This window comes from Nyctibius grandis, chromosome 8, assembly GCF_013368605.1.
Source record: "Nyctibius grandis isolate bNycGra1 chromosome 8, bNycGra1.pri, whole genome shotgun sequence".
NCBI lineage: Eukaryota > Metazoa > Chordata > Aves > Nyctibiiformes > Nyctibiidae > Nyctibius > Nyctibius grandis.
In genome coordinates, this window is record NC_090665.1 from 46,330,381 (window position 1) to 46,776,508 (window position 446,128).

A 446,128-nucleotide genomic window follows, 5' to 3' on the forward strand; every position below is an offset into this window, starting at 1 on the left:
AATTAGAGTGTATATTAAGACCTGGAACTGAACTTTTTCAGTAGGTTCAGCTTCACTCACATCACTCATAATATTAGAAAGAATCTGTGACAATCATATTAAAATGATGCCACCCTGACATAGATTAACAGAGTGTGCAATTATATTTAAATGCTGTAATTGGAACTTGCTGTTAAGTGCCTACTGTCACTTCTTAATTCCCCTCAAGGCAAGTAAAGCACTTCTTCCTTTGCTCCATAAATTTAATGCCATATTCTGCACACAGAAAGAGCTGGTATTTCATCAAGAGCATTTTGTTTGCCTTAAATGCTGTGAAAACACAGGCCTTGTGAACACTGCAGGATATAAATCCACCCTGGAAAAGGACTCTGTTAAAAAAAAAAAAAAAAAAGGCATTTTGCCATTTCATGCTTATGGGGACAACCTGAGTCTCTGCATTTGATTAGTTTCTTAACCTGAAAGCTGTTTTGAGCTCAATCTTTTGTACACAGCATTATTAGGAATAAAGATCCTGTAGGTGAAGGCAGGGCGTGGTGAATCTAACGATACCCAGGTGCACCTTTTTAAGGTTTCTGAGGGCATCATCTCGGTGGCAGAAGAGCTTTCGCTTCTGGTGGTGTGTGATGAAGGAGAGCTTTCTGTGACCCTCTTGGCAGAAGCAGGACTGTAAATGGAATAGGTAGGAAAGAAATATTGTTCTTTATCTTTTTAAAGTACATTTTGATGGGAAACTTGAAAAAAATGGTGATAGAAGTTTCTTGTGTGCCTCTCAGGAAAGACCTTTCTCTGAGTGTTTCTGCAGCTTCTTCTGAATGTGATACTGTTGGCCACTAGTTATCAGCCAGTTACTCACGTGTTTTATTAGATTTAGTCAGAATTATGTGTATCTGGATTGTGTTAGTGTGGGTTAGCATCTAACATGCCTAACACTGTGTAAAGAAGAGCAAAGAGTTAATTAAAATTTAGATGAGAGTCTTGCCCTTCTCATGGATCTGGACTGACTGAAGCTGGACTTCTATTTTTCCAGCACAACTGTGAACAGCACTGCTTTGCTTTCACATCTATTGCCAAAATGACCTAGACTTGAACTGTCCCAAGAATGGGACAGTGCTTTTGTGTAGCCTCTGTACTGGAGCAGTCCCAGAGACCTCAGTGTGATAGCCAGGGTGTGTTAATTTGGTCATGCATAAGTCTGCAATGTTGACTCTTACTCACTGGAAACTTAATCTAAGGTAACTAAGTCCTTTCATGCACAAAACCAGCAGTTAAATAGTATTAATTTGGAGGTGTTTTGAAAAAGACTGACTAGAAAGGGGTAAGAAGGAAAAGGTAGGGTTTTTTTTTTTAGTTATTATGACTGACTATAAGTTTACTGTGAAAATTGGTATTATACAGGCTGGGTTCAATTAGATGTGCATTCTCAGGGGTGTTGCTTTTCTATGTGCTGTAGTTGTGTTAATTCTACGTGATGTCTATAGGCCTATGGATGTTTTGAAAACAGTGACTGTAAAGCTATACATTGATGACTTTGATAAATACATAGAAAACTAAAATCTGAGACTGGGCATTGCGCTGCATTGTACAAAAAAACTATCTATTATTCTTTCCATTTTCTGTCTTGAAACCATGTATTTTTCTCTGAGCAATGAACTAGAAACCAGCACACCCAGATGCTACAGAGGGCCCTTGGCTCCTTCACAAAACTTGGTCTTAAATAATGTTTTTGCAGCGTGGCAAGTGCTAGAACCCCACATGGTGACCTACATGGCGTTGGCTAGAGCTTTTCTTGTGAATCTAATCCAACAAAAGCAGCTGTCTCTTAACTAGTAGAGCTGCAAAAGCACTAACATTTTAGCACTGTGGCTCTTCTTCAGGGTACCTGATAGTAAATGTGAATGTTTCTAATGGGATATAATACTCTCATCAAAAATCTAGTGTGCATGTTTTCCTGTAAAATTCTCTTTTCTTGTTCTTTTTGTCCTGACACTATATATACTATATATACTCTGCTGGCTCTCTGAACTGGTGGAAGGTAAAAACAATGCAACTGAAAATTAAACAGAATCTGCAATTGCTACCAACAGAGGCTAGCTCATGCTGTGTATGATCGCCGTCACTGTATGCTAATGGCCTCATTAAAGAATACTAAGTAATACAATGCAGACAGTAATATGAAAACATACAGCTCTTGTTGAGTCCAAATCCTGTGCGCTCTCCCAATGCCTTTGTGTCAAGGCAAGAGTTCAGCTTACAGGGAGTACCAAGAATGTCACCCTCCAGTCATCCTTTGTAAAAGCTTCCCTTTACTTTCTTGGAGTCCAACAGCATTGTTAACTGGTGGGTTTTTTCCAAGTGCTTTGAGCATTCTCCTACAACAAGGATTCACTATTAGTTTATCAGAGTTTAGAGCATCAGTTGCTGCTTTCTCAGCCAATATGGTAAGATTATGTAGATTAGGCCCCGCTCTAAGTTATCCAAGTCACTATCTCCATTATTGAGACAACTGAGGATATTTTAAGGCTGTTTTTGTTCCACTGCACTTGATAACCTATTTAGTTAATCAAATTCTTTCTCTCAGGATTCCCTGTAGAATACGTAGAGTGAAATTCTGGCCCTAGTGAAGTCCGTGGCAAAACTCCCATTGTTTTCAATGGTCTGAGACTTCACCCCTAAAATCAAAAGGAAGACATGCAGGCCAATGGGCTTCAAAAATACTAATAGAGTCACTTTCAGTCTACTGCTGTGACTGAGGCTTATATTTTGGAAATGAGAAGCTTAATCACAATAGTAGGTGACAATACATCTCTCCAAGGAACTAGTGGAAGTGCTGGTGAGACTTAAAGGTTGTGACAGGCTTGCTGTCCTAATTACTAACTTGACAATATCAGGATGGAGTTAGTCTATTTCATCAGTGCAGGACTCCAAACTCGAGGATACACAAAGACGGGATTTTGAAGCTATGCACTAGCTTAAAATATCACAAAGTTTGGGGGGGATTGAAGCATCTGGCATAAACTTCTGATATGCTGTGATACTTCATTAACTTCGGGATGTATTCCTAGCAAACATCATTGTAGTATAAAAGAAACCAGAGTCTCGAAATTCCCTCACACGCTACCAAAGAAGTGCCTAAAGGAACTGTTGTATCTTAAAGCATTTTGTATCTAGTAAAAGAAAAAAATCTTTTAGAGTTTTAGTGGTTGGGAGGATAAAGGGGTAGACTTCCTAAAAACTCTGTAGTGTTGGGAAAGGTATCAGTGTTAATAAATGGAATAGGGAAGACGGTATAAAGTAAGTACATGACTTTTGGAGAAAACGTGTATAAAAACAGTTTGAATACAGTGGCCTGGAAAATGATGCAACAGCAACTGGCCAAATTTTGCTTCAAAGTTTTGTTCAAACTTTTTAGTTGTGAGACCCCGACTACCTCTCAGACAGTGTTTTTCATGCCTTTATAAGGAGGCGTTGCTAGCTCTATTTATACACAAAGGGAAGCACAAAAGTATGTGCCAAAGACTGTTGCACCTACTATGGATTTAGAGCCTGCAATCCCTCTATCCCGTGCCAACCTTCTAAAAAATAAGTACAACTGTGTAAATGCTCCAGTAACTTTCACTCTACGAGTCAGAGAAAGAAGTATCTTGTGTTTAGCTGGCAAAAGGTCCTTTAAAACTTGCTAGTTTGCACCGCGCACAGTTTCAGAATGCCGAAACTCATGTTTTGATATTATGCAATTCTTTTTTCACCAAAACACATTGAAGATGCATACTAGCCTTGTTGTTCCATCCAGAGTTTGAAAACTTCAGGAGCTGAACTCAGTGGCTTAAATATCTGTTGTTGAGGTACAGTTCAGATTTTTTCAGTTGAGATAAATAACTACCTGCTCCCAAAAGCATGCTGGCAGCCCTAGGAAAGTCCAGATCTCAGTCAGCACCTTTTAACTCAGGTTCATCTCTAGTGCGTGCTTCAAGTAGTCATTTAGATAAACGCAGATTATTATGCACCGTCAACTTTTCATCCTTCCTTGAAGAAGACTGTCCTTATCCAGACAGAATCCGTCAGCCATTTGGAAAAATAAGGAGAATGAGAGTAGAGTGTATGGGGTATCACCTGCCAAATGGTGCAGAAACCATCTCGCTATCTTAGCTATCCTAAGTCCACCATCCCTGGTAGTAGCTGGATTCCTTTGGGGAAGCAAACTTAGATTTATTGCATCATTCTAGCAGCCAGCCAGAAGGGGGAGATGACAGCCAGGTTGTTTAAAACCTAGAGGGCCAAATGACTCTTAACTCCACTAATCACATCTAGCAAGAATAAATAGCTTTTGCTATCCATTCTATTGCTGGGGGAAAAAAAAGTAGACGTAACTAGCAGAATTGAAGTATGAGTGGAAATAAGGAAAGAGGACACTTGAAAATATTGGGAGGCCACAAGGAAGCTGACTTTGGGAGAACCTAAGTTCTGCCTGCCCCCAAGGGAAGCTAGGAAGGGTGGTGAGATGGAAGAGTTTGCATTAAAGGACTGTGTATTGTATAAACAGATCATACTAGGTCCGCTTAGTTATGGCTAACTGTCGGGTCTGATGGTTATGATATCGTCTGTACTCCTATGAAAATCAATTCTTTTTTCCATCCAGACTACTACATGTCATTTCTGTATTCAGCAAGGTGTAAGGGGAGTAAAATGTCAAGTGCATTTGAGAACCTATGCAATTCAGTGAAAACATTGTATATACATTAAGAGCCTTGTGCCTGGCAAGTGCTGTTTCCTCTCCCTGCTGTCATTTTGGATTATTTGTTGACTATTTTAAAACTCATTCTCTTTCAGCTGAGATTTTCTGTGTTACTCTGATAAAATCATACTGTTTGATAATGAAGTTGGGGAGGAACAGTAACCTAACATGGGACTTATCTAATGCTGAAAGTGATTATTTGTAAACAGATGCCGCTACTAAGTGCTTAAATTAGATAATAAATGGTACCTATCTCATGAATGCCTCTCACTCCATTTAGCATGGTGTGCAGTCTGGGATTTTTTTTTCTGCTTTTAGGGTGTTTTAGGGATGCAATTTGCTTTTGAATCTTGCACAACTGTCACTGGTTCAATACAGTCTTAAAGGGATTAGTTCTTTTCTAGAAGGTCCCAGGTGGATTTTTTTATTAACCTTTTGGGTAATAAACATTTATCTCATTTTTACAGCAGCGTTTAACACTATCTATTTATGGCCAAATATCTGTAAATCCATTATACGAGCTGAAAATGCACCTGCTTCGGAAGAAAAGCTCTCTAGACAACCCACAGCAGGCACTGATAATTGTAAACAAAAAGAAACAAGAGCCCATAAAATAAAAATAAAAGTATTACCTTGAGTATCATGTCTTACAGAATGACTGCTTTGAACAAAAACCCAATTATTACCATAGCAGGTCTATAAAAAAAAAAAAGAGAGAGAAGAGGATGATTGAGTTAGAGTGAAACTGAAGTGGATGTTCATGTGCCCAAGCCATAATGACTGCATCTGGGACATTGTATACATATCAATTGAGAGCATGACATTGTGCTATTAATATATTACACTGTGATCTATCAGACCATCATCTGCCTTGTTGCTTATAAATTTATAGCCCACAAAACTGCTTTGAATGTTCTGTATGAAGAAATACTAATACAGGCCTGTGGTGGAAGCAACCCTGGTAAATCCCATACCTGCTGTAGTCTTTGCTGCTGAAGACCCTAGAGAATCAACGTAGGTTTTAAAAGAATAAGGGTGATAAATGAATGGAGGAAAATGGGCCAGAATACTACCTGCTATCCAAAGAACATCTCCTTGTGCTATGTGTTGTGAGTACAGCTAACCCAGAACAGAGAGAGTGCATGCCAGCAATCAGCAATAGTGTTTTCACGGGGAGCAGATTTTGAGTAGACGTTGATTTCATTGTCAGCTTCTTAAAGGAAGCATGTGCTTAAGAGCTTTGATGAATCGGAGTTGTAGTAACAGAAATAATAGCTATTACCATTAATTTTTTTTTTTTTAAGATTGATTGAATTTCGGGGTACAATAGTATTTTTCTTGCAGGTCTATTGGGCCTTTCACGCTATTGAAACTTTTAAGATTAAGCTAGCTTTAAGTTTGGCCAAAAGTTTGGATTTAATCAGAGCTGGGTTTCCCATTAATAGTTAACTGCTGAACTGCTAATACTGTATGTGTAAATCACCTTTTCATAAAAGGTGATATTTCCATATTATGGAGCACTACAGTATGTCACACTTCCCATGTTTTCCAAAAGTTGCATAAATTTGGTTGCTTGAAAAGGTATTTAACTGGAGCAACATGACAGAAGGTGTACAATGCACATAACTTTGAGCCAATCTGAAATTTCGCCATTTTAGAAATAAATACACATGTGTTTTCACCTGTTGAAGTAATTATTCTGGCAATATACCTGCTAACAATGCAACAGTCACCATTTCTAACTGTGTAAACCTCTTATATCTAAAAGGTAGAAATAGGGGTCAAAAAATTACAACACTGCAGCATAAGAGAAAGCAGCACTCTTTTTTGCTGGGCTGATCAAATTAATTATGCTAAATAGCTGAAAACAGAGGGAAATGAAACAGAATTAGCCCTTCAAATGATGCTTAAGGCAAAGCCAGAAATGAGCCCGCTTCAGAGTGGTTCAGTGATATTCACAAATCAGCCTCTCATGCTGTTCCCTCTGGCTCTGGCTGACACCAGTTTCAGTTGTTGGTACAGGTTTCTGTTGCAGAACTGCACCATACGGGAGCAGAGGGGGAGAGCTGTGAAGTTCTGGGATGCCACTGCCACTAACCATGCAGGTTCTAAGACAATTTTCAGCAATTACTAATGCTGAATTTTGATTTGCTATTTACATAATGTGATTTTTTTTTTTCTTCTGTAAGTGGAAGCTAAGAGCTTCCCAAGAAGTCTTGTGTTTGGATGCAATAGGTAAATGTGCATTAAGCCAAATTTCTGTAGCACGTACACCTGTGCAGCCCAGAGGGAGCAACTGAATCAAAAAAAAGTAATGGAGGAAGAGGCAGTGGGGGGAAACTGTTGTGAGTCTTCATTTATATCGAAATAAATGGTAACGGTGTTTATTTCTAACACTGCATCCATTCACAAGGTGATTCTGATTTAATTTAATGAGTAGTCTTCCTGCTGTTGCTGTGCTCAGAAAATTAATGATAGTGTTCAATTCCCAACATAAAAGGCATTTGACAATGCTATCAATTTAATCATATATATATTTTGGTTAAAATGCTCGTCCTATTGACATCAATATTTATCTCTTTCCTTACCAGAATTAACAATGTAGTCAAGGAACCAGACGTACCCATGTTTTGTAGAACGTGTTTTCTTAATATTCACAACTTTTGACATAATCTCAAGCGAAAATAGAAGCCAAGATACTACATAGCCAAGGAACAGACCAAGAGCATTTGCTTTGGTTTTGGGGTTATGTTTTGCTTTGTTTTTTGATTAATACAAGGCACAACTTCCTTTTGCAGAAGTCAGTAGTCTATCTTCCCCACATCAGCAGCGGACTTAAGTCTTCACCTCCTGTCTTTATCAGTCAGCAAATGCATGAGTAAGAAGCAGAGACTGAAGCATAAAGTGTTCCCAATAGCTCTCATAATTCAGTGAAGGTCACTGGTTTTGTACTCAACCAGAAAAGATTTAACATGAGAAATTAAACAATGACTGTACTGAAGGTTAAAACTCCTTTGTACTAGAAATTATTCCAGTGTATATGGAATAATAAATGTATTATAAGATTTGTAAGACCTTTTTAAATCTAAAATCCTGTATATTTCTTTACATTTGTATATGGGTTATTATTTCCACTTTCTAAATAGAGAACCTTAGGCTCAGAAATACTGTTTCATTTGACTAGGTCATGTAGTGTATCGGCAGAAGAACGAAGAATACAAAATTGTTCTTCTGCTCCCTGAATCTAACTGTACATTAACCACTACACGAGACTGAGTAAATAAAGGCTGATGAGTTTGCAGAGGCCTTAAAAGCTCTTTCTATGGTGGGAAATTAACCCTTTGATAAAGAAGAGTATAAAACAACTCTTGAAGGGATGCTGAAAATGGAACTGTTACTTGTTGAAGTAGACAGCAAGAAAGCCACTGTAGTGTCATTATTAGGAAATGTTCTTGAGACAAGACAAAATGCTTCTTTGGGTGGAACTACTCAGTCAACAAGGTTGTTAGGATTACATGATGATAGGGGTTCCTCCATAAATAATATATATGTAAATCTCCAGAGAGTTGTGTATTACTTAATAGAGTATTCTGCATACTGAAAATGAGAACTGCAGCAAAGACTAAAACTGAGGAGGACTGTCAGTATTGGTGGGACTTAAATTATGCTTCTTCCCACCAAAAAATACCTTTATTAGAAGATGTTACTTGCTGATGGTCTGAAACATGTAATTTAAATTTGAGTGGTTTGGAATAGTCTAGAAACTTGAGTGACTTATCCAATTCAACATAAAGAAACATGAAGTAATGAGATTGAGGGGAAGGTAATCAAGAAAAAGGCCTTACTGTTATTTCTTATAAGTTATGGTGGCATGAACAAAAGAAAGATGTGGTAGGGATTTGAAATAAGTCCTCAAGTAATGAAATAATGTTAAATAACAATAACAAAACCTTAGGAACAAGTGAAAGTTTTCATGTTAGCTACCTCATTTATTAAACCAAGAAATGCTACAGTAAACTAACCAATGGGGCAAAAGGTTATTCCTCTGGGGGCATTCTGTGATACATTAACACTACAAATCCAAGCCTCAGACAATAAAAGAAGCTCCTGAGCTCTGTTACAGAGTACACAGTACATATGACTTTGGAAGTGAATTGTGTACATATCAGGAAAAAGAAATCATGGAAATAAAACTTGTTTCCAGACTTCAGCAGCCCAGGAATTATGAACACGTTTGTTTTGTGCTTTCACTGTCCCAGCTTCCTAATTATTTAAGCATATCAGAGACAGAGTTGTGACTTTGGCTTCTCTATTATAGTCACTGACACTGTGAGGTAACACAGCTGTCTAAAATGGTACATGTGTCCTTCCTGAATCAGAGCTGCAGTATCTGCTTTCCTTAGAGAGGTGCTGTGATAGGAAATGCAGAGTAATGTCAGTGGGACTTCTTACTCACCAAGTTGAGAATTTCCTCAACTTGAGCCCAAAACTGAACTCGTTTCTGTGTTGAATAGCTGATTGTCTGGCTACAATAGTTAATTACAGTCAGATTGAAGAAAATTGGTTGAAGGGCTCTTGGACTCGTCAGTCATCTGCAGAGTCCCCTTTCTCTTAAAAAGTTGTTGAGAGCTCTTGAGGGATATGTTCCTACTTTGTTATCTGTGTTACTGTTTCACTAAACAGGAGGCACTCTAAACATGTCAAGTCAAACCACCTTGAAAGCAGAAGCAACAAACGCATTTGTTTTGATGACATGTAACCATGAAGACCTGACTTATATAACTTTCCATTTAAGGTCAATTTTTTTGAGTGTGTCTCAATAAATATAATGTTTTCTCAGAACTTACTTTATGTTCTCCTCACACCTGAGTAGGTGTTACCTGAGTAACCCTTTCTCTTCCCTCAGGCTAGCTCTTTCCTCTAACATCTTCAAAAATTTTATCATCTTTTCTATTCTGAAGACAGAAACCTGTTGCTTTAGCCATCTCTTAGACTATTAGCATGAGCCTTAAAGATAGGGACTGTGACCCTTGCTGTCTTGTAAGGCCTGAGAGAATTTTGATTCACAAGTGAATAGTTTCTCTTGCCTATAAACACATTTTTTTCTGTTAAGAAATCTTTCAGATAATGTTTTGGGATTGCTAGTTTTATTCTCTGGTATTCTAGCAAAATGAGTTATAAAAGGACTTATCTCAGAGAATATGCATGAATAGGATCATTCAGTGTCCTGGTTTGGCCTAAACCAGGCCAATTTTCCTTTCAGTGATTTTTACTTTCAGCTAAGTCTCCTCTAAGTAACTGCACTTTCTGAAACTAACTGCGTGTTTTGCAGACAGTGTCTGCTTCCAGCACTGCTAACGCTCAAAGTTTGTAGTTATCGCTGAGGCACCGGTAGGGATGTTGTGCAGTAAGGCTCTTGCTGTACTTTTCTTAGAGAAACCAAGGTCACTGCTAAATTCCTCACTGCTTACGAGTGAAGAGCCGAAGGGGGGGTCGCAGCTGCAGGGAGGACCGGACAGGGCAGGTGACCCAAAATTGACCAATGAAGGTATCTATCCCATACACATCATTCTCGATATAAAGTGGGGGGATCACGAGGGTCTCACTCTCTTTCTGCTATGGCCGGTGTCCAAAGAGGACTCTGTCCGTTTTCCTGCTGCTCCCGATCCGTGCATCCCTGAATCCAGCTCTCGACCGTCGCTAGGCCCAGCCTGGGCCTTCCCGGAGCCTGCCCTGCAGTGCCGGTGGTGACGTGGCTGACTTCAGGGGAGCTCAATCTTGGTTTTGTATATGTATTTGTATATATTTGTATATATTTGATTATTTCTATTATTATTATTATATTCTTTTTCATTATTATAGTTTATTAAAACTGTTTTAACTTTCCAACCCGGAAGTCTCTCTCCCTTTTCCCTTTCCCTTTCCCTTCGGGGTGGGGGGAAGGGTTAAAAGAGAGCATCTGCCACAGGTTTAATAGCCAGCACAGCTTTAAACCGTGACATTCAGGGACTGCTGGGACATCAGGCAAAGAACCATAGAAAAAAAATGAATATGCAATGCAGTTACTTAAAGTTTAGTAAATGAAGAATTGGAGAAATTAAATAGCCCACTACTTTGTGGGCCACAGGTGTCCTTCAAGAATACACCTTCAGAACTTCTTCAATATAATTATTCAGTCAATACAGTATAACTGGTAAAGAAACTTAACTTTCCAAAAGGTAAACAGAAGGTCTTGTCCTGGTTTCATAACTAGTAAAGAAAGAGCAAACCAAAAAAAAAAAAAAATCACAAAATTGAGTGAATATGTGAGAAAATGGCACCTGAAAATCCAGGTTAATAAGTGCAAAGTAATGCATGTCAAGGGAAACTGAGCTGCTACACGGAATGATTGGATCTAACTTGTCTATTATCACTCTGAAATGGATTTTTTTGGAACTGTTTTGGATACCTTTGTGTAACTGTTCTTTTTGTTAATTTGCACCACAAAAGTGCAAACATTGCTAGGAACTGAGGGCGAAGCAAGGAACAAGTTTATGTTGTCATGCCCAGTGCAGGCCCTACTCTGAATGCAGTGAACTGTTCTCTTGCTTGAGTGTTTTTGAGGACAGGGCTGTTGTAAGCCTCGATGCAATTCATAAGTGATGGTTTAACGTGGTGCCAGTGTACAGCAGGCAGGGTTGTTGACTTACAGCAGTTCCAGTGCCATTGAAATAACAGCTAAATCCTTGCAAAAATACAAATAACAAAGTAACAAGAACAAAACCAGAAGCTTCACCCAAGAGTGAAAAGGAATAGGCTTCATCTCTTCTGAGGGTTACAGATGCTTGGTCCACCTCTACTGTCACAGTAATTGTAATTTGCCATGGCATTTCCAGAACTAGTTCTTGAGTGGCAGTGGCAAAAATAAGTAAATAAAACAGCTCTGAGAGAGGTTTTTCCCATTGCAGTTTTGGTCTACCTAGAAGTCACTCCAGGAAAGCCGTTTCTCATTGTGTTTCTGCCTTATTTTATATATTCCTTCTTGGATGTTTGGTCAAACCAGGCTTCTAAACTGACTTAGCCTTTGCCTGCATTTAGAGATGTCAATTCACAACTGAAAGATGGAGTAGCACTCATTTTCTTTTTCCCATTCACAGCTGCCAAGCTACTGTGTTTTAGCACCTGCACAAATTAGCATCCTCTGCTCCAGCTGAGTACTGACTCCTGGACATCTCTAAAGCTCTTATTATGGGCTAAAACAGAAATTACTGTTGGCTTCAGAAATGCCAGCTCTTCTTGTGGTATCTGGATTTCCTTTGTGTCTCATCCAACTGGAGCAAAGATGTATTCCTAGCTGGTGAAAATTAATTTGAATACGCAAAAGCCAGTGATGCTTTGCTGATTTACGTCGAATAAGGATCTGACCTGTCTTTGAACCACTCACATGCCTGTGTTGTTGGCTTTCTTCCAAATCATATATCTTTTTTTTTTTTTGTAGTACGGTCAGGTGAACCTTTTCCAAGCTTTAACTTACGTTGCAAACGTGTGTAGAACGTATAAAAAGTATGCTGCATTTCCATCGGTACAGAATATCATTTGCTTCTGTGAGTGGGCATGGCTTATATCACGTCTACATTTGCATAGCCAGTTTAAGTCTCTTCAGGCAAAACCAAATCTTATGCAAAACATCCTTCGTGGCCCAGCCCCTCTACAGCAAGTAGCATGCATTTCCAGACAGTGTTGTCACCCTGGTGTTAAGTTTGATAAATACCAACCTGCGTGGCTGCTGCTACGTAGTGCCTTAGTGCACAGTGATAAATCCTGACTCCGACCATGTAAATCCTTCTAGCAAGCCTCTTGCTTCTGTTCATAGCCCTACACACAGACGTAGTTGAAAGCCCAGTTAAACGAGCAAGAGCAGACAAAGACCAAGCCTTTTACAATTTGGCTGTAAAAAAAGAAAGACTAGGAAACGATTTATTTGGTTTGAAGAGAGTTTACATAAATACACTTTGCAAAGAAACCTTCCTGACAGTTTTGCATGGTGCTTGGAGTCATTTTGTAATATACTTCGAGTAGCAAAGTTAAAGCACTTGGCTGCCTGTATCTCTATTGCAAGTACTGTGCTGTATACGGGCTCTTGCCTGATGTCGGTGCCAACAAACCGAGCCTGTGCCATTACTAATGTACCCATGCATCAGCAAGACCATTAACCTCTCCTTTTACATGCTCAGCCCTGAAGTGGTTATTATTTATCAAGCAAAGCACGCTGCAAATATTCTCAGCAGGCTTTCTAGTTCTATTTTCCTTCTTTTGCTGACAAGCTATGGTGTACTATCTTCCCCCTTGTAGAGAGTAGTAAATAATACCAGATACTTTACAAAAAAAGCAAAAGAACTGTTTAAAAATGTGGAAAATACTAGTATATGCTAATATTATAGTCCTATCTATTTTTTTAAGTTGTAATCTCTCATTTTTCTGAAAGTAGCTAGAGAAAATTGTGCACCTGACAAAAAAATCAGTGAAATAAATAGTTTTCTACTTTGAGAAAATGCAATTATATTAAGTAGTCCTGTTTTATAGGTTTTTAATAATTTTTATTTTTGAGGAAAATGCTTTTCACTATGAACACACAAAAATGCTGATTGAAAATATTTTTTTCTTTGTAAAAATGGTATCTTTGTAGCATTTCTAACTGTTGCAAACACCTAAGTACATTATTTTGTATTTTATGAAATTTTGTAGTATTGTTCTGATTTCCTACAGTTTACTATGAAGGACGTGCCATATTCTTTGTGTGTTGCTCTATTCAGCCATGTCATAGAATAACTTGAAAAATATATGCACAGAGCATGTCCCAGGCATTATCTGAAGAATTTCTAATTAGAGTGGGAAAAGGAAGCAGCAGAAGTATAATGTGAAATGGGGCAACAATAAGGCTGCCTCTTTTCCTTGATGAGACAAGGTGGCAAATTCAACAGAGGGAAAACTGCTGGAAGTCAAAGCCAACTTCTCCTAGCCGTGGGGCACGAGGCTGCTCCCGCTGGAAGCAGTGCTGCTTTTTTCAAGGCTACTGGAGCCTGGGGGAATGGTTCTTGGACTTTTGCTAGCCCACATCTCCCCTTTGCCTGCCAGCAGCCCTGGCCACGCTCCCATTTCAGTTATAGCACTGTGAATGGGTCTGTGACCTTGGTGGAGAAGCAGGAAAGAGGTGTTAATAATAAGAGGGCTAATTGTCACTCTACCCCACCATCTGCCTTGGAAATGGTAGAGTTCAAAGAAACTGTCCTTACGTAAAGCAAATAGCTCTTCTCCAGAAAGCATGCAGCAGTACATCCTTTAAATGGCAGGGTGTAGGAAAGAGTGCTTAGGCAGAGGAATATCTGTATGGTATGTCATATATCTATATATATATATATATTGCCTGTGAAGAGATGCTCATACAGTTGCGGGTCCAAAAAAAAAACCTGATTCTGTTGGTATCTAACATGAGCATCTTCTTTCCAAATCTTTTTTTCTTGGAGGCATTTGGTATGGCAGTTACAGGAGTTGACAGAGCTGAAGGGTTTCAAAACGGAGGGGGAGAAATTGTTTCAAATGTTGTTCAAGTGGCAGGACCTCATGAGGCAGGGGGTTCCCTTTGCCCAGAACTCCTTTCTTTGTAAAAAGGTTTATATTATGAAGACTCTTTCCACCTGTACAGTGTCCCTCTGTAACATCCGTGACCTCGGGACTATGAGAGTGGAACTGGGATGTGAATCTGCTGGAGTTATCACCCTGTGCCCTCACCCTCACACCCCTGTTTTTAGTCTTCCAACATCAGACACAATGCATGCGATTCTGATCTCATTTGCAGTACTACAAAATGGAGATTAATTCTATCTAAATCACGCAGCCAAGTCAAGTTTTGGAAGTGTACCTTTAAGAAGCATATGGCAGAACACAAATGTATTAAAGTCATCAATATTTATGGAGCAGGTAAAATGCATATCAGACAGGCTAGATGCCATCTGTCAAAATAATCTTGATTCCAACTTGCTACCCAATATGACGAAGACTAATTCTAGGGCCAGCTTCTTAAGTCAGGTTAAAAGACAACATATTCCTGTGCCAACAAAAGTGAGGTTACCGTGCAAATGAATACGAAAGGATATTCTTATGTACTGAGTCACTGTCGATTCCAGACGTGTCCCAAAAATCTCAGACTCTGAACACATCATAGAGTAGCCCATAGGCACGACTTTGAAGGACAAAATTACTTTGACAGACCAGAGTGCTAATTGTTCAGAAGTATCCTGGGCAAATTACGCCGAAAGTAAATTAACTAGTGACTCAGTACCCCACTTCCTAAATCGCCTGTTAGAGTGGACCATGTAAGCACATCAGTGGAACAGATTATTTTAGGTAAGGAACAGTCTGCAATTTTCCTCTTTCTAGATTAATTCCAGGAAGTGTTGGGATTTAAATATTTACGGTCTAATCCTGCATCAGCTTATGTTAATAAAACTGTCATTAAGCCCAGAGGAAGAAATTTCAGACCCTGGAAGGTAAATTTATTTTAATCCCGTTACACAGGGCTGTTTAATGTTCTCCACAGAAATCCCTAAAATAAGGCAGAAGTGACTTGTTTTTCAGATTTTGAGGGGGATTTTTGTTTCACACACACCAACCTGAAGCTCTGATCGTGTTTGCCAATTTGGCTAGAATTCTGACTAAGCTTAGAAAAAACCACAAGCATAAGTTGTATCAGGGCTTTCATGTGGTTTACAGTTTCCACCCAAGTAACTTTCACTTTAAGATTCTTTGGTTTCATTCAGAGCAAAACAAAGCAAACAGTAACTTGAAGGAAAGGGGACGTGAATGGTGATGCAGCCCAAGCAGGTTGGTAGTGTAGGAGTAAAGGGAGGCCCTTCACACAGTCATTATCAGGGGTAGGTGCCAAAATCCCCCTTTTCAGTGTTTAAAAAAGTATTTATCTCGGCATACATTATGAGCAGAAAAGTATTTTAATTTCTGTTGGCTAAGCTAGTGTCAGCTGCTGCTTTTTTTTTTCTCATTCTTAAGAAAATCCAAGTGTAGACATTTTCCATATATTTAGGAAAGTTTTTAAATGCCAGGAAATGAGTGAGGCATTCAGTAACCAACAGACACTTCATTAGCAAAGCTGTTATTAAGCAACACACAGCCAAAGCCCCATGAAATCAAAGAGAAACTTTCCATTTGCACCTTGAACCAGGCCTTTAAATACAAGCCAGGTAGTAGAAAGTCAGGCCTGATTATTACATTTATTTCTTATTAAATGCTTGTGTCTTCTGCTATGTTATTAAATGCAGACTGCCTGATCAAGGGTATTTTTTCCCTCAAATGAACTTCCCAAATCTATTGTACGTCATGGCAAATACCCACAAAACATTTCTTTTGCTGATTAATGACTTCATTAAATACTATTTAAATTTTAAAGATGAAAGCAACTATTTAGTGTTCATTTTTCCTGCTACTGGCTCCATGCTTCATCAGTGATGTGAATGGGTAGTTTGTTATTGGCCACACAAAAGAACTTGCAACCTTTTCATTTTTACTCAAAGCCTGTATCCCTTTAATGGGGTAGTACATTGGGGTATTAAGTGTAGTGGAGTTTGTTTGTTTTCTCGCCTTCAAAAGGGTTTTATGGAATAGTAGAAAATGGCACAACTTGATATTTTGGCTCCTAGGTGGTAGGGCAAAAAAAAAGAGTAAGGTCACTGTCAGTGGAGCATATTTGTTCTGTACAGGTAGAGGTTTATGTTCTGATTTTTGATTCTTCAAGTTAAGCCCTTCCTGCAAAGTGCTAAGTGCCCTCAAGTATGCTGCTTCAATGAGAATTGATGTTGTTGAGCTCCATCTATAACCCAGACTTAGCATAAAAATGTTCAAGGAAGACTAAGTCTAATTTAATCTATTACATGATTGTGCAAAATTGCTTAACCGCATCAAAGAAGCAGGGGCATCCACCCTGGGAAAGATATTGTCAAAGAGCTTTCAAATGCAAAATGCAATCTTACAGGTGATTTAGTCATGGGAATGCATTGCTTGAATGTATGCTTCACTTATGCCTCTAAAATCAAAACAATGGAACCATTATTAGAGAAAGAAATATTAGAACCATTTCCTTATTTTCTTATTAGAGGATATTTAGCCATCTATTCTTTCCTTTTTCTTCATTTAATCAAAGCTTTTTTGAAAAGGATCCTTTTTAGAAATAAAGCATCTTCCAAGGGTCAGGAGATATTTTAAATTTTTTTCTTAAACAATAAATTCATACACTGCTTGGAAAAAAAAAAAGGGTGAGGGTAGAATTCTGAACAAAGCAAAATGAGGTTCAGTTCTGAAGTTTGTTCCCACAAACTCCAGTACTTCTTGACCAAAGATAGCATTTCTTCCACACCCAGCTCTTGCTGCTCTAGTCACTGTTTGACTGTTAGTTAGTGGTTGAAAATATGTCAGTGTTCTGTTATTTCTTTTCCAGACAAAGTAGTTGGAATGCCTGTGTACATCCCATTCTTTGGTTAAACTGGTAAAGTGCATTGAAAAACTCCTAAGCAGGATTTAGGGGTTTTTTGGTGATTTGGTAATTCCTACTTTAGGCAAACACCACCATGAAAATTACCTTACTTCAATGAAACCCTGCCCCTTTTTTCATTATTACTTTAGTCTAACAATGCTTCTTCAGCACAGGAGAGGAATAGTTGACATGAGCCTAAGGAGTATGTCTCTAAGATACCTGACCTTTGCTGTCCTTAGCAGGCCTCTGATTTTTAGGGCCACTTACACTGACTGTCCGAGCACGAAGGGGATGTTATGGTTAATAACAGAAGACCTGGAAGAAGCCTGGCCACCACCCTTCCCCAGGCACAGCCTTGAGAGTGATTGCACAGAGCTATTCCTCTCACCTGCCTCTGATCATCCCCTGGAACAGATTGATGCACTCACATAACCAGGCTCATTTCGGATACCAGAAATCTTTATGAACCATTAATTACTGAGGGCCCAGCTCCCTGACATCCATCCCACACCATCCAAATCACCTGGATCCTCCTCCGAAACTTCATTCAGAGGTGAGCTGAAGCATAGCCAACCCCCCAGGTCAGCAGTGATTGAAGGGGGCAAAGTGCCCAGAAGCAGGGAATTATCCTCTGCAGCAGAGTGGGAGTGCCTCTGCACCAGCGGTCCCCACCCTGTGCCTCCCACCTTGCTCACAACCACAGAGCATTAAAAAGATGAGCTGGGGCTGACAGGGAGAGCAAAGATTGACGTTACCTGCAGAGTGCATTGCCCACGGTCCAGTTCCTATACGCTGTAGTGGCAGGAAGGAGGCAGGCAGAGCAGCCCAGCCGTGTTCTCCTGCAGCATTTAGCTTTTGCTCAGAGACAAAAAAAGCCTACGTGTGCCCTCCATGACTCTCCACAATAAAAGTGAAGCTGGACAAAACAACAGTGTTTAAAAGAGGATCCTTGTGGGATTCCAGGACTCTTGCTCTATGAGGAATGTTTGGAGGCAGAGACATGCTGGTTTCAAGGTCCTGTAAATGCTGATATAGGCAGCCAAGATGCTATTTGATTGCACACAGACTTGCAAGTACTAAGCAGTGGCAGAGCAAGGCCTTAAACCTTTTTTAATTGTCAGACATTTGGGGCTTCTGTTAACAGCCTTGACTAGATCCAGAACCTGTAAAACCACTTAATTTAGTTATTTTAAAATAATGATGTCAGTAAAAGGCTAGAGTGACCTCTTACTTGTGATTAGCAAGTGGCATGTGGTTTGTAGCTTCTGAGAACCGCATGTAATAGTGCAATAGTTGTATGCTCAAATGTGTAGTTATATGCTCAGATGTGAAGGTGTTTCTGTTTGTATGCAGACAAACTGCATAACTCCAAATGCCAGCATTGACTGAGGAGTGAATTTCTTCACCCAAGTCGATGTGGTGGCCTGAAAATAAGAGCTTACATGGAAGTGCTGTTGCAATGTTAGGTATGGTAGCAGAACACTTGCTCGGCTGCGACACAGATTCAGTTGTGCTCTGCCAAGAGCACCTTGACAATCTTGTTTGGGCTTTATGATCAGTTTTTAGCTCCAGTGTGCTGTAACTCAGTTGAACTAATACCGTGGGTTTAGCAAAGGTGTCATGACTACACCGCATTGAGCAATGAGTTTGCAGCAGTCAGCCTGGATGCAAACAAGTTGTCTGCATTTCTCAGCAGATGAAGCTGGTATGTTTTCTGTATTGATTTGTATTTAAATGCACAGAAGTCCTTCATCATTCTTTATTAACTAGATGAAGCTGACTATGGCTGCCAAAACCACAGAAGTCAAATGCCAATAATTTAAAGCACAAAGTAACTGAAGGAACAAGCACTTACACTAACCTACTGTCTTGGTTTTGCTGGGATAAAATCATAGAATCAATTTTCTGTTACACTTTGGTTTAGTTCATGGCCAGCCATGGTATGCAGGCTTCCATGGTGATCAAGGCCGTTGGCAGTTTTGAGTTAGCCAGGTGCTAAAGCTATGAGGAGCGAAAGCCGGGGCATCTTAGCCAAGCTGGCCCACAGGTGTGTTCTATACCATAAATGTCATGTTCACTGTAACTTGGAAATTTTGCTGGGGATGGCTCTTTGCTCTGCTCTCCTCTCTCTCCTTCTCAATGGTTACCATCCCTGGAGGGACTTGCCATCACTGTATGGGCTGAGTACAACTTTGTATTTTTTGTATTAGCATTAGTATCGATATTGATTTTCTTATTTTATTAAATCTGTTTAAGTTTCAACCCACAAGTCTCCCTCCTTTTCCTTTCTCAGTTGGGGAGGGGTCTTGGGTGATAGAGCAACTGGTTATTGTTTAGCCCTGGACACAGGCTAAACGGAGACACCTACAGATTAGAAAAAAAAATGGGTAGAAGGTTGTTAGTGTTTTCTGATTCTATTTTAAGCCATATAAAATTATCACTTCATTAAAACCCCTGAAACATCAACTCCAGGGGCTAAATTTAGATTATACTAGCGCAAATTCGAAGCACCTCTCATTAGACTTTGGTTATACCTATATAAAATGACTGTCTTATTTTATCTGCTTTTGAAAGTGCAACCTTGTATCCATAGAGATGGAAACAGAGTGGTGACTTCAGCCTTTTAATAGTAAAGCTATTTAATTTGCAACTAAGTATGGAAGGCTGCCTACCTACCTTAACGTAGACAGGCAATGCACAGGGAAAAAGGAAAAAGGAGATTGAGGGGAGCCTGACTCTGAAGAGCAAGTATTAGCAAATACTATCCTCAGTAAGCTTCTGAACTAATCAAACTTGTAGCATCTGGAGTACCCTGCAGCGTGGAGTCCCACAACTTGCTTCCTCAAGCAATTTCATTTGCTGCCCCGAATTCTCCTTTTTCTTTAAACTTCATGAGCTAAATGCTGGCGAAACATTCTGGCACAGTATATTCAAAGCTGAGATGTTTCCTCTTTCCAGACATTAGTTAGTCTGGACCTTCGGTCTTTGGCACATAGGAATCCCTGCTGGAAAATAGGTACAAATCCAGATTATGAACAGTCTCTCTACTCTCGTGAGAGCAGACTGTGGTTCCCCCTATCACCCATAAAAGCACATAGAAGTATTGTATCTTCCTTATGTTCTTTCTGGTGATCCTCCAAGGATTTTATGTTTTACATAGACCCTTGTTCAGAGTTGGGATTCAAAAGCCTCGGTTTAGCTGGTATGTTTCACGGCAAGTAATAATCTTTCAGTGTATTTTAAACTGTTCTATGGGACCTTAAGCATCAAAGTGCTGCTAGATAATAGTTTGGAAAACCTGTGAGAGAATGTCAGTCTCCTTCAATTCTTAGATAATTCTGATGCAGTTCTGTTTTCATCTTTGTAATCTAGGTTTTTTCCACGAAGAATAGAAGTTCCAGCAATAACAATTGTGCTGGAAATACTCTGACTGATCGGTAGTGCCAAAAATCTCCTACTAGAAATCTTGAAGTTAACTTGCTTAAATGATTTATACACTGTCTCCTGCATTTTTTTTAAAAGCTTACACATTATCATTGAATAAAAATTCTCATGGGTACAAGGTATGCACAACAGCATACTTCTTGCTTATGTGTAAAAGCTTTGGATATTCAGTGCACGGGGTAGTCTGAGGAATAGGAGAAGTACGTGAGACAGTGCAGAAGCACCAGCACTTGCTTCCTAGAGCATATGGTCTTTCTGGTCTCCAGGACACGTATCCGTGTCCATAAGAACTGAGCTACAAAATGTAGCCAGTCATTCTGCATATGCTTATGAATCCTTCCAGTGGTTAGAGATGGTATAATTAGCTACAGGAAAGCATAACCCTCTGCCTCATCAAGAAAAAGATCCTTTAGGCTTAACAAGGTTTAAATCTTCCATTTCATGTTGTTGCCGCTATGTTACCTGAGTGCATGCAGCCACTGAAACCATAGAGAACACACCAAGGAAAACATTCTATGTTGGGAAATCATGGGAAGATGTGGATGTGGTCTTCAAGCTCCAAACTCACATAATTGTGTTGCCCATCGCCTGTCAACTACAGTGCAATAACTGACAAATGAGAAAGCTTTTATCAGTATTTGTATAGTGTGGGAACCAAACAAACCAATTTTGCAATTTGTGACTGCTTAATTATGTGTTTGGAGGCCAGACCTGTTGCAGATAGCAAAACAAGTTTAATTATGTCCCACAGTGAAAGGTTTAAAAGTCTTTTAAAAGGTTTTACAGCATTAAAAATGCACTTAATATTTTGTTTATTGCTGGACACAATAACTTACACACAGTCTGCTTTGCATATCTTCTCAACCAGCAAACTTTTGGACTGTTTGGGAGATACCTGGGGAGAGGAAAGGATCCATCCCCAGTTGCCCCCAGTGCATTTCATAGCAGCTCCCTGTCCAAAAGCACTTGTCCTCTCACAACTGAATCTTCTGTAGCTAGTGGGAGTCATTTTGTTCACCTCCTGGCTTCAGCAGCTCCTGCTGCTGCTGGACTATTGGCACATCTGTAGCAGTATGGCTGCCAGGGGATTTCAGAGGGGGAGAGGGGGAAGCAGGAGGTGGTGGCTTTGCTTAGGACACTGCACTGATCAGAGAGGGGATGAAAAAGTACCATCTCAGATGAGATTCTCCACCTAATGTCCCTTCAGAATCAGTTGACAGCCAGTTGCTATTCCCTTCCCCTCCCCCTTTGTGTTCCAGGGAGGAAAGAAGGGTGGAAAAGGAGCGGGAGGCCACAAGCAGAGTAATATAGAAGGATGTCCCCACAGAGGACACACCTTGTCATGGTGCTTGGCCTCTGCTTTCAGCAGCATCAGCTGGCACCATAGCACACACTACACCCATGTATCAGCTGATGCTGTGGCAGATGTGCAGACCCCCAGCCCCATCAAAATCCAAATCTCTCCCTGCTTTAACTTCCCACAGACAGGTCCCATCTCAGACACTCTGTCTGGAAATACCACAGGAAAAATACACTGAAGTTGTTGCCGTACTAAATACTCGGTGGTGAGCCTTTCTCCACTGAGCATGTCCCATCTGGAAATCCAGTCAGCTTGATCTACATCTTCTGCTTTAGTCTCTTTCAATCTTCAAATTCTTTTTTGAGTATTTCTTACCCTTTTTAAGTGAAGAAGCATTTGATCTTTCTTCCAAGACCATCTTACCAGTGCTGCCATCTCTGCTTGCTGCGACCAACCGAAAAGGAGACCAACCTTTGGAAGACGGCTAATTATGTCTGTTTCCTTATTTCATTTGCTTGCACACTAGGAATGGATGCCTGAGTTTCAGATTTGTGTGGTAGATTCATTACAGATAGAAGCAGGCAGCAAAAAACATAGCAACTGAAGAACTTCTTGTGAGCCATGACCCAGAGGTTGAAACATATTGCTTTATGAAACGGTTTTCTCCAGGTGATGTGCTAACTTTAGGTGAGTAATGGTTGTCTGTTCCTTTGGCAGACGAATAACTTCAGTTGCCAGCTGAGGTTTGTCTGTTGTAATGGAGTTGTTAGCTATACTGTGAATTAGTCTCTGATTCTTTCATGATTCATTTTAAGTAAATCGAATGCTGGGCTGGAGAAATCAGCCTAAGGTTTGGTGATGTTCAGTGTATTGGAGAGCTGAGCTGCTTCCCTGTGGAACCCTACGGAAAAGGATAAAAGAGGAAAGTTTGAAGTTTACAGGGAAGGCTAGAAAAGATGCAGGCAAAACTTTTCTCACTGCCACTGTGACATCTGCTGACCCCAAAGCCTACTGTAACAAAAGGGTGTAACCACATATTATTAGAGAGTAATGGTTAGATGTGGTGCCATCCAATTAACTCTTGAATCGCTTGTACCAACTGGAAGGTTGGGAAGGGTGCTAGGGAGATGAGATCTTTTTTCCTCATGTTACTGTTTCTTTTACAGAGTTGTAATACATGAGGAGAGAAAGTGATTAAATCAAATTTCTACCCACAGCTTTATAGGTTATATAATTATATATTAGGTTATATAATTATAAATTAGGTTATATAATTATAGGTTATATACAGAAATGTACAAGATTGTGAATGTGATGTTTAACCAATATGCTGACTAAAGCACAAGGAGCACTCCTATATGTGATATACAGCACATACCAAGCGTAAAATGTTCTAATAACGGTCTGCAGAAATATGATTTTAAGTTAAAAAAAAAATCTTATCAGTCTTGAAACTGAAGGAAAATGCCTATCAATAACCACCAAGAGACAGTTTCTCCACTGTAGTTAGGAAAAAAAAATAGAGGCTGCCAATCTATAAATTCAGGGGCTCTGGATATTGTCTCCTTCACCAAGACGGCTTCCAGGTCTGGACTGCCAAGCCAGAGTAAACACGCAGCCTTCAGCCTACCTTCCCAGTGACCGCATCTGCCCCGCGTGGCTCCCAGCCCCTGAGTCCCGAGCCAGTACAAACAGCCTTTGCCTTCCAGTCACAGTCCGACTCCAGATCAGGCAGCCACCAAGGGGAATTCTTAGACTACGCATCACCGAGCTGCTGTAGCGATATTGCTTGGATCCAGGGACCTCCCCCAGACCGCTCTTACCTTGTTCTCATCACGTTTCACAACTTCTGCACCCAAAATGCCAAAAAAATATTTTGAGAAAAGACCCTACTGTCCTCCTTAAAGAGCAAGTATTTCCAAGGCTGCACTTACTGGTAGCTATAGTTTGCTATAAAATGCTCCACTATTTTTACAGAGCTGGGCACAGTGGAAATGAGCAATAATTAGGAGTAGGACAGATGACCTTCCTCTGAACTTATCGATTCCTTTACATTTTGATAAAAACTTCTTATCTTTGACCTTTATCTCTAATTCTTCTCTTGGAGAGGGGCTGAAGTGTTGAGCTTTTTTTTTTAATCCTCAGCTGAGAGAGAAAGTACAAAATTGACAGAGAAAGGAATTTTATTCTGTAGCTTTTAAAGAGGGCAAGGGCACTGCAAGCAATGGAGATTATAAAAAGAAAATTAAACTATAAAGAAGTACTTGACAGCGTCTCTTCTGCATTTATTGGAATATGCTGCTCAAGCTAAAAGAGAGGGCAAGAGGTAATCTTTGCTCTGCTATTTGCTTTTAATATGATCATGTTTTTGGCTCTCACTACATCTGATGCTGCTTGTATCACTCAAAAACACACCTCATTATCTCATGTTAAATACTGAGCTGCTGGAAAACCAGCTGTAGTGGGTAGTATGTCTCTGAGGTTATGATATGCAGGAAAGATGTAAGCTCAAACTATGTTTGCAATCAGTGACAATACTGCCTGCTAATGTATTATTACACCATTTGTCTTGTTCTTAGTCATGAATATTTTGCTTCTAAAGCTTTAAGGCAGCTCAGTGTTGGAGGGTAAGTTTTGTGTAACTGGTTTAGCTATCGTTGCTCTGACGTTTATCTCGGATGCACTAACTTGTGTGTAGTCTGCAAAAATCAATAAATAGAACACGTAAACTTAGTTGGAAATTAGTAGGTGTTTTTTAAGCTTTCTTCATATGGTAAGTATAGGGCTAATTTGAAAATCATGCAGCAAATTTTAACAAGGGTGAGGGAAAAATTAGGTTTCACTCTCTAAGCCTTGTTTTCAGGGCTTGAGAAGCTAGGTGCAGGTTCAACGCAGCATTCTTGACGCGCTGAACAAACTCAGTCTTTGTTCTTCAGTGAAACTTATCTGCAGAGGAGCTGCATTACTTCCTGTGAAATACAGCACTGCAGATGTGCTTTGCTAGTCGTCCCTCTGCTTTTGCTTCCTTTGGTCAAGTAGTCAAGAATAGACACTTTGTGCTGGAGTGAAAATGATGCTGCCTTGTTTGCCCTCCGCTGAGATGGAGCCCTGCTCGCCGAAGGGGCATGACTTCCTGCCAGTTCCTCTCCTGTTTGTTTATTTGTAAAGCGTAATGGGATATCACTCAGTGAAACCAAAGTCTCCCTCCTTCAAGCCTCAGAAAAAGAGGCAGCAGGTTCTCAAGCAAGTGCAAACCACCTGAACTGATGCTGTAAATGCATAAATGCAGGCAATAAGCAAGTGGAGACAGCGGATGTGGTAGACAATAATGAAATATTTTAGCTCTGAGAAGCATACGATCAGAGTTCACGAGGTAGCTGGTCCCACTTTTAACGAATCGGAATGTAAGAAAGTGAATTGTAGCAAATTAAGACTTTAAGTGGTTGGGTTATAAACCAGAATAGAAATTGATTTTATAATAGTGTCTTGCATACTCCAAATATCCTTAAGTGCTTTATGTTTTAGAGTAAATGCAAAGCAAAATGAATTGCCTATTATGCACCAAATAGTACAGTTGTTATTAAATCTTAGAATACGACAGGTTTGACCAGTACCTTTTCTGTAGGTATTTAGTTAGCATAACATTTATTTTACAGTATGAAATTCTTCAGAAACCAAATCCACATTCATAGCCCTTTTGTGTTAGGTGCAGTATAAAGTTAATAAGATCCCTACCCCGAATAACATCCAGCTTTCTATATATGTCTCTATATACCTTTGTATTATATTGTCCCAGTTAAGTGGGATGAATCAAGCATTTTTCTGACTTGCAGATCGTCACAGAGGTGGGTTTGAAAACTGAGGGTGTAAGTGACTTTTCTGACAGGTGTGAGGCAGGATGGAACTAAAGCCTGAGGTGAATTACTGTGTTCTCAAAGGCTCTTTTAATATACACTCAGAGTTTCCCTTTCAGTGAACTTCATCCCTGCATACAGCAGCAGTGGCTTTTACCATATATTTCCATTCTGCCCCTTTGGGAGTGGGCCTGGAAGCAACACAAGGAGAAAGCTAACTGGTTTGGATTGGGGGTCATGGGAGCTAGGCAGGGGATGACCAGAGGACTAGAGTGGGACAGGGCAAGGGAGTAACAAAATGAAGTGGGAGGAGAAAGAAAACAGAAATACATTAAGAATGCAAGGAGGCCAGACTCGTGGAGCCAGGGAAGCTTGAGCAGAATCTTGGATATGTGGAGAGATGGGAATACCTATGGGACAAGTTTGTGTTGCTACTGAGTGCAGCTAAGACTGATGAGCAAGGTGGTCTGGACTTAGGGAAACTGATGGCTGCAGGTCTGAGAAATAATGAAGTGCAGAAAGGGTAGGACAAGGGGATGTATGGAGGTGAGAGGACAGGACTTGAAGATGAAAGGATGGAACATTTTTCATCCCCAGGGAGGATGGCAACCTGCTACTGCTGTCAGTGAGATATTGGCAAAAGTATGAGTGGAGAATATGAGAGTCCAGACCTGCTGAGGTCTTGTGGAGCTGTCAATATAATGCAATCTGATGAGATACTGGAGGGGGACAGGGTTTAGTTTTCTTCATATTTTTGCTTGGTTTAATTTTATATAAAGGCAGTTATAGCAACATATGTTCACAGACTATGCAAGTGTTTTGCATTGTTTGATACGTAATACTTTCCCATTTTCTCTAATTTTACATTGGTCCAGGCAGTTTTCCCAATCAGGTAGTCTTGGCTCATATTTGTGGTGTGACATTTTTGATAAGAATTGTCTGGGTTAATCCACTGTGGAATAATCTCTTGGATTATCCACTGGGGCCCTGGTCTTCGAGCACAAACAAGCTCTATTTAATGCTGTTTCCCTTTAGAAAGGTGATCACTGTATTCTCAGGTGAAGCAATTACAAGAAGGAACCTGATTTTGTTTATTTTGAAGACAAAATGAGGTGCTCTAGGCAAAATAATATCCGTTCCTGACTGTACTTTTGTACAAAGACAGAATGAGGGGCAAAATACCTCATTCTGCCTCATTTGGAACATATCCAGGTACTGTAGGTTTGGAAGCCTGACTCAGTATGAGGTTTATGTAAACTTCTGAATAAAGACCGTGGGATGTGTGCCTGCATGTTTATGTGTGAAAGCAAATATATATAATGTGTGCAAGCAAATATATATAATGTGTGCCATGTATCAGCAGCATGTTTGTGACAGGGTGGCCTTGGAAGGAATGGTCTTATTGCAGTACTTGCTTCTCTTTAATTATAAAAATGTAATTGTTATTTAGGTTACACCAGAGAAACCCGTGAACTTGCACTAGTTTGTGAACCTTAAAAATAGTTCATGAAGATTAAAAATCTTAGTTGCTTTTTCCTATCCTTTGATAAACAATTCTCCTTCTGCTTCCTGTAATGACTGTTTCACTTTCAAGAGTCAGGATTTGTCCTGTTATTGAAAAGTATCTGTAATTTGTAGGCATCTCATTGCTTTATGTTACATCTTAACCTAATGTTGTGCCAACTATTTGCATTGAATGCTCATATTATGCTGGTAAAAGCTCTGGTCCTGATAAGTACCCAGAAGCAAGACTGTCTAGCCAATGTGTAGGCAAATTTGCAAAACTGAGTGAAAAACAGGTTTTAGTCAACAGTCTAGGTGAGATTTTGTGGGAAGAAAGGTGGGGAAAGTGTAGTGGGAGTTGGCCTCTTCTCCCAGGCAACTAGCGACAGGACAAGAGGACATAGTCTCAAGCTTTGCCAGGCTTGCCCTTCTCAGCAAGGGTCATTAGCCATTAGAAGGGGCTGCCCAGGGAGGTGGTGGAGTCACCATCTCTGGATGTGTTTAAGAAAAGCCTGGACATGGCACTTAGTGCCCTGGTCTAGTTGACATGGTGGTGTCAGGGCCATGGTTGGACTCAATGATCCCAGAGGGCTCTTCCAACTTGATTGATTCTGTGAAAGGAAGCGTGATCCCAGTCGACTTGTCCACAGCTAACTAACAGTCAGGTTTGTCTCGCTTTTACTGAGACTTATTTTCTAAAATTGTTATTGGAAGAACATTTTGTGTGAACACTTACTTACAAGTATACTTGTAGTTCTTTATGTTCTGTGCAGGGCTTCTTTAATATCTGCTTATCCACAGAGACTTTGAGAATAATTTTTATCCAGCGGAAGATAAACTGGTGTTGTGACAGGTTTTCTGTTGCCTTGACATGGTTGAGGACACAGCAATGTCCTGGCTCATGTTGGGGAAAAAGGGAAGGTTGCCCAGACAGGACAGTGTGTCCCATACAAGCCAGCACTAACAGGCAGGGATACCAAATCTCCAGCACCATCCCCAGAAATCTGCTCTGGTCCCTGCTTAGCTGAGCATCTGGTTCATAGTTGTTAGATTACAAGAAGTCTGGGATTTCTGACATGAGAATAATGCTATGTGGATCTTGACCAGGAGGCTTGACAGAAAGCTGATGAGGAAGGACTTGTATTCTCCGTTTTACCTTCTGGTGTAAGCCATGTTCTTATCCATGTATTCCCTTCTTAGCAAATAATCTTCTAGTCTTGCTCAAATACAACAAGCTATTCTTGATAAGCTTAGCCTGTATGCTAAGTGTAGAGCTTGAAATATGCTCTTACTTGTTCCATGAAGATATTTGTCTGCATTATCTCATGCAAACAAGAGAACTTTTTTCTTCTTCTTATTGATCCCAGTTGGTGACTTATTCTGAAGGAAGAAACACCTGATTTATAGGTTATTGGTCCCACCTTCCTGAGGACTCGGCATCTGAAATAAATTGAATGGGGTTAAGAAGGTACTTAGACCCAGACACAATTGTTTGTGTGTCTTGTCTTTACAATAAGAAAAAAATATGAAGCAAATTCAAAGTGTCATTAGTGTCGTGCTATAAATAAACAAAATGCTACACAGATAAGAGAGTACCACATTTTCAATTCTGGAAATAGCTTGCAAGCCATTAGGTGCAGGATAAGATATAGAACCACAGATTTAGAAAGGAAAAGTAAAGAAAAATTAGTGCTGAGGAGCAGAAGGAAAAAGCAATCTCTGACCATGATGTCGGGATTTTCCATCCTGAGATGAAACTATTCCCTCTAGAAACGTGAGGAGACATCAGTATTATTTGGCAAGATGTTGTGCCTTGTTCCCTCTGCCTTTGAAAATCAGTCTCAAGGAATCAGAAGCTGACCACAGCTGATCTGCTGGAGTTTCTCCCATGATAGGAGAGCCCCAGTGGCAAATGTGGGTCTTCTCTTCCTCTCCATGAAGCCTCCAGCAGTAGTGAGATGTCAGGAGGCAGAATGGGGAAGGACTAGAGTGCCCCGCATTCAGTGTGTCATGTGGACTGATGCATAATATCTGTGGAGCCACCTATTACAAGGAAAGACTTGCTCCTTCATCTCAGGAAATAGGGAGGTGTAACACACTATTTCTGTGTTTTTCCTGGTTTTTTTTTTCTTGTTTTTTGCTGCACACAGCAGTCAAACCAACTTGTGCTCTCTGGGGTGTCTGCAGCCCAGTAGATAAGAGAGCGAACACCTCCCATAGTGAAGGGGACTCATTCCAGCTGTTTGGTTTGAGATGAATGGTAAATCTTAGAAAACACGTTTTCCATTCATAAAAAGAAAAAAAAACCTACTCAATACTTTCCAGTGTCATCTTCTGGAGCCTTGAGGGCCATGCGTCACACACCCTTACTTTGTAGGTCTTGCTTTTATAGACTCTGTTTTTCACTCCCAGAGATTTATTGTCCCAGTGAAGAAACAGTCTGGATATGCCTCTGCAGTGGAAATGTAGCCATGTATTTGCTAAGAACAAGCTTGTGGTTTACCAGAATATTTCTGTTTCCTTCTGAGGTTTCCAGCTAATGAAGGGGAATTTATCCAGTACATTTATTGACATTGAAATAAGAGTTGCAGTCCATAAATAATCCCATTGTTGTTTTAGTTTGCAGTTTAAAACGTTTTGCCAGCAGTATTGTCATCAACTGTGACTCAGCGTGTGTTTTTGCTCACACTATCAGAGCAGCTTGCTGGTAATGCAGACATACATTCTGGCTGTTCCTACCAAGTAGGCTTCAAAGTACATTTTGAAAGTATTCCTGAGCTTTTCAGCACTGAGCACGTCTGATCCCAACCATGGAGACGAGTTCACAGTTATTTTTTCACTTGACAGCTATGAAGATAAAAGCCCAGCACCTGGACTGATTCCTAGGTTCATACACACTCCTGCCAACGCAGAGCTGCGAGGAAGTCCATGAGGGACAGGTGATGTGGCAGCATAAGGGCCACCACCTCTGTAGCATTCAAACTCATGGGCATTCAACATGGCAAGTCAGCTTTGAAAAGTTGTCAGTGCTGGCCAGAAAGGGGTCATAATTAGGCTGAACAGAGGGTGCAAGTTATTCCTTAGCAACTCCAGGAACGTTCCTGGCCCTGCCCCCCTCTAAAGGAGCCTTCACAGACAGAATGTATCATCTTCTTAATGGTGGATCCCTGTGTCAGGAAAAGACTGCAATGCATTGAGGCACACTCTGTTACCTCCCTGCATCAACATCTTTTAATCTGCGTCCAGGAGTGCTGACCAGTGCTTTCATATCTGTCAGTTATCCTTTGCAAAAGGAAGACCCTTAGCACAAGGAAGAAGTCAGATCTTCAGAATTAAGGCAATAAAGAATTTAGTTAGTTATGGGCATATTGTCCTATTTTAATAGAAATGTCCAGTAAATACAAGAAAAAATATAGAAGTTAGAATTTCTGTATAACCTCCTCTTTGCTAGCAGTACACCACATTTTGAATTAGATTTGATTTTCAAAGTCTGAAGTAATAGATTTTCATTATGAAAAGCTATCAATTTGATTAGTTGAAACTTTTTTCCTTTTATGGTGGGTTGGGTTTTTTTAGATCAGCTAGGACTCTCCCAGATTTTTAAAATCTGTTTTGAAAAATCAAAAGGAACCTCACAAGAAGAGACAAGTGATACAGACTCTACCTCTGAAGTTCCTGTGTCTGTATGACCAGCTAACTGAAAAAAGGATGTTTATAGGGATGAGTTTTGAATAAACTACGTTAAGAGATTTCTCTTCAATGATGCAACATCCAGTGGCATGGATTAAGAGTGTAAATATATCTTAGAGTCACCAAAGTATTATCTTGCTGTAAAACGTTCAATAATCCAGAGCTACTTCAATGGATTATACTGGACTTGCTTGTAAAATTTGCTTACATGCAGCTCAGCTCTTCCCAAAGCACTTCTCTAGGTATTTACCTACGGTGTTAAGCCTGCTGGATGTTATTCGGCTGGTATTATCAAGAAGACAAGTTTGACACTCAAGAGGTGAAGCAAAGAATAGGCAGGTATTTAAATACATGTATGAGCCAGCAAACAGTAGTGGTTTTAATATTACTAGCATTTAAATCTTGTTCTCTAAACAAAGCAGGATTTACTTATTCATGGCTCAGGAATTACAAATTAATGTGTGGAACAGGAGTTAGTACTGAGGGCACTGGAAATTCATATGATTCAGTGTATTTATTGTTTTAATTGTTCATATTTCCTTTGCTTTGAGGGATTTGGTCTTTGAGATTAATACGATGGTCACTGCCACATCTGTCTTGGATTCCTTATTCCTCAAGAATAGCCCTAAGCAGAGAGCATTACAGAAGTCTCTCATTAGGAAGGAGTAGTCGCAGTCTTTTATGCAGCTATAGATGGTAAACAGCACCAATTTAGCACTGCTGCCCGAAAGTTCACCAGCACTGTTGGGTTCGGTAGGTCTATGCAAGAAAGCCATTTCCAGGGAGACTCCCTCCTGATTAATAGCAAAATCTTTTTTTCCACTGTGAGCCACTTTCAGCAAATCCTTCTCTGGATCTATGTTTTTGATTTTTACTTATTCTTCCAGTTTCTGAGATTAGTTTCGTATGGCATGCAACACTGCAATCTTTGCATCCAAAAGTAGTCCTCAGTTCTGTGCCATTACCTACAAACTCAGAAAGAGGAGGGGTATGAGACTTGCCTATGCCTATATGAATAAATAGTCTACCCTAGTCATGTACACAGTAAGCGCTGGTACTCAGTCTCTAGTGTCTGATCAAGGTAATGATAGAAGTGTGCAGACCTCCATGATTTTTACCTGCTGGTCTCTCTCTCTTCCCATACCCTGTAGGCCTCCAGTATTGAAACTGTGTGGAGTAATCCTCCAGTTCCCACTTGCGGTCTCTGGACCCTTCTGCACCCCTCTTCCTACTTCACCTATGTGGGAGCAAGCTTACATGGAGAGAGCCAGAAGGTTGTTTCTTACAGCACCAGAGAACCTGAAATATATTTTACTTATGGCAGAACAGGACATCTTAAAAACAGCCAATGTATGCAGCTATAGCAGATGTTTCTGAATACACAGATGGAAAATTTAGGGTGAGGTTATGATTTGTGTTAATATGAGCTATAGCTCAAACAATCTCCTCCAGCAATGACAATCAGTGTTCAGTTGTACCTCTGAAGACACTGAGAGAAGATAAAACCTCAAGAAAAGGCTTCATCTAGTAATTAGGTTTCAGGTGACTCAACAGTTATCTTAATTTGTGATACCAGCCACTCATGACAATAGTTTCAGACTTGTAAAAAAAAAAACAGATTGAAAGGGACTGAGAGAACTAACGGAACAAGCTATTATGTATTTTCTTCTGTGACAGCGTTACTTTTGAAAGAATAAATCATTTGGGGATAGGATAGTGAATGATTATGGCTACATTCAGGAATTGTGCCCTCCCTGAGCAAAGGCTTAAATATTGACTTGCCTCTGGTGTGTCAGGAATCTGCTTCATGATGATAATTTACTTCCTTAATTATCTGCAATTGATTTGCATAAGAGTCATATTGACATTATTATATGACATGAAAACTGTCAAACATTGTTAATTTAAACACGTTTCTAATCAGCCAATCTTAAACCAACTGTGTATTATATAGAATTCAATAGCAAAACAAAAATTCTGCCCTCCTGAATAAGAATTTTTTTTCAATTGGCTGGCACAAGGAACAAGTTTGTCTTATATATGCCAATTTACAAATATGTCCAATAATAGTAGAGGGAGCAACTGTTCCACAGCTCTGCCAGTGTTCATCAGACAAGTGACAGTAGCCACATCATTAATCTCATGGTATATTAGAAATAAAGTCACTGGAATGGAATGGTGTCAAAGGATAAATGTTTCCCCCTTTGAAAATAAACTTCTCAGTTTCACCTCATTGTGTTGCCTTTTTTTTTTTTCCCCCCTTTCCACCCTCCCTTCTAGAAATCCTTTGGTTTCACCTGGCATTTAGGTAACAGTAGGAGACCAATATCCTATGTCAGAGCTCATTCTACAGTTAGCAGTTTAGCACACCCTTAAATCCCCACCATTGCTGTGCCAAGACCAATCCTTTCTCTGAGAGGTTAAACATATGCATTACATATTGCAACAATGTAAGTAGCACGTAATTAGCGTTGTTTGTGCATTCTCACTTTAAGTTATACTTTAAAACCTATGAAGTTTTTCAAGGCGCTTAATGTTAGAAAGACTTAAATGAGCATTCATCTCGTCATTTTTAACTTTATTCATAAATAACACTCTAAATATATTTGAATGGTTTATTCCATTAGATCCCATGAACTGGTGTACACGTTCTTCCCTTAGAGGACACAGTTCTTAATAAAACATCCTTTAAAATTATAAAACCTGTGAACATGGCAATTAAATTTACAAGCAGCGTCATTGACAACTTTAACAAAAGATGTTTGAATGGGGGGGTGTTGGGGACCCTTTTTTCTGTCCTTTTTTTTTCCCCCTCTTTTTTTCCTTTTTTAAAATCTTGTTCCATAAGGATTATAGCTCCCCCGCTGTTTGGAAAAGATAATTTCACTTGTAACACTAATAACTTGAGCAGGGAGAAGGCTGGCTGGGTGAATGGAATGCACTTCACTGCACATCTTGGCTTCGCTAGAAATCGGAAACAGATGGTCCTTGCGGCTGGCTTCCCACTCGGGCCCGCTCAGTGCCAGCCTGTGGTCGTTGGCTGGTTGCTGCTGGCACTGTGTGACTTGAACATAGTAGGACAGTGGCAAAAGAAATCAAATCTTTTTCATTGAGCAGCAAACTGTAATGAAATTTGACAGATCTGACATTCTATACCCAACATCTAGTTAGAATATATTAACCTTTTAGTTTTCTTGAGCTCCTCTCCTACTAGTTATGAATCTCCTTATTAGAGTTTTGCACTGGCTCCGGAGACGGCAGGAAAGCAATATCTTCTGGATGCCCTCTAATGTTAGAGCTAAAATAAATATTTCAAATAGTAAAGGAAATGTGGGGCTTCAAACTCTTCCCAGACTCTTATACAAAAAAAGCTAGTAATAGAACTAATGGTTAGACACTTCTGTTAATATTTCATTCTAGGAAGAAAAAAAGAAAATAATAGTAAGGTCATGTTCCACCCTTGTTTACTCAATAAGAATATTTTCTTGGAACTTCTTGTATCCCAACCTCAGTGGGATAATGCTACCTTTGATCCTGCTGCATCAAAATTGAGTTTGTGATTTTGATGAGTACTTTTATTTTTAATTCTATGAATTTGCTTTTACTTAGATGTTTTAGCTTGGTCCAGGGCAGGCGCCCTTACTTCCCTCTAAAGACTTCTCCCAGGTATGAGCATTATGCTTGATATTAGCCTTTTTCCAGATTAGTCCCTGTTTAGTCCTTCTCAAGAGGTCGTGTTGGCTGTCACACAGGCCTTGAGCCAGCAAAGTGCGTGCTCCTAGGGGACAGGTACCTCCCTCGGATGAAGAGACGTTGAAATGTTGTGCTGAGTTACGGTCACAGATTAGGAAAGAGTGGGTTATATTTAGACTTAAAAATAAATCTGGTTTATGTTCCTTTACATTTTGAGTTGATAGAGAAGAATTTTTACTTATCTTTTAAAAATGTTTGTATGTGTCATTTCTTCCCCTTCACTCCTTTCATCTGTTCCTCCTGTTTCTTTCAGACATAAAGTCACAGCACTGTCTGTGATGTCAGTGTGTTTCCATATTGACAGACCGTTCTGTCAGAAACAAGATCTTGATGCTTGTTTCAGATGAGGCAAAAGGGGAATACAGATGGCAAGAAGAAAATCAGAGGAGTGAGAGGGGAGCGGGGAGAAATACACCCAACAGAGCTACAACAGGGGAAAAACGCAGAGTCCAAAGACAACTTTCCTGCGGAGGGGAAAGGACTTCTTTCCCTGGGTTCAATAAGATCATCCAAAATGTGTGTATCACCTTGAGTATTCAGTAGAAGCTTTACTGTTGAAGTCATTTTGCCTCAGGAGTCCTTGAAGGTGCAGGAGCAGTGGTCACATGCTGCTTCTCTCCTTGTTTACGCCTTCAGCAACAGCAGATCCTCTTGATTGAAGCCAGGATTATAGGATTTCCAAAAGCTAGAACACACACTCGTTGTCAGCAACTTTGCATAAGATCAGAGGCTGTCCAAAAATCAACTGCCTGCTCTCACGTGGCACTTGAACTAATTGTCACTGTTCGAGATAAGGAAATCCTCTTCGTAATTCATCTAAGTTCAGGCTTCCCAAGGAAAACTCCTCCCAAATTAGGAACAGATCTAAAACCACACTGTTGCCATTAGTTGAAAAGGTTCTGAGCAATTGCAACTGAAGAAATAGGGGGAGGTAAAGGGAATAAAGAAAGGGTTAATGAGCAGTAGATACCATGCAATTAATAATCTAGTAAAGAGTTCTAAGATGCTAAAGATGTGTCTAGCACTGGGAGCTGCGCGCAGTTCTGCCGCGTTTCTTTTACCGACGTGAATAGTAGAAGCCAACATTTGGAGAAACCACCCGCTATGCCAACATTTCTAATGCTCTCATGCATTCGGTTTCCAGTAGACTGTAAAATGCCAGCTTGATATAGTCATCTGAATTAATATACTTTATTAGCCTTTTTTAGCATTCATTCCTGGTTTCGTACACTCGATAGCAACAATGACCTCATCCGAATGTGCTGCCGAGGGGAGATAGAGGGGCACGCTCGCGCTGTTTGTGCTGCTGCAGGTAACTCCGCTCAACAATTAAGCAAATTATTTGTGGGTAGTTGGCCACTTCTCCAGTAGGAAGTCAGAAAGCAACTGGCAAGTACTTCAATTCATTGCTCGGGGCCTAAAGCTGTCGGAAAACAAATCTCTTCTCCCGTAGCCCACAAACACATACACCTAACTTATTTCCAACTTGAAATATCGCTCATATGTCACAAGCATTTTTATTTTGCAGCTGTGTCTGCACAAATGTCTATGCCGCACGAAGGCTTTTTCTTTCTTCGGAACAGTCTGATTTAGAAGCAAACATCTTTGTGGCTTATTAGTCTTTGGAAGGCATCGTTTTGTCCCAGTACTATTCACAGAGAGTGTTGTGCAGAATGCTGATTGACAAGAGTTAAATTCAAAACATGTAGCCATTTTCTGGTGTGTGGTTTTTTTCCTGATTGAAGGAAAACTACTTAGATGTTTGTTTCCAAAACGGCATCTGTCAGCAATCAAAGGGGAAAAATTGCATAAAACAAATGCAATTGTTTGGAGTAGCATTTCCTGGATCATGTTAAATGCTTGATTTGCTCCCCATTATGCTCACCAAATAATTTTATTTTCCACAATAATTGCAATATTTAACATGTTGTATTTAATCTTGTTTTAATGCTATTAACAACAGCCGCTTATGAAAGGAATAATTGCTCTACGGGTAAGAACCCAACATCCCCGGCATCAGAAAGAACAATGGCAAAGTTAACTGCACCTAATTGTTCTGAATTTAAAACGCTGTTAACCAAAAGCACTCCTCATTTTTTTTGCACATAACTGCTATACTGTCAGGAAGGAAATGGTTTCATGCTTCTGTCATTCATAAGCTGAAAAGTGTACGCTCTTCTAAAAAAATGTTTATTCAGTGTGTTCATAATTAATATTGGGAAGTAAAGTCATATATTGGCATAGAAACACCTAAGTACTCTTGAGGCAGTGGTTAACACAGCAGTCAAGAGAAAGTTTGTCAGTAGATCTGTAACTACATTAGGTGACGGAAAACCATATAGACCGAACTGGGATTTATCAGAACTTGACTGGAATGACATGCAGCACAACTGGGTATGACATACTAAATAAATAATAAGCAGGGTGGGGAAGCTGTTTGGTTTGAGAGGTAGGAGCAAAGAAAGCAGCATAAAATTGAATCTAACACTGATTCAAAGGCTGATTGTTACTTAAGCATCTCACTTTATATTTTGCATGATTATTTGGAGGGAGGTTTTTTCAATAAGCAGCAAGCCCCGGAAAGGACGGGTAGCGTTAACGAACCTGCAGTAACAGAAGACGATAAATGCTTTGGCCAGCCAGTGCAAGGACACTTCCTGGCACAGTGTCCATTTTTTTTTTTTCCTGAACTCGCACTAAAACTTAACACTTCCCATGCTAGTCAGACCCTTTCCTGCAAATGGCAGTGGGGTTGTACCTGCTATCTGGAGCAAAAAAGCAAACCGGGATGCTAAGTAGTTGCACAGATCATGCACTAACGTATTTTTTGTGCAGTCCAAACAGATTGTTAAGGCTGGGACAAAACCAAAGACTAACCCCTGCACGTTACATTAGCAGTTTGGGCTCACTCTAAATCATTTGCTTATCATCTCGCACATCACAGAAATCTGAAGGTATTATGGAAACTCAATGAAAGTTAGTTCTGTCCTGTACTGAATGACCGTTTTGTAATCTATGCAGCCTGAAATTATAATTTTGCTGTAGCCAAATAGTTAAACAATTGTTAGTACACAAAACAATCAAACGAAGGATTGTGCACCCATGAGCTCCCCTTTTTGATACAAACAGAAATGGATATTGTTTAAAATAGAGTGGATATTTTGAATACATTTTCCTCTTGTGTCTAAATTGTGAAAAGATTTGCAGTGTAGCTGTTTCTGAGTGAGTAACTTCTATCAGCCATAGCTCTACAGACCTAAGATATACTCCTGGCGTGAGTCTGTTTGCCAGTTCAGAAGTTCATTTTTTCAAGCTCTGGAGGAAGGGCTCTACTGTACAGACTGAAGTGCCCTGTTATTAAGTGGTGGTGGTCATAGCTGAGCAACCGTCGCTCCGTGTGATACAAGGGGGTGATTTAAATGGAAAGCATTCACTGCCTGTTTAATAGTCAGCTGTCATAAAAGTAATACTTCTGTTGGTTGTACAGTGCACCAGAAGAAGTGGGAAACAGAGATGGCGAAACGTATGATTATATTTTACTTTGTGTTCTAGGAAAGGATTTTAATATTGGACAATATGAGGATTTTATAACTTTTCAAAACTCTTTGGTTTGGAGTTGTCATTTTCCAAGTTATCCATCAATTCCTTATGTAAATTTTGAACGTTGCAGAGAAGTTTTGCAGGAGGGAGAAACAAACCTCTGTGTGGCTTTGGTGGTTATCACCTGATGGTATTAGGAAGTGTAACATTAAAAACCAGTTTTAAAAAATATGGTCACAAAAATGTATTGCAAAAAAAAAAAAAAGAAGATAAAAAGGGAATTGTTCAGTTCTTAGGGAGCACTTTAGCCATTTGAACCTTCATGTGAAAAGTCATTCATTTAAACAATAAGATCTGGTATCTAAAATCAAGAAGGAACAAAAAGCCAAAACTTTAATGTCTCAAAAAAATGAAAGAGCATTTGATTCCTTCAGAAAGCTTCTGTCACTGAATTGAGAAATAAACTTCAGCAGTTTATACTTTTGTTTTGCCTTTCACTGCTTAAATGATTATATGCAGAATTATGAAAGAAAGAAAAAAGAAAGATGCAATCTTTTTCTTTTTTTGCTGTTCGCCCCCCCTCTGCCGCCCCCCCGGTCACGTACATGAGAAAAGTAGCTGCGATAAACAGATACTGAATCAGACTGAAGTCTTTAAAAAAAAAAAAAAAACACACACCCAAAACATTGCATGATAGTCTCTAAGCAGTTCCATCTGTCAAGCAGAAATTTTAGGCTAATAGCCTGTGGCGATCTCCCTCCGCAGTCCACTACCTGCCTTTGTCCTATTAAATCTCTTTATTCTTCTCCAAAAAGAAAAAAAGAGGAAAGGAAAGAAAAACCTTGCAGACCGAAATCATCTGAGTGATGAAGCCCTAATTTTGACCGCCTCTCTTTGATGTTGAGCAGTGGGTTCTTATTTAAAAAAAAAGGAGTGAGTGAGAGAGAGGGAGAGGGGGAGAGAGAGGGAGAGAGAGAGGAGAAGACACTGCTAGGAGCAGATGACTTTTCATCTCCACTTCACCTTGCCACTGGGTCTGTGAGAGATTGGTTCATTGTCAAGGAGATTTTTTTTTTTTTACCCATGATTCCATATGGTATGGACCGGGCTACATGTTGCCCAACATGCCAGTGCAAATGTTTTCTCAATTAGGTGTCTTATCTCCCGTGAGTTAGCATCAGATGAAGCTTGCTGACAGCATAATGGCAGGGAAAACCTCCGACGGCTCCATCAAATGGCAGCTCTGCTACGACATCTCGGCCAGAACTTGGTGGATGGTGAGTTGGCAGCAGGGCTGCTTTTTTTTTTCTCCCTTTTTCTACTTTCCCTCCCTCTTTGACAAAATGTCCCAGACCTCACATTTATCAAATTAACATTTGATTTTTTTCACACTCTTCAGTAGAGCAGCCTCACACTTGTCCCACTTGTGTGCTCTCCCCTGTGTAACAGGAGACCGTTAATGTGCACTACAGTTTCCACAGGGAAGCTTTTTCAATTCTCCTTAAGGGGGGAAAAAAAAAAAAGAGTATGTAAAGAAGTAGTTTGAAAAAGCCTTGTGCAGAGTAACTTGTCTCAGTCGGCTGCCTAATGCTCAGTTTGTTTTACTTTATCTGCTGCTTTCAAGCGTCCGTGTGCGTGTGCGCTTTTTATCATGCAATATTTTGTAAAGAGGGGAGGTGGAAAGTTCAGTCCGTTACAAAGCAAGCCGCTCACTGTAAAAGCCTGGAACGGTGCGGGAGTGTCGTGGTGTAAAATCATCACGTGTGAGAGGAGCGCGTTTTGCGAGGTGCTGCCTTTCATCGGAGACCCCGATCTAACTTTTCCCTCCGCTTGTTTACGTTAGAACAGGTTACCGGGCTGTGCTGACCTGGAGCCATGTGTTACAGATCCCACATAGTCTGGCTCTAGCTGCTTTTGGGCGCAATTAAAGTTTCAATAAAGTCCCAACGTGCTCCGTAGAACGAGTTAACTAGCATGTCATGGTCAGCCGGGCCAGACAACCTTTGACATCTTGAATCTATAAGAGGTATAGTGAGTTAGGAGGATGCACAATAGCCCATTGTGGCAGAAGATGCAAGTCCTGTTGTGAGGAAGAGAGTCCTCAAATCATTACTGCCCTCGTTAGCGTGTTGTCCGTTAGGGATTAATTCGTTAGCAGCGCATTTTTAGTTTTCTGTAATTATTATTCTTGTGGCAAGCGTGAATTCTTCCAGTGAGAGGAAAAGTTTGCTGGCCAGGACAATGAATGTATTATCCGCTCCTAACTGGACCGTGAACCTCAGCTCATTTCACATAGATATCAGTTAAAAAAGGACTGGCGAGTGGAATTACAAAACAAGGCATGATCACTTTCATTGTATGATACGCTGAAACAAGTCGGAGGCTTTCCCTCCCCCTCGCCGCCCCGGACCAATTTTGGTATCTTTTGGAAAGTTTAAGACCTCTGAGGACTTGAAAGACTTTTAAAAGTGAGATCCGGAAGGTTTTTATTCTGCAGCTTGGTGGTGGCCATTGTGTATATCATGTGGCTTGTATTTAAAGGTGTTTGGTCTCGGGTTTTTCCGTTTTGTTTTGTCTAAACTCTTAATTTTTTAACCGTCTATTAGAGGTTTGCCAGTGGTTGCCAGTGAAATGTAAGATGCAGCTTTCGGTTAATGGGAATGGGGAAGGCTAACCACTTTACTTATAGTACTGATTTTCCAATTAGACTTTCTGCCAGGGGAAGTTGGAGGGGGAAGGGGTATTTGCATGCACATAAACTGTTGACTATTCATGTGACTTTTTTTTTTTTAGCTTGTTAAACCCCTGTAAATAAGTCTATTGATTCTTAGTTATCATTTTCAAAGCAAAGTTTTCAAGTGCCTGTTTTAACCACACGATTTATACATGCTGTGATTTTTGCCTTATTCTAAGCCATTTGTATATTTTATTACCACTCCTCTTTTATTGTCTATCGGCTGCTTTTATGATGAGGTACGTCAATGTTTATTATTTAATAAGTATCCTCAAATCTTATTAGGCAGTTATTATCACCCTGTAGAAAGTGTCCGAGGAAGTTTCATTTCAGTCACATTTATTTCACAGATGTTGTAGTACTGTGAATATAATATGCAAAAATGCTGGAAACGTTTAGTAATGCACTTGCCTAAAAATAAACAGTTTTATAACCACACATGCTGTTGTTTAGATTAAACATTGCAGAAAGTTCTCCTTAAACTTGAACATCACACCACTTATTTTCTAAGAGAACGGAAAAAAAAAATCACTAAAATAGCCTCTTTTTTAGTAGAAGTTTTGCTAGATGAAAGAGATGTTATTTTTAACTGAAATTAATAATTCAAGATCTTTACAATAGATGTGTTAATTGCAAATAATTTTCGTACAAAGTTTCAATTATTGATGGAGTAATAAGCAGTTTTTCATACAGTCTGTGAAGCTAAAACGTACAACAAAAAGTAGATATCTTATTTTTTTTACCCCCAAACCTCATCGCATTTGCCACATTCTTTTAATCAAAAGTAAGCTAGAGAGCAGATTTTAATGTTTTAAAGACAAATAAAGCTTTTAAAATTACCTCATGCATCATCTGGCTGCACAAAATCTCAGCTGCACAGTGCTAAACTTCGGTTTGGTACTGCCAGCATACAAAGAGATGAGTGAATACCCCTTGCACCCATATGGACTCAGCTGCCAGCACTGTGATATGCAATTTTGCTTTTTAATGAATCGTAAACAATTTGTGTGTCAAACGAGGGAGTTTGTTTTCTTTCTGGAGCAGGTTCTAAATCCGTTTTAAGCTATAGCTGTGTACTGTACTGGAGTATTATGCCCAAATTTAAAGGTTCTGTGTCATTTTGATGAAAAGACCTGTTATAATGAAAGAAACTGCTTTATAAAAGGCTGGGTGTAGTAATCTCTCTCTCTCTCTCTTTCTTTCTTTCTTTCTCTCTCTCTGTCTCTCAACCTCACACTCTCCCTCTTTCACTCCAGTCTATAGCATGTTTATAGCTAGCTAGCTGGAGATAATGGAGATTGGTTGATTGCATGATTAGTAAAATGAATGGATTTTAGCATTGGGCAAAGCAGCTTGCATTTTTGAAAGGTGGCTTTAAAATGCAGAGTTCTAATTTTGACCTTATTTTCTTTCATAGATAATCTTTATTAATGCTCCTTTAATTCGTTTTTCCTCATCGCAGCTAGTTTTTTCTCTCCAGCCATCTGATGGAATGGCTAATATATTTTATCTTACTTGCCAAAATAGCAAGAGGTCAAAGTAAAAGAAAAATATTATTTTTCTTTCTTGTAGACAGTTATACATGTTTCAAACTATTTCAATGGAACCCACAAGATTTGTGCAGCTTAGCAATAATTGCATTTGTCGCCGCAGTTTTAAGGCAATCTTTTGACATCTAATCTATTTTTTCTTATGCTTTAATCAAGTAAATGCAGAAACAGTTGTTATTTTGGCTATACTGTAATGTGGCATTTTAGCAGAACGTTTCCCCCAAAATGCTGTAAATTTGTGAAAGGAGGAATTATATATTTTTTAATATATTTGTAATAGCAAATACTGTAACCGGTAGAGCAACCTGAAGATAAGAGATAAATTAGTTTGTTGGAAAAATTATCATTATATTGTAACCATGGGCACTTTTTATTTAAATTTGATGCTGTCATAGAGACTCTAAAGGGTTAGTCATAGAAAAGTTTCAGTACTCTGTCTTGCATTTGTAACAAATATGTGCAGCTGTGCTACTTTTATAAACATTTATTTCAAGCTGATTATTTTTTTAAATTATTTGCTCTAGCAAGCCAATATGATGTGACTATTATATACATTTAATAAGGGATTGTCTGCAAAATTCCTTTGCACGGGGTTATTGAAATACATGCGCAGCAAAGGTATATACCGGAGGAAAAATTCTCAATGACAATACAAAACTGAAGACCCTGGGCTAAATTCTGCTCAAGGTTTACACTGCCAGCAGCCTGGAGTCGCTGCATTAAGAGGAGTGGAGCGGCTCCAGGTTTACTCACCTGAGTGACTGAGAGCCAACTTTGACCCATAATTTCAGTTATCTCAGTCCAAAGAGTTTCAAACCTTAAACTGTTCTCCTTTGTGAAATATCTGAAGAAAAAAAGCCTCATTAATAAATAAGGAGCCATTTCAAATGACTCCATGTATGAGTTAGCGTGCAAACTGCTGTTATTGACTATGACAGTTAAAGCAGATCTTCCAGTCATTTTCTGAAATAACTCTCTTCTAGTTTTATTATCCAGCTATCGATCCAGTTCAATGTATGTACCTTTATTTTCTTTACATGCCATAAGTTAAAAGAGAATTTATTAAAGATAGTAGGACTGAACTTGAAACGGTCATTTTCTTACTTTAAGGGTTTTTAACTCAACATCATTTTTTCAATGAAGCTCTTGGTAAATACTTTTCTTTCACACCTCTGTGCTCCATTTTTTCAGAGGAATAGTCGAAATTGCTCAGGTAATTTATGCAGGAAAAAAAAAATTTCAAAATGTTACTAGCATTTCCATCCATTAAGAATTAATAGAATCCTCACTATAAATCTCATTGCAAATGAGATTAAAAAAAATGGCGCATCTAATAAACATTTAATTTCATCATATGGAAAGTTAATTGTTACTACCGAAGCTAAAAAAGTCCAGAAGCATGAAACACTCCAAAGTAGTATTTCTCGTGTAAATCGCTGAGCATACCTATACATACGTGCATATACATACTCTCATCTAAGTTTATCATTGTAATCCCCACATGCTGTTGAATGATACATGGCTTTGCTGATTTGTGCTTCCTACTTATAATTTACTGTATATCAAAAAGCATACACGTTATTAATAATTATCCTGCTCCTGCCTCTATAAAAACAACAAAGTGTGAACAAACTGTAACATTGCAGCACGGATTTTCTTTGTTTTATCCAGTAACTCTCATATGTTCACACACAGCTCAGCTGCTGTGTAGATGTTTTTAATAAAATTATTCCTTCTCTGTTAGAGTTGCTAAATTCCATATACAACTTAAACACATGTATTCAGTGAATCATTTTACATAGTTTATAGTATCTTCATTTATATATGTGGTCTCCTTTTCCCCAGTTGTTTTCTACTCTTTTTCCTTCACCTGTCCTGAATATTGCCATGAATGTTTCTAATTTAAAGCCAGAGGAATCAGTGGCTGATTAGAAGACAGGAAATTGGAGGATTAAACTGTCTGGTTGAACTTCCTTTACTTATCAGTACTGTGTAACTCACACTGGATTATAAACTCATTGGGACAATTTCTACGATGTATCAGTACTTCTGTTTTCTTAGTCTTTATTTTTCTGGAGAAAATACGGAAAACAAGGAAAATGGGTAGTTAGTGGCTAAAAACCAATACTTTTCAATAACACGGGAGCACTGTAGATTTAAATTAAATTTGTATAAATGTCTTCAGATATGAGAATTCATTACATTTTAGACCACGCAGGTCTACAATATATATTTTAAATTAACTTTAACATGTAAACAAAAAAGCAACAGATACTTTCAGGGAGGAGGAGGGAAATGACATCATTTTAGTAAGAGGAGAATGTGCCATGTTAACCCTTGTTCAACCCTCTTCCCCTCAGAAGCTTTCACATTTGTTGTAACACAATGGTGTAGCCATAGGACACCCTGAGGAAGGGCTAGAGAGAAAAGCCAATTTATCCAAAAAACTTTGTCTGGACTCCCAGTGCCGCCCTCTGAACCAGGAGCCGGAGATCTGACGTCCTCAGCCAGCGTTTACGGGGGGAGAAGGACGTTGTGTAGATAGCTGTCTAACCAGGAGGAGAATGAAGAGTACAGCTTTGTACACTTAAGGGACAGCTCAATCTCACTGTTGACGCCCATGTATTATTTCCAGAGCTCGTCATGGCCCCTGGTTATGAAATCATTGTGACAGTCAGGAAGAGCAAGTAATAGTACGATCTGGAAGACCTATCCTGTGAAGGATAAATAGGAGGACTTCTAACCTCAGTCCGTGCTATACCTACGGTGTCCCTGAGCTACCACTGACCATTCACTATCGTTTAATTTTACACACTGGATTGAGATGTGAAGGTGTCAAGACTGTATTGAGTACCAGACCATGCAAGAAATCTGAAAAAGATAGATACTGCCTGAAAGGTCTAACACCTTGATCTGAATCCAAAGGCTGTGAGACTAATCATATACTCCAGTTTAAACACTGGGACTGGACCTTTAAATTGATCAGGATGCTTGTGATGGTTTCTGGCACTCTGATCCTGCTATATTAGGCAAGCCCTCCACTAATACTGGGAGTAATTGAAAATGGGGGTGAAAATAAAAGAATATTCTGAAACTTTTTGCAGGCAAAGTGCCAGTAGTTTCCATATGAACAAAAAACCAATATGAAGCATTTTATAAGTAAGGAAGTAAATATTTGCTTTCCCTACCTTCATATGAAAGGAAAAAGATAACGGTTGTGGTTTATTGAAAGTTTCTTCGTGTTTTAATCCCAGCGTGAAAAGAATCTCGCTGTGCTGCTAGAAAAGAACCATGCTTCATTCCTCTCCCTCAGCTGTGGTCACTGACACTGATTAATATTTAAAGCTGATTTTAGGATGAATCAAGTTGCTTCTTTCTTGATATTTGAAGGCAAATATGCTAGTTCATAATAGCATGTTTTGGATTGATAATATCTGTTATTTCCTTTAATGTCACTAGGAACTTCTCTTTCACAAGTACTGCAGGTAATAATTACAGAATTCATTGCAAAGGCTGCAGCTCTTTGTACATGTATATGCACACACTTTATGTATGCAATACACTTACACTTCATCCACCCACAAAAAGCAGAGGCCCTGCCACACTCCCAAGAAATCCGACTGATCTCAGAGCAGCAGGAGCTGGCCCGATTGAGGTGCTTTCGGAGCAGGCGCTGTACAAGCCATCAATAGCTCTTTTGCACAAAGGTTTTAGAATTTATGTTCACTGTGATGAAGATCTTACAATCTATTTTCCATAGAGTAGATTATTGAAGAGTAGTTCTCAATAAGATAAAAATCATTAGAACAGATGAAATAGATGTGTTGGCTAATGGAGTGAGATTCAAAATATTTTGCTTCTATAAGCGTGTCTGTTGTTCTTCGATGGGTTTTTTTTTTTCAGAGGCTGTGAAACGCAAAGTTAGCAATACAACTAGGAATGGGTGGAAGTGTTGGATAGTACAGATGGCACTATAAGCTTTGTAGACTTTTACTACCAATAATTGCAATGCCCTTGCTTTCAAAGGAGTGCAGGTTGCCCTTGATGTACGCAAACAGCCGTATTAATTTCACAACCCAATTGGAATCGCACACACGGATTGAGGTTGTCAATAGGAGCAGTGCAGAAATTAAGAGTGCAAATACTGCTCTCAAATAGGCCTTTCTGCTTTAAACGTGACTAACTCAAAAGAAAGAGCGTGTACGTGGCCACTAACCGAGTACTGCCATAACTGAGTTTGAGAGTAAATTAGAGGGGAGGTTTTCCATATTTTTTTAAAATCCAGAATTCAGTTAGGCTGGAAAAAATGGACATGATTCTGCATGGAAATATGCTGATACTCATAAGCAGTCATCTTTAGTAAAGGAAATGGAAAGTAGAGCGTGCCTTATTGGTGTGCATCAAGGAAATACAAAGAGTATTCCAAAGTGACCCAAATTAACCTTTTATGTTCAATAAGAAAGGAGAAAAACCTCTCCCATTTGATTGTTCATTCATCAGTATTTATGTTTGTTCTTGGGAACAAACAGAAATGACATGCATGTGCACTGCTGCTTGCCAGTATTTTTTTTACTATAAGTTTTCTTTTGTGATGTTATTTGAAAGAACAGGTTAAGAAGAATGGATTAAACATGGGTTAGAGCAGTGGCTGAAAAGTGAATCACCAACGTTTTTACAAGAATGCAAACAGAACAAGTTTTCTAGGATTATAAGCAAACACAAGTAAAATTCAAATTTACTTGTGATCTGCTGCTAATGAGGACTTACAGTTTAGACAAATTGCAATGCATATAAGCATTGCATTAGGACTTGTTGCTTCCTCTCCTTTTATCTTGATTTCCTAAGGAAATGAGGCTTAAAAGATCAGCTGTCTGTCTGCCATGCGCAATGAAGGAAACTGTAGCATAAGACATTATTTAACACACCCAAGGAATTCCCTCATGTTCAAAAATCGATGAATAATTCTTAAACAAGTTAAAAGACAATAGTAACTTTCTTACAGATTATAACTGTCTCACCTGATTTTGTAGGACACAACTTTTTCACTGCGGAGTTATGTAGAGTTGTTGAAATTTATTATATTTCTATGGACACCCATTCTTCTCATTCTTAATGAAGTTTTCTAAGAGTCTTCCACAGAGAAATGGGGGAAATACCTTCCACAGAAGTATGTGGGCATGTAGGAAGAGGACATCAGCCTAAAATGGTGGGAAGTCCTTGGAGAAGGCCTGGCTCCTGGCAAGCAACAACATTTGCTAATCTGTAATATAAGTTTGTGTCGAGGAGAGAAAGTCTAAAGAATAGAAAGGAAAGGACTGACCAAAGCATGGGTGTTCAGCACAAGCACTGTAAAGAAGAGAGGAAGGAGGGCACGCTTTGATATGAGAATACATTTTCTGGCATTATGGAGAGCGGTGGCCAAGAGACCATACCTGAGCAGAGGCAGTGAATCACAAGATTTTTTTTTTTTGTCCCCCCTCCTCCAAACCTCTCTTTGAAGCTCTTTCTTTTTCCTTCCTTAAAATCCCATTCAGTAACATATGGGCTACCAACTGCTCTGGTCCTCCAGTAACTGGACCACTGCACAAACAAATAACTTTGTGAGTTTATTTTCCTCTCCTCAGATGCAGAGGCAAGGTTTGAATTGCAGATTAGTAGTTCATTTGCCCAAACTCTTCTGCATTGAGGCAACTCCACAGCAGGAAGCCAAAGAGCCACAGGACAACAGCAGTGGCCGAAAAAAACAAGGCTCTGTGCCAGCTCCATGAGATGTTCCCCATGATCAGCAGTGCAGCCACTCTTGATTGCATCTGCTCAGTTCCAAAGTTTCAGGGAATATTTTAGGGGACTATGCTGTAAATTCTAGTGAAAACTGAGAAAAGGAAAACAAGAAAAAAGAGCAAAGGCCAGGCTGACAAAGTGTCCCCGTGGCACCGGATTCAGAAAAGTCTAATGCTCCGTTGTTTCCGTTGTTCATCATGAACCACAGCCTTGCGTCCTGGTGTCTCCCACTTGCAGCTTGATAAAGTCTGTGGTTTCGCAGCACATTAACCTCCGGAGCCACATGCCCTTGTGGAATCAGTTGGTCCCATCTTTGAATGGTGCAGTCCACCTCACTTGTCCTAACACATCTGTTTTCAGATCTGCTCTATGATCATGGAACTGATCCTGCATAAAACCCAAGATATTTGCAGTCTTGGTGATTTCAGAGACACTGGGGAGGAGCTCACAACCTTAACTAGAAAATGTTTATCTAGTCAAAAAGTGAATGATTGGTTGCCTAAGAACAGAAAGATGGATGGGCTGGGAATTTTTATTTTCCCTTTCAACAGAATAAGGGGCTGGAGACAAAATGAGTGGAAGTTTTACCCTGGAAAACGGTGTGAGACGAGGCCTCCTGGAATATGAGAAATAAACAGACCGATAAGGGTGGAATGACAGAGCTGCAGAGTTTTGAGGATGGTGACAATTTCAATTTGATGCAAACATCTGTTCATGTGCTTTGGATTGAAATAATCAAACACCTGCACTTCCGTGTATGTGTTCATACTTGCAAATTTCTTTGTTCTAACCAGGATTTCTGGGTGCACGCTCAAGGACGGGTGTGCACGAGCACGGCGGAGAATTATTATTTGTGTGCTCTAGGTGTTTGCACCTGCAAAATGCAGGTGCCTGCTTAACTGTGTGTTCTTACAAGCAGATATGCAATGTGTTTCCCTTGGTTTCTTTAGAGGTCTGCCAAATCTATCACTTTAATTTCTTTATGTCTCACCCTCCCCATCTATGGAGTAGAATAATAAAACTCACTTACCTCAAAAAGGGTGTTAGATGTTAATTAATGAGTTTCCAACATTATTTGAAGACAGATGCTATAATTGCAGTACATTATTTTATTTAAAAGTTACTTATGAATACAATCTTTTGCAGAATTAGGGAAGCTAAAGATGGTAAAGACTTAATAAGCTGTGGAGTCTTTCCATCTACCAGCAGTCTGTTTTTTACTGTTTATTTATTGCTGACTTTTATTTTGCCTTTAAGCCAAACACTATGGGTTACTCATATAGCATATGCTCCTTCACTCTGCACAGAAGTAAAAGCAGTGATCTCAAAATGAAGATAATATCATAATAAAACTTGACTGAGGCTGCCTGAAGTGGTACGTATGCTCACACTGCGTAGGACACAGAGATCTCTGTGCACGCCACCGTTTCATAGTAAGTAGGAGTTTGGTAAATTGAGCGGATTCCTGGGATTTCATTAAAAATTAAATGTACAATTATTTAGATGAATTTTTCACATATGCTTGTGGGCAAACAATTTTTGATTAGTTGTTGACATATAGTACACACAGTGTGTGTGTGCGTGCGCGTGTGCACATGTATATTTACATGCACGATATATAAATAAAATGCAGACAGTAATGTAGCGCTAGTAAAGTCCACTGGTAGTCATTAATTTGACAAGTCTTATGTAGGATGGAAAGAATGATCTTCCTCAGACTGAAAAATTGTTTTCACTACATCACATTAAGGCTTATTTATCCAATAAGCAGTATAGGAGGTCAAGACCAAGCACAGTTCATCCCAGCTCTCTGCTCATTTTATCTCTCTCTTTGGAGAAGTTTCTCTTCCCAACGATGCTGTGGAAGGGAAAGCACTCAATGCCTTTTTCAGCAGCGCCTGTCACTGGCCTGGGGTTACGGGCTTTACACCAGTGGAAGGAACTTTCTCAGTTTGATTTTAATTAGAAATCAGGTAGTAAAGCTGGGGAAAAGATTTCTAAAGATCTGAAGTGTCTGAAGAGGAGCAGCTTGAATAACGCTGTATTAGTCATGAGGCAAGGAAGGAAGAATGTTGTCATGATTTGAAAGTAACATTGTTCAGTAAACGAAGATGTGTGAAGCACTTGCTAAACTAAATTAGTTCCGAGGTTTGGTGTACGTTTGTGTAATTCTGTTCATTGAAGCTTTGAACAATTGTGAAGGAAAAAACAGAAACACATCTATTAAGAAAAAAGGACTTGAATTGCTTTCTGGTGGTATTTATCTGCAGCAATTCAGCTGCCATTTTTCATATTTCAGACAGAATAATTAGTCGGCACAAATAAATAAATACAAATAATACCGTGTAATTCTGCTCTGGATTTCACTTTGTGGTGCCGGTCTGAGGAAGACTTTGTGAGAAGTTTTAGGACCCCGCGTCTCCTAAATTTTCCACAGAGGCTGTTCCTCAATAGATGACCTTTTTCTAATGCATAGAGTCGGTGTGCAGAAAGGGTAAATCTTGTGGTTTGAGTGTCCCCTGTAGAATATAATTGAATAAGTGGAGCCATATACTTTTTATTATATTATCTTGTGATTAATTCTTCTAAGAACTGGTGCTCCCACCTCTTCGTGGAGAGGGGGAACACTGTGTGCACTCTCAGGTCGTGTTCTCAACTCCTTTAACGCACCTCTGACATTTACCCATCTATCCAGGATCTTTACCTTTGTGCCATTATACTTGTTGCTGTCTTACTCAGTTAAGAAGTACAAATAGCCCCAGCACTGCCAGCTGCAGTCCCAGGCTGGATCATTACTCCAGATTTGAGGTTAATCAACTGCAAATTCCATTAGCTTCATACAGAGTGAAAATAAAGAACAGACGGTCTCGCATGTGAGCCAGAAGTCAGGTGCAGCACAATACGGCCAGCCTTCAGGTAGAGGGATTTTTTCCCTTCAGCCAACATCTCTGAGATAAGACCAAAGCATCAGATCAAAAAAGATATTCATTAAAGTTTTATAGACTCCCATCCTGTTTTTTCCCCCACTTTTCTCTCCACTTCCAATTGCAAATGTTAGTTCTTCATTTTATTCTGGGAGGGGGGGGGGTTACCCCTTTTTCTCCTGAACACTATGGAAAGTCAGTGCTAAGAGTTATATTCTCAGACATCTTACGTTCTTTACCTACTTGTTGATTGTGCCAGCGACTTGCTTCGTTGCTCAAGGAAGTGCGGTGTGAAGTTTGGGGGGGGGGATATGGGGGCAGTTTGCTATTGAAGACCCATTTACTAAGATCCCAAACTTGCAAATGCTGACACGCACACGCACCTTGTGAGCTCTGCCATTGATTTCAATAGGACTCACAATATCAAAGCTAGACACGGAGGAGGGCAGTGGCAGGAACCAGGCCTAGACGCTTCCCTGCTGCTTTTGCTCTGTGCACTGTCTCCCCCCCACACCCCTCAGAGAGTGTCATTGGTGGTTTTCTCATGAGTCTATTTAAAATCTGTGTAATGTTCCTCCTCTTTTTGCACATAATACAAGCAGTCAATATTTATAGAAATAAAAAAAAAAGAGTAATCTGCAGTTGTCTGAAAATAATGCTTCTGATCTATCTCAATTCTCTGAAGCAAAATCTTTCCTATCAAATGGAAAAAAACTGAAGGGAAGTCAGGTCTGTGGCCAGAAGTTGAGATACTGCTGCACACGGAGTGCACTGCCCTTTCTGGACTGAGTTCTGAAGGTTTCCATCAGCACGGTGTTTGCCAAACGACGTGAATTTTGTGTGCTGCGGCTTTTCCCTTTTCTTTGCGTCTTTCTCTCTTCACTCAGTTTTGGTGGGCAAGGCAGGCACCTGCGCCTATGGGTATGTACATCTCCCCATATACATATGTTAGATTATCGCTGGCAGACCGTTACAAAATGTTAGGGAAAATATTGCTGCCAACAGAACTAAAGATTAAATAATCCAATCTCTGGGAACTGTAAACTAACAATCGCTATCACAAATGGGCCCTTTCTAATCATAGTTTGTGGTGGAATGAAAGATGCAATTGTCTGGAATTGATGAATATGGGATCCATGCTGGCTTCAGGGTCAAAGGTGACTTCATGCAAAGGTCCCTTTCTCTCTGGCACTGCTTCCTTTGTATAGCATAGCTTGGCAGCTATCTCTTTGCACTTCGGCTACCTGCCAATGCAGCTGGTACTGTGCAACTGTCTGGTACAGACTACAAAGCATCACTCAGCAACCAGCAGCTCTGCATGGGGCCCCTTTTCTAGGATGACAAAGAAAGATGGGCTATACATTCTGCCATCTATGCCCATTAAAGAGACTCTTAAATTGCATTACTACAAGTTATTGTTAATTATGTAGTAGTCACTGGATCTGTATGATCCTTCTAGGGGTTGATAATCTTTACTGTATGCTGGCTTTCTAAGTCATCAAGAGGGAAAACCAGTATTTTTGTTGTGTAAAAAGTAAGTAACGATGTGGTAAATTGCTCATGCATAGCAATATGAATGAAACCTTCATGTGGATTATGTATGCCACCGGTTTGTGGTATATGCAGGAAAAAACCTGATTGGACTAGACAAATTACTTGTGAAGTTGTGTCCTTATAGTTTCAATATTCATGTTACAGTTAAGCTTGGGAAGTGTTTTTGTTGGTAAGCATTTATCCTGAAAGCTTGCTGGTTGTTAAAATGTGCCTTGAGCTGCAACTGAGAAGGAAGAAAACAAAGTTCTGGCTACACTAAAATAAACAATTTCAGTTTAGAAATCATGAAATTAACTGGTGTTGAAATGACAGGATTCTGATAATGAAAGCGGCATCACTGGCAGACTGACGGGACACTGAGTATCTTGAATACTTTTTTCCCCTTGGTAGTGCATTTTCTTCCTGTTCTTAAGAAATTGTTTGTAGTGTGTCCAACAAAAGGAAAATCTTTGTCCTTCCTAAAGCTGAGGTCCTGGTTGTCTCCTGAGGAATGGCCAAGCTACTTTTCTTCAGTTCAGGCGTGATGAATTGTATTGCAACTAAATCTGCAGGCCTGATTCCAGTGGATATTTTCCAACTCCTGTAAGTCCATCAGTGTTAACACAGAACTGAAATAGCTAATCTGGGGCAAGCGAGATTGGATTCACCTTCGGTATGATGTAGGATGACTTACTACATAGATCCATGTTACTTCAACTTAACTGTTCTGGGACAAACGTTTAGCTCCTGTCAACTAGCATAGCTCCACTGAAGTTCATGGAGATGTACCAATTTACCCCTCCTGAATTTTCTGGGCCTTGTTTTTCCCAAGATTTCAAGGAAAAATCTGTAAAGCAAATGGTGCGGTTTGTTTACTCATGACTCTTTTTTTTTCCCCTTTTCTTTTTTCCCTCTTTCTCAGCACTATTTATGATCTTGCACTTGCCTCCTGTAGAGCTGGCAGGCGTCCTAAGGTGTGCACCGAGTTCTGGGAAGGAAACACCACCTTTTCTGTATAATACCACTGCGAGAGCTAGTCTGTTGAACACTTTTATTTCATCTTTTGTCCAAATTACACAAAAATCTGAGAGACATAAGATACAACAGGAGGAGATGAGAACCTTCAGTCTTCAGTTTCTCTCTTTCCTCCTTGCGTCTAATATTCCTTTTCTTGCCCTGTTCTGATATCAGCTATTTGAAATAGTTATATATAATTTAACATTATACAAAAGTATTGTCATATCAAACATAGTGAAACAGATTCCAAAAACACCATCTGGTATTTGGGAATGCACTGTGAGTTGGGAACGTGAGAAGAGATATTCTTTGCCACTTTGCTTGGGACCCAGCCATTAGCAGTGTAATTGCCAAGAAAAGGTGACAGGCTTCAGGCTTAATGCAAGTGGGTTTTTTTTTTCCCCCCTCTCTCTCTTCCCCAGCCTGTTAACTCTATGAGTCCTAAACTCGATGCAAAAGGCAATGTAAGGGCAATGCAATGGCAAAAAACAATAGGCTGCCTTAAATTAAAAGGCAGGGCAGAAAATGAGAACAGTCACTGGGCTCCTATAAAACCAGAATAAGTGGAAGCAAAATAAGCTTGTTGAGAGGAGGAGAGCAAACAAGACATGTACGCTTTAAAGCTGCAGTGTGCTACACAGGATTGTTCCCTTAAGTAGTGGATTTGTAATGATTAGAGTTTCCCAAGCTTTATCCAAAAGCTCATTTCAAAGCCATCATTAGTTTCCTCTAATCCACCCAAAATTGCAAAATGCATATTGTGAAGGTCATCCATGCCCATTCTAAACCTGGTTTATTTGATATTATCTCACTTCTTCCTCCGTATCTCCATCTATCCCTTTAAGGGAGGGGGGGCAGGAAGAGAGAGGGTTTAATAAATTAGAATCTCAGATTGATTTCTATGGGAACATTATTCTGATGTGTAAGAACCCAAAGGGCATGCATAGTGCAGTTTATATAATTTCATGTTGCTACCCTGGATGCTACCATTGGCAGGTGTAATTCTAACAAGTTTTGCCAATATTTCTCACCTGAGAACCAGATCAAACATGAGGGAAGTAAAGAATCAGAGATATTTGAACAAGGATCAAAGTCTCTGTATTACGTGCAGGAAGGCAAATAAACTTTGCAGCAGAGGATGAAAACAAGCGAATAACACAGAAAGGCTTTAGTCTTTATTGATTTCCATCTAACATTTGAAATACACCCGTATATTAATTCTGAACTTAAAAAAAAGGCTACATTGATTTGTTTCGGTATGTCAGAAACTGCGATGCTACAATAGATCTGCTATTAAATTACACAAAATAAAATGATTTCTGGTGGGTGTATCTAATGCTTGCCAAATTAGATGAAATGAAAGCTAACCCTCTTAGTCTGGCTGTTGTTTTTAAATATTTATGTCTTTAACAGACATTTGTGTGTGCCATGAGGGGGACTAGAAACTCCTTTGCTATCAGTCAGTTTATGTAGACATGCAAAATTCTTACAACCGCAGTACCAGCCTCGCACGAAATGTTCCTCACCACAAGTTCTTTCAATTTATTTGAAGCAAGCTTGCCGATTCCCCACGCTGCCGCTTTGGCTCCCGTTACTTATTTAGTTCCTGCGATTGCATTTCGCTGCACATGAGCTCTGTATGCAAAACGTAGTCTACAAGGTGTAGCGCAGATTTTCAGCAAGGAGTTCAACCCTTCGGTGCAGAAAAGGTGATGGCAGTCCCGCAGGTGCCAGATTGCTTGGGGGGCTGAGAGAGAAGCTGCGAGCCCAGAGCTCGCCCTCTCCACCGGCAACCAGCCGTTGTGAAACTTTGCCCTGAAACAAACACCGCAGAGCCAGGCCCTCAGCACGCATCCGAGTGGGAAAATAAGTGAAACATCACAAAAGGATCTTTCTGTTCTTTACGAGAGCTTGGGGTTGGGGCGCAATTTTACCCCAGCGCTGCTCGACCTGACTTTCAGTGCTGTTTGCTTGCTAAAAGGCAGCGATGGTCTCTGATATGTCTCTCGTTTAGTACCGGGTTTCCTGCTTTGAAGCGTGTCGATCGAGGCACTCCCAGCGCACTCAGTGTCCCAAACCTTCCTGACTAATAACCCAACCTGGGCAGCTCAGAAGAAAGATAAAGTTCTGATTACTATCTTACAAAAACAAACACTCTTTTCAGGCAAAATCACTCTCCAACAGAGAGTGTTGTATTCTGAGCCTTGTTGGGTACCTGCTGCTCCAACAGCGCTGGCTCTGGAAGCACAGCTCTGCTTGGGATGGGGCAGTGAGGGACACATCCGACGTGGAGAAGCACGGAGGGTTTGTGCGTGCAGAGACCACACGTGGGATTCCCGATTCCCATTTAAAGAATCAAGAAACACAAACAAAAGTGTTTTGCAATTAAATTTCTGAAGGGACAAATTCACCTATGAAAACTTTCATGCAAGAGATTAAGACCTTCAATAAAAATGAAATGTTGATAATACTTTTGGCACTACGGTTTCTCCTATAGCAGAAATTGCGCAGATCCTCTCCTTTTTGACTGTGCTTTTCTTTGACCTTTTCCCATTGAATAATCAAATGTTTCCAGAACGCATCTTTTATTTAATGGTTTTAATCAACTACAGTAACAAAGAATCTGCGTCTTCATTCAATAAGTTAATAATACAAAAGTGTGTTTTAAGCCTCTGTTGAGCAGCTGCAGCCTCTGTGAACCAAAACCTGCTGTTACAATTAATAGCAGCAACAATTTCATTCAGCACAGTTTCGTCCTTCGTCCGACACCCTTTGTCCCCAGGGCACCTCGGGGACACCCTGGCTGTGTGCATGCAGTGATGCCCCCGTACGTGCCCAGAGCGGCTCTGGGGCTGCTTCACACCGGAGCTGGAGCATCCCGTGCCCGGCTCCATCCCCAGGGCCCTGCTGCCACCAGACAGGGATCTGGGTCCAGCACATGGGCACTTTCTTGGGTGGTGAACTGCCAACTCCAGCAGCTTATGGCTTTTTATCACCTTAACAGGAACGTGCCACCCGCAGCAATGTGGAATTACTAGCTCTTTCTCATCTTTTTTTTCCTTCTCCGTAGACGGCTTTGCCTGTTTTTCCCTTCCCAGCCTATGCCAGGCTGGGGTTTTGTTTTGCTCTCCGGTGACATGATGACAAACTGCAAATGAATAATCAGAAGTATTTAGAATTAAAATGGCAAAAATATTATTAGTTGCTGCCCCCCCCCCCCCTTCTCCCGCATCTCTCTCCCGTTTTCCCCTCCCTCCTCTTTTGACGGCAGGCAGAAAATGCAGATGCCAAGGCAGCGGAAGATATTTTTAAGCAGGAGCATCTGGCTCCTTGGCAGACTCCACAGGCAGTTGGTTTGGTTGTTTTGGAGTTGCCTCTGGGTCTGTCACATGTTTTGGCATCTGACTGATTGTCTGGGCTGCCTCCTCTTATTGGACATATTTTTTCTTTGACTCACCTTTGATTCTGAATTGTCTCTTTATTTTCCTTTGCCAGTGAACAGCAACTTTAGCTGATCCTGGGCTTGTTTATATAGAAATAGTCCCCGTCACTCCCCACCTGTGGCTCGTGGGAGCCTCCTCCCTGCCTGGTCCATGCTACCAAAGGTGGTTCCTGAGAACGCTGCTTCCCTGGGATTCGGGTCAGGCTCCGAGCGCTCCCCGGGAAGGAAACTATTCCAAGGAGGAGAATTTTCCTGCATCCAAGTATACGGCCAAAAACATAGAGACGCTGTATCTGTGTATGTTTTTTTAAATATATATATAAAAGATTATTATATTGAGGGGAGGGCTTGTGTTAAAACAGTGTAGCTTTTTTAATAGATTTTGTGCAGAGTATGAAAAACTGCTTGAAATGGCAGGTCTGTTCCCTCCACTGTTTGAAAAAAAAGTTAGATGCTTCGCAGTATTTATTCCTCTGTTTTCTTAGCACGGTAAATCTTGGGTGAGACTAGTTTTTCACTCAAAAAACTTTTTCCCCCAACCGTCGCGACGAGGCAGTCTGGAAGCCTGTCCCTGCGACCTGCCCGGGCCCGCGGAGCCGACCCAGGGCTGTGGGGAGTGCCAGGGCAGCGAGGCTGCAGGAACAGGTGGGCTCCCAGCGGGGAGCAGCCGTGGAAGCCCCACCACGAGTTCTGCTGCAATTATTTTAGGTGGCTAAACTAAATCTAATTAAACCAGAGCATGTTGAAATGAGCTTCATTTAATGTGCACTTTGTATATCTCCTCTATTAATAATGGCAGCTCTTGTTATTATTATTAGTGCGATCATTTTTCCGTCTTTCCTGATATTCCCAGGGATTGAATGGATTATTTATCAGAAGGGTTGGGGTCGGCTTTATATTTCTAAAATGCTGGTTTGGAACCGTCCTGTGAACTAGTCCTTGCTGTGCTCAGGAGGCACCACAGAGACTCAGAGATGAGATGTAAATCTGTGTTTTCAAGTAAAAATGAGACCATGTTCCATAGAGAAAGCATTTTTCTTCTAAGAAGGTGGCAAATAGAACGGAGAAAAAATGCTAGTTTTTAAATATACTTGTAATTTTTTGAAGGTAACCTCGTAAAAAAATGATTTTCACTAATCTGACGTAAAAAAGGCATCATGTAACTTGTATGTTGCTTGGGATTATTTCTTAATTACACCAAATCAAATTAAACTCATCCAGGAAAAGGGCAGGGAAAACCATAATATGACATTTTAAAATGAAAGCTCCCAGTATGTGTTTTTTGTTGGAGTTAAAGCATCGCCTAAAACGGAAAGCTTGTCTCTCCCTGACCTGTCATTTTTGCCTCAGTCAGGTACGTGTTTGGAAGCCCTATGTATATTATCGCTGTGAATAGTAAGGCTGTCAGAGGCCAGGGAATTGGCACGTATGAAATGAAGCTATTTATTCCCAGGGCAGGACATTCTGGGCAGCAAGGCTGCATCCTTGTCTCTTCCTCCTACCTGTACGCAGCAGGGAACTGCAGAGTAGCTCCAGAGTTAGTCTCCAGGTACTTGGAGTTCACAAACACAGAGAAAGATTATTAGAAAGATTTTAAAACACTAGAGAGAAACTATATCTGCAGTTACTTTTTGTGTGTGTGGAAAGGAAAAAAAATATTTTCAAAATAATTTTAATTCCTAAACCAGTGACTGAAGGAGCAGGCATTAAAAAACCACACGTGAGAGCACACATACTTGCACGCACCCACCCCTTACATAAAATTACTTTTACCATCTGATTCTGAGTCCTGGCATGACTGATTCCAGGAAAAGACCCGGACCCCAGATCTATACAAGAATATTAGTAAACATTTGTACTGAACACAATGTCGCATACAAATTAAAGTGAGTCTCCAGCTCTCGTGTTTGCAGAAGGAAGCCTGTGAGTACAGTAAATGCCTGTGTTCTGGAATCTGAAAAAAGAAAATTGCAATAGAACTAGCAAAAACCCCCAATCTACACTGCGTGTTTAAAGTCATCTTGGTATTCTAGGGAACACGCGTCATAAATTTTGAATAGATGGGATTAGCAATATCATGAAGGGGAATCCCAAAGGACCTATCTCCAACCAGGAAGGAATCTTGTAAAAGACATTCACAATAAATCCTTTCATAGGCCTTCGCACTTGGATGTGACTCCATAGATTCCCTGTTAGGTTTTCCGATGAGGGAAAAAAAAAAACAGGTCTTTTGGGGCTTTTGATTCTGTGAGTCGGTTTTGTGATCCGAAAGCACCATATGGGTGCTTTCACCTTTGTTTTTCAGCACCTGCAGCATTTGGCAGATACACGGCAAAGCAGGAGCAGCAGCACAAAACACGGTATTACTGGGGGAGCGATTCTGAACTCTCTGTCCTCTTGGGGCAAGCAAATAGCAGAAAGCAGCTACAGCGCTGTGCCAAACCAGTCCTGTGGGACGATGTGGTTACAATAACTAATTTTTAGAACAGCCTTGTTCATGCGACTCAGTCTTTGCAGCCGTGTCCAACAAGAGACTCGATTTTCAAGGGCAAAGCTCCAAGAGTCCAAGATTGAAATCTTTGTACAAGAGTTACAGTCTTTGGACATCCTGCAGTTGAAGTTTTCTGTCCTGCCTGAGAACAGTTAATAGAATAACAGATAAGTCTTTAGGAGCACAGCGATACTCTTTAAAATCCCTTGGATCTTTTAATACTGTGGACAGCAGGCAGTCACTGCAGCTGGAGAGACATGCTTCTCAAGAAAACACAGACACCTTTACCACTTCTGACTTGGTCTCTTGGCTTCTGGTGAGTCAAGTCAACACACAAGTCACACCAAGGTAACTGACTGTATTTTTCTTCTTATTGTTAAAAAAATCCTGGGTCAAAATCGAGGTGTTCCAACAAATCCTTACCTATCTAGTTGTCAGTGTTGCATTTTTTAGACTTCAGGAACCCTTCCAAATAGGTCCATCTGTCTTGCTGTGTCATTTTCTGTGGTCTGTTTTACAGCAACAATGGGCTTTGGGTCTGCACAACACTGAATGAAGGAAGACTTTAAAATATACTGGGAGAAATAATGAAGTGAGACACTTCTGCTTGGCAGGGAACAGCAGTCTTCAGTTTACCAACAGAGCAAAAGGGGTTCATTGATTTGTTCAGTATTGAACACTAGCCTGTACACGGCCAGGCTCACTCCATCGCGGCCAAGGCTTATTCCATCACCACATCAACCCTTTTGTAGACCCTTAAGCATCTGCAAACATGTAAAAGATGAATGACAATCTTGACTTCTCTTCCTACATTGCCAAGATCCTTCGTGTCATGAACTTCAGTGATTTGAGAAAGGTGGTTCTTCTGTCTTTGTACCTGAACTAGGAAACAGATTCATCTGGTTTCTCTCAACTCAAATAAGTAGCAAGGGAAAATATAAACCTGTTTAGAAATCATTTCTCATCAAGACACAAAGAGCTGGCTAAGGTCAGAACTAGGACTGAACATTATCTCATAAACCCCCTGGAAGCTGTGGCCTGTTACGTTGGTGTCACTAACAGGCTCTGAGCATCTTGATACTCCATGGAAGTGCTGGGAGTTGGTGATAATCAGCGACTAAGGAGTTTTGTAAACCTTTTTTCCACTTCAAATTGAAAGGTGCTGCTGTTCCTGATCACACTTTCTAAAACAAGGACATGGCTTGGCCACAGCTGAGATGGATTTAGTCTCCCAGAAAACTTGTTTTCTCTGCTGCCATCTGACACAGGTGGAGCTAGTGCCAACGTAGCAAGCGCAAATTACAGCCAACGTGATGCGGAATATCTTGTGCACGGACCTATGTAGCTGTGTAATTGCTTGGCATGTCTTTGGCCCTTCACTTGTCCCAAGTGATAGGTGTGTGAATGGGTTTATAGGAATAATAATTCTCAAACTTACAGCCAACTCTTTTCCTCCCTCCATTACCCTGCTGGAAAAGATTTCACAGCCGTTTGCGTTCATTGCAGAAGCCCACAGAAGAGGTGAAGTTAATCAGAACTTTGGCTGTCGCTCTGCTCCTAGCAGAGGTTTTTTGGAGCTGCGTTTCCACGTTCAGAGCAATAGAGCTCACCTCACTTTTAAAATGAAGTAAGATAAAAGTTGACCTGTGACAAAGAGAAAATAACAGCTTAAGATCTGGATCATCTGGAACCTAAACTGATCCACACAAACAAATCCATGGACTAAAAAACAAGAGAAGAAAATCGAAATCACATGTGAGAATCACAATTCTCCTCCCACCTCTCAGGGTTCACACAGAAACGTGTGAAATCGAAAGGGCAAACCGTGGTATAAATTTCGCTCACCTGTTGTGGTGCTGAGATCAGTGATATGCTGAGGTTACGGAAATGAATCCTGGGGATTCATTGCAGAGGATAGCAAGGAATATCAGGTGCTTTGTGCATTAAGGTTAAATGAACATTTAAATGTAACTCTGGAACACAAAAGGAAGTTTAACTGCAAAATGTGAAAATGAGTATGCTCTCCTCATGCACCACACACTCACTTCCAGAGCATCAATCAATCACTTTTTCTCTGCCTTCTTCACGAAATAGATCATATTTTCCTTTCCCATTCAGTCTTTTGATAAGGGGTTTGTGCCTCGGCGTCCTCCCCCAAGCACCAGGAGCGCCTCATAACAAGGGGAGAGCACTGCGCTCCCTTTGCATTTGCCTTGGGACAAGCCTCTCATTCCGTAATGACTCAAACGAGATGGAGTCAGAGGGTCGGTGAGCTCTGCAAGCCTAAACGCTGCTCCGTGGGTTTGGGGTTGTGTCTAATCTCTGAACTTTACATCACTCAAGTGTAGATTCTCCCTGTGGTTTAGTAGAAGCAGCCAAAGGTTGAATTCATACTGTGTTCTCACAGGTGAAACTTCGCTGACTTGTGCCAAGCAATATATTCTGCATGGTCCCAGTTTACATATTAAATCTATGGGGTAGAAGTGGGCAAAAAGTAGGAAATGTCCTATTACTCATGTACAGTGAGAAACAACATTCGGTGGGTGGATACAGTTTCTCACGGAAATGAGCTGTCTCTCCTTTGAAGGAACATTGAAATAGAAGGGAATAGTTTGAAACATAAACTGAAGCAGAAAAATTCACTTCCCACTTTATTGCAGAAAATATCAGTGATATTCCCCAGACAGGATGTTAATATGTTATCATTGAGTTAAAATCATTTGCACACATAGATTTTGATCTTGCTGGAGTGCAGAATCTACAGTGAACCATTTGTTCACAGAAATGGAAAAAAATAATCAGGAGTTTTTTCAGGGTGGGGGAAAATGCTTTGTGAGCAACCAAGAAGTGTGTTTTGAAAGATGATAGTGAGAATGAGCAGGGAGTTGTCAGTATTGAGATACCATAGTGTATTTTATAAACAATGTTTCTGTTGCAGCTCATTATCATTTACTATGTGAAAATATACTCATTCTTGAATTTTGGGATGTTTCAGTGCTTGCTGCACACACCTTTTTCTCCCTAACCAGCATTACTAATGTCAGGGACTCTTCTTTATACTCTATTTGTACAGCACCTATCACAGGAGGCTTCTGGTCCATTCTTCAGGCTCCTAAATGCTGTTGCAGTAAATACAAATAACATCACTAAATTTCAGCATCAGTTGCAGAAATATTTCCTCTTGCTGAGGAAAGAACTGGACTTGTCTGGATTTAAAGAACCAAGTTTTTATTGCTAGAAAGCAAATCAAGTGACAGTCTGCTTCTGGAGAACCCCATTGATGTGTAAGATCTCAGTTAATTTTTGGCAGAAAGTGAAATTCCTTTCATTGTTAGTGCGCTAGTGTTCCATACAGTGAGCCAAAAATTAATGCCTGGGGACTAGCTAGGAAGTTAGAAGTGTAAAACCTTCTCTTCAATGAACACCTTCCATGGGGATTATTAGTGAAAATGAACAGAGGGCAAACTGGGGAGAAAGTGATGTTTTTGTCACTGCTCTGGTTCATGGGAGTTCAGTTCTTACCTTTCACAGCGGCTCTGGGGAACTCCTTTAGTCTGTCTGTTCCTCACTTTACCCACATTTAAAACATCAGAGGGAACACATCGCTGCTCTGTAAGGATGCTGTGAAGGTAAAGCCAGCGGGAAGAGCAGCAGGTAAATACAGTGGTGTGAGCAGGTCCACCTCTGGCTGGTGTGCATGGGTATGTTTTACAGCAGTATGCAAATGTGGCATGCTGCTTTGGGTAACGACCCTTTCACTATATTTGCATAATTCAGTTAAATTGGGAATGTCAATAAATTGTATAGATGCTGTGCAACATGTTAGTGAAACCAGCTGAAATGCAGCTCAACAGTTGTAATTAATACAAAGTTAAGAGTTTCCCATTTTCTTTGCATGAGTTATGAAGGACCTAGAGACTTCAGTCAGACAAGGCTGAAAAGATTGTCCTTTGAATGGACTGTCCTAAAATCACGTTATCCCATAACAGGATTATCCACGGAAAGACAGAGAATTGATACCTTCATCCTATAAAATTATGGCCTTAAAGTACCTCCTCTTGTTAAATTGCGATCTGTCTTTAGGGCAAAGAAGTGACGAGTCAGCTGCTTCACCAATTCCTGTGTTTTTGTAGGAAGAAGCACATGCAAGACCTGGTGTGGTGAGCTATAACACACCTTTGTCATGCTAGAACATTTCTGAGCTCCTTTTGTAATAATCTGCTTTCATTTAAAGGCACGAGAGCGCAAGCAGCCCAGCTCAGCCAGTACTATGGAAGTGACTGTGTCACTCCAGCTATGCCGTGCCTGCGGTCCGTGCTCCAGTGATTGATGGATCCTTGGGATCCATTGTGACCTTGCTATTCACATCAGTGGGTGTCCTGTAGGAAACCCCAGGGCTTCTGTCACACTCACAAGCCCATCACAAGTTTCAAGTTGTGAGTATTTTTCATTGAAGCTGCAGCTCCCCTTTATTTAGCCTTCCCCCAGTGCAGTTGTTTTGTCCACCTTCGGTATTGCATCAGCAAATACATCGCTCTGCAATCTTAGCTGCTAGCACGCCGCAAGGCAGTGGAGCAACAGGGCTTTGCAAACCAGCAATGGTATTTCTGGTCTCTTATCTGTTGTTGTTCTAGTTCTGACCTTGATTATTACAAATTTATCTTCAGTACACTCCCAGCCTCCCTCCAGTACCATGGTGGTAATAATGTCAGGTTTAGGGAAGGAGGAGATTCACTTATGGCGTTTCTCTCCCGATCTCCACTTAACAGAGAGTTCAGGACAGAGCAGAACAAATGGGAGCTCGTGTCCTAAGTGCAGGCTGAGAATTAGGGCTGTAAAGTAGGTTGTGCCACCAAAAAATATGAAGAGAAAGCAAAGCTCAAGCAGAGCAAGTAGTGTCGCAGAAATTAGACTTTATCTCTGCCTGGGCCAGCTGGGCCTTCTGATCTCCTACGCAGCCACGCTGCGACCCCTGACCCAGGCTTGCCAGTGACTCCGGAGCATTTCCTTTGCACTCCCCAGTCTCTGTCCTGGCTTCGTTTCTCTCCTCCATTGGCAGCAATCCAGGTGGAACTGTACATTCCTCCCTCTCACAACTGATAAATGCAGAGAAACATTTTATTTCATTTTCGAATGGTTTCAGCACAGGGAATGGTACCAATAAAACAACGAAGCTCCTACCAAATATGACATAATGATTCTTCGAGGTCGCATCATTCCCTTCCTAGATAGCTGAGCTGTTCTGGGGCCGTCAGCCCATTAGTCTGATAGGATTGTCATGATAACCAGAAAAATACAGTCGGTCCGAGCTCAGAGAGAAATTCCTTCCTTTTGAAAAAGCCAAGCTTTCTATCTCTTACGTGCCCTGAGCCGCAAGAGGAGGTGACTGAAGCCAGAGCGGTTCCTACAAATAGAAATCTTTAATCATTGTAAATCAGCTTGGTGAGTAGCAATCGACTTCTTTGTCTCCAGAGACATTTAATAAAGTACCCCGCAACCTCTTTGTCATCCATTAGTCACCAGATATTGGACATCCCATTTTAAAAGCACCATTTCTTTTTTAAATATATAGCCCATGAAAGATCTATATTTTACCTCTTTTTGGATGGACACATTAAAAGGATATTCTTACTTCCCATTCTGGACTGAAAGTGCTAAGAAAATCCTGTTGTACATGAAGAAAATGTGAGTGCTTTCCTTTTTTACTGCTAATAAGGCGTGCACCTTCAGCCTGCTCTGGAGGCCAGAGCATCCTCCAGAGCAGTTGCTGAAATCCAGCCTGCCCAAGGATTTAGGGAGAAACCATTGTTTCCCTTCATATAATATTTAACAAAACCTATAAGCTAAAATATAGATTCAAGTGTATCAGTTGCTGAAGTACATTAACCTGCACATCTTGAGAAATAAGAGCATTTTCTTGCTTTTAGCTGATTTGCCACAAACCTCTGGTTCTGCCCCTGCTGCAAGCACGTACTCGTTATAACAGGCTTTTCTCCTCAAAGGCCAGAACTGCCAGAGGCTGAACATGTCACTAACCTCAGCTTTGGCACAAAATAAAATACAATCCAAGTCTTCACGGAGACAGAGCAAAGCTTGAAAAGCCAAACTCTGGGAAGTCCAAAGAAGTCGTATTGCAAATACGAAGGACATAGATTCAACTGCTGATGTTCAGTCTCCTGATTCTCTAGTCAATGTCATGATTTTTGTGGGGTCTGACTCATGATTTTTGACACCAAGAACACCGTTGTTCTCCCAACAGGGTACTGGTTAAACAGGCACTTTTATTGGAGGACATCCTGTATCCCCGTGTAACTGGAGCCCAGCTCCCTGCGAAACGTTCCGTTTTTAGCTGTTCTCTCTGTAGCTGATGACACCAGCATTTTCCTTCTGGACCAACTCCTTTCCGATTCCTTACTCTGCACCCCAGAGTAAGACTCCAAAGACGTGCTTCCACGGCAGGGCAGGTGAAGACCTTGCTGAGGCTTTGCAATTGGTGACACGTGGTTTTAGCTGCAGTTACTAATTTTGTAAATCAGTGAGTGTAGACAGGACATAACGGAGTGCCTGAGGGGTGAGGAACGCCTTAGTTGGTATTTGCACTTTTTGGTAAATAGCTTGATATTCACTGTGACATAGTTTCATTTCTCTGGAGTGCTTTATTACACGTCTTTTATTGGCTTTTTGAGTTCAGATTCTGTGACTGGTATGTTAATTTTATTTTGTTATTATATTTCCTCCTTTTATGGTCTGCAATTACATTAACTCAGCCTTTCCCGATCAATAATAGTGGCAAACAATTTGCCTTTCACTGCACATACAAAATCTGTAATAATGGTCTTCAAGTCTTTATAGTTTCTTTAGTGGTGTTAAATTTATTATACCTTATTAGCATAGAAAAAAGGATCAGTAAATGACCTGCTACAGCAGAAGGCGAGTAGCGGACCAAGCATCCATTCCTTGGGAAAAAACAACACACAACATTTTTTCTCCAGAAATTTGTAGCAGAGCTATAATTATCAGCATAAATTCTCTATGGTAGCTTTTAAAATCTAGGCAAGCTCCGTTTAACTTCTTGAGCACGTTATTGGGTACTCAGTCCCTTTCAGTAGTGGATGAGGTCAAACTGGATTATCATAATGGTCCTTTCTGGCCTTGAAAATCAAAGCCAATGCTGAAAGGGCTTGACTGTCCCCAGCCCTAATCTGAACGTGCAGAGAAAGGTGAAGTGTGGAAAGCCTCTGTCCTCTTTCCTCCCCTCTGGTCCACGGTCCTCTTCACTCCACTTAAGCCCTGGAGCAGGAATAGGTGGAGGATCCCAGTGCTGCCTCCCTCATCCAGCAAAGCCACTGGGAAGGGGCAGAGAAGGGGCAGAGCCCTGGACACTGTGCCTGCGCACAGGGCCAGGCAGCTGGGAACGGCCACAAAACCCCGCAGCACCCGCGTGATGCAGGGAGCCAGGCGTGTGGAGAGCGGGGATGAGGGCACCCGGTACGTGGGGCAGCGGCACGGTGGATCCTGCCCCACGGGCTGTGCGGGGACAGGCCAAGCCAAGGAATGCTTGGCTTCTCCTCCTGGGGGGGAAGAAAGATTATTCATATTATTTTCTGTAGACTTCAGGCTAAGTCATACTCATTTTATTTACAGAAACTGTTTCAAGCCATTGACTTGAGCAACACTACTCATATGGGTAAAGGAAACAAGAATTTGGCCTCCTGACAACTTTAAAGTCCTTGGATTTATGTTCCTTGCATCCCTCAGATATGTTTGCAAATGTTCACGCATACTCCTAGCTTTTCTCTCATAAAAATGCTGCTTGTGTTTTGGGATTTCTTAGAAAAATATTTTTAAATCACTTTCCACCCTTAAGGGCCATTTGAAATTCACACTCCCAAGGCAGTAAAACAACACTCCAGGCTTGGTTTTAACTGGGAAAAGGCAGGAAGCTGAGTTTTAGTACACTGCGCTCTGAACAGTAGGTGATTTTGAAGACAGCTTTGGTGTCAGCTCTGAATATCCCATCTTGTACTGGTCCAAGCAAGACTGACATATTTTATTTTTTCACTTTGGCTTTCCAACATTTAATTTTATTAACTGGAAAAAAAAAAAGCAGATATAAACTTTTAATGGAAGTGTATGAGAACTGACACGTCAGGAGCAATAACAACTACATGTCGTGTAACGTAAATCTGCAGGCGCTCTTTACGAACTGGAGGCTTTGGCTCGGTGCAATTTAATGGCCTCAGACATTCTTGTCTGCCAGTAAAAAAAACATTTTGTCTTCAGTGTGATGTATACCTAGAAAATATGCATATTTTTTAGCGTGACTCTCTTTGAATAGGGATTGCACCCAGCACTTCCCTCCCTGAAAATCATGACCTTCTGCTTGAACTTCACAGTGGCTTGTCCCGTGGAGGTCCCCACTCCAGGGCACTCACAAAGTGCTCCATCATGTAGGGCTCCAGCAGGAGCAAAGCTCTGCTGCTCCGGCGTGGGTCACCCTGGGAGGGAGGGGATCAGTCCGTGCTCCCAGCAAGCTGAGTGCGTGCTCATGAGAGAAGGGTCAAGCTGGAGCGCATGACGAGGCAATGCTGCTTTGAGTCAAAAGTCAAGAAAACCCCCACCCTTTCCAAGGGGCATACCAATACCCAGATGGGTTTGTTTGCTTCCACTTACTTTTCCTGGTACTTACACTGACTTCTGTTGTTATAAGTAGTACTAATTAAGATCACTGTGATTGCAATGAAACACGATTCTGCGTGCATGCAATACCATATGTTACCAGGGGATTAGGTACGGGTGCTGTTGCAGCCTCTGCAACCGCACCACCATGTCCTGCTCTCTACAGAGCTGCAGTGGGATCTCAGCCCTCTGTGCCTCGGCCCCTCTCCCCCCTCATACCGGGGATGGGATACCCCCATGGCTTTGCCACGCCAACACCAGGGCAGTAGATGAGCTGGATTTGGGGCAGGCTCCTCTTTCTCTTCTCATAACTGGAGGTATTGCAAGAAAGTGCTAGAGATGTGAATATGAGCAGCAGAGGCATGTTGGTCCTAAACCTCCTGGGTAGAAGAGGTGGGAAGGGATTGGGCTGGACTGGATGGGGGAGGAAGGGAGAAGAGTTTCCCAGTGCCATGACCACCAGCCTGCAACACATCTTTCAGCATGGGGTGAAGGCTTAGCTTCCCACTGAGAGATCAGCTGGGAAACAAGGAATTAATGAACCTCTGCTCCACACGCTCCCACGGCCCACAGTTCCCTCTATCACCTTGGAGCCTCTGTGGTATTGTGACACTTCCAGCGTACTGGTATCACGAAGGATCCAACTGATTGTTCCTGGCACCCATTAAAACACACATTGTTGTCACTTCTCAAGGTGAAGCTTCTCTGCCATTTTGCATATGCCTCTCAAGTGGTAATTGCAGTCTTTTCAGGCAAGGAGAGTCCCTCAATTCAATGATGTACTTTGTCCTGTAAAGCTGCTATTAAGCAAGACAAAATGGTGAACATCATATTGTGCAGCTTCTGTTTTAGCCACAGCTGACAACAGGACTGGGAGAAGGGAATTGGATCCTGATTTCCTATAGGATGGAGCAGCATTGCTGTAGCCCTTCTGAGCTCAGGGATGTAATTACAAAATGGGTCTATAAACAAAAATTCACCATTATGGAGCAAATAAAACCAAAGGGTAGTTAATCCAGGGATATATCACACATCAAATTAAATCTCACTTTGCCTGCAGTAATAACAGAAATAATTCATTAAGATAAACCTCTAGATTATGCACAGCATCTGGAGATAGAATTAAGACCTGAGCTGTGAGTGCATGTGCATGCACACTCCCTTCCTCCCCCTCCAAAAAATGATGCCAGCACAAAAGGCAGTTTAGAGTTGACTGTTGAGCTTTTCACATCCGTTTCTTTCTGGCATTTACAGAGAAAACAAATGTGATTTCCAAAGAGAGTTGTCTGTGGAAGGGTAAAAAATTCCCACATCCTTTTTTCTGCAAAGAAATGTAACATGATGTAGGGGCCCCTGTGCAGAGCCAGGACCACTCAGTAAAATGTTGACGTGCAGCCTTGGAACTTGATCTAACTTCTTATGAAGTCAGTGTGAGTTTTTCCATGTATTTCAACGTCAGTCAAAAGAGATCCTTCCGTTCACCCTGTCTCACCTGTACAGTGGAAATTATACTGGTAGTGAAGATGTTGGCGGGCTGTTTTGAAATGTATATTATCTTAATGCTAACCATGGGATGACGGGTTTCATCTATAGAAGCTGGGCATGACAATACAGTTAGAGCTGAATCTGAGTCTACATTCAGGCTGAAGGTATCTGTGTTAGCCCAGAATCATACTAAACTGGCAGGCATGATCCTATCATGGACCAAGGAGGAGCAGTGCATTACTCTGCAGCCCACATTTAGCAATTTTCAATAAAATCTGCCATTGTAAAGCATTTCCTTCCTACAATCCTGAATAATATTAAAGATGGACAATCTGATTTGGGTTAAATAAAATCAAATCACAAAGCCTAAAAAAAGCCTCAAGCTGAAATGGATACAAAGCTTGCTTATCATTTCTGTAAGCTCTTTGGGACAGAAATTCTCTCTTCCACGACTGTTTTCAAAACTCTGGTGCAGACCCACTCTTACTACTCTGCACCAACTCTTAGGACTATCAGGAACATCCCACTGGAAGCTCTCAGATGCTTTGACTCTCAGTAGGATGTTATTGCTGCTCCTGTTCTTGTTCCAGACCTTGCTGTCTTTCTTTCATTCAGAAAATATCTCCTTAGGACATACCCAGGATGCAGTAGCAGAGCATGTTAAAGAATATGCTAGACAAACCTCTGCCAGAAACAAGCCTGCTTTTGGACAGAGGATCTCACAGGGGATTTCTCAGGGTCCAGACCAGCCCTGTTTTCATGAACCCATCAGCAAACCGTATGTTAAAAATTCTTATTGGCAAGAATTATAATGGTATAAATGGTAGAGCGGAGATAAATCAGCCCTCGTCCATTTCTGAAGGCATTCTATTACATTCAAACCATTCAATCACACTCATTTTCTTCTGGACCTTTCTAGAAATGGCCTGCCACCTTGTTTCCCATCCATGCCCTGCAACAGCTGTTACAGCAAATGGATTTTTCTATGACTCGTACTGAGTAATGGTGGGCTATAAATTAGTGCATGCTTGGGAGCTCCTAAGGAATAGCCACCATCATCTAATTACATTTCTAATTAAGGTTACAGGGAGACTAAAACCGGTGAAGAATAAACGTGTGGACTTCCAGCAAAATACGTATTTGGAGAATACCGTCAGGGCTGCCCAAAATATGCTAGAGAACACGAGACAAATTGAGACAGTCTGAAGCCCCCAATGAAAGATGACTGTGTACACAAAGGATCTGACAGTAAACCCATGGGAAAGGATAGTGATGAGTTTGAGATGCAGGCATGAATCCAAACCAGAGAAAAGGCCTAGCAATTGGTGCCCAGAAGAGCAGATCAAGAAGACAGGATCAGGGGGAGTGGGAAAGCCGCAACAAAAGCCAAGGCTGAGAACTGCCAGATCAGAGTAGCTGCTGCAACAGGGCTTTAAAATCACCAGTGAGTGGGAATAGGGACTAGCTACTAACTCACATGCAAGACACCATGGAAAAGGCTTAAATAATTTTTTTTCCCCTCGAGAAAAGACCCCTGAAAGGGTCCTTTACTCAGCCTGGTGGCAAATGTCACAGGATTCTAGTTTCGTGGGGAAAAACATTCCTCTGCATTTGCCATTAATTTTGCTGGAAAAAAGCCCAAGAGGTCACCTAGTACATTCAGTATCCAAAAGCATGGTCAGCTTTCTGATGCTGTCAAGACCTCCAGTGATGAATAATCTGTGACCTCTCAAGACAACCAGTTTTAGTGCTTTACAGAAGATGTTCAAACTCCAAAGTCTCCTTGCAGCACCCATTGCTTCTCATCCACACTGGACACTAGGATCTCGAAAAGGGGTGTTCTGCAGGAAACAGGGAAAAGGCCTGCAAATGTGAAAAAAGGAAGCTACAGAGAGGAAAGAAATAAACCCTTCTCCCATCCACAACCAGGTCATGTTATCTCCCACTCCAATCATTCTTCTTGTTTTGCCCTGACCTATCTCGAATTAATCTCTATCATCCCTTGAATTATGGTGCCTAAAACTCATTCCTCAGAAGGCAATGTTGCAAAAATAGATTGTCACCACTTAGCTGTCCTGGAAAAGGAATGCTTGAATGTAAGAAATTCAGGAGCAACTTATTTTCATAAAGCAGAATTAGAAGGAGATGAAAGAAATGGTGTATGGGTGCTGTGGACAGAGGTTTAAATTGAGCTGTTTGGCTGAAACAAACTGAAAAACAGGCTCAGCTTGCAGGTAGCCAAATCCTTGCAAGCCTTTCTGTAGCTGACAACAGAAACCTGTTACTGAGCCACTGCTCTGAAAGGGTTCTGCCGGTCTAAACCACTGCCAGGACTAGGTAGACTTCCAGAGCTGCAGGGTCTCATTCAAGCTGACACACATCAAATCACTTGAGCCTGGAAATCAAATAAGAAACTGCTGAACAGGCTTTTCACTTAGACCCCTGTTAGGTTTTACTGCATCTAGGACAGAAAAAACCTACATAACCAGCTTTTTCCAGTGTTATTTTTTGTTTCCGCTTTAGTTTATGAGCAAAATCATCAAGGGCAAAAGCATGAGGAAAAGCAATTAAAAAAAGCAAACGGGACTGGGTTGAGTCTAGCTTGACACATGGGCTTGACTTGTTCAGAGTGTCAGCATGCGGCAGGAAATACAAGCAAAGAGGGCCAGATGAAATGTCCATCTCGGGCTGGGGAGGGATAAATCTTTGGAAAAGGAGGGAGTTGTGGCAGTGTTGTCACTTGGAAGGTAAAATGGGGAGAGATCACATGGACTTTTTGCTTTTCTGCTTCCCAGTCGGAGAAGGCCGTGCTTTGAGGTACTGCTTTGCTCTCTGAGTACTCCAGCAGGTTCATTTAGTGGAGCCTTTTGTACCTCATCCATGGAGTGCGTCCCATGGCCCATGACTGGTCAGCAGGCCCACAGGAGTCAAAAGAGCGACCTGTACATGCAGATTTCTCTTCTAAGCCGATAAGCAGAAACATTAGTGATTTGCCTCTTCCCTCAAAGAGGCCTTATAGTATTTGAGATATCCCTGCATCCGAGCCCTGGACTGAATGTACGAAAAGGTACTTACTCATTGCTTTCTGCGTATTAATACTACTGCCTCTTCTCTTTTTTTTTCCCTTTTTTTTTTCAGTTCCCTGCATGTGCTGAAGCACTTAAATACCAGATTATTCCTCAAACATTCCTCATTTGTTTATTTGTCTGTTCCTATAACTGACTTACCAGATTATTCCTCAAACATTCTTCATTTTTTATTCATCCATTCCTATAACTGACTTGCGTCTCTCAGGCTGTGCTGACTGTACCTTTCCATGTGATCATTCCCTCTGCGACGATGCCAGCTCTGGGGTACTGGTACTTAAGCCTCTTGTCCTCTGCAAGGTAACTGAGCTTCCACATTGAGCACTGACACTTGGAGTTTTGAAACTATCACTTGCTTAATAACTCTACATCCGTCATTCTTGGATGAAATCCATGGCAAACAGAATGTGAGAAAGTGAAAACTAATGAGCGTCTTCAAGAAAGGATAGGGAGCTTCTGTTATTTCATTTAGTCCTAAGAGTTTAACTTCTGGCACCTCCATCACATTTCCAAATGGTAACTAAAGGTTGTTACTTTTTCAAGTTGTGCTGTGTAGCACATTTCATCAATTAAAATGCACCCTCAATGTAAAATCACAACAGGGCCAGCCTGGCATGAAGGATGCTATCATGTCATTTTTTTTTTCTTTTTTTAAAGGATACTTTTGTTTCAAATTGCTGAGATCTTTATAGTGCAGATTTAAATTAAAGAAAACACAGATTTAAATATACCCATTGAAAGAATACAACATGCGTTCATCTTGGAGTACTATGCAATCTACACTCCAAGTGGAGCTAACTCTGCTTTGTGTGCTCTCCTTTCTTGGTGTTTCTAACGGTGATTATTAACTGTATTTGTACTGAAAGGACATAAATATCTCCTTTATTATGTGGGGTTTAATGCAATGACCCCATATGGGTCTGAAGTTTCCATGGCAGTGTTATCAGATTGCGCTTTCAAGACAATTGAGGAGGGTTTAAGATGAAAGACTCGGCGTTGCACAGCAGTTAGACAAGGAAGGTGAGAATTAGAGCAGCCGGGGGCCAGCCCCAGCTCTCTGCTCACTTCCTACCTGCCCCTGGTAAGCGGTACAGTCCTCTGCTTTACTGCCCACCACTACTGTGAGCAAGGCACTTGTTGCTTCCGACCCTCTTCGATTTACCTGGGATTCATAATGTTTGTGGGCAAACGTTTCGTAGAAGTATAGTGCAGCAGCGGTTTCACTCATCGTCCTTTTTTTTATGGCTGCATCTGCACAGCAGGCCTGCTCTGCCAGTTCTGCACTGCTACATCTGAGGCTACTCAGCAAATCTGAACCACCATCTCTCCTCTGTCTTTCTTGGTTGTATTTTTACCCCCTGTATTTCTGTTAGTGACAGCTGGAGAAGGACAGAACTGGTGAAGGATGAAAGTAGCCAAACACAACCCTAAGTATGAGTGACTAAACTCACCAAAACCTCAGTCAGGTGACAAAAACTCAAATTGCAAGCGTTCTAGTTTAGGCATTTTTACCAGTGGACTGAAATGAAGAACAAAGTCCTTTCTCTATCACAAGACAGCAACTGGTCTCTTTGCAGGTCCCCATTAATTAGACACTGCCTACCAAATCCTGACTTGAACAGAAATGAAGCCAAGCACCTTGCTCCATGAGCAACCTGCATTCCCTGTTCTCCCTCTCTTTTGCTCAGGCTGAGCTTTGCACATTTTTGTTGCAGTTGATATCAGGTGACAAACCCTCATAAAAGTCCATACCTAAGGAAAATGATACAGCAAACATCTACCTGGCAGAGAAGGCAAGTGTATTACTGGGGACCCAAATTAGACCAGTTAGAGTCAGGCATCAAAAGCAGTAGTTTAGGCAGCCCCTACCTCTTCACAAGGTTACATCTTCAATCGATCCTGCTTTGGCGCTGGCTCAGCTGTCTCATCCGTAAGCGACATTAGGACCAAGGGCACTGATAGAGAAGACTTCCCCACACTATCCAAAGGAAGTCTTCCCTGTGCTAGAGCAGAAATGCAAAGCTGAAATGATGTTGAAATCGCAAGACGTTCACAGCTCAGGGATTTGTTAGAAGTGCTCTGAAGCCAAACTGAATAATGATCTGTGTTTTTGTTGTATTTAAAGTTGATGACATTTCATTTGCTTTCCTTTTACATCAGACAAAACTATATCGTGATGATTTCAGCTGCAAAAATGATCAATAGGAGAGGTGGGTCAGCCAGCTAAATAAACGCAAGCCTTGCTGACCTTTCGTCATATAGCTGATCTGCACCAGATTATGCTAGCTAAGGATATGGCCTCTTATTTCTATTTTAGTAAAGTTTGGGAAAGTTTCAGATACTAATTTTTGTGCTGAGTTTTACCACCTCTTTGAGTGAAGAGTAATCCTCCACAGAAGCCTGAAGCTGTTCCAAAGCTGATGTGCACAAAAGTGCATTGATATTGCTAGAGGAACAATTTTGCATGACCTTAAAGTCCCTGAATATCCCAAGGGCGCTGAGTTCAAGTAAATACATAACTCAGTCTCCTGAGTCTATCAGCAATGCCTGCAATCATTTGTATTCACAACAGTTTTCCAGACTGAGTGCAGGACCAGGATTTAGGTCTGATGGAACGAGGTAGGGACAAAAGTAGGTCAGGCTCAGAATCCTGCTTTACCAGCCTGCACGCTTCAGGACTAGTGCAGATCCCAAACGTCTGCAGGACTAGTGATAATCACTACTTAAGATTTCATCAGCAAAAGGATGCACTGGTTCTATTTTCACAAGTCTGCTCAAGTGCTTGTGAAATAGATTTTTGGTTCTATATACATGTCCTCCTTACTGCAAGTACTGTGTGCTCAGAAAGAGAAAGAGCAATTTTTTTTCTATTGATCAAGCGAGCAAACAGCCATTCATTAGGCAGAGTATCTGTGTACTCTGTACAATCCAAATGCTGCCTATTCAGCTACTCAAGTATCTTTGTTCTATGTCCAAGTAGGCATTTATGCATCACCACATAGCACTGCAATTCAAAGGCTCAGATGTTTAAAGATACATATAGGCAATATTTGGCTTGCACTGGCATGCCTAAATGACTTGGACAGCTAAGTACCATTGGATGTCTAAGTCCTCTTGTTAAAGGGAAACAGAAAGCTAGGTTCTGATAGCTAACTTTCAGACACCTATATCACTTTAATTATATCTCCTAGATGTTTAAAGGATCTATTTTCTGTGATCATATAAGCATATGTAGCATGGATAGATGTACGCATATCAGGTTAAGGGATGGACATGTCCAGTGACCTGTTCTGCATTCTGAGATTTGCTAGTATAGAACTAGAGTACTTATTTAATCCGTATATACAAGAATTTGACCGAGAAACTACAGCTGGCGTGCTGCAGTTGATGCTTATTAAACACATAATCATTTCAATCTTACCTTGTGCTTCCCCATCTGTTTGTATCTACTCTGTATCTCATCTTCCACTCAGACATGAGCTCTTTGGGGTAGGGACTGTCCTTTCACTGCATTTATACAGTCCCAAGTACAACAGAGGTCCAAACCTGCACCCAAACAGAGAGATGATGGCACTCACTGTGGAAACTCCATGTTGTAGAAGGGGATTATTTTCAATACTCCACTTGATGGATTTACTTGGAGAGTTACTTGGAAGATGTTTCTGTTAAGTTTTTAAGGCCATAGCTTTTGATCATCTAGTCTGACCTCCTGTATGCCACAGACTGTAGACGCTAGTCTACAGGCATTAGAAATAAAGAGAGAGATGTTCTTCTCATCTCTGCAATAGTTTGTCCCAGTGATCTGCTGCCATCGCAGCTGAATGTCTTGTGCCTTGTTCCTAATTCTAGTGAACTCTTATGGACATGCTTCTCTCTGCTAGACAGTTATATCTTACGAAAGTTGAATAATAAGAGTATTAGTAATGAATAAGCACCTCATAACTATTGACATGGTATGTGCATCCAGTGAGGCAGCGTTCCAAGTGACGCAGGTGTTGATGTCAAATTGAGAGTGGCTCAGTCTCTCCTGGCAATAATAAAAAAGCTGCCAGTCTTCTTGCTTCACCAACAGCTACTGTAACTTCCAGAAAACCAGAAGTTTCCTTTGCTTTTACTTTGGTTTCCAAACAAGCAAACAGAAAAGACACCAAACTTTCCTAGTCCTGCCTTGCGTGACAGTTATAGAAGCAGGACTGCCTAGGTGTACTCCATAGCACCACTTCCAGTTTTAACTGGGGATTAAGTTCTCCCTTATTATTTCCTGAGTTTGTTCAGAGCAGGGTTTAAAGCATCTCCAGAGGAGCTCCCCTCTCGCGGAGCACCTTGTACACAACACAGAGTGCTCCACTCCCCAGCGTCTGCCAGGAGAGCAGGTCAGCACTGGGGACACTTTGCCTTCTATCCCTTTCTTCCCTCCTACAAGGCAGCAGCTTTGCCTGAAGAAGGTGCAGGGAGCCCAGACACGCGTCGTGGTACTATCTTCAATTTGCTGTCGTGTGTGTGTGGTTTTTTGGAACCAACTCAACATATGCGAAGGAGAGTTTAACCAGAAAAGGAAACATAAGCAAAGTGGTTGCATCCTTTTGCAATCAACTATTTCAAGGCTGGCCGTCATGTGCTTAATGAGAAGACTTTTTCCAGTTACCAATGAATAGTTTTATTTTACGTAATTGCAACCATTTCAGTATGGCAATTAAGATAGAATGTTACTTTTGGGATGGGATCAATTAAAGGTTTGAAAATTGAATTTGGGATCATGATTAGCCTCTTTTACATCGCTTTAGTATTCTAAAATATATAATTGTATGATTCAACCCTTTTTTATACATATAGTAAATATAACCTTTCAGGGTTTCTTTTTAAGCAGAAACAGATTTTTAGAGGCCTACCGGTAACTAAAACCATAGCTTAATGGGGAAAAAGGGCTTCCCTATTTGATTAGAGGAGATTTTAAACTTATAGTACATGAAAATGTTGAATTTAGTGTAATTGGTTGTCGGATTTCTTCAGAATTGAAATCATTATGCCCTGGCCACATTCCAAGACATCCTTTCTTTATTTTATTCTTTTTTTTTTTTTTTTTTTTTTAAGTTACAATTCAAAACAGTGCGGAACACGCTATAATGTTGTAGTTGGTCATGTAATGTCACCGAAGCTGGCTTCTGAATATAGACAAAGGACTTCATGTACCGGAGTGCTCCGCCGGTGGAAAATTGATAGCAGCATGAGATATGCTATTACAGGCTTTTTGTTCTACCTCCAAATTTGTGCTGACTAAAGTGCTTTTGTGCCTGCACAGGGGAAAAAAAAAATCTGTCTAGAGGAGGCTGGAAGCTTAAAACAAATGCAGCATGGAGGGCATAGATTCTTAAGCGGGCCTGTGTGAATTTAGCTGGAGCTCACAACCAAAGTGCTTTATTTTTATCAATTACTGTTTCCTGAAAGGACATGAATCACAGGGAAAATGATCAAGCAGCAAAGAATAAAATTCTCTGCAAGACGAAAAAATAAAATGAAATAGAAGAATTAAGCAGTGTTTCCTAACTCTTGTCAGTCCAGCTTGGAGTTATTGCCAGGTTTGTACACACCACAATCTATTCAAGCATTGCTGAGAGATAGGAACCAGAGATGCAGTCTGAATGCAAATTAAGCATGCACTTTCTTCCAAAGCAGCTTGAAAAAGTCAGCGTGACCATGGATATACGCCCCCTTCCTCCACCCTCCTTCCTAACATAAATAAATCAGCCAAATAGCACCATTGCCACTGCCCCCACACTCAAACTGGAGAGAAGGCCAAAATAAACATTGTTAATCCTGAACAATTCATCTAACTTCACGTTAGTGACACTAGTGGAGCATCTCAGGGACAAGACAGTGTATAGCAAATGGCTAGTGCATGTGTTTCGGGTGACTTTGCAGATCCCTGGAAAGTGGAATTGCCCTTGGAAAACCATGATGGCCATGATCCTTCATTTACTCCAAATAGTGCCTTTTTGGGGGGATGAATTTGGGGAACAAAACTGGGGCCCTTTTCTATTCCCATCTCAGCCAGCGCAGGCAGGCAGCCCCAAAGAACTGGCCCTTCCTTGCAAGACCAGGTGCAGGATCACGACACCTCTGCCTTTGGTCCTCTGCTCTGCACAGGATTTTCTCCTCTTCCTGGCCCTCTCTGATGTCACTTGCTCATTTTCCTTCCCACTTCAAATTAAATAAGTGTCTTCCCTCTCCATTCACTCTCCCGCTAGCCCAGGGCATCGTGCACTGTGTGTCCCTGTACGGTACACGGCCCCAACACTGCCTTAACAAGGAAATCTCTTTTTTTCTTGAACACAAGGCTGGGTTCTCACTCTGACCTGACAGGGTTTTGCTTTGAATTTTCATGTGAATCACAAGGTGCAAGGTTAGATAGTTACAGACAAGGTCACTTCACAGCAGCGACAGTGGGAATGAGTAACCTCCTAACAATCCGCAGCGCTTGGTCATATTTATCTATAGTTTTATTGAAGAATTCGTTCACCACCACCCAAATAAATTGAGCTGACATCCTGAGGGGTAGCTAAATGGCAGTTACAAAACAAATGGACCAATGGTCTATTTAGCTTAGCCGGTGTGATCAGAATATATCCTTCAAAATAAAATACTCCTGGACGGGGTATGGGAGTCCTCCAGATGGCCGAGTGGATAGCGTTCTGAGGTCAGCATGAATATTTAAACAGCGTTTTTTACAGTGCAAGCATTAAAGGCACAAAGTTGGAGTTGCTCATGGTATCCATGGAGCCCAGATCACGAGCAAGGATACCCCTTTACTAAGGAAAGGCAAAACAGCCAGGCTTATGTGATTATTGAAGTATATTTGAAATACATTTATTTATTTATGTATTTTAATCATGCAGGTTTTTCAGCTATGGGGTTTCTTGATGCCAGCTTTGTGCTAGCTAACAACTGCACTAGAGACTCGCCACATTTGGAATAGGTGCTGGGGAGACATCAGTGGTAGCAAAGAGTTAAAATCAGTGATTACTGATGGTTACAGTGGTTTCCCAAAGTGGCAGTACCTTCTGGAGTGGCTGTAGTAGGCTGTGCAATATCTTTTGCAGACCCCTCAGTCACCACGGCGTTTAGCTGACCCTGCTCAGCAGAGACATGCAGTACCCAGGGACATCACCAGTGGGGATGTCGTGTAAACCAAGGCATTTCCCAGGGTGTTTCATACCATGCAAAGGTTTACACTCACTCCTTCCCCGGAAAGAAGCATGTGCAGAGGCAGTACTGAAGTTAGGAGCATGTATGTAATAGCATTTTTATTCCCTGAACTTTATACCCAGGTCATTACACTCTTCTTTCCCAAACAAGCAGCATTTTTCACTTAGAAGAGCTCCATTTCTTTCCTGCCGGGATGTTACTCCTGCATCCCCTGGGATCCTGACCCCGTGTCCCCACTCTCGACAACCCTCTCACCAGCAAGCACATACTTGCTATCATCCAAAGAACCCCCTTCTGAAAATAATCCTGCTTCCATTAATTCCTCCCTTGAAAGAAAAACCCAATAGGAAGTGAGTGAACGCTGTTAGGAATCCACTAACCACACACCCATCCTGGAATGATACAGCCACGGTTTACAGTCTCCAGGATGAAAGCTCACAAGGGTTCACCGACCATTCCTAACAAGGCCATGAAAGGCCACTAGTAAAGCAAACCTACTCTCCACGGGCTTAAATTCCCTGTGCATGGATGTGCACCTCCAATGGAGGTTGTCAAAGTAAGAAAAGACTAAAATCCCTTTTCCAGCTCTATGAAAGATCTGAATTCAAGCTGGATTATTACATAAATACAGAGCGTGGTGGTGTTAACCTGTATTTTGTAATGAGATCGTGCCCACACCTCAGCCCTGCCATCCAAAGGCTTTGAGATGTTCGGAGTCCAGGTTAAAATTTTTGCAGCGTAAACTACAAATCAGCAGGGCCCTGGTTGCTATATATCACCTTGTTGATGAGATGTTACTATTGGAGCCAAGCGATTTGAACAATATGACTTTAACTTTCTTAAAAAGTAGGTGACTAGAATGGGATAAGGGGGAGCTGCGAGCCAGGTTTTCTCAACACTTTAGCACTATTTGAAAAAAATCGTTTATTATTTATTATCTAACAATGATCATTACAATCTACATGTTGTTTCTTTGATCTTTCGTATATTGCTTTACTAAACAGACCTCTGGTGATTATTCTTTTTTTTTCCATCTGTCTTGCTGAGACTAAAACCCACAAAGTGTGCATTTTTTCAGTAAACATAGTGTTTTCTGTACCATGAGATTTATTCCAGATCTTAGGGCCCAGAGTTACTGCAAGATAACCAGGAAAGCAACCGCTTTCTTGCTTCTTTTCTTGCTTTCCCACCTTCTCTCTCCTCATAACTGTAGCTAAGACATGACAAATACGGTGAATATAAAGGGATTTTTTTTAAGCCAATCTCAGAAAGCTGCTTGTAAAAAAAAGGCCAGCCTGCAGAAAGTCCTCCGTACCATCGTTTCTGTTTTCTCTCACCTGCTGGCTTGTGCTGCCATTTGTCAACTTGCCCATCAATGATCAGGAGAACTAAGCTTCGTTCAGAGTTTAGTTTTTGTGGCCTTGTTGCTTAGCTTCCAGCACTGGCCAGAGCTCCACGTGAGCAGTTCTGTACGTATATACCTGGATGTATAGCCACATGCATACCTGCCACCTCAGAAACAGCCTCTGGCATTTGGTGACTCCTCTCTGATACACAACTGCCTCCTTGTTTCAGGCCGATGGAGATGGTGAGGCAGGGGATGGCACCAGTTTCATTCTGGGCTGTGGCAGCGGCGTGACACCATGCCAGCTCAGCCCAGGGCACCGCGTCCATCCACCCGCCTGTCCCGGGGAGGGAGGGCACACTGTGCCTGCTCGTTCCCGGGCACAGAGACCGCCGCTCAGATACCATGCAATAAGTAAAAGCCTTTCTTCCTCCTCCTGAGACCCTGCTATTACTTACATCGACCCTGCTCCTTTGCCAACAAGAAAAGCAGCCAGCAGGATTTGCTTTCAAAGCTCCGTCCTTTCCCTGATCCCGCACTGCCCAGCTGCAGTCCCAGGACATTTCCTTTGGCTGGGGGCTACGCAAACAGTTTTCTCCTCAACCGACAGACATCCCTTTGCTTCCTGAGCCAGCCTTGGGTGCTACTCTGTGATTGGGACCATCTCTCCTATTCCAGACACCACTGAGCTACATCTGGGTTAGATTTAAATCTTCCTCTTGGCCAAAATGTTTCCTGACTCAGTTATTTGAAATAACTGTTTCCATCCCAGACTCCTGCCCATCTTCCCTCCTGTCCATGACAGAAAATAAAAATAGAAACAGCACTAAAACACATTCTCTAAACGTTGTCAGAGGTGGAATGACACGTTTTAGTTAGTACGTATGATTATTTGTGGGAATTGTTCCTTCGAAACCAACCCAGCAAGAGGAAGGGCCTGAATTCTTCTGCCTGGTGCTCAGCTGACAAGTACCTAAGTCAAGTCCGTCAGTGACCTCCTTTACAGTCCGTGGCAAAAAGCAGGCCCATAAAGTAAGCTAAATTACATTCAAGATGGGCATGTTTCTCTCTATCGGCTAGCAAGGGATATTACTATGACCACAACCCTCATGCAGGTGTCTTGCTTAAGTATTTACTCTTAGGTAGGATGACTGAATCCAAGCCAAAAGCCTTGCAGCTAACGCCCAGCGTGTGATACCAGGCTTGAGTTAGCTGTGCTTAACTACTGAAACAGGATTTCTAAACCAGTTGCTACTGTGGGCTTTTTTTTTTCACCTAGGGTGGTATCACCAAAGATCAATACTGACGTTAAACAAAGTCATGCTAAGTTTCTAAAGCAGTAGCGTGTCTGGCCTAGCTTTGTTGCAGCTGGTGGCAAGGCTTCTGTTCCAAGCAGGAAAAATGGGGAGGTGTTGAAATGAGTATTCGCCTGAGGCTCTGGAAAACTGGAGACAGACGATGGTGCATTGTATTAGGCTGGCACTTGCTGATGAGCAGGAGCATGCACTGATGGATGCTAGCAGCGGGGACACTTGCTTCCTTTCATATTGCAGGACTAGCCCGTTGGAATCATGATATACCAGAGTCCCTACAAAAATAACAGGCGTTAAATGTTTTGGAGTGGCTGCTCTTAACAAGTGGGAGGGAGCAGTTGCCTTCCTGCAAATCAGGCACCTCCTGACCTACTTCTTAATAGAAGCTGAAATCAAAGGCCCTTTATGCTGCTGAAAGTCTTAAACTGGGAAGCTGTTCCAGCAAGCAAAAAGTCCTGAGGCGCTTCTCCTTGTTCCTTATATGTTCTTTCTAGCCTTTGGCTACTCATGGAAAGAAATGCCTTTCTACTTAAACATAGTTTGACTAATTAATCTATTCCATCTGTTCCTTCCACCCAAAATGTAACCATGACACAGAAGTTTCCGAAACAGCTTTGGTTCTCGTATTGATAAACAGGTCGTGGAAAAACGGGAGTGCAGGGAAAGCAATGAATGGAAATGTTGGGGTTTTAACTTTTATTTCATCCTGACCAGCTTCTGACTCTTTCATGCAGATGGCTGATTTATGCAGTATGCTGTGTACATGAGGGCAGTCAACAAACACATCTGAGATCACTCAGGAAACCAGATCAGAAAAGATCATCATTGCTTGCAGAAAGGCCTCAGAAAGCGCAATGTGTTAAAACAGGGTTTTGTACAGATTTCAGTGGAATGAAGTCACTCTTTTAGATATTTGAGGTAACCTGTGATTTTCCTATTGAAACAACTAGCCAGAACCTGCTTATCACCCACAGAGACTAGTAAATAGGGGTATAGTTTGATCATTTTCTTAAAACATTAAGAAAGAGTCAAACAGGTTAATTTTTAAGTTCAAAGTGCACCTGAGCTGAGCTGCCTTGCTAAGGCTCACCAGTTCACAGCTGCTGCAGAGCTGAATGCAGCACGGCGTTGCCATGTGCAAGTTCGCTTCGAACACACTAGCCCTGCTAGCATAGATCAAATGCTCTTCACCTGAACTGACAGCAGGTAACTGATCAAATATTACTGAGTTTGCCTTTAAATTTTAACCCGCAGGAGTTACGCTGCATCCTGTCAGATTTTATGTTTCGTGACAGAGTGTGCCAGAACCAGGCGATACAGCACAGCATAATGCAACGTGACAGCTAAATTCAAAGGAAAAGCTGGTTCTCCTGCAACAATTAACCACTCTTGATACTCCGAGCGGCTACACAAATCCAGCGCTTTGTGCTTACTGCAACCACCAAGGTGTCCTCGTAGCAGGCACGTCAACTGCAGAAATGCCCATCTTTTTTGAATGCAGAGACCCAGACCATTGGTGCAGGTTTCCTGAACTTCATTGGCTTTCCACATTGGATAAGACAACTTTGAATGCGTTTTTTTCCTTTTCTTAATGTTCTGTTTAGTTTCTCTTTTTGTGCGATAGAGTTTTGTCCACATTACTTCTCCATTGCAAAAGTATAATATTATTATTTCCAAACTTGAAGGGAACATAGGAAAAAAATATATTCTCTAGCAAGATAACTGTGCCCGGTCCGGACTGTGTGTAATTCGGATAACCTTGACAACTAACACAATAAACAGTGCCCTGATTTTAAGTGAGGATGAGCTAGCATGTTAAAATCTCTCTGCCAAACCTAATACAAGCGCCAAGCCTTCCAGGTGTTTCATTGTGTTATCACACAGAACTAACACAATTTTTTCTTTCAGTTCTGAAGAGGTGGTCCAAAATGTTTAAACTACAGTAGTTGCAACATGTCAAAGAGGGAATTTATTATCTCAGCCCCAATAGGTCTTAATAAGCCTTACACAACTGTTTAGGCATTTATTCTATTAACGGCTGTTCATTCCAGTGGCTTCACCTGAATATTCATGATCTTACTATTCCCAGTGCTTCAGTGTAGCAGCTGTTTGAAATCCACAGCAAATGTTCAAGAGAGTTCCACAAATATAAACACCCTCACAGCTGAATGTTTGGGGCCTGTGCATCACAGAGGAGAGACATGAAACATTTATGTGGAGTGATTTTTGGAGGACGGCATTTACAAAGCTTAAATAGTCCTCGCACATTTGGGAGCACTTCAGTGTGATTGGGACATTACCATGGAGGACAAAGAGTCTGGAAGAGCCTACATCCCACAAAGATGTTACGCTGGCTTCTGTGCGATAATTCAGCGTAACGGAGGATTCCTGCTAAATTCCAGATTCAGAATCAAACCCAGGCAACTGCAATCGATGGTGGGTTGGGATTTTTTCTTGCCTCACTGGCATGAGTTTGAATGAGGATGGAAATGGCACTCACAGAAAGGAGGTACCGAGAAAGTAGAAAGAAGCAATGTGCTCAATTAAACTAGTTAAACTAAACACAGAAGGAAACGGGTCGTTATACAATAAATCCTAAAAATGTTGGAATCACCCCTGCTCACGTAGGAACTGAGTGTCTAACTCAGAACTCTACTTATGTAAACCATTTGTCTCATATTAAGTAGAAAACAGGTTCTGATGGAGTCTAAACAGATAAGACACTTTAATTAGCAGGCACATGGAGGACATAAAGAATTCAAGCTCTCTCAGAGGAGTGGGGATGGGAAGTGAGCGCTCTACCTGTCGTTCCATCTGTTCTGCCTCTGTCCGTGTTGCTGGCATCTAGAAGTTGTCACAGGCTCAGGATTATTGGTGCTCCTTGCTAAAATTAATGGATGGGATTTAGCCCACTTCTCAGAGGACAGGGGCTCTCCAGCAGGAAAATGTTTTGAGGGCACAAGAGGATGATTTGCTTTGAGAAGATGGAGCAGAGGTGCAGGCAGCAGGATCGGAGTTTACAACTGCTGCTGTCTGCATCAAGGAGTCGGAGGGAGAAGACGGAATAGTCGTGCGGTTGAGAGCACTGTCCTGGGACCTGCAAGACCAAGATTTCTGCCCCATTTCACAGATTTCTGCAATCGTGAGATCTCTGATGCTGGGGGTGGTTTTCACCATAGAAACCAGCAAATGGGGCAGAAAACAGGAGAGCAGGACCATTTCCTAACACTGATCTGAAAACATTCCCTTTTCAGTTCATGATGTGGGTCTGCATTTTCTTTACAGAGAGTTCCCTGCTTCTCAAATTGAGATCCACATGTGGATGGCCACACTTCCAATGGAAGAGAAGGAACAGGAAAAATAGAAACTGGGAACACAACAGCCAAATTTCTTTCCCATTGTTTGAACCATTCAAATAGGAAATTTTAGAGTGACTCGGGCTGGCCATTTTTCACTGGACTTCTTTTCATAGATTGACAGATTTGATGTAACAGCAACATTAAATTACAGTTAATTAAACAATTAAAATATAGTCAGATGGCAATAAATGTTAGCCTAGACATTGGAAATATATATACACACGTACATATATATGTTGTATACACAAACATACTAGCAAGAGGATTAACACCAGTTAAGATCTTCCATAAGCTATTGAAAACGACGGTATCTAGCTTTTGTACAATTCAGAGAGAAGGAATGTCCTTTCAGAGGCTGTGCGGCCGTGCTGATCTCACAAAAAAATAGAGTTCTAGTGTTTAAAGGAAACCTTACAACAGCCACAGGATTTTCAGTAATATACTGGGGAAGGCATTGTTCATATACAGACCTGATCTCTGTGAACAGTAACGGTTCCAGGCTAATAATGAAATAATCCATTTTTACTAGATGAAAGAAGGGGGATCAGAAAAGTAACTCGATCTGTGGGTAATAATGGTGCCAAAAGCTTATAATGGAAAATATCTGAAGAATCCGAGACTCTCTTTGAGAGATATGAATGATTTCTTTTTTCTTGCGAAAAGTGTATGAAGAACTTGAGAAGAAGTGCCTGAGTGAATTTTATGAGAAAAAGCTCTGTTTGGGGGAGAAAGGGGCAGTGTCAGGTTGCAGCCCAAACACAGCCCAGCCTTACGTAGGAGGCACAGCTGAAAGATGCTCCGACGCCCGCACTTGATGCACTCGCACATTGACTTCTTTCCTTTCTCCTTCTCCTCTCATTTTTTGTTCTCCCAAAAACAAAGTTTATAAATTAGCAGGAAAAAGTCCCTGTGTCCAATTTTCCATCTATTAACACACTCCATAATTCATACTATAATGATCTTTCAGCAGTAAGAAAATAGGGGGTAAAATCACTAAAATAAACTGAACACTTGCTGTTTATTTAACACAGTCAGGATTTTGCCATTCCTGACCAAATACTTTGACTGGACAGTCAAACTAAATTTCAGACAGAAACATCACCAGAGTGCAATGCTCAGCTTAGCTCACTTGTGCAAACAATCCTTACTCAGACCACCAGCCCTAGTAACATCTTGGGATCTTCTCAGGTGAGAAAGCCTTGCGTGAGCAACCCCTCATTTGTGGAAGATTTTAAACTGCAGTTCCCGTTGTTGCTGTCTTGCAGCTCTTTCCCTTGTCTTCTCCACACACAACAGGTTCAAGATGAATCAGAGCAAAGCCAAGAGAGATTAAAATATTTTTATGTTTAGGCTCTCAACATAGGGACACATAAGGCAGAGTGCAAACAGGGTTCACCCAGCTGTGAATGTGCAGTTATCCACAACACTATGTGGCAGACCTAATGATCTTATATAATTTTCTTAGAAGGTTTTTATGGATGTAATCGGCCTAACTGTCTCCATTTTACAGTTGGGAAAGATGAGGCACCGAGAGGCAAAAATTGCCCATGATTACGTAGCAGAGCCGTACTCACCCAGCTAATAGCACAGTGTGCTCCGGGCAGCTGTCTGCCTAGATGAGACAGAAACAGAAACAAGATGGAAAAATCAGGAAGGTGGGTTTAGGGCAGGTGTAATGATCTTCTTGGCCATTCCCTCCATTAAAATCCCTTTCTTTTCTGCAGTTTCATCCTTTGCATTGCAGGCACTGGCATATCATCTAACGCCAACTCACTCATCTCAGGCATGCATGTACTGGTTACTAGGAAGTAAATAATAAAATTGAGGGTATTTCTCTGGCACAATAATTTAAAGTGTATTGCAAAATGTAGCCTTTCTCTCTCTCTCTCATGTACACACATAAAACCTCCCTGCTCTGTAAGTGTGTGTGTGTGAGTGCGTGTGTAATGCAGATAAATCATTGGATTTCAATGACTACTGGGCTGAGATTGAAATAAGAAATAGCTTGTTGATTACTAAGGCGATTAAAAGGATCATCTTATTGATTCCCACCCAGCCAGGCACAGACCTCAGTAATGAACATCGACTGGTTTAATAAGGGAAAAGGCAAGATTTACTGGACGCATGTGCTTTTCATTAGGGTGAGCTGAAAGGAAATAAAAAATGCTGACCTACCCAGTCATGGGCCACTGTGCCTCTTACTCTTAGGAGTGCAGCTAGTACAGGAAAGTGGGTAATAGAAAGCAGTATGTAACTGCACAGGGGCCATGACTAATAAAATTACTGAAACTAAAGTAACACAAATGTAATTATTTTCTTCCATCTTTCCCTCTTTCTGTACTGTTATCCGTTCCCCTTGCTTAGAGTACAAGAATTTGGATGTCCCTTAAAAATGAAAGCTGACTATGTATTTAAAAATCAGAGGCAAGCTCTCCTTCCCTCACAGATCTATTGGGAGATATGAGATGCCTGCAAGTAGCTCATCTATCTAGGTTGATACTAGGAGCGAATGATTCTGTAAAAGATAAGCTTGAGGTTAAAAAGGCATCAATGTGGACATATGTGTTATACAGGAGACCAGACATTGGTCCTGTTTGTTCCTGTAACAGTCAATGGCTCTGTGAACGTCTCCAGAAAGACTTTCATTTCTCAGTCTGATTCAGGTATAACTGCAGATACTTGGTACAGGTGACGGGCAAGTTTTTCTTAACCAGCAGCAGCAGTAGCTGGTTTTACAACACAAATAATAGTATTTTCATATGTGTAAGTCTTACCTCAGATAATTTACACCCCTGTCAGAGGACTCGTACTTCAACCTAACTCCTTAGGTAACATACATCTCACCTACACCCATGGGAAACCTCAAAATCCAAGGCAGGGAGGTCGGCAGAGTACAGGAACCAGGCTGTGCAGGAAAGACCTTGTTTCTGGGAGAAAGGAAGCAGGTTGCTGAGAATTAGAGATTATGTGGGCTGCTAAGGGAGACAAGACTTTCAAATAAACATCCCTTCACATCACCCTCTGATTCACATAGCCCACAGTGCTGCTGAATCACAGGGATTTTTACAAATAATCAAATACCTTGCATATCATATGTATGAAACATGATGTTCCTACTTGGTGGCCCCAAAGAGAGTATTCCTTTCTAAAACAGCACAATGTGTGTTTTCTTTGCCTGCTTATACACTGAATGATGAGGAAATGATGAAATCTAGTATTGTGCCCGCTTTTTTTCTGCCTGAGGAGTGTAGGTTTCCTGAAGCATTTAAAAGCAGAGGGGCCAAAGTCTGCTTAGATTTGCAAAGTCTGCAAATCCAAAGTATCTCCACTAACCCTAATGATGTTACACAAGATTTGTCACCATGTCACATTTTAAGGAAAGGAAGGACAGACCTTGTTAGTAAATAAATTCTGCTTCAACGTGAGGAATTGGTACAATATTCACAGACACATCCATCTGTGCCCTCTGTGAGAGGCTCCTGTCACTGCATCCTTTTGACATCACAGGAACTTGGTTGATCTTCTTTCAGCGCCGATCATCCTGTTAATGACGATGGGATGGTACCAAGGCCACTCCATTAGCGTAAAGTCCCCTCCTGCCCATGCTTCCTACTAGAGTAGATTTCTCTGCTCGGTCTTCTTGTCTCGTGCACCTTGTGAGCTCTGCTATTGCCTCCAGGGAGGACAGGCAGAGTCGCAGGCCGGTTTAGGTTACTTGGTTGGTGGCCTAAGAATCCGCAGTCCTTTAGGAGTGGGGCACAAAGTATTTCTTTCTGTCTCAGATGAAAGCCTTTGGGTAACAGCTCAGCAGGAGTTTGGAGAATCAGCCTCCTAAAGAACCAAGATGCTGATAAGCAATATCCTGCCTCCAGGCAGATGCTTCCAGCTCCCGGGAGCTGCTGAGTTCCAAATTCAGCAAGAACCGGTGACACTGACATGACAATCAGGTGAGAGGGGCCACCGTTGAGGGCATGAAATATGCCTCATAAGTGATATCGCATCGGGAGCTGAGAGCCCTTGCCCTAGCAGGGACGTGTCTCTCAGGCCATCCTGGTGCCTGGCCTGGAGCCAGCCCTGCTGCATGCCATTCAAACACCAGAGCATCCAGTCCCACTGCCATACCCCACAGCTCTGAAGGCGGCACCTCCAAGCACCGTTTCCCTCCCAGTTCCACTGTGTCCCTACTTCTGCCCAAGACAGATTGAGGGCTGGTTTGGATAAATGGCTGTAGCACAGGATCAACCAGTGACATGAGAAGTTGTTTCAGGAGCTGTGACACACTGCCTGCACAGATAGCCTCTGAGGTGCTAATATAAAACAACTCAAAGTGCTACGAAGTCCTTTGTGAGCACCTTTCCTTCTGCTTATGAGTGCCCTATTTAAATCAAGCTCAAAATGGTCGAGTCAGAAACGAAATGCAGCTGAAGGGCTCCAGAAGCACTGAGAAAGGGTTTCGACCCAGAAGATATGGCTGAGCTTCCAATCACACCAACCATCTGTCTGGTACCACTGGCCAAAACCTACCAGAGCCCTGCCAAAAGGGACAGGGGTCTCTCACCTTGAGTCCTACCACCTTCATCCCTTTCCCGGAAACCAAAGATGGCATTTCCAGTCCTGGATACAAACTAGTGATTTAAGAAATGTTGGATATTATGCTGTAGACTGGAAAAAAAAACCCACATTGTCCAGGCAGACTTTTTCCCAGAGCTTATTTCCCTCCTCTGCCTGCTTCCACGCAAGAGGTACCGGCAGTCAGAGCTTCCCATTCTGAAGCTGACGTTGCCAACTTCCAGCTGAGGTCAGAGTTAAGGTTTGTTCCTCTTGCCAGAGGAATTTGGGCATGTGTTACATTTCTTGGATGCTGGAAATGCAAAGGAGTTTCTTGTGGAGGCTGTTTCTCAGTGTGATCGCTTGCTATAACGTGTGGGCACAAAGGGGTGTCCAAAAGCTCTCCTTAGCCAAATATTTCCCTGCATTTTAAGATTTGCATGGGCGGGTTTTGTACTTAAGCAGCCTTTAATGTATTCAAAAAAAGGTTTGGTTGGTGGTTTACATAATAGTGTTGAATCTGACCCAGACGTGTTGTCACAGCACTGCTGTCAGATAGATAGTGAGCTGTCAGATTGAAATATTCGCTAGTAATCTAGGTTATTGGGCCCCTTCCTTCCAAAGTGCACCCAGCAGAAACACACTAGTGTCAGGAGCTGGAATTACAAGGTTCTGCAATGGGGTTAAATCTTCTCAAATCACTGCCTGATAAAGGGAAAATTTTCAGGTGAACTATGTTCTGTTTCAGGACCAGCTTCCAGCTGATTTGTTTTTTCACAGTTTTCCCTGGGCTGGATCACAGTTAGAGGTCACAACTTCACCTATAGATCAAAACTTCTAGGTATTTGCTAGAAACATGCCCAAGTAGGAAGTAAACGGATTCAATGACTTAGGCTGCCTGCAGTCAGCCTTAACAACACATAGAGCATGAAACCATCAGGCACCATCATTACATAGTTGTACTCTAATTAAAACCCTAAGTATCAGAGACTGGCCCTTTCCACTGAGAAAAGATGAGTTGTTCTTTGTTGCTAAAGATACAGGAGGTATCTTTAAAGATGTACTCTTGCTCATTCCAGGACACTTTTTTAGAAAGGTTCTGCTACAGCTGTTGATAAGAGAAGCAATTAGCTACAAAAACCATTTTATACCATGTAATGGCACTTGTGTACATTTGAAAACATTTTACTGCAGATTTCTTAGCTACTGAAGCTTGAATTTTTATTATGTATGATCTCCTTTTTAAATCAATTTGGGTATCAGAGACCAAAAATGCTAAGATTGTCTTGGAGAGTATTATTTCTCAATCAAAGAATGTCATGACTCTTCATGGATGAATCTTGCCACTTGCCATGTGTAGTCTTTATTCCATAACACAGTGATCTGAGAGTGTTGTGACTGCTTGACACAATATATCACATAATATATCTGCTATCAGTATTCTCATTACAGAGGGAGAGACAAGTGAGATTGGAAAGTGAGAGCAGAACTGGTCAGATCAAAGTAAAAGGGAAAATGGTGAGAAGAAAAAAAGACTATGTGGAAAACCCATCTTATCAGGACCTTGAATTCTCCCCAGGTTCAAGTGACACAGGTAGAAAAACGGCTTAATTTCTGCCCTATCAAAAGACAACAGTCTTTTGATAAGAGAAGACGGAGCTTAGAAAAGGAAGTTAGTTTCTTAGGAAGACAAGGCTTCTGTAGAAGATATCAATCTGAACCAAAAAAATGTGTTCTTATCCTTGGCTGGAGCGCTCTCTCCAGTCTCAGTTCCCTGGGGCACGGGCTGCGGTCAGCACTCCCGAGTTGTTCCGGCTGCATTTAATGTTCTTTGCGCCAGCTTCCAGGCACCTCCTATCTTGTGTGGGGAGGCATGGGGCTCTCTCCCCCTACACACATCACAAATGCTGGCCGTGTTGAACAATTTAGCTAAGACAAAACTCTTCATCTGAAGCTTCATCTGCAGGGGTGGCTTAGACAATTCCACCAAAGGCAGAGGAAGGGTCCCAAGCTTCCCACCGCCAGTGTGTTGTAAGGACTCCAGGAGGGCCCTGATAGCCATCACTTCTGTTTCGCATGTGTACGTACACATCTGTCTGAGCTTTGTTTCAGTTTGGTACTACTTTTATTTATGATATATGGGGAATCTAACTCCACCTATAACAATGTGCTTGATTGTGCTTTGTGTTGTTTTTTTTTGTGTGAACTCAGCGCGCAACGGAGTTCATAGGAATTAAACATGTGCTCTAATACCTCCTTCTTCTGCACAGAATGAATAAAAGAAACTTTGCCTGAGCCATTCAACAACACCCCTCTTGATATGTTTGCCCTCTTATCTTCAACCTGGGTACCACCAAAGCCCGTTTTGCTGATCCAGGTGTACAATTTGACTTACAGGATGGGGAAAGACAAGGCACCAGCTTCAGACCAGTTCACTTCTCTGAAGTTGCCCCAGCTCACACCACTCAGTTAATTTTTACTCAGCACCTCACTCTTGTGAAATCTGCTTTGAATTAGGGCCACGAAGATGATCTGAGGGCTGGAGCACCTCTCCTATGAAGACAGGCTGAGAGAGTTGGGGCTCTTCAGCCTGGAGAAGAAAAGGCTCCAGGGAGACCTTCTAGCACCTTCCCGTACCTGAAGGGGCTACAGGAAAGTGGGAGAGGGGCTTTTTACAAGGGCAAGTAGTGACAGGACAAGGGGAACTGTTTTAAACTGAAAGAGGGGAGATTGAGATGAGATATTAGGAAGAAATTCTTTACTGTGAGGGTGGTGAGACACTGGCCCAGGTTGCCCAGAGAAGTTGTCACTGCCCCCTCCCTGGCAGTGTTCAAGGCCAGGTTGGATGAGGCTTGGAGCAACCTGGTCTAGTGGAAGGTGCCCCTGCCTATGGCAGGGGAGTTGGAACTAGATGGTCTTTAAGGTCCCTTCCAACCCAAACCATTCTGTGATTCTATGATATGATTAGTCCAGGCAGTATGAGCCGATACCCATCCTCACTTAGTAAATTCAAATTCATTCTTTAAATTAAATACTCCAGGGCAGAAGTGATTATAAATGGTTGAGGCCACTTGCATCAGTTAATTGACTGGGAACTGAACAGTCTCTCCTAGGACTCATCTCCCCTGGGCAGCAGCGTGTTCTGCTAAAGCCCAGTCTCAGTGCCATTTGCACAGCCAGGATGTGGACCAGGTCTCCTGCCCAGGGATGGGAAACGGGCAGTGTCTAAGCACAGAAGCTCCTCATTGAAGACGGAGCAGGCTGGAGTACCTGCCACCAGCTGCAATGTTATTAGCAGGTAGAGGGACCATGGCTGTGAACCAGCAGACTAGCGTGCATTCACTATTTTTGCAACATTACCAAAGAGAACAGAAAGAAAGAAAGAAAGACAGAAATAGAGAGGCTATAAATCCCCTAAACTGGGCAAGATAAATTTGCATGAAAGGGACAGGAAAGAGTTACTTTATGTCATTTTGCGGCGAGGAAAAACAGCCTTAGGTTTTCTATTGTCTGCAGGTTTTTCTTCGTGAGAACAGAAGGTTGGGCACAAGGTGAACTGTCAGGAGGAAAAATCGAGGGAATCATAGAGAAGATGGGCCTTGTACATAATTGATCTGACAGAGTGCTGCCCACTCCATCATTGTGGCTGAAATATGCTTGGCCTCCTGCGCAATAATGCATGCGAGTTTAGCAGCGCAAGACTTGGTCTATTAGGGAGTTTGTTTAATCAGGAATGCTCCTGTCCCTGCCAGCGCCGAACGCCGCTTGCAAAACACGAAATCTGCTCTCTGACTGGAAGAGAAAATTCTGCAGTGCTAAACACTTTCAACAGCAGACATAAAAGTAGAAAGTGACTTTGAGTAAAACTGGGGGTTATTGGAAGTAATAGCAACATCTCTATTGCCTTCAACGAGGCCAGCGCTATGCTTTGTTCCCTGAGGAATTCCCTCACTGTTTCTCCCCATCAGATTTCTTTTTCCTCTTTTGATCTTTTTAGTGGAAGACGTTCTCATCTCATTGAACTGTCTCACAACTGACCCAGTAATACAGAAAATAAGCAGCTCTGTGGTCTTTTATAACTACTTGTAGGTGCCTTCGATAGGAGGGGCAAAAGATCTCTGAGGAATGGGGATTTCAAACCTGGATTGTTATTATAGTCATTAAATCTAATGGCTTTGCTACTGCGGGATAAAGAGGCAAAGCTTACAAGATGAAGATATGCCACACTTTGTGTAAGTTCTGATAAAAGCTGGTGATTCACAGAATCACAGAATCAACCAGGTTGGAAGAGCCCTCTGGGATCATCGAGTCCAACCATTGCCCTGACACCACCATGGCAACTAGACCAGGGCACTAAGTGTCATGTCCAGTCTTTTCTTAAACCCCTCCAGAGATGGTGACTCCACCACCTCCCTGGGCAGCCCATTCCAATGTCTAATGACCCTTTCTGAAAAGAAATTCTTCCTAATGTCCAACCTGAACCTCCCCTGGCGAAGCTTGATGCTGATTGTGTTTTGAAGCCTCGGGGCAGCCCGAGCCTGCAGACCTTTCTGAGAAGCCTCTGCCCTGCCTTGCTTTGAGCAAAACTTCAACAAGTGGATGCTGCCTGCAAAGTGCCGGCAGTTCGCTGAGAGGTGCTGAGAGCTCCCGGACCCCGAGGGGGTCAGTGGGACCGAGCTGCCCACCAACTCAGGCTGCACAGGAGACACAGATCGCTCCTGCTGCTCTCAAAAATAAAGAGCGATGGAGGGACCACGCTATTTTCCCTGCACCATGACCTACACCACCTTCTGCTAAGGCGACAGAGAGAGTGCTAGATGTTATCGTTTACGGTCCTTCTTACTGCGGATAAATCAAGCCAGCAATATAACAATATTGCAGCAGGGTCACCACAAGCAATTTTCTAAAAACCGTGCTGACATCACCAGAAATTTTATTTAAATCCTTACTATTTCCAGCTAAAAAATCCATCATCATTATGAAAATTACTTAAATCAGACCCCAGAATAATCTTTTCAGAAATGATCACTCCTGATGTTTAAACCGATTGTGATTTATTTTACATCTCAGATTTTCCCTCTGGCTGATGTTGGTGAGAGCTGCGATCACCAGCTCCAAATTCAACAATTTTGCCTAAAAACATTTGATAAAAAAGGGGTTAACGATTTCCATGCAGGGTAAAGCTACAAGGAATTAGTGCTCGGGAGTGTAGAACATTCACTTTTACAGTAGGTGGTGTTCTTGTTACACTTTCATACATGCCAGGCTAATTAACTGGCTTAAAGACCACATCATTAAATTATTTCCCCTGCTCAAAACACTACAATGTTTAATGTACCCCAGCATTCAATTATGTTTAAAACACTATCCTAAGGATGAACTGCTACGGGGTGGTATTTAGAGGAAGTTTCATGCTTTAGCTCAAATGCAGGTAAAACAGAAGAGCAAAAATAGAATTTGAATTCCAAAATAGCTGTTTGAATGAAAAAAATCTACCATAAAAACTTGTAAATTAAGCTAGTTATTGTAGTCTGGATGATTGATTTTGCCTTTACTCTCTTTTGTAAAAGTTCTTTCGAAGACTTTAGAGTTTTATTTTTCCCTCAATACTTGTTAAAATCTGCCCATTGCCCATTCCATCTTATGATATATTTCTATATTTTTTTGTTTCTTTACTTTCTTTCTCTATTGCAGTTTCACTTGTTTTAAGAAAAAAAAAGTGAGGTTTAATTAAGTATAGCACCTTGGAAGTGGGGGGCGAGGCTGTCCTGACGGTGTGTTTCAGACATAGTGTTAGTGAGTAAATACACAGAGGTCTCTGTTACACACCTCATCAAAGCATCTCACGGTAATTTATCAGAAGAAAGGCAGGCTGCATTCTGGCTCCACCACCTTCCACACCAGCATCATTTCCAGGTACCAGGGATGCATCTCTGCGTGGCAGAATGAGTGCAAGGCTAGCAGAGAGCTCTGCCCAAAGGACACCGCAGTTGCCCAAGTCTTGCTCCTTGTCAGCAGGAGCTGCAGAGGATGTCCTCTGTGTGCCACGCTCCTTTGCTGCCAAGGATAGGAGCAGCTTCAACAACAGAAGCTTGTGTCATTTTGGACCTACAGAAAAAAACGGGGGTAAAAGGGATCAGAAGAGTACTTTGGAGTACACCTGAGTCCAAAAACATGCTGCCAGCCTCTCCTCTACCATCTCTGCATGGTGTTTAAGAAATACTGATCCCTGATGTCATGGAGCCAAGCTTCCCACACTTAAAAGCCTCGTTAAACTTACTAGGCGCCCTTCGGGTCAGGATAGAGAGTTTACTGTTAGAGATGGGATAGGACCCAGCTAAAATGCAAACCATGAGCCCAATAATTTGGATGAAGCCCATCTTCAGCTCTCTTCATTTCAAAAGGAATGCCAGTCATATGAATAGAATTGAAAAGACTGGACGTGGCACTTAGTGCCATGGTCTAGTTGACATGGTGGTGTCAGGGCAATGGTTGGACTCGATGATCCCAGAGGGCTCTTCCAACCTGATTGATTGATTCTGTGATTCTGTAATAGCTTTGGTACCACTCCATATGTGGGAGCTGCTGCTTCCTGCCCAAGACCCATCTCATTTTGTAAAGCATTGTGCCAAACCTTCTGAGAGTAAATGTGATCTCATAGACAAAACCTGCTGAAGCCTAACTCAGGTAGCAAACCACAACAAGGACGTGTGGGAACCACACCCACATAGAGAAGCCACAACTTAGAGTAAAATCAGGATTCTGCGTAATATCACAAAGGCATCGCCTATTGCTAAATATGTTAATGCATAGAAGAGGATCATTATTACTCAACCATCTTTTAGAGAAGAACAGGACAAGATAGTTCTTCTTTTGGCTGGGGCAGGCAGAGTGGCTGCTCTTGACATCACTCAAGGTCCATAGGGCTCCTGCCTCTTAAAGTTGACCAAAGCTGTAGCTATTATTTGACTAAAATGCTTGTGTCCAGCATAACATGACAGTTGTCCTTTTGAATGAGTGTGAAAAGTTAGGCTAGGTGACCATGTGTAGTTTCTACTTGCTGTCATGTAATCAGTCGTGTAACAGAAAATGCAATCAGCATCTGTCTGTACAACCCCACTTTCCTGCGTGATGCCATCACGTGGGTAGTTGCGTCGTTGTCATGTAATGGGGAGGGACTCTACTGCGGTCTTGTGGTGGCCACTTCTGCTGACGTAAGGTGAGAAGATCACTTGAGCTCATGCAAAATGGTGTGTGTAAGCAAGCTGGTGCCACCAAAAAATTCATCTGCTGCTTCTCAAACTTGATGATCTTTTCTGGTGGGCTTAATCCAGCCTTTAGGGGATAAACTGACTATTCCTAACCTAAGGGAAACTGAGTTTAGGATCTTAGTGTGGAAGTATCATGTTGTTCCTAATGCCACTGATCATATATTGTTGTAGCTTATAATCTCACCAGTGAGAAAATCTTTTCAGATTTTAAATGTCTAAAATTAGAAGGTATTTAGCATCAGGATTTTGGTTTATTTCAGTTATAAAGAATTCCCTTACCATGAGAGAAGAGTATATGCACAGGCAATTTCTACCAAGCAAGGGCTGCAAATCCCTCAGGGATTTGCTCGTATGGCTGATATTCTCAGAGGGGAGCTGCTGCTTGAGCAGCTTGGTGGTAGGTGAAGTGCTCTCCTTATGCAGGTCTGTAAGGAGGTCCAGCTGGATACTGGCACCTGGATACTGCTTAAATATTTTCAGACTGCACTTCCCCATACTTTCAGAGAAGCTGACCGGAGGAGGAGCCCCGTCCTCCTCCCAACCCCGGCTGCCCACTCAGCTCCCACTTCACCATCACTCCCCCTCGCAGACATTCAGTGAACCCAGCCAAGGAAATGGCCTGTCTGAAAACCAGGCATTTCTTTTTTTAACCAGGTCAGTTTTCACTGAGATCAGTTTTCTGATCTCTCACTGCATGGTCACAGAAACACCTGTGCCGACACAGGGGGAGGGAGCGTGAACAACCATCTGGAGAGCACGGGGGGACAGGAAACCCATTTTGGTTGCAGAACAGGCTTCTGCCAGCTTAACTAGGCATGGAGCGGTGGCGTTAATCAAGACCTTGAAACAAGCCTCAAGGCAAACATAGCATGGCATCCAAGGGATTAACCACGGGATGAAATACATTGCTGACCATATGATGACCCAGAAGTCCTTAAAACATATACATCTACACTGAGATACCTACAATGCTAGGCTAATGATGACATCAGTTATATAAGGAGCTGAAGGTGAAATTCTGATTGTGCAGTGGTGTGAAATAAGTAACCTTAGATGTGTTTATTTGCAATAATGAAGTCAGAACATAAATACATATCTGGAACATCAATAGGTACCTGTGTGGTTTCTAAAACACATAGAGCATAATCCTTTTGTACCCTGCTTAAACCTCTGCAAAAGGTTTGTGATTAGGTCCTTGTCCTGATGAATTCTGCAGGGAAGCACGGATATATATAACCATCATGACTACACTTAAAGCCCAGGCACGTGCATGCTATATATTGTGTTGCCTAGTCTTGCATTTGCTTTCTCCTTTTGAATTATTCTTCACAATTTTAAATTGGTTTTAATATATTTATTTTCCATATATGTCCCTATTCTTTATTTAGTATTTTACTCCAATTTTATGCCATCATATACGTAGACAAATTTATTTTTTTTTCCCCTCAGTTCCTGGATCTGTTTTACAAATAAATTGCAAATGTCAAGATCATTTCCTTTCTCAAGAGTTTCCTAAACCCTATCCAGCTCAACAAGTTGCATGTAACATAAAACATACAGCATTAACTTAAAACATAGGAATGCATATAACAATCTCTCTTTTTTCCTAATGCAGTTATGCTTATTTAATGCATTGATTCCCTTGAAGCAGTCAATAAAATACTTCAGGTAGTAAAATATACCCTGACAGTAATATTTTTCATTCAGTGCTTACCCCTTTCCTTGCTGAAGGTTCCAGTCATTAGAAATGTGGCGATCACGATTGTTGTATATGTTTAAATGGTATCTCAAGATCTCAGCTAGGCTCTGCTCTGCTCTTGACCCAGGCATTATAGATCTGGGCCCTGAGTGTGTCCCCATAATACGGGTATTACTCAGAATGCCTTATGCACTGTTTTAGGGAAGAGTTTGTTGCGCTGATTTTAAACCCTCACTTTTACAACTTAGCTGAACATCCAAAAGGAGATTTTAGAGCTTTGAGAACCAGTCTTTTAAAAAGGCTGCTAAGAAATACCTTTAAATAAAAGCAAAGCCCACTGAATTCTGGAAAATAATTTCTCCAGAAAGAAATTTCAGCCTGTATGAGAAGGCTAGCTCAGTAGATGAGGCTCTGGCTGTCCCCAGATATTCATCTGAGAACCTGCTGTTATTAGAGGTCCTCACAGCAGCAAAATTATTGATAAAGTAGAAACCCTGGAGCTAGCAAACATAACCATGACTCACCCAACTCAATCAACTTTGGCTTGCATGCTTCTGCTGTAGTCTCCTTACCGTCTGCACATCAATCCCTGAGAAACATTGGTCTGAACCAAACTTATCCACAGAGGGCAATGGAAAAATGTCCATCGATTTGTGTGGATGTCACCCCTGAACGTCCTCCTCTCTCAGGACTAGCGTCACCATCAGGAGGAGCTGAGGCCGTGGTACTCCACAGGGCCAAAAGTTGTGTTACAAAAGCCTGGTGTAAATAACATCAGCTGTGCTTCATTTGAGTTGTACATGTATTGAAAGTTGCTACAGATACACTGGACTGTTTAGTGCAGAAAACAGGCTTGCTGGGATTAGCAAATGGGCAGTAAAGCAAACACATACCGTGTTTGTGCCTAACTCGAACGAGCATCTCGGTTTCATTTCTGTCTTGAACGTGTAACGAAGGTTACAATAGTTTCGCAATGCTAATTTTATTTTATATGCATATGAGATGTAAGGAGGTGCTAGAACACCCCCATTTCTAATTTGCAGTTATAATTACTTTGTAATAAACATAGTTCTGCAAAGAAGCTTTTGAGTGACAGAGCTGGAGAACAGAATTTCTCTTCTTTATATACATTAAAGGTGTCAGTAGAGATGGAGCAGGGATCCCACACTGACCTCATCAATCATCTTTACCTCATACCTGCCAAAAGACACCCATGCTGCAAGGGGCTCATCCTCTGCAGGATTCATTTAGTCTTTGGCTTCTCCTCTGTCACTTTCAGACAGGACCAGAATTACAGGTCTGAAACGAGCAGAGGCAAGAATCTCCTTAGAGCCCTGAGTCTTGCTCTTCTCTAAACAACCATCAGTTGGGAAAAATTCATCACCTCTGCCAGCTTTCCTCTGGAATCAGCAAGGTAAAAGGTCACATATCCCATCAAAAGTGCTTTGGCTTTTTCTACAGTACTTTGAATTTCTAGCAGTAGATATCTGTATAGCTAAATTCAAATTAAGAGCAGTCAGTGCTCTAGGTTGGGTATTTTACCAATTTTACTGATTGGTAAAGTCATATATGTAATAAATAACAGACTTAATCAGAAAGCAAGCCCTGAAATCTTATTTTCTGCTTCCTCCACTTCTGTGAGCCCCCACTTCCCTGCCATGTGCTGCCCTCTCTTTTCCAAAAAGAAGATCATAGTCTCAGTCTTTCTAAGAGCAGGAAAGATGTTCTTTGCTATCAAAGTGATGCCCGCTGGGTGAACATGCCACACGAGTTACACAGCCCTGTCACTTAGAGAGCTCAGCAAACTCATGTTCTCCTAACGATCCTGTCTCAGCCAGTTCATGCAGCACCATCCAGAGGGGTGGGAACCCTCCAGGGAGGAGGGAACAGAGACAACTGCTATTGAGGATCTGAGTCCAATTTGCAACTGTGTTACTCTGGCTTTAAACAAGGTCTCTTTGTTGACTTCTTTGGAAGAACATTCTTCTTCAGAGAGTTAAAACATCTCAATAACCTTATGTTAGTGAAAATCTGAAGTAACACGGTCCTGCTGTACCTCAAGGCACAGTGTTGCACTGGATTTGAGGCTCTTTGTCCAATGAGACTTCATACAGGCAAAATTCTCAGCAAATCTGCATTTGAACATGCTTAGCACTTTTAAAATCTTCTTGCTGTGCAATGGACTGGACATGCAGGAGCACTTGGGTTCATCTTCATATACTTCTCATCACTTATACCACTTTCTGGAAACCCTAACTGAGACGGAGGATCTGTTGGGGTAACAACGCTTGTCAGGTGCTAGGGGATATTAAAAGACTTTCTGTTGCAGGGAGCAGACAGAGCTGCTGTTTAGGCGAGGCAGCGTGTGAGAAAAGACCTTGTGGTACAGGAGGGGAGGGTGGTCTGGCAGTCAGGAGAGAGCGCAGAGGGGAGAGACCAGCCTGTTCTCTGCAGCTTGTTATACAGAGTATTGACAGCAAATGCACTAGTCAATATAAGGAATAAAATAAGCAGGTATATATATATCCACACATGTATTTTGCTCCAAAACCTCAAGTACCATAAATTTCTACAATTTTATTTCAAATCACAACTACTGCAAAAAATAGTCAGAATATTGTGTGTTAAACTAACCTGATAATTAACTCAAAAACTGCTCATTTGTCACTGGGTGTACTGAGCATATCCAAGGGAGCCAGGGCACTGCTTGGAAATGTTTGAGAGAGAAAATCCTACTACCTCTTGCACCCTTTGCAACTCCTTTGCAGGCCAATTTAATGTACTCTCTAACGCAGGAACGTGAAGCTGTGCTTTAGCAGCGCCAGCAGATTGCGTTACCCTGCCTGACTGTACCGAAATCACACACTTCTCTCTGCCTGCAGTCCCAGAGGTCACAGCTAAGGTCAGCAGAGAACAAAAATGATGCTCTGTGATCCAACGTTTAGACAGTTATCAACTCATAAATCTTGGTCAGACTGTAATGACAAAGCATGGGACAGTACAGTCCCCCACACAGTCTTCAGGAGACAAAAAGGCAAAGCTCTGCATAGGACAAAGGCGGCTGTATTCAGCGTGTGGCACACCAGACATGCCTTTTTCTACTATTTTTATTTTTCTGTTTTCCACTCCTCATTTTCTACATTTCTAGGTGGGAATAGGAGACCGTGTCACCACTTCGAAATATTTATAGCAGTTAGCTAAGGAGTAATGATCATAAGTAGAATCACTTAAAGAACATTGAAATGTTTTTTCATACTGAAAATAAATGATTCGCTTCTTTGTATTTGGCAGCTTGAAATGGGACCTCTCTCCTTAATGACATTCCTCCTTTGCAGTGTGCTTATATTCGTTTGCTGTTGTTCATTTGTTCATAGTACCAGTAATGCTTGGCACTTACAGTCCGTACTGTCTTTTAATTCAAGGACTTAATGAACACTGATTAATTAAACTGAACATTATCCTTAGGAGTTTAGTGTTTATACCTGGTTTTCAGATCAGAAAACTGAGAGGGGTTAAGTTTCTTGGGGAAAAAAAAGCCTGCTGCAAGTCACAGGTGAATTGCAAAATTCAGAAGGGTTTTGTTCACACAGCACGGCGTGTACTATGCAAGATTTCTGCCACACAAGACCAACCTGATTCACAAAGAAACACTGGGAATTTTGGCCCTGATCTGGGTTTGCACCCTCATCCCAAAATTAATCTGGCTCCAGGTCCTTCTCTGCTTCTTCAGCTCATGTGAATGTGAAATTTAAGCATTTGAAGTTGTAGCTGTTCTGCAGGACAATCCTTCCTCATCTGTAACATCTGGATCCATATATGCTTCTCTCAAGCTCTTCCCCAACTAGATACTGCAGCCCCTGGAAACAGTCTGGCCTTGCCTGCATTCATTTCACTTCCTTGTTAGGCAATCTGATTTCTTCTTCTCTAATTACTCCTCTTATGTGGGTGAAAGGTGTTAGCAAGGTAAGGACACCACTGAACCAAACCAGCTGTGCTGAAAAAGTCCTCAGGAAATCTCCTGTTAAACTTGCAGAGTAGCTTCTGTCTCTCTGGAAGAATCTCGAGCAGAAATGTTTCCCTGAGAGTTTTCTCTCGCCTCCTTTTGCAGAGAGCCCTTCACACTTGTTCTTAGAGAGATGTACCAGTTTGGGGGTAATTCGTTCAACAACTGTCAGATCTTTCCAACTGCTTTATAGCTTGTCCTCCCCAAGCATTCTTTCAGTAATCCCTATACCAAAGCTGAACCAAATGTGTGTTTATGTAAAACAGCCCATGCTGTATGCAGCCTGTGCTTTTTGCATGACCTTTAGTGTAAAATGCAATATGTCTGGTCTCAGTTATGTTATTCTGTCAACATGTTCCAGTTTGGGCTAAGCTGGAAGCAGCGCTCTGTACATCTGGCTCAGGAAGAGAGGACATCTGTGCAACTAGTCTAATAAACCAGAGCAATTCAATGAAATATTGTTCTAGTGTTAGGGAATGAAAAGAATTTTTGCATTGCAAAACACAACAAATGCTGACTTCTACCAATAAGAGTGACCTCCAGAAATCTGGGAGATAAATCAGCACGGGAGAAAGGCGAAGAGATGTTAAATGACGCTCTTATTTCAAATATAAACATCTTTCAAACACATAAATCGTCTCATTTGATTTAAAGTTATTTAGTTCACATGGAGTTAAGTAATGTCCTCCTTTTAAAAATATCATTTTGGAAATTTATGGATGAGAAGTGCTAATGATGTATTTTTAAATGCATTTTATAATTTCATTGTATGAATCCCTTTAGGACATAATGCTATCTATAAATCCTTCCCCTCTTCTACCCAGGATTTTGTGAAGAACACAATTGCTAATGCAGTCTAAATGAGACAAAGGCATTTGGTGAGGTCAGAATACTATTGCCTGGAGGTTCCAATTTTATTTTCTTTGGCCGTTTTTAAAAGGGTAGCACCTTACACTTACTCTAATAACAGCACGCAACTCTGAAGTAATTCCTTCTGCAATTGCTTTTAGCTGCTTTACAGTCTTTATCAGCCATATTTATCCTTCTTTTCCAAGTACTCTCAAATAGTGAAAAAGTCCAAAGTGAAGTAAGCTCTTGCCATCCTTTTTAAAACAAAAATTCCGCTTTAAAACATACTGGGAGGTCACTGACAACTGAGAAAAATCCCGTTTTGCTCTTATATACTGAATTTCATATTTTGCCTGACTTTGGGTGGAAAGAGCACAGCAGTGTCAGATTTATCATGCTGTACTTTACATTCATCTCCACTTAATACAATTATTGATCTTTCCCCTGGACTTTCTCTACAAATCTCACCATCCATTCTGCCCATGCGTACCTGGTTGTTGTCCGCCTAGTGACGAAATCCCGAGAGGATAATACTGCTCATTTAGTTCAGAATTTGATCCAAGAGCCCATCAGGCTATTTTCCAGCAATCCTAGAGTGTGCTGTCAGTAAACCTTCCTGCTCCACAGCCACCTCGCTTGGTCTCCACCTCATCTATCACCACAAAAGCCCATATAGAACTGAGTTCATCCTATTCATTACCATTTGTAAAACTTCCATCTGTCCCACTCCCATTGATAACCTTTTTCCAAGGTGGGTGAAGAAGAAAGCACAGCTTGGCGAGAATGATCTTCAGAGAGCAAGGGATACAAAACACCTCCAGTTATTAAACAGCCTCTGCAGGGGTTGCTTGCAGTGTGCACTGAGTAGACAATATCTCGAGAGAATTCAAATAAACCAAATATAGTCAGTGGCAAGAAAACTGCAAGCACAGTAAGATTTGCAGAATCTCTTCTCTTAAAAGAGACTAAAAGGCTCTTAAAAGTTTCCTTCAGGCAATTTGATTCTAGTCCAAGGGCTTTGAAGAAAACAAACCCATCCATATATCTTGATGCATTCTTGACTGTCCCGGGATATACTTCTGACCCAGGAAAGCATATCAGTCAGGGAGAAGGCAACATCAGCGCTGGATCTCTGACAACATGTATTATGTTTGCGTACAGAAATTTAGGAAGGAGGGTATGTGTGTTATATCATACAGCCATAGTGTATAATTGATGACTGTATTAACATAGAAGCAATAATGGTCCAGCAGACCAGGCACCTGATGAGGAATCAAGTACTCCTCCCCTGAGCCCCTCCACATAGCGGACACGGGATCCAGAGAAATCATTTTGTCTTTTTGTACATTCTTTTCCCAAAATACACTTTGTTCTAAATTGTCTGTGAGGACAGGGACCTTGTGCATGTTTCCTAATGCACAACAGTCCAGGATTAATGGCTTGGATGCTGAGAAACAAAGGGTGTCTTTACAGCAGACCCCAGAAGTCTCACAGAGACTAATAACTTGTCTTTTTTCTTAAAAGGGGAAAAAAGACTTATCAGCTATAGAAGTACAAAAAGTATCCAACTGAAAAAATGTAGGCAGTTTTTCCTCACTAAAAAGTACTGAGTTTAAGTTTATATTTTTCTTGGGTTTATTAATAACTTCCAGATGAATCTTTGAACTTTAAAACTTCGTTTCAGAGTGAATTATATTGGCTGCACTAGCAGTCCTCAAAAAAGTTCTAATGGAAGTAAAGACAAGGCCAAACTCCCTCTAATTTTCCTAAATTCCAGGGAAATGTATATCTGAGCCTACACTTCCCACTCCAGAACCGCTTCCTCTCCTGGCCCCAGAGAGCAGCCGGAGCTTGAACATATCTGAACTTTGGCAACACCTACAGACAAAACGCTGCTCTGTTTCTAGTAATAAATGTCACCGCACGTTTCAAAAGCAACCAGAAAGCTACAACTCTCGCTGAATATTTCATTCCAAATTATTTACCCTGAATGGGTTTGACTGCACTGAACAGAAGTTAGTAACGTGGTATGGAAGCGAAGGTAAGGAGCTCTCTGATGGCAATAGAGTCAAGAAATGACATGACAAGACAGTATGATGCTGGCATTGTGCTTTAGCTGCAAGAACTGCAGAAACACTTACACATATAAACTTAGGCATGTCATGGTCTGCTTAAAAATCCTGAAAACCTGCATAAGCTCTAATCCTGTTACTTTCCAAGCTGTTAATAAATACAAGACAGGAGCAAATTGGTCTCCAGGTTTTTCAGGATATTTGCTGTGTGTTCGTCCTGCAGCATGGAGCCCCAGAAGCCTTCCTACCACCTCGGATTTCCCCCGATAAAATCTTCCACTTCCTTAAAATTTCTCAAAACAATCGCGCTTTAGCATCATCTACTGGGAGAGACGGGCAACTGACTGGGAGGCTCGAGCGGCGCGAAAACGCTCCCACTCACATCTGTGTGCCTGCTCCTGTTGCAGTGCTCCGAGCCTGACTCCAGCAACCCAGGGAAAACAGGCTGCTTTTCTCCTCAGCATCTGCATTTTAAGGAATATAGCAACTGTTTCAGTGCTAGTGCAACAGAGACCAGAATAAGTACTCCCTACCTTGATGCTGCTTCCTCACTAAGGCCTCTGAGCTGCAGCACCAGAAGTCAATAAGAAGCCAGGGGGAAGGGAGCAGCTGATCTCACAGATCAGTTTGTGCTATGAATCTTGTCACAGAAATCTGAGGTCGGTTGCGGCGGTGCTCAGCGCTGCGGGGCCCGGGGGCTGTGCTGTCTGCAGTACACGATGTGCAAGACAATCTGAAATTCATGCTGAGTTTGCACTTTTCACCGGCAGCGTCAGCCACCCAAAGATCTCAAAGCGCTGCAGACATTAATCCTGCCTGGCAGGTAGGTATTATCCCTGTTGCAAACAAGGAAACAGAGAGAGAGATTTAGGGGCAAGAATCCTAGCAGCGTTTAGATGCCTATCTCTCATTGACTACAAGCTGGGCAAATCACTTGAAACCAAGAGGATTTCGTACCTAAACGTCTTTAAAAACTCTGCCCAGTGTGATTTTTCCAAGGTTCACAGGACAAGGCACGCAGATCCTAGGAGCTGCGATCCCTTTAAGTATTGGTCTGTGCTTCAACTTCATTTCTAAATCTCTGTCAAGGTCTTGACATGAAACATACCATAGCTACCAAAAGCAGCACGTCTCATATCTGGGCATGAAGTGTGGATTCACCTCTGTTACGTTTTACTGCGTAAAAACTAGATATCTACTCTGAAAAAGCTATTAGGCTGCCTTGGCAGTCAAGGAAGAGAGGGGCACTTCCAGGGTGCAACTCATCTTGCCCACGGCAGGATCGCTCCCTTGGCATTCTCTGTCCTTCTTCCAAGGGCTGAAGCGATCAGTTTAGAACAGGTGCATTATCATTACTATTATTATTTGGACACCCACATTTGTCTGCAGACTTCCATCACTGTCTCTCACACCCAGTTACACCGTCTCTGGTGGCTCAGTCCCCACGCTGGTGGGCCCTCAGGGAGATCTTCCTCCACGAACAGCAGAGCCTGGACTTGGCTCTGCCGCAGGCCTGCGGCTCCAAGTAGCTCAAACCAGGCAGCCAGCTGCAAAACCTCAACCCCCGCAGATTTGTTACACTGTTACAATTGATGCTATTCAGAGCAGAAGAGTAACAGTTATGGTAATACTCCATGTGTATCAAAAAAAAAGTATGTGTGTTTTGGAATTCAGTTGAGTGACCTTTTGATGAGAGATTAAATACATTCATTCATCATTGAGATTAAATACATTGACTCATCCATAACGAAGGCCAGGTCTTTTAGATGTAGGGTCTAAAGGCTCCTGCAGGTACATAGCTTGATTTTTCCAAGTTCCTCGTGATAATTTTTTCTAAATTCTGATTAAAATCCTTTAAAAATTATTTTGCTTCAATTCTAAAAGGAGTTTCTTTGCAGAGTTCCTGGGTACCTCGTATTCCTTATTCCTGCCATCTGTCCTCTAGGTCTCTGCACAAATTTCTTTCCCTAGCAGCATTGGAGGCCATGTAGCAAAATCATCATAAATGATTTACTGGTGTTTCAAAAAGTTGATTAAAAATAAATGTTTAATATTTGAAAAAAACACAACTCGTGTACTTTGGAAAACCTGTAATCCTGCTTCCTAAAATCAATCGTAGCGACTGTGTATTTGGTACACATCTCACTTCAGACACAGTGAAGCCTGCTGTTTCTCTCAGCTATGAATTTTCCCCAAAATGTGTTACTAACATTGTACAAAATCCTAGGCCCTGCAGCTGCAAAACTCTGAGTCTGGACTTTCTTCATTACTAATACTCCCAACCCACATCTGCCTTCAGCTCTTGACTCTCTAGGAAATGGGTTCATCAGTTATCATGCCTGGAAATACCATGCCTTGAAAAATAAAGTCACCAGACGCTCTGGTTGAGATCAGCCACAGGTTGGCTTTCCCAAGGCAAAAGGAAAGTTTCTTTGTCCAGCTTTACATTTTCCCAGGAGTAGAGATAGTCACGTTGCCCCCCAACCCTGTAAGCCACAGAGCAGCCCCAGCTCTGCTGGGACAGGGCGGCTGTGCATGGAAAGATGGCTCTGGGTGAGATGGCTGCTCTGAGGGCGGACAGGCAGAGCAGACCCTGCCTCTCCGCCTGCATAGCTATGCACACAGATTCCTCTCCCAAGATACTTCAGATTTTTTTGAGGAAGATGTAAGGAATACCGCCCAGCTGTACGCCAGCTTGCCTTGAAAGACACAGCCAACATTTCACAGCTGTCAGCAGCTGGTGTGAAACGTGGTGGTGGGACTCCCACCTCACAAAACCCTACCACAGCTCTCCAAGGGGCCCAAAACTGAAGAGGCACTGGGACTGACCCATCCTCCTCCATACAGAGAACATCTCCACAGACCTGTTCCCTGGAGGGATTGAACGGTTTTGCCCTCCCACTGACTCTGCTGTCTATATATTTACCAATAGGTTTATCTTTAAAAAATGATGGCAGCTCTCACTGGACACCCTTCATTAGTTGGTGGGTGCTTTACCCGCCCCTCTGCAAAAGGAACTCCAGCAACTCCAACAGGTCAGAGACACTAAGTAAGTAGACATGAACATCATTCAGATTGCCTTTTTAGTACCTAAAATGAGGAGTGTAATTTAGCATAGAAGTGGAGAACAGCAGCGAGCAGCTCACCCCACTTGCTGCCCCTGCTCCCTCAGGACCTCGGCTCCTGAGGCAGCCCACGGAAAGTGAGGCTGCCTCGGGGGAAGACGAGATAAGGAATAGGCTCACTCATGCAAATCTAAAATCTCTCCATTAACAGATATCATGTGTCACTTAGGCTCTGTAAGTCTTCTTCATTCTACCTCTGGGCTTGGGGGTTTGTGAGGACAAGAGTGGTCTTCTGTTCTATGACTCTTCTTGGATGGCACAAAACTGAAGCCTTCCCACTGATGAGCTGTTACCTTGATCTCATTAAAGGCCTCGGTTGTATTTTGGTTATATCCAGTATTTAAGCACCTCAGTCAGCCTTATCCCTTGAATGTCTGAAACCCTTCCAGGTTTATCTTCTAACCTCTCCACCAGCTTCCTTTTCTGCAGTGTCTAATCAGTGCTCTGGCAACTTTGGGGCAGCCAAAGGCCAACACTGGAAAAAACGAACAAGGAAACAAGACTGAGTGCATGAGCAGACACTCAAACTACTTGTTTTCCTCTCATGTTTTTTTTACAGGGCTAACTTTAACTCTGTGTCTGAGCTTTTCCATCTGTAGAAAAGTGTCCTTTTGCAAAGCTCTGGAGAGATCGCTATTCCTAGTGCTGTTATGCCAATATGTAATTGATTCGCCTAATTCTGCTGTACTGTTCTGGAATATTTGGAGATTAAAATGTATATTTTTTATGACTTAACAGAAAAACAAGATAAAAATAATGGAGTCTTGGATGCAAATTTATTCCCCAAGTCATTAATACATTAGATATCCTATGCACTACTGAAGATAAAATATATATCCATCTGAGCACAAAGATGCCAAAATGTGTCTTACTGAGCAGCTAAAAAAAGAAAGGGTGACATGGCCAATGACAATTTAAATACTTCTGGTAATGGCGTGAGACCTGATTTGTTGCTTCCTGAACACAGATGGTAATTTTTGCTGTGTGCATTGGCTGGGTTTGTACGTGCTCATTTACTTGACATCCCATGCTAACACAGCAAGGATGTTTAATGCTACTCATTTGCAAGTCTGTTTAGGTGTTGCTACTACGAGGAGGCCAAACTGTGCTTACTGGGCTTACAGCATCTTCCTCAGCATGCAAGAGTTGCAATGCTCATTGGGAGAGCCCAGCGTGCTGCTCTCTGTGTGCTTAGCCAGCTCCTCAGAACCCCAGCCAGCCTCCACTGAAGTCAACAGAGACACTCCCATTGACTTGGAGCTGGATGAGGCCATCAGCTGCCATGGGAGAGGAACACGGCCAGGTCCGCTGGCTCAGACATGCAGGCAGCAACGACTTCAGCATGTGAGGTAGATGGAAATAGCAGACTACAACTTCTTAACAAACATTTAAAACTATTAACCCACAGTTAAGCAACACCATATCCATTTAGGGATAATGCTGGACTAATGCTGGTTAGATGTCAACCATGGGATCCAAAGGACTTTGGCCTCTTTCCCAGCACTGAGGAGCCACAAATCCTCATCTTGTTGTAGACCAGCTCCCAGGTCCTGCTCAGCTGTGGACCCCACCTGCTGGGGTCCTCATCAGAGCTCTTTAAAGCTCAACCCACAGAAAGTCACACAATGCCCTAGGGTTTTTTATCTTGCTGTGGAAAAAAGTCAGTTTGGCCCTGACCAGTCTGGTCTTCAAAGGAAGTCCCCCTAGGTTGCTAGTTGCTACCATGCTAGTTGCCATGTGCTGCTGTGACTTATCTACGAGGGCTGAGCCAGTGGTTGCTCTTGACATTTATTGTTCCACAACCTAAGTGGAACACAGGTTAACAAGAATTTTCAAGCCCTACAACCTTTGCCTCTCCTCATCACTATTCCATATTGGTCTTTAGGAAAAAGGAGTGGCAGCACTTCACCTGGGGCACCTGCCCCTGCAAGTCTTACCTGGAGGAACCAAATTACAGAATCACAGAATCAACCAGGTTGGAAGAGACCTCTGGGATCATCGAGTCCAACCGTTGCCCTGACACCACCATGGCAACTGGACCAGGGCACTAAGTGCCATGTCCAGTCTTTTCTTAAACACATCCAGAGATGGTGACTCCACCACCTCCCTAGGCAACCCATTCCAATGTCTAATAACCCTTTCTGAAAAGAAATTCTTCCTAATGTCCAACCTGAACCTCCCTTGGTGAAGCTAAATTCCTCTGCCCCAGGCACCATGGGGGGCTACCTTCTCTTCTAGCCTCTCCCACCAGCCTGTACTACCAAATTCAAAGTATTACTGGTTTTACCGTTCCTCTGAGAGGCAGGGCAGAGGACACCTCTTCCCCTACAACCCACAAGACCTGGAAAAATAACACCTTTACCTGAAACAGCGGTGGGCTTCTAATCAACAGATTTGTTTTATTGAACTTTCTCTGCAGATCAGAAAAATACTGTATGGTTTTAAACACAGGTTCAGTGCTCAGTATTAGCACAGAATGCTGAGGAGGGGCAGATGCTGCCTCATGCCCCAGTGTGGCATGGCGAGACGACAAGTTTCCATGTCCTCCAAGGTTATTCAGTCACAGGAAACTCTATTGACTAAGCTGGTGTTTCAGGCATGGCGTGTACTTCAACTGTTTGCCGATGGTAAAATAAATATATAGGAAGCTCAGCCCTGGCTTTAGTAGTTTGGTCACTTTTCCAAATACAAACCTAACTGAAGCTACTAATTCATCTCCAGCCAGTCTTGAAAACAGCTCTCAGAAGTGTACCTGCTTTCTGTCGCTCCAGCCTGGGAGAGAGGCCGTACCCCTCTACCAGCTCCAGGAGCCCACTGCTTATCATCCAAGGAAATTTCATTCTGTATAACTACATTTTATGGAAAATAAACCCAATGGTCTCCACTACAAAACCAAGTGAAACAGTTTCAGCAGCTATAATCTACTTTGCGCCTATGGAGAGCTAGGAAAATTTACATGGGTATACACACTTACAAAAACTTCCTCAAACACTTGTGAGGTTTCATGGGAAGTCTGGCCTTTGGAAGCTGGGGTTCACTTTATATATATAATTACCACATACACAAACCCCATTTCAGAAGATGCCAGTATTCTTGCTACCTTGATCTACATCTTGTTTATCCAAAATCTGCACAGCATTTTTATATATGTTATACATAGAAGCAATGGCACCAAAATAAATAAAATTAAAAAAGGGCCCAACTCAAAATGACTGTAGCACAGCTGAGCTTCAGAAAGAACTGGGACATATTTCTCTCCATTTACTTTAAAAGTTTGCCCCTCTTAACCCCAAGAAGGTCTGGAGAGGTGGAAAGCATTTTAAGAGAAGCTTTTTTATTTATTCTTGATTTAGACTTGATGAAGTACTCTTTAAGAGCAGGTCTTATTTCTTGTCATTACTATTTTTGTTATATCTCCAGCATGACAAGAAAATACTTGCCCAAAATACCAAAAAAGAAAAACCTCTTGAGAGAGCCTGTTCTTGCAAGATTTCCATCCCAGTATTTACAGGCCCAGGAGGTCCAGATAAGCTTTGGATATGCATCAAAGCTCCTGGATGGTTATCCAAACCAAGCACAAGCTCTGAACCTTTTGAAGTTTGTCCATCACTAGTTATCACATCCAATTCCTTCCCTTTCATAACAAGAATTATAGTCTCTGTCTTCAGGAAGTTCTTATGCTCAGTCACTTGATTTTCCACAGAGGGATATGTAGAATTTCACTAATGTCTATACCAGGCTTTCCAAAGAAGTCACACCCATATTATTTTCCAGCATTTAAGTGCATTTTTCTTATTTAAAACTTTAAACACAAACTGAGTTTATATTTCTGCCTATTACCTTGATAGAGCATCTGCAGCTCTCACCGATGCAGAGTCAAGAGTCTGTAGGTTCAGAGGTTCAGCAAGGTACAGACTTGGCCTTTCACCATTGGGACTAAGGCCCAAGTTCATCCTGCACTCTCAAGTGAAATACAGTCAGCAGTTTCTACTCAGTCCCTTGTGAACAGTAGCTCACACAATAAAACTCTCATACCTAATTCAGCGCCACTGGCAAGCTTTGGAGAGAAAGGCCCTGCCTGCAGGCTGATTTATAGGTTAACCCGACAGAAGATACTCCCTGTAGGTCAGGTGTGATGAGGTCATTGATGGGGCAATAGCGATGAAGTTTTTGACTGTGAATTCCCTATATTTCAAAAGCTATAACAGACAGCTATAAACAATTTGGATAAGGTTTCTCCATAACTCAAGACAAATATTCTTGCTTTACGTACTACATAAAGGATTGCCATTATCTTTTCCTTACTTTGTGTATAAAGTAAGGCTACCGGGACAAATTTATTCTCCGCGTTGACAGAAGTTAGAGACTATCTTCTTAGTAGTTTCAAGTTCATTTACAAAATTCAGTGGAGATTGCTTCAATTAGGGTCATCTGGTCATGTATCCCTTGATCCTTTGATCACCAAAGCAGAAATACCATGTTGGTAATCTCTGGGCTACCATTTGGGTTAATGAATCGGCTTGACTTTAATTCTAGCCCAGATGTAATCTTTTATAGCTTAATGATTTGTTCTAACATGAACTCCAATTGAATGTAAACAGTTTCTTTATTTAGAGCGAAAAATTCTTTTTTATAACTCGTTTCTCTTCCTAATTAATTCTAGAGCAATTAAATCAAACCTTGATCTGTGGCAATCAAGATTAAATCATAGTATAGGTTAGGCTGCTAATATCGTCTTTGAGTTCATTATTATCAAGGCTAACAGTAATCAGCAAAGGAGGGAGAAACCGATGTAGCGAGGGTTACGGATCTGAGGACTTGTTCTCGTTTTTAATAGCTGATCTGATTTAATGTATGATAATATGTGCACTTATTTAGTAACTGCTTTCCAAGGAGCTCAGCATACTCTCCCAAAGTTAATTTATTCTCACAACACTGATGTGCAGGAGGTAAATATTATCTCCCAGGGACACAGAGAAGTTTGGGGGCATAGAAGAGTTGTGGGCTGTGTGCAATCACAGACTAGGGCCCAGATCTTAATACCATTAACAAAGCATTGGCTGGGGAGCCCCACCATGAAGTCTAGTTATGGTAAGGGAGGAACAGCACCTCGTCCATAATCACTCACGAAGCATCCTGCTAAAAATGGATTTGTTGGCCATTGCATCCAGGCAGTCCTCAGAGCTAAAAGCCATCTGTGCTGTTAGCTGGCTGCCTCGATAGATCTCCCTCCATCACACCTCCTCAGGAGGACTTGCCATGTCGCTCTGCCCTGCAGTTGCCAAGAGGGATTTGCATTCCCAGAGGTAAAGAAAATTCATTTGTAAGTTGTTAACAAGATGGAGGCTGATGAATTTGACAGATATTGTAGTTCTTAGCTCTGCCTAAATAGTCTGGCCTGTCCACATTACCACATATCTTCTTTTCCAATCAAATCTAGATTTAAAGGAGAATGAAAGGGACACTTAACAGCCCTGACTGTCCTCAAATCAAGGCACTGATGTCCCAGACAAGCCCCACAGCTGAACCAGTTCTCTGCTTGGATCTCTGTACGTAATTATATTATCCCATGCTGTGGCAGATTAATTCTGACTGTGCAGGGAACTCCTGCCCATTTGGGTCATCCCTGTTGGTACAGCAATTGTGTGGAAGGGACCGAATCACCCCAGTTCAACTCCAAACAAGGAAAACACAAGAAAGCATCACAATGCTGTTTGTACTCCAGTTCTATATTAGCTTGAAAAAAAATTACAGCAGTGCCATTTTCAATTCAGTGTTATGCTGGAAAGGTTGCAAATTAATTAGAATTATGCCTTCTTTGTGCCAAGTGATAATTTACTGCAATTAATTATCAAAAGATCTACTGCTGTCAATTACGGTACTTGCTCTTTGCAGGGGGAGAAGCTATTTACGTATAGCAAAATTCTGTAACAAAGTTCCATTTTACTTTTATTGTTTTCAATTAAACTATCATCATTTGCTTTCCCTCTGCCAAACACAATAACGACTCGTTAAGAACTAATCATGCTACTGTGACCTTTTTTTTAATCCAACCACTAGCTAGACCTGCATTGAGTCAACACTCCTATTGTTACACCTGCAAATTGTACGTAGAGAGGAGCATACTTCAGAATTAATGAGCACAGCTGTGGTCTCTCTTACATTCAACACTTGTAAAACAGACCTCTTTAAAGTGCCATTATCACAATATTGATAGAGTTATTTATAGTACTGCAAACGTTCCCAGTCATAACAGAGTCCTTGTTATCCCCCACAGCAGTTCATGTTGTTGCCATCTCCTGGACTCATTCCACAGTTTGTGATAAGGCACCAGGTGGACAATCCTTCACGAGTGAACTATAAAAGACATTAGGAAAACTTCTACATAAGCAAGTTTTATAGCTGGGAATAGGTCAAGCTGTCAAGACACAGCCTGCATAAGACTTGTCACGTTCTTCTGCTACGCAGATTCCTGTGTTTTCTGGGTGGGATGTGAAATGAAATTACAGGCAGTACAAGCTGCAAATGATCTGGACGGTATTGTCCAAATTAGAGCTGCTTTTTGCAGTTACAAATACTGTTTCACCATAATTCAGTAAAACAGATGTAAGTTCAAACTCTTGGTGTCAGTCGCTGAAAACAAATATCACAGGTGCCAACTTTGGTTGCTAAGGGAATACGAGCTCCTTGGGCTTCACAGTATGTGTGCAAACAGCTAAAGATTGTCCAAGGCAGAGGTTCTGCTGTCAGCAGGAAGGTATTTGCCTTTTCCAGGTGTCTTGCTGCTCAGCTTGATCTCCTGACACATAATTGAAGTATCAGTCAATGTGGTCGAAATGAAGTCAGTAGGAGACTTAATGAGCACAAGTTTTCCCAATGTCGTAACTGCAGTGCCAAGGGTTTATTTGTGGTGTTATTCTTATTGGAATATTTCATAGTATTCTATGGTTAAGTTTTGTCACGCTTGGCTCTGTGTCCCACTAAAGATCTGGATACACCTTCTGTGGGGATACATTCATGGGAAGCCCTCCTGCAGACCCAGCAAACAAGCAACTGTGAAATTCAGTGCAATTGCTACAGCCATATAAAGACTTCCATGTTCTGTAACCAGCTCTGCTTGGAGTTTAATATTGGGGGGGTTGAACTGAGCATGAGAAAGTCACTTCTGCAGATGAGTCACAAAGTCACACCCTTGTGAGAGCTCTCGAGGTCACAGATCAGGGGTGAGCACAGCCACTTACATGGATGGCTGTTCTCCATCCAGCTCATGCAGGCAGCTGAGGAAGAAAACTGGGACAAGTCTTGGACCTTGCAGCCATTGCCACGAACACTTTTACTCTCTCTTTCTGGTTGCAATGCTTTACTTCTCTTGTTATAGGGCAGGAAATAACTTTGCTTCTGATCCACTGTCCCTTATCTGAGGCAAATCATTTTGTCATAATTCAGCCTTGATTTTGGAAAGAATTGCAGAAAAACCACAAGTCCCCATAGAGTAAAAATTCAACAAATGCTTTGCTACTTGTTAATTATTTCCCCAGATCCATCTATTTCATATCTTAAGTGCTTCATGACTGAAGGGTCAGATCTAAAATGACCTCATATTCTATTTTCTCTCTGAATTTAAGAGAATACTTTCATTGTACAGGACAGCTTGGAGAACCAGCCGAGCAATGTTTATCTCACAGGTGTTGCTGGTTCAGATCTCCTGCAGGCAAGCAGGCTTGTGTAGTGATTCCCAGCTGATGGCTGTTTGGCTTATGTGAAGTTATTTGTCAGCTGCTCCTGGGTCCCTGGGGAAGGGAAGGGGTGAACTTCTGCTCTCTCTGAGGTAATGGGGAACTGGGGTAGGTACCTCAGCACAGTTTTAAATCCCTGAATTTGCTATGGTTGGCATGTATCAAGCTGGACTTCTCCGTGAGGATGTGAATATATATTTACTCTGTTGTTTGTAAGGGCTTTTGCAATAGCTGATTGTTGCAAAAAGTTTATCTCCAGAAGCCTCTGGTAAAAAACATTAAATTAAAAAAATTGCCTTTTTTTTTTCTTCCTTCTGAAGGATTTCTGTTCCCAGGTTTGCTTATGTCTGTGGCTTGTACCTATGTGTATTCTCACCATAATTTGGATCACCTCTGATTTTGTTAGTGTATTTATCCTTAGCTAGATCAGTACAGTAGAAAAAAAGTCAAGGTGGGGGGTTTGAAACCTTCCAGTTACTTTGAGATTTGGAGGAGTTTTCACATTTTGAGTAGCTTTTCAGGATTTTGGAAATATTTCCAAATATTTTTGGACATGGCACTTAGTGCCATGGTCTAGTTGCCATGGTGGTGTCAGGGCAACGGTTGGACTCGATGATCCCTGAGGTCTCTTCCAACCTGGTTGATTCTGTGATTCTGGGATTCTATTCCTCACCAAGGGGAAAAAAAGAGCCTGTGTAATTATGGGGATGAGGAGTTTTGTGGAAGTGAAGGAGAAAGAGAAGGCTGGTAACTAGGGCTGTCACCTGGGACCCTGCTCTGCCATTTTCCTCTGACTGAGTGACCTTGTCAATAAGAAAATGGCTCTTCTAGAATGGCTCTTCTCTAAGGAAAAACCAGAGCTGGGCTGAAGTGAGAGACTGGGAGTAGCACATTGCTTTTTGTTTCCATAAACTTACGGAGGAACAGCACGCAACTTCGGTGCACATGTGATTAAACTAATCTAGTTAAAATCAGAAAAGGATTTCTCATAATTCAATTGGAGTTGTTTTTAATGTTTGGACTTTGGTCAAGGACAGCTTTATTGATTGAATTTAATTGCATATATTTTCCTGTCCATTTATTGAAGCCCATTTTTCAAGTCACTTGAGAGGCTGCTAACATTTCAGAAAGGGGATATGCCAAAGCATTGCTTTAATTCATTATCTTTTGGACATACAGTAGTTGCTACTTGGCCCAAATTAAATCCGTTAGAGAATGTGATAGCATAATCACTTACAGGTATCCAAAACTGCTTTTAACTGAATTCTCTAGGAGGTTATGTATAAGATTTGTCTTGCCCTTACACTGGATGCAAATGTCTGGGATTTCAATGATAAATAAATATTTCACCAACTGAGGACAGACTTTTCTTGTTTCCATATGTTGCTGACAGACTAAAATTCTTGTGAGGTCTTTATTTTTCCTTAATATATAAAATAAAAGTCTTTTACAAATTAGCTCAGTAAGTCTTTCAAAATGTGTAAACATGGTGACCCTTGAGGTAAAGAGGAAACTGACTGTGACTCTGCCTTGCTTTTTTTTCTTTCAAACTGTGCTCAACCCTCAAAGACTTTCTAGACAAAACTGCCCATTAGCTAGATTGCTTCACACCGCGTTCCGATGACGTGAAGTCTGTGATCCTCCAAAAGTTACATCAGCTTGCTTCTAAATGTAGCAAAGGGCTAGATGTTCCCAGCCTTGAAAGACCTATGGGCTGGAAAATACTGTAGCAACCCTCTGTGCCGCAGCCCTACAACTTTGCTGAACCAGAGCTGTAGAGGGAGCGCTGCTCCTGTAAGCTCTGCCCCTGCTTTCCTCGCCTGTTTTTTTTATGGTCTTTTGCTCCTAGTCACAGCTTCCTGCCTTCAAGAAGTTCTCGGTCTAGCAAAGAAATTGTGTACATACACATCTTTAAGGATGCAGGAGCTTCTGCTGACAATTGTGGACCCGTCTGCATGTTGGGCTCAGCTCTCTGGCTCCGCACTGAAAGTAACTGGCATCATCTTGTTGTTTGTGAAAGCTAAAAGCAGCAATAGTTGCAGCTGTTAAGATTGTATTTATCAATAGTAGGCCTGAGCAGAAAACATGAATCTACCTATAAAAACTCTGGCATACAGTGTTTTTCAGATACCTGACTATTTTGTAGGGAGATGCATAAGGCAGACTAGTTTCAAAAACTGCAAATCAGACATAATCCAGATTTTTATTCTTTCTTATGTAAGAAAGCATAACCCTTCCTTGGAGTGAGGGAAGGTTCCCACAAAGGGCCCAGGTTTTATCCTTTTCTTACGCTAGCTCTGTGGTTAACAAATGCAAGCTGAAATACCTGATGTCTGTAATACCTCCCCTCCCCTCAAAACACCTGACACTTAAATGTTGCCTGATTCACAGCAGTTTTGCTCAGGAATCCAGTGATGGTATCTGATAAAAGGCACAAGGAATTCCTTTCACAAGGAACTGAACCACAGATGGTTATGTGAGTTGAGGGCCACTGAACATTGACAGTTTCACCAACTGAATCAGAATTACAGAAACACCTGCACGACTGCATCTGCAGACTCAGCTAAATTATGCTTCCATCCAGCCACGTGATATCTAATGTGTAATTCTTCTGCATTTTAATCAAATGCATTGTCATGTCAGTACAAAATTTCAATATGAATGTACCTTAATGTAGGAGTAACTAATAGCTGCCATTCATTAGTACCAGTTAATAATACTTCCTACTTCCTACTAGACAACAGGGGCACGGTTATTTTAACTCATTACCTGTTTTGTAAATGATGTTTAATTGCACATGAAGAGGGGATGTTCACAGGACACCGCTGGGAATGCAAGATTGAGCACCCAAAAGTTAGCAAATGTTTGAAAGAAGGTTGTAGGGTGGTGTTCATGAACCCCTGCACGGTGAGACAGGCTTTGTGCACTCTGCCCAAAGGGTGCCTGTTCCCTATAAAACCTGCACTGAGTTTAGCAGCTTAATGCTAGAAAACTTTTGCTGAGCATGTGCAAACTCTGAGTTTGTAAAGGCTTTTCAGATTTGATGGATTTTTGAGGCTACCGTAAAGCATTTCATAACAAACAGATGATGTAGGCCAATCTCCTAGTTGTTGCTTTCAAATCATGATGTTATCAGGGTTTTTCAAGGACAAACTACCAGAATGGTAAAACAGAAACATTTTTTTTTCTAGCACCTTTCTTAGAGGTAGATGAAGTAGCTTGGATAAAAATATTCCGGAAAGAAATTTGCCTGACAAAAACATAAAGTTAGGAAAATGTCCTCTAATGGCTAATACCTGGCAAAGTTACAGTCACTGAAAATCAACTTGTAAAACAGGAAGCGCTGGTCAGCCTTGGGCGATAGATAACAGCTTCAGTTACCACTTGCTGAAACTATTGAATTTTGCTCTGTCCTGAGATATCCCTCTGGTTTAGCCTTCAGAAGTGAGTCCCAGTGCACACAGGACTGAATTCAAGAGTACTGCCCTGATACGAGGTTCTGCCCACGATGTAGCTGGTGAGATTTGGGCCAGACCTTCCAGAAAACAGACACTGTTGTATCACGGTACTCTGTTATTGCCTTGTTCACGCTTCTGGTACCATTAGAACAAGCCTGAAAGCACGGAGTGAGGTAGAAAGCGAATATTTAAACTAAGTAAACTCATTCCTGAAAGGCTGGGTATTGAAACACAGTGCTTCCTGCCCGTGTTTGACTTTACTTTAGTTCATTGGTCCCTAGTGCACCCAGAATTATAGCTCAGCAAACATCTCCAAGGATCATACATTTAAAAAAACCCAACCTCTAAAATCTCGAAGTGTGGCTTAAAGGCAGAAAACCTCCTAGCAGAAAAGAGATTGAGAGAACACATCTTGAATTGGTCATTTCCCCTTTCAGATGTGGACACATGTTCATTACAAATTACACTGAAATCAGTAATTATTTTCATATGGTTAACAAATAATAATGACTCAATATTTGCATGTCCCTGAATTGCAGTGGAGTGGGATTACAGATGGTACAAGATGCATCAGTTTTACAAAACATATTGAAGACTTCAACTTCGTGATGGAAAGTGTTCTGTCATCACTTAACTTACATGCACATGAATACCAGCATAGTGGAGAGTCCGCAGTTATGAGAACCACTTAAGATGCTCAAAACAGGTACACAGAAATAAAATGGAAATGCTTAAAGTTACTTTAGCTTTTTGTTTGGTTTTGTAAGTACTGAATGTTAAAGCTCCAACCATCCTGCCTAGACAGAGCCACAGACAGAACCTAAATATCCGAGTCCCAATTCATGCCTTAAAAAAAAACGCCCTTTCTTCAGTAGAGAGGCTTAACTGTATATTGCTGCATGGCAAACAGAAGGGAATACACAAAATAATGCTACTTTATGCAATAACCTTGGATTTCAGTTCGTGTCTATGAAGTATTTACCCTGAGCCTGCAAAACCCACCAAGCAGCTCCCGCGTGAAAGAATGAGGAAAGGGAGGCTGCATTCAGCGGTCCTGTGAAGCGCAGTGATTTCTAATAACAGTAATGTTTGCCGTGAGTGATCTGGATCAACATCAAAAAAACACATCCAGTCAAGTGCTCAGCAAGGGGTCTATTCTCATGTCCATGCTCATATGTTAAGTCCTATTGACAAGCGTTAGTGGGAGCTGCATGCACATATGGATATGTGAATAGCCCCAATGGGAGCTGCATAAAGTAGTGTTCGACTATGCAGAGATCACTTCAGTCACCAAGATAAAATCATCTAGGGGGAGAAGCCTTAAAGAATGCTGTGAACAAACCAAATAATTTAAAGAAATTGACAAATAATGGAGGTTTAAAATGAAACAACAAAAGAAAACCAGCATTAGAATCTATACTTTGAACTAAATAGTAAACGAGAATTAGCTTTTAGAAATTAACCCTGGCCAAAATTTGCAAAAATGGCTCGTAACGCTGCGTTCTCTAATTTTTAGAGCCTCTCTGTCTTACTATTACTCTATATTCTAAATAGAAACAAGGGACACAGCAAAAAGATCTTACTGACAAGACGTGAGTTAAGAAATGCGCTGATAAGTACTGCTCTGCTGAAGAATACAGTACGTGGAATAGTGGCAGATCTGCAATAGGTCAATGATAACGATGCTCCTGAGATTATGCAACACTGACAGCCACCCTATAAATGTCAAAGCCTCGCAGGAACTCCCTGAGAAAGGTTTCCTGCTACCTGAAAAGCCTTCAGCAGCCAGTCTGCTGAACAACAAAAGTCTCTAAAGAGTTTGTTCTCTTTCTGCAGGCAACCTTCAGGTTTTTCCCTGAAGCCACTGCCTAGTTCAAAATCCCATCGTGATTTGGAGAACTGTTCTTAATTATACTTACATAGCTGAAACAACAAAAGCTTTCCTGACAGCCACACATAAATAGGTGCAATTAACAATGAAATCATCAATTAACAGAGCAGACAGCAATCACTGCTGGAGGGTTTGAAGCGCCCATATTAAGAACCTAAATTGGTGGGATATGGAGTGGGTGATAAGTAAATAATATCTATAAATCAGGTCTAATTATGATCAAGATCAGTGGTTTCCTTTCCTTCTTCTGGTGTGCATAGTGGAATTCAACCACCTGAATTGCAAGTTATTGCACAGTCCTATATGTCTATGTATGTCTCACTGGCTTCAGACCCAGGTACAAACTGTTCCAGCAACACTGCTTTGGAACACCCCAAGGTGAAACAATCCATATGAGTGACAATGAAAGCTCTTATCTTTCAAGATGTCCTTTTCCAGTGGTCATTTAGACCAACAGCCGACCTGTTAATCACGGTAAACCAAAGCTTGTTGGGTCCCTGCTGGCCAAAGCACTTGAGAAGACAAGAGACATCATGTTCCAGCTGACACCTGCAAGTAATTACACATGGTGATAGCAGTGCGTGAAAGAACAATTTGAGAACCGATGCTAAGAGGTGCATTTCTTTTTTGTATAGATTGAACTCTTTTCTGATCTCTAAGTGCCTTAGGGTCTTAGAAATCAAAGGCAAATTAGGCAAGATAAAGAAAATCCGTTGCCAGGTGTGCATCTGGAAAAGTGATAAATCTCCAGTGGTTTTCACCAGTTCTAGGAGCTGCTTCCCCTTCCCAGATGATACTGTATTTTGTAAGGCTATTTTATTGGGCTAATGGCAGAGGGCAACTGCTCCACAGAGAACAGAATCTGGAGGCCCACTCTTCCCAGAGTGTCCTCTCTACCTACCAACAGATCTTTCAATCTATCTCTGGTGGTTTTGGATATCAGGACACATATGATGCATAGCAAAGACAGGCATGCAGTTTTAGGAGAAGCTAAAATGTGGTGGCCGACCCTTTCCTGAAAACTTCCTGAAGAAAAGAGGAGAGAAGATGAGAAGATGGCTCCTCCTCTGAAGAGTACCAGACGACCGCAGCCAGGTAGGAGAACTCTGAGTTATGTTCATGTTTAGTGAATATTTATTACATTAGCACTATTCAAATGTTACCGAATACTGGTTAGAAAGGGAATGGTGGAGAGAGAAGAAGTATTTGTTATTAGAACTCAAAATGCATGCTATGTTTTCAGTACTGAATTCTGTTTTGATAAAATCCATGATCAGAAATTGGTTTTACTCTACATGTGCATTGATACAGTAAGTATCTAGAAATCCTAAGCAGAAAATAATGTTGCAAACTGCAGTAAAGAGATATGACACCATATTTTGCCTTGTTTTCTAGATTTCCACTTCTGGAAGATAACCTAGCCCCATCAGACTTCTTCCCATCGAAAGAATAGAGGAAGACCAATTTATGTTGGCAGATTGAGAAATAAGTCACCTTCACGTCATACCACCACATCCCGGATCTTTCAGTTATTTTAAAGATAAAGAAGGTCCTCAGATTACATCCTTCCCAGAAAATAATTTCAACTCATGTTTCATTTTAAGCTGCTGAGTCGATCAGTGGGACGATTTCCTGCTTAGAGTTGATTAGCAGCATCACTGCAAGCCCAAAAGGCGGGTCATCAGCCACTGGATTGATCTCTGCCTAAGTCCCTGAGACTATCTAGCTGTCCAGCCTTTGCCATCACTGACAATTTCAATGTCCCTCAAACATTTGGCATTTGAGTTATCAATTAATAATGCTGCTCAGTGTCTTTTTTTGCTTTGGCTTGTTATTGAGTTATCAGTGTATCTTTTATGGACAAGTTGTAGTAGTTATGGTGCAGATACATAGACTGAAATACCATCAATGGCATTCTTCACTTATATATATGGCCGATGAATAAAATGCATGCATTTCATAGAGGTTTGCACTGAAACTGCCCTAAAGAACAGTGCTCAGGGAAAACCACCAGGACCACCTGGAGGCACATTGACCTTGCAGAGCTTGACTCAGTCCCCTGAGCTGAGATTTTATGGAGGATGCCTAGCATAGACTGAAAATGTTGTAACCGGCTGGAATGGCATCTTCCCTGGAGCATCCTTCTCTAGGGAAAAAAGCCTGACCCTCGCCAGCTGTACATGCCAGTGCTGCTCCCACAGAGGAAGAGGGCTGCCGATCCACAGCAGGGGTGGCTGGAAAGACCACAGGGAGTGGTAGAGGAGACCTGAGCATGAAAATACTTTGTATCAGATCTGGTTACATCCATCTGTAAAATTAGTAACAACACAGACACCTGGTAGTTACGTTTCATGGGCTAATAAATACGTTTAAGGGCAGAAGGGATTGTGCTGAGCCTTTACTCTGACCTCCTGCACAGAATCAGTCTATGCTGTTTGGTTATAATTTATACAGTTTAGCTCCCAGCTTTCATCAGGGGCTAGCAGGTCATTAGAGTAGGCTGAACTGTGCTTTGTCTGAACTTAGATGGGAGACCCCCGAGAACATGCTAGAGCTGAAGGAAACGGGATGAGGCCCCTGCTTTCTCCTCCTTCTGCGTTACACCAAGCTGTAATTGGAGGCACATGTGGTGGTATTGTAGAGTCTTGAAATGGCTTGTGTTTGTTCATGGTTTCGGCAGTTGTTGAACTTGTTGGAGGGATGAGAGGGGAGCAGGTTTGTAGGATGCAAACAACACGTAGGATACAGGTCTGGTAACTGCTGTGGTGGGTACGTACGACTGCAGAGGCAGGAAGCTGTGTGAGCAGCAGGACAAGTGACTGTCAGCATTTCCTATGGGAATCAATTGCTGAGGCAGGACTGCTTCAGAAAAAGAGGCTTGGGGTGAAGTGTCAGCCTAATATTCTGCCCATGACCCACTCCAATCCACGTAGAAGATGCCCAGAGGCGGGACCACTGCTTCTCCTTTACCAGAGAGCAGAGGCACAGAGCTCTGAGAAATCAGCTATTTCATGCCAGGAGGCAGGCAAGAGGTGACAAAACTACTGGTAGGAGGCTGCCTTTTGGTGATTACATGTAGCTCCATCAGCACATAAATTCGGTCTCTATCATTTAAAATAATAAGTTATTAGAGATATGTGAATGTGTGATATCTGCACACGTGGCCTGGGTCTGGAGAGCTGGGTCTGAAATGCGTTAGACTTGTTATTACTTGATTATTCCTTTGCACAGGTGTACGTTCCTGCTCCCAAATGCTTATGAAATGTCTCTGCTGATATGTATAGACTCACAGTGTTGAAGGCTAGAGAAAACCCCTTGATATATTACAACTTATCATGTGCCATTGCCCCTGCATTAAATGTGCTAACTTGTTTTCGGTTACAGCAGGTCCTCTGGTCTTGCTTTGAAAATATCAAAAAAAGACAGTATCCACTTTGTGCCTTGAAAGTTAGCCTTCAGCCACTCTTGCTGTTAAAAAAAACACCTAAATTCCCATTTGAGTTTGCCTGACGTCAGCTTGCAGATACCCGTTTTCCTCTGAAAGATTAAAAATGTCATCAGTATCCAGCAGATACTTCCAGACAGATCTCACAGATACTTAAATACTTACACATTATACTCGTGTCACGTCTCAGTCTTCTTTCCAGTGAGCTAGGCAGACCGAGTACTTTACGTCTTTCACCATTAAGCACTTTCTTCAGCCCTGAAACCCTCTTTGTGGCTCTTTTCTGCACCCTCTCCAGTTTTCCGATGACTTTTTAAAAGCGCGAGCACCAGAAACCGCATAATCTTATATTGTCTGTACTAAAACCAATTGTGTTTGAATGGGCTCAGCTCGTCAAGCAACTGAGATCACTTGGAGTGTCATTCTCATCATTGTCTGTCACTCCACCAATGTTCCTGTCATCCTCAGATTTATCAGCTGTGAATTTACAGTGTTTACCTCCAAATCATTGAAGAAAACGTTGACTAGCGTCTAACCTGATGCTGATCCTGGTAAAACTCTCCCGTTTGATAACGCTTCCTGATTCATAGCTACTTTTTAACAGGCTGTTAGCCAATTCCTAATCTAATTAGTGCATGCTCTGTTGCTATTTCTAATGTTTTTTGATCAGAATATCACACAGTGTTAATTCTAATCTCCATAAAAAATATCACATCTCTTCATTGACCTTTATCATTCAGTCTTTACCTTCATCATATTATTTGATGCGCCTCATCAAAGAAAGAAATTGGGTTTGTCTGATAAGGCTTATTTCTCCTAAAACTGTATTTACCATCATTAATTATATTTCCATTCTTCATCGTTTCAATCCCATGGCAGCTTTTCCAATATAATGTAACAGCTGATGATGTGTTAGAGGCCTGTCTTTGAGGTCAGTGTGTGTGTTATTAACCCAACCAAAACAATTTAGTTCTTAAACCCACTCTTTGAAAACTGGTAGGTTTCATTGTAGTGGCTCACTGCTTATTTACATTTATATATCATCAGGTGATTAAAAACGACTACTTGCCATGCTGCTTTAAGCGTAAGCTGTGAAAAAACTCCAGCAGCATGTATGTTCACTCCTACTCCTGGCCACTGTTTTCCAAGTGTTTTCCCAGTGACCGCTGGTACAGAAACCATTCCAACCTCAGAGTTCCAGGGAGAGCTACACGCTTCCTGAAGCGTGCCTTAGGAGAACACCATGAAAGGGATGATGATGAAATATCAGCTATCATGTAACTATCTATAAATGTTAGATTTCTACAAAGTGATTCCACTGAATTGTAATTAAGGGTTTGAAAGTCGAATGATTTTAAGTGCTAGTTTTAATTACTGCTTGGTGAACTTTGGTGTGTTAGAATTGTCACAACTTTCCTTTAGAATTAGTGTCAAGCCAGGCAATACAGTGGGAAATTATTAACTCATACTTTGGTTCAGCAATTATCTGCATTACAAGGTTTATGCAATTAGCTGTTTAAGATGTCATTATATTTTGCCATCTGGTACACAGGAGTTTATGCATATGAACAGGCACGTGTTGAAGTGATTTTCACTATATGACTCTTGATCTCAACCCAAATCATCACTATAATGAGTGGAAGACACAGTGTACAGTACATTAGTGGCAGGTGCATGCTATAAACTTCATTTTAATAGAAGACTTTCATGTTTCCATTTTTAAAGTATTCTGCACAAGTGCTGAAAAATTAATTGCTCGTTTGCAATTTAGCAAAAATTGAGGACACATTATTGCTAAATGCTAAGGAACATCAGTTTTCAGAAAAACGGCCACTAATTTAAGTTCTTTCCATCTGTACCTTCAGGCCAATTTCTGCTCCAGACAATAAGAAAGTCCCACTGAAGTTCAGCTTAAAACATTATCTCGTTTCATGGTGAACATGCTGAATTACCTTTGATAGTCTCACAGCACTCAAAACCTCTTGAAGCTACTGCAGAGCAAGCCGCAAGGATGCCTTAAAACCCACCTGTGGTATGGTCCATGTGCAGCAACCTACAGCGTCACAGGTCCCTGCCAGCGCACATAGTACTGTGACCTGCGTCCTTGGTCTTATCTCAGTCTGCCTGACGTCATTTTTGCCTGTTGGCTCAGGTTTTACACGCAGATTTTAAATCTGGGGAGAAAAGGTATTGCTGTTGGCAGCCTACCACAAGGAAATCCTAGCTTCCAGGCAGTACAAAATGTAAATACCAATAATGACAGCACTGTGTACTTAGATATACCTGGTATTTCTGACGCATACTGCGTCTGGTGTTCTAAAAATATTCACAATCTTTAATTAATTAAATTGCATGCAGCTATTAACCTCATTTCACACAAGGAAACCAGTCTCTGGAACTGTAAGAGACCTCCTCGGTTACAAGAAGGCTGTGCAGACTGAGAGCGAGCCATCAGTGGGCACTATACTCACTGAACTACAGTTCAGACTCCTAAAACCAGGCTGAAACTGCAGCACTGTCATTTAGCTGTAAAAGGAGGTGCCATGGTTTGGGGCAGGACAAGGGCTTGGCAGAAGGGAATGGCCGGGATAGCTCCCGCCACCTCCTCCTCTGTGCTGGACTAAGTGCCACATGTGGGACTGCCCACGAGACAACGCAAATCGCGTTGGTCTGCTGGCAAATCACGTTTCTTAGGAATATTTATTATTTGGGGTTCTGGTATTACACTCTGGATACTCCCTGCGTCTTGGGACAGCGGTGGTTGTCTCAGAGTGGGGACAGGCACCGTTCCCAGGCCTGCGTCCAGCCACTGCCCTGGCGCAAAGAGGGGGACGGTGCTTCGCCTCCATGTGCAGCCGCTGCAACTTCATTATTGAATTACATTAACAGGCCGCCCTCTAGTGTCATATTTTTATTACATAGGTAAAAAAAAATGGGCTGGGCAGGTAAAAATTTGTATTTTCACTTAGCAAACACCAGCGAGTGAGTCAGCCACAAAAGCAGCCATGAAACATTTGCATGGCACATGTTGGGAAGTCCTCTGACAGGTTAGAATCCGTCAAATTTGGTGTAAAAGGAGTTTTCTACTGAGGTGCAGGAAACCAATCCCAGAAGGCCCAGGGAAAATATCACTCAAATCGGTGCATGCACACGCTGAGGTGCAGAATTTGCCTGCTCTCTAACATCACTATTAGCATTTCCATGGGTGGTTATACCAACATGGTGGTATATACATGCATCTATAACTCTAATGTGAAGTGTTTCACTCACTTGTACGTACATCAATGTCATTCAGGGAAATACCAGGAAATGTCCTTCGCAGCAACACGCCCGGTGCATGGGGATCGTTTTCTTCAGGCTAAAAACAAAAAGGTGATAGACATAAGGTAACAGTGATTATTCAGGAGTTTGCAACATTTTATAGCTAAAACCAGAAAACACTAATACCGAGCAGCCAAATAAATACTTTTTTTGCCCTGGAACCCTTACTGGCATTAGTGGTCATGCTGAATAAACTCATGAAAGCTGCCCTTACTGGGCTGGTTTGGAAGGGGGAAGCGGGATGAAGCACATCCACCTCTAACACCATGGGCAGGTCAGGCTAAGCCAACAGCTGGTGTAAATTAGCACCTGAAGGCAGTGCAAGTCCATCCATTCACATCAGCTGAAGACCTTGTGTATTAATGATGTTCCCCAATGGTGACGCCACCTGCCTATCTTCCATTTTAGTGCTCACATTTTGTGTTCTGGGGGAGATCTGCTCAGCTGCGTGAAAAAGCATCCTTTCCTTGAGGTAAATAGCGGGAAGGACCTCAGTGCTGATTGCAGTGTGCTGGGTGGGAGCCTTGACCCTCACAGACCCGTTGGAGGCGGGGACCTGCCCTCAGCGCAGCCTCTGAGGGGTGATGCTGATGGCGTCCCCTCAGGAGCTGGGCTGTGGGTCATGCGCCCTTGGTTCCCCCCGGGGAGCACGGGATCTGCCGCCTCCCTTCTCCTCTAAAAACCCTCTGGGATTACGGAGGTGACCGGGAAACTGGAGGAAGGAGCAGGGGACACCCCACCTTCCCCTTCCCACACGCAGGCGGCGGGACAGGTAAGGCCTGGCTCTGCTAACGTCGGATCCACACACCGTGGCTGACGGAAGCCGCGAGCAAAGCGAGGGTGAAGTTGCCCAAAGCCACGTTTCGCTTTGAGGTTTTAATCCGGATTAATCTCCCCGGTGTGGCCGGGTTTGGAAGCAAAGGGTGGCCTCGTCTCGCAGCCGCCGCCGCCGCTGCCACCTGCGCCCAGCCGTGCCCTCAGCGGCCGTCACAGACCCAAACGCCAGGCGCTGTCACGGGGGGGGGCCGCAGCCGCCCCCCTCAGCCGCCCGCCTCAGGCCGGCCCCGCGCTCCCGCCTCCCCACGGCCGGGCCGCCTCACCCGCCGGGAGGGGGCGCTGCGGCGCTCGGCCCTGCCGCCGAGGCGGGAGGGTGGGGGGGTGTGTGTGGAGGGGCGGGCGGCGGTGGCGGGAGGGGCGGGGCGGTGACGGGAGGGGCGGGCGGCGGCCTCGCGCCTCCAGGGGGCGCGGCGGGCCCCTGCGGCGGGCGGTGCCCACGCGCGGGGCGGGCGTGTGCCCACGCGCGGGCGTGAGGGCGCGCACGTGCGCGCGCGGGGCCTTCACAGGCGCGTGTACATGCACACGCACACACGCGCGTGCACGCACAGGTGCGCACGCGGGAGAGCCGGCCGGGGCACCCCGGCGGCGGGCCGAGGCGGGGAGGTGCTGCACCCCCCGGGTGTTCCTGCGCCCCGCGGCGCGGCACCGGGCACCGGGTGGGAGGGAGGCGAGCAGGGGAGCGGGCGGAGGAGCCCACGGACGAGCTGGTCTGAAAAACTCAGCTGCGAAGTTGTTCGGTTTTACCAGTCGAACACCCCGACCCGTCTTTTGCAGCCCTGCGGTAACGCAACCGGGATTATTTATTATTGTTTCTTCTTATTAATTTAATTAAGTCGTGTTGGTGTAGCGTTTTTTTCCTCCGTATTAAAGGAAATGAAGTCAACATCATTAAAAGGAGCGGGAGAGGCGTATGCCAAAGTATTTGTAAGAGCACGTTAAAAATATTCTAATATGAATTCCAGCTGTCTCGCAGGCCGCGGGTAACTTTTCCTCAGAAATCCAGTCCGTGGGCAGAATGCAAATTTGTCACAACGAGGGGACGCAACCTTCGTTATTTCCTACCATCACACTTTTTAAATCAAGTTAGCTAGTGATTTATAAAGGCCTTTGGCATTGCCTTTGGAGTAAGTCTCGTGACACTTGTAATTAAAAGCAAATTGCACCGACCTCGTGTGCTCCGGGAGAACAGCAAAAACCCCCGGTGAGCCCAGCCCAGCGCCGCGTGGGGCACGTGGCACACGTGGGGGGCCCTGGGGGCAGCGGGGTGATGGGGTACCTGGGTGCCGGGGTACCTGGGTGCCAAGGGATGTATTTTGGGGTATCTGTGTGCAGGTACAGCCATGTGCTGGGGTACCAGTGTGCATACGTAGTAGTGTACTGGGGTGTCTGAGTACTGGGGTAACGGTGTCGTGGGGTACCTGGGTGTCAGGGTCCTCAAGTTCTGGGCTACATGTGTGCTGGGGTACCTGTGTAATGGGGTGCTTGTGTGCTGGGGTACCCGTGTGTAGGTGTAGTGGTATACTGGGATACCTGTGTCCTGGAGCGTCTGAGTACTGGGGTACCTGTGTGCTGGTATAGTGCTATACTGGGATATCTGTGTCCTGTAGTGTCTGAGTACTGGGGTACCTGTGTGCTGGGGTACGTACCTGTGTACTGGGGGTACCTGTGTACTGGGGGTACCTGCGTACCAGGGTACCTGGCCCCCCACTGCCTTGGCTTCCACAGAAATTTCCAAGCTGCCCTAAAACCATCCGAAGGGATGAGGGGAAGAACGGGGGCTCCGGCAGGAACTACAGATGCTCCTTCGCCTATAGCATCCCGCCCCGGTGCCTCAAACACTTGGGGAAGAGCAGCACTGCTGCAGAGAGGGAAAAGCAGCTTCACTGGAGTCTCCATCAGACTGGGAGGCAGTCGGCCACGGCCGCTCTCCCATTCCACTCAGGTGTCCAGTGTCCTCCTCTGCTCTGTACGTTTCTCCTTCGCTCACTGATTTTCCAAACTCCAGGCAAGAGGCAGGATTTGCCATGGAGGTTCAATGTTTTCTCCGTGTTGCACACACAGGCAGCCTGCCCATGGGTTCCCTTCACCACGCTTGCACCAAAGTTTGGAGCTCCGTGACACTGAAAATCTGGAGATATTTCTTGAATTTAACGAGTGTGGGGAAAAAATCAGTTTGTTGCTGCGGTGCAACTGCAGAGAGCAGTTTCAGCCCCCCCCCCCCCTGTGTGCTGTGGTGTTGCTGGGGGGCTCACCCCAGATTTTATTATCCCTGTGAGCATCCACCGGCAGCGTGCGGCTGTCCTGAACGCAGCACCGGGCTCTCCGAAGCGCAAGTCTCAGTGACTTGCAAATGCATCTGGTGCCTGAAACCTCTCCCCCTACAACCCTGCCCTGACCCTGGCCGCAGCCAAGGGGACCCGGCAGAGCCCGCACTGGGACGAAATCCCCATGGATTGGGTCAACCCCTGAATTACAGCAATGCCACCAGCACTTTTGATACTGATTTTCTTTATTTTCTCTACCATTAAGGGATGCAATGGGAAATAACAGGCAAACCTGCTGCGGGGCCTAACGGGGCTGGTGGGGACAGGCTGAGCTGCCACCCCACACCCAGCTGCCCAAACCCCCCTGAGCCCAGGGGACCCTCCGGCTTTACCGACCTGAGCCGTGGGCAGCGGGAGCAGCCCTGGGACGTGAGGGTCCTGCAGTGACCGCACAAAACACGCTGTGGGGCTGGGAGAGCTGGAGGGGCTGCCCCAGGGTCTGCGTCCCACTGGTGCCAGGGAGGAAACCCCCCCTATATACACATATATATACATATAAATATAGAATAGATGTGGGTATGCAGATGTATATGCGGATACGCACCGCGGTGCTGGCAGGCAGCACCGGGCTGGGCGGGAGGGCTCGGCAGGTTCCCCCCCCCCCGTTCCCTCCCTCCACGCCGGCGGAGCCAGGCCCGGGAGGCGCCGCGGGGAGCGGCGGGGGCGGGCGCGGAGGGGGGGGGGCGCGGCGGCTGCCAGGTGCCCCCCTCCCTCCCTCCATCCCTCCCTCCCTCCGCGCCGCCCCGCTCCGCCGTGCCCGCCGCCCCCGCTACTTTTGTTGAGACTTTATTTTGCGGCGGGGGTCGGGGGGCGCCGGCTCTCCCCTGGATTTCTTCCCCCCCCGCCCCTTTTTTTCTTATTTATATTTTTATTAATTTTTTGTAAATTTTTTTTTTGGTGTGGGGGACGGCTCCAAGCTGGCCAAAACGTCCCCGCTCTCCGCATGTGCGTGATTTAGAGGGACAGAATTGCGAGCCGGGGCTGGAGCAGCGATAAATCAGCCGGTCGCCGGCGCGGTGCTGCCGTGACTCGCCCCAGCGTCGGACGGAGACTGCGGCAAAAGGGGAAAAAAAAAGAGGGGGGGAAAGGATCTTAAAAAAAAAAAAAAAAAAAAAGAAGGGGAAAAATCCGCAGCCCGCGGGGCAGCGGAGCGCGGAGCGAGCGGCGGGGGTTGCGCGGGCGCGGTGCGGCTGGAGGTTCGGCGGCCCCGGGCTGCGCAGGCTGCGCTGCTCCTGGGTTTTTTTTCCCTTCTTGTGGTTTGTGGTTTTGGGGTTTTTTTCCCCCTTTTTCTTTCCTTTTCTTGTACCTTAGATGAAAATGGCTACCACGGGCTTGGCGACTGTTTGCGAAGGCAGAGATGGCAGGTTACGAGATTGATTTATTTATCTCTCTCCCCCCCCCCAAAAAAAAACCCGAACCCAAAAGCCAAACCAAAATCAAACAGCAAACTTTAAAGGCTTTGCTTTTCCACCCCTCTTTTTTCCCCCTTATTTTCTATTTTTTTCCCCCGCTGGCGATGCGGTGCCAAGGCTGTGGCACGGAGGAAAGGGAACTGCGACGCCCATCACCGCCGCCCCCGCCGGGCAGGCTCTGCTCGGAGAGCGGGGCAGAAATCGGGCAAAACCGGGGCAGAAATCGGGCAAAACCGGGCAGAAACCGCCGGGCTGCGAACTCCTTTGGCGAGTAAAAATGGTGCCGCGGAGCAGGCGGCTGCTGCGGCGGACACTGCGCTCCCGCGTAGGGATTATTCACATTTTTATTTTTTTTTCTTTTATTGTCGTGCCACAGATCTACAACTGTACGTGCAAATAAAAGCGAGAAATCACGGATACCGCTTTCCTTACCAGCGAGGACTGAGTAGTTAATCCAATAAGTATATGTATTGTTTGGGGCAGTGTGTGTGTGTGTCGGGGGGGAGGCAGTTAATCATGTATCGCAATGTATGGATAATATATGTGAATATTAAAGTGACGTGGGGAAAGAGTCTCGGCGAGGGGGCTCCTTCTGGGGAGCGGACAAAGAAGAAAGTGGAAACAATCTTTTAAAATATTTTCCATTCATAAAAATGGCAGAGGGCTTATACACCAGTCTATTTCTGCGTCTGACTGAACAGCTGATACGTTATTGCCAGCTTCAAAAGATAATTGTAGTGTCGGTAGAGACCTAATAATACAGTAGCACATGTAATTTTAAACAACACCTCATTGTTTATTGGGATGTAACTTTCCCAAAGTTTATTTGTAGCATTGAGAGATTTTTTTTGAAGTGCAGAACAAATTGCAAATGAGCAGCTGTGGGGCGATGCAGGTTTTGTATGGCTACAAGGGTTTCTATATTTAGTGACAATCTGAATCTGAAGAGGATAAAAAAAAAAAAAGAAAATAGAATATGTGTAAGGAAATGCTTGTTTCCTCCTGGAGGAGGGGGGAGCTGGGCTGGGGGATCTCCAGGCTTGGCTTTTGCTTTTCTGGGGGAGGAATAATATAGTCTGCGTGTCTCTCCCCGTGAGCTTCGCAACCATACGTACACCTGCTCCATAGGCTCAGCAATAACCGTTTCATCCAAGAAGTTAATGAAGGGGTCGGGCATACGTGTGTGGGGCGGTGTCGTGATTTATGTGTTTTTCCAGGAATCCAAATAAAAACGTAGCTGAGCATGTCCCTTTGTAAGGGCCACCTGTGCATCACGCCTGGCTGTTCCGGGGGTTACCCTATGGAAATCATCCCAGTTCAGTATAGAAGTTAACACAACAGCCGGGTGAGCAGAGGATGGTCTCACCTTCTCCCTGCTGCTAAGAGAGGAGAGCAGTGATTGTGACAGGCAGCCCACACGGATTACACTTCTTTTTTTTTTTTTTTAAAGAAAAACTTCTCTTCTGCAAAAAAACAAAGCAGCCTCTCCAGAGAGATCCAGTACCAGCGCAGGGTGCCCGTCCCAGGGATCTATATTGCCAGGGCTTACAATGCGGCAGGTCAGTGAATTACAGTAATAAAGACTTCAAAAAAACATTTCAGGTGCTGAGACCAACACATTTCTTCTGCTGTACTGAAGGAGATGTAGGCACTGGGAAAGGCAGAGCAAGCAAAACAGACCGGCTACGCTTCACTCTGTGATTTTTTTATGACATCTTTTAGGCAGAAGCGTTGGCTCTCGTGCAGATTTGAGTTCTTACAACCAACCTTTGCACGTGAGATACACACAATTTTAATGACTCCTTGCACATTATGAAGTTGTCTATGAAATTAGAAAAGGTGGAGAAGCGAAAAGTTGCTAATCACAGTGGAAGAATATTACTTTTTATTCCCTAAAATTTCATTTAGTTCAAAGTTTATGGGATAAAAGTGGGTTTTCTAAAGTAGCTGTATTAGACAGTGCCTGTCCTTCCTATCAGGAACCTTACCACATTTTACAGAATACCTAATTTAAGGCTGAAAAGGGTTTCTTTTTTTTAATAGCAGAAAAGAGAGAGAGTTAGCAAAACTTGTGATGGAAAACTTTACTGCTCCATATCAGCAAGGAAAGCGATCAGACCTCACGTGTGCTCTGGGTCAGCAGGGCTTAAACTGTTTTGAAAAAATAGTTGCGGAAGAGCTTTGCAGCTGAATTATGTGCGACGCACACAATGCCAGGCAAGCAGCAATAAACCTGCACCTGTTACCGTGCCCTCCTCACCAGTCCCCAGCCCAGGTACGAAGCTGTCCTGGTTTTGGTCTGCAAAGGCCACTCAGATTTTTTTTTTCCTTCCCAGGACTTCAGCGTAGATGAGAAATGTGACAAATGACTTAGTACTTAAACAGACTGCTCTTTGCATTTTCATTTATTTATTTATTCTGGGAAATAATGCACATATTTTAAAAGTTACAGACCACAGCACGCAGCAAAGCGCAGTAGGGAATGCCTGTTAATTAGGGCTAAAATACCACTGCTGCTTGTAAGCCATGGAGGTGACGTTGGTGTTTTTGCACTATATTTCTCTTGACATAACTTTCCTTTGTACCATACCTCAGTTTGTGTTTACCTGTATCTTAGAAAGTCCAGTTAGCCATTCTTAAGCTTTCTTTTTCACACCGCATATCAGATCTCAGCTTTTATATTATGAGCGAACCCTGAATGTAAAATGTTCTCATATGAAAAACAGCGACAAAAGACATACTTTCCTTTAGAGAAATATATTGCTCAAATATGACAACACATAGGTATACAACATACTAAAATAAATTGTGTGTGTGTGTGTGTGTGCACGGGCATATAAACATGACTTGCCGCATCATGTTTATACCGCCCTCGCGCAAACTTTACTCAAGCAAAACTTTCCTTGAGGCGTGCAAGATTAGGTCCAAAGTGTTTATGCCAAACTGCCTGATAAAACATTGGGTTTAGGACGACGGCAATATCAGTGCCGTGCGCTGTAATCACTCAGTATCGCTGGGGAATGATTTCGTACCATTGTGAGAGGTGTCCACCGGCTCCCAGCAGCGATAACACCGCAGGACTGCGTACAAATACAATATATCTGAGGGCGACCGTACGTATTCGTGTCCTTTCCCGGTTGCAAACAGGGGGTTTGTCCAGCTGGATGGAGGCATTAACGTGGTGCGCAGGGACTTTGAGGTACACGCTGGCACACGGCGAAGCCTGGCTCTGGTGCAGCGGGCACTGCTCAAACCGACCAGGAAATCACCGCTAGCTGATTAAACCGCGGTCACTTTCACAGCGAACTTTCACTTTGCGGTGTTTTGGTTTTCCAACTAAATTCTGCTTGCGCAGTGGTATTCATGCTAAAATAGTGTTACCACGTATTATGCTGCCCATTAGAAGATCTACAGCAAAACAAAAGGGAAAACACTGCTTATCCCTCCTCTCTCCGTTCTGTTGGCTTCCTTTCCGTAGCCCGCACACTTTTGCTGGGACGTTAATCCCTCCGCAACGCATCTCCCAATAGGCTCGAGACCCTGTGGAAATGCAGTGCAAGTCCGCAGGCATTTCTGCGATACGCTGGGCTCCAGAGCCAGCACCCCACGTACGGCCGTGCCAGGCAGCAATGCCTCCAGTAACTCACTGTTGAAGTAGATTTCACAGAGAAAGCGATAGGATTGACCAGTTTTTAATGCAGTTATTCCCACTTGCCCTTAGCACAACTACTTTAATTCCCATCCCTTACGTGTACGTGGCTTTGGTGATGCACCTATGGCCCAGACGCCAAATTCGGGTGCAGCCGCCCTCATCTGTCAAGTGGGGACCGCAGCACCTCCTCATCCTCCCCGCTCTCCTGCTGGGAATCGTGGTGCTGGGCAGAAAACGCTGCATGCAAAAACGTTATTATTCACATGTATTTAGTGGTGCAAGATGAGAATTTCCATCAAACGTATTAGTCTGCTTATTGAAGCTACCCCCTGATATTTGGAGCCTGGAGATTGAAGCTTCTGCCCACCTGCCCTCCTGTTTAAGGGTAGCACAGAGTTCATATGACTGCGGTGTTTATTTACATTGCATCAGGGTTTGGAGCCTTCAGAGCAAGGAGGAAAACCCCGTTATGCTCAATTCTCTGTGTACATGGGAATAATAAAGCAACCTCTCAGAGAGAGTCTTAACAGACTACTCTTATTTTCAGTATCTTCAGAATATAAATGGCACGAAGGATGGTGGGACCAGGCACGGCACCAGCCTACGGTTCCTCCACGACATTTCTGCTGGCATTTGTAGCTAGTTCCATAGTGGGCTGTGGGATGACACAGAAACATCTGGGTGTTGATTCCATCAACGATAATGGCATTTAAGTCTACAAATACTTCTGGGGATGTGGGTCATTGCAGCATGTGTCTCTAAGGTCTTGATGGAAAGGGGGTCAGGATTGAGCCCTCAGTGATTTCGGGGGGCTTCTGGCCCTCAGCGGGGAGAAGCTGTCCCCAGGGCAGGCGAGCAGCCACGGTGGCTCTCCCAAAGCCACTAACATCGCTCAGGGCCCTGCAGAGCCCCGTTGTCAGGATCAGGCCTTTAATGATTGCTGCTGTATGTTAACAGGCCATACCGCATATAGACCGGCTATTGTCGGCGCTGATCCTTGTCCAACTGACGGGCTATTCAAAGCGCTTCTCAAGCCTCTCCAAAATCCCAGCTTGTTCTACCCCGATGACAGCCATCCCTCCCATTCGGAGTTTTCTTTGTACGCTTGATAACATGGTGGAAATCCCTTATTATGCTTCTTTTAATAATGCTTTCACATGGCAAGGGGACATGATGTTTTAATTTATGCAGCACACATCATCCTTCGACAATTTGCTACGAGGAACCCTCGCAACCTCAGCCCGCGCCGAATAACAGAAGTTTATGCAAAACCAGTGGTTTCCAACCTGTGGTCTCCAGACCGCTGGGAATCAGCGGGCTCCTTCGGAGGGGTCACCAGGAGGTAACCGAGAAAGCGGAGCCGCTGCAGGGAGGTTAAAACGCGCCGCGTACGGAGCTGCGCCGTCACCAGCGCAGGTCTGGGGCTCCCCAACTTGAAACTGAAAATCACTGTCTGAGGGGTTTTTCTCTCTTCTTTTTTTTCCTCTCTCTGCTCAATACGGTTCGCTGGGGCTGCAGCCCTCTGTGTCTTTAAATACCTGCTCGAGTTGATTAAAAGCAGTAAATTTGGAGGGATAACCATGCCACTCATTAACTTATAAGTTGTGTGAGTGAAAGTCTCACTTTGTTGTAAAAAAAATAGTAATTAACCTTCTAAGCCACTTGCTTCCCCCCCCCCAAATTAATTTCGCAGTATTATCACGCATCTTGAGGCTTCCAGTTTTAAGAATATAATGCTTCTGCTGTTAATGAAGCGGGTATCCACGATCAAGGGGAGCTGAGAGCTACAGACAATTGTTTGTTTGCCTTTATTTCTCACGCCCTTTGAAGGTTTTTCTTTTTTTTTTTTTTTTATGAAGTGACTTTAGCAGATTGTACCCTCGGAGCTGTGAATAATAGGGTTATTCTACAAAAATGGCCAAGGCTAGTTAAGACACACAAAGCCAGGAAATCCTTTCAGGGATGAAATCAGGACTATTTTAGGGGTGCCGTATAAGTTGGAGACTTTGCAGCTCGGCTCCGGGCTGCTGCATTGCTGCCAGGCACCGCCGCGTTGCTGGAAGGAAAGTTCCTCCCCCGCCGAGGGCTTGCCCGGGGAGGCCCCCCCCGTACCGCACCGCACCGCACCCCGGCGGGGGTGCAAAGCACGGGGCGGGGGGGTGTGTGTGTGTGTGTGTGTGCAAAGGAGGGCTGATGTCCGTGCAAAGAAGCGAGGGGGGGGGTTGCTAGTGCCAGGTGAGTTTAGCCGTGGAGCAAGGGAGCTTTGCAGCAAGGCATGGGGGTTCCCCGCGTCGGGGAGGGCTGCCCATGCGGGGGGGTGCGTGTGCATATTGCGGGGGGTTATCCGTGCGAGGGAGGAGGTTACTCGTGCGAGGGGGGTTACCCGTACAAGGGGGGGTATCCGTGCAGGAGGGGGGTATCCGTGCAAGGGGGGGGTATCCGTGCAGGAGGGGGGTATCCGTGCAGGAGGGGGGGGTACCCGTGCGGGAGGGGGGGGTACCCGTGCGGGAGGGGAGGGGTTACCCGTGCAAGGGGCGCTCGCCGTCCGCAGCACCCCCGTCGCCCTCCCGCAGAGCAGCCCTGCGGAGGACCCCCGCGGCTGGGAAGTGGCTTGGAGTGGGAGGGGGGGGGACTGGAGGCCCGCAGCGGGGGCTTCCCGGCCGTGGCGGTGGGGGGGGTAGGGGATGTCCGTGAGCCCCGCCGCCCCCCCGGTGCGGGGGTCCTATGCAAATCGCGGTGATTGCGGAAATAAGCGGGGGGGGACGGAGGGGGGGGGGGGGACAGGAGGAGGAGGAGTAGGAGGAGGAGGAGGAGGGGGAGGGAGGCGGGCGGCTGCCGAATCATTCGCAACTTCTGCAAAGTCCCAGCGCTCGGAGCTTGCCCGGCAGCGCGGGGAGCGGCGGCTGCCCCGACCGGGGGGACACCACAAAAAAATAACCAAACCGAAAATACCCCCCCCCAAAACCCAAGGAGAAAAAAAAAAAAAAGAAAAACAAAAGCCACCTAACGGCAGGCGGCAATTGGCTGCGGCGTTTATTCTCTTCCGGGTTCCCAACGGCTGCAAGATTATTTTAGATATTAAAAAATAAACAAAAAAAAAATCGCGGGAAAAAAAAAAAAGTGTCACCAACCGGAGCCACTCGTCCGAGCCCCGGAAAGTTTCGCACGTACTCTTTATACCTGTCCATGGTACGTGGCGCCTCTTAAACTTCTCTTTTTTGGTTGTTTTTTTTTTTTTTTTTAACCTGATTTCCATGCTTTTGCAGCGGGCAGCAGCTATTGTCTGGGCGGGAGCTGCGCGGGGTCTGGGCGCGGAGGAGCGCGGTGTCTGCACCGGAGTTACCTTTTTTTTTTTTTCCCCTCTATTTTTTTTTTTTAATATTTTTTTTTTCCCAGGGATTTGAGAAAACCGCTGAGCTTGACAGATTCCGCCTCCCCCCCCTTCCCCGCCCCGTACGTGCGCGCCGGCTCCGTACGCGCCGTCTGGAGCGCCCGCGGCCGCGCACAAAGAAACGCAGCTGGGCGCGGGATGTGACAGACCGCGGCGGGGGCCAATCGGCGGGGCGGGGCGGTGTGACGTTACCGAGCGCTACCCAATCAGCGGCGGGGGTGGGTGTTGCGACGTTTGAACTCCCCCGGGGGGAGGGGCGCGCCTTTTTTTTTTGCCTTTTTTTTTTTTCAGGATTTTTTTTTTCTGCCTTTTCCGCCGAAGTTGGCGGCGCCCCGCGGGGACGAAGCCGCGGAAACCTCCGGATTTAGCACCCAAAAAAAAAAAAAGAAAGGGAGGGGGAAAAAGGGAAAAAAAATCATATTTAAAAAAAATATTTAATTTATTTTTTTATTTTAAATCGTGCTTAGCAAAACGCTGAGTTGAGATAAAATAAGAATAACTTGAGCGCCCAGCCGTTTAGCGCTGAAAAATACCGCGGGGTGTGGGCAGAAGGTATTATTGCCGTCGTGTGCCTCCCCACGTTTTGGCGAGGGAGGATATCCGCGGCTGCGGAGGGGCTGCGCTTGACCGCGGCCCCTGCCTAGAGGGCGCAACCAGCCGTCCCGCGGCCAAAAGTCTCCCGAAGGGCGCCAAAAGTTACTTCAAGATAATGCTGCAAACCGCAAAAGGTTGGGAACGGTGCAGCGCGGAGGGCGGGGGGGGGCTGCGCGGGGGCGGAGGGAAGCGCTCCCCTCCTCTCCCGCGCAACCCACCCACCCCGACACCTTTGAAACAAGCTGGGATGGGAAAAACGGGATGGGATTTTTCCCTGCGACCACCACCCCGCTGCGCGGATAACTACGCGCAAAGACGCGGAGGTCGCCTAAACAGCCTGCAGCATCATTTGAGGGGCGCGGGGGGGACACACACCACACGGGACACCCTCCGAGTCCCCAGGAGCGGGCTGGAGAGCATCCAAACCCCAAACCCAAAGGTTGTCGGTGCCAAAACAATGCGCTGAAGAAGTGGCAGGAGGCGCGGGTGTATTCTTAATTTTAAGCGCTTCACTTTTAAGGAGTGATTTTATTACTAAGGGGGGGGGGGGATTTTATTACTAAGGAGGGGGACATGCGACGTGCAGGTGAATTGATGTGTTGCTATTTATTTTAATTTATTATTTTATTTTTTTGGGGGGGGGAGGGAAGTGGAATAAGCACCCCTTGACCATAAAGAGCTTGATTTAAAATGACAAGTGCCAAAGGGGATGGGGAAAGTTGTGAACGCTGCGACGCTCCTCCCGTCCTCCTCCCCCCACCCGGCCAAGGGCCGAGCGGAGCCGCAGCCGTCAGGAAAAGAAAAAAGATAAATAAATAATAAAAAAAAAACCCACACACAAAAAAACCCCAAAACAAGAAAACTTTGAGCCCAGCACCGCTCGCCTCTCCGCGGCTGCCCGCGCTGCGGGGCGGCGGGGCGGAGGGAGGCGGCGGCGCCGCAGCCCCCTCCCCGCCCCTCCCCGCCCCCGCGGGCGGGCGGCGCGGAGCGCTGAGCGGGCGAGGCGGCGCAGAGCGGCGCGGCGCGGAGGGGCGCGGAACGGGGGGGGGTTCCGCGGCCGGCGGAGTGGCGCGCAGCGTGCGCTATGCCTTTAACGGCGCGCAGGGCAGGCATGCCGTGCGCGTAGTGCGGGAAAGTCGAGGCGGGGTTAAAGTTCAGCTCATGGAGCGGCTCCGCGCTGGCTGCAGTTTGGCAGAGTTGGAAATGTGAAAGCAAGAAGCAGGCTCGGGGCTCCCCCTCCTCTCCTCTCTCTCTCTCTTTTCCCCTCCTCTCCCTCTCTCTCCCCCCCTCTCTCTCCCTCTCTCCCTCTCTCCCCGCACACGCACACCTCCAAACCGCAGCCCCCCGCAGCAGTCATGTATTCTCCGCTCTGTCTCACCCAGGTAAGCGGCTGCCGGGGCGCGGTGGGGCCGGCGCTGCGGGGGGTGCGTGTGTGCGCGCCGGGGAAGGGGCAGAAACGCAGCTCGCCGAAACTAACTTTGTTGCCTTTCGCTTGCATCCCACCCCCCCACCCCCCTTCCCGCACGGCCATTTGTGTCGGCACATGGCTAATGGCGCCTACTTATTAATGGTTTAATTAATAAAAGAGGGGGGGGGGAGTGTGTGTGTGTGTGCCGGGCGGGAGCCGTGCTGCGGGACGCCCCGCACGGCCCCGCCGTGCTTGGTCATCCGCGATCGATGCCGCTGCCGCCCGCGCCCCGCACCGCCGCTCCGCGCCCCCGGGCAGCGCTGCGAGCCGCTGTGCCTTCCCCAGCCCCGGGCGCCGGGCACGGCACGGCCCGCACCCCCCGCCCGCCCCGCACTCCCCACTCGGGGTTACGCGGCGCGGGATCGGCCCCGCTGGCTCCGCGCTCCCCCCCCTCCCCTCCCCGGGCGCGGAGACGGAGCGTCCTCCGCACCTGAGTACGCTCCTGCGGTGCGGCGCGGTGCAGCCGCCCCTGCGCGGAGTGCTCTCCGCACCCGCGCAGCCCGCCCCAGCCGGGGTCCGCACCGGGGAGAGGGGTACACACACACACACACAGCCCCCCGCAAACTTGTCCCGCGTGTGTCGTGTCCCCCCCCCCGCCACCCTCCCGCCGGCGGATCGGGCCCCCCGCGGGACTCGGCGCAACTTTTGCGCCCCCCGCTTGCGGCGGGACGGGGCTGCGCGGGGGCGGGGGGGGTCGCCCCGCGGTGGCCCCGAGTTGCGCGGCCGCGGAGCGCCGCCCGGCCCCCCCCCTTTCCCCGCGCACTGCTGCAGGACGCTAAATTACACACCTTCAATTAGCAGGATATAATGGTTTAACGAGGAAATGCTTTGTGGTGGACTCAAACCCCAGATTATTTCCTCCTGCAGGAGATTTTGACTACATTATTCTTATTAATTTAATTTGAATAATTTTTTTTCTCCCGGTGAGAAAGCCTCTCCAGGCTCTTTCCGTCGAGAAAAAAAAAAAGGCGAGGAAATGCAGCGTTAGGGGAAGCAGCCTGAGGAGCTGCAAAAGTTTCGTCCCCTTCTGTCGCCGGGGTTCCCCCCTTTCCCCAGCCTCCCCCGGGTTTCTGGCTGCCTGGCGAGGAGAAGCCAGGCCGGCCGGGGGCACGAAACTCCAGCGGGCTTCAAAACCCTGCGCTTGATTAAAGGCAGGAGGAAAACGGGAGCGGAGGGAGTTTGCAGAGGACACAGGATGCAACTCCGTGCTCTGCCTGGCCAAAGTTTGTGCCTCTAATTCAACTGTGGAAAAAAAAATACCTGTTTTTTGTCAGTTCTGCTTCTGCAGGAGGGACAGCCGTACGCTCCTCGAAGGGCCGGCGACGTACCGCAGCGCTTTGCATCTGCACGTGTAGCTCCTTGGGTTTAGTAGGCCCAGTTGAACATTAAAGAGAGAAAATAAATCCATGGGCCGGTTGCTCCCTGTCCTGGTGTTGCCCCCCCCCACCCCCCCCTTTTTTCTTTTTTTTTTAATTTAAAAAAAAAGACAAAAGCCAAGCACTGTGCTCTTACTCAGTTGGGAAAATCTCGCATTCTTGTCGCACGTTTGGAAAAGTAATACGAGGATTAGAGGCCTCCTGACAAACTCTTCCCTCCGAAGGATCAATTAGGTGATTCTGTCATTTTCTGGAGAAAAAGGGGGTGAGCCCTGAGCAATTGCAAGCAATTTCTTATTTTTCATTTCAGGAGCTTTTATTGATACGAGTTTTGGGACAGTGAATTTTTTTTCTTTCTTTCTTTTTTTTTTTTTGTCTTAAGTTTTGGTGCAGATTTAAAGGGAAGCTTTTGAAAGTGGGTTAGAAAAGGAAAACAAACAAAAATCCTTAGTTATGAGCGTTATTTACCCAAGCATTGGAAACTGAAATGGCATGAGCATTTTGTATCATCTGTCAGGAAAAATCTAAACATCGTTCCATTTACATATCTGCTGAAGAACTGGGCAGTAGTTGGGGGGCACATGCACATCTCCTAATAGATTTACAAGCGAATGGATTGTAAAAATATTAACAAGGGTCACTGTAGCTGGCTTAATTTCAAAAAGATCAGCAGAAATATATTGTTTCAAAAGACTCCTTCGCAGTGTTACATTATTGCAGGCGCCTTTGGACTGGGATTTGGGGCTCTTTTGTGGTAGGTTTCTTTTTTTTTTTCTTTTTTTTTTTTTTTTTTAATACACCTTTCTGAAGGGCAGAGGAGAATTTCGGTGTAAGCAATACAGAATGGTGTGGCCCAAATTTTAGGTGCTGCTTTAGAAACAGGCTGTTCTCGGAAGAGCTGTATCCTCAAACTTTGGAGAGTAGTGCAATATAAAAAAAAAAAACAAACCAAACCTTACTTTTTATTCTCGCTTTCCTAGCTTTCTGGTGCCTTTTATTTTTAGGTGACCCATCAAACACCGAGGGGGGGGAACCAAACGTCTTTATCAAAGACGTTTGAAAGTTTCCCTTAAAGCTAACTTGGGGAAAGGCAAAGATCATCTACTTATCCACTCAAAATCTTGATATTTTGCAGGAAGGCTGCAGACAAGTCTGCACATCTGTTAGCACACTTGCATTGACACATTTCCAAAACTTTTTTTTTTGGGGGGAGTGCTATAATAACACTGAAATAAATAATTGTGCTGTGCAGAAACTGCTCCCCCCCATCGCCGCTTCCAGCCCGATTTTGTTTGATCAATCCTGAGTGCTTTTATTTCCACCCTGACTTTGCGAATACCTCGCCGCCGAGATTGAAGCGGTGCAATTTTACGGAGCGGCGTGTTTACCAAGACAGTTTGAAAGTTGCTCTGTTTATGAGTCATTAACCTTTTCTCCTCGTACACCATTTTGAAAAGACACATTGGAGACTAATAGGGACATGCACACCTCACGCGCCGAGCTGCGGGGCTTTTCATTTACTCCAGCCATGGACCCTGACTTTACACCAAAAAGCACCTTTTTTTTTTTATTTTTTCCCCTCCTCCTGAAGTCTTTTAAAGTGGTTTGTTGTTGGTTTTGGTTTGGCTTTTTTTTTTGCGGGTGTTGTTTTTACCTCCCCTTTCAAGTTCACATCGTAGAAGTCAGCTTTAGCGCAGGTTAAAGCGACTCTCTCTTGGATAGTATCCAGCGTCGAGCCAAAAAAGTCCCGAGCACATGAGCTCAGGCAGGACAAAGCGCTGCTTAAAGCAGAAAAGTTAAAATATTTCAGGATGTACCAAGACATGTTTAGAAACTGGGCACGCTGGAAGCGCTCCCCTGGCTCATTGTGGGTCTGTCGAGCCTCAGCCGTGTGTACCTTCGCAGATAAACTTCCACTTGACAAAAGGCCCTTTTTCCTTGACTCTCCCTGAGTGGGGAAGGGGAAGGACAAGAGGGATCAGAATGGAGGGTTTGTTATTTTTAATAGCTTGTAGGGACTTGTAGTTTTTATATTTTTATTGTTTTTTTTTTCTTTCCTCCCCCCCGCGAGAGCTGTGTCTGGTGGGTGCGAGCAGCTCCATGTGCTGGGATTGTGCCTCCTCTCACTTTTTGAATCTGCCGACTGCAAACTCGCAGCAATCTTTCTTTTTTTTTTTTTAACTTTATTGAAATTTGAAACTCTGATCTTTTCCAGTAGAGGAGGGGGGGGGAGAAAAAAAAAAAAGAAGAATGTGCCTAGCATTGGAATGATTTATTTTATTTTACCTGCTTATATTTTAATAATCATTCATAGTACTGATGATTACTGCCACTCTGCTGTGCTGTAATGAAATATATTGTCCCATTTTTGGTAGTTTTTAACAATCTGTGTTTAAAATAAAAATAAATGCTGTGGTATTACCTATAGATTTAAGTATTTACAATTCAGGGGCCACTCAGAATAAGTGCAATGAAAGCTTTTGGGAAGTCAGCAGAAGGTCTTGAATTATGACAGGATTTTGCTGATAGATATTTCTGCTATTGATTTCTCAATTTTTTCCTGATTTTTTTAAAAGAAAATGCAAGTTAAAATAAGGTGTTGAAAGGACGTAAGATGTCTGTTCTAATAACAATATTTGCACGACCTGAAATGATTTGGGTAGGAAATGTACTCTGTGGGATAATTTAAAAAAAAAAAAGTTAGTTAATCTGAAAAATCCCCAGTGTTGCCTTGCAAGGGTAGGCAGCGGGTGGCTTTTACCACACTGGGGAAAATGTTGCACAAATTACTATATTTTTCCCTCCTGGAGGGCCCAATCCTGAGAGAAGGAGGAACTCGGCCCCTGGAAGCAGGGACGTCCCCAGCACGCGGTGCTGGATCAGGCCCCCACAGCGTATAGACGTTTTTATGTGCAGCCTTTGGTTTGGTCATTCAGTTATTCAGAGAAAAACGAGGAGCGTGGCCCCAGTATATTACAATATGTTTTGATCTCTCTGGCCAATTTGTGTAGTATTTTCTGAATTTTTTTTTTTTTTTTTTTACAAAATTGGGGGGGGTCTTTCTTGGTTTTTTTTTTTAATTGTCAGCAGAATTTTAATCGTGATTATTTTTGTGCCAAGGAAGAGGGGTGATCTTTAACTCATCGTTACACAAAGCAAGCAGTGTGTCTGGATGGCCAAACTAACTTTCCGAGTAGGGCATTTCTTTTGAAATATATGAAAATATGACGCAACGTATAAATTAAAAAATAAATAATTGGTTGCGTGTTTGCACAAGTGGCGCTCAGGTTTTCTGTTACCGCACTTTTCGATTTTTCCTGTTTCTTTTTATTTTCTAGAAAGGCTCAGAGTTTGCCTTGTCCTAATATGCCCGAATAACAGATTTTTGTTTTTTTTTTCTTTTTGACTAAATAGAAACAAAACTTTTTAAAAAAACCTGTTTGCGAGACTTGCTTTTTCTAGGATTTTAGCGTTAGCTATCGTTGCGCACACGGGATAAATCGGCCGCGTTACTTTCTACTCCCTTCACCGTTTAGGGAACGGCGAGAAAACCACCCCTCATTGTATTTGTATATGCAGCTATATTGGCATTTTACTATACTGCCTGCTGCTATTTCCAAATATATCTTAGGGAAAGTTTTACTATACTTTAGGCTTCCCCATACAAACATTGATTGGCATCCAAATGTTTAGGATTTGCCAATTTGGCGGGCATACGCTGGCTACACCGCAAGCAGCGGGGTCAGGGAGAGAGCAAAGGGAGATACGCGCTCTGCGAGTGGACTTGCAGCGGGGTTTTGAGCTTTTTAACTCCTTCTGCCTTTTTTTTTTTTTTTTTTTAAAGAGATCTGGGGATCGGGGAAAGGGCCCCATGGTTGCACCATCTCCTCCTGGGTGCTTGTTTGAAGTTGGACCCCGTTTTCTGGGGGTGGGAGCGGAGGTTTTGGGTCGGTGCGAGGTGAAGCGGGGATGCGTCGGTGGCGGGGTCGGGGCCCGTCGGTGAGGGGTACGAGTCCCGTAGCCCGTAAAACGTATAAGCACCCTCCTAATTCTCACCTTCCCGGCGAGCCTTAGCGCCTCACGCGAAAGCCCCGTTTCTGGAGGCTTTTTGTTGATGGTTTCGGTGACACCGACCCTTCTCTGTAACTTTTTCAGGATGAATTTCATCCCTTCATCGAAGCACTTCTGCCTCACGTCCGAGCGTTTGCATACACGTGGTTCAACCTGCAAGCCCGAAAAAGAAAATACTTCAAAAAACATGAAAAACGCATGTCAAAAGAGGAAGAGAGAGCCGTGAAGGACGAACTGCTAAGTGAAAAACCCGAGGTAAAGCAAAAATGGGCATCCAGACTTCTGGCAAAGCTCCGGAAAGATATCAGGCCTGAATTTCGGGAGGATTTTGTTCTCACAGTCACAGGAAAAAAGCCTCCGTGTTGCGTTCTTTCCAATCCAGACCAGAAGGGCAAGATGAGAAGAATTGACTGCCTTCGCCAGGCAGATAAGGTCTGGAGGTTGGACCTTGTTATGGTGATTTTATTTAAAGGTATTCCGCTCGAAAGTACTGATGGCGAGCGCCTTGTAAAGTCCCCACAGTGCTCTAACCCCGGGCTGTGCGTACAGCCCCACCATATAGGAGTTTCTGTTAAGGAACTCGATTTATATTTGGCATACTTTGTGCACGCAGCAGGTAAGTGCCTTTCTATACCACCTTCTCCAACTTTTCGGTTTATCGCCGTGCCGGGTGCTGTGCCTCGGCGACGGCAGCTGCATGAGCTGGGGAGGGAGCGGGGGACGCCGGTTATCGCCTTTCCGGGATGGCGAGGGGAGTGCCAAAACTTCCCCCCCCCCTTTTTTTGTTTTGTTTTTTTTTTTTTTTGTGGGCTTTTAAGGTGCAGCCGTGTAAAAGCGGCTCTTGTTTTCATGGGGGTTAACGGCGTTTCGGGCATCCTTCACAGGTGTTATCCTAAATGTTGTCCTAGGAGGGATCGCGGTGGAACGCAGCTTCCTTTATCCCGATTTTGGGGGAAAGCAGATAGATTTTAATTTAAAAAAATAATAAAGTTTGTATATGTTATGCACAAAGTAGTCTGAGAAGGCTAGAGGTCCCTGAGGCCCGTGGGTCAGGAGTACCATGTATCCTCACCCCGTGGGGATGGGACGGGGGGTGTAAATCCTGCAGGACTGGGCTCGGAGGGAAAGGAGAAGACGGTCCCTCGATAGCAAACCTGGCTGTCAGGTCTGAGCAGCCATGAAACAAACCCCCGAGTAATCCTGTGGGGAAAAGGAGGTATTTAAATCCCCCTGAAATACCACAGTTTATACACCTAGAAGCTGAGCAGGTCTTGAAACAAATTCCTGGTTTGATAATACGGTGCTTGTCGGGGGGGGCTGAGGTGTTTTTGCGTGTGATGAAAATGAAAATCTTGGGATCTCTGACTCCAAAGTACACCCTGCCCGTGGAGTGACTCGGTGTGCTCAGAGGATGGGTAGTATGTTGACTGGATAAAATAATGTGCTATTGTAGTTCTCCTGAGTGATTATATTGCAGAAAAATGCGCGCGTGTGAAGCGGTAGGCCCCGGTTTCACGTACGGTATGCGTAGGCCCCGCTGGGTCTCAGCCTGACTTGCAAGATGAGGGGCTGGAAAAAAAGAGGAGCAGAAGGGAGAGAAATCATATTAGTAGAAATTCCTTCTATCTAAATATATATCAGTAAGAAAACTGAGCCAATTACAGCGGTGGGAGCCTGCATTCCCAATGCCACCTTCTTTCGTAGGGGCTTGCAGAAAGTTTCGGCTACCCCAAAGTTTTTCTATGCCGAGTCCCTGAAGCAGCTCTTGCAATAGGCAGTTTCGCCGCTGTGATTTTTACGGGTACAATCCCTGTTCGGAAATAACTTTTGAGTATCCTCACGGCATTTCTTACAGATAAGCTGCGAAATTTACTTTGCGCTTCGGTGCGATGTGGTAAATCATAGTGCACGTTTCTGGCAAAGGGGAGGTAGGCAAATATTGTGGAAAATTATTTATTTACTGTGCGATTTATTATGGGGCACGGTGAGGGAAGGCTTACCAATTAATGGCTAACCAAAGGGAGACAGGGGCTGGGGCAGCGTGGGCCCCCTCCCGCTCCATCACCGGCCCCGAAGGGACCGGAGACTCGTGTCCCTTTTGTCTGCCTCAGTTTCCTCCTCTGCACATCAGAGCTTAAAGTGCTTTGGGAGCCACGGCTGAAAACCACTATGTACTGCTATACAGCACGCAGGTTTTTATTATTTAGACTTACATATCGTGAGGTGCCGGTAAATACTGGTCCATGTTGTGTTTCCTAAGCGAAAAGCAGCCGTCTGCAGAGTGCAAAAGTTGTTAATAGAAACCAACGGTCTTGGTTTAACCTGTGTGTAGGGTCACAAAAACGTCGGATGGGGAGAAATGGACCAACCCCAGGGGTGTAAGTACTGAGGGGAGCTTCAAGGCATCCTCTCCCTGTTATAACAGTCGGGCAATAGGCATTATAAAAGTTCAATATTGTGATTAGGGTTATACCATCTTATCAGCACGCTGTTGGCAAACAGTAGCCTTGATAGCGAACTCTTATTTATTTCTGCCTTCATCATCAACAGGCAGCAATTGCACTAATTGTTCTTCGGACTAGATGCTTGCTGCGGAAACTTAGCGCGAGGCTTAGGCTCGTTTTTTTGGGGTTAGATTCGCGGTTTTGTGTAAGCAGTAACACCCTCGTACAGACCGCACCGCTCCGTGTTTTCGGCCGTTGTTTGCTGATCGCACGCATCGCATTGTGCTCTTAATGCGGTAGCGTGTGCTGGCGTATTCCCTGCTAAACCTCACCGGGGAGGGGGACAACATGATTTTTAGGAGGTAGCACAGCGCGGTCGCTGTCTATATCGCTTCACAGAGGTGTACCGAAAGCCTCGCGTATGAACTACCTTTTTTTTCCCCCCTTTTTTCCCTTTTTTTTCCCCCCTCCGATGTATCCCAGCAGTCTTTGTTACACCTGAACATTGGCCAAGTTGACAGCCATTGGTTCCCGCAGACCCGCAGTAATGGCAGCTTGTGCCGGGTGCGCAACAGGAAAATTACAAAAGAAAAAAAATATTAAGGGTCCTTTGTCTCAAACTCCATCAGACCTCGCTCCCCAAAGGTACGGACCGCTTATTTATAAGGAGGAAGTCACCAGCACAAATATTAGGTAGGCTGGTCAACTTACATATAGTGGATTTGAGAAGCATCTGCTATAGTACAGAAGATTTGTAAACACTAAACAATGTTTTTACCTCCTTAAAAGTTTTGAGAAGTTGCCAGTATTGGCAGGAGGCACAGACTCCGAAACGTGCTTGAAGAATCGTGCCAAAACCATTGTGACCTTTTCACCCATAGTGCTCGCTTCTCTTTTTCTTGTTTTTTTTTTTTTCCCACTCTTCATCTTCTTCTTTTTTTGCGGGGGGAAATACTATCTTCTAAAATGCCCTTATTCGAGGTGACTTCGGCAGCGAGATGTCCCTTTCCTTCTAAACATGTACGATAATTATTGCTTTGAATCCGCGCTTTTTCTTCAGTAGGCACTATCATCTGTAAGGGAACACATGTGCACAGATTTAAATAGTGCTTCTTACAAAGCTACTGAAATCAATTATTCTTTTTAAGAACTGGCTAGAAAGAGAAAACAAAAATATGCAAATAGGCAAACTACATGTCATTTTAGTTAAAAAAAAAAAAAAAAAAGAAAAAAAAAAAAGGAAAGGAAGATCGGTGTTTTGTGAATTAGAGGTTGACCAAAAAATGTATTGAAATCTAGAGTATTGCTCTCAGTTTGCAGTTTCTAATCTGCTTAACTAAAAGCAGGCGGCATTTTCATACCCTGAACTTGGGTTCGCTTTTTAGTTTTCACTTATTCTGCGCTTGTATCAAATGACAAGTTGGAAACCATTGTGGCAAACCGTTTTCTTTGTGGGAGTCGAACAGTAAAGCTAATTTATGACCGGTCCTTTACCAGATGATCTGTATCAGAATCTACAATATACTAGGCACGTGGCAAGGTCACAATTTAAGTTGTTAAGGTCACAACCTTAGCCACCAGGCATTTGACCTTTTAGATAAAGTTAACCTTTGTTCATTAGTAGGCACTCAACCGAGAACTTTCTGGAGTTTTTTACTGCTTTGGAGTTCCTTCAGCTAATGTGATCGGATTGGAGAAAAGATTCGCAATGGAAGTAGTTAAATTTTGTGAGGGGGTCACAGTTTTTAGAGACTTCTCCAGTGGGCGAAGCTGGATGGCAGGCCGGGAGGCGATGCTGCAGTGCCCGGTTTATTTTGTTTGGACGGCCATCGTTATGCGCTTCGGGCGAGAATTAAGCTAGCGAGGTATTTGTGGCAGAGAAAATCTTTTAATCTTTCAGAAGGACATTTAAAAATCCCAAATTTAAGAAAAGTCTGGGGATAGAGTTGTGTTTACAGGAGCTCATTTTTTCTGTTCGTATTTTGCATAGAAGCCACGAAGATGCAAGAAGTCAGCCTTATTTCTGCGACTGTGAAAATTTACTTAGCGTCTAAATATGCTCTGTAGCTAATTGCCTGGGCAATAGTATATAGCACGTGACCTTGAACTTTAAGCAGACCCATTTTACGTTCTCATCAGCCAATTTAAAATATTCCTACTCGGACCACTGTAAAGAGGCATCTATGGGAATAAACCAAAAATTGGTTAATGCAGCTAACGACTGCAGATAGCCCAAATACCCGTGGAGGTATCGGCGAGTCCGAAAGGTACATCAGGCGTTTGCGCCGTAATCTTTTAGCACAATTGGTATTGATTGTTGCCGCATTAATCCTGTTAATAGCCGCAGCCGGTTCGGCGTGTTGCAGGGATGTGAGAGGTGTCCTGACAATACTGTACATCACCAAAAGAGCTGTCACAGCGTCTTGAACTCCTGATCGCTGCTTTGCAAAAGTGGAGCGTTCGACAGTGGAAACTATTGCCGGCTCATATAGAAACACACACCATATTGTTTACTTAATTATGCCGTAGCGAAGGCTCATTTTTAATTATTTAGCTGACTTCCTCGCTTTGCTGTGATACCACATTTATTATTTAATTTAAAATCAGAAGGGCTGCTCTACTGTTAGTTTTTTTGATGCATTTTACTTTTGTTTTGGCTACGTTATTGTCATTCCATCATACAGTAATCCAGATAGCCGTGATATGCAGATTGGCCAGATGGTCATGTTAACAGATTGAGAACCCACTTCCCACTGCTAAAGAGCAGGTGTAAGATCAGTGGGTTTTTTTGTTGGTTTTTTTTTTTTTAGTCTCCTTTCCTCCCAAGTTTCAACCAAAATGCTCTTTAGACAGCTCATAATGGTAGTTAAAAAGGGGCACATTTCAAATGGTGTTTGTTCTGTGGAGATAATACGTAATATATATGTTGGTTTTATACGTATCTGAAGACTTTTAAAGCATCCGTGACATTCCCTCCGTATATAAGGCTTTTGAAAACCCACTTCCAGCCCGTGGCTGTTCCAGCATACGTCCAAAACGATCCTTAAAGTTTTGTTTGTGATGTTAATAGTCCCTACGTGTTTCTACAGACAGATTACATCGACTCTTACCAAAAAATACTCAGCCAGCTTTGCAGCAGGTATTTCACGCGCTCTCCCTGTACAGGGCTCCCTGTGCACATGCAGGAGAACCTGAACAGGTCAGTGTTCAGCCGAGATTTTAATGTTTGGGGGCTCATAGCGGGGTTTTTTTGTCCATTAATTTTTTGCCACAGTGAGACATCTATAGTTTTAAAGAAAAAAGTGAAGACATCTCACGGTATTTCTGCCCTCAAGGAATACCAGGAGAAGGCAGATTTTGCATTGCTTTAGCCTTATAAAAAGTGCCCATAAAAAGTCAGTGGTGAGAGCCTGGGTCTATATCTCAGTTGGGGGAGGTGGGGAGATGGCAGCTACAGCTCCTCGACACCCCAAATTTAACGCACCCACCTATCACGGGCGTGCACGGAGCGCGGTGATCCGCACGCCCCGCGTGGTGCAGAAAGATATCTCCATCTACACGTGCCCTCCGCTTTGGGGAGCGGGACCGACTGCTCGCTGCAGCCGCGAGCAGGACGGTAGCTGACAGAAGCAGGATTTAGGTGGGACAACTGCTCTCTCCATGCAGTTGTAACTGAGCCGGTGAGTATCCGTGATAATTCAGATACTAACTGGTGCGGCACTTGGGACGATCTGCTCTATCACGAACCCCTGGCAGGAGTTCAGTCATGTGGTTTAGCTTTCCCCTTTCTCCAACAACAACAACAACAGCAACAACAAATAAACACGGGATAAAGGCGTATTTCATATGCCCAGGATGTTTTCCAGGTGATGGGTTCGGCCGGTATAAGGGCACGTTATTTCCGTACCTCCCTGCCCCGGCAGGCTACGAGGTGCAGAAGCGGGAGAAGCCTTTGAATGGTAAGAAAGTTGCCCAACGCTGCTGGCTTGTCTACAAGCGACTGCACTTTTATATTTCCCTTCTTTTCCACCCAATGATGAATAGCATTAATTTAGATCTATTTAAGGCGAGTGTGGGAGAAACCACAATCTTTGTTGTGGTCACTGCTGTACACAGCGGGGCTGAATGTTTCTCTTGGTTGAGGCCTCAAAGCTGAATCTGGAGAACCCAAAACATCGTGTCAGCTTTTCAAACCCTTCAAAGAGACAGTAGAATCCTAATTGTTCATAAAACCCACTATTTATTATTACAATTATGTATTTTCTCCTCATTCGGATGTAAAGGAAAGGGCATCCTGCGCTTTCCGTGCCTCAAGCTTCTTCGCAGCTCCTCCTCCTCCTCCCCTCGATGCTTCGGGTTCAGGCACCGGCCGAGGCTTTCGCAACCAGCAAACAAACCCCAGCCCGCTGCTTCGTAAACCCTCAACCCCTCCCCTAAAGGCTGCACTTTGCCACACGTGTCCCAAAGTTGGACTGTCTGGGGCTGGGGGTCCGTCCTGGGCAGGACGGCCTTTGGGGCATCCTCGTCGGGAGCTGTGGGTCTGGCTCTGCCCCCGCTCCCTTCCGCGCAGGCGAGGGCTGGATCTGCTGATTAAATTACAGGCTGTAAATTCAGGGCAAATTATTTTAACCTCCTAACAGCAGCCGACCCTGAAGGTTTCCTTACAACAGTGAGGGCTCTTGGTAGATAAGGGTTGTCGGTGGACTGAAATTCATTCTAATTGCTTTGGTTTTTCCGTTCATGTGATGCTCTTAATTCATTTCGTCTTTGGTTATTGTTAATTATCATCATCTGCATTATGATAGCCACCAAAAAGCCCAGCTGGGATCAGCACATGGGTCATGGTGCCCATGATGTGTGGGGCAGTTTTATCCCGGCAAGTTCTTTGGCGAAGAACAGCATTTTATGCCCAGTTGCAAGGGCAGCGCCCTGGCCGATCCCCTCGTCACAGTGTAATCAATTTTGAAGAGACAACAGTGTATTTATATATTTTTCGGAAGCGTTTCTAGCTAGCGTTGCTCCATGTCCCCACCCAGGGGATGGATGTGGGCACGTGAGCTCGGCCCCGCACGTGGCATCGTCATAACTCGGCACGTAGGAGGAGGACGTGGCCCCCGTAGCGCGGGTGGGTTGGGGCTGGATTCGTAGCCCCTGTCTGTAAAATACATGAGGGCTTCCATTTTGTGTGCCAGACCCTCACGTGCGAGTGCAAAATGGAGAGCTGCGCAGTTGAGTGTTGCCTAGAGCGAAGCGCGTAGGCATGCATCACCCACGGGCCCTGCACCGCCGCGGCGCACGCAGACCCACGGCGTGGCCCAGGAGGGGCTATCCTGAGCTTGTACATCCATCGATTCCTCCTAAGGGGGTCTCGGTCTCGTCTCTGGGTCCTTAATGTCCACCCTCCCCATCCAAGCGCTATCCCGGTCTCAGGGCAAGCTGGCACGTTGGCTGTCGGGCCGGTGTGAAGGGCCCCGGGGAGTCGTTCCTCCTTCCCCGCAGGCTTCAGTACACACCAGTGCCATTAGATCAGCAAGATAAAATCAAGACGGGTTTAATGACATGCTATTCTGAAAGTTTCCTGGACTTTATTGTTCATAACTTGGACCTGAGTCGGGTTATTTACACATGAGGATTAAAAAGCTGCAAACAACTGTGTGATTTTTAGGGGCTGAAAGCAATTAGCATATGTGGGTAGGAGGATACACTGCATGTCTGCGTTCCTTTAAAATATAAATCACAGTTATTTAATTATGCTTCGAGAGGGCAGATTTAAGGATATCCTGCAAAATGCATTACCTATTATACCAACACGATAATCTTATTAACCTTGCTTTCTACTTTTTAATTTTATTGTGCACCCTGTACAACTCTTATGATATCAAAAATAATTACTGGGAGAATACATGATGTCAGAGGTCCGATGTGACATTTATCTTCGCAAGTGAGGGGACGGCTCTCTCGTGCACTGCATAGCAGCACGGGAGGCATCAGGCAGGTCCGCACGGGGGAAAGGAAGCAAAGATCGGTATCGTCAGATACCGTTTAACGTATATAAGCGTGTGTCTGCAGATTTGTGTTACAGCCGAGGGCTGGCTTGACCAAACCTGAGGCAGTTCAGCATCTGCGGGCCTCCCGCAAGAGAAGGGCTGAATGTTGTACTTGCATGTGCCGTACAGCTCCCGTAGGTGAGCCAATATTTCAGGACAGCTTCGTGCATCGAACCCACATCCCAGTTGGATCTCCTGTTAAACCCTGCGTTCTCCTTCCCATCCCTCCTCACAGAAGCGCCTCTCTCTTTTTTTATCTGTCCCTCCTAATGTTTGATATGTGTTGATATTTCCCCCTTTATTTTGTGAGGGAATGGGTGAGGGTGATGGGTGAGGGGAAACAAATGCCATAATAATATCCCTTTTCGGAAGAATATAGTTTAATTTTGTGTGTGCGTGCAGCAGCTGCCATTGGCAAGCTGTCGTCTTTGTTGCCATGGGCTTTTTTTTTTTTTTTTGCATGCGTGCCAGAACATGATTGGATGTTTCAGCATGTTCATGTTTTGGGGTGAGATATATCTGTAGCGAAGCACAAAATTATCATGGGATTGGTGGGTGGCCAAGGCAGGGTTATTCAGCCAGGTGAGTTGGTGGTGCTGGAGAGGGACACGTGAGAGTGGTACCTGGTGGTTGTTTGGGCAATGAGATAAAACTCACTGGTGCTCTGAATTTTTCGATGGTGTAAAAAGGTCATTTAAAAACATCACAGGAGGATGTATCACCGAGGTCTCCTCCAGCAGAACACCCACAGGGTGAGCGGGAAGCCCCCATTGCTACCTGGGGAGGACCGGTCGGTGGGTTTCTCCTGCCCATCTCACTCACCTGATGCACACACGCCATGGGAGGTCATGTCCATCCCTGGCTCTTGCTGATGCCGTGGGGAGCTAGATGGTGGCACCGGTGAGTTTGTGCTGCCCGATACCCCGACCGGTGATATACGGGCTCCGGGCAGGGCTTGCGATGTGTGTGGGGATGGAACACACCGTTCACGGGACGTAAAACTAATGCGACATCACCCATGAGAGCTGCAGGTGACAGCAAATCCTCTGGACCTGCCACCATGGCACTTAGCCCTGGCCACAGAGGTGTAGCTAGTGCTTTTCCTGCTCCTTGGCTTCATCCATTTGTCGTATTCATAATATGTTCATAGCATCAGTATCTAAACAAAAGTCTAAACCTCTTCTGCACCATCCTCTGTGCTGCACATCTCTCTTCTCGTCCCAGCTGCTGTCGCTCCACGTTAAGTATGGTTGGACTCGACGATCTTAAAGGTCCTTTCCAACCTAAATGATTCTATGGTTCTAAGTAACACACGAGGGGAGAGCAGCAGAGCTCTTCAGCCCGGGAACCCACCGCGCGGCTGCGGGGATCATCGCTAGGTGCAAAATGCATTTGCAAACTCACGAGAAATATTTCCTAGGGAGGCATCTCCGTACAGCCCTCTTAGGCTCGGACTAGTCCTAAACTGGAGCACTGGGTGAGGAGAACGTTTGCAGGGCAAGCGTGGGCACTGTGCACAGTCTGCTGAAGGTTTCAGGAGAAAGAAAGGACGAAGAACTAAAGGCAAAGTGTTGGGACGGCCTCATTCATGTCGTATTTTTCTGTGTCTGCAGGTTCAGTCTTGTGTATGAGGTACAGATAACGAGCTGCGTGAGCTTTGTAATAAACATCGCGTCGGGTTAAGTGACAATTGTTGTGTTTAAAGCCAGTACATGTGTTACAAAATACCTTAAAATGCACTGAAAGGATGAAGCCCAGTAAGGGTATGAAAGGACAAGTTAGAGAGTTGCTACTTTTATTGTCAAGATGAACGCTTACTGGAGATTTTAGTGCAGAAATACATTGTCAATCAGATTTCATCCTAAGGATGTTTGCTCGAAATTTTGTCAGATCTTTTTACTCAATACGGTTTTAATTTGGTATAGAAGAAAACAGCCAAATCCCTGAATGATGCTGGAAACTCAGGGTAAAATTTAAATTTAATTCAGTTTGGGTTTTTTTTTTCTTTTAAGGCAAAGTAGTTTCCAGTAAATCAGAAGAATGAATTCTTTGTATCAGGATGCTTTTCTAAAGCCCAGCTATTGTTGGGTTCCCTTTTAGGGAGGATAGCCACTGCAATGCTTTTATTGTGTGATGACGAGGACTTTTCCTTAATGTGATGAGGACTTCATTAAAAATAGCCAACAAACCTATTTACGTTTGTTTCTGTGTTAAAAAGTAGTTGTCGCTGAGCTAAAAAGTAAATCCCACATCATTTTATTTGAAAGCTTCAGAAACGGCTTGCCTGGCTGTGGGAGGATCAGCCTCGATAGCGGCCAGACCCTTGCAAGCGTAGGTTGGAAATTGCTGGAAAAGTTGGAAAAACCACAGGGCGGTCAGGTAAGAAGTGGGATTTTTGTGGTCAAGATCTTTTTTTTTCCTGTAGAGAAGGCCATCAGCTTCAGCAGCTCTGGCTGAGGTTCTTCCTAGGCAGATGCAGTTATAAACACCCAGCCAGGGAGCTCAGTGCTGTTTGGGGGTGCACACTTGCGTCTCAGAAGTGCATCCTCGGAGCGTCTGTTCTTTCTAACGTGTATACGTGAGCACGATATACAGGCAAAATAATATGCTCAGAGCCCACCTTAAACATGGACGTTGTTTCTTTTTGTGGTCAAAAGCTGGAAGTCAAAATTGCGATGGGAATTGAGAAAGTAGACCCGTTGTTTTCCACATGCACGGTCTTTAGTAATAAACTGTTCTATAAAAAAGTGAGCGGTGTGTCCTAGCAGTGAGCAGTCTCGGGGCGTGAAGCCGTCTGCCCGCGGGACGAGGATGGTGCAAGCAGGGTCCCCGTCCCGGCACGGAACTTGGTTATCTGCTGCAGTCCCATACGGTGCAGAGCTAAGGACTATTGGTGTGCTGCAGGGTGGGATGTGCACGTCTCCCTGCAGCGTGCTAAAGGATGCTGTGGGCACAGCCCTGGAAAAAACAAGTATATAGACTTTTCATTCCTAGACGTCCTGTTGGTAGGGTAGGTTTTCCATGAGATGGGTCACTGAGAAAGTCCCGCTTTTCTCCCCGTTCCCAGCTGGATCTCTCCCCACTATCACCCTTTGCAAGTGGCTTCGTTCGCCCAGAGCTTGGGGCTGAGTTATCCTCGGCTGCTCGGTGCCTTCATCCCCGCTTGTGCGGTCCAGCCCGGCTCGGGGTCCCGCAGTGCCGCCGTCGGCAGCCGGGGTGGGCGTAGGGAGGGCCTGAGCGCCAGCGATGCGAAGTTTGGGAAAGAGTGAAATAACTCAGAGTTTGAAAAGAAAACGGGATGTTTCTATCCATGCAGTTCCGAAATGCAGGGCAGCGGTACCTTTGAGTTGATAAACGTGCTTTGAAAGCCTCCAAAAACTTTCTCTGGTTGCACAAACAGTATCTAATATTAGTAATATTTCCTCATTAAAAGGGATGAAGGATTTCTTAGACAGTTTTGCTCATGTACATCGTTTTTTGAACAAGCTTCGTCTACCTTAGCAACTTCTCCAGGGAACTTTCCAGCTCCGCGCCGAGGCCGCTGGTACGGCTCGAGGATGGGTCAGTGGCCATGGGGGCATTTAACGTTTTAATTGCCTCCCTATACCGATTGCTGCGATGACCTGTTTGTTTGGATTATATCTTTTTTTCATATTTAAAAAAAGAAAACAAAGGAAGTACAGTGTTGTGCACAGAACAGTTATTAAAAACAGTTGGGAAGCATATAAAAGGTACTGTTTGTGTGAGAAACGGGACAGCTGTGATGGTCTATGGGGAAAGTGTGTACAGATGGTGGTAGGGAGGGGAATGATGACTACATGGCTGATAAATGAAATACAAAAAGCATTAAATTGGTGATCTTTTTAAAGAGTGCATTTTTGGTTAGCATTTTTGGTGCATCATTAGGGCTCTTTGTCTGCCTCTTATTTAGCCAGGAAGTGCAACTATCTTTGCACATTTGTGGCTCTGATTTTGTTTACAAATAAGGAGTCTGCTTAATAAATCACATACCATGGAATTATTAAAGAAGATAATTAAGCGCACGGTTTTCCCTACATTGGGAACGGCACGGGATTGTCCTGAAGACCTGACAATACCGCAAATGCAGTTGGGCTCGAATTAGTTACGGTAACACGTGGGATTTCCTGGAGCCTAAACAGATTTCTTTGTTTTGCAAGAAGTGAGACCAGCGGCGCGAGCTGGATTCGGGGAGCGAGGCTTCGGTGTTTCGAAACCACGGAAGGCAAATCACTCAGCGTTTTGCCTTTATTTTTAATTAGCTTATGGTCCCGAAGGTGGTGGCACCCAGTGACCGGTGCCTGGCTGCAGTATTTGGGGGATGCTGGGGCTCCTCTGGCCCCATGGAGGCCTTTTTTGGAGGAGGCAATGATGGGAAGAGGGAGGGAGGGAGAGTCGGAGATAATTTTTTTCCCTGTAGTTCATAGGAGAGGGATCCCCATCCTTAGCAGCGCTTTATCACACCCCTTATCATGGAGATCATTTATCAGGGGCTAATGTAGATTAAGGCAAAATCTGCGCATTTCTGCACACTTAAAGTGTGCAAAAATACTCTATAAAGTAGAGATGGTCACTCAAATGCTGCAGACCTCGGTGCGGAGAGTTTTTGAACTAATAGGCAAAATAATCCCCCTCCTCCCGACATTTCATCCAGTTTCCAGCTGAAATAATTCCCGGTTTCCCTTTGCCTTCCCTCTCACCCACCCGTTGCTTCGTGTTCCTGCTCATTGTTTCTGGGTGCCATCAACAGACGAAAGCATTTTCCTTAATAATAAACAGCCTTTGGTAATGCCGCACTTTTCCCTGAACCAGCCCAGTGTCCGGCCGCCTCGTGAGCCCCGGCCATGTCATTGTCCCTCCCTCGGCGGGGGACAGACCGCCGGCAACCTCAGCACCCCGTTTCACGGATGACTTCAAGTGCTGCAGAAAGGGTGTTCAGCAAACCTCCATAAGAAGAACCTGCCCAGAGGGAATTTTTCCGAAGCCCTGTTGGTTGCAGGTTTATTAATACTCTGAATCTTGTTGATTTACAAACCTTCCAAACTTTAACATGCCACTTTGGGGATTACTTGCTCTCCTGACACGGTATCACAAACTCCTCTTGTAACCAGACTTGATGAGCGACACATTTCACTGTGCCTTTTTTTTTTTTTTTTTTTGGGCCAAGTAAATTTTCTTCTGCATTTTCTTGAAATATAGAAAAAAGAGAAATATTTTTAAAAGGTTTATTGTGAAAAAAATACATGACAACTTGATAGATCACTTGGGAGTTCAGTGCAGTAATTGTACAAAGTAGGTTGCAATTTTTTTTACAGATGCAATGTATTAAAAAGAACAATAGACAAAGAGACATATAGCATGAGGATGGAGAGGCCATCTTGGCCAACCTCTACAAATTTGTTCCAAATTTCAATTATTAGATATCACAAAAAGATATTTTTTGTAGTAACACTGTACGTTTTCTTGGCTGATCGGATCTTGAGTGGTTTGTGGGTTTTTTGTACACCTCGTCCGTAAATACGCTTCACCTCTTACAAAGAAAACAGTCTGTTTCCTTTGCAGGTCATGGTGAAGGGACAATTTAGCAATATCTGGGCATGTATGAAATGCCTCAAGTTGGAGATGATTCCTTCTAATAAATGTTTTGGTTTTTTATCAGTATGAACGTGTGTTCTCCTATAGCTTCATGAGGTAGACAAGTCCAAGAGGTCCCCTAAGAGCTGCACTGGTGGGTGCCCCAGAGGCAGCAGAGACCAGCAGCTGTTTGAGATGCTGCTGTGGTACCTCTCGATGATACCAGTTCAACTTCAGTCCTGGCCTTGCAAAGGCCAACATAACCTCGTCAGCTGGAGACGCAAACGAGGATGCGCTTTGGAAACGTGGAGTGTTCCCTCCTCCTTTTCCGCAGTGCAGAGCGTGCGTTGCTCAAGGCATCCCCTTACCAAACCCAGCGATGGGAAGCCAGATTTCTCTGCCAGGTTGCACAAAAGTGGTTTTACCATCCCTGAGAGCAGAATTAGGCTCCGAGTTGCTCGGGCTGGGTGCATGGATCTCCTCCGCAGCCTCATTGGTGCGGCCGGGGGCAGAGTCCACCCGCCGTTATTGAGCCGCTATTTCTGTCTCTCCTTTGGGATGAGCTGACAACCACGAGGGAGGGGACAGCACAAAATACATGGGGTCTCTTGATACTGCCCCGAGCTTTGAAAGAAAATGTTAATTCTTGCTGAAGCAGTGATTTGTGTCTTTGATTAGTTGCTAATTTTACACTGACGAAAATAATTCTCTAATGATGGCAGTTGACAGGAGAGCTCGGCCATGTTGCACGGCTGTGATTTACAACTTGTGTTTCCAAACTTTGGTATTATTTTTTTTTGCTGTAGGGGACTCGATCTTGCCCAGAACAGAGGACTCTCAGCTTCATTTGAGATGGGGTAGTGCCCAGCCTCGGAGCCAGAGCCCCCTCCCCGGCAGTGGCTGGGCAGAGCAATGCTGCTCCCATCAGCAGACTACAGGAAGGCAACTATTAAAAGTAGAAAGCTATTAAGCAGTCAGGTTTTTATTATGCTTTAGTGTTTTGTTTAAGTCTGTTCTTAATTGGTTGATTAATGTAAGCAAAGTCCTTTTCTCCCCCACCATCTCTACAGATGGCAAATGGTAGGTCCCAACTGTCATTGTGCGCAAAAAAGGTTATGGTTCAAAGTCAGAGATACAGAGATACCACGATAATCAATCATAGGAACTTGTCTCGCTGTGCCCAGCCAGGCAAAAGTTAGGCTTGGTGGTAATATTCCCTCCCAACCCATCCAGAAGAATTGCTTTAGACTTTATTTTGGGGGGAATGAGTTGCTGCAAACTTCTCGCTGCGGATCCAGGGCGTTTCAATAAATCCAGGCAGAGCCGCAGTGGCCGTGGTGCTGGTTAGTGTGGCCGGGGCTTTTCTTCTCCTCGGCATCCTTCTCCTTGGCAGGGTCTGTACGAAAGCAGGAGGCGCAGCCCGTGAACCTCGCCGCTAAAAAATGAGCCTAGAAGAAATAGGAGCATCATGTCTGCTTTAGAGAATTACCTTCAAAATCATTTCTTTTAAACTTTTTTTTTTTTTTAATATAAGAGGATGATTTATTAAGGCTAACTTCCTTCTCAGGATGAAGCGTAGAATTATGTTTCTGGTATTGATCCATAAAGAGGATTTGCATTTTATTCATACTATAAAAGTGCTTTTAATGGAGACATCGCGGTAATTGAATTTATACTGTGTGTAACTATCGAAGTATCTTTTTAATTATTTTATGTTATGTAATACAATAACTAAATCTAAAGCCTGTGAAAGGGGATGGCTGTACTCTGTTCTTAAGAGTAACATATATAGCTTTTAATATTCTAACGGTGGAATGCAGTTAAGGACATTCTTTATTTGAGGGGGAAAAAAAAAGAGGAGAGAGAGAGAGGAGAAAGATTTCATTACATTCAGCACAGTATGAGACTAAGTCAAAGTAGTTTTGCTAATTAAATTCAATTGCTATCCATTAGACCAATGGAATGAGATGAATCTACCATATAGCTGACACAGCACAGGTATGCAATTTGGCTAAATGGCCATTTCTGAGCTGCAGCACGCCTTTCTCCGCTCGCTCGTTTTTCCAGGCTCACAATTTCTGCGCAGAGAGAAGTCGAGCAGCCCCCGACACCTCTTGGGGAGCACGGACACGTGTTTAGATAGGCAGGCTCACCGGGCTGGACGCTAGCTGCTGATCCACTGAAAATGTGCTGGAGGAAGCTCGTAAAGTCCAAAGGCGATGGGGAGATGGGTGGAGGACTTTTTTCTGGGTTCATTTGTGGATATTTTCCTTTCTCTGGCTGTGAGGCTGCCTGCAGCGGGCTCCTCGTGTTGCATACAGCCATCCAGCAGTTGTTGTAAGAGCAAATCCGAGTTACCAAAACGACTTGAAAGCAGTGAGCAGCATACGTGTGCCGGCGTTTTGGCATAACGTACTACTCGGGGGAGATTTTGTATGTCAGACAGAAGTCTCCTACCCTGGTGAAATGACAAGAATACCTCTGAAGCATTGGCGGAGGCAAAATGTTGACAGCCAGCAAGGCTGCGATGCTGCTGAGCGCACAGATTTACACTTCCTACCAAGATTAAACCGGGCTAAACCCAAAAAGGGTATCGGGGATTGTCACTTTAGGAAGAAATAACGCGTTAGTGTAATGCACGGAGGTGAGGGCTGTGATCGCCTTCCGATGCTTTTATTTCCTGGGATCTCGCAAGCTCACGCATAACGGTCGGTGTCATCGGGTCGGGAGTGGCAGGATGGGAAAATAAAAAATAAACTTATAAGGCAACAGGGATAAAAAATTTTGCACCTCCCCTGCTTTGATGCTGGAGCTCAAGTTCCAGTTTTGCCCCTCGTTGGAGCAAATCTCGGCAAAGTCTGGGGAGTTTGGTGCGAAGGAAGCCCCTGAACTTCACTTTCTGCTTCTGATTAACCGCCGCAGCGTGTTTCCCTTCAAGCTGTACTTAGTGAAAGGAAAAAAATCACCAAGTTGGGCTGAAAAAAGGCCTGGCAGAAAGCTGGTCATTTAAGCCTCTCTTTGCTATATGGTATCCTTAAATTTCCTTCCGAGCGCAGCCAGTGATGCTTTTTATGATCAATCTTTCGGGTCGGGGTATTTGGTCAATAGAATGCAGACAAATAAACGTGAAGAAAAGCATCCTGCTTTAAAAGAAGGAAACAATTAAACCTCCTACTTTGTTATTTACAGTAACTACCTTTTTTTAACAATTGTAGAAGTTCGAATGAAAGTAGCAGTGTGAAGAGGGAAATGTGGGAACTTTCATTTGTCGAGACTTTGCATTTCTTCTGCTTTATAGCCATCAGAAAAGAGATTGTTGTGCATTCTATTAAATACTGCCAGTATGATTAATTTAAAGGGTTACATTTTATTGAACCCTGGTGTAGATGTTCTTTGTCAACTCACATTCACTGCTAGTTAGAGTGTGTGTCGCATTTATCAAAACTTTCTGGAGCCCCTCTCACCTCATTAGCATGTGAATCTCTATTGAGCAGTTAATGTCCGTTACAGCGAGAGTGCTCAATTCTTGTTTTCAATAAGCCAGTTGTAAAATGTCAGACTGTCACTTACAATATAAAAAAGCAAAAATGATGGTATTTGTAAAAATGTTATCACCTCATAAAAACAAATTGTAAAGACATGAAAGTGATCTTGGTATGCTTTGCTTTCAGAAGTGAGTTAGTACAGCTGCTTTAAATACCAGTTGTCTGGATTCCCACACTTTCCTACCAATGGAGAGGTTTACACAAGCATAATTTAAGTTACAATTACCCTAATTAACATCTCATTTGCATAAATTGTTGAAGTCAAAACAACAAAGAAATGCTTAAGAAGCTTAACCCTATTTGTCCAAAATAAAGAGATGAGTTTTCACTTTGCAATCAAAATTGGCAGGTTCACTTTGTCGGAGCTAGACTACAAACTGAAGTTATACTATTAATTAATACTTTGCGGTTTTATGATCAGGCTGTGCTTCTCCTATTTACGAGGTGCAAGATTTCCAAACATCCCGCTCCGGCCATCAGAGGTGTGGAGCTGTCAGGTGGGGAGTCCATGAAGTATTTCTGGAATTAGTAAAACCCAGCTCCGTGTCCTTCTTCCCTCTCCTTTGCACACTCAGGCAAACCTTGACTTGGTCTGCTCCAGCTGTACGGGGACTGGCGAGGAGATCACATCCAATACGGGCTGAAAGCTCTCATCCTGGGACGGAGAGCCTGTAAAATGGTGTGAAGAGGATGAATGACAGTGGTGACAATAGCGATGATGGGCAGAGCAACTCTTGTCCTCCCATGGCAGAGCTGGCCGGTCCACCTGGGTTCTTCAAGTGTTTTCAAACTTTCCGAGGCCACTGGAAATTTTAGCCCTTGTCTCAGAATACAGAAATGCAGAGGAAAAAAACCTGCAAATTAAAGTTTCAATACTATTTTTTTTAGTATTATGGTTTTGGGGCATTGGTTTAGAGGAGCTTCCAGTGCTTGTCCATCAGTCCTGGTCCTGCGCTCTGATCCGCCTCCTTTGGACATCTGACTCCTGGTCACTGTGTGCTGCGGGCAAAGAGGATTGGTGGCGCTTAGGCTAAAGCTGCTGAAGACAAGGGGAGTTTTTCCCTCGGACACTTACTACCCTGGGTAGATTAAAACTGTTCCACCAGCAAGTCCTGCTACTTTTCTATAGCTGTTAACTGTTTGCTGCAAAAAAACCCACCATTTATGTGCCTTTGCCACTGTGTGTACGCGAGGTACTATGCGAGTCATTGATGCGGGCGCTAGATGTAGCGATGCTCGGGGTTTTTAGCAGGGACAGGGCGCAGGGAAGCTCGTTAGCCCATGGGCACAGAGGGTGGCACGGGGTTTTGCTCAGCTGTCAGGTGCCGGGGCTAATGAAAGCATTCCCAGTCACCGGGGCCATATTTTCCTTTCCTGTATTATCTCGTTGCAGCTTCATTACCTAAGTCAGAGTAAATGTGTATTAGCCCAACAGAACTCTTCCTGCATCCCCGTGATTTAGCATCCCCTCCCATAAGTGCCCTCTGGATGGAGATTATCCGCCGGCATCTGCAAGTAGGTGCTGATCGATTGAACCGCGCCGGAGGGAGTTGGGCCACTCGTTGAGCTCAGTTTTAACTTGAGGTTGAGCCTGTACTGAAAAGCTTTGCAAAGCAAAGATCACGGAGAACTTATAATCGTAAGCCAGCTGAACCAAAGATGAATCTTGCCTACCAGTTTTGCATATTCTTTTTTAAAGATTGCGTTATAATTGAGCGGTTGACTTTCGCGCCGTGCTCTTTTTTTTATGAGCGGGTGATTACACAGTATACGGCGCTTACGCTCTGAACATGAATGAATCTGCCAGTTCTACTACAGTACTCCTTATAAAATAACAAGGCTTACCAGGTGGCAAGAATTGCATAATTGAATTGGACTGAATCCTGGTTTTCCCAACCCAGAGCGGTTACACTTAGAAGTAAATTACAATTAAAAGAGACAGAATGTTTCCATTGCATTAAGAATCCTTAATGACAAACTTTTCATCCATAAGGCTCCATTCTGCTCCTGAAGTGTGAGAGAAATTGCTATATGTGTCTAACTACCATTAATGCTAATGGGAGCAACGTACATAAATCCCTGTGTGGCGATGGCAGACCAGACCCCAGATGCCTCTAAAGAGGAAAGTGCTTGTAGGGGATGAATAGAGGCGCACGAGTGTGTTGGTCCCTGTAACATCTGCTCTGGAAGTGCGTAAGGGCTCAGTTTGAGGTGCGGGTTTTTAGAGAGTCATCTTGAGCTGCATTGTGAGACGAACCCTCTGCTTCTTCAGCTGGGCTCTTCCTCCGGGGCGCTGGGAGGAAGCAGATCCCTAAAGCAGATAGGAAGATGCCATGGACAGATTTGAATGCCACTAAAACCACTATTCATTTTAGTCCTTCAGAAAGTTAAAAAAAACCCCAACCTGGTGCCGTTTGCCAAGAGTGCCCGAGCTCCTCAAGTTGTGCTCACCACTTCCTACCCTTCGGAGCTGGGGATATTGAGAACATCTGTCTCCGAAGGCAATAAGAATAGGATAGTCTGCTTCCTTCCCTCCTTTCCAGAGGGCCTTCGGGTTTCCCTGCCTCTTTGTTTCTTACTCCCCTTCTCCCTGGGACGCCTGTCAACAGCAATCCTCATCCAGCTGTGCAGGTCAGGCAGCACAGAGAGCAATTCCTTCAGCCATCCCAAATGGCCGGGGACCAGCCCTCCCATCCCAGCCCTGCCCCAGCCGTTTGGGCATGGGGGTCCTTCATGCCGTACGCAGTTCACTTAAGGAGGCGAAGATGCAGATACAAACCTCATTTTTATTCAAAACCTGGTTCTTCATGAACTTTCCGATCTGCTCTTCTTGATGGCGATGCAATGCACTGTCACCTTGCCATTAGGGCTAGGTAATTAATAGCTGCCTAATAGAAGTGAATGTAGTTGCTCAGCAAAATGAATGATGTGTGCTACGAGGGAAAGCACTAGAAAGTAAAGCAGAGGTGGAAAGTGTTTAGCGGGGGGAAATTTCTGCTTGCCTTCATTAAGAGAAGCTCCAAAGAAATGTAAAGCGTGGTCACATTAATCAGAACTGGCGTCACACGATAGTCTCCTTTGTTATTCGGCATAAATTGCATGGCATTAAATGATTTAAATTACGCGTATACTTCCCATAATTTTTTTGCTGATATTTAATGAATACTGGGGATTACCTTTGAGCATTGGTCTTTGAGCATTTGAACGTAGGGGCTGGTGAAGGCTGAATGCACCCCCTTTTTTTGGCTGATGGAATCTGTTCTCGTGGCGGCTCCCAGCACGGACAGGGAGAAGGGGGCAAGTTTTGAGTGAGTTTGTTACAATCAAGGCTCTGCCAAATAAAAATGCATATGGTTTCTTTCTTTCTTTCTTTCTTTCTTTCTTTCTTTCTTTCTTTCTTTCTTTCTTTCTTTCTTTCTTTCTTGTTTTGTTTTGGTTTTGCATGTAGCCTTTCATAGGACATGCATTTGTTTCATCCATCACTGATCATCAATGGTGTGATCAGTAAGAAGCCGTTGCAGGTACCTGGCTCTCACACCCATCCCTTCCTCGTGCTTTTCTCGTAGCTCCCTTTTTTGAAGATGAGCCCAGTCCCGTGAAGAACAAGACAGCTCTTATTGTACCTCCACTGCAACAGATTTTAACCACTATCGTAGTCATGAAATGGCCACAAAATACCTACAACTAGTCAAAGACCAGCTGTGTTTTGTGGTTTTGTGTACTTTGAACAAGTTGCAGTCATTTTTTTCTGTCTTTTTAGAAGCCCTGACTGACAGGAGCATATATAACGTCAGGAATACCTTTATATGATTTTTTCTGTCCTGGTACTGTAGTGTAATTAGCAGGTTCAGACTTGCTCGTGCTCTTTTCAAATGCAATCTTCTTGGGGAAAGAAATTAAACCAAGGGATGATGTAGCTTTCCTCAGCCACTCAGATGAAAGTAAGTGGTGGTTACAATTATTCAAAAGTACTTAGAAAAGTATTGAATATGGTAATCTTTGCTAGGAGAAAGCACTGGACTGGTTGAAGCACGTGGCTGGAAATGTGCAGAGGTTGGGTCCCTTTCCAGCTCCGCCACAGCCTTTCTTTGTGGCCTTGGGCAAACTATTTAACTGGTTCTGTAATAGCACGGTTCGTCAGGGATAAAAGTGGGAGCGTCGCTGTTTCTTTTATTCTTTCTATTTGTCTGCTTAAGATTTTGAAGCTTCCAGAGTGTAGACACCATGCATTTGTGCAGCGCCCAGTCCAGCCACAGCACAGATACTGATGTTATCACAATTACCGTTGTTCTTGGCTTGCAGAAGACATTTACCAGTCTAGGTCAAACCATGTAACAGTGATCTAGGAACTTATTTAAATGTAGCAAACTATAAAACTGTCTGGTATATTAAAAAAATTAAAGTAGATGACACCCACTCCCCTGCTGCCCATCTGCTTAGGCGGACGTTGTGCCCAGGATAATGCTGTCCTTGTTCTCATGAACACGGCAGTCTTTCTCTATGGACAGGGCTGGGGCCGTTCCTGCCCACGCATCCACGTGCACCTGCAAATACCCAGAGATTTCCAATGCCTTTTGCCACTGACACATCCTTTTAGAAAGGAAGTCGATTAAAAGTCGTGGAAGAAGGATAATTTTTGAGGAGTGAGTGGTAGGACCCAACCCTGTTGTAGGATTTCCGAAATGCTCTGAGATTTGCTCTCCCCTGGCACATGCATAGAAAGTCACCATATGACTTCTTATGAGAAATGTTGGCTTTAGACAACCCAGAGCTCTTCTTGAGCTTTGAAAAGTTAAAAAAAATCAATGTTAAAGGCCAGTATCTTTGGCTTCGGCACATGTACTTGCAGTCTCTTTGTTCAAAACCAGGTGCAGCCCACAGCAAGGAGAGGGGGGTTGCTTCTGGGTCTAGACAGCATGACAGCTTGAGTGTCTTCTATAAAAGTTGAATGGCAAATATAAAGGAGGCAAATAAAAACCATGAAAGGTTTAACATGCGGACTAGGAAGAGAGGGCTCGTACGCAGCATCGGGCATCATCAGGGTAACAGTGCTCAGGGTTTGTTCTTTCCAAAATAGGGGCGTGAGCTAGTTGCGGGCATGATGTGATGCAAGAGAGAAGTTCAACAAGGAGGGTACCTGGTGGGACAGTCCTGGGGACCTCAGTGGGGTGGGACCGGCTGCTTTTTCTTGTCTGCAAAATTTCTCACCCATCCCTAGAGCCCTTGTCCATGCCATTTTCTGTGTTTCAGTAGGGCTGCTGACACCCTTGTTTTGCTGTGAGTACCATCCCCACAGCATGATCAGAGAAGTTATAGCTTTAACAGAGCAGAAAAGCAAATTTTTATAGGATGTCCAAAGAGAACAGCCTGTTAGGAACAGCAAGCCTTGAAAAAAAGGCTAGGAAGTGGATCTCCTGGGAAAGAGCCGTGAAAGAAATACCTAGCCTGAGATTTTGTTGAGTTTATTTAAACTGAAAATTAAGAGAGGTCTTCTCTTCTGGAACCGAACTCACTTCGTTATTAACACTTACCAACGGCAAACACTGCTTGGTAGGAGGAACATACCCATAACTGTAATGCTGTTCTCACAAGCCAAAGAATTTGCATGTCCAAAAGGGATGTGTATCATAAATAGACTGTTTACAGTAGACTTAAATTATATGATGAGCCATATAACAGCAGTGAATATATCATATCGCAAGCCCCTGCCAACCATGCATGACTACTATTTGCTTCTCCTCAGGCGGTAAACAAAGTTTTCAGCTGACCTACTGTTTAGTAGAAGTGCACTGAAACAGAGATAAGCAGTGCCACTCGTAACGCTGTAGTGGAATAAAATCTGGCATAAATTTGCCTAGAAAGTAGAAAGAATGCATGAAATATTATTTCTTAGTTCACATACGACTTTTCTGCCAGCTCGCCATGTAATATTGCATTGCTAATAAAAGGGAGTTTATTCCTGCTTCTGGAAGGGTTCGTATTCCAATCGGGCGGTCAAGGCAACATATATCGTATGAATATCAAATTCTTTAAGCATGAATTAAATATTCTAAATTAATGACCTGAAGGAACGCACAAAGTGCCCCATATCGTATCGAAATGCCTCGAGATTCCCACTGGATTCAGCAGGACTTGGAGCAGCCCTTCCGACTTCGGGATGAATGCTTTAACATAACACCAGGAAGGCACATCTGGGTTCTCAGGACAGACCTAGACTTCACCTACGCTTGAAAACGGGCTGTTTGGGGCTCTGCAGACTTGTATAACACCCTGTGGACGAATTTTCCAATGCCTAATGGGAGCGTTGTGCATCGCAGCCGGTTGTTTGTTTGTCTGCCTGCTCCTAGCCTCCCTCTTCCCCTATTTATAGAGGCACACATGCAAAAAATATGAGAGTTAAAGAAAAATGTCAACCATATGTAACATACATGGAGATTAGTGACAGTAACAGTGAATTCATTGTGGTTTTGGCAGTCAGGACACCATCCAGGCCATATTTTAGAGTTTTAGACAAATCCACATGTATTCCAGAGATTGCTGTGGATTTTCAATATGTGTGGCTCATTAGATACGCAATCTGCCTGCTATTCTCTCCTGTCACACAAAGCTGATGGCAGCAAACTGGCATCTTGGAGATGTTGGTAGCACTACAGATTTTAGCATTAATGCCAGCCTTGGGCATCCTGGAGCTCCGTACATGCTCGTCTGCGGCGCGTGCCGGCGGTTTGTGCTCGAGGCGAGGGGTGCCGGGCTGCTGACGTCCCACGGTTGGGAGATTATGGACGAGCATGCAGGAGAGGGCTGGGGCTGGTTTGGTTACTATTCTTCTTTCAAGCAAAATATGATGATTAAAATCCGACTTGTGTCCCGGATCACCATCCTTAAAGAAGGAAACGGCAAAAGCTTGTGAGCCCTAAACTCAGATTTTGCTTTTTCTGAGTCTGTCACCACAGCACACTGACCAAGCTACAGCTTTTGTGCGTTGCTTTTCTTTTATCACAGCTCGAATATACTTTTTGTGGGGGCTATAAGTAAGCATAAATCTCTTCAGATTCATAATTCTTTCAGATTCATAAATTCTTCTCAGATATGTAATTTTTCCTTTAAATCTTAGCAGCTCCACGTCCCTGTGAATATATCTGTACAGTGCTGTTGCTCCAGCACAAATCTAATAATCACGTATACATGTGCAGCATACAAAAGTATGGGTTCAATTCATATAAAAGTGCTAAACTCTTGCCTAAACCGGTCTGAGTTCAGGCGAGGCTACGTTTGACGCGGGGCCGGGTGCTTAAATATAGGTGAAGGCAATTCTGGTCTGCTAATTTCAGCAGAATGTTTCAAACAAAGTGTTACTGTTTAATCTGGGCACATGACGGGTGAATGAATGTTTGAATGAAATGACATAATTGTTGGTTAGCCTGTATAATTTGGAGAGCGTTCGCACAAGTTTAACTCTCTCTGGAGGCAGGGGATCCTCGGTGCGGGGAGGGAAATACCATCCCTAAAGGCAGAGGATGGCCAGATCCTGGCTCCCTTTGCACGTACCGACCTTTCGAACGATGAGCCGAGACTGGCTTAGCACGGCTTCTCGGTCCGAGAGTATTATCCTTAACCCCTCTCCTCGCGTCGTATATGATATTTAATGCGTCATCTTTGTTTTAAACAAACAATACACAAGCTGTTGCTGGCAATGGTGGGAAGCTGGTGGTCCATCTGGAAAGCAGGGAGATAGATGAGGGGGAAAAAAGAGAATTAAAACTGTTTAGGGGTGTATTTGCATGTGTAAAACCCGGGGATGGGAGCAGGGTATTTAATAGCTTTTCAAAAAGCAGTTTGAAGACTGGGGAGATTCTTTGTCTGTACAGGAGTCTATCAATAACGGGCATTATTTGGGTAATAAAAACGTGGGGTTTAATCAAAGCAAAGCAAAACTGTGAGCCCATACCTTTAAAAAGGTTGTTTATTCATTATTTCTGCTGCATCTAATCCATTCCCTCTAAAATTAACCATTTTTCCTTGACAAAAGTTCAGAACGGTATAAAATTAACCAATAATATAGCTTATTAATTAAACCAGTGGCAAAATAGCTCTTTCAGCGTAACGGGCTCTGCGGGACAGTTACAAGTCGGGTTTCTGGCTGGTGGCTTCTGTCATTCCCAAAGGCAGAGCACCCCACCTCAGTTTACCACTGCCCAGCGTGCATCCAATATGCCATTTAAAACCTTGATTGTAACCAGAGAAAAGTTCATTGAAACCAGAATAAGTTAGAAAATAATTAATCTTTCCTGCCATCTTGGATTCTCTCCCTCTCTTCAGAATCCAGCCAGATGTTTTGCAGTCACTGCATGCACAGGGCGCTGCGATCCTATCGGCACAACTCGGGTTTTTCCTCCATCCCTTTTGCTCCTTGCTCCAAAATGACACATTTTGCCTTTGCTTTGGTGATTCTCCATCACTGCTAAGGGCTTCCTGGAGAACAGGAACGACTCTTTTGGCGTAAACGTAATTGCAAATTAAACTCTTTTATGCGTGCAGCAGTTTTGCTGCCGTCCTTGGGGACCGGGGCTGAAGGTTTTGGGGAGAAGTTCCCCCACGGGAGCACCCAGCATCGCCGCCGTTTGGGTTTTGCCAGGCCTGAGGATGATGTATGGAGCAGGTGTTTGCAATTTAGGGTTCGCTGCCGTTCCTGGGGAAATGGGTGGAAAAAGGAGGGTTGGGAAGAGAGTGAAAAGGCAGCAGGAACAAGGCTGGCATTATCCACGCTGCTCCCAGCCCGAGCCGCGCTCCGAGCCTGCGCCCTGCGTCGCTTAGGAAGCTGCATCTTCCACTGTTCAAAAGGGCCTCAGTAAATGACAAAAGACCTGAGCGAGGAAGTTTTTTTTAAAAAAAATAAAAAAAAAACCTAATTGAGGCTCACCGAGCAATCTGACATCGCTGCAAATCCTGCTCAGAAATATATGTGCTCTGCTTTAATGACAGCACATAGAGTACTGCTGAGATAGTGGAAAATTTTACAGGGAGTTTTGCTTAAGGAATGGCTTTAACTCAAGTTACCTGTAGAGTAGAGTGTCATATGGAAACACTTAGAGAGCTGTGGAAAACTTTCTGAAATACAGTGGAATTTATCTAGCGCAGCGTTTCACATGGGGAGGAGGAATATGGATTACAATGGAGTCAGGAAAGAGCGGGCTACGGAGCGCTTGGAGGCGGCCACTTGCAGCCCCACTACCGCAGATGAAAAGTACATGTGTAACCGGGGGGGAGCATTCCGAAACGGCCGCGTCTGGGATACATTTATACTATTTGCCATGCACGTAACCTCGTTATATAAAACAGAGTCCAATAACCTTAAAAAGATGAACGGTTAAAAAAAAAAAAAGAAAGGTGCAAGGAAGCAGATCTGCTTCCAGATTTGCACGCCCGGGGCCTGCGGCGGGGGTAGGAGCAAGGAAACGCGGAGCCAGGGGGCGAAGGGGCCCCCGTTGTCACAGCCTGTGTTTGCCACGGGGATGGCTGTGATGGGGCCAGTGGGAGGACGCAGGACCCTCCGAGGTGGGAGGACGCGAGACAGCCCCGGAGTGCTCTGCGACGGCGGGAGCATGGCGGGCCCCACGGCATGGCCGCACCGAGGAGAGCCGGCGTTTGGTTGTCCTGGGAGGCACGGAGGAGAGGGACGGGGAGGAAGCAGAGAGGTTTTCAAGTGCAATTCGTTATATATTTGCTCCCGAAATGGTTATGGCACTGGTCGCCAGAGCATCTGGGCACTTCACAATAATTAAAACTGACAAATCCATAAACAGTAAACAACAGGCTACCCACTCGGGCAGCCAAAAACCCACTACTGCATAAGCTCAATAGCTGCACCCATCTGCCAAATAAAATCCTCTCCGCTGCCTCCTCTTGTCTGCAAAGGCCAGGGCAGAGCCAACCCCTTCCCTGCCATCACCAGCCTGAGCCTCTTGAGCATCCCCAGAGCTTCACCCTGGCTTTGGGAGCGGCAAGAGTTTATTTTTAATTTTTTTTTTTTTAATTTCTTTTTCCCCACTGCAAAGCGGCAACAAGTAATGCCACCCTTTTCCTTCTGACTTCTTGGCCCGCTAACCCTTTCGCAACACAATGGGAAGGCAACCGCTCGCACCCAGGGGAGGGGATTTAATGACTAGAAAATAAAGAGAGAGAATTTACTTGGAAAAACTGTGGAATTAAAAGTTCTGGACAAAACACGCATCACTGATGCATAACATTTTTGTTAATTGGGTCTTAACAGGTTCGTGACTCAGGCTGTAATTATTTTAGAAATGGGTCACACTCAGCAGTGCCAGCCGCGCGTCCTGCCGCTGCGGGAACTTTCGCCTAGTTGTAAAACTACATCTAGACGTGAGTTTCCTCCGCTCGGGCAAAGATCCTGGGCTTCGGAGGAGCGACGGCAGCATGCCGAGCCCGCCGGGCTCGGGGAGATGCTCCCCGCAGGCCCCTCCTGGTGCGGGAGGGCTGGGGCAGCCGTGTCCCGCTCCGTTTGCAAGGGAGAGGCGTCTTATCACGTGCCAAATGTGCTCCCCCTTTCTCTTGCTCTATTGTTTTTACTTCTGATTTTTTCACGTGTTTTCCTGACCTGCCAGAGGCACTAAATCTTCCTAATGCCTCCCTGCCCTCTAATCGCAAAATGGGCTGCAGGAAGTTTTTCTTTTTTTTTTATTTTTGACTAAAGCAAGATTAATTAAAATATTAAAAATGCACCCAGCTGTGGTAAATAATTTCTTCTCTTTGCAAAACGATTGCTCTCTGCTCAATCCACCTCTGCTTTCCACTGCAGAAGTATCTCCACGCAAGCAAAAGTCTTCTAATGCTCGTAAAGCAACCGAGATATTATCTCTCTAATTAGCAGCTGGAAAAAAAAAAATAAATGAGAGAGAGATCAATTAATGCTATAATTAAAACAATGCCTTTAGATGTGTTGTTTGTGGTGAATGAATGCTTACACCGACAAGAGCAGCGTTGTGTTTCTCCCCCAAAAAGCTGGAGCAGGAGCCCCCTCCCCAGCCGCAGCAGGAGGGACCCCGAGGTGTCCCTGGCAGCGCAGCCCCCCCCGGGGTGCTGGGGGGCTTGGGGAGCTCCCACAGCCGGCCTGCCCACCTCCCTGCGATGGAGGACGGCATTTGCCCTGGTCCCCGGCTGGCTCTGGAGAGGTGACGGGGTCTCACGGCGGGGTCGAGGTGGTTTTTTTTTTTGCAGCTCTCGCTCGGCCCTTCGCTGCTTGGGGGTAAGCTGTTTTTCATATATTGTAGCCTGGGAAAGCTGTGTTACTGTTAAAAGAGTAACCATATCCCTTTCTGAGCTGTTGCCAAGCAGATGTAGGGTTTTGGAAAGTTCCCAACAAACTTCCACAGCTGATACTTTACCGACTTGTTCCTTCTCCCATCCCTCTACTTGCACCTATTTAAATAACCAAAGGACATAATTTGGGGGAGGGAGCGTTGGTCTGCATCTTCTACTTGTTAAATGTAATTAATTGAGAGTGACCCGTTAGTCAATTACAGTGTACGGCTTCGAAAAGAAACACAGAAATATCAAATATTACTGTTTTACCAGAAAAGCTCCCTATTTTGCACTGAAGCTGAACCAACTGAGTAATGAAGGAAATTGAGCCCCTTCAGCCCTGGGGCTGCTGCCGCCTCTCGCAAGGGCAAATATCTCCTTTACTTTCTTAATAGCAATTTGTGGGGTGGCTGCTGGAGGAGGAGGAAGAAGAAAGAAGGGCTTTTGAAGGCTGGCGATGGTACGAAACGCGGTGTAGCCGCAGATCCCGCTTGCGTGTGCGGGGCGAGGCGGGGGGGACCGCAGGGCAGTGGAAATGTGGAAAGCTCTCGCAAATCATATCTCACAGGAAAGGTTTACGGGAGTTCAGAGCCTAGCAGAGGGGATGGATGTCAGGTTTTCCTACACAATAGAGGGTCTTTTGTTTCCGCGCTCCCTCTTGGCAGCAGCCCCCGTGCCACTGCTGGTAATTTCCTGTCCATCCTTCGCCGAGCAGCGGGGCTGGAGCAGGGGAGTCGTCCCACGTTTTTGTTTAGACCGTTTTTTTTTTTTTTAATGCTGAGCCTTGTCCTAAGCAGGATATCCCTGTGTACGTTTGGAGTTCCTGAACTTCTCTGGAGAAAATTATCCTTAAAAAGCCCCTTCCATAGCGCCGAGTTTCTAACTTCTCTCTTCAAAAACAAAAAGCCCTCGTTTAATTGCTTTTGCTTGTGAGAGCTTGTACCTTGCGGCTTAATCTGCCCGTGTCTTGAACATCCGTTGGTGTTTTCCTTCCACCCCGGGGGCTGAGGAACAAAACCAAAAAGCGGAGGCGATTGCGATGGCAGTTTTACTTCTGGCGGCTGGGGGACGGTTTGGCAGGATCCGGACCCCCTGAGGTGGGACGACGTCCCTTGGGCTCCGTGTGTGCCGAGGGCTTGAGTTCATCCGTGTTTTCCAAAGCACTTTACATGGGTGTTTTGCAGTCGATGGAGCTCGAGGGCCCGGCCGATGGTGTTTGGCTGCTGATTGGGGCTGTAGGTTTCTCAGAAACTCTCCAAGCTTATGGACCAGCACCTACTGTTTATAACTTTTTTTTCCCCCCGTCTCTCCCAAATGATCTCCTTGGATGGCCCCGTCTGCATTTGTTGACATTGCATAGTAAAAACAAAGTAAAACTAAAATCAAGGAACATGGTGGTTAGCTTGCACGGAGGAAGCAGGGCGAGCTCCCAGCTGCACACTCTTGAGAGTAAAATGCATAAAAATATATCCAGTAAAATCCAAAAAATGAGGCACTGCTGTAACGAGCCTCAGAGACAAGGCAGCCCTTTGGATTTGAAAAATGCCACTGTGTTTTCTGTAAAACTCCCATCACCTTGATAAAACAGCCCAGAGGAAAGCGGGACAGGGTCTCCGACCCGCCGTGGCACCGGCTCTGTTGGGAACGTGGCATTCGCAGCCATCCGCTGTTATTTAGGTTTAGAAACCCCTCCAGATTAGCACATCGGCGCGGTGTGGATTCCAGGGCAGCGGCGGCTGCCTCCGCACCACCGGCCAGGCTGCTACACTGGGTGGCAATTAGCGCGCGCCGAGTGTGCGCCGGGAAGCCCAGCTCCCCAGGATTAAAAGTGGAGCTGCGGTGCTGGAGTTGGCCAGCTCGCTCCCAGGAAGCTCCACATGGGTTAAGCTGCAGCGTGCACGGTGCTGTGGGGTGCTGTGCGGTGCTGTGCAGTGCTGCATGGTGCTGTATGATGCTGCACGGTGCTGTGCAGTGCCCTACGGCGCTGCATGGTGCTATATGGTGCTGTGCGGTGCTGTGCAGTGCTGTATGATGCTATATGGTGCTGTGTGGTGCTGTGCAATGCTGTGCAGTGCTATACGGTGCTGTATGATGCTGCACAATGCTGTGTGGTGCTGTATGGTGCTGTGCAGGGCTGTATGCTGCTGCACGGTGCTATGCAGTGCTGTGCGGTGCTGTACGGTGCTGTGCGGTGCTGTATGGTACTATACGATGCTGTATGGTGCTATACGGTGCTGTATGATGCTATATGGTGCTGTACGGTGCTGTGCGGTGCTGTATGATGCTATATGGTGCTATATGATGCTGTAGGGTGCTGTGCAGTGCTGTACTGCGCTATATGGTGCTGTACCATGCTGTATGATGCTGTATGGTGCTGTGCAGTGCTGTACCATGCTATATGGTGCTGTACGGTGCTATACGATGCTGTACGGTGCTGTGCAGTCCTGTATTATGCTATGTGGTGTTGTGCGGTGCTATATAATGCTGTAGGGTGCTGTGCAGTGCTGTATGATGCTATATGGTGCTGTACAGTGCTATACGATGCTGTAGGGTGCTGTGCAGTGCTGTGTGATGCCATATGATGCTGTACGGTGCTATACGATGCTGTATGGTCCTGTGCAGTGCTGTACCATGCTATATGGTGCTGTACGGCGCTATACGATGCTGTACGGTGCTATACGTGCTCCCCCGGCTCAGGCATTCTTCTGGGTAACTTGATCTTCCTTCTGCCTGCTGCTAACAGATAGGCGAGGTGAAGTTATGTTAAACATGTCGCAGGAAGTTTGATTCGCACCGCTCCGGTCTGCTTTTCTTCCTTGATTAGCTTTAATCAAACCCTCCGTGTTCCATGACCTTAATAAAGCTATTTTTCCTGACAAGCGAAGACCGTCTTAACAAGCAAAGCTCATCTGGCCTGAAACTAAAGCCAAGTCAAGATGGTGTTTTAGGTCCTCATTAAAGTCCACAGCGTGAAGCGAGAGGGGAAATGATGAAATGGTGCTCCACCAAACCACCTCTCCTTTACATTTAATTAGGGGAATTATATGCAACCCAGTAGATGCCTTGGGAAGGCAATCACCGATGGGTTTGTACAGAGCCTGGCGGTGTAAAAGGGGGCAGCTAAGGCTGTGGCGAAGGGTAAATTAACACCAGAAGCTGCGTGGACTTTGGGATCAACTGGGGAGGGGAAAAGAAATCATATGGTGTTAATATGAAAAGACTCTGAAGGCGCCTGGCCCCGCTCCGGAGCTCACGTGGGCAGCGTACAGCGACCCTGAAATGCTTCGGAGGGAAAGTTTCCAGGCGACGGCGTGTTTATTCTCCCTTCAGTCCTTTTCCTTCGGTTACTGCTGACTCACGCAGGTTGGGTGAAATATTGCCGGCGGCGGAGGGCCGAGCGGCCAGGCGCGGAGGCGAAGGAGAAGCCCCGGGAGGGAGCGATGCCACGGGGCTTGGCAGTGCGTGAGGAAATCAGCCACATGCAGACAAAATGCGGTCAAGCAGCCGCCCCACACAGAGGATGTCCCTTACGCTCATTAGCATTGTGTTTGTAGCAGAGCTTATCAAAAAACAGCCAACAGACATAATCTGTGGTTTACGCTTTCTTTCGTTCCCTCTTTTTTTTTTTTTCTCTCTTGTTTTCCTTTTTTTTTTTTTTTTCCTGAGGGTTTCTGAAGGGATGTAATCCACTCTGGTTTTATTGCCGTTGCCTCTGGACGTGCTGCAGCTCCAGCCAGCAGTTATTCCAGCCTCTCCAGCCTCCCTGCGAAGGTCTGCGCTGCTGCTGCTGCTAAATTGTAAACCGCAGGGCTGCCTTAACCCTTCGCCTCCTGCGCAGCTCCCCGCGCCGTGGGCATTGCTGGGGGAATCCCTGGCCAAGGGCAGCGGGGCCTCGGTGCCGAGCGGTTTGCTTGGGAAGGTGGCACAAAGCCTCGGCTCCAGCAGCCTGGCGGGACAGAGGGACCCTTCCCAAACCTGACCCCCCCGGCGCTTTCTCCCAGCTCTGCTAAAATATATTTTTGCACTTTGATGGCTCTTCCCTGCACAGCTGAGGGGTTGGGGGTCTGCTGGTCGAGAGGAGAGCCCCCGTGCTGCCGTCCCGCCGACTCCCTCGCACCTCTCCTGGTGGGCTCTGCGGATGCCCCAAATGCACCAACTTTGCTAAATCATAGAAGGGTTTGGGTTGAAGGGACCTTAAAGCCCATCTAGTTCCAACTCCCCTGCCATGGGCAGGGACACCTTCCACTAAACCAGGTTGCTCCAAGCCCCATCCAACCTGGCCTTGAACACTGCCAGGGAGGGGGCAGCCACAGCTTCTCTGGGCAACCTGGGACAGTGTCTCACCACCCTCACAGCAAAGAATTTCTTCCTAATATCTAATCTGAAAATGCACCCAGAGTCCTCTCCTCGCTGCCGGGGAGGCCCGTGGGTACAGCCTCGCGCAGTGAAGGAGTCTGGGGGCTGCACCCGTGTCCTGCCCGGCAGCTTCGGTGGCATTAGGGAAGGTCTCTGCAGCCCTCAGTGCCACCGTCACCGCAACTTGTGGACCTGAGAGATCTCTGTGCACCTACTACAGACATCCCGCCCAGCACCCATCATTTCCCTCATCTCCACTATTTCATCCTTAAACTCCAAGTTTCCCTCTTGGGAACAGAAGCGTCTTGCTGCGATACACTCGGAGGCACCTTGGGCGCGCAGTTGCAATTGCAAAGTGCTTTCCTGGCCGTGTGTGTCCCCTTCCCTTTCCTCCTCATCTCCCCGAACGCGGGGATAATCCAGGGACGTTTGTCCCCCTGCTCACCGTGAGCCAACAGAGGAGTGCTGTCCTTCCCTGCCCTGGTCCCACCGAAAATCAATTCTTTGCTCTCTTGTCCAAGAGGATATTTGCAAATAGTTTCCTAAAAAGGCAATCTAAAAATGGCCCTGTTGTTACCCATATTTGTACACAGGCTTGTAAGCGACGGGATTCCTCGGGCTTGTCTACACAGGGACAATTGAAATGGATGTGAAATAACTTTAAAGTGGATTAGCTAAACTGCATTACATCCTCGTGTAGACACTGTCATTTAGAAATGAAACGGCCTTAATTTGGTTTAGTTGAATTTTGCTTTAGCAATTCAATAAAGACACTTTAAAGTCTGAGTGAGGAGTTTACACCAGGATTTAGTGCAGTTTAATTAATCCACTTTAAATCCACAATTTTAATTAATTAGGATGAACTTTTTTTAAGCGTTCCCCTGTCGAGATAGTGGTGCAGCATTTCCAGCCACTCATCATGATGACCTGACGATTTGTGACTCAGAAGAGCCATTGCAGTGACGTGTGACCGGTCCAGTTCCCAGAGCTGGGTACATAAAGTCATTTAAAAGTCCTCCTGGTCTGGCCACGGCCGGGAAGTCCTTCCCTGCAGTAAATTACCTCTGGAGAACCGAGTTCCTGCTGTAATGAGCCACCATCCTCCCAAGTGCTTTAGGTTCTTGTGTTGCCCACGAAACCATCAGCAGAAGCATGTCTCATGTGAAAGGGGTTTGGAAAGATGTGGCCCAAAACAGAGAGCGGCACAACAGCCTCCTTCAGCCCTGCGAGCGCCGCGCCACGCTGACCACTGAAAGGGTTTCAGTTTCTCACCCGGCTTACGCTGTGGTTTTGCAATATTGGCAAACCCACAAAAAAACTTTCTGTGTAGGAGTCCTGCGAACCCGCCTGCACCTGGGCTGGGGCTGGCCGGGGCTGCAGAGCTCCCGTTGTCCGTATTTATGCATCGCCAGTAGAAGTTCCCTCTGTGCTCATCATGCAGATGACCTCTCCTTGAGACACTAGCCTTGCTGTAGGGTCACGTCATCAGCCTTCACCTTCCCAAGCCCACTGGCAAGGGTGGGGTTTGTGCAGTGCTTTTTATGAGGGGGTTTGCACAAAACTTTCTTTCCATGAACTGGAACATCTCCTTGCTCGGCCCTCTAAGACCTCTTCAAGTCTTCTCCCAGCGCTGCAGCTCCTTTGGGGTTTGCTTTCCATGGGACCCCTTGGTATGCTGGCCTTGGCATCCACCCCCATCCTCCTGCCCAAGCCCCACAGCCGTCTCTGTCCTTGGGAAATCCTCCAGCAGCATAAGGTCTACCCATGGCTGTGGTTTTTTGGGCTGTGATCGTCTCTGTCCCTCTGTGACCGAGTAGAGGAGCGTTTCACTGAGACTTCAGCCCCCCGCTTACAGCAGGTTGTAGGCAATACGTGGTGTGTGAGTGCTCGGAGCATCTCATGGCTTATTCAGGGCTTACAAAATACCAAAATGGGGAAATGGGATCCCCATGTGCTGCTGCCTGGTAGCTCATCAGTAAATTGTAGTTAAACACAGGGCTGTGCTCAGTTCCTAAGGTCTTGCTTGGAGGGGAGGGTTGTAGGTAGAAGGAAGGGGCCTGCCGCTCGCTCCCCAGCACGTGGCCTGGAGTGTCCGCACCGCCCTCCTCCCTGCCCGGCCCGCCGGGGCGCTGGGCACGGCTCAGCCTTGGTCTGGAAACACCAAAGTGCTTTCTGTGATCGCTAGGCCAGTGCCAAAACCCAACACAGAGTTGCTCGCAACCTCCCTCGCGCTCCCGTGCTGCCACAGTCCAAAGTGACATCATTTATTGAAGGAGTCTGCCACCAAGTGCAAGCTCAGAAGTGCCAATTTTAATTAAAAACTTCTTTTTTGCAGTGCGTGGGGTTTATCCGTGGTAAAAGGAGGTGGGGGAAAGCGTTCCTTGGCTTTTGCACTTAGATGTCTCCAAGCTAAACAAAGTAGGGGAAGTTTTCTCGTCCTAAATGCCTGGTAATCATGTGTTTATCCTAAATTTAGGGCTAGTCCATTTTCTCTGTCATGTGAGGGGACAAGGGAGTGAAAACCAAATCGATGGCAAGCATCTGGATAGAGAACGGTCTTTCTAACAGCCATAAAAAGATTGCCTTTGATAGGGATTTCGTTATTTCACTGCGGAAGTCATTATGAGGGAAGATCTCACTGTAAAGTTAGCCACTAGATTAGCTATTCATATATTTTATTGGTAAAAAATATGATAAGGGATTATTGTGTGAGAACTTTGTGGAAAATAAAAAAGATAAAAGCAGTTTAACTGTCAGTACATTAAGGCTGTGGTTAGCTCTGCATAGCGTTACTGGATGGAAGGAGATCGGCTCTCTGAGGACTGCTCTGTTTCGGTTTAGATGGGCACGGACTGTGCTAGAGGTTCACGAGAGTAATGAGCCCGGGTAGCTGAAGGAGGAGAAGTTAAAAATGAGAAAGGGGTTGGTTTGGCCAAAGTGATGGAGACATTGAGGGCAGTCAGCATCGATGCAGAGGCCGAGCGCAACTTGTCCCCATGTCTATGCAGAGGACGAGTCCTCATCCAGCTGCAAAAGGGCTCTTGGCCATGTGAATGCAGAAGGTGATGGCAATCACAGCACTGGTGTAGCCTTCCTTGCACATGGCTCCTGGGGTTTTTTCACCTCCATTTTTTTCATTTGTCCATGTTTTTGGCTGCAGACATTCAGAAGTCCTGGGCAAATGGCTGCGGTAAACATACAAATTGCTTGCACAGCGAGCGTGCAGGGAGCATGCACGGAGCTTGCCGCAGCAGCCCACGCTCTGCGTCCATCTGCGCAGCACATGTGCGCCGCGGCTGAGGCACCGAGCTGGCTTCTGGGGTGGGAGACGGAGCCTGGCTGCCCAACCATTCCTCTGGAGCAGGTTGAAACGTGACCAGTGATTGTCACGTGAAAGTCCTTTTCTGGAGGGATCCTGGATGAGTGGTGGGGAAAGCTCGAGGCTCCTCTTCTTGGCTGCCTTGGGGAAGGTGGACCACTGTGATGAGGAGGTAAGTGGGCTCCAGAAGAAGTCCACAGGATGGAGGCCCTTCTTTGTGTGTAGCTCAGTTGGAGTGCAGGAGAATGGGTAATGTGATTTAGGAGAGCACTTGCTCTGGGGAGTTTGAGGGGCACGCTTGGGTCTGTGGTCTTCAGCAGGGTGCTTGAGCCAGTGCTTTATAGAAGATACAGAGATGCTGTGTTGAATAGATGCCTTCATCGCTGGGTACACCCAAAGAGAAATCTACGTTGTCATTGTCACCAGTGGTACAGGATTATATTCTTCATTTATGGCTTCCTTTACATGGAATCAAACTGTTCAGCACCTATGGCTAATATTGTGCCTTATTTAGCATCTGGCCTTGCCATGTTGCCCTCCATCCATGCTCCTCCTCAACGTAACTACAAAGACCTATTGTGTTTCATGGGTTGTGCTACTTGTAGTTTGCAGGTTTGGACACTTCGATGTCTTGATCGGTCCTGCTTTGCATGCCAAAGTGTTTTCATTAGCACAGCATTCATGCATGTGAGATTGTCGCTAACTGATATAATTAACCAGTATGTCAAAGGCTATTTGTTTATTGCACATGCAACGGCTTTTCTGGAGTAAGAAACCTTTTCTGCTGACACCGTGCGCATGGGAACACGCTAAACTGGAGGAATAGCCCTGAGCTGGAGGTGGAAGTTAGGAACAATGATTGTGCTTAAAAGAAGCAAAAATAATAACACAGATTTGAACAGATTTGAGTAAAGATGATCAGTGTGTGAAGAAAGGAAGTCAGGGATGAGGAAAAAAGAGTTTGTCAGATAATTTACCTCCCCCCCAGTTATTATTATATGAGAATATAATGTTATTCAGAAACACAAGTGTCTTCTGTATCAGGTGCCTTGACTGTGAACTCTTTGGACCTGCTGTATATCATGTCACTTTGCCATCATTTTGGACGTCTGTGCAGCTTTGAAGCGATCTTTTCAGGAAATCTTTCTTTTTACTTATTTATAAATAAATAGTACTGGGGTGGTCCTCACAGCAGGACTCAGCAGTTCCTACACTGTGAAATGTGAGCCGTAGCGTCCACGTGTTAGGTATTAAAATGTGTAGTTTGTAATGAAAAGATGGGGAGTCACGTTTGTGAACATGTGAAGCAGTTTTAAGGGTTGACAGTGGTTTGTGTCCCAACAAATCTGTGGGCTGCTGCTGCAGAGAACCCCAAATATATGCCATAGACAGCTCAGTAAATGTCAAAACCTCTCATCCCCTTGTGTTGGAGGTATCCCCAAATCCCCACTTCGGCTCCCTCCTCTACACCTTCTTTCAAATCAGTTGTTTCTGCTCCCATGGCTTCAGCTCCCGTAATGCGCAGTCCATTGCTCCTGTCCCGGTCTGCCTCCCTCCGCTCAGTCCCACGGCTCAGCCCCTTTCCACAGCTACTTCTGCAGAAGCAGTTAAACCATCAGCATTATTTAACACCACCAAAAGTGACTTTCTGGCTTCCTCCTTTTCCCATCGCCACTTCTTCTCCTTCCTCCACTCGCTGGAACCACTGCCAACTGATGGCCAAAACCTGGGCTCCATCTCCAACTTCTTGTTCCGCAAACATGCAAACAATTTGTACCTCCCCGTCTCTTTCTTGCCTTGCCCATCCCTCAACATATGATTGCTATTTTTTGCTAGTCCCGGCTGCTGCAAAGCTGTAAATTCTGTGGCCTGGATTTTCTCAGTCTCTTCCATCTACGCCGTCTCCTGTTGATGCTCGATTTTATCCCTGGCCTTTGACCCTGGCTGTGCCATCCCTCGAAGCATCTCTGACCCCCAGCCATGCTCTCCCTTAGCACTTGCACGTCTGTTCACCGTTCTCCTTTGCTCTGCCCCCTCTCCCTTCTCTCTTCTCCAGCCTTCATTGCCCCTTGATTCAGAAGCACCTCTGTGTCTTCCTCACCCATCACCTTCCCTGACCTCGTCTGGTCCTTTCCATCCTAGGTGCATCCTTATGACCCTCATTTCCCGTGTGTCTTCAGGCCACAGGGGTTGTCCGTGACACTACACCTCGTAAAGAAAAATAACATACGTTGCGTATCTGTGCATTCCTCCCCTTGTTAACTTTTCACCTGCTCCCTCTTAGCACTTTGTTGTTGTCTTTGGCTTATCTTGCATGGTAATCTCTTCAGGGCACAGCGGTCTGTGTGTTCCTATAATTCATACCGTGCCTGGTGCAACGCAGCCTTTATGCTGTCGGGTACATGGGAACATTTCTAATGCAAACAACTAATAGCTAGGAAGGGAGTTAAAAAATTAGAAAGGACTCCAAACCCATGTCACATATTCTCTCGCAAGGAATGGGGAAAAAAATTGTTTATTCTGGCCCCAAATTTTAATCACCCAAGGGCTGTTAAGATAAAAATAGTCAGTTCTGCCTTCTGTTTATGGTATACTTGGTTGAGTGCAAGCCAATTTTGAAGCTGAACATACTGTCTGCTGTTTTTGCTTGATTTTAGATTCCACATTTTAAATAGTTTCTTTAACAAGAAGCATATTTTCACTGATACAAACTTAGCTTGAGGAGAAGCATCCTGAAGTTCCAGCCATATTGAAGATCAGTGAAATGTAGTAAACTCTGGTTTTAAGGGTTTTGTTTTCTCCAAGAGCTGAAATGAAGAGTGTGTTCTGGCAACAAGTGCTGGCACGTTGTTCATTAAAAGCTCTCTTCCGAGCCTTGGTTCCCACACACATGTGCCCTCATTCTTCGGCGGAGCTTCCAGGCAAGGGCATTGGCAGTGCTCTAGTCTGATCTTCAGCCATACAATTTGTCTTAATTGTCTACTAGCATCTAGGCAAGACTTAGCTCACGGGTGGCCACAGCAAGGGGCCACATGCAAACCGATGAGCTTCTTAATGTGGCCTGCCCGGCAATCGGATGATTTAATTATCTGTGCCCGTCGTAGGCTGCCTGGCTGCTCCCCATCCCGCCTGCCCTCAGGCGCAGCGGCCTTAACCACATGCAGCCATGGGGGCAGCTGCATTTGATCTTCCTCGCCAACGCGAGGGTCCAGCCCTGACAACAGCCTCTCTGTTCGGTGCTTTCTTTCCCCTTCTTTCTTTTTCTGCTTCGTTTGGCACCGTGCCCCCAGCATCATTTGTGTGGAGGGGAGGATGGGAGAGTTGGATGGCAAAAACTTAGAACATGGAGTTGGGTGTTGACAATCCCAATGATTAATTGATCCTCCGAGGATCCAAGATGATTTGCTGAAGCATCAATAATAGAAATCCTGTCATTATACACTATTTACTTGGTCTTTCTGCGGGAAGACATCCTGTCTCACTGTGTGTCTGCATCGTGCATCTCGCACAGGGCCAGCCTGCTGTTCCCAAGGCATGAAGGACCAGGCTGTCGCCTGCAAACTTTCTTCCATCACACAACGCTCTCGCGTGCTGTAGAAAAATTGAGCATGTCCATTGCATTGATTATTTTCAAAAGTTGGCTCAGCAAAGCCTTTCGCTCTTGATGCTTCTGGAAAATAACTCAATCCCCTTTAACCACCACGGAGCACTGGGGTTGGACTGGGTCTGGGTGGGACATGGAAGGCAGAGGGGCCACGGTCTGCTGCTCGGGACATTTCACTGCTGAAAAGCTGTTTGGATACTTGTGGCACATTTGCCCGTAGCGTCTCCTGCTCTTGCCACATGTCAAGTAAGGGCAGGAGATGGCGTGAGAGAAGCAGTAGGATCAGGATGACCTTGTGCCCAGGGCAGAGATCAGGGATGTCTCTGAGGGTGGCCTCTTGCCATTCTGATCTCTTCTCTTCTGCCAAGGTTGAAATGCAGCTACTCAGCTGTCTTGCTCCTACCTGCGAAGTTGGCTCTACTACCTGTTAGCAAGGAAAGGAAAGTAGGTGACACCCGGGTGAGACAGTGCGGATCTACACTGCATCAGGGGCTTTCCCCCGTGTCACCCAGGTGTGCTCTTCTGCCTGTGCAAGCTGAAGCAAGGAGAGCTCTTTCTGATGGTCTTGCTCTTGTGCGGGGAGGCGTCTGCTGGAGTGCACGTAGAGTATTTGTACACTCCTCCTTAAATGTGCTAACGACAGTGTCAGAAAGTGCTGTGGATTGATAATGCTCTTCATGTGAGCATCTCAAAGGCTTTGGGGAACCTTGAATAATCCTTCAGATTTCTGGTCTCCAGCATGGTCAAGGTCTCACCCCGCTCCTGACTCTCCGACTTTCCAAACACATTTTTCATCTGCACTACGTGTAAGAGAGTCAAATACTTTCAGGTGGTGTAACTCTCTAATGCTGGGCCAAGAAAGACTGTCCTTTGGGTAGTTAATACGTCTCAGACGTGCTGGTAGAATATAAAGTCTTAAACATTATTAATGCTTTAGCAGACACCTTAGGAAACATTCATACTCCTCTCTGCATTTTGCTTTCATGCACAGTGATGCCTGGGGTGAAAGTGTTTCACAGAGTTAGGAAAAGGGCATCAAAAGGGCTCGGTTCTGCCAGGCGCTGAGAATATTTTCTTCTTTCACTGGTGTGGATCGAATTCATCTCCTGGATCCTGCTCACTGGGCTGTTTTGATGGGTTTCACTTTCTGAAAGTACTGATAGTTGGTGTTGAGTCGTCACCAGATTGGGGGATGCTCTACCAGTGCCCCTGCACCCGTTACATGCCTCTGGAAATCCTCTGTGCAGAGATCCTCTGCGTGCCAGCCGAGCCCGTGCCCGGGGAGAAGGTGGCTTCGTGCGCCCAGGGCGTTTTGGCTGCTGTGTGCGGCGCTTTCTGCTTGGGTCTCGGCTGCCGTCCCTGCAGCCACCTCCACCACGGCTCCAAAATCACTCCGCTGCATGGCGTGCGAGGCACGAGCAAACCTGCGACGGCGAGATAGGGTGGCAGGATGAGACAGCTGATTTTAATTATTTTATATATAAATAACTTTCAGATAGTTTGCAAGTTTGGCAATAGCTGCCAGCGCAGCAATGTGACCTTGTTACTCTTACCCCATTCCTCTGAGTGTTTGTCTCACTCACTTGTTTTTCCCTATCTTAAATTAGATTGCAAGTGGTCGGGGAAGGGGCTGGGGCCGCCTCTGCCCCTGCGCAGCCCTGCGGGGTCCTGCTGCAGCAATAACAAAGAGCGATCAGACATCGGTGTGGGCTCTGTCGAGCCCGTGAGGGTATGAAAGCCCCGAGCGTTGTGTTTTTCCTCGGGGCACTGCGGTCGGTCCCCGTCCTCCCGCTCTCCACGGTTTGCCTCGCCGCCCCACGTGAGGCTTCGAGGGGGGACGGAGGGATGGGAGGGGGACGGGTGTCCTGGATTTTAGCACTTTGGGGAGTTTATTAGTGTTGACAGTGTGTGAACTTGACATCCTTTGTAATAATGCGGTTTTAAAATCTGCATTATTCATGCGCACTTTTTGAATACGGGCCCACTGTGTAAGTTCGGGAGGAAAATTAATGAAATAAATGTCAGTATCCTTGAAGAGCACGTGAGATTTCACATTGCAGGACAACAGCTCCGGCTGCTTTAGCCACCAAGGGGAGTAACTGGTGGGAAGAGGAAGGTCTGCACTTAGGTGTATAACCTTTCCCTCACCCTTAACTCAGTTCCTGATGAAAACTGAAAAGATTAGTTAGAGATAAATGAGTCCAGCCACTCAGATCAGCAATATTTCATATTTTTGTTAATAATTGTAGTTTGTTCTCCTGATCTTTTATTTATGGCACAAATAAATATGTACTGGCTGGTTCTGAAAGAATTTATCATGGGGAACACCCTTTTACTCTTAGGTTAACTTGTAAAATTAAACCGTAGAGCAGATGGCTAAGGATGCACTGGCTGGGTAAGCCAGACAACTGCACCGGCGGATCGAAATGTGATTACACCCAGGAATATTATTTGCAAGAGTAACTGATAGTTTTATAAAAGTTGTGTTTCTTCTGAAGCACACAGTGAAGCCAAGGTACAACGGGACGAATAATGCCAGGAGGGCTGAATACAAAAGGGCACAATATTGTAGGTGAAACTTGTAGCTATTTCTCAGGAGGAGGACTTGCCTTTAGTTCTGTAGCTGGAGGCTGCAGCCTCCCAGGGTGGGAGTGGTGGCAGGACTGGCTGGGGATGCTTCTCCTGCGGTGTCATCCAAGCTGGAAAGTGAAAAGAGTAGATATTGCATGACAAAATACTTTGTAGTTAAAAAGTATGCACAGAAATAAAAAACCTGCTTGTTAGGTCAAATTAACACTTTATTATGATTACTCCAGTTGTTTTCAAAAGTCCTTGCTGAAGGAAGGTGTCCATCCCCGTGATGGAGATCACCGAGCTTCTGGTCTTGACTCTCTTGGTGTTTGGTGTTTATCTTATCCTCCAAATTATTGAGGAGCCATCTTTAGTGTAATACATCTATGCAGGGCCTTCAAAGTGAAGTGTGTTTGTGTTAAATGGTAGAAGCCTTTCTTCCAAAGCAAAGCAGGGGAGGGCAGGACCTGAAGAACTCATGTCTTTGCCGGCGTGAGGATCAGGAGCTGCTCTGCAGGTGGGTGCAGCGGGTGGCTGGGAAGGTCCGTGGTGCAATTCACGTATAAAATAAAATAGAAAGAAGGGAGCTGGGAGTACCACGGTGATTTTGCACAGCTCTACACTGCGTGTGCTCACTCACAAAGTCAAGTGCACGTACAGTCCTCGCAGCACTCCAGTGATTTTGAATTGCTTGACATTGTGGGAGCACTCCAGCCTCGGTCTCTTTGAAACTCGGGAGCCTCCGCGGTATCTGAAGCACAGCTTCATTTTAAAACTGAGGTGAACAGAATCCTCGTCTCCTGGTTTGAGGTGCAAGGATGTGTTGTTACACACCCCCGTGCACATAGTTGATGCACGGGGAGGGGGGCCAGGGAGGAATCGGTGCAGGCAGGAGAGCCCGGCAGCCCTGAATGCGCTTTCCCACTAATGCTGAGAAGCAACAACATGAGATTGCAGCCCATGAATGTCCCGTCGTTGAGAAAGGGGAGTTTAGAAATAGCCCCAAAGATAAAGGAGGGCATTTATCCCCACGATTGTTTGGCAGAAAAAGCGATTTACATAGTCTGCTGATGGTCAATCAGGAGCATGCTGCAAGGGGCCTGCTGGTTGTCTCGGGCAGAGCTGACGGTTTTACTGGTCGAGTTTTGTTTCAACTTAATGAAGTAAGTACTTTGCCTGCGTCCAGGCGCTGACGGGGAAGGTTTGTAAACTCCTTGCCTTTGTTGGGGTGACTGAAGTATTTTTTTCTTCCTTTTAACCAGCCATTTTTGTTTCTTCTTGAGTTCGTTGCCACAGACAAAGGGTACGTTTACTGTAAAAAAAAAAAAGAAGAAAAAAAAAAAAGGCTGTAAACCTGGTTTGCATCTTGAGTCCTGAAAAGACCATTTTTTATGCAGGGGAAGAGGAGGAGAGCCTTAGAAAAGGCAGGAGGCAGGGACGGAGGGCGAGGGGGTGGGGAGCTGGAGATTTATGGCCCTTTGAAGGCGAGCTTTTCTGCCGAGCATCCTGCCCGGGCGCTGCGGGCTGAGGCGGCGGCTGGACCGGGACTAGGACGTGCCCAGAACCTGCCCAGAGCCCAGGCACAGCGGGAGCACAGCGGGAGGCGCAGGTCCTGCTGCGGCCGCCCGATTTCCCACAACGGCGACCCGGACCTCCCAGTGTCAGTGAAACGACACCCACCTCCGCTGACGCGGGTGTTTGGTTTGAAATCATCACACGACGTGAGGTTTTTGAGGTTGGCTTTTTTTTTTTCTTTTCTTGATGTGGAAACGGCTGTCGCTGTTTGATATCAGCCTACTTTGGAGCACGCCAGCCTGCCCGTGCTCAAAGAGAGGGGCACATCGGCAGCCCAAATCCTGCCCAGCAATACAATAATAATTGAAGATATTTAAAAATGTATGTATCTTCCATCTTTCCCATATGGACTCCTTAGGCAACATGACCTTATGTGGCCATTATCTGACCTCTCTTACACTCGGATTACTCGGTACAAAGCAAATTTATGGTTGTTTATTCTCTCCTCCTATCAGCTATTAGTGCCTAATCATATGGTCTATCGATCAAGTGATTAATCGCCTGCCTAAAGAGGCAGCAGGTCCCGGGGAATGCTGCACTGCACCAGCCTGAACTTCAACCTCTTATACAAACCGGCAGAGTAAAGGCATTAGTCACTGCCTGAAGCCCGGGGCTGGTACGCCGCGGGATCGCCGGGAGGTAAAGCCCCCGGCTTTCTTCAGCGGCCGACTTTGTATTTCCCTTTCTTAATGGAGAAAACTCCACCTAGCCGAGCGGGCGTACAGTTGTAAATGGGATGATTTCCAATGCATCCTATAAATAATGATCAAAGAGGAAAATATGTGGGCCTTATTACAACAGTGCCCGCTAGTGCTGCTATAATTAAGGGTCTGTCAGCATTTCTATTATAAACCCTTATTTTCAAGGGTTTATAACTCGGCCATAAAATTTTGCTCTGGCTGAGACTTGGCATAAAACGTCCCAGCGTGTGACCAGTTTTTCTTGTTACCAAATTGTTAAAAAACTAGCGATCAGCCCCGTTTTAGTTATAACAGCATCCGTGCACCTTTGTGTTTCAGAGCCACTTTCACATCTTAAACAAGCAGCTTACTATTAAAACGAAATTAGCATTCGAAATCAAAAGCGTGCACCGAGCCCCTCTGCTCTTTATTTTAGCCGCCCTTAAAAACGAACGCGTTATTCCCTTCTGTGTGTTGTCGAGGTGATGGCACCCACGCCGTTGCCATCGGTGTAACGTGCTATGGCCAACGTCTTACCAAGGGTCTTCCAGGGGCGCAGGGCTTGCGCTTGGTCCTAGCCATGCCTGGCTTTGCAAGGCTCGCTGGTTCCCAGGCAGGCACATGCTCAAAGCAGCAGTTATTAAACCCAGTGGGTTGATTTCAGACATCAGCGATTCTGTGTGAATCTAGAGGAACTGGACGTGGGTGCCCGGTATGCTTTAGTTTAACCAGAGTGCTGAACTGCCTGAAGTGGATTTATTCATCTCTCCGTGATCCACACACGTTAACTCCTGCTAATGAGAATTACGGCCTGGTCGAAGCGGGGAATCCAGAGTTCAGTTTGAGTGAAACGGAGGGAATTTCACTCTAAAAACACATATTAAAATTTAAAAACGTCAGGTTGCCATACCTGTACCTCTCTGGTTTCAACGGGAGTATGTTCCGTTTCCAGAAACATGTCCTTGATGTGTTAGCAAAGGACAGCAAGTTGGCTCAAAAAGATGCAGCCACTTAAAAACATTGATTCTCCCGGGACAACACGCCAAAATGCAAAAATAAATTAAACATAAGCAGATGCTGTGCCTCCTTTCCATTTTTGGCTAGCACATCCCATTATGGGACTACTAGTGGGACGACTGAGAATGACTGACATTTACTCAAACGTAAGGCCTTATTGGACTGCCCTGGCAGAAGTGATAAAAATCCAGGTTTATGCTAGTATTAAATCGGAATGTTTCGCCGACTTGTTGAGGCATGTGTTGCATCAATACAGTTTTTTCTTCTGTGCTGGTTTTATATAATTTCTCTTTTTTAAAAGGACCCGATCGAGTTTATTAACATCGGCTTGGATTTTCAAAGGAGCACGAGGGAAGTAGGGACCCAGCTCCCATTGAAAATCCCAATCTCCAAAAAAACCCCCTGAGTTCCTACCCTGGCGGGGATCCCACAGCTAGGCTCTTTCCATTTCCAGAAAAATCATTGAGCTGAGGCTAAGAACGCTCATCTGGTGCCTGTCGAGCGTATTGTCTGAATGTAAACACAATGGTTCTGGAGCAGGGAAAGAGCCCGCGACTTAAATGGATTTACACTGGCTAAGAACATGGCCTTCGACACTCGACTTCTGACATTACTTGAAAGTAAACATTGAGCTGAACTATTCGGTGATTTAAACGGTGGTTTAAGAGGCGTGCGGTTACCAGGCAGTTGCTCTTAAAGTGAGTCTCACAAGGTTTGATGGTTTCCTTAAGGTTCCAGGTACCCAAAGATTTCCATGTGCATCTCAGCTGTCGTGAAAAAAAAAGCAGAAGCAAAAAGAGAAAAGCTTGAGTTTCTGACTCTTTGAGAAGAGCCTGAAAATGTTCCTTGTCTGCACTTTAATGGATCAGAAAGCAGAAGGCAAAGAGAAAAAAAGAAGTTTGAAAATGCCATGATTTTTGAGAGGTGACATATGCTTTGCCTGTGCTCGGGGTTGGCAGGAAGAGTTGCACGGTGGGTGCAGCCCCGTCAGAAAGCAGGTGCGGGAGCCCGAACGAGCTGCGCTTCCTCCATTCCAGTGGAGTCAGATCCATCCAGTCGCTATTCCTTACTCCTGTGCCTCATCCAGCAGCAGATTGCTGTGGGTTGTTTGCAGGAGATCTAATAAATAGTTGTGTACGTGCCCTAAAATTAACATGTTGCTTGAACGTTGGTTAAGATGAGAGCCCTGAGGCTACTGAAGGGCTAACGCTGTGATCCTGCGTTGGCAAGTCATGCATACAGTTGTGTGTTGTAGAGCTGCAGGAGGGCCAAAAAATACCGGGACAGAAATAAACACATCTGCTGGGCAACCCGAAACGCTCACTTTTATGCATTGCAGGCCAAAAGGCGTGGGTGAGCATTTTCCAGGATGACGGTGGTGGCCTGGGTGCTCCTCCAGCCTGGCACAGCACAAAGTTGGACAGGAACGTGGTTCCCAGGGGACTCCAAATGGGCTGTGCCAGGTACCATGGGACTGCTGCTTTTCCAGCCTGGGGTTTGGCTGATGTGGCAGCGTGCGTGCCCGCAGCCTGCTGCTGGGTCCGTGGGTACCCTGAAGTCACCCTTCAACAGGCTGTCCCTAAGCTGGAGGGACTCCACAGCAATGGTCCTTGAAGCCTTTGGTCTCTTCCCTCCAGGTCTTCTGCAGGGATGCAAAATTTTGGGCTCCTCTTGCATCCATCTAGTGTCACCAAGGGCCATTCCTGCTTGAGGACAAAACAAGTTGTCCTCTTTGCATCCATCTAGTGTCACCAAGGGCCATTCCCGCTCGAGGACAAAGCAGGACGTCCTCTTTGCCCCCCTCCTCCCCTCCGAGAGCGTTACTTATTTAACTTCAAATGAGGGCAGGCTCTTCTGCGCTGCACATTTTTGGGCTGTACAGTGGAGAAGAGCTAACGTCCTTCTCCACGTGGGCTTGTGCAAGCGCAGCACCGAGGGCAGAGTCGCAGCGGGTGCAAATTGCTCTTGCAAAGTCGTCGGGGGAGTTTTGTGGATTTGTACCAGACTGGGAATTCCCCCCCCCCGCTCCTCCCCGCCCCCTGAGTCCTGGAAATGCTTTTCTCACTGTGTGAAAAGTCTCCCCAGAGAGCTAAAGATTTTTCTAAATATTGTATCTGGCCCCTTAAATATGATAATTGTAAAAGTTCAGCAAAATCTGGGGGCTGGGGGCAGGCGGGGGGGTGTTCCTTATCGAGTCGAGGAATGGTGGGTTAGCAGCAATTTCTTCCTCGCAGTTAGTCTGGGTACCATTGGAAGCAGAATTTGTCAGTTCTGAAGTGCACAGATTAGAAAGGAATGTGGAATTTGGAAACGTGGCAGCTTGTAGCACTGTATGGTTTAAATTAAACCTTTTTTTGGAAAGCAGAATCGCTGTAGGCCACATTTAGGGGGAAAGCAACAGCAGAGAGGGCTGGCTGTGGTTTTTGCTTTGCTGTGTAACTGGTCCACTTTCTCTTGTTTTAACACAGATTTTTTTTTTTTTTAAGAAGAGGGGAAAAAAAAAAATGCCTTTGGACTCCTTCCGCCCAACCACACAGCTTCTCTGCTGACCACAAAGAGGAAGCTTGGGGTAGCAGCCGGAGGATTAATACCCACTGTCTTTTAACCCAACAGGGTGTGAAAACATTTTATAAAGTCTTTTTTTTTTTTCCCCCCCCTTTCAGATTGATAGCACGGCTGGGATTTAGACATCTTGAAACAAGCACATGGTTGCCTTGCATTGTGTTCCTCGGAGGGAGGGAGGGGGGGGTCTAAATCACCCCGGCCAGATCTGTTGTTTAAAATCTGTTTACACCCATCTCCGGAGCTTTCGCCTCGCAAATCACCAACAACTTTGTTCATCTCGCTGCAATGACAGGAAATATAAAAATGCGTCTGCCGTGAGGGCTGTGCGGTGTAGATCTTGATCAGTTGGAATATAATTGTTCTTAATGAAATGGAGACGACTAGCTCTTAACTGAACAGCCTTTTCTTCTTTAGAAATAATAAGATTAAGATTATGGATTCTATTAATCATTTGATCAGCTTTATTCATTCATCTTATTTCCTTTACATGCAAAAAAGCCCTACTCTCTACATGTCTTTATCTTTTAAGATGATGACATTTACATATTTCCCGGCGCTGTAATGTCCCGGGCGTAATATACAGATTGCTCCGCTCCGATATTGTAAACTGACTATTTCCATGTGCTAAGTACTCTTGGTGATGAAGATCTTAATAATGTGATTAACTAAACTGTGTCTTTATGCTCTTCCTCGTGCCTCTCTTCCCCGCCGTGGCCTCTCGGCTGGCTTCGCTTACCACAAATGGCATCAGCTGCCGGGACGTGCCTGTGTTTTGTGACCCCGGTGACAAGGAGGTGTCACATAGCACAGAGCAGAGAGGTTCCTGCGCCTCGGAGTCAAAGTGTAAGGCAGATGACCTGTGCATTAAGGGAATCTGCTTTCTTGGCGTTCTGCGGGGAAGATGCTGAAAGCATGAGTTTTGAAACGTTGAGGGAATTATTAGAAGAGAAATGTGTTCCTCCGCAGCGTAGCGACAGCATTGTTATTTCTTGCTTGGATGTGCCGTTGGGAAGGTTTTATTTTGTTGTCATTAGAGAAATCTCTCTGTTGTTATAACGCTTTCTATGTGTGAAGAAATACAGACATAATGTGTATCTAGTCCATTAAAACACTCTTTCGGAGCCTCCACCTGTGGCACAGCCTCTCTGTACTGCCAATATTTTGCTGAGTACTGTTGGTAATTCCTCTCCTTCTGCGTTACACTGATTAGTAGTTACAGTGAGTTAAAAAAAACCCCAAACTAGCAGCAGGTTCTCTAGAACTTCTGTTAGCTTGAACTGGAGAAGTTGCATTGCGTCTTGATCTTTTTCATCTTGGTAGAATTATACTGTAACTAATTGAATCCATTGATCACTGTCTTGTTTTTTTCCGTCTTCTTCTCAGAGGATTCATTTCATAGTGTTCCGTACATCAGTCAAGAAAATGGCTGCAGTGGAATTACCAGGGTTGATAATAAAGGTAATTTAGCCCAGTTGAAATTATTTTTTATGTATCTAAGTAGGGTAACGCATTCACACGTGCTGCCTTAAATCTAGCGGTGAAATACCCGCACGGTCTAGACTGCAGGATCCCGAAATAACTCTTCTCGAAGACCACGGCAAGTAAGAGTAGCCGACCGAAGGACCTTTTGCAGCTTGATAGACCGAACAATAATCAGCAACCTTAATTTGATCAAAGAACTGGCCCAGAGCAGGATAAATAACCTCTGTTTTATGCACTTCATGGGACAGGGAGTATTTTTGGATTAGATAGCAAGTGCTTAACATGCAAGAATAGCAGCAAGTGTCGGGAGGAGCAGTGTGCGTAGCTGGTGGTTAGAAGTCTCCTGTGATTCGGGTTAGAAATAGGAGCCAAATCTGGCCTCAGCCAGGAGGGTTTTACCATGGATGTCTGGCGGTGGCATTTAGCCCTTACTAAGTAACGGTTTGGAAAAGGATTCTCTGACTAGATTAGGGTTGGTCTTGTCAGTAATACGCAAGACAGGATGTCAGGAGATCTGAGCTGAGGTCTGCCACAGATTTCCAGTACGATTTAGGTCAAGTTATCTAATCTTGCCTGCTGACACAGTTTCACCCCGAGACAAGGTGACAGGAGAGTTTGTAAAACGTTTACTTAACAAAGAGGCATTTTTACTCTCTCGTTCTCACCCAGGTCAAGGGCTGAAAGCAGGAGCGCAGGCATCTTCTGCTTGCAAAGCCACAGGCGTCCTTCTTGCTCCCGCTCCTGCCTGAATTTGGCCCCCCGGGGCCGGTGGGCAGCGTAGCCACATCCAGCCCTCCGAGAGGACCGAGTCCCTTGGCCAGTGGAATTCGGTCCCAAAAGGAGGGAGCCCCGCTCGCAGTCTCTCCCTGGCAGCAGAGCTCTCCCGGAGCTGCAGGGCTGCAGACAAGCACGTGCCCTTTGCCTAGATCAGCACTTTTTTGGACAATGTATAGTACTCGCAAATGGGAACTGACAATGGAAGAAATACAGCAGAGTGAAGGGTTTAATATAAAATATTTATACAGTAAAGATCTTTCATCTTTTGTCAGTCACAGGGTAGGGAAGTGAGGAATGTATTGGGAGTACATTACCAAGAGTATGTTATAAATTAAAATCTCAAATTGAATAATACTGGCTGCTAATGTGCGCAGCGTTGGAAATGAGTCACTTCTGAATCAATGTAATTTACTGTGCCAGCTGAAAGATATTTACAAAAGAAGGTATCTTCTTGTTGTTTTTTTTGCTCAGATTTTGTTCAACACTTACAGATAGCCTATGCTGTCAACACCTACTAATTTGTCATGGAGAGAAAGTCACGGCCATTAATACAGAGCTGTTTTGAAAGCACTTGGGAAACAGAAAGGTGGGCTTTGGGCCACATGAGTGGTCAAACAGTTTATACTCATTGTTTCCTCTCAGATTTAATACTGGTAATTAGTAATACAGCAATTTTGCAGAGATTAGTTAGTGGGAGAGAGCAGACTGACTGTTTTCTTGTAGAACTATTGAGCGTGAAAATGTTTCCCCTGCGTCCTCCCAGCCCACATCCTTCAGCGTATTTAACTTTTATTTGGGCACTATAACCTTAGTGAAGTAAGTGTTGGTCCCATGTCTATCAGATGGTTGCCATCATCTCAGGAGGTTGGTCTGGTTGATGGGGTTACATAGTTGAGGCCAAGATAGGATTTATTACCTTGGAGGACCTAATGCTTAAGGTGCAAAGTGGTATATCCATGAGGTAGGACTTCACAAAGCATGGATTTTGAAAGCTTGTTAGCCAAATGCTATGCATGAGCTGGTATCCTTTTCTGTCTAATAATTATTTTAGCAGGTCTAAACAGTCCTGCCACAGCGTTATACTCAGGTCTGTATGGCTTCTGGTTCCTGGTGACGGTGGCTGCCGCTGGTTAAGGCATCTTGGCACTGAACAGACCACTTCGTTGCATAGCGCAGACATACTGTAAGGTGACCATATACTGGCAATGGGGGGGGTCAAACATCCAGCCAGTCTAGATTCAGATTTCTCCCTTGTTCCTCGTTCTGCCATTGATTTTTGCCACCCTGTCAAGAAAAGGATGCTCTGGGAATTTCTGTCCTAGTCTGAGCTATGTCAGGTTGTCATTCCACTTTGGTTTTGCCATAGACCCTGAGATCCAAGCAAATATTTTGTGCTTAGGTTCACCTCATCTAAGTTCATCTGTCTAAAACTTGTGTGCTTGGTCTAAGGTGGTTGTCTAGGCTGGTTCTGTTGTTTGGTGAAATGGGAGAGGCACTGCCCGAGGGCATTTCAGCCCAGCAAAATCCTTTCGCAACGCCTGGCTCTCACTGTTGACTCCAGAAAGAGCAGAGACACCTCGCTTTGAGATGTGCCCAACCATTAGACAACCACCTTTAGGTGAGACAAATCTCGCCTTCAGTCTCTCTGCCCTTTGGTGTTTTATCAGCGCAATACAAATAGTTTCAGGTAGAGATGGTGAGAGTAAGATGGGGGAATATCCAAAAGGAGGGGTATGCTTGCAGTAGCTCTTATAAAGACTGGTGGAACTTTCTCTTTGCTCGTTGCTCGTACCCAGATACATAAGGGTAACTGTAGGTACTACCAAGTTAGTTGCAACTGTGGAGATGCAGGTGATCTTCTGATGGATTAACAGACAGGCTTCTATACATAATAAAATATGTATTAAGGTCATATTCTAGCAGTGCAGTAGGGAAACTGGAGTATTCTTATGCCATACTTTTTGGTAGGAATGCTTCTGCTGGGTTGCATCACTGTCTGTAAATTTTATTGATTATAATTAAGTCAGTCTGCATTGTCTCTGAGAACCTACATGGGTTTAAAAATCAATACTCCTTATATTCATCAGGGGAACCAGTTTGAAAGGGATTATAGTGGGAATAAGCAATGCATTTATAGCTCTGACTTTGTGTTTGCAAACCATTAAATGCTGGCCTTCTCGACAGTCCTCATTTAGGGGTCAGAAATGTTTTTTTTTCCCTGTGTTTTATCCCATGAACAATACTGAAAATTCTCCCTCCATGGTTACCTGCCCTAGCTTGCACCCGCTGGCTGGCGCTCTGCTGTCTCAGTGACCTTCCAGGGACATGGAGACAGCCTTGGACAAATAGGAACATGAGCAAACGTGCTAAAACGAGCAGTGAATACACTGAAGTCCTCTCAACTGGGTCACTTGTATGGCAGCATCTTGTCTTAACGGGGTTCGTCAGTTCTCTCACTTGGCTTGTTTTGCTACCCAGAAAATATTGCATTTTCAGTCATTGGAAGCTCTAACTCACAGAAAGTCAGAACAAAGAGAAATTGCAGAGGGTATCTGGTATTATTGATTTATGGATGAAGATTAAGGCCAGATTGCCCTGTCCTCATTTCTTTAACAACCTGGTCCATAGATAGACTTCCTCTAAGTCAATGGGTTCCTTATGTATGTGCTATTTATTGAGGATAATGTTATCACAGTCTGGTGCACTAAATAGGTATAGCTCACCTTAGGGAAAAGATGTGAAAGATCTTTGATGATATGAAGGGTGTGAACACTAAGGAGAGTGAAGGATAATTTAGATTGGGACTTGGGAGTACAACTGAAAAACCTACCATCAAAGAAATATGTGGATGTGCAGTACTCCCCAAGGGTAAAAATAAATTCCCTTCAGTTCGAGTCGTTGGAAAGCAGGAGAAAGGACTAAAAATGTCTCTGTAGGGATCGTTCTGTGGCCACAGAGGTGAGCTAGGTGATCTTACCAAGCTTTTCTACCTTTGTGTTTTGTGCGGTGCTTTGATTCACGTTTGATTTGGCCAATAATTGATCTACATAATGCACAATGTGTTGCATCTGTGATGCTGTTGTTATATTTCCATATTGTGCCTTAGTACATGCTACTGTGGACTTTACTAGATTTGATTCAATTTACTGTATCAATGATTTCAGTTTTAACGGCTCTCTAGCATGGTAATGAAGTGGCACAGAACAAGGCGTAGTCCTAGCTCGGGAAACCTTGCAGGATCCCAGGAGAGCAAGATTCATGCATGGTTCCTGACTGCATTTGAGAAGCTGGTGGTTGGAACATGCGGGCATCCATCCATATCCCCAAAATAACTGTAGAAAAACTGGCATTTAAGTGACAGTATGAAAAGACCACAAAGGAAAGACCAAGGGAAACTGGGCTTAAGTGGGAGTCAAGAGTGGTTTCGAGATTACATGGCAAACCAACTTTCTCATCCTAGACACTGCTTTCTACATCATCGACATTTTGATTGTGTCTTAATGCAGGGAAACTTAAAAAGTAACTGCCTGAGCTTTGGGTTTTGTGCAGAGCCATCTGATACTCCTCACTACGAATAAAAGCACACATATGCATACATACATAAAACAAAAGGAGCTGGATATTGTCGGAGACCAAAAGAATCCCATGCAAAATAGTAGTTTGTTTTTTTTTTTTTATTGCTGGATTCCAGTGTAGGCAGCTGTAAAGATCTGGTCAGAGCTGGCTTTGGGCAATGGCAAAACCTGCAGGCTGGGCTTTAAAAAGCACACAAGGAGTTGTGCGAAATGTTCTTCAGCTGCAGCTCTTGGAGGCTGTCTTTTAGATAGAAACCACTGCCCCAAGCTAGGATGCCCCGGAAATTTCTCAGGAAGATTTGAAGGGACCTGAAGAGCCAAGCTTACCTCGAGCCACTGTCAATTGAAGGTCTGGTGGCATCTGCCGTGACTATATTTTCCAGTGTGTGCACACAGCTGTAATAATTCATTAGAAAAGAAGTTTAATTGTGGCCAGTAGTTGAGAGTATTTCTTTGTGCTCTCTTATCAATGTTTTCCGTTTGCAGCAGGACTTGGCTTGTTTGTTAAGATGAAGTTCTCCATTTGTTTGGAAAACAAGGTTTGACTTATCGTAATGTTTGGCAGGAGAGAAGAAAGCCAAAACGCAACCCCCCTAAAGCCTGAGAGCAAGTAAAAGGAGAAGTTAACTTTCAGGGAGCATTGCTCAGTCAGTGGGACCTGGCACAGCTGAAGTAGGCAAATGAGTGTCCAGATCTCGTTTGCATCAAAGGCACGTGCAAGATGATGGGGAAGAGACCTAATCTGACTGATAACTCAGGAAGGTGCAAGACAGTTTTACATCTCAGAAATGTTTTAAAAGCCAAAACTAGTTTGCTTGGACATTTAAAAAATCACAGCCTTGCTCAATGGGAAAAATAAGATACACATCAGTTTTTCCTCAAACGAGCAGTCTTAAAGCTCACAAGCTGCTGTGCAGCTTTGGTTCAGTTGTACTACCCGGTGTAGTACCAAGTAATACCAAGGAATTATAGAAATTACTGAATTGTTCATGTGACTCTTGTGTATTTAAAATGCATACATTTTGAATATTGCAAATAAAATCTGCCACGGTGTGGGGTGGCATTATTCCCATTTAGTGGTGAAGAAAGGGCAATGCTAGGTGGAATCTTCATGGTGCGCAAAGCTGATACTAGGACCCCCATCACCTTAAATCATAAACAATTCACTTTTAAACTTTCCCCATTGACCTTAATAGGGCCAAAGTTTGATTCCAAGTGTTTATTCTTCATTCCAAGCTCATAGATGCATATTTTTAATCTGAATTTGAATATATCTTTCATGGCTTATTCATGCTCGGAAATACTTCTTGGCAGAGTCACCTAGACTGAGCAAAATGAGAAGCTTCTTTTAATGCAGAAATATTAAACAATGTGTGCTGGAGCACAGAAAGCTATTTGGACACAGGAAAGCATTATAAACATAGATTTGATTGTGATTGAACCAAAAATAGTGGTATTAAATTAAGGTCTGTTTAAGGCACTAAAAAAAATCTGCAGTTTCCAAACTGCTAAGGATAAAATCAATCTGCAAAAGTATTTTAAGTTTGTAATAAAAATATCATTGACAAAATAAAGTGAAAATAATAAAGTGTATTTAAAATTACTTGGAGGTCTTCTTGAAAATTTATGACCTCTTTCCAATTGGAGCTCATTTAGCTGAAAAAGCCATTTAAGAGCCTAGAAGTAGACATTTTTGTGCCTTGCAAGAAATGAGCTACAGGGCAAATGTTCACTTGTTTGTTCAGAAATACAGGTACCTTTGATTAGACAGAACCGGTTGGGTTTTATTATTATATGTGAGCTGCAGTAATACAGTATTTATATTTTCTTAGTGCAAAAATTACTGGGATCAAGCTCACTAGCTTTACAGCGCAACGAACAGTTTAAGATCCGCAGGGTCTGCTCCTACCAGTGTGGGATCAGATCTGCACCCTTCCCCTCCCGTGCCCTCCGCTGCCAGCAGTCCTGCTCGAGGAACATCATTTTGAGGATGCCTTTGCTCGTGTCCCTCTTCCAAACACCGGGTGAGAGGGCAGCAGCAATGGTTAGAATCAACCACAGACTGGTTTGGACCACAGATTTCAGGTTTTTAGCCAACAGGAACTGAAACTGATACCAAGACCTTGGGTCGTTGGTATTTCCCCTTCCCATAACTGCTGTTTAGCGATGTCTAGTTGATACCAGGAGAGTGTGTGATTGAGGCCATGTTCATCTCTTTGCAAGAGTAAGAATTATGGCATTCACATATTGGAAGAGAGTAGGTGATAAATAAAACTGAGGCTATCCAGAAAGCCCCAGGGAGCTTCCTCTCTGCAGAAAGAATAAGAAATTTATAGATGTGTAGAAATTACTGTTGAGCTTTTTGCCTTTCTTTTTTTTTTTTTTGTTAGCCTCTTTCAGTCATATGACTGGAGTTCAATTATCGGCACAATAAATATTCCCGTGAATCGGAGCCGTGTGTTGGCAGCAAATTTGTGCTTCTTAGAAAGGAAGGAACATTTAGAACTTATTAAAAATAACAGTGTACCATCAAACTTGATTCTAAAGTCAGAAAGTGGCAGAGCCCAAAATACGTATGCAAAAGGGAGGTGTGTTCTGAAGGAGTCAAATACAGGCAGGTTAATGCAAATATATTTTTGAAATAAGATTTTTAAAATATGAACTATTCAGACTAAAAAACCACCATGCATCTGTATTGTTTTCAAAACAAAGCAAAACAGTGACTAAGAGGCACTTTTTGCTGCTTTTAGCAAGAGGCTGCATGGTAGGAATTTTACCTGCAAATCAATTTAATAGATCAATTCTTATGCTGGGAAATACCACTAGTAATCATAACGTCTGTCACCTAAGGTGGGTTGTGCTTGACAGATGGGAAATAGGAGAGATTTTAGATTTTTTTTTCCTCATCTTGACCCTTCTGGACTGGTTGCTGGGCTCGTTTAGAGTGTTCCCTGGAAGCTCTCATTGCTCCTCCAGTAGAGCACCAACTGACTGGGGCTGGGCTTCAGCCCTGCTCCATCCCGGGCAGGAGATGAAGCGTGGTGATGAAATTTGAAGTTCCAAGATAATGTGGAGTCCTGGAACATTTTGATTCGTTTCTCAACTGCTTAGGCTTGGCAAATGCTAGAAGTTCATGTCTTCCCCAGTATAGTCCATTGACTGACCCGTATTGACTTGTTTTCAGTGCTGTTCCTGTTTGGCATTAAATTTCTAGATCTGTAAGCAGTTTCTCTGAATTTAAGAGAGACATGACTGTTCTGGGCTCAAGAAGGTCTGACAAGAGGGAGCAGAAGTCATCCCAACTGTACACCTTTGGCCAAGGGGACTGTAATTCTTGGATCCAGCAAACACAGGCTATTTTAAGAGAACGACTTGGCCTCTTTACAGTAAACTTCTTCGGGGAGAGTTCATTGCACCTAGCAGGCCTCAGCCAGTCTGGATCAGCGTCGGACATTTGAACTCGATGCTCTTAACGCGTTTGTCAGCTATACATGTGCACGGCGAGATACGAAATGCTTCGATAGCTTCGCGTTTCCAGGCAATTCAACAAAACCTGATTCATTATTAGCTTTCAAATTAGACCTCCATATTTATGTGTTTTATTAATATTTCAGTGATGCTGCAAGCGTTGTGTGCTGCAGAAACACAACTGCAGTAGCACCGCAGTCACGAGAGCAGCTACTGAAGTTACAGGCACCCGCTGCAACAGTCTGGGGAGTATCGGAGTGGAATTTTACAAATGACAGTTTAAAGAGTTATGGTTGCCTAAAGAACAAGGCTGGAAAATTTGCAAAAATCTGTTTTCAATTATTTGGGGTTTTTTTTGTTCAGCTTTAATTTCTCTGGATGAATTTCAGCGCAGTACCTTAGCTGTTCCTTTGTAATCCTGCATTCCTGTTGCTTTATTAAATACCTGGAGTTATAATCTTGTTTATGAAATCGTTATTATCTCTCCAGTTGCAAATTGCAGCATTGCGTAGAGGAGCGATTATGGCATGAGGCATGGAAAACTCGGATATGCAAATGGAGCAAGTTAAGCATGGTGATGGTTCAGTCCCATAACGGGTGAAAAAAACCACCACTTTGCTTTGCAGTCGGAGTATTCAGATTTATACCAACTTGCAAACTGTCCCCATGTTTTTTATATAAATGCTTCCACTGGCTGAAACAAAACAAACAAAAGAAAAGAAAACAAAAACAAACTGTCCCAGAAAATATATTATAAGACTAGATTTACTCCTATAAATAGAATATTTTTTCTCTGGTTCCAGAGCAGGAAACTGCATCTTTAGAAACCATAGATGCAATAGTTTAAGCACTTTCGTTACATATTGTGAAAAGGCAGAATTTTTAAAAACAGTCATCAACTTCAGCAGCATTAAATAAGTGAAACCTAATATATATACCTACTTTTTTGATTGAGGTTACTTTGGAGAAGTAAAAACTTAAAAAAATCAAAGATCAGGCTATCCAAATCCATATCTAAAATGTTTGATCCTTCGGGGTAACTACCTGGCTGCACTAAAGATTGTTGCCCTCTCATATTCTCACCCAGCTGCCATGAGGTTGAGCTGGCCTTATCCCGGCATCTCTGCCAGCCTTGCGCACGTTCCCGTCTAATCCAAGTAGCAGGCAACTTCATTTTGAGATGGTCTTTTCTCCCCCTGCCTCGTTTTTAAGTGTAGCTTTAATGATGGTTGTTTTGGACTCTTTTATGTCTAAAAGGGGAATAGGGAAATCTAAACAATAAATGAATCTTATTTTCTTGCTAGCATCTTTCCCTGGCAGCGGTGTTAAAACAGTGGCTTGTGTTCCCCGGCATTAAGAGGATTGTTGACCAGCTTTCAAAGTTGACAAGGTCACTTGAGGTACTGTGACAGGGCATTTAGGTACAGTAGTTGATCCCGTGTAATGTTAACCCAGGAAGCTGGGGAGAAATTGGGATGATCTTTCTCCTGATTTTTCTTGCCTAATTAAGGGTGTAGAAAAAGCAGGCATTGCAACACAAGAAAATGTAATTACAGAGATGTTGCCTGGCATGTGTCCACTAAGCAATTGCACCTCCCCTCATGTTTAAAATAAATATATTTTAGTTCCTTTTTGAGCAGTTTAAAGCTTTGAACAACTCCACTGCTCGTGCACGTATCACGGAGGATACAGCTGCATGCGTCAGGGAAGATGTGCAGAGTTTACATGCTGGCTTGCCCGGGGTTTCGGCGCTGTGCGGAGTTCCCTCTGTCACTCGCTGGTGCCAGGATCCAGAAATATCGGGCAGGTTGGGCCAAGAGGAAGTCGGAGCTGCCCTGCTGAGGGAAGGAGACGTCTGGAATTCCTATTCCACTATTCACGGCCCTAAAAAGGGAGGGTTTTGGTGGTTTTTTTTTTTGCTTTCTAATGGTGCTCTATCCCATATTTTTGCTCTGTCGCCTGAGGCAGAGCCAGAGAAGTGCGTTTCGGGGAAGTCGGTGGGGCCAGCAGATCCAGATGATGTTGGATGCTGACATGGAAGCAGCTGTGGCACTTGGTGCACTCACGGAGCACCATAGCTGTTAATTCGATAAAATAGCTTTTCCAATTGAGATATCCATCCTGGGACAGCTGATCTTTCGTACGGCGCAGCCCAATCGTGGCTTTAAAGCAGCGGCAGCACCAGAACTTCCTGGAGGGTGCCTGCACTTCACTGAGCAGTTTGGCAGCTCCAGCATAGGCCTGAGGGATACTTTCAAATTTCCCTGTAATTAATGAGCACCTCTGCACTTATGGCAAATTACAGTGTCTGATGTAGAATGTTGACCTACAGCTGCCCCATGCCAAGTAGCCTATTTAGACCTATTTATTTCTAAATAGAGCCTGTAAATGATAATGGGAAACTTCACTATTGATTCATTTACTCCTAAATGCTTCCTCTTTCAGGTATTGAAGTTGAAATAATTTTCCATAATCCTATACTTAGGCTGATCCTTAGATTTATTATATATTTATTATGTGAAAATTCTCCAACTATTTGACATTCCTGTAAAGCTGAAGAAATTAGAGATGGAAAGGACTTGTTTGATCCTGTCTCGTCAGTACATAGCCTTTCTTATAGAGCATTGATTATCTCCTTTACTTCTAAATGTCCCAAGTAATGAAAAACCTTCCACTTCTCTAAAATGTGGGACTGCCACAAGTTTCACTGACTTTTGCTTCTGCCGTACAACATTGCAAGCTCTTGTATAATCATCTCTCTGCTGTCACCGATACGCTTATTTTGACATTGTATTTCCTCATTTTTTTCTGTCCTCATAATTATTTGGTTTTCTTATTGTGTTTGTCCATTTTTCTGAGACTAAATCATTTTGTGCTCAGACTGCTTGCTTCCAAATTTCTAGCACCTTTCTTTGTTTCTCTTTTCTTCTGGAAGTACATCAAACATCTGTTTCGTGGCTATGCACGATTTTCATTCCCTTCCTATTTTTTCTTTTAACAAAGATTTTAAACAAGATGGGGCTCTCTTTCTGACTATCTCCTTTCCCCAGAGTACTTCACTAAATGAGTAAGTTCAGCTCAGGAGGTGATTGTTCATAATTTTCATACGTTACAGTAAGTTTTCAATCCATAAAATAACTTCAGAACCAAGACAAAATAATGCTGCGCCTGCAGAATTTTATGAGAGTTTGTACTAGGTACTTTGCCAGAATCTAAATATACAACTTCTATTGTTCTATTAATGCTGTAATTCTACTTGATATACACCATAGATATATCTAGTTTGTCAAAAAATATCCACGCTGAAACAGTAATACTAATTGGTTCAGGCAACTCGGTTGTTCCCTTACGTGCTTTGATTTTGTTCTGTTAATTTTTTACTCTGTAAACATTAGTTTGGACTCTTACTGCCAGGATTACTCTTCCCTTCTTTCTGGAAGATTTTTATCACATTTATATTTTTCCAGTATTCTGACCTCTCGCCATTTCTCCATGAATTTTTAGAAATAATTATTCATGTTTTGGAAGGCTTGTTAGATAATTCAGTAAGAGTTTTTGTACAATTAGGGACGGTAGGTTGTGGATAATAATTTTAAGCTTGATCAAAAGCCTGTGGAAGCCAAGTCTTCTAAGGCTTAAACTACTGTATTAATTTTATGGAGATCTGACTCTCTGTCACTGATTTTTTGTCTCACCTTTCTCACAGGGCAAGTCACCTTTAACTTTGGATCATAGGTTAAAATAATGTAAATCAGCGTAGTTCTGTGGAAGGCTATTGTGCCTTTTGAGGAACGCTCAGGGTTAGGTGCCTTCCTTTCCCCATATATGCTGTTGGGATAAGAACTACTCTCCTCGCAGGAGTGTTTAAGGCTTAATTTTTTATAGCATATAAAGTGCTCAGAGATGTTCGGATGAGGGATGTTGTGAAAATGCAAAGTAGTATTATTGTTGATAAATTATTTAAAATATTGTGGTCCATTGAGAAAATACTAGTTTGTAGGCAGTGAAGTGGTTAATACGATTGCATCTCTTACAGGTTTCACCAGATACACTCACTCACTTACAATGGATAATTGTTAGCTCTTGTTGTGCAGATGCTGTTGCAGATGGAGCCCTGTACCTGCATGCATAGCAAATGAATTAGACTGGCAATCCCCTTTATAAAGCATAAATATGTAATTTGTTCAGCTGTTGTAATTAAATATGTATGTGTGAAACAGCCACCATTCAGGTCATTAATGATGCGCCATGCCAAATTAGAGCTTACAGACAGTAATGTACATTGTTGTGCAATGAGGGAATTGCAAATAACATAGCTAAGCCTTTCCTAGTAAAGTGATGGATTCAGTGGCTTTAAAAGGAATATTTATATTTCCAGCATTTTGATTGCTTCAGTCTATATTTACATTGATGCTCAATGAAAAAGATACAATTGGATGAAATTTTTTCTGTGTTTGTTTTACACTCTTTGAACATGATAGAATACCCATTAGGTACGTGTCACACAACATTTATTGGGTGTAACATTTCATACCCGTTGGTAATATGCTGAATATGTTGCTATGATCATTCTTAAATATATAGTCAATTAAGATCTGGTAAGTACCTTTTCTTCTGCATAATGTAGACAAACACTGTATCAAAGCACTTGGACAATTTTAATGCTTTCAGTGTATCTGCTTTTTAATCTTTGGACTTCAAAGATGTGACTGGTAAAGGAATCCTCACTGTGGTAAACAGTGTATATATTTCCACAGAAATCCGCCTGATAGAATAATTGTTTTAATGAATTAAGCTTGCCGATTTACTGTTGTTTTTTTTTTAAATGCATGACGGCTTAAACATTAGGCTTTCTTTCTTCTGTCCACGTTCTCTGTTTCTTTCTTTATATTTACCAGAAAAAGGTAATTGTGCTTCAAAAAAATCTTGAAATAACAAAAAGTTAACAGGCAGCTGTTGTTGTGCAGCACCTAACAAACAGAATGAAAAATCATAACTCACAACACCTTAAACGCATCTTAAATGATCCTTCCTAAGTGTGTCTTGTCTTGTTTGGAAGAGATGAAGGTTTAGCATACATTTTGTTTTGACGGGCGGTTCCGAGTATACAAGAGCTAATCGTCTTGACCTTTCGGACAAACAGGGCAGCAGAAGGAGGCATCTCAGAGTTAATTCTGTCTTGTTCGCAGTGGGAACAGAACATTCCTCTGTGATCCTCTTTCACATGATTCGCTTGGGCCTCCTGGAAGCCCGTCCTGATACTATTAGTGCTGGGCTTCTTAGGTCTAAAGGAGATCGACGGCACTGACATCACCCACTGCTTGCAGGCTGCTGTCAGGTTGGACAGGGCGAGCAGAGTTGTTAAGACTCATATTAAATAAGAAAATGTCATAAGAAATTTTCTGTTTTACTCATTAAATTTCAAATTTTCATCAGATTTTCTCTATGAACTTCCTCATAATAAATAAAGGAGTAGAAAATAGGATTAGTTGATAGAGTATTTGTGGGGGTTTACAGTGAATTTGCAACTTTTTAAACCTAGACTAAGAGCGTAATTAGGAGTAAAGATTTTTTCCCAGTTTAGAGCTATATCAAACAATGTAGCTTGCTATATAGCATGTGCTTTAATAGATATACTCTGTCCTGAAAGTCAAATATTTCAGTGGCTTAAATGCGTATATTAAAGGCAACACCAGAATAGTTATTTGCATAACTCACTTCACATTTTAGTTAAATTATAATATGAAGGCTTGCTTGCTTTTTTTTTCATTCCTTCGTTTCTTCCTTCCTTAGTAACTCCACTTTGTTTCTTTCTTCGAGACGTTTTCCCAAAATACAGTTTCTTCTGTTCGTTCATGGTAAAATCTGCTTCATTTACGGCACAAACAAGTCAGATGTGCAGGGTCTTGGCATGTGCCTTTAGTGCATTTTAACACTACGATTATTGGTGTATTGGGAAGCCGTTTCAAGGATGACCGCAATGATAACAGCCCTGATCACAGCCAGGCCTCCTGTAGGGTTCCCCTAGATATATTTTTCCCTTCCTTTCCTTACCTTTCTGTAGTGATTTTATGAATGTCTGAAGCTGCCGATTCAGATACTCACCTTGTTTGGTGAAGACTCTAAGTAATGTTTGGTTTGGAGGTCGGGAGAGGGGTGAGAAAATTTATTTTTGTATCCCTTAAACAGTGTTGCGTCACCAACCAGCGCTATATATTTCAAAATCTATTAATTTTTGCTGCTGAAAGATATCCTGTATGCGACTGCTTTTCTGTTGTATCTTTCCAGCACGCGCAGGCAGTTGGCTCTGCAGAGGAGTAGCTGTCTGCAAGCTTTTGTGTGCGTGCGCGCGCGTTCGAGTCCAAGATAACGGCTCAACTTCAGAAATGGGGCTGGGCAGAAAGCGCCTGAGCTAGGTGGTGGCATTAGTGACATTCACTTAACGAAGGGTTAATGCCTTGGAAGAAACATGTTCACCCTCCACCACCACAGACCCCACATGCCAGGCCCTCAGTGCAGGCGAGGGCAAACGGGCGCGTTAAATAAATTAACCATTTCCTGGGAAGGATGGCAGGCGTGGGGTGGCGGCCAGCCAGGTACTTCGAGATAAGCGCCTGCGGGCCAGGCCGAAGCGAGCGGCTTGCTCGCTGGCAGTCGCTGCTTTGGCCAGTGCTGCAGTAAACACTTTCCCTTGGATGTTGGTTTTCTGTTGTGTCTGGCAGCCACAGAGGGCTGCTTGAACTTTAGCCAGAGGCAAATATTTATACATCAGAGCATGCAGTGTTCAACGGGTCCGGCCTGCGAGGCTAACAGCGTGCTTCGTCGCCAGAGAGGAGGCGTCCCTCTTAATTATGCCCACAATGCGGCTGAGCGGGACCATCTTGGGGGTCGCGGTGGCTTTTGCGGCGGCGCAAGCTTTGGAAACCTGTGAAAACATTGCCTGCTCCGCGCTTGGCGGAGGGGACATCCTGACGGGAGCTGTGTGTGCCTTCAATTCCTGTTGGAAAGTTTACAGTTAATATTTTCCCTGGAACGCTGTCAAGCTTTTGACAGTGCCTGAGTGTATGCTGAGCTGTGAAATTGAGACGCAGAGCAAGTTGTGAGAAATCTGTTTCTACTCAAATCTGTAAAGGTTTATAAAAACTTCAGCGGAGGGGGAAGGAGGGGGAAAAAAAGAAAAAAAAAAAAACGGGGGGGAAAAAGAAAAAAAAAGCCCTGCGGCTGGGGCTGAGGCTGGGGCTGGGGCTGGGGCTGGGGCTGGGCTCGCCTCGGCGGGCGCGCGGCAGGTCCGCCATTTTAAGAATGCAGCGAGGGGCGAAGCTCTCCGCTCCTTACATGGCGGCTGCCTCGGCTGCGGGGCCGGCCAATGGGGCGGGCGGTGCCAAGTCACGTGACGTGCCACGACGGCACTGACAGCCATTTCCTCGTTTCTGAAAAACTTTGGTACCTCTGCGGAGCGCTTTACCTTGGTTTTGGTGCCAAATGTTCTCTGCCGCATGTGTCTCGCAGACTGGCATTTGTCCATAAAGTTATTTTAGTAGGTAAAAAGTCTCCGAGCACTTGAGCTCCGCGCGTTCTTTATGTAAAATGGATTTCCCTTGCTGGCCTGGGGCCAGGAGCGCGGAGCGCGCGCTGGGCGAGGGGAGCGCTTCTCTGCAGAGGAACTGGTGGACTGACACACTCTAATTTTTTGGCTCCTGACCAGACGAGCTAGATGGATGCCAAAATTCAACAAAATAACACATTATTGTGTAATAGGAACAGTGCTCAAAGTGAGCAAGAGCTCACAGGAACTGAATACCAGCACTTTTTTTCCTTTCTTCTTTTTTTTTTTCCCTTCCTTTCTTTCCCCGTGTACAGCAGAAGCTCAGAACTGGCACTTTTAATATACAGCTTCAATAGAACAAGGAATAAATATAACTGCAATGTAAAGAATGAGGAATAATGTACAACCGGGAAGACGATGGGGGGAAGAAGACAGGGAGGAGAGAGCGAGGGAGGGAGCGAGGGAGCGAGACGGAGGGAGTTAAAATTACTTTTGTGCGACTTCCTTCAAACATGCTCCATAGTGCTCAGTGCTGGTTTAACCCTGTCTTCCCTGCAGCAGATCCCCAACCTGCCTCACACGTCCCACTTTCTCATTTAACTCCTCTCCCCTCGGAAAACAAACGAACACACGTTAAAGGCAGCACCCAGAGCTGCACACCACTGAACTGGGGCCATCAGAGGGGTTGGAATCAGTGCAAAGAAAGGGTCTTTCTAGAAATAAAACTTTTTTTTTTCAGGATGTGTCTCTGAAAGAAGGAGAACTTACATGAAATACTGGTTTTCCTCCTCAAATAACCAGCATTACCTGGGTTTGTCGTTACTGATCTCACACTGTAGTAGCACCTCCTAGCACCACACCAACTTTACAGTAATAAATTAATTAAGCTTCCCTGAGAAGGTAAGCAGCGTTCCGTAGCTTCATCTGAAAAATGCAGGTGTCTCTGGGGCTGTGCATGGCAACTCTTGGAAAGTGCAAAGCAACACAATGGGAAGTGAAAACTAACACAGCCTACGGAAACTGCAAGGGGTCATTGGGTCAGCAGCATGTAATTACAAGAGTTGGAAGCCAGCCAGGACGAGTATGCCCATCGCATCAGAGAAACACCATGTGCCTGCACGTATGGAGAACTTTCCGGTTTCAAAGCGGTCCATTGACATCTCCTGGTCCTCCTGACGGTGAGGAGTCGAGGTGGAGAGAGCATTCCTGGGGGGATTGTGCAGGACAGGAGGGCAGGGCGTGCTCCCGGGTGGGCTGTGTGGGCCAGGGCTCAGCTCCCGTTCCCTGCTGAACCGTGGCGGACGTGCTCGCAAAGAATGGGAAATGACCTTCCTCAGCCCTGAGATTGCATCTTCCCAGAGCACAAAATAATGGGCATAAACCTTTTCCACCCTCATTTTTTCCTACCCTCTAAATCTCATAGAGGCAGCTTGATTTTCTCCCAAATGGATCAAAACCCATTGGAGCACAGGCCGATTACTATCCTCTTAGTGCTCCTGTTGAATTTATCCCTCTTATCAACCCTCTATATTCCTAAAACAGATACAGCTGTGGTAGATAAAAACCAAGATCTAAACCAGAGACCTTGCTGGGATTGCATCTTGAAATCTGTCTAAAGAGGGCAAATGCAATAAGAGCATGCACAGTTCTTGCGCTGTATCTCAGATCTGACCTGCCAAAGAGAAACGAAGTGCCTATGTCTTCTTGTTACTTTATTAAGAAAAACCTCCTGAAATTTTTTTTTTGAGGAATATGGTTGATAGATTTTTCGCGTGAGGGATGCAAGTACCCACAGAAGGTGGGTTTTGGGTTGAATCCCGGTTGTGCACCACTCCTTCCTATTGTCCTTGCTCCGAATTGCTTACAGATGAGAGTGAACCAAGGGTAAACAAACTGGTTTGGTGTGTTTGTGGCCTTGGGGAAAATAAACCGTATTAATGATATGTTATATTATTTAATTTGGATTTTTTATGCCTTATCAAGTACAGAATAGAAAATGCAAAATAAATAGTAAATAAAAAATAATGATGTGGGAGTTAGAGTCATCCTGGTGTGCAGTAACATTAAGTGTGGCAGTAATTATGGTTTGGACTTTCCATGTAAAAAGCAGATTTTTTTCCTCATAACTGGTTTTATATCCTTCTGGAACAAAGTAAAGAAATCTTCTGGCAGTTTTTTAATTGAGGTTCTGTAGCTTTAATGGTCTAACACTATAAAGAAGTCAACCCTTCTGCCAGTTTTTTAAGGCCAGTTAAGGGTTTGACATCATGTTAAATGCGTGTGTTTCTCTGTGTACGTGTATCCACACACTCGCTCCCTTTCTCTTTCTCTTTCCCTCTGTCTCTGGTAGAGGGAATAGGAGACCTTCAGTGCAAATATTATTACAGGATTCAGAAATGTAAAATAAGTTCTTCTTCCCTCGGTGTATTTGGATTGTTTCTCTCTGTGGAGCTGGCTGGGTGTACCTGTGGTATTATAAAAGTGAACTAAAGTGCTAAGAGGACATTTCTGAGAGTCTGTTGATGCAGATTACAGTTACTGTGTAAATGCCTGAACCACACCACTGCCGTAGATAACTGCAGCACTGCAGAGAGTTCGCTGCTGCCCCACACTTGGCTTTTCAGAGCAAACTCTTTCCCCAGCAAGCAGGGAAATACCCGGGACTCTGCATGCCTGCTCTGGAGCTGTGGCTTCACAGCCAGGAGAGCGTTAGAAGTTAATACAAATTACATGAGCTTTACACCCAGAGACGTAACTTGCCTTGGGTTACCATTTTGGCACATAGGGTTCAGGGAACATCCAGCTTTGCAATGTATCCTCTCTGTCGTGTGTCCAGCTTCGCAGTGCATCCCTCTGCGTGGGGTGCTCTTCCTCAGGAAAGACCTGGCTTTCAGTACTGTAAAAAAATAAGCAAGCTATCAAAAAAAACCCAAACAACCAAACCCCCAAAACAACAAAAAAGCAGTAAATAAGGGGTGAGAAAAAGTAACTTGTAGGGAAACATGGGGCTATAGGTGGTGTGCCCTGTCTCTGGGCAGCAGCCAGGCAATGATGTGGCACAGTTAAAGCTGTTCTACAGCGTGGATGTCACAGGAGTATCGTTGGACCAGTGTAACTCCATCATCTTCAGGGACGAGTTTGCATGGATGTGGTAGGAGAATCTTGTATTACTTCTCTCTCATTTTTTTTACATGTTAATGTGTTCTTTTTTACTTAAAAAAACCACTTTAATAATTGAAAAAAAGCCCAGGTGCAGTAACAATAGCTGATCCCAAACAAACAGTAATTCGCTCTTGCCACTCTGCAAAGATAAAGCATGTCATGTACATTAGCAAAAGATAACTGACATTAACGCAGTAGGCAAGGTGATTACGTACCACACTATTGACTCTGCGTGATCATTATTGCTATTTGGTGGGTTGCTTAAGTGGGTACCTGAAGGTTAAGTAGTAACAGTAGGGAGAATGAGAGGGAAGCAGAGAGAACGAGAGGAAGGAAAAAGAAGATAGAAAACATTGACACAAGGTTAAAATGGAGGAAAGTGGATAAGTGGGGGTGTGGATGTCTGAGGAGAAAGGTGAGGTGGCTATGCCTTGGTAAGTGATATTTAAGGGCTGGTGGCTGAGTAAATAATGCATCCAGTTCTGTTTTCCTTGAGATTTTTGTGTTTGTAAAATAACAGAAGTAAAACACAACTTTGGGGTAAACCTGTGATAGTTAAAGTAAAAGCCAAAAGAGAATCGTCATAACTTTCTGAATTTTCCAAGAGCTCTGCCCAGCTTTAGACAAAATCCAAGAGAGCACAAGGTCGGGATACAGAGGGTTTTTCACAAACTAGCCTTCTTTTAACTCATCGAAGTTTTTGTGTGAGCCTTTGAAAGCGCTTTGTTTGTTTTCATACTCTGGGTGCACACGGCCAGAGAATTCATGAGTCTTACACGGCTCGAGTCCAGCGCTGTGATGGAAGTCAACGGTGCCACTCTCACGACCTGCAGTTAAGGGTGCTCGCAGGCTTAGTTAAGCCGTTGACAGCAACTCTTTGGGGTGGCGAGCATCTTCCTGTTCGTGCGGGCTGTGTAACGCTCCGTGGGCATCACTGCTTTACGGTGAAATAGTAACTATATTCTGGAATCGATGATTAATGCCAGCTTTTCCTCTGGAATGCATTTCTGACATTATAATATCATGCCGCAGAATCAAGTTTAATTTCAAATTGTATTAACCTATTTACGAAACGTATCAAGGGGACATTTTTCAAAGGAATAGTTCTCTTCTTTATATAGATTGAGAAATAAAATACTTCTTTTAATATTGCGTTCTCCAGGCACTAGAGCTAACTATTTCACTGAAATTAATATCTAAAAGGGAGTCGTTGCAAATTTTATATTGACATGCAGAACATAACGTTATGGCTTTTTAGGGTGGATATGCACAAAATATGTATGTGCATTCCAGACTAGCTAATAGTTTTGCAACTGGTGAACATAAATTTTAATATCTATACTTCCCAGCTTGTAGCAGTGCTGTCTGAAGTCTGGGATGACTGATGTTAATCTCCAACTTGTTTGTGGCTTTCCAAAAATCAACTTGAAGTAGAAGAAAATGTGATGTAATTCCCGTTCATATTTAAATTTATAATAGAAAGTGCTATGTGGGATCTGTCCTATGTAATTCTGCTTAACAAAACTTTAAAATATAGCTGTATTCTTGCGTTGCAACAGGAGGACTATGCACGTATGTTAGCTGTTTATTGTGTCGCTGTTCTTAGGGCTTGCACTTAGATGCCTCCCATGTCATAAATTCATCCTCTTGTGCTCTGAAGTTTGGAGTTTTCAACCATTAAGCAGAACAAAAGAAAGGTGGAGGTAATGGTGCCATCTCAGTTTCTTCTTGGGGAGCAGCATTTGGGGAATGGTGTCTTACTAAGACACACAAGACACATAAGTACTCTAGAATTTCATTTTTACTATTTCTCTGGAGCTAGACTGAAAATACACAAGCCTCGCGGTTGAGAATTTTATAGGTAATCCCTTTGAAGACAGAGGATGAAAGCCTGGCTTTGCTGAAGGAAAGAGGCATTTCTGCTGTTGATCTCAAGCTGGCTCACGAGTCGCTTCCTTGGTCTGTCCGCAGAGTAAGACATTACACAGTGCAGTGCTCCCCGGTATATCCGAATCCATGGCTTTTGTTAGGCTAAGGCACGTTTCATGGCAGCATAATGATTTGGAGCCAAATTTCAGAGATGCTGAGCCCCCCTCCTTTCCCCCGCAACTTGCATTCAGGTCAGTGAAGCCGAGAGTCGAACCCTTCCCAAATCAGACGCGAGTGAGGAATGGCTCACGGCGTGCAGGAGTTTGTTGGTTGTCTCTCCTGCGCTTTAGTTTTAGCCATGAGCGCTGGATTTGTTTGAGAGCAAACAGAGATGCACTAATTGATGAGAGTGTTATGCAAATAAAAAAGAGAAATGGGACAGGTAAAATAAAGGAACTGTAAAACACTTTATTATGCCTGGAAAGCCAAGCTAATCCCAGAGGAATTCTGCTAGGATAAAATGTTAGCTGCTTTGACATTTTAAGCCTTTAAGAGTTGTCTTGGAATTTTCTTTTTCGTTTGCTTTTGTTACTTTGTTAGATCAGTCTACAGAAAGGTGGCTTACATTTTCCTCCCTCTCTCCTTTCCTTTCTTCCCCCCTTGGCTGAAGGTAACTTAGCACATGCTTGGCTTGCCGTGGGAATGAAATGGTTAAGCGAGTTGAACCTCAGGTGCTTTGTTCTTGTGCTGGATGCCTGCTGCTGGGGAGGCAGGCAGAAACTCCTCGGCTGAACTGCAGTGCTCCTGCTGAGAGCCGGAGACATTGCTTACCCTGGGAGACCACAAAAAGAGTGGCTGCAGTTGAGTGACCTGAGTACGCTGCAGACGCTAAAGCGGGGCAGAAAGTGGGTGCATGAGCTCAACTCCTTTTTTGACCTTTTCCCTCACTGTTTCTTCCACCTTTCACGGACTTTATCCCTCTTTCACCTCAGATGGGTAGGCAGGCAGGCTGCTTTAATGAAAGCAATACTGTGTCAAGAGGGATTGCTGGCAGAACCCTTCCCAGCCAGTCTGACCTAGCACCTCAGCAATGTTCTTGGCTTTGGCCAGCAACAGCTTGAAAACCCAGGTCTGTTTCTGAATCCAGATGGTGGTGCGTTGCCATATGTCAACAACACATGTCATCCTGATTAAAATTTTAACCACATCCATTCTGCCATCCCCATAAACCATCCTCGGCCCACTGCGTGGCAAAGGCTCCTTCCACGCTGATCCTGTTCCTCCAGCAGAAACACGCTGTTGGCATCGGTGCAGGAGAAGCCATTACTTCTGCGGTGATATCTGCCTTCCCATCCAGCTCTCTGCCTGTGAGCTCCACCTGCGAGGGCGTGTTGTCCTTATCAGCACTGCTGGAGCAAGGTCTTTGCTTCAACTGACTCTGGAGTATGGGCTTTAAATGTTGGAACAGAAAAAGAAAAAAAAATACCCCCCAACCCTAACTTATTTAATCGCTTGTTAGGGCCTGTTGAGTTGTCTGTTAGGAAGTGTCCTGCCCAGCCTTGGAAGGAGAGATAGCATATTCCTGTTGAAACACAACCTTGTCAGGTTGCCACTGAAAGACATTTTGAAGTTGCCGATGTGTTGAAGACCAGCCCTCGCTGTTCTGTACCTGGGGTGAATGCAGCTCCATTTACCTTGATTTCTAAGCTCTAAGGTGTAGCCCTTTCCCTAAGCCATGAACATGAATCCCCGCACCTCCTGGGGCAGGAAAAAGTCCTTCAAGGGATTTGCATAGAAAACCTCGTGTGCTCTTTCCTTTGTTTAAAAAACAGGTACCAGTGGGCTGCAGGGACAGGACATGCTACGGGCTGCTAAATTCAGACCCGGGGACTCACTCCAGTCAGTCCTTCAGGGACTGGGATAATTTGTGAAGTGGAAGTGGTTTCCCCAGCTGGGCCTCTCAGTACTTTCATATTTTAGCTTGCTTTCTGCAACAGCTTCCCCTCTGTCTGTAGGTAACGCTCACATAACATTTCTCCCTTTGGCTAATTTCATTCCAGTATGACAGACAGATAAAAGCTTTCAAATACACCAAGTTTCTACTTTTTTTCATTGAAAATGGTGGCTGAGCAGGGAAGAGACACCCCCATCCATATCCTCCCAGGAGGAACGTCGGCAGGGTGAGCCTCACCTTTGTCTGTCCGGCGCGTCCGTCAGCAGGCGCAGAGCTTGGGAGCAGCCACACGCAAGCTGCCTCTCGCTCCTCCAGATGTGAGGGCTAGAGGTCGGGAAGGGAGGAATTGCAGGGAAGGGGAAGATGAATCATAAAGGAGTTGGGGGAGAAGCGCAGGATGTTGTCCTGGGAGGAATGAAGACATGCGATACAAATCCTCAGGAAACAAGGCTTTGTTTGCTCTGATGGCTGTGGAACAACTCCTCTTTCTGAGAAGAAGAGGGGCGACAGAGGAGGGGAAAGAAGCTGAAATGGCTTCTGATTATTAAATATTTTCTTTTATATATGTGTGTTTTTTCCCACCTCTTTGTAGTGTGGTGGATCTTACTACCACTTTTTGAGCTCTATTCTGGTAAGGCATGAAAATGTAGTATTGAAGTGTCTGGTCGGGAGCTTGTTGAAAGTGGGAGAAATTGGTGGCAGACATCAGTTGTCCGTATCTGAACATATTTACAGACTTTATGGCCTGGGAGAGTTGTTTTAAAAACTATGTTACTCCTGTCCCCAAGGAGAATCTGGCGTGTTCACCTTCTAAACGTGGTCATGGCTTCTGTGAGCAATCTCCTAAATCACTGCAGGGTAGTTAAAGGGCATATTATGAATCTTATAAGAATGAACCTTCTAATTTCCTTTGGAGGGAAAAAGAAAAAGATGTTTTGGAAACCAAGGACTGTGAAGTGCTGACCTGCTCTAAGGTCTGGGACCATGTGAAGCACTCGCTTCCAAGCTTGGGCCTCTCCATCACAGAAACAAAAGCGGTATCCCTGCTCCAAAGAGGAGCCCAAAGGCAGCACTTGGACTGGAGGTAGGATTTTGGACAAGAACTTGTAGGGAATGAACTCGGTCCCCTACCTACTATTGCCAGTTTGATTGCATTCCTAGAGCAGGTGCCACCAATGGTATTTTCATTTTCACATTACAAGTTGTAGAGCTATAACCTAGAGCCCTCAGTCTTTGTTGCGGTGCTGTCACACCTCTCTGCAGAATGGGTGAGGTACCCGAAAGCAAAAACCCCAAGCAGGCAGAACTTCTCTAATACATTGTGTGCGACTGTCTGTGCAAGGAAAGGGATGTGCTTGGATCTCGTTTTTCTGGGCAGTCGCATTTTTTCCAGACAATGCCAAAAGTGTGCTTTCAGTTCTCTTTCAGCGACCGGTTGCTGGTGGGTAGTATGCCAGCGTAGAGAGATGCTATTTATGCAGCAGAGCTCGTTGCCGGTTTTTATTTAGTATATATTTGTACCAGCTCTTGAGTTAGATTCCTGGCTAGCGTAACACAACACAGCTCCGTTGGCTCCTGTGATTTCCATAGTTCAGTCTGGCATATGTTTTATTTTCGATGTATATTGACTGTCCAGCCTGTTAAAACTCTTGCCACTAAACCTACGCTGTTGTGTAACACACTGTTGACTTTCTGCAGGACTGCTATGAATAGCAATGGAGGAAATTAAGTAGCTGTTAGGATGACTTTTCTTACACTTCATAAAGTCTGCTCTAATTTGATACAAATACAAAACGTAAATGTCTTCTGTAAAGTTAGATGTGGAGTCTACGTCTAGTGGAGAGATCAGCTTTTATGAAGTCCAATCCCATTTTTGCCTTTGACCTGCTCAGGGGTTTGGGGACTTGCCTGTGTTTCAGTTTCCTCTTCCATGAAATGGCAATAATGTGTGAGGATTAATTCGTCACTGGATGTCAAACCCTGGATTTTGTAAATGCTGGTGTTACTGTTTCAAAAACTTCCTTTTCTGGGTTAAAAGGAAACAAGCCTGAGGATTATTGAAGTCTTAAGCAATATTGTTGGATGTTTTTTCAGTGACGCAAATACAGATCTCATTTTTAAAAAGATCAAAATGGACGTCGATGGTAAATAAAATTGCCAGCCAATAACTTGCAGCGGTTAAAACAAATTTGATTAAGCATTAACTGCAGAGAAACCTTCTTAGAGACAAGTACACTGTAACCCTTGGCTTATGGCTTGTCTGCATTTCCAGTATATGCATATACTCGCCAGTCACCTCATAGCATGCTGCTGGGGCAGGTCCCTTCGGGGCACAGAGTTTGGGTGCTGTGCAATCGCGGTGAGCTCGGGCGGGAGCTTGTTCCTTGTGTCCCAGACCAGGACACTCAAGTACGTGAAAGTCCTGATCTAATTAAACACGTGAGGAATGTTCCCTCCTGAAATGCAAGCACCAAGTGCCTCTGAAGATGTCATATTAGACGCAGATGATCACGCCCTGCGCGAATGCTGCTCGGCGTGCCCGTGTCCTGCGGTGGGTGATCACTGGCCGCAGAGGAAGGCTCTCAGGAGCGGTAAATGTTGCATGGCTGTGGCGTGCGATCTCGGCTGTAAGCGGTGAGACAGCCTGAAACTGGTTTGAGGGCTCACTTCCTTGTGATAAACCTCCAGAAACGATGTATAAATAATATCCATTGTCCTGCTTAAGCTCCCAAAATGTTGTAAACCTGAAGGAAAGGCCACCCCACCCTCAAACGAACCCCGGGGACTTGTTTGTCGCACGTGTGCAGCAATAGGTGAAAAATCCCATTATTTGTGCCCCCTGCTTGCACCGGACCATTGCACTTGCAATCCTGCCATCAGGTTTTGGAGCCCACCTCCGAAATTCCTGCCTTTTTGCAGCCTTTGGGCTCATCTCGTTTTGTGTTCTCAGTGATGATATCTGTGGTTTCATTCTTACTAGATTGTTTTCTTTAATTTAATGAGATTTATCCTCCAGGTTTGAAAGGGAAATCCTCCTTTGGTGTTCTCAGAGTTAGGTGTCCAGTCACAACAAGTCATGTGCGTGTGTTTTTCATCGATGGAGAGAGACGGATGCAGCTGGACAATGCAGCCCCAACCCATGCTCGGAGCCGTGTTTGGGATAGGAAGGCTGTTTGTCTGCTCTCTGTCCACTGGTGTCCTGGGAAAGCTCGGGGAGCTGGCTCTGAGCGAGTGCCTAGCGTTTGTGTAGGTGACGCTAGGTCAGGGGCATCAGCACAGGCAATGAAGGAGGCAGAGCTGTTGTACCTATCATATGTGTAGTTTATGATATGAAGGAGTTAAGTTTCCCAATCTGACACAAGGGTAGCACCCTGTTATTTGCTTAACAAAGATTTTCATGTCCATGTCTTTCTAATGCAGTGTGTTTTAAATTCACTGCAAATAATTCTTTCAGCTGTTTCCTAGACATCCTGTCACGCAAATGGATAAAACAATATAGCCAGCTCAGTGGAAAAAACAATAAATTATACAATAAAAATGTATACAGTGTACGCTTTGTGTTAGGGCCTGAGTCGACACTGTGTTACTCCAGCTTTACACCATCAAAACTTGGGAGTTTGCACGGTCAAAGAGTGGAGTGAGACAGTGGTGCATCAGGCTGGTGGCAGCGGGAGTGGGCTGAAGTTTTAAAAACGATTAAGAACGAAATACCCATGAAATCATGCACATGAAGTTCATTACTTACTGGTAATGATGACTTTGGTAATATTAACATTTATGAAAATATTTCTTCTTAGAACATTTTCATATGCATATTTAAAAACTGGAAATCCAGTGTTTTCACAGGAATGCCATTAACGTCATAAATCAAACTGCACCGTTAAAGAACATACTAAAAAACTTGAGGAATTAAGAGAAACGGTCTGTTTTTTAATCAATAAACCAGGATAAAATTACTGTCCAGGCATATATATTACTACTTCTGCAAGCCATAAGCAGCACGTACCTCCGTAGAGGCAATGAATTTGGGTGCTCTTATTTTCTCTCTGGAGATGCTGGCCTCTCTCCCCTGGTGACTTTTGGTATTGAGACTCCTAAAAGCAGGCATGAGGCCAGGCACCTGATGGAGCTCCAAGTGGAGGATAATTAAGTAAGATGGAATCCTGACAATTTTTGAGGAAACTCAAATGTACAAATTACCTGGGAATGCTGGAAGTGGATCGTCTCCCCACGGGATAAGGCTTTGACTCCTGGAGCTGCACGTGAAGGACGGTATCGGGTTAACATGTGGCAGGTCACGATTTACAGAACCCAAGAATGGGGCACACAACACAGTGCTTTAAAAGGTCTTTGTCCCCGTTCCAGTTTAATTTCCTCCCAACCCTCCGTGTACACACACAGCCCCTTTCCCATATGAGCTCTATATAAAGGGAGGTGAACGATGTGTGTGAGGACAGCCGAGGAGGACGCCGTAGGGCCAGCCCAGCGGCAGTACGGAGGTGTTGCAGCGTGCCCCCAGAGGCATTTCTCCGAGCTGCTGCAGGGACCTTCTGGGAGCCGGTGGGAGAGGTGACTTTCCAGACTGAGCTGGGCTGTGCTAATTATGGAGGTGAATATGGGTTGTGTAACCTCTCCAACGGACTCAGGTCTCCAAATACCAAATTTATTTCGTAGGAACCACAGAGCAGCCACCGAGCATTCGGTGTCAATCTGCTTGTGTTTAAGCACTGATCTGCCGCGAGGAGTGGGGGATTGGTGGCCCGGCGCCAGACCTGGGCTGCCAGAAGAGCTCAGAAGTTTCCTGATCCCGCTCCCCACCTCCCGTCTCCGAAGGGAGCTGCCGCCTCTTTCCCATGACAGCTTTGTCACCCGTCCAAAACACAGGCATTTGTCAGGATGTTCTCTCCTTTCCTGTGATGGAAGAGACTCAGTTTCTGCCTTGTGGTGGGGAAGTAGTTGGGCTTTCGTGGTCTTCCCATGCACGGACCGGTTATTTTAGGGACTAGGCAGTGGTACAACCGTGCTCAGGGCCGGGGCTGCACAGGTTCCCGGGCTGAGTGGGGCCGATCCGCTCACACACGTGTGCAATGCCAGGATCCTGCAGGAGCACGTGTGATAGCTGCTTCATCCCCAGCCAGTTGGCTCCCTGAGAACCGATGCGTTTGCACATATCCACTTAATCATTTTTTTTGCCACAACACGGGATGATTTTCATTGTATTCTCAAAGTCAGCATTTAATCCCCAAACCCCGACTGCACTTTTACTCCACTCCACACTTGCCGTTCTAACGGTAGCCCACCCGGATTCACGCAAGATAAAGAGGAACAACTGCTTTTACTATGCAAAAGTAGACATAATAAGGCTGCGTTAGTATAAACACAAAATAGCAGAGAAGAAAAGTGTTTAATTTTCAGACCAAAGATCCTAGAAATTTGTTTAATGATAACCTCAATGCCTGAGCATGTATCCCTCGCTCACGCTGGCACCAAATAACAGCCCAAGTGCACCGTGCACAGTCAGGCCCTCATTTACTAAATTATATAGTTCTCACTAATGTTACCCAGGTCAGTGGGTGAAGCAGCTGTGGGTTAGGACACTACAAATCTGACAAGAATTAATGCATTAGTAATTCTTTTTAAGCCCATAATGTATCCACAGCTTCCAGGGGAGATATTTTCAGATAAGAAATGTAGAAGTCGGTTGTTATATTAAGCTGGCTCTCATTAATGGGAGCCTTTCTTACCGTCGTTTCCGATTGCATTAGTGGTGAATTCTGCTCTTTTAAAGATTAATGGTCTGAGTGTAATCTATAGCAGAAGCGTGGCCTTGTCGTGGAGGCAGTGGCTGGGGACACCAGTAAGTTGGCTTTAGATCGTGCCTTGGCTGCAGACATCCTGGGTACGTTGCTTGGGGAGGATCTTGGTGCTTGGACTCGTGTTATGTGGCATGGACATGTGTGGGTGGGCTCCGGGTGCTCAAGAAGCCCCTCTCACAGTGACTGGGGCTGAGAGTCTGATCCCGAACATGCGTGCCTCGGCTTCCCTCCCTGCAAAACTGGGAGTAATTATAACAGCAGTCTGTTTGATACTGGTTATACTGGTACGAGTGTGCGTGTGCATACGACATATCCTCCCCTTCGATTTCTGAGATCTGAACATTTGTTTAGCAAAATCTCTGTGGCAAAATTGTGTCTCCAACAGCCATGTGGGAATGATTGTCCCGCTCTGAGTTAACTGGTGTCCCAGGTCTTACAGACCCATACATTTGCGAGGGGAACGGGCACATGGCTGTCACAGGGAGACTCCTTCAAGATTTTAAATTGTTTGCTGGCTGCAGAGATATTCATGATTCAGAATGATGTGCTTCAGTTGACTGATGAATATTGTCTCCCAAAAAAGCCATTGAATACCAAGTATACTTTTCAAAGAGGACATAAAAAACTATCAGTATACAGGCAGTCCCACAATTTTGTTGTAAACAAATTTATTCTCCTATAGCACACCTATGCTGTAAGTCAAGGTACTGTCATGTGCAAGGTGTCTAGGCTAAGATGCATTTGCAAGCTCTTGTTCCAGCCTGCAGAAGGGCTCTTTAGGTGTTGCCAGATGGTACTCTTATGAATCCCTCTTCAATTAAGTGAAATTTTTGCGGCACTGACTTGTTAATATGTGTCGCGTCGCTGTCCCTTGTATTCAGAGTTCCTGTCTGGTTTCAGAGGTCCCCTCTTTTCTCCCTCATCCATCACAATGTTGTTTTCTTATATATGTTGAGTAATAAAAAGACCGTTCACATCCCCCCCCCCTCCCAAATAATTAAGCTAAGAACTCTCATTAGAAATGAATACGTAGAAGAGTAGGGGAAGCGGCAGTGGGAAAATGTGTCAGTGCCACACATTTCTTGTTGTGTTTTAAGTACAATCATGCCCTGTCTTCTTCTTATAGATACAATCTCTTTGTAACTTTGACTTTTCATTGAGTTGCTGCCTTTGTTCATACCCTTGCAGCAGAGGCAGATGCAGGGGACAGGATTGCAGCCACCTCTTGGCCTCCTCTGCAGTTGTCTGAAGGAGCCTTCAAGTTAGGCAAAGTTAATTTTGCCTGGTTGTCGTCCCCTTTGCCCGACAGTGTTGGTGTAAGAGGGCAGCAACTGGACTGAAATGGGGCTTAGGAACTTCAGTTGCATAATACCTACGAGGAGCAAGTGGGGTTTGGTGGTAAAAGTGACTTACATGCATTGCTCCGTGGTTAACAGTTGTGTTTTGCTGCTTGTATCAGAGCCCAAGCCAGGCATCCTCAACTTCACCCCATTCCTCCTGGTCTCTTCTTTTGCCTTCCCTTTCCTCCTAATAAACTTAATTCAGTGTTCAGCTACTGTGTCCTCTGCTGGGCTCTGCGGAGTGAAACCTCCTCCACATCTGATGTGATCTGGCAAGCGCTGCCGTCCCGGGGAACTCTTGACTTGTGAAATAGCCAAGTGTGGGACCGGCGATGGCCAGGGACCCAGAGGAGCCGCGTGGCCGGGCTGGCCCGGCCGTAGAGAAGTTTGTGCAAGATGGGGATGAGTTTGGAACAAGGCTGCTCTGCGGGCTGCCAGCGCTTCCCAAGGGCTGGTTTGGCAGCCTGGCCGTGCCAGGACCCTGGGACCTCCCCGCCGTGCCCACTGTCCCCCAGCCAGCGGAGAGGCGGTGGCCGTATGCCACGCAGGGATTCCCTTTCCTCGGGGCTGCCAGGTTAAAGCAGCTTAGTTCCACTGAAGCAGAAAGCAGCGGCGCTACGGCGAAGGGTTGGGGCCTTTCGGTGCGTAAATAACTGAGGCCGCATGTGGGTTTGATTTTCAGCACAGAGGTTTCGCGTGGGGTTTTTTCACTCGCTAGTCCAGACCCAGCCTGATCCGCCGCTGCAGCGGAGCTCGCCTGGGCACGAGGCTGTCCCTCCGCCGGCGAAACGAAATATCTTCATGCTTTTATCTGTGTGCAAATTAAATGAGTTAATATGGTATTAAAAAAAAGCGTTTGTTTACATTGTTGTCCTCCTCTAGGGTAACAATCTACAAATTGATCTAAAAAGATTGTATTAGCTTCAGGGAAAAAAGGAAAATTGTATTAACTCACAATCGCACTAATTATTGACCAGGGGGAGCTGGGCTCTGGGTATCACTGAGATTATAATAATTATATGGAGCTGGTTTTTTAAAAGCAGTAGCCTTTGTGGCTCTGGGTATTGAATGAAACTGAAAGTTTTATAACAGACTTAATCTCAGTTGCGAGTTGTAAGGTCTGGGTGAAGACCAAAAAAATAAACTAAAAAGTAATAAAAGATAAAAAAGATACATCCGAAGGAGAAGTAAAATAAGCGTAGTCTTTCAAATTAGTATTTAATCTGAACCACGGCTACAACAGAAACTTTAGTTCAAGTAATGACATTATGTATTACTTCTAAATTTGTCATTTTGTGTACAGCATTTGTGTACTGGCAAAAGGCTCAGTGTTAAAGGCATTTCTGTCAAAACAACCCGTTGCTTTGGGGGACCTAGTATGAACTTTATTGGCAAAAGCATTTTTTATTTGTATAAGGTACAGTTACAGTAGAGTAGTTTGCCAGCAGAGCCGTACGAGGAATTTCTTTGCCAGGCTGACCTAGCCCGTAGACTTTGTCAGAGTAATCGCTTGCACGTCGGCTTTGCTTTGCTCTCATTAACAGCAGAGCTCCTTGTGTTTGCGGAGGGCGCGGGGTTTGCACTCCTTATTATACTTCAACTGCGGAAAGGCGACGATGCCAAGGAGTTCAGTTGTGATCCTTTGCTCGTGCTTTGCCAGAGCCCCGCGGGTGAAGGCAGCCAAAGGCTGGTGCCCTCCCTGCCAGTGCGCTATCGGGCTGCTCGGCGCCTGATCGATGGGCTGGTGCTTCGCCACTGGAACCGGCCCCATGAAAACACATCAGCCTGCTCTGCGCTGCTGCGAGGTGCTGGGATGCGAATAGCAAGAACACCCTGGAAAAACTGGAAAGAAGCAAGATTTTTGTAAGAAAAGGAAAAAAAGAATAGTTTAAGCTAGTGGTGATTGTTTAAGAACATAGGCAGGACAAGGATCATACATGGAGGCATCGCTTTTCCCTAAACTGACTGATACAATGGGAAAAATGAGACAATCTTCCAGGGACACAAACTCAATTAAAACAGATCTTTATATATCCCACTCCAGCCATTAAAACTGAGCCAACTATTGCACTTTTTAATGTGGAACAGTGTCAGACATCCGTCGCATTCAAACATGCGAGCAATGTTTTCACCGATATGGTTAAGTAACCCAATACTTTCTATAGCTGAAAGATCAGTCGAACAAAGTATCCATCTAATTAAATCTAATCAGTCAGTGCACAAGCTTACATTGTGGTCATCGCCTTGGTATGTACGGGAGGTTTGGAAGCAGTGAAGCAACAGGCAGGAGATTGAATAAGTGTTAGATGATGAAAGGCAAGGGTTAAAAACTTTCAAACTACAGTGTTAACATTTCTTCCCTGTCATCAGCTATCTGATATTTGGTATTTCAGAGCGGGTTGGGGTGGGGGGGGGGGGGGGAAGAAAAGAAGAAAAGAAAGAACAAACGAACTATGCATGGCATCTAGATCCTGGGTACGCCGCAGCGTGTGCTCTGTAAGCTGCAGAGCATCTCAGTTGGTCTATATGCAAAGTTAGTTGCATCCCAGCACTGGACAATAGAGGCTTCCACGCAGTACAGTGACAGGACAGGTTTAATGATGGAAAGTTAACACTTTTTTAACTTTCCAGACTTTTAGTGATAGACTTTGGATATCTCAAGAAGAAAGGTGGTCGGTCTCTTTCAAGACAGTTTTATGGAAAAAAAAGGTTCAAGTTTGGTGTTGGGAGCTACAGCACACATAGCTGCATCTGATGTGAATACTAAATACTGCTGATTTCATCCCTTATATCCAGATAAGCCCTCTCCCCAGCCGAATAGCAATAGGGCCTTACTAATAATCTTCCTAAATGTCGCCTGGTTTTTGAGACCTCTTCTAAAAGCTCACCCAGAGCTTCAGCAGCACAAGGACAGGCCAAGCCGAGGGCGTTTTTTTGCTCTTATGCAAGCGGGCAAAACGGCACTTCAGGGCAGACTTTGGCCATAAACTTGTTGCTCATATGAACTCTGACCATGTGGCCAAAACAAACCTAAATAATGTTCGAGAGGTTGGGGCAGGTTCTCAGTGCAAATCGATGCGGGTCTGCAGAGATAAACAGCCTTCTGCTGGTGATTGATGCTGTGGGGTGGCTTGGCCCCTCGTCACATCACCGCTGAAATCCCAGGGAGGCTCACCCCGATCGCCTCCCTGCAAATCTTGTTCGTTAACTTCTTCCTTCTCGACTCTGCGTTAAATGAGCCGGGGCAGCCTAATCCGATGGCGTGGCCAAGGGCTGCGCTGGAGATGTTGCAAGGCTTCTTCTTGCTTCACGTCACAAGCGCTGTTTGCTGTTGTACCTCTCCGGGTCATCCTGCTCCAGAGAGGTAAATAGAAACATGGGACTAATCCCGTTCCATGGGTCCAAAAGGAACGGTGTGTGTTTAGTCCCGTCTTTATCATTCTACCTGTGCTGGAGATATTTTCCTTACTGCTGGGTAAGCCCAGATGTACACCATCTGCTTGTCTTATGATCTTTGACATGATTGAGAGGCCACCAAAAATACCCAGTGATTGCATACTTTTCAACTGACTGGTATAAAAGGAGAAGATGTTAATAATCAAGCGAATAATATTTGCTATTCTGGGGCCTCCTGAAATTCTTGGGAGATACATTTTGAAAGTAGATGCTAAACGTTGTGTGTGCGTAAGCTTTTGCATATATCTCTTCCCTTAGCCATATGTTTGAATACACACAGTTTTAGATGAAATATAGCAGAGTCTATTTTAGGTGTGTTTGAAAAACTCAATAGCCTTCGATTGGCTGCCATAGCCTGCTCTTGTCAGCCCTTTCATTTCTGACTTTCTGCAGAGTCGCGGGGTCTCAAGACCAAATATCTTTTCAGAAAGGGTTATTAGACATTGGAATGGGCTGCCCAGGGAGGTGGTGGAGTCACCATCTCTGGAGGTGTTTAAGAAAAGCCTGGACATGGCACTTAGTGCCATGGTCTAGTTGACATGGTGGTGTCAGGGCAACGGTAGGACTCGATGATCCCAGAGGTCTCTTCCAGCCTGGTTGATTCTGTGATTCTGTGATCTGAAAGACGCTTTATACCTCTTGGGTAAAAGTAAAAAATACGCTTCTGTGTACACTTTTGAGCAAAAGACTTCATCCGTTGCCGTTTGGTGAGAACTTGCCTCGGCGAGGCTGGAGCGCCTGTTGCCCGTGCAGAGATCAATGGGAGCCCGAGTCCCTCAGCATCTTGCCAGAGCCCCGCTCCAGATGTCCGATCAAACTCCGCGGGGCTCGTGCTTTGAAAAGAGCGGGGGCTATGTGAATCGCTGTTGCGGTAATAAAATTGCACCTATTCCAGATCTTGTCTTCTCTGTCCAATTAGAAGAGCATGTTTTCTGCTTATGGTTTTTAAAAGTTGGCTGACCAGCTGGGTTTCATTCCTTTCTCCTTTTTTTTTTACTTTTTATTCGGGATTTTTTTTTTTTTCCCCTTTTTTAATATATAACATTCGGATCGATGTTCAGTGCCGTTCTCTTTGATAGTTCGTATGCTGGTTTATGAGCATGGCAAAACCAAAGAAGGTCAGTTAAAGGTTAAGAAAGACAGTTATCAGGCCTGTATAAGCGAGGTATTTTTAAGGCTCTACTAATTGGCAGCACAGTTAAAGCATCATTCATAAAATAGTGTGCATTAAAATGACCATACCCATTTTTAAGGGTATGGAGATTATTCCTTTGCCAGAAGGATTAACTCCACCTTCTCATCACCGCCTTTATACCGGCATGTTTTTCCATGGGAGAGAATAATTTTGGGCATTTTGCCTACAGTATCCAGGCTTATACCCCTTGCTATTTAACTGTTACAGCTGGGAAAATCTGGGACTGAAAATGTAGCCATATAATATGGCAACAGCCAGAACAATAAGACAGGCAAATCTTTTAAATCTGTACTTTATAAAACATCTGTTAAAGAATATTAAGTCAGAAGTTCTGTTCACATATTTGCTGTGTTTCGCTTATTAAACTCAAACATTACAGCTTGCCTTATTTTTCTTAATAGAATTACTGGTCAGGCTGAGTAGAAAGATTTGAAAAAAAAATCCTGGTTTTTTTTTAGTCTTCTCTGAAGCCTCTGGAGTAATGACCCCCGCATACTGGCCCGAAACCCCAGCAGATTTTACAAGAGCTGCTGGTTATGTTCACCTGGTTTGGAGGGGAACGTAACAGATTTTTCTCCTGATCTGTGTGCCCGCGTGCTGAACCGCTGCCATAAACCGTCCTCGGTTTGTGCACAGCCCGCACTTCAGCCTGCACTCATTCTTCTTTTGTCTTTCAACCATCTCTCATTCTGGGTCAGCAAATCCTGGTTTTCTGGAGAACTTTAGTGTCCAAATCAACATCTCAAACCCAACCCAAACCGTCGGCAGGGTCACATGTGCCTCTCGACTTCCAGGAACTATAAAATTGAGAGAGGACAGTCCCGGCATAACCCAAATTTTCCAAAATGTTTACAGTGCGTTGGGTCAAACCATGAGAAACACAGACTCAAAAGTCTTTCCTCCAGGTAAGTTCCATACCCACCACAGCCATTATGGGAAATGCTGCCGATACTCGCCCTGGTTAGAAACCAAAAGAGCCACTTCAGGTCTTCAGCTGCGAGTCCCGTCGGTTGGCCTTCAGTTGGCATGTGGGAGATGTGCCCTTGTGCCGTGCACTGGGAAACAGTTCGGCAATTCATGGGACTCAAGGCTCGGTCTCACTCCATAACCCAAGTTGTTGGTTGCTGTGCTGATGGATACCATGCAAATTCTTACGGTAGATAGAAATAAAAATTGATTATCTGACAAAGCCTGTTAACTTTTCTAGCACTAATGACTAGAGTGTCAGGGCAAACAAATGCTTGGAATATTGAAGATACACATATATCTTGTGTCTTGCCACCTTTCCATGTAAGCTGACAGCTTACAAATGTCTTATTGAACTGTATTGCTTAAAATTGGGCAGATACTTCTGGGGAACAGTTTTCTACGTTGCAAAAAAGGCTGTAGGCATTTGTGACTGTTCATATATTCGTATTTTTAGACATATATTATTTTATGGAGGAATTTTACCACACTTTATTAAGTCTGAGGAGTAAATTTTTTTTTTTGCCTGGGCATACTGATGGGTGACTAGCTGTTTTATTCTGAAGCATTTAAACTCAATAACAACATATATAGACTTTACTAGATGCTTTACTAATTTATTGTGGCAATGTGGTATTTAGACCACTGTTTAAGTGAAGTTTGCCAGTACAGTTCAAAGAAATTAGAGACACCATCATTGCTAAATCTCTTTACCATTCAAAGAAGAACTGTAAACATATGCATTCATTTAATTATAATAGTACCAATTATAAGAGAAATTGTAACGGCGAGAGTAGTAGCTTTTATGTGATCATAATAATGGCATATATTTATCTTGGTTTGGCAAGTTAGGTCTTTCTTTAATAGTTGGCTTTGCTTAAATAGAATGTGGTTTGTTAAAACCCACACTAACCCCCACACCCTTCCATTTGTTATTGCCCAAATAATGAACAATAATCATGTGGTGTAAATGATTAATGTATACATGGCTTAGCAAGTATCTTTGAGGTTTAGAAAGTGTTTTTATTTTCATTCTTGCGCTGGACCAAGCTATAGCCCAACTACATGTTGTTCTTTGGTATGGGATAGAAAATCTTTTTTGCTTTGGTAGAAGTGATAGGAACTTGAAGCCCGAGTCCGCGCTCTTTGAAGTCGATCGGAATTCCAGCGCCAGCCTCCGGAGAAGCAAGCCCATTGTTTCTGGGGCAGTTGGCTTTGTGCGTGTTATCTGCTAAATCACAATTTAATGTCACATTTGAAAACAGCCCGCGTAGGAGAGCCAGAGCCCCGCATTCCGTTCCTGAGCAATTAATACAGTCCGTGCGAGGAACACTCCACAGAGGTAGATGTGAGAACTCTTCCAATTATCCTCTCCGGCTAAAATAATCTCACTCGGCAACGCGTACGGCAGCGTCTTTTAACGTGCGTGTGCAGCTTCCAGACCAAAGTTTAGCAAGTTCTGTATCTCGGTTTTATTTACATCTGATTTCTTTGGAGCCTAATCAGTCCCAGTGATAAAAAAAACAAACAAACTCTTCCCTTTCAAGATTAATTTTTTAAAGTGTCAGCCGTACACGACTATTTGCAACAAGATTACCCCACGCCAATGAAGGGTGCTTTATCTTGTGCGCCGCAGCGAGCGGCACAATGTTGTCACCGCGCCGCAGACAATGCCACCCATTTATAAGAGGATTCAAAGAGTTAAAAAAAAAAAAACGCATTACTTGAAACTTGATATAAAACCTGTGGCCAAAGCAGGCTATGGGCTGGAGCACTTGATTATTCTTTTATCAATAAATAAGAGTGGCATACAGTTAATTTCAGCACTGTAATTGAGCGGTGCATTCTGGGAAGCTGCAAAGCACTGTAAGATGAGGAAATGTTTTAGAGACTAATCATGAGAAGAAAGGAGCCTTTCATAGCCCTTATGATGCTGTTGTCAGAGCTAAAGGCAGATAATGATTCAGTAATAATGGCACATTGTGAATATTTAAGCTGAAAAGATTGGGACAAAATGAGCAGACATTGTTGGTTTGCTAAACGGAACAGTTGGTCTTTGGGCTCCAAAACTATCTACAACTCAAATTTGGGGCTCAGAAGTTGCAAAATTAAAAAAGAAAGATGTTTCCAGGACGCTCGGCTGGCACAGGGGCTGTGCGTGGAGCCTGCGCGGGGCCTCTTCGCTTACTTCTGAAATCTGAAATTGATAGTCGAGGGTTTTTTCACGACTCTCTGAACTGACAAAGTACAATACGCTGCAGACTCTGTAAATCTCCCTCCATTTAGATGCCAGAAGAAATCGCTCCGGAAGAAAATCAGTTTTAGTAATGACCTAAAATATTAAATATAAAATGGAGAGAGTCATATTGCAAATAAGTAGACTCATTTGCATTTTGTCTCCGGGGCATTGGTAGCGCTATAAAGAGACATGCAGCTGAATTTATGTACATTGTCTTTTTTCCTCATTACTACATTCTGGATCTGTTAGTTGTCTTTCTTTAAACATCTGTTAAAAGCAGTTTCATGAAGCCGTACGTTCCCATATGTTTGGGAACGGTATCAAAGCGTAGAGCTTTTGGCCTCCTTTACAACCTTTTGTCTCAGAGAGAAAGGTGGATGAGCTCGGGGGCCGGATTCTGCTGAAGCCGAGGGCCAGAAACACTGTTGCTTTCAGTAGGAGCCAGATAAGTTTGCTAAAAATGTAAAGACCAGCACTGACAGAGACAAAGAACATTTCAGCCCTGGACCTCAGTATGTATATTTTTAAAGATTTTTAAAATTTTTTAAAGAAAAAGTGCAAAATTACAAAAAAAACCCACCCCAAACACCAAACTTCTGAGGCTCTCAGGGCAAGTTTTACTCTCCATATTTTTCCACATGTTAAATCTTGGAGAATTTAGAAAGTTTGCCTGTGTGAGGACAGGCAGGAGAAACTTTTACAGGCTCAGTAAGCACTAATTTATTATTATCTGTACAATGACATAAACTATTCCAGCTCTTGTATTTCTTTTACAGAAACACTTTTCATGCGTACTTTCACACAAAGGAGAAGAAGAAACAAACTCCTGTGTCTATACATCTGTTTTTCCTTGAGGAAAAGCAATTACTTACAATAAACAGCTTCAAAACTTTAATCAAAATACAGTTAGAAAAGTTTATCTTTTTGCAAAATTCTTTTCAAAAACATGCTTTGTATTTATAGTAACACTCATTTTTATACATATGCTTTAAATCTGTGTATTTACTTAGCTAGGCAATATTTTTAACCTTTTTTTTTCCAAGTCTTTATTTTTAATGAAAAGTTTCTTACAAAGTCATTTATATATTAAGACAATTTAAAATCCCAGGACCAGATCCTCCTCTGGGGAAAAGAAGCATTGCTGCAATAGTCCACAGGCGCTGCAGTTGTCTGCAATAAAAAGAGAAACCCAGTTTCTTCATGGTTTCCAGGGCCCCAATCCTGCATACTTACGCACTTACTTCACTTAACTACTGGAAATGAGATCACCCGCAGCTCTCGTGTGTGCCTCTGCCGTGCCGGGAAGGGAGGCTGCACGGTGGGATCGCTCCCGCTACCAAAGCAAGCTCCGGCAGACCCTGCCCGAGTCTCTCGTGCCGTTTGCCAGGTAGACAAACCCTCGCTGCCCTGATTTTGCAGCACTTTGCCGGGCAGCTTGCGGGCTTGGCACGGTGTTTCTGGAGCAGGGGCCCGAGGTGCGGGCAGTGCCTGTGCTCAGGTTGGAGTGGTGGGGGCAACTCTTTCATTCAGATCTGTATGGTGTTGCCCCCTTCCCATTTCACTTTGACTTGTCGGTTTGTTAGAATTCCACAGGTAAAAAGCAAATTTTAGTCTGAAGCACTGATTTGATTCAGCCTACTTGGGTTACGGCTAAGGACTGGTAACTCTACTCTCTCCTTCAGGCTTTCTTTCATTTGCCTTGCAAAGCCCAGCAGTCTCCCTCTGTCTCGCACCATGTACTGGAAGCACATTCACGGCGCGGTGTTCGAGTGCATCATTGTCAGATCTCAGCCAGCTCAGATGCAGTGGTAGGGGGATTCAGAACTCTGATTTGCCCCAATAACTAGGTCTGAATCATTAAATGAAGTAGTGTTGCTAAATTCAGTGAAGATGTGGCCCACAGATCCTTTGCCAAACGTAGTCAGATCTGGATGCGGAATTTCAATATCCCTAGTGTTTGGGTTGCTTTTGATCTTTCTTACCCAAGTGATAAAGAGACAAGAAGAACAGATTAGCGTTGGTCCATCTTAACGGTTAGGAGCCGTGTTGCAGCTCCAGTACAAATTGCAGCAGCACGTATAATCCATACTAATAGTGCGCTGCAGCAGGGGATTCAAGGCACAAATTTCCCCTTTGCTGCCGTCATCAGAGCCTCCAGTTCACGCCGTCAAGAGAAATTCATAATTGTCAAGTGCCCGGGCAACGAAGCCTGTGCAGGACAAACAACAATCCCCGATTTGTTTGTTCCGCCCTCTCTCTTCCTCCATCCAGGCCATCCGAGTTGTCTGAGAGCACTTCACATGTTGCCCTTGGCCGAGGACAGCTCTGCCTGGAGCATGTCCAACTTGGCGTGGAGACGTTCTAATAAAGCTCAAAATGATGCTGGTTGCCAGTGAGGAGGGGGATGAGGAAGGTGAAGGAAAAGATGGCGCCAAGGTCATCGTGTTTTGGCCTATTGCAACGTGCTTTTCCAGAAAGGCACATTTCTCTCCTGATTTTACTCTCGAACACTGCTCTTAACAATGGTGATGATAATTTCATCAGTGTCGCTGATACTTGATATTTCTCATTTACATTGCATGTTTCATCTTCAAGGCTCTTGAAGTAATGAGCTAATCCTCACAACATCCCTGTAAATATTATTCCCCCCTTAAAGAAACTGAAGCAAGGAAGTAAAGTAAATAATGTATGCTATTTATATTATGGTGGCTTATAGGGGTTCTGGTGAAGGTCAAGTCCTCCTTGTACATAGACATTATATAAACAAGAATCTATATAAGTAAGTTACTCCTTGACCTGATGATTTCATACTTCAAATATATGAAACAAGCGAAGAATAGAGGAAAGGGAGCCCTATCAAAAAAACAAAATGACAAGGATTAAGTGATTGAATGGAGGTAGAGCCTGGAGACTTGGGCTGAAGTCAGCTCTGAATCCCTATCTGCCATGCGTGTTTGTCCTTTCAGAGATGAGGATTGTAAAGTCTGGATTCTTAGAACTTGCTTTTACTAGCAGGTGACATACTTGCCTTTAAAATGTTAACAAGACCTCAGTTTTAATTAAAACATAATAGTATCAAGGTTTATATTAGTTAGGGATGCAGAATTACCTGGGGATGACACAGGAATGGTAACTCGCTCTTAGCTCTTAAAAAGCTTTTGGAAAAATTCTTGGCTTTCTCTTTTTGGACATCTTTTAACTGCTGAAGAACTGTAGTTAAGAGTCCTTTAAAATGAAACTTAGGTTATTGTCTTAATTTAGCTCACAGCACTTGAAACTTCAATGTCCTGTTTGTGACACAGAAAGGGGTTTCAATGGGACGAGCGTGAGCAAGCACATTCGTTCTGGAACTAGGGAGAATTATTTCTTGGTTCTCATTAACTGAGGTTTCAGTTCAGCAAAACACTTAAGCATTTACCGAGCTTTCCACAGAAGTCCCCTTGCTTTTAATTTTGAAGATTTTACCTTTGTCACAACCTCTGCTTAGAGTCAGTGGCATGTAAGCACCAGCTTAGAGTTTGGCATGTGTTAATTGTTTAAATATGTTTAGCCCTTTCCCCAAAGCTGTTGTGAATGTTTAATGCAGTATTTACACTAGCCTTAGCACAAGGACTCATGCTGTAGGATTGATGCTTAAACATCCACTTGCTCTGGAGTATGTGTCAAGTGCTTCGCTTGAATTTTCTGAATTTTTAAATTTCTATTGGGAATTGACTTTAAGTTTTTAAGAGAAAGCACTTTTCGAGACTAAAATGTCATTTAACATTTAATAAAGGCAACTATCTGCCTAAACCGCAGAGTAACTGCGGAACTGGGAGAAGCCCTGAACATCTGCCGTAGCCTCTGTGCGGTGGCCGCGGCGCGGGACACTGCTACCACGCCTCAAATACAAGTTATGGTCTGCTAAGAGCTTAAATACTGTAATGAGTACTTACCCCTCAAAAGGAGTACGTGTGGAAAAAATGGCATATTTGGTACTTCAGGAGTTAACAAAAGTAAGGGCAGATCCACTTAGAGAAAGGCCGGGGGGAGTGTGTGTCACTTTTACGTGAGAATTCATTAAAAAATATAATTAGTTTATTTTCATAGAGTTATCTCTTTATTATTTAAAGGAAAAGGTTACATGCGGTATATTTGGGGGAAGATTGTATTTAACACTTGGACGCGTTTTGCTCTAAAATGAATGCTTGCTCAAGAGTCTAAGAAGGCTTCATGGGAAGAGCAAAGCAATCGAAGCCATATGCATTGGGCAGTTTGCCAGTTGTTTGCCAATATGCCCAGGCCACCTGGCTATATCTGCAGCCAAGTATGCCATTCTGACTAGCCAGCTTTAACCTTCAGGCTGCTTCTTTTTCAGCTCTTAAGGAAACTCGAAAGGCCTCCGAAGCGCATGGCGTTTCCCCCGTGCACGCAGACGCGCTGACCAGACAGCTCGCAGCGCCCGTTTGCAATGAGTTCGTCTTTTGTCTCGAGAGCGGTTCAGTCGTGTTGAACCCGGGCCATAAGATGAGTCTGGAGATAGCAGACTGAAACCTTTACCCATATGCCATAGTTAGACACTTTGACTGACAAGCCACAGTTTTTGTTCCCAATACTGTAGAGACACTGTTTTACGGGTGTGGTTTAGGAAGGATTTTGTTTAATGTAGTTCACCACTATAATTTCTTTTCCTGAGTTATTTGCATGAATTGTAAGAGATGTGAAGCATTTAGCATAACTCAGGCATTAATGGCATATTGTTTCATTATTGGTGTAATTTATTTAAATGTTTATTCATTAAATTTCACTTGCAGCCAAAAATATCTCAGCATTCTATTAATCTTTGGTTACATTTTGGGTTGTGGGCAAAGTCTAAAACAAGTACAGTATCCATGACAGCAGTTTAACATTTAGTAGATATCAGATATAATTAAGCTATTCTAAATATTGAAATTAAGGTAGGAAGAAAAAAAAGATTGTATTCAATTCAGTAAACACAGCATGGGAAGTTTTGGTGTAGCAGCCAGCAAAATCTTTAACTGCATCCAAAGTAAAGGGCGTGCAGTCTGCCGTAATTGTCTTCTGTTTTAATAGAAAGCAGTTCGGGGATGGTATAACGAGGGGACTTTCCCTTGCTTTATAGCTGTTAATAAATACGGCGGTGGTAGCTGCGTTTGCAGGCTGGGGAAGGCAGGCGTGCTTCTTGGAGACGTGTGCTCTGTGTCTGCTTCGCCTTACAGAGGTACACATACTTTTTGTCGAGCACACAGCACAAAAACCTTCTCTGCTCTGATCTCAAAGTGGAGCCTGCGGTTCGGTTTGGAAAGGTCCCGGCAGAACTCGCTCAAAATGGCCACAGTTTCCTCCGTTCGCACACCGGAGCCATAAATCTGACACAGCTTCATTTCAAAAGATCCATGAACCTGAGGGCCTGATATTTGAAACTCAGCTTCTCCGTTTGCAGGTGGGATTATTTGTGGAAGTAAGCGAGAGCGTGCAGGCATCTCGCTGCCCGGCCGATCCCCCGCTCAGGTGGCAGCAGGGCTCTTTTTGCAGCCCGCAAAGCCGGGTATGGAAAAGCTGACACCCCCCCTTACTCCCCCCGCTATTTTTTAGGGTACAAAATTGAAGATTAAACAAAGGAAGGGAGGTTAAGGCTTCTGAAAAAATTGGGCCCCGAGGGAAACTTTGCCAAGTTTCTCATGAAGCCCGAAACGAGCAACTTTACGAGGGAAGTTTTGCCGCGCTCGGCTCGCCGCACATTGTTCCCATCGCCCTGAAGGCCGGGCTGCTCCTGCACCTGCGCCCGCTCCACTCCCCGACAAGGGCAGACTGGGATGGGAACGGAGCCCACCGGCACTGTGGTTCAATCCAGCAGGGTTTGCTCTTGAGTTGCATTGAGGTATTCTTTGTCCCTCCAGGCGGGCTGCCTTTGGGGAGCCAGGCATATTGAATTGCTTTAAATCAGAGCCCATACTGACATGTTCCAGGTAGGCTTTTTGGGGAGACCCGTCTTGGGTTTCCTCCGTGAAGAAACACGTTGCGGATCTGTGCCTTATCAGCACCGTGTCATAGCCGTGTGGCATCGGTGACACGTTCCATAAAGGCCCAGAGAAAGGCGCTGTGGCAAATGCACACAGACAGACATAAAGGGAACGGGAAAGTGTCCCGGTGGGTTTTGCAGTCTGGCAGGTGAGATGCAGCTGCAGCCGCCCCATCTGTGCTACCTTGGCCTGCTATGGTTGTCAGCGTAGGTAACTCGGGCTATGATGGGAGAAGCAGAGCAGAAATTGAGACAGAGAATAAAAATTAAGGTTAAAAGGGAGAATAATGTTCTACGGGCATTTTGGGGATACTAACAGGTCACAAATTTTCACTTTAAACGTTCACTGGGTCCCATTTTGTGTATTGCACTAATACATGGCTGGACAAATATACCCACTACAGTTTGTATCGTTTGTTTACTCAGCCTTGTATCAATCTGTGGAGATTTCCGTATAATACTCGATCTAAGTGATGGGCTTCGGGCACCGTATTAATAGTATCTTGCCTATCACACGCTTCACTATTATAAATCTGTTTATTGTTTTTCTGTGTGGTGCACGCTGCACACACATGCATTCTTTCTACATTGTTACGCTGTTATTGTCCTTTTATTTATCTGGACTTGGTTTTGCTTTCAGATAAAAAGATTAGTCATAAATAGCAGCTTTGTCATCCAAGAATTTCCAAGCACTTAAATTTTGAAAGGTTGTTCATGAAAAGTTGTTTAAATGGGAGCATTATAGCACCGTATAATATGTATAATATTAAGTATCTGCAGTTTAGTTTGATTGTTCCTCGCCAAAGCTTTTCTGCAAAAAGGACTGAGAAGAATGAGGACTGTGTATATAGCAATACTAGCCTCCAGGATTTTTTCTTCCACCATTTCTTGCCATCTTCCTCTTCCAACAAACCTTCCTCCCATCCCAACCACATTCTGTGTTGCAAATATGCAAAAACACTAAAGGCTTAGTTCCCCTCTGCTTGTAAACACAGCACTCCCATTAGCGGTGAGGCTGCCCATGCCTTTCGGGGGAAAATGGACTCTGAAATGCTTGGGAGAAATAGCAAAGCTCTCATTCATGTGGCTTGGGTTGAAAAATTGAACCCACTCTGCTTATTTGCACCTCCATGCCAAAAAAAAAAAGTGCTGGTGTGCTGGTCACAAGTGCAGATGAAGCAAACTAATACGGATTTCCGTGGTCTAATAACAACCAGGGACGTTTGGACGCCGTTGCCAGTTCTGCATGATTGGCTAGGAAGTCCAGAGAGACAACCCCGTCCCATTGAAATCAATAGGATTTTTGCCGTTGGCTTTCTGGGACAAAGATTTCATTTCCAATAATCCACCACCTGATTTTAAGCATGTCATTTAGTTACTGATTCACTGCCAATTTACAGGAGAAACTTCCCCTACTGAAGAACATGCTCTCCTTTTTTTCTTTTCTTTTTTTCCCCCTTCTTTTTTCCACTGGCTTTACATTTGGCAATAAGTGCTTTCACAAAAGGTATCCATTTTCTTGTAGTTTTTTGTCTTGTTTTGTTCTGTTGGGCTTTTGTTGTTGTTGTTTTTGTATTTTACTACATACCATAACATGGGAAATGGTCCCTGCAGGCATGACTGTTTCAGACGAGGATGTGGTAAGTTGAGGATATATGTTGTTGTGTTGAATTTCATCACGCCTCCGCACATCCTTAAAGCACTGTGACATGCGCTGACTTGGAACAGCTAATCCACACCTGGTGACAGGCTACATCACCGCGGCTCAAAATTTCAGCCTCTTCCCTCGTGTACGGGAAGAGGTCGTGTTCCCCTTGCCTGCTACAGGATGCTCACAGATTTAATAGTCAGGACAGGGAGACAGAAGGATCTGTTAAAGGGAGTTGTCGTGATAAACAGGTGTGATATTCAGGTTGCTACTTCAGGGAATCTCGGGAAAGGAGGCCGGTTAGCTGAACCCCAGGCAGATGGTAGGGTTTGTCGTTGCGTAAAGCACAGGCTGAAACACATTTTGACTGGGTTAGACTGAGGCAAACCCGGGCTGACTTCACGGAGAAGAGCACGAGCTCCCCAACTTGTTAGAATTTTGTGTTTAACTTTTATGTCATTATAAAGCTGATCACCTTGGAATGAATGCAAATGACTGCAGCATGTTAGACAGCCCTGTCATGGTTCAGACTTTTTTGGGTGCTGAGGTTCTCCACCTAACAGCAGTCCCAGAGCTTGGCTTAATGCTTGGTCTCCAGGTTAGTGCTGCGTGACACACAGGTTTGAGAGTTCATACTTAAAGTTGGGACTCACATGCAAATAGAAATCTAAGGAGGATCTGTCTGTGAAAAACTTGTAAAGTCAGTGACTTAAGCAATACTTCAAAAAAGAGGAATGAAAAAAATTCTCAAAGAAAGTATGAATTAAGGCAAAACATGAAATTAATAAGAATTTAAGGCAAAAATCTGTAGTGTGTTAAAATAATAAGTCATTTTGTGCACGTACACAATTTATTAATTTACAGTTACATTTCTGGAGCCAATATTTCTGTTCGTAGCTCTCAGTTACTTCAGTATAGGAAAATGTCGATTTCCACTAAAATTCTGTCATCATTGATATCACAGTTTTATCACACTTATTTATAGCCCATATACCAACCTGAATATAATTAACTGTATAGAATTTGTAGGGCTTGCCAAATAGCGAACAGTTATTTGCAACGCAAAGTATTTGTGTAATTAAAAAAATGTCAGCTAGTGTATTAGAAACATTTCATACAGCTGGCTAAATAGTTCAGAACGTATTGGTGAATAATATATTAATTCACTGATGTATTACATAGTGAATAAACTATTTTAATAAGTTAAATTGCATTTGACCGATTAGAGTTGACTCCAACTCTGTGAAGTATTGAGTACCACCTTGAGTCGAAGGGAGCTGAGGGCACTACAGAGGAGGCTTTATCAGGTTGCTAAATATCAGGGCTTGTGAGTACAGCAGTTAGGTGTGTGCTTAGGAGCGCTACTGAATGAAGAATACAGTTCTCCAAGACACTGTTCTCCCGAGGTCTTTCAAATGTGGTAACTAGAACCTTTCTTAGGCATAAAAGTACTTTTGTACTTTTGCATTTGCAAAATCAATACGGTGCCGTTAATGCAAAGTTCGCTTTTCCAGTCTGTAATTACTAAGGTCAATATTATACAGTCATTATTAAATAAAAAAAAAAAGTTCCCACCCTGTATCTAATCAAATTTCAGGTCCTGCGTTCTGTAAGTTCATGTTATAACTTTGCCATATTAATGAGGAGTTTGTGCAGCAACCCTGGCTAAGCCGTGCAGCTCCATTATGTAAGTGTTTTGCCATATGGTGAGCCTTGTCTGCAGCAGCATATAGCACTTTTTTCTGGTGTAATGCTCTCCTTTCCCCAGGTTTTATGTGCCTCATTCAATATCAAGAGAAGTCTAGTGAAAGGGGAATTCTAGCCCCTGCCTCGTGGCCGCTGTGCTGGCTGTCTCTCTGTCCTTTACCCATGAATGTCTTAAGGCAAGATGCCTTGGGAATGAGTTTTTGTCCATGTTTTAGGTCAGTATCAGTTCCATAGATGCATAAGTGATTTTGTGGCTTTCTATTGTGCTTTTATAGTGTATTCAGAGCAGGGAAGCAGTAAATTTAAAGAAATTGTAAAATGGGTTTCTCTGTGCTCAGTATTTTTAATAGAATTCAGTAACTTGCATATTATAAAGTCATAAAACGGTATAATTTTTACTGCAGGGAATGTCCATTTGAGGAGGGCTCCTGGATCGTGGCAGTGATAAGCAGGCAGCGCTGTCTGTTGGGTTACTTATCCAAGGCACCAGGATTGCCTGTTGTTCAGATGTGTGAGCTCCGGCCTCGGTTTCCGTTCACGGTTGCCGTGTATCATCGCAAGAGTGATGATAACGCCTCTTCAAGGTGGCATTATAGTGACAGTTTAACATGGCAAACTTCTGCTTGGCAAACAGACAGCGACTGTTAGCCAATATTGGCTGAGACGCGCTGATGATACCATGTAGTGTATCCTTAAAGAGGATAGTTCTTTGGACTTGATCCTGCTCCGTTTTCTGTCATGTGCCTCTCAGTCCGAAGAGAAAAAAGAGCAAATAAATGTATCCACCCTCCTTTTTATAGGTGCGTTCACCCTCCTTTTTACATGGGTATGCTGAGGAATGGTTTCCTGACGTAAGCTTTTTACTTTCTTTCCTTCTAGGAAATGGTCTGGAGTTTGCAGAGTTAGAAAGCGTGCTTCTTACGTGCTAAAAAAGGGGTTTAGCGTAACACTTATCATCTTGGTGACGGGGAGTTACTTGCTATTTGTGAGAGACTCAGAGAGTGTGTCCCAGCGAACCCCGCAAGGCAGGATGGAAATCTTCCTCTGGCGGGTTTTTTCGGTTAATGGAGTTAGGGTAATCTCTGGCCTGTGCTCAGTAACTCAGCCCTGAAACTCTGCAGCTGGAGACTTCAAACATTTAAGATTCTTCTGTCCAAACATGCTGTTATATCTTCCTTTGCCACTAGAGTACAAAATCAAACAATCCACATGTACTGCTTCTTAATCTCCACTGTTAACTTCTATTACATAATGCATTTAGTATTCTTTAAAATAGTTGCTTTGTTAGAATGCCTCTCCATCAGTAAAATAACGGCAAATGTTAACAAGAACACTTTAAATATGCTGCTTTTATGTATAAATTGAAGTTAATGTCTTAACGGGAATTCCATTTTAGTATCTATCGTAATGTTTTGAGGATCCCTTCTGATACCATCTGTGTACTAAGAATCTCATTCCTCAAGTAATGCTGTATTGTTATAAGGTTATTCTTATTTTACAACCTCATTTTGTGAGCTTAGTGATACAGCTGGAAGCGTACAGGCCCCGTTTCAGACAGCGACTGCTACGATGGCGCCTGTAACATGTCCTTAAAAAAAAGGGGGCGTGCAGATTCACAGGCGTGGTTTGCTGGTTGTATTGAGGCTTCTTTGAAATCTCTGCACAATTTTTCTTTCTTGATCTAAGCTTTTGGACTCCCTTTTGGCAACTGGAGCACTCAGTGCATGCATTTTCACGTGCTTTGGTCACAGGCCTCTGGGCATGTGCATAAGTTACTACGTGGGTGGAAGTGGAGTCGCACCTTGCTCAGTTCAGAAAAACATTGCTTCAGAGAAACCTCGTCTTGGTTTGTTTTGGAAGGAGCCCTCATGGATCTTGGCTTGAGGCAGAGCTGTTAGGGTGAGGGTCATGACAAGCTGTACGATAGGCGATGAGACTGCATGAAAGCCCGTGTTGTGAGCCAGAAAAAGTGCGGGGCTGAAGCTGAGATTTATTTGATCCCCACTGCAGCTCAGGTCAGACTGGCTTCTCTGCAGCTTCGATGGGAATTTACCGTCCCTTCTTACGTGTTAGCCCCTGACGCCTCAGGAACGTGCATCTTACCATGTGCCCTGGACCAGCAGGAATGAGCAGGGACTACTCTCTTTTCCAGAAATACATTGTAAATTGTTGCGCCAGAATAGAATGTGTAAGTAAATCTTGGAGGTAATCTCTTCTTAAGCATTGACCCCGAGCCTTTGATTTATAAGCTTATTCCTGCTGTCCCACCATAAAACTAAAATACCCACTCCAAGATGCAGTATTTACATAACAGTTTGGTGTAGCTTTATAAATGTATGCACTCGTATTTTCTCCTTGCTGTGAAAAAAAAGAATACAAGTCCTGAGGACTTGATTCCGCCTGGCTGTTCAAGTACAGTGCAATTTGATCCCCTCATCTCAGAAGGTGGATTCATCGCCTGGGGAGAGTCACATCGCTTTCTTGGGAATGCCATGAGGAAAGCAGCTGTAAAGTGTCTGCAGGGCTGCCCAGCGAGCAGCTGCCTCTCGGGTGTCCTGGCCGTGGCCTCGCCGCAGCCCCGCAGCTCTGCCTCCTCTTCCTCTGGGGAGGAAGCCGGGGGTGCCTCGCACTTCGGCAGCACCCCCGTGGGGCAGGACGGCTGCTGCTGGGAGGCGGCACCTCAATTTCTCTCCTTAAGGGGCCTGGAGATGAGCAGAACCCTCTCAAGTTAGGAGGGAATAAACAGCTGCAAAGTGGGTTTTGCAATAAAAAATGTAAAATATGTAGTATATAAAAAAGAAAGTTATTAAAAACTTAAGATAAGATCAAAACATTCCAGACGTTATGGTCTGTGCTCCTGCAGAGCTGTGTAAAAAATGCTGGAGCTTTACAAAGAGGAGCAGCAGAAGAGTTCATATATGTCAAATACTTTGGACCTTGCAGCCCATTAACGTAACAAATTAAAAATAACAGATGATGGTCTTACTCTGGTACTGCAGCACAGTCACATTTTTGAAGGCAGAAAATGTTTCTGATTTTTTCAACAAACCCCTCAGGTTTTTACAGAAGATCTTCAGAGGTTTCTCGAGTGCTTTGCGAACATTGTGACTTTCAGTATAAAATATGCACTAGGATTTGCACCCTAGCCGTACACTTTATAATTGGAAAAGGGTGTTCCTGTGGCTGAGATTCAGCTGCAAAATCCATGGGATTCAGAACCAAGCTTTCATTTTGAACTGGGGCCATGCAATCTCCAAACTGAATACAAAAATACTAGCTAAGATAGGAATATAATGAGTGAAACAGATGATCTGCAGCAAACATGAGATATTTCCTTTTAAATTATGAATGATCAAAATCACACCTATAGTTATTATTTTCCCAGTCTCCACGTAAGGTCAAAAGTGCCTTCAGCTACACGGATGCAAATCTGGAATACTTTCAGCAAAGTAACTGAAACACACAGCAGACTGATTTTGTTGACGAAGAAAAAAAGAGATGAAAAATCTATGGCCTTTTTTAACACCTTCTTTCCATACTGTGGATTATTTTAAGGTTCATTTAATCCTTACTATATTTCATATTGGCTGCAGAGAGTTTTTGAAAATAATCTCTTCTAAACCTGTTGTTGCAGTATATGACCAAATATTTTAAAGGCCAAGGTTGGGACTTGCCAGTTTCAAAAAGCGCCTCTCTTAATTGCCTAAGTATGAAAGTCAGATGTCCTCATATACCATCTGAAAAGATAACCGTATTTTTTTTTCCAGCTGTGCTGTAGCCTCCATATCTTACTGTCAAGAAGCTTCTTTTGGGACCGAGACAGGTCACGTTGGAAGTCAGTGGCTAATCAGCTCCCACTGCACATTGTCTGCTTTCAGCTTGAATTATCTTAGGCAGACATCCTGGCTAGCTGCAACACAAACCTCTGATGGCTTCAGCCTGAGAAGACCTGAGTTTGGCAGCCACTAAGTTAGCAATGAGGAGAGGAAAAGAAATCCTATCTCTTCTGGTACTTTTCCCGTCTTGGTTTCCCCCCTAGAAATCAATAGGATGGTCGATAGTTGGTTTTGAGTTGTTCGCTTCATGCTGGAGTTTTCTGATGTAAACCTTGGGTGTCTGAGTTTCAGACGCTCTAATGTGTCAGAGGAGGTTTGATAGCTGCCACAGCCATCCCAAGTTACACTTTATTTCCAGTGACAGCCTTTGTAACATGAGAAGGGAATGAATTCAACAGTTAGAAGTACAGATCAATCTTGTACGCCTACTGCTTGAGGGGAGGGGACAGGTTAAAATTTTTAGAGAAATTTATTATGGTCTTTTTAGAACTATATGGTGAAAAAATGCTGCGTGAGATAGGGCTGCATTTTGGTAATGTCATTTTCCCCCCAAAGATATTTCTGGCTTCATTCAAAACTCCATGAGTATTGGGTTTTTTTCCTCACCTTTATGTAGAAATTATTCAGCGAGAAGGTACAGTGGACTGGCTGAAAAGAGTTTTTATTGATTAAAAAGCATGCATTCAGGGTTCTTTTGTTAGCACTTCCATAACCAGAACAGCTAAAATAGTAAGAATATTATATATATGGTATTTTGCAACATATGTTTTCTCTGTTCACATGAAGGACCTGTATCCATGAGGGAAGCTTGAGTTGTGAGAAATGTGCAGGTCTTTTCTGCATTTAATGAGAATTTTATGCATTTAATTTATAAGCATTGGTTCAAGAGTCGTCTCCTGTGCATCTCTGTAATACAGACTTGTCTTTTGTGACAGTGGTTTGACGTCTCTCTGCCTCACCTACTATCATCTTTTGTCACCTCTTGTCTGCAAGAATACATCTCCTCTCTTGCTTCTTGAGGTGATTTGGTTATTTACTCCTAAAGCACTAGGGTTAGGGTGCATTTTCTTCTGCAGCATACTCTAAAAAGGTTAAAAAGAGGTTTATTGTTTGTATGGATGACTACCTAGAAGTACAGTAAGTTATGTTAATAGAATATTGGAAGTGAGATAAAACATGAGCAGAGGAATGCTGATGCCTCTACATCTTGTTGTTGGGGAATCCATGCAGGTTGCTGATGTCTTTCTTCTACCGCTGGCAGATTTGGAGAAGGGGTAGATGGCTGTGCACCATGTAGCAGTTCCTCTGCAACAATAAGACATTACAACTCCTCTTTACTTCATCTCCTGCTCACTCTTTATTCACACCTTTGGCCTTAAGAATAGCTGTTCGCAGGATTGGACGTAAGTAGTCAGAAGGATGTTCTGTCCTTGGGTCTACACATGGACCTCATCAGTTGGCCTCAGTGGGAATTGACTTCAATGGAGAGCAGCTGAAAACTGAGCCTGGACCATATATATTTGAAAAGCATAATCCAGTCCTCCTGGCCTTTCTCCTTACATGACTGTTGGTAGCCTTGGCAGGGACTTCAGTGAGGGTGCCTGATCCTGTAAAGCTTTATTTAAGTGAGGTCCATAGATTTCAAGGAAAATGCTTAAATTGTCCTGCCTTACACAAATGTTACTTGCAAATGTGATTTTTAGATCTAAGAAAATCAAAATGCTTAAAGCAGGCCTAGAAAAGTCTTTGAAAATTGTGACGATTCATCTTTCATATTACCAAAATGACACTGTTATTTAAAGCACTGAATCTGCTCTTTGAATCCTATTTCAATATTTAACCAATAACGTTTAAAGATGTGCACATGAAGCAAGTATCTTACCCCAGTACACTTTTAGATATCAATCATGCTGTATTAATTGAAAGGATTTGGTCTAATCTCATAAAGAAACAGGCAAACTCTTGGCTTTTCTCTAAAGTAAAAATATATCACTCATGTCATCCATTACTGTGCTATAATTATGGTAAGTGAAGCAGAACAGAATCGATGGAGCAATTTATCAATGCATTCCCAACTATTCCAGCACAGCTGACGTCATGCGGCTGCAGATACTGTCCTTCAGTATAAAAGATATCCAGCAGTGTCAAGACTTTATTCTGATCTACTCCAGCATAATATTTTCATATTTAATATTGTCATTTCAATTATGGTTTAATTAATTTATTTCATTCACTATGAAATTACACTTAATTAGTTGGCTTTTAATTTTTTTCCCCCCAAATTAAAATTTCAAAAGGGCAAAAAAAAAAAAAAGAGGGAGAATAAAAATCCCAGACATTATTTAATTCAGACTTCAAGGTCAAAAAACCCTTATAGTTTAAACTTTATGCTAATAGAGCATAAACTTGATCTTTTCTGTTCCACTCTAAATTATTTCAAGATAAGAAGCAGAATATAATGTGTGTAGTAAGCATTTCCAAAAGACATTTGTCTTCAGATATTAAATACTTCCCCAAAATGTCATTTTAATACTTGGATACTGTTTAGTACCTTCAAATATTTGCCTTTTTACACACTCCGTTTTCCAAGTGTTGAATTTTTACCCATATATTATCTTTTTAAGTTTTATTCAAATAGGCTGACAGAGTTAGAGCTCATGTAGACTAAACTTTAGTGAAGCAGTCCTGGAGATAGCACTGTTTGTTCTGTAAAAACACTCACCCCGCATTCCTCCTGAAGTTATTAAATGTGTTTACACTACATTAAATATGAAAAATTAACTTCTTCAACGAAGAGATTGTTTAAAATACTGGGAGAAATATGGCTGGAATACCTTGCCGTACCCGCTGGCCCCGAGGAGCTGGTACCGAGGCACTTCCCCCGGCTCCTCCGTCCTCCTCGTGACCGGAGCGTCTATGCAAAACGCTTTTCCTACTCCTGGGCCAAAGCGGTTTTTAACAACCGTGCCTTTCTTCAACTGGCACAAAGTCCTCCTTGGGATTTTGGCACTGTCAGAGTGAAAAGCGCTTGGTCCAAAAAACATGCTGATCTTGTGGGGTGGGGAGAAGAAGGGAAGTGTTTGTTTACAACTCACATCGGCATTGGGCTCTCTTAATAAACCAGGCTTCGTTAAGATGTCTGGCTGCTGGGATGGCTTTTTCTCCTCAAACTTTTCTTTTTGTCTCTGGGAGAAGAGCCCATGGAAAAGTTCATCGGGACATTAAAGCTGTGAAAGTCGTTTTCCTCACACAACAGCTGCAGGTTTACATGTTGTTGTGTACAGTCTCCCTGTCATCCCCGGACGCGGCATTTCCTTCTCCGGAGGGGCCTTCACTCCCCGGTGGGCTTTCCGGGGCCTCCTTAAACAGCGACGACAAGCAACATGTCTTCTGTATCCTGCCATCCACGGTCTCCCTGTTTCGCTGCCAGCCCCAGGGGGAGCGTTGCCTCCATTGGGGCTTCATGTGGGCCTTGGTGCTGGGGGGGGCCTTCATCAGCACCATGCCTGGGAAAGGGTTAAGGCGCCTGGGCGGCCTCCACGGAAAGCACAATGTCCCTCGCTCTTTAAAGATGTACTTGTAAACCGTCGTGCTGGGTGGATTTATGAAGGGTGAGTTTACCTGATATTACACGGTATTGTTTAATTTGGACTATATTTAACAAGCGCTGTGTTGAAATAGTGTCGGCGAGCTCTGAGAGCTTGCCAGGCACATTCTCAAAATGGTTGCCAAGCTGTAAGATGGCTGCCAAGGTCTGACTGCACTGAACAGGTCCAAAATGGTGACCAACTTCTCAGAATTTTCCTGCCGATTTTTTTTTCCTTCCCAAAATAAGGAAGATGCCGGACTTGGCACCAGCCTCTTGGCACTACGATTTATAGTGTCATCCAGAGATTCAAGTAGTTACTGTGTTCTTGTTTCACAGCACTTGGCAGAAAGCTCTGTAGGGGAGGACGTGAGGTGAAATAGCCGGTGTAAAATAACATTAGCGTTTTCCTTCCTTGGCTAAAATGTACCAAACACATTGGGGGGAAAAAAAGTTAAAAAAAAAAAAAAGTGGAAGGCAGGATATTTGAAAAGAAATCAGCAGAGAGCAGCTTTGACCAAAGTTTCAGACTTTCCTTTTGGGCTGCATGTCTAAAGTGGTGCAAACTTTTCTCTCCAACAGGTTTAAGATTTTTTTTTTTATTTAATTTTTTTTTTCCCCTGCATTTGTTTACTGGAGTTTATAGCAGTTTCTTTCTGGCAGTTGTGCTACTTAGCAGATTGAAATAAAATCGTAAGGGTGAATTAAAACACACTGCTGTTAGTGCTGATTAGAATTTTAGCTTAGTGTAAATACCGGATGCAGTGTCCAACTTTTCAGGGACTTGGCATAGACTCAACAGGGATCTCCGGGCTGCACAGGAGACAGTGTGTGCTTGCAAGCTTTTTAAATACTTGGATAGGTGAAACTTACTGCTTCTGCTGGCGTGCTAGCTAACTTGGTGTCTGTATAATGCATTATGTAGTCCAAGGTGGCCATAAAAAAAAAAGGAAAAAAGGCAAAGGATAAGAACTAAAGGCAAATAGTTTGATCTAAGAACTTTAAATGTATGGATTTTTATTTATATTCTGACCTCTCCGTGCTAAATGCTTGCCTGTGCGTACAAGCGGTAAATATAGTCCTAGCTAATTTTTGGATTGCACTTGAAAAATAAGATTGCCTAAGGACAAGTAATTTGGAAAATATTAAATGGTTCTTTATGCAGCTGGAAGATATTTGTAGTTACAATAACAGAATGGTAGAGTCTTTCTTTCAGTGCAAATACCTATATTCAGGTGGATTATATTAGTAAAATCTCCATTTCTCATAGTCTCACTCTCAGCCCACAACTTGTCAACTTTCATCTGTTTGGAGTTTTCAGTGTCTCGAGTTACCTCTGTATATTTTCGCCGTTTAAGGAAACAATGGAAAAGCAAGCATTATCATCCAGGGGTGGTGCGACAGCTTCCCTCAGTCAGTCATTTGGAAGGTATTAAACCAGCAACACGACCGACACCTAAGTCCAAATGCTTCATCTCTGCTATTGCGTATCCTCTACTAGTGCTGGGTCAACAGGCCACATCATTCCTTCTGCAGGAATGGCAAGGACCCCGAAATGTACTTTGCCCTTACTCATTTGCTTGAGGAAATTCAGAAGGATGCAGATGTCTTTTGCAGCGATATTTGCTGTTTATATCTGTATTTCTCCCATAACCTATGCCTTTATGTCTTTGTAGAGGTTATAAACATCCCTTTAGTTCAGATTCACCCTCTCTCACTGGCAACCTATATATCCATAGTACTTCCGTAGAACAGGGTATTATTTTTAATGATGTAATTTGAACTCTTGATTCTGTGGTGAAAAGATGAGATTAAGACACACAACCTCTAAAAATGTATTGGATACCGGTCAGGGCACATGGAGTTTAATTGAGCCAGGTGCACTTACTGAGTTATATACCACATTCTCTGAAACTTATTTTCGGGATATTTTAATATTATGCATTACCAAAATTTAGAGCAGTTCAAATTCAAGAAAAAAAATCAAGAAAAATCTTACATATCAATGTGATAAAAAAATCATTGTGGAAACTAGAAGTGAACACTGTTGTCCTTAGTGAAGACTTTTAAAGAAAGATTAGAGCAGGATACTGGTGTCATGTTCTCAGCTTCATCTCTTTCTTTCTGCCACTTTAATCAAAAACTGTGAATTTAAAGGACATTTCATATGCTTTAAATTAAAAAAAGTGCAGTGTTTAGGAATTTCTAAACCTACCTACAGCATACACACCAGCATAAAAACTGTGCGTCACCACTTTTTTGATGGAATCTAGGAGTTTATTCCGCTGTATGATCCTTACCTTTGTGTTTGAGGTCTAGGTAGACAAACCCTCATCATCTGCTGCAAACCTAATTTTAGATTACTAAAATTGACTTTGTTTATTTACATAACTATTCAAACATGCCTAGCTTATGAAAACTGAACAAAACTTTTGAATGTGAAAAATTTGGGAGCCATTAGGACACTTCTGTGTTGCAGCTTGTACTAAATTATCTCTGGGCAGTTTTGTCCCCTCATATTAGCGCGACTCCTGCATGTAAAAATTTTCTTTTGATTTACACACCAGTAAGTAGGAGGAGAATTAGGTCTAAGTAGCCACTATTAGTTCTAAATTCTGGTGTTGTTATACTCTTGTATAATGGAAACAACTCTATTGAAACTAATGAAAATGTGGAGTGAATATTGTGAAACTGGTAGGACTGAGAAGAGGATCAGGTCCTTAGTTTACAACTTTTCAGACCTGTGAATTTATCTGCCACGAACAGAAATGAAACCCTTCAGAAGCTTTTGGCACTTTCGCTTGTTTGTATATTCTTCACGTACACATCATGTGCATCTGTGTGTGTCTGTGTGTACGTATATATGATATGTGTAAAAGTACTTTTTATATAGTAACTTTCTGCATAGGGCAACCCAAACAGCTGTTATTCCTTTTTATAGCTTCTTTAATCTATGTGCCAACAAGTCAGTTTACAAAATCTGTTTTGTTGATGACTGCTGCGATAATAATTGTGGTGTTTTGTGGCTTGGCAAAAGCCTGGGGTCTCCTCCGAGGACTCTTGCCAAAGCCTTTGAAGGGGTTGAGGTGGATTCACTGCCAAAATGAGTCACCACTCTCTATTTTATTTAGTGTCCTTCTGCCAAGGCCTTAGACACTTTCTGTTTTCATTCTTTTGTAGGCTTTCCTTCCCACATTGTGGTTTCCTTCACAGCCAGAGTAATGTGTTTGCCAGCATAGGTGAGAGAGTGTGGCTGACTCTCCAAATGCCACTGCTAGACTATGCTTAAGGGTTAGTGGTTTAGCTATTGTGCTTTCTCAAAATGAATGTGCAAGATTTAATTATATGCCTATGAATTATAAATAAAAAGACTGCTGCATCTGATAGAGTACAGTGCAATAACCTAGAGTAAGGTCAAGGGATTTCAGAGGTCTGTCAGTGTTTACTTCTCCAAGGCTCTGTACTACTGCATCCTTTGAATTATTTTACTCGTGATTGTGCTGGTCAAATCAGAGATGAGTTGCTCCTCTAGAAAAAAACTTTTTTTTTTTTTTTTTTTTTTTTTGTCTGAGGCTGGCCTTTCTACTAACTTTCTTCTCCATCCAGAAGCAGATAATTGTTCTGTTCACAGCAGAATAACAGATGCATGGTAGTTATCATAACACTTTGCATGTCCCACCCAGATGTCTCAAAAAATCTGAGAAACCAAGATGAATGGAGCTGACATTCTGACATCCTTCATACAGATGTGAAAACTGAGGCACAGAGAAGTGAAGTGATTCAGTTGAAGTCACATAGGAAGTCTGCGTGAGGCCTGGAAACAGAACCCACATCATCTGACTCATTGGCCTTCGCTTTAACCACAAAAACTTCCTTTTTCCCGCTATACTGAAAGTGATATGTTTTGGCCTTATTCTAGATAAAATGTTAGATGTAGAGATGGCCTAGATATCCTTACAGTAAAATGTGTAATTCCTACTCGGGTGATGTTGGATGATATGAGTCATGACTTATTACAGTATCTGTGGTTTTCTTAGTGCTGTGAGGTTTTGGTATGAATGAGGAAAGCAATATGGGGATTTCAGTTAACTGTTAAGCAAAATTACAGTGGAAAAAAACACATGGTACTCTAAAAGAGTAACAGCAGTATTAGCTTTTCAAACAGATTTTCTGTTCCTCATCAATAAAGTGCAGTGCCACAAGGTAGGCAGCTGGATAGTTCAGTACTGACGTACCAACCTCGGTTTTAAGGGGCCTAACGGAATTAGTCACTGTGTTCCCCAAAATCATGCCCTTAAGTGACTATACATACACAGAGGTGCATATAGAGGGGATCCTGCAGGATTCCAGTGTCACACCTGTTTCTCCAGCAAGGATCTACATGGAAGCTTACAGTTGCTCCTCGGTATTTGCTATCAAGCAAAATTATTCTAAAGGCGTATTTTTGAGCATTAAAAACATACAAATGTTATCAGACAGCATAATCCTTTGTATGGTTATGGAGTGGAGCCAAATCAGGAGAAATGTTTTCATCTGTCCTTTTCAGTCTCTTTTGCTACGTGTTTCACTCTTTCTTGATTGCCTTCTCCCCATCTTTGGAGATCAGCACAAAGGCTCTGCAGCCCTCAGTCCTGTTCAAGTCCATAAATGATGTAAGTCTTTGCCTGGCAGTCTGGTTTTGGGTGAACTTTACCCAAAAAACAATTTAATCCCAGGAATTTTCTGTATCCTTAACAATGCATAGATCTCATACCCCCTCCATATAAAGAAACATTTTAACCTTTATCCTCACACCTCTCCAACTTGCTTATGTTTTTTCTTTCTTACCATTTCTTCATCTCTCCCTTTGTCTTCTTCTGCATCGCTCCTTTATTTGCTTCATATATCCACATGCCAGCTGCCTGTTTTTATTTTGTTGTGACTGTCTGTATATATGCTGTACATTTCAAAGCCTTCTTTCTCCCCTTTTATTTTTGACAGTTTGTTCTCCAGGCACAGGACAGGAAATCATTGTGTCTTGCTCTACCTGAAGTGTCTTCAGAGAGTGAAACTAGCAAAAATGTTAAGTCCTGGTGAAGTTCACTTAGCGGGAGTCCACGCAGATAAAATTCCTCTCCCTGGAAGCACTTTATTCACCCAAGCCATTTGTCATTGCCAATTAGTAGTGAACGTTCAGGTTGGGTCACTTGCTATCTGCAGTTAGAGCGCAAGTGATAAGATTGTACATTTAGAGACGGTGAGCCCAGGTCCCTCCTGGGATAACCTGGCTACACCTGACCAGAGTTTCTTAGGATTGGTTTTGGGTGTGCAGACTTCAATTTGAAGTTGTAGTTGGAAAGAAGAGACCACTCTCTGTTTTACAGTCCAAATTAAACTCATGGTAAACTGATCAGGCCAGTCTCTTTTCCTTGTTACTCAGCATCGGAAGATAGCTACAGGTCTTGTGTCCTGAGTAATCTAGTTGGACTAGGTGATCTCCAGAAGGGAAGGGTAGGGAAAGGGGAAAGGGACAAAAGGAAAGGAAAGGGAAAGGGAAAGGGGAAGGGGAAGGGAAAAGGAAAGGGAAAAGGAAAGGGAAAGGGAAAGGGGAAAAAATACCTGTGACTTATGGAGATTTCCATGGACAGATGGTATCCCTGTCCTTGGGCACGGTATCAGGAACAAGTTTTCTGCCATTCCCAGTATCAGACACCTTCTTACTTTTAATGAATGTAGTAATCTTGATTTTCTTTTAAGAGTTGTGTCATTTTTTCTTCAGAAAATATGTGATGTTCTTTACTCAGGTAACGATTCAACTTTAAATGGATTCTGGCTGATTGTGACTGAATTCAATTGTAAGTAAAAGTAAGGAGATGATTTATATAGTCCAGCAGCAGCTTGCCTAGGTTATCTGTGTGCCATGGGTTATGGAATTTGCTTCACCAGTGACAGCATTAACAATGCAGGCTTTATTTACAAGAGGTTGATAGTGATACCACAACTGATAGAAATCTCTGTAGTTCCACTGGTTTTAATGGAATTATTCCAGATCTAGCTGCGGATCTGATCTGTAACACAGCACTCCACATTTTAAATTACCGCTACAGTTTAGGGGAGTTTAAATAACTTCTGGGACCTAGTGCATAGTTATCACTGGGAGAACCTGTTATAATTAAGAGGTAAAAAATACTTTGCCGTAGAGTTAAACTAGGATTTTTCACTCACTGATCTGTATTTGTTAGCAGCATCTAGACTGAGTCAGCCAGACTAGGGAAGACACAGAAACACCATGTATGTTTATTCCCTTTTCTCCTTGTACTGTTTTTAAAGTGTTTGCTGAGTACTGTAGCTCTAATTCAAAAGTATAGAAGTTAGGAGAAAGAAAAATTTTAAGAGTATGTGGTACATTCTCCGTCCTGTAAATTCCTGTTAAATGAATGATTGCTTTACCTACAGATAAGTAGCAATACGAGTAGAACAGAAAGAAAACTTTCAGTTCAGTAAAAACTTCTAAAACGCAATAGTAGATCCTGCACTATATCGTATTAGAGAATATATTGCTTACCTCGTGGAAGCAGATTGAGGGTATTCATGACCACTGGTGAATTCCCTCGTGTGTAGTAATCTCTGATTATTTGCACCTGAAATTCTTCACCAGCGTAATGATCTGTAGCTGAGGCTTATATAAAGTTCAGCTTTTATTAATTCAACCTTACAAGCACAGGACTTGGTTCACATTCATGATTGCAATTATTTATTTAAGTAGAAAGAGATATCTAAAAAACATTTAGTGGATTATTCTGAATCTCAGAGGGCTCTTTAATATACAGTATTTAATGAGCAATCTACTTTGGAAAATAACTAGATTTATTGTGGGTAGCTATCCTTTACCCAAGTGATGTGGTATAAATAAAGTGGAAGCCACTTTTTAAACTATTATAATAATAAGAGCACTGAAAGAAATAAAAAAGAAAAGGGTTGGGTTTTTTTTTGGTATGGCAAGCCATAAAATGTACAATGGTGCAGCAGAATGAATGAGTGCCTGTTCAGAAGGGAAACTTTCTGTGCACCAGAAGGCTAACTGCTGAAATAATGGAGCCATTCACAAATATAATTTTTGTGTAGCAAATAATAAAATAGTTGGACAATGAAGTCTCCTCAAGTGCATAACAGATAAAGAAATTAACCGCAAAAAAAGGGAAATAAAATTCCATCTTGAAGATCGTGGTTGGATCAATTAGAAAATATTTGTAAAGGCTGATCCTTTGTCTGCAAGTCTGTGTGTGCGCTAAAGCCTGCTGGTGCTCGCAGGATAGACTGTTTTGTGCACTCTTTAGGGAAGCTGAGCCCCAAGGGCTGGTGCGCCCTCCAGCCTGCATGGCCCGTTAGTTTTAGGCGCTTCTTAGATGTGCTCCATTATCTCTGCCTAAAACAGGGGGCCAATAAATTACATTTTTTATCATATTGCATTATTGACACTGTAGTTAGTGCTGAGGTGGTATTTGAAGTCTAAATCATATCTTTCTGTGGTTTATATATTTATTAAAGGACTTGGATGCATATAATACATTCTTTCCTTCATGAGTTTGAAATGAAACAAAGTGAACAGAATTACTTTATACTTTTTCCCATCTTTATTTATGACCAGTTGGAGCCAGAGCTCTGAAGATTTACACTTGGCAGGAGAGTAAGATGCTGTGCTTGTCCTGCTCTCCTGGTAGGCCTAGTAAATCGTAAGCTCTTTGAGGAAAGGGCTTTCTCTTTGTTCTTTGCTTATACAGCTCTAAGCAAAATGGGGATCTGCAGGGTGGCAGTCCTAGGTGCAATCTTGATAATAATTAGTGATATTTGGACTTGGCAGTGATGTCCCTGTACAGGGTTAAAGGATAAGAGCCGTTTCCTAGATCATGTGAAGCAGAGGCAGTCCGTAGGTGTTTCGACAGCCTCAGATACGAGAAGAGTTTCTGCTTGGATTATGGTACCTGTGTAAGGTTGATAAACCTGCAAAGTCAGATATTTGGTGCATTCACCCCTCCAGTGTCCTTGCTTCTTGATCTCAACAGCACACAGCAAATTGTCCTGGAATACATACTGGGTATTGCTTTTGAATAAGGAGTGCAGAAAAATCAGGAAAGGATTTTGCCTAGTGGGGGAGCATAAGACAGTCATAATTTATTGCAGGCTTGCCTGTCATGACTAATGGATTCAGCCCCTATTAACTGAGCTGTGACACTTAAACTGACTATTTTTCTTCAGCTTCTTCCCTCAATTTGGACCAAACCGCATACCTAGCAAGAAAGACATTCTTCTTTTCTCCAGGGTAGATTTTTGGTGTGTGAAATGAAGGGGCACTTCAGGGACGAAGTCCACCGCCGCACACGTATGCTGTAGTTGGGGTTCCATGGCACCACCACTTCTGCCCAGAAGTTTGAGTTTCAGGACACATATATAAAAACACGACTCCGTAAACTTCTGTAATATCTGGCTGCCTTCCCTCTGCCGCCCTTCCCCACTCTCCTATTCCTGTTTTATTTAGCCTGCCGTAATAAAATTAGCATCTAGCAGAGACTAGACAAACAAGAGATCTGCAATTGTGTGCTGACTGAGGACTGCAGATGCCTTGGTTAGTCAATAGGATAAGCACTCCCACCTTACTCACTGGGGTGGGCACGGTACATCCATAATGCCTTAGTGATACCTGAATGAAGCGACACAGGGAGAAATTAGAAGACATTTGGACGAAGGATCGTTACTTGCATGGATTGATTTTATCACAGAGATTGTTTTTGTGACTTCCTCAGGATAAGAAAACTGTTGGAAGAGGATGGGCCAGATTCTTCTAGTCATTGAGCGTTGCTGGGCGCTGCAGTGCAATGAGGAACTGGGTTTTATAACTGATTTTTTTCAGTTTTCGACGCTTATTTTTAGACTTGGGTTTGCTAAATGGAGAAGTTCCTCTTTTGGAACCAGCATGAAATATCTGATTTCTGAGTATGTTCACAAAACTATTTATTTTTGATAGGAAATTTAAGGGAACAAAAAAGAGGACTATTTTAAAGCCTTACATATACTTTTCTAGATCATGGGCTACATAGTAATTTTAGGAAGGGAATGCAGTTCACATTTGAGGAGTAAGTTAAAAAACCTGAGTTTGAAATTCATAGGAAGAGAGAGACATTCCTGCTTTATTCTTATGGTTTGGCATCAAACCAGTCATATGCAAATTTTAAATTGTGCTGCTAAATAGTTAAATAAGCAGATCTAACGGGTGTAAGGTTCCCAGATCCTTTGTAATATCCACATACAGCTCATTCTATATCTTCTACCAATAAATTTTGAATCACTTTTCTGATTTTATTGAAGAAAATGTCTGGAATTTTGATAGGAAGGACTTGAAAAAGATAGTTGAATCTGGATAAAATATTCATAGATATAGGAACTTCTAGTACCAGGAAAAGGCTGCTGGGTGCCTTCATGACTGTTCTTCTAATTTCCTAATTTCTGTTTTCCCTGTTTTCTGTGCTGTGTGTTTAAATAAACTCTTCTGGTTCTGTCTTTCACACATCATTGCTTTTTTGCTTCAAAGGCTCCTTTCAATAACTTATTCTTTGGTTTAATTTTCTTTTGAACATGAATTGGGCTTCACCAAACATTCTGTATACAGCTCACACCCACAAATACTGAGAGTGGAGTTGATTCAGTCTACATGTAATTTTGTGTATGGAGCTTACTCTTTACTGTATTGGCTGAATGAGTTAAGTTTTCAAAACAGTTTCCATCGTAGCTCCTTCTTTTACCAATCCCATGGTTGGGGCTGCAATTTCTCCTTCCTCGTCTTTGTGGAAAACAGACCACTCTCCAGGTTTGCACAGAATCTCTTCCACCATGTGTTTTTAGTAATTGTATAGTAGGGAAAAAAATCACTTTTCCCTTGTCAGACATTTCTAGCAACACTTTTTTTGTAAAGGGCTTCATCAGAAGTGGCTGAAATTTGAAACTATTCATAGAAATAGTCCTCAGAGAAGGTGAAGTTTGAGAAAGAAAATAGAAAATATGGTTAAGCTGTGACTGAAAAATCACTTCTGAGCATGTTCACTGGAGCCTTGCCTTATATCGATAACACTCTTTGTTTTTGTGGCACAGAGAGGCAGTCCGAGGGCTTGGCCGGATGGGGAGGATGCCGTGTGCTGGCTGCTGTCAGGACAGCTTTCCAGAGGGTGTCGTTTATTCACCGCCGTGGTAGAAACTTTGCTTTGCAGTGGGTTATTTTTCGGCTGTTGCACCTGTGCCCTTTAGTGGGCCTTGGCTGTGTCTGTTGTCTGCTGCTTGTAGATGAATCATATGGCACTTTGTGTGGCTCTCTAGGTATATTTCCCTACTTTTAATTTGCTTTTTAGCTTTAATTTTTTATACCTTGTATGCAAGTAAACATATCTCTTTTGCTGTTAATCCTCATTTCTTGCACTGGACAAACGACTATTGGTGGCAAGTTCATGGTAGGGAAGAAAGAAGAAAAAAATCCCATTAAAAAAATATGATAAGCCACTCAGTAGACAGAGGCAAATAGAGGCATAAAGAGGAGGCAGAGGGAAATCAAATGCTTATTTACCTTCTGGGATGAGTTGCTCATATTGTAGATAATGCCAGTAGAGTGGGAACAATCCTCTTGGATGGTGAGGTCTGCGCAGCACATACCGCATTGGGACCAGGTTACTGAGGTGTCTAGGTGGCAATGGGAATTAGTAATAGTCTTAATATCATTAATAATTTCTGTGTTCCAGCGGGTTTATAGGTAAGTGATTAAGTAAAAGGTAGTGCTGGTTCTTTGCAGTCTTCCCATGGTCTATAATGGGATCAGCACGAGGCCCTATAAATAGCTTTGAACATTTTAATCTGTAACATTTGGTGTAAATTGTAACTTTCAGAAACTTATCTTTTATGTGGTGCAGTTTGCTTTTATGTCCCTACTGTCTAATCTTATCTTCCCATGTGCTGAAATATAAAAATTCATTGCAATTATCTTTCCGGTAGTAAGATATCAAGGAGTTGGTACATTGTAAGGGGACCCGGTTGAAGTACAATCAACACACATTTTTTGGATCTAAAAATATCAGTGCTTCAAAGGTCAGCTAAATGATAAATCCTGTTCGAAGTGTATATATAATACATATGAATGCACACTATAAATTTGTTTTATAGATTTTCATTGAAGTACTTCACAGTCTGATGATAATTTCAAAATGTTTCGAGTTTACCTGAGGTCGCTGATACAGCAAGCGAGGAGGGAGAGAGGCGACGGGAGAGGCGGCAGGAGGAGGTTGTGTCCCTTTTGGCCGAGGGGAAAAGAGCGGCTTGCCAGTATTTGCCTATTGAATATGGTGAAAACCCATCGGGGTTTTTTCTCTCAGAAGTCAGTTGGGCAGCGGCAGCCTTCTCCTATGGCCAAAGTCAGTCCTGATGATTTAAATCGGAATAGGCCCTTGTATCGCGCTCTTGACTTCTCCTTTGTTTCTCGGAGAGCGCGTAGGGTGAATGCGTGCGGAGCAGCTGCTGGAGGTTGTGCTGCCACCGGCAAGCTGGAATACTTTCGTGTGTGGACAGTGTGATCCATAACCATTGGCCCACAATTACAGACTTAACAGCTTTTCTAACAGAGAGAACGTAGAAATTCTTCTAGAAGTACTCCCAGAGCACGCGTCCGCTCTTGTGCTTTCTTTCTTTCCATGGGAAAAGTTGGATTCAACCAAGGCATTGTAAATAATATAATTGACTGGAGGCATTTTTAGATGCACGAATGCTAAAATGGATTTTCTCTAACATATAAGGAGAGGAGTCTTTTTTTTCCTCTACGGATGGTATAATTTATTTAGGTTTGGTGGTCTTAATATGTCTTTATTAGGAGTAAGAGTAACAGTTAAAAAAGAGGTAGCGGTCAAGGAAACTGAAGGACTCTCATCTCTTTCTCAAAATAATAAGTATTTTTAAGTAGACCCAATGTTTCTTGTACCGGACTAAATAAAGCATTCCAGAATAAAACAAACACGTCTTCCCATTTAGGCTTTCGTTGCACAAGTCCTGTCGAAATTCATACTAAGAGGACTTGAGAATTTCCCTCCCATAGACGGTCCCAGCGTCCGGCATTGTGTCCAGCCCGCTTCGCGTCGGGGACAAACACAGCTGGGTGCTCAGGTCTGCGCTCGCAGGAGCTGCGGAAAGAGCTGCCGATGGTAGGAGCTCATCGAATGAAAACGTCTCACATGCGTCGTCTGCGTGACTGTGAGAAGCGAGTCTAGTTTTAACTACGCTTTCTGAAGTGCTACAGGCAATACAGTTGCTCTTTTCACTGGGTAGTGCTTACTTTTCTTCAGGATCACAAATATTTGAATACAATTATTCAGTCAGCTGGACATCTTTTTCTTCCCATTTCTGCTCGAACAGTAGTAGAATTTAGTGTTGATTTAAAAGACTGTCTGCCTTAAAGCAGATTGCAGAGTTTGCACACTGTGAATTGTAATTAAAGTGTAAGGGGTGCTTATTATGTCAACAACTGGCATGAGAACCCCCGAGCAGCAGGTGACCCCAAACATGTGACGTTTGTGACAGCTAGGATCCTTCTTTCACTGGTTTAGCAATCTGAAAGACCAAATTGAAAGAAGCCCAGAGGCTGTATATTTCATTAAGTCCCAAGGGAAGTGTGGGATACAGCTTCCTTCTGCTTTGCTGGGACGTAGCCAAAAACTTTCTAGAGGCTCTGTTTTTGACAGAGGCTTGCTGAAGGGGGGGGAAAAAAACCTTCCACCAATCACCCATAGGACCATAAATTTGACATTTCCCACAGTTTCTTTGAGGCACTGATGTTGCTGTGTCAGCAGTATGTCCCAAATCTTGTGTTGTATTGTTTGAAAAGGAACAGCCAAACTTTCAGGGGAGCTGAAATGTTTTTCTTCATTGTCCAACAGTTCCTCTGCTGCAAAATCACAAAGGATTATAAAACACACCTCTCAGAATGGGGACTGCTTTTATCAAAAGTAGGTACCGTGCACATTCACAGAGCGTACGTCATCTTCTGAGGCAGCACAACATAGACGACAACATTTCATCCATGTTACAAAGCAGATGTGAGAATATCATTTATAGACACATACGACCTGATTACAGGAATGATAAGAAAAGGAGCCTTATGAAAATACTGTGCTAAATTTATCCCCAGTGTAATTCCAGTTGGGTTATGTCAAGAAAAACCTTGGCCCAAAGACTGAATTATACGGTTTGTAACACAGCCTGTAATTTATTTTTAAATAATCGTAAGTTTAGTGTTAAACAAATTCTTCGGCCTCAGACCCTGCCCCATACCCCACCAATCTTTTTGTGGGTGACCTGTGGTGCAGCTGGTAAACTCTTGCTCTTTCTGAGCTCGGGGCGTCAGCCCTCCACAGCGACAGCCTCTGCGGGAGAGCAGGCAGCACTTCTGTCTGCCGGCGCTTCCCTTTCTCACTGGGCTCTGCATGCTTCAGTGGGGAGACTTTGCATCTTTGTTAAGAAAGTTTGACTTCATTTTTTCCAAAAGGTTTTGAAAATAGCAAACGCATGCTCGTTCTCTTCATATATAATTAGTTACCCTCACGCACCTATTGGTCTGTCCATCTGTCCTACACTACAACAGCCTTTCCTACCAGCTGTTTTATGTACCTGCAGATTCCAGATATTTCGCTTACTTTGGTGGCACCTCAATCCCATGATGGTAAAGAGGATTTTTTGTCCTCCTTAAGTCAGTTTGCATAGATATGTTCTTAATTAGCCTAGGAAGGAGGCAGAGTTTAGGATTCTTGACTCCTGAACATGATCATTGTCAGTTCTGCCACTGATCTAGTAAGTATTTCTGGTCAAGTTACTTAACCTATAGAGTCATGCTCCACCTAGAGAGATGCTACAGTAACTAGCATTTTATAAAGAAAATAGATCAAGTTAGATAAAGATAAAATAGGTTTAATAGTACTTATATTTCAAAGGCGTATTTTGAGAATTAATGTTGATGAAGTTCTTTGATCTTGGATGAAAGATGCTTTAGAAATGTAAAATATCGTCATTATTTGTCATCTCTGTGGCTGTGAAATTTTTCTCAGAAATGAAATTTTTGAAAACACATGCAGAAGGTTTCAGTGTAGCCCTGATTGTTTTAATTTTTTTAGTAGACTTTCAGAAAAAGTGACTGGGTTGTTTGTGATTACACATAGCACAATATGTCAGTGTAGATGCAAGTAATCTGGAGTTGTTAATGCAACTTCCCATGTCGTTCCTCATTTTGACTTCATATTTTGACGCTATTAAAAAAGTAATAAAATTACTAAAATGCAGAGATTTTGAAAGTAGGTTCTGAGCCCTTCCTGCGTACTTTGCCTGATATAAAACTGTGTGTTGCGATCATTCTCGCAGGATTGCATCTTTATTTCTAACCCTACATGCAGAGTGCAGTCGGACTCTGCAACCAAGACAGAATTAGGTCCTACGAAGTACTTGAACAGAGTCTTTGTCATCTCTCAGCTCTGGCCCAGGGCAGTGGTAGACTTAATGTCTTTGAGTTTTATTTCAGTACAGTATGATAAAGACCTGCAAACAGCCTCTGCCCTGCCAGGAAATAAATGGGTGAAAATACTGTTAAAAATGGCAGAGGAAATAGTCATAAGTCAATGAGGTGGTTGCATTTGGTCTATTTTTAATGTTTGGACAACTCTTATTTCTTGTGAAAAGTCAACTTCTAAGTGAACCGTTTTCCAAATGTAATGCTGTACCTTTAGCTTTTTGGAAGGTCTGTTTCTGAAAAAAAAGCCCATTAGTCATATTTTTATGAGGGAAATTTTAGCTTTTTTTGTCCAACTGAAGTTTTCAGGCTCTGTAACATACTGCTTGCTAAAAGGCACATTCTACAATGCATTAAGTACAACAGAATATTCCTTTGCAGGATTCCCTTTGTTGCAGACATTATTTATGACATTTTAGTCAATATTTGCATGGCAGACTGTCCAAAATTATTTTGTTTTAGGCACATCACTGATAACTGGACCCATACTCTTTATCATTCTTTTACATTCATTAGTCACTCTGTAGTGTTTTTAACATTTTAAAACACTCATGCAATTCAAAGGGAAATAGATTTCAGCCAAAACGCCTTCAAAATTATCTTTTTTCCTTTGAGTTATTCAGCGATTTTTAACACTTCGTATGTTTGATGTTTTTTTCTTTAGTCTCAGCAAGGCAAAGTTTTTGCAGGCTTTGACTACACTAAAGATAGGATTTTGATAGAAAAAAATGGGAGGTAAGCTGAACTTAATGTGAAAATGTTATCAGACGTGGTGTAAGGTGTAGCCAGCCAAAAAAACTGGCTATTTGCCTTCTGTGTAAAAGGTAATTTAAAAAAAAATTTACAACAAAACTAATTAGCAGATATTCTAATGCAAGAAAATGTTGCTGTTAGTAAAGTTTCTTCAATATGCCAGAAAGCAGATGGTGGCAATGGAATAGCGTTTTCTTTTGCCAGCTTTTCTATATGCTTTCTAAACCTGCAAGAGCTTTTGCTATTCAGTATTCAAATTTCTGACACTCTATGATCTTTTTCATCTTAAAACAGAAATAGAAACTGAAACTTAAAAATGTAATCAAGTCAAGCTGTCTGTTCATCAGATCATAACCATGGCTTTAAAAGTTTGATTAAAATTTTGTCTACACAGTGTAGTTACGGGTTTTGAGAGCTCTGGACTTTTCTGGTTTAAATTTTCTTCCTCAAAATTTAGTTTTGCAGCACTGGGTCCAAGTGAAAATGGATTGTAGGTTGTATTTTCAGAGTCAACACATTAAGCTTAATCTTTTTCAATGTGTGTGTGTGAGGGAATCCTACCTTACATAAATATGCCCAGCTCTTTCATATATTTGTAATGATCCATTGTCCTTTGAGATGTAGCTACAATTCCATTTCTCCATTATTTATGGCCACCGTACCTTAGGCTGTGCTGTAACTCAGTGTGGTGGCTCTGTACCGAGCCTGCAGGATGTTACTTCTCCCTGAGTTTTAACTTTACCTTCCACTTGCATGGCTTACAAACACAGCAGAAACACAGAACAAGTAGGCTGCCTACCAAAAGGCTGCTTTTTTTTCCTGCCCGAGTCTATGTGGTTGATGCCAACACGATACTGATGCAACAAAACACGTCCTGATTTTTATGGTAATTCTCTGTTCTTCTTCGCAGTCTACAATATTGTGAGAATAGAAACATATCCACAGAGCAGCAATCAGTGGCAATTCTTTGTGGGCAAAATCCTCTGACTTTTCAGTTCAAGAAAGGCTTTGGGCTGATGGCAATATTTCTGCATTGTTTTCAGAAAAAAAAGGCAAGAGAGAGGAAGGTGGGGATGGAGGAAAGGGAACTATCAAGCAGCTTTTTCTGCTCTATAATTTTATATATCTATGTATTTTTGCTAGCAGTTTAATTTTGCATAAAGCTTAAGAAAACCTGAAATGGAAATTTTTCACATGCCACATTGAACTCCTCAGAGTGCACAGAACAAGGAAAAGATGTCTGCCAGAAAAAAAAACACCACACAAAAAAATTGGCCTTTCCAACCAAATATGTACTTAACAGGGGCTGTAATGGGAGCCAAGAGGAAAGGTGTCAGGTACACCAAGATGAGAGAGAGTTGTGAAAATGGGGCTGCTAGCATGGATCCATAAGAAAAAATTAGTACCTAAACTTGGTTCAGATTGGTTCATCTGTAACTTGATATTAATCTGTTACTGACAAAAACACCATGGACTATTAGTTCGCCTTTTGTTTATTCCTTAAATAATCACACATTTTTATTATCAACATGGTTTTTCCCTGTGTGAAATAGAATAATCCTTACTAGGGAAAATGGGCCCATTTTTTGCGATATTAGTTCTTTTTAAGTATTCTTTATTCTGTTTGATGTGTAGATTCCTACTTGACTTTTCAGTTAACCATGGGAAAATTTTACACCTGTCCTTTAGGAGAAAGAGAAGTGGAAGAGGTTGAAAGAGGAGGAGGAGGTCAGGGTTTTTGCCCAGTTTATTGATTTGGTGATGGTTTTTCTTTGTTTTTGCTGGCTGACGAAGTCTTGAACGGCTCCAGCTGCAGAGAGAACTTAGCAAGAGGCACAGACTGAAATATATGAACACCCGGATGGCCTCCAGAAACAGCTACGTTATTCACGTGATGTTAAAAAGGCGAGCTTTGGAAAGCAGTTTAAGAAGGCTGTGCTCATTGTCAGGGAGTGGGGTTTATTTGGCTTTTTGATGGAGGGCAGATTTGAAAAATTCCTTATTCCTGTCTGCTAGAGAAAATCTGGAGAGCCTCCTTGGTCGTGACCTTGTAGCACTGTGCATCTTGGCCAGAGGAGCGGTACCAGACCGCCAGCTACTGCTTGGGCAGCGCGGATAAAGAATGAGGATGGGCACTGACGAGAATAGCCTGGGAATACGCAGCTCCCTGCCTTGGGTCCCATAAGGATGAGTTTGTCACAATAAATAAATAACAAGGGGATGGTGGGGGATAGAGATTAATTGGGTGACTGTACTACCGCCAATGGAGTCTCACCATATGGTGGACATAATCCTGCTTTGCTGATGTTGGTTTACTCACCAGTGTAAAATTGCATAGAAGCAGACCTGGAGACTTTGACCAAAGCTACCAGATCTGCCCATCACACAGTTTCATCTTCACTTGCCTTTATACATGAAGTCAGATATTGCAAAACCAGCTATTTAGTCACCCTAAATACTGTTGTTGTTATTGTTAAATTGAGTTAGAAAATACTCCAGAGAGAATGTAGAAATGGTATCTTGTTAATAAGAAAAAAAAAAGCAAGTGAAACAGAAGCTGAGAGTGACTGGAAATATCCCTTCTAGGTGACTTTGGATCCACTCTAACAAGTAATTTTCTGTATAATGTAGTTCAAGGCTTCCTAAGCGGTCAGTGCCGTTGCCATTGTAATGGCTGTACTGGGGGGAATGATACTTTATTATCTAGAGCAGTGGCTTGAGGGCTCAGCCCCATGCTTTTTACTCCTTTTAGTAACTCTGCCTCTGAAGGTAAATCATTTAACCTCTATGTGCCTCCTTCATCCCTGCGTAAAGTGGGCATAGTTATGCTCACCTTTCCCACAGAGGTATTGTAAAGCTTAGTTTAATGTTAATAAGATGTTTTAATTTCCAAGATAAAAGGATGTTCTATAAATATACATTAGAAGTAATAATAGTTTTAATGTATGCCATTATTTTATAACAGTGCTTTTCTAGTTTTAGAAATTTTTTAGTGGTTTGAAATTATTACAGAATCCGTTTTTGTTAATTAAAGATTGACATTCGGGCAAAATTTGTTGAATTGTTCTATAAATTCAGATCCGTGTGCACTGAGCATGCCCAGAGCCCTGCTCACCTGCACTTTGGGATCATCAGTGCGGCCCTTCGGCTTTTAAAACAACTCTTTGATGCATGTGCTCAGAAGTTTGATGGCTTCTAAATAGAATGGTTCAAATATTTCAAAGCACTTGAGATTCGTATAGTGTGAAGCAATTTAAAATTATTGTACTGCAATTAATTTTAAATAACTGAGCACTGCATATGTCTAGAAACCCATACAGATCCAAATGGAAGCTCTCTAAAAATTGAAATGATTCAATAAATTTAAATCACTCTGAAGAAATGGATGTAAGTACTGTAAATCATTTTGTGAGGGGGATAAGCAAATTTTCTAGAAGTGAATCTGAGGGTAGAGACTCTAATTAGATTTTTTATTTTGGGGTTTATGATGATGAAATGTAGGTTAATTTATATTTCCCAGGGATATGAGGGCAGCTCTTGTTGATCCATATGGTTTCTTGTAGCTCTTACATAGGCTGCTTTTTTTTTTATTTCCCAAGATTACAGAAACTTAGCAATCCAACTTTGCACATATTTTTTTCCATTACAAATATCTTTCCCTCCAAATCTGTATAAAAAGACATGAGAAAAATATTGGTCCACAGCTAGAAATGCCAAGTATATTTTTAAATGCAGCTAAAAAAATACCGTGCAGCATGGAAGCTAACATTTTGTGGAGCTGGGCTGCTCAATGAATATGAATCTTTATATGCCTAAATCACTGATTCAGGTACAACCTGTATCTGTGGGTACCAAAGTGGATTACCGCCTGATAGCTGTTCGTTGGCTTAGAGCATGTTCTCTGTCCTTTCCCTACAGAGGTATTAGAAAGATACTATCTGATGCAGGAAGGCTGGTAAAAATACTGATGCGAGACCTATCGGAAAGTAATGTCATTTCCATTGGCTTCAGCTCAGCTCCAGGAAAATCCGCGTGCCGGTTCCTCCTCCTGCCGCAGCGAAGCGCGGTTGCGTGCGGCTCTCCGCGCCGTGCGCTTAGCTCGAGGATTACAATTCCTCCCAAGTATCGGAGCCAGAAATTAGACGTTAGTGGTACCGCCGACACTTGCCTGACCCTTCCGTTTCACTGTTTCCCTAACAGCCGCAGAAAAAATGGGACAGCGCGGTCCCTCTTCGTGCAAGCGCTCGGCACTTGCCGTTGGCACGCGTGCTTCCTCCAGCAACGTGGGCACCTCTTGGCAAAGGGCTCGCGAGGGTCCGGCCGCCGTCCCGCGCCGGCAGCGAGGTGTCCCAGCTCCTCGGGGTGGGACAGAGCCCTGTGCGGCCGAGGGTGCCGCTCCGCCGAGCTGGTCGTTGCGGTCTGGGGAGAAAATTTATTTTTGAATTTGCTCCATGTCTGGTGGGCTCTTGCCGGGCGGAGGAGCCGCGGAAAGCCAGAGGGGCCCCGCTGCAGGGTCTTCCTTAAGGCCTTACCTTACTTTTAGACAGTTGTCATTATCTTTGTCTAAAGGTCATGGCTAAATTGAATAAAAGGAAAGCTGTGTGTTCCTGTCGATGCACAATGGCAGTATTGACTTTCGTAATCCAGTTTGCTGAGGGGTGAGAGAATTAAATTAGATATCTAAGCACAGAAATTGAGAGCCTTTGAAAACAAAGATAAGGAGACAGCCTGTATTTTCCTTTTCCTGGGAGCTCTGGGCTCAAGATTTTGCAGGTGTGTCATCTGATCCATGGCTTGCATCGATCAAAACTGTGCCAATGCATATTTAATTAGCAAGGGGACCCTGGATGCATTATGGCCATCATCCCTATATTGAATGGACTGTCAGACTTTCTGAATGCTTCCCCACCCCCCTGCTTCGTTGTTTGGGGAGCTTCTGCATTTTGTCTGAGCAGCTAAAAGTTTCTTTGTTTTTAGCTGGTGATGCATACAGCACCACTGAGGAGAATACAAACAAGTAAAGTCCTAAAGTGTTTATTTTGTCTAGGAAAAAGGGCTGAACCAATTTGAATCCTTTGGGTAACGGATTTTTGTATCTCTTGGAATTAAAAAAACACAGTCGCATGATGTTTACTTTAAGAATATTTTATTATAACAAATAAAATCTGTGCTGTGGGATTTCTTAAGGAAGCCTTTGATGACAATTTGAATTAAGTCAAAATTAACGTTTGCTACTGTAAAGGCATAAATAGAAAAATGTTCCAGAAATGAATCAGTAAGTAGGAATCAAAGGCTGTGAACTGTTTTACAAACAAACATTTAGAAGTGAATCAAATACTTGTTTGTAATATCAAGGAACAAATACGGGAATACACAGATTCCCCACATTCTAGGCCATCACACGATAGCAGTAAATCATTTATGGGCTTGTGAGAACAAAGAAAGTTGATTTAAAATGAAACCATTTTGATAGAGCTTTAGGGTCTCGCAGCCTCACGGTGAAGTTTCACATTCTTATTTCCTACGACGAGGAAAGTAATTGGGACTTTCAGCGTCCAAAAAAAGTTAGCTGGGGAGTTGTGGAGATCTTTGTTTGCATCTACCTTGGTACAAAGCCACCCCAGCAGACAGAGTGTTGCCTGATAAACAGATGTAATACACAAAGTCTGCTTACAATACCGAGCAACAGACTGTGGGCACATGTTTTGGTCTCATTCAAACTCATCAGCATAGTCTAGCTAGCTGTTTTGTTGCTAGTCTACTTACGGGGTAGCTTAGTAGCGTCTTACTGGTGAAGTAACAAGGAAGGTTTTTGCCACAAAAGTTTTGTGGCAAGGGCTCATGGGAAAATCATTTGCATACATCTTGTTACAAAGGCTGACTACTTCCTGGCTTAGACAAAGTGTTGCCTGATAAACAGACTTAACACACAAATGTCTGTCTGGAATAAACAACAGCAAGCTTTGATTTACATTTCCATTATCAAAGATAATCTCTTTCCCAGTGTACAGGAATTAAGAGTCCTCGCCTTATAAAAAAAAAAAAACAGGCTGGCACCACAGGGATTTTACCGCTGCAGAACCTTATTCGAGAGCTGCGGGGATGGGGTGTACTGTACAGGGGGGTATGAAATAAAACTGGAAATCTGGTGCGGGTATGTACATGTGTGACGGTGAGGTGTATGATAATGAAGCACTTTGAACTCCCTATAAAAGTTGACTTGAAAGCGACGGCTGGAGTTAAACAGAGAGCCAGGCCTTCCTGAAAAGAAATAGTAGTAGCCACCAAAATAGCCGTAAATAATAATTGTAGCATATATGGAGCAATCCCTGTGTGTTTATATTATAATGTATAACGAAGGGAAAGTGAGCATAAAAAAACCTCAGTCCTGGTGCTGGTTTCTGTTTGTAAATCCCTTAAGCTCACCACGTAAGACTGTGTATAAAGGAGCATGATTTAGGGTTTTTTTTTAGAGTATATAAATCTTTGGTAGAATCCATGCCCAAAATTATAGATGAAAAATTTATTGCATGAACACAACCCAGCCATATAAATATTTTATTACAAATAGGACTCTGAAACTTGAATAAAATATGTCAGTTTATTATACAATATTTCCCCCCCCACTAAAACATGATATGAATGGAAAATTTAAGTTGTGCACTTCTGCGGTGCTTCTGCGAGGTGCTGGGCTGGCAGCGGAGGAGAGGGAGCCCGCTTTATTGAGCAGCAGAGCGGGCTCAGCATGGGCAGTGGCACCGCAGCCTTGCTCATCTGGCAGCGCCGGTCATTTTTTTTCTCCACAATGTGGGGATCACCTTTACTGTTTAGAGGATAGATGCATCTGCACCTGAATTAGCACGCTGGCTGCTAGCGAGGGCTCAGTTTCTGGAGGGGGCTGGCTCTACATAGGTAAAAAATAATCTTGACACCCGTTAGTTCTGTTTGCGCAGACCAGCAGACAATAAGGCTGGTCCCTGTAGGTCACGGCCACCCCAGGCTGGATTCAGCATGCCCTGGAAAACACGGCGTGCCGAGAAAGTGCGAGTGCCCAAGAAAGTGTCCTGTTTTCCCGAAGCCAGGTAGCCATGAAGTGGTTTCGCGCTATGACACTCGAAGCGAGGTTTTTTGGTGGAGAAGCGTAACAGATCTTCACCGTCTGTGTCACGGTCTACAAAAAAGAACAACATTGTCAGTCTGTTGACATTGGTCCTGTCCACGGGCCAGACTTTTCCTGGGAAGGTTTTATTCTTTCCAAACAATGGAGCACTCCCTTCCAGCGCCGCGAGCCCTGCTTCCACGCAGCCGTCGTGCAGCCTGGCTGGAGCTGCACTCCTGCTGCAGCTGAAAGGGAAGATTGCTTATTGAAAGGTCCAGAGCTTCCATCCTGGAGCTGAAGGTCCCTGCGTACGTATGGTTTGAGATCAGGCAAACCTGGGTCTCAGGCATAACCATCCCGGTCACGCTGGGGTAGCATATGCTTAAGAAATAGCTCCAAAGAGGAGCAGAGAATAGCGACGTAGTAGGAAATGCTACTTCGGAAAAACTAGCCTGTTGTGCTGGGTTTTTTTCTTTATCCCTCAATCATAGTTGATGCTTGGAAGTAGAGAGTAAAATAGCTTTGACATGCTTTTTATCGTGTTTCCCCATGATTACGGTTGATACCAGATCCACTTGAGCCTCTCTTGTCCAGTAACCTGGACTCCAGTGTACGCACTCACGCTAACTCCAGCTAGTTCAGGGTTAAAAATTCCAACCACTAACTTTTCTTTAACGAAAAAAGCCCCCAAATAAAACCCATTGTGCTATTCAAGGTTAAGCTTCCTTAAACATAAAACTAGATTCCTTGGTGATTTTTTTTTTTTAAATCAGCAATCTTAATAGTGGTTCCTCACTATAATATTTCCAGCTCCATCTGAAATCATTTAAATCCTCCCCTTAATAACATGCACTTTATTGTAATATACAGATTCTTTGGCTTCCTACCAGCCTTAGCTTAAGGCACCAATGAAACTCGTTGCCGCAGGGGGCCGTGGATTCAAGAGGGGCTCGCATCTACTGTATATTTTGTTTTGTATGTTTTCCAATGGCTCTAATTATTGCAGGTGGTAGAATTTAACTGGCAGTGTTGTTGCTAAAGAAAACAGGCATAAAGTGTATACTGTTTTGCAGAGTGGCTATCAAATATATAGAAAAGAGAAAATCAAATGAATTGTTAAACTGCTCTATAGTAAGTGATTTTATTGATTTAATGCAAATGCTTATGAAAACGATCTTCCATTTATATCAATTATGTATGGGCAAAAATTAATTTATTCCTCCGGTCACCTGTTTGGCTAACTGACTCAGCGGGACAGGCGTTCTCCCTCCCGTTGTAGCTGAGCCCGCAAAACGCTAAACATTCAGAAAACTGGAATTTTAAAGTTTCCATGTGCAAAACAACAAAAAAACCCCAACAGGAGTTACTGCCAACTGCTGAAAAAGCAGAGAGCGAGCGGTGGAGGCTGAGCAAGACTCTCTCGTCCTAGGCAAGACTGTAAAATACAACGGCTCGGATTTTGCCAATCCCTTAACCATGTGGCGGCACATTTATATGTACCGGATCATCTGCAGCATCTGAATAAAATCAGGGAAGCAAAATTCTGCATATAAACATTTTGGCTAAGTGCCTTAACTCAGTCTTCTTATCTGGGGTTTCCACAAGATGCCACCTTGCATAACAATGGTGAGCATACGCTTGCCCAATACACGTTTTCAGTAGCCTCCCGTGATCTCTACTGCGGTATAGATTGGTTTTAATTCTACCTTGTCCTGCATTTTATTGCCCCGTGCCTCTTCATGAAGAATAGTGCTTAAAGCCTTTGTTGTCTTTTTTAGAAATTAATATTTAATTTCAGCAGAAGGGGTGGGTTACAGGAAAACAGAATCAGGCAAAATGTTATTGCAGTAGCCAGGGTAATAAAAGGAGAAAGTTAAGATTCAGTACGCAAACAAATGTCCTACAGCCAGTAGAGTCTCTCTTGTGGTGTTGGAAAAACAGCACTCAACGCAAACAAAAGTACTTTGTTTCTCAAAATCCAGGAGCGGCTCCCGCTCTGTGCTGCCCACCGGCCGCAGGGCTGTGCCGGGGAGCCGGGGTGCCAGGCTGGGGGCCGAGCGCGCCCGCGCCGAGCCCAGCTCCAGCAGCTGCCACTCTGCCCTCCTCCCTCTCGCTGCTTCGCTGGGTTGTTTAAAATTTTGAAAGGAAAACATGCTCCGAGTCCTGTCTTTCTGCAGTAACTTTTTCAAATATATAAATTTTTTTGTGGAATTCTGACCCTACTTTAATCATAAAGCCCAAATGCCGATTGAACCATGGCTCGCTGGAGGAAAAGAAAAAATTAAAGAATAAGCAAAAGCCTAGTGCCTGCCCTGTAAAATGAAATCCATTGAATGTTGACTTTGAATGTTAACTAAATATTTTACATTCTGAATATTTTACCTTTTATTCTACCTTTGCGGTATCAGAAACATGAAACTTCTTGCCAAAATGTAGTGTCCAGAATATAACAGCACTGTGCATATCACCCGGCAGTCTGTCTGCTGTCACTGATTGGAGCTTCAGTTAAAGATAACTCAGAAGAGCAATATTTAAAACAAAATTGCAGAAGTGAGAATAATTTTTTTCACTGAGCTTCACTGGAGAAATTACTAAAAATAATAAATACAAAAGAGAGGAAACAGATTCTGGACACACCGGGGAAGATATCACTTTTTAGGAGAATTTCATTGATTTTAAATAGAAGTATCAGGACTGAAGCTTTCTTTGCTAAATATTCTGAATGTTTATATTCTGAATTTTATCAAAATTTGTTTTGGGAGCACTTTTTTTTACTTGTAGTTTTTAATTTATACAAGATTGTCCTCTAAGCTTCTGAATGATACCTAATGCATACAGTCAGCAGGTAAAAAAAAATTTGAATATTTAAAATAGGCATTTTCTTTATAGTGCTCTCCGGTAATTAAAATCTTCATTTGCTTAAAAGCAAGGAACCTTTTTAAAGCAATAAATTAGCATCGCTTGACCCAAGGTCACTAGTAGTACTGCTTCTTCCAGCGCTATTAATACCTCAAAGAAAAAGAAGGGGTGGTGTTATCACTCTGTTGCAACAGAAGTAAGATTTTCAATTTAATCACAGTTAAGTGTCGTGACCTTTTGATCTTGCATTGACTTCTCACTGAAATGTGGTCAAATTTCAGACAGCTAATTCTAAACTCTGCAAAGTCAAGGTGAAGTCAGAAAATAAGTTTGCCACGATTGGGGGTGTTTTTGATGCAGTAGCAAGTGGTTTCATTTCCTAAGTTTTGTTTCACAGCAAAAACTTTTTTTATGGAATCAATAAATTACAGAACAATTTCTGGGGGGAAAAAAGAGAAATCTTTTTCTATTTGTATGAATTGCAAAAACAGTCATTTGAGGGATTTTAAAAAATTTTTCCACACAGGTAAAGGGACCTTTTTTCCTAATTCATAGTGATAGAAATAATTAAGAAGGAAAATACTATTTGACTAAAGCTTCTACTAAGAATAATTTTTGAACCAAACAGCAATCATCTTTGCATAAAGTAGAGTTAATAATGTGTAAAAAATACAAAACGCTCATATTTACACATATCCTTTTATAGGTCATTTTATTATTTTAGGCAAATAAATGGTGTTCGTTGGAGAGTGTTAGCTGGGAGTTCGTAGGACCCGTTATTTGCACAAGTTCTAAAGCAGTTCATCCAGTATCTGGTCTCATTTATGCCACTGCAAGTCAGGGGCGATGCCGTACATTTCAGTGATCTCGTAGTACTGTAACCACTGCGAAAGTATGACAAAAAATCAGCTCTTCTCTCAGTTTTGCAGTTTTTGTTCCAGAAATGTGTAGACAACAATCCCCACGACTTTGTAGTGTTGCTTAGTTACCTTTATATGCCTGTTTTGAGACTTTACTATGTGTTGGATTAAGGCTCTGGTTTGTATACAACATAGAGGCTGCATTACAAAAAACATGTAGGAGAGTAGTTTAAATATGCCTTCTCTAAAAAGAAGGATCCTCAAAGCTTAATTTATGCTAACACACACCCCGAGCACTCTGTGTAGTGCCGTCAACGAGATTCCCTTTTTTTTTCTAGAAAAAATATTACCTAGGCACGGGACTTTTGCATTATCATGTCCTGGTGCAACACTCCTGTCCTTAGTTCGTACTCTCAGCCTTTTGAGGAAGTCTGGCGCCTCTGATCTGTTTTCCACAGCAGACCCTGTAATTTTTGGCTGTATTTTATGTTTTTCAGATTCAAGTCAATCTGAAAGTCCCAGCCAGCCAAGTGAAGCTGATATTAAGGACCAGCCAGAAAATGGTAAGTTCTTACCTGCTGCTCCTGCTTTGGGATATTAAAGCAGCCCATATTTCTAAAGATTTTTTTTTCCTATTTCTAATACAAAAAGATCATTCAGAATAATTGACATGGGATAGCTACAAATAGGTTGTGTACTCTCCTCATAGTTAAAATGCTACTGTGTCACTAATCTAAGGTAGCATTTGTTTCTCCAGTCCTGGAGAGAGACCTTTTTTTCCTTTAAAAATGATTTTAATTAGGGAGAAGCCGTTAAAGAGCCTGCTGTATGCAACCCTTATCCTTACTCCTCCGTAGCAAAGGCTTTCAGTCCCTGGGCCGTGAGTCATGACCCCCTAGGGGTGTGTGCTTGATCGCTTTCATTTTTATCTATGTGCTTTTAACTTCATTTTGTTTATTGATGCTCTCTCATGACACACTGAAGTGCCTAACTTTCGGTATGTGGCCAGCCATCATTTTAGAGTGCAGGATCTAGGATAGTCCCATGAAACAAAATGGTTCCTTTGAAGTATGTTTCTGCAGACCCATTCTCTACTGCTAAAGAAAAATTTCAGGGCAGGACTGAAATATATAGGCACCCCTATAAACGTACCAGCTGCTCAGGCAGGTCCCCACTGCGGGGCTGATACAGGTGGTACCGGCGTTGTCTGTATTTTTTTATCGGCGTGCTTTAAAGGCTGTAGATACCACAGGTAAGCAGGGCAGGGAGGCTCAACTAGACCTTGTTGCTCCTTCTTCTCTGTGTGTTCGCAGTACCATTGCTGCAGGTGGCAGTGGCTTGAGCTTGTTTGGACGTAGCAGCAGGACTGTGACTTTTGGGAACACTACTATTTTTTGAACTGGGACAGTTTTAAAGCAGAAGCAATAGCTTCTGCTGAATCAATGGCTTGCATTGTAAAGCAGCTTGAAAAAAAAATCATTCGATAATAGGGAATTTCTGTAGGGACTGTATGTGGAAGGATAAGTACGTGTGTAAGGGAACAGCTTCTCTTCCTTTTTATGTTTAAGTAAGGTAGACCTCAACAATTTTTGTTGGCCCATCGGCAACTGGGTTTGGTTTTGCTACTGCTGTTTAGGACTTAGAAATACTGTCTCCCAAAGTGAAAGTGATTATTATTAATAGTTTTTCTTGACTTCTTTTATCCATAACCAGATTTTTTTTAAAAGACCTATATGTAGATGAGGGATCTGCTGTACCGGGGTCTACTGTGCATACACGGAAAAGAATTTGTGTGAAGTGTTTGCGTCTCTACAGCCTGTCACTGTTTTTGGTACATTTAAATCCATTTCATGTAGAAATATTGTATCTGTAATAATACAACTGTGATTGCCCTGTCACAGAGCAACTACCTGTTTCTGCCTGAAATCTCTGCAGGGCATCCCTACAGCGGTATGTATGTTCAGTGGGTGTTTTGGGGACTTTATTAGCAACCGAACGAGCTGCAAGCAGGAGTGAGGTTGAAGGGCTGCGTCACATCCTGAGTGCATTTGGATCAGGGCTTAAATGGCAGATAGAATTAAGGGAAGAAGAAGAGGTTTAGGTACATAAAAAACTTTAAAATACGAGCATATGTCATAGGACATAGACATAGGGCTCATTGGGCTGGTAAGAGTTTGACTTTTGGGGTTCCTGTATTTTCTTCCCATGGAAATATGAAAGGTTTCAGATTTTGACAGTTTTTGTGCTGCGCCTCTCTAAACATACCACCTTAGAACATTTCTGTTGTTTCTGAAAGACACTGCCTAATTTCCCTTATCAATCCTGTTCACAGAAATTCTAATTTGTAGCCAAAGGATTGCGAGGTTAAGAGAAGAACTGACTAAACTGTGATTTTTGTTCTGCCAATTCTGGTATTTTTTTTTTGTGGGGAATATGTTGCCTATGTTTATTAAATCGTATTTTAATTTAGAATGTATTAGGCACCTAGCATGTTATTATCTCATGTTTAGATAATATTCTTTCGCAGCTATTAAACCACAGTTCTTCTTACCCTGCAGTCTTAAGGAAGCCTGTTACTCAACAACCGCCCTGAAAAGCAGCAATATCAGTGTTAAATAATGTAAAATCTGTAAGAGCCTAGTGAAATGAAATATCTCTGATTTGGAGCCTGAGTCTGCCTTGTAAAACAAGCTTTTAGTGAATTCTTGGAACTTTACTGGTGACCCGCAAAAGGTACTTTTTTTTTAGTAAGCAGGAAAAGGATTTTGCTTTTTTCTCAGTCTTACTAAAGGGTATTTTTCCCCACCACAGCAGAAGCCTCCTAACTGATTACGCACCTTTTGCAGTGCCTGTGTGGGAGATTTTCTTTACAAATGCATCTAACGCAGTCTGTTGGCCCTGAAGGGGTTGCTCCCCCTGGGCAGACGCTGAGCTCATTCTCAGCACACACAGCCCCCAGCTTGCAGTGTACCCAGTGTGTAGATCAACACAGATCTGCAGCTCTTATCTACTGAACGTGAGGATGAAAGCAAAACTGCAGGCTTTAGAAAATGAAAAACTGCACGCACAGAAACGGACACAATAAATCATATTAACTGCGTTGTTCTACACTTGCTGTAGTCCCACTTCCACAGGGCCTGATCCAAATCCCTCCAGAGTCAACGGGAGTCTCGTAATTGATTTTACTGAGAGTGGGAATGAGCCCACACAGAGAGGAATTTTTTTTTTTTTAAAGCAAAGAAAAATAGTATTGTGAATAATCTTATTCCCACTGACGCTAACAGCAGAATGACCAGATTGAGGGCAGACTTGGAATCATTCTGCATGTGTTTCTGGAAGGCACAAAGAAGTGTATCGATGAAGTACTACCTTTTACATGCATGCATTCCTTCATTTTAAAAAAATAAATCTTTAAAGGCCTTGTGAGGGTTATACAGCCTCTCTACTTGCCTGTTAATATCCTTTCTGTTCCACTCCATAAATTCTAGAGCTATTTATTATACACATATATTTTGCATACCTTGAGTAATGTAGGTTCAAAAGGGTCAACTATACAGCCCTGAAAAAGAAGGCCTCCTACTACAGATTTTAATTTATCATTTTAAGTTGTATGTGTTGTTTTGGAAAGCCTGTATGTCTAACCTTCATTAAAGTGAAGTTCATGGGGAAAAAAGCTTTTCTATTTTAGAGTCACTCCTTTTTTCTAGTGGGCTTTACGGTTGCGTTTTTCTGGAGCAGAATCATCACAAACAGGGATGATGGTGACATCTGCTCTCAGTGATGGCTTTAACACCAACTCTAGCCTTTTCTTCAGCCTTCATTAAGCCAGAATAGTTTTCAGGCAGTCACTTACCTGATCACTACTGCAAAAATTTATAGAAATATTAAGCATTTAGTTTTTTCTAGAGAGAGAGATCCAGCCTGATGGTCATGAAAAGCAAACATGCAGGCGAGACAGGGCTCGTTCGTGCATGCAAGGTCCAAGGAACCGGGGGTAAATCTAACATGCAACCGAATGGTGTGCACGGTGCTGCTGTCTCTCAGGTCCGTTAGTGTGGGAAAGAGCTGTGGAAGAGAGGAAGAAAACCCAGAATTTGTCTGTTTGTTACGTGGGTGAGGAAATTTGCAGGAGGGATGAAGAAAAAGGCCAGCAACCTCATTTGAAAGGCAGGAGCATGTTCCGATGTCCTGATATTTTGCTCAAATGAGGTTTTTTTTCTGACCAGCTGGGTGGAACACCCGTGTGGAAAATTCCCCACTTTTGTAGTTGCCTAATGGTATGTAAAAGCTTCATTTCAGTTGGCACCGCAAAGCGATTTTGCAATTCACCCAATCAAAAAAAAAAAGGTTATTGATTTTAAAAGCTTGTTAAATGCACTGGTTTGGTGTTGTATTTTATAAACAAACTAGTTTTCAATGAACTGAGGATGACAAAATGGCTAGTCTGATGTAGTGAAGTGACTGCATGCCTGGGGATCAGGAACAACTGAATCCCCGGCTCAGCACTGCCGTGGACGCTCTCTAGGGCTTTTATTCTCGCTTTCAGTCATGGAAACGGCTATCGGATAGATTTTCTTTTTGTAAGTAGGATTATTTTAAAGTTTTGTAGGAAAACTTTTCAGTCTTTTTGTCTGCAAAGTGGGGATATTTGTGATTCTAGCTTTCAGAGATGTGTAGGATATTTAAAGTCAAATCCTGCTCTGCTCCAGGAGTTGTTTAACTCTGGAGAAAGGCAAGGAGGCCGTAGCACAAACTGGTTACTAATGGTGGTACGGCACTGTGTTACTGCTGTCACCAAATGGATGTCAGGCGTCCACCTGGCAATGTGTGTGTTTGATGTGGTAGTACTGGGGGCTTAGTAACTGCAGCGTAAAGGTACACGCAAAGTGTGCTGTGTGAAGCGGCAGAATGCTGTGTCGTTTTCTACAGGCAACTGGTGTCTCTCGAGCATGTGGTATTGTGATTTGACAACACAGAGCTGGTAGCACACCACTTTAGTTGTAGATGAGCAAATCCTTTTTAAAGAAGTTGGTAAATTCTCCTATTTCAAGTGAGCAAGGCAGCATGCATTACAGGTGATTACAAATGCATGCCAAATTCATTGCTCAAACAATTTCTGTGGAGGGAGAGGCATTTAGCTAAAAAGTAAAAATGTTTAATGCCCAAACCAAATGCTTTTTAGTTTTAATGTTTTCTTGCTGCTTTGAGCTGCAAGTACCTTAACAGTGCTGCAGGAAATGAAAGGCACATTGTTCTTTGTAACATTAAAAAAAAAAAAAGAAAAAAGAAAAACAATGATGTACCATAACTCACAGAACTCGTTTTTCAACCCTGCAGTAATTACACTGGACTTGTAAATATCATCTGTGAATTCTTTGCTTAAGTAGGGCTGGACTTGAGAATTAAACCTTAAAAAAACGTTTAAGTATATGCTTACTTTTCCATGCCTAAAAGCATAAAGGCAGAAATTCTGGTCCTCAGGCTGTGGGGGAGAGAGAAGGCCATAGTGGGAACACATACAAAGAGAAGTTTCCTTTTCTTCTTCTCTAGGCGAGGCTGGTCATGGCAGGCGTAATACAGCTTTGGCTGCAAGGAAGGAGGGGATTGTGTGCAACCTGGTAAAATGCAAAAGCAGGTTGTGGAACGACGTCTCTGCCTTAACTAACAGGCTGCAGACTCCAGCCCCTTTTTGTACGCTTGCTTTCTGGTCCCAAAACCTGGCGCTCATGTTCCGTGCAGTTGGGTAGCTTCAGCCACTGGAAGTGGGGCTGCCTGTCCCGAGGGTTAGGCACTCTTCTCGGGTGTGGAGTTCACTGTTCAAACCCTTCTCTCAAGCTGATACAGGCAGAAAATGTGACTCTTCTGGGGTGCATCAAGCATAGTATTGCTAGCTGGTTGAGGGAGGTGATTGTCCCGCTCTACTCTGCACTGGTGCGGCCTCACCTTGAGTACTGTGTGCAGTTTTGGGCGCCACAGTATAAAACGGATATGAAGATACTAGAAAGTGTCCAGAAGAGAGCCACAAAGATGGTGAAGGGTTTAGAGGCGAAGCCGTACAAGGAGCGGCTGAAGTCACTAGGTCTGTTCGGCTTGGAGAAGAGAAGACTGAGGGCAGACCTCATTGCGGTCTACAACTTCCTCACAAGGGGAAGTGGAGGAGTAGGCCCTGACCTCTTCACCCTGGTGACCAGTGACAGAACTCGAGGGAATGGCAGGAAGATATGCCAGGGGAGGTTTAGGTTGGATATTAGGAAAAGGGTCTTCACCCAGAGGGTGGTGGAGCACTGGAACAGGCTCCCCAGGGAAGCAGTCATGGTGCCAAGCCTGACAGCATTCAAGAAGCATTTGGACAATGCCCTCAGACACATGGTGTGAATTCTGGGGTTGTCCTGTGCTGGGACAGGAGTTTGAGTCGATGATCCTTGTGGGTCCCTTCCAACTCAGGACATTCTATGATTCTTTGTGGTTGTCCCCACCACTCAACTAAACTGTAAGTTGAGTGGTAGCTGAGAGACCTCCAATTCCTTTGACAGCCAGATTTTTAACTAGTAAGATCAGACTGCCTTCCAAGGCCATCCCTTCTTCTCAGGCCATGTCTGACCGCCCATCTCCACTACTTCAGGCGAAGTCCAGCCCCTCGCGGGCTCTCTCAGCTATGACTGAATCTGATGCCAACCAGCTTTACACTTGCTGACCAAGGAGGTGCTGCGAGTGCAGCAGGACCGAGGTGTCTGGAGGGTCAGCTGTCCTTGGATGGGCCCCTTAATTCCCACCTGAGGAGCACACAGGCCTGAGCAGTTCTCTGAACACAAAACGCTGAAACGGGTACTGTTGGGAAGTACATCGTCTCAGATGACTAACATGCCTGAAACACCTCATTTGCAGCAGATAACCAAGCCTCGCAGAGAAAGTTTTCTATCAGTTACAGTTGCAAACAGGGCAATACCATAGTGGCAGCTTTTATTAGTGTTCTTGTTCTTGGGATCATTTGCATCAGATTCTTATAAATGCAAGAAGACTCTCCTCTCTTGTTTACAGAGCAACTCCAAGGAGTTATCACAGCCTGAGGGACTAATCTAAAATTAACTTTCCTTCAGAAAAAAAGCTTTAAAAAAAAAAGCCCTTAGCATTTTCAATAAGGAATCTCATAGCTGGTGCTAAAGTCAAAGCTCCTGGTGATGTCAGCTTGTTTGCACCTTTGTAACTTGCCAGGACCAAATTCTGAACGGCTTTGCTCTCTTACGGATCACGTCTGCCAGGAACAGCAATGGGGAACTTTGTCCAGGCTTGAAGGCCCTGGCCGAGCAGGGGAGCCCTGGTGGGGCCGGTCTCTTCTGCCTTCCTGTGGGTTGGACAGAGTCAGCTGTTGACTCTTAACAGGACCCATCAGCTGATGAAGGTCTAATGAGGTCCAAACTGTGTTTCATCGCCTCCTGAGAGAGAGTCCGTGCAGGCAGTTCTGAGCGCCAGCGTTTCCCAAGGAAACAAAAGCAGATATGTCTGGTTGTAAATTTAACTTATGTGTGATTTAGTCTTGCATTTTTTTCATATTATTTCATTACAGATAGATTCCAACAAGGTCTAGAAATACAGTATTTTAATCATAATAGTCTAGAACTGAAACTTTGCAACGTCCAGCTGTATTTCACAGCCAGTTTCATGACTGTCATGAAGAAGCATCTGAATAATTAGGAAAGAAAACACCATTTTTTCTCTATATTACCATATTTTCATCGAGATTCGTGCTCAAAGTCAAATAATTTTGTGGTCCAGATTGTGAGGCACAGTTACACCATTTCCAGGATTTAGCAGGTCCTCGGCTAGGCTCAGGATTTAGCCTGCTTATCAGGAGCTGGCACTCTCTTGAGGAGACCCTGCGATGGCGACAGCGAAGGGTGTTGACTGTCAATCGGGCGAGATACGCGGTCATCAGTCAGGGTCAGTTCTGCAGCCTCTGCTGGGGCCGAGTGGAGAGCCTTTCTCATCAGTGACCTGCAGTGTTTGAGACTTGAGGATTGACAGAGGACTTCAGTTTTCACTGCTGCTAACCATTAACCTTCACAAGCAAAGCATTCCCACAAAAAATTCATCCAAGGCGAGTACGACAGGAAATATTCAAAGCATGAAATGAATGCTTAGAGCATGACAAAGCAGTGCTTGAAAGACATGAAACGTTCATTACGCTTGGAGTGGCTGAATGCGGCAAAGGAAAGGAGAAATAAAAATGTGGCTAGAGTATATATTTTTATTTCTCCATATGTGTGTATGGGAAAAAGGCAACGAACCTTTCCAGGGGATAAGGTGCATAAATACAGCTGAGATTATTCTCATTCGTTTCAAAATATATTTTTATTCTGTCGCTCCATTCCATTCCTCTCCGCGTATATTTATCCACAAGATAACAGCAAGGGCCATCTAGAGGGCAGCTTGGAAATGGGCTGGCCAGGAGACCCATCCTAGGAAGCCGCCGTGGCTCGGCGAGGTGAGTTTCCCTCCCTTGCTCTGCGGGGCCAAGGCTTTTCTTTGCCCCACAGCAGGGCCAGGTTGCTGCCCCCTCCCCTGCCACAGCGCCATGGCAGGGCTCTGCCCCCGTGCCAGCCCCTTCTACCCACGTCCCACCTTTGCATGTTGAGAGGTGCCTCGGTGCTAACTTTAGCCCTTCCTCCTGGGGTCCTGGGAAGGGTGGCTGGAGCTACGAGCAATCTCCAATTTTCACTACAACCAAGTTTTTTTAGTATGTTTTCTTGAGAGACCTGCTGTTTAATTAACACTGAGAGCTGTGTCGCGTCACAGTAATTGCTACCGCCTGAGCGGACCACAGGCTGAAGGATGCTTTTGAATACCATGCTTGCCTACCAAGAAGCTGGGCACTTAGGGGAAAAAGTTTATTTGTGGTATGGGCATCGTTTTAATTTCCTGCCCAGCAGAGAGGGGAGTTTATTAGTGGGAAGATAATGTGATGCCAAGGCCTAACTTGCAAAACAAAACCCCAAACCTATCTATTTGTCTTTCAATGTAAGAATTTCCTAATGCCTGTAATGTAAGACAAAGGGAAAATTTTACTTGCAGGAAAATTGCCTTCCACCATAACCAAGAAAAAAACCACAGAACGCCCACACCGGAGCAGCGTGATCCAAAATGTGAACTTTTTACGCCTCCCCAACCTTCTAGGTTAGGCTTCCAACCAAGTGATCTTTTATTATCAACATGATATATCCTTGACATAATTTGGCGCAGTAAAGCTTCTTCTGCTGAACTCGTGATTTCATTTACTAGATCTGATGAAAGTTCTGTGAACCACGGTAAAATGTGATAATTAGTAGTTTAATTCTTTTAGGGTGTGCGTATTAATTGAAAAGGCTTGAACTATAAATACAGGGCCTGTGGATAAAAGCACACTCTGAAATCAGTCGCTTATCCGAAGTATTCATTACTTCACATCTATTTAGGTAGTGTCTCTTTGCAGCAGTGCCAGTCGACTGCTGAAGTGAGTGGGAGCCCCACACTCAGCCGTCACAGCAGCACGGCCCAGCCCGACTCGCCGCTGCTCTCACGCGGTCGGAAACACTCCCTGGCCAAAACTTTGCCCTCTGTGGTCAAACCACTGGAAGTTAAAAATGTGTGCTGGGAGCTGCGCTCAGAATCACAGAATCCCAGAATCAATCAGGTTGGAAGAGCCCTCTGGGATCATCGAGTCCAACCATTGCCCTGACACCATCATGTCAACTAGACCATGGCACTAAGTGCCATGCTCAGCTCTGGGCCACCACCGAGAGCTGCGATAAGGGATCGTGCTTTCTTGCTCGTGCTCGTGTGTTCTTCTGTTCTGACTTCCTGACCGACGCAGGAGGTATTCTATTGACTCTAGGCCTTTCCAAATATATATGTATACTCTGAAAATGTATGTCGCTATTTCACACCTTCCCCTGGTTTCCGTGTGTGGTGTAGTGCCTGGATGAATCATACCTGGTTTTACAGGTACAAGGTGATTTTCATTCAAATGGATTCCAACCTTCATACTCATACTTGGTTTGCCCACTCAGACAAAATCTATGTATCTGCGTATACTGCAGATTCATGGGTTAATCCGGTGCTTTCCAAGCAGCCTTAATTTTGTAAATCTGAAGTTGTGTACACGAGCAAAGGGGTGCACATAAAGAGCAATGCACAGCTCCTGAAATCTGTATGCTGGGCTGTTGCTGTGTCAAGGGAGGGCACTTTGGTGAGACCAGGCTCCCAGAAAGAGCCTCATCACTTCTATAGCTATTCAGATACTATTTTTTAATTGCAGGTACTACTTTTTAACTGCAAAAGTTAGGAAATGGAAAGAAAGTTTAGGGTGACTCTCACAGAGCTGCGAGAATAAAATCGCCTCCGAAGCCTGGCTGTAGTGTGACTGAAATGGAAAAATACCAGATCCGTTTCTTGGAAAGTGAGAAGGAGACTTTTATTTGCAATGGTTCGCAAATATTTTCCCAGGAGCGACGTAGCGAGTGTGGCAAAAGGGGGCAGGAGGAAGGTGAGAGCGAGCCACACTTGTAAACACCCTCCTTTAACTCTGCTATTGTTATCTTGCACACAAAGGGCGCCGCAAGTTGTTTACAGCAGTTCATGTTATTCGTTTCTGCTCCTTTTTCTCCCGTCAGTGCCGTATCTTCAGTTATACGACTTTTTTTCTGGGTTGTGATAGTGTCCGGACAGATTTTGGCGGTGGAGTGGTAGGAAGGTGCCAGTTGATTAAATGTGCTGCTTACTATGTGCATTTCACGTCTGCTGTCTTAACATTTTTTTGTTAACCACTGTTGCAACTGAAGAAAATGCTGAAGTTTGACAGTTGGGAGTTACTGCCGAGTATGTGCTGTAAACTATATCATCCCTCTGCCTTCTCCCTTTCTCCCCCTCCTGCTGAAACCAAATGATTTATAAAATGCCTTCACATTCTTGAGTGAGTTCACACTATCACCTCCAGGCACTGCACTGAGGAGTCTTAGGAGTGGATGGGAAACACAGATCTGATAGCTGGTATTTTTCTCTGAAAGGGAAAAAAAAAAAAAAGGCAAAAAAGGTCTGATTAAATTTAAAGGAGAAAAGTTTCCTGCTGTGCCCCAGAGTAAATCTGTAGTCAGTGAAGCACTTTCTAGTAAACAAGAGATGTACCACGTACATGGTTATAGTGGGTTTTTATTATTACACACTGCCATTGTTTTCCATTTTCGTAAGATTCAATTAATGTAATCATTTTAGAGTGTCTCTAATCATTACCTCTCACCCTCCCTCACTCGTACTTGAAGCAAGGGGATCCGCTGCAAGCCACACTCTGGGCTGAGGAGCCGGCACCTCGCTGCTGTCACTGGCAAAAGGAGGCACAAAAAAAAAGAAAGGGCTGATACAGGGGATCCAAACATTTTTCCAGCAGCTACCCCCCTGCCCCAGCCTGCCGCAGCGCTGGGTGACAGAGGGAGAAGCGGTGCTTCGGTGGTGCAGTGTCTCACTGGGTGAGCCAGGGTACGGGCCGGCACTTTCCTACTAGCTTTTAGCCAGGCACAAGGATGTCGACACCATCTTTCAGACTGCAGCGGGCCAAGCCCTTTGCTGGCATTTCTTCTCTCAGGATCGTAAGGGAGGAATACTTCTTACACGGCTCGTAGCACTCGCTCACAGAGAATCTAGACCTCTGTCCCTGATATTTTTCTACTTCTGTTCCTTACTCATAAAATTGTATCTGTACAGAAGGCTCTTTGACAGCTGCATCCCCATCTGAAAGCCTGCTGGTGTTTGGGGGGTGTCCCCACCTGACCAGCTTTGCAGTGCAGACCACCTGCAATTTTCCCACATGTTATACCTCAAAGTCCTTAAAAATCAGGGAATTAGCTTTCAGGAAATTTCCAATAGCAGAATGCAGAGAGCTGGCCGTGTCCCCCACACCGGACAGAGGGGAGCCAATTTTATCGTACAGCAGAGCATGCCATAGCTTGAGCTGCAGGAGGACAGGAAGAGCTGGGAAGCAGGAGAGGATGGACAGCAGCTTGATGGACTGAGGTATCTGTGGTTTTGAGGCAGGAGGGGAAGCCCACCGATTTTTGTGAGGGAAAGCTTAGAGCAGTGGTATGGTAGTAGCCCACAGCTCAATTTAAACCATAATAAAAGGGGCTGGAAAGGATACAACAACCTGATCAAACAGCTGATGAATGAGGCAGCCCAGTATTAGTGAACCCAGATTTCTGTCTGTCATGGCCATGAAGGATGCATTTGCAGTAGGACAGGGAGCCGTCCACTGTTAGAAGGAGAGAGAAGTGAAGATCATCCTGTGTACAATATAAATGTAAGTTGTTATTACTACTATTGCTATGTCAGCCGTAAACTGTTCCCACGAGAACAGAGATGCAACATCATTGAAAAAGAATGTCTTACTGTGAAATGGGCAGCAGAAACACTGTGGCATTATCTGCCGGGTAATGAATTTACCTTGGTGACAGATCATTATTCCCTCCTGCAAATGAACCAGATGAAGGACAGGAACACAAGGATAACTCAGCAATACTTTGTGAATTAAAAACAAAACAAAACAACAACAAGTAGCCAGATATAGATGTAAGGATAGAGAAGCATGGCACATCAGAGATATTGCCTGTGACAAGATGTGGGGAAGAAAGCAAATTTTCTTTCAGGCCTATGCTAACATGGTATATGGACTTCTAAGGCTTGGATTTCATCCCACCTAACATTAGGCATTAAAATGAGGCACCAGCTATGAACCTAAAATCCTCACTCTCGCTCTGTAATCAGCGGAGATATTGGATCTTCTGGGAATTCATCTCTCTCTGTGTTGAACCTTAGGGAGGTTTAAACTGAGATGTTTCAGGTTAGTGCTGTAATTGCTCTAGACCTGAGATTCTGCTGCTCAAGGAAATCACCCACCCCTCTCCTGCTCATCCTGAAAAGCCAGAGTAGACAAAGAAAGAGTTTGCTGCAAGAGCAAAGGTAGATCTAGCAGGGCACGTTGACTTGGTTGAGTGATTTCTTTGGGGTAGAAGAGTGGACAGTGTATCTACTGCCCACGTGTACTTTCTTCCCTTTCTGTTTTTCTCTTCTTCAAAATGGGAGTTTCTTAGATAAATTATCATTTTAAAGAAGTGTTTATGTGCTCTGTGGAAGAATGTGTCTAGGGATGGGCATACTGGCAGCAAGAACTTCCTCCTCAACTCTTCCAGTGAAGTTTTGTTCTAAACTGCCCAAATGAAGCCATTATTCAAAAGTAAAAATGTTCTGTTCCATTTCTTGTTTTCATTCTTTTACGCGTCTGGGGACTAAACGGCTATGAAAAAGAGCCCATTCTCACAGGATGTCTTGCCTAATTTTGCAGACGAGAGAGGTTCAGCTATTCCAATTACGATGAGATAAGAATCTGAAATATTGGGATCACGTCCATCCTGAATTGAACTCTTGAGTCTTCCAAAATCCATCCATCATTATGTTTTTCTTTATTTCTGTATTTCAGTAATGCAGGCAAAGCAGCAACAGAGAAGAAATGGATGTTTATGCATTATAGACCATAATGGATGGGTTTCCTTTTTACCTGAGTTGCTTTAGTTTAAAGGTCCCTGTGAGTGGAATTCCTTTTCCATTTTCATTCCTTCTGCCTGCTCGACTGCTGCTCATCAGCAAAAGTTCTGCTTTTCATGTAAAGTCAGTCATGGTACGAAGTCTCATAGTTTACATGCAGAGTACTGTTACCACAAGCCTGACGGCTGTCACAAGGCAGGTGAGCCAGGCTGCTAATCATGGTCCAAATTTCAAGTCCTAGCCCCTGTGGTATCTTCAGATTGTCCCAAATACCTGTGGATAGGGCGTTTGACAGAGGGACTCCACCCCACTGCCACATATCTGCATCCCTGTGTATCGCACTATCCCACACAAGACTGACTGCTGAGGAGGAGTGAGGGTCTAGAGAGGCAAGCCTGCTGCCATGGGAAGCAAACTGCATAGGCTCAGCTGACCAACCCAGCCTCTAGCAACAGATTCATCTCAGGTCCTTACCTCCATACCAAGAGTGTGTCTAAGTTGCTGGAGGCAGCCTCTGGGGCGAGACATCCTACCGTTGTCATCTCAGTTCCTTGAGGCACCTCCCCTGGAACCACGGTATCTGCCACACATGGGATGAGCACATGAAATTAGATAAGGACTAAGAAAGTCCCTCTCTGCCCCTTCTGTTTACTTTGTTAATCTTGAATCCCTCACGATACACTCACAATTAGTGAACCCGGGGGCCCTCTTTGGGCTACAGTCTGAGCAGATTACACAGAGAAAATAAATTCAGTCCATGTTCTGGCCTGACCTTGGCCTGAACCTGAGAAAGTGAATGCCCCTATCACACCAACATGTGTCTGTAGAAGTACAGTAAACACAAAAGGGGGTCACTGGCCCTCTCTGTCGTACAGTCCCAGGCCAGGAGTCTAGAGTTTTGGGCTGTCCGCCCGAGTACTTGTTAATAAATGTCCATTCTTCGTCTGTAGAGGAATGTAGACAGGGCATCCTGCCCTACAAAACACAAACGTAGAAGAAAACAGAGAGTCTCAGTTATCATGCAGAGCTCTGCTGCTGGTCTCCACATCCAGCAGTCTCTTCCCACTGGGCTTAAGCCGCTAGTTTGAGACTTGGCTGGGGGAATTATGCACTAATACACTGTGGGTTCTCCACCGCCATCTGTAAGCATAGTTGCCTCCCTGTCCCCAAGTGCATCAGTCCTTGGGAAGTCAGTTGATGAGTCTGTGGGGCTTCCTTATCAATATGTGGAAGAGGCAGAGACCCAGCATAGCCTGGGCAGAACTTGGGCCATGACACAGGAGAGCCTGGATCATGCAGTGGCGGGGTTGTGTTGCTTCTAAGGGACATGATGAGGGGGTGACATGTTCCTTGTGGAGACTCATTGGTGACTTTGCTAGTCATTCCACCCTTTTGTTCTGCTCTGGAGATGTCCTACATAACTCAAGTGAAGTTGGTGCAGACCTTGGTGGCTGCGCAGGGATCCTGTGCTTGGTGAAGGCACTTTGCTCTCATCCAGCAGGCAATGAGGACAACCCCTTCAGTTCCCAGCCCTCAGTCTGTAGTGCCTCTATGGAGAAGGTGACGCTGCACTGGGTGTCACTCTGCTGTCTGGACAGGAGTTGCAAGCCCATACATGTTAGACATATGCTGTTTGTCTGCAGTGCCCTTATCTGCAGCCATAAGCATCAGGTTTTGTGCTCCAGGTCTTGTGCAAGCTTGACTTGTCCCTAGACAAGCATTACTGTGCTTCCAGCCCCATCCCTTTCTGTCTTCTCTGCCACCAGTATATCAGAGCTTTATTCCAGAGACTTACCTTGGTATCCTGCTGTCCAAGGTGAGACAGCCCAGGTGCTGCTGGAGAAAACATCATGAGATTCCCCCCACCTTCCATGCAGAGCTCTCTCAAGGTGGCCCTGACTGAACTTCATGAGCCTGGTAATGTGGACAGTCAAGGACAGACTGTACGTGTGTTGTCATGCAGTGACTGGTGGAAAGTCTCTTTCCTCCCCAGCCACAAGGATAACTAACACATAAACCTTGTGGAAGCCAGTCTACTTGGGAGTAAACGTTATCAACGTTAGGAGATTATTGTTATGTACAAAGAATAGAGGACTAAGAACCTTCTGGAGAGGAAACTCTGAGTGATACAACGGAAAGGACAATAGGTAAATAGAGTAACATGATTTGCATGGGGTTTCTTGTGAATTAAAGTTTGCTCACTGGTGGTGTCGGCAGAGGAGGTGTAAGAAGCAACTCTGAAGAGAGAGGAAAGCCCATGGGGAAAGGTGGAGCTGGCCAGTCCTTGTGACTTAGCTTCCATGCCCAGCATCCTTATTTTCATGTCGCATTTATACTATCTAATCTTCAGCAGATACTTCTACAGCTTCCATTATCGTGGTGTCCAGCCGCAGTCTTTTAGAACTGCCTTGGTGTGAAGAGAGAGGGGTGCCAGGAAGGGGGGATGAGAGGAAACAGCTGATGAAGTCACCGAGGTTTGTGTCCATATCACCCAGCACAGCGGGGCAGGAACGCTGCCCGCCCTCGCCTGACCCTGGCCCCACCGGCTCCTCCTGCACGCTGGGCTTTTCAGGAGAATACTGCCACATGCTCTGAATATGTGGATTATTCCTATAACTATAAACTAACATGTAAATTACAAAAAAAACCCACAACACCTCTTTTTATAGCCCCTAATTCTGTGTCCACAGGGCTTCAGACTCCCTCGGCTCAGCTCCGAGCATGTCTGCAGAGTAACCTCGGAGGGTACACTTAGCTACCACCAGCCAAGGGGGGGTTTATAGATCCTAAAATAATTACAGCATCGCTGCCTCTAGTTGTATAATTTCTTGGCAATATACTAATTAAAACTAGATATTTACACACAATGCTTATTTAAACTTAAGACTTATTTAAAAGAACCTGCATATTTATAACAACTATATATTATGGCTTTATTGAGGTCTGTGTTTCTCATGCAGATTGAATTCTCAAGCTCTGTTATTAACATAAATGAGCCCACGGCTTTATGTTCAGGACTAAATACTTCCAGGGCATCTGAATCATCCTGGTATTCCATTTCACCATCTAAAATTATTTTTAAAATACTACATTTTTGTCACTTGCTGTATTATGGCAATTAGAAATTGCTCCGTGTTTACTAGGAACAGAGAGTCCAGCAGAGCTGAGTGTTTAATGTGATGAATAGTGTGAGGAGCTCAAAGAAAAGTCAGATGCGTGTCGGCACTTATCAAAGCTGTTCTGCTCAGAATGACTGTTCGTGATACTTGTTTCATGATAAACTTCCTCAGAACATGATGTTACTGGAAAAAAAAACGATCCACTCTGAGAAATACGCAGGTGACACAGTTGAGTCAGCAGCTTGCAACAGTGACACAGGCTTACGTTTATAAAAATCCCCACTGAACTTTTGTCTTCTGCCTGCGTGTACCTTAGCCTTGAAATCTGTCGCCACAAAAGCGTCCCCGTTCTTGTGTTCCCTTGGTAGCTGTTTAAACTAACAAAAATCTTCCCACCACCCTGACGAAGAGGTAGATTCCTGGGCTTAAAAGTCTAAATAGTCCCGAAACTTTCCTCTTTCATAAGTAATTCACCGTATAAATGTTAGTATCTCCAGTGACCACTGATACCTCCGGGGAAACGATAAACATGGAAAAATAACAGACTGCTGTGGAAACCAGAAAATCCTACCTCCTGTATGAGAGGGTTTAATTATTGAAGTTGCAAGCATTTCCCCGTGCGCAAGCATCTCGGCATTCATAGGTGGAAAGTACCTCATGCTGTGTTTGAAATATCAACTGGATTTAAAAGAAGGCTTTGTGCTTCACCATGGACCTTTCTTAGCCTCCTGCAGATGGTCCCTCTTGCTGAAAGGAGACATGACTTGTGAGACGAGGAGACCTCCGTGCCATTTTTTCGTGCTGCTCTAATCCTGCTTTACACCCGTAAAGGACTTCAGTCCTTAAGCCCTTACCCTCTTTCTCCTAAATATTAAAATTATTTTCCTCAGTGTCATACCGTATTAAAGCGGAATGAAAATGGGTTTAACAATTGCTGGCATGGGGCTTCTGTACAGCATGTGTGTCACAAATCATGTCACTTTTCAGCAATAGGGCTGCTGCCAGCGGGAGGCTCAGAAATGCTCATGTTAATCAAAAATTTTAATTTCAAATCAAATTGACAGTTTACACATGGTGAGAAATGCTTCTCACCATGTGATATTTCAGTATGCTACGCTGGGCAAAATGGGTGCACTTTCCTGTTAAGAATTTTGACTGCAGTATCTGCAAATTTATGGGTTTCAGTGTATTGGGTATGGTGAGTAGTTGATCTAAGGGAGCCCCTTGGAGAATAGGAGACAGAAGGGTTTTCATGCAGCCTGGCACTGGTGAGCCGCTGTTGGCACATGCTGCTGGAGAAATGACAGGTATTCAATAAACATCACTATGGTTAAGAGGAAGATTTAAAGGAGGGAGGGGCTGCAGTGCTATAAACAGGATTTGAAACAAATGTGCTTATTTCAGTCCGTGATTAGTCTGAATACCTAAGTATTCCACACCAGTTTTTAAATATCCTTACATTTATTTTCACACTGATCTTCACACGGCATCAACAATAATATTTATGACATTAATACTGTAGCTAAATTCTAATTTGAAGTAGTGTAGACCCAAGTAAACTCTGCATGTACCAAGGCATGCTCCGTCGGTGTGAAGACCAGAACGTGGCTACATGTCGCGCTCACAGCATGCAACCCCAGCGTCGGCTCCTACAAGCCCACCCTTCTGCCGGCGTCTTCCTAGAAGCCGGTGGACAAAATTCAGGAGGCAAAATTTCAGTTGATACTCAATGAGGAGTAAGAGGAGTAAGGACAGTTGATGGAATGTGTGTGATCGCCCCCAGCTAAATGAGTCGTAGAAACTGATGTTTGAGGCTGTACCAGAAAGATGATGCTGACGTGAAAAAATGACCAGCTGAAAATAAATTATCCTGACATTATTCTCTTTAGGAGGTTTTTCAGCTCTTGGAGGTGTCCTGAGGTTAATGCAATGCCTTAGCTCGTGACATTGGGGCTTTCATTTTACAAAGGCCTTGCAGGGGGAGAGGAACAGGGATGGCAGTACGTACCTTCTCCTATCATCTCCCCCTCCCATGCCCGTATTTACCCTTCTCCTGCCAGGGTGAGAGGGCGGGTGGGTGCCGGTTGCTGGCAGCCCTGGGAGCGCCCTGCAGCAGCACATGCTGTCAGCATCCCCGGGAAGCTCAGGGAAACTGGGTGGTTCCTCTGGGCTCGTTTGGACATCGAGGCGTGCTTCGGTCTGCGAAGCTGAACTGCCAATATCACCGCAGACCTTGGAGATCACAGCTGTCATTGCTCTTGTAACCAGGGTTGATATGAAAATATGGAGATAAATAACTCCTTCATATTATTATTTTCAGGGAGGCAGGCTTTTCTTTTTATTACTCTTTTTATCGTTGGATGCCATAAATATTCCAGAATGATTATCCCAGGGTAGATTTCATCTCGTTTACTTTGAAAGGCTTTTGAGGAGTGCATTATTTTATAAGCTGCCAAATGAGTATGACCATTTATAATGATTTTTCTTCTTTTCTTTAATATTTGCTTTTTGGATTGAGGACCTGAAACAGAAATATGCTAATTTAAGACATCTGTTGTTTTTCAAGCTATAGGCCGCTATCGGTATTAATGCAGTTAGTTTATTTATTGAATTTGGTATATGGTAGAGAGGGAGATTCTTCATTTTTATCATTATATCAAAAAACTGTATTAACTGATTTCTCACCCACGTGAGTACCGAAAAGCGCCCTACAATGTTAGGAGTCATCAGAAATTAAAAACCACACCAGACATCTTAGGTCTTGGAAGGGTTTCCATTGCACAAGGTCCTTAACATGAACTTGAAGGGCTTTCAATGTTTCAAGAAGATCTTTGTCTTCAAGAGAAAGGAACTATCCTTCTGCCCTCCACTTGGACAAAACCTGACATGATTGATTCCAATCTATGATCGCTTCATTAACAGTAATAAGTTGCTATTAATTCCACTATCTCTGCACTTAAATACAAAATGAGCTGAATCTCCTAAGAGCTGAAGCTGCTGTGGATCCGTGCAGGATCAGGCTGTTGGTGACACAGCCAGCCTGGTGCCACGTTTGCTCTGGTCCACGTTTATCAATTTGCAACTCAGACTCTGGAGCTCAGTATGACACATACGGAAATAATAATTTGGCATTGTTATTATTAGAGATTCTAAAATGCCATGAGTATGAAGGGCGACGTGCAGTGAGATGTTACATGTGTATTTTTGTTGTGATTTGCCTCGGGAGGACGCCCATGGTGGTGGGTCGGTGGATTCCCTGGTGAAGGCGTGAGAGTCCTTTCTCTGAGCCACCTCCCAGCGCCTTGAGATGTTGATTCACGGTGGCCACCGAGAGTATACAAACCGTATGGAAAGGGAGCTGGACTTGAGCACTGGTATCAGAAGCGCACCCACGAAAACTAGCAGTGCTGCACAATTTTACTGTCGGCCAGACAGACATTTTAGCTAAAACCCAAAACGGCAAATCATTTACCAGTGGTTTTGCATATTGTGAAGGGTTAACAAAACTTTCATTATCACACTCTATTAAGCCAGGACCAGGAAACAATTTCTAATCAACACTCAGATCTGGGCAGGGATTGTGCAGTCTTTTGTAGGAGGCCTCAGATCTGTGTTCTCTATTCTCACATGCTCACTTCCAGCTGTTGTCATTGAAATCCCACATAATCTCCCCGGGTCAAAGGGCAGTCATCCATGACTGCCGCTGTTAGGAGGTTATGCTGATTTCTGTTGTCAAATATTGGCCCTTTTCTCTTTCAATCACTCCCATTCTACTTTTTTTTAACAAGAAAGATCCAGCCTAGAATTGTATTACATGACTTTAAAGTCTTAAAAGTGTTCCTCTATTATACTAACACGACATGCCCTGGACGGTCTAATCCATCCTGCTATGGGCCACAAAGAAAGTTCTAGTGCTTCTTAAAACCTCAGCCAAAGGCAGGTAGGTGAGCCGGAGAGAATAACGGTGTATGTGATGTGTGGCCCAGCAGTTATTTCATAAGAAAATGTGTAATTTGTCCAAGGTGAGCTATTGCTGTGGCATTAAAATTAAATTAGAAAAAACAAGCCGAAATAGAAGTGGGAGCATTTGTCAGGGAACAAGAGAGGTTTCTGTATCACCTTTAATGTATAGTATCTTGCTTAATTCTTCTATAAAAAGTCCATGAATTAAAAATGTGGTCTAATTTACCATTAAAGGTTTATCATTTACCAATTTGAGGAATGCATTTTGTACAAAGCGATGAAAATGAGGCCCTTGTGCCAGCACTGGAGATCGGTATTTGGGGTCTGTCGGTAAATGCAGATTTCGTTACAGTTATGTGCAGGGTCCAGACCTGGGTACAGCTTTCTCGTGCTGTCTTCTGTCTGAATGGGAGAGACACTCACTTGGACAGAGTATTGCAGCGGGGATGGATGGTCTCTTCAATCCCCACATTTTTTTTTAGATACGAAGTTAGCATATGCGGTTTGGCCCCATGGATCTAGCTTTCCATTCCAGCATGGGGTAGTGACCAAGTATGCTGGAGGGAAGGGATGCCATCCAGAGGGACCTTGGCAGGCTGGAGAGCTGGGCATGTGCGAAACGCAAGGCCAAGTGCAAGGTCCTGCCCGTGGGTCAGGGCAATCCCAAGCACAAATCCAGGCTGGGTGGAGAATGGATTGAGAGCAGCCCTGAGGAGAAGGACTTGGGGGTGATGGGTGACGAGAAACTCACCATGAGCCGGCAACGTGCGCTGGCAGCCCTGAAAGCCAACCGTATCCTGGGCTGCATCCCCAGCAGCGTGGCCAGCAGGGTGAGGGAGGGGATTCTGCCCCTCTGCCCCGCTCTCGTGAGACGCCCCCTGCAGTGCTGCATCCAGCTCTGGGGCCCCCAACATGAGAAGGACATGGAGCTGTTGGAGTGATTCCAGAGGAGGCCACAAAGATGCTCAGAGGGCTGGAGCACCTCTGCTATGGAGACAGGCTGAGAGAGTTGGGGCTATTCAGCCTGGAGAAGAGAAGGCTCCGGGGAGACCTTCTAGCACCTTCTAGTACCTGAAGGGGCTACAGGAAAGCGGGAGAGGGGCTTTTGACAAGGGCATGGAGAGATAGGACAAGGGGGAATGGTTTTAAACTGAAAGAGGGTAGATTTAGATGAGATATTAGGAAGAAATTCTTTGCTGTGAGGGTGATGAGACACTGGCCCAGATTACCCAGAGAAGCTGTGGCTGCCCCCTCCCTGGCAGTGTTCAAGGCCGGGTTGGATGGGGCTTGGAGCAACCTGGTCTAGTGGAAGGTGTCCCTGCCCATGGCAGGGGGGTTGGAACTACATGATCTTTAAGGTCCCTTCCAACCCAAACCAGTCTGATTCTATGATCTCTAGGTGAACTTCACTGCTGTTGCCCTGGGCAGGGTGAGCAGGTACCAGCGCTTGGGCAGGGGCTGGTCTCACCCTGTGATGCTCCCGGCGGGCACCCACCCTTGCCCAGGAGGTGGGCGCTTCCCAGCAGTGAGGTGCACCTTCCTCCTACCACCGTGCCAGGCTGCCTGCAGGACCTTGTGGCTTTGCAGAGGGATGTGTTTCTGGAAGGGAATGCAGTCCTGGGGCTGCCGTGGCTGGGTCACCTTCCAGTTAAGCGGAGCGTAAATGTTATGAAGGTCTTGCTTGAAGCACACATATTCTGTCCTTTCCCTTCTGCTGGAGAACGCAGATTAGGACTAACTGTCACCCCCATCCTCCTCAGCCAGTGCAGCCGTGGAGTAGCTGATCTTTTGTGAGTCCTCGGGGTGAACCAGGCTCCCTCTGATAACATCCCCTCTCTCAAGGCCTGCATGTGCTGTGTGATACAGATATTAATTTTCTAATCAATATTATTGCTCCACGTTGTTTGTGAAACATGGGATTATCTAGATAGAGGATAAAACCAAAAGGAATCAAGTTGCAGTTGGAGCAGGGAGGGCTTTTCTTTTAATCAGGCATTTGGTTAAGATAATAGGCTTGAGACCCTAATTGATTATTACTATTTTAAGGTTTTAAGATGGCTATGTATAGTGAGGTGCTGAACATGAAAAAGGCTTTAGAAATGGCTTCAGTGCTAGTTTGGGGGACTTTTGTAATTCCAAAACACTGAAAAGGCATCAAAGTCTCCCAAAAAGTTGTTCTCCAAAGCTTAATAGATTGTCACTTGGGCTGTAGTGGAAGAGAAATGACTGGATCTGGACTTTTTGGTCTTCAAAGGAGTAACTCTTTCCTGGTTTTATTTAAGCATGGATTTCAGGAAACCAGCTGTATCTCTGTTTAGAAAATACCTTGGATATTTGTGGTGTGATCTAACTATTTAATAATAAAAATAGTACTGTTGGATTACACAAGGAAGCCTGCTAATTAAATAATACCTTAAGCACCTTGAAAACATCTTCTGATATTCAATTAAGGAACAATAACCCGATGAACTTTAACCTATAGACCATATTCAGGCTTTCTACATAAAAGTAATTGCATCAGTCATGATTTTCTCAAGCTACAACACAGACTCTTGATTGGTAGCTCAACGTCTGAGACTCCTTTTTACAGCATTAATTGGGAAAGCAGACAATACTTTCCCTGTAAACTAGATTTTAGGACGAAGGTTAGTTGCCTTTGTACACGTTTACTCATTGAAATAGGAATGTTTGCTTAATAATTCAAAACAAATAGCATCAGACAACAAGTCCTAATCCTGATTTCTCCTCCGCCAGTGTAAATTAGGAGAAAATTAGGTGAAACTCTATTTGATCACTGCAGAAAGACTTCTTTAAAACTTCTTTGAGATCAGAATTAGGCTCCAGCAATTCAAGCCTTTTCTTCTGGCTTCTTTATTGGGATCTAAAAGAAGAATATGTAAACGGCATTATGAATTTTCTCCCCAGTTAAATCAGTCATCAAGTTATGGAAGATGTTTTTCACGTGGTGCTTGTTCTGATAATGTTGCATCGCGTTTGTACGTGATATCAAATGTGTGATTAGGTAATGGCATATTATTTATTGGTGAGCATCCTGATCTGATTTATTCAATTTGGTCATCTTAGCCTGGGGTTTTTTCTCCCTTGGGGGAAAAACAATCATCCTTGTGAGCCAAAGTGAGGTCTTGTGTAACGAGCAAACTCCTAGCTGGACCTAGGCTTGGGTTGAAGGCAATGATTCAACAATATATTTAAATACCTGCTTAACTTTGTCAGCCCATCTGTATTTGGCAGAGCAAATAAGCGTGTGCTTTAGTCAAGCATGTGATTAAAATTAAGCACGTGCTCTAACTGCTTTGCTGAGTCAGGGCCTGCCTTGGCTAACCAGGTGTCTTAATTTACACCCAGTATTTCAGTGAATGAGCTCTGTTAGTTTTTTATAAAGTGAGTAAAAATTCTCTCATCCTCATTTTGAACACCTGCTTTACTACCAAAACGTGACTGTCACACAAAGCTGCGGAGATAACCCGACCATGTACAGCAATTTCCATGTCCTATCTTTGGGATATTTAGCGCACATATTTCAGTAAAGTGCCGTATGAAAAGTAAATCTTGCAAGCTTTCAAGATGTTTAATCATCTTTTCAGTAAAGGAGCTCGTTAATGCTAACATCTGCATATGTAATTGCTTGACTTCACCTATTTTTTTCCTCATTCAGAATTAAGTGGAACAGCCAAATTGATATATTTTTGCATTTTGACCCCTGTTAACAGGCAGAAAATATTTACTTCACATTTTTTTGTCAATCCTGCTATTTCCCAGTCATTCTTCTTTTACATGTCTAGCTTCTTTGTCTTGTTCCTCACATTTTCTTGTCGCACTGTTATCACAGCTCAGCAAAAGCTACAGTCTTAGGCCTGGATTTTGCAATCTGAACCATCCAGGCAAACCTTTAAACTTTCACGGAGTTCTACTGAACTGCAAATTCACAGACCAGCCGTGCATCAAAATGAGTTCTAGATACAACTCTAACCAAGGGCATTGCTTTTGTGTGTATCAAGATATTATTAATGATTGGCGAGACGAGCCCCCGATTTCCTAATGTTTACAAGTAAATAACAAATTGGAGAATTGTGAAATTCACCTTTCATTTGTGAAATGTTTATTTTCAGTATTGAAGGATGAAAATCGAATCACTCTCATTGCGTGCTGTTGTTTAATGATTACTACTACATGCACACGCATGAGAAATGTTCCTACAGAAGTAAGTGGACATTTCAGGTGTACCCAGCAAAATAAGATTTTATGAATAGTAAAGTCAGCAGGCCCAGGCTGACTTATTCAACTTTTCTCATGCCCTGTGGGACCCTCAGAACCAGAATGTATTTAAAACCATTCTGTGGCGTTTTCATTTCTGGTTTTAGCCGTGTTTGCTAGGTTAAGGTAACGTGGTTAGCCATGCTACAATTGTGTTTTTATTGGATGATTACAAAAGACTCTAGACTTTCCCTTAAAAAATCAGCCAAACGCCCTACCACAGCTGTGATTTGTTTTTTACTTTCATATTTAAATTTCACCTTCACTCTTAGTGCAATAGGAACCTGCCTGAGAAATGCAGGTAGAAGTGGACACCAGAGCAGAGCCAGTATGGTGCACTGTGAAAAAACAACACGTGACAGATGTTCATAGCGTTGCTGAATGCACTTCTGGAAGTTGCTCAGATATTGCCATGATGAGCACAGTATGAGAAGTTATATGGCATAGACTGGCTTCCCTACGAAGGGCTCTGCGGAGTAGTAAGCATCCTGGCCCTGATCCAGCAAGGCACTTAAGCATATGCTTAATTTTAGGCACATGAGTGGTTTCAGTGAAGACCTAAGAGAATTATTTTTAATTCACAGATCATTTAATTCAATAGGCAGGTCTGCTGCAACATATGAAAAGTAGATCTTCCTATTAAAAATACTTGGGAAACTGTCAATGAACAAGGTTGTGTATGGCCAGCAACCATTTCTAAAAAGCAGAATGATGTAGTCATCACCTTTATTATGGTAAAATATAAAGCAGATCAGGCAAAAGCATTTACAATTATCTGAGAGCTATTTCTAAGTTGAAAATAAGGAAAAATAAAAGCTTGTAAGAACATTTTTTCATTTGAAGTAGAGAAAAATTTATTCTCTTGATGTAAATAAAAACCTTGTTTGCAGATTGAGGAATTTGTTTGTGTTGAATTTCAGCATCAATTTCAATATTTTATAGTACATTTATCTACAGCTGGAGCATGACAGATTTGTGTATATTTATATGTTTGTGTACATAATACATATGTATACACACATACACAAGGATGCCCAGAGATATACATATACACAGTTTGAAAACTCATCATTATTGCTGAAGTATAAAAACATGCCTGATGTAGAAACTTGTCTCGAGTCTGTTAGCTTAGCGACTGCGTTCATCTGGCACCGTAGGATCCTCACAGAAACAGGGAAGTTCTTCTGTGCAGGAGCAGAATTCGCTGAGATCTTGGCTGGAGATGAACGGCTGACCTCCCTCCATATCTCTCCCAAACCTGTCCCTGAGATGTCACCCTCTGTACTCCTGCACACAAGAGGCGTTTCTTTGACTTCCCATTCTGCAGGTAGAAATTGCCATGGGATATGTTGTTTTTTTTAAACAACCCCAAAAGAAAGACAGGAGAACAAATCTGCAGCTTGCATTAATCCTATTGCTCTGGTCACTGTAGGAAGGTGCGCAGGTATTGCCATGATGAGTACGGGGTACTGTGGAATATACTGAACGTAGGGAAATTGTACTGTATCTGACAAACCATTAACAACGGAGCAGATGGTGCCCCTGCAAAACATTCAATAATGTATGTGTGCGTGCGCTGGAATCGGTGACTCTAAGTAGGACAACCTAAAAAGGTATGCCACTTATCCTGTGGACAAGTAGGACTTTATAGTTCTTTTAATAATCTCTTTATCCTGCGATTTCTCCTTTGACCCTGATTTCAAAAGCAGGAGGTGGGTCTGGCCGACTGACTGCCCACCTCTAACTGAAGTCCAGATACGTCCCATATGAGCTGCTGTATCCCACTCGTTGCAGCCCCAAAGCTGCTCCTTTTGTAACTGATCATACACGTGAAAGTTAAATGAACGTTTGGTGGTAGGCATGTTTTCCGAGAAGAAGGAAAATACTGTTATGTAGTGTAACGACATTTTGATACCAAGTGTAGAGGCATTCCTTGCACAGGGGAGGCGAGCGTGGAAGCGTACGTCCTGGTTCCAAAACACAATCCAAAGCTCAAAGTTAATACTTTTCTTATGCAGAAATTTATTTTTCTTTTCAAAAGCTAGTTTTAAATGTTAGAATTTCTTTTTGTGGGAAAGGCATTCATTTATTTTTTTTTTTAACCAGCTGCTATTTTAAAATCTCCCTAGTGTAACCTTAGAAAATGAAGAGTACATCTTTAAATCTTGTTTTGTTTGAATGAATGGGTAGATAATCCTGATCAGATGTTTCTTTAGAGAATAATGTTTAAAACGATTATGGAACTTAGCTGTCCTGTCTGTTTCCTAGGTACAGTATTTTCATTTCAATTGTGAAGTCATTAGGGGTCATCCAAGGTAACCGTTTATTAAAATAGTCCTCTTTTGTTTCAGATTTCCTGTTGAGATGCTTTAACATGTAAAAATCTCCCTGCTGATGTGTCATGTTAGCTTTCCTAACCTCTAGATAGAAACCACAAAGCAGCCTACATAGCTGTATGACTAGTTACCCACCTACATAAACAATAATTACTGCTAAGTGGGAAATTAGATGTCACATTTTAAGTCTAAATGAAAGTAAAGTATTTGAGAATACTGTCATTAAATGCTTAAAGCTAATCGCAGTTCTCTCTCTCTGTTTGTTTTGTAGGACATTTGGGCTTCCAGGACAGTTTTGTCACATCAGGTGTTTTCAGTGTGACTGAGCTAGTAAGAGTCTCACAAAGTAAGTATCATTTTGTGGCCGGTTTATGTGGTTTCTGCAATCCCAGGTTTTTTTCTTTGATTCTTATCATGCCCCTTCCCCAATTCAGAAAGTGTCTTGAAAACTGAGAGTCTCTTCTCCCCACTTCTCGCCAGTGGAGAGTGTTTATGTGCCATGTCTTTTAATGTGGGAAAATAGCATAATTTTAAAAAGTAAATAAAAAAATTTTTAATTCTGCAAACTTACACGTGGAAGTTGATAAGCTCGTCCGGTACTCAGCTGAAAATAGGCAGACTCTGTATCAGAGTGCAGATAAATGCCTGCAGAGATCAGCTTGCCCGATGGATCCCCTGCAGGATCCAAGGACTATTTTAACCAGACCTCTAGAAATGACATGATCTGTTCACATAAGCTTGGAAATTTTCTAATGCTGCTTTTGCACGTTGTGTTCATCCATGCCATGCATACATGTGTTCGTACATGTGCAAATTGATGAACTCGTTAATAATGCCAACAACTGTACCAGCTTCAGCTCTGATAATCTCAGTTGTGCAGAGGCATATGTCTTGACTTCGCAAGGCCTGCGTTTTCCATTAAGTGTATGGAATTCTGTCTTCTCTAGAAGGATTTGTTTTTTGACCTTTAAAGAATGCTAATGCCCCCAGCATGAATGACACACTGCAGCGTGATCATTACAGGCTTGTCAATACTCACTAACAACAGTGAATTAAGAGTACCTGTCACCACCCTGTTCCATTGATCAAAGGTGCATCGATTGTATTTTGCTATGACATAATCCAGATAGTCCAAGGAGAGCGTATGGACAGTGTCTTGCAGAGAGACTACTGGTGAGTGAGGGCCATGGGGACCTTTTTGGCAGCTAGTGTAGAGCTGTGCAGTAACATCCCTTTGTCACTGATTCCCACTGCTCCAGGTGAACCACTCAACTATATTCCCCTTTAAAACCTTAGGGTTTGTAACCAATCGCTTTAGCACAGCCAGTGATATGGTTCTCCTCCTAGGTAGCAGGAATATTTGTTTATGTATTGGCTCAGAGCACGTAGTTTAAATCCTTCTGGGGCTGGAATCTAACTGGCACAAACCTAGCAGAGAATCTGTGGTTTTGAGTCAGAGCACAGAGCTTCTGTAAGGATTTTCCTGGTTTATTTCCTCCTTCAGGAAGACTTGCACTAGCTAGTAAATTGGCTTTATATTCAAAAATGGGATGCTACAAGAAAAGCATGGAGAGTAGGAGATACATGAATATCAGAGGTAGGGAGACAGAGAGAGAGGAAAAAAGTTGGAGGCAGATATTTCTCCTGATTCCTTTTCCCTGACAACTGGTGGGAATTTTGTGAGAAGAACAAAGTTAAGAGGACTTAGAAGTCAAGAGGAGCTGCTGAGTGCTCAGCACATTTGCGAATCAGTTCACTTACTGAAGTGCTTAAATAGGGACTTTGACATCTAACTCGCTGTACTGTGTACACTAACTTGCTGGTACCTGCAGCCAGGGTGGACAAAAACAAGTTATCACCAGTCTTCGAATGTCTCCGTGTTATGTCACTTTATTTCAGTGTGACAGCATAAAGTTTTTGAAGCCCAAAGGATTCACCCTTCCCCCTCTGCAAGGCATCCCACTTCACCACTATCTTATCTTCGCTGTAGGAGCCCTACACAGCAGAACTGCCTCTGGACTCTGTCAGCTGTGCTCAATGTGTGCACAGGACAGGGCTGCTAGAAAAGTGCCCCCGTTCAGGACTTCAGCCTTCACAGCCAGCCCCAGTCCCAGCTTCCCTGGGAGTTTGGCATTGACCTCATGAACATCATGTTTCGTGCCTATTAATCTTCCATTATATTTTATTGTAACTAAACTAAAACACTGAGTATCAAAAATCTCAGCATTCAGCATGTTTGGCAGACTATGAACTGTCTGAGACGTTCCCTCTGCTTGCCACTGAAATGCACCACCTCCAAGGACAGGGCACCTGCACGCAGGAAGAGCAGGACAGGCGTGAACTTCACTGGAAATAGGAAAGGAGGTGTTGGTGGGCAAAATAAAAAGATTCAGCTCTTATCTGTTCCAGACACAGGGGTTTGCACTCTTTTTCATGGGCTCTTTAATAATCCTGGGAGGTCAAGACCTCAGTTTTATATCCTGTCTACAAGCCAGCACCTCTACCAAAAATAGTGTCCCCAAAGCATATCGGGATATCACTTCAGAACTGACTCAGAGGGAGTAGTGCCAGCAACTGATTTAGCTACACTGCTTTTGATAGCACCCTGGATTTTCCTTGGAGATGCCCCAGACATGTACTGACCAGCTGTAACCTTGTTTACTTTGAGGTCTGAGAAGCCCACAGCCTGACATGCCGTGGCTACCCAGTAGGAAATGTTTAGTGTAGAGTCTAGCAACAAATTCCCAGCGAGGTCAGTATGAATTCGCATGCTAATATTGAAGGAATTGTTTAACATAACAGAGCAACAAAGTAAGTGTTGCATACTTGCCTAAATTGGCAGGCAAGGTCTTTTAAAGAGCGTGCTTTTCAATATAACCCTTGCTGGGTTGTCTGTGTGTTCCCATGTCTTGTTTTGAGACCAGTCCATGGGTTACTTTCATTCTGAGGAGCTCAGTTTATGAACAGCCATCATCCAGACTCACCGGCAGCTATTAACAGTCTGTAGCTCGAGTATCAAAACGTCCTCAGTCCGTTCCCTTGTTTTCACTTTCTAGAAAGTCGTTGCTCCTTCAGAAGCCACCATGGCTAGGGAAGGAACAAGCCTGCCTCTCCATGGTGGGCCCTCACGTTCAGTCTCTGCTCTCTTCCTGAGCGTGCTCTGTGTTTGCTTTACAAAGAGGTCATCTTCGTGTATGCCCATTGTCATTTTTCTTGCCGTGCTTGCTTTTGATAGTATGATGATAGAAGTAAGTGATTTCCCACAGTTTTAACTGGCCTGTGGTTTGCTGCTGTTATCTAAAATTACTCTTATGAAATATTGTTGGTAGCAATTATGTGCCAGGTTTGTTTAGTAAAGTTCCCAGAGGTCCACATGACAAGGAGTCTCAAGTAATAGGCAGTTGTCTCCGTCATGCAAATTTGGGGAATGAATTAATCAAGCAAAAGGTCAGCTGTTACCATTATCTATCTTACCTATCAGTGCTGATCATCACAGTTTCTGTGAGCTATTGAACAAGTCTAGACGGTTTTGGTAACAGAAACTTGCTTCCTTCAGTCCCATAGATGCAGATTTCCTTTCGAAATGTTACCCAGCTACTGAATCTTGCAGAGCCTAGTAAAACAGAGAAAGTCAATCATAAATGTTAGTCTGAAAAACAGATAGTTCCCTCTCTGCCCCACCTGATGTGGATGTTGCAGACCACGCTGTCAGTTCTACATTATTAGCAGGCAAAGGGTGTGAGCCCCTTTCTAAGTGTTGTCTGTCACCGCAGATACTGGGCAGACCCCTTCAGATAACAGAGACTTCATTCTTCCATCTCTAGAGAGGTTTGGGCTGACAACAAAAGGCTCAGAAGCAGAAGCGTTGGAGATGTACGGGTTTTGTGAACTGACAGCCAGCTGTTGGCCAAGCAAAACCTTCTCCCTCTCTACCCTTGTTAGGGAAATATTGCACTCGCTGTGCGCAGCTATCTGCAGGGCACTGGAGAATACCCTCTGCAGAAGGTGCTGGCAGCGGGGTGGCTGCGGTGCCAAGCCACTGCCAAGGGTACAGTCCCGTTGGCTTGGCAGAGGCTGGGAGGCCGCGGCAGGCTGGCGCGGGGAGAGAGGCATGGGGAACGCTGTTCCCCTCTTGGCTTTGAGTCTGCACCATGTGCTCTTCTGCAGAGAGCTGCTGGGAAGATCTCCTCCCTTGGAGGTCCTTCAAGCAGCCAGATAAACTGCACTGCCCAGGATGTGAAGAAAGATTTAGGATTTATGAACATTCGCTAGAGCCAAATCAAACATGTTTGTTTTGTGCTGTGTTATTTGTCAAAATGACATCATTCCTCTTGCTGATAAACAAGGGAATTCTGACTGCGCCCTGGACTGAAAATGCCACGCTTTGAGTTTTAAGACGTGAGCGTGTGCAGTAGGGAGCTGTACGGAGCAAGTGGGGTGACTTTAGTCCTTCTAATGAGCGAGTGACACCACAAGCACACAAGCAGTTGCTTCACATTCCTGTACAAACACAGAAATGGTCCAGCTAATTATCCCTGAGACAGTTGCACTGATTCCACAGGTAAGAGGTGCTTTTGTGGCCAAGGCATTTTGAAAACTCGGGATCCTGCAACACCGAGGCTGCTGGATGGGTGGGTGCCAGACTGGGTTAGCGGCTGCCTTAACCCTGGAGGCAGGGGCTGAAGCCGTCCTCGCCGTGAGGCAGGCGGACGAGTGCTAGAAATGAAAGTAATTGTCACTGCTCCAGGGACGGAGCATGGGTGCAACGAAGGAAACACAGCTTCCTCCTCCACGCCTTTCATCCAGAGCACAGGTACAGCCAAAACCAAACCGCAGGGAAAGTCCTGCCAGCCCCAGCACGTACTGGGTGCCTGTGGGAAGGTGTGGGGTGCCCTGGCTCCTCTCGTGGGTCTGGGCCAGGCAGGCAGCTGCAAAGGGCAGGGAGGGTGCTGCTGCCTTCCTGCAGCCCGGGAGAGGAGCAGAGGCTTTCCTCTGCGCAGAGCACATGTGTGAAAGCCGGGGTATCATAAAACAGCTCTCTCTGAACAGCAGCCTGTATGTTTTCTGCTATACTAAGCATTGCAGTAGTGAAGGTAGTTAAAGTCAGCAGCATGAAAATTAACATTTAAAAAGATGCTCTATATTCCTTAGCAAAGCACTGCTATCCAAAACACACTGTTTGGGCTTGGGTATGAGAGGAAGAAAAAAAGATTATAATAAAAAATAGACTGCAGGCATAGAATGAACAGTTGCCGTGACCTTGCCTTTTGTATGCCATTACACAATTCAATGGCAGTCCACTCAAACCTTGCTCTCGATCAATATCCTATTAAAGCAGCACAAAAAGTCTCTATAAACTTAGTGGTTAGCTATGTTTATAAATGGAACTCAGCATAATTAGACGGTCAATAGCAGCCTGTACTTGTAATTTTAAAATGAACATCACACATTTAATATCTGTTGTATTCGGCAAAACCTCTTTGAATCTAACGATACAGTGTGCAGGAAACAAAGGCCTTGCAGAAAAAAAAACCCAGCTCTCCTTTCTGTCGGCAGCAGCAGCTCAGTGTGTTTCCCTTTGTTTATGGAGTCACAACACAGGAAAAAGTTTATTAGTCAAATGTCATGTTTCTCCCATTTAACCTTAAACACATTATCACTTCACTGCAGTGTTACACATGTAACGATCTTAGTCACATCCCAGCCCCTTTGTACAAATAAATACATAAAAATGGAAAAAAGATAAACTCAATATGAACATGACTGAAAGAGAGCGCCGTATTCCAAGAAAGACAAATGCCAGTCTGGCTGGTTTTATTTAGTGGGTTTCCTGTTCTGTAATTCAATAAATTTTTCAAAATAAATATTCCAATTGGGTTAAGTCAGAGGGCTTTTTGTTAATTTCTCTGTTATTTTTCTTGACGTTTTGGGTGAAGACCTGAGCTAACGAGCTGGCAGCAGAGGGAGCAGGCTGGCAGCAGGGGCCACGCTGCCCCGTGTCCCCAGGAGCAGCACAGTGCTGGTGCCCAGGCAGAGGCACCCACCTTCCTCCTCCTCCTCCTCCTCTTGGGCAAACTAGCTCCTCCTGCCCCTGAGAGAAGGCAAAACATGTCCCATGCGCACTGGGATTTTTTTGTGATGCCAGCAGCTGAAATGGGAGCCCAGGTTGGCATCGGTTTGCTTAGGAAGCCTGGGCACACGAGCGGGCTGGGTGTTAGGGGAAGAGGGATCCTTCCTCCTCGCCCTCCGCCAGGGCGAGATGACATCTTGATGCCGGCACGTAGGTGGGGTCTATTGTTTTGACTCGCAACTGCAAATTCTGACATCCTTTCCTGTTTGGGAGATGTTCCTGAGCTATCAGAAGGTCGCTTTGCTGCAGAGCATTTCTTAGAGGGGCAAACGGTGTGTTTTTATGTCGGTGGCCTGGAGTTTGTGCAGGCTGCTGGCTATGCTGGAGTGGAGCTTCCCAGCCACACTGCTGCTTCGCTGGGCCTGTTCCCGGGGTGTAGGAGCAGAGCTGTGGGGCAGTTGCATGGTGGATTGTCAGGTGCTACAATGAAGAGGTTTAATTTAGACATTTCTGCCAGTTTGCACCACTTTGATCCCTCTGCTTACTCTCTGGAGCTGCAACCTTTGCAGGGAATCCTGCAAATGAATGCAAGTGTTCCCTTCCCATCAGCTTTTGGGGCCTGTGCAAGGTGGACAGTCCACAAAGGTGGTGTGAAAAGCCATTTGGAGCAGGCTTAGATGCCTCCTGGCTGGGCTAGCTGTGCCGTGCCCACGCTTGCGGCGCGTTGCACTGCAGAACACAGGGGTGTCTGGAGGAGGGAGACGCCAGGCCTCGAGCTCCGGTCAACCAAATTCCAGCTGGGAAGAGGAAGCGACCTTCCGCCATGCAGACGAAAAGCATTAACCTCTTCCTGACAGTCTCAGAGTGGGCTCTACACTGCTGTGTTTTATGGTAGTAAGCAGGGTAACTGCAAGCCAAGGTATAAATACCCTTTGCTGAAAGACAGGCACCGAATATGTGCCTGTCAGGCAGGCAGGAGAAGGGATTTCAGAACAGCTCAGCCCTGCACAACGTTTGCCACAGCACTTGCAGGGACAGAGACTTTGAGCTGGTTGGGGCATGATCGTGGCTCCTGTGTAAGGGCTGCCAAGGGCTTTCGGTGCTCGCTGCTGTACACCAGCCAGGCACTTTAACCTCTGTGGCTTAGATCTGTTGGTGTGGATTAGAGGTGGGTTTTGTTCTTTAACCCCCAGGTCGCAAACAGGCTCTTGAGTGTGGCAAGGTGGTTTGGCCTGTAACAAACAAAGCATCCTTCGTGTTTGCTACCCGGGTGGAAATTACTCGGTGATTAGCCCTTTCTGCTTTGTGCTGAGTTTACACAGCGTTAGCAATGTGTTGTTCCTACCCCACCCCTGCTCTGGAGATACATTTCATTTTCCTATAGGGCCAATTCAAGGGTTGGAACAGAAACGTGCAGGATTTGGGGAGAGAGTGATAAACAGAGGGGTGGTGAGAGAAAGAGAAGTGTTATCCACATACCAGTTTTTCTTCCATATCTTTTTGGAATAAAACTGTTTAATGAATCTTGCACAGGAAATTCATTGTGCCTCAGAAAGAAACAGTGCTTTAATTTAGTGCTTGCCTTTTTATGTTCCGGTTTGGAAAATAGTATGCTTAACCTGTAAGTTAGGCTTTGGTAGGCAGAGGGTGCAGAGGAATTGATCAGCAAAGGGTTTACAGAGCACAAATGCGTTTGGCAAGGAAGTTGCTGAAAACTGTGGAGTAGATGCTGCAGAGAGTACCTTTATGATTGATTTCCATTCAAGTCAGACTGACTGCAGTGTGGTCATTTTTCTAACCCATAACTGCTCACACTGCAGCAGTCTGCTATCTGCAGGGTGTCTGAATTATAGCAGTCCATGTCCGTGTTACCTTTTACACAAATTACTTACACCGGTTTCTTTTTCCATGCAAATTCATCAGTTTTACAGCCTCTTGTAGCTGCTGTCAGGAAACTGTTGCAGAAAGCACAAATTGATAAAATGAGTTAATTTTACTGTGCTTAATTTTTCTTTCTCTCTGTTAGCACGTCCTCTCATATACCCAGTGTGCAGGAAGCGTAGGATAGTTAAGAGAAGATAACAAAGGATTTGAGTGTTCTTGTCATAAATTACTTCCCAACTTAATTCCTTTTAATGATCATTCCAGATTTTCTCGAGTTTTAATGGCGTTGTGTATTTTCCATCCCATGCTTTTAAAAGTCCGTGGCTATCCAGGCTGTTCCCTTTCTGTCTCAGTGACGTTCTTAAAAGATCCTTGCCAAACAACAACTAATTGTCTTGTGGGGATGATGAGGCAGCTGCAAAGCAACATTATTCCTCTGTCAAATCTGACATTGTGAGCTCCTTAAGACTTGGGGTGAAATACTGGCCCCGTTACAGTCAATGGCAGCACTCCCAGAAGCCTGCGTTTCAGCCCAGACATGTTCGCTGGGTGATAGGAGCTATCCTGTCTTCATTTCCTCACTCCTGTCCCGTCGGAGAGAAAGATTTTTTCATGTTTGAAAATGGGCCAGATTCTCAGACCAAAGAGTAAACTTGGCTCAGCATCCTTGTGTGGCATTGAGACTGCTTCGCCTTTGTTGCTGTGAATCAGGGCTCTCAGACAATACGTTCCAGGCCAAGCTTGTGCATTTTATTGTGCAGTACGTCCTTTTTCAGATGTCTCTGAAATGTGAGAGAAAATCATGATCTGTAGTTGTCAGCTCCCCAAGTTGTATTGTCCTGTAAATAGCGCTGGAACCGCGACAGTGGATATGGTACCATTTGCCGTACAGTGGCATTTCTTTGTGAAATGCGTTATCTGTTGACTTTAACATTAAACTGCTCTGTTTCTTTTCTCTGTTCCCAGAAGAATACAGCACACGGAGTTCATAGGCTTGTGCCTGCAAACTTCAGGGTGTGTAGGAATTCATTATGTTTTAATGTAAAACCAAGGCTCTAGGACAGGGAAATTAAAGGTATTCATATCCCTTACAATAAAACGTAGGTGCTGGATAAGGTAATGAGATGTGAACACTGGAAGCTAACTGCTGGATAAAAGTTTTTGAGGGTCGTATGTCTCTAGCTCTGATTTACCTAGAGGAGAGGCCAGAGGAAAACTCAGATGTTCACAGGCAGAAAAGAATTCAGGTTTCTCATCTGCTTTTGTGCTTGCTCCAAGGAGCATTTGTAACCTCTGTACTTGTGGATGTACATCACGTATATACCAAAGGTCCTGAGGTGTGTATTTCCCTGCCTATACTACTTATAGATTATGCCAAGCACACTACAGGGATGATGCAGCCTATTTGTAACTATGCCAATAGATGCAATGTTGTCTTAAAAGCAAAAGCAACAAGTTTCTTTAAATGTTAGAATGCTATTAATAGAAAAGCAGTGCTTAAAGAAAGACTTGCCATAATTGTTTAATTTTTCTTAAAAAAAGAAAACCTTTGGAGGAATGTAACGAAGAGTCTACATCTTGGAACATTGTATTCTTCATAAAATTTACATCTTCTTGATTGCAGTGCGAGTTACCATTAGCATTTCCTAATTTCCACGTCCCACCTGTTCTCATTGTGAAACTAAACACACTCATGAGGAAGAAGAAAGTGATTTGAAGTGCAATTCATGCCTTATTCACATGACTTACTGACTGCAATCTCTTTTGTTTCCCCAGCACCGATAGCTGCAGGAACAGGCCCTAATTTCTCCCTCTCAGATTTGGAAAGTTCTTCATACTACAGCATGAGCCCAGGAGCAATGAGGAGGTCTTTACCTAGCACATCCTCTACCAGGTAATTTAATCTCTGCCTACTACCAGGTTACTTGGAAACCCAGGCCAGCATCATTACTCATCTGGGAAAGTAACCATTAAATTCTTTGACAAGCTGTTTGGGGGCCTCAAATGTGGAGCTGTTTCAGATTCACAGAGCTGAATGTTCAACTGGATTGCTGTGAAAGTTCTTCTTATATGTAGAAGCTTCTAAGAAAAACTACTGCATTGACTTGTGTTGGAGTTGCACTTGGGGCAGAAGAGAATTTGGAGCATATTGAGATGTGGCAGTTTGTCCTAGCAGGAAAGTCTTCAGATAGACTTATATGCATTCTTTATCGTAAAGAAGCGTTATCTGTGAGACTAACATTGTTTTAGGACGATGGCCTATAGTGTATTTTAGTTTTCATATAGCATTTAGAAATTTGTGACTCAGCCTTGGAAAACTGAACTGTTAATGCAGATGACTACCCAGTCTGATTTTGACTTTGGCTTAGATGCCAACTATCAAACAAGGATATTTTTTATTTTTCACCTTTCACTTTAACCATCCGTGAGATTAGATTTATAAACAAGCCCAGTCACTCTAGTAGTCTTGAACACTATTAAGGAACCAGACTGATTTTTTTTTTCCCCACAGCCAAAACAGATCACTTATTTCAAAGACATGACAAGAAAGTCTAACTTCAGCCCACGGTTCTTTTACGTTTTTATCTCAGTCTGCAATGCCACCAGCTTTGCAGTAAGCAAGTACACATGTAAAAAGTCTCTATGGTTTGAATATAGCTGTTGTTTTTATTTTTAAAGAAGAAAACTTTAGAGAGAGGCTCTTAGCAATGACTTCTTACAGTTTGCAGTGATTGGAAGAACATTCTACATCTTGAGAGTGCACATTATGAAGCTTGGTGACTACAATTCCCATTACACATCAATTATAAACTTTGTGCTCTTTCTTTTGTGTGTATAAACTGCGTACCCTACAGTGCTCATCATTAGCACCATTCTCAGGTAGAATTTACTTGTGACTCCAGAAGCAAAAAAGTGAGGTTATTAATGTTACTTAAGAGCTCAGTTGTTGCTCTTCTATTCTTCTGCAAATAGCTACCACTGATAAGGAGCTAATTATAAACAGCATGGGTAGTTAATAACTTGGTAATATGTTTGTTTTCCTCTCATTAGGCTGTTCCCAGTCAGAAAAAAAAATATTCCTTAAATACACAGACTCAGCAGAATTATTAGGTGGTAATTATATTGTATGCACACAATTTCCCCTATTGACACATAACAATTCTCTAAATTAAGGAATGGCCAAACCTGCATTCCACGCATACCGCAAGACTTATTCTTCCTGTTTCTCACAAACTGATTTTGCATACCCGCCAGCTCCTACCTGTGCAGAACTTCGGGCAGGGTGCTGCGGAGAGGCTGCAGCTTTTAAACCAATAGAAATTGCAGTGGAATATTTTATGTCAGTTAAATATGTTCCCTCTACACAGAGGAGCCTGTTCTTGAACGCCTTAAGTCTTAATAGAATACAGATCTGGTGAAAAAACTGAGCTGACCCAGCCTTGGAAAAGTACTTAGAAGAGAAATTCTTGGTAACATCCCCACGCAGTCTGTACAACTCATTATGGAAAATAGAGCCAAGCTGAGTGTCTTTGGCTTTGGGATCTTCTCCCTGCAGAACTACTGGACTCTGAGTCAGTGGCCACCAGAGACCACTGAAAGGGCTCTTCTGTCTCCTGTGCCTTTGGTGAGGGAGATGTGATATCACAAGGGAATCCTTGAGTACTGACACTGGCCAGAGATACCTGTTGGGGGCTTTTTATGCTTGGTGGCATACAGTTGCAGAGTAAAATGCTTGTACTTGTAGGATAACGTGAACATTTGAACCAAGAATGGATTCTTCCATCATTTACTTGTCTACACTGCTTCTTATGGGACTGAAGTCTGGATTAATTTCATGGCTATGGTTAAAAGATTGAAGACATAAGTTTGAACTGATAAACAATTTGTCTTTCCAAATAAGCTGCGGAAAAATCTGACAGTTAAAATAAGTCTTGGGTGTCATTACCATATGCATTCAAATTGCAAAAATCACGCAATGCAAATTAAAATCTTGCCTTTTTATTGACCTGTGTGTGCTTTGAAAAATGTCTTATTTTTGTATCTGTAAAAGCCTAAATGTTGAACTATCTTCTAGTTAAACTAACACATGTTTAGGGGTTCAGTCTGGACTCTGTGAGACGTTGATTTGTATCTCACTGAAGCTTAGTCATTGGCAACGAAGCAAATCAGAAACGAAAAGTGGATGCTGGGAGGTTGAGTGGGCAGGATGGCTGTGCAGGACTCATACCTTCCCCTCCTCAGGGCCCTACAGCTGTTAGAGTTTCCATAACCAAGTTAGCCTCAAGCAGGGCTAGCAAGATACGTCCCAACAGAAGTGCCTTTGTTCCTTCCCATACATATAGCATTTGTTATGTGTTTTTACATTCTCAGCTCTACAAAACGTCTCAAGTCTGTGGAGGATGAGATGGACAGTCCTGGTGAGGAGCCGTTTTATACAAGCCAAGGGCGCTCTCCAGGAAGTGGCAGCCAGTCAAGTGGATGGCATGAAGTGGAGCCAGGTAAGCCATGGCTTTCAGGAGCCCCAGAACATGATCTCGGTTGCTCTGTTTTGTTATCAGAATACACTGAATGCTGTATAGAAAGGTGGTCAATCCTAAACATCTTGTAACTTCTTCTGAGGTCAGTCTTAATGAAAATATTGTAGTGGTTTTATTGCCTCTGCAGCTGTGAATGTTTCTGTAGTGTGTCACTTCTGTATTTTGGCCAAATATCTGAAGTATTTAAATCACGCAGCAGAAGATAGGCAGTCTTTTTCTGTCAAAACGTCCAGATTCAACTCTGGGGTAGCGGTGACAATGGCTTAGCAAAAAGCAGTACCTGTCTGGGCTGTGCCTTGCAGTTACACTGTTTAAATAAATATCCCTAAACTTATATAAAGTAGAAGGACTTTTCAAGCATTATACAACACTTGAGCTCACTTAGTAATGACTTTTAAGAGACGTACAGAAGGAGTTGTTTTATTAATCTGCAATACTATGAAGTGTGATTGGAGGCTTCATATCCAAATAGGTATCACTGGGCGTTACACTTCATAAGGTTTAGGAAGCAGCTCTTCTGCCTCTTCTCAGTTAATTTTTGTGTGTGATCTTTCTCATTGGTCATCTTTTGGGTTATGTTATGTTACATACTTAACTGTCCATTGATCACTTATCCTGAGATCATCTGGGTGCTTAATACTATCGGAAATATTTTTCTAGGTCAGTGCTATATGTATAGGTGAAGTTAATGCTTACAGCTAAATAATCAAGTATTTATTGCCAATAAAAGTAACAGAAGTCTTATTTGTTAGACGAAGGCAATTAGTGCTTTCATCTTCAGCCTCCCAGTGTTTGAGAAGGCCCTCTAAACAGCCCAAAGGATCTTTCGCAATATGTATTTTTTTTCTTTCTTGTTTGTTTGGGTTTAAAATAGTATGGTTTTGGTTTGTTTTGAAACAACACATGCTTGTCCAGGGCACTGTGTATAATGAACTGTACAGCACAGAAAAGTAAATTCAACCTGAACAGCATTAAAATCAGTTCTGTGGGCACTTGGCCAGCCACCTATATCCTTTATCATGTAGGAAACATACCCACAGCTTTCTCTGGAGACCCTGTCAAACAGCTGTCCTTTACAGCATGCCCAGAAAGTCACCAAATTTGGGCTATTCCAGACTGGGAGGGGACTGATTCCCGTGCCTGGGAGCCCTTGGAGGATCCCCTGCCAGCTGCCCTCTCTCCTCTAATGAGGAGGAGCCAGCTTGTGGGCCCTTATTGACTGCAGATGTGGCACTTTGGCAGGAGGAGAGGGTGGACCTGCAGGCAGACAAGTGCCAGGCTCCCTGTGGGTGCCTTGCCGCCGCCATCCCCAGGGCTCTGGTGTTTTCAGTGAGGTGCCCTGCTCAGTAGACATGAGGGGCTGTTTCCTCCATCAGCTCCAGGCTCCAGATGATGTAAGGCAGAGCTTCACCTTGTACTATACTGGTCTGCTCATGGAGCGGCAAAAACACAAACAAAAGCTCAGCGCCCATTGAAAGAGAGAGATCACAACCTCCTCTGCAGACACAGATGGCTAAACGCTGACTGGGTCACTGCTTCTACATCATTGTCAGACTGGGGGCTGACTCCCCCCAAGCTTTGGGGTACTCTTTGTTAATGACAAATGTTCTCCATTTGTGCAACAGCCAGAGGTTGGCTATTAATTTTGCTGTCCCTTCTGGTGGTTTTCCCCACACGTGGTTATCACCTCTGTCTCATCCAAGTCCTGGCTAGGTGGTGGCACTGAGCTGCTGGGGTGCACAAGAGAAGTACCTAAAGCCTTAGACCTCCAAAGAACCTCTGCCACTCTTGGCACCACTGGGTGCCCATCATGAAGAAGCACAACTGACCACGTCAAACTTCTTGAGGTGCTTAGAGAGGCAAGAACAAGTCAGAGAAGAGAGGGTTCTTCCTTCCTCATGACCTTCCTCACTTACTGCAGAAGAATCCCAGATTCTGCTTAGTCTTGCCTGTAAAATGGCAGAAAATCACCTTGCAACATCAGGGACTCGAGCCAGGTACCAACTAGATACAGCTCGGATTCACCAAGCTATCTATCACTGTCACAGCTGTGAAGAAAAAGAGCTTTATCCTGCCTGCGTGGGATGCACTTTCGAACCATCTTTATGCTATATCCACGCAGCCCCACCCCAATGCTTCTGCCGTGGCTTTCCAGCAGCCTCTCCTCTGAATTCATTGCCTCATCTTCTCTGTAAAACAGGGTCACTGCAAGAGCACGGCTGGCAGAGAGGTTACCTAAGGAGCCACAGCTCATCAGTGGTGAAGGACAAAACAGTATTGAAGTGTCTTTTCGTGCCAGTGTGACACTGGCACGAGGTGCTCCCGCTGAGGGACACATTCTGCTGTGGGGCTGTGCACAGTGCCCTGCCTTACCTCTGAAACCACGCGTGGCTCTGATATTAACGTCTGGCCCTTTGTATTTGGCATGGGTGCTTTATCTCCAGAAGTGTAAAATGTTTTATGAGTCTTCAGTGGGGCATCTGCCTAGAAAATATATTGGTCATCTGAAAGGCGTACAAATGATGTTAACGTCCTGTATTACCCGGTGGCTTGCCGCAGCATTCCTCTCTGAGAGGGGAGCTTTGGAGCCTGGACCTGTTTCAGATCCATCCTTTCTGATGTCTCTCCTGTCCAGAAAAAGGCCTTGCCATCTATTTAATCTACAGTCAAAATGATGGCACGGTTTTAACATACAATAATCTCTGAGCTTCACTGGTTTGTTTTTTTCTCAGTGAAATTCACAGTAGACGTTGAAAGACTAAAACCATCTTTTTGTTTGACTTGGCATTTCTTCCCTGTGGTTCATTTTATCCTGCATGGGATAATGCAGGTATCAACAGTGCAGAATGATGCTGGTTCGGAAGGCAGGCTGAAGTTTTATCCTGTGCTGGCAGAGCAGCGTAAGCCAGGTTTCCAAACTCCATAATTAAACCCTGTCCTTTGGGTTACTGGCCAAACAGCGTGAGGAGGAAATCAGACCAAGGAGAGGAAGCTTAGACTTGTCTGTGGGATGGCTGTTCTGGCTGGGAAGGAAAGTTCAGCGAGGAGCCAGCAGCCAGCCTCCCAGCCCAGTAGGATCCACACCAAAGATAATAATATATCCTTTGGCTTTATTGCCTTTGAGTAGATTGCTTCCTCGCAGGAGATTTAGATTTATGCAGAGATAGCTTCTTGGCCTATATGCCTTGACAGGTTTATGGGAGCGAGAGGATGAATATTCTGTCTCTGTGTGTTGCATTTGCTTAATTCTGAGGTGTGCACATGAGAAAAAGTGGGGACTCCAATGCAGGAGCAGGTGTGAAGCGCCCGTGTGTTTATGCACATGTAGAGACAGAGGGAAGTGCTCGTGGCACAGAGACTATGAGAGGGTTGTAGCAAAAGGTGTTGCCTGGGACAGCGCAGGGAAATTAGGTCTGCGTGAGAGGGCGGTTGGAGAAATGTCGCGCTTGAAAGAGCGCACAATGTAGAAGAGAAAGGGAGAACAAGAAGACCAATTTTAGACCATACAGAAGGGAAAAAGTATATAGGGGAAATTTTAAAAAGAACAAATGCCAGGAAAACAAAGATTTGACTTCCTAGAAAGGAAATACGAAATGGAATATGTGATCTCCTCTTCGAGAGAGAGAGCACTCCAGGCAGAGGGTTATTTACCGCCAGCCGTGACTAGTTGCTGTACATCTGTCTCCATTTTTTTCTCTTGAACAAATTCCCTTTTTGGATACTTTCTTCCTGCTTTGCTTCCCTGTGATTGCCCCTGTAAGTGGTCTTTGGAGGGCAGGCTGTATACTCAGAACATATGTGCAAACTGGCAGGAGAACAGAAGAGGACAAAACCACTCTGTGTGCTATTTAGATTAGGCAGTGGATGCTTCCCCTGTGCCTACTCTTGGGGTCTCCGCTGCGTGCAGAATACAGGCTGCACCTATTGTCCATCCACAGGCCTTCCTCTGCGCTTTTACATCCCAGGGCTCGGAGCACCCTGACATCTGTCTCACGTGGAGGCTTTGCTGGGCGTAGATCCTCCATGCTTCACCCACCAGCAGCATGACCTTTCCATGCCTGGCGTTTCAGACCCATAGTAATGAGGAGAGGACTCAGCCTTGTGTTTTTCACATCTAGATACTTCTTGCAAGGAAGGATATAGCGCTCTCCTTATACATCAGATGTGACAGCTGAAGCAAAAACCAACATTAATTCCATGTTCCTTGTGCTGTACTCCTTGAGTCTTGCATCCATTTACCTGCACTCGAAAGCTCCCGGGGAGCTCTCAGGCCTAAAAAGACTGGAGTCTGCCAGAAAAGATGAATTTCCTTTCACAACAGGAAGGCTTAGGAAGTAAAACAAAGCAGACATGTAGTAAATTACTTCTGCTTTTCAAATACCTTTTGCGGTATCCTCCTTACCATTACTTTATCTCAGCACTTTCGGTACATAACTCTTGTTAACTGAGGAGAAGGGCAAGAGAGGATAAAGATGATGTTAGTAAGAAAATAAGGCAACATCAGACTGGCTTTGAACTCATGTACAAAGCTGGCCCGTGTTCAGTTCTGTGGCAGCGCTGCTGGTAACGGGGGTAAGCCATAATTACAGGTATAAGTTTTTTAATTCCATAATAAGAGAACACTGAGTTAATGTATATCAGTATTCCACTTATGTATTTTTTTAATGCATTCCCTTGATTCAGGCCAGAAGTACTGTTCAGATTGTGCTCTGTCAGTCATTTTGCAGTGTAGCATATGGACGGTATTTGCCCATTTTACTTCCATTATATTTCTGCAGCGTTGCATGGAAAAAATGTTTAAGATGCAAATTCAGAGTATCCTGTTAGTTTCTTTACTTAGATCTTCCTGGTACTTTTATTTGCACAAGTTAGTTTGGTCCCTAGAGGACAGTAATCCAGGACAGGTACATGTTTGCCCTCCTTGCGCTTCTTGAGGTAGCTGAAGGGACAACTAGCTCTGCTTCAGCTGTGGTCTTGACCAACTTAAAGCGCTGCACCCGTTTGCAAAATGGGTAGAGCTCTGTGGTTCTTCCACTGAAAGATTGATGGGGCTTTTCATAGCGTGGTCATCCACCTTCCCTCGCCCCAGCTCCACCCCAGCTGTTCTGCTGCTGGTAACGCTGTTCTAGGCTCTTGTGTGTCTTCACCTTGAAAACCTCAGGAACCAGATGAGACTTTCAGCACAGAAACCTTAAGGAATTAGTAATAACGCTTGCACTGCACGACTGAAGGACATATTTACAGTTCCAGGGGCTCATGAAGTTGATAATATTATATGAACCTGCAGCAAGCTAGCGAGCTCCCTGTTAGACTGCTGGACACGTCTTTGGTAGTAAAGATGCTATTAAAGTCAGCCTCATGATTGCTCACTACACCACTCAGGCTAGTGCTGCTCGTTCTCATGCCACCATCTATGGGACTGTCAGAAAATAATTTCTGAGCAATTTCTGTGCAGCTGAGGAGCTGAGATCCTATTTTGGAATATTTCACTTGCAGTGACAGTGACCCCTAACTTAATGGTACTGTGTCTCTCCCCGTTGGTGGTTATGGAACAACCACATGCAGGCAACCAGTCCAAACTTGTTTCAATAACCCTTTTCTTAAATCTGGCATCGGCTTTCTTCTTAGCAAATCCTCAGCACGCAAGAAAACTTCTTCTCCATATTTACTAAGAAACTTTTATTTATGCCTTACGCATGAGAAAGACTCATTCAAGCATAGATCAGATGACCACAAAAGTTTGTTTTCAAAGTCTGTTCAGAATTATATCTTGGAAATGCTAGAGAAAGTGGTACAAGGGAAATCCTAGACTGTGTTCTTTATGCATTCTTTATGCCCTAAATACAGTTGTTGCCTGGCACTACCTAGAAGATAAAATATCTATAGCATGTCCCAGCATCAGTGATGCAGAGTACATCTGATCTGTCCTCAGGCAAAAGGTCTATGGGCTCATCAAAAGACTTGACGCCACACACTAACTCAGAGCTCAGAGAAGTTTCCAATGATTGTGCTACATTACTGCCAATGATTCAAGGGACTGACTGCAGCAAATATGATGAAAAACATGAGAACCATGTATTATACAAAATAAGGAATAGAAAAATAATCCTTTTTACTGGGAAAACATTCAACTTCAGACATGGAGTATTCAATACCAAATAATTCTCTGGCACTACTTTTCAGTAGTGGGCAGTTTTCACTGGATCATAACTAGACACAGGAATTTCGTGATCTTTATTAATTTCCTTAAGCTGAACTGTTTGGATAATCATAGACCTATTTAAGAAAGACAAAAACAAGGGAACATCTCTTTCCTTAGACCAGAGGAGGTCTACATCCAGGATCTCTGCCAATTATATTTACTCAGTATTTCCCAGATGTGACATTGTCTTGCTCTTCAGTTCTCACTGTGTAAAGAACAGTCAGACAGCACACTCACATCGCCATTAAGATTGTACCTGCCTTGTGCAGCAGCTTCATTACATCCCTTGACACATTTATCAGCAGGCACCAGTGCCATTTTTTCCTCCATTGAACTTAATATCTTAAGACAGTGGGAACATTTCACAACCAGACAAACCTCCAGCCCACGGCATAGTTTGGCTCTTCGAATAGGAGGTCAGAAACAGATCGTGTTTCTCTGGTGGGCAGAACATTTTGGTTTACAACAGAGAGAATTTCATCAGGGTGATCTGTGCCGTTAAGCTGAAGAGATACCGTGAGCGATGTGGCAGACAGAACCTGTTGCCTCCCAGGTTCATGCGAACTTCCACTGTTCATTTTCTCTGAAGAACTTTTTCTGAGCTTTGTCAGACTGCATACTGTGAGCAGGTCTCCTGCTCCTCTTCATCCCATTTCCCCGTTCCCATTCAGACACGTGCTTCTTCGCGTCTCCAAGGCTTTATACACAGTTGCCCACATTTCTCCCCACTCTTACAGAGTCTCCCAGCATCCTTGTTCTGCCACAGCCGAGAAGCAGAGCATGCTTGGGCCTGTGCTACCTTTCATATTTCTATTACTGCTACATGGAATTAAACACAGCCCCATGTGCATGCTGCCACCTAAAAAGTTGGTTTCAAGTGAACAGGTAGATGCCCGAAGCCAAGCGTACGGTGGGAGCATACTTCAGGGAACTACAGCTACTGCAGAATACAGAGCTTTTCTTAAATGTCTTTTTGCTTTCGTAGAGTCCATGTGTTCCCTTATCCCTGCTCTCTGCATTACAGTATCCCATCAAAACACAAGCTGCCCAGTGGTTTTCAAGAACGTAAGATTTTTCTTTTCTTCTAAGAGCAATAACACTTATCAACTTTTACTGAAATACCATATCAGCTCCTTGTCACTGGCAGTCTACAGTTCCTGCCACTAAAAGTTTAATGCATTTACAGGAGCACTTAGGCATCAAGACTTTGATATCACAATCTGTTAGTCACAGGTGCTACATGATAGGTTTGTGTTAGCACATTATAGATCTTTTATCAGATACTGCACAAAATGTGTGTGTTTCTCTGCCAGGCAATCAGAATCAGACTGCTGCATAGTTGATGAGTTACTCACCAGTGTAAGTTGTTGTTTATTTTGAACAGAACTTTTCCAGAACTGCACCTTAATGGATAACTTTTAAACTCTAATTGGTCAAGGCCAGCAAAGATCAAGAACTTAATGTGAGCCAGGAAAAATGCAGCAGGTCAATAGTGGTGCTTTGAGCACTGTCAGTCTTTGCAGTAGCATTCATCAAGTCAGATGATTAACACTACGCATTTGCTATAACAGACATAGTCATTTTGACAGCAAATTACCCCAGGATCAATAGCTCGGCTTTTCTTTGGCGATTCACGTAGTAGCATGAGACCTGTGACAACATGCCACGCTGCTGGCATTACTGTCTCGAATTCATGGAAGGAAGTTAGAGGTGGGGAAAGAACTACTGATTGAAAAGTCAGTTCAGTTTGAAGAATCCTAGATGTGTTCACACCTCTCAAAGGCTCCTGTTTTTCTAGGAACTGGACAGCACAACAAACTCGGCCCTGAGATTCAGTTTAAACTATACTTTCCATATTTAATAAAATTAATAATCCCATGCAAGTGTTAGAGCACATGCCTCAGCTTTGCTGTAATCCCCTGAGGAAAACATCCCTTCAGTATGGTCCCGGAGAAATCAGTCAGTCAATGTTGTGGCTCCACTTCTTGCATCTAATTCCAGATGTCAGGAAACGCATCATTTAAAGACGGGTATGGAGCTGTAGGAGTTCTGAGTTTAAAAATGCAGAAAATGTTTCACTTCAGATATCAGATTAAAGCTGTGTTTTCGACTGGCCTGGTGCTAGCATCATCCATACCTACTATTTTCACTGACTTTAATGACCAAGTTAAAAGCAGATCTTCTGTGTGCTGGGACAGCCATTAGACCTCCTGAGCTATTTCTGGCCCCATACACATCACCTGAATAATTTTTCAGATTGATAGGAGAGATTTAGTGCCTGGAAAACTGTTCCCTGAGAAAGGTTGGAACAATGCTTCCCGATGACAACGGGATTTCTGGGATGGGAGTGCTGTATCGGTAGTCCGTTGACCTAACGTTCTTCAGACGTCCTTGCTGGCTGAGCCGTATTCTGCCACCCATTCTGTTTGACATATATACGTAACACAAAGAGAGGAATATGGTCATGCTTCACTTTTGACACCGAGTGAAAACTGTAAGCTTCCTTGGTGTTCGGACAAAAGCACTTTCTACATCTTCTCAGAGGTGAGCTCCGAAGGACAGAAGCACCCTCTGAATATGGCTGTGCATTTCTTGCTGATTTGGAGTCTGTCAAACATGAATCTTTGTGAGCTCCAGACGGGTCTCCTCTGATGCAGTTATCCTTGAAGAACATCTGATAGTACAGCATGGGACTGTTTAATTGCAAAATGGGATTAAACACTTTGAAAGTATTGTACCTGTCTTCCAAAAGTTGAAGTAGTTTTCTTGTTTGCTTCTGGGACCAATTCAGGATGTTGACTTGGATCTATAAACTCTTCTATAGATTAGATCTTGGTTAGGAAATGGACTGCATTCCTTTCATGTGCTGTCTTAGCAGTTGAGATCAGCAGACTTGCTTTTTCTAATGTGTTTGGGAAGCAGAAGCAATATTTTATCTCCTGTGGTATGCTGCTGCTACAGAAATGTTCAGGCTTATTAATTCTTCAGGACACAGGAAAAGTCTTCATCACCTGTGTCGGTAGTCATGGGAAAGGACCCACTGCAAAGACTGCATTGAACTCTTGTTTTTCTGGAAGCAGCTGGAAAATATTAGCTGTCTTCAGAGCCAATATACAGTACATATTGAGAGCCAGTAAATGACGCATATTATTGCAAATTCCTGTGCATTTCTGCATTGTATAAAACAGATAACTAAAATACTCACCTAGCCACATCAGTTCCCCAAGGGATGCGCATTTCGAAGTAGAGGACAAACCAAAATCACAGAACAGAACATGAATTAGCCAACTAGAATGGCAAAATGGTTGAAACAAATCGTTTTAGGATCACTGAGTAAGGACCATGACCTCCTTTTGCATCAGTCAAGGCAACTGTGAAACTTTGTGAAAGAAACTCACCACAAAACAGATGCTGGGCTATCTTAGGTAAATAAATTACCAAAAAATAATAATAAAAAACTCCCCTACACATTTTACAAAGCACAGCTGTGTAAATATTGCATGAGACAGGAGAGAGGGGGAGAGATGTAACATACACCCTTTTTTATGCAGAAGTTCTGCTCTCAGCACTGTTTATTAACATTCCCAGTACAACCATCACTCCACTGCACAGCACACAGTGCGGCTACTGTACTCTGTGCACACGTTTTGATCTTTGCTTTAGAGGAGAAAACAGGCTTTATTTTAAAGGAAACACTTTCACCCAAAATGTGCAATGAGAGGTGTTAGGGGACACAGAGAAGATGGTACAGGAATGGGAGCAGGAAGGAAACTGTATTACGTCTCTTTTTTTCCATTTCCTTTCCCACACTGTGACTGCTACACTGACTCTAGATGTTCCCCTGGTTCTGCACAAAGCGAGGAGCGATCCTGAGATCTTAATTTCATTGAGCTGGATACCTACTGCAATTTTGCTGTTTCTCAGCTGCCAGGTACAGCACATTGCAGCCTACAAAAACAGTGGATCTGCCCAAAGAGAGGAAAAACTGTCTCTTCTCAGCTAGACTGCAGGCTCACCTAGCCCAGCATGCTGACTCTGACAAGAGCTGGTAGTGGACACTTAAGGGAAGGATCCAGCGGCAGGACAGGCATCCAGTGATGCTTTTCAGAGTACAGCCTCACGGATTTTGGCAGCAAACAGCTTGGTTTCATGAGCCAGAGGCTCTGTTTGCATCTTTGTGTTTGATGGCCTTCAGTGGACTTTTCTTTCGGAGACGTGCTCGGATGTTTTAACCCAGTCTTTATTTTAGCCTCCACAACATCCCATGGCAGCGAGTTCCAGTTTTATTCGATGCTGTGTAAGGAAGAACCACTTCTTTTGTCCGTTACCTGATCATTTTGCTTGATGCTTCATAGTGGTTTTTTTTTACTGCCAGAGGTAGTGAATAAATCATTCCCTGGTTACTTTCTTTCGAGTTAAGTGCTGCCCCAACACTTTGACCGCAGCAGTCAGTGTGCATAGGAAAGCAGAGAAATCTGTCTAGCAGCCTGTTAGCTCAGGTAACAATTTGGCTGAGTGGCTGCAGAGCCATCCTATACCTCCAGGAATGTATATGTGCTGTGATAGCAGCTGTGTTGTTCACCCAAAGTGGGTAGTCTGTAACCTTGACCCAGAAGCCATATGGCATGAATGCAGTGCTACCCCATCAAGCCGAGCCCTGCTGGAGGGACTCTAATAAGGCCACTGCAGCCTAACTAAGGGATGCTGTTTAAGTATTCAATTTTCTTTAATTTTCCAGCTCCACAAAAACTTAAAATTCAGCATTCAGCAGTGCCCTCATCTAGTGTGTATACTGGCTACAGTTTTATTCTGATGTCACTGGTGTCTTGCTCAGGGGAGAGCAGGTAATCTGTAGCATCCTCCACCTCTGCTTGCCCACACCACTCTTGCACAGCCCGCAGCCCCAGTGAGATCATCCTTTCTGCTATTCTCTTAACATCAATGGTCGCTGCTATTTTTAGTGTGATATACACCAAAAAGCATAACATAAGAGATCCTGTTGCTAAAACTAGCTGGAAAATTATAGGCTGTTTTACTGTTTTGTGCATAGTCTTCATTTGCCTCGCTGGGATTTGCGTGCAGATCTTCGAACCCCCAAAAGCCAACAGTGTGATGGCACCTGCAGTCCTCATGTCCAAGAGCAGTACTCTTGAAAAGAATGGGACTATTTTATATCAGCAAGGGCTGGAGACAAAGCCTTGGGTTCTACCTATAGAAAGGAAATACATCTTAGTTTAAAAGCAAGGATTTACAGTCAATGAGATTTGAAAAATATAAACATATGGATTGTCTTTCTTTGTACTTAGCGTAACGTCCCGTTTTATTACAGCAGCCCACGTTTGTCTCCAGGAGTATTATCTGTGATGCAGTACGCTAATGCACTACCTTGCTCCGAACAGGAGAAAGCACTTTGGATGTAGTCCAGGTTTAACCATGTCGTAGGGCTTGCCTTTACTGAAATAACGACATAATGACAAATGAAAGTAAAGCATCATCCTGACTCTTCCTCTGAACTTGGCCAGTCCAAGGTGTGAGGTGCATCTTTGAAGCAAAGGGTCTTTCCCGTGTGTTTCATGACTCCTCTGCCTCGCTCTGCCCTTTCAGGCCTTACAACTTGCATCTCTGCAATTCCTTGAGTGAAAACCGCTTGACCACACCTAATCTAAACGTGCTGTGCAAGGAGCTGCTGCTGACTGTCAAAGTGAAGTTCAACATCTGACGGCAAAATGATTCCTGAAAAGAGTCCTGGCATCCAGGTGGAATTGCAAATTCTGGCCATTTGGAGATCTTAAAAATTGAAAGATCCCCAAAACAGCTGGATTTCTTATGCAAATCCCTAGCCAAATGGGAACTTGTATTAAATAAATTGCTTGCCCTCTGTTAAAAAATTGTCACCTAGAAACCCAATAATGTGGGAGGAGCAGGTTTTAAGAGGGCAAAGCAGTCTTACAAACAGCCTTTCTCCTGTGTCCTGAGAACTGTTGTGCTATTGCCATTTTACAGTGCTTTTTTCTTTACTTTTGCAGGATTTTTCTCTTTAACATTATGTGGAAAACCCTGAACAAAAACTGGCACTTAATTCAGAGTAAACAGTGGCAGTGACTGAATAGAAACCTGATGTCAAATATACAACCACTCTGGGAAAGTGAAAATCCCTTGCTTTCTCCTCTCTTCCAGTTGTTGCTTTCTTAAGTGTATTATTCATAAAATTAGCGATTTAAAAATGCATAGAAACATTATTTTTTATATTCATAGCGTCACTTTAAAAAAAATGGTTAAAAATCGATTTGCTGGCCTCTTGGGGAAATGCTGTAATGTTTTTGGCTGTCTCCTCCTTTCTGCTGCCAGCTAGAAGTACCATCTGGCTTGTTTAGGGCCCTTTTCCATATCAGGTGCTTCCAAAATTCTCCCCAACCAGAGGATTGTTTCATTGGGTTGCTTTGCCTGCTGAGGCATGTGTCCTGGGCTGGGAATCCTCCTGCTTCTGTTCCCTGCCATCTTGCTGACGGTGGTGTGTGTATGTTTGGGCACAGATCTTGCTGCCTCTCTCCCGAGGACATTTGCATCATTGTCAGCTGCACATATTAAATTGATATGCAGGGCTCAGAAACACGTATCCCGTCTTTTGTCCCTTTGTTTGTGCAATTGTTGTGGTTTTAATTCTTCTTTGACACCTGGAATATCACAAAGCTGCTGATAATCTGTTGGCTACTAAGGGAAATGACATTGATAGAAGGATAATGTGTGTCAGACTTATATCTAGATAATTGCAGACACATCCCGAACCCACGCAGCTCAGGGAATGAACATCCTAAATCCATTATGAATTTGGAGAGTCCTATGTGGCAGTTGGCTGCGGTGTCATCGTCTCACTGCAAGAGTCACTTGCAAGGGATTTTAAAAGACAATTTTGGTTAATTCTGCATTGCTGTGTTGAGTTATGCCTAGTACCAGTCAGTTTTGGTACGTTCTTGCTGCCATTTCGTGGCAGTGTGAGGAGCTGTGACAAAATGGGGTTGGTGTCCCAACTCCTCACTGAAGGAAGCTTCCCATGGGCCTTCTCCTGCACAGGCGCAGGACACCAGGAAGATGAGAACTGATGCACTGTACGTGGCACCAGTTGATGGTGACACCTCCTCCTCCTCAGGATTCTTTGTTTTTCAAATTTGCTGTTTTACTTAGAAATAGAAATCTACCCCTCAAAGGATTTATGAATAGATATGAAGTATTGTAGCTGCTAAGTATAGACTTTTGATGCAATCGTATGGGAAGATGGAGCATGTTTTGAAATAGATACTGCCGTAAGCTGTCTTGTCCTATTTCTACAATGATCTGTGCCATCCACTGCTGACTTTTCCTGTCCATCCATTAAAAAGTGAATTATGAAGAGTGCTGAGACAAACAGATAGTAGTTTAACCTTGTTAGTAAATATCAGGTAGCTGATATATACTGCTAGAATGCTACATCACAGTCTTTCTCTTCAATATAGGTTTATGAAATTATCTTGTTACTATATAAACTGCCTTCGCTGTGTACATTCTTCCAGAGGTTTATTGTTCTTTGTATGTTGGCACAATAGCATGACTCTGAAGAGTCAGTTCACGATGCGGTGAATTTTAAAGACTTGGGAGGTGGCCATATCTATTTTTCAGCAAAAGAATGACAGCTTTTTTTTTTTCTTAAGGTATTAAAAGTTTCAAAAGATGTGAAATGAAAAAGAAATAATAACTAAAGACTGGATGAGAAGTAGTGCCTCAGAGTACTGACTTTGTTTGCTTGTTTCCCCCCAAATCTTAATATTTTAAGTACAAGTTAATATTTTAAATCGAATAAACCTGTTTTGTGAACTAGTAAGATACTTGAACTATATCACACATTATTCATTTATTTTTGTGTGAGTGCAATAAAAATTTTACAAGCTGTAATCTTGTTCTTTTAATAGAGAGAAAACTATGCAGAATATGTTGCTTAGAGTATTAGATAAGCTACAGTGTGTTAATCAAATATTTTCGTGATATGAGGGCAGTTGAGAAAACAGTACAATTTTTGCTAATGGCACTGGTAAGTAAACGGATCTATCATTACATTGTCATGAAAAGTGACATTGAGCAGAAACACCCTGCCAATCCCTAGAAGATAAGTATTTAATGTAATTAGACAGACACTGTCTCCTTTGTTGAACGTAGCATTAATCACCCAGAGAAGTCCAACTTTATATGAAATGGCTTTTTCTGATATGTCTTTGTATTAGAAAGCTTCTTACATGGTTTTGTCACGATGATATATTTGAAGAAATGACTGCTAGAGCTATACGGTTTTCCTCATGACATACCTTGCTGTTCTGTGTTCCATAATATTATTTTTTTTTTATTTAGCAATGTTACATTATATAGCCGTGACTTGTTTCTAAGCCTAGAAACCTACACGCGTTTGGAGCTGAACCTCTTTGAAACAGTTAATTCAGCTTATGAAATATAAAAGAAACACAAATAGCTTCCATTATGTTCTTCAATTCCTCCTATGTGCTGTTAGCACAGGTTCATTGTTATGGCCTGAGCAAAATGTTTCTTGCCTCAACTGCTAGTTCATAACACTACACATAAAAAGAACTTATTTCTATGAAAATCTCATTGTTAAATTGATGAAAAATGTTGCCCCCTTCCAGAATTCATTGGCACTACATTTTCATTTTTTTTTTTCCTCCTCTGTTGCTTGTGATTTGTACTGTGAAATGCTGTCTGGTTATGAACTGGTATCAGCTTGAATCAGTGCACAGCTGTGTCTTCCCACCTTCTCAGTGGTGCAGAGGGCTTTGAAGGGAAAGAATAGGGTTTAGTCAGAGATGACAGTGGACTTCCCCGAGTAACAGGTGGAGGTCAAGTCGGTTTATTTGTTGGGATGAACAGAGTGCAGAGATGAAAAATCTTTGCCATAATAAGGTTTAGGAAGAAAATGCTGACTAGTCTAAGCTTTGATTCCAGCTGACAGATCCTTTTCTAGTGTTCATTACTTGATTTCACAGTTCAGGCAATTTTAAGAGGCTTAAAATTATATTTCTGCTCTCCTCTATAAAACTTTTCGATCACTTTCTAATTTTTGCTTTAAGTAAAGTTATAGGAACTCCCTAATATATCAAACCTGCCTTTAGACTCTTACAAAGTCAAGATGCCATCAAAAAAATGTAAGGATAAGCTTTTTTTTTTAGAGCCCTACTTTTACTGATTCTTTTTATAAATTAAATCAAAATCTCACATGTAGGCACCGATTCGATTAGAAAATTAAAACTTCAGGAAAAACTCCCCTGAAAAGTGGAGATAAAATAAGCATGATGCTTAAGAAGTCACTGTTCCTGTCTGGGCATATAGGATTTTTATGTTACTGGTCGCAGCCTTAACGAGGCTACGCCACCCCAGCGTGCTCAGTTTCAATCACCGCGTGCCGGTGAGCCGTGCTCCGTCCTGAAAGGGGGTCACAGCAAGACCCAGGGAATCAGAGCAGAACGTCCTGACGTCGTGTGGCAGTGCTGGGGCTGCGATGGCCTGTCAGCATCGTCTCATATCAATGCAGCATCACAAAGGGATCTCAGAGGGCTGAGCTGCGAGGGGGCGAGTCTCTCCTAGGTCAGCCTCCTGCCCTTCCCCTGTGCCAGCTGCTGGGAGGGGAAGGCATGCGTTTCTCCTTTCCCACCCTTTATCTTCCACCACCACCACCTGCTTCCTACCTGCTGGAGTGGGCAGAATTGGAGTATCTTTAGCCATTTGCTAAAAACCTTCCCCCTCAGACTTTCTATTACTTCTGCATTCATTCTTTGCAGGAAGAGGAAACTCACTGGTCAAACCCTTGGACACCAGAATAGTTGCATGCAGTTTCCCAGGGAGCCAGATAGCTCTAAAGCTTCCCAGTGAGTGACAGTTTCTCTCTTCTATTCTTCTGAAACATGTGTTTTACACATATACTGAAAAATGTTAATATCAATTTACAGCCAGATTCTTGCTTTTTTTTAAAAAAAAAAAGTATGAAATCTCCCAAAGTATATACACTTAGAGCACCTCAGCACACATGTCATTTTTTACGTAGGAAAAAGTGTTGGATGCTCTCATACACATAACATCATTGGGCTTGAAAGCTGTTAGCTCATGCAGAGTTAGTGGCAAGAACGCCGGACTTGCCAGCACCAAACTGTGAAACCTTTTTTGTGTGACGAGTAGAAATCTCATGGGGGTAGAAATCCAAAAAAGGGGAGGAGGGGGGTGTAAATCTGTGCATTTGGATTCGAGTACCTTCAATACCATGATACCAACTTTGTCCTAGAAGTCCTTGAATCACAAATCATTGGAGGCTGGGAGAGTATTTTGGAGAATTATCACTGTATGCTTTCCCTGGGCTTTTACTCTTTTCTAGGCATCCATTAGTTACCACTGCCAGAGAGACGATACTGGGCTAGGTGGATCCCTGTAATCTGATTTGGCATGGCTATTTTTCTGTGTTCCTAAGCTCATGAGATCAAGTTATGTAGGATTATTTCATAATGCCAGAGCAGCAGTTTCTGAGGTTCGACAAAGCTATCTAGCAAAGTGTCTAATAAAAGAAAAATCCTGTCCCATACTGTAGCTTTCTTGGTCCAGTGAAGCAGCATCCTCATGCATACCAATCTTGTAAAGTTGCTTCTGATAGCTCCCTCTGTCCCTTCATTTTTGTAAGCTAAAGTGCCATTTTCCTTCTTACAGCTTAATTGAGCCTAAATGCACCCATTTGCTGCAATGTGGTATTTTGGTAATTTTACTATTTGCTCGTAAGTTTTCCCTTAAGCAAACTGAAAGCTTCCCCTTTATCACTTCCCTGGGCCAAGATTTCACACAGTATCCTGCTTGCTACAAAATATGATAGTGTTCTCTCTCACCTTGTTTCTTTTTTCTTCTTTTACTTTCTTTTATAAAATTAGGATATCTAAGAAACCCCGAACACCGCGGAGCACTACATGGTGGGTGTGCTTATTCAAACAATGCCAATGCTCTTGTTCTCGGTGCATAGACATTTTGTGTTGGTTGGGGGGGATGTACCAGGTGTCCCTCTCGTGTGGGTTCTCTGGTGTCTAGTAAGGAGAGAGCACTGTGCCGGAGTGACAGCACTGGAGGGAGCACTTACATGGTACCTCTGCCCTTCCCATGCCTGTTTCCATGAACCTTGCAGGGACTTTTTCCCTGCGAGCCCTCTGCCTCTCTGTCAGATGTTTTTAAGTTGCTCAGCAGACGAGAGAGGTGTTGGGCAGATCACACGAGCAGACCTGCAGGCGCCATGGTCATACACAGCTCCTCTGGAAATGATGCCAAAGCCAAACTGCCGTGCTCTGCCTTCTCTGCGATGGGAACATTTTATTTTTTCCAGGGGGATTCTTTGTTCCTCCCAGAATCCTAAAGCCATTGGGAATGCAGAAAAACGAGGCTGATTTCACCTATCTGATATCACCTGCCTGAGAGCTGATCTGTTGGGAAGCAGTTTAGGGCTCTGCTGCCCAGGAGCTGCCGGTGGCAGGTCCGCAGTGCCATTCTCCCCAGCGTACCACTGGCAACGGACACTTCCCAGTAAAAGAACACAGCAGCTGTAGGTCGGCTACAAATTATTTTTTGTGTTACAGAGAAATGAGATGACTGTTGAGTCCTGTGACTGTCAAAGCTGGGCAGTCATATGGTAAAAATACCAAGAACCACTGGATAGCAATACATAACAGCTCCATGAGTACACTCTTGACCTGTCAAATTACAAATCCATTTCAGTTTGGTACGATGCACATGAATTCAGTTTGCAACTCTTTCTTTCTTTGGAATAATGTATAAACTCTTCACCTCAAATTGTGCAGAAATCAGGTGACTTTTACAGTACATGGTAAATTACCTGAGCTATTTTCAATCCTGACCACAGCTCTTTTATTAATTAAAGCATATGTTCAATGGCAGTCTATACTGATTAAGTCTTCAAAACCAATATTAACACCAAACTTAGTCTTGTCATCATAAAAGTCATTTAAAAACATTACCATGCAGTAACTGAGGTCACAGGTCAAAAAAATCTGCATATTTACCCATCTCCATCTCATGCCTTTGGCGTTTAGCAGCCATCATTGTTATATATAGCCTGGATAGCCAATGATCTTTTGATGACATGCAAATAATGAGCAAATGATTTTTGAGAAAATAAAAAAAAACCCACAGAAAATTTGACTCCATCCTCTTCGGTTACTAAAATTCCCTTTAGTATCACTTGCAATTTAGCATCCATATGCATCTCAGGAAGATATAGTTGAAACATAAATCTATTCTGGGTCTTTTACTTGCAAAAATATCATACCTCAGCTATAATCATATGCAAAGACTTTTTAGAGGGCTTTGTAAATGCCATCCAAATTTATGATGGCATTTTTTGCCTTACAGCTATAGATGTTCCATCCCCAAAGCACCCACATAAAGGTATATTCTCCTATGGATGGCTGCAGTTTGTCCCTGCTGCTATATCTAATCTGCCAAGTATGCTGAAAAACTCTCAAACAACATTTGAAATGAAACAAATGTAGTCATGAATTTTAGATGAGATGTCGAAAGACGTCATTAGAAATTTTTTTTTTATTCTTATTACAATATATATTTATACAATGCAAAATGATACTGAAACTAACATTAAATCAAAGGGAAAATTGAACTTGTCTTGCTGTGTATTACGCTTCTCATTAAAGTTTTTAAATATAAAACTCAATTTTGGTAATATGATGAGTACTAGTTTATTAGTTATTGAAAGAACCACTCAGGTGAGAAAGCAGGAATGAAGGCTATCTTAAGAGATCTAAAACAATCCAGATGATGCTGTAAACATAGATACAAATAGGCAAGGTAATACACTCTATAGGAACATTGCACAAAACAATTTAAGGCAGATTTTAATGGGGTAGGGGTTTAAAATAACGGTGAATATTGTAGCGCTGTTTTAAAATTCTGTAGGCAAGATTTTCCGTCAGTATAAACTGATATTTCTCCTTTGTAAATGGAGCAGCGCTCATTTACAAAGAAGAAATATCAACCTTCTTTTTCCTAAATGACATCAGAATTTTGATTCTAACTTGAGTTATCATTTTTGGCTAAAAATTGCTGAGGAGTCCAAAACCATTTAAAACCTGAAGCCATTGAATCCATTTAATGTGCCTCTGGCACCTCTCTCTCTCTCAGTCCTTTTTGAACATTCTGGTCCTCATTTTAATCAATCTCTTTTTATTAAGTTCTTTGGCTCATTTACTCGTACGTGCATTTGCTTTATTTTATTTGGAACATTTCTTTTGTAGTGTCTTGAAAAAGAGTTGTGACATTTCTTTTGGATGGCTTCTTAAGTATCTGGCAGTCACCTATGATACGATGTTGATGGGTACGGATAGATTAGCTCTGTTTTCCTGATGATCTGTCAGATGTCGAGTTCTGAGGAAACTGGTTGTGTGTGTTGGTGATGCATATGCAGTAGTTTGATAAGTGAATAGAGGGGGAGCTTTCATTTTTCTTCTGTAAAATCACTGTTTATTAAGCTGGATTTAGTCTCGTGAGCGAGGTACTCACTGGCAGGTAGTTAATCAGTGATCATGGTAACTCAGGATGTGACCAGAGCAGCAAGTATCCATTCAGAACATAGAAACTAAAGAGCACTTCATTAGGTTGAGTGAATTTCCATCTGCCTTGTATTTTGTGTACACTAGAGCAACTAATACAGTAAACTGATGGATGGCAGTTAGGGTGATCATATCTCAGCTGATGACACATAAAGTTTGCTCAGCACAAGTAGAACAGACTTACTGTGACTGACAGTAAGTCAGTCACAGTAATTTCAAGAAGCTTGAAATTAAGAATTCCCTATAAAAAAAAAAAAAGCAGCTGATCAGCATTTCTGTTGTTACTGATTTCAGTGAAATTGCTGGAATAATTTGCACAGAAGGATGAAAATTCCTTGAAAAATTCTTCCCATATACCAGTTTTTTCTTCAACAGACAGCTTGTTTTTCTACATCATCTATTTGTTCTGCATGTTGTTGAGTTCATGGTCCACCTGGTAACATCTGAGCTTCCGTGATTCCTTTTTATAGTGTCCCTTGAGAATGAAGATGGAAACCATATTTCATTCATAGCTTTTGTTACGAAATCTCCATTAAGAGTCTAGTGGCAGAGAGCTACTGGGAGTATTGGGGTAATTATCCAAAAGTCGTCTTTGGAGATGAATATTAGCTGGTCTACTGATGTGGCTAACTTGATACGGAGTTACTGTTCAAAAGGTGTGCAGTCGGAATCGTGTTAGTCATTAATGAAGTGAAATTGGATGGATACACAGATATAGATACAGATACAGCTATAGATTTGGAGAGAAGGGGAATTGCTCTCCTCTTACACTGCTGTGACTCCATTCACTCCATCAAAGTTAATCCCAGTTTCAGTACCTCTGTTAGTAAGGTGCATAGGTATATGGAAAATAGGTTTATCGATATTTATTTGTTCTGGGAAGGATTTGTGCATTCAATTCTCATGCATCATTTTCTGGTCCATTTAACTATGTATCAGCCTCATACATGAAAATTTGAAGATCTTTAGCTGTACTCAAGGAAGACTCTTATGTGGTGCGTTTCTAGTACTGGCAAACATAAGGAGGTAGAGGAATTAAAACCATCACAATGCTCCAGTGCCCCTTAGAAGATGAGGAACATGAAGTATTCCTGTGCATTCACTGATTAAACTTGGGCTGGAGGTTTGCGAAGTGCAGAGTTTTGGAAAGTCTTACTGCGGGACTTCAACATCCGTGCAATGGCTCCAGTAACCAGAGTCTCTCAAGGACAAGGATCCCATTTACGCTTGCATTATGCATTGAGCAGAAGGGTGTGATGCATGATGTGGAATGAACAAAATAACTTGTGTGTTTAGGGAAATGCCAAATTAATGAAAATTCAGAAAGCTCTAATGTTGAAAAGGCACACAGATTCCTTGATAGAAATATAATGCTGCTAACAGTTTCAAGATTATTGTTGTCTGAATTTTCTGCTTATTGTGTACTGCAATTAAAATTCTTTTCAACTGAAAAACCAATGTCAAATTAATATTTCCTTTTGGAAAAAAATACGAAAGTACACATCTTGTTCCGTTTAGCACCATCATGGTCTTTGATCTGGTTCCCTCTGTCCAGGGAAAAAAAAGGATTCATGTTAATGGGAGCAGGCTAAGACCATATATGTTTGGCATACATATACTTACAGAATCACGTGAACGCAAGTACAGTAAGCTGAAGTAACACACCCACTCAGACTTCCATCTGTGTTTTATGCCATAAATCCCTTTATTTTCTTTTTTATTTAGCAATTAACTTTTCCATTTATTCTGTACTTAAAAGCTGCCATAAGATGAAAATAGACTAAGTCTGATTTTCTTCTCTTGCACTCTAAAGAACATTCAGAGGAGACTCAGACCTGAATTAGGAAATCTGTGCTTCCTAAAAGTGCCAGGTGTGACTGTGATTTGGACAACAGTCCTATACACAGAATAGTAAGAAACACTTTTAAACCCCACCTGGGTTACCCAGCCCTTGTGTTCTGGCTGTTCTTGTTTATTCCTTGCTCGGAGCAGATGGATAGAAAGAGGCAGGGAACGGGGAGGATCCTTGGCTCCATTCCCTATTCACCGGCCAGCGCAGCTGAGACGGGCTGGGGGATAGTGTAATTTGCTGCTGCCCTGCACCAGAGAGGAAACAGAGGAGAGTTGGGACTCAGAAGTGTCCTTAGGAGTTGGCACTGCCTCTTCCTTGGGGCCATGGGAAGTGCTGAAATCTGGTCTTCAGTGCAGTGGTCCCCAGTAGTCCTTAGCTCTTGGGAACAATGCTGGGGAAAGCCGTGCAAGGCAGCAGCATCCTCCCTGGGCTCTGCCAGGGGTAGCTTCACTTTTAACTTTTTAATTTCCTGCATCCCTGAGCAACACAGGAGGGGAAGCTGCGGACCAGGGACCACTAAATGTGTTAAAACTCATTAGGTGTGAAACAAAAGACCTTTAAAACTAGCCAAGAGTCTCAAACATGGGTGCCAAAAATTAAACACCTAGTTCCATATTTAGTCATTTATCTCGGCTCCTGCCTCACAGTTGTTAACATCCACCGTGCCATCTCAGAGGTGGCCTGATTCTCATAGGCACCGGGCACCTACAATGCTAACTCAAGTGTTGAGACTGCTTACCTAAGAGAGAGACTTGTAGTATCAGATTTAAATTTTTCTGGGTGATTAAACCTGAGTTCCCTCACTCTCGCTCTCAGCTCCTGAAAGGAGCTTCGATAGAATGACCAGCATTGTAACATATGGCTTAGCAAAGGGGAAAAAAAGGAAAATGAGTATTAGAAATGGATGGACTAAAGAATACGCAGGATATATCAGGCACATTAACCAAACATATGGTGCTAAATGAGATATTTTTTTTAAATTGCAAAAAAATTGACATTCCTGGCAGTCTCAAGGATAATGTGACATGGCTGTGATAAATTTAGAAGAATGGGACATATTTTGGCTTGTTCTTGGAAACCTTTTTCTTGCATGCCGACTGTATTTCTTCTTTTATTAACCCATTCGAAGAATGTTTGAATTTTGCTGCTAGAGCACCGTGCTAGCGCAACATAAAATGTGAATGATGCTAATTGCTTTGCACTGCCTAACTTTCTGTCATACCCTCCCCTCTTAAAGGACAAAACATGCTTTGGAAATGAGCTGGCAAGCTCATCTTATTCTTTCTCTTGGTCAATATTAAGTGATGTAATTAAGCTCCTGTTTGCATATTCTTCTGAACTAGGAAGCAGCCATTTTTTTCTTGAGATCTGATGGATATGATAACTCAAAATAAAATGTGTCATTACAAACCTCAAACAAAACAAAAACATGGTAGAGTTGGACTGTTCCAAACCAATACATTTCAGAATACCCTGAAATTAGAAAAAAAAAAAAAAGTAGTGATAATAATGGCAATCAGAATGATGATAACAAACAAATATAACAACAGTAGGAACCAACTATCAGTGCTTCAATTTGTCTTTCTACGCATTTTTACAACATAGTGTTACATTAAAATCTCTATTTTCACATGAAAACAGCTGCCTCGACCTTATAAAATCCATCTCCATATGAACATGACACTGCTCAGCATTGCCCCAGTGCAAGGTCATTCATCAGCTTTGTTGTAGCTCCTCAAGTTCCAGTGTTTGGACACAATCACATGAACTTGCTACAGCTTTAAACCATATTCCACTGTTCTCTGCCCTGGTTTAGATGAGTCAAGCAGGTTTTTTAGCATAGGGGTAAAAGAACAGCTTCTTCACTTTCTCAGAAGCTTGATCATCTTTCCCATAACCTAGAGGACATGCAGCTAGAGGGGAGGCGAGGGATTTCATGAGCCAGCTGAACCGTACAGTGCATAGACTTAGAGACCTCACTCCTTCCACGCCCTCCGCTGCTGGCCCAGGGCACAGGCACTCCTGTCCCCTCCCGGGTCTCTGCTCATGGGCTGTGCACGGGGCCTTGTGCCTCCATGCAAGAGTGCTGCAAGACCGTGCAGTTAGAGCAGCTCACAAGTAGGCGTATTTTAGGGTGATATTCCCTGTGCATAAACAGCCACTTCTTCTGTCCGTGATATTTTGCACTTAGAGGGATGGAGGCAGCTACGTTAAAAGCTTCCTGGGGGGCAAACCTAGCCCCTTCCACAGCCCTGCACAACTATTGCTGCTGACCCTTGGCTTTGTGTTTAGGTTGACACTCATTTGGTGTTTCCGTCCCCAGTTCCTCTATCATAAGGAAATCTGGGTCAGCAGCACCTTTACTTCTTTTGAGTGTCCTTGTCCTGAATATGGACACTCAGAGCAATAACTAAGTTACATCCCAACATGCCGTTTGAGCAGAAATTCAGCAGGCTGCATTGGAATATTGCATTGAAACACCTTAGTTCAGTCTCCTTTTCCCTCTTAGCCCCCAAACTGAACCAACTCTTTTTGCTTTTGTCCCTACTCCAAAGTCCTTAAGACCAATATGAAAAAAAAAAAAAAACAACCCAGTATTTTTCTTGCACAATCGCCTGTCAGTTCTAAACTTCTATTTTTAAAAGATTAAATATGTAACCTTTCTTGCTATGAGCAAAAAGCCAACGCAACAGCAAACCCTTGTAGCAAACAGTTTCGAGACAGAAAGCTGCAAGTACAACACTGGAACTCTAACCACTCCCTTACTTTATTTAACTTTATGAAATATAAACTGCAAACCCTCACTGAAACCATTAAGACCCCAGCAGTGCAGCATATAAAGTACAAGAAGGCTCCTGCATATTGCAATCAACATCCCAGGGACTATAAAACTAGTGTTATTAAATATAAAGTTAATAATATTGCCTAGAGATAATATTGTCCAGGCCTCTCTCTTTACTTTTTAACAATTAAATTCTATAAAATACAGAGTTGGAAATAAGGTTGAATGACTTTGCTAGTGGAAGCTCAACTTCCACATTATCTGATATTTTACTTTTGCACCTGAAACCTCAACTATTCTGCACCTTTGTTTTGCTGTATCCCTACGGAGATGCAAAATGTCTGATGTACTGTATATACTGGAAATTATGTGTTTTCAGAGTATGTGCAGATAATCAGGATACCCATATGCCTCTAGAACTATAAAAATATAGAGAATAATACAGGCACACATATATATTCTTCATCCATATGTTGTAATATTCTTTTATCCGAGCATAAATCATACGCAGAAAAGGCTCGGATTTTAAGAGCCTGTTGCAATATATTCATCCCACTGATTTCTTTAGTGCCACGGGCTTGATACGGTATCACCAGGAGTCACTCTTCCAGGGTATAACGAACCGATCCTATTAGCGTTACCCCATTTCTGCCTGTCCACGGGAGAGGTTTCACCCAATGGCAACTTAACTCTGATTTTCATTGGAAGCCTTTGATATAGTTCAAGGGCATAATAACAACTCTGAAGTAATTCCAGTGTGGCTTCTAATATCAAGACACAAATACCATTCACCCTTTAAAAAAATTTGAAAGCAAAAGGGAACCACATAAATATATTACTTTCAAATACCTTTGAAGTCAAGAGAGTAAGGAGAGGCAGAGTTTGAACTCAGAAAACTTCATTCTCTAGTTGTGCCTTGAGTCGTGCAGCACATTTAAAAGATCCATTTGCAATAGTCTACTAAACCAGTGAGTGAAAGACAGAACTCATAAAAAGCCTGTAAAAATCCAAATGCTCCAGCTATTACAGATTTCTAAAAATAAAGCAGAGTAGGTTTCAGTAGCAATAATAAGCTGCATCTTATCCACGTTTCAGATTTAAAAGAAAAATATGGCTGCCTTTTAGTACTCGTTGCTCAGAGTGAACCACGGCCGCTTCTGCCTCAAAAAAGACCACAATAAAGTGAGCTTTCGGCTTGCTGTTGTATTCCGTTTCATTTGTCCTTTAAGTTTACCTAGCTGCTTCTGCACCCACTTTCACAATGCATAGGCTGTCGTTCCATGACCTAGCATTATTAAATTGCACTTATCAATCATTCTTGCCAGGAATGCCATCGCCAACTACATTAAAGAAGTCAGAGAAGTCTGGTTTCAGCAGTCCCTCGCCTTCGCAGACCTCCTCCCTTGGAACGGCTTTCACACAGCACCATCGACCTGTCATTACAGGACCCAGAGGTGAGGCCTAACCCAAGAGCCCCCAGGCAGCTTAAACGTTAGCCACGGCACCCACTGTCCGTCCCAGCGCCTTTCCACGGAACGTCATCGCCACGTGTGACCCACCCAGCGAGAAGCTGTGCTTCAGGAGCTTGATAACCCGGAGGTTTTAGTTGTCAAGACCTGCGTTTGGTTTTGCTAGGCTGGGCTGTGTGGTAAAACTCCTGATGACCATTCAGCAGTGTCTAAGGTGGAAACGCTGGTTTCGGGGGGCTTGGGCTTTTGTTTGAAGAGGGTGGGGAAAGGGACAGAATGTGTTACAGAGAGTGTCTTCTGCTTGTGTCCATTCATATCATAGGTTCAGCCTAACTGCTCGAGACAGGGACCTATCACTCACTTCTGAACCATGCCTGTCCTATGGCTTTGTTTCTGCCAGTCACTTAGCGCTAGTGTTGTTGGTATCAAGTGTGCTGAAGAACCACCTTGTTAGGGGACTGCTTTGGAGTTGGTTCCTGCAGTGCTTTGGCTGGTTTTCTTCACAGTACTCTTCTGACTGACTTTCCAAATAAGAGAGATGTGCTCTGGGTCCAGATGTGCTTATACATTTTTGTTAGAAAGATGCATTTGCATTTAGCCTAGAAAACTAAATGCAATACTCGGTTCACATTTGGAAAGGAACTCACTTGGGCATAGTAATATACACAAATGAATGAATCTTCTTACAAACCTCTTTGGAAGATGTAAAAATAGGAATGAATGGTTGTGACATGTTTCTTTCTGCTATGAGATTTTGTCTCATTTAAAGAAGATTATTAAAGAATTGGTCGAATGGCGAAGCATAAAAAGACATATTAGCAATTCATACTAGAAATTATTTTGAAATGTCTGTTTGCCATTAGTGTGGTTTTACTGAGGGCAGCATAAACCAGGAGGAGCCTCTTTGTCTGCACAGGCCGGGTGATGCGGTGTGAAGTAGTGGAATTGCACTGAGTTGAAGCGAGGTCAGAATTGCGCTTCATGGGGTTTTGTGCTTTGTTAAATCTACTCATTGTAGTTTGATTTGTTGTGGTTAATCCTATAAAATTATTTATTACCCTTAGGCACACACCTAGGTCCTCAGAAGATATTTAGGCATCTAAGTTCTGTACCGATTTCCCTTGAAATTTGGGTCTGAGCTATCTGGCAAATATATCTTCTTTTAAAAGCCTTGATAATTGGTGATATAAGTATGAATAATATGAGTGTTCCATTAACATCATATTCACTGCACATCAGCTGACTGAATTCCTGTCTTTAGAAGTTGAGCCTTGAGATTTGAGTTGTTGATTGATTAGTTAATAGGCCTTTCTTTATTTAGCTATGTTTTACCTCACACTTATTTTTTAAGATCATTGAATGCCTTTGTCTGCCCCTGTTTAGACCCTCTGTATTTTGGATTTTTGTGTGGTTGAGAGAGGAAATGTATCACTGGTGAGATCTTGTTTAAATCTCATCTGCAGTCTGTTTTCACAAGACTTTTTCTGTGCACCAGGGAATATCCATGGGCTGTGTGAGAAGAACATTAAAAGACAGCCAGAATTTGAAAGAGCAAATACAATGATTACAGTTCCCAAATTTTGTTTGTTTGGAAGGAGATGTCTTTACTAACTCCACAAAGAAGTAACACAGTTTCTAATCATTGTGGTTCCTAACAAGTTAACCAAAACTCTTCTTCTGCAACATCATTTAGAAGCATCTTCTATTTTATACTTGTTCACAAACAGTCTTACAGACTTTCAGGAAAAAATCCCTCTGAATCCATCCATGGATTCTTTAAGTGTCATCATCGTGGAAAAATCTTGTTCCAGACTTCATTCTTTGTTCTTTTTGGACATTCCTCTTCAGTATTCTTCTTCCACAGCACACTGGCTGTGCTTCGTTCTCTTCTACAACAATCGTTCTGTTAGTAAAGGGTAATATACTGAGATGGATTATTTTCTGCAAATCCAGCTTTGTTCTTTATCCCATTGCCTCCAGTGTACTTTAGGACAGTAAGCAGAAGAGAGAAGCTTTTCAGGTATCAAAAGTGGCAACAATGCAGTCATATAAGAGGGTATAATCTTTGAGCAATTCATATCCACCATTAGTTACTGGAAGTTGTACCTTTCTGCAGAAATGATAGGTATAGCATAGTACACACGTGTTGCACTCTCTTTGGATACATATGCATTATGTAAATGCTCAGTGGCAGGTCATCCTGAGTGGTCTTCAGAAAAGTAAGAGCAGGATTTAATCTTCAGTCTGCAGAGATATTTCAGAGAAAGGAATGTCATGAGTAAGTAGGTCACCATCAGAGTAAGCTCCTCAGCCAACTGATGATAACAAGAAGGTTCAATCTCCTTCTGATGTTCATATGTGCAAGTTTATCACTTGGATGCGTATATGAGATGCATTTGTAAAGCATGATCAAAACAGACAGCAGAGAAGAAGCTGTAGACTATTCATGGCAGGTGTTGTCATTGACAACCAGTGATTTATAACTTCTCAGGAATATTCCCGGATCTTTCACACACTTCCAAACATTCCTTCGAACACAGTGCACGTCTTATGCTGGGGTATCCCAGGATACTGAGTGCCCTTCCCAGTGATCCCCACAATGAGTCATTTTGGAAACAAAACTTGCTTGGAGGAGGAGTAGATCCTTAAGAGGATTTCTTAGATATAAGGTGCTCCATTCGATGAACCAATTGGAAAACCTCTGTTCTCATGAAATTCTCTGTACTGTACTACATTGTGGAAGGCTGTGCACTAGTTTCCTGTCTGCATTGGTGCTGCTGCCAGTACTCAACCCAGCTGGGCAGTAGCCAGCAGAGAGGATCTGAGCTGGCTGACCAAAGGACCAGATGTGCAGTGAGTGCTGGCGCATGGATGCCAATGCTTCAGTGACTCCTCAGTAGTTCCAACAGATGGTGGTAAGATCCAAGTTTCTTTGGTGATAAGCTAGCAAAGTGATTCATGGAGCCTCACTTGATGATGGCAGTTTTTTGGGCATGACTCTATGAATGCACCATATGTCTTCTCTGGACCAGTGTGGTTAGGATTCGGTGTCTGGCAGATGGTAAATTGATCACCTATAGGGTGGCTTTAGCATCACTATCAGTTTTAGAATTTATTTCAAAGCATTGCAGATCCAAGCAGTTAGATCTCTATCTCCTACGCAGCATACTTTTGTTACCTGCAAGTTAGATTATTTGGTGGCCAGTGTAGCTCACCACAGTACTCCAGTATTGCAAAGCCATCATGTATTGCTGGCATCTTACAAAGTTTCCCAGACATTAGCCCACTTGAACTCTTTACCAGACAGCGAAGGATTTAAATGCTATGGGTGACAGCAGTGTTTACATAAGTGGTTCTAGGTTTCCATGTATTCTTACTTACACTCTAATGACTTTGTATCTGGAGCTGGAGCCGAAAATGTTCAATTGACCACGATCTTGTAAACCTAGGATATACGGCAGCCTCTGCTGTAGAGCATTCAAGCATTTCCACAGAATATGACAGCATAGATCCTGCAAGCCAAAAAGCAAGGAAAGAAAAAAAAACAAGAATGAGATGGTATGTTAGGAAGATGAATGAAGGAGAAATACAATTACGAGAAACGAGAAATAGAGCACAAAGGGAAGAACCCAAGGAAGTGGGTGTGTGAGCAGAAAGAGAAGAAGGGATGAAAGTCAAGTAGTGGAGTGGTTCCCATTATATTAATTTCCTCCATAATAAGCATTGCCATTGAGATTTTTATCAGGACAAGAGCTACCAGGGAAACTCTGCAGGATAGTACTCTCTGTTCATGCCAAAGTGGCAAAAACTTTATGTCACATGTCTGGGAAGACATTGTGCCCTTCTCTATGAAAATTCTCCACAGGGTCACCAGAATTCTTCACAGAGTTGCCTGTTAGCTGTCCTGTCAGCCAGCTTCAAGTGAATCAGAGTGATAATTCCTGCTAACTCACTCTAGAGCCACGCAGTGTAAAAGGACATTTTGTAATACCCTATTCCATACAACTCTCCATGGCTGCTCCTCGATGCTGGCAGCTGGCAGACTAACGTAACCTTCTGCTTTCCTTTGGATTTTGACAAAAACAAAGCGGTGCAAGTTCATTCTGATACAGCCACCTCAGATCAGGGGAAGGTAATGTAAGACAGCCGAAAGAGGAGAGAGCCACACCACAAAGGTAAGAAAGTTGAGTAGAATCCATAAATAGCATAACGCTGACCCACGGATGAGCGTTGCTTTTGTGACAGCGTGGAGGAATGCTCCAGTTTACAATGCCAGGATAGCTGACTGTGTAAGTGAAGATTTTGATTTTCTCCACTCACTTTGAAATAATACGTTGCTGAAGGAAAAACAGTTTCCTAACAGATGGCCTCAAGGTCAGGGTTTAGTAATTACTAGATACCCTACCCAAACTGCCACCTACTCCCATATCCCAGGCAGGGGAGGGCAGAGAGGAAGGCTTGCAAGCGGTTAAAGCTTCAGCTAAACAAAAGTCAGGAACCGTGTAATTAAAACTCTACCTTTGTTGTATTGTAAAGAGTTAGCCTGTGACATAGGAAATATTTAAAGGACCAGGCTGTTCAGCTAATTTGTGTGTGAGTGAACTGCTTAGACAGTCCTATCCTAAATTAACTGTAAGGCCACCCACTGAGATTGCCTCATAAAGGGCCATGATTGCTCAGCTTCGTTTTGTATAACCGTTCAATAATTACTAGATAAATGCATAACTAAAAGCTCTATTACACTAATAATTTGTACTGAGATAGATGTGTGGGACACCATGCTGGGTTAATTTGTCATCCCTGCAGCAAACTTCTAAACAGGGCTCTTTTGCAGAGGAATTGTGTTAATATGTTGCTCCAGTGAGGACATGTTAGAGCAACAAGATGACTTGGTCGCTTAATCTCCTAAAGAGGCAAAATGCCTGGAGGGTAAGTGCCAGAAAGAAGAATGGGGGGTGATTAACACAGTGGACCCAGATTTAAACTCATCCTGACAAAAGGAGCTGATCTAACTGAGCAAAAGAATGAAAAAAAGGGGAGTGTTAAAAATACTAATAGGATTTCATGCATCCCTAAAAAATAATATGAAAATAAAGTACTGCAGGAACAAAGTATTTTACCCATGCTTTTACTGATTCTGTGTTCAGTTTCTTTGCTCTCTTTGATGTATCCGTGAAGTTAAACTATATGCTTTAAACAGTGCAGTGAACTATAATATTTTTATCTCTGCTTTATGCTAAATTCTTCTAGCTTCAGACACACACAAAAAGCACATTATTGCTTTAAATATGGAACCCATGTTTAAGCATCAGAGCTCTGGATTTTCAACCTCCTCTATTGACAGAACCATAAATCATGTTAAAGTTAAGTGAATTACTGTAGCGTGGAACTATAGCTTTAACAATGTTTATGTAGTATCAGCTTACCATCTACAGAATGAAAGGGGGGAAAAACACTGATATTAGAAATGGGAATGTGGAGTCCTATTAACTTAACAGCAATATATCACTCCAAAGTCACAGATTCCATTACCATGCCCTTTTTGGTATCAAAGCAGAATTATATCATCACACACATAAAGGCTGTGGTTTTTAAGAGAATTTACATTTCTATTGTAAACTTATCAACTGCATTTCATTATAAGAAAGACATGATATATTCTCCTAGCAGCAGTTTTTATCTTATATATGGGAATACATCATATGTATTAAAAACAATTATAATATGCAAAAGTTGCCAGCATTTGGTGTGAAGTAGAAATGCTACAAATAGGTTAAATTAGGGTTTTTTTGACCTCTAGCTATGGTCTTGGAAGGGAGGAATGCTTTCTCTAGGTATGATTTTTATTTCTGTACCTATGCAATCAGTTCTGTAGTATTCTGATCTCCCAAAGGCAGAAGAATTTTGACATGTTTTAAAACAATCTGCTCAAAATAGCTAACTAAACTGGCCCCCTGCCTATGCCAGAATGTGGAACCGGCGCTCCGTTCAGCTCTACAGGTTTTCAAAAGCAGCCTGTAATACTCACAGTCCAGAGTACACCAATAAACCCTGTGCCCAAACACAGCTTTAAGCATTTTTTCTTTTTGCTAGGAACTCCGTGGGCCCTGGCAACATCTCCTTCTGCCTCCCACTTGCTACTGCAAAATCTCTTACAGAAAGAGTATTTCTGAACAAAAGGTCCAGGTGCCTTATAGCACTCATCAGAGCAGCAAAAAGGGGCTGATAGCCAGCCCCGACTTGGAGATACCGTGGGTCTGTTTCTTCAGCAGTGCTTAGTCGACCACCTGCACTTGACTTCTGGCGCTGAGGGGTGGACATTCTGCAGTTCAGTCCTTCTTTTTGATGTCCGTGGGCAGGAACAGATCCTCCATCCATCATATTTAGGGTATTTGTGTATATCCCTTGCATTGGTCAGCTGTTTATATTACATTTTGAATGTTACATCTATGTTCGCCTACATAATGTGGAAGTAAGTGTCAGTGATACCTCAATTTTACCCGTACTAAGAGGGTAAGGGCTATTTTTGTTCGCCCGCCCCATGGTTTCCCAGCCTTGTCACTGCAAATGGAAATGCAAGATAGGATCAGCTGGAATTTAGCTCATCCATGGACCTGACTGACATGATATTAAACAGCCCCTTTGCACCATTATGGGACTTAAGCAATATTAAGTTTTCCACTGATCTGAATTCCCTTCAAAGGGCTGATCCTAGGACTGGTCAGTCCTACCCTCAGCAGCTCCATATTTAAGTAGAGGCAAGTCCTTGCTAACCTCAATCAGAAGTTGCTCTACATTTATCACCCTAAAGTCTATTCCTAATGGGCAGTAAGGAAAATGGGGACTTTCAGAAACCTTTGAAAGAGTTACGGGGATGCAGCTCCCATTGAAATTCAAAAGCAGTTAATGAATTCTCTCAGGACCTCTGCAAATCCCAGCCCAAGTTTCTTAATTATTTTTTTTCTTGTTTGGGTAACTGCTTTCATCACAAAAATCTGTGGGCTTAAAGCTATTGTTTTAGGCTTCTATTCTTTACCTCTTGTATTGTATTATACACAGAAGTGTAAGTTCCTTTCAACAAATTTGGATTATTGCCAGATCTCCTTATTAAAAAGTCACTCTTCATATTTCCGATAAACACAGCTGTTTCATGGTGTTTGAAAGCATTTCACATCAGCCAGCGTGGTGGCTTAGCCAATTAGTACTCTAATATGGTCAATTTTCAGGATAAGTACCTTTGGGGTACAAAGGGTGGGATACATCTTGCATAATTTGAACTGACACTTGCATCACTTAAATACTAGGAGAAAGCTTACAGCATACAGGGAGTTAAAGCAACTTAGAAGCCTGAAGTGGAAATATCTAGCAGAACAAACTGTTCTATAACATTTCCAGGGAAATGACTTTTAAAAAAATACTTTCTTAATTGTAATGAAGCCAATTATAATGGCCTCAAAAACAAGCTGATAAAAATGATCCTGTTTCATTATGATTATAATGTTACTATTTCTAGGAAGATTGATCAATGTTTAATGAGCTATTAGTAAACTTAATTATCACTTTATAGAGGAGGTAGCTGAGCATTGTGCCCTAGTGAAGCCAATCCACTGTTGGCCTGGTCTGATGGTCTAGCCCTTGTGCCTGTGAGAATGAACAGCACTTTTGATTCCCCACACCACTACTTCTCTGAACAGGCGAGGAGTGCAGGGTAATAGTAGGCTTTTCCTGAGCAGAAGAGCAACACTAAATGACCCTTTCGAAGACTTCAAACAACTTTATGAAGAAAGAAATTTCATCTAGTCATCTGGACTTGAAGGGTCTGGCAAGGCTTTTTGGAAGAGGAGATGGAAGGTGGATGGATCAATATGTCTCCCCCATATGTTGGGCTGTGCTGGTGGAGAAATCTGTCTGAGCACTGCAGGTGCGATCGTGAAGTCCCTTTACCACATCAGTGAGCGCTCCCTGGGAGAAAGGATCCCATGCATCTTTATTAGGACTGCTCCTTTGTTCCAGGAGGAGGGCCTGAGAAGGGTACTAAATATCTGACGAAAACTATAACCTGTTTCAAATTAACTGATTCTTTATTATCTGATCATTCAGTTGAACAGAATTCACAATTTTGGCTCTTCTTCATTTGCCTTAGACATGTGAAGTGCTCACCTAATCAATGAATGCAACTTATTTTATTAGTTACTCAGTTTGTTATTGGCTGCTACAAATCAAGAAGGGAAAAGACAAGACTGGCCTGCATAATCAGATGTTTGAATTCAGCCTTCTGAAAAATCCTCTTACTTCTGTGCTGCACAGCACCATGAACTCATAAAACACTGAAAAATCCAGCATAGCACGCAACAGCTGTACTGCATAATTACTTGGCCCTATAGCAGTAGTTCTAAAGTACTGGTATATCTGTTGCAGGCCACCATACATTATCATCTCATTTTCAATAAAAAGTCTGGGATGTTTCAGATGAGCTTCAATGGAATTAGAATCATGTGTGCTTTGAAATATTTATGCTTGCCTCGAGATGGAAGGATAATTCCTGCCTCCAACCCCCCTCCCCCCCCCCGCCAAATAATAGATTTAATAACGCCAGATAGTCCAACTCCTCCATACCTACAGCAGGTAGAAATGAAGTTGTGATCTGGAATACACGTATTTTCATAGGTTGAAGAACTTGTATTTTATGTCATTTAGTGAGGTCAGTAATAAACTATAAATGTCACAGGCTGAAAGACGCCAAGAAAAATATGGTTTGGCAGCATGGAGCTGCTTAGGGATACATAAATAATAAGTCAATAAGTAAATAAATAATAGACAAAGACCTGTTTTATCTTCTACTTGAAGATCTCAAAGAATTTACAATCACTGATTGAGACTTGTAATATCCCATAAGAAGCACATAAGTAGTAATAGCCTCTTCTTATACACAGGAAAACTTGCATCACTGTAGGTATGGTTTTCAGAAGCAATGACTTAATAATTTTTCTTAAGCATTTGTGAAAATCATGACTGAAGGGGCTTGCCCATGGTCACTTGCCCCTTTTAGAGGCAAACAGGGCAAATAGCAACCTGCTCCCCTACCTCACGTCCTTTAACTGATTAAAAATGTTTGTGAGGATCCATGTATTTGGGAACATGGTTGTGTTCCGCACTCAGAACTTGTTTGAAAGTCCATTTTTGCGTATACCGGAGTTGGTGACCACAATACAGCTATCAGAGTAGTGATCTGTATCTGGGCCAGCAGTTTTTAGACTTTAGCATGTAATTCCCTCTCTGTAGTATAAGGCAGGCACACTTGTGAGGTTGATCAGTTTAATAGTAGTAGGTGCTTCCTCTGATCAAACAGCCCTTTCTTTTGCCACTTGAGAAATGTGGTATTTCCTAGCCAGACACTGCAAAAACAAACCTTTTGGAGATCCTTATTCCATTCGTTACTTCTTATGCTAATCCCTCTACTCTGAGAAAATTAACCTGATGCATCAATATATGGCACAGACTGAGGACTGATGCCTATTCAGTCTTGTTTCCTTCCCCCAGTCTTTCCCATGATCAGCAGAAAGCCCTTCGAGGCTGTGCTGAGGAGTTGGCCAAGACTGAAGAGGAGCCACTTTCTCCTTCTTGCGGCACTTTACCTTCCTGAATTATTGTTGATCATTTCTGCATTCATTTTTCTTCTCTCTCTCTGTGGGAAGATCACCCTGACATGCTGAGGAGGTCAAGGCGACAGAGAAAGACCCAATACTTACATGCCTATGAATATTTCTAATGACCATAAGACATCTTTCATATAGCAAATCAAATTACTAAATGAAGAGCCATATCTTGGAAAAGCTAAATACAGGGTGGTCTCAGGCCTAGCTTTGAATTTCCACATGTTCCCTCGGTACAATTTTTTATTCCTTCTTGTTTGATTGAAATAGTATTTCTATCTCCTTATCACCCAGTGGAAGAAAAGGAATTTATTCCCAGATGTGTACAGAGGACAGTGCAGTTGCATAACAATTTCAAATAGTATCAACAGAGCTGGTGCTAAATTTTTTTTCATAAATGTTTTAAAAAAATCCCAATCTATTTTTTACTTAATTAGAAGTTTGCCACATAAATCGTCATTCCTCACTTTTATCTTCATCCTTCATCTTTCATTTGGCATACAAGGAAAGGGGGAACTATAAAAGGAGATATGAAGAAAGAGAGGAAGGATATTTTTATTTTATAAAATAAAAATTTTGTTGTAGTCATCAAAATGATTACCACCAACTTTTGTTGAACAAATATTAGCGGCAAAATATTTTTACAAGCTCTAAAATGACTGTTTCTTCCGGGAGAAGGTGATGATACATTCATACCCATGAAGTGGCTATGATGTAAGTGTCATTAAAGCAGTTACACCTCAGGGGCTGGTTTAAGTGAGATCAGAGGCTGACGCTTTATGTGGAATTCACCCAGCTGAAGGTGTGTGCGTAGAATGGAGGTATCTACCTCGGAGCTGGTACCGGTGGGCTCCCTTCACATCCACTGGTGACCCACTCAGTGTGGTCAATGAAGTCTAGTCAAAGGCAGTGGTCTGGTTTTGGGTGAGATGAACAGCTCCTTAGAGACCATTAGTTCTGTTTAGTTCTCTGTTGATTCTAAGATAATTAGCTCCATGGTAGACACCCACATTTACTACGGTGAATCCCACATTATCTCTACCTTTAATAGCACACTTCAAAGTTACAGCCTCTCCCAGGCGTTTGGGGACAGGAAAATAGCCTTCATTTCTTCCTTTGAAGATTTGGGTTCTTTATCTGAAGAGTTTTCAGATATACCATAATTTAAGATGCAAACTCAGAACGAAACTATTTGTCTTAAAAGTGAACAAGAAATAATTAACTAGGTTTGTAAAAAACAAGAGATAAGCCCAGATGTGCAGACAGGTTGAACAGGCTGGGCACACAGGTGTTTGCCTTGGCCATGGAATAACTGTCAACATTTCCATAACAAGGAGTGTGGGATATGCTGCTTCTTGTTTCCTTCTCCCAAGAGCAGCATTGCAGAGCTAGCACGGCTGTGGGAAGACGCTGTCTTCCAGTTCAGCCCACATGCCACAGTATCTAGCTGTTATGAGCTGGGTATAGCCCGTGCTATCAGAAGAGCTTCACTGGATGTACATCTGCTTTGATCAGAGATAGTTGAGGCTGAATGCTACCTTTCGGTTCCACATCTCCACTCTTTCTTTCAGTGGTGTTTTCCCGTTTAGTACCACACATTTAGTATGCATTTCTCTTTCTGTTGTGAATATTTTAAACAGTATTGAGGGGAGCAGAGTGGGAAGACTCGTGGGATTAACAGGTTACAGGGGGGCTTTTCATGGCAAGGATGAGAGCTTCATGTTCATCCCATATCAGCACCCCAGACATGAGCGCAGCTGGTTTTGTTGGTAGTGTCAAAGCAATCATTCCTATCCAGTAGTGGAGAAAGAAGTACATAGAAGTGCTGCCCAGCCAACCCTTCATGAATGTTTATAGGATAATGCAGTAGGTTTCCTTGCTGCTGTCTCTGAGTTCATGTTTTATCCATGTCTTCAGGCTCTGAGTTTGCTAATGGTTTAATAATGCTTAAGAAAAAAATTATTAATGAAGTGTCATATTATTAAACTGGTGATGAGCAAGACTAAGAAGCAGATTTTAGCTTTTATTTAACTGAGGCCTTTTTCCTAACATTGTTCATGAAATGAGTGTTTGCTCGTTTGTATTTTATTTTAGTTGACTTTCCTGCATCTCTCCAATTTTTCCAGAAGTGCCAAAGGCTTTTTTTCCCCTCTTGTATATTTAACTTACTTCAAAGTCAACACATGAGTTTCTGTAGGATATTACCTCCCTTGCATAGCCTTTATCTAATCGGTTATGTGTGGTATACAAGTGCAATATATGCACATGGACACTCTTGAAAGATTACGAAGCTGCCACGCCAAGGGAGCAACAGGGCTGTAATGATGACTGTTTGGTGAGAAATAAACTATGATTTACAGATGAGCTTCTGCTCGACCAGATTAATTGGCCACTCTAAAGGAAAAATGAATTCTCGTTTTAGAGAGGAAAGGGAGAATTCATAGCATGATGAACGGCAGCAGTTACTACCTCGTGGTGACTACTAACAGTGGGAAGCATTGTTAGCTAACAAGGGTGCAACCCAATGTATCTTCAAGGCCAAGGAACTGGGCAAAGGTGTCACATAACGTAGGAAAGCACAAGGCTCTTCAGCTGCACTTGTAGTTCTGCTGAAATCAGCTGAGGGTAAAATCTGTCATTGCCGATGGGCTTGTGTACATTACACCTTTACACCTGCACTGTAGTACATTTTCCAGCTGGCTTGTTGGCCCATAAATTCACCAAATTAAACTTCATCCCTGAATGCAAGCTGGAGGCTTGCTGAAGGTCTGAGCCTAACATTATTTGGGAGAAATGTAAATGTAATTTTCAAAACGATCTTGCCGCTTTGTGCATGTTCATTAGATGAAAACACGTTACTTAAAATAAATGTTCCTAAACTGAGGTGGAAAAAAAACCCCAACAACAGGAAGCGTTAGACCATCTTTAAATTATCAACCATTTATAGTACAATATAAAATGGATTCATATGTGCAAATCCAAGTTATATGAAATGTCAATTAAATCAACCCTAATCTCCCAAATACATTTTTTATTGCCTGATTGATGAGGACTGCTCTTAAGGTGATGAATAGTTTTCACTTTTACAAAGGACTGCTCATTCCTTTATACGTGTCCACTAAAACCACAGAAAATCCTTTAAAATGTCTGGCTCCGTTTGTTTTCAGGATCTAGATGAAGCGAGTGTAGGACACAATGTGGTCTAATATATTAATTGTGAAGATCAGATGTATAAACAATACTGTACATTTTAAAAGAGACTAAAAGTAAAACTACGGTAGATTTAAACTGTTTTATTTTCCAAAGGCAAAACTCTCTATAACTTCTTTGTTTTCTTTCCTATAGCAAGTCCACATGCAACACCATCGACTCTTCATTTTCCAACATCACCCATTATTCAACAGCCTGGGCCATACTTCTCACACCCAGCAATCCGCTATCATCCTCAGGAGACTCTGAAAGAGTTTGTCCAACTTGTCTGCCCCGACGCTGGTCAGCAGGCTGGACAGGTGGGGTTCCTAAATGTAAGGAAGCCGTTTTTCTTTCTTCAGAAGTGTTTGTCCTATGTAAAATTAACCATGGGATTATGGGATTATTTTAACAGCATGTTGCATACAGGAACACACCTTGAATAGTTGTTGGAAGAAAAAAAAAAATTGCTGCTACTGCAAAAATATTTTAAAAAACAACAAAAAACCTCCCCAAAAAACCACTCGACCACATTGTGGTGAAATTAACTTAAACTGTCAGAGAAGCCGGTGATAGAGTGACCTTTTGGGTCCCTCCACAAATGACTTTGCTGCATGCGTTGTAACCCTAGTGGAACGAGGGTTAACAAAATATGAAGGCGGAATAATTTTTATTAATTATTTTTGAAGTTCAGGGGAGAGTGGGGGGGAAGGAGCAGGAAAAGGGAGGGTGAGAAACAGATGTTTCAGATCAGCTAAGTTCATTAAAAAAAAAATACTGCCTTATAGCACTTTAGATCAAGTTGACCAGTACTTGAACTCGAGATGTTAAAAGTACAGTTTATTATGGTTTGTTATTTCTGTAAGCAGTTATCTTTTCCCCTTATCTCTATGAAAAATTAAGCAGAGTTCCAAAGCTTCAAATAACCATTTTCATTTTTGTTTAATCAAATAAAGTGAATCATCTTGCTATTATTGAAATAGCGTTCCAGTCAAATACAGAATTTATAAATTTTATGTAAATCAAATCTAAAATAATGTTCTGAATATTTCATGAAATGTAATGCATGTAACTTTTTCCAGCCAATGAAGTAATAACTGGCAAAATTACTATTTCTCTCCTGACATACACACGATTGAAAGTGTTAATGAGAATTAGTTTAATTATTAGCATCTAATTTATTACACTTATTTAATAAGCTATATTGTTCTCGGTGCTTTCCTTTCCCTAGCAGAAAACCTGACTCTACTTATTCCAGCCAGTACTGGCTTTGAATAATGTCTGCAATATGTTAGCAGATACATTTATGTCTAGACAACAAATCAATATAGTGCTTTTCTTTTTCCTTGAGTATTCATTTGCTTAATTTATCCCAAACCATTCAGCATTATGAACTGTTAGCACACTCACAATGAACATGCAGCAGGGGTCTTCTTGGCAGGAAAGGGACCTAATTGTGAGACAAGATAGTGTTTGAGAGATGTCACTAATATATTAGTTTATTAAAGGTACTGGATGGTGGAAAAATAAATATCCCTGAAGGATTGCTTCTTGCTGCAGACACTGGTAACTGCAGTCTTTGAAGTCAGTGGGAGTGCTGTTAAGTTAAATGAGGATGAATTTGAGTCTTATTTATGCCCTGGACCATTTTTACTCTAGCACAAGTGTGATTTGCACCTACACGACTTTAAGGCCTTTTGTCAGTGCTTTAGCAGGTGAAATGAAAATAAGGTCCCACGCACTTGCCAAGTATGAGTATTTTGTCCCCAGTAATTCAGGCTAATGGAAACCCTAACAGGAATTAAAATATTATTTTCTTTAGCAGTACTTAGAATATGGATCTGTGTTTAAAGCTGAGCTTTTATCATCAATGGAAAAGCCAATGCTCAGTGCCAGAAGAACTGCAGTGAGATCAATTTGTGGAGTGCTGTCGAAAGTGATCTCATCATTTTTGTCACTAAAATGGAACACCTGATTCACAGGCTGTCCTACTTTCTCTTTATAATGGTATTTGGCATCTATCTGTATGGTTTTCAAGTGTCCAGGCTGTGTTACATTTCAAATGTAAACTTAACAGGTTGGGGGAAGGGGGGGCATTTTTTTAAGCCTGCCTGTTTTTGTGATGCTTGAAAACACTTTTACTTATGGATAGGTTTTTTCTGGTGATTAATTGAAGGACCGCACTTGTATAGCTGGGCCCATTCTGCCTGTGACATCCAGACTAAATGGAGGGGGGAGGTCCTGATACGTAAAATGAAGCAGTTCTAGGTTCAGGGGTTGCTCCATATGATCCTAATGGCAAACTGTGAGCTACACTATTGCTAACTCAAAAGGGATGTGGGAGAGCAGTTACTTTAATGTATACTCATTCATTTTCCTGTAATAAGATATCAGCATGACTTTTAAGACCACCAAAAATGCTTGTTTTTTCTCTTAATGAGCAGTATCTTTAAGAAATTTACACTCAACTCCTAGGTACTGATATCCTAAGGGTATAACAGAGGCACGACACTGGGGGATTTAAGGGGTCAAAAATACTGCTTCAGTTCTCACTGAGCAAGACTTAGTGGCTGCAGGAAATGTAAAGAGCAGTAGAATTTAATCCAGGGCAGTTCAGACCAGTTGCTAATAGGACAAATGTTTAAAAGCGAGAATTTCCATAGTTTCACAAGGTTCACAGGGTTTGAGACAAAGTTCCTGGAAGTCAATGGAGAACTTGACACAGGACTTTCTTTGCCACCTCTCAAGTAATTGTAAATGTATTGCACGTAGCTTGCAACTGGATTGTTATTACTGGAGGTTCCTAATAGCTGATTTTTAGTATAATTTTTTCTGTTTGCTTGTTTTTTGGCAGCCCAATGGTAGCAGCCAAGGCAAGGTGCACAATCCATTCCTTCCTACCCCAATGTTGCCACCACCACCTCCGCCACCAATGGCTAGGCCTGTGCCTCTGCCAGTGCCAGACACAAAACCTCCAACTACATCAACAGAAGGAGGGGCCACCTCTCCCACTTCTCCAAGTAAGTATAGACGCAGCGGGAACCAAGGGCTAACAGCAGCATGCAACGTGCTGCCACCACCGTGTATCGGCTGTTCAGAGATGAGGACTGGACTAGCTCTCGGGAAGTAGGAGAGCTCTCTGCTCTGTCTATGATGGACAAAATTCTGAGCTGGTTTTATATTAACGAGAAAAGAGTTAGTTTAAGGTTACAGTTTTATTTCTGACTTTGTTGGCATTTCACTTAACCATGTATGAGAGAAGTCAAGGCCAGTAGCTAAGCTGTGACACAGACCTGGGACTTTTGGGGTCTTGTTTACTGTCATGAGGAGGCAGTTTGGAATCTCAAGTCAGGCTTTAGAGGATAGATACTGCATGGCAGTCAGACAGCCTCATCGAAAACATCGCTGCTTATACACACTGGGCTAAACTAACAACTCTTTTGAGTTTACTTCATTTATAGTTCCTTTGGGAATAAGTCTTCCTAGATTAACCCAGACGTCTTTCCCTTATGACTTGGTTCCCGAGCCCTGTATTTTGGGCAAGAAGCTATGGTATTTCTTAGGCCCACGGAGAAAGCTTTAATCCTCTCTCCACCACCCACACGGCTCCCATATGTATTTTGTGTAGCCACAACTCAAATATACAAATTCCTGGTTACACACTTGGGGATACCACTTTGGACTCTCTCTGCTGGGAAACAAATGCGATTCAGATGGGTTTGATGCTTTAAAAAAGTCTGGATGTTCAGGGAGTTAATTGTGAAATGATTTAATGAAGCTATGCTCAAACTGACATTTAAAAACAAAAGGGAAGCTTTCAGTGCTTTAATGGCAACTGTAGGGGACTTGTTCCACAGTGAAGGGAGTCCAAATAACATCCACAAACAAAAATCAATCTAATCGAAAGAGCAAATCCCTTTGTGTGCTTTTCAAGCTTATTATTTAAATGCTATATGCAACCACTGCTTGATGTGCAAAGAGGTATTCGCTATTCAGACCATGTGAAGCCTACGTTTTTAAAGCTCTGTGTAGTGTTCAGGAAATTTGAAGCACAGGTTCCAGGGGGCATTTTTAAAATCTGGTGGTTCTCGGAGTTTTGCATCGCCTTCTGCTACGCGACGGTGCACAACTGCAAGCTCAGCAAGATGCTCTGGCTCGCTTAGAAATTAAAATGGTTTTAGTATGAGACAGTCTGGTAAGATTGTGAACATGATCTTCTAGAATCAGGACTTCTAGAATTGATCAGCAGATTTTTGTTGAGCTAAGAAGTTGATTCATTCCCTCCCCTCCACTCCTCTTTCTGACCTTAGACCAACACTTGTGCTATCAGGAAGTTTTGATGCTTTCTGACGGGAGATACCGTCTTTTAAGTCCTATCAATAAGATTCAGCAGTGGAATCTAAAAGGTTAATGTTTAGTCATAGCAATCACTGAACATAGTCATCAATGCCTTACTATTTCCTTGTCTTCAGAACCGGGAAAAATGAAACTAGGTCAATGCATGTTTGTCGTTACAGTTGTGACTCAGTTTACTGGCAGCGCGTGGTGTCTAAAAGAAAAAAATTCCCAACATCATTTTAGCAGTCATCTTAATGCTTAATTTTTGTGATACTGTGATCATGTAAACAAGCTCAATGCGTGTCTGGCCTGATTCTCAGCTGGCATAAACCCCGACATTTGTCCGCTGAAGTGCGCAGAACACCGCTCATTGGTATCGGCTCGGGCTGGTCACTGGGGCTCGGTGTTCAGCAGGCAGCTGCCACCTTAATTGGGAGTTGAGGTTTTCTCAAGAGCAGCCAGTTAATGGTATTTAAACTAAAGATTAGGAAAATAATTACTGTTTGTTAATTAGCTACGCTGATGTCTAAACATATAGTTCTGTACATACTCAGGCATGCATCTTCCTTTTGAATAATAGTGACTTGAGTTGTAAAGAAGCATATAATTTAATTTAGGGACAAATTTTCCAGAAAAGCAGATTATAGGAAATATTTTCTAAGAAAAACTTTTACGTATATACCAAAGCCAGTGGAAGTGGCTGGCCACATAAAGAGTAAAACAAAGCGAAGTTCGTAGCCTCGCAGGGAGAGTTTACCAGAGGGCCCACTGGACTCCATTTGGTGTGTCAATCAGTACCAACCCTCCGTTTTCATCAGTGTTTATTTTTTCCTTGACTAAATATTAGCCTTCAAATAGCAAGTGCAGATTCACCAGAGTTCCGTAAAAGCCGCACAAAAAGGTGTTTTCCATGGTTACGAACTGCTCGAGTGCACCGGTTCTGGGAGTGTCGCTGGGTTATGGCTGACTGCCCTGCGGAGCTTTAGGATATTGGAAAGTCACTTATGCAACAAAGGCAGGAATGATGTTAGATTTTGGCCAGACTCTCTCCTTAGTTGCATGGAGGAGAATGGAGCCCCTCCCCCCCCAAGGAAATGGAGTGAAAGGGGTTGGCATTTGCTCCATTCTCCTTCCCTTTTTTGGTCTAGCAGAAAGCCCTCTGCAGAAACAAAACGCGGTTACGGCCCTACCAAAAATTGGAATATGGCCCTCCTGAGGGGTGCAGGAGCCAGGAGCAGCTGTTCAATACGGCCTGGCCTCCTGGGAATGAGAGCTAAGAATCACAACAAGGTGGTTAATGATTCTCAGAGCAATAGTGAAACTCTCCAGCTGTGACATTAACCAAAACACGAACATTAGTGCTGTCCAAGGAAGGAAGAGCCCCTGGAGATGCACACTGGGGGTTTGCTGCTACTGGGTGGCCAGGCGTGCTCTGGGAGTTGAAAATTTCAGCTGTGAATCCTATCCCTTTGGAAAGCCAGCATTTTCCTCAGTGAGGTGACACAATGGAGAAGAGATTGGTGAAGTTTGGGAGGGTTCATTTTTCCTCCATGAAAAGCCTTTTTAATAGAACACATCCTTGATATCAGAAGCGGTCCCAAAATTATCTTATCTCAGATCTCTTCTTGATTTTGTTTGGTTGGTAACCCATAACAAACACAACACAATATTTTCTTGAACTTGACAGTGTCTGGGTCTAATATCTCGTTGCCCAAAGAAAACACCACCTCCACTACATGCCAGTTGGACTTTTTCACTATCGTAACTGAATCTGAGTGTTAGAATCTGTGGCCCTCATTCCAATGCAGAGTCTAAGATACTGCCATCCTGTACACCGTGATTTTTAAAGAGCATTTTTAAACTAAATGTTATTTTTTAAAGTTTGCAGCTCTACATGGGGAGAAGCTTAGCTATTTTCCCTTGTTGGGCAAAATCATTGTCGGTTAATGTCCCTTTGCACAAAGGAGTTTTTGTGTTAAACAGCATTTGTGTCAGGGTGAGAAGAATGATCTTGTGGCTGTAGTACTGGATTCATAATCAGATTGGATTTCTCTCCCTCTGCTATGCATTGACTGAGCACCCTCTGGGCAAGCCATTTTAGCTTTCGGTTCGCTCCTTTCCCCATCCATAAAAAAAGAGGATGATGACTGGATCATTTAATTTGTTAGAATTTGCAGTTCCCTCTCAGATACTCCGCTGCAGAATGCATTGCAGTAGGAACTGCTGCATTGCACTGCGTCCCTCCGGTTCCTTCTCTCACTACAGCTCCACAACAGCTGACTCCTAGTCCTTTGCAAAACAGCACAGCTCTTCATATCAAGCACACGTATCTGTCGTCTTGGTCTGTAAAAGAGAGACCTAGTGGTGCAGGTGCATTAGGTTATCGATCACCCAAATCGTCTTTACCAACCAGAAGTTTATCCTTTTAATCCAGAACTGTCTGATAAACGACACACTCCTATACTTAATAGAAATTATTTCAGGAAAGTATATTTTAAATTAACATTCTCCTACTGCAAGCAACTTTAAAATACATGACATTCCCAAAAAACTGTGTTTGTCTTGTCTTTCATACAATTTCTTGCCATTTTTGGCTAAGTATCAAAGCTGTGTGTGTGAGCAAATGTTCTTTCTCTGCCGGCTCCTGTTTTGCTTGTTCCTGAAGTGAAGTATCATAGCAAATTTGTGGCATCACATTCATTTCCTTGGCTATGGGCTATGAGGTTGCAAATAATCCTTAGTGAATCCCAGTAGCAGAAGGACTAGGCTGGGCAGGAAGATGTTCCTGCTCAAGTCCAAGGGGCCAGCTATCAGCTAGTGTAAACTAGTATAGATCTATGCAGTTCCCATGGAGCAAAGCTGATAAAGATCAGGAGAAGATCTGCTGAAGAGACCTGGCTTCTGTTCCTTTCCATGCTTTGGCTTTTCCCTTTCCTAAAAGGGAGTTTGAAGACCCCACCATAGGCTTAGCCTGTATATACTATACTGTAATATAACCCAGTTTTAACGAGTGAGAGCAGTTTGCCCCATCCTAATCTCAGGACAGAGTATAGGGATCCGAAGTGGTAGGACTTCCAGGAATCCCACCTCCATGTTAAGCAAGGGTATTTATATGAATATGGTAGGACACAGCTAGAAGCTGTGTTGGTGATAGTCTAAGCAACACTCGGTCCTGGTCCCTTTTCTGAACCAAATTTCACCGTAACAGGAGTCACTGCTGATGTGTATTTCATGTCAACTTAATATTCTGAGCCAAAACGGCCCCTTACAATCCACCAACGTCTCATGACATTTTACAGTGAAGTGGGACTAGCATCCTGGGAGAGCCCAGCGTAAAGCCTCCTCTGCATAGATGTAGTTTTGGTACTCTTCACTTCTTGGCTCTAGCAACGTAGTTATATGCTCTTAAGGAAATACCAAGCTGACATCTGAGTATTTTCAGAAAGCAAGTTAAACATAGTTTGAATCATTACAGCAGAAAGGTATACATAGTAATTCACCCAGCAAAGTTTGAGGGGACTTTTGTGCATGTTACACAGTTTTCAAATGCTTTAGAATTTTTGTTTGAACAGAGAAGCCATTTAAGACAGCATTCTGATGGTTTCCCTTTGATTTTCTACCAAATATCACAGCAAAAGTATCTGCCAACAGGGAACTGTAAACAAGACCTTGAGTTCCTTCCCTTCTGAGTGGAACTTACCTGCTCCAAGGGATTAAATGGCCTCTCTGCTCTTTCTGCTTCCTTAAAAGTAGACCAGAAGAACCAAACAACGGATGTTTGATTTTTGAGCTTTAAGTTAATTTTCCCCACTGCAGAAGGAGTTTTCAGTCTTGCACAACATAGGGTTCGGTAGTTAGTTAAAAAAAAAAACACCTCACCATAAACAGTACAGAAGAATCTTAATACATGGCACTAGCAACAGAGATAATGCCCTTTGCAAATTTGTGGCTTCTTTGAATTATTAAGCGAATTAACACGGTAAAAAGGCAAGGAGAACATCTCACCAAATCTACTCAGTTCATTTCTTCCTTGGTTTGCAGATAGGAATAACAACCAGTGTACCTGTTCATACTCTAATATGCAAGCTGCACAGCAATCTGCCAAATCATCTCGGAAAGATGAATTAGTGCACTTAAAAATGCCTTTAAAACTTTGTGAAGGAAAGGTGTTCCTTGCATGATTTTTGCAAGTACTAGCCAAGTGTTACCTTTTTGGAGAGAAAAGCTCACCTCACCAGAAACAACTGGAAAGAATTCATTCTTAGAATTCAGGAATGCCTTACCTCCCCTCAGATCAGTAAGAAATGAAGATATGCAGTTGCTGGGGTGATTTCAGGGGAATGCTCTTTGAGAAGGTGAAGCTGTCTGATATAATTGTAAGAATTAGGAGGCATCATGAGACGTTTGTGAGACTCGGGTAGAGAGGGAAGGGAAGGATGTGGTTCTGCATGCTCGTAGACTTGGGAACTCCTCGCCAAAGGGCTTTGTAGGATGCAGAATGTTTGCATGGCTTCAAGGGCAGATCGGGCATTCATCAGTGAGAAAGTCCATGAGATGAAAATAATCAGAGAATGGGAAAGAATATAAGAAAGTAAATACGTGACCTGTTTCGACTCTTCCCTGTCCATCTGCCTGTGGCCTCTGTAAGAGAGAGGACAGTGGATAAGGTGGAGCATTGGTCTGATTCAGTACAGTCTTAAACCAAAGGCTCCTCCAACGTAACGCCTCTTCACCGAACATTTTGCCTTCAGAAAGGCAACAGGCTTTCATCTACACAGACAACTCAGTGTCTTCTCCGATTCAACTCGCTTTATTTTTCTGTAACGTTGAGGCCTGAACATTATATTTAGCCTGACTGGAATTTGGCAAGTAACTTTCCTTTTAATATTGTTTTTTGTCTCTTCATGGGATAGTTAGATTGTCTGGGGATTTTATTCAGCAGAATGCATTCCCATAAATATATTTAAAATAGACAGAATCACTGTTTGTATTAAGGCGTCTATTTAGGTTATTTGAATTTAGATCTGAACATGCAAAAAGCTGAACAAGGGTGAAGATTGCATGGGGGATTTTCAAATGAGAGGAGGACTGAAAATGCATTGAGAGCTTTTGGATGTAGAAGTACGTGGCATTGTGGACAGTTGCAGTGGAGAATATAATGCAACAATAAAATCATTAAAGTACTTCAAGTTTGGAAGTAATCTGGGTTCTTGGCTTGCATTGCATTTAATAGCTTTACATTTATGGGAGCCATTCCAGTTTTTAAAGGCAGCTTCAGCCTTCAGACTGATTGCACTTACCACCCCAGTGAAACTGCAACCCATTAATTTTTTACCGAAAGGATCTTCCTAGTTTGTCAAACACATCAAGTGAACATTTTAGAGAGTGCAGACCACAGCAGTATGAAAACCAAAACTTTATCTCAAGAGATAATGCTGGATTAGCATGAAATAAGGGTCTGATTCCATTAATATCACTTCAGTAAACTCAGTGCTATACAAAACTCCGTTCAAACCAGAGACACCACATATTTGAGTGAAAACAGTCAGGCAATACCAGGACCTCCAGAAGCCTCTTGTGCTATCCCAGGACGGAGAGGTTCTCCTCCGGGATGGAGAGCAGCGCAGGGGACCCCCGCACACTCCTCCCTGAGCGCACGTCTCTGCCGTCCTGCCTGGCCAGGAGCCCTCTCCCAGCAGCCCCGTCCCCTACGTGTTTATATCCCCATCATTCAGACCAAACCTTTCCAGTGTCTAAAACCAAACTCTCGCTCTCTAAAACGTTTGCACATTTCTATGTTAAACATCTGCTTAGGTGGCTCTGAGACAGTGTGTTTTGGTGTTGTTCGTGTGCAATCTAGTGCCGCTTCCTCAACGCATGTGTCCCTTCCCTTCACAGCCTACTCGACACCCAGCACCTCCCCCGCAAACCGATTCGTCAGTGTTGGACCACGGGATCCAAGCTTTGTAAATATCCCTCAACAGACTCAGGTGGGCCGCTTTCGACTTCTCTGTATGCCTGCAGCCTCTTCTTCTTCAGTGTCCTCTAACGTGTCCCCGCGGAGCCAGCTGCATTGCCGCTGTCACTTCACCCACATGGTCTCAGTAACTACAGTGAAACGTCACTTGCAGTTTGTTTGTCTGTTGTGGTTTTTTTGGGCTTATGTAGTAATAACGCTGCTTTCGTGACTGGAAAGTTCTCTCTTGCTTGCTAAGATATTGGCTTCTAGTGCACAGGTTTTTCCCCTCCCTAGGACTGGGTTTGCAAAGACTTTTGCTCCAACCTGTTCCCTAGGCAGTGCATTTAATTGTGTATGCAAAAGGAGCTCAGAGAGACCCGTCAGGTACCTCAGCCCCCCACCAGATACAACAGGAGACTTCTCCAATGACTTCCATGTAAAAAAAAAAAATGGACTCGAATTCTTGGTTGGCCGTTTGCATGGTGGGCTTTGAGCGAGCAGGAGATTTTGTAATTGCGAGCACATCTGTTTCCTTACACAAAAAGAAAAAAGTCCAGCTGAGGCAGGCCTATAAAGCTGGGTTAACTGAATTCATAGTCCTGCTATGGTCAAATCAGAAGCTCAAGTAAACATTTGTGTTTCTTTAGGAGAAGGACAAGGTTTAAATGTGCTTTTTCCAAGCTGTATCAAATTCCCAGGGTCGATTAAGAAAATAGTTGTTGGCAGTTTTGTTAGCAGCTAATTTGAGCCAGATGTTGAAAAAATTAAGTCTTTGCTTAATATCATGTTATCATGGGGGAGAAAGTATAAAAAAGTGAGCAGAACTAGTGCTTTAGGACAACTGTAGTTTGTAGTTTTAAGTGATTACTTGACAATGTTACAATTCTTTTAAAGGTCAAAAGCAAGACGTATTTGTAATTTTGTTTTGAGCTGGTTGCGATGACTAAATAGTAATAATTCAAATAACTAGCAAATTGGGGAGTACTGCTCTTAGCTCTTGTAAGTTCTTTCAAATCGTTTATATGCATCTGAATAATTAGTGTACAGATTAATGGCTGTCACATGCCACAGTCCAGTATGTGCATGAGGACAGGCTCCTCGTTGCGATGGCTTCGGCACCTACGCTGTCAATGAAACCCAAGTCACTCATTACTGAAGATTTCCAGTTTACAGGGCTGCAACCAGATGCCTGCGAACACAATGTGTTTTCTTGCTATCTGTTCTTTGTGTACAATTTGTTAGGGGCTTTAGTTTATAGCTCTGTCGACAGCACAGGTTAAACTACATCGAATCTCAAACCTTCTCTGCATTAAATAGGGTCACAGAAAGTACACCAGCAGTGCAGAGCGGGGCTTTAACCCATCAGGTTCTGAATTTTTTTTCATGCCTTAACAAAACGCAGCCTGCACCCCACTTTTCCGGCCTCTTACTTTATTTGGTTCACGTACGGGACAAGTTTTCATGCTTCTTCACATTTAAATTGTGTTTCTCCAGTCATTTTGGAAACAACTGGAGTACATAGAAATACACTGAAATTGGGAAACAGGAACGTTAAAGTATACTGTTAAAGTCCTTAAGCATTTGGCCTTTTCCTTCATAGCTCAGGAAACTTGAAACCCTTTGGAGAATGCTACTTACCTTCTCCAGAAGACTTGAAAAACTACTAGTTGGTAAATTGATTATGTAGTAAGACACAACAGTATTAAGTCTCCAAAATATTTTAAACTTATTTGCATCCTGCAGCCTAGGTTGCCCAGATAAGTTTGTTGACTGTAAACTTTTATACTCCTTACTTATGACTTAAATCATTTTAAAGTGCTCTAGCCTTACTTTAAGTGCTTCTATGTAATGCAGTATAGTGAATAACAATGCTGTACAGTGAAAAACAATACTCAAGCACAGCTTTCAATTAAAGTCAAACATGCTGCAGTGGGAAGGAGACTGACTTCCAGTCTCTGACTCCAGCTGCATCTCCGTGCTTCTATATATCTTTACACCCCCACAACGCACTTGATACTAAATATATAATTTATCAGCAAATCTCACTACTTATTAATGAAGCAATTCTGAAGTTGACTGTGTTTTAAATCAGAGAAGTGAGCTAAAAATGCTAAATGCAATGATTTGGGATTTACTTAGCGTTCCTCTGAACAAAGACATGCTTTTGTACTCTTTTTGCAGGGCATTAGTGTATAGGACGGTCACTTAGGATATTTTCAAAATGAAAATATAAAAACGCATAGGACTGTTATTAAAAGCAGCTGGGGTGGCTGCTTTCCATCAGGGTTTTTATAGTACATTCAGAGTCAGCCTAAGATAGGGGTCCTGAGGACCACTAACTGTCAGGCCACACAGCTCCCTTAGACAAGAGGAAGCAGCAAACACTCAGAGCTTCTGAAAGGCAAGCTTAAATATAAGGGCTAAGCAACTCTTACTGCTGGATCAACAAAATAAAAATGAAGACTGTATCTGAATGTCTGCTTTTTCAAAGGCACGGTCCAGCTACAAGCTATAAGGAAACATTATGGTCAGCTTTTTGGTGGCTTTGATCTTCTCTTCCAATTGGTGGGGCATTTGACGACAGGCACTAGTTACACATCGTTATTAGTCTTAAAATGCTGCAAAAGCGGGTCTGCACGGAGGGATGTGACAGCACCGCTGAACAGAAGTCGCATTTCCCATACATGGGCATTCACAGAACACTGGAATAAAATCGCAGACAAATGTACAGCAGCGTGGCTGGGTTTGAGCAAGGATCATTCTGTCCTGGGCTGTTTTTAAACAAACCAGTACATGCCTTTCTTAATGGGCATTATAAAAATTAGCAGTAGACATTTCCATTAGCAGCATGTTCTAATTGATGTCAGATTGCTTCAAATATAATCCCTTAAAGGACTTTTACACAACGTATACAATATTTTATTTAGAAAAAGGCCATCTTCCTGTGTCAACAAAGGCTGTAGCAGGACAACAACTCCATGACAGAAGAGAACAGGAAATAAAGTGACTTAAGGCAGTAGTTCTGATTCAGTAACAAAAGCCTGTCTGGGGGGTTATTTGAATCTGAATTTCTGTTTGAGCTATTAGAAGCAGCACTTGACTTGGCATCCTCTGTGTGTGTTGACAAAAAGGCACAGGTGTTGTAACCTTTGCTTGATAAGTCATTTACTTTTGCTACTTGACTCGCAAGCAATATGGGGGCATCAGCTTTTTAACTGCCTTTTCCATATGCAAATCAGAAATACAGTATGCCTGGAGTACAGAGTCTTTAGTTTCAAAAGCAAGCTGGTCTAGGTACTTCATGACTAAGTAATAGATACAAGGACTTGTAATAAGGAGAGCGGTAGAGGAATGGGAAAGTACCATCACACTAATTAGGGACTAGCCTGTCAGTAGCAACAACACTAATAAAGAATAAAGGGTTCTGAGTTTGGGGTGTGGTTTTTTTCCTAACCAAGGGATAAAAGTAATTGTGAAACACAGGATATGTGCTCAGAGTATGTGCAGCTGGTGACACTAAACTAGCAACCTGCTCTTTGTGCTGGAGTTTGCATTGTCACTCACTGCTGTAAACGGTGTCTGCTGATCTCTAACGCCCTCGCTTTGCTCTATAGTACAAAATCCCTTTAGGGATCCTAAGTATTCAGTGTGCTGCAGCTCCACTTCACGCTAAACATTGTTTACTAGGCTGAGTCTTGTTTGCCACCTACTTACCCTACATCTTCCTGGAAATTGTACTTTGGATGCTAAAAACAGCTCCTGAGCAACACATGCCTGCTCCATCTAATCCCTCCTACCTGCCAGTAGCCCATGTGCCTTACACAGTGAGGTTACGGGGATGCACGGAACAGAAACTGCCTCCCACTGCAGGCACCCAGGCAGGGGATTAACTGCTTTACCACCAGGGAGAAACTAAATGGTTTTCTTCTCTGCTTAAGAGAGAAAGTGGTATCATGCACCCTCTTGACCAGCTGTGTGAGGAAAAATCCCTCTCTAATGTAAACATGCTTTGTATCAGATCCATCCCAGTTAGTTACTTTCTAAAACTTAGTTAAGCGCAAAACCAAATGTTTATTCCTTTACCTTTCTCTAGGAAAAGATAAAACTATTTTCTAGAACAGAAGTAGAAGCTCTTCCTGCTTCTGCCTCTGCACAGTCCCAAAGTTACAGTGAGATCATGGACAGGAAGCCAAGGTCTTGTCTTTTCACACTTTCCCTGGTGGGACCCTAGAGCCACCCCACTCCAACAGTGCTCTAGATAGAGCTCATCCTTTATAACGCAAATCAGTTGGAACAAACGGCCCATAACTTACCTAGCACACTGCAAGAAAGGATAAGAGAACCCCAAAAAAGTCGAACAAGCTTGTCTAGGCAGCAGAACGACAAGTATGAAAACCGGCGAGCTCAGAAGCACGGCCATGCTCTTGCTACCAGCCTTACAAAGACCAGGTAGAAAAATGCATGCTGTGAAACACATCTATAGCAGCGTAATGCTGCCCTATAGTAAGCTGGGGGGGAAATTAACTGGAGTTTAGCAAATGTTTATAGTGTAAGGAAATTGGTAACGTCTTTAGATCTGTTCCTGTTCTCTGCCTTGCCTGAATTAGACAGTGGGATCTTTGTAGTTCTTTTAGGCTTTTATTTATCTCTAAAAAACCACCTTATGCCTCAGGTGCACAGGCAAACCTAATTGTACAGTTACTTTCTTTTCGAGCGACGAAGGAAAGACTATTTTAATTCCCCACAATCCTTGTAGAAAGCAAACTGCAACCTGTGATTTTTCCCTGGCAGCACTTTAAAACAAAGGGCATGAGAAAAAAAATGAGCTTGACGCTGTGTCCTGTAGGTTAGCAGATGTGAGCTCCGTCAGCCAAGGGAGGGAGGCAAATTCCAGAGTAGATGGTCCTTGTGCGATAGCAGCCAGCCACCGCAGCCGAGACACAGAATTCGGAGGAAGGTGGTGCAGGTGATGCCCCTCACTGCGCTGGAGGCAGCATGGGCAGGGGGGGAGGCAGGGAAGCAGCCTCACAGGTAGCGAGGCCCGAAAGCATATAGGATTCATAGATCAAAGTCAGCACCTTGAATAGGAAGCGAATGCAGTTCCTCCAGAGCTATCGCTCCTGCAGCTGAAACCGCGTAGCTGGTTTGTGCCCAGGTTCCATTGCCACCCTATGGAAGAAAGAAACCAGTGCACACATTTTTCTTTTGACACATAAAACATGTGCCTCGCTTCGTGGGGGTTTTCCGTTTTTGCTTCTCACTGAAGCCCTGCTGCGGCGCCCTGCCCGTCGCTCCGTCCCAACGGGACACAGGGCTGCCAGACCCACGCACCGCGCGTGTTGATGTGCTTTATTAATGAGTACCACAAGCTGCCCGGCCTCTTCGGCCTCTGCGCCCTTCTCTCTGCCTCCCGCTTCCCAGCGCCCAGGAATGGCTCCGGGCAGACAGGCAGCACCGGCTGGCACCCGGGGAGGAAGGGCAAGGTCGGGATTTCGTGGTGTCGCTGTAGTGCGCGGGGCAGTCCATGGTCAGAAAAAGTGTGAGCGGTGCGTGTGGCTGGTACATTGCAGCGGACGTGCAGAGAACATGAGAGGCTGCAGGAACAAGATCAGACTTTTTATTCTGGGGGTTCTGAGCAGAACTATTTATAAGCCAGGTCAGCACTACGTGTTGCTTGGGTGACTGTTCCTCCCGAGGGTAAGGACACTTGTCCTCCAGGCTAAATGCACCGCTTGTGTTTGAGCATGAATGAAGATGAAGAACCTTAATTTGGAAGCATTTGTTCAAATCAGTTCAGCCCCCTGAGAATTACATATTCCATAAAGTGACCCCCCTAGGCCAGCATAGCTTTGGAAGAAACTTAAGCTGCAAAGAGACTTGACTGCCCCTTTCCTTCTCTTGGCCCGTAGCAGCAAATGTACTGGCAGGTTCAGAACATCATTTAAATGCAGGAATAACGTCTCTCCTGGGTAAAGAACAGAAACCTGCAGAGACTAGATATACAAACATAATTTTGGGGTGTGGGACTGTTACTTTCTAGAGCTGCTGAAGTTAGAGGGGTCACTCTCCTTCCAACCCCAGCAGGGATCTGTGGACTTTTCCATGTCAGCAATGGGAAGTGAGGGCTAGGGCTGCTCTCCTCCAACACCCGGCGCAGAGTTACACAGTGCCCAAAGTGCCATCTGAATTTTAGATTGCTCCTGAGCATATGTGGGCCCTATACCCTCGTGGATCACTTTCCTACTAGAGATTTACATTACATGTAAGAAATGGGACACACAAAACAGAGATCAGAATAATGAACAGCTGAGCCTGGGAGACAAGAAAGTTGTATATGTGACCACTTAATTTATAGTAATTGCTTGGGCTGAAGGGCATTGAAGAAGGATGGGCTCTTGTGGGCTTGGGCCCTGTTATGAGCACTGAAAGTTCTGATCCCTGAGCAAAAAGTGTTTTGCTGCAGAACCAGTGGCACCAAGCTACTGATATGTGATCTGAATGTTGGTGCTGTCTTTCATCTTCCACCCAGGAAGGAGCTGGACTGGCCTAATCTTAAGGGTGGCCCAGAGATGGCTCTAAAAATGTAGTAATGTAAACTCTAGAGAGAGTGTGCATAGAAAATGCAGTGTCAGTCTCTGTCAAGCATCAGCAGGTCTCAGACTCTGGGAAACTAAAAAGAAGATTTCAGATCCTGCCTTTGCTTTGTGGTTGGCCATATGAAACTCGCTCTTCTCTTGTGTTGAAATTAGTCGGGGAAATGTTGGCTGGGTCCTCCGCTGAGCTAAAATTGAGATGGTTCCACCATGATGGGAGCAAAGAGCCCGCGTGCAGTTGTGCTGCTCTTGATGTGCCCCTGATCACATAACAGCTCCGTAGCCACACGTCCCCAGTGCAGCGTGAGTGTGAATGTGCTGCTCTGATCACAGCCGCTAATGACAGGCCAGAGTGTGCTCCACAGAGAGGAGATACAAAGGTGACCAGAAGTCAGGGTCACTCCCCAACTCCCATTCCCTTTGCTGTCTGTTCAGCTCAGTGCACAAAGCCCGTTTAATTGAGCTTTCGCGCAGAGGGGCAGTGTGAAATTTCGCTCTCAGATCAGTTCTTAAAAAGCAGCAGAGAACAGTATACCTCAAGAAGAAAGCACAGATTGCACTATAAAGGTAAAGATTCATGGAAAACTTCCCAGTACCATCATGTGGCCTTATCTTCAAAGTGGGTTGGAGCCAAATCAGTCCAGAAACGCCTGGGTTAGTCCTCAGCAGGGGGGATCTTTTTTCCTGTGCTTTTTCTTCCTCCTCCTTGCAGGCTCTGGTGAGCAGTTCAGACTTTTTTTTTTTTTTTTTGGAAACTAACCTTAAGCATCCTGTTTCCAATAGATACAGCATACAATTATTTACAATGGACATAGACAAATTTCCCAAACTAAGCAATCAAACTTATTGCATTTGTCCCCCTCCTTGCAAGAAACAGGAAGCCTGTGCGTAAGGCACCCTTTCTGTGGGGTTTATGGCCATTACTTGTGCTCCACAGTAGGGGAGAAGAGTGAGAAGAAGTAAGCGTGGGCCTGGTGGGAAGAGTTGGCAAATGCAGAAATATGATGAATGAGCTGGAGAGATTTAATTTCTTACTAAATTCTCTACAAGCTGTGTAACCTTTCTTTAGCTAAACAATTACTCTAAAAGGCAATGATTTTCTGCATTTTCATTGAAAAGTCTTCATAATAACAATGGCCTATGTTCTCCTTCTTGAAGAACTTCTGCCAAAAAGCAGTTTTCTTTTTTCCATTCAGCAGGAAACTTTCTTTTATTCTTATTTTTTCAATCTCATATTCCCCGCTAACACAGATTTACAAGGCCTACCACTTACTGCACGGGGCTGGGAAGAAGCTTCCCCTCAGGCCAAATCATTTTGGCTTGTCTCCTTTATAGGGATTCTTGCATCTTCCTCCCAAGAGGAGTGCAACCACTGTCAGAGACATAATACCAGACCCAAGTGACCATTTAATCTGACAAAACGTGACAGTTCCTGTGTTGACAGGTACAGAGTACATGGAAGGGGACTCCCACATTTGTTTTTTTAATGGACAAGCAGCAGCACTTGCTGCTGTTTTGGTGGGTGCAGTCGAGATGGCGAGCAGGTACTGACTTCGGTGTGGTGGGGGAGAGAGCCATCAGACCTTCCAATTCAGTGGCCACGCTGCCAACATGGTTAAATCAGAGTGGGTGCTGATCCTCGCTGAACCACAGGGTCCTGTGACCAACTGGAGCATTGTAAGGACTTTGGATATTGTAAGATTGTTTAGTCTGGAGAAAAGGAGGCTGAGGGGAGACCTTATTGCTCTCTACAACTATCTGAAAGGAGGTTGTAGCGAGGAGGGTGTCAGTCTCTTCTCCCAGGTAACAAGTGGTAGGATGAGAGGAAATGGCCTCAAGTTGTGCCAAGAGAGGTTTAGATTGGAGATCAGGAAAAATTCCTGCACCAAAAGGGTTGTCAAGCATTGGAACAGGCTGCCCAGGGAAGTGGTGGAGTCACCATCCCTGGAGGTATTTAAAAGACGAATAGATGTGGTGATTAGGGACATGGTTTAGTGGTGGACTTGGTAGTGTTAGGTTAACAGTTGGACTCGATGATCTTAAAGGTCCTTTCCAACCAAAATGATTCTGTGATTCAATGATTCTATGATTCTATGATAAGGACTTTGGAGATGCAGCATGGGCAGAGCACTTTCCTCCTGCAGAGCTACACATTTGTTCAAGATACACACATGCATATGTACACACACACAAATCAAACAAACAAGTATAAGGCAAGATCATAGTTATGTGCCTCGTACTGCTTTTACTTGACTTGGCCAATTTCCTGGCCACCCCATGCCTGCCCCCAACCTCCATTGCAGATAATGCTGTATTGGATTAGTCTGCCTCGCTGCTGCATCAGGTCCCAGATCGATTTATTGACTCTGTCAGAGTGGCTAGTACAGTAATTGTTACAAGAGCAGAATAGAAAGCAAGAATGTGTCCACATAAAATATAAAAATGATGTTTTGTTCATTCTTTCCTCTTTTGCCCTATAGATCTTTATGTGTTTACACAGTGAAGAGCACTCTACTTAAGTTAATCAGCTCCTTCTGCATTATTAATTGAGACAGTTAGGGTGCTACATGGCGGCAAACATGTTATTGAAAACATTGATCTCACGCTCACGGTGTGGACCTGAACAGGTTTTGTATTCCTTCCCTTCTTTTGCAGCTGCTTTGGGGTACTATCAAATCACATTTCCCTGACTGACAATACGCCATCAATACCATTGATTTCAGAGAGGGGCAGAGAGATGCACACGAGAAAGAAAGGAGTGCACAGAGGTTCAGCGTATTCTGTAGGCTTGGAAAGGGGTTGTTGGAAGTTGGTAATCACAATAATTACATGTCTGGCCTGATTTCTCTATTTCGTAAAGCATAATAACTTAAGAGCTGAAGTTTCCTAAGTGTTGAAGATTTGCGGAGGTGGCATGATGAGACCTTTTAAAATGCGGGGAGAATGTATACCCTTAAAAAAAAAAGACATACTGACTTTTTACAAGGGTTTTGGAAGTGCCTTTGAAAGACATTTCATGAAAGTTCAGCTTTCGCAGATGATACCTATATGAGCCCCATAAATTCCACACAGCCTGACAGACTCCAGTAGGTGTCACAGGTGACCTGGATGGAAAAGGTCAGCAGCTGAATTTATGGCTTTTGCATTTACTGGAACATTAAGATTTTTGCCAACTGCCGTATATACTTTTTAACAATTCTGCAATCAAAGGATTAGGACCACAGTCTACAATGAAGGTCAAAAATTAAAGGCCACAATCCCAACATCCTTCCCAATGGATAGGCATTAAGCTACCTCTGTTCTCCGAATCACCTTTGCTTAATGGCCTTAACACGGAGGTCAAGGAATAAGTAAGCTCCAGAGGTGAACACCTTGCAAAATAGACTGTCTTGCTCTGAAGTGAATACTAAATTCTGTAAGAAGGGACCACAAGATGAGAAGCCATTTCTTAACAGAAAAGGACTCTCCAGTTTGCAGCAGATTTCATGTTCCCGAGACACTGAGCATCACCTCCCCAGTGCTGGACTATCCTAGACAAATGCACGTAGCATACAGGAGAAGGACTGGGGCTTCAAAAGAAATACAGCAAAATGACTGCAATCTTGTTAAAACCTGGTTATATTTTAGATGTCACAAAGGTGTCTGTTCTTAGTAAGGATTACTAACAACAGGCCGAGTTGTAGCTTTCAAACTTTACCTGGTTTTAGTTCAGAACAACAAAAGGTATCGTCTTGTTTCAGGCATTTGTTTTTATAGTGTATTCTACTTGAACAGAGGTAGAACTGGAAAAGTGTAATCTAAAATCAGGATACTTTTAAAAAGACAATATCTAATATTAATAAATCAAGAGGCTAAACGTGAACATATCTTGTAGGCTTGACTGTGTAGCCTTTAGTTACTTTGGTTATTAATATTCCATTTTGAAAACAGTACTGACACTGTAATCGTAATATTTTCAGGCATATTCACTTGCATGACCCAACTCCTACATCAGCCATACAAATACTAGTTATTACACATGAAGAGATGCAGCTTAATGCATTGCAGAAGTCAATGAAATGTAATTTTAATGATGCGATATGAGTAACCAAAATCACTACCAATAAAACGCAGCCACCTTTGAGGCTGAACACAATAATTTCTGCATTGCTTAGAGCAGTTTTATGCATCTTCAGGTATCCTTTTATGCTTTCGCTATAACTAAATCTTCTTCAATGTGACAACAGAAAAGGTATCTATTTTTAAAGAAGGGGTTAAAGTTAGATATGAAATTTGCATGTGGGGTTGAGTTTTTTTCATCCTTGCATGTGGTAAACAATGAGATTTGAGATTTTGCAGGAACGCTTTTACACATCATGTTCTTTGTTTGGCTCTTCTCTTTTTTTTTTGAAGGACTTTCTTGTAGTCTTTTGGGTTAAAGATCATGTCTGTGAATCTATGGTATTGGACCTGACTGTACATTCATCGAAGTCGATGAGAGTACGAGATGGAAGATCTGTTATTACCAGGGGTTTGTTTTAGAAATACAATAATATTTTTGTTTATTATGCTTGTATTTTGCTTATAGCTATGCACCGTAGAATAAATCTAGTCTTTTTCAAATACGATAAAGGTTAAAATCCACATTTTCTTTACAGGGAGGGCTTGCAGTGCAGTCATCATGTATCTCTAGAGTTTTTATTTTGTGGCTACAGGTATTATCTCTCAGTGACTCCAAAGCAATCTTCCTTGATGTAGAGATGGGTTTAGTTTTGGGGTTTTCCCAATTTACCAGTCTTGTAGGCTAAATCTGAAAGTATAGGGCAGGTTGTGTTCCATCTGGTTCACTTCCAGTAAGGGAGGCTCCACGGGCTCTCGGTAAACTCGTCATCTTCCTAACAGTAGTAACAAGGGCAGAATTTGTCCCAGTAATGGTAACTGCTTTATCAGTCCTGGGGATGTTGCGTGAATCACAGAATCAGCTAGGTTGGAAGAGACCTCTGGGATCATCAGGTCCAACCTTTGACCTAAAAGTCAAAACAGAGCTCAGGTTCAGGCTGTTCAGGAATATGATGAGTAAAAGTAGTAACATTTAGAAAAAAGGGGAAAAAAAAAAAGAGATGGGGGAGAGCTGTAATTCTCTGTACAATGGAGCAGCTTACTTACTGAGTACAAAGAGCCACTTCTGTACAGTCTATTTTCAGAGAAAAGCCTCGCATTCACTGACTCATAAAAGCAGAGGCACCTTTTGAGTTTAAGTTCAAGGTTTACATTAGTAATTTCGTCTGTTTTCTCTGTTAGTATTAATTAAATTGAGATAGTTTAATTAGCATTACTAAATTTGATCATTAGTAGCAATTCATTCTGCCTGCCATACTGCACAAATATGATGAAGCAGAAATAACTAAATTGTTTAATTTCATCTCATTTAATGACTTTACACTCCACCAGGACTTTCGTTGGCATCTCACAATATGTGTGAAAATCACTCCACACTAGGCCAAGACCCAACTCCCTTTAGCCAACGATGTCTAATACACGTCCCTGCTCATCCAAAGGCAGATCACGTGCTGCAAAGAAGCATGTATCAGAAATAGCGTGACCAGCAGGACAAGGGAAGTGGTCTTCCCTCTGTACTCAGCACTGGTGAGGCCGCACCTCGAATCCTATGTTCAGTTTTGGGCCCCTGACTACAAGAAAGACATTGAGGTGATGGAGAGAGTCCAAAGAAGGGCAACGAAGCTGGTGAAAGGTCTGGAGAAAAGTCTTATGAGGAGTGGCTGAGGGAACTGGGGTTGTTTAGTCTGGAGAAAAGGAGGCTGAGGGGAGACCTTATCGCTCTCTACAACTATCTGAAAGGAGGGTGTAGCGAGGAGGGTGTTAGTCTCTTCTCCCAGGTAACAAGCGATAGGACAAGAGGAAATGGCCTCAAGTTGTGCCAGGGGACGTTTAGATTGGATATCAGGAAAAATTTCTTCACCAACAGGGTTGTCAAGCATTGGAATAGGCTGCCCAGGGAAGTGGTGGAGTCACCATCCCTGGAGGGATTTAAAAGACGAGTAGATGTGGTGCTGAGGGACATGGGTTAGTGGTGGGCTTGGTAGTGTTAGGTTAATGGTTGGACTCAATGATCTTAAAGGTCCTTTCCAACCAAAACGATTCTGTGATTCTATTTTATGAAGGCTTTTCCCACTTCTCCACCTGAGAGCTGGCTACCTGTGAAGGCTGAGGTGGCCTTTCCTCACCCCAGTCACCCACCTCCTGTATCATCCCAACCCTGATGGCCCCGACAGAGCTGTACAGGACTCATCGGCCACCACATCCCTGGCCTGGGACTTCCTGCAGTGTAATGGGAGAAGTCCTGTCATCAGTCCCCATGGCTGCACACCCCTGGGGCCAAGCACTGAGCACAAACATGGTGCACATCCTTCACAGAATCACAGAATGTTAGGGATTGGAAGGGACCTCAAGAGATCATCTAGACCAATCCCTCTTCCACTTTGTTGAGTTTAGCAAGGTACAAAGCATCAGGCAAAACACAGACATCAAAAGTTCTCATGTTCAGGAGGCTTGTTTTGTTCAGCTCAATGCCCTCTTGGCTTTCTTTTTTTAAGGGGAGATTTGAGGAAGGGGGTTCACTGCTGAATTGATTCATTATTCCTCCAGCTCAGTATCTACGTTAATTTTAAGGTCAATGTGGCAAGAACACCGGAGTTGCCTCCGTGCCCCTATTCTTGTCCATGTTAATTTGGAGACTGGTTTTGATCTCCTTGTCCAGTACCCCTAGGACTTGCCAAATCCCCAATTCCTCTTCTCTTTCTGCAGTCTCTAAACCTCAGCCTTCCCTCAGACTTCGGGGGTATTTTGCAGGGAGCACTCACTTTCCCCTCCACCTCAAGTTATTATCTCCCTGCGCTTTCCTCTCGCGCCGTGTGCTCTAAAGTACTCTCAGGGCAGGCAAGAAAAGCGGCTGAAAACTGCCTTTTGTCCCCCAAACTCTGCAGAGCAAAGAGCCAAAGCCTCTGCAGCAACTCGCCGGGAGAGCAGCCAGTCCCACCGGGACCCCCGGCCCCGCGGGCCCCTCACGTAGCTCCAGTCGCTCCGCGGGACTGGGAAGGAGCGTCCCAGGGGCAAACCCCTGAGTGTCTGTGTGTGTGTGTGTGTGCTCGGGCTGTCTCGCTGCAAACCGAGCTTGGGAGGCCCGGGCTGGGGATTGATTTTCTTTGGATGACTTTCCCCGATTGTCTAAAGCAATAAAAGTAAAGAAACTTTGGGGGAAACGGTGGTTACAAGGAGATTATTTTTGCAGGGCTGGTGCAGGCAAAACTCCTCAGGCTTCAGGGGAGTTTTCGCTCGCCTGAGGACTGCAGGAACTGGCTTAAATTGAATAAAACTGTAAGTACAGTATAGGGGAGCGGGTAACAAGGAGTTCTGCAAAAGCAACAAAACCAGAGAGCACAATGAAGAATAGAGCGGGTTACGCCGCGGCGAAAGTATGTACTGGTTGTTATAACACCGTGCCTCTAGAATAAATTATGTCCCTTTAAAAAGTAATACTTTAACTGTGGAGCTATATAGAGACAATTAAGACGATATTGTTCTCCTCATTTCCCTCCTCCCCCCTCCTTCCTCCCTCTCTCTGCAGTAGCTCTGTGGAAACTTTTAATGCTGCAGCTTGAAACTTGGGCCTCTGGGTCTAAAATGCCTGAGAAAGCACTGCGGGCTCTAACTGTAAAACATTCCTTCGGCGGGCCCTGGAAACAGGGCGCGCTGGCGCAGGCGAGGTTCAGAGAGATCACATGTAAATGAGGGCTGGCTGCAGGCTCCCGAGGAGTGTTTTATTTCACTTAAACCTGAACTTGAACTTGCAAAAGCGCTGCCGGAGCCCGGGACGGGCAGACGGCGACTGCGAGGGGCTGGGAGCCGGGGCTGCCGCCGGCCCCGTGCACCCACTGTCAGGGCTGGGGGGTCCCCCTGCACCCACCGGCTTTGTGCCGTGTCCGGGGCACAAGGACACGGAGGACAACACAGACACTGTAGTTTCAGAAGCGGGCTTGCAGTGGTTCCCAAAGGGCTTGCTTTTTTCCTAGCAGAATGCTGGAACGTCTCGTTGCTGCCATCCCCACTTCCAGGGGAGCTCCCGGCGTGAGGTTATAACCGCATCCAAGTCCCGATGCACGCTTTATTTCATAAAAGGAAAGAAAAAAGTGAGATTTAGCATAAGAAATATTGAAGTGCTGCACTCTCTAGCAAATTTCACTGTGCTTCCAGCAGAGGAAAATACAGGGCTGTCTAAAAAGCGAGGCATAAAGTGCAGAATTTAAAATCCCCTTCGCAGCGTATTTGCTTTTAAATCGTAATAGTAGATGTAAACCGTGAGGCGGGTTTTAAAGTCGTCTCTTTGCTTCTTTGATAAAATACGTGCTGCCGTTTTCTTTTTTCCTTGCAAAAGGCGAGGTGTGTGCCAGGGGAGCAAGAGCGGTGCCGATCCCGGTGAGCGTCACCCAGGTGTGGTGGCAGAGGTGGCCGCTGGCCAGGCCGCAGCCATGGGGACAGCTTCCTCCCCCCCCCAGCTGTACTTGGCTGGCGGGTCATATTTTGGTCATTTCTGATTACTCCCGAACAATTTTGGCTATGTTTATAGCAAAACTTTGAAAGGATGAATGGGCGAAAAAAATTCTTTTTGGCAGTGACTCAGGAAATATCTACAAAGATGTCCTTTCTGGAGCAAGATATTATTTCAGGGTCTGTGTTAGGATCGTTTTTATTCTGTGACAGAGCATAAAGAGAGCAGGACAGAGCAATGAGGTCTGGCATAGCTAAAATCCCTTTTGTGTGTGTGAGGTTATATAGTTTATCAATGCAGAAACCACCACGGGCTTTGAAAAGTAAACAGCTGGCGTGGGTCTGTGTGCTGCGCTTCGGAGTTGTCTGCTGGATTTAAATGGCTAGCCTGCGATTTTTGGAGTGGGGCAAATAGATAGAGTTTTTCTTTTAAACATGTCAAAAGGTTTTTGCAGCTATTTGTTTTCTTAGCTCCTTTATTTGTTAGGATTTTCCTTTCTGTTTCATTTTGGTTTATTTTGCTTTTACAAACGTCTTCACTGCCACCAGCAAGCCTGCAAATAAATCTAAAAAAAAAAAAGTTTCCATCCCAGTCAGAAAACCTTATGGCAGCGACAAATATCAGAGAAAGCCATCGTCTCTCTCAAAGATTTCATCTCACCATCCACTTAATCCGCTTGCTGTACCTCAGATCTCAAGTAACTTTCATACTGTGGGCTCACTTTAATGGATAGAATCTATTTTTCATGAAAAAAGCAGGAAATAAGCTGTCTTTCGTACAAAGATTTACAAAATGTAATCATTGTTGAAATATTCTCTTTGAACTGCCTTGTCCGCAGGGGTGTCTGGCTCCCAATACCCCCGTTTCTTTAGAACACCCTTACAAGTTCTTCTGGTAGATCAGGTACACTGGTGGTTCTGGTCTTTGATGTCTTGAATGAATGAAAGAAAAGCATAATAAAAGAGAGCTGTTGATCAAGCATAAAATACTCTTTAAGCTGACAGAATGGCAGAGTTAACACATTCTAAGCTGCTTTTAGGTTTTTCCTTTTTTCCTCACATTTTCCTGTGCTTTGTGTACAGTGGGGGTTTTTATTTTTTGAAAAGTCTCTGATCTATGTAGTATGCCGTCCCCTAACAAAAAACAAAATAGGATTGTTTCTCTCTCTTTCTCCCTTTCTTTTTTCTCCCTCTCTTTCACTCCACTACCTTTTTTTTTTTTCCCTTTAAACAGCAAGGGTTACGGTTTAGCGTTACTGCCATTAGCTTTCAGCGTAGGACACAAAGTTTAGAAGTGATTTTGCAGATTTCAAAGTCAAGTGCTAACAAATAAGTGAACTTGTTCGCTTAACTATTTAGAAAACTGGAGGAAAACTGTAACTCACCGAATGTTCCTGAAGTAAAAGCAAGACCCTCTGTCTAAAAGCAAAACTGTAAACCAAAAGGCAGACATAAAAATGACCTCATTGTGAGAGAACTTTCTTTTAGAGTCAGAGAAAAGGGAAAGTTTTCTTCCTGTAGCTCTAATTTAGATCTTAAGTTCCCATACATTATTTATACATCATATTCCAAGTGCCAGCCTACTCTGCTGGCTGGCTTACATTTCAAACATTTGCCATTGATAAGTCGTTGCTGTATTATATTCAGGCTAAATGCGAATATGTCATAGCACAGTCAATCTTTAATCCGCTGAGCTTCAGGTTCGGGCAGCGGGGGGTCCGGCGCTCAGAGCACTGCTTTATACTTAAGAAACATCTGGGGCCAGCTGGGACACTTTACTGGAACATTCAGATGTCTGGAACAACAGCAGGAGTTACTGTATGAGTGTGTTTTCATAGGTTCGGGAGGGTTTGGGGTGACTTAGTTAAAAACACTAGCTGTTCCCAACTTGAGGTTTGAACCCAAGCAGAAATCCTGCCTGAAGTGAGTTTGTTGGTCCCAGGAGAGAAGTGGTTTGGACTACTATACATTTTTAATAGTCAGCAGGCAGAAGTCCATATTACAAAATTATTGCACGTAATTTAATGCAGTTTGCCACAATTGGCATTCTCGCAAAAGCTATTGCATGCAGAGCTACTGTACACATTGCCTGGAGACTAGTGTCCCTCCCGGGACGGGTTTTATCTTCCTCGGGACAGTATAAATATGCTCGTAGTGGGGCATGCGACTCTCCTGGGTGCGGATGTTGGACAATGAGAAGATTCACTCACTCTTTTATGTCCCTTTGGGGATGACCAACATGCTACTTACATCCCTTTCGGTATTTCACTTTTGGAAAATATAATTACTAAATAATTAATCCCAGCTCTAAGAAAATAACTTCCATAGGCACCAAGGTGACCTTGTCTTTAATATTCACCTTTTGGTTTATGCAGTAGGATCAAATTTCATGCCTGGAGAAACTCTGGAGAAACCAATAGAGAAGTGGGATGAATTCAGACGTGGGGTAAAGCAAAGGCAGTTGCTTTATCTGCAGGAGCCCTCCAGCCAGTCGCACCAGGAGCTGAATTATCACTGGCAGCCCTTTTGAAATCGCATCAAAGCCCCAGTTTTGGCCTCTTGCTTTCAAACGACCCACCATGGTCAGAGCCTTCCCGGGACCTCTCACAAGGTGATGTCTAAAGGACCAGTTTGCTGCCTAGCTGTTTACATTCTGTGTCACCTTTGCAACCAGAAGGACTTGTTACCCCGATTCACCTTCCCGGGGTTAACATTTGAAGTTCCTGAGATGACCGAAATGTCATCCCCAAACAAAACAACTGACTGATGCGCCCTGATGAATCCTCGCAGGTGCCCGACGGTCGTGGCTTGGGTTCAGCTCCAACAGCCGCTTTGCCGGCGAGCTCTAAAGCTCCAAGTTTTTTTTTTATTTAGGCTCTTATCAAAGGTGGATTTTCCCGCCCGGGCCCGTGCAGCAATAGCTTCCTGCAAGCGCAGCCGTGCCCGGGGCAGCAACGGCCGCGGCAGCCGCGTTTGAAGTCCCGGTGGCACCAACCCATCCCGCCGCCAGGCAGCTGAACTGGGCTGAAACCTAAAGAAAATGGCTAGCGCAGGCCAGGTCTTAGCCCTGAGTGGGTTAGGTGGAGCAAAAGCTCCTATGTGTGGAGTTTGTCAGAGTTTCCAACGTGTGAATGTCCTTAAATAACCTACGTCGCCCGGAGAAATGAGCCAACTGTCACACCCAGTTCTGGATTCCACATTAACAACCTCCTTCCGCAGCGTTAAACTTTGCCCTTGAGGACTTTTGTTTAACTTTTTAATTTGAAAAACAGATAGGGCCGCTTTACAGCCCTCACTTTCTTGCGCGAGCTGAAAGGCCTCATTGTTGGGGCAGAGGATGTGCAGGTAGAAGTCAATTTAACCAGTTTGCGTTTGATGGTCTTTCTGGTTTAAAGCACGTGAGCAGTGCTCGCAGTTAGGCTCGGGAGCCGGGGGTGAAACCCGTCGTGCAGGAAGGCTGGTTTAAGAAGATTTTGATAAACAATGGGCCCGTTTCTGGGCTCCTGACGCAGGCAGAAACTGCTACCGGAGTCAGTGAGGCACTTTCAGCTTTTCTCCTTTTAAATATCCTGAATCACAGAGTGTTTCCTTGCTGCTCGTCCCATACAAAGGACCCAATTGTCAGAAGCAGTTTGAGGATTTTTGTGTGGCTCTGCTATCTCCAGAAGAGCATAGGAAACAAATAGACTTGCGCTATTATCAAAGAAACGTAATTGCCGTTTCAGACTTCCTGTTTAGGATTCAGTCAAGTAGATATTGTTTATGGTTCATAAAACCTTACTACTGTGAGGATTCTCAGATACAGGCAGCGCAGAGTTTCAACTTTCACGGTGCTATAAATTGGGGGGGGGTGGGGGGGAAGTGTGATAATACTCCTCCGAGAACAGTAAAATAGAGCCCTGCAATGGTTAAATGGAATTTTATAAGCACATTCGGTGTGGAACTGTTTTGCATTACATGAGTTGAATACCTTAGAGATGACACACATCTGCAGGCACTTTATTAAATCCTTAGTCAGCACTTTTCAACCTGATGAGATTACTTCTTCATTTGACTGGAGAAAGGGAAGCAAAGATCTCGTACCGGACTGCAGAATTCTTTCTGATGTTTCACCTTGAGCGCTGGGGAAGGACAGCGAGATGCTCGGCAGGACAATACAGACCCATAGTGGCACCGACAAGTGTGTGGCAGTAATTTTACTGAGTAGGACCTTTAGCTCCAGTGGATTCATTTAGCACTAAACTCGCTGGGAGAACAGTACCGCAAAGTAAATAGGAGGGAAATAAAATACTGGCTCTTTTATGAAAATGTGCGGAGATAATATCATCCTGACCGTATTGTGATAGTGCCCATGATTTAAATGGAGATTTTTAAATTAAGAAAGGCAATACGCTGTTCTCCGTCTGGGTGCAGTCGGATAGGTCACGGAACGTGAAGGGATAAAATGGGGAAGGTGGTCAGACGTGAGAGCACCGCCTGCACCACGTTGAGCAGCTCTCTGAAGGAAGGCAAAAAATACTTCAGCCATCCAAATGTAGGGATGAAACCTTCTTTTTTCCCCTCTAAGCCCCCTAATCATGCAAAAAAACCTTGACAGATCCCGACTATCAGGGCTCCGAGTGCACAATACGCTTCCTAGACGTTTTCATTTGACGCGCGGAGGTCTCCTCTCCCCTCGCAGAGAAGTTTCACAGGTGCTTCAGAAGGACAATGGTGCTCTTCAGTCCTAATCCAGGAAGACTTAGACGTGTATAGGCGGCTTGAGGGGGGATATGAGATCTTAATATTAAAATGATTAGTAGAAAAGGAGGATCATTCTGTGTGTGCGTTTCAGCTGTAAGACGCTCTAAATTAAAACGGTATTCTGAGAGCGGTGCTGGTGGGACCTGATGGGTAAATGCGCTCTCTGTCTCGCTGTTTCTGCTGCCTCAGCCCATAAAACATCTCATCAGAGTGGGGTTGCAGGAACAGGCGAAGCGGGATGCAGCTGCTCACGAGGCGCTCGGAGCTGGGATCCTGTAAAAGCAGCTTTTCAGTAAAGGCGATCTGGAGCCCCGGCACGGAAGTTTGAAAAATAGCCATGCGGTTTGGGTCGCTCCTGTAAGGGTTAATTAAGTTTTTCATCGGTATTAAGGCCGAGCAGTGTCTGCAGGAGTCATATTGACACCCTAGTGCATGGTAACTCTACTCCTTTATTGACATGTTGCTAGTCAGGAGCACAATAGCACTCTGTGTCTGCAAATCATTGCTAAAATCATCTCAAGGAAAAAAAAAAAAAAAGTTTGAAAGCCCAACGCTAGACAAAGGCCCCAGAGCTGCACTGCGCCGCGAAAAACTCCGGAGTCAGCAACTTCTATTGATTAAAAACTAACCTTTAAAGTAACTCGCAGAGTGTGTGGTTAGCATTTAAATTTAAACATGTCATGAGTTGATTTGTGTTACTGAATACCAACTCAGAAGGAGTTACATTCACATCAGATTTTTTTTTTTCTAATTCCCTTAAGCAGCTAAAGTATTTCATGAAATGTCAATAGGGCAGGGGAGAAAAAAAAAGGTGTTTTGGAGGGAGGGGACTCGCGCCCAGCCTCGCCGTTTCTTTTCCCATGCAAATAGTCACCCCAAAAAGAAAAGTGTGGGGAGCGACACACAATAATTAGACCTTTGTCTAACTTTCCCAAGTGCCAGAGAAAGACAGATTAATTAAATATACAACAGTGTTGGTTTTTGGAGTGGAGGTCTCTCTTGCTGTGGAGGTCATAAATTAGGCAGAATAAATACTTCAATGTGTTTGCAGCGGGGCTGCTACGTCAGAGCGGCTGGCGGGCGGTGGGAGGGCGCAGCGCGGCTCTTGCTAATGATAGTCACGTCTGGGGCTGTCTGGTTGCCCCTAGCAACGAGACATGATGTAACACCAGGATGAACTTGAACTTGGGGGACTTGAAAAGGGAACAATAGACCAGAGCAATCAATAAAGCCTATTTCAGTGAAGGATTACAGAGCCGCTCTGGGGTAACCTTGTCTGCAAGGCGCAGGCTGAATAGCAAGATGCGTGAAGGAGCGCGGTGCCGTGGGGGGGACGGATGGACAGACGGACGCATGGACGGACTGACAGGCGGCAGCGTGCATCCCCTGCCCCGGATCCCCCCGCTTCGCCGCCCCAGGCCGCCTCCGTGAGCAGCCCCACCTCTGCAACCCCAGCTTGATCGCTTTTTGCCTTTTTTTTTTGCTTTTTTTTAAATCTGCCTTTGAAGCGCAGGAGGAGTGGCGAGGCCAGAGCGGCTCCCGCCATCCCCAGCCCGTGGGCCATGCGGCCAGGCCAGCGGCGATGGGAGCCAATTGGACATCTGCGATAGAGATTTGAACCACCGGCTCTGAATTTTTAACCCCTCTACTCCCCGCGGGGGACTTCCACAAGTCCAAAGACTGTCACGCTCAAATGACAAGCGTAAGGGACGGCCCTGCAAAGTTGGGAAGAGTTTGCAGCCCGCGGTGGTCGGAGGTGCCTCCGGCACGGCCCGTGCGCCCGCCTAAAGTCAGCAGGGCCCTGCAGTCGGGGAGGGGAAACCTGGCACCGCTTCACCAACCCTGCCAGAACTTTTCTCTGTTTATGAACTTTACATATGAGAACTATTTCCTTTAATTGCAGCCTGCGTAAGTCTGAATGTAAAGTCTGTAGGCAATAGATGGAGCTGATACGGGACCGGGATGTCTGTATTCAGAAGGGTGAGCGGAGGAAGAGTTAGTTAATGAGGTGTATTGGAAGCAGGACAACTTCTCCGATCGTGCTATTTATTTTACCAGTTCCTACCTCCATGGCAAGACCACATAATCTCCCAAGTCCCACATGAAACTTGCCTCCGAGTCCTCTGTAAATGTTCATAAATCCTCCCCGGGTTGATTATGCTATCAATCACATCAGACGCTGAAAAGGAACGGAGGAAAAAGTTGGTAAAACTTGTCGTCAGTTTATACATGCACACGAATGCACCTCATATATTACAGGAGCCAAAGTAAAAACGTGGGGTATCAGCAACGGCTCTTTAATACCTGAATCTTTCTTGTTGTATTACTTTACTCCAGGCTAAATAGTTGCCGCTTGTTGGTGTATTCCCACAGCAATATGTCATTGCCAAGCAGCATCCCCCTGCGCGCACAGACCCGGGGCCTAACACTGCTCTTATTCATCCCGGGTTCAGGTTGGTCTGACCTCGCGGGGCCGGGCCGGGTCTCCCCGGTGCGGTGGCACTGCCCTGACTCCAGCAGAGCCCACTCCAGCTTCCCGACGGTGTTTATTTTCCTAGCGAGGAGCAAAATTGCTCTCTGGGCGGTTGGGGTAAGGATGGTATTGTTGCAGGGCTGAAATCCCACGGAATTCCCTCCCTTTGCGGGGAGGAAGGGGGGAAAAAAAATACTTTCCCAAAGAAAAGCTATTAGCTGAGGTCTGCATTTTGTTTTGAAGCACAAGTATGGCCAGAGATACGGGCCATTTTCGCTGATCCACTTTCCCCCCAGATTTGCTTTATCCTGGCTCTTCTCTAGCGGTCCACGTTTTCTCCTAAGAAAACAGCCCTGTTGTTGAATTTCTGTGCATCTGTTCCAGCGAGACAGTTGAAGCAGGGCAGTATAAAGCAACAGATGCTTATGCTGGCACATGCCTAAATACCCAAGAACAACCCCGACTGCAGGGTGATAAATGGCACAGAGAGGCGAATGTGTATCGCCTTTTCAGGGGATTAGACAAAAGTGAACTGGAGGGATCTTCAAGCCATCATCTATTAAAAAGATTGATAACTTGTAACGTGACATGACCCCCGCGTTCATCTGTAGCTATGTCCAGCGACTGTCGGTGGAAAAAAAAAAATATATTGATTTGTACAGTATTTTTAATTAAGCTTTGTAATTAGGTCGATTCGTCACGGTCTCAATTAGCCCCCCTCTTGGCGGAGGAGGCTGGCAGCGATGCCCGGAGCCCTTCGGGAAGCAGCGCAAGCGGGCGGCGGGGCTGACGCTTCTCCTCTTTCTTTTGCAGTCCTGGTACCTGGGATAAAAGTCTCCGCTTCCCACCACCCACCGGACAGACCACCAGACCCCTTCCCACCTCTGTAACACGGAAGCAGCAGCAACGCAGCGCAGCGACTTCACATCGGCGGAAGGGGAGGCGAGCAGACACCGACAGCAAACTAGTACATGGAAATGGCAAACGTTATGGTTGAATGGCAAAGGCCGTAACTTTTTCGAGATTTTAATTTTTTTTTTTTTTTTTTTTTTTTTTAGGCAACTTAGGACTGTTGTAATTTCTCATATGGTGCTGGAAATGGTTGGGCTTCATAACTTTTGAAGTGTTTCATTGGTAGTGTAAGCATTAGGTGACACTGAGTAGAACTAGCCTCTGCTGCTGCTTACCAACTCGCTGTTGTAACACACTTTCCATATGGAGCCTAACTGTTTTACAGTATCCTCATCGATTTTTCCCATACAGGTGTGAGACTTCTTGAGAAATCATGAAACACACTTAAACTATAACTTTTGTAGTAGCTGAATTCTGCAATATATAACTTACCGGACAGACATAGAGCATGTTTTTCTGTAACATATCGGGAAAAAAAAAAAAAATCGCAGTTTTTTTTTTTTTCGTTGGGGTTTTTTTTTTTTTTTTACAGTCGGCACTTAGATACATAACATGAACCATAAGAGCATTGTCAACAATTTTTTTCCACTCAATTGCAGAGCGATTTAAAACATCGAACTACTACTATTCACTAAAAAAAAAAAAAAGAAAAAAAGAAAAAAAAAGTTTGAAATGCTGCACTTACATTGAAAAAAAACATTTTTCAACAATTTTCAACAATTACACAAAAATTCACGCAGAAATGGGGAAGTTGGTCTGTTTTGACAGAAACTGACAGGAATCAATCAAAACAATCGAATTTTGAATTGAGTAAAGTGCAATTTCATTGGATAGCTAAATATCTTTGTAAGATAGAGATTGTTGAAAATTCTATTTTTGTTTTCCAAGTCCTTCCACCCCAGGACTCTAAATTATTGGGGTAAAAAACAGCCTTGCAAGAAAAAGGGGAGCTATTTTTGCTTTTTATGTTTTTTATTGTTGAACTTGTATCCCTTTAAAACTGAAGGAAAATTAAAAAAAAAAAAAACAAATCTAATGGTGCTTTTACCACAATATGTTAACTACATTAAATGCTAATTAATCATTTTCTGTTATCAAAGCACATAACTAAAATGAAATCATAATATCTGTTAATTTTATAAGCTAAAAGTCACTATAATGGATTATGCCAATTCTGACAAATTTTACGTGTTTCCGGCAATATAGGGTTTATCAGTTCTCAAACACCTTGGGAATAAAAGAGAACGGTCCAGAAAGTAAAAACACCTTCGTGTCCCTGAACTGGTACATTTTTCTGGACTGCGAAGAAAACATTACAGAAACGAACGATGCTGATCTTACAACTTATGCCAGTTCAAAGCAAGGGCACTTGCTGAAGAAGAAAAAAAAAAAAAAGAAAAGAAAAAAAAAAAACCACCACAAAAAAAAGTTTGGACCCCAAACGTCCTGTATCTTATGTACAAAAAAAAGGAAAAAAAAAGAAAAAAAAAAAAAAGAGTGCAAGTGATTTTTTCTATCAGACAGCGGAGCACCCCTTTGCTTCACATGCAACTTTAAGAAGGTTTCCTATACTATACATATATATACGTTCTGGTTGGCGAGTCCAGCTAATCAGAGAAAGTCTCTGCATGTTCTAGTGTTAGTAACTAATTTTTATATAGTTAATGTAGGGTAAAGTAGAGTGCATTAAGACACAATATTGTAATCCCTATTCCAGGCACTTGCCTTTAAACTATGTTTGTTCGACCCTTCAGAAGGGTTTCTACTACTGTCCTATACAATCAAGTAACTGAAATTCTTGGGAAGACACTTTGCTCCTCATCTTTTCCCTGAAACAATGTTTTGTTTTGTTTTCTTAATTTGCACGAAACGAAAAAAAAAAATTCCATATCAATGTGCCTTGCCCTGGATAGCGATTATTTGTGGAATTGTTGCACATGTTCCTATATTGAAAGGGGTTTTGCCCTAGTCAAGCATTTGGAGACACTTTTTGTAAATGTGACTTTTATGTCAGCCATTGTCAACATCTAGGATTAAATAGGATGTTAGTTGTTCCGCAGATAGGAGTAGTGTTTATTGTCCTGTATGGTCAGTGGCAGTGCTATTCTGAGATCTGTAGATGCTAGATTATCAGTATTTTTGGATGTTGCTGCATTTTACATTTTATTTGGAGTCTTCCTTTTTTTGTTTTGTTTTCTCCCAGATATATGAAAATATGCAATACCTGCTTATATCATGTAGAAAAGCTTAGCAATTATTAATTTTTCTTTTAATTTTTTTTTATTTGACCAAAGTTGGTGCTGCACTTGACGCAGTGTGTTTTAGGTGTTTGTCTTTGTACTTTTGTGATTTTGAATGCACATGCAGGAAGGGCTCTTCTTAGAGAAGCAGTCAAACTGTGAAGCACTAAGCTGAACCCTGCTTCAAGCAATTTTTGTTTTACAACTGTTCCTTTCACAAGCAAGCCTTAAAAAAAAAAAACAACTTCCTTTTTCTTCAGATCCCACACCCATTTTTATTAGCAGACTGCAATCAATCCACATTCAATAAAAGTATATAATGCCCATTTTTATATGCACGTTTTTAAACTTCCAAGTTCTGAAAATTGTTTACTGGTTATTCTCTATTTAAGGAAAAAATAAAATGTTTTGGATTTTCATATGTGTCTGATAAGTGGTTGAGTAGTCATTTTGCTCTATTGTATTGTGTGATTGTTAGTATATGGTATCACATCCTCTAGCCAGCATCCTTTGCCTTCCCTATAGCACTTAGCTGGGCATTACTTTATTAAGACATATGTGCACTAAAAAAAAAAAAAAAAAAAAAAATAGCAGCTTTCAGTGCTTCACAGTGAAGGGAAAAAAGCCTAGACAAACATTTTGTCAGAACCTTGCTATGAGACAAGGTATTACCAGTAAATTGGTTGTATATACAATAAAATTGCACCCTTTTTTAAACAAAACAAACTAAGCAATAGTTTGGGCAGTTAGTTGTTTTTAGTGAGCATGTTGTAGTCATGGCTGCAAAGAGAGAGAATTAAACTGCCCACTCAGAAGATATGTAATTTGTATGTTGTATAGTTTTATTGATTACACTGATTTATTCTACCCTATTTTATAATGCAGGACTTTTGTAATGTTGTTTAAATGAGGAAAAAATTTCTGTCAAATTAGCTTAGTGGAATTTCTGATTGTTCGTTATAAAGGCAGCGTTCATAGAATTGCTTTTTTTTTTTTTTTTTTTTCCTTTGGGAACTGGATTTAAGTTAAAAACTTTCCCGTTTCCTTTTTGTATGTATTTAAATACAGTTATTTTTCTTCTCTCAATGGTATAGCATATTCCTATGCTTGAGAAGTATAGGCTACTGAAGAACCATTGTAAATGGACATTACAGGTATGCTGTATTTTTGAAGGTATTTTTGTCATATTAAGTTTGATGACGCTAAAGTTAGGGAAACTCTGAGCAGAATGGCGAGAAAAAAAAAAATGTTTTAAAGGCTTTAAAACATTAGGTAGGCGGTCAAGGGTGTTCACCAACAGGGGTTGTAAAGTATTACACACTAAATTAAGTTTTCGTTCACCTTCCGCTCACGCAGGAACCGCGGCGGTCCCGCCCTGGGCAGGTGTGGAGAGAACAAGCAGTGTTTTAGTGCTGGGAGCGAGCGCAGGAGCGGGGAGCGGGCAGGGGGGACCCCGCCGGGGCGGGCGAGGAGCGGGGCCGCGGCCGGAGCCCCCCGACTCCGCGCCAGGTCACGGCCCCGCTCCCCTCCCGGTCGCTCCCGTCGTTCTTTTTTGAGTCACGCGAACAACTTTTTCCTCCCTGTCTCCTTCTCTGCAGCCCCCGTCAGACGCACAAATTCTCTGCCCTGTACCCACCCCCCACCCACCCAAATTTGAAGCCCTGGCGATGGCTTAGCGCAAATTGACTTTTTCTCCAGTTAATTCCTTCCTTTTTTTTTTTTTTCCCCTCTTTTTTTCGAGCGAGGGCACTTGCTTTTCTCATGCCGCACACCCCACCAATGCCATCATTATTTATTCTTCTTCCTTTAGAATAAAAACTTTCGGGCTTCGAGTTTAGGCAGCCATGGTACACTTTGTCTCTGTTGCTCGTTCCCCCTCCCCTTAAGGTCGAAGGGGAAAAGAAACACCAAGTTTTCTCAACTCCACAGTATTCAGTCAGCCCACAGGAATATGCAAAATCCCTCTTAACATTTTTTTTTCTTTCTCTAGTTCTCTTTGTTCCGTATATTCGCAGCTTTGTAGTAACAGTGTTATAAAATATTTACTGTACAAAAATACAAAAAAACCCAGATACATAGCCTAAAACAGTTTTTTTTTTCCTTGTGGTGAATTTTTTTTTTTTTTAAGAATGTCAGTTAATATTGTACTTTGCATTGTGTCTCTGGAAATATCTTTTTTTTTTTTTTTTTTTTTGGTAGAAGGCCTCCATCGAACAAAATTAAAAACCATAACCGGCAATGACAATGTAAGGAGAGCTTCAATGGCACCTAAACAATAAATAAATAACAAAATAAACCTCATGAGGTCTGTCGGAGGCAGGTCTTGTGAAGTTAACACTGCCTGCTAGGCAGGATTTTCATTAAATCAAGCTTACAATGCCAATTTTGTCTTGAAGTCGATGCATGTATTACTGTTTGACAGTAAACCCAGCTATGCCATCATCAAGTCCAAGGCTGCGCAATAGTCTAATTAGTATCGAGTACATTTTCCTTTTATTTTTTCCAATAAAAAAGCAGTGGGATGAAAATTGCTTTGATATATAGCAGGTAACATTGAAGCTATTCCATAGCACTTAACTGTAGTGAATACTGTGTCACCAATTCTGAAATCAATTTAATGTTTAATGCAAATCCATTACATGGTGCTATTACAGGCTGGCAAAATGATTTACAAAAATGTGACAACTTGGGCTCAATTCACTCTGCTTTCCAACAATGTAAATGCATAGCAGTGTTTATCTGCATGGAAACTATGCACTAATCTATCTGAAAAAAAAAAAAAAAAGAAAAGAATATATCAACTTTGGTATCTACTTTCCGTTTACTTCGATCCTTGCCTTTTCGGTCATTGTTATAATGCCAGCTTTAGGACAGAAAGAATTATAAGAAAACCAGCATAATACCTGATATATTAAAATGTAGTGCCTGTGAAATCTGTATTATATTGCTCTTCTGAAGTAAGATTTTTCTACACCGGTAGCCTTCGCTGTCTGTCAGAACCTTCTGATATAGGTGATGTAAAATAACCGTACAATATTAATGCATGCTATTCCATAATGCTTAGTAGCTGTATGAATATTACTCAAAGTTATGTTAGTCTTTTTTTCTGACTTGGTTCTTGTCAGATAGGTTTAAAGATATTTCACTGAGAACGCAAATTCTGTCTTTTCTTGATTTGGGGTGTTTTCAGTATTTTGGAGGTATACATTTACTTAAATTCAGTATTACTTGTGTTTTGGGTTTTTTTTCTTTTTTTTTCCTTTTCTTTTTTTTTTTTTTTTTTTTTTTTTTTTATTTTTTTTTACCCCCCCTAAAGGGCAGGACATGGTGTTTGAGACCAGAAATCCGTGCCTGGTAAGATTTTCATCTCAAAAAGCTACCCTAAGAATTCAGAGAGCTTGCTCTGAAGAACAGATGCATAAAGTTCCAATGCAAGGGACAGTCCTTCAAACCCACAAACGAGATTGAGCTCACGTCGCGAGAGATTTCTTAATGGGCAGCGGTTAACCAGGTACCCATGCTTGACCCTTCTTCACACCAGACTTCCTCATATAGAAAGAAAAACCCTTTAAAAAAAAAAAAAAAGAAAAAAAGAAAAAAAAAAACCTCATGTGGTTGTTTAGTTTCATGCACAGTTGCAATATTTTTCTTCAGACGAACTCTGTACAAACTTTGGGCCCGATTCATAAAAGCTCCTCTGCTATTAACACGGGAGGCCGGTGGATTTTCCTCCTCCAAATGGTGGCTGGCTGGCTTGCCACGCGTCCGCTGGCTCTGCTCTCGCTCCCCGGCCCCTCTCCGCCTCCCGAACCCCGCCGGGAAGGGGCCAGGCAGCGCAGGACCATGCTCCGGCAGCCCAGGGGCGCAGGCTGGCAGGGGAACAGGGGCAGGCGGGGAGGACGAGGCCATGCCGTGCTCTGGCCCACGCCGGGGGTTGCGACACGGTGGTACGAGGCTACTCGGTTACAAGCGAGATCTTGGCCGTACCAGAACAAAATTACGCTAGGTTGCTACCTCTGAGCTCTAGAGAAACCCATCGTAAAGGCGAACGCTCGGACACAATGTGAACTTTTGTACTTTGTATGCTTTTTCTTTTTTTAGGGAAGACTATTTTCCACTTAGTTAATCTTCTATACTGGAGCATGAACAAAAACAATTGTGTTGGGTGAAATCCCCCCTTTTATCTGCATCCACAAATTAATATGATGGGGGGGAATTAAACAAAGAGAAGATGAGTTTCTGTACGGAGCATGGTAGGAAGAGAGTGAGTGCCCGGCTTGGCACCCGCTGCCTGTTCCTGCTGCCGGCACAGGCCGCAACTGCTGCCTTGGGGAAAGGTCTGTGCAATTCTTTGCTTTAGGAGCCCAGGCCAGGAGAGCTCTCCCTTTTGGGCAGCTGTGCGGTTTCTCGGCACAGCTGAGCTCGGCCCCAGCCCTGCCCCGCAGCCTGAGACTGGCCCAGCCAAGTCCCTCAGCGTCAATTTGAAACTTGGGGGCACTAAAATTGCCACCGGCCGTGTGAAAGATCTGCTGCAAATTCACTTGACACCCGTGTTAATACCATGTCGTGTTCATTTTTTTTTTTTATGAGTCAGGCCCCTCGTGCCTCTAGTATACTTGTATTGACTCTCATAGTTACCATTTTAGTTTTACTGTGTTCTGTGAAAAAAAAATTGTAATTGGTTGAGAATCACTGTGGGCATCCATTCTTATTCAACTAAGTCTCCGCAGGTTTTTTGAGCTGGTGTGGATTAGTTTAACTCTTGTATTCAACCATTAGTGCTACCACCTTCTCACATTACAATACAATTACTGGAAGCAAGTACTGCATTTCCTATGCAACAAAAAAGGAAAATAAAAAATTGCTAATGCTAACGGGCTGTGTTGTTATTTACTTTCAGCTGGGCACAGGGTGGGTGTGTGGCTGTAGGGCCGCAGGCCTCACTCATGGCATTGACCTCTCTGGGTGCATAGTGCCAGCCCTCCGACCTGGGCAGGTTTGGGGCTCCCCGGGCAGTAGCTGTTCCCAAATCATGGCGGTATTTGGTTAAATCGAGTCACTGCCGTCACATGGGCCGTACTTTCCCATGCTGTCGACATCTCATCAACAGAAAATAGTTCCTCGCGCAATAACGGATTAATCTTCAGCGAACCTCTGCAGGTTAAATAATCCAGAGTAGAGACACGAAGCCTGTCTAGTAAAGACTGAGGAGACTAATTAATTCTGCAAATGCTATGATATATCTTTAAATGTAGTTAAAATTTTAACATAATACTGTGTTTCTAAAGAGCCCAAGTACCGCACATTGGTGGCCGTTTGGCCATGGCAGTTGCAGACGGCCTCGCAGCCTGGCCAGGCAGAGCTGCCCCGCACCTCTGCAAGGCTTCTGTAGGTAACGGACAGGAGAAAACACCTTTACAACCTTTAAAGTTCTCTTTAAAGTTTTTCCCTGTGCAACACCTTCTTCTTAAAAGATATGTGCAGAAATGTATTTACAGAAAGGGGTTTTTTTGCATTTAAACCCTTCGGCCTGTTTTCTACCTAAAAGCCAGCATAGAGGCTGATGAGAGGCGAGGGCTGGTGCAGCTCTGCCACGTGGCCTTGGGGGAGAGGAGACAGGGACCCCCGCGGCACCCAGCCCTTCCCAGGGCAACACCAGCTGCGACCCCAGCTCTTCCATTTGATTTTGGGGGAAATGAGTGTTTTCTAACAAACAGTGCCCGACACTCGTAAACCACTGGTATTTCCTTTCTCACACCTCCGCAGTTGTGGTTTAGGCTACGGCGCCAGGATGGGAGGTTTGGGCTGGGCACAGCTCTAGTGTCCCTGTCCTAAGGGATGCCCCTTGCTGCCTCCCAGTCACTGCTTCGGATGCTGGCGCTGATGCTTGGTGCAGCAGCTGGGGACAGGCTGGAGCCCATTCAACTTAGTTTTTTTTTCTCGTGAAGGGGACTAGAAGGTAAGAAAAAGCCAACTCTGTCTTCACAGAAAACACAGTGCCCCAAGCAGGGGCTCAGCTGCAGCGCTTGCCCCCTTTTGCTCTGAGAGCCCCAGGAGGAGGCAGGGAGAAGAAGGGGGGGCTCCCACTTTCAGGCAGAAAGCTCATCTCGAGGCTGCAAAAATGAGCCCAAATGGTGGGGGTGCCCCTTTGGCTTGGGAACAAGCCCAGGCATGGGCAGCCTGCCCCACAGGGCAGCAGGAGCTGGGTGCTGCCTCTGGGCAGGGGGTGCAGGGATGGGAGGAACAGGCACCCACCCACACACATCGCTGCAGGAATACACACAGAAAAATTAAAATATGCTCTAAAAAAAAAATGACACTACAGAGGGAAGGTGTCTTTGTTTAGCCCGCACCCAGGGCTAAACAATAACAGTTTTTCTCTCACCCAAAGTCCCTTCCCCAGCCGAGGAAGGGAACTGGGAAAAGGAGGGAGATTCATGAGTTAAAGTTGAACAGATTTAATAAAGGAACCAATATCACTGATAATACAAAACACACAAAATTATACTTAGCTATAGAGTTGCAGCAAGTTGCTCCAGGAGTACCAATTGTTGGGAATGAGAAACAGGAAGACTAGAAAAGAGGAGAGCAAAAAGAGCCACTCTCCTCCCCAAGCCCTCCCTTTTATAGTGAACTTTATCTTAATGATATAGGACACACCTGTGGGCCAGCCTGGGGCAGCTGCCCTGCATTTAACTGCTAATGGCCCTGATCACCATGGCTGGCCACAAACGGAGACAAAAATCTAACAGAAACTCGATTCTATAATTTTTATCCCATGAAACCAGGACAGAAGGTTTCTCCCCACTGCCTCGTCTGTGGCCGGCGTGGCCAACGCTTTGCTCACCGACGGCTCCTTCACGCTGCCCCTTCCTCGCACTCGGCCCCTGTGCTCTCCTCCATCGCCTCCCCCCGACACAAACCAGTCACTATTATTTATTTAAACCCTTTGTTATTGAGGCTGTTGGCTGAGGCTGCGCTGGGTTTCGGAACTGTGGAGGAACAGGAGGGGCTCCAGGAGGGCGGCGGGACCCTGCCCCACGTGGGACGAAAGCCATGGGGGCAGCAGGCACTCCCGGGGCCACAGCTGGGGCTTGAGCACCGTCTCCTGCTTCCTCACTCCTCTTCCACTCTTTCTTTCTTGCTTTCTCTTTCTTCCTGCAGAAGAAAAGGTTTCCATCAGCATCTAAGGCAATAAATCCCATTTATTATTTATTGCTATCAAAATGTGTCAGCTTGCCTCGGGACGCAAGAAGAATATGCAATAGCTCGCTAACAGAAAATTAAAAACTTTGGGTGGAAAAAGTACGGGATGGGGTTCAGGCAGAGAAACGCACGTGCTTTGCTGCTCTGCCTTGGAGGGAGAAGCGATGGGACGTGCTTGCAGGGAGATTTGTACGGCACCAACCCCCTTTTTTTAATTGAGGTTTCATTTATCACCATTTGATTTTTCATCAGTGGAAGAAATTTGGCCGGAAAACCCCGTTCTGGCCATACACACCGAAGTCCGCACATGAGCCCTTCCGCCCCTCGAAGGATGCTCCGTGGCAGGGTGGGTGATGAAGCTGCGGTGAGCACGGTGGTGACAAAGTATTTTATACCCAGTGTCGACACGTTGGGTGTTTTCAACTTCCTTTCCCCAAATGGGAACTGTGCCAAAGTGCTTTTGTATTGCTGATAGATAAACTTCAGAAATTTTCAACCTTCTCTCAAGCATATTGTTGTTGCACAGGTATCCTGAAGGGATTACTCACATGTCATGAACCAACGGCCTTTTAAATTCCTGTTACCGGTGGATCTGGCTACTTAAATCTCTTCCTTAAATGTAAATGTTGCTGATGATGCGACAAGAGAAGGACTAGGGGAGTATTACCGAGGCGGTGGGTTTGTCCCATGTATTTTATCTGCCAAAGACAAGCCAAGACTGGAAATATTTATTGGTTCAGTACTTCAGCAACACGGTATTAATTGCCTCCGCATGTTTTGATAGGTAGTTAGCACAAGGGTATTAATGAAAATAGCACCACTTCATTTTAAAATTAACCGCTTGGCCATTCAGCAACATGAGCTGATAAATTATGGCAATAAATTTGCGATGGAGATTTATGCTGCCGTAACTCACGCTGGGGCCCGCAGGTGTGCTCCGGCAATGCCGGGGGCATGGGGGTACATGGGGGGACACAGGGGGACAGGGGCCACAGCCGGCACCCCCCACCTCCCTTCCCCATAGGCAGCTCCATCATTTTTCTAAATACTTCCAGAAATTTGGGTCCAGGACTTTCATGACCTTTCGGGGCTGTTTTGGTGCTCCTTTAGAATAAACGATGCTCAGGGGGCAAAGGACCCTCATGGCCGCAGGCAGCTGGAGGCACGGCCAAGTCTCCAGTGGCAAACGGGATGCTCTGAGCCACCTCCCGCTCCTCTGGGCGGGTGGGAACGGGGCCGAGCTGTCCCTGGTGGTGTTATTTTTATGGAGGCCATTGGAAAGGAGAGAGGCCACCTGGTAAACTGTCCCAAATTTCCCAAAAACCTTTGAAATACAGAGTCAGGCTGCTGGTGCTGCAAACTGGCAAGATCTAATTTTATTATTATTATTATTATTATTATTATTATTATTATTATTATTAGGCAGTGAATGGCCTCTCGCTTGCCAGCGCCAGAACCATATGTATTTATTTCTCTCCGGCTCTTCCCTCCCACGGGGCAAAGCGAAGCGTCGCTGCGGTGCAGGTCGGCCCCAAACCCACCCCTTTCTCCTGGGTTATTTTTTTCCTGCACTCTTTGCTCGGGACAGGAGGTGACGGCGGACAGGGGCCGCAGCCCACCCTGTGCCACAGCAATATCCATCTGCGGAGGATGAACGGCAGCTCCCTGCCTTGGGCGCCGAAGAAATTGGAAAATGTTCCTATAAATGTGATTCATACGCCACAACACCTGCCTGCATATCGCATTATCCAAACCCATTAGGGTGAGGAGATGCAGCCAACTATTTTAGTATATGGGGTTTAATTTTTTTCCCCTCATTGTTCATTATTTCCCCGCAGAAATTTTGTAAACCAGCGTCTTTTTTTTCACTTCCAAAGCTAAAGAAACTCTCTGCTTCCAAAATGCTGCATTTTGGGTTTAGGTGGAAGACGCACAACTTTTAGAGAAGCTTCAGTTGGATGTTGCATTTATAAATAAATGTGACAAATTTAATAGGGTAGGAAAGGTATTTGAATTATTGATTGTTAAATATTTAAGCTCCGAGTCCCCATCCATCAGCATGTGTGAGAAAGCTCGGGGCAGATTTATGATGCTGGAGTTTTCCTGGTTAGCTGGCACTTGGCATTTCGATTAATTATAGCCCACACATTCGGGGTTTTTCAGGATTTGTTAGAAGTATTTATAAAAGATGTCCCTATTATACCATTTAAATATTGTTTGTGCAACTGGAACATGTTTTCTATTAGGGATTAATACACTGTTTGATTTAGGGGGAAAATTAAATTAGAAGGTGTAAGTCTTGGGAGACGAATGCTTTATTTGAGAAGGGTTTCCACCAATGGAAAGCACAAAGTTTTTCTTTTATGTATAAATATTTTGCTCCCGGGGTCCGCAGGTGGGTGGGAAGTCTCAAAAGTGCCCTTGGTGGGAGAGGAGGTACGTGGCGAGGAGGGGGCGGGATGAAATACGTAGTATTTATTAAAATTCAGGGCTTTAGGGCCTCCCCCTCTATTGATGTCCCTGGGAAGGGTGCGAGCCCCGGGGTAGGAAGGGTCTGGGTGAGGGGAAGGAACTGCCCGGGGCCCACGGGTCAATAATGCGCCTCCGAAAAAAAATACCTGCCGAAATACGTGGCTGTGTGATAGATTGTAATTGCCCAAGAAGAGCCATTACGGCCCGTTAGGTCAATACTCTGCATTTCCAAAGTGCTTTAATTAATACATATTTACATCAAGTAAGAGCAGGGATTTCTCTGAGCCATGGTATTAGGCCAAGGAAGCCTCCTAACTTCTGTAATTCAGGGCAGGGGCGCAAGTTTAGTCTCTTAGTGCTTTATTGCACCTTATAAAAAATACATCTTGGTGTCACGAGCAGCAAGAAAACCTCCATCCAGCAAGAGCATCGCATCACCCCTCGCCTGGGGAGGTGACTTGGAGGGGTACCCCGCGGTGGTGGCGGAGGGCAGCAATGTCCCCAAAGCTTTGCCAACCCGCCCACCACAACCCCCTCCTACTTCCCCTCCCAGTTGTACTTTTGGAGTCATAAATAAGTTACCGGTGAGATAAATCACCGTCGCTGTGGGTTGTATGGCGCAGCACACTGCAGCGGCCGGGCTCGGTGGGGATGAGGGATGCTGGCGCTGGGGGAGGCGCCTGGGCACCCCGGATTGTTTTGGAGAGGGTGACCCACACCCTCCGGAGCGTTTTTAACTGATAACTTCTGCTTTCACAGTCCGGTGTTGTGAATCTCAGGGGACACGGATCTACCTGCTGGAGTAACCCCAGGTGTGTGCCTTGGTGTGAGAACCAAAGGTGTCACCTCTCTCCCGGCCCTGAAACGCAGCCCCAGCTGAGCTGTGCGTGGGCTGCGACCGGCAGGTTATAACCGCCCCAGGGAACTCGAAAAATATAAATGTTATAAGGTTATTGATTTTTTTAACATTTTTTTTTCCCCTGCAACCACAAATTAGAAACGGCACTGCTAAAAATCACTGGTCTATCCACAAATTTTAATTAAAACCTAAATAAATCATTTTGGTGGCTGCACTTGCATATAAACAATGAGGGAGATGGCACACGTACAGCGGCTTGTCAGCGTTCGGTGACTAATGAGTCACTGTGAAAATACAATCTGAAGGGCCGGGATTGAAAGCAGATTCCTCGGCTAACGAAGGGCACATGCGACCCCGCTGCGGCCATGGCGGCAGAAGGCACCGAAACCACCTCTCGGGGGTGGGAGGGGGAAGGAAAAACGTCGTTAAGGCTGGCAGGACGAGTCTTTATTAAATAAAGCGCGGCGCTGGGATGCGATATCGCAGCTGCAGCCTTTTCGCCACGTTATGGAGTAATGTTTTCCCCTGTCCTTGCAGCAAACAATAACCATATGCTGGGTTTGGTACCAAATGTTTATTTTATTTCTTCATTAGTACACAGCGAGGACTCGGAAAAAAAAAAAAGGTTTCATTGCTCCAAGCGCTGGGGAAGAGCTTTTTACCAGGGACCCAGATATCTCCTGCAGAAGTGCTCACGCCGCTGCCCAACGGGTGCTGTCTGATGTTGCCCTTTGCTGTGCGTTACCGTGTGTCCCTGTTGCACCCCCAGATCCAGGGGTCCCAGCTGGGCGTGTCCAGTGTGTGTGGGAGCGGAGGAGGCAGGATAGGTGCCACGAAAGGAGGAGGGCGACCAAGCTGGTGAAGGGTCTGGAGGGTCTGACCTCCGAGGAACGGCTGAGGGAGCTGGGGGTGTTTAGCCTGGAGAAGAGGAGGCTCAGAGGTGACCTTAGTGCAGTCTACAACTACCTGAAGGGAGGTTGTAGCAGAGTGGGAGTCAGCCTCTTCTCCCAGGCAACTAGTGATAGGACAAGAGGACACAGCCTCAAGCTTCGCCAGGGGAGGTTCAGGTTGGACATTAGGAAGAATTTCTTCTCAGCAAGGGTCATTAGCCATTGGAAGGGGCTGCCCAGGGAGGTGGTGGAGTCACCATCTCTGGAGGTGTTTAAGAAAAGACTGGACATGGCACTTAGTGCCATGGTCTAGTTGACGTGGTGGTGTCAGGGCAATGGTTGGACTCGATGATCCCAGAGGGCTCTTCCAACCTGATTGATTCTGTGATTCTGTGTGATTCTATGAATCGCGTTGCTCCTGCCGCCCTGGGGCACCGGCCACCCTGCCGTCAGGAGGAAGGCCAAGCGAGATGCCAAAGTTAAACAAATTCTTCTTCTGTGTTTTACAAACTCTCTCTATCTGATGGGACAGGCAGCACACGGCAGGGAGACGAGCAGTTTGGCGCAACAGAAGCGAGTTTCTGGTTGCGCGCTGGAGCAGAGACCTCGGCCATGCACCAGTGAAGCCCATGAGCTGCTGATGTCCAGCACAAATGGAAGTGCCCAGGTCCTGGTCAGCTGTGGCTCTCAAAAAGCCTCTAACTGAAGCCAGTTTCATGAAGTGGCCTTCCCCTAAGAGCGACAGCTTTGGCCAAGCTCTACTCAGGGTGCTCGGGCTCTGCCTGCAGCTGTGGGGCTGGAGGAGCCCATGGGACATCACTGGTGCCTTCAGGGGACCATCTCCAGGCGGTTCTCTTCAGGAGGAGGGGCCATCGCTGCATCAATGGTGCGATGGGCTTGGGCATGGCTGTGCTCCACCGCAAAGCTGCTGTCCCACTTGGGCCACTCCACTCCACATGGACCCTTCCTCCCTGCATGGACCCCCTCCTCCCTGCATTGACCCCCTCCTCCATGCATGGACCACCTCCTCCATGCACAGACCAGCAACCCTCCCATGGGAAAGTGTCCTCCCAAGACCAGCATTCACATTTCAACCAGTAAGTTTCCACAAATGCTTTGAGTTTGACAAACCACCATTTTCTTAGGGAACATTTTCTCCACCAAACATTTAAGGCAGACCGAAGTTTCAAAGTTGGGGATTTCCCCCCGCGCGAGGGACTGAGAGTCTCCAGTCAAGAGCTGTACCTCACCCACACGCACGCAGCTTGGAGCCACAGTTCCTCAAAAACACCCAACAGCACAACGCTCGCTGCAGCCCCACACGTGCCAGCAGCCCTGCGAGCCGCAGCAAACCAATTCCAGCAAAGACCAAAGAATTGTCTTGCTCCCAAAATACCCAGGAACGATGCGATTTCCACCAAGAATGATGCTGTTACCTCCAAGAATGATGCTATTTCCACAAGAATGATGCTATTTCCACCAAGAACAATGCAATTTCCACCAAGAATAATGCTATTACCACCAAGAACAATGCTGTTTTCACCAAGAACAATGATATTTCACCCAAGAAGGATGCTATTTCTTTTTGGGGATGATGGTAACTCACCCCAGAGCATCCCAAGCAAGGAAATGCCTGGAAACAGGAGCTGGGCTGCCTCGCTCGCCTTTGCTTTTGAGTTTTTTTCCCACTCTAAAGCAGCCTCATGAAAAGAAAGAAAAATATTCTTGTGTGTGTGTGTTGCTTCTGCAATTCAAAACCCAGTCTTGACAGAGGGAAGAGAAAAAAAAAAATGAAGTAGAAAAAAAATTCAAACTGCTCCCAACTGCAGCACATGCTCATGGAAACAAGATGTGGCGCACATGAGGCTGTCCCAGGGAGAAAGTTTGCTAAAAATAACATATGCAGATTATGTACATAAAATGTCATGAAATATCAGCACATAAAATCGTGTGGTAGTTCAGGCTGTTGCAATTACAGCTCAAATGTGCCAGATGAAGGACACGCAGCACTTGGTGCATCTGCAGTGGGAGTCAGGCGTGGGGCCAACTCCTCTCTCCAGCCGTTGCTTGAGGCACCGGGGACTGCGGCCGGCCTCGCCGTGCAGAGCCAAGACCCAAAAACACAGGGGAATGGGGCTTATTGTTCTGTTCTGGCTAAGGAGGGACAGGGATATCCTTGGGTTGCCCCTAAAGCCCTTGCACCTGCGAAGGGTCCGTTCTCAGGGGTTGGGCTGGGGGCTGCTCCACCAGCAAGGAGCAAACCTGGGCACGGCCGTGGTGGAGCTGCCAGGAACACCCAGACTGGAGGATTTCCAGCTGTTGAAGTTCACCTGGGCACAGGACGGGGCTGTGGCTGGCGCGCCAGACCTCTGCTTGGAAAGCAAATCTCCAAAAAAGGTGATTTGTTTTACCCAGAGCATCACTCATCCTGGGTGAAGCCGACCACTACCAATTACTTTGCCAGAGGAAAGATCCCGGTAACTAATTTTCCTTGTGTCTGGGAGGATCTCAAGGCACTTTGAGGCACTAACGAGGCCCGCCAGACGCCCTGAGGTCCTTCGGGGTGGCATTATAAGGCGGCTGACATTTTCCGCACTCCTTCCTTAGTCTTCTGGCTGCGATATAAATTTTCCTCGAGTTCTCCTTTTGTTATTTGCATGCATCTACACGCTGTTTGTTTTTACGCGGTGACCTACATAACTCATTTTCATACGTACTGAGGCGGCAGGGTTGGGCTGGAGGGGTGTCGGGGGGATGCAGCGGCTCGCTGCAAGGAAGCCATCGCGAGTCCAGAGGAGGGTGACCCAGCTGGTGAAGGGTCTGGAGGGTCTGACCTATGAGGAACGGCTGAGGGAGCTGGGGTTGTTTAGCCTGGAGAAGAGGAGGCTCAGAGGTGACCTTAGTGCAGTCTACAACTACCTGAAGGGAGGTTGTAGTGAAGTGGGAGTTGGCCTCTTCTCCCAGGCAACTAGCGATAGGACAAGAGGACACAGCCTCAAGCTTCGCCAGGGGAGGTTCAGGTTGGACATTAGGAAGCATTTCTTCTCAGCAAGGGTCATTAGCCATTGGAAGGGGCTGCCCAGGGAGGTGGTGGAGTCACCATCTCTGGAGGGGTTTAAGAAAAGACTGGACATGGCACTTAGTGCCATGGTCTAGTTGACATGGTGGAGTCAGGGCAATGGTTGGACTCGATGATCCCAGAGGTCTCTTCCAACCTGATTGATTCTGTGATTCTGTGATTCTGCTTCTGTGTTTTGGGAGAGGACAGTGGCAGCAATGGCATCCCCTGCCCTCGCTGCCCTGCTGCAGCCCTCTGTGCTGGTAGAAATGGTGTCGGGCCATTTCCATTGGTGGCCAAAACCATGGGTGAACTCTTCTTCACTGTCAATTTTAATAAAATACTCATTTTTTATTTAATTTCTGACCCCTCTCTTCTCTTCCCTGTTTGTTCCTCGTGAGATAACGGCTCTTGTTAGCAGAAACACAGCGATGCTCCGGGAGCCCATGGGAAAGGTGGGGGGGTCCCTCAGGCCATGTATTTCCACATCTATGGGAATATGTATTTTGTTCTGCAATTTGTCCTCATGTAAGAGCCCCCCTGGAGAGCGCAGCTTGACTCCAGGTCACTGCTTCTGCCTCTTCTTCACTTAGTATTAAATATTAGGAATTAAATATTAGTAAATGTTTAAGTGCAGTGGAGTCAGCTGTGATTTGGGACAATCAGAAGTTGTCGGACAAAGCCCGTGGGGTGCAGGGACATCCTGCCTGGAGGGGAGACGTCCCCCAGGTCATCCTGCCTTGCTCACAGCCTGGTTTGGGAGCGTTTCCCCTGGGACCACGCGGGTGTTTGGGCCGAGACCTCCCTGGGCATCTCAGTGGTGTCTCCGAAACAGAAACGCCCCGTGATCCATCGCTCTCTCATTATTTTGCCCTTTTGCTGGATATCGCGGGGGATTTTTTTTCCCCCTCTTCCTTTTCCTTCTTTCCAGTCCGCTTGAAAGGAGCTGATGGAAGGGGAGGAATATTCATCTCCCAGGTTTGCTCCCGTGGCCGCCGGCAGCTCGGCAAACTTTTCCCGGTACGGCGTGTGTGCTTGGCAACCCCGGCGCCGGGACAGCCGGGGGAGGAACGACGCTGTTTGTTTGCTCCACGTCCAGCTATTTGTCACTGACCATTTTGCCTCCAAAGCTTTAATATTTCATGAGCTCGGGGCTGGCCGGGCGCTGCGCAGCCATGGCCGGGCGCTGCGGCTCGGTTGCCTGCAGTGCGGGGAAGGCTGTCGGGGAGGGGAGGGAGTTGTGTACTGCGGCATTTGGGACTCTTTTTATTTCGATCGATTTTCAGTTAATAACTTTTAACCTCCTGAACCGAGCTGGCTGCCGACGGGGCTCGTGCGGGGAGCGGCGGGGACGCAGCCTGCGAAACGCTCGGCTGGGGGCCGTGGGCACCTCTCAGCCCATCCGGGGACACCAAAGGGGAGGTTTGTGGCTCAAGGAACACCCCGACGGGGCACACGGTGGTTACTTATTTAGGAAACATGCACCTTAGCAGAGAACCCACTGACCCCCCTTGCCCCATCCCCAGGGGTGCCAAGCAGCCTTGGTTTCTCCATGCGGGGAAATGGGTTGATTTTGCTTATTAAAAAAAAGGAGAGGAGGGACAATACAAAGATCCCACGTGTAAATCTTCCTAAAGGTCCCCTCTTCCCTCAGCACCCCACACCAGAGCCCTCCCACAACCCACCTGGATGAAGGAAAAGCCATTTCCCAGCATCTTCCCAGCTGAGATGCTTCCCTGGTTGAGAGCCCACGTCACCAGGCTGTGATCCCCCACCTTTACAGCCCCAGAGTTGGGGTTTGGGGAAGTTTTTCTTATTTCTAAATAATACTTTTGCATCATTTGGGAGGTGTTAAGGGTGTTGTTTTTGTTTTCTTTCCAAAGTAAGGTTGGAAGAGGAACAGTTGCTTGGCTGCTGCTCACAGCGCTGGTGGGCGCAGTGCAATGGCAACATCCAGCACGACGTCCCTTGTTCCTGGAGAGGAGGAGCATTTTCCGAGTGAGATTTCGGAAGGGTCACCCTGGACGCGGGGCAGGAAAGCTAGCAAGGTCTCCTGGCTTCCCACTGAAGGAAAGGAAATTTCTCATCATTTCACCTGTAGAAGCAAGGCTTGAAAATGCACACTCTGGAGCCAGGAGATGAAGGAAAATCAGATAAAATATACTTCTGAAAAGGATTTTGAGGTGAGACTCATGACTTTTTAATGGACTGGACTGCTTTAACTCCCTTTGTGTCACTGCTGGCTGGTGCAGCTCCGGCTTCTTGCTGTCAAGCCAAGGGTCTTTCCCTGCTGCCACAGGAGGCTGCTGCAGCCAGACTCCCATGGTTCGGCTCCAGGGAAGGGTAGGAGATTCATCTGGACACGTGAAGCACTATATAGTGCAGCCAGGAATATGTTTGAACTCTTGAGGTCAGCAATTCAACATCGTGCTGTTACGCCCATCTCAGATATTTCTTTCCCTTTGTAAGCCTCACTGAATCACAGAATCACAGAATCAACCAGGTTGGAAGAGCCCTCTGGGATCATCGAGTCCAACCATTGCCCTGACACCACCATGGCAACTAGACCATGGCACTAAGTGCCATGTCCAGTCTTTTCTTAAACCCCTCCAGAGATGGTGACTCCACCACCTCCCTGGGCAGCCACTTCCAATGGCTAATGACCCTTGCTGAAAAGAAATTCTTCCTAATGTCCAACCTGAACCTCCCCTGGCAAAGCTTGAGGCTGTGTCCTCTTGTCCTATCGCTAGCTGCCCAGGAGAAGAGGCCGACTCCCACTTCACTACAACCTCCCTTCAGGTAGTTGTAGACTGCAATAAGGTCACTTCTGAGCCTCCTCTCCTCCAGGCTAAACAACCCCAGCTCCCACAGCTGTTCCTCAGCTGGTTCATGATTTGGGGGATTGCTTCTTGGATGGTGCGCTGGAAAGGGACTTTAAAGGCTGCCACATCACTGTGGTGGAAGAGGACTGTGGGGCAAGAGCAACCTGGAAGAGGCTGGTTTAGTCATCCAGCTCCAAAACCAGGGTGGGAGCGATGGCAGGCTTGCATCCCCTCTGCGTGGAAGTGAGAATGTGAATAGAGCTCACAAGAGCAGAAGTCAAAGTCACCCCCATGCACATCCCTTCAAAACCAGTTTCTTCAAACAAACACCGCTCTGGGAAAACAGCGGGTTGAGATAACCAGAGGGTTTGGGTGCTGGAGGTGGTTGGCCTTCATCTTTCTCACTATGTGCACAAAGTGGATCGTTACCTTCCATCCACTACGTACACCCGGCTTTGTTCGCTGTCGCTGGCACAATAGCTTTTAAGGATAGTCTCATCTTTGTTCACCTAGGAGAAAGTAATTGGTCAAATTTAATTCAAAGAGAGATCAATTAGAAAAGGTTGTGATAGACAGTTAGGTCACCAGCAACCCCTATAAATCATGGGTAGAGTTTCCTCCTTTGCCATATACCAGTTTGATGTAGGAAATGGCTCATTTGCAAGCTAAAGGTTTAATTAGGAGAAAAAAAAGGTCAGCAGAGATCAGATGTGAATTGCAAAGTGCTAAAGAAGTTTACTGCAGCAACATATTTATTGAGAGCCACACTATAGATCTGCTCCCTCTCTGCCCAGAATGCTAATAGCACCCTTTTGAGTTCTTCCTACCAACAGAAAAATCATCGATAATATGTGGGATGCTTTAAAACTGTTTGGCACCCACTTTCTTTTTATGATAATCAAAGGGCTTTGCTAAGACCCAGAGATGCTCTTACCCATCTCGTTAACTGTGGATCCTTCTCTCCAGGTTGGATTTCCAGAACGTGACACCCTTCGGGTCGCTGTTTCCTCTCCATCCATTGCAATATGAGCTTTGCAGAGGGTATTTATTGCTCCTCCTCAACAGGGACATAGTCACGATGTAAATTGTGCCATAAATACCAATGCGATGAAAATTCATGGTGTTTCTTCCCCACCTCACTGTATTCCAGGTGGTTTTTTATGGGTACGCAAACTGCAGAAATAGAGAGTTCTGTTCAAGCTCTCTTAAAAGTGATGAGAGCAACAGTAATGTGATTATACCAGGGTTTGGCTCATCAGGGAGAGTGCTGAGCTGGCCCAAGGCAGTAGAGCCTAAAGACAAGCCACACCATCAACCTCAGCTCCAAGGGTCACCGCGGGCAGCACTTGTTTCAATGACCTTTGGGGATGGGGGGAGAGGGGTGCAGGGGAGGCTTAGTGGTGTTTCAGGTGCTACCGGCTCTGTGGGTGCAGGAGGCACGGCAGCCCCACGCGTTGCTTCGGACACTGGGAAGCAGCGGACCCAGAGAAGCTGTGGGTGCCCCCTCCCTGGCAGTGTTCAAGGCCAGGTTGGATGGGGCTTGGAGCAACCTGGTCTGGTGGAAGGTGTCCCTGCCTGTGGCAGGGGGGTTGGAACTAGATGGGCTTTAAGGTCCCTTCCAACCCAAACCATTCTGTGATCCTATGATTCTACGATAACACGCTGCTGTTCCTGCAGACGAGATGGGAAGCATCATCACTTCATCTGTGTCTCCAGGAGCTCCATGAAGGCTCCATGCTGCTCCTCCCTGTTCCCTGCGTCTCCGGGGTGGTCCCACTGGTGGGGATTGGCATCGGTGCTCTCGGTGCGGCGGTGCTGCGACTGCCCTGCGCTGGGACCTCGCCAGCGGGCACAGATGCAGCTTCCAGCCTGATCTGCGCTGCAGCTGGGGCCGGGCAGGGCTCAAGGAGTGCTGCTTCTTGGCCAGAATCACCGGGGGTCCAGGCATCCTGAATTGTCACTGAGAACACCATGGTTTGGGGCTTCATTAGGTGTCACACATAACTAATGGCTCTGCAATAGCGTATGGCAGGATGAATGCTGCAGCGGTCCAGAGACAGCCACCAAGGTGGAGAGAAATCAAAATGGCAGCTGGACCTGGCTGGGAGAACAAGAGCAATTTTTCCAGTCACTTCCATTTGTTCCAGTATCACTCAGCCCCACACCCAGTTTGATGAGAGACTGCAATTTCGCTTTAAGCAACACTATATGTAAAAGGACAGATAGCAGCTCAGATTGTAAACTGATGTAATTAACCAGGCAACGTTAATTCCCAGCACCTGAGACTCAAGTCCTCCGTGCAGTGTCGATAACACTAATTTTAGTAATTTCGGCAAAGCAAACTGTACAAACAATAGGCGGAGGACGGAGGAGGCTCTTCACTCTTCTGGAGGATCAGGAACTCACAGCAATTATCAGTCAACAGTTCCAGCTGCCTGGTAAACTGTTAAGATTAAAGCAAACACATCGTGGCTCTGAGGCTGGAAACAGAAGAGCTGTAATTATTTTGAACTCTAACTATTGCCCCCATCGCCAAACACAGGGAGCGAAACGACGCAGACCCCGACGCATCCAGCTTCTGACAAAGACGTGTGATGCTCCTCGTGCAGAAATTCAAGTGTGCTTCTAGGACACTTATGATTCAGGTGCAACATGTATGAAGCATTAACCGCTTCCTCCCGAGAGCTGAGAAAAGTCGCATTACCTTGGGCAAGCCACATTCCTATTAAAAAATCGTCTCCTATGAGCCTCGTACGAGGAGCAAGAGATTCCCTTGTTTTTCCTGAGTGTGTGGGGGAAATGACAGCCAGGTCATGTTTGATATCATCCGAGCTGACTCGATGGAGATGTCAAATGGGGAAGGCAGCAGAAGTCTGCTGCGCAGTTTAATTGGCTTACACTTTTGTCTATCCTGTTTTAAAAGTTAGCCCTTCAAAATGCGATTTGGACAAGGGAGTTGCGTGGGGCTTTACCCTGGACGGTCTCACAGCTTTCGCAGCAACAAAACCAGTACGGCTCTGAATATATGGTTGGATTTATGGAGTATTCGTTATTTTAATAGCACTTAATGACTTAGGGTCAAATATCTTTTTCCAACATTTTTTTATTTAAGGAAAGAGCCCGTATGTCACAATCTCATGCCTCATCTAATTGGGTAAGTGTTTCCTTTGTCCTTGAAACCGAAAAGTAGACCGCGTATCCAGGAGCTACAGAATGAAAAAGCATCTGCCTTTGGTATTTGGCATGCTTCAATTAAAAAACCCACTGCCTGGCCTATCATTTTTTTTTAATTCTGACCAGAGCACTTCTGTTCAGATTCAAGCAGACAGTTCTGAAGGTCGAGCTAGGGGTATGTAAAAAAACAAATCCTTTGGAACAATATATAGAACATTAATGTTTTACATACAACAGAAAAGAGGCCCGGACCCAGCAAAGCCAAGTTTGGAGTCATGCTGGAAGCACGGGAACGGCTCGCGTGCTCGCTCCCCTCCGAGCGTGTCTGTAAGCTCCTGCTGGAGTGGAGCTCAGCTCCACGCTCAAGGCGTGACTCCCCTCCCTCCCAGTCCCACAAATCTAGCGCTCAATATGCACAAAACACTTCCATCTTTAAAAAATAATTGGAAAGGTGCACCCTGAAGTTCACCGGATCGATCCCTCTGAATTATTTTATTTAGAAGACACTTCATTGTATCAAAGATTTAATGGCGAGGTTACGATGCCCAGCCTTCAGAATGTCAATGCATTAACACGGAGCATGGCAGGGAATGTTAAAACCCCCGGTAACGTACGCCCGAGCGAAACTGCCAGATTTATGAAATATGAAAATCATTCTACAGAGTTTAGATAAGACGTAGGCTGCTGGGGAAAGGCAGTATAGGGACCAGAACCCTTCTGTGTGTGTCTTACCAGTAGTGGGATGAGATTTAGCAGCCTCACTACAAACTCTTTCCCTCACGTCCCTCTGAGCGTTCGCTTCCCAGGCCGTACCTTTACAAACGCACGTATTTTTATGTGAGCAGCATTTCCCGGCAGACTTGATTAAATACCTCCCCTTGTTATTTATTGCCCATTAAACAACATATCTTCTGCATGTACCTTTGTTGGACAAAGGATCTTTGCTATCAAATGCAGACCTCAGCATGTCTTAGGCCAGAGCAGTTCGCTGCAATGATCTCTCCGTGGGGTTGCAGCTGAGAAGCGTTGAGAAAACTCCGGCAGCGTAGATCAGGGTTCTCTGCTCATTAAGCAACATTTCTAATATCTGAGAATTACCCTACTTTACCACATCTTACATTTCTTGGTGCATGCGATCAGGCTCTAATACAGAAGATGTCCAAAGGTTTTTTTTCCTCTCTCTCTCTCCCCTTGGGGCATCTCTGTCTTCGGGTGCTGCAGGAACAACTGCGATCCCCCAAAGTACTGCTAGGCTGTAAAGTTTCAAGTGAAATGGGAGGGTGGGGGAAGGAACGACAAGTCCTTTTTACTGAAATTCTCTCCCCAAATGGATTTGGCAGAGCCCGGCTCTGCTGATCTTTAAGCAAGGTTTATCATTTGTGCACGCTGCTGCCCGAAGGGGGAAAAGATCTTTGAAGCTGCTGAATGATGGAAGGGTCTCCCCCACTCCTCTCCCTCACACACATTTTTTTAAGGGTGGAGACTGGGAGATGCTCAGCTGCCCCGAGTCAGGAAATTACACGACAAATTAAACAATTATGTGTCTTAGTGCTGAGCATCTATTTAGACATTTAGCGTCAAACATGCATTCAGCAAGAATTCCACTGGCACTTACTCTTTTCCCCATCACCTGTAATTCTACACTGCATTATTTTACTGCATGTCAAGAGCTCCTCCAGTCCAGCATCTACACCTTGAAGAGATTTCTTTATCATTTAACTTTATTACAGAAGGCACTGCCTGGACACTGTTGGAGTGACAAGGACTATTTCCTTAATTACTGTACATTGATAATAGCATTTACTCTGGCAGCTCCAGTGCTATTCAATCAAGCAAGATTCAATACAAAAAAGCTGATTTGCCAAAAAAGAGATTAGCATAAGTGCCTACAGTCACATTCTATTTTTGAAGGTAAAGCTACTGTGTCTGTGAGCTTTCTTGTGGGAACTTTATAAAGAGAGATTAATCTAGTTTATCTCCTTCAAAAGATATTTGGGGAAATCGCAGACAGTCACTGTTTAGGCTCTTTTGGTAATAATTTTCTATAAACGTGTAAAATAAAGAACTGCACAGAAAGTGCTAACCAGCAGCAGGAAGGTATATTTTTTTCTCTTACGTGGACATAGACATTTGTTGTGAAAAACTCTGCGTTCCCCACTTTGCTATTGCCGTTCTTTGTCATTTAATCAAGTGGTGACTGTAGCTGTTGCACTTTAAAATTAAATGCTATTATTTATGGTAGAACTTGTTCTAGTTAAAAATGCAGAGCTCAGCACTGCATACGTTTGTAAGCAGAAGGTTAAGCAGGACATTTTAAATGGTAAAGCAAAGGGCTTAATCAAGGCTGAAGAGCAAAATGCAGTGGGATAACAGATATAGTAAATAGGCATTAATCACCATACAGGCTTAATCCAGGTATTAGGCAGTCTTGGGGCTAAATACGAAGACTCACTTACATTAGGACTCATTCTACCAACCTTTAAGTATGTGAATAACTTTATTCTTGGAAGAAATTTCACCAACGTTAAAGGCCCTTGCAGTATCAGGCCTACATTATGTCTTTGTAAAACGGTCATCACACAATTATTTTGCCTGAAGGGGATTTCTGAGTTAGGAGGCACATGGGGGTGTGATTCAAGAAAGGAACAAACTGAATCGCCAGAGCACAAGGAGCCACTTTTCCATGTTTTTTTTTTTTCCTTGACACTGTCTATTACTGTGTCATCAAAATCTGAGCTAAATACGTCTTGCCAAAGATGGACCAGATAAAATCACGAAGCCAGTATCATCTCATGGGAGACAGCTCACTGTCTTAGCGACAAATTTAGTGACTACAAATCCAGGCTTAGAACATAGTCCTTCCCTAGTCATAATCCAGCACTGGCACACTGGATTTGCATTGAACTACTGACAAACTCAAATTTCAGTTTCAATAAGATAATAGCACATCCATAGGTATGAAATTCACTCTACAAAAGTTCTTTTATTAGATGCTTGGAAAGATTAAAGTGCTTCCACGTTTAACTTAACATCAAAAATTCCAAATCTTTACACAAACATGTCCCATGTACTGACACACCAGCACACAAGCCCCAGTCTCTGGCCCAGGGTGGGTTTTGGCATCCTGGTCGAGCTTGCCTTACCTAGCCCTGCAACAGAAGAGGCAGCCTCATGTTAAGCACAACACGACCTAACCTGAGGAAAGGGGAAGGAGATGGAAGCGGGGAATGGGGTAGATGCTATTCCTTTATCTATTCAAGGAATAACAAGATGAAAAAAAATCCACAAACCTTTAATTGTGAATGTAGGAGAGGGACAGTGATGTAACTGTTCCCAGGGAACACTATTCTTATTTTGTAGAGGGAGGTGAGCCAAGATACTTAAGCTCTAGAGAACCTTTAACACAGGAAGCTATTTATCATAACAAGCTTGGTTGATACTGCTCCCATACTGAACCAATTAGATTAGCCTATTTCGTCATACTTCATAACTTGGGATGATAGGTTTCCAAGCATGGTACAGTGCAGTAATTGAATTTTGATCAAACACACATGGCCCATAACCCAGTATGTGAAACTTTCAGAACAGTTCACAGCTTTTAAATATCCAGTCAACATGTTGCCAAAAGTACAGGATGTACTTGATGCAAGTGGGAGAGGAGGGGGGGAGCACGAGTCCACGCCGTAACTTGGTACAGCTGTAAAACAAACATTTTTTTGTTCCGATTCTGTTCCTACTTTAGCAAAGGAGTTGGGAGGAAGACAGTGAATGTCAAGTAAGTCGGGTTTCTCCCAACCCCCACACCCCCCAGGCACACATTTCCCTTTTAACGTTCTTAGATTACCACAACCTTTTAAATTCACTATACTGTACTTTCATACTGTATTAGACACACCAGCAATTACGTTTGTTAGCATGACACATCCATTGCTTACACTTAGTTAACAAAATAACTTAAAAGTCGCATGCATCATCCTCTTAATAGGGTTATAATCAATGGGACCATGGAATGAAAGCCCTAAAAATTGCCCCCCACCTCTGCATTCCCCAGGCTCCTGCCTCTGCCAACACAGTCCATACGGTGGGCAGTCTCATCAGGCTCAAGGTGAACACTCAGTTGGTTCATCGCAGGCAGCGATCTCCTCTTACATGTTCTCGCTATGTTTTCCCCATGGTAAATCCAAGGAACTTTGAAGAAGACTCTGTGTAAAGGAAACAGAATACATGAATAAATTAATTCCTTTGGCTCTACTGTGTAGGGGGCAAAGCACCCACAGCAGAACAGGTTCTTAACGTGGAAAACGCTGTGCGAGACTTTCTTTTAAGCAAGTGGTGGCTATCCATATCAAAGCTGCTCTCTGGCCTACAGCTAAGAGTCTGGCATGGAGCAGGGTATCACCAACCTCTGCATACGGTGCTGCCAACTTCCTTCTCAGCTCTGAATGCTTTGACCTGAAAGGCAGCTGGAGGCAGCTCCGGGCATCTCAGCTACTTGAAAGGGAAGCACCAGGGCAGCCAACACCTTCGCTTTCATCAAGGTGGTACAAATGACATCAAAGATGAGAATTACTGCTACAGCCCTCCAAAGAGTGTAGGATCTGACGCTTTACCCAAGCGCTGCTAGTCGCACTCTGTGGATCGTCTGCCTCCGAGCCGTCCCACACACCTGCTCTGAGTACAGCTGTGTAAGAAAAGCAGCCACAGGTTCCAAGGGGAGAAACGGTGCTTTTCAGATGTAACAAAATGTACATCTCCTTTAGTGTTGCTGTGGGCTGGGGACAGGTATATTGCCCGATTACAGCCACCACCCTGTCAGAGACAGAGTGCAGAGGATGTGCTGGATCCATCTCCCTCCCCACTCCCCACTAAGTTACGATGCTGCAGAGAAAAGAGAAAAAAAAAAAAGAAAAAGAATTTGGTGTTCAACTTATCAGACTTGGACCAAGCCTCAGCTCAAACCAAGGTTAAATAGACCTGTTCTAAGCCTCTTAAAGATAGGATTTATATAGTAATTACAGTAATGGAAACTGATCTTTATAATTTTTATACTGCCTAAAATTCTGCTGTGTCATATGCATCTGCAGAGCCTGAGAACTGTGCTTCTCGGAGAGAGCACTGCAGTCTTGAAAGCAGCCATTCAAATGTATAATGGAGAATTATCCGAGCACGAGTATGTTCAAGATTGTAATGAAGCACGAAGAGTAAGACTCAGAAATCCTGGGAAAAGCAAGGAGTTTGTATTTGAGACAAGCAGTATTTTTTAAACACTTTATTTTGTTGGGAGTTTATGGAACTACATCTTCATCATACACAGAGCAAACAGCTCTGAAACCATCCTTTTTATTCTTATATTTCCTTTCTTTTCCTTTGCTACAGGGTCTCTTAGGTCTAGAGAGAAAGTGTAGTGCAAAATGCATCTTGGCCAGACAGAATCCTCACATCCACTTTCCAGTTCTCTCTGTCGTGCAAGGAAAAACACCGGAGTGCTAAGTCTTTGCTGTACGATAAAGAACAACTTCAGAAGATTTGGAGATCTGATAGGGGGTTTGGCTCCACCTTCAGGAAGCAGAAGGCAGAGAGACAACACGGTTTTAAGTTTCAGGCAAACTTTCTGCGGAAACCGAAGCCTACAACCCCCTCTTACTGACTTCTACTGCTCCCCAATGTGTCTTTGCTTCATACATATAAAAGATCCCCTGATCTGATGCCGTAACATTTCTACGTACTTGATTCAGCTCTGAAAAGTCCAGCTCCTCCTAGAGGTACTTGAGAATTGTGGCAGGATGTCCAAAGGTAGCTGATAGGTGAACAAACAGAGCTGATACATGAACAAAAGTAACCGAAAAGCAGCTCTGAGGTGAAAAAAAAGAAGTTGTGACATACAGAATGTCACAGAGCTGTATCAAACACTATCAGCCGTTTACACTGTCAGTGCTAAGGTTTCCATATAGAATGCCATTTTCTATAATTCACAGAGATTAGAAATGCTCTCTGGGTAACATGGATTGAGAGGAAGAAAGTGGGAAGAGTCTTGATCAAATTTCAGTCTAGCAAAACACTTAAGCATATGCCTAAAGTTAAGCTATTTTTTCCCCTCTTATCCAGGCAGAAGATGCAAACAGAATAATCTCCTGCATTTCACCTCTTGGCAGACTCTGATGCAGGTTGAACCCAGAACATCGTAGCTGGTAAAAAACAACGATTTAAATGAATTAAAATGATGCATTTCTGAAAGAAGCCATATAGTGACCATTTAAAATAATGAAAATGGCAAAGTAGTTCGGGATGAGACAACACTGAGTTTGAAAGACTCTATGATATATTACTGAAATAATTAATAGGCAATCACACAATTAGTGACAGTCCTATGAGGCAATGGAAACGTATACTTGCTTGCAAAATCTTGCCTTTGGCATTTCCCCAACTGGGTGCTTAAGCACCCAACCTTACTGTAGTCAACATCATTTTCTGGAGGAAACAGGTTTGAAAACTGTAGAACAAGCAACAGGAATGGCTCTCGGTCCAGAAATGGACTAAACACCTAATGAATCTAAATAAAAAATAAACCAAAATAACACAGAGGAGATGCGAGAAGACTGAATAGACATCGCTGTGTAAGCAAATATAACTGAATATACTCTTGAGGAACAAAGGAAACAGTTCTTGATGGGGTGACAACAGATGTTCTCAAAAAAAATTCGAACCGAGCATTTCAAACACAAAGACCTTCCTGTGGAGCTGAGAAGTTTTACTGGCAGACATAAAGTAATACACTTTGGAAACATAATAAAACCTAATGTTTAAGGTGTTATCAGGTCCTGAAAGCAGAAGTGGTATCTTCATGTAATAAGTGGTGGGTGGTGGTGGAGAGGGAAACAGGATAACAAAACACTGTCACGGGAAGTTGCCATGGCATAGTTGTGATTTAAATTGCAGGAGGAATAACTAGTCAGAGAGTTTGTTCTAAAATATCTCTAAATCTGCTTTTTTTTGGAAAAGGAGCTCTAAACACAAGTGAAAGATGCACAGGTTGACCTAACTGAACAAATACAATCCAGACTGATTTATTAAGATAGTAAGCACACCTAAGTACAACCACTTCTGCACTGTGTGAGTGAATGCAAAGTGTCCAACACAGAATGTTTCTACCAGTTATTGCTTGTTCAGATCATGGTTAAGCACATTGCAGAAAATCCTAAAATGGATGTGAAAAAAACAAAAAGGAAAAAAAAAGGACAGGTTTATGGAGTCATTTGTGCAATGACTGAACTGCACTGGTACTTAGGGAAGATTTGGATTTAACTCCTGGCATGGATCTGTACCATCCCCAGTGAATAGCTTTATGCAGGTTGTTAAAGGCTAGGCACTTCAAATTCTTTTTTTAAACTCTGGCCTTCACTTTTTATGTTCTTTATTTTTACAGATACAGAGTAATACTTCTCTGTCTTGTTGGAATGTTAAAAGGATTCCTGAATATCTGCAAGGCCAACAGATATCATTTTATCTGGGAACGAAGCAGAGGATGACATAGTACATGGTCTAATTATTTTTACTGCTTTGCAACTGTTTTTGGGAAAACAATTCAGAGAGAAGATTATTCCAGTGCAGTCAGAGCAATCAGAACTACAGAAACACTAGGATGGACAAGTTGATTGACAGGAGAAAGCTAAAGCAGGCGGCAACACAGAAAATCATCACGGGACAGACATTTTGATAAATATTACTGTAGCCAATTTATTATTAACACAGTGGGACAGCTTTACATCTTCCATCACACTTTTCACAGCCCTTATGGTAAACATGCCATATCTGACAATTATAAGATGAAAACAAAGACCTCACTAACTCTCTACTGGCCCTGCAGTACTATCTGCTTACTCAGTTAACCCTCGCTAAACTTCAGCTAGGCAGCTGAACAGGCATACAGGACCACAGCTATAGAACGTGATTCCAACAGCAGCCAACACAAGTTCCAAAGGTGACACCATCTGTGGCACCAATTTCTAAAAGGCTTTACAGACAAAGGAGAAGGTTGCAAAAGAAGTGGAAAGTTGTTAGTGCAAGATAGAGGATCAAGTGGAATACCATCCAAAGGGAAGAGAAATAAAATTTTGCTAAGGCTCAAAATATGGCTCTGTCTGGTCACCCATGGCTTCATTTTGACTGCTATGACAAAGCAGTGCAGTCCTGACAAGAGCATGCACTGGTATCACAAACCAGAGAGCATCAGGCCGAAAGAATGCCACAGCAGTCTTGATTTCCTGCACTGGCTGACACACATCTGTTTCTACAGAAACACTGTACCTTGGAATAACAAACCTCTCTCTCTGCTGGCTACTTGGTTTCTGGGATTAACAAACTATCTGATGGACCTTATAACTAATCATATTTTTATCTAATTCACACAAAATAGCTCCCGTATTCTTTTATGGATAATGAAGCACAAGATGGACTGTGGAAATCATTAAGTCAAGTCCTCTGCAACTTGTACACATGGAGGTACATTTTAGAATGAAATCTTGTGTGATGAGTTGCCCAAGGCTATTTTTTTATTATAATGTCCATGGTATCTTCCTATTTTCACAACTACATTATCAGCTTCAGGGTTAAAAAACAAAAAGCAGACAAGTCACAGGATGATCTTAGCCATGGGATTTTATTTGAATCAAACATTTACTTTCCATCCACTTCCCGTCTGTTTTTGAAAGTATTTCAGGAAACAAAACTGACACGCACAAAGAGCATTCAGTGAGAGAGAGACAAAAGGGAGATGCAGCAAATATCAGGCAAGTGAGCGAAGCTAACAGAGTGTTCTTGTCTCTTCAAACCCACAAGTAAAAAGCATGTTAGCAAGTATTCCAAAATTATGCCTTTCTTGCGTGAAGGAAAGAATTGATGTTAAGCACAAAGTATCCCTTGTGGTTTATTCTCATTACGTGATATGTCAGGTTACGCTGATGAGAAAAAAAACAGGATTTCTTTACAAAGCTTTCTGTGACCAGTCATAATGTAGGTTTAAACGAGACTAAAACCCACAAACTGCACTTTAAAAAATCAATTTAGGAATCTCATTTTTTGTAATTCCCTTACAAATTCAAAATGTTGTTAATGCATCCACAAATTGTTTCATCTGGAAAGCAAAAGAACAGCCCAAATTTCTGAAAAAATCTACACTAAAGTTTATACCACGTGGATTTCTCACTCAGTTACTGCCAGTTTTCATTAGAAGGTGAAAGGAATGTTTAAAATTGGTCAAATAACATGAAGACTCTGTTGACATGTTTTCTGTCTCTGTGTGTGTATACTTTTCTTCAAAGGAACATCTAGGCAAATCTTGGCTGTCCTAAAGACTTTGGTCAAACAACTTTGAAGGATACAGAACTTATCTCACTGAAACACAACTGATTTAAAATAAGAACCTTTTAAGGGCTTTATTAGCGCAAAGAATTCGCTTTTTTGACATTCTGTAGCTGTAAAACATACCAATTTCTTTTCAGAAGAAGGAGGTACATATTTCACTATGGATGGTTGCAAGGGAGGAAAAAAAAAAAAAAAATCAAAATAAGCAGAATTATTACTTCCCATTCTAACCTCAGGGCACCCCAACATCCACCCTCCTTGTCTGTGATGTGTCCTCTATGGTTCCATTTTTTATGCATCCATGTTTCTACTGTTGATCAGCACTGACCAAATTTTGCAACTTGACCAAAATTTGTCTTTAAGGTTTCCAGAAATAATTATTTCAGTTATTAGAATTTCACAGGATACACCAGCACAAGATTTAGGGGCATCTGGATTTCAGCTAACTAGGAAGAAAGGCAGTTTCTGTGGTTTGGGATATTTAAGTTCATTTACAAACTGCCACACACAGTCACAAAAACAGACCCCAAGTGTAATCCCATCCCACGCATGCTAAAACTTTTATCAGTTTCAGTGGACTAAAGATCAGCAGAGTTGTTCTGAACAACCCTTTCTCCACCTCTCTATAACCCTCCAATTTATACTTACAGACACAGAACAACATCAGGGCAAATTGCAGAAGTCTGCACGTTTCACAACTGGTATAACTTAGCAACAAACTATGTGCTCACAGGAATAGAGCAGTCACAAAGAAACTTGGCGCCTTCGAGGTAAATTCACTCACTCGATGAATTTTCCCATTTTATCATCTTTGTTCAATGTACATTTAACATTCAGTTCTGATGAAGTGTAATTAATAAGTCATCAGCAATTTCAGTGGACGACTGGATCCACCTGTAAGAATAAAATGCACCTACGCATTCGTGACACTTACTGCCAGGGTTAAGGATAGGTCTGCATTTTCCTGAAGGTTGCGTTGGTAATAGTGAGCCGTGTCAGCCTTGCTCCATAGTAATCTATAATGTAACTGGAGCCATCAGAAGGTCCAACGATCTACAAGAGAAAAAGAACCAAGACTTTTCAATAGGAAGTGAAATATACACTTTGTGCTAATGTCTCAATTACTGCTCATTTTCCCATCATAAAATTAGTCATGCTTAATTAGTCAAACAGAAACTAGATTTATTTTGAAGTTATGCTGTAGTTTTAACTATTTTAGTGAGCACTTGTCTCAGAAGGAACATTTCCCTCGGGCTTCTAATCAACCAAATTACACAGCCAGGCGCTGGTACTAGGTTAGGCCGACAAGGACTTGAGTCACAAAAATCAGGCTAACAAATGAGTGGGCTCCAAACCACTTTTCTTGAACAAAGGAGGGTAGGCAGGAGAGAATTAGGTTGATGACAAGTATCTTTGAAATACTGCACAGGTAAAGAATGGAGAGAAGGAGAGAAGATCATGGCTTTTTTGTTTTGGAAATGCCAAACTGATGTGGGGTCATCAGGGAGATGAATAAGGAGAGATGAAAGATACTCTCAGCTGTGTCTGATCTGAAGCAAGATCACTGCGATAGCATGGAAAGGAATTTGAGAATGCATAGACTTTAAAAGATATATATACAAAGATGTATACTTGAAAAATATTTTTCTATAAACCCATATACACAATTTCTATATCCACAATGCATTTTAAGTTCATCGTAGGCAATTTGTAATTCATGCTAAATAGATGCACTGTAGAATAAGACAATTTGGCAATTTCATGATGTCACAAGAAGTCACCCCAGCTGGGGATTTAACCATCACGAATCCTACAGTCACAGCTCTCAGGTGATATGGGACTTGTATTTGGAGGAGAGGCAGGAAAAAAAAGTGGCCGATGTCTTCTCTCCTGCACGCTGCATGGACACCCCGATGATGGGCTTCATCAGTGTAAAGCACATGCAAACACAGAATTTCAGGATTCTGGGAACACCAGCACATCTCATGCAAAGTCCAACACTCTGTGTCACATAAAGAGCTCACAGGTTCTGACAAAGTGAATTTATGGTGCTATAGCTTCCAAGCTGTTCATTATGAGTATTTATAGATAGCTAATCTAATTTTTAATTCAAACAATAAATATATTGATATTTCATATCCATATTCTACAACATCAATCTACAAACACAGCTAAAATAAATGCCTCGATTTCTCCATACACAAAGGTTCTTAAGGCTAAAATGCTAACAAACAATTAGCAACCAAATCAAAGCTTTAACAAACACGGATTTGTATCTTGCTTTGAAAGCCCTGACTTACCTGCATTGAAATAAGTATAAAATCAATTAGGCTACCAATTCCACAGAATCCTACAGTGCAGAACTTTAACAAACCTAAAAAAAGGAAAATCAAATTTAATTGTAGCTTTAAGTCAGTCACTAAGAAGTTTATAGGTTTCTGGTGGCAATCACATCCCAACTCTCTCCCCATCCTGCAATATATATATATATATATATATATATATACACACACACACACGCATCTAGAAACAGACCTGAAGTTAAAGATCTTTAATTATCAGGGAATACTCGTATTTCTACATCCTGAATACACTTCAAAGATTTTAAACATTAACAATTTATTTTTTTTAACAGATAAATATTCTTAAACAAGGAAAGGCATAACTTGATAACCAAGTTACTGGAAATTTTCCTTTCTTTGATTGAGGTACAGACAGAAAAAATCCCAACTTGGCTGCAAAATTTACTTATGAATAGAAAGAGACTTTCTACAATCTCATGAGTTGCAGCACATACTGATTTGATTTTCAGAACACGCTACTTTGGAGAACCATCCTTTGAATCATTTTTATGTTTTTGCTGAAATAGGAATTTATTTTCAATATACATACACATATATATATAAACTCTTTTTAACTGGTATTCAAAAATGTTATTTTTTGTACGAAGAAATGAAAGATTAATAGAAAATATATGGGAATAGCAACTAACAGATAAATGTTTCATTGGAAGCTGCCATGAAAGGCAGACCTCATTTGGAAAATGCCTGCACAAGAAGGAGGCTGCCTTAACATTTTTATTTTTTTTTAATATCAGTAGTTTCTTGTACGATGAATATAATACAATGAGTACTATATATATTGTAATGCTTCAGCTGAGCGAGGCAAACATCTAGATTATTTTGAGAATGAGATACTCATTGTGAAGACATTTGACTCTTTACCCACAGAGAAGCACAATGAGAACACGAGCCAGTGTGGCACCCCAGAGCACCTCTTCCCCACAGCCACAAGTTGAGCTGTGCTGCGTAACACCTGCCGGTAAAACCACGCAGCTCTTTCCCAAAGAATGAGCCTGCTCTCGGTCAAACACCCGAAGGTCTCCTGACTGCTGCCTCCTCCTTCGTGCTCCCCCTCTCTCAGAAGCAACAATCTGTCCCACGTACCACCTCCTCTCCCCCGTGCCCTGTGTACGAGGCTGCGTATGGAGGAGAGTGGGGGGAGTAACTGCACGCACGCTGCAGGAAGAGCATCCCACTGCCTGGATATAGCTCCCAGAGTTGACAAGATGAAACCAGCCTGATTATAAACTCCACAGAGGTGGTTTATAATCTCTCCATGGAACAACATAGCAGTCAGAGAGAACAAGGAAAAATACTGAACGACGAAGATGAAAGAGTAGTAGCAGGATGGTCTTTCAGCAGATCAGAAGAAAAGCCTATGTGCATGTTACAACTAAAGTGGTGCGACTTAAATGTGCAAAAAAACCAAGTATATCACTGTTTAAAATAACTTGTTCCCACAGACACAGTTAGCCTGGGTATCAGTGCTGTCAGTAGCATAACAAAACATAAGGGAAACAGCCAGCTAAAGAAACGCTAGCCTTAGGAAACAACAGTTCAGACAACTAAATAACGTCAAATGCTGGTGAACAGTTTATTTTGTTATTACTTGCATTGAGCGCAGTGACCATTTAAGATATTTATTTGTGATGCTCCGTATACCATTGCCTCTCAAGCTCTGAACCTCACTGCCAGTCGGCATTTTAGGAACCCAGCAGTTCTCTTACCATTGCTGGTTCCAGCAGCAGCTCCAGTTTACTTGAGGAACTGGCTGCTCTGTTATTTTACTGTATGTAGAACTGTTTCTGAACCTGGCATATATTTCTGGAGTGCAGGGTAAAGTTGATTTTTTTCTTCCTCCTTACTTCCCTCCCCACAAGCAGATCACACCAAGAAAATAAACTGCTCTAAAGCACGGAGGGAAAAAAGTAGTGCTCTTACACAGTAATAACTTATGGTTTAGTTCACAGTGTGTGGGAGAGGAAGAGGTTGCCTTCCTGATTTCTTCATATTCAATAGCTTGTTTGTATTTGTGCACTCTTTAAGCAAAAGAGAAGGAAAAAAAGAAACCAAAGAGCATTTACAGTCTTCATTACGCTTGCACAAAATATTTCAATGCTATTAACCTTTCTTAACCATTTTTTGCTAAGGCATGGATGACCTAAAAAATCCCCAACCAATCACTGTCAAGGAATCCAATGTACTGATTTTTATTCTTTTTTTTCTTTTCTACTCTTACCTATTTGCTTTTGTCTTCTTTACCTTTCAAAAGCTTGAAAATTTGACTTTTGGGAGCGTTTAGTTTTAAGTCTTTAACTTTGGTTACTGGCTACAGTGTATTCCAGTAGGGTTAACAAGCATGAGCCATAAAGAACTTCTGTATAAGAATAGAGGACTTATAAATCTATATTACTACAATATATCACAAAATAATTACTGCAAATTGTTATTCCAAATCCAATGGTATAACAAAAAGGTGCACCTTACTGACCGCTTCCAAAGATGTATCTTTTTGTGAAACAGATGGACAAAGTTAAGTGCTAATTATAGAATCTCAGGGAAAAAAAGACACAGATGTTAACACAAGATTATCGAGAAGGGTAGATAATGTTATTAAAAAACAAAGGGTTTGCATTTAATGGGCAGAAACTCAAAATTCCTAGCTGAAGTGACAGTAACATGTACAGCTTTTTCCAATTCATTGCTCCATGCTATCTAGACTTAAATTTACTCTATTTGTCCAGCTCAGAAACAAAGCCAGCAAAAGTAGTTCTAACATACTAAGGTATTTCCATTATTTAAAAGCCAGTGGCACCATCACCTTGTGAATCAGGTCCTAAAAACACTAACCAGAGGTAGTAGGTCTTATTAAAGATCCCAGCTTCTGCAGAACTGTTACTAATACTATGAGCTATCTTGAAAGTATGCATTTGCCAGAATAAATTCCATATCCCAAAACACTAAGTTTACTGTAAAGTTTGTCCACTATTTTCCTGGTAAAAATCAATCACCATTTAAGTATCTGGCACACAAGTCAAAACCACTTCTGTTTCAGTGCCTCACAAAGAATGCTGTGGTAAACATCAATGAAAAGCAAACACAAAGCAAAACTATGAATAGCAATAATTATGTTTGCTTATTGGGATTTTATCTGTTGGACAACTATATATCCATTCATCACCACTCACTCCAACAGAATAGCAAGCTGAGGATAATGCAGGATTTTATCTTACTTGACAATAAAGTAAGGATTCTGGTTGTAAATATTAAAACTATGACTGTCAGCCTTCATTACTCAAAATGTAAGTATACACATACAACTCAGTCATAACAATAAGCTTTACCCCAAGTAAAAATAAGAAATAAACTTACCTAATGCAGGATAGCCTAGATAAAATCTATCTGCTCCCAACCATCCAAGAAATAAGGACAGAGCCACTGCCACTTTGTAGGAGTATCCATTTCTGCCAAAAGAAACAAGTAATGTAATGTAGACAATGACTGCAAAATATATTCACTCATACTTTTGAGAATTAAAGTAGTGACTCATTTGCCTGCTGCTTCAGATTAAAATAAAACCAGACTGGTTATTTATCTTCAATTAATGGACACAGAATTGATAATGTTAAGCTTTCAAACTGGGTAAGCATCCTCCATAAAGCAACCTCAGCTCTTGCAACTCAAGTATACTCTTGCAGAATACAGATTATTCTGAATCTAAATCATGATTTCTTGTCAAGAGAGACACAATTCAGTTGCTGTTACATTCCCAGTTTTACAAAGCACTTCCTAACAGCTCTGCCCTACTGAGACAGCCCTACAAAGCTAAGAGGTGTATTCATACTGTCTGTAGGCATTAGTCTCACATGCAGCCAAATCGAGAGGAACAGGATAGACAGGTGAGATGTCAGCAGAGACAGTAATTGCAGTGAGATCTGAAGGAGAAATGAACCATGGCCAGTGGCTGAAGAAGCTGCAGGAAGGATTCAACAAAAAGGGTAAGTCATGTATCCATTTACTACACTCTAAAGGCACAAACTCACAAATGAAAAGAACTGTTGACGGTACAAAGACGGACAGTGGTAGAGAGGTACCCTAAAGTTACGCATCCTATCATTAGTCATACAAAACACAACAGACTTATCGAGATTTATACTAATTGGCACCGTTCTTGCCATCAGCTGGAGTGATGTGGCCACCTAACCACCTGTAACTTTCAGTCGTTGTTCATGTGAACTTTACACTCATAAGCGAGCTAGAAACATGTAGCTGTCAATACTAGAACTTGCTGCATCCTTTGCTGCATTGGCGAACAGCTAGCTTCTGAAAAGAAAAGCAAACCCAAATGTAATTAGAACTTTAAAAATATTAAATAATTCACTGTTTTGATACGTGCACTACTATGTGCCAGCAATTACTTAATAAGCCCAAATTAAACTCTTGGTTGACAGTTGAATAAAACATAGAGTTTCACAAAGACAGTAGCTAAGAAAGGTCCAAGCACCTTTATTAAGCACTTTCAATGCCAAACAAAGATCTACCTTTTTGCTTATTATTTAGATTTACTGACTTTAAAACTTAATGGCAACATTAAGTGATTACATCATGACTCTTACCTCAATATTTGTTACTTAGCACTTATTAGCAACACAGAACATACTGGGCGTTCCTGGAACCTAATGTAACATAAATTATCATCTTTAGAACTGTCTTGTTTCCACTGTAAAGAACACTAATGGCTTTATTTAAAAGCTGAGGTAAACTGTTGGAAATTGTTTATCAACTACAAAGTGTCAACGACCCTCCAAGGACACTACAGCATAAAAAGAGCTCTCACATAAAAGGTGGGAACACTTTTTAACTGGAGATGCTCCTGATCAAAACCAGTAATAAACTGAGCACTTGCCTATGCATTGAGATGCTTTTAAAAGCTGAACAGTCTGCAACCTAGTCAACACCAAACTGATGGGCAGAAGAAAACTAATATGAAGTGGAGGCATGTTGATGGAACAAGGCTGCATCCACTCTTGTATTTCCTTTGCCTTACTCACTCTTACAGATAAACATATGCACTGAAGACTAAACCAACAAGCAGGAAAATAACACATCCCAGGCACCTAAAGGATTTTCTACAATTGGGTAAAAGATGCAATTTCTTTTCAGTTGCTCTTCTGAATTTTTCTTGCTTCTCAGCCTCATCCAATCTTTATTTTCTTCTGCACACATTTCTTCCAACTGCCATGTCAAAAACTTTTTCTTCCAGCTCTCCCACACCAGTTGATACCATGCAGGTACTGCTGTAGGTCTCAGTGGCTTCTGTGCTCTTTCGGGGTCTCTTAGCACTGCTCAAAGACCTGCCCACACTGAACTTCAGAGCTTCACAGACTACCACTGGATGGACTCCTTGCCTGGAATGGCAATACTTGAACAATGGACATTTCAAGTCTGCAGAATCAGGGCCTGAACATATTAAGCAAAATATATGATAGAGTGCCAATGGGGGGAATTCTAGAATTTAGCAAAAAATCTACCTCCAAACCATCCAATTCAAACCAAACCAAAGCAATCCTGACTCCCAGTACTTCTTTGCTGGAGCAACCTTATTAGCACTTACAAGCTTTTCCTTGAACTAATACCAGGAGCAACTTGAACACATCCACTTCTACAACATACAACATCTCCTGGTCTTGCTCTAGCATAACTGGATCCCAGAACTGTTATCTGGAGTGTTGTTAAACTACAGTTTTGGCTAAGGACAACTTGCTGATTTGCTCCTTCCAAAAGCTAGGGATAGAGGTTAACCTGGTGTCCTCATGCTAGGACAATCCTGCTATGGGAAGATGCCTTCTCAAAACAATTTTCTGGTTAAATGATGTGCAGTTATTTCTGCCAGAAGACAGTTACAATTTCCATCAAAACTCAGATAAGATGCTGGAAAATCTCCAAAAAGCGGTAGAAAGGGCAGGCCTATTGTTGTAATATCAAGCTGAAGATTCCTGCTTAAAATAATGTTTCTAACACTTACAAAAGGCTCATATAACGATCGGTGATTAGACCACTTTTTAAACAAGCATACATATGAAGGATGGTAATATTAATCTTGCTGCCATTTTTAACTGGCTTTGGGGCTTTATCAAGGGCATGCTTGTGTTAATTCTTCCTACATTCACAGCTGTATTTTACTGGAGTTTGCAGCAAGCCCACAAAGGGTCCTCTTCCCTTTCTGCCATACTAGCAGTCATGGGACTGGAAAAGCCACGGCAAGTTTTTTTGGTAGTGTAACCATTGATTATTTCATCATAAATAATAGTCATGATCAAGTAATAGATACCACAAGAAGGACGACATTTTTCTGCCTATATAGATTTGTTTTTGTAATTAATAAATGTAAAGAAAAGCTACATTTAAAACATGTTTCTAGAAAATACATTAAACCAAAAATATACGTATACAAAAAACTCCAAATGTAAGAATTAGTCTCTGCTCCAAAGAGGAAGCAATTTTATTAAACTAGTATAGCTCATCTTATTCTCAGTCCCCATCACAGATGGGACTGAAACGCAATTGTTTCTGGACAAAAATGTGACTGAAGTCTAGTTTGCTAGCATTTAAATTTGATTAGACGTAATAATATGTTTTCTTCAATTTGCTGAGCTTTGACTGTTGAGAAGACTAAATACAGAGAAAATATTTATGAAACTAAGAGGCAGAGCTGTACTTCTGAGTTAGGCAAATTATTGAGCAGGAAGTATCACAGAGTTATTTGCCCACTGGTGTGATAAGGAATACCCAGTCAATATTACTGGAGTTTTAATTTCCAAAGGTTCCAGTAGGACAAAAGAAAAGGGCTCCTGCATGAATCCCACAAAAAGGAGAAACAAATGGTACTGACAGGTGTTCGCTGATCATTAGCATTGGCCAGTTGGAACACTGATTGGTATCCAGAGCTCTCCATTGCTCACAGTGTGCTTTAGAAAAACTGGGTCCATCATTTTCACGTTTCAGAAACAGGCTCTTAAAAGACACAGAGGAGTTGATTAACTACAAAGGTTGCTTAAAAATAGAGAACAGTTCCTCTAAGAGATTTATTGAGGAACTGGAAAGAGACTTAAACTCCCCCAATATCCACATATACTACAACTTAAGCTGCAGCTACAGACACACTTTAAACTGGCGTGAACCAGTGCTGCCACTGAACAGAGCAGCCCAGTCCAGCCCTCCTTTCTCCGCTCTCCCTTACCCTTGAGTTGCCCTCCTCCTTGTGCTGGCACAAGCACTTGAAGCAACTGTACTATGACTCAAACGGGGGAACTGATCCAAGTTAGTTCAAACCCAGATCAGTCCCCTGATTCAGTGGGGTATGTCAGGGGAAGGGATGGAGAGGTGTCCCCAGACAGCTCCTTTCGGCAGCTGTGTGGATTTTAAGCATATGTGAAATGTAGCCTTCGCATCTGGGGCAAATTTTTGCCAGGGAAAAGTACTAAGTAAAGCCAAGGTAAAATACTAAGGTAAAGCAAAGACACAAACATAACTAAACAAAGAAAAATGTGTCCATGAGTGAGGCAGATTTACTTATAAACACGCATGTTGTATCCTTATACTACTTACAGTGTTTAATAGAGGATTAAGTACTGGACAAAATGTGTATGATTCTACCTTGCTTCTCTTTTTCCTTCTGTCAACACATCATACTATTTTAGAAAAAGTTCTATGTGAAAACAAAGACAAATTATGACAAAAAACAATAGTGTACTTACACATTGCGACATGCAATAGGCTTGTAAAATCCAACTTCCTGTCCCGTGAAGACTTTTTCTACGCCAAGGTGATCTTTGCAAGTAATATTTGGTGCTGGCAGACACTGAACTGAGGACAAAAAAATTACTTGAAATTAAGCAGTAATTGAGTGGGTACCATAGCATTTTTCTGACAAGACACAAGTGAAATAAACAAATGAAGTTCTACTGTGCAACAGTCTTGATACAAAGCACAGTACACAGACATGTTATTTTTTCTTTAAAATATATTTTTTTAAGCCAGTCCTATGACTAACTTGTCTTTTTGAGTGATACGTATTAAGCAAAATATACAAACTTAATTGCTGCCCTAATTTTGTTGTAATTTCCGTCTTGAGTCAATGGGAAATCTGAACCTGACATACAGAAAACGTTTTCATCATGAGAACAGTCAAATGTTGGAACAAGTTACCCAGAGAGGTAGTGCCATCACCATCCTTGGAAGTTTTCAAGATCTGACTGCACAAAGCCCTGAGCAACCTGGTCTGAATTCAGTGCCAATGCTGCTCTGAGCAGGAGGTTGGACTATATGACTTGCTGAGGTTTCTTTCAACCCACATTATTCTATTATTCTAAGCTAAGGCTCTACTCTTAAGAGAACCAAAGTGGAAATCACAGCAGAAAGTGACATCTGCTAAAAGTTTGCAATGTATTACCAGAATATTAGTCACTCTCCAGTGTTGAAGCCTGTTGTTTTAAAGTGAAAAATCCCAGTCCTTTACCCACTTTCTACCAGTGTTCAGTATTTGTGAGTCCTGTTGGCTGGTTCCAACAAAACAGCAAGCCAGGTTCAACATTTCTTTCCAGACTTTCCAATAATACCTACAGGCAAGAAGACTAGGATTTGGATATTTTTTAAAAAATATCTATCCATATTACACAGGGACCAGGAAAAAAAAAAGAAAAATTAATTTCAGGCCATCAGTATCAGTAACAGCCAAAAAATATGAGCTATGTCTGGACTTAACTGCTATGAAGCCCTACATGTATGTTACTCATCAATGTGCCTAATCTAAGACAATTACAAAAAACTACATTTTTTCTTGTAAAAAAAAAAAAAAAAGGCAAAGAAAGGAGTGCTTTCCTTTATTTAGAGAAACTCACAAGAGTTTAAATATATTGATACAGGAAAGGCCAGTTTTCCTGTCAGTGTCATGCCAGTAAGACTTGAAATCTGCTACTCAATGAGACTACCTGGATGCTTTGAATTAAACCTGTGTTTGTTTGGGTGATGGATCCCACAAAGGTGTTCATAAACGGTTGTGCTTCAAGCATGACCCAGAAGATTAACTTTTTATTACTTAGATAATCCTGAAACAGGAATCAACTCAAATACTCTGGGGACAATCTAAAAACTGCTATGTGTGTTACATACTCTATACAGACACAGAAAACAATGTTAATTAATTTAGCAACTTTCCCACTCTGAAGCTTATCTCCTGTTCAAATGTATAGTGTATTAAATACAAGCACATAGTAACTGGTTAGAGAGCTAACAATTTGAGTTGTGAACAATCTCAAACTACAGAATATTCTTTCTGCTCCCTGACTGGACATTTATAATCAGGGACATGATACCAAAGATGACGTAAAGGACTGAATAACTTAAAAAGGATCCATTTTGGATAGTACTTTCATCCAGACTATGAACTATTTGGAAAACCTTCACAGCCCCTGAGCATTCCAGTGAAGAAAATTATTCAGCGTTTATGGAAAACGAAATATGAAAGACAACAAACATACACATGTATTTTAAACATGAGTGCACATAAAGGAAAACTGTTGTGCTATTAGCTAACACAGAGACAATTTCAATGCCTGAAAACATAAAAAAGCTAAGCATATGTAGTAAACCAAGTGATCAACTTAAGCATTTTTCTGCTGTACTCAAAGGACATCAGAACTTAACATCAAAATAAATGTAAGTGCTTTCAAAACAGAGCCTCATGGCGCCAAAAACTCCTGATGATGGAAGGCACCATGTTTCCTTAAAAAAAAATGTTTAAAAATAAAAGATTTTGAAGGTTGTGTCAATTCTTCTCTAAGTATATGCAAAATCAGTATGACAGGAATGGTTTGTTTTAATCACAGTAGTGCAGGACAGAGCCTAGAGGATACAACACACATTGAAGAGATTTACCAGAAACCTCACTTACCAATGCACCAATCAGAGACAATGTAGTTATTAATTTTTAGTAAAGCATCCAATCCACACAAGTGTTTTAGGCTTTCATACTAATGATATTAGTAATCCCATGTTTTATAAAGCTCATCTAGCGGATACACAAATGCATAAATTGAACACTTCCTTGGAAAATGTAGCTACTATCAATATGTAAGTTAGAAATCCTTACCATATGCTGTGTGATTTGTACAATTCATTGGTTCTTGTGTACTATTATCTATTTTAGGCTCATCGCACATATATGTTCAGGTAATTGAGGAAAACATTTTTCATATGAAACACAACAGGTTTAACAGTAATTTATTCCACCCTCTTTAAACCCTGAGGATTTAAGATGCACCTTGATGTTAGTTTTCCTTCCTACCCATCCCCCAAAATAGGAACTGCACATTACCATACAGCAAATCTGCTAATCCAATTTAATACAGCAATATATCGCATAAGCTCCACGTTTAATTAGTGCTGCAGTCAGCACTACCTAAAGGAACTACAATATTTATCAGTCACAGCCTCTGCATTTGAAGGCAACAAGGTAGCACGCCTAGTCTTCTTCCCTTGTTTCAATATCAGTCCCTTTAAATTGATGCATTTGCTTGAGAAGAATTAAATATACGGTAACATACAAAATTCAAAGAACACCTCAAAATGAACACCTGAAATGCTGGGAATTTGGACTAGAAAAAACCCAAGCAGGAACTTATTTCCAGAGGTCTGAACTCCCACGGCCAAGTAAAGCAGGAGATGAAGTTAACTTTTCCAAGATTTGCTTTCCTGACACTTTTGATCTGCAGCTACATCAATAACTGTCAGCTACCATCAACAAACACTTTCTGGGGAAGGCCTGACGCGCCTTTGGAGAGTCAGGAGCCTCGCAGCTAGAGCCTGCAACACCTGCGCCCTGCTCCTTCGCACTGTGGAGGAAGACTCAACATTTTGCAAAGCCACCACGTCTCCCTCGAGTGTCCTGCAAAAAAATAAGAAGATGGAGGGGTGGGGGGAGAAGGGTCTCTTATCCCATGAGATTTTCCCTTTGAAAACCAGAGACACCCTAAACCTGCACACAGGGACACACTGCACCACCCCCAAAATGAACGCACCCTCTCCTGCTCCTTCCAGCCGAGGCTCTGACACCCGAGGGGCTCCCCCGCCCTGTCAGGCACCTCACACCCTCCACCTCCCCCTGAGGCGGCCAGGCAAGCGGCCCCCCTCCGCAGGCCAACCGTGCCCGGGGCGAGGCGCCGCCGGCCCCGCCGCCCTCCCGGGCCCCATCCCCATAGCAGCCGAGCCCCCGCCGCCCGCCCCGGCCCCGGCCGCGCTCAGGATATTGCCCCAGCCTCAGCTCGTCGCACTTGAGCGGCGGCTCCGTGCCCGCCGCTCCCTCCACGGCTGCACCCGCGAACCAGAGGAGAAGCAGGACCCGGGCCTCCGCCGCACCTCTCCGCCTGCCCAGCCCCGCCGGCAGCCGCCCCGGCCGGGCGGCCATGATGGGAACCGCCGCTCCCGTCAGCTGACTCGCCGGCCCCGGCGGCGCCGCGGGGAGGAGCGGCCCCCGCCGCGGGGGGAGGTCGCCCTGCCTGCGGGGAGCGGTAGGGGTGGACGCCCTGCTCGTTGTCGTGGGCTGGTGCGGGGGTTTTGTTTTGGGGGGTTGACCTCAGCAAACATGGCTCCTGAGGCAGCTCACGGTCCGCGCTGAGGGCAGAGCGTGCCCCTACTCAAGATGGCGCTCGTACAGCCCCGGCGCGGGCAGCGGCGGGATCGTGCCCTCAGTAAAGATGGCCGCGCCCGCCTCGGCACCTGCCGGGACGGCGCCCACCTGCCCTTACTTAAGATGTCGGCGGTGGGGAGCTCCGCCTCGGTTCTGGCCCCCGGGTGGTGTGGGGCCGGCGGCGGCAGAGGGGAGCTGAGGCCGCTCTCGAGTGTCGGCATCTGCGGGGAGGCGAGTCACCTGCAGCTGGAAGCGCCTTGAACCGAGCGGCTGTCTGGGGGCGCCGGGAGCGGTGGGCAGGCCAGGCCGGGGGGCACCGGGCAGGCCGGGCCGGGGGGCGCCGGGAGTGGTGGGCAGGTTAGGCCGGGCCGGTGAGGGTCCATCCCGAGAGGAGAGAGGTAAACGAACCCTCCCTGCTCTTTCAAATACCGAAGCTGTAACTTTGGCCTAGCAAGTGACATCTTACCTGTGGGTGGTGGTACCTGGGGGTGTCCCTGGTGTTGTCTGGAGTTTGGGTGCTTTCAAGAGGACTTTGAAAAGCGCAGGAGAGGTGAAAGGGATGGTCTGTGCCGGTCTGCGCCTGCCAGGGAACCCTCCTGCTGAACCGGGGGTTAACCCAGGCTGGGGCAGCACCCTGGCAGCCAGGTGGGCTGGAGGGGCCTTGTGCACTCTCGCTGTGTCCAGCACACGCACAGCAGTCAGATTAAATAAACAGTTTGAAGTTGTTACTCTTATTTTCACATAAAACAGTGTTTGTATTGTTAAAAATGCTTTTTACTTTCTTTTTTAAATTAATACTAAGTGCCTGGAAGCTTTTATCTTCATCAGTGTTTGCTCTTTGTAAGGTGTTTTGCGGTGATTAGCAACCTTTTCCTTTTCCCACTTCCTTGAAGGTTAGTTCGTGTTTTTCTAGTGTTTGAAGGTGTCACTTTTCAGTTATGAACTGCTGGGGATCCTGGACTGTTTATAGGCAATGGAGAGACCGTTTGGGATAAACCTACCCAGGAAAGGCAGCATTACTGTCATAAGTTTACATCCCCTCTAGAAGCGTTTTCTGAAAAACAAGTAGGGACGTAGAAACTGAAAAAGGCTGAGAGCAACTCCAAGATAATAGTTAAGAGAATGTTGGCATTACCCAGCCCTTCTGGAAGTCTTTTTTGGGGGTTGCTGGTTATTATTTTGGTGAATGAATGGTGACTTACATGTGAGCCTGTCAGTACCAACGAAAGGTTTGTCACAGTCCCAGATACTCAAAGAATCAGTAAAAACGTGGATTTAAAAAGTGTGGATGATAAAAGAGCTTGTCCGGTCATGCAAGATATTGCCCTCTAACAGCTTTTTGGAAGATTTGTGCAAACTAAATTGTCAGTCTAGAGTTGAGCAGACGAAGTATGCAAATGAAAACTGATACCCCTTTCAGCAAGTGGAAGCGAAAGGCCAGGGCCAGAGTGCACTGCGTAAGGAACTCAGCCCTCCGAGACCGAGACTGAGGTGAACTGATGAGAAAAGTGCTTGGCTCTTCTGTCTGTGGTGCATCTCTTGGATGGATAAATACACGACTTGCTTGTTCATCACTGTCAAGAAAATTGTCACTTCTCACGAGCGCTACCTTAATTAAAATTGAGAGTAAGGACTGGGAAGTTAGGCATAGGGAATCTCAATTTTTAAAAAAGGAGGATGAAATTATATGTTCTTAACATGTTGCATATGAGGCCTCTGTGGGAATTGAGTTCAAAAGGGCTCTGAATTCATGTTTGGACGCTGATTTACTGCAAATGAGTACAAATAAAGCTTTTCTATGAGGTCTACACCTACATTTTGCCCTCACTGGGGAGTTTGGTGGCCATGTTGATGTGTGTGGTTTTGGCCTATGATTTATAAATACACTGGCAGGTCGGGATCATCTGAAAATTGACTTGGCTTTTCAGCTCTGCGTTTCACAGAGCAGCTACCACTAGTCCCTGTGGCCAACGAGCTGCAGCCCCAGGCCGTCACCTGCTGGACCCCGCTCCCATCGCCCCTGTCCCCAGTGCCCCATCTCCACCAACAGCACGGAGATGCCCGGCCCTGCCCTTCTCCCGGCCTCCGGACGCGTCCGGGTCACTGCTGTGCTGTTCTCATCAACACCTGCGGGCTCGCCCCTGCCCTCCCGTACCGCTCAGCGGGAGCCGCGGGCATCCCCGAGCCGGGAAGGGCTGGTTGGGGCTCCTCCAGCCGGCCCGGCCCAGGGGCACCGCCGCTACGTGCCTCCCCGGCCGCGGTCTGCGGGCCGCTCCCGCCCCCGCCGGAGGGACGCGGCCCGGCCGTCCCCCGGGAGGCGGCTCTCCCGCCGCGCCGCCCCGGCTTCCTGCGCCTTAGGTGAGGCGCGCTCGCTTCCCGCTTCCGCCCAGGTGAGAGCCGGCGGCCATCGCGCCGCTCCGACCGCCGCCGCCCGTAGGTACCGCGCAGCGGGGAGCCCGCCCCGGCCCCGGCGGCTGCCCCGAGCGCCGCCCGCCGCCCCGGCGGCTGAGGGGGCTGTGGCCCTTCGCCTCAGCAGCGCCCCCAGCGCGGAGGGGAGCCCGCTGCTGCCCCCTCCTCCTCCTCCCTGCCCGCCCCGGCCCCGGCCCCGGCCCCGGCCCGCGCTACTGGCGTGGGCGTGACTTTCGGTACCGAAGGCGGCGGGGCCGGGGGCTGCGCCGGGGAAGGGTGGAGGGGCGGCCGGCGTGCCCCTGAGGGGAGGCCTGGCTGCCCTCGGCGCCGCTGCAGCGGGTTTTAGGGAGGGGGCGAGGGTCCCGGCGGGTAGAGCCCGCTTGTTGGAGGGCTCTTCTGGAGGAGTTTAATTCCTCCTTCACACACGGAGGCTCTGCGCTTGGTTGTGGCACAGATCCTGGGGAGATCGTTTCCTACCATCTCGCTCCCTCAGCGCCTGACCCGTGTCTCGATGTGACACCGCCACGGTCAGGACACCGGCCTGCACTTGGCCAGGGACTCCCACCTCGAAGCCCTTTAGCTTTCACGCAGCGGGGGCCTCAGTGGCTCCTTGACACCCCTGGTAAAGGCTGGGCAGAGCTGCGTGGCTCCTGATGGCCGGCAAAGGCCCTCCGAGGTGCAGGAGGCCGCTCAGGGTCGTGATGTTGTGTGAGCAGTTTCCAGGCGCTGGGGAAGTAACGAACCATTTGCAACAAGTTCTGTCAGTGCCTGTCAATTCAGAGGTTCTCACTAAAGCTTTGTTTTCCTTTATTTAGGTGTTGATTAATAGGAAAACTGTTCTTTTGCGTTCCTTGTAAATTTTTGAAGCTTTGAAATTTAGTATGGTTCCAGGTTGTCCTGGTTTAATCAGGATTTTGTTTCAGTTTGTGGCCAGCCATGGTGATCAGGGCCATCAGCAGTTACATGCAGGGCAGCTGCCCCAGGCTGGCCCACAGGTGTGTCCTATATCATTAAGATAAAGTTCACTACAAAAGGGAGGGCTTGGGGAGAGGTGGGGCTCTTTTTGCTCTCCTCTCTTCTAGCATCCCTCTTTCTCATTCCCAACAATTGCTATTCCTGGAGCAACTTGCCACAACTCTATAGCTAAGTATAATTTTGTGTGTTTTGTGTTATCATTGATATTGATTTCTTTATTTTATTAAATCTGTTCAACTTTAACCCACAAGTCTCCCTCCTTTTCCCAATTCTCTTCCTTGGTCAGGGAAGGGACATTGGGTGAGAGAAAAACTGTTACTGTTTAGCCCTGGGTGTGGGATAAACATAGACACAGGTCTAACAACTCTTCTCCCGCATGAAGTGATTTTTTAATCATGTACACTGTCATCATCATGATTCTAGGATTTATTTACTAATTTCCGTAGGATAAGACAACATTTAGATCTCAGAAACAAGTTTTCCTTAAGCTTTGTGAGAATGGGTTTCTGGGACCATGTTATTGCTCCACAGCGAATGGCTTTGGCATGAGCTCACCCTTCTATTAGACATCAGAGAATCCACACCGGTGCTTCCCTTGAGGCTGAAGTCCCCAGGAATTCAGGTTCTGCTTGTTAAAAGTTAGCATGCCTTGAGAGTGAGTAAGGCTTCTCCTGATCTGCATGGAGACTGCTAATCACAGATGCAGGGTGGTGGGTTTTTTGCTTTCCTTGTCTTGTGGTCACTAATCTTATATAACAGGACATAACTCAGTTTGCCCATGGAGTAGGTTTTTTAATATTTAACAATATTCAGCTTTGACCTGCTTTACCCTGGAGATGTGTGGTGTATTTGTGTTTAGGTACTCGCAGCACCGTTTGGTTGTTTCCTTCTTTCAAGTGCCTGGAGCAGTCAGCACGTGCTCTGGAGCACTCGTTATAAATACTGCAGCGTTACGCAGAACAGCAGGTTTTGGTGGTTTCATCTGAAAGGCGTGTGCATGCTAAGCTTGGCTGGACTGAATTCTTCTGTACGTTACCAGGATGGAAAACTGAGCGTAACATGTAGGACAGAGAAATACCTGTTAGGATAGTGTTGTTTTTTCGCAGTGCGTAGTCGCTTGATGGTGTGTAAAGTATATAATGTTTAATATCTGAAGTTACAGGTGATACTGTGTTAGGGCAATTTAGGATTAAGATGACACTAACAAATGCTGTTTTCCCTTTCTTTTGCTTTTATCAAATTTTAAACTGTTTGGGCTGAAATTTTCCAAGTCTCAGATCTCTCTGACGAGGAAGACAGTATGAACAGTATCAGTCATTCCTGGTAACGGGGCCAGGAAAAATTACAACCGCATTAGTGCAGAAAGGTGACCTTGGATTGGGATGTACCCTTGGCTGTTCCCGTGGCAGGCTGCTCAGATTGGCTGTGTTAGCAGCCTTTGAAAAGTAGCAGCAGCTAGCACTTGTGCGTTAAGGACTTGTGGCGTTGTAATGTCCCAAAAGGTTACACCCACGTTGAGCAGGGATAGCCTCCCACGAGGCAGGGATTTCCCTGCAGGCACGTCTCCAGGAAGGGCACAGGTTGTTGGACACCAAGTTGAAGGACACAGAGCAGAAGTAGTTGTTAGGTGGGTGGGGAGAAATGGGCAGAAGAATCTCTGCTGGCTAAGCCATGTCCTCCTCCAGACCCCAGCAGGAAAACCCTTATTTTTGTCTTTCAGCGGCCCTTTGTGGAGGGCAGGTGTTTGTCAAGGCCACTGCCAGGGGTGTCATGTTCCCCTCTGGCTCCGGGATGTGCCGGGGTTGAGCACCCCATGTCTCTGTGCAAGTGGCAGGCGTCTGGCAGGGGGGTGATGGCAATGGAAGACTTAAACCTTTCAGCTCTTCTGATGACCTCTGCTGGCATCAGCATGGGGGAATTCCTTTTTTTCTTAGTTTGCTTTTGAAGAAGATCCAAGTCTTAGGATTTCATACAAAACCATATGAAACATTCACACTCCCTATGATGTGTTGAGTTCAGCTCTCAAAAGTGAAGACAGTAAAAACCCAGATGCACGCTGTGCTGGAGTGTGGGGTTTTTCCTGGTCTTAGAAAACACTAAACTTTCTGAAATCCGTTATTTTCTCAGTGATTTTACAGTTATATTGGGAGTCGTGACATAAATTTTGAACTGAGGTTTGCAGTTTTGTCTACCAACAAGATAAATGAGTGGCTGTAGAAATCAGAGAAAGGAGCTAAGGAAGTTGAATGTGGAGTGGGTGAACGGATTTTAACAAGACAAACCAAAGTGGTTTGGATCACTCTTCAAACTTACCGCCTAGGAATGCACCTCCTGATTTAGCAACTGTCTGTTGACACCCTGCTTGGACTTAGCATTGGTGTTTGGAAGTTGTTTAATGATAAGCTGTTTGGGCCCCCAAACATAAACAGCTCAATAGTACGTGGGGTTGTGTGTTTCTCTGGTGCCCAAAAGCTGGTCTTAGAGACCTGTCCTAAATGACACATTACTTGAAAACTTTAAATTGGTTTATATTTTCAGGGATCCCCTCACACCAGAAGTAGCTGTTTACTTTAAAATATAACACTTTTTCTTTTTCCCCACTTTCCTTTTTATGAAAGAAAGGAGAACAAAGAAATACTGAGGGTGGTTTTAACGTATCGCACAAAAAGAAATCATTAAAATCCATTGCAGCCTGGCTGGAGGCCAGCTTTGATCACGAGGAATCCCAAAGTGCTGTGTAAACTTGAACTGTTGCACAAACTGTACCTGAGGTCCGCTTTGGCGTCCACCAGCACAGAGCGGTCTGCAACGGCACTTAGCAACGCTTTGGGGCAGCTCAAGCAGGAAGCTGAAACTTTCTTTAATCTTTTTTTATTTTCCCCCCTTCTTTTGCACCACCTCCTCTAGGAAACTTCTGCCTAGATGGAGCCTAGATCTCTTACCGACATTTTTCTGCTTGAATTTTTCTTTCTTGGATCCGTACCCATTGTCATAATTGCTATTGTTACACCCGCTGTAATGGAAAAAAGATTAATCTTGGAGGCTGTCAGCGCGGCACTTTGAGGCCGTTTTTGAATGACGCAGGCTATTTCTCATGGTGCCGTTTGCCAGTGCAGCTGAGCTGCCGCAACCGCTACCTGCTGCTGCTGCAAGGTGTGGTCCCCATTCCCCGGCGCTTCTCGCCCCACTCCTGCGTGCCAGTGCTGGCAGTGGAGGGCTAACTGGGCAAAAAGCTCGCCCTACCAGAACGCAAAGGTTTTTTCTGCGTGTTTAGCTCCCTGTTCCAGCTCACTATGGGCTCAGATGAATAAGCGCAAGCACAGATGGGAAGGGAAGAGCAAAATGCATGAAAAGGGGCTGGAGAGCTGGGCCAGCCTCTTCGCTTCAGCTGTTAGATGGGCACGGTGTTGTCAAGTCGGCATTATTTCCTGCCACGCTGGGTTTCTTTTCTGGGTTTAATCTTTTATTCACCCTACTGCTGGTTTAAACATGTTTCAAGCCACTTTTCCTCACAGGATTTATTTTGCATCCCTTTCTGATGTTGGTTTGCTTGCTTTAGGGTTTTTTTTTCCTCTTCTAACTGCTGATGTGAGGTAGAAAAATAGAGGAGGGAAGTGAACAGAGAGAAGTTAAATTGGGAAGAAAGAACAAATTTCCACATTCTTTGTCCTGTTTTGTTAAGATTAATGCAATATTTTCAGTCAAGGAGGTTAGGTTTTGTCTTTTTGGTTTAGGTGAAGACTCAGGAATGTGTAAGGTTTCATCTGTTCTTCAGAATCGGATCTCAGCACAGAATCAAAAGCTTCTTTGCTCTTAGAAGTGTTTTATTTCGAATGGAAAAGAAAATAAAGCCGCAGCGCTTGCAAAAGTTCAGATGCATTCCTGAAAATCTTTCAGGGGTTGTATGGGTTTGCTGCTTCAACTCTTGCTATGAGTTTGATTTAAAATGACCTCCTAAATCTGTTAATAGTCTTGCAAAGCGACTCATTTTGCTTGGCCCTGGGTGGAAACCACGCAAACCCACCGACTTCTGCAGGAATTCCTCCAGGAGCCAAAGCTGCTCAGATAGAGTAAAGGGTGCATAAATCTGAAACTGTGGTTTGTGACACACGTCCACTCTTTTTTTTTTTTTTTCATTAGGTAAATCAGCTTAATCTGACTCTTCAGGAGAAGAGCAGCTATTCACCTGCATAATTAACATTTTGTTAAGTATAACAGTGTCCTCCCAGAACTCAAGATGCTTTCAGTGTGAGCACAGACAGCATCAGAGGCAGAGCTGAAAGGATCAGAGGTCCTGCTGGGAGAGAGCCCCTGGGACGCGCTTACCCTGGTATTACATTCAGATGCATATGACCCTTTCTACTCTTGAATTGTAAGATTAAAAAAGCAAATACAGAGATTTTTTTATACATATATATATGGCTATTTTTGTTCCAGAATAATTCCAAATATATTATTCTGAAATTACACAGCTATATACTGGGTAGAGTTAAAATTATGTAAATTGTGCTATTAAATGGCTGACTTCTTTCAGAGGAGCTTGTACTAAGTGAAGAAATCTTGTTTCTCGTGTATGTTTTGGTGTAACTGCCTTGATAGATTTCAGAGTGACAGGCTCCGCATCAACGTAATAACATGCAAGTAAGGGTACAAATTTATCATCGCTGCTAATTGCAAGTCTGTTGTTTTTATGCTGCCATCTAGGTCTCAGCCCCAGTTGGAGACCTGTTCTGTTCAGCACTGTAGAGGAGCGTGATAAAGGGTATTCTGTTCCTTCAAAGCTTGTCATGTACATACAAAAAGAGAAAGGCAGGCGCACATAGGAGAAAGGAACGAGCTTCTTTCACCTGTTCAACACCAGGGCTGCGGTTAGAACTGACCTCCCTTAGGAATGTGTTGGAGTAGGGATTGCTTTGGCCAATTTTGGGCCATAATGCTCTGCTGTCTCGTGAGTGGAGGAAACTTCATTGTTTTTTAGGAAGATGCAAGGTTTCACCTATATTGCCCTATGGCAGGGCAGAGCTATTGTGATAAGAATACTGTCTGCAAATAGTTAAAGTAATTGAGAGGAAAGTACCTTCTAAATAGTAGGAAGATTTTACCTGTATGTCTGTTTGAAAAGATCACAACTTTAATGTCCATATTCGAAATAATTTGATTGAACGTAGCTGTCTCACAGTTTTCTTGGCCAATGTTTGTGTTTATAACCTGCATTTTTACTCGTGTTTGAAAGAGTTGTTCATATTCCTTCCTGTGAGTGAAAGGAAAAGCGCACAGAACAAGGAAAGATTTTTGGATGTGCTGAGGC

General features: G+C 43.5%; 2 protein-coding genes across 16 annotated transcripts; one reads left to right on the forward strand and one right to left on the reverse strand.

Moving 5' to 3' along the window:
* The first annotated feature begins 142,909 nt into the window (after positions 1 to 142,909).
* On the forward strand, positions 142,910 to 398,441 carry NFIA (nuclear factor I A). 12 transcript variants are annotated; one of them, XM_068406921.1, is made up of 13 exons: positions 142,910 to 143,288; positions 148,906 to 149,437; positions 279,725 to 279,790; positions 306,755 to 306,829; positions 316,214 to 316,331; positions 318,809 to 318,936; positions 334,993 to 335,079; positions 336,121 to 336,159; positions 344,780 to 344,908; positions 357,922 to 358,100; positions 360,620 to 360,785; positions 368,002 to 368,093; positions 391,229 to 398,441. In XM_068406921.1, exons 1-13 carry the CDS (start codon positions 143,262 to 143,264, stop codon positions 391,244 to 391,246), a joined length of 1,656 nt encoding a protein of 551 aa, XP_068263022.1. In that variant the 5' UTR covers positions 142,910 to 143,261; the 3' UTR covers positions 391,247 to 398,441. The 12 variants fall into 12 exon arrangements, with proteins under 12 accessions (XP_068263022.1, XP_068263023.1, XP_068263024.1 ...); XM_068406922.1 differs by having other exon boundaries at positions 357,922 to 358,085; XM_068406923.1 differs by lacking the exon at positions 368,002 to 368,093.
* Positions 398,442 to 410,814: 12,373 nt separating this feature from the next.
* TM2D1 (TM2 domain containing 1) lies at positions 410,815 to 437,350 on the reverse strand. 4 transcript variants are annotated; one of them, XR_011048638.1, is made up of 9 exons: positions 437,053 to 437,350; positions 435,901 to 435,970; positions 433,508 to 433,616; positions 429,123 to 429,214; positions 425,709 to 425,782; positions 424,343 to 424,461; positions 418,085 to 418,250; positions 411,809 to 412,975; positions 410,827 to 411,383 (listed from the first exon to the last, which is right to left on the reverse strand). XR_011048638.1 is itself a non-coding variant. In XM_068406321.1 (7 exons), exons 1-6 carry the CDS (start codon positions 437,212 to 437,214, stop codon positions 424,351 to 424,353), a joined length of 618 nt encoding a protein of 205 aa, XP_068262422.1. In that variant the 5' UTR covers positions 437,215 to 437,350; the 3' UTR covers positions 417,007 to 418,250; positions 424,343 to 424,350. The 4 variants fall into 4 exon arrangements, 1 of the variants encoding a protein (XP_068262422.1); XR_011048639.1 differs by having other exon boundaries at positions 410,815 to 412,971; XR_011048637.1 differs by having other exon boundaries at positions 410,816 to 412,975.
* Positions 437,351 to 446,128: the final 8,778 nt, after the last annotated feature.

Bases quoted from the DNA above. Each gene is read 5' to 3' on its own strand.
- NFIA (XM_068406921.1), top strand. From the start codon at position 143,262: ATGTATTCTCCGCTCTGTCTCACCCAG. The intron at 279,791-306,754 runs GTAAGTTCTTAC...TTTGTTTTGTAG, and splicing joins TAAGGACCAGCCAGAAAATG to GACATTTGGGCTTCCAGGAC. The intron at 306,830-316,213 runs GTAAGTATCATT...TTGTTTCCCCAG, and splicing joins GCTAGTAAGAGTCTCACAAA to CACCGATAGCTGCAGGAACA.
- TM2D1 (XM_068406321.1), bottom strand. From the start codon at position 437,214: ATGGCCGCCCGGCCGGGGCGGCTGCCGGCGGGGCTGGGCAGGCGGAGA. The intron at 433,617-435,900 runs GTAAGGATTTCT...TTTTGTCCTCAG, and splicing joins TACAAATCACACAGCATATG to TTCAGTGTCTGCCAGCACCA. The intron at 424,462-425,708 runs GTAAGTCAGGGC...TTTCTCTTGTAG, and splicing joins TTATACTTATTTCAATGCAG to ATCGTTGGACCTTCTGATGG.